At 49.2% G+C, this 431,286-nt stretch overlaps 2 protein-coding genes and 3 long non-coding RNA genes across 10 annotated transcripts in view; 1 reads left to right on the top strand and 4 right to left on the bottom strand.

The window, feature by feature from the left end:
- Window positions 1–12,947: 12,947 nt before the first annotated feature.
- LOC131907982 (uncharacterized) lies at window positions 12,948–15,764 on the bottom strand. Its single transcript, XR_009378515.1, has 2 exons — window positions 15,561–15,764; window positions 12,948–14,438 (listed from the first exon to the last, which is right to left on the bottom strand). It is a non-coding gene; the product is annotated as an uncharacterized LOC131907982 (long non-coding RNA).
- A 17,475-nt stretch (window positions 15,765–33,239) lies between these two features.
- On the bottom strand, window positions 33,240–58,419 carry LOC131908966 (uncharacterized). Its single transcript, XR_009378693.1, has 4 exons — window positions 58,333–58,419; window positions 54,820–54,939; window positions 36,184–36,287; window positions 33,240–34,826 (listed from the first exon to the last, which is right to left on the bottom strand). It is a non-coding gene; the product is annotated as an uncharacterized LOC131908966 (long non-coding RNA).
- Window positions 58,420–59,115: 696 nt separating this feature from the next.
- Window positions 59,116–292,182, top strand: Ttll11 (tubulin tyrosine ligase like 11). 2 transcript variants are annotated; one of them, XM_059260167.1, is made up of 10 exons: window positions 59,116–59,532; window positions 96,088–96,184; window positions 103,336–103,469; window positions 136,875–137,450; window positions 150,252–150,347; window positions 151,244–151,359; window positions 225,842–225,940; window positions 248,573–248,815; window positions 259,568–259,674; window positions 291,374–292,182. In XM_059260167.1, exons 1-10 carry the CDS (start codon window positions 59,116–59,118, stop codon window positions 291,649–291,651), a joined length of 2,163 nt encoding a protein of 720 aa, XP_059116150.1. In that variant the 3' UTR covers window positions 291,652–292,182. The 2 variants fall into 2 exon arrangements, with proteins under 2 accessions (XP_059116150.1, XP_059116152.1); XM_059260169.1 differs by lacking the exon at window positions 225,842–225,940.
- On the bottom strand, window positions 144,772–157,401 carry LOC131908967 (uncharacterized). Its single transcript, XR_009378694.1, has 4 exons — window positions 157,345–157,401; window positions 155,362–155,496; window positions 151,236–154,286; window positions 144,772–145,232 (listed from the first exon to the last, which is right to left on the bottom strand). It is a non-coding gene; the product is annotated as an uncharacterized LOC131908967 (long non-coding RNA).
- Window positions 292,183–315,412: 23,230 nt separating the features above from the next.
- Dab2ip (DAB2 interacting protein) overlaps window positions 315,413–431,286 on the bottom strand; it is a 193,360-nt gene continuing 77,486 nt past the window's right edge. Inside the window, exons 2-17 of one of the 5 annotated variants that reach the window (XM_059260164.1) lie at window positions 405,866–405,969; window positions 388,428–388,570; window positions 339,072–339,225; window positions 337,936–338,034; window positions 336,589–337,143; window positions 333,808–333,952; window positions 333,571–333,715; window positions 331,256–331,492; window positions 329,498–329,699; window positions 327,812–327,990; window positions 325,245–326,133; window positions 324,443–324,595; window positions 322,564–322,757; window positions 318,380–318,467; window positions 317,852–317,922; window positions 315,413–316,886 (exon numbers count right to left, since the gene is read on the bottom strand). In XM_059260164.1, the coding sequence (XP_059116147.1) occupies window positions 316,877–316,886; window positions 317,852–317,922; window positions 318,380–318,467; window positions 322,564–322,757; window positions 324,443–324,595; window positions 325,245–326,133; window positions 327,812–327,990; window positions 329,498–329,699; window positions 331,256–331,492; window positions 333,571–333,715; window positions 333,808–333,952; window positions 336,589–337,143; window positions 337,936–338,034; window positions 339,072–339,225; window positions 388,428–388,570; window positions 405,866–405,969 (3,368 nt within the window). In that variant the 3' untranslated portion in view covers window positions 315,413–316,876. Of the gene's footprint in view, window positions 317,923–318,379; window positions 318,468–322,563; window positions 322,758–324,442; window positions 324,596–325,244; window positions 326,134–327,811; window positions 327,991–329,497; window positions 329,700–331,255; window positions 331,493–333,570; window positions 333,716–333,807; window positions 333,953–336,588; window positions 337,144–337,935; window positions 338,035–339,071; window positions 339,226–356,694; window positions 357,099–388,427; window positions 388,571–405,865; window positions 405,970–431,286 lie in introns of those variants that run through there. The other 4 variants (XM_059260162.1, XM_059260163.1, XM_059260165.1 and 1 more) reach the window with 4 other exon arrangements.

Genomic DNA, 431,286 nt, shown 5'->3' with positions numbered 1-431,286 from the left:
CAAGTCCCTTCACCCCATCCAGTTCCCTTTCACTTACTCGGCTGTTTCCTCTGCAGTTGACTGGGTCACTGCACTTTCTGGTTGTGGCATTACATTGCCATAAGACTGTGTGAGTCTTCCAAGCTCGGTGGCTTTGAGCTGCTTTGCAGAGCTGTGAAAATAAAGCTGTGGGACACATGTCTCCTTCAGTTCATCCAACTCTCAGTGGGAGAGTGAGGCATTAGGATAGATAAGGCGCTGGGGCTGCCGTCCAAGGAATGCAAGGCCAGTTGAAGGGAAAGGACTGGCGGTTAGCCATGCCTCCCACTCCGTGCTCGCCTCGCCGTTGGTTTTCCGTGAAGCTCTGCTTGGTACACACCAGTGCCTTGCCAGCACCTCTGCCTCATTCCCAACTCTTGAATAAACTCTTGGTTTTTTTTTAAATGGCTGCAGCAAAGTCTATTAGCATCTTGGTGGCCAAATAATTGGAAGTCAGCTACGATACCTAAAGTTGGGCCTGGCCTCAGATTGACAGGTCTGTGGTGTACTGCCTGCCACGGTTGACTTCCTGGGTCTTACCTAAGTAACACTCGCAGAGCACCTGCAGCGTGCCAAGTGCTGCTTCGCACAAGTCAACTCCTCTGTGTCCAGAGCCGTTTGTAAGTGGTGCTGTTGACTGGGGAGACAGCGGATTGCTCTACCAGAGGACTCAGGCTCAGTTCCCAGCACCCACATCAGCTGCATCACACCCATCTGTAACGCTCAGGGGATCCAGCACCTCTGGACTGTGGGCCCTCACACATGCGTGGCATCCACATGATTTAAAATAAAGTTTTTAGCCAAGCAGTGGAGGAGCACATCCTTAATCTCAGCACCTGAGAGGCAGAGGCAGGCAGATCTCTATGAGTTCAAGACCAGCCTGGTCTACAGAGCTAGTTCCAGGACAGGCTCCAAAGCTACACAGAGAAAAATAAAGTTTTTAAGGAAAAAAAAATACATCAACTAGTCCATTTCATAGGCAAAAGAGCTAATGCTTAGGTATGGGTGAAGAGGGCCCCGCCCCCCTTAAGAAGTGCATACAGGGTACAAGTGAAGGGTTTTCTGGTCCTGATGGTCATACTCATCCATTAACACCTTTTGCAGTTCATAGCCTTGGATACACATTGAATTATCTAGAAACCTGTAAATATTGATATCTGGATCCCACCCTCCAGAGGTTCTGATTTCCTTGATCTGTGATGTGGACTGACAGGGGTTTGAAAACTCCCTTGAGGTGAAACCAAGGTATAAGGCTCTGAGCTGATTTTGTATATGGAAGCCAGTCAGAAGGTCGCTTTCTAGCTGAGTAGTAGGTGGCTAAGCTGAGATCTGAACCCAGTTCCAGCCGACAGCAAAGCCTATACCCCTATGTAAGTCTGCAGATGCAGCACGGGGAAGATTCTGGTTCAGTGGGTCTGAAGTGAGACTTGAGATTTCTAACAAGCTTTTGAGCAGACTACTGACACCTTATTGGGTAACAAAAGGATAAACCGTTTGTAGGGTACAAGAAGCTGACTTGACCTAGCTTGCTTCAGGTGGCCTGTGGAGTGCCAATCACTCCCCAAATGCTAATCCACTTCTGTAGAAATACAACAATGCAGCCTGAACTGTTAATGTCTTCAAATTCAATTCTAGGATGTTTTAACTTTTACCCAAGTTGGACAGGAGCTGTGTCTTCCACCCTCCCCACCTTGCTTTGAATTCCTTGAACAAAGGAACCAGCGTTTGGCTTTCCTGTACCCTTGATGGGCTCACACATCACAGCCTTCTAGGACAGAAAGTCTAGGCGGTTGAATATAATAGTTTCTTACAGCAAATGCAAGTCTCGATGTCAGTAGGTAAAAGGTCACAGGACAGTTTGAAAGCAGTTGGTGTGAAGGTCCCTGAGCAGGGTGTCAAATGGCAGAAACTGGCTTGCCTCGAGGAGAGTGAGACTAATTCCTTGCATTCCCAAAGGAAACCTGTCTGCCCCTTTCCCCTGCCAAGTCCGTTCCTGGCTTCCCTATCTGAGTCCACACTGTCTCCATCCTCCCAGTGTCAAAACACGAGACACATCTTCGGCTCCTTCCGCTTCTTCCTCTCCCAGTCACAACCCAACACCAAGCCCTGTTGAGTCTCTTCTGTGGCCTCACATTGGCTGCTTCCTCTTTATCTCACTGTCCCCACCCTAGGCTGCTTTGTTTCCCTGGCCTGGATTATTGAAACAGTTTCCTAACTGTGGTCCAGTCCATCTCACAATTTGCTGTGTGTGCCTCTGCTGCCCAAAACCTTCAGTGGCCCTCGAGTGCCTGCTAAGGAAAGCCCAAACCCTTGCTGGCGTTCCGACACTCTGTAACCCGCCCTAGCTTGCCCGTTTCCCCATGTTTATCTTAACCTGATGATGAATCCTACACTCTACAGAAGGCCTAGATTGCTTTCCACTTTTTTTCCGGTGCTGGGAGTCAAACCCAGGGCTTCCTGTATGCTAATTAAGCCTTCCCACCAAGTTACATTCCCAGTCGGATTTTTACTTTTCATGTTTGAGACTTGATCTTAAGTAACTTGCTCAGGCTGGCATTGAATTCACTGTAGCCCAGGCCTGCCTTGAACTTGGTGATCTTCCTGTTTAAGCTTCTTGAGTAACTGGGATTACAGGCCTGTGCCGTCAGATCTAGGAGTCTAGATGCTTTCCAAAGTTTAAGTCTATATGGCTGCTATCTCGCCAGGAAACCATCCTTCTCCCGTCCCTGCCTCTTGAACCTCTAGCCATCTCTCAAGACAGACACTAGTGTGTCTTCCCCAGGAAGCATTGTCTTCCTACATCCAGAAGTGGTCTTTCCTGCCCCATTGTTCCCGTGACACGGTATACAGCGTGATAGCTGAGCATAAGAGCTCTGGAATCCCGTGGTTTGGATTGGATGCAGGCTCTACCACTGCACAGCTGTGACCCTACACAAGGCTCTTAACTGCACTATACCTTAGAAATGAGGAGCACAGAGATGATACCTCCTGTCTGGTGTGGCATGTGTATTTGGTGAATTACACACAGCATGCAGCCTGCGGTGTTGACAGATGTGGTGTTAGCAGCATCCTAACACATGTGATATGAGTGTCACGGCACTGGGTGTTACCTCCCTTGTTCCCAAACTACAAAGGCTAAATGTCTATCTTATTTTACCTTCTATGTCCTGATGCCCCACTGCATGACAGACGTCTAGGAAATGGCTAATTGACCACTATATTTATCTTTCCAAAGCCCATGCCCACCCCCCAAACAAATTCCTTCTGTGTAGAAATGTGCTTAATTCATTCACATTAAATTGCTTCCTTATAGGTGCCAAATCCTGGGTGAAAGACTTTGAGTGTAATGAAGGTTGTATTCTTATGCCATGAAACAGGCCATGAAGTCTTTGGATTTTCAAGAGTTGCATATAATAGCTGAGTCTGGTGCCTTATGACTGTAATCCAAGCATTGGGAAGGCTGAGGCAGGAGGATCACTGCAGGCTTCAAGTGAAACCTGAGCTGCAGAGTGAGACCTTGTCTCAAAACTCAACGTCAATTAAAAAAAAAACCAAAAAACAACTAAACAAGACAAATTATTTCTACCACATGGGAAAATCTTATTTGGAGTTGTGCTGTCCTGATGAGTCTTAAGCATTTGTAATATAAATCCCAAGTCACTTTTTTTTTTTGTAGTAATGAAAAGCCAATTGTGTTGGCACATGCCTTGTTACTTTACTGTTGCTGTGATAAAACACCATGACCAACACAACCCATAGCAGGAACAGTTTATTTGGGCTTATAGTTCCAGAGAAGTAAAAGTCCATCGTGTTGGGGAGGTGTGGCAGCAAATGGAGGCATGGTAGCAGGAAGAGGAAGCAGTATCACAATCTGGAAATTTTCTCCTCCAAAGAGATTGCTTTTGAATTTAGCCTCAGGCAAGTTCTTAGGACAAGGCCAGAAGATAGCCAGATTCTTTGGCAAAATATCGCAGCTGCTATCAAATCCCTTGTTCCCTCACAAGCCGCCTGAGCCAGGACTCTCAGCACTCCTCTCTTCCAGGACTCTACTGGGATGCCCTGTTCAGTTCTGCTCACTGTAGTCAAGCACTTTTCTCACCCACAGTTCCAAAGTCTTTCATATTCCCCCGATAAACAACGTGGTCAAGCTTCAGCAACAGCCCTCTCTGTGGTTCCAACTTCGATGTTAGTTACTTTCCCATTGCTGTAATAAAGCACCATGACCAAGGAAGCTTATAGAACAAAGGTTTTGCTTGGCTTATGGTTCCAGAGGGTAAGAGGCCATTGTGGTAGAGAGGCATAGTGAGCAGCAGGCTGGCAGCAGGAGCAGGAAGCTGAGAGATGACATCCTCAACCAACAGCAGGAAGGAGAGAGTGGACTGGAAGTGACATGAGCGTTTCAGCTCTCAAAGTCCACCCAGTGCTGCACTTCTCCCAGCAGGGCCGCACCCCCTAATAACCTCTCCAAACAGCACCACCAACTAGGGATTGCGTGTTTGAATGCTTTAGTCTGTGAGCAACATTTCCCATTCAAACCATGTGTCTTAGTTAGGGTTTCTGTTGCTGGAAAGAGACACCATGACTACAGCAACTCTTATAAACAAAAACATTTAATTGAGGCTGGCTTACAGCTTCAGAGGTTTAGTCTATATCATCATGGTGGGAAGCATGTTTGCACGCAGGCAGACATGGTGCCAGAGAAGGAGCTGAGAGTTCTACATCTAGATCCACAAACAGCAGAAAACTGGCTTGAGCTTGTGAGACCTCAAGGCCCACCCCCTGATGGCACTCTTCCTTCAACAAGGCCACATGTCCTAGTAGTGCCACTCCCTATGGACCAAGCATTCAAACAAGAGTCTGTGGCAGCATTCCAATTCAAACCACCGTACTACCACACACCTGTAATCCCAGCACTTAGCAGGTGGAGACAGGAAGTATGATCATAGAAGATCAAGGCCATCTTCAGCTGTATAACAAGTTCAAGGGCAGACTAGGCTAGATGAAACTTTCTCAGAAAAAGTTATTGAAATTTGCAAATGTGGAATTCCTTCACTCACATGACATGATGGATCTGGGAAGTAATGCTCGATGCCTGGCTCCAATGGCCATGCTGTTGCCCTTTGGGGTCATCAGGTTTAAGCCCGGGATGCACATTAAAAGCACCTTCTCCCCATCCATTCCACCCTCTGCTACGCTGCATGAGCCTATGCTGTTCAAAACCTTCAGGGGTTCCTGAATGCATTCCCATACCCCATAATAGTCTGGCCCTCACCCTTGCCCTTTTACCCCTCTCTAACCTCTCTCTGCTGCATCTCTACCTTCTACAAAACACCCCTTTTGGAATACTGATATCTGTATCCATCCCATGAGATTCAGCTTTACTTGGTCTGGAGTATGGCTTGGGCATATATATTGTGATTAAATGATACCATGCTTGCTCATTTATATTCATACATGCTCTGTTCAGTGGGAGGAAGGCAGTGGAGTTGCAGATGAACTCTGGGGATACATTAATTATTTCGCCAACCACTATTTTACAGTCTGCGGTTGCCATGCAGTCATAAGTGACAAACACGTGGGAGGCAGTACTCAGGTGAACACAAAAACTAGGCGGGTTGAGGTTATGATAACTCCTGAGAGGGAGCTGCGCAGGGAATGCATGAGGACAGAGTGGGCAGTGGGATGGGGGGGGCGGGGTTTGGGGGAAGTGGTATTTGAGAAAGACCTGGTAGAAAACCACCTGAGTCTGAGGGAATAGCAGGACCAACAGCCCAGAGGCAGGAACAAAAAGTTCCTCTGACAGAAGTCTGGCTTGGTATATGGATGCCGATGCAGCTCATCGACTTGTGCTTTTACTCTGGCAGACATTTCCTGTCATGGCGTCTCCATAGTCTGCTGCAGGAAGTCCAGATGCAGTGTGTGTGACTGCTCAGGTCCCTAGAGTTAGATTGAGAAGAATTCTGCGTGAGGCCTCACCATCGCACCCCGATATCCACCCGTGCCTTTCCACTTGCTGCAGCCTCTGCCCAAAACGTCTCTCCACCTCTTCTTGGGGGATCATCCCTTCAAGACTCTGCTCAAAACAAACCATGTCCCCTCTGAGAAGTGCCACCTTCCTTCTGTTCAGGAACATTCGCACACGCTGCCCTCCTCCTGCTCATGAGCTGGAAAGCCACCTTGTTTCCCATTGTTCTGCCCCTTCAGACGCTGTCAGCGCTTGAGGAGAATCTGCTGAACGCATGCTCCACCACCAAAACTTCCTCCAAGAAGAGCAGCCTGGATCATCAAGAAACGTGAACCATCTGCAGAATCCACAAGGGGAAGGCCAGGCGTTCTAACGTGATGATTGGCACCACTGGAAAAAAGAGGAACTTGCCATTTTTGTTTTGTTTTGTTTTTCTTATCAAAGCCCAGAATTCCCATGGCAGTCTCAGGAGAAATGCCACCTGTGACTGAAGGAAGGAGACATAAAAGGTCACATTAGGCTGTGGTAATAAGGAATATAATTGCATCCCAGTATTCCTTTAATTTGAGGGTTGAATGCAAATGAAGCAGGCATGCCCTTTCTGGAAGCCTTATTTTAATCAATTCTGTTGCTCTGGTGGAAGAGTTGATGTTTAAAAGAAAATGATAATAACATTCCTTTCTCTTGCTGTCAAAATGGGGGCACGATATGATATGACAGCTTGATTTAAAGGCATTGTTTATGTAATCATCTGTTGGACATGCAGTTTATGTTACTGTTGTGGCTTCCACGGATCTGTGGGTCCCAGGGCTTAACTTAAGTAGAAGAACTCTTGGGAAGATTCTTTAGCACCTGACCTACCATATCAGAGTGACAGATAACGATGCAAAGAGGATGCCGAGGCAGGGGAATTTTGCCCACTCCATCTCTAACTTCATTACGTGGCCCTAACAGGTTACCTTTATCTCTGAGTCTGATTCCTTAACTATATAATGAAAGGCTGGAGGAAGTGAGCATCTGGGCTCTTTTCCACATCAAGAATTATGTGTCACAGGTGATTTGAAACTGAGGAAGGGTACTTGGGTTTAAAAGGCTCAAGCAAGGATGGGAGCTAGGGGATGGGAAGAAGAGGGGTAGAGAAAAGGTTAACCAAAACTAAGGATGTGTGAAAAAGCCTTATGGAAGGAAGCTCACTATTGTGTAAGCTAACTAAAATACCCAACTTTTTAAAAAAATTTGTTTATTTTGTATACAGCATGTATGACAACAGGTCAGAAGAGGGCACTAGATCTCATTACGGATGGTTGTGAGCCACCATGTGGTTGCTGGGAATTGAACTCAGGACATCTGGAAGAGGAGTCTGTGCTCATAACCTCTGAGCCATCTCTCCAGGCCTTTTTTTTTTAAATGCCGAATGCTGTTTATTGAAAGAGGGAAGAGGTCTTAAATACAGGCTTACAGCACAATGGGAGAACCCCGAAATACCCAACTTTTAAAAAAACAGAATTGGAATGGAGGTGCTCAGCATGGGTGGTAGTGCTTCCCCCAGAAGACATGGCCATCAAATAAAAGTCTTAGTGCCCACCTGCTCAACTGTGTTCATAGCAGCGTTATTCATAATAGCCAGAACCTGGGAACAACCTCAATGCCCCTCAACTGAAGACTGGATAAAGAAACTGTGGTACATATACACAATGGAGTACTACTCAGCAGTTAAAAAAAAAAAAACAGTGACATGAAATTTGCAGGCAAATGGATGGAACTAGAAAATATCATCCTGAGTGAGGTAACCCAGACTCAGAAGGACAAACATGGTATGTACTCACTCACAAGTGGATACTAGATGTAAAGCAAAGGATAACCAGACTACAACCCACAGCTCCAGAGAAGCTAGGTAACAAGGAGGACCCTAAGAAGGATGCATGGATTGCTCTGGGATGGGGAAATAGATGAGATCTCCTGAGTAAACTGGGGATAGGGGGGCAATGGAGGGTGGGGGATAGGGGATGAGAACATGAGGAAATGGGATGGTTGAGCTGGAACAGGGACAGAGTAGGAGAGCAAGGAAAGAGATAGCATGATAGAGGGAGACATTACAGGGATAGGGAGAAACAGGGTGCTATGGAAGTTCCCAGGAATCCACAAGGATGACCCCACCTTAGACTACTAGCAATAGTGGAGGGGGTGCCTGAACTGGCCTACTCTGGTAATCAGACTGGTGAATACCCTAAATGTCATCATAGAGCCTTCATCCAGTAACTGATGGAAGCAGATGCAGAGATCCACAGCCAAACCCCAGGCCGAGCTTGGGAAGTCCAGTCAAAGAGAGGGAAGAGGGATTCTGTGAGCAAGGGGCATCAAGACCATGATGGGGAAACTTACAGATACAATCGAACCAAGCCAGTGGGAACTCATGAACTTTGGACTAACAGCTGTGGAGCTTGCATGGGACTGGACTGGCCCTCTGCATGGGCAAGACAGTTGTGTAGCTTGGTCTGTTTGAGGGGCCCTTAACAATGGGAATAGGATCTATCCCTGGTGCCTGAACTGGCTTTTTGGAGTCCATTGCCTATAGTGGGACACCTTTGCACAGCCTTGATGCAGGGGGAGGGGCTTAGACCTGCCTCAGCTGAATGTGCTGGGCTTTGCTGACTCCCCATGGAAGGCCATACCTTTTCAGAGGAGGGGATGGGGAGTGGGCTGGTGGAGGAAGGCTGGGGGGGGGAGTGGGGAGATAGAGGAGGGGGGATCTGTGGTTGGTATGTGGAATGAATAAAAAATGTCTTAATAGAAAAAAGTCTTAGTGCCAATGTGGGTACCTCCACATGAGTATTGGTCACAGGGGTCTCAGAGCGCCCCCAGTATAGGTCATTGCCATTCCTCTTGGTTGCCCACCAGAACTAGATGGTAAGACCCTATTGCTGAAGACACAGCACACTCTGGTTACAGCATGTTGAGAAATCAAGTTGGAACCGACCTAGAAAGTTTTTCCCTGCTGGCTAGCTTCCATAGTGCCAAAAAGTGTTATGCAGGCTGCTGGGGGTGGGGGGAGTCATCACAGTAGGGACCCTGCATGCTATCATACCAACTTGCCAAGCAAGGTGTGCCTATGAATGCAATACGACAAGATTGTTACAGAGGTAACCAATGCTTTCTGGTTGTGTTTGACATCTGTGCTACAAGAGAAAATTCGCATCTCATACTGTAAACCTGGTCAAAAGCCAAGATCAGGAGACCAGAGGCTCTAAGGAGGAGAGCCTATTGTCTTGCTAGTCAGACATGTTTGTCAAACTGCCTTCTAAATATTTATGCTGAAATCTATAGATTAGTGTTGCTCTCAACCTTGGTCAGAGAAGCTGTAGTGAGCAGCAGTCAGTGCAGAGATTTATAAATGCTCGAAGTGCAGAGAATATGTTAAGTGCTCAGCCCTAAACGAGGCATCCATGTCAGTTCTGCAAGTCTCAGGGAGTATTGTGGAAGAGGAGATAAAAAGAATGTCAGAGCTGGAGGATGGTGGAGAGCGCTATGGAATACTGGCTTCTGGTTGTAACAGGACTGCTATACCCGTGGCCCTACAGCAGCTGTGTTTACCTGCAACAAGATCAAGCCAGTCAATAGTTCCAGTGTGGAGGGGAAGGGCTCACGAGGATCCGCCCCTAGGTGGGGTGGGGCAGAAACATGAAGGTAGAGGAGCAGGTTTATGTGGAGGTTTGCAGAGGTCCAAGAGGAGTGGAGGGAACATATGATCAAGATACATTGTATACAGGTATGAAATTGTCAGAGTAAGTAAAAATATTTTCAAAAGAAATTTCATGTAACATGTTTTGTCTTTTGGCTAACCTGCTAGAGGTAACTATAGGATTCTGATGATTCTCTCAAATTAGATCTAATCACCTGGGTTATTCATTTTGGACTTTTAAATAAGATAAGAAAGACCTTTGGGTCTTTATTTTATTTTTATGTATGTGTGCATTTTGTGCATGTGTGTGTATGCAGGTGCATACACACGTATGTACACATGGAGACCAGAAGACAACCTCATCCTCAGAACACCATCCATTTTTCTTGAGATAAGTCTCTCATTGGCCTGGAGCTCACCAACTAGGCTAGCCAGCAAGACTCAGGGATCACCTTGTCTAGCTCTCCAGCCCTGGGATTATAAGCATGTGTCATTAGGCCTGGTGTGGTGGCACACACTTTTAATCCCAGCACTTCAAGGCAGAGGCAGGTGGATCTCTGTGAGTTCAAGGCCAACCTGGTCTACAGAATGAGTCTCTGGACAGCCAGAGCTACATAATAGAGAGACCCTGTCTTACAAAACCAAAAGCCCAAAATCAAAACCAACAAACAACCCCCCCCCCCAATGTAAAACAAGCGCATGCCACCATGCCTGCACTCTACATGCGTTCCGGGGATTTCACTCAGGCCCTCCAGCTTGTACAGAAAGCACCCTGCTGGCTGAGCTATCTCCCCAGCCCTGGGTTTAAACAGACCGCCCACACTGACATTCGAAGCTGTGGAAGAACTGAGATCTCCATTTCCACTTGCCTCATTGAAATTTCATGAAATTTTATTACTGTTTGAGGTTTAGGAAGCTTTTAAAAAAGATTTTATGTTTTATTTATGTGTGTGTTCCTGTAAATGTATGTACAAGTGCATGGGGGTGGCCAAAAATGTGGACGCTGGAACTGAACACGGGTCCTGTGTAGGAGCAGCAAGTGCTCGTAACGGCTGAGCCATCTCTCCAGGCCTACTCATGTGGTCAGACCTTCTTTGTGGGACCGTCAGCCCCCAAATAACGACACGGAGAATTCTTATTAATTACGAAAGCTTGGCCATTAGCTTAAGCTTGTCCTACTAGCTCTTATAACTTAAATTAACCTGCTTTTATTAATCTATGTTCTGCCATGTAGTTGGTTATCACTCCTCCGTACCATGTCTGACCTCTTCAGTGTCACCCTGGCGTCTCTCCACCTCTCTTCTACCTTGAGTTTTCTCTCTCCCCAGAAACCCCGCCTAGCTATTGGCCATTTAGCTCTTTACTAAATCAATCACAGTAATACATCTTCACACAGTGTAAACAAATATTCCTAAACATACTAGGAAGCGTTTGACCTTAAAAAACAATAGAGAAACCTTTTGGAAATCATCTCCTGCTTGAACTGTTTCTCACTGAGCAAACTTGAGTCAGAGAAATCCTTTGGCTTCTTGGGTTCCTCATGGTGAGCCTGGAGGCCGACTCTATGGACTGGGAAGATTAGCCTGAGGGTGTGAGGCACCGCAGGTGGCCTGCTGGAGGAGGTCCAGGTCTGAGGAGCCAGGAAGGCAGGTGTGGCATCAAGAACTTGAGTGAGAGTGTATGCAGGGGACACACATGCTTTAGAGACATCCACAAGGCTACAGGGAACAAGTTTTCAGGAGAGACTCAACTAACGAGCACGTGGCATGTCTAACCAGTGACCAGAACAAAGCACATTAAAACCACAAGATGCCATCTTATTTGTTCAGCAAAAGATGTAAAAACCTGATAATATCATGTATTGACCCAGATATGCCAATCATAATGGATATATCGATGCTTTATGTCCAGAAGGTGCATCTATCAAAATACACAGTGGGCATATAATTCCACACCTCTAAAGTGATCCTGCAGAAATGTGGATTGCGGTGTGTGGAGAGGTACTCTAAGGGTAATGTTGTTTGTAAGAAATAGAGAAGGGAAACATCTAGGGGCCCCTGACTGTGGTAGCTCTGTCCCACACAAGCCTGAGCATCCATGAAGAGCTCTGGAGTGACTCTGGAGTGAGTCGGGCATTATCTCTGGCCTGTAGCTCTTGTCTGTGCTAATGTCGTGGTGATTATCTGCGCTGTTTGCCCCCCTTTCTGCAGTTGAGCCTTCTCCCATCAGGGGTGTACGTTTTGTCTCTGACTTCAAGCTCTGCTCTGAATTGTGGGTTGGGAATTGGTGTAAGAAGGGATGTGAAGGGACTGGGTGGACGGGGTGGGGCAGGGGCACAAATGGAGAGGAATGTGACTCACTCAAGGCCGCACGACTCTAAGCTTACTTAGCAAGCGCGTGAAAATGGCAGTGCTGGTGACTAATGAGATGGTTTTGTGTCTTCTGTGAGCCTCGAGAAACATTCCTCGGAGGTCATTGCCTGCTCTGCAGAATGATGAGACAACGGTGCTTGCTGCCCCTCTGGGTGGCTTTGCTAACTCAGTAACAAGGCGGGGACGACGACGACAGGACTCTGCCTGGTACCCAGCAGATGTGTGGCAGATGCGCCCTCACTGGGGTGGCAGGTGCACCCAGCAGCGGGTGAAGAAACCACCTAGAAGAGCAGCAGAGTGGAGACCCTCCAGGGGACGGGACACAGGGCTCACAGAACACAATGCTGCAGCCACAGGCCGCCTGGACCGTGGGCCTCCAGCACTGAGCTCCCTGTGAGTCAGTGTCGGGCTAATTGGTGGACAATGGCGTTAATGAAAAGGCCATGTTTCTTGACAAAAGCACCCACCCCGCTCCCAAGCCCGGAGACAGCTTGAACCACTTGTGCTGCTCCCCTCTTTGGGGAGGATTCCAGTCTGTTGGGGAACTGGGGACACAGACGCCCTCTAATGCTGGGTGTAGGCTTCAACTCACTGGGAAGTTCAACATCAGGAGGACAGGAAGGGCTCTTGAAACAGCAGTGTGGGGGAACTGAGAGAGGCCAGTAACTCCCTTTGTTTTACGGTGGGGGAGGTGAGCCCCCAAGATGGAAAAGGGTCTATTTGTAGTGACATTAGGGTTGAGCCTAGGTTCGGCTTCCCTCACATTGGACAACCTGTGGGCTGTGACTAGGTAATTTTGTGCACAGGAGGCATGGGCAACAGAGAGAGAAGGCTTGGAGGCAGGGGGACCCTGGAAGCAAAGACCAGAGAGGGGAATTGTGAAGGCACCGTGGACACAATAATAACAACAATGTTTTGGTGATGCTCATGATTGCTGGCATTTACTGGGTACCTACTTTTTGGCCAGGCACTGGACCAAGTGGCTTACATTGTCTATTTCTCACAGTGACACCTAACACAGGTAGTACTACTACCCTATATTACAGATGGAGAAAAGGAATCTCAGACAGACCACGTCATTGTCCCAGGTTACACGCTACCATCCAGTGTCGGATTTCATTTGTCCTTTCTCATTTCTGTTGTTGTGACGAAACACCCTGACAAAAATGACTTGGAAAGGAAGGGTTTGTTTCAGTTTATAATTCACGTTCCACACTGCCATCGCCGGGCGGCACAGTGGCAGGAGCTCGCCGGACACCCACAGTCAAGAGCAGAGAGAATTGCTTGTTTGCTTGCTTGCTTACTTCTCAGCTCAGTTTTCCCATTCTTCCACAGTTCAGGGAATGAAACTGCCCGCAGTGGACTGAGTCGCCCGCAGGCCAAGCCGGTGCAGACAATCCTCATTAAGACTGTTCTCCCCAGGTGACTCTGGGTTGTATGGAGTTGATAATTAAAGCCAACCACCAATTTTGTTTGAGCCTTAAGCTATAAGTCTGAATCAGTCTTCACATATAGCATATATAGGTGATCACATGGACATGGTTGGTAATTAGTAACCTTGAAAAAACGAGTTGACAATTCCTGCCATTTAGAGCTGGCTGGAATTTTCTGAACGACTACAAAAAGGCAAGTTTCCAGAGCATCTGTTACCTGAGCCCAGTGAGTTAGCTGCTCTTGCTATTCCTGTTCCTGTCCCCTAACGGTCACAGCAGTTCTGCTAGGTGAGGATGTGCCCCGATCTTCAGATGGGATCGGAAGCAGAGTAAGGCAGCCCATCCACAGGACTGCAGCCGTGCCGGTGGTAGAGCGGGACACCGGACTAAGAGATAAGCATAAAGGATGGCCTGGCCAGGTCTCAGGAGGTGGGGAGGGATGGGCAGGACCAAGCACAGGGCAGCAGCCCCTTCCTGGCTTCCTGACAGCACCATTGTTTGAAGCTGGGTTCTTGGACATCCAGGAAATGGGCGACATCACTCCCAACAAAGGAGAGGAAACTGCCTGAATGTTTCAGCTCCACCTCACAAGCTGGCCCTGGGGCTGGAGATGGGAGCCTGGCCAAGGCAGCTTGACCCTCGACTTGGCCAGACCATTCAGCCCCCACCCTGTGTCTGCACTGCACTCTCTCCTCTCTGCCAGCCAGCTCCAAACTCTTCCAGCACTGACCAGCAGGCCTTCCTGCCCTAGAAGCATCCATAAGCCCCAGGGGTTTTCTTTTCTCTGAGAACTGTGGCCCTGGGGTCTTCTGGGTGGACAGTGCCTTCTTTCCCCCATGCCTGATGGCCAGACATCAATGCACCCTTAATTCTGGATGCCCAGCCTGGCCCCTGGCGGCTCCTCATCTGTGCAGGGGCAGAACATATGAGCCAGGGCTGTTCTGGGTCTCTTCAAAGGGCTCCTGTTAGATCTGAAAAAGAAGCAATGTCAGAGTCCCCAAAGGAGGGGCCTCACTGAGAGCGAGACAAGTCACTATGTAAGGCAGAACTCGGGGGGGGGGGGTCTCTACTGGGCTCTAGAGTCAGTGAGACTTGGGTTCAAATCCAGACCCTCTCTCTTAGCCATATGACCTTGAGTAAATGACTGTCTCTTGGAGCGTCTGTCTCCTCTCCTAGGAAACGCAGCCTGTACATGCTACTTGGCGGTTTCGGGGATTAAGTGAGGACATGGGGCGCTAGATGTGTACCAACATACAATTGCTTTTTCCACACCCAGGTAAGAATTGGAGGGGGATGGAGAACCGGATACTGTGGGATCCTGACTCAGAAGCCCAAGGCTCTGGGTGGAGAATAAAGATAAATGTTGGTAGCGAACCTTCCTGAACAGGTATGAAGTAGGACCCACCACACAGCAGCAGAGGTCTGAGCCTGGCACTTGCAGGTCCCTGTTGCCCAGGGTTACAGCCACTGAGAGCTTGGCTGGGTCTCAAATAGGAACCACAACCCAGGCTGTGAGCTGCACTCTTGGAGTCATCAGGCTCCTCTGGTCTAGGGCACCAGGTATGTGAGGTCCAGTGATGATAGGTACACCTTCCCTCTGGACAAGACAGGCTTCCTCTGTCTTGAAGGTCCCAGGATGTGAGAGCCCCCCTCTCTGCTCCCTTGATCTAACCTAAGGCTAGAGAGCCAGGGAACAGAAGGGAGGCTGGGCCACCTGTTGGCTGGTTCCACATGCTGTTCCTCCTTATCACCCTCTCCTGGCCATGTCAGCACCTGTGTTCATGCAGCTGACCTTGGTCTTTTTCTCTACCTCTCTGACTTTTAAGCTCTCCTTCTGCCAGGCCGAGATTAAACCATCTACCTGTTGTAAACAAGGGAGGAAAATCTTGAAGGCCTGTGAAGGCGAGAATTTGTCCTACACCATCCATCCGATCTACAGACAATTAGCTGAGCACGTGATACATGGAACGTCATGCCTGAGCCTCTACAGAGGCCCAGTAAGGAAATATCTCAGGGGTGAGAAAATGGAGGTGAAGAGAGAGGAAGAGATGATCTTTACCCAAGAAAGACCTCGCGAGGTGTGGGCGACTTACGGGGAACCAGAACTTCCGTCCCTGCTTCAAGTCCAGAGTAGTTGTTTCTCAACAGCCAGTTTCCAGCCCTGCCATGAGGAGTGAGGGGAGGGAGGACAGGCAGGAGGGAGGGGAAGAGCTAAAAGGCTTCCCCATACCCCCTCCCCCCAGCCTCCCACCGAAGGGAACGAATCTCCAGGAAGCCCAGCGGGTGTCCGGGTCCCAGCGCTGATTACAGGAGATGGCATGAGGGCCTGGCGGTTGCCATGGCAACTTCCTGAATCACAGAGCCTGTTCCCGCTGAGGCTCTGGAAAATCAGACATACCTGGGCAGCCACTGAGGCCAGCTAGGACTCTCCTAGAGGGAAAAGATCCGTGGAAACGTGGCTTGCCTGCTCACAGAAAGTCGGTGTGTGAGCCACGGTGGCTGCAGGTGTACAGCCAGGGCGCACGGGGCTGGGCGCAAAGCTCCCTGGCCGCACAGAAGCCCTCTAGGTTGAGAACCAATCAACGCAGGGGGGCGCTAGAGAGCAGGCCAGGGAAGTGCCGAACAAGGAAGTTGGCAGAGCCCGGGGTCATGCCCGGTTTTACAGGCTTCGCTAAAGAACTTGTCCCTAAACCTAGAGGTATTAGGGAATCAGGGAGGGCTTTGAATCAGTGAGGTGGCCTGGCAGGACATGAGATTCCCTCCAACTGCTCACAAAGAATGAGTCAAAGTGGCGAGCCTGAAAGCAGGGGGACCAGTGTAAGTGGTGTTACAGCCTGGTTCAGCCTCGTTCCTATCAGTGTTTCCCCTTCTAGTAAAGGTCTCTTGCCTCTCTTCCCATTTAGGATGTGAGCTCACAAGAGCAGAGGAGTTGATGGCTTTTTTTCCCACTGAGGTACTTACTAAGTTCCAAGAAGAGCCTGGGATATCAGTTTGCTGGGTGAATGAATGAGGCCTGGGTGAGGGGAGTGGAGAGTAGAAAGAGGAGATGCAGAGACATGACACAGAAAATGATTGGCAGGACTAAGGTGGAGGCCTCAGTCGGATGGGAGATGGATGCCCCAGTCGGATGGGAGATGGATGCCCCAGTCGGATGGGAGATGGATGCCCGAGGCCTCCAACACTCCTGAGCTGATAGTTTTGGCCCCACTCAGAGGAGGTCAGGTGATTCCTGGCAAGACAGAAGTGGGAGGCTGGAGAGGGAGACTGAGGCAGAGACCATGGGTTGTCCTGGACCTAAGTGCATTGGGAGGGCCACAAAGGATGGCTTTAGGTGAATGAGGAACTTCGGATAAAAATACAGCGCAGACCTCAAGGGCAAGCATACACAGCAGCCCGCATATTCTAGGGAGGCTAGGGATGCAGCTTGTCTTCCTGTAAAGCACTATAAAGAGAAAGGGATAAAGAATCAGATATGTAGGGTTAGCAACATATTTTACTTCATCCCACACGGCCACATGATGACCTCAACAGTTATCAACAGGAATCATCCAGGAACTAGTTCACCTTCCTCTTTTTGGGTACAAAGTCTTGGCAACATTGTGTGTGTGTCCTGTGCAGCACATCCCAGTTTGGAGTAGTTACTGGCCAAGTGCTGGAGGCCACATGATCGGTGCCACCATAGCAGACAGCACAGGCTAGGTGCTGGAGCCCATCCACCAGCAGTGAGGCTCTGGTTGGGGCCCCAGGGACACCAGCCTGGCCGGGGATGGGGAGGTGGAGAGAGGGCGATACCAGGGCCTATGAGCCCCTCAGTCCCTGCTGTTTTCTTCGGTTCATTCCTCATCCATCTGTTTGTACAATAGACTTCTAATTAACCTCTACTGTGTATGAGGCATGGTGCACAGTACCGTGTACGTGCTGGGCTACAGTAGTAAACATAGGATTTGTTTGATGTGTGTGTGTGTGTGTGTGTGTGTGTGTGTGTGTTGTTGTTGTTGTTGTTGAAGGACACAGTACACAGGTGTGCATACCCATGTGTGGGTGCTAAAGGTAGACAGCAGATCCTCTGTTGCCCTCTGCTTTATCATGTTTTTATTAATTTAGTTCTTTGACAATTACACACATGTACATAACTGCATTCTGGTTACTCTCCCCCCACTCACTCTCTTATCTCCCTGCACTGCTACCCCACCTTCCTACCTGTCCCCTCCTCAGACTCATGACTTTTTTTTTTTAAAGATTTATTTATTTATTATGTATACAGCATTCTGTCTGCATGTATGCCTGCAGGCCAGAAGAGGGCACCAGATCTCATTACAGATGGTGTGGTTGCTGGGAATTGAACTGAGGACCTCTGAAAGAGCAGTCAGTGCTCTTAACCTCTGAGCCATCTCTCCAGCCCCAGACTCATGACTTTTGGTTTGGTTTTGTGACTCGTTCAGCTTAACCAGGGCTGCCTGTGTGGTCATTAGGTTGAGACCACCCACTGAGCCTGGTGGGCTCACTCGTGGACAACTGAAAGCCGTGATTGTCACATTCCTTGAATCTACCAGCAGGAAGTAGTTTAGCAGTGAGGGTGGGTAACTCCTCCTCCATCCTTGCTGGGATGGAGCTGTTCTTGCGCAGATCCAGTGCAGTCCAAGGCTGTTGACAGTTCATGGCTGCAATGGCTGTGTGTTCAGAAGGCGGCGTTTCACAGCCTCTCTCCCTGTCTGCCAGTTCCTGCCTTCTGCCCCTTCCAGTGTTCCCGGAGCCTTGGAAGCGGTGGTAGAAAAGTCTTGTGCAGGGCTGAGCATTCATCAACTTTATTTTTGAGACTGGATCTCTCTCTCACTGAATCTAGAGCTTGCTAATTCAACTAGACTAACTGTGGAACAAGTCCCAAGGGCTCCTCCTGTCTCCATCCACCACGCAGCTGGGGGCCCAGTTAGGTACTGAGGTTAGAACTCAGCTCTGAGAGTAGTCATTCTTAGGTGAAGAGGCTGATGCCCAGAGAAGGTGAGTGTCTTCCTGGGGTCACACAATCTTTTATTGCTCTGTGTTACATGAGTAACCAAGATGTGAGTGAAACTCCAAAGGGAGGAGGTTGGAGACCTGGTGGGACCTACTGCCCACCAGTGACGCAACACAGGGGTAGAAGCAGGGCCGGGGGTCGCTGTGTGAAGCCACGTGTTCAAGCCCTGTGACCTTGGGGAAGATGACCCGACCTTCTAAGTTTCAAAGTTATCTTGATAAAATGGGCAAACTAGCCTATCTCCCCACTGGCCACATGATGGCACAAAGGCACATGGTGTGTTAGAAAGGATGGCACAAGGCCTTAGGAAAAGATCCATTTTCTAAAAAGTACAAACTCTATGTTTTACATTGGGACCCTGACTCTGACTTGGTTGTGTCCAGGAGGAGCTTCTCATGAGTTGAAACTCTGGGATGTGTGTCTGAGGTCTGTAGTTCGGAAGGAGATGTCTTCCTTTAGGATCTCTTTTGTCTTACCGTTCCAATTAAATAGCTCTTCTTCACAGACGAGGAACCCAAGTCACAGGGAAACTTGATGACACGGTCCAGCCAGGAAAGAGCCATGTAGCTTTTAACCTTGGCTTCCCTGTCCAGAGGCATCGCATCTGTCTTTGGCCTAGCATGTGAGGTGATGATTTGTCTCCAGAGGTCACAGTACAAATAGCCTGTCCCTCATGGGCTGGGGTCAGCATGCATCGTGCATCCAGGGACATTGGCAGGGGCCAGGAGGCTGCGGGCCAGGCGTGGCCGGATCCACAGGTTGAAGACTGTTCCTCTGGGCTTCCGGACTCCGTGCCTTCCACTGCAGCCCCTTCCCTAGGCCACCTCCCTTCCTGGCCCGGTGCTGGGGGTGACCATCGGGTGGAGTGGCATCCGGGCTGGGCTAGAACTGTGAAGAGAGTGTCTGGGCAGAGACTGATGGCCTGTCATTTGGCTGCCGGCACATCCTCGAATTCTTTGTCTCTTCAAGTGGGGACTTGGTGGGGGTGGGGAAGAGAGACAGAGCAGAAGAAACAGGAGGTGGAGACAGTATGGGGGTTGTGAGTGCCTCCATAGTCTGCTGCCCCGCTGTTGGGTAGCCTGAAGACTTGGTCTAGGGTAAGCATGTGTGTGTGTGTGTGTGTGTGTGTGTGTGTGTGTGTGTGTGTGTGTGTTTGGGAGAGTCAGGCCCTGATTCTAAGCTTTGAGGCTAGATATGACTTCAAAGCCCTGCCTCTGCCGCTCACTTGCAGGAGCGCCTCTAGCCAGTCTCTTTCTGGTTTCCTGTCCCAGACCTCTGTGTCTCCATCCAGGCAATGGGTCTGAAGCTCTGACTTGTGCTCCATGTAAAACTGGGTTGATCAGAGCATTTGACCCTGGCATTCCAGAGTGACGACTCTCTCCATAGCTAGAGCAGTCGGGGCTGAATCAGCACCCTCCAAGGGAAGAAGTGAAAGGCTGGAAGAGAGAGTCTTTCCTAACAAGGAACCCGCCAGGAGGGCAAAGCCAGGCTGGCAGCCCTGGGAAAGGCTAGACAAGGAGGCAAGGGCAACAGAGCTGTCATCGGTCTTGAGAGAAACAGCCTGCCGTTATTGGGGTCTCCTCCACACATGGTTCCCATTGGATCTCCTGGACCCCAAAGGTTCTGTCCCCTGTGCTTCCACAGCCTGGATTCCCATCACTGAGCCACAGCTTGGCAGCTTCAGCCACCACTGTAGCCTTTCCACAAGCTTGTCTGCACCTGGGCTTGTGTGGACAGACTTAGTCATGTGCACACAATCACAGCCACGCACAGGCACAGAGCCCGGCGGATGTCACACACCAACTTGTAGAATTACAAGTGCCCCAGGGCAGGCTGAACTGCCAGCAAGCAGAGTTCCCCTTTGTGGCCACCCCACCACCACATGCAAGTATGCCCCTTTGTGGGGAGCCCAGGACAGGGCTCAGCTTTCCCAGAATCCCTTGAGCTGTCAAAGGCATACAGTATCCCAGGAGGCTGTCTTGATGGCGATGCTGGGATGAAGGGCCCTTTGCAGATTCCTGATACCCTTTTTGATAAAAACAAAACAAAACAAAAACCAAAACACCCAAAACTAGATGGGTGGGGAGCATTTCCCAGCTCCTGGAGCTTCAGCAACAAAGGCTGTAACCATTTTTATTCTCTCCGAAGCTGCTCTAGGGGGAAACTGAGGCTTGGAAGGAGGAGCCAGGATGACCCTAGGACAAGGCTGGGGGTCAGAGGCAGATTCAATGGCGTGTCGGTGGTGGATTTCCCAAATGCGTGCTGACAGGGGACCCTGCAGCTAGCCCCCTTCCCCCTTCATCCCAGCACCCAAGGGCTCCCGGGCACAAAGCCACTTGGCGGCGCTCGAGGGGGCGCGCGTAGGAGCGCGCGCAACGGCCCGCGCCTTCGGCCAAGATGTTCCCTCTCTGCATGATTGACAGATTCGAGTGCCGAGAAACAAAATTGTTTATGCGCTAATGAATAAGGCCCTGATTGCAAGATCCTGTTTGGAAAATTATAGTGCGGCGGCGGCGGCGGCGGCCGCGGCGGCCCAATTACAGCCCGCGCTGCATATTCATTTCGTCTCTCCTTTGCATGGAGATGAACGGGCGGCCCCGAGCCCTGCAAAGGCAACGCCAAATTTAGTCCCAGGTTCCGCACTCCTCCGGGCCATTGTCTGCCCGGACCACCTGCCTCCTGCCGGCCTGATTGCCCGCGAGGGCGCAGGGAGGGAGGCCAAGAAAGTTCTCCCTGCCCCCTCCTCCGGGCACCCCCCTCCCGCCCTTCCCCTGTCCCCGACTCTTGGGGTCTCTCCTTCTCCCTCTCCTCTTTCCTTTCTCTGTGCACCACACACTTTCTGACTCTTTCCAGCTCCCCAACTCCGTGTGTACCTCCCCCAGGTATAGAATGTGAACCCAGGCTGGGATGTAGCCCAGTGGTAGAGCACATGCTTCGCATGCACCAGACCCTGGGGGCCGCCCGTAGCACCAGAAGAATGAGTAAATAGAATGTGGAACACGCAAAGGAATGTCAGTCATTTCTCCTCCCTGTCCCAGCTGCAGAAATTCCCTGGGCTCGGGGATTCTAGGCCATAGGAGTGAGCAGGGGCAGGAAGGGGGTCCCTGTTGCACTGCCCTCCCCCATGAGGCACATCCCAAGGCTTCAGAAGTCCCTCTCTGTCCTGTGCCCCACACTGCTAGCGCAGCTGCCCTTCCTAGCACAGCTAACTCACCCTTCTCTTCCCAGGCAGGAGACAGCTCCCTCCCAGGAGCACCCTGCTTCCAAGCATGTCCTCATATAGCTACTAGCATAGTAACTGACCTCCTTTCCCCAGGTCTGACCTGAGAGGCTCCCAAGACCGGCTGAGTTACCAAGGGTTCCTGGTGTGGGGCTCAGGGCTGAAAAAAACAAAAAACAAAACCAAAAAACAAAAAACAATCCTCTGCCATGTGGGATATGCTCACCCATCATCTGCGTTGTTGGGTGTTGGTGGCCCTAATGGATGTGAGACTGGGAGAGAGTGCCTTGAACCTCCAGCCTGTATGGGTTCCATCAGCCAGGTCAGCCTGGATTCTAGCCAGTGACGAGAAAAACTGGTCCTTCTCAAGGTCGTGGCTCTGGTTGACAAGATGCAGGAGGCCTGGATGTAGTCAGTAAGGCTCAATCAGATGTGTCCAACTTTTCTTTTGCCCAGGCTAGCTTAAACTCCTTGTGTAGCTGAGGATGGCCTAGAGTTTCAGATCCTCTTGTCTCTACCTCCTGAGGGCTAGAAGTATGTGCCACCATGCTCATATCAAGTAAGCACGTCACCACCTGAGCTACAGTCTCAGGCTCCACCCCCTGTAAAACACTATTTTTGTTTATGTGTGTGTACCTTCTTGAGTGTATGTACACTGCATGTGTTCAGCTGCTCAAGGAGGCCAGAGGGCACCCAGTCCTTTGGAACCAGAGTCACAGACTGTCTTCGGGCCACCTGGTGTGGGTGTTGGGATCGGAAGCCAAGCCCAGATCCTTGAGAGAGCAGTACGCACTTTTAACTGTCAAGCCATCTCTCCAGCTGTCCGTCTGCTTGACATCACCATGTAATACTGTCATCAGCAAAGTTGCACAAAATCGTAGAACTGAGCGATAGAATTAAAAAACATTAGAGCTACCACTCCTCAGACTCGTTCGTAAAGACGTTCATAATTTTGTGTTGAGCAGAATTCATAACTCTCCTGGTCATGTGCAGTCTGTGCAACAGAGGTGGACACACTAAAAACAATGGTGGTCCAGGCTCTCCATCCTGCCTTCCTGCACTTCCAGAAGTCCACAAAATGACTAGATTGGGAGGCACTGATGTGAGCAAAAATGGGCACCACACACACCCCAACCTGCCAGGAGACACAATGTCACACACAAAGTCACACACAAAGTCTCTCTCTCTCTCTCTCCCTCCCTCCCTCCCTCCCTCCCTCCCTCTCCCTCCCTCCCTCCCTCTCTTTCCCTCCCTCCCTTCTTCTTCTTCTTCCTCCTCCTTCTCCTCCTCCTCCTTCTCTCTGTCTCTGTCTCTCTGTGTCTCTATCTCTGTCTCTGTCTCTCTGTGTCTCTCTCTCTCTGTGTCTCTCTGTGTCTCTCTGTGTCTCTGTCTCTGTCTCTGTCTCTGTCTCTGTCTCTCTCTCTCTCTCTCTCTCTCTCTCTCTCTCTCTCTCTCACACACACACACCCACACACACCCACACACCCACCCCTAACTTCTCCTTAAAAGACCTCAGTGTCCAGACACAAAGACGGCCTTCCCAGGCCATGAGTGGGGCAGCACTGCCCCCTGGTGGTTATTCTGGAGTTCTGCTGTGTTCCGACGGGCTTCCTATAACTACAGAGCCCACCGGTACCCAGAGTCAGAGAAATAGGACTTCCATAGATAGGGCTCAGAAGGGATCAAGTATTTAAGTGTCCCTAAAGGCAACATATGTTCCTCTCATTCCAATTCCCTATTGCCATCCCCCAGGCACAGAACTTGCTCATAGCAAGACCCATTCAGCGATTGGGAGAACACAGGAACTCCTGTCCTGGGAGGCAGAAAAGCTGGGCTTTCTGTGGTAGAATGGACAACATCAGGGGTCACTTCTAGCCCTCTTTTATCTCCACCTCAGCCCAGCCACTCTCCCACTGTGTTTCTTCAGCAGCTATTGGGCTATCTCAGCACCTGGAGCATGATGTAAGACCTTGGATGCCAGGACAGGAGGCTACCTCTGGACATCTCGAAGGCCACTGCAGGGAGCACACACTTACCCTGGGAGCAACAGGGGTCTGTGGACAAGAGGGGGTCAAATGGCTTGAGGAGATGAGAGGCAGAGCAGCTCCAAGGGAAACAGTGATGTGGACCTGGGTGAGAGCATTCCAGTTTCGTAGTTGTGGAGAAAATTGACCTACCCGCCTTGGGGAGGGATGGGCCTTGGAGACAGGAAGCTGAAGGACTACAGACAGGGTGGGGAAATAGTGTATCTGGTTTGGCTCTGCCAAGCCTGAGAGCCAGGAGACATCCAAGTTGTGTGGTTTGGATATGAGGTGCCTCCTACAGAAGCTCTGTGGGTTGAAGAGCGGGTCCCCGGCTTTGAGAGGCGATTAGATCACGAGAGTGCTAACTGCATCGATGAATCTATGTAAATGTGGCTGTATTAAGCTGGTTAAGTGGGCTGGTCTAAGCTAGGGCGTAGTTGGCTAGAGTTGGTCAAGGGGTCCCTTGTCCCTGGTTCCCTTCTGCCTCCCTGCTGCCTTCACCATGAAGTAAGCAGCCTTCCATCATGATGTCTCAGCTCTGCCTCAGGCCCACAGACCGAAACTATGTGCCAAAATGAATCCATCCATGAAGTGTCTTTATTTTTCAGGTAACTTGTTACAGTGATAAAAGGTGACTAATAAAGGTTTTGTCTGGAAGGCAGTGACATCAGGAAAAAAGTCATGTATGACTTCGACATTTACTGACAGGTGGCTGAAGACAGTGAGGAGTCACTGAGGTAGGGTCCCTGAGGGGCCCAAAGAACTGAAGATGGATGGTACTCATCCCACCCCACACATTGAAGAGGAGTCATCGCTGTAAAATTGAGCACATGTACTACACAAACCTGTGTCTCACCAAATGGACCAAACCATAGACACTGACGTCTTTGGTGCTCCTGGTCTGAAGGTTCCATGTGACACCTGGCTGCTCAGGGACCAAGCTCCTATATGAGCAAGAACAGGAGGCCATGGGCTAAGGAAACCCCCACAGGCAGGGACAACGAGACCTGGAAGACCAGAGACAGCCAAGAAGGACCAACCAGGGAGGTAGGAGGACAATCCAGGAGGCCTAGGACAGGGAGCGTTTCGAGAAAGCCATGTCAAAAACAAGAGGGCGAGAGGCAATGAGGGGTGAGGACCTGCCCAGCTGTGCCTGTGGAGGACTCTTTGAGGCCTGGAGTTAATGCTCACTCAGCAGCAGCTCTAACCAGGTCCATCTTCTCGGTTTGCCCGCCTAAGGGGAACAGCCTTGGGTGAGGACATTTCAGAGTGGGAAGCAGGAAGGAGATCGGACCCTAGGGCAGAACTGAGGTGAGTTTTCCCAGGAAGAGACAAAGGAAGCCAACACAGGGATGGTTGAACATCACGTAAGGGACACCCTGGGCTGCCAGACTGCAGTTTACTCTATGACCACTAGAGAGCAGCAAAAGCGGGTCCTGCCTTGCCCAGGCTTCTCCGTCTGAGGACTAGGTGGGTATCCAGATCTTAGCTTCAACTGTAGCGTGTCCTTGGGCTACAGGGGCCGTTTCTTTTTTGAAAGGTGAAGCAGTTGGGCACCGAGATCTTTGTAACCCTTCCCTCTGCAGCTTATAACTCCCCTCAGTCCAGTGAGACAGCCCCACAGTCAAAGGCACAGACAGTGCGGGTAAGAACAGAGCACGGCTGTAAGCAAGCCGGTTGGGGGAAAACCACACAGTCCCACACACTCTGGTAAAAGCTGCCGGTGACCAGTCTCTGAAGGCATGTCTGGCTCCCTTTCACAGGAGTGCTGGGGGAGCGCCCTCCCCCCCCCCAACCCCCCCCCACCCCCGGTAGCATTCTCTGGGATGTGCCCATGCTCATGCCCTCCTGTGGGCCCATCTGAACAACCTAGAGTTTACTTTCCCACACTTTATTATCCTCAGATACGCCCCCCACCCCACCCCTGAGCTGCCTCTGATCCAAGGGTCTGGATGGGTGGTTCTGACCACAGTGTTGTGATCAGACCCCCAGAGAAGCTGTTATACTTGAGGCTTCTAGTGGCCTCACTAGAAATGAAGGGGAGGGATGGCCTCCCCTTCCTACGTCTGATGGAGCACAGCCTTAGTTGCTCACTACTGATGAAATGGTGGGGTAACCAGAGCCAGAGACTGCACAGAGAGACATTGCCTACCTGAAGGACAGTGTTTCTTTCCCACAGAAGCTAAGCCAACCCAAGGCAGCCTGGGCAGAAAGGCAGGCAGCACCCACGGGACTCACAGTTGGCTAGAACAGACTTCCCTGCTGTGTGCCCTGGAACCAGAGAGCCCTCTCTAGCCTTTGCAGGGAAACATACCCAGGATTCTGGGCAGCATCTCAGACTGCATAACCTTAACATTGGTATGCAAAGGGGAAACCCTGGGCCATCCACGTGACCCATGGGCCCAATCCTTCTCTTAGAGCCCACTGGGGTTCCAGATTTGAGAGTGATCTAACTCAGTAGGATCTTGGTACTAACATTTTGGATTGGGGATTAGAAGGGCTAATCTGAAACCGTAATCACAAGAGTGTGACCACTCCTTCCCAGGTGGCTGCAGGCAAGTACCCTCCTGTCCCTGAGCAGCCATTTCCACCCATGGCAAGGCCTTCAGAGTTCCCCTCTCCTGCTAGCCCCACTGTCCTCTAGGATCCAGGCTGAGATGGATCATACACTCTTTCGCTGAGAGCTGCTCTGAGCCCTGGCTGGTGAAGGGAGCCAGCAGGTACTGGCCCTGTGAACCACTGAGAACTCGGCTGGGCTTTGTGAAGCACTCTGAGGGCCAAGCCAGCTGGAATGTGGTGGGTGCTGTTCACCCACCCAACAGCTCACCTGCTCACTAGCTGACCTCATAGGAGCCTCTGCCTCCCTCCTGAGTCTACTGCTCTGGTGACTGAGCCTGAGACACTAGAGCCAGGTTGAGCTGCTCCTCAGCCAGGAGGGAGGCTGTGCAGCATTGGTCCTGGCCTAAGCCGTTGGTGATTCTTCAGACTGGAAGCTCCACTTCACTTCTATGCTGGCCCCTCCCACACTCTTGCATCTGGGCCTGTGCACCTGTGGGGCAGCCTTCCCTGTCTGAGGCTTTGCATTCCAGGAGTGCAGGCTTGGAATGGGAGCAGTGGAGTAGCCCCCGGCTGCACCTGTTCCCCGGGATCCCTGGGTCAGCTTTAAGCAGTCTCCTCTCCCTCTGTGTGTCCTGCAGGCTCTGCAGTCTCCAGAGCTGCGGGCAGTAGCCTTGCTTTCTCTCCCCTGTGTTTTCCATGCTGCTCACCAGTGCCCCCCCCCCATGCAGTGAGTGCTGAATTTGTGGCGAGATAGACCTCCAAGGCCTAGGCTACACCATGACCACTGTGTTGTCTGGCTCTGCACCACAGAAAAGACATGCGTGCACTGCCATGAGTGCAGGAGAGTCCTTTGGGTGCAGCCACACACAGAGATGTGAGCACCAGCAGGCTCATGCACACAGCTGTACACCCAGGGTGTAAGTGCAGACAAGGACACATAGTGTTTGAGAGATGGCATGTCTATAGAAGCAGTACCTGCAGACAGGAGCACAGACCCCACAGGAGAACAGAGTTCTACCTGTGTGCACAGATCCCGACGTGGTGTGCACGTCTGCCCATGTTTATACACAAGTGGAGATGCTAGGAACACCAATGCTGAGGTGTGCTTACAAGAACATTCAGGAAGCAGGGAAACATAATTTATTAGCTCTGGGCACAAACTCTGCTTCTTCGGGCCACTCTTGCAGGTCTTCCTGGTATGGAGTAGATGGAGCCCCTAGCAGGGCTAGAGCAGGGAACATTACCTTTCTTGATCCCATAACGACAAAAGGTGTCTTGGCCACCAGCTTGGGTAATGTATGTGTGTTCAGGGCCTGAGAGGTGTGTCACATGTAGAAGATTCTAGAGAAGGCAGAAGGGTGAAGGGCTGGTTCTTCCTCTTAGTAGCCAGTGGGAGCAAGTTGGGTGCCCAGGGGCTGAGGCTAGCCAAGGAACCCCATGCCACAGATAGAGTTGTGCAGCTCGAGGGCTGAGTCCATTCTATGCAGCTCCGACCTTCTGAGAGAAGATGGAGCAGCTGGGATGGAAACTTCAGGGTGGAGCTAATGGGTGCAGCCCCTGCAGGAAATGGACAGACCCAGGTGAAGAACATTGGATAGGATCACAGGCTTGCCTGGAGCTGAGCTCTCTGTGGGCCAGGGATCAGCTGTTATCCTCAGGGAAGCTTTCCAGCCCTGTCCTGCCCTACAGAGTCCTTGAGCAGAGTCAGAGCAAGCAGTGGCCTTGGCCTTTGAAGGTAAGAGGGCTCCAGTCAGATCTGGCCATAGAGACAAGAGAGCAGGAAGGAACCTGACTCACTTGGGCCAAGCTGGCTGTGTTGGAGATTGTCAGAGGTGCCCATGCTGTGCCAACCAGACAGCCCATCCCTCCTCTGTTCTTCCTCACACCCCTGACCAGATAGGCCCAGCCATCCCTGTGAAACTGGAAACACAGAGGTGTAACTCACCTATGTAAGCCCCACACTGAAGCAGGTTTTAGTGCATCCACAAAGTTGTATAATGATTATCACCATCTAGTTCCAGAATGTTCTATCACTGCAAAGGAAGCCCCGGGTCCACTAGGCCGCTCTGCCCACCTGGCACCCCAGCCTCCCAGGAGTCTATACTCTGCCCTAGACTTGTCTATGGTGGACATTTTGATGGATGCAACCACACTGTACATGGCTCTGAATGTCTGACTTCTTTCATGAAGAATTGTGTTTACAGGGTTCTGCATTCCCACTCTAAATCGGAAACTGTGGTCCAGACAGATGGAGTGATGTCCCAACTCAAACAGCAGTTCCAGGCAGGCTTCTACATGGTGTTACTGCCTTCTCTTTTCATTCTCAGATGTTTAATTCTGAGATTTTTACTTATGTGTATGTGTGGTATGTGTGGGTATCTGCATATTACAGGATGTGCCTGAGGCTGGAAGAGGGTGTCAGGTGCCCTGGTTACAGGCAGTTGTGAGCCACCTAAATGGGTGCTGCAAACTAACTGGGGTCCTCTGCAAAAGTCCTGGTGCTTTCTATTGTGGAGCCATCTCTTCAGCCCCAGAACTCTGTTAAGAGTGTTAGCCTGGGATTGTGGGGCTGGGAGGTGGGGACCAGAGATCTCTCAGTTCATGTAAAGGAGTGGCCATTGTTCAGTCTCTATTACCATCAGATTGACTTGTGTGTATGTGTGCACTTCCCACATGTGTAAAGGTCAGAGGTTGACAGTGGTGTCTCTCCCTATCACCCCTCACATGATTTTTTGGGACAGGGTCTCTCACTAAACCTGGAGCTCACTGTTTTGGCTAGACTGGCCAGCTAGCAAACCTCAAAGATCTACCTGTCTCCATGTACACCCCATCCCCCACAGGCACTGCCACACTTGTTTACATGGGTCCTAGGCATCAAACTCGGGTCCTCATGCTTGTGGACCAAGGCCTGGCTCACTAAGTCATCTCCCTGGCCCTACAGCTCTGTCCTGGAGAGGGAACGTGAAGTGAGCACTCTCCTATGGATCCTAGTGACCAGTGAGAGAGCAACAACTAGCAATCCTCTTCCTGTACCTAGAGTGTTTTAAATTATTTATTACTTGTTATGCATATGTGTGTACAGCATACTGTGTGTATGGGGTGTGTGTCACAGTGCATGCATGGAGGTGATTCCCAAGTTTGCAGTGTGTAGATGTAACCAACCGTCCTATTAAATAAGAAACACAGAACCAATGCAAAGAAGAAAGCCAAGAGATCAGAGCTAAGAGCCTTACCTGCCTGCTGCAGCTAGCCTCTTAAGCCAAGAGACCTCTCTGAAAAAAAGAGCTACTTCCTGTCTGTTTGTCTTTATATAGACTTTCTGTTCTGCCTTCTCATTGGTTGTAAACCCAACCACATGACTGCCTCGTCACTGTCTGTTGTACAGCCCTCCAGGTCTTCTATGGTATTGAGATTAAAGGCGTGTGTCTCCAATGCTAGCTGTATCCTTGACCACACAGAGATCTACCTAGCTCTGCCTACCAAGTTCTGGGATTAAAGGCGTGCACCACCAACGCCCAGCTTTTGCTATGGCTCTAATAGCTCTGACCCCCGGGCAACTTTATTTATTAACATACAATTAAAATCACATTTTAGTACAAATAAAATACTACCATAGCAGTGCCAGGATGCAGGTTGAAGGGAAGTTCACAGATGTTGGCAACTCACCTCAGCTGTTATTGGCACTTAGTTTGTTTTAACACAAGTCCCTTCACCTCTGGCTTCCTCCTTGGCCTCACTGCCCTTCCATCCACTTCCTCAAGGAATTTTTTGCAGGAGCTAGAAGATGAGCCTGCCAGTGAGCACTGGGTCCAGCTGAGGGCCATGCAGCATCAGGCAGCCCCATGACCTGGGGCGTCCCTGGACTCAGCAGGATACTGCACCAATCCTCTCCTCTCCATAACTCTCCATTGCAGCCTCGGGAGGGACTTTCTCATGGGGTAAAACATGCTCACGTGACAGTGACAGTGACAGCGTTTGAGAAGCCCCTACCCACGTCCTCGTGTGTTGCCTTTACTTCCATCCAGAGCAAATATCAGATGTGCTCACTAGAGCCCCAAACTGTGCTCACAACTACAAGCACTCTGAAATGCTGGGAGATAGTAATGGCTGACATTTGGGTTAGGACTGGTGGAGGCCAACATCGCCATGGAGCAGTCCCACACAGCACAGTGAGGGCCTGGGCTATAGGTCAGTGGTTCTCAACCTTCCTAACGCTGCAGCCCTTTAATACAGTTCTTCATGGTGTGGTGACCCTCAACCATAAAGTTATTTTGTTGCTACTTCACAACTGTAATTTTGCTACTGTTACAAATGGTAATGTAGGTATCTGGTATGCAGGATGTCTGATATGTGACCCCTGTGAAAGGGTCGTTTGACCCCAAAGGGGTCACGACTCACAGGTTGAGAAGCACTGCTATAGGGTATTCAAGTCAGATGGCCCTTCTCGAATCTGTGGCTCTTAACCTTGACCTTGGTGGTTACTCACAACACAACACGGGAAGAACAGCACTCATCTTTAGGGGCAGCAGGGATTCAGTAAATACAATGTAAAACACACACCACACCAAAACCAGTTTTCTTGTGTTTGGTAAACACCACTGACACAAGGCTGCTTTTCTATTTCTGTTTTCTTGGAGCTGGAGATGTACACAGAGACATGCCCAGCCCCTCCTCCTCGTTGCTATGAATTCCCCTTTCACTGACAGGGAATCAGGACTAGGAAGCAGAATGACTGGCTAAGGCTGTGCATCTGTTTGGGTGGTTTTCTTCTTGGGTGCCTTCACCATGTTTGAGAGCCATTGTGCCCATGCTTCCCTCGGGGGCCTGTAGGGGCATGGCCAAATGCTCTGGGGTAGCTAGGATGCTCTCTTAGCACCTTGCTCAAGACACAGTTGGGACCAGGGTGAGGTCCAAATTAGTGGCTCTGGTTACATGACTTCCTACCATGCAGGTTCAGGCAATGAAACGTGCTGAGCTATCTTACCTTCCTTTCTGAACTCAGTTCTGAAGGCCGGCCTCTGCCTTCTCTTGGTCTCAGTTATTTCCCTGAGGTTTGGTTGGGAAGAGGGTAAGCACAGAGGGGCTAGAGAGCTAGGTCTCTAGCCGAGGGGTCTCTTGCACCTCCTAGATTGCAGATGGATCCTTCAAAGCCTCTTGGCTCAGCCAGCATCCCCCCCATACTCACCCCTGTAATCCCCAGACTTTCCCTTCCCACACACCCCTGCAATTCCCTGGCCTCCCCCACCACACTCCTGCAATCCCCCTAGCCTCTCCCATACACACATTCACCCCTGCAATCCCCGCCACCTACCCCTGCAATCCCCTGGCTCTCCCATACACACACTCACCCCTGCAATCCCCCGGCCTTTCCCCCTACCACACCTACCCCTGCAATGCCCCATCCTCTCAAGAAGCTGGAGGAACAATTGCTAATCAGCTTCTGAGAGTTCTGGGGATGAATGGAGGCTCAATTACTGGCAGCTGATCCGCTGTGGCTGCCCAGCCTCAGAGCCTCTCCTGTGCCCCTTCCCCTCTCCACTTCTTCCTCTACCTGTTTCTTCACATACTGATGGAGCACCACCCCATGTACTGGTGGTGAGGCCCTAAGCCCCGAGTCTCAGTCTCACCTCTGAGCTGCCATGCCTCTCATTCTTTCTTCTACCTGGCCATCTCCCAAAGTCCAGCTCCCTACTGCACCTCCTTCATGAAAACCTCTGGGCCTTGATCTCTTCAAAGGCAGAGTCCCTGCAACAGGCTCCCACAGCATGCACAGGTGCACTCACCACACAGTGTAGACACACCATGAGGGCAGCTGCTGGGGCAGCTTGTGTGCCGAGAAGAGCTGACTGCAGTCCAGAGTCTTCTGCTCCCTTCTCTGACCCACCATCGGGTACATGACGTTCTTGGCTGTTCCTCTTCCTGCTTTCATCTAGCTGATCTTTCCCCACAGTCTAAACCCCAGTGCTCTTCCCTTACTAAGAATGACTCATACTGGGCATGGTGGCGCACAGCTTTAATCCCAGCACTGGGAGGCAGAGGCAGGTGGATCTCTGGAGTTTGAGGCCAGCCTGGGCTACAGAGTGAGTTCCAGGACAGCCAGGGCAACACAGAGAAACCCTGTCTGGAAAAAACAGACAACAAAGATTAACTCCCTAGCCTCCTGGGACACTGTCCTGCCAGGATGTGCATGGCCCCAGCTGCAGCCTCAGCACGTGAGAGAGATGAATGAATGAACACTCGTCTTAAAGTGGTAGCAGTAGCTCCAATGGCAGCTGTTGTGCAACAAAAATTTTCCTAGAGAAACACATCACACACATCTACTCACTCACCTGGGATAAGGAACCCAGGTCTGACCAAAGTATAGATCCCACCAAAGTCCAGCTTGGTGGGCCAATGGGTGTTTACTGTGGTCACTTAGAGGAATGTGGGTGAGGGGTCCCTTACAGGAAAGTGGGTGAGGGGTCCCTTACAGGAATGTGGGTGAGGGGTCCCTTACAGGAATGTGGGTGAGGGGTCCCTTACAGGAGTGTGGGTGAGGGGTCCCTTACAGGAATGTGGGTGAGGGGTCCCTTACAGGAGCAGAAATGACTCACAGACAGCCGCATCACCAATGCCCACCTGAGCACAGGTGACAGCCCACAAAAGCTGGGAACCTGGAGCACACTGCACAGCCTGCAGGCAGCTCAACAGGCTGGAGAGTGTCCTTTCTATGTGACTGGTCTACACCTCTTCCCGGCAGCTCAGCTACTTTCTACTATTCCTAGACAGCTGCGCTGGTCTCAGTCTTCTTTGCAGCCCCAAATTCTTGTCTGAGGGGGAACTAGATGTTTGCATGCCAGCCTCTCCCGTAGTTCTCAGAACTAGCCCCAGTGAACCTGGCTGTTGTGGTTTGATTGTGAGAAGTTCCCTTGTAAGGGTCCCAGGAAACACTGAAGGAGCCTCCAGACTCAAAAAGTATGTAAAAGCAAAGATATTTATTAATATTCCAGCATATGCATGTCATTCACCTGTACAAGATGGTGATGGCCCCAAGAGGAGTGTGCAGGCTCCTTTTCAGCACAGCTAAGGGGAGTTTCAGGGACAACTAGGTCATCTCATACGCGATTGGTTAAGCAAGCAGCAGTTATATTAGTATATTTTTAATTGGCTGAGGTTTAGTCTTATTTTTGGACACACTTGCACAAGCTTGGACAAGTCCAGATGTGACTCAGAAGGGGCTGCAGGATTTGTCCTTGAGACACTGTAAGACTGACTTAGGCCTCTATGTTTGCTGTCTCCCTTGTCCCCGAATGTGAGGGTGTTGTGGATAAATGACCCTTTGTTGAGAGAGACACTTGGTTTACCCTTCTCAGAGAACTGAAACCTAAATTCAGTTGTGAGAGTGGGAGAGTTTAACCCCTTCATTCCCCCCTTGAGCTTGGCTCCATCCCGAATCCTTGAGATGGGTCAAGAGGCTGATTTTGGGATTTTAGCATCAGCAACTTAGTGGTACCCAGACAGGAATTATCATTTAGTTAAGGCATCAATGACATAAGAGTCAACAGTAATTAGCAGAAGCAGAAGGGCCAAAGGCCCTGTGGTGGTTGACAGAGTTCCTATCTAGAAGGAACCTGGAAATGAGAATGGGGACCAGTTATTATTTTATCTCAGGTCCTGTTTTTATTTTTTTTAGTACAGCCAGATTATAATCCTGAATGATTTATATAGAAATAATATTTTTTTCTTACAGCCTTATAATACCTCTTTGTTTCTGTATAAAGAAGGCCAAGTTCCTTGATGAATCTACCAATTGACTATTTGAGCCCATTTTCCTGGTATGTCAATGGGCATTATAGGTAGTGATTTAGTTCCCTATGTCAGGGAGTTTCCTTTTGATTTAGCATTTCAGCCTTTAAGGAAAAGGGGCAAAGAATGATGTATTCTCTTCTGTAACTATTTCAAGTTGAAACTGAGGTTTTTGTCAGGGCCCAGGAAGGCAGAAAGGCTAGTCAAAGACTGGGCAATGGGGTATTCATCAGAAACATGTGGTTGTCTGACCCAGTGTGGGGGACCAAATTACTCAGGATCAGAGAATCTGGACTTGCTTTACCCCACAGGGCTGCATAATGGGATGATTTGGCCAGGGGCATGGTTACCCAGTGTTTGGAAGGGTCTACATTTGTCGGTACTTTGTGCTTTTATCTTGATGGGGGAGGACTTTTGCCTTGCCTCTTGGCATTGCATAAAGAACCCTTTGGAATAAATCTTGAGGCAACTGGATATTGACCCAGGGAGCCTCCCAAAGCTATCTTGTGTCTCTGTCTTTCTTATTGTCTCTATCTTTCTATCATTTCCTCATTCCTCTCTCCTCCCTGCAAGAACCCTTTAACAGGTTGGAGCTGAACTCCAGAAGACTCCCAAAACCAAGCTGTAGAGACAGGAAGTAATCACGTTGGGTGGACTGGTCCACATCAGCTTTCAGCAAGTCCAGGGCTCATAGTCATTTGGAGCAGGTTGTAGTTATCCACTGATGCTTGGATGTGCCTGTCAGCCAAGTGGAAATCTGTTGAGACAAATATAGACTAGGGACAGAAGTTAAAATTTATGAACTTAAAGGAAAATATGTTATATTTGGAACTTTCAGGCCCATAGTCCTGGTTGGGAAGAAGAGGAATCCCAAGACCAGGAGAGAAAGATCCCATCCTCAGGAATAGACAGGTGGGGAAACTTAGGCTGTATTTAGCTGGAATCCTTTTGATCTGTGAGAGATGGATCCAAGTTTTATGTCTTCCCAGATTTTTGAAGCTTTTATGAATTTTTAGTTTACAAAAAGACATAGAAGTTTTAGATTACATTATCATTACCAATCTGTATTCAAATCCATATTTTAGGGAAAGCAGGTAACAGGTGTCTGTAAATCAGCAGGAATGTACTCATACCTTTGAGTCCTAGCAAAAGCTATAGATTTGGGTTAAAAATCTTCTGTCCAGAAAGCCAGATATAGATTGGACAGAGGTGTCTTTGACCTGATGAGAAGCATCTTTAAGTCTATATTTAGAAGACAACCAAAAGAAACCTAAAATCTTGAGTTTGTGACTAAAACAGTAAGTAGTCATTGATCTACCAGCTTATTAGAACTCTACTAATGCTAAACTCTGAACTTTTGAAATCCTAGTATAACTATACCATAGAAGGGGAAGGAAATCTAAAACATTTTCCTACACCTTAAGGCCCGCTTGTTAGCCCATTTTATATGTAAACATCAAGCCTTGCTTTTTCTTAAGCTGATAGGTTTCCTATAAAGAAAAAAAAACAGGTTTTAAATATAACTTTCCACTAAAGGAACATACTTTGCAATGACTATTCTCAATAATAACTACTTGTATCTCTGATAAATGATTAGACGAAAAAAATGTTCTATGATATTAAAATCTATGCAAGTTTTAAAGGTCTAAGAAAACATTCTCAAGTTTTGAGGGTCTAAGAATATTTTAAGATATAAAGGTCTAAGGATTCGAAAGTCTATATAAATTTTAAGCATCTGAAATATATAAAGGTCTGAAGATGTAAAAGCTTAAATAAATTCTGAGGGTCTCAGAAAATGATTTAAGATATAAATGCAAGTCATAAAGACATAATTAAAAGACTTGAGGTGTATCAATGCAAGTTTTAGGGTCTGAGGACATAAAGGCTTAGGTTATGAGGGTCTGAGAAGATGTTTTGAGGAATATGGATGCGATTTGTGAGGGTACAAAAAGATATAGCCTTATAGAAGAATCTGGTTGCCTGTTGCTGTTAAGCTGACAAAGTTATAGTTAGCCTGGCCATCAATACCATCAGAGATCTGAGAAGGATAAATTATTACATGAAACAATGAATGGCCTGTGTATCAGTTAAAATGACAGAGACTATTCCATTACCTAGACAGCCATCCCAGGCTGCTGTAGTCTCCATAATCTTGGAGCAAAGGTATCAGGACAGCATCAGTCTTCAGCTGCCAGGTCCATAAAGGTGAGAATTTTTCCTGTGGAGGAGGAACATGGGGAAGACCAACGTTATTTTGTTTTGGCAAAGTGGGGCAATCAATTCTCCAGTATCCTTTTTGTCCACAGTCTGGGCTGGGTCCTGGCGATAGGTGTTGCACTGGGGCATCTTGCCCAGTGGTCAGTGTTACCAACAGTCCAGGTGGAGTCATCATGGTGTTCCATATCTTCTTTGGAGACCTCAGAGTTATTGCTGGGAGTCTCTGTCTATCATATTAAGCTTTTTTATCAAATAATTTAAATGCCATATTCATCAGATCTTTGACAGGTTGGAGGATCATTGTCTATTAAATATATCTGAGCCAAACAAACTTAAGCTTAATCTTGAAGATATATTTATTTAAGTTTGGTAACAACCAGGCCATCACATTACCTTGTAGATACATTAGTTAAGTCCTGCTCTTTTTTTGTCCACATCTTATTATAACTTATGACTGAGATTTTGATTCTGCCATTTACAGAATTCATTAAGTTGATGGCAACCGTTTTTTTAAATATTAAATACAAAATTAGAGTCATGTTTATCTGAAATGGCTTCTTTAGAAGTTTTTTTTGTAGTCCAGAGTTTTGTATTTGTTTTGTTTTTATTTTGTAAGCATTTTCCCCTACCCATAGACATATGTATTTCCTTAGACATTACAGGAGCAGTTAGATTGTTGTTTTCATTTATAGGCCATAGATGTGATCTTGACAATTTTTAAGAAACAGGTTTGAACTATTTTATGAACTCCGAATAGCTAGGAGCTTTAGTCTTGTCATTTCATATAAGGCCAATCATATAGAACCCTGTAACCTTGAGGGCTGAAGTATGATGACTAATTATTAACCTGCATTTGTAATTATACATTATATTTTAAATAAGTCTGACATGAGACCTCAGTCCTCCTCCCTCCTTTAAAGAGCATGACCCCATTTCTAACATAAACATTTTGCAGTGAAGAATCACCGGGTTTTTTTAAATGAAGAAAACCAACTAGAATTAACCTAATATGGTCAAATTTCCAACACATTTTACAGTTTCTTTTTAAATTCAGTATTTGCAGGCAGGAGAAACCAAAGCAAATACAGATCACACCCCCTCTGGCCTTCTATGACTTCCTATATACCCTCAGGTCAGGCCTTTCCTATCTCCATTCCTCTGGTCCAGCCAGACATTTTTCAAACAAACTCCTCTTTTCCTTTTCTTTACTATGCTATTTCAGTCTTCTGCTTTTTTTGCTTTCCAGATAACACGAAAACTTTCACCAAAGTCCTTCTTGTGACTTCAGTAGTCTAGCATATTGTATAGGTATAACACCTTAAACAAGAGTAGAAATACATACATACATATATATATATAAAATAACAAAAATAGCCTTAAATTTGTAGTAATATAAATATATTAATATGCAATGTAATATATAGTAATATATAATAAATTAATATAAATGTATTAATATAAAAATTCATACCAATGTGAAATATTTGAGACTAGTATTAGTTTTTTCTTACCATGATCAATAATAATAATTTGTAACCAAGCCCCTTAGATGATGACAAATATTTATAACTCATCAAATCTGAATTACCAAAACCCATCTATCTTATCTTTATCAATTTTGAAGGAAAGCATATTCCCCCCACATGGAAACAAAAGTATAATTTTTCCTGAACATAATATATTTTTGAATTTTAGTCTGAAGCCAAGACATCCTAAAATATATAGGCTGGTTTAATTTAGCAGATTTTTAGGCAGTGTCAGGACAGGAAGGGGTTAAGGTGGAAAGGTAACAGCTACAAGAACCTTGGTGGAGGGAGGTGTTATGACAATGTAGTAACATTGCATTGTAAATTATATTCAGTCATCAACAGTGAAGAACTTGGCTTAGGAAGGGAGGGGGGAGTGGCGGCTGCATGGGCAGTGCATGGGTGGACACAGAGTGCCTGGCAGTCAGTATTCCTGCAAAAGATCATTAGCTTTCCAATCAATTAACCCCTGACTCCCCGCTTGGCATTTGAAGTCCCTGAAATGTGACCAAACTAGGTCCAGAGGGGTGGAACTCACTGTCTGTCCCATAATAATATGTTTTAAGAACACAAAAGAGGACGAACAGAATATAAACATATACACACACCACAGGGCTCACCTGGGATGGGACATTCAGAGCAGGGATCCCAATGGTCAGGCTTACTGACCCACGCCATAGATGGAGATAGAGGCTGGGAGGGGTCTCAGTGGTTTCCAAGCATCTCAAAAGCAACATGTCTGCCACTGTTCACAGTCAACTCACCACTGCTCTCCAAACGCATATCCCTCTGGTTCCATTCTGGAAAATACCTCCAGCCATCCCTCAGTTGGGTGAAATGGTTGATTCTACCTCAGACTTCCTAGGTTACCCTCTTCTCTCTATCCTCACTCTCCCAAACTGTGCCCAACACCCAAAACAGTGCCTGGAATATTGGTGTCTGGTGGGATGGTTGGCTGCTTCTAGCTTGCAGCTGCCTGTGGACGCAGTCCCTGCGACCTACCCTCTACTGAGTAGCTGGAGTAACAGGAACATCTTAGCCCTGTCTGAGCCTGTGGGGCCCTGTCAAGCTCAGAGATGACATTCATGCTCTCCTGGCTTGCAAAAACTCGAATAGCCCACCCCTACCCCTCTCTCCACACACTACTATATATAAATGTTCTAGCCATATCATAGATCTTGTAGGCAGCCAACTTTGCCAGGCTGATGGATGATTCACACTTTTGTTTGGCACATGCCTATGGTCGCCAACCCCAATCCCATCTGCTCAGTGAGTGATTCACACTTTGAAGGCATGTTCAAAAGTTATCCTGGCCATGAGGCTCAGCTGAACTTGTGTATCTGCTATTGCACTTAAGTTCTGAACTTACTTATGGATGTGTCTGTTCAATAAATGGGTAAGACTGTCCTTGGTCCCCAGGACCTTTTTTGACTCATCTCTGTCTGGAGTGCCCAGCACGGACCTGGGGTACAGAAGCAGAAATGAAGGATATCTCACTGTTGTCTAAGGCTGGATGTGTCTAGGTCCTGTTCATGCGGCATTCTCATATGACTGCATACATATCTTGTCCAAATGGGAAGCACAGTGCCAGGCATTTACTGACTGGCCCTAACACAGACTCAGTTCAAACAGTGATCATTTACCCTTGATCCCAATCTGGGGAGCTGACTGGACTCTCCCAGGGACTGCCCCATGTGTTGTAGCTGAGGCTGCTCACTGTGGTGACACTCAGCTGGGACTCGCACATCTTATTGATTGATCACCATTCAGCTGTCCTGATTGCCTTTATTATAAAGTGCCCCTCCCTTGCCTCCCTCTAGCCCCTCCCATGTTCCCCCAAGTTGATAGCCTTTTTATTGTTATATGCACATATGTATGTATGTATATACAACCTACTGAGTCTGTTTTTGTTGTGTGTATATGGTTTCAAGGCTGACCACTCTGCATTGGACAACTGAGAGACCATTTTGAATCTCTAGTTTGGTTAAGTTCCTGTCTACTGTAAAACTTGAGTTTCTGTTCATCAGAGCTGGGCTGAACCCCACCCCATAACCATAGAATGTTCTGTAACAAACGTTCTAGGAAGATTCCCTTAACTGCTTGGTTTAATCTGAACTGCCTGGTCTTGCTTCTGTAACCATGCTTGCTCCCCACCCTATGGTTTTGCCCTATAAAAGGAGCCTGAGAAATTGGCTCAGAGCTGATCTCTTGAACTCTGCCTTAGGAAGAGTCAGCCACCAGCCAGATCTTACGTACACAAATATAGCTTGATTTAATTTGGCCATAATTTGGGTTAGTGGTCTTTCTCCTCAAGTCTTTGGGATTAGCCAATAAGGGAACTCATGCCTGGGAGAGTCTAAGTCTCCTTCCCCCACCAGTTGCAAGTTGCCTGTGTAGGGGGGGACCCGTAGAAAAGTCCCTCCTTCCATGTTAACATATCCACTGATACTGCCAAGGTTCTGGGCTCTGGTCTTCTTTATGAAGTTGTTTCTATGAGAGACTTTTCCATAGCAGGCTTCTTGGGATTCTGGCTCTTGCAATATTTCCATCTCTTCCTCCGTGATGTTCTCTGAGTGGTGTAGATGTACACATTGGGGCTGGGCTCCTCAGGAGCCACTGAGCCCTGCATTGTGTCCAGTTGTGGTTTTCTATGATGGTCTCCATAGGCTGTGAAGAGAGGTTTCTCTGTCGAGGGCTGGTAGCTTCATGTACCTGTGTGTATGAGGATAAGATTTAGAGGGTAGTAAGGAACTGTGTTGGCCCAGCAAAGCATGGTGTTGGCCTTTCTCGGTAGCACATTCCAAGAAGATGCATCCTGCTGCACAGGAACTTCTCAGGCCTTTACCTATGTCACACTTACCATTGTCCAGTTGTCCAGAGCAAGTCACTTGGTCACAAGGGGGTGTATGTATGCTTTATGTGGGGCTGTCAAAGAACCTGTCCACCACATCCGTACTTCCTTCTTCAGAACTGATCCTGAATACATCTGAGCATCCTTCCCTCCTACCAGGTCAAGGGCATGTTGGTCTACAAGTTTGAAGTGGGCTCTGACCCCGCTCTGGTTCAGACCTGGTCTCATTCACAAAGGATGGGTCTGAAGGTGGCGGCAACAGCCTTGACTTCTTGGCTAGATTTGTCTCTTTTCCTTTGGAGGCCAGGTATGGTGATATTTTATTTGTACTGAAATGTGATTTTATTTGTATGTTAATAAATAAAGTTGCCTGGGGGTCAGAGCTAATAGCAAGCCATAGCAGAAGCTGGGTGGTGGTGGCGCACACCTTTAATCCAGATCACATGGCAGACAGATCTCTGTGTGTTCAAGGATACAGCCAGCATGGAGACACATGCCTTTAATCTCAATACCAACCATAGAAGACCTGGAGGTCTGTATAGACAGTCAGTGATGAGGAAGTCATGTGGTTGGGTTTACAACCAATGAGAAGGCAGAACAGAAAGTCAATAAAAAGACAGACACACAGGAAGTAGGCCTCTTGCTGAGGGGAAGGACAGGAGTGGCAGTGAAGGGTAAGAAAGGGTTTTTAGCTCTTAGCTACTGCTCTGACCTCTTGGGCTCTCAACTCTGCATTTGGCTCTGTGTTTCTATTTTAATGAGACGGTTACATCTCCAGCCGGGGCTTTGGTAACAGAAGTGGCGTGACTGTTTCCTCCTGAGAAGGGGGGGCATCGGAGACTCACTCAAGCCATTCGCTGGGTTAAATGACTTCAAGTTTTCTCCATGCCGCCTCCTCCTCTTCTGAGGGTGGAATGCAGGACTCCATGCATGCTAGCACCGAGCTGCCCTCGAGCCTGCAGGCCTCTTAGCACCGAGCTGAGCCTGCACTTTCTTCACCTCTTCTCCTGTTTGCAGCCAGATGTTGTGTGTTACGCAGATGTTGTGTGTTACGCAGATGTTGTATGTTACGAGGCCATCTACCTCATGTGCCTACTGTGCACCAGGCATGCACCAGTGCCTTCATCTCCCCTCACTCTAGGTGTGGGGGGGTGCTGCTTAGTCCCCTGAGGCCCACACTACAGTCCTGTGTGATTTATACCTGGACCTAGCTTGCGTCCAGTGCTCTGCCCGGGTGGGTGGGTAGAGGGGAGCCACCCTGTGACTCACTTCTCTTTTCTTCCCACCAAACAATCACGCTGAACCTACGGCATTCGGGTTGAAATGAAGCCTAAGTTAGCCTGTGACCTTGTATGACAACTGTGTCAAGAGCCCCCATCCTGGATGAACAGCGTGAGTGAGAAGTGGACTTGTGTAATGTAGCTGAGGTGTGGGAATGTTTGTTACTGCAGTATAACATAGCAGTCCTGACTACATTCAAGCTCAGCAGAAGAGACCCCAGGACTGCTGGAGCCACTTCTCCGGCCCTGACAGTCAGCCTTTCTGGGAAATGGAAAACTGCTCTTTAGACTATTTTCAAATCTAGATCTACTGGTGGTCACTGGGGGTCTTGGCTAATGGTTGTGTCGGTTTGGAAAAACAAAGGGACTAGGTGTCCAAAATCTGAAAGAAATCCTCTTTTTCAATTCACCCCCTCTGGCTGCAAGGGAGATTTCTTCCCAGCCTGGGCTACTTGGGGCTACTTGGGGTTTTCTTTTTTAGCCTGCTTTCTATTGTCAGGCTAACACTGAGCATGCAATGGTATGGGTTTTCCCCCTGAAGCACAGCTCCACAACGTGTTCAGCATCCCTTGTCTCCATGCCTGGGTAAGGCATCTCTCTTGAGTGCCTACAGATGATCGCTCCCTAAAATATTTTCAAACTTTGCAAGTTCTCCAAGAGAAGAACCACTTGTTAGGAGAGTGCTCTGGCTTCTGATTTCCCTTGACCTTTTCAGAGAAGTGATGTGAGATCTGGTGGTTTTTGTCTGCTTTCCCATAGTGTGGAGACAGAAGATCCTTGGGGCTTGCTGGCCAGCCAGCTTAGGCTAATTAGTGAGTCCCAGGTCCCAGTGAGAGATCAAAAACCAGGGTGGATAGCTGCTGAAGAGTGACACCTGAGTTTGACTTTTGGCCTCCACATGTGTGTGGATATGCACACATATGCACCTGCACACACATGTGCACCAATACACATGAACATATTCACCTCCCCTATTCATAAAGAAGTCCACTTCATACTGATTAAGGAAACAAGCCATTAAGAGGTCAGTACAATTTAAAACATACATATGCAGACCCTGGGAGCACACAGACAAAGTCATACACTTCTCCCAACACAATAATAGTGGGTGAATTTAAAACCTACTCACACCAATAGACAAATCATCTTGAACAAACAAATAGAGAAAAATGTTTGTAGCCTCAAAAAAAAATGGGATGAGCCAAAAAGGACCCTTCCTCTCTTCCTAACTTGTTCTATTGGGTCCTTTGTAGTCAGAACAGGAAAGTAACCAATGCACACATATTCCACTAAGTTGTAAAATCTAAAAGAAAAGGATGGGTTTCTAGATATGACTTACCAAAGTTAAGCCAAAACAAACCATTTCAACAGATCTAATGGGCAATAAGATTGAAGCAGTATTAAAAACCCTCCTGACTAAAAGAAGTTCAGGTCCTAAGGGATTTCCTACCAAATTCTTCCCAAACTTGAAAGAACTTCCACCAACACTTCTTAAATTATTCCTCAAAGTAGAAAATGAATAAATGCTTTCAAACTCTAACAGTAAGACCAATATTACTCTGATACCAAAATTAGACAAAAACACATAAAAAGAAAATACAGGCCAATCTTTCTGATGAATACAGAAACAAAAATTCTCAATAAAGTACTACAAACTTAATCCAAGAACATATAAAAAAAAAAAGGTCTCTGTTCACTGTGCTCTAATTGGCTTCATTCCAGATCCTGGGTACAGTTCAACATACACAAATCATTAAACACATTCAAGGACAAAAATCATGTGATTCTCTCAGTAAATGCAGAAAAGGCCACAGACAAAAATCTGAGGTCCATCATGGTAAAAGCTCAAAGACTTTGGGAACAAAAGGAGCACATCTCAACATAATGGATGCTATATATAACAAATCACGAGGCAACATCATACTAGACAGAGAAAACACAATAAAGGGATCACGGTGGTGTGTGTGTATATAATGCCTCCCTCAGGAAGGGAGGCAGACTGGATCAGGAGTTTGAGGCCCGCCTGAGACACAGGAGAACCTGTCCAAAACAATGACAACAACATATCCCAAGCAGGTTGCTCCTTGGTTACTTTGAACTGTACTAAATAAACCTGTTTGTTTTTAATGGAACAGATGGGTAAGTCATGAGCTCACTGAGAATGGTGTTAGAAAATCCATCTTTGGGGGTGACAGATGAAGGACTCAATTTTAGGGGTGGCCAGAGAAAAGGAGACACCGCCAGTAAGTAGCTAGTGGAGTGGCCAGCATGAAGGGGAGAGATTTTTTGATTGGGGAATTGCATAAAGACAGGCTGGGCTGGGTGAAGAGGGAAAGTTGTGAACAGGAGAGGGCTGGAGAAGCCTAGGTTCAGGGCAGGCAGGAGTACGAGGGTAGAAATGAATTGATGTGTCAGAACAGCAGGTAGACCTTGAGCTGAGATGGGTGGGCAGGTGTTGGGATGGAGCGGGCGGGGTGGGGCAGACAAAGTCCGCAGAAATTGGAAGCCCACCCCCACCCACCCCCAGCAAGTCCTGACTCTGTCCTGGGGAGAAACGGGATAGAAGGGCTGATGAGGATCTGGCCACCGAGCTGCGCACGAGAGCTGTAGTGAGGAAGGAGACTGGGCCGTGATCCAGCTGCCAGATCCACCTGAGATGTCGGGATGGGGCAGGGGCCTTCGAGGCTGGGGTTCATATTGTGGGAGGGAACTGTACGGAGAACCTGTTGTGAGGAGACTGGACAGAGGCCTGAGGAGTCGGCACAGGGCTTTGAAGGGACTCGTCCTCCTCCTGAGCCCTGGGGTCCGCTATAAACAGAAGTTGGCAATGGGGACTGATCAAGCTGCGTGCACACCCATCGGAGGACCTGCTCTGCCCTGCGACAGGCAGCAGACGGTCCGCAGGCAGGGTTCACCTGTCGCTTCACCCGACACCCCGCAGTGTGACCACGTCTTTTGTCCTTCTTTCTCCTTAGCCAATTGGTTTGGACACTCCGCCTCCCTTGACTCACTTGGAGCTGTAGTGGTATGGCCAGGCTTTCCCGCCCCACCCGGAGAAGTTGGGTGTAGCAAATTGGTTGCAACTATGTCAAAATGCTCCTGGTTGTGACCTCTTGATCTAGTCCGAGCGCCGCCGCCGATGGCCAGACTTCAGCCAGGGTCTGAGGCACAGGGGACCCTCGGTGCCAGGGACCCCTCAGCAACCCAACCCTTGTTCTGCGCAGTCGCTGCTAGGAAACTAGATAGCAACTCTTTGGGTTTCCAATCCTAGGCTTGGCCCTCAGCTCCTGCCTTCCCAAACCATATCTCCCTGGGTTTTCTCGTTTGGTCCTGGCCCGATGCTGTTCCCCCTTGCACCCCGCCCAACACAATTCCCCTTCTCTACCCTTGGGATGTAATGATATGAAAGTTTAGTGTGTTGCCCTATCCGAAATGTGAGAAAGGACTCCAAAGGGGCTGGAGATGTATGTGTTGGGTGAGTTGCTTGAAGGCAGAAAGACCAAGAGTTCAAAGTCATCCTTGTCTATAGGTCAAATTCAAGGCCAGCCCCATATAATGAGACCCTATCTTTAAAACACAAGAGGCTGGAAAGCTCAGGGGTTAAGAGCATTTACTGCTTTACAGAGGACTCGGGTTAGGTTACCAGCACCTACGTGGTGACTCACAATCATTGGTGACTCTAGTTCCAGAGGAAGTGACTCCCTCTTCTGACCTTGGCAGGCACCAGGCATGAACGTTGTGCACATACATATATACATTCATACACACAAAACTGAAATAAATAAATCTAAAAAACAACAACAAAAGGCCTGTTGTTTATATACTTTCTGCCTCCCCCTCCTCCCCGCCCCCACCTGAGGATATCCTTGTGTCCTACAGACTGGCTTTAAATTGTATTCCTCCTGCCTACCCTCCACAGTGCTTGGGATCGAAGTGCCGCCACATCCAGCTAATTCCTGCCTACTTGATGTTTACTTTCCCATCTCTGTCTCTATCTAGTTTTGCTTCTGGGAGCTGCAAACTCTGGAACTGGGAATCAGAAGATTTAATTTAAAATTCGTGTGTGTATGTGTGTGTGTGTGTGTGTGTGTGTGTGTGTGTGTGTGTGTGTGTGCATGTGCTGGGTTATAGGAGTCAGAGCCTCTCACATGCTTGGCCCCTTGATCCAGGCCGAATTGGAAGCACATCATGGCTCACCTCTGCAATGTGGGGCTGGATGTGGGCGATCTGGGGCAAAAAGAAAAGGAGTCCCACAGCCTGAGACTGAGCCCCCGCCCTGATCCATGCAGCAATACCCACCCTTACGGCTTGACCCGGGAGACCAAGTCACACACTGGTGACTCCAACCTTCCAGCTCAGCTGGTTTTCCACAGAAAGCTCCTCCCCACTTCAAGACCCGCCTGTTCTAAGTCACATTCCTCCCCCAGGTTGAAGTCCCAGGACCCAGGAGCACTGTCCCTTCTCTTCCCAGCTCCTGGCTCTGGTACTTAGGAACCATGTGGGCCGGCCCTGGTACCTATGTCTAGCTGGTATGTTCCGCACCTGGGCATGCTAACTGTGGTCCTGTAGAGGTCCTAGATGATGCTCAGCCCCTGCATCAATGCATGGCATGTGAGTAGCATCTCCACAGAATCCTCTAACAATGTATTCTGGTCCTGGCAGAGTACAGGTTGGCCAACAGCTTTGAGAAGATGAAATCTTTGGTCAGTAGAAGGGCAAGGAGTGGAAAAGGACCTGACGCCTGTGTCCCTAGCTGCGGACCAGAGCCTGCTGGGACTGTGTGCAGAACTTAAAACCCTCTCAGAGACACCAACGCCTGTGCAGAAGGGTTTGTTTTGACCCTGGCCTTGCAAGCCTTACCATGTTTCTACCACCCCCTCCCCAACGTCCCAACCCCATCCTCAAACTCCCTTCTATCCCTATTCAACATCCTGGGAGTTCTTGACCCTGTTGTTTCTGCCAGGCTTCCCAGCTGTCACCTCTGACCCCTCCTCAGGCGCCCGCCCTCTTACCCCTGCTCACAGCATGTGTGGGGACAAGGAGAGTCCTTCACTATGCAACATTGCAAGGCATTTTGCAAGCTTCTGCCATGAAGCAGGTCCCACTGCTGTGGATTTTTGTGTTGGGACTATTCCCCATTCTCATATCAAGTAGATAGTGGACAGTGTGGGTCCTTAAAATGTGGAGCCATTTAAAATTTATTTTAAATGTGTGTCAGGTGCCCTGCCATATCCTAAGAAGAGGAGGTTTTGTATCTGAGCTTTAATGTGCTTAACTAAGTCTGGGGCTTAAGGTAGACAGGGTTTAAGTACAATGAAGTGGGAGGGTGTACCAGGCAGAAGGATCAACAGCTGCAAAAGTCTAACGTCTGTACTTTGTGGGAGGCAGGTGGGAGCTGTTTACTGTGGCCACCTTCCCTGTCCACCAACCGCTAAGCCTTCAAAAGTCGGTCCTGGAGCGCCACCTGGTGGCAGATCTTTACAGAAACAGAAGAAAAAAAATCTGGCTGACAGAAGTAGTCTATGCGCTTCTCCCCTAAACAGCTTCTTCTGGTCTTTGCCCTCCAGAAGCGGACCTGCTGTAAAAATGATATAATAATACCCAATTTTTGTAACTTAAAATTGGTTTTCCAGTTAGAAAAGAAATTGCATGCTTGTTGCAGAAAATTTGGAAAGCGTAGAAAAGAACGAAGAAATATGATACACGACCCACCCATCGCTGCCCAGTTGCCTGCCATCAGGGAAGACTCCTGTGAGCAGGCTTCCCCACCAACACCCCCACCAGACCCTGCAATCTACAAGACCAACATCCTACCCCAAGTCCATCCATCCCCCTACAACCTCAGCAGCTTCCTGAGACACAAAATTCGCCAGCTCTGATTGGACCAAGAGATGAGTGATTCTTCTGCCACCCAGAGTCCTGCCTCTAGGACTTAGGCCTGAGTGCACAACCCATGCTGGGAACCTCCACCCGTCGCTGCCCCAGTTGCCAGCCGTCAGGGAAAACTCTTGCGAGCAGAATTCCCCACCAACACCCCCCATCAGACCCTGCAAGCTACAAGACCCACGCCCTACCATGCCCCTTCGACCTCAGCAGCTTCGGGAGACACAGAATCCTCCAGCTCTGATTGGACCAAGAGCTCTGATTGGACCAGGAACAGCTTCCTGAGACACAGAATCTGACAGCTCCGATTAGACCAAGAGCTAGATATGATTGGACCAAGAGTGGCCCCCTGAGACACAGACACAGCAAGCATAGATTGGACCAAGAGCAGCTCACTCAGACACAGGCACCTCTTGCACCTATTGGAGGAAGAGATGGGTAGATGCCAGCGCAAAAATACATACAACATAAAGAGCAATATGGTATCACCAGAACCTAGTGGTTCTACAACAGCAAGACCTGAACATCACAACGTAGAAGAAGCAGAAGAAAACGACATTAAAAAATAACTTTATGAAGATGATAGAGGTCTTTAAAGAGAAAATGAAAACTTCCCTTAAAGAAATTGAGGAAAAGAAAAACAAAAAATTGGAAGAAATCAATAAATCCCTTAAAGAAAGCCAATAAAACCAAGAAAAAGCAATTAAACAGGTGAAGGAAACAGTGTAAGACCTGAAAATTGAAATAGAAGCAATGAAGTAGACACGAACTGAGGGAACGCTGGAAATAGAAAATCTGAGTGAACAAACAGGCAATACAGATGCAAGCATAACCAACAGAATACAAGAGATGGAAGAGAGAATCTCTGGTGTGGGAGATATGATAGAGGAAATAGATTCATCAGTCAAAGAAAACACTAAAGCCAAAAAAGTCATAACATGAAACATCCAGGAAATCTGGGACTCCATGAAAAGGCCAAACCTAAGAATAATAGAGATAGAAGAAGGAGAAGAATACCAGCTCAAAGGCACAGAGAATATATTCAACAAAATCATGGAAGAAAACTTTCCCAACCTAAAGAAGGAAATACCTACGAAGATACAAGAAGCTTATAGAACACCAAATAAACCAGACCCCCCAAAAAGTCCCCTCACCACACAATAATTAAACTGATAAACATACAGACTAAAGAAAGAATATTAAGAGCAGCAAAGGAAAAAGGCCAAGTGACTTATATTGGCTGACCTTTATAAGAAGTCAGAATAACACCTGAATTCTCAATGGAGACTGAAAGCCAGAAGGTCCTGGACAGATGTAATGCAGACACTCAGAAACCACAGATGCCAGGCCAGACTACTATACCCAGCAAAACTTTCAATCACCATAGACTGAGTGAGCAAGACATTCCAAGACAAAACCAGATTTAAACAATACCTATCCACAAATCCAGCCCTACAGAAAGTACTAGAAGGAAAACTCCAACCTAAGGAAGTTAAATGCACCCACAAAACCACAGGCAATAGATAAGCCCACAGCAGCAAATCCCAAAGAAAGGAATTACACACACACTACCACCAAAAGAAAACAATAATCAACAAACATTTGTCATTAATATCCCTTAATATCAATGTACTTAATTCGCCTATAAAAAGACACAGGCTAACAGAATGGACACGAAAACATCATCCATCCTTCCGCTGCATACAAGAAACACACCTCAACTTCAAAGACAGACACTACCTCAGAGTAAAAGGCTTGGAAAAGAGTTTCCAACCAAATGGACATAAGAAGCAAGCTGGTGTAGCTATCCTAATATCTAACAAAATAGACTTCAAACTAAAATCAATCAAAAAAGAACAGAAAGGACATTACATATTCAAAACAGGAAAAATCCACCAAGATGAAGTCTCAATTCTGAATATTTATGCCCCAAATACAAGGGCACCCACATATGTAAAAGAAACATTACTAAAGCCTAAATCACACCTCAAATCCCACACACTAGTAGTAGGAGACTTCAACACCCCACTCTCACCAATGGGCAGATCTGCCAGACAGAAACTTAACAGAGAAATAAGGGATCTAACAGATGTTATGACTCAAATGGACTTAATAGATATATACAGAATATTCCACCCGAACACAAACAATATACCTTTTTCTCAGCACTTCATGAAACCTTATCTAAAATCGACCACATGCTCAGTCACAAAGCAAATCTCAACAGATTAAAAAAAATTGGAATAACCTCCTGTATTTTATCAGACCACCACGGCTTAAAGTTTGATTTCAACAACAACAAAAATTACAGAAAGCCTACAATCTCAAGGAAACTGAATAATGCTCAGCTGAATCACCAATGGGTCAAAGAAGAAATAAAGAAAGAAATTAAAGACTTACTAGACTTCAATGAAAACGAATATACTACATACCCAAACTTATGGGATACTATGAAAGCAGTGCTAAGAGGAAAAATTCATAGCACTAAATGCTCACATAAAGAATTTGGAGAACTCTCACACTAGTGAGTTAACAGCACACCTAAAAGTTCTAGAACAAAAAGAAGCAAAGACATCCAGGAACAGATGCGAGGAAATAATCAAATTGAGAGCTGAAATCAATAAAATAGAAACAAAGAGAACAATACAAAGAATCAATGAAACAAAGAGTTGGTTCTTTGAGAAAATTAACAAGATAGACAAGCCCTTATCCAGACTAACCAAAAGGCAGACAGAGAGCATCCAAATTAACAAAATTAGAAATGAAAAGAGAGACATAACAACAGACATTGAGGAAATCCAGAGAATCATCAGGTCATTCTTCAAAAACCTGTATTCCTCAAAATTGGAAAATCTAAAAGAAATGGAGAATTTTCTGGATAGGTGTCACATACCAAGATTAAATCAAGACCAGATAAATAATTTAAATAGACTTACAACCCCTGAGGAAATAGAAATGGCCATTAAAAGCCCCCCCCCCCAAAAAAAAAGCCCAGGACCTGATGGTTTTAGTGCAGAATTCTACCAAAATTTCAAAGAATAGCTAATACCAATATTCTTCAAATTGTTCCACACAATAGAAACAGAAGGAATATTACCAAACTCTTTTTATGAGGCTACAGTTACCCTGATATCCAAACCACACAAAGATGCAACAAAGAAAGAGAATTACAGGGCAGTCTCCCTCATGAACATTGATGCAAAAATACTCAATAAAATACTGGCAAACTGAATCCAAGAACATATCAAAAAATTTATCCACCGTGACCAAGTAGGCTTCATCCCAGAGATGCAAGGATGAAAATATACGAAAATCTATCAATGTAATACACAATATAAACAAACTGAAAGAAAAAAACCACATAAGCATCTCACTAGATGCTGAAAAAGCCTTTGACAAAATTCAACACCCCTTCATGATAAAATTCTTGGAGAGATCAAGAATACAAGGAACATACCTAAACATAATAAAGACAATTTATAGCAAGCCAACAGCCAGCATCAAATTAAATGGAGAGAAACTCAAAGCGATTCCACTAAAATCAGGAACAAGACAAGGCTGTCCACTCTCCCCATATCTATTTAATGTAGTACTTGAAGTTCTAGCTAGAGCAATAAAACAACATAAGGAGATGAAGGGGATAAAAATTGGAAAGGAAGAAGTCAAACTTTCACTATTCGCAGACAATATGATAGTATATATAAGCGACCCCCAAAATTCTACCAGGGAACTTCTACAGCTGATGAACACAAGATACAAGATTAACTAAAAAAAAAAAATCAGTAGCTCTCCTGTATACAAATGATAAATGAGTTGAGAAAGAAATCAGAGAAACATCACCCTTTACAATAGCTACAAATAATATAAAATACCTTGGGGTAATTCTAACTAAGCAAGTGAAAGACCTGTATAACAAGAACTTTAAGTCTCTGAAGAAAGAAATTGAAGAAGATATCAGAAAATGGAAAGATTTCCCATGCTCATGGATTGATAGTATTAACGTATTAACATAGTAAAAATTGTAATCTTACCAAAAGCAATCTACAAATTGAGTACAATCCCCATCAAAATCCCAACACAGTTCTTCACAGACCTCAAAGAACAATACTCAACTTCATATGGAAAAGCAAAAAACCCAGGATAGCTAAAACAATACTGTACAATAAAGCAACCCCTAGATCATCACCATCTCTGACCTCAAGCTCTACTATAGAGCTATAGTAATAAAAACAGCTCAGTGTTGGCATAAAAACCAACATGTGGACCAATGGAATCGAATTGAAGACCTTGACATTAATCCACACACCTATGAACACCTGATTTTTGACAAAGAAGCCAAAACTGTACAATGGAAAAAAGGAAGCATCTTCAACAAATGGTGCTAGCATAACTGGATGTCAGCATGTAGAAGATTGCAAATAGATCCATATCTATCACCATGCACAAAAATCAAGTCCAAGTGGATCAAAGACCTCAACATAAATCCAGCTACACTGAACCTGATAGAAGAGAAAGTAGGAAGTAGTCTTGAATGCATTGGCCCAGGAGACCACTTCCTAAATATAATACCAGTAGCACAGATACTGAGAACAACAATTAATAAATGGAACCTCCTGAAATTGAGAAGCTTCTGTAAGGCAAAGGACACAGTAAATAAGGCAAAATGATAGCCTACAGAATGGGAAAAGACTTCAACAACCCCACATCTGACAGAGGGCTGATCTCCAAGATATATAAAGAACTCAAGAAACTAGACATCAAAATACCAAACAATCCAATTAAAAAATGGGCTACAGAGCTAAACAGAGAAATCTCAACAGAAGAATCTCAAATGGCCAACAGACATTTAAGGAATTGCTCAACATCCTTAGTCATCAGGGAAATGCAAATCAAAATGACTCTGAGATACCATCTTACACCTGTCAGAATGGCTATGATCAAAAACACTGAGGACAGCTTGAGCTGAAGAGGATGCGGAGCAAGGGGAACACGCCTCAACTGTTGGTGGGAGTGCAAATTTGTACAGCCACTTTGGAAATCAGTATGGGGGTTTCTCAGAAAATTGGGAATCAATCTACCTCAAGACCCAGCTATACCACTCTTGGGCATATACCCAAGGAATGCTCAATCATACCACAAGGACATATACTCAACTATGTTCATATCAGCATTATTCCTAATAGCCAGAACCTGGAAACAACCTAGATGCCCCTCAACTGAAGACTGGATAAAGAAAATGTGGCACATACACACAGTGGAGTACTACTCAGCAGAAAAAAACAATGACATCATGAAATCTGCAAGCAAATGGATGGAACTAAAAAATATCAACCTGAGTGAGGTAACCCAGACTCAGAGGACAAATATGGTGTGTACTCACTCATAAGTGGACACTAGATGTAAAGCAAAGGATAACCAGACTACAACCCACAACTTCAAGGAGGACCTGAAGAGGGACGCATGGATCACCCTGGGAAGGGGAAATAGATGAGATCTCCATGAGTAAAATGGGGATGAAGAGGGGTAACGGAGGGTAGGGGGTGGGGGATGAGAACATAAGGGAGTGGGATGGTTGAGCTGAAACAGGGATGGAGTGGGAAAGCAACAAAAGAGATACCATGATAGAGGGAGACATAATGGGAATGGAGAGAACCCAGTGCTAGGGAAGTTCCCAGGAATCCACAAGGATGACCCCACCTTAGACTACTAGCAAAAGTAGAGAGGGTTCCTGAACTGGTCTACTCTGGTAATCAGATTGGTGAATACCCTAACTGTCATCATAGAGCCTTCATCCAGTAACCAATGGAAGCAGATGCAGAGATCCACAGCCAAGCACCAGGCCAAGCACCAGGAGTCCAGTCAAAGAGAGGGAAGAGGGATTCTATGAGCAAGGGACATCAAGATCATGATGGGGAAACCTACAGAGATAATCAAACCAAACCAGTGGGAACTCATGAACTTTGGACCAACAGTTGTGGAGCCTCCATGGGCCTGAACTAGGCCCTCTGCATAATCAAGACAGTTGTGTAGCTTGATCTGCTTAAGGGATCCCTGGCAGTGGAATCAGGATCCATCCCTGATGCATGAGCAGGCTTTTTGAAGCCCACTACCTATGGTGGGACACCTTGGTGCAGGGAGAGGGGATTGGACCTGCCTCTACTGAATATACCAGGCCCAGCTGACTCCCCATGGGAGGCCATACCTTGTTGGAGGTGGATGGAGGAGAATGGAGGGTGGGTTGGGGGAAGGCTGGAGGAGCAGGAGGAGGGAAGAGAGGGGGATCTGTGGTTGGTATGTAAAATGAATTAAAAAAATCCTTAATAAAAATGACAGAAAAATAATAAAATAAATAAAACTTTATGTCTAGCTCTTTTGGGCACAACCCTACTAGGGAGGTTACTCAGAACTCCTGCTGTCAAAAACTGACGTTATTGACAAACTAAAGTAAGGATTGCCCCTTTACCTAGATTTTCCTTGTGATGAAGTGTAAGTTTGTTCTAAATGGTTCCTGGGAACATATACTAAAAGTCTAATTGTTCAGTGTATTTTTATTTTAATAAAATAATTGTAATTATTTAATTTAAATAAAAAGAAATATGATAAACTTAATAGGCACAACCTAGATTAATAACAATTAATATTTGGAAATATTAACTTGCAGTGATTTTCTCTGAATGTGATCTTTTCATAGCATTCTCTACACACACACACACACACACATACACACACACACACACACAGAGAGAGAGAGAGAGAGAGAGAGAGAGAGAGAGAGAGAGAGAGAGAGAGAGAGAGAGAGAATGTGTCTCTCAGGTGCTGTGAGCCAACACTGAGTTAGAATCTTGTCTTTGCTGTTACTGACTGTGTGACTTGGGCAAATGAGTAGCGATTTCTTTCACCATCTGCAAAACATGGCTCCTGGAGCTGTCTAATGAAACTGCAGGACATCTGTAAAATGGTCAGTCCAGGGCCTGTCATAGAGCGGTTACTCACCAATAATAGATTGTGATGCAAAGCTTTGTCTTCTGATTCCTTGAAGCAACCTCCAGAAACAGAGTTGATTTGGGGGTTCAGGGGCATGAAGAGCCATAAAGCCGCTACAGTTCTCCAAAACTGAAAGGAAAAATTGAAGCAGCACCACAGATGTTCCTATTTGTCTCTAAATTCTTTCAGGCTCTTTTTATGTTGGGCAGTTTTTAAACACAGTAATTACAGTGCTTATACCAGTTCCCTTGATGTTACATCACCGACGTTTTCCTCTAGGGCTAAGGCTGTCTCAGACAGCATTTGCCAAATTAACTGTTTCCTCAGTGTGGAATATCTGAACCATGTACATCTTCATTCATTCATTCATTCATTCATTCATAAGTTACTGAGTATGTCCTCTCTGTCAGGTGCTGGAGTAGGCCCTGGGTCACTGTGGCCCACAGGAGCAGAGCATTCCTCACTTCTGGTCCCTAGACTGGCAACATAGTCATGGAACAGACAAGCAAAACTCCCACCTTGGAGTTGGGAGGCAATCCGTCACCCTGACCTGCTCTTTGCCTAGCACTCACAGTGGATGCTTCTCTTGGAGGCAGCTCTCACAGGGTTGGAATATCCACTAACATATTCTGGGGGCTTTCCTGAGGAGTCAGAGGTATCTCCTGCGGTGTCCAAAGCCCCTAACAGTGGAGCTGCTCTTGTGCCCTGCTCCTCCTCCTCCGAAGCTTGGGTTTCATCTGGTCCAGTCAGCTCCCCCCTCCCAAGGGCCGATGCTCTCCACTTGCATTCACAGCACTGTATCTTTCCCTATCTCTTGTCTCAGTGAGGCCCTCCACTGGCCCTGGAGCATCTGAAGCAGGGAGCAGGAATATCCTCTGTGACCGTGGCTCAGTGCACAGACCACTTGGTCCCTTCTCCACTGACTCTGGCCATAGCCTCGGCAGTGGTCACCCTGTCTAACTTTCCGCCTGCCCCATTCTCAAGATTGAGCTTATAGTTATGTCTGATGTAAAGCCTGGCTTTTAACTTTCAGGAAACTTACCATCCGAGTCACAACACCAATGATGGTTTTGAGCAGCGCTCTTACCCTGCCAGGAAAAGTCATGAAACACGACAGAATCCACTAACATAAGTTTCATTAAGACAAGGAGGAAGGGATAGATGCAATCAGGCCTGCTGAAAGGACACGTGTGGGAGAAGGGGGTGGGGGGACACGAGGCCTGTCACTTTAAGGGCCAGCTCGCACCTGCACACACAGGCCCATGAGGCTACTCCACCCATGCTCATAGATCACGTGGTTACATGCGCTTACATGACCACACAGTGCATGGGGCATGGGTTACACAGGACGTGTGACCCAGAAATGACTAAGTGTCCCACAGGGGCATGCGCAACCATGGGGGCATGGTTGGAATTCCTGTCACCTGGAACTCCTGAGGAGTTCCCTTTCACTTTGTTTTCCTCACTGGGCACCTAATCATGTGGCCTCATGCTTCATCTTGATTTTCTCTCTTCTGTAATTATTTCACCTGGAGAGGGCTGCTTTGGATTGGGAGACTGGAGGCATCTCAGCAGATGTTTCATCTTCACTGAAAGCTGAAGAAGTGGGCAGAGTCTAGAGTGAGATTGTTCTGGGCAGAAGGAAGGGCATGTGTAAAGGCCCTGAGGCAGAAGAGGTCATGGATGCACAACTGGAGCAGTTATCCCTGGGTGGGCTGATCTTTCCAGATTTGGTGAGTTGTAAACAATTTGTTACTGAATTCACACTGCTTTTTGCAGAGCATTATGTTCTGGCCTCTTCTAGAGAGAAGTCAGTCTGAATCTGTCCTTGCTTAGACTGATGGAGGGGGCTGAGATGATTTTTCTATGATGTGACAGTCAGACTGTGGAGGAGGTTATCATGAATGCCATCAGTACAGTAGAGAGCAACTACTTCTGCCTGAGGGCACCGAGAAAAGACAGCACCCGGGGTGAGCGAGCTCTCCTGGCAGAGACACAAAGGAAGGGTTACCAGGCAGAGGGAACAGAAGCCAAGAGAGAGGCTGTGATTCCAGAAACGGGGATCAGAAAGAGTCTCCAGACAACTGGCGTGCTTGAAATTTATCTACAGATGTTGGAAAACTATGGTAGGTTTCTAAGCAAGAAGGGAGCAGGTCCGGCTGCAGCGTGAATGGATGGGAGTATAATAGACAAGAGGCGGGGACAGCCGTGAGGAGGTGAGGCTGACTGGAGCAGTGGTAACAGCCAAGAGGAACAGTCAATACCTTAATGTAAAAGCCACAAGACATTAGGGTTGGACTGGCTTTGAGAAAAGGGGGTCTGTTAAGCCTCAGCAATTTTCAAACATTAAAGAGTGAGGGGAGACACCAGGAGGGACAGGATTTAGGGGTGTAGAAGGAGAGAGAACGGCTGGGCAGTGAAGGCCTCTTTCGGGTACCATGGACAGCTCCAGGAATCGCCAAAGGCTCCATTACCCACTGCCTCTTGACATCGGCTGCCTAAGAATCAGCAGAGGAGGAAGTTTTAAGTCACACCTGCAGGCTCAACCAGAAGTTCTGTGTCAGTCTGGAAGAGGGGGATCCCGCTTCATAAATGAGAGCCCCAAGTCCCTCAGTACAGATACTTGAAGATAAGCACCCATGGCTGCTGCAAAGGAGGCCTGGTGCTCGTGAAGCTAAGGGTGGTCTTTGAGGCAACTTATTTACCTGCTGAAATTGCTGGCCAAGGAAACTAGACTTTCAGAGAAATGGGAAAAGGGGCCACCTTCCTCTAGAACCCTTAAAACTAAATGAGGCAGAATTCACCCACATGTAGTCACCGCCACTGGCCAGTCGAGGCTGCTGTTACAACTTTCTGACTCCATTTCCTAAAAGCTCAAGTCAACCCAAATGCAGCTCCCTCAGGTACAAGAAGAGAGCCCCTTCTAGACAGGCTTTACAATTTTATGACAACCTTAGCTGGGCATAGTGATGCATGCCTTTGATCCCAGCACTCAGGAGGCGGAGGCAGCCAGATCTCCGTGAGACTGAGGCCAGATAGTCTACACAGTGAGTTCCAGGAGAGCCAGGGCTACATAAAGAGACCATCTCAACAACAACAACAAAATTATGGCAGTCATGAACAAGTGGAAAATAGCTGTGTGTGCACACATAGCATTTGAAAGCTTTAAGAGAGAATGAAACTCTGACACCTGCTATGATGTGACGGCCTTGAGAGCCAAATAAGACTAACAGGAGAGGTACACTAGTAGTCAGTCATCAAGGGGAGAGCAGAACTGTGGTAGCCAGGGCTGGGGGCAGAGTGGGTATCCCAGGAGTTAGTTCATGGGTGTGCTTTCAACATGGAAAGTTCTGGAGATCAGCGGTAGTGATGGTGTGCACGACAATATGAATGTACTGAGTGCCAATGGACCGTGTATTAAAAATAGTTAAAATGAAGGTCGGAGAGCTGGCTCGGAGGTAAAGAGCGCTGACTGCCTTTCCAGAGGACCTGGGTTCAGTTTAGCACCACATGGCAACTCACCTGTAACTCCGGTTTCAGAGAATCTGATGCCCTCTTCTGGCCTCCTGTTACAGCAGGTGCACCTGTGGTACACATACATACGCGCAGGCAAACACCTATGTACATAAAATAACAAATTTTAAAAGTTAACATGGTAAATTTCGTTGTTTGGTTTTTTTTTTTTCTATAAAAATTGATGCCCCCTACATACCTGGGAATCTGTAAGGCTTCTCTATTCGTGGGAGAAACCTGAAAACCAATAAAGGTGGTCTTGTGCCTCAGTCTGCCTCTCGCAGAAAAGTGGGTGGATGTGGGCTTGGAGTTACCCCAGTGTGTGTAGGGCTGGGGAAACTGAGTCTCGTGTTTGCAAAAGATATCGCTCCTCACAAGTCCTTCCCCTTCCAGGTTCGGGAGCAGGACAGGAAGGAGCTCGACACCTTTTACCCTCAGCCTCACTGTCAGCCACTCCCGGCCCCCTTCTGAGCGCTCAGCGGCGTCCGTGGGTGTTGGGGCCTTGGCGGCTCGCTGCCCTCTTCCAAGATGGCCGCCGCCGCCTCTGTGACAGGCCCGGTCACGTGGGCGCGCTCGCTTGTGAGGTCGCGGTGCCCCGGCAGGCGATTGTCCCTTTCCGGGCCCCGTCCCGAGGCGGCGACTATCCCTGTCAACCGGAGCCTGAGCGATCATGGCAACGGGCTCGGGCGGGGAGCGCGTGGCGGCGGCGGCGGCGGCGGTTCGGTCGCGGGCCGGCGCGGCGGAGCGGCGGCGGCGGCGGTGGCTGTGGCGCCGGCACCGACCCTGAGCGCCATGTGGCGCAGCAGCCCCGAGCGGGAGCTGGCGGCCAGCTGGGCGGCGGACGCGGCGGCGGGCAGGGCGCCGGCGGCGGAGGCGGACGAGCCGCCGGCCGTGGACGCGGGCGCGGCCGGGGAGCCCGAGCGCCCGGCGCGCGAGGAGCAGCCCAAGGCCGCGCTCCAGACCCCGGCGCGGCCCCGCGCGGCCGAGGAGGGCGATGCCCGCGTCCCCCGGCGCCTGCCGCCCGCGCTGCCCCTGGCCCCGCCACGGCCGGCGGCGCGGGCCCTGTGCCAGCTCGCCAAGGCCCGGGGCCGGGGCCGCGGCTGCCGGCGCGGCTCGGGCTCGCTGCGGCCGGTCACCGTGGACAGCTCCAAGGCTCGCACCTCCCTGGACGCGCTGAAGATCAGCCTTCGCCAGCTCAGGTGGAAGGAGGTGAGGCCCGGCCCGCCGCGCGGGCACAGGGGGGTCGTCCTGCCGGGCCTGGCCCCCGAGCCGCCTCCCCGGGTCAGCTCAGCCCCTCCGTGCCCTGGCTCCCCGACAGCTTCTGATGTCTGTAGCTCTGGCCTCCCGGGTTCTACGTGTGTCTTCTCCGCTACTGGCTTTCATTTTCTTCATTTGAGTTCTATTTAAAGTTTTGTAAACTTTAGTGCTTAGAGTTCCACTCTTGGGCCAGGTTGGTACTCGACAGCGCCTCACTACACCCTGCTAGCTACTTAGCTGTGCGCCCTTGAGCAAGCTGCTTTTCTTCTGTTAACCTCTGTAAAGTGAAGCCGGTTAGTTACCATCAGGGGGCTTACTGCCTAGTGATCGCGCAAGTCTTCAGTGACAACCTACTTTTTTTATCCCTCTCCCTTCCACCACCGCAGACACCACCGCGGACACTGCTGTATGATTCAGGGCATGGAGCAGGTGTCAGTAAGTGGGGGGTGAAAGCGCGAGTGGGAGATGAATCACTCACCCTTGAATTCGTTTCTGTCCCTTTAGGGTGTGGGGCAAAACACCAACGAATCCGAGAGGTTTCTGTTGCCATCAGCCAAGTAAATAAAGGCCAGTTGACTTTGTTTACAGCATGGAAGCTATTGGCGAGCTTTTGGGAATGGTCTGCTAAAGATTCCAGGTGCTGCCACAGAGAGCACCAGGACAGGTGCTGAGCCTGTGCCGGGGCTATGGTAGATGTGGTTTAATGACTTTGGAAACTGGAGAGGTGACCGCAGGAGAGTTCGCTGTGGTCAGAATGTTGATGTCCCATTGGTAAAGAGTTTGGTTGGAGGGAAACGAAGAAGGGGGCGTGGGGTGAGGGGTGGGGGCTAGCTGCTGGAGAACTACCAGGTGTTAGGGCCCCTCAGTCTTGACTTTCACACCCTGGATACTGGGGAAGGATTGGAAAGACTCAGTTCTACAGTGTCTAGGTAGATAAAGCCCCATGTCCAGCCCAAAGAGAGGAGGGCCAAAAGACAACCTTGTCAGTGTGCAGTCCTAGTGAAGAAAGTCCAGGGGTAGACACTGGCTAAGGACTCAGTCTAGCCAGCCAGGGCCTGTGTTCAACTGTCCAGAGAAGGGACAGGAAGCAGGCTTGATCTTGTTCACTGGGCCTAAGGACAGCTCAGCCAACCCAGCACAGGTTCATTCACTTATTTTGTGGTGATAACCAAGTACTATGCTGGGCCCAGGCAGTTACACTTAAGATGTGCCCTTGCCTTCAGGCGTTTGTAGTTCAGTAGGGAATGAAATGCAGTAAGTAGTCCAGCATTCATAGGAACACTGCTGCTGCTGCTGCTGCTGCTGCCGCCGCTGCCGCCACCCGCCACCACTGCCGCCCAATTCCTTTCCCAGCTATTCCCATGGCTTACTCTGTGGCCTCTTGAGACCTCTGATCAGATGCCACATCCTGAGAGAGGTCTCCCAGACGATGCTCCCATCTCCATCTTGCCGTCTCCAGCCCTTGCTGTCATTTGGTAGCATGAACCTCTCCCTGACACTGTGTTCTGTTTGCTGGTTGCTTGTCTTGTTCACCAGAATGTAAGCTCTTCAAGGGCAGGCGTTCTGTTTTGTTACTGCTGTACTCGGGCGGGTGTCTGACATATGGAAGTTGATCAATAAATGTTTGTTGACTATATAAACACATTATGTGATGTGTGTTTCTGTGTGCTGTGGGATGCAGAGGAGGCCAGCTCCAGCTCTGCTTCCTGGGAGGAGAGAAGCCCAAATGAGTCTTGAGTGTTGACAGTGGGGCCAAGTTATTTAGTGGTTGGACTCTGGGTCTCTGGAGGAGGGAGCCGTGTGGGCCTGGCAGAGGCGAACTCAGTGCTTTGTAGGCAGCACTGTTTGGCTGGATCACAGAGTGGGAGTCAGATGGCGAGAGAGAAGGCAGCAGAAGTGAGCTGGAGTCAGACCGTGTGACGGAACCTGGGCCTGTTCTTGAAAAGAAGCCTTGTAAGCCTCTGCAGGAGTCCAAGGCTCTTCAGGCAATCAGCTGTACTACTTTGGGCAATCCAGTGAAGTTCTTCAGGCCTCAGTTTGCTCATGTGAACAATGAGGGTAGGTAGAGCAAATCCAGGCTCCCAGTCTCCCACTGTACCACAGGATGACAGCGTTAAACCCTTCACACCAGTGAGTCCAGCAGAGTGGGCACTTTCTAGGTCCCTACTTTGACTGCCCCTCCATCCCAGGCCTGCCTTCTGACACTTGTAAAATATGTTGGCATGTGGGTAAAGATGCTCATTCTAGCATATTTGAACATAATTCAGTCTCTCTCTCTCTCTCTCTCTCTCTCTCTCTCTCTCTCTCTCTCTCTCTCACACACACACACACACACACACACACACACACACACACACACAAAAAAAAAAAACCTTCTTTGCAGGTGTGTAGTAAGCCCCTTCCCACCGTAGCCCACTTCATAGGGGCCCTGAGCTAGCCCGTGAATCCAGAAATGTGCTCTACTACTGGGAATACTTCCCCTTCCCTTTTTAATTCCACACATATCTAAAAACCACCATGAGTCCACAATAATGAATGCTTATGCAGCTCTTACAGTATACCAGACAAGTATTTAAACTTCCTAGTCACTCACTACAGTAAGTGCAGTATTGTACCCATTTTATAGATGGGAAAACTGAAGTACAAAAATGCTGACTTACACTGGGTCATATAGTGTGTTAGGCGCAGAGCTAGCATTTGAGGTAAGCAGGCTTCAGTTCCCAGCTCATCTGCAGACTGCAGCCATGGATATGAATAAACTAGGCTCCTTGTTTTGCAAGATCTCTCACTGAAGAGGCACTGAGCTGCAAAACAGATGATCACAGTCTGAGTGGGCAAAGGAAATCCCACACAGTGGGCTCAAGGCAGGGAGTCAGGAGCAGGTTTCAGGTATAGGAGTGACATGCTTAGAGAGCCTGTGGGGACCAGCTCAGAGAGCCAACTGCAGGCCATGCCAAGAAGCACACATTCCTGTTTGCACTGCCCTGCAGCTTCCCTTGCCCACTGTGCCTCGTGCTAACTCGGATGGTTCAGTTTTCAGTTCTGGACAGGTCTAATTCACCTGTATCCACATGTTCAATTTGGTTCTGCAAGAGCAAATTCACAGATGGTAGCTCTGTAAATTTGTAGATGTCAATAAAGCTATTCTCAGCTAGCAAAGTCACGTGTCCCCAAATCACCACTGACCAAGTAGGATGGTTCCTGGCTCACATTTAAAGGCTCTGTACTCTTCCCATCTCCTACAAGCTTCTTTTTGTTTGTTTGTTTTTTAACTTGCCATCTTCATTAAAGGAGGCCTTGGAGAAAAGACATCACAGAGAATAGATGCCTCAAGTGTGTGAACTGCCTTCCTTGAAGATGTCAGTTGTGTATGGGTGCCATGATGCCACGGGCACCAGGTAACATGCATGGGAGCTCTGAGAGATTTGATAGTAGCGCATTTGTTGGCAATGGCTTGCGTAGCCCCTGTCCTGAGAGCTGTCGCAGACACTCCAGTGTGTCTTCTGCACATGCACACTACTACATGGTCTTACCATTTGTGTGGGGGGAGCTGCTATTTATTAGGTGTATGTGCTAGGTATGGTACCGAGTTCTTTGTGCTCATTAAAAGTGGATTAAAGAGCTGGAGAGATGGCTCAGTGGTTTAGAGCACTGGCTGTTCTTCCAGAGGACCCAGGTTCAGTTCCCAGCACCCATATACAGCACTCACAACTGTAACTCCAGTTCCAGTAGATCTGATGCCTTTTTCTGGCCCCTGTCAGCACTTCATGACCATGGTGTGCAGACATACATGCAGGCAAAACACCCCCACACATAAAAATAATAAATAAATTAATAAATGTGGTTTTTGCTTTTTTTAGAGTGGATCAGGGTGCTGGCATAATGGCTCAGTGGTTAGAGGTGTTTGCCTCCAGGCTGGGTGACCTGGAGTTTGATTCCTGGGACCCACATAGTGGAAGATGAGAACTGACTATTGACCCCTTTAGGTTGTCCTCTGCCTTCCACACAAACACCCTGGCATGCCCACATGTACACACACACATACACACACACACACACACACACACACACACACACACACACACACACACACTCACTTGGAGTGATGGCTCAGCAGAGGACCTGGGTTTGCTTCCCAGCATCCACATGGTGAATCACAGCTGTTTGCAACTCCAATTCCCAGGGATCTTGTGCCCTCTGTTGGCTTTCATGGGCACTAGCTCATGTGGTACCCAGATGTACATGGAGGCAAAACACTCATACACACAGAATAACAAAACAATTTAAATGAATAACCGTTGTAAAACATTTAAAAGCAAGTGGATGAAGCACTTCCTATGGGTCTTTTGTTTCTGCCTCACACTAGTCTCAGGCAGATGCTAACATCATTCCCTGTTTAGAGATGAGAAAAACGAGGTTTGAGAGAGATTGGTACAGGGTTAGCCCAAAGCTACATAGGTGACAAGTGGCTGAGCCATCCAGGACTAGAATTTGTCACCGGTGTACATTCTTAAACCATCTTTTTTGCTAACCTTTGTTAAAAGTCATCCTGCCAGGACTAGACCATCACCCACCACCATTATCCCAGATAATGGTTGGAGAAAGTGAGGCAGGCGCAGCATCTGAGCAAGAGAGGCAGCTTTAAACAGCTCTCAGTAGTGTTCCAAAGCTCCTTTTGTGTGTTTTATAATTCTCCACTTCTGATCCTTCCTTTTCCCCACCCAACCCGTAACTCCCAAATGGCAGCAAAGTCACTCAGAGCCAAGAAAGCAGTATTACAAACAGTGCTTAAAATAGAACACGCTGAAACACACCCTGCCTGGCAGATAACACTCAGCACCCACTCCTTCCAAGGCACAGAGGTGACGCTGGGCTGTCTGATGGCGCCTCTGTGGAATACTAGCCTGTGATTTGCCTTTCTCTGATTCCTTCTGGAAAAAGGCATAATACAAAGTGAAAATCAGGGTGCTTCCCCCCCCTTTCGAGTTTCAATGATAGTGCAATTTATGTCGTATTTTTGAAAAGAGCATTATGCTTGAGAACAGTTTATACCCCACTCCATCAAATGTTCTCCTTCAGCAGACATGTTATTTTAACGTCTAATCCACCAGAATTTCCCCTTTGCTAGTTAAACTTGTCATCACATAAAAATCACAATTCATTGCTGCTGGTATTTGAACAATATGTGGAATAGCTTCAGCATCCAGACTAACCTCTTAAACAGCCCCTTCAAGACAGTCAATTCCAGGGTTCATGTTCAGGGCCTGTAACTACTGCAGATTAATTTTTTTTAGCAGGTGTGGTGTTTTCTGGGGCTGTTTTCTAAGGTACAGAACACACACTGCATCATCCCTTTATTTGCCAGTAGTTTTGGATCCTGGCTTTCTGTCAGCTGATGCTGAATGCAAAAATCCACACATACATTTTGTTTCCCTTTGAAATCTATTCCTGAAGAAGAGCATATTAAAAGTAATTGGCCACTTTCAACTGACTGCTGTAAGAGAAAGGACCAGGTGGCCGAGGGTTAAAATCCTCGCCATTAGCTGCTTGGAGAGTGCACTCCAGTTACTCTCCTGCACCTCAGCTCTTTCACTGCGATGACACTTGCCCCACCAAGTGTCTGTGAGAGGCATGAAAGAAGGTGCGGGCATCGCCTTGAACCAATGTTGGACACACTGTGGTTTTCAATTCATTCTTTTTCCCTCTACTGGGCAATGAAGACACTGGTCTGTATTTGTGCTGGTTGTTTGATCTATTTCATTAACTAGAAGAAAAACATTATACTTTCAGTCTGCCGATTGAGGTTATCCCAAGCACAAATGGCCATTCATTGTTTCACAGATATTTGCGACCCACAGGTACCTTTTCTCTATAGGCTCTAGGGATATGGCAGATAGCAGCAGATTGGGGGTAGGGGTAGTGGCAGCTGTTTGCAGTGCTGGTGATGGAGCCCAGGGGCTTACGGCAGCATCTCTGCACCTTGTCTTTGGGTTCACAAACAAGCAAGTGGCTTCACTGGGGAGAATGAAGGGCATGCTACGTGAACTGGAAGAAGCGTGCCTTTCTTGGGTTGTTTCCTTTGCTCCCTCCTTTCAGACCTTGAAAGGAGTCTGGGAAAAACAAAGACATGGATTTAAATGTTGTTTCTGTCACATGGCTCTGTGGCCTGGACAAGCTGCTTCACCTCTCTGACAAGGTTCCTCATCTCCAAAAATGAGCATAGTTGTGAAGATTGTCACAGTCTCAAGCACCTGGGACTTTGAACACCTGGGTGGGTTTAGCTTTCTGGCTAAAGAATTTCTGACATCTTTTTTTGTTTGTTTGTTTGTTTGTTTTTTGTTTTCTCAAGGTAGGGTTTCTCTTTGTAACAGCCCTGGCTGTCCTGGAACTCACTCTGTAGACCAGGCTGATCTTGAACACACAGAGATCAGCTTGCCTCCCTCTGCCTCCCAAGTGCTGGGATTAAAAGCATGTGCCACCACTGTCCGGCAATTTCTGACATCTTAATTACCTTTTCAAACAGGTGTTGATGATGTAGACAGCTGCATAAGCTTGCTGTCTCTTTAGTTCATTTTGAACCTCCCCTTCCTTGTGACTGCTCCAAGACCTTGCCCCAAAGGCCACTTTGGGGACTGGAGAGAACACTGGCTGTGGATCTGTCCCTGGAGGCCCAAGGAGCATCTCTGTGCTGGCGCTGTGCCTTGTGTCCTCAGCTACCTGTGTGGTGCATGCTCTCCCCTGGTCATTGTGAGCCGCCTGCCGCCACCTAGAGATGTTCGGGACTGAATCCCAGCAGGCTCCCCGCTGCTTCTGTCATGGGAACAAAAGCCCACCGTCCTGAGGACACTGGAGGAACATGTTTGTCCCCCACGCTGTGCTGTCTGTCCTGGGTAGAGTTCCTCAGTGTATTCACAGTGGTAGAAGAGCAATGAAGACAGTGACTTAGGAATACTCCATGGAACCCTGAAATGCCTGTTCTGTAGTTATCGAATGTGGTACTTCATACATGACATTTGATTCATGGGAATTGTAGTGTATGAATTTTATGGCTTTACTTTTGTGTCTGATTTATTCATTTATTGGAGTTATGCCAATATTACCCCTGCAATTGTGGACTTCCTGTCTTTTGTTACTTTTTCCTTTCCCCATTTTCTTGCTGTACTAACCTGGGAGTTAGTTACACTTCCTACTTTTATTCTTCTAAAAATTTATGCTAGAATATTTGACATGCATGTAATTTCATATAGTTTAAAGTTAGAATCATGATACTCTTTCTAATTTTTAAAAGATTTAGTTTTACTATTTTTAAATTTTTATTTATTTATTGTTTTAAATTTAAATGCAATTACATCACTTACCTCCTTCCCTGACTCCAACCCCTTCCATGTCCCCTCCTTCCAACCTCTCCCATGTCCCCTCCCTGCTCCCTCTCAAACTGATGGCCTCTTTCTGATTATTACTGTTACATATATATGCATAAACTCATCAGTGTAACCTACTGAGTCATTTGTGTTGCTTGTGTGTATGGTTTCAGGGCTGACCACTTTGTATTGGTTAACCAGTTCAGGGCTCGTCCCTGGCAGAGGCTGATGCTCCCTCTCTCAGCAGCCATTAGTTGCGTGTAATTCTTTGCCTAGGGGTGGAGCCCTGTGAGACTTCCCTCTCTGTGTCAGTGTGTGTGTTGATGGTGTCGTTGCTTAAGTCATATTGTTGAGGTATCATGAATGCAGCTTCCCTGTCATTTCTAGGAGGCACAGTTTCACAGACTTCCTGGTCCTCTTCCCTTATAGTCATTCTGCCTGCTCCCTTCTGCTGTGTTCCCTGAGTCGTAGGGGCAGAAGTTGTGTTGTAGGTGTATCTAATAGAGGCTGTGTTCCCTCTGGTCCATTGATTCTGCGTTATGACCAATTGTGGTTTTTCTATAATGGTCTCCATTTTCTGTAAAGAGATGCTTCTTTGATGAGGGGTGACATTTATCTGTGGGTGTAAGGGTAAGCTTTAGAATACAGTTGAGAATTATGCTAGTCCAACAGGTAGTAGTGGTGCATGCCTTTAATCCTAGCACTTGGGAGGCAGAGGTGGGTAGATCTCTGTGAGTTCGAGGCTAGCCTGGTCTACACAATTCTAGGACAGCCAGAGCTGTTACACTGAAAAACCCTGTCTCGAAAAATAAAACAAAAAACAAACAAAAGAATTATGCTTGTCTAGTAAAGTGGAGGAATTGTTCTCTAAGATCCATCACCTCACTAACCAGGCAGTAGGCTAAGTATTGTTACTATTTTAGTTATGGGTGTGTATTTATGTGTGGGTTTGTGCATGTAAGTATAGTGCCCACCAAAGTTAGAAGAAGATGTTGAGTCCTGGAGCTGGAGTTAGAGGCAATTTTGAGATGTCTAATGTGGTATTGGAGCAGAGCTCTGGTACTCTGATACATCAGTATGTGCTTTTAACCTGCTGAGCCATCTCTCCAACCCATTTATTTGTTATTATTACTTATATTTATGAGTGTGGCTATGCACATGCTATGATGCACATGTGGAAGTCAGAGGCCAACTAGTAGGAGTCTGTTCTCTCCTACTGTTTGGTCCTGGGGATCGAACTCATGATCTCAAGCTTGGCAACAAGCGCCATTAACTGCTGAGCCATCTTGCTTGTCCTGTTACTCTCTTACCAACATAATGACCTTAGGGGGAACTTTCATTTAGTCCTATATTCTTACATGCTTTTGTACTAATATTTTTGTTATTTAATCCTTCCTTCAATTTAAAAGGTTAGATATTATTTTATATAGCCTTGGTGTCTTTTGGATTTACCCACATTTGCCCTTTTCTTTGATTATTTTACTTTATTACTCAGGCTCACAATGTTCCCTCGGATGTAATCCTGTAGCAGTTAATTTAATGATGTGCTATTTAGAATAAATTCCACCAGGTTTTATTTAGCCAAAAATTACCTTATTTTTTTCCTCATTCTTGAGGGATAGTGTTGTGGTTGTGGATAGTGTTGAGGCATACAGTTTACTACGGCTCTGGTTCTGTCTTGTTAGTTACCTGACCTCCGCCCCTCTGACAACATTGTGCTGTTTTCTCATACTCTTGCTGTTGGGGATAGTTGGTAGTCTTGTTCCTTTTGTGGCCAGGCATGCTTTCCCTTGGAGACTTTAAAAGTTTTCTGTTTGTTTCAGATGTCTTGCAAGTCACTGAAGCACTCCCAGGAGGGGGTCCCCTTTACTCTGCTGAGGATTTTGCGGTGAGGTGTCCGCTTTCTAAGGTTTGGTATCCTATTGATTCTAGAAAGTTCTCACCCATTTTCTCTTGCAATATTTTCTCTCATCCAGTCTCTCTTTCCTATCTTCTGTTTTGGGTTTTGATTGAGGTCCCAAGCCTTGTTTGATGGTACACTTGTGTGCTTGGAACTAGGTCTCTAGCCGTTCTCTGAGCTGTGGGTCTAAAGTGAGGATCTTCATTTTGTGTGGCTGCTGCAGAAGCATCTACCAACCAGAACTGCTAACAGTGTGTGTGTGTGTGTGTGTGTGTGTGTGTGTGTGTGTGTGTGTGCATGTGTGCATGTATGTGTATGTGTGTTGTACTTTTTTTTTTTTTTCCGAGACAGGGTTTCTCTATGTGGCTTTGGCTGTCCTGGATCTCTCTCTGTAGACCAGGCTGGCCTCGAACTCACAGAGATCCGCCTGGCTCTGCCTCCCAAGTGCTGGGATTAAAAGGCGTGCACCACCACCGCCCGGTGTGTGTTGTACTTTTTAGACTCTAGACATAGTGTGGATTTGGTCTCCCAACTCTTCCAGGAGGTGTTACGATAGGTATCCTGAGGACAACTTTCCCTCTGGGTTTTCCTTGCTTTCACCATGGCCATAACAAAGCAGGTTTTCTTCTAGTTCATCTACTGAAGATGTGGCCTCTTAGGGGGGCCTGACCTCTAGGAGAGTTTCTGATCTGATTCTTCCCTTACCAGCCAGCATTTAGAAGCAGGAGCACACTCTAAGGCTGGGCCATTGCCTACTTGCACAGGAAGACAATTACTCAGATGCCTCTGATACCTGTGGAGACTGGATTGCAGGGGAGACTGCAGGCAGAGAGGTAGGTTAAGGTGCTACTGCAGACCTCAAAGTCAAGTTATGATGGATGGGGAGCATACCAACTGTGACTGTTTCCCTGGACTGTTAGAAGTTCTGTGGCAGGGAACTCATCCTCTTCATCTGCTGATGCCTGGCACAGAGAAGCATTTGGTGACAGTGGGCTCCAGCTGTGACATCACTCGTGGATGCTGCTTGGACTACCTTCAGAATGACAATTTTCTTTAAAGGGGGATGACATAGAGAGAGAGACCCCAGATGGTGTGCTCAAGCCCATCTCTGGCACAGCAAAGCTCAGGCCAGAAATACAGATCCAGCTGCTTGAGAGCCCCAGAAGCCGTGGGTCTGGCAAGGCTCCTCTTCTATGATCACAGTTTCCTTTAGTTTGGGCGTTTGTCCCTTTGATCGAGGGGCCCAAGCTGTCTGAGAATGCTCACACAAAGCCTTACTGTCTTCCTGGATTTTTATGACATTTTCTCAGGAACAACTAAACTTTACCAGTCTCTTGGCACATTGCAAAGCTGTTCCTCTAATGGTTGTTACTGCTCAGAAAACTCCCTACTTCTATGTCGTTCTTGTTGAAAAAAGTGCCCTGTGTCTGGGGATCAAAGGGAGAAGCAAACGGTCCCTGGTGTGTGACAGTTTAATAAGCCTCGGATGGCCACTGAGGACTGCTGCTGTAAGTGTTTATCCAATAGTGTTCCGTTAGAGTGAGCAGAGCATTTCTAGAAAGTGAAGTGAAATAAAGCGTATAGAGGCAGCTTTAAATCCTTGGGCCTGGGAGGTCTTCATTATCACTCAGCAAATATGGATTGTTCTCCAAGGCCCCAGTGAGATACTGCTCTTTCCAAGACCACAGTTGTCTTAAGACACTGCCCTTTGTGGGAACTAGGAGGGAGCTTCTCTTCTAGGAAAAAATTACTAGTCAATATACTACTTATCCTACTATTGACAAATTTGTTAGAGTAGTAGATTATTAATAAGTTAATGCTGGTTGTTAAATAATATTCTGTTGTATCATAATGGAGTATTTGTTGATTTGAACTTGGATTCAGATGTGAACATAAGGTGACTGAGTTGCAATTCTCAAATTTAACCACTGCACTGATTCTAACGAGGGGTTTTGAACAATTTTCAGTGTAGTCCCGAGCTGTTGCTCACCTGCAAAAGCAACCTCTGTTTGGAAACACAGGCTGCTGTTGAAGCAGTATCATCTTCTGCTTGTCAACTTGTCACGTTAGCTTGTTAAAATAAGATACTTGATTGCCATCTGCCAGAAAAGCCTCGTTATAAATATCGAGTCACCCAAATAGAAAATAATCTTGTTTGTTTAATAAGATGGAATGTTTCTTGGTGTTAGTTTGAACCAACAAATCATTTTGCTATGACAGCTTGCCAATACTATGTAATAGCTAGTGCTCATACGCCATGCTCTGCAGAGTTAAAAATAGAATTGAAACATTCTAAGCCGGCCTGTAGGCCAGAGCCCATAGTCCCAACTGTTTTGGATGTCGAAGCAGGAAGATCAGCTGAGTGGGTTTAAGATCAGCCTAGGCAACTAAGGAGAGCCCTTACCCTAAATAAAACAAAAAATCCAGATGCTAACAAAAAGCCTGCACAGAAACAACATGACCAGAGGAGCCCTGTGGGCTGGCAAGCCCCGTGTGTGGTGCCAAGCTCTATTTGAAGAATGAAATATGGCAAGAGTCAGGAGGCGACACAGGTCAGCCTGACGGTATCCGGCAAAGACTCATGTGAAAACCGGAGGCTTCAGCTGTTTTCAGGTCCAGATGAGTGGTGTGTTGCTATTTGTAGAGCACTGCTCTTCCCTCCTGCCCACACCTTCCATCATCAGGTGTCGGTTAAATCCCTCCAAAGGAGAGTGACTTGGCTGGGTTAGATGCTCTTTGTCTGGGCTCTTCTTCCACAGCATGCATCAGCTTTATTGTTATGCGTGTTGAATTTTCTCTTTCCCAGCAGGCTTTAAATTCAGCTAGTGCAAGGCCTGTGTCCGTCTCACTTACTCTTGTTTATTACTGGATCCCCACTGCACAAGGCCTGCAATAGTCTAGAATCAGATTTTGATAAATACTGGCCAGAATAATTTTTCCATTTCTTCCTCAAACATTTCCTTGGGCTTGACTTTGTGCCACAGATCCCGCTGAGCCTTGGGCAAACAAAGCAGCGGCCCTATGGGGTCTCTCCTTCAGGCAGCCCTGGTCCATGTGAGACAAGTAGGAAGGGCAGAGGCCAAGGCCAGGGTACCTGGCTCAGGCTCAAGGTCAACAGAGGCTTCGGCTAGGAGGAGCCTCGGAGTGAGTCTGGGGTGTGGGTGAGCCAGCTGTCAGGGGACAGGGCTGAGGTAGTTAGTTGTGCTTTTAGACTTGGTAAGAAGGGGGGGGGGCAGGGCACTGCAGGCAGTTACCTCCATCTGGAGCACAGGATGAGAGGGGAGAGTTATGTCAATGGCCTGAGATATATGCAGGAACCAAGCCAAAGACACCTGAAGTTCAGACCAAGAGTTGAGGGAGCTGCTGGAAGAATGGTAATGATGGAGGGGTGTGTGTGTGTATGTGTGTGCCTGCCTGAGGGGTGTGTGTGTGTGTGTGTGTGTGTGTGTGTGCCTGTGCCTGTGCCTGCCTGAGGGGTGTGAGTGTGTATGTGTGTGCCTGCCTGAGGGGTGTGAGTGTGTATGTGTGTGCCTGCCTGAGGGGTGTGTGTGTGTGTGTGTGTGTGTGTGTGTGTGTGCGTGCCTGTGCCTGCCTGAGGGGTGTGAGTGTGTATGTGTGTGCCTGCCTGAGGGGTGTGAGTGTGTATGTGTGTGCCTGCCTGAGGGGTGTGTGTGTGTGTGTGTGTGTGTGTGTGTGTGCCTGCCTGAGGGGTGTGAGTGTGTGTGTGTGCCTGCCTGAGTGTGAGTGTGTGTGTATGTGTGTGCCTGCCTGAGGAGTGTGAGTGTATGTGTATGTGTGTGCCCGCCTGAGGAGTGTGAGTGTATGTGTATGTGTGTGCCTGCCTGAGGGATGTGTGTGTGTGTGTGTATGCCTGCCTGAGGGGTGTGTGTGTGTGTGTGTGCCTGCCTGAGGGGTGTGTGTGTGTGTGTGTGTGTGTGTGTGTGTGTGTGTGTTCCTGCTTGAGGGTTATGTGTATGTGTGTGTGTGTGCCTGCCCGAAATATGTGTGTGTACATGTATGTGCCTGTCTGAGATGTGCGTGTGTGCACGTGTGTATTTGAGCATGTGTGCACCTGCTTGCCTAAGGAGTGTGTATGTGTGTGCACCTGCCTGAGGGGGGGTCTCTGTGTGTGCATATGTGTCTGCTTAAGTGGCATGTGCATATGCCTGAAAAAACAGATGCGAAAGCCCCTCTGGCTGTGCTGTGGAGGTACATTTAGGGGTGGGATGGTGAAATGGTGAGCAGAGCAAACTCTCCCTAGGGACAGAGAGAGACATGTGGTGACGAACTCCATCTGTGGAGCAAGATTTACCAGTCCTCAGTGTGGAGTCGGGATAGCATCACTGGGCACTTGATTGAGCCCCCATGCAAGTTAGGCATCATCCCTAGTCTGCAGGGATGAGGAGGGTGAAGTCAGAACTCACACCAGGTCTTTGCTTGGTCCCAAGTCAAGCAGTCGGTCCTGCCCCAGGCTGTCCCGCCCCAGGCTGTCCCACCCCAGGCTGTGCCTAGGGAGTGCGGAGAGATGCCTCTTTCAGGGGTCAATTGTCCTCCTTTCTGATGATCAGGGGTCCAAAAGAGGCTTCTCCAGGCATTCAGCCACAGAAGGGCCATTTCCCACGTTCCCTCCAGGCCACGATGCCCTCTTTCCTGAGTGTCCTTGCACACGGAGAGGAGGAGGCCCAGTGCAGTGGGGAGATTTGTGCCCTGCTCTCACCTCAGCCCTGGGTATCTGGCGCTATTCAGTAAAGGCCTCATGCCACTGTGAATTTCCTCTTCATTGGGGAAGAAGCCGCAGAGTTAAATCCAATCAGACCATGTGGAAATAAAACAATAAAATGCTGAGGCTGGTGGGATGGGAGCCAACCACCCAGAGCCCATGCTGGTAACCGCTTTCCTCCTGAATACCCATAGAAATGCTGGCCTGGTGGAGCAATTTGTGTCTTCCAGTGTCCCACATGTGTGCATGTGCATGGGGACATGTGTGTTTTGTACATATGTGTTTGTGCACTTGTGCATGTATGTGGAGGTCTTCCTTGGTGACTCTCCACCTTGTCTTTTCAGACAGGGTCTCTCGCCACCTGGAGCTAGCTCATCAATTTGACTAGGCTGGCTAGGTATAAGCTCTACCCTGCCCCCTCCCCAGAACCTTGGGTACAGACACACACAACCACACTTGTTTTTATGTGGGTGCTGGGGATCCAGACTCAGGCCCTCACGGCAAGCACTTTCCCCATCCATTGCCACCTATGGGGGGAACTCCTTATGTTCCCTGTCATTTGTAAAGGATCGTGAAAAGCATTTTGAGTTCCATGGCAACGCTAGTCACATGGCCTGCAGACTCCCACCAGCTTCTCCACAGTTCTCCAGCTTTCAGCAGCCACTGCCAGAGTCGAGGCCTGCTCTCCTTCCAGAACTCGGGTTCAATTCCCACGGCTCCCAGAAGAATCTGTTGTTTATGAATAAATTCAGCACATTAGGGCCACCATCACATCCTTGTACCGCCAGGTAAAAACATGCCTGAGGCTCCATTGTGATTCCATTCACTGTTTCACTGGGAAGGGCCTCCACATGCATCACTCTCTTAAAACAACAACAACGACAACAAAACCCATATCTTTATTAACTGTTGATTTTGAATTGGTGCCATTTCTTTCTTATTACACTATAAATTCACATGTTTCATTATTTGTTGGCAAATATCTATTAAGGGCCCAACTGTCAGGCTACCACCTCTATTATTTCATGTTTTGAGAATAGTTATGGAGAGCAGGGCTGATTAGCCCCTTTGCAGCTGGGGAGGATGAGGATCAGAGAGGTCCATGGAGTGTCCATGTTTCTTCTGTAAGTGGTAGGTAGGTCTGGGATTTGATATTAGGCTGCCTCAATTCTCAATCCATGGCCTCTCCCCAATGGAAGCTGCTGGTTTCTTATGATCTAGCTGCTTTAGTTCCTCTGTCAACTCCCTAATTAACAGCAACTCCACATGAAGAACGTGTTCCTGACCCCTCTGCATGGGAATGGGCTCTGTTCTGAGAAGACATTGCTTAACCCAGGGAACGGTTGGACAGGAGAGCAGCCTTTTGCCTGACTGACTAGCTGAGCTCTGCAGGGCTCTTATTTTATTTTTTCCCATTCTTTTCTTTTTTAGAAAGCTGCATGACTTTAATGATTCCACTCCATTCTTAAAAATGGCCAGGAGGCTGCTGTTCGGTAAACTAAGACACTGGGTTTTAGGTTTCTGAAGGCAGGACTTAACAGACCTTAACTTGTCTGATGGAAGAATCACTTGGGGGCTTGTTAACTCCAGTCCCCCAGCAGGGGTGAGTCCGGGGAATCTTTATTCCTTGTTTTTAATGAGCCCCCTAAATGACTGTTAGGATCAGATTAGGTTGGGAAACATTAAGTGTCATGTCTGGGAACTGAATGCCACTGGTGGTGTGTACTCTTTGGATTTGAGACAGAATTGGTCATGCTAGAGTGCAGGTCAGCACGGCAGTCAGAACCCCAGTCCCACAGTCTATAGAGTGTCAACTCAGTTATGTAACTGAACATCTTTTGCTCAAGGCCTCTGTGCCATTTATTCTCTGTAGAAAGGTTCTGAGAAATCTCCCCCTTATCTCTTCCCTACTCTTTTCTGAACCCCGGTCCTCCTTAGCTGAGTCAGTCATCAACATTTCTATGAGAGTTTAGACTCCAAGCTCCATGAAAGCAGGAACCATGCCTCTTACATCCTTTATTCGGTGCCCAGCTTCTGGCACAGTACAATGTGAATGAACTCAGTGTCTTCATTTTTTTTTCTTTTTTAATTTGTAAAACGAATGAATGTTGTCAATCAGTGGGAGTGGGCGAGAGGTGAAGCGGTGATGGGGAAAGCCAAAGGCTCCGCCGCCAAAGGCTCCGCTGCATGCACGGCAGATGCCTTGCTGTTGACCTCTGTCATCACACTGCGCAGACTAGATTGTAAACAATGCCTCACAGCTGCTGTCTGCTTAACCCCACAGTCTACAAACTTTGCAGCTTTCTCAAAGTTTTATAATGTGTCCCCCACACATACACCTCAAAATGCTGTCCTCTAGGGGTCTTTCCACTCTGTTCTGGTGTGGCTAGCATATGCTGAAGATTTCTTTATTCAGTCTGGTGCTGAGAACAAAACAATTGGCTTGTAGGTTGGACTTAATACTTTAAAAAGATTATGGATGGTAGGAAGGCTTTCAGGGTAGCTTTTGGAAATCTCTGCCTGGAATTCTTTAGAAAGAGAATAAGAACACTGACTGATGAAAGCGTCCTCTAAGCCTTTGTGAAATCCAGGCAGATGCTGTTACGATCCAAATTCAAAACTGTGTTTCCTTCCCTAGCTGGGAATTACCCAGAGGAATGACGACCAGTCAGAATTCAGGCTTACAAGAGAGGCACTTGGACAAGTGTAAGCTGCCCTGGCGTGAGAGTGACCAACAGTCCTCTGAGTCTTAAGACTGGGAGAGCCCTGGGCAAACTGGGGCCAATTAATGGGCAGTCCTGCCCAGTGCACATGGCAGCTTGCACAAGAAAGAGGTGACAGAGAAGCAACATTAGCATTAGAGGATTTGTGTGCATGTGTGTGTGTGTGTGTGTGTGTGTGTGTGTGTGTGTGTGTGTGTGTGTGTAGGTCAGGAGACACTTTGCAGGTGTTGGTTCTCTCTTTTACCAAGTGGGTCCTGGGGATGGACTTGAGTTACTTGAGTTGTCAGACTTGGCGGCAAGCACTTTTACCTGCTGAGTCACCTCCAGCCCGGGAAGAGTGTGCAGTGTGCTTGAAGGTGGTTTTCAGTGTGTGTCAGTGTCTCACCTGTGTGCATATCTGTGTCCCACAGGTGTGCTTCAGGCTAGACGAGGGTTACATGTGGTTGTGAGACACCATGTGGGTGCTGGAAATGGATCCGCGAACTCTGGAAGAGCAGTCAGTGCTCTTAACCACTGATCCGTCTCTCCAGCTCCAAGAGTATGTTTAAAATTGTAATTTTCTCTACGTGAATAGTGAGAACTCATCAGTTTGTGGCCCATTTTCCAGCAAGAATTTGTACCAGTGTGTTCTGAATGATTCATTTTTGCAGGAAACATCAGTAGAAGAGCTGATAGTGTATCAATCTTAAAAGTAGTTCAGTTTTTAATGGTTTTTGTTAGCATATATTTTATACAACAATGGCCTTCATCATGACATTTTCATACATGCATATAATATGCTTTGGTCATCTTTACCCCATTACCCTCCCCCAATCCTGGTTGTCCCCTTCCTCTATAATTAGCCCATCTTCTACTTTCATGCCTGTGTGTGTGTGTGTGTGTATGTGTGTGAGTGTGTATGTGTGTGAGTGTGTGTGCACCATGCTTACAACAGCATGGGTGAGGGATGTTTACAGGAGCATGGAGATGCTTTCCCAGTGGCCACAGCACTGAATATCTGTGAACGTCTGAAAATGTCTCTCCCTTTACTAGCAACCATTAGCTGTCTTTAAATCCTCAGGGAGGGGGCTCCTCTTACTGCTCCATGATTGTGGACCCAGTCTTGCACTGATAGTCTCAGCTGCTGTGATATCTGGAGCCTTCCCCTGTGGCAGGGTCCTGTGCTGTTATTCCATTTGGGGGAGGGGGCCAGGTAGGTGCAGAGTCAATGACACAGACTCCAGGAGAATGTCAAAACAACAAGCTCAGTTTATTCAGCAAGAGGCAAGCCTTATATACCCTCCACCCCACCCTGGGGGGAGGTCTGATGAATATGCATCTGCTGGTGTGACATGGCTGCCTCTCTTTGGTCCAGGTCATCTCCAGATCAAGTTTCAGCTGCTGTTGCTAAGGCCATTGGGCAGACCCAGGTTGGCTCTCAGAAAGTATCTTTTTTACTTGTTTGGGACGGCTGGCCCTCAAGCCTGTTAGAGATGAGTCATCCCACATATCCACCCCTTTTTATTATTTTATAGGACATGCTCAGTGGGAGCTAGGGTGCATTACCCTAACCTTGTTGACCCCACCTCAGGAGAATTAGGCATAATGAACTGTGCCTGTCTTAGATTGGCTTGCCAAACAAGCTCATATCCATGATTGACTACCAGCCCTGGAAGAGCATCAGTCCTGGAGAGCTGTCCGGGTGGTTGGCTTTAGGCAGTAGCCTTCTGTATCTCAGTGAGCCATGTGTGCATTATCTCTCTAGGAGGGCTTTGATCTAGATGTCTGAGAGCCAATAAAACCTGTAGGATTGCCTTTGTGGCCACTTTCTGTTGGTGAACATGTTGCAGAAGATATTTGAACAAGAGAAGGATTAGTCAAAATTTTAGTCTCAAGGACATGAATGGGACCCTAGTCATATTTATTGTGCCAATTGAAGTCTTTCTGGTGATGTATTAGCGACCTTGTAGGGGGTGAGGCAATTGCTTGATATCTAGGGTTGAGTACCAGTAATGACATGACCTTTACTAATGCCACAGTAGCAGGGCAAATCATACACTACCCCTCTGAAGCTTCTTCTTTGTCCAAAGTCTCTTGGTCTGTTGCTGGATGCACATGTCTGGAGTGTATATATATCAGCATGGTGGTATTCTGGGAGAAAATGCAAATATACCCTCACCTCCAGGTTAATAGGGGAGCAGGGGGTTGCCATTGAAGGTTGATGGGATCCCTCCAATGCACCAAGGGCAATGGTGTTTCCCAAGGTAGGTAAATAAGCATGTTGTCCAATTTGGGCTTGTGTGACAGGGTTAACATATGGTATATATATACCACACTATCCTGGGGGAGGTCTGATGAATATGCATCTGCTGGTGTGACATGGCTGCCTCTCTTTGGTCCAGGTCATCTCCAGATCAAGTTTCAGCTGCTGTTGCTAAGGCCATTGGGCTGACCCAGGTTGGCTCTCAGAAAGTATCTTTCTTACTTGTTTGGGCTGGCTGACCCTCAAGCCTATTAGGGATGAGTCATCTCACATTCCCCAACATTCCACTCCTTATGTGAGCTCTTACATTCTTTCTGCCCCCTCCTCTGTAATGTCCCTTGAGCCCGGTGATTGGGATTTTGTGTTATATGCCAGCATTTAGCCCAGAAGCTAAAACATGATAGGTCCTGGATTAATACTCCTCCAATGGATACATTAATTAGGATTGGAGTCTTGGTCTGATTCTTAATCCTCTGATGTTTCTACTAGTCATATTTGTAACATGATACAGGTTTTTTCCTAAAGTGACTTTATTGGCCCAGTTTCTGAGGCTGTTCCAGGTACACACCAGCTCTATGCTGTGCAAAACAATGGTGTATGCACTACAACAAGGCTGCTTACAGAACTGCATGCTGGGAGACTGACTGAAAGGCCTCCTGGCCTGGCTTTGTCTTACTGGCTTCCTTCACCGATTGAGGTCTCTCTTACACACACACACACACACACACACACACACACACACACACACACTGCAACTGCCTCATTACCTGGTCTGTCATCAGGGAAATGCCAGCTGTCGTTGCTGACTGAGCCAGGCCATTGTCCCAAGTACATCATGAAATGGAAGTTATCGCTTACATGCTTTCCCTGGGAAGAAGCAGCTCATCCTAAGGAGCCAGCACAGGCACCACTTCTGGACACAACCATTGGCTGAGCTGTAAAGGGTGAGAAGGTGGGGGCCTGGCCATGTAGTCATCAGCAGGGATGAAGTATGACTCCAGACACTAACTCTGATATCCCCAGTCCATTCTTCCCGGTCTGCCTGGCTGCTATACTGAAAATTCCCCTAAAGTCCTTAACAGATGAGTGGCCTGTGTCCCATCTGGGGACCAGCCCAGTGCTTGTACTGGCCCATATGACAAAAGTTTTCCTTTTCCAGAGGGGTTTTATTTGCCTATGGGAAATGGATTTGTCAGTTCTTATCGACTATTAACCAGTCTGGGTCTGGAGTGACCAGACCTGCCCATGACTGCCATATTTCACCCTAAGTTTTCTTTAAAAGATTACTTTTACTTTATGTGTATGAGTTTCTTACACATATGTATATATATGCACCATGTGTACACAGTGCCTTCAGATGCCAGAAGAAGGCATCAGATCCCCTAGAACTGGAGCTACAGACAGTTGTGAGCCACCCTGTGGGTGCTGTGTGCATTCATAAAGGAAGCTTGATCTTGAGTCTATGCATATTGAAGCTTGCTTGGAAGAGGTGAAAGTGGCTAACTGTTCCTTTTTGGTTTTTCAAGACAGGGTTTCTCTATGTAGCTTTGCGCCTTTCCTGGAACTCACTCTGTAGTCCAGGCTGGCCTCAAACTCATAGAGATCCACCTGCCTCTGCCTCCTGAGTGCTGGGATTAAAGACGTGTGCCACCACTGCCTATTCTTATGTAGGGTGTGTAGGAGGATAGAAAGTGAGGTGGGGATTTAACTGCAGAACAGAAATACTATTCTAGTATCTCTCTCACAGCTGTGGGAAGAGGTGCCTCATAAATACCCAGTTCTATAGGCCTTCAGGCTCCATGGCCTACATGACTGAATGGAGGTCCAGGGCCTGCCTGGGTGACCTCTCAGTTCACAGGGGGCACTTTCACTTCAACCACGATTGTGGCCAGTAGTAACTTGAATCTAGTCACCCTATAGCTGAACAATTCCAATTTTTCTCTTTGTCGTGATTTTTCTCCAGAGGACAATCAAATTCAGGCCACCCCGAATCTCTGCACATTGTTGGCAGAAGCATAAATCTGTGCATCCATGGTGGAAAACAGTGTGCTGGTCTCCCCAAAATTGAAAAAAGGGTTGGTGAGTAAAGGGGCCAAACATGGCAACTTGAGTTTTATCTGCATGTCTGTGTGGAGGAATGGACAAATAAAGTGGGCGGAGCATACAGGAAAGGATACTATTTGGCTAACGGGGGAGAGGGCATCAGAATCCCATCCTTTGTGACACTGGGGGAGCTGGAGACAACTGCACAGAAGGACTGCCAGACCTCACACCCTTGGAGTCCAAACAACATCTCAGAGCTGAGAGTAGAACAGAGGGAAGTGTGGGTGGGGTGCTGACCAATGGGTGTTGTTGCAGTTAGAGAGGACAAGACGGCTGGAGGGTTGCTGGGCAAAGTGATGACTGAAGTTAACAGTAGTGTGCTGGGCGTTCCAAGAATCTAACAGAAAGGATTTTGAAAAATTTCACCATAAACAGAAAATGTTTTGGGTGAAAGCTGTGTTTAGCCTGATTTTTATATTATGCGGACAACACATGGCTCCCCACTCGTACGTATGACTTCGACGTTTTTTATCTCTCAGTTGAAAATACACATAAGTGTGGTCCTTTCAGAACACCTTTGAATGCAACACTGGGCTGGGAACTTAGTTGTTTGTTCCCAGAACCCGCCGCCCTGGGTGGCTCAGGAGGAGCCTTTGCGTCTGTGTCTCTAGCTCTTCTTCTCCACGGCCACTCCAAGAAGGCCCCGCCCACTCTTCAGTCTCTCTTTTGTGGCTTCTGTTCACTTTGGCTTCTTCCTCCTCCCTTCTCTCTCCTCCTGGTCCTTTGTTCCAGTCCCCTGGAGGAGGGCTCTACCCAGCTGTAAGCTATGCACTTCTGAAAGTCCTGTGGAGCCTGAAGCAGGGACTCTGATGGGCACTGAAACCAGGGGGTGAGGGCTGGGCCAGGCAGAGAGACCTAGGCAGAGATGCAGGTGTCTTGTTGCTGTTCCCACTCTGGAGAGCTGCTAGGAGTGGGCAATTCCCTTCTCCTGGTCCCTCTTGGGACTCCACGGGCGTGAGGTCTTGCAGTCCTTCTGTGCAGTTGTCTCCAGCTCCCCCAGTGTCACAAAGGATGGGATTCTGATGCCCTTTCCCCCCTGTTAGCCAAATAGTATCCTTTCCTGTATGCTCTGCCCACTTTATTTGTCCATTCCTCCACATGGACATGCAGATAAAACTCAAGTTGCCATGTTTGGCCCCTTTACTCACCAACCCTTTTTTCAATTTTGGGGAGACCAGCACACTGTTTTCCACCATGGATGCACAGATTTATGCTTCTGCCAACAATGTGCAGAGATTCGGGGATTCAATTCCCTTCGCTGTTGGTTATGCCGCGGCGCTGCCCCTCGTGGCTGGTCACCGCCCGCGGCGGTGATGCCGGTGGAGGAGCATGCTGATTAAAAGAATCATAACCATGGTTACCTTTTTAGAGTTTTATGGGGGGGGGAGACAGAGAAAGACAGAGACAGAGAGAGAGAGAGAGAGAGAGAGAGACATGGGGGGGAGAGGGAGAGAGGGGGACCGACGGGGGGGGGAGCAGAAAGGAGAGGGGACAGAGAGAGCCCACAGAGGGCCCAACCGCTTTTTTAGGCTGGGGAGCCGGCGAAGGCTGATGATGTAATTAAGGACATAAATAAGGACCAAATCCTTACATCCCAGACTTTCCCTTATTATAAAAAAAAGCAGGTAGATGCGACTAGGGGCGTCATTCCTCTCAAAACTGCTTCCAGCTGACTTTTGGACGTTGGTTGGCTCTGGGGGGAATGGAGAAGGGGAGTTTTCCGAGGTAGACAGGCGTTGTGGGATGCTGTCTGTCATCTGTTTGCTATGGAGACATGTATCCCTCTTAGCGGTGGCTGGGAACTTTCTGTTTGACAAGATGCTGGTGACACAGAAAAAAACTTAGAGAGATAAAAGAATCATTATTTTATGTTGACATTTATCTGAGGTAGATCCGGCCTGTCCCTATGGATTTTGAAACATGTTAAGCTTTATCAGAGACAGATTATTTTAAAGCACCTATTTCCTTTACTGGTTCAGCATCTAGGAGACAGGTGATCAATTGTTAAAAGCATCTCATAGTAATAGATGTTTACATTAAAGTCTTTGTAGCACCCAGACGCTTTTGGGTCTGGGGGTGTAAATACCTTTTAGCTGTTACAGTTTCTTATTTGATGATCTCTGGACTCCGGTTCTGTGGTGGTCCTGTACCATTAGCTGAACAGTGAGTTAGAACAGGGAACTGGGAAGAGAAAAGCTTGTGGCACATGAGAATTTTTTTTTTTTTTGAATTAGGGACAAGGCAAAGATCAGGGCCCTGTCTGTATGCACGTGAGAAACACAGGCAGTGGATCTGGAGTGAAGCAATGAGCTCTTATTTTAGGTAGAAATCTTTTTTCATTAAGTAATTCTGAAAGTGCAATTAAATCAGGTGAGGTGGTAAGGCTGACCTCTGTACCCGACAATAAAGGAGAGGTGGCATCCCAAAACTCCCAGGAATGAGTCAGTGGCTCTGGTGTCCAGAAGGAAAGAATTGGATCACTTCCCTGCCGCGTTCTGGGTTCCCCGCCATGTCTGTAGCCAAGCCTAGGTCTGCTGGAGGTCTTAGCTTGATGTACCCATGCATCTTGGTGCCTGGGGGCAGTCAGCTGACTCTTTGTCTTTCTAGGCGGCACTTTTAACAAGGCTGTTGATGGCCTGGCAGGGCATTCACTAGCCCGTGGCCTTTTCCTCACTTAAAACAGGGACCCAACAGCTTTTGGAGTCAGCGAGTGCCAGCACTTGGCAATTTTGTTTTCGGGTTTTTATCTCTTCCCTGGCACACCTTAAATGCCACAGACGACTCTTTTGCCTGTGGGGTCAGGAGCCTTGCTCTCCAGATGTTTAAGTTTTAGTCGGGGAGGTCTGGGGAACAAGAGACGGATTTTGCTCTATGTCCTGAATTTTTTTTTTTTTTTCCTGCTGATCGATGGCTTAAGGACAGCTTTTGGAAGATCTGCCAGTAGGCAGACTATAAACCGATACTTTCCAGAAGACTTGTCTGAGGCTATTAAGCTGATTTTTATTTTTATTTTTTGGCTTAATAGCCATCCTGACTACTGTAAACTTAGTTGTATGGATCTTAGCCACTTCCAGACCCGTCTGTGCTTCTCAAGGCAGTTTGAGAATGAGTGGGTGGAGTTAAGGTGAGTTAGGGTGAGTCGTAGAAGCCGCCTAAGCCCGCCCACTTGAGCCCGCCCACCGCCGGCAGAAGTCAGACAGGAAAGGTTGCACGTGGAGACACAAAAGTGGGAAGGAGAAGGGTTTAAAACTTTAGCAGAAAGCTTGGAGATAAAGTAACTCTTATTTGCCCGTTTTTCTGGCAGAAGTTCCCTCGACTCTGTTATGTGGCCAGGTTTACGCTGTTATGAGGCCAGGTTTACTGGTGCCTGCCCCTATCCGCCAATGTATCCGCCCTTTTGTCCCATGGCTGTAGCCGAAAGAAAAAAATAAAAAAATTAAAATAACAAACCGGGATCAGACTACAATCTTGGGCGTCCCCAAAGAGTAGAGAGAGATCCATGAATCAGCTCAAGTTCACCATCCTCTTCGTCAAGGGATGCGAAAGGCTGCAGCTGCACCACAGTTGGTCCACCCGGTAGACCAAGACATCATTTACTTTCTCGTCAGAAACAAAAATGTGCCGTTGCTGGTGCAGCTTGAGGACAACCCCCGGGGTGTCCATCGCAAAGAATATAGCTCAGACTATGGCCACGAGAACAGCGGACTTACTGTGGTGAAGAATCATGGCGGTAGTGGTGTGGGGGTCCAGTGGAGGTGGCGAGGGTCTCGCGGTCTCGCTGGATGGGGGAAGAGGCAGCAAGCAGCAGCAGTCAGCAGGTCCTCAGTGTTTGGTGGTGTATCCGAGTCTGAACAGCACCAATGTTGGTTATGCCGCGGCACTGCCCCTCGTGGCTGGTCACCGCCCGTGGTGGCCATGCTGGTGGAGGAGCATGCTGATTAAAAGAATCATAACCATGGTTACCTTTTTAGAGCTTTATTGGGGGGGGGAGACAGAGAAAGACAGAGACAGAGACAGAGACGGAGACAGAGAGACATGGGGGGGAGAGGGAGAAAGGGGGACCGACGGGGGGGAAGGAGCGGAAAGGAGAGGGGACAGAGAGAGCCCACAGAGGACCCAACCACTTTTTTAGGCTGGGGAGCCGGCGAAGGCTGATGACGTAATTAAGGACATAAATAAGGACCAAATCAAGTTGCCATGTTTGGCCCCTTTACTCACCAACCCTTTTTTCAATTTTGGGGAGACCAGCACACTGTTTTCCACCACGGATGCACAAATTTATGCTTCTGCCAACAATGTGCAGAGATTCGGGGATTCAATTCCCTTCGCCTTCCCCTTTAACCTAGGCACTTAGGAAGGCCACCATCGCTAGAATCCTACGGTGGTTGAAGAAACCCATCTCTTTCTCTTGGACTTGGTTATTTGGGGCTGGGTCCCCGTCCTTATTCTACTCATTATGGTTCATACCACTCAATGGTCTAACTACTCTGCCTTTAGGTTTCCTCATTTGTCAAACAGAAATAACATTTCTACCTATTTCATAGTGTTGTGATAAAGGTAAGCTGAAATGGCACGTGTAAATCACACAGCAAATACTATGAATTCGGTACTCAATCGCCACTACTTTTAGTATAAGAATTACTGGCATAAGATTAATTCTTCTTAAAATGTAACCTGTGACATCACAGTAGAATGTCTCTGTGAGCTTCAGGATGACTTTTGGGGTCAGGAGGAAGACATAAGTGTAGGGGAGGCCTGAGCCCATCTACCTTTATCTATGAGTCCTCAGCAAAACCTCTTCCCCCAGGATAAGCTTCAGGATGAGCCCAAAATAGCCTCAATTCTTGGAAAGGGAATGAGGAGCAGGCCTTTGCAGATTCTGTAGGATGGTGAGAACCTGCATGTGGCAAGGGGGAAGCAGGCCAGCCAAGGTCTAGGGAATGCTCCCAGGTCACTCAGTGAGTCAGTGACCACAGGGAACAGGGCCTGCAGGCCTTGGAATCTCCTTGCTCAGTCTCTGCTGGGGCTGTTTCCTCCTGTGGGAACTTTCCCATCTTCTTTCTTGACAGCATCCCTCTTCCTTATTAGGAGAGGTGCCCGCCACCTCCCCATGCCCCAGCTGCCTCTTCTGTGGAAGGGAGAGAGGGCGGTTATTTCTGGGGACAGCCTTGGGTTGTTCCTTAGGTGTCCAATTTTTCTTTTCAAACTGGCCTGAAATTTGCCTAACGGGCTAGGCTGGCTGGCCAGTAGACCGAACCTCTCTCTCTCTCTCTCTCTCTCTCTCTCTCTCTCTCTCTCTCTCTCTCTCTCTGTGCGCGCATGTGCACCCGTTTGAATACAGGTAGCAGACACTTTTGGGAGTCAATTCTTTTCTTCTCCCTTGGGTACCAGGACTCAGACTCCAGTTGTCAATAGCAAGTGCTTTTACCTGATGAGTTATCTCATCAGCCCTGACTTTAAAAACAAACAAACAAACAACAACAACAAAAAAAAACCCACCAGTTCTGGGGCAGAACTCAGCTCCTCATGCCTGCAAGACAAGTGCTTTGCAGATGGCACTCTCTCCCCAGCTCACCCCAGTCTGCAGAGCAGCTTTCTCCTGGGACCTACTGCTGAGAGCGCCCCGAGTCAGCATGAGGTTCTGGCTAGGAGGCGTCAGGTATGACTTTCATGACTGTTTCCTGGCTGGGAGGAAAGGCTTCTGAAATGGAAGCCTCCTCGGCTTTGCCTCCATTTCAGTTAATAAACACATTTCAAGTTCTGTAATTTGGGAACTAGCAGTGAAGTGACAATTTACCGGTGTGAGGAACTCGGAGCAGAGAGGTGGCTCTTGATGGTTTCGGAGTGTGCTGGAGTTACTTTGTAGTTTATCACTGGCTCTCTTTTCCTGGGCAGAGTTACAGTGCGACAGACTTGGGGACATTTAGCTGTTGTGTCACCCTTATAAATTGGAAAGTGAAGAAAGGACATAGTGCTTAAATTGGTATCTAATCTTTCCAGAGCTATTTGCTAAATAAACTGGAATTTTAATTAAAACTGCAAGCCAAGAGGTAAATCACTTTGGAAGTTTGTGGATTTTTTTTTTCTTTCTCCTGCCTGATATAATCACCACTAATAAGATTCTTCATGGGTGGGAAAGTTGATAGCAGAGTGGGTGTCTAGAGAGGAAGCCTGACGTTAGGGGAGGTGAAAGGTCATCTCCCCTTTGACTGACATGGTTCCTTCCCACACTTAGACTATTTGGCAACAATATTGACCTCATTGAAAGACTTGGGACCAGACGTAGAGGTAGAGGACAGACTCCAGCATAGCTCTGCCAGCTGTAACTCCTAGAAGCAGATGAAAACAAATGGGCTTAATATAAAATACACCGTGTTTTGGTGGTAACTTGGTGAGCTATGGATGGCACACTTGCCCAGAGTGTCATACTGTATCTGCAATAACGAAGGGGTGGGCAGGAACAGGAAGCTTGTAGATCACATGAATTGCCACTTTCCAGCAGAAGGTTCTTCATTACCCATCCTCATGCTGTATTTATTGGCTCTATTAGAGGGTGAGTAATTGTGTTCTCAGGAAACACACTGGAGCCGGCACCGTTATTAAATTGGAAGTCTCCTCTGAGCACTAGTTAGCCCTGTGAGAGCCTCTCCTTGGGAGTCTCAGCCACCTGCATCCTGGGGAGGTGGTACAGGGATGGTGGTTCATGGACACATGGGAAGGAGCTCAGAGGGTCCTTATGCACTGACCTGGGACTGCCCTGTGCCCTAACTCGTAGATTTATCTTCCCCTCTCCCCAGTGCATGCCTGTCTGTTGGCCCAGGAACCTCACCAGCTTCCTCCTCTTCTCCCAGTCTGGTTGGCTTCCTCATGGAACCTGTTCCAGTCCATTTCTTGCTCGCATCTTGTTCGCCTGATTTCTCCTTTCCCCCAGATTTCCCGTACCTGTGGAGCCAAGTTCAATCCTTGGCCTGTCTGGGAGTTATTCAGCATTGATGTGGGCTACATGGGGCCCTGTGGGTCTCTCCAGCCCTGTCCCCATGAGCCCTGAGCTCCAGGCATGCAGGACTCCCCAGTGTCCGCCCTCCAACTCCCTGACTTAGTGTCACTTCACACCCACCCCACACTCATCTCGGGTCCCCCCTTCTTTCTCTTTCTTCCTTTCTTTTTTTTGTTTTGTTTTTGTTTTTTGTTTTTTGAGACAGGGTTTCTCTGTGTAGCTCTGGCTGTCCTGCAACTCCCTCTGTAGACCAGGCTGGTCTCGAACTCACTGAGTTCCACCGGGCCGGCCTCTGCCTCCCAGAGTGCTAGGATTGAAGTTTTCTTAACCACAGCCAGCAGGACTCATTTGCATACCTGGCATCAGGTGGCTCTGCTTCATGTTTCCTGTTTCCTCCGAGGACTTATTGCTCTGTCACCAGGCATGACTGAGGAGGCTCCCTCTCTGCCTTTCTCACCAGGGGACCTCATTAGTGGAAGAACAGCCAGGGAGCCTTGCTTTTCACAGTCTCTAACTGGGCTAATTTAGACTGTGTGCCAGGCCCTTGCTTCAGGGGCATCTTTCCCGAGTGGTTGTTTTCATCTCTGCAGCGCCCCACTCCAGGGACATTGTGCTGCTCATCTTTCTCAGATGATGAAACTGTGGCCCATCACAGTTGGCAGGGCTGAGGTTTGAGGCCAGGTTCTCAAATGCCAGGCAAGGGACTTGTCTGCAAGTGCAGGTTCCCCAGAGCTGGGCAGTGTGATCTCCCACCCACCTAGAGGTCTTCCCATCAGCCCCATTCTCACAAGGGGAAGGAAGTCTAGAGTCTTGCCACAGTCCTCAGCTGGTGGCGGGTGCTTCTCAGCTGTCTGGGAGGACTACAGTGCCATTAGATGAGATTGAAGTGGCAGAGAAGTTGGGTGCGCTGGCCTTCCACTTCCAGGCTTTGCTTTGATCTGCTCAGATTTGGCCCCTAGAACTGTGCTCGGGATACGATAGTGCTGTGGGTTGGATGTGAAATGTCTTGCAAGGGCCACGTGGTAAAGGCTTGGTTTCCAGCCTTATTGCAGAGTGTTGGAACTTTTAGGAAGTGTGGCTCAGGGAGTACAGGTCATTTGGAGTGTGTCCTGGAAGAGGATGTAGAGAGATACCCTGGTCTCTTTTGCTTCCTTGCTAAGAGATGAGTAGATTTGCTTCACCATATGCTCCCTGTCATAAAGAGCTTGTCTCACCTTAGTAGCAAAAGCAAGAATGTCAGCCAGCCATGTCCTGAAACCTCCATGGATGTGAGACAAGATAAATGTTGCTCCTTAATGCTCACCACTTTAGGCATGTGTTATGCAATGGGAAATGGACTTAGAGATTTCTCCCAGTGTTTCATCGCTTCCTCCCTGATGGTCAGTGGTAAATTTTTAGTCTGTTTCCTGAATGTTTCTATGCTACATTCTTTTGTTGTGATCTTTATGGTTTCTTTCTAACTGGGTCTTAAGCACTCTTGTTGAGAATGGCCACAAGCTGAAATACCTACTGTCTAGGAGAGCAGTGGCCAGGTGACAGACAGTTGGATTCAGATGAGTTAATGAGATAAATCAAATTAGGGGATAAAACCAAACGCACAAAACTAAAGACACATATTGCTGAGAAGCTAGGCGTGCCACGGGGGGGGGGGGGCAACAGCTGCAAAGAACTGTGGGTAGGAAAAGCAGGGAAGGAAGCAAAGGAAGAGACAGCAGACCATGCCCTTCTTAAGGTCCATGGGTTTATCCTTTCGGCTTTCTGTCCCAGGTTGTAGTTTGGCTTGTTTCTAGAGAGCAGGCGAGAAGGGGTATTAGTAGTTTATATTACCCCAGTGTTGAGCATAAGGCTTTATGATCAATAGTTGAAAATTTGCTGGGTTTGGGTCAATAGGATGAACAACATGCATGTTACATCACAAACAACCACACGAAAGGGCAAGTTTTAATTAGGCCAAAGGCGAATAGGTACCATTCATTGGGTTTCACATAATTTATATCAGACCTCAAAGTTGATGCCAGGGCTGTAACTATATTTAGCACATTTATGACATCTTCTTAGAGATGTCAGCCATACTGCTGGGTGCTCATTTTTGACTCAGGTTAGCTGTCAAGCCACCTAGCTTAGTACAATTAAAGAGCACAACCTTTGGATCAACGTGGCTTCCAGTTCTGGGTTTGCCACCACTGGATTATATTTATTTTTCAGAATGGGGGCAGATATGCAAGAGATCTGCCATAAACAGTAATTGTTGCATTCACTATAAGTATACATTCAATTTTAAAGATTTATTTATTTTTATTTATGTGTGTATTTGCCTGTATGTGTGTTCACCATGTGTGTGCAGTGCCTATGGAGGCCAGAAGAGGGCATTTGATCCCTTAGAACTGAAGTTAAGGAGTTGTGAGCCACAATGTGGGTGCTGGGAATCAACCCAAGTCTACAAAAGCAGCCAGTGCTTTTAACCACTGAGCCATCTCTCCAGCCCCAGGCCATCTGGTGTTTGTTTATTTGTTTGTTTTTTTGTTTTTAAAAATTTATTTATTATATATACAGTGTTCTGCATGCATGTATGCCTCCACACCAGAGGAGGGCACCTCATTATAGGTGGTTGGGAGCCACCATGTGGTTGCTGAGGATTGAACCCAGGTCTTTTGGGAAGAGCAGCCAGTGCTCTTAACCTCTGAGTCATCTCTCCAGCCCCAGGCTATCTGTTTTAAAGCACTGATTTGGATGGTTTTTCTTGTCTGTATACTCATCCATATTAAAGCATATTTCCCACTTTTATCCCTAGTTGTTTAAAGAGTTGTGTTTGCACAGCAGCTTTATGAAGAAACCCATTCATAAAGTGCAGAAGTGTGAATTGGGCTTTTATCAGCAATAGCCATGAAATTTCATTTTTTTAATCTCAGGGGGGTGGCATTTGAACATGCCTTTTGAGCCATTAAAAGAGAGATCCTGGCATCAGTTCCTTAAGCATAAATATACTCAAAGGACATTTAATGGTACCAGCTCTTGTTTTAGCCTATTTTAAAGTGTGTTTTCGGTCCTCTGACAAGAGGGGGAAAGATTTTGAGTCCATCCAGGTGTGTCCCCTGACACAGGAACTTCTTTGTGCCAGAGGTAGTAGTGTAGCAATGAGGGTATGTTTGTTACAATATTTCATATTGGACTGATACATGATTATAATGATTAGTTCAAAATGTGGCATGTAGTGGTGGATTAGTCAGTTTTATCTTACTATATTAAGTAATATGATGAGATACTAGAGGCTCTTTGCTTATAAAAGGGAAAAAATTTACTGAATGTGTGTGTGTGTGTGTGTGTGTGTGTGTGTGTGTGTGTGTGGTGGGGGTTGTCTCTGCAATCACCATGGCCTGCAGAATAAACAGTCTGTGAAAGGTAAGAAGGTAGTTTGGTTCAACACCACTAAGTAGCCGGTATTGGTTCAAACTTCGGGAGTCTGACCCTGGGTAGTTTATTTTAGGCATACTTAAGCACAACACAACTTTCCTGGTGATAGTAAAATCAATTCCATGTGCACATGACTGCATCAAAACTCTTTATAAAAGTACATGTGACATCGTCTATAAAGATAGGTTCTGTAGATTGGCTACATGTGACACCTTTCACAAAGGTAGGTTCTACAGATTGACCGAAAAATGAGCTCATGTTAAGGATCTTGGGGAGAATCCAATGTGGTCTCAGCTACACAGATAGTACAATTAACCCATCTGGTAACCTTTGAAGGAACAACCCCATGTGTTTAACATTCCTGGTTCTCTGGGTGCTTGCTTATCTGTGAGCACAAGGACCTCATATTGAGCTCCCGGTCCTGGAGTTTCCAGTCTAAGATCACACAGACCATGAGTATGCACATCCAGGCAACAGTGAGCATTCAGGAGCTTTGGTTTCGGAGTCAGGTCTTTTTAAATGGTGTGCATGGGTGCACATGCCATGGAGTACATGTGGAGATCAGAGGACAACTTTCCACCTTCCTGTGGGTTCCAAAGGTGGAATTCAGGTCACCAGGCTTGTGTGGCAAGAGCTTGTCCACTGAGCCATCTCACCAACCATGTTAATCTTTTGATTTTTGAGACAAGGTCTTTCTGTGTATGCCAGGCTGCCTGAAACTTGCTATGTACACCAGGACAGCCTTAAACTCATAAAGACCTGCCTGCTTCTGCCTCCTGAGCTCTGAGATTACAGGTGCATGCTACCATGAATGGCTTGGGTCTTGGAATCCAGGAGATCAGGATTTGAACTCTGCCTTTACTAGCCCTGTGTCCTGGAGGAAATGATTTACCCTTCCAAAGTGTTATTTCCTCAGTCTGTAAACAGGGTTCATGGTGCCACTTTTCTCATAAGACCACCATGAGGCTGAGACACTACACACAGTGCAGGGCACACATTAGTAAGTCATTAAGAAACATGGTGTAGAAGCTGGAGAGATGGCTCAGCAGTTAAAAGCACTGACTGCTCTTCCAGAGGACCCAGGTTCAAGTCCCAGCACTTACATGGCAGCTCACAACTGTATGTAACCAGTTCCAAGGCTTCTGACACCCTCACACAGACATACATGCAGGCAAAACACCAATGCACATAAATTTAAAAAACTTAAGTATTAAAAAAAAAGAAAGAAACAGTGTAAACACAGACTGGCAGTGATGGTGTGTTTTGAGTGTGTAGTGGTCTTTGTAAGTTCATTTGATCATGTGTTCATGGACACTCTTGGTGTTTACATTCTATGGGCTTTGGGAAATGAATGGTGACCTATGCTCATCATTATAGTACCAACAACAGTTTCACTATCTTGAAGATTCTCTGTGCTCTAGATTCATCTCTCTCTCTCTCTCTCTCTCTCTCTCTCTCTCTCTCTCTCTCTCTCAACCTCTAACTTCCACTGATAGCTTTATCATTGCCACAGTTTTGCCTTTTCCAGAATGTCTTATGGTGGGAAAGATACATTATGTAGCCATTTCAGATTGGCCACAGTTTTGCCTTTTCCAGAATGTCTTACGGTGGTAAAGATACATTATGTAGCCATTTCAGATTGGCCACAGTTTTGCCTTTTCCAGAATGTCTTATGGTGGGAAAGATACATTATGTAGCCATTTCTGATTGGCTTCTTTCATTTAGCAGTGTGCACAATGATTCCTCTACACTTTGTCAAGGCTTGAAAGCCGATGGCTCTTTATCCCCAATGTCTCATCTCCTGTCTGTACCACAGTCTATCCATTCACCTATTGAGGAGTCTGCCACTGGTGATAAACGCGTGTGTTCAGGATTTTGTGTGGACATAGTCTCAACTCACTTGAATAAACACCAAGAAGTATTATCACCAGATAAGGTGGTAAGAGTGTGTTAATCTCCTAAGTAACTGCCCACCTGTCTTCTGAAGGTGGCTGTGCTATTTCACATTCCCTCCAGAGAAGAATGTGTTCTTTCTCCTCAAAGCCTTGCCAGCATTTGGCATTGTTAGTATTTCCAGTGTTGGCCAATTCAGCTGGTATCTATGTGGCTGTATTTTGTTTTACAACCATGTAGCTTTGTTTTCAGCTTTGACACTAGGAATGTGAGGTCTCCCACTGTGTTTATCCTTTTCAAGATTGTTTTGGCCAGTTAGAGAGTCTTATAATTCCATTAGTTATAAGATCGTCTTTTCTATTTCTTACTAAAACCAAATCATGGCTGTTTTGTTAGAGACAATGGATCTATAGCTCATTCTGGATAGTATTAACATCTTAAATAATATTATTATCCAATCTATGAAATGGGATTTCTTTCCTTTTATTTGAACTTTCATTAATTTTTTTTTTTTTTTAGTTTTTTAGTTTTTTGAGATAGGGTTTCTCTGTGTAGCTTTATGCCTTTCCTGGAACTCACTCTGTAGACCAGGCTGGCCTGGAACTCACAAAGATCCGCCTGCCTGATTAAAGGCATGTGCCACCACTGCCCGGCTAAAGATTTATTTGTTTATGTATGTTTATGAATGCTCTACTTGCATATATGCCTGCATGACAGAAGAGGGCATCAGATCCCACTACAGATCATTAATTTCCTTGAAGAACATTTTGTAATTTTCACTGTACAAGGTGTTTCCTTCCTTCTCAAGTTAACTCTTAAGTATTTCATTCTTTTGGCGTTATAGCATAGTTCTCTTGATTTTCTGTAAGCTTTTCATGCAATCATGAGGGTTCCCTACATACAGGATCCTGTTATCTGTAAGCAGAGGCCATTTTCCCCCTCCATTTCTAGTGAGAGTGCCCTTAATTTCTTTTGCCTATTGCTCTGATGTCATTAACCCTGTGTTGAGCAGAGTGAACTCAGATGCTCTTGTCTTGTTCTCAGCCTTAGAGTCTAAGACTTCAGCTTTTTACTGCTGAGTATGTTCACGCTCTGAACAGGTGTCTTTAAAATTGTGCTGTGCTATATTCCTAGCACCCATATAGAGTCTGGAACATAACTGTTATTGGAAAAAAATATATTTTTTAACTTAAAGAGCTAAAAGTATTTGTTTTTTACTCTTTTCTTTGTATTTTCTTTTTTGTTTGTTTGTTTGTTTGCTTGCTTTTGTTTTTTATAAAACCAAGTCTTACTCTGTAGCCCAGGCTGGCCTTAAGTTCATGACAGCCCTCCCATCTCAAGTTCTTCAAATATGTGTGTGAGCCACCATGCCCAGTTTTAAGGGTTAGAGGGCAGTGGCACGGTGGAAAGTGTTATCAGCAGCTCACTAGTGTTGGTCACAAATGATGGGCAGCAAAGCCACTCCAATTAGGGTCTAGTTGCTTGGACAGTCTGCATTTTAGAGCCCCCTCATGCTGTCTTTCCTTTTCTGTATTAGACTTAACAGCTGGAAGGAGGCAGCATATGTTCCAATTCTTTGTATTTATGGCTGCTGAATAAATAACTTGCCACCCATTGGAAGCAAAGAAAACTTGGTTTTATAAAAAACAAAAGCAAGCAAGCAAACAAACAAACAAAAAAGAAAATACAAAGAAAAGAGTAAAAAACAAATACTTTTAGCTCTTTAAGTTAAAAAATATATTTTTTTCCAATAACAGTTATGTTCCAGACTCTATATGGGTGCTAGGAATATAGCACAGCACAAAATGCTGTAAATTATACATACAAGTTGTTCATGCCCATACATGTAATAGCAAATGCCTCGCTGTAGCAGAGCTTTTTAAAGGATTTGAGTCTGTTGGCCTCAGTTTTAATTTGGGATGGCTGGAAGCATCCCTACCACCATTTCATTAGTCACGCCATGTGATTCCATCCGGATGTAGCCCTCAACTCTTGGTAGATAAAAATTCTGATGAAGTGTAGTCTCAAAATGGGGAACCAAATGGTTTATTTAATGTACAGCCATCTCTCTCTATTTGGACTTTTAACAAGCAAGTTCTAAACACAAGCGAGCCGGTCTTCACATTCCCGTTAACAAGGTCATCTGAGTCACATTTTACAGAACTTCTATAGATGCAGAACTTGCTAATGACGTTAAGGGTGGTGGAATGTAGCAGGAAGAACAGGCCATCTGGTCTTGGTGAGGAGTTTTCTGGCTGAAAATAACTGAAACCATAAAGCTTGTACCAAAGAGGAGATGAGAACACTGGGAAGATGTTATAGGAGCCAAGGGCGGGTGGGGCAGCCAGGCTGGGGAGAACAGGCCTGAGGAGCCAGGGTCATTCTGTCTCACTGTTTCTCTCCATGACTGGCCCTGCTCTCAGCAGATGGACTGGCCCTCCTCCCACACTCAAGGATCTCCAGCTGTTCAGTTCTGTCTTTTCACTGCTCTAGGGCCAGGGGCCAGCAGAGGCTGCCTGGCATCTCTGACATCCAAGTTCTCGGAAGGCAGACGCTCATTAGCTCATTTTGAGTCAGATGACCATGCCTGGATCATTCATTTATGAATTCAAAACATCTGCACTAAGGTCCAGGGACTGTCTCAGCAGCTGAGGATGCTTCCTGCCCTGTGTGAGGAGTTGTGTGTGAGGCAGTGGGAGAGGGAGGGAGGGACTGACTGCCTGTTTTGTGGGGCCAGGTTGAGGGTTGCCGTTTTCAGAGAAAGGGAAGTGTGGACTTAGGATTTAGGTTGTTTTGTCCTAGGTTTAAATCTGAACAACTCCTGCCCCCGCCCCATACACACACACCAGCTCTGCATGAACTGTGGTATATTAAACGACTTCTTTCAGCCTCAAGTTTTTAATCAGTAAAATGGAAACAATCCTCTATAAAGCAGTCAGGAGGCTTGTTAAAGCAAAACAGTGCTTGCCACACAGCAGTGTATCCACCCTGCTCTGAGCGATGCGACCTGTGTGATCCTGTTTCCTCACTTGCTTGCCTTGAGGTTTAAGCTTTGGAACGTTTACCTAGCGTCAGGCATTTGTAACTCCTGGGCCCCGAGTGTGGGTGCCACACCTCTTGTTCTTACCATGAATCACATTTTCCCCTCTTTTTCTAGTTCCCATTTGGCCGGCGCTTGCCTTGTGACATCTACTGGCACGGAGTTTCATTTCACGACAATGACATACTCTCCGGTCAAGTGAACAAATTTCCAGGTATCTGCTGTTATTGTTGGGCCTTTAGAAGTATCCTTAGGTCCAGAACATAGTCTTCCACAAGAACACGACAATGTTTTCAGACCAATTGTGAGGACTCTTAATTGAGAATGTCTGCCCATGCTCTGCCTAGCTGCTGTTGCCATGGGGAAGAAGTCCCCGGAGAACCATGAAAACTAACACTCCTGAGGGTCTGAAGATGCAGACTGGCCTTCACTGGTAAAGGTGTGCTTTCTGTGGGTAAAGTGTGTGCTGTGCAAACTTGAGGACTGGGGTTCAAATCCCCAGCACTCCAAGTATGGTGGTCCACCTGTAACCCCAGCTTCCTAGGGGCAGAGACAAAGGATCCTTAGGGCAAGCTACTAGCCAGACTAGCTGAATGGGTGAGCTCCAAGCTCAGTGGCGGAAACTGCCCTATTGAATTGAGATGGGTAGTGATGGAAATAGATACCAAATATTAACCTGTGGGCATCTACACATGTGTGTATACATAGGCATGTTTGCCAGCACACACATGCATGCCACACACATATGTAAACATACACAAAATGTTTTGAACTTGTTAGAGTTAGAGATATGGCACAGGGAGTCCATTGATGGAACTACAGTGTCTAAAGAAAGAAATACAACCTTTCCCGAGCAGGGAGCCAGGGTTCTGGGAACAGATCACAGAAATGAAGACCCCATCTACTTTCTCTTCAAGTACCGTAATTGAAGGTACCATTAGAGTGAGCTGCTCTGGTCTCCACTCCAAGTGTCTAAGTGCCATAGGCTGTGGACAGCCTCTAGACTTACCCTGCGATGAGGACGGGGTGACAGGAAATAGTTACTATCACCTCCGTTTGGGGGGCTCAGCCTCCATGTCCGCATCTTTTCTGTCTTTCTGCCCCTATCTCTATCTCCTCTACAGTCACTATCCTGAAGGTCTTGTTTGACAGAGGCAAAGGGTAGTGGGACTCCTTAGGGAAGAGGGAGCATTTAGTTGAGCTTCCAGATACAAGCCTCACATTAATTTTGTTAATGCATTGTATTGCAACATTATATTCTATTACAATACAGTAATAAATAATCTTAAAGGAGAAAATCACTCAAGTTCCATTCCTCATTTTTTTTTGAGGGGGGGTTTGGTTTTTTTGAGACAGGGTTTCTCTGTGTAGCTTTGGAGCCTTTCCTGGAACTGACTTTGTAGACCAGGCTGGCCTCAAACTCACAGAGAATCACCTGCCTCTGCCTCCCAAGTGCTGGGATTAAAGGTGTGCGCCACCACCGGCTGGCCCATCCCTCATTTAAGATTATATTTTCTCTCAAAGTTGGATTTTTTTATGTACATGAGCCTTTTACCTGTATGTATGTATGTATGTATGTATGTATGTATGTATGTATATATGTATATGTATGATGTGTGTGCAGTACCTGTGAAGGCCAGAAGAGGGCATCAAATTCCCTGAAACTGGAGTTACAAATGGTTGGAGCCACCATGTGGATGCTGAGGACTGAACCTGGGTTCAGTTCTGGAAAAGCAGAAAGTTTTCCTCACCCCTGAGTTGTCTCTCCAGCCCCAGTTTTCTCAGACTTTAACCATGACCATCATTTTTATATTGCAGCCTCACAATGCAGTTACCATAGCAGAGTACCTTCTGTTCATGTCTTATCTTTTGAACTTGTATTGGAGGGAGAACAATTTGCCCTTTATTTAGTATCCTATCCTCTACCTTCAAGAAAAGGCTCTCAGCTAGCAGATATGGTGGCTACATTTGTAATCCCAGCACTTGGGAGGCTGAGACAGGAGGATTGCCATTCATTTGAGGCAAGCCTGGGTAACATGATGAGTTGCAAGCAAGCCCAAACCATGGAGTGATACCCTGTCTCAAGACCAAAACAAACAACAAAAACACCACCTCTCAGAAAAAAACAACATCCATATATACATATCTACACACTGGCTAGTTTTGTCACATTCAACAGGGCTTGTAACCACTCAGACACACAAGGTTGCTACCATGGGCAGTAAGTACTTGGTTCATTTGGGAGGGTACAGGGTAGGAAGCACAACATGGCTGCCAGTCAGTATGGAGAATTTATCTTTAGTAGAATATTTGCAAAAGTTCTAGGGACTTGTTTCTGGCCCTCAGTAAAAGATAAGACACAAGAAGGCAAGATCCACATCTGTCTTGGGATGCCCACAGGTGCCAGCATTTCTCATGCATCTGAGGACCCCTGCAAGGCTTATGCCCAGTCATAAGGATTGTCACTCAGGAAAGCCTGGGGCTTCAGCTTCCTGCCTGGTTGTCTTGCAGTTTACCAATCTGAGTTCATGTTAGCCGTGTGCCCTGTTCTTTGCTAACACAGCAGATATCCCACCTTTATTGGTTTTGACGGGAACAGAGCTGGAAGTTATCCCAAGGTCAAATTTACTCTCAGAGAGGAGAAAGGGTTTTGCTAGAGAGCGAGAGAGAGCCCTGCAGCCAGGGTCTTTGCACACTGCTTTAATGAGCTCCCTACATTTTTTTTTCTGTCTTGCTACTCATAAAAAGGCTACTTCTTTAAAAGAAAAGAAAAAAGAAAAAGGACTTCTTGAGGTCGTGGGAGAAAATAGTTTGCCCACAAACAGCACTGCATAGGCACCAAGTTCTTATGACCTGACTCACAATCCATCGGTGAGTCTGCCTCTCTATTTCTTTCTGCTCCTGTCTCCCCTGATGGCTGAGAGCGAGAGAGAAGTAGCTAAGGAGGAAAAAGTACTCCTGAAGGACTAGCTTAATACAAGAACATTCATTCCAAAGAGGCAAGCGTGCTCCGTCCTATATTCAACATGCCAGTGACTGGAACTCGTAATTCTCCACTTTGGAAACAGCAGTTAATTAACTGTGATGACACAGTTGATTATGTAGGAGCATCCTGGAGGGTACAGTGCTGCCACACCCTCCGCCTTGGACAGACATACCCCCCAAGGCAGCGGGTATCTCCAGCCGGCACTGACTGACTTTTGATTCCTGTGGTGTCTGGGTCTTTCTCCTGCCTCACATATATCCTATTATTCTTAAATGTGCATTTCCCATGCATGGTGTATCCCCTGGAGTGAGTTCTGGTGGATGCTCCAGGAGAGGATGTGCTAGAAATACAGCATAAACTGAGAACTCTAAGACACTCATAATGGAATTTATCTTGTCTGTGTCACTGTATTAGATGCTACTTGCTTTTCTTTCTTTTCTTTTTTTTTTCTTTTTCTTTTTCTTTTTTTTTTTTTTGGTTTTTTGAGACAGGGTTTCTCTGTGTAGCTTTGCACCTTTCCTGGAACTCACTTTGTAGTCCAGGCTGGCCTTGAACTCACAGAGATCCGCCTGCCTCTGCCTCCCGAGTGCTGGGATTAAAGGCATGCACCACCACTGCCCAGCATTACTTGCTTTTCTATGGGTAATTTTCTTTGTCCAAAGATTCATTTTATCATAACTGATGTATTAAGATTTTTCATTGAAATATCCTGATTTAGATAGGTCTTTGTTTTGGTAGCTTTGTTGTTGTTGTCTTTATTTTGGTTTTGGTTTTGAGACAAGGTCTCTGGATGGCCTGGAACTCATGATGTCAATCTGGCTGGCCTCAAACTGGCTGTGATTCTCCTGCCTCTGCCACAAGTGCTGGGATTCCAGAGGTATGCCACCACACCTGGCTCTGTCTTTGCTTTAATGAAGTCCAAAATTGTCATTTCTTAGCTTGCAGTCAGCAGTTTTCTACTGAGTTCCCAGGTCTGAGATGTGAGGTGGCACACGGCAGTCAGGGGCCTCTCTGTAGGTGGGAAAGGGAGCTTCAGAGGGGAGTGTGTGAGGTGACCAGTCGGCATCACTGGTTCAGGAAGAGTGAGTGAGTCATAGTAAGTGCTGTGCTGGAGAAAGGACATGCAACCTGGTGAGATCCTGGAGGAAAAGGGTGTGCCTCTCCCCCACACCACACAGGGAGCTGCACCGGTGCAGACAGCTCCAGCATGCCACCCATATAGATGTCTACATGCAGGTGATGTAGACAGCCAGAGGGTCCGTCCAGTGGGGCCATGGGGAAGTGACAGCAGGGACCCACCCAAGGGCAGCACTGCTGTAGCTGGAAGTCACTAGGAGCCGAAGACCCTTGGAAGCCAAAGTGTGCTGTAGCCAGCTTGCACTTTAGGACGGTCAGCCAGAGGGTCACTTTGGAGGCAGCTGAGAGAGGAAACGGATGCAGGTAAGAATCTGAGGCACTCTCGGCACAGAAGGTGAGCCATGATGGTGAAGATGGAGGAGAAGCTGGGTGGGAATGTGTTGTCTGGCAGTTGTAATGTGGGCTCTCTAGTTAATGACAGGAATTGTGCTTATAAATGATACTTCAGCTGAATGAGTGGCATGCTGGAGTTGTCCGCACCAGCCTAGCTCCCTGCGTGGTGTGGAGGAGAGGCACACCCCTTTCCTCCAGGATCTCACCAGCCTGCCTACCCCAGGTTGCATGTCCTTTCTCCAGCACAGCACTTACTATGACTCACTCACTCTTCCTGAACCAGTGACGTGGGCAAGGCTGAGGACCAACCTGTAGGCTCTTTGTTAACTCCAATGGGGTAAGACCCATCAGGCCCTGTGACTCTAACAGAAGAACTGAGGGCTCAGAGTAGTAGCGGAGGCAAGCACTTGGTATCAGTAGCTGTGACTTGAGTCCAGGGTCTCTTGCTGCCTTAGTCGATGTCTAAGAGTAGACCTCAGTGAGTAACCCAGGGATGCAGTCAGCCTCAAGAGTATGGTGACAGATGGCAGGAGCCCAGATGCGGGCTATTGTCATAGACAGCAAGACCCTAGCCCTTTGGGTAGGCCAGGAGGAATGGAAACAATGTAGGAGAGAGGTGATACATGAGAGAGAATGAGGCCAAAGCTGCTTTCAGCTCTGTGTGTGGCTCAGGGAGCCACTGAGCCACCAGGAGCGAAAGACAAGTTACCAACATTGAGGTCAGAAAACCACGTAAGCTCTCAGCTGTAGAATGCAGCCAAACTTTTGAGCAGAGGGAAAGAGATGGGCAGCCACTGCAAGTCACAGTGGGTTCTGGAGCCCAGGGAGGCTCTCAAGTGGAGAGAGGCAAATCACAGAGCCTCTGGGGCCTGGAGCCTGAGGGGCATGGAGACTGCAGGGCACAGAACCTACAGGGCCTTTGGGCGGGGGTGGAGTCCTCAGGGCATGGAGCCTGTAGGGCTTTGCATGACTGCTCCTGGGTATGGTGGAGGAGAAGGTTTACTGTAGATAAAGGGAGAGTATAAGTCGAGGCAGGAACATCTGGGAGAGTCCAGAGTGGACACGACCAGACTGAGCTGGGCCGTGTGGAAGAGGGGGAGAGAGGGGAACCATGTGCAGCAGCCATGAGGACAAAGGTACAGTAGGGTGAGTAACCAAAACGTCTAGACTGTATAGGGAAGAGCCTCTGGGGGAAGGGCAGCCCAGCCCCTGGGGCTGGAGAGTTCAGGATAGAGGGTGGGGTATGCCAGCCATACCCTGTAACAGATAGGGATGCTGGGAGAGTCTGGGGGCCAGGTCCTCTTTGATATGTTAAATAGGCACCTCAGCCATTTGTCCCAGGGTTGAGACTTAACACTGGCCATCACTTTCCTTCATATATTTACTGGGGAGCATGGGCTTGGCTCTGCTAGAAACCCAGATAACCCTGAGCAGGGCTGCAGTGTGAGAAGACACCACGCCCCACATCTACATGAGCTGCATGCAAAAAATGCCAGTGACCTCCATGACAATAAAGTGTGCCACACAAGCATGAGGACCTGAGTTTGATCACCAAAATCTATGCCAAAGAACCAGATGTGGGAGTGGGTACTTGTAGTCCCAGTGCCATGTGTCGGTACAGGCGGATCCCTGGGCCTCACTGGCCACATAGGCTAGCCTAATTGTTGGGCTCCAGACCATTGAGACCCTGTCTCTAAAACCAAAGCAGGACCGGGGAGATGTCTTAGCAAGTAAAGCTCTTGTGTAAACATTAAGGAGCTGGGGTCGCCAGGACCCATGTTAATGCCGAGTGGGCATGGTGGCCTGTGTGTAATGTCAGTGCTTGGAAGACAGGAGCCCCAGAGCAAGCTGGCTGGCCAGACTAACTCTTGTTAAGCTCTGGGTTCAGTGAGAGACTCGGCCTCAATGAATAAAGTGGAGAGCAATGGAGGAAGACTCAAACAGCTAAAGGCCTACACACACACACACACACACACACACACACACACACACACACACGTACACACACACATACACACACGTACACACACATACACACACACGTACACACACATACACACACGTACACGCACACACACACATACACACGTACACACACGTACACACACACACACGTACACACACACATACACACACACACACACACACACAGTGAGAAAAGTGGTGGACAGCTCCTGAGGAATGATACCAAGGTTGCCCTCCAGATGTACAACCACATATACCCACCCACCTACCCACATGAACACATGCACACAGGCACACACATGTACACAAACACACATAAAGACCAAAATGTCCACATATTTTTAAGTGGACATTTCTCTCTGGGCAAATAAATGAATGAGAGTCAGGAGATGTGCAAGCCGGTACTCACTCCCATAGTGCTGAGCACCGCATCCCCTCATAATTAATATCATAAATTATGCTATGGATGCTTTCCCCTCTTCCTGTCCTTGATTCAAGGAGATGGATTTTATGCTGAAAGGCATGTGTTTTTCTATTTTATACTTTTAGTAGTCATGAAAGATTAAAACAAAGCAGCTTAATTAAGTTTCTCATAATGTCACCAGAGTCCACTAGACAATCTTCTCCAGAACAGGATAGATAGGGTCCCTGAAATAACATGCACCTGCCATGTAATAAAGAGGGGGCTCAGTTTTAAGTGAGAGAACTTCATCACCCACAAAGATGACAAAGGACAGTCTCAGACTCAAGACTCAAAAGGAGGCAAAAACTCGTCTTCTCACTTCAATAGGGAAGGGAATAAATCGACCGATTCTCCTTACTTTAGTAGAGCCTCCTAATCCTCGAGTCTCTGCTGCCCTAGAAAGTGACCGTGGTGGGCGGGAGGCTTTAGAAGTCTCTGGTGGCCTGCCCTGGTCGAGCCTCATGGCTTCTCCTCTCCCCAGGCATGACGGAGATGGTGCGGAAAATCACTCTGAGCAGAGCGCTGAGAATCATGCAGAACCTGTTTCCAGAGGAGTACAACTTCTACCCTCGCTCGTGGATTCTGCCTGAGGAGTTCCAGCTCTTTGTCGCTCAGGTAGATAGCAGCACGCCGGGCCTGTGGCCCTTGAGTGATAAGTATGCTTGTGACTGCAGCTGTGCTGCTGGTCCTGTGTGCTGGGAGCTGGCCAAGGGGGCACGAGGAGGCTGAGCGACTTGCTTGTACACTGTGAGTATTGGCAGCCATTAAGGCAGCTTGCAGTGTGGAACAGGCAGGGTAACAGGTAGGTAAACTGAGGCGACAGGTGCTAGAGCTGGATCATGGAGTCAGGGAACCAGCAAACCAGGAAGGTGGAGCAGGTGTGGAGCCCACAAGTGGAATGGGACATGGGGGGGGGTCCTGGGGGTGGGCTCCCCAGCCAACAGCACAGTTGGGCTGCTTAAAGACCAGCGAGCAGGCCTAACAACCCGAAGCATCCACTCTCCCGTGGTCCATCCCTTCCACCTCGAAAGCAGTGTGTCCGAGCATCAGATACTCCAGAGACTTGGCTGCCAGTTTGAAATAGCAGTGGTGGCAAAGTGGGACCCAGAACCAATGTTTAGTTTAGTTTTTGTTTTTGACAAGATTAATTTCAGACCATTCCAGACCCTTTGACAAGTTCTGCAGAGCATGGGTAACTGCCATAAACCTTAGTCTCTCTGGGACAAGTCTGCTACCTTAGTGGTTTTACTGTAGTCTGGGCATTGTGAGTACCTCAATGTTGTTTTGGGGTCTAATATAAAAATCTAGAATTTGAAATAAGATTAAGATTTACCAAACACAAAAATAGCCTGCTTGCTGGCCAGTGGTGGTGCACACTTTTAATCTCAGCACTTGGGAGGCAGAGGCAGGCGGATCTCTGAGTTCAAGGCCAGCCTGGTCTAAAGAGTGAGTTCCAGGACAACCAGAGCTGTTACACAGAGAAACCCTGTCTTGGGGGAAAAAAAGTAACAAATAAAGGAAAGAAGGAAGGAAGGGAGGGAGGGAGGGAGGAAGGGAGGGAGGGAGGGAGGGAGGAAGGAAGGAAGGAAGGAAGGAAGGAAGGAAGGAAGGAAGGAAGGAAAACCAAAACAAACCCCAGCTTGTTCATCTTTAAAGAGAAGCATGGGGGCTAGAATAGATAGATGGATAGATGGTAGACACATGGATCTATGTATTTATTGAGTCAGGTGTACTTATTATGTGTAAATTTTACTTCAATAAAGTTAACTTTTAAACAGCTATCAGCGCTTCCACTTTCTCTCCTGGCCCTGCTCACCCTTCCCTCTGGTCTCTTCAACTCTTCTGTCTCAGGAGTAAATGGGCAGAGTCAGCACTAGATCTGAGGGCATTTCAGACCTAGTGAGATGAGCACACCCACTATCCGTCACCAAAGCCCTTGTGTGCGTCCTCGTGGTCAGTTCTCTCTGTCCTCAACCCTCTTGCTGCAGACAGAAAAGTAAATAAATCAATAGTGCCCAGAGAGTCATCTTGGTTTGTTGTGTGGCTTCGTCATCTGTATGTTATTGCTGACAGGTGTTCCTTTATATGAATATACCACTATTTGTTTATGCATCCTGCATTTGATGGGCATTTGGGTTTATTTCCAGGTCAGGGACAAGAGGAAGGCACCTGACTGCTAAGCTGTAGGTTTGTAGGTGCATCTGTTCTTGGGAATCTTAGGATCGTGTGACCTTTGTGATTTCCAACTTTCTCACCAGCAATTCTGAAGTAGCACTTCCTCATTGGGAGACCCTTTAGATGTTCTGATGGGTATAATTGTATTTCTTTTTAGTACTTTTTTTTTCTGAGATAGGATCTTGCTAGAATTATAAGCAAGGGCTGCTATGTTCAGATTTAGTTTCCTTTTCATGTACTTTTTTTTATATTTAAGAGTTTGTTCTTGTTGTTCTTCTTTTATTTTATCCTCCTCCTCCTTCTGAGACAGGGTGTCACTGTGTAGCCCAGGCTGTCCTGAACTCACTCTGTAGACCAGGATGGCCTTGAGCTCACAGAGATCTCACCTGTCTCTGCCTCCCAGGTGCTGGGATTAAAGGTGTATTCCACCATGCCTGGTAATATATTATTACTAATATATTAATTATAATTATAGTTAATTAATATATTAATAACATTGAAAAATATTATTATTATGTGTGTGACTGTAAGTGTAGTAGACATGCATGCACCATGGTATTATTAAACAACCTGGCCCCAGTCAGATTCGGCCACCTCCCTTCAATAAACCAATTAAAAGAGACAAATCAAAAATTGAAAGCAGAAAAAAAAAAACCTGAATGACATTTATTCCATGTGTCCTCATTGAGGAGGGGCAGAGAAACCCAGCAAACCCCTCAAAGGTCCTGCAGAGAGGTCGATGATGTTTAAGTGGAGGGCCTAGGATGCCGTAAGTCAACAGCCCTTTCAAAGCATGGTCCTGCCCACCACTGAGCCATCATAGTCTGCTGGGGCTGCGCTTTCAGGCTGTGTGGTGGTCTGACAAGTTGTTAGAGCTGTGTGACATCTCTTTCTGAGTGAACAAGCTCCCTTCTGGCTGGTTCTTTTCCTTCCCCCAGAATGAGAGTCCTGGGGAAATTCCTATTTCTTTGGGGGTCCATTGTTTCAACAGCTGGTCATATGGAGTAATCTGAATATCTCTTTAGAGTATATTTATTTCTACCAGGCCTGTGGCAGTGGCTCACATGTGAAGGGCAGAGGTGATTCTCTCTCCCACCATGCTCTGAGGCAGGGTCTCCATTGTACAGTTTCCTCCCAGCTGAAACCTTAATACAATAAATTTCCCTGGGAGCTCTGCTTTGAATACCGCTCAGATAGTTTTATATTTTGCATTTTTATTATCCCTTACAGTCTTCTCTGCTTTTCTTTGAGAATTCTTTTGTTCGTGGGCTATTTATAAATGTATTGTTTAGTTTTACAATTATTTTGAGATTCTCTAAATACTTTCTATTATTGATTTCAATTTTATTTTCTTAATGCTGGAAATTATAGGCTTTAATTATCTCAAGCTCTTTAATTTTTATAAGACATGATTAACATTTTTATTACACCTTTGTTTGTTTGTGTCAGTGTTGCGGTGGGCACTCACGTGCCACGGTGTGTGTGGAGGGCAGTGGACAACGCTCTTTGGGAATGGCTCTCTCTTCCTGCCATGTAGGTTCTAGGAATTGAACCCAAGCTGCCAGGCTTGGCACCAGGTCATTCTCCTGCTACTCTCTCGGTCTTTTAAAATGTATGAAACATTTTCTTCTTGTGGCCCACATGTTATCTGTCTTGGTGAGCATTTCATGTACACTTGATTTGTATTCTGGTACGACCAATGTGGCATTCTATAAATGTCAGGTCTAGTTAGTTCTTTGTAGGGTTCTGTCTTCTTTTCCTGATTTACTGACCATTACTGAAATTTTCAATTATGGTTGTAACTAAGATTGTGTTTCTTCCTTAAATTTTGCCAGTGCTTCTTAAATTCTGTCTCTGCATGTGTTTCAAAATGTTTAGTTTAATGATTAGACTTCTTTATAAGATGATTAATTTGCCCTGAAGTCTACTTTCTGTGATACTGACGGGCACCTTCCAGTTTTTATTGGCTTAGTATTTCCATGATAGACTTTTCTCTTCTCTTACTTTCAAACTATCCACATTTAAACAAGTGCTTTTTGTTGAGAGCATGTATATAGGTTATTGTATTTTAGCCTGCTTGACAGTCTATGCCTTTTAATTATTGTATGTAAAACATTTACATTTAGTGTGTCATATTGTCTTGAAATTTGGGTCTGGACTTTTGCTAATTATCTTCTATTTATCTTTAGATTAATCGAATTAAAAATTTGCTTTATCTCTTCTTTAGGTTTATTAAATATATCCATTTAAAAATATTTTTAGTTTTTAGCCTAGTCCTATAGTTGAGGGTTTGCAGAACATCTTGAGCTTATCGTATTTACCATTAATTATTACCATATTCCTAAGAAAATTCAAACAGCTTAAAACAGCACAGGCCTGTCTCTGTCCTCAGCCTACATGTTTTGCAATATACTTTACTGCTAATTCTATAGCAGACCATTAATTTTATGCTTCAAAAGTTACCTGTGTTATTTTGTTTGTCTCATAAAGTCTGGGCTGGCCTCAAACTCACAAAACCCCTTTTACTGCTGAAATGACAGGTATGTGCCTCCACGCCCCATGAAAAGTTGCTTATCTTAGAGAAACGGAAACTACGTATATTTAGCTTTGATTCTTACCACACATCATGCTACCCCAGCACTCTGAACTCTTTCTTTAGGTCTGGATCCCTCTGCTTTTGTCTGACCTGCAGGACTTCCATTAGCTTTTTTTTTTTCCAGTGCATGTCTGTCGGTGGCAAATTCCCTCAGGTCTTATCTGCAGTGTATTTTGCTCTCAGTTCCTAAAGTGTTTTGAAATGGTTTTAGACTCCTAAGATTTTATAGAGTTAGTGCAGAGTTAGTTCTCCTACTCCCTCCTGTAGTCCCCCCAGTGTACATTGCACACTTGCTGAAACTGGGAATGAACACGGATGTACTGTTAAGTAACATGCTAATACCTCCTCTGGTATGGGGTCTAGCCTCTGACTCCTGCTAGCCTCCTCCAAGCTGTCAGTCTTTGGTGTTCATGACCTTGACTTTCTGAGCAGTATTGCCAGTTTTTGTTGTTTCAGAAGGATCTTCAATTTGATTTTATCTGATTTCTCTCACAGTCCAATTTAGATTACACTTTTTTTTTAACCAAAAATAACACAAAAGAGATGCTGTGACCTCCTCAATTCAGCAGACCAAGAGGTGGATAATACCAGTGTCATACTCCTGGTAGTGTCGGTTAAATTAGTTGTTACATTGTCTGCTGTGTTTCTTTACTGCAAAGTGATTATTTTAATCTTCATAGTCACTTCGTGTCTTGCCAGGAGATAGTCTTTTTAGACAGCATGGAGAGCCTGTTTGCATTATAGTCTGTAGCTAGAGTTTTCCTGCCTGGCCCACAGTCAGGACAAACCTCTGTCACCTGCCAGTCCCACAGCCGCTCAGACCCGACCAAGTAAACACAGAAACTTATATTGGTTACAAACTGTATGGCCGTGGTAGGCTTCTTGCTAACTGTTCTTACAGCCTAAATTAATCCATTTCTATAAGTCTATACCTTGCCACATGGCTCGTGGCTTACCGGCATCTTCACATGCTGTTTACCATCTTGGCAGCTGGCAGTGTCTCTCTGACTCAGCCTTCCACTTCCCAGCTTTATTCTCCTCCTTGTCCCGCCTATACTTCCTGCCCAGCCAATGGCCAATCAGTGTTTTATTGACCAATCAGCAACACATTTGCCATACAGAACATCCCACAGCAATAGTCCCCTCCCATTTGAGATTGTTGTCAATTTCCATATCAATCTGCCCAAAATCCCACTGGGATTTGTTCAATCCTTGTATCATTTGAATAGAAGAACTGACTGCTTAACCACACGAAATCTTCTGACCCGTGGACATGAGTCATGCCTCTTTTAACCGCGGTTTTCCTTAACGTTCTTCTTACCGTGTCTTTGACCCTGCACGGTGTTGAACAGGAGTGATGCAAGCAGACATCCTCCTGGTTTGTGTCATTTGTGGTTTTGATGTGAAAAGTAGTGTTGCCTGCACGTTGTTCATTAGCTTGCCTTTACCCGTACTCAGCACTTCCAGCATCTTTTCAGGTCAGTGCTAGATCACATCCCATTACATGAAGAGATCGTAACTTGTGTTAGGTAGTTCACATATTTGTTGTTGTTCAACAAATAACATTATAAGGAATATCCTCGTGGGGGGGAGAGTGTCGGCTTTTCTTCAAATAGGTAAGTCATCTCTGTGCTGAACCATGACATGTACTTTCTCAGGCAAAGCCAAGCACAAAGCTTTATCAGACATGGGACACAGGTTCCTCTGTAATGAATGCCTCTGTCTCTGTCTCTGTGTGTACTGGTGCGTAGGGGTGGGGGTTGGTGTGTGTGTGTGTGTGTGTGTGTGTGTGTGTGTGGTAGAGGAGATGTGAGTCACTGTAAAACAATAAAGAAATCTGGAGCTTTGTGATTTCTTGTGTGGATTAGTAGTGAGTGCATTTCATCCATGCAAGGTGGGGAGGCCCAGTTCCCCTGCTGCCCATGAGCAAAGTCCTTACCCAAATGCGAGCAGCAGGTGGCGCCAGGCGGAAGCAAGCAGGCTCCTCAGTGGAGATTTTTGTGAGGGCTGTAGGAAAAAGCAGGCTTGCTTTCCAATTCCAGCAGATGGCCAATCAAAAAATTCCTTGGAATTTTTTTTGGGCTTTTTTTTGTTTTGTTTTGCATATGGTCTTCCATCTGGGTATTTGAGAAAAGTAGAGTTTTGTTATCAAAACAGCACTTATTATGGTGAAAGAGTTTGTATTTCTCAGCGAAGTTTTTTTTTATTTTTAGTGAATAAAGCCAAAAACCTGCTCACTAATGTCTTGCAGCTTCTCGGAGGGAGCCACTGAGCAGGAGTGCTTCAGTTTTCCCTGCAGATACCGTCCCGAGTTAACTCCTAAGATTCAGTGCCTCAGGGTGGGGTCAAGTGCATTGTTTAAAAAAAAAACAAGACAGAGGCCGATGTTCTCCACTGGGTTTAAAACGGGGGACGTGAAGCTCTAAGTGGGTCCGAGTAAAGGCAGGAAAAGAACTGCAACCCACTGTCAGAGCCTTTTCTCTTTGTCCAATAACCTTTGGTGACTTAGCTATTTGCATGGCTGTCTGTGATGGTTAGTTTTGTCAACCTGACACAAGACTCACCCAAAGAGAGTCTCAATAAAAGATTGTCTACATCAGGTTGACCTGTGGGCACGGTAGTGGGGACTGTCCTGATTGTCTTTGTTGATGTGGAAAGACCCAGCCCACTGTGGTCAACATCATCCCTGGGGCTTGGGGATCCTGAACTGTACAAGAGAAGAAAAGCCAGCTGAGCACTGGTAAGCAAGTGCACACGTGTTCACTCATCTCCCTCTGCTCTTGACTTTGGATGTGCTGTGACCAGCAGCTTTGGGCTCCTGCCACTGAGATGTCTCTGCAGTGGTGGAGGATAACCTGGGAATGTAAGCCCCGAGCCTCCCTTCTCCATGCTGCTTTTTGTCAGGATGCTTTACCACAGGCAATGAGTGAAACTGGAACGTTTCCTTCATGGAGACAGTATGCTGATCTTCCTGCATTGGGGTCATCAATAGTTTGTTCAAAAGATGCAGTTTAAGCTCCTTGATTTGCCTCAGAGAGTCCTGCACCCCTGCAGCCTCACCTCACACAGTCCCAATTCCTCCTCCTTCCATACTCTGAATATGCATGTGTAGGCCAGAGGACAACCTCAATGTCATTCCTCAGGAGCATCCACCATGGTTTGTGGGGCGGAGGCTCTCACTGACCAAGCAGGCTAGGCTGGCCAGCAAGCTCCAGAGAACCTCCTGTCTCAGACTCGCTAGTGCTGAGATTACATGTCATATGGTCCCTCTGTGCCCATCTTTTTTTAATGGATTCTAGGGGGTCGAATTCAAGTCCTCCTGTTTGCAAGTCAAGCACTTTACTAACTGGACTATTTCTCCAGCACCCTACTTGATTTTTAGGCATCAGCCTCTTGATCTCTCTTTGTGCCATGTTTTTGTTGAGAGCTTGTGACTTCATCTTTTGTGTTTCCTCCAGCTCCCAACGCTGTCTTATTTCATGTGACTGATGTTAACTATTCTGTCTTTCTTTCTACCTTTTTGCTGTTGTTTTGAGACAGGGTCTCAAGAAGAGGGCTGGCCTCGAGTTTGTTAGGTAGCTGAAGATGGCTTTGAACTCCTAATTCTCCTACTTCCAATAGCCAGGTATTGGGATGACAGGCATGCACCTCTACACCTGCCTCAATTCTGATAATTCTTTAAACTCCTGCCAAGCTTTTTCTTTCTCCACCAAGTCTTCTCTGCTGCCCACATCTGGGGCAGATCCCAATAGCATTGGGCTGTTTTCTTTATGGTACTTAGGGTTGGTAACTACATTTCTTTCTCTCTTTCTCCTGCTGTGAAGTCTGATTGGCCTTATTGATCACCCACACAAAGTAGATGCTTAAGTACATCTGCCTAATTGAACTGAAAGGTTTTACCTCTTGGAAGGTCGGCCATTGACTTTAGCCTCAAAGATCAGCGTGACTTGACCTGTCTCCCAAGAACATAGAACAGACTCGGGTGACAGGAGACTAACCAAAATAATGCCATCTAGTGAGAGGCCCAGGGAGTCACTCCCTGGTCAGCCTGCCCAGGTGTTGTCCCAACCTCCACCCGGCCACATGAGTCTTTTCCCATCCGGAGCAGTTACAGAGGATGGGATGTTGCCTGTTTTTGACACGCAGCATCCCGAGAGGCTGAGGCTCAAGGTGGTGATATCGAGGGAGCAAAAGACTGGAGACAGAAGTGAGGGGACTCCAGATATCAGAGGAATCGGATGATTCAAAAGCATGACTTCATCCCTCCATCTGCTTCATTTCCCTTTTTATTTCTAAAAATAGATTGTCACCCCTTGCTGAGATGGCTAATGCTGTCCCTGTATCCCTTGCTTACCAGCTGGTGCATTTCCTAGGATGATGATATCATCTTCAGCTCAAATTGTTGCTCCTCTTTGGATTGAGAAGGTCTGCCTAGGTCTCATGCATTAGCCCAAGTGACAGCTGGCACCTGTATCATGCTGTGCTGCCCATTGGGGGCTTTTCATGCACATGGCCTGTTTTATCTCCATTCAGCATTGGCTGCTCCCGTCATCTGTCACTTGCAGAGGCAGAGATGAGGGGTCAGAATGGTAGGCTTATGTGCATATATGTGCAAGTAGACTTGTGTAGCTTCCACCCCTTGTGGTAGACAGACACTTCCTGAGATCTGCCTGTACCAAGTGCCAGGGCTACTAAACAAGCTGAAAATGCCCTTGCCCTTGTGTTTCTGTGCTGGAAGGGTGATCATCCATCTATCCATCCACCCATCCATCCATCTATCCTTTCTTTCCACTTGAGAAGTCACAGTACTGATCCCACTGCCTTTCCACAAATCCATGTTCCTATTCTTTACCGTACAGAGGAGGAAGATGAGGTTCTGAATGTGGAATAACTTCCCAGAGTCTCATGGCTTCTGATGACATGCGGCCAGGACTTGGACACACTCTGGACTCAGGCGTGATTTCCTTTAGTCTCAGCAGACATTTATTGTGTGATTTTTAAATACCCAGCACCCAAGGGGTGAGTCTCTGCTTTCAGGGGAGGTCACTGTGTGAGCTGGCTAGTCCTATATGAACTTGACACAATCTCGAGTCATCAGGGAGCAGGGAGCCTCCTTAAGATTGGCTTGTCAGCAAATCTGTGGGTACTGTTTCGATTAATGATTGATGTGGTGCCATCCCTAGGCCGGTGGTTCTGAGGGGCATAAAAAAGCATGCTGAGCAAGCCAGGAGGAGCAAGTCTATAAGCAGTGTTCTTCCATGACCTCTGCATCAGTTCCTGCTCCAGATTTTTGACATGACTTCTCTGGATGATGTGCTACAAGCTGTAAGATGAAATAAGCCCTTTCCTCCCAAGTTGCTTTTGGTCATGGTGCTTTATCACAGCAATGGAAACCCAACTAAGACACTGGTGATAGATGGTCCAAAGGAGATAGATGAGAGAGTCTGCAAAGAGCTCAACACAGGCCCTGTGGGAACCAGGGTAATACAGGGTGTGGAGTGTGGGAGATGGGCCAGCCAAGGAACGCTCTCATGCCATCATTTAACCTGAAATGAAACAGTGAGCCAGAGTCAAGGGACCAGAGTTCAAATCCCCTCCATGTCTTCACTGACTATGAGATACACCTCACCTTGTTTCACTACTCCAGAAGACTAGACCATCACTAAGGTGCCTGCATTCTGATCTGTAACTCTGTGGGTTTGGGCTTTCACAAAACTTCCTGCTGGAACTAAAAATCTATGCAAATTGCTGTTGAAGGTTTCAGTTGGGGCACACAGGACCTTGGGTAATCAATCATCTTGTTAATGGTAGAGTCTGCAGCCTGGAGCTTGCAGAGCCCTGGTTGATGGTGGGGGCTGCAGGAAAGCTGCAGATGGAGGGTTCTCACTGTCCTCCTGATCCCTGTCCCACCCCCTTCTGAGCCAGTGACTGGGGTCAGATAGGCGGTGTGATTGGCTGAGAAAAACAGATAGTGGCTGAGCCAACACATCCTTCCCGTGGCTCCCCCAAAGAGCATTCGAAAAGACTCCCGGGGCTAGAGAGATGGCTCTTCCAGAGGTCCTGAGTTCAATTCCCAGCATCAACATGGTGGCTCACAACCATCTACAATGAGATCTGATACACTCTTCTGGCATACAGGCATACATGCAGGCAGAACATTACATAATAAATAAATAAATCTTAAAAAAAAAAAAAAAAAAGGAAAGACTCCCACTTCCAAAGCTTCACCCTCTTCTCACCCGGATCCCTCTCCCAGGGTTACCGCTCCCATACTCCCCCCTCCCCAGATCCTAATCTCTTTGTGTGTTGAAGTTGATGTCATCAGGCTATAAAGGCCTTTTGTGGTGGCACACACACACACACACACACACACACGCACACGCACACGCACACGCACACGCACACGCACACACACCCCACACCACCTTCATCTCTGACTCTGCTGCCTTCTTAGCCCTGGCTTGACTACTCTGTCCTTTGGGTCCAATTCTGCATTCTTTCTCAATGATAAGACCCCATACATCCCCAAACATTGTATTTTCAGAATTCCCTGTTAAGAATCCAAGGTTTGGTGTTGATGTAGACCTAGGTTGAGAGCTTTCCTTTATTTTTTTGTAAGTGTGCACTCAGGTATCAGTCTAAGCCTCAGTTTGTTCCTCTAGCACCATAGGGTTGCAATGTGAATCACACTGAATGCCCCCCAGGAAGTGCTCCCTATTCTGCAGTCCCTGCTAAACTGGGGTCTCTAGGAAGCTGTGTCCCCCATAAGGAATGTAAAGAGGATGCTCAGACATGTATGAAATAAATGACTACTGAAAATGGCTTTGCCATGTTAGATGGAAATCTAAGCCTAGAATGCTTCTAAGCCAAGAATGATTAGCTCAGTGGTTAGAACACTGGCTGCTCTTCCAGAGGACCAGATTCAATTCCCAGCACCAGCAGCGCTGTGAGCAGTAACTCTAGTCCCAGGGGCTCTGATGTTCTTCTGCCATCCTTGGGCACCAGGCATACAAGTGGTACACACACACACACACACACACACACACACACAGAGAGAGAGAGAGAGAGAGAGAGAGAGAGAGGGAGAGAGAGGGAGAGAGAGAGAGGAGAGAGAGAGGGAGAGAGAGGGAGAGAGAGAGAGGAGAGAGAGAGCGAACATCCATACACATTGAATAGATAAATATAATTTGAAGAGTTAATGCTTAGCATTTTAGATATTTGTGGCTTTGGGAGAGTATAGAAATGGATTTATCACCTTGAGAGGAATTATCTCATTTTTTAAAATCACATCCCTTAGGAGTGAGAAAGAGCAAGCACTAACTGTGACCACACTGCGCCCTGGCTTGGCTGTGTTGAGATCTCCACCTCGTCCTGAGACAGCCCCCAACTCCGACAGCCCAATATAACAACACTTGTAACTGGAGGAGCTTCATTGTTCCACATTCTAAACTCCAGTTTCCCCCAGACACATTTAGTGTTTTAAATCACAACTATTATAATCATGTTACTTTGCAGAACTGATCTGTCACGAGAAGTACGGGGATAAACACGCTCACTCAGGTCCCTGCTTTAATGTGCCTTTCCCTCTAAAGCAAGCTTCTAGACAGGAAAAGTGAGAGGCATAAACAGTCGTTCTTTGGGGAGAGACTATTTTATAGGTCAAGGAAACCCTGCTTCCCCCAAGCAAGTGAAGGTCATCTTTCGCCTTCAATTTGTATCCCTTTGTCTCATTTTGGAAAAAAGAAAATCTTGGTGATGGCGTCTGAGTCACTTAGCAGAGACATCTAATGTTCTGCAAGAAAATAGTGGAGCCAACCTTGACTTCAGTGGCTGTTTCAAAAGGAAATTATGAAAAAATTGCCCCGGGATTCCTCTACTCATCTCCAAAGAAATGAAGAATCTCTCCGACTGTTTCTGGTTCAAGGCTTTTCCGTGGGATTTCACCTGAGACGGTGCTAACGGAGGGAGAGATGCACCTGAGACGGTGCTAACAGAGGGAGAGATGCACCTGAGACGGTGCTAACAGAGAGATGCACCTGAGACAGTGCTAATGGAGGGAGAGATGCGGCTAGGACGGTGCTAATGGAGGGAAAGATGCACCTCGGACGGTGATGCAGTTATGTGTGTGTGTGTGTGTGTGTGTGTGTGTGTGTGTGTGTGTGTGTTATATGCATGTGTGTAGGTGCATGTGTTCACAAGAAGAGGCCAAAGGCGGAACTGGTGTCTTGCTGTGTCACTCTCCACCTTAATCCCTTGAGGCAGGGTCTCTCCTGAAGTGGGAGCTCTCTGTTTCTGGCTAGGTCAGCCAGCCACTGAGCCCAACAACCCTCCCATCTCCAGCCTCACCTGAGCGCTGGGGTAGCATGCGCAGCCATATTTGGCTTACATAGGTTCTGGAGATCTGTAGGCAGGTCTTCATGCTCGCTCAGCAAGTACTCTTACCTCTGGAACCATGTCCTCAGCCCCTTAACTTTCCATTTTGATGTCATTTCTCACTCAGAGAAAATCTCTAAGAATAATACAATAATTTCTACAAACTCTTCACTCGGGCTGGAGAGATGGCTCAGCGGTTAAGAACACTGACTGCTCTTCCAGAGGTCCTGAGTTCAATTCCCAGCAACCACATGGTGGCTCGCAGCCATCTGTAATGAGATCTGGTGCCCTCTTCTGGCCTTCAGGGATATGAGCGGGCAGAACACTGTATACATAATAAATAAACATAATAAATAGATATTAAAATAACCCCTTCACTCAACCTGGGAGGTCACTATTTCAGTACATTTACCCTGTTCTCGTTCTCTCTCTCTCTCTCTCTCTCTCTCTCTCTCTCTCTCTCTCTCTCTCTCTCTCTCTCTCTCTCTCTCTGTTTTGAGACAGGATTTCTCTGTGTAGCTCTGGCTATCCTGGAACTCACTTTGTAGACCAGGCTGGCCTTGAACTCACAGAGATCAGCCTACCTCTGCCTTCCAAGTGCTGGGATTAAAGGTGTATGCCACCACTGCCTGGCTTTCTCTATCCTTTTTGACAGTAAGTTATAAGTACAACATTTCTGGGTGCATCTCCCACATATATATGTGCATTTTTTCTTTCACAATCACAGTGTAGTTATCAAAACTGTGAAACTGACATGGACCCAACATTGTCCACAATGTAATTGTAGTTACAATTTATTCCATTTTATTGTAATTAGTTTTAGTCATTAATTTTGGTTATCATAAGAAACACACCAGATATATATGGTGGTGCACATCTGTAATCCCAGCCTTTGGGAGACAGAGGCAGCAGGATCTTGAATTTAAGGCCAGCCCAAGCTATATAGCAAGATTCTATCTTAAGTAAATAAAGAGAAAATAGACACTAGTTATTAATGTATGCAGAGTACACACTCTCACCATAGCCCATGACTGGACTATATGCATATTTTCTATTTAGTTCTTACATTAAACCCATGAGCTATGTAACACCTATCACCACCATTTTATAAATGAAAAACATAAACCTTGGAGAGTTCTAGTCATATGCCAAAGATGGTAGTTTACCCTGGGTATTTAGCTGATAATGAACAGCCAATGGGTGACAAACCATGCTTTGAACCATGAACTACCAGACACCCACAGCCATGTGTCCTTAAAGATCATGTAAACTGGTAATTCTACAATGCAAAAGGTTATAAATAAAACTTATTTTTGAGAAAATTTTAGCAGATTCCAGGACTAGAGACAATTACCTTGGAAACAATTAAATGTAAACATGGGGGCTGGAGATGGCTCAGTGGTTAAGAGCACTGGCTGCTCTTGCAGAGGACCCAGGTTCAATTCCCATCACCCACATGGCAGTTCACAACCATTTGTAATTCCAGTTCCAGGGAACCTGATGCCCTCCTCTGGTCTCCATGGGTACCAGACAAGCAAGTGGTATACAGGCATACACACCTATAGGGTTATTAGACCTCTAAGCATGTTTGACAGGGGATATTCAAACACATATTGAAAATTGTCCCATGATGGACACATTTGTTACTAGAGCTGACAATACTGTGTTGTAAATTTTTTTCTTCTTTTCTCATGGCAGTAGCATGAATTGTTCCACGTGTTTATTTTCTATGCAGAAATTGGCAAACTTGTTCCATCAAGGGTGGCTAGTAACTGATTTTAGTTTTACACATCACAGTCTTGTCGCACTCAGCTCAGATGCTGTGCTATGCAGGATTCACAGATGATACATGAGTAAAGGAGTATGGCTATTCTCCAGCAAAACTTCATAAACCAGCCAGGAGTAGACTCACAGCATGGTCCAAAGTCACTCATCCCACACAGCCAACTAAAGCAACCTCACTTCATTGAGGAGACATCCACTGGTATTTACAATCGCAAGAAAGATTAAAAAAAAAAAAAAAAAGATTGCACTTAAATTTTGAGCAATGCCTGACCTTTAGTTTTACAGGAGGAGTCACATGGTTTATTTTCTTCACTGTCAGTTATGCTAAGAATATTAAGAGGAAAGAACAGAGACTGAATGACAAAAATAACTTATATGTAAGAATTACTGTAGATTGACACTGGAAACTGCTTCTGAGGCATATTAGTGTGGAAGACATGGCTTAAAGGGGGCAGAGTGAAGCTCAGAATCCGCTGGATGTAGTGCCAGCCACACAGCAGGAAAGTCTCACTGGGGAGATACAAAGCTAAGAAAAAAAAGCAAAAGGAAAGAAACTAATATTAGAGAATTAAATTCATGAGTTGATGTGAAGTTATATATGAATTAAGATATTTTAGTCAAGTATCCATCTCTAGCAGTAGCATGAAAGATAGCAGATAAGTCTTCTCTTAATAAGATTTTTCAGCAAGTTGAGGTCACAGAATGGGAGCCCGCAATCTCTTTAAATTAGCTGCAGCTTTGTTACTACAATTTTACTAGGAATCAGGCCTAGAATGGCTGCATATTATATGTGTGTGTCCACACAGCAGATGAATAAATGGACACATATATACATACAACATTGTTACTCTTTGTATAGTATACAGAACGCGTGTATTACAGGTGTATACATATATACAGTATATATGTAGTGTTTGTATTTTCACTCTGCTTTCTTATAGCACCCAGGACCAACGACCTGGGGTGGCCCCACCCACAATGGGCTGGGCCTTCCTACATCAATCACTGATTAAGAAAACACTCTACAGGCTTGCCTGCAGCCTGATTCTATGGAGGTATTTTCTCAGCTGACGTCTCCTCCTTTCAGATGACTTTAGCTTGTGCCAAGCTGATGTATATAGAGAGTGTATATAGAGATATATATTTATGCCTATATGTTAGCTATAGAGAATAAAGAACAATAAGCAGTGTATTTGTAACAAATATCTACATTTGATTTCATTAAATCTCCTCAGCAAAAGGTTAATTATGAGACTCAGGGCACAGTTCAGTGGTAGAGCACTTACCTAACATATGTGAGGCCCTGAGTTGATCCCCAGTATTGTAGAAAATACATAAGTAAAAAGGTGAAACCCTCAAAAATTCAATGAAGTAAAGACTTAGTAAAGATACTAATATATTTTAGTGTACTTTTTAATCAGTTGATAAAATTATATGTTTATTATGTTTAGCACATGTATAGATTGTATATGTATAGCATATGTATAGATTATAGAATGATGAAATAATTACATGTTAATTATGTGGATTACCTTAAAATATGTATCACTTTTTTGTGGTGAGAACATTTGAAATCTGCCCTCTGGGGGCTAGAGAGATGGCTCAGCAGCCAAGAGTGGGCACTGCTTTTGCAGAGGACCTGTGCTCAGTTCTCAGCACCCACATCAGGTGGCTCACAACTCCCTGTAACTCCATCTCTAGGGGTTCTGATGCCCTCTTCTGTCTTCCAGATGCTGCACCCACATGCACATACAGACACATATACAGACACACCCAGTGAAAACTTTATTTTCAGTAACCTTCAAAATCAATACAGTGTTATTTGCTGTAGTCACAGGCTTAGTTTTCCATTGTGGTGAGATAACTTAGCAGGGGGAAAGACTGAGTAACCTGGCTAGTTTTATGTCAGCTTGCCACCAGCTAAAGTCATCTGAAAGGAGGAGACTTCAGCTGAGAAAATGCCGCCATAGGATCAGGCTGCAGGCAAGCCTGTGGTGCGTTTTCTTAATTATTGCTTGATGTAGGGAGACTCAACCCATTGTGGGTGGGGCCACCCCCAGGCTGGTGATCCTGGGTGCTATAAGAAAGCAGGCAGAACAAGCTTCTATGGCTTCTCCATCAGCTCCTGCGTCCAGGTTCCCATCCAGTTTGAGTTCCTGTCTTGGGCATCCCTCAGTTGACTGCAACTCAAGACATGTAAGCCAAATAGACCCTTTCCTCTCCATGTTGCTTCTGGTCATGGTGTTTCATCACAGCAACAATAGCCCTAAGACATGAGGTTTTGACCACAGTTGCTGAAGTCCTGGTCCAGCTTTGGTTGGTTCCGTTGCAGTGGGCCTGTGGTGAGGTAGATCACCTTGGTGCAAGTATGTGATGGGAGAAATTGTTCCTTCATGGTGGCCAGGAAGCAGAGAGAGACAGGGAAGGTCAGGGTTCTACTCTCCCCTTCAGAAGCACAACCCCATGATCTCACACGCCTGCTAGAAGTATGATCATCTCCCATTGGCTCTACCAGCTGTGCCAAGCCGTCAACACACAGATTCAAACCATAACCATCCCTGTGTTGTAAAATAGACCTCTGATCTAATTCATGTCCTTTGCTCAGCATTTTCCCAACCCCACCCATCCAGCCCTACTAACCACTAACCTGTCCTCTGCTTCTAGACCATCAGCCCTTTTAGTGTGTACATGAGACCATGTGGCGTTATCTTCCTCCGCTTGGCTCATTCATTCACTGGAGATAATGTCCCATGGGTTTATCCAGATTGTTGTAAGTGGCAGGATTTCTCTCTTTTTAAAGACTGAATAATATTCCATTATGAATATATACTATGTTTCTTATGCACTCATCTGTTGATGACACTTGAATAATTTTCTGTCTTGGCTGTTATGTGCAGGGCTGCATCAGATAGGGAAGTGTGCAGGTAACTCTTCAAAACACTGATTCCATTTTCTTTTGATATATGCCTAGTAAGTGAACTGTTAGATCACGTTTCTAATTTTTTGAGGAACCTTCAAAGTTATGATTATGCTGTTTTGCACGGGGACCATATGCAAAGGTTTCTCCTCCACAGCCTTCGCGCTGCTTTGCCGTTGCTCTGGTAATAGCTGTTCTGACAAGTGTAAAACGATGCAGATTTTAGCTTGCACTTCTTTGGTGGTTAGCAATAATGAGCATTCCCCTGCACATCTGACAATACTTTACAAATCTTCTTTTGAGAAATATCTATTCAGATCCTTAACCATTTTACTCTACTTTTATTTTGCATTTGTGTGTTGTGCTGTTTGTCCTGGTGTTGTGCATGCGGGTGTGTACTTTGGACGGATGTCTTTCTCAACCGCTCCCCCATCTTTTTTTTTAAGACAGGATCTCTCACTGAACCTTAATGCCATTTCAGGAACAAAAAAGGGGGAAATGTAATTTTTTCCCTCTATCTACCCAGCTCTTTTTTGTGATACTCAATTCAAACCAGAAAACTTCTCCCTGTTTCTACAGAACACAGAGCAAGGCTCTGGTCTATCTTTATGTCATCTATAAAACAACCTTTCACATTCAGGAAGCCATGACAGGATAACTCAATACATTGAGGTCTTTCTGGAATCCCTGGACACTGCCCACAAACTGCCAGTCATATGCTCTAGTCACTGTGACAATGACAAACGCCACCAGGAATTTCCAAAACCCTTCCTAGGTGGCAGTGATAGCTTTCTTGAGACCATGGGCTGACCTATATGAAGCAAAAGCATTTTCATCTCAGTACCTTAGAAATGCAAACCTCATATATTGCTCAGAGGCGTTTAATTTTTAATACAGTCCTAGAATTGTGTCTAATTCAATGCATTTGCCTGGTTCCTACTTTACCTTCTGAATCAAAATGAGCCTTGTCTGTCTCCCTGCCTGAGTGGAGAGACAGCTGAGCTCACTGCCTTAGGTGACCCAAACTTGCATCCAGAGTGTCCCAGGAAGGCTTGTGGCTTCTCAGAGCATGTTCGCCAGTTCGCCAGAAAGCATGAAGAATTGTGGAAGCCCTAGACAGAAGAATTCTCAGTAAGGTCAACAGGCAAAACCCTCCATTATTCAGAAGAGGGAATTGAAACCCAGAGAGGAGAAGAAATGTAGCCAAGATGTACAGAGACTTGGAAACACTAATTAAGCTTAGAATGGAAGAAATTGGTGTTGAAGAAATTCTGGGGACTGGAAAGGACCTGAGAATGTGAAAGCCACTTTCCCTTCTAGATGGGTCCCTCTTTTCTTAAGTGGGCAACTGAATATGTTTCAAAGCAATTCACCCAAGTGAATTTGCTTCATATAGGGCAGCCCATGGTCCCAAGTGGGACAGTTCTAACTAAATATTCCTGAGTTGCGCCCTTCACCCTGTATCTCACCCTTTCTCTACTCTCTCTGGGCATGATTTGGCCCCCTTGGTCCCAGGGAACATGCATGTTCTCTGCAGACTCTGTGACAGACCTTTACGAATTCTAAAATGGTCTCCGAGTCTCTTGAGCATTGACAGCTGTAGTCTGCATGTGGTGCTGCTGTTAATGAGCTGAACACACCTGACACGGCTCTTCCCTCTGAGGAGCAAGCAGGACACAAGGAGGAACACACGTTCTGACCTCCATTCCCTCAGCACTGTTGTCTAAACCAAGGAAACACACTGGGCTGTGGAGCAGCCCGCATAGGCCACAGCTGCTACCATTGCCTTCACACTACGTAAAACTTAATAACGACCTTCTCAGAGAGCTGTTGGAAGGGTGGCAAGAGATTGAATTTTAATTAGAAGCCAGGCAGTGGTAGTGCACACCTTTAATCCCAGCACTCCAGAGGCAGAGGCAGGTGAATCTCTGTAAGTTCGAGGCCAGCCTGGTCTACAAAGCTAGTTCCAGGACAGCCAGAGATGCACAGTGAAAGACCCTGTCTCGAAAAACAAAAATGAAAACAAACAAAAGAATGAGGTGCCCCACACACACACACAGTGACACTTACGTTAGTTTATTTCTCCCTCCTTCCCCAACATGGCATGCTTGAAGCAACCTCCTAATACTCAGAAGACCAAGGGTAAAAGTGGTCCACCTCTGTGCTCCTACTCTTCACCCTTTGTTCAGATAACCACACAGTATTTTAAAGTGCGTGGGCGAGGGCTGGGAGGATGGCTCAGGGATACAGCGCTTGCTGTGCGAGCGTGAAGTCAGAGGTTTGAACCAGCAGAACCCATGCTCTGCATCTATAACCCCAAGGGTCCTAAAGAGAGATGGAAACAGGAGAATCCTGGGCACTCAAGGCTAGTGAACATGGGGTATACATGGGAATAGGCAGCCGTGAGCAAAGAGACCCTGTGTCAAGGTGAAAGGCATGGTGGTCCTCTGACCTCCACCATGCACTACGGTATGCATGTACCCACAAACATGTTTACACATATCACACTCATATATACACCTATGGAATATTTAATTACATGGGCCAAATATAAACAAGGAGCTCATGCTTATTTGGATAAAAGGCAAAGGTGAAAGAGAAATGCTTCCGTCAGTTGTGGTGATGTTACTGACTAACCTATCCACCAACTAATGCCGTCATCTTGCTTATCTCATATTTTGAGATGAGAATCAGTCTATCTTATTAATGTGAAAAGATGTTTGTGCCTATTGGTGTTCTTCAAGTACTCTATAATTTGAAAGTGTCCCCTGGCCATGCATCCAGGAAAGTTCATTATAATCCCACTTGACAGATGAAGACGTCAGCATGGGTGTGTGACAGACACCGTTGTTTCAATAAGTGTTTCTTCTGTCTGTGGTTCACCTGGGGTATTATATTCTGGTAGCCTGTGGTGGCTGTCCTCCTGTGAGTGACACTGCCATCCTGTCGTTGTTGAGGCCTGCATAAGGAAAGTGGGTCAGCTAGGACTTAGTGCTATAATTCCAGGATGTCATAGGTAGGGGCATGAAGACCAGGAATGTCATGCCAGCACCAGCCTGGGCCACATGAGACTGTTTCAAAAAACAAGTGTTGTTGGGCTGTGGTGACACATGCCTTTAATCCCAGCACTTGGGAGGCAGAGGCAGGCGGATCTCTGAGTTCGAGGCCAGCCTGGTCTAGAGAGTGAGTTCCAGGACAGCCAGGGCTACACAGAGAAACCCTGTCTCAAAAAACCAAACCAAACAAAAGCAAAACCAAACAAGAGTCCTTTCTGTGTGTGGAGGCAAGGATCTATGGATCTAAGTCTTGGGGGATCTAGGTAAGGTGCCAGGGTCAAGAAACACAGCCCTCTGCCATCAAGGGTCAAATGGAGAAGCCTCCACTCCAAGGCTAGGAAGCTTGTGAAGAAGAGTATGTAGCTGTGCACTCTTCCACTGATTTCCATTCCCCTCTGCTTGTCTTGAGTTGTTGAGTAGGTTGTTTATATTGGAAAATAAGAGCTGGGGCCTAGGTGTGGTTCAGAGCCAAGCAGCTCCTTGTTGATGTGGTAACTGTGACCTGTGGGATGCTCCTGAAAGAAAATGCATTTAGAGGGATGGTGGGCCAGTCAGCTGTCACTCGGAAAGTGTAGCCCCTCTTGGGATCATCAAGGAAGAGGATGGTTTCCTCATAGATGATCCAAGGTGATGGTCCCTGTCAGAGGTGGGTGAGGAAGGAGGATTGGGGGACATCTCCTGTGAGCCCTCTGCAGGTGCTTAGCCCTAGCTCTGGTTGTCCAATGCCTGCCTGCATCCTTGAAATAGTGCCTCTGTGGCAGTGAGAATCCCTCTGTGCTAGCTCAGCTTCCAGCCACCAGCTCTCCTTTTTAGGTCATCAAAGGCATGTGACAGCAAATCCCTTCATGTCAACACCTGCAGGCTTCCCTTGAAGCACACACTCACCTGTGTGGAAACCTAGACCTTGCTAGGGCATCCTGACCCCACTCTGCTGGTGGAGACCACCCAGCAAACGACAGTCCCCGTGCGGGGCATCTAGACACTTGACGGTTGGCCTGGGGCTCTCACAGTCTACACAGGCTTCTCTGCACAAGCTCAGAGTCTTCCCAGACTCTGCTCTGCTGTCCCTGTCTGTCCACTTGAGGACCTGAGACAGCCACACCCATCCATGGGCCATGCCACTGACGCTGAGGACAGCAAGCAAGGGACCACACTCATAGCTCAGTCCATAATGTTTTCTTGATTTTGTTATTCCTACTTCCTGACCTTTGGCTGTATCATTCAAGCTCACTTGACATCTAGGGGCCTCAGTACTTTCTCTTGTAACATTATTAAAAGCAATCTCCCCACCCCCACTGCCCCAACACACAGCATAAAAGAACAAAAACTATTTAATACCTGTAGATTTCTCATGGTGTGACTACGAGGATTAAGTAAAATGACAAGCATAAGGCCCAGTGTAGGTGCTGGGAGACGTTGTTCTCAATACATATTGATAGCATTTTAAAGTATAAAGCTGTGAGCATTCCTCCAGGAACTAGCATGTAGATTCTGAAAGTTGATGCGATTCAGCAGAAAAGGCTTGGGTTTGGAAATTTGAACACACACCTATGTTTAGATCCTGGTTCTCTGGAGTACAAAATGTGTGACCTTGGAGAAATAAATTATCCTTTAAAACCCAGTTTTACAGCCAGGTGCATGCCTGTAATTTACCCTAGCATTTGGGAGGCAGAGGCAGGAGGATTAAAAGTTCAAAGCCAGCCTTGGCTACATAGCAAGTTTGACCTCTGGGAACCTTGGATTCCTTTCTTATAACATTATCACTATCAATATAACATATGAATATCATTCACACACACACACACCAAACATACAAAAGAACATAAAATTTAATGCTATGTGAGACTGTCTCCAAAACCAAAACAACACTCCCACCCCAAACGTACAAGCTTGGCTTGAGATAGAAAATACTAGGCTTATGGTGAACTATGTGGACCTGTGTGCACATATGCACATGAACTATATCTGGCCTATAAAAATGGCAATTTCATACAGCTTACCCTTTGATGCCTACTTTATAGTGTTGCTTGTAAGAGCTGAATGTGGTGTGTGGGAAATGCTCGCAGTCTTCAGGATGACTGGGAAGCTTGTGCAGTGATGCTGGTGATAGAGGGAAGGCAAGGAAGCCATTGAGTGTGTAAAGAAGTGTCAGAATGGATTGGCTGGTGAGGGGTGCGAGTGTGTGTGTGTGTGTGTGTGTGTGTGTGTGTGTGACAAAGCAGGTAATCTCAGGTCTCTGACATAGGCACATGCATGGATGGTGGCAGTGCTCACTGAAAAAGTAAGCACAGGAGGAATAGATTTGAAGGGAAAGGTGAGTTTACTGAACGTACTGCATGTCATGATGAGTCTGCAGCACAGGGCAACACTGTCCCAGAGAGAGTGAGAGTTACCTGCATCCAGGGAGACTTTAACAGACGTATGAGTAATCCCCCAGGCTCAGCATTCAAAGCCACGTGAATGTTAGTCTAACATCCTGGACACAACGTGACAGATTGAACAGAAGAGATGGTGGGCAAGTTCTGAGAGGTATCAGCCAAGTCCTGCTCTGTGTGTAGAGGACACAGAAAGGCAGGACAGAGCAGACAGGAGACTCAACATGTCATGATCATTCCCTGCCCTGAGAAGTTAGTAGTTACCTCAGCTTCTCATGAGATTGGGAGAACCTGTTAGCTACAAAGCGCATGAGTAGAGCTATTCCTCACCTCATAGTGTCAGATTTCAACTATACACATGCATGTGCTTCGTCTTGTGACTAAGACTGCCACTTTGCCTGACAGAACATTGAGATGAAGGGCACCTGGATGGAATGTTGCAAAATATGACAGTGATCAGTTTAATGTGAGGCTTGCTGTAGGAATACAAGAGATGTGGGAATGCAGTGTTGGGCAGCAGGAAGAAGACTTGAGCTCATGATCTCAAGTACTCTTGACTGTAATGAAGTTGTATATACTTGGAAGTGAACTAAAGATTATTTAGCCAGTTCATTAACAGGAAATCCTCACAATTGGAAAAACGCTTTAGCTGGAGGCGGATCTCACTCAGCAGTTGAATGTTGGATCCAGGATTGGCGCAGTTGTGAACCTTTCTGTTACCTGGCAGGAGACCAAGGGGACTCATGAGACTAGGAGCCAGGCTGGAAGCATGAACCCTGGAGGGAGTGGTCCTAGGGTTATAGGTAACATGAGCTTGACATCACCAGGACCCAGCTGAAGGTGGGTAGACAGGTCCTAATCATTGATGGGATAGCCCAAGCATGTACTTAGACCCAGCCAAGGTGGTTAAGATGCACCTCCAACAGGAACACAAGGGATGTTGGGGAAACCAAGGCAGGCTGGTACAAATTGGAACAAGCTGTAGCAAGTAAATGCTGGCTAGTACTGGATTATTCTTGAACTGTTGGGAGCAAGCATCACCCCTCTGCTGGACAGACAAGGATACTGACATCTGCAAGATGAACAGCTTGGGCAGGTCCACAGGCAGTCCTGCAGTGTGGATGTAGTTTGAGCCTGTGCCCCAAGAACTGATGTGTTGGGAGCTTGGTCCCAGTGTCACAGTGCTGGGAGGGTGGAAGTCCTTAGGTCACTTGGAGGTTAAGGCAGTTCTCTGGGACCTTCTCAAAAGACCACACTGTTACAGAGTGTGTTTCTAAGTCACTCTTGGGATTCCTGTCTAGCCATGTGATCTCTCCCTCTTGAATGTGATGTTATCTGCCATGAGACCTTCACCAAAGCTGATGTGATTGATACCCTTGAACCTCCCAAGCTGTGAGCCAAATAAACCAGTTTTCTTCACAAACTACCCAGCCTACAGGAACAGAAACAGACAAGTTTTCCCAGAAAGTGTCTGTACTGAGATTTGAATCGCCATCTATCAAAGCCTTGTAACCTACTGTAATCCTTGTCCCCCAACAGGCACTCAGGTACTTGGACTTGGTCACAAAAGGAAACAGCTGCCTGTGGTTCTTCATGCACTCAGAGGTCATGCAAGGCCTCTGGGATGGCATGTTTCAGGCCACCAAGTCAGGCTTGGTATCTACTTGTTAGAGAAATCAAGTAGGGTGGGTGGGGAGCTAACTGAGGCTGGAACCATGGGAAGTGTCAGGAATGCCAGGCAAGGCTGACCCACAGGGCTGGTGTCCTCAGTCCGAAGGCCCTGCAGGGGGTGGACGGACAAACACAAAATAACTAGTTCCTTCCTACTGAGCAGAGTTTATGCCCCCAGATGGGTTCTCAAGTGGCTTTTTGATTGCTCCCTAATGATGGATAGATTATGTCCCACATAAACTTGTACTTATTAAGAGTGACATCCATCCATGAAATCACTTGGCATGGGCATTTGAAGTAAAGCAGGTGGAGGGCCCTTTGCCTCTAGCTTCACCGGGCAGTTTATGTGCTGTACCTGCTTCTCAGGTAAAACTTGAAGCATCTTCCAAAGTAAAGGCTCGAGCTTCTGTCCCACCTGCTGACTGGGCAACTGTAGGCTTCCTGCATGGTACCTGGGCCCACTTCCTTGTTTTCTGTGGAATGGTGATTTGGAAACAGGTCATCTGCATAGCCCAGAAATGGATACTATCACTCAGCCCATGTTACGTGTTGTTCAGAAAAAGAGCGCTACTTCCAAAAAACTTCATCAGAGTCCCCAGTTCATTCTGGTGGAAAGAACTTTGGGCTGGGAGTCTGAGGATTTTAATTCTGTCTCTGTTGCTAGTTATCTGAAAGCCTTGGGCAAGTCTCTGTGCCTCTTGGCCTTGGTTTCTCTGTTTATAAAGTGTGCACGTGCAAAAATGAACACTTGTGTGCAGTGACATTTCCTTCCTGGGCCTTGAAGGGCTGAGTGTGAAGGACAGCTGGATGCAGGAAGCATGGTGGAAGGAAAAAGATCTGCTTGGAGGGTTGCAGGCCAGGTCAGCGCTCTCCTGACTGCGCTGTGCATGTTGGGTAGGAATTCTGCAAGCAAAGAGGGTCAGAGGGTCCAGGAGAAGCCGTGGGCAAGCACACATGAAGGGATGGAAGAGAGACGGGCAAGGGTGGGGAAGGAGGCTGCTGGGGGTGGGTGAGTCAGGGCTGTCTGCCAAAGGAGGGCTGCTCCATGGAAGCCGTGTCACACATGGGCGGCCAGCAACAACTCCATGGGAATACTTAGTGTCGTTTCTTCTAAGCCAACACTCATCCGTAATAAAGCTGCAGGGCATTTCTTTTTTTCAATTTAAAAATTGCAATTTAGGTCTTCTGAACTGGAATCCTTCCAGAGCCAGTTACAGTGTCAGGCACCCTCCTTTCCACATGGTCCATGGCTCCCCTTAAGTCAGAGCTGAAGGAGCTACACCACTCTGCACGCGCTCTCCTGCTTCCCAGTTTAAAATCCAGAGCTCATCCCTGCCAGACAGCACCTCGGGTTTTTCTTTTCAGACTGGGAGAGTTTCTGTATCAAAATTAATTTTCTTGAGGAAATATTGAACAACATGGTTGAGGAATGAGGTTACAGAAGCTGAAATTAACTTCATGGCAAGAGCTGATGATCAGTTCAGGATGACTCGGCAGAAGAGCCCCTCCCCCCAATCTCCCCCGTGATATCCGCTCTTTGCCATATTCCCTCAATCTGTACCTGGCACAGCACCACCTCCATGACTACTGAAGCCCTAAACCCTGAGATCTTCCCTCCCCCACCTCCTTATATCCATCTGGTTACTATGGGGTTCCTAGCAACCTGCCTCCTCCCATCCCCCTGCCCGAGTGCCACTATCCCTGCCCCTGTTCAGGCCTTCAGGAATCCTGTGGCCATGACATCTTCTTGCATCAGACTCAGACTTCCATGTGGCAGTTCTCATGGGTGCCCATGTCCATCTCCAGTTGAAAATCCAACAGTCGCCTGCAGGTCAAGCTCAGAAGAGAGGCCTCACCATCTCGGTGCCCTTCCCAGGAAGACTCCTTCTTTATTTTCTAAGATGATCTGGTCTGTGGCAGCCATCATCATCTGGTGACTACACATCTCTCTCCCAAACTCTAGACTCACATGTCCAAGTGTGGAGACTTGGATGAAAATGTCCTCCATAGGCTCCTGTATTTGAACACTTAGTGCCCAGCAGGTGGCGCTGTTTGGGAAGGTTTGAAAGGTGCAGCATTGTTGGCAGAATGTGTCACTAGTGGTGGGTTTGGGGAGTTGAAAGACTCATGCCATTTCTAGTTAGCTCTCTCTGCTTCCTGCTTATGGTCCAAGATATGAGCTTTCAGCTTGCTGCTCCGGCCATCACAGACTCTCACCCCCATGAAGCCATTAGCCAAAATAAACTCTCTCCGTAAGTTGCCTTGCCTGAGTCATGGTATTTCATTACAGCAGCAGAAAAGTGACTAAGACACCAAATGACATAAACACTTCCCAGCTGTGTCCTTGTGCCCCTCTACCTGGCTCTATCACCTTCCCCAGACCCCCACTCCAGACTCCCTGCTAAATCCTCTTAGTTCCCCAACCAAGGTATTTAAGAGTCCCTCGCCCAAGGGGTTGTTAGTTTCTTATCCCTGTGATGAAAGGAGGAAGGACTTGGTGTGCTCTTAGACTTTCAGAAGTTTAGGCCCATGATTGTCTGGTTCCATTGCTGTGGGCCTGAGGGAAGGCTAAACATCTCAGAGGAAGTGGGAGAGCAAAGCAGCTCACCTCATGTGGATGGGAAGCAGAGAGCGTGGCCAACGTCCCCCACTAGACTCCACCCCCTGCAGCTCCCCACCTCCCAATGGTCTATTTGAACTATTTTAAACTTTTTTAAAAAATGGTTAAATGATATGTATTTGCGGGGGTTGGGGGGGAGGATGTGCACATGAGCGAAAGTACCTGTTGGAAGAGGTGGGGTTCCCCCAGAGCCAGGGTTACAGGTGGCTGTGAGCCTCCTGACCTGGGTGCTGGGAACTGAACTCTGGTCCTCTGCAAGAGCAATGTGAGTTCCATACTGCTGAGCCATCTCTCTAGCTTGTCCATCCACATTCTGAGTTCATCAGTGAGTTAACCTGCTGAGGAAGGCAGAGCCTCGGGTCCACAAAGCCCCACCTCAGAACATTGCCATACTGGCAAATGGGCCTCTGAGCCTTTGGAAGGAAACAGTTCGTATCTGAACTGGAACGATTCGAGTTTTACGTGTTTTCCTCCAGCCTCCCTCCCTCCCTCCTCCAGTCCCACTGTCCAGTGCCAGCATTTCCTCTCAGTCCGTGGACATCTGCGCCCTCCAGGACATTTTCTATCCAGGGCCTGGAAGATCTTTCCATAATACACATCAATTAGTTTCTTCCTTCTCAAAAACACGTTAGGAAGTCCCCGCCTTTGCAGAGCATCACCTAGAGTCTGTGAAATGACATTCAAGGTCCTTACCAACCAGGCTAACCTCTCATACCCAACAGTAATCTATTCATTTTGGACATGGACTCTAGAATCTGACTGCCTAAGTTTGAACCCTGGCTCCTCACCCTATTGGCTGTGTTACCTTTGGGAGGTTAATAGACATCTCTGGCCCCCATTTTCTTGTCTATAAAATAGGATAGTTGTGAGGATTACATGCGATGAAGTGTGTAGAACAGTGCCTGACCTATATGTGGTGTCTGAGCTGTCATGAGTGGGAGTCGTGTGTCCCTGACACTGGTGACCCCTCCCCTGCTGTCCTCTGTCATTGGCAGTCTCCTAAATGTCCACCACTTTCTCCTGCTTTGTCACCTGCTCAGGTTCTCTGTAACCACCTCAGTCCACCTCCCACTTTGTCCCTTAGATGGCCACCTACGTGACAGCTGCCTTCAGTCATAGCTGGGCTCAGAAATTGTCTTGCATACGAAGTGGTGGGCTTTCCCTTGGGTAAGTTTCAGACTCCACAGCTGTCAGGATTGGGCCCCTGTGTCCCGTCCAATGTACCTTTTGTCACACCTACTTCATCTGTCAAAGCCTTGTTTGTGCCTGTGACACCAAGGGCCCGGGTTGTTATGACGGAATGCAGATCCTCCAGTATGACAAAGCACGGCTCTAACTAGCTTTGACATCCCCAGTGTCATCGTAATTCAGAGGTTGTCCCCATGCCTGCCTCTCAATGTTAATGATGCTTTGTGCCTTTCTAGTCCAGCTGCTGAATCCCTCCAAGTGCTGCGGCTTGCTTCTCTCCCATGCCCCAACCCATTCCAAGTCTCTTATCCACAGCCCACTCTCACATCGTCCCCACGTGCTGGTGGTAAAGCACAGCGTGACCTCCTGGTGTGATTTATGCTGCTTGTGGGTCTGTGACACAGCCCCCAGGAGAGGTGATGTCGAGATAAACCCCTGCTCAACACCTGTTAGCGGCCTGAAGCCCAGGACTTTCCAATGAGCCCTTGATTCTGTAGGTAAACACAGCAGAGGCCAGAAGGTCCAGTGACTTTCCATGGCCACACAACAGTTAGAAATGACCTAGCAATACTGCAGCCCACATCCAGACTTTTCTGGCTTTTGCTTATTTTTTCAACTCACCAAAGACTAGTTAAGAGTAAATATGACTGACAGAGTTTACCAGCTTCGCCTTGTGTGTGTGTGTGTGTGTGTGTGTGTGTGGTGTGGGATAAGGGATATGTGCATGTATGTGTGTGTGTGGTGTGTGTGTGGGGGGGTGTGTGTGGTGTGTGTGTGTGTGTGTGTGGTGTGTGTGTGTGTGTGTGGTGTGGGATAAGGGATATGTGCATGTATGTGTGTGTGTGTGTGTGGTGTGGTGTGTGTGGTGTGTGTGTGTGAGTGTGTATGGTGTGTGTGGTATGGGATGTGGGGTGTGGTGGGTGTATGTGTGTAAGTAGTGTGTGGTGTGATGTGTGTGGCATGTGTATGTGGTATGTGTGGTGTGTGTGCATATGTGTTTATGTGGAGACATGCACATGTATGTATGTGCATGCGAAGGCCAGAGACTCCTGTAAGAATCTGTAGAACTGTTCTCCACTTTAGCTTTTGGGACTGCTTGGAGCCTATCAGCTCAGCTACGCTGGCTAGTCAAGGGGCTTCTGGGGTCTGCCTGCCTCAGTGCTCCCCACCCCATCCCAACTCTGGCATTACAGGCGAGTACCACCACGCTGCGGGGCCACATACCTGGGCTGCAGGTACTCCTCCAACAGAGCCGTCTCCTCAGCCGTGGCTCCATCGTTTTTAGACTGTAAAGTCCAGTCGTCCAAGCATCACCACCATCCAGCTGTAGAATGTCTTAACTCCTGAGTAGCTGGACCGTTTATTAACCACCTCCACCACCACCCAGGCCTGGCAAACAAACACCCTTCTACTTCTGTATTCTTAAGAATTTGACTTTGGGGACCTTGTATGGTGAGACCCTACAGGACTTGCCTTTTTGTGTTTGGCTTGTTTCTCCTCAGAGTCCTCAAGGTGCCACCTTCTTAGCATTCCCTTCCCTTTTAAGGCTAATAATACCCCATTTAAGTAATGTTGGAAATTTGAACAGACTGGCTTTCCCAGATGCCTTTCCAAAATATCCACTAGGGGGCAGTAAAAGATGCAGACATTTTTCAATAAGCCTCCTGAGTGCCAAGCAAGCTGGCCAAGGCATCCTCTGTGTATCTCTCTCAGCCATCCGTGTATACAGTTACAAGATAATGGATTTCACATCCGACAGCAGAGTTGGATAAACCAGAGATACCATCAGCTGTAGTCTACGAGCCGTCTTGCTCACATTCTGGCAAACACCAAGGCATAGAACTTCATTTCAGATAGTGGTATTTTTGGCTTAATTCACTTTAGTCCAGTGGGTCCCACCCAGTGCACACGTCAGAATCACATATCCAGGTCTCAGCTGAAATCAAGTCAAAATTTTCAGTGGGAGGTGAGGGTGGGGGTGGGGTCCAGAGATAGAAACTGTATTTAACATCAGTCATTGGAGGGGAAGGTGTCTATGGGGGCAGGGGGAACAGAAGTCAGAGGATATGAATTCTGAAAAGTCTTTCTTGCTAAAGAAGTGGCTGAGGGGACTGAAGATATAGGGACCTCATTTCCTAGGCCCTGTGTGTGTGTGTGTATGTGTGTGTATGTGCGTGTGTGTAGGCCAGAGGTCAAAGCCAGATGTCTTTCTCAATTGCTCTTCACCACTTTGTTTGATTGTTTTTGTTTTGTTTTGTTTTGTTTTGGAGGCAAAGTCTCTCACTGAGCCTGGAGCTCAGCTAGCCTGGCTGGCCAGCGAGCCCTAGGGATCCTCCTGTCTCTGCTTCCCCAGGGCTGGGATTACAGGCTTACACCACCATGTCCAGCTTTTTATGGTGGGGATCAAACTCGGGTCCTGATGGCATGGCAGTTCCTTTAATGACTGAGCCTAATGGCACTTGCTTCTGATCACACTGGCAATCCAGACAGAAGATTTGAAACTGGGCATCCCAGACAGCTCTAAGACGGCCAGCTTCAGGGTGAGGTCAGAGCCCAGATGTCAGTAATGCCTGGGATACCAAGAGAACCTTCCTACAGACGTCAGAAAATAGGTCTTGGATTTTATCTTATCAAAAAGAACAATGGCCAAGTGAACTTGAAATGGAACCAAGAGATCTGGGTTCTTGTCCCAGTTGCCCCACTAGCTAGTTATAGGACCCAAGGCAAGTCCTATTGCCTCTCTAAGCATCAGCCTCCCCTTTGAATTATGAGTGGATGGGATGATGTCGATCTCCAAGGATCCTTTTGGTTTAGAAAATTCAACGATTCTATTAGAATTAATAATCTTGATTTGTAGTGACAACTCTGGCAAAGAGCAGAAGAAATATTCAACAGTGTAATAAATGACAGGGACTATTGACCATGTAGTTTAATTTATTTAAGGCACATACCCCGAACTCAAAGGAGAAAATATCACTCCTGATAATATATTGAACTGTTAGTATCATTGGCCTAGAAAAAGCTTCCCAGAGGCAGAAATTGCCCGTCAGTGCAAACTTGACATTTTTCCCCGGCTGATCCATGGCTGCCACTTGTCCATTGCACTCGTATTTGCCGTAAAGGCCGTGCATGTGGATGCCTTGGATGAATATTAAATAATGGCAGAAACGTCAAGGTCACTGTTGCAGGAAAGGCTCTGTGAAGGGCCCGGGAGCTCGCATTGATCTCTTGTGAAGTTCCATTCTAGAATCCTGCTGACATGGAGGAAACAATTGATGTGAACCATTATTAAGGCTTTAAGTGTTTCTCCATTGTTAAGGATCTTTTACAAGCCCAAGGAATCGGCAAAAGCTTCAGTTAGAAATATAGGCCAGTCAAAGAGATAAGTACATTCTAGAGCACAGATGGCCTGGGTCAGGCTTGCACAGCAAAGGGAAAGGCTGGCAGTGGATGTCACCGGCTCTGCCTGCCTCTGGGCGCTGCTCTTAGTGACAGCTCAGAGCAGCTTCCATGCCGGAAGCTGCAGAGAGCAAGGCGCCCTCTACGCCTTTGTCTGTCTTCACATGTCCCCACTGAAAACCTCCTCTCTCAACATTTCAGTTATCAACTTCCATAGCTTCCCAAAGCTCCCCAACATGGCTGTCTCAGGCTGTCTGAGTACCTGAGCCTGGCCGGTTTGCAGAGAATAGAAGTATGTCTTTCAGCTCCACAGTCCGATGTCAAGATGCTGGTAGCTGGTGAAAGATCTTTTACTGCATCACACGGTGGCAGAGAGCATCATAGGACAAGACATGGCAAATGTGCTAGCCGGCAGTGGGGAGGGTTGGTCCCTCTCCCTTTCTCATGAAGCCACCAGTGATGTCACGGCCTCCGTTCTAATGACCTCTCCAACTTTACCCGCTAAGTTTCCACCTTGAGATACCATCAATATATGCATATGGGGGTTAAGTTTCCACCATGAGAGCTCCAGGGGAACACCTTGACGCCATGGCCTGGAGGAATCGGGTACCTATAAATTATACACGATCACAGGTCCAGATCTGAACTGGCCAAGTGCCTGGATCATCATGGGAGTCTCCTGCTGAGCCAGAGTGGGGAGGAGGGCAAATGCTGCGGATGACAAACTAAGTCTCCAAAGGTCCAAACAGATCGGAGGCTTGGCCAAGTCTGTGAGACGCACATCCACCAGAAAACCCGTTTCTCGTGTGCTGGCTCGGGGTGACTGCACTCGGTCCTTTGCATGTTTCAGTTGGTCACATCTTTATATTATCCCATTGAGGGTTGAAAGGAATATGGACGAAGGCACAGGGCTCTAGAGCTGTCAGTCCAGGACTCAGTCCCAGCTCTGCCACCTCCCCCAGTTAGAGTGGCAAGTTACTCTATCTTTAAAACATGACAGTGGCCGGGCTTTTGTCACTCACACATCAGCTTTTATTTTCTCATTGAATCCTTAGCCCAATCTCACCCTGAGCTGAGGATGTAGCTCAGGCAGCCACATGCTTGCCTAGCATGTGCAGAGGTAGCTCAGGCGGCCACATGCTTGCCTAGCATGTGCAGAGGTAGCTCAGGCGGCCGCATGCTTGCCTAGCATGTGCAGAGGTAGCTCAGGCGGCCGCATGCTTGCCTAGCATGCACAGTCCAGCCCCACATAAGCCAGGGGTGATGTTTACTTATCTGTAATCCCAGCACTTGGGAGTTGAAGATAAAAGGGTCAGGAGTTCAAGGTCATCCCTAGCTACAGAGCAAGTTCAAGGCCAGGTTAGACAAGGTACCCTGCTCAAAACAAAGAAGATCGGGAAAGAAAAAAGGGACAATATTAGTTCTATTTAGCAGGTATGGAAGGTAGAGAAATAATTTGTACCGTAAATGACAGCACCAGGCCTTGAACCCAGGCAGGCTCTTTCCTCTCACACATAACATCTACACCCCTCTATAACATCTACACACCGTGTTTTCTGGGACAGTTTGATGAAGTAACTAGTAGAAGGTGCCTATATGATACCACAGGCACTCACAATTGTATTAAGTCATTGTCATTGTTATTAGTTACATGACTCGTACAAGAATACAACTAAGGATTGGCAAAGTGACTTGAACTCAGTCTTGTGACTGCCTTTCTAATCCATGTTCTACCTCCCTCTAGACACTGAGGACAGTCCCATGTCACTGTACCCCCAGATGGCATCACCTCTGTGGAAGACACCTGGTGAGCACTCGGGAAGGGCGATCTCTGACACAGTGCTAAAGGTCTTTCCCTCCCCCAGGTCCGGATGGTGAAAGATGGTGACCCGTCCTGGAAGCCCACTTTTATTGTGAAACCGGACGGTGGTTGTCAGGGTGATGGAATCTACCTCATTAAAGATCCCAATGACATCCGCCTGACTGGGACCCTCCAGAGCAGGCCGGCAGTGGTCCAGGAGTACATTTATAAGCCTCTCCTTATTGACAAGCTCAAGTTCGACATCCGTCTGTACGTCTTGCTGAAGTCATTGGACCCCTTAGAGATTTATATAGCCAAAGATGGACTCTCTAGATTTTGTACAGAGCCGTATCAAGAGCCGAACCCCCAGAATCTGCACCATGTCTTCATGCACTTGACCAACTACTCGCTGAACATCCACAGTGGCAAGTTCATCCACTCTGACAGCGCCAGCACAGGCAGCAAGAGGACTTTTTCGAGCATCCTCTGCAGACTCTCCTCCAAAGGTGTGGACATCAAGAAGGTCTGGTCTGACATCATCTCCTTGGTGATCAAGACAGTCATCGCCCTGACCCCGGAGCTCAAAGTTTTCTACCAGTCAGACATTCCTACAGGGAGGCCAGGGCCCACCTGCTTCCAGGTAACCGTGACAGCTTCCATCCTGAACTTCCTAGCCTCGATTGGGCCAAGGAAGTGCTCCTTGGCCAGCTATGGGATGAAGGATGGGGTAGGATGGCCAGACGTAGGCATATCGGTGGTGACTGCTATGGGCTTTTGAAACCTCCAGCCCCACTTCCACCTTTCTCTTTCCTGTGTGACTTGGGGCAAGGCACTCCCCTCACTGAACTACAGGTCTGTAAGATTCCTGTGAGAACACGTGTGTGTGTGTGTGTGTGTGTGTGTGTGTGTGTGTGTGTGATTCATTCTCCATTCATTGAACAGTTGTTACCGCCTACTTAGTGGGGGGTCAGGCATTGTTGTGGAATCCTGCTGCCCAGTGCTAAGAATCCACACTGGGAGAAAGAGCGATTAAGAACCAACGGATAGTGTTACAAGTGGTTGAATCAAATAGAAAATGGAGCAGGTGCTATGGGGTTGTGGACCCATCTACCATTCCTGGCTGAGTCCAGAAAGGCTTCCTGAAAGCTTAACTAACATATGATGTGAGAGAGAGTGGACAGCCACAGAATGTTCTAGGTGGAGACATGTTGCTTTGGAGGTAAAAGGAAAGAAGTTCACTGTGGTGAGGGTGGGGTTGAGACACAGGTGAGGGATATGAGAGAAAATGAGGGGGGAAAGTAGGTTAGGGACAAGTGGTGGAGAGCCTGAGGGCAGTGGCAACACCAGAGGGTTACAAACAGACTGCACTCAGGTTTTCACATTCTCAAGGACACAGTTCCATGACCTGTGGGTTAGGTACTGAGCCAAGGCTAGCTGCAAGGAGATAAATGCTGCTGTACAAGCAGAAGATGCTGGTTCTGAGTAGAGAGGTCTTGGTAGGCATGGAGAGAATGAGTAAAGCTGAGTGCCATTTAAGAGCCTGGATGGCTACACTTGGTGCCGATGTGGTCTAGGGAAAGAGAAGAGATGGTAGCAGAGAGAAGAGGAGGAACTGAGATGGAGACACGTGTCTTGGGCTCTTGGAAGGTTGGAGAGAGGCTACCAGGAGAGGACCAGCTAGCAACAAAGGCCAAGAACTGGAGGGAGATGTCTGTGTGGCAGCCAAAAGGAGAGGTTAGTGTACAAGTTGATGTTTGGGCTGGCATCCAGGAAAGACAGGGTGGGCTGGGGAGGAACTGAGGGCTTGTCTGCAGCAGCGACTGAGGGTATGAGGTGATCTGGAGAGGACCCTATGACACCTCCACTTAATGAAGGGATGGACAAAGGCAGGGAACCCACAAAAGAAACTGAGAAGTTTGGTCAGGGGTGAATGTTAGAAATGCCAGGAAGAGGGACACCTGGGCTGCAGCCTCAAACATTGCCAGGATGTCAGGCAAGGCCATCCCTGGAACTGTCCGTTATGTTCACTGACACTTCTCCTGGGGACTCTAGCAAGACCTGTCCTGGGTAACCAACCAGTCTGTGAGAGGGAAGGAATGGAGAATGGTGTAAAACAGCTTTTGAAAACACAAGTCAGGGGTGAAACAGGGGCCTGGAGACCAGGCCCTCACTGGGCACTCTTTCCTGCCACCAGATCTGTCAGAACAGGCAAGAGAAGATGAACCTCTGGGATCCTCCCCACCTAATCTTTGAAATTGTTGCATAGCAGTGTGTGTGTGTGTGTGTGTGTGTGTGTGTGTGTGTGTGTGTACGTGTGTGTACGTGTGTGTGTGTGTGTGTGTATGTGTGTGTGATAAAAGAACACAGAAGATATTTGTAATGACCACACCTGACCCACTGCCCGGCCCCTATTAGTGTGTTCTTCCTATTCCATTCCCGGCCTCTCCTCGACATAACCACTCTCTGAATGTTATGTTGACCATTTCCTCCATTTTCAAAACTACATGTGGTTGTGCACAAATGTTCCGCTAGACAGGACACTGTCTTATCTGACTTGCTTCTGAGCTTGATAAAATCCCTGGTGTGAAGTCCTGTCCCCTGAAGCGCCTGCTCCTTGTGGACAGCATTCCAAAGGTCCATCCAACTGCCAGGGCTGCTAGTGGCTTTGACTGCACTGGTGTGCACTACTGTAAGTGTGCACAATCTATTTACACTTTTTCTGCAGAGAAAATGCTAGGAGGGTCGCAGGCAGTAAGGAGCAAGAGTGAGGAGAGAGACCAGAACAACGACTCTCACAGGCACACACCCACTCACCAGCACATGAGTAGGCTGGGTGGCCCAAAATCTAGAGAGGCTGCTCAGTGGCTGGGCTCCCCATCAGCAGGGTCATCAGGTAGAAGCCCTGGGGGTGGGAATTGAGGCAGTGGGAGAAGCAGGAGGTGGTAATTGTCTTCTAGAGTCCCATCCATAGTCCTATGGCTCCTGTAGGTCTTTGAAGTGTTTGAAGATTGCTTATCTATCTGAATTTTATCTCTGTATGACTTTGAAAGCATACCTAATATGCCCATAAGTTTGACTATTATAGATGACTATTAATCTGTATTTCTTAATTATACATTACATTTTAAATGAGCTGCATAAACATAATACCCTAAACAAGAGTAGAAATATACATACAGTATAACAAAATTAACTTTAAATTTGTATCAATAAACTAAAATCCATACCAATGCAAAATATGTAAGATTAATAGTTGTTTTTGGATTAAAGTAGATTTAATAATCTATCCTTTTTTCCCATCATTTCTATATCATAGCCCCCTTTCTTCTTTTAGAAAGAGATTGACTATGACCAATAACAATTTGGAACCAAACTCCTAAACAAAGACAAACATCCATAATCCATTTTTTGAGAATGTGGGTGTAGTGTTCTAGGCTACTTCCTGCTGATTGGGGATGAGCAAGTAAGTGTGTCCAATAGCCATGAAGAGATGGTTAGGGAGGGCAGGTGAGGAAAACTTCCAGGCAGTGCTGGAACAAAGAAGTCCTGACCCAGGCTACCACAAAGTGAGGGCAGAGGAGACAGCTGTGATGTGGTCACACACAGGGTTCATCCCTGAGGACTGTGTGGTCATGCCTGTTTGGTAGTGACAGCTATTCTAGGAGCATCACATGGGGCCAGGCAAGCACGGCCAGACCACAGATCCCTCGCATGGTCACAGCAGCAGCAGGGAGAGCCAGGATGGTCATTTTGTTTTGCAGTAGAGAGGCAGCAACAAGCAGCCATCGGGGTGGGGCAGGGCCAGCCACAGAGAACTGAAGGGTTAGATCCAGAGTTGCTGATGTGGTCAGGTCACATCTAACTGATGGGTCCAAAGTCTCACGACCATTTGCCCCTGCTTGGCCACACTGAACAGTTTCTGAGGAGACAGGCTGGAAATGGAGCCCGTTCTAGCTTCGTGAGGGTTGGAGTCTTTCTCACCACCCAAAGCCACTTAGATTCTCTCTATACACTCACACCTGTATGGGCACATTGGGAAGTGATGTGGGTGAAAAGGCCTTAACAAGGTATGCAGTGGTATCCACTTACCATTTGCTGGCTGCATGTCTCAGACGTACAGCGAGGGAGAGGAATCAGTAACCTACTCTCTGCCCCCACCTCCCCCACCCCACCCCCACCCCCACCCCCACCCCTGCCACTCCTGCTCTCCTTACTTGCTTCACTTCTCAGGATGTCATTAGCTGGGTTCCAGATACCTGAGCAGACCTAAAACAGGTTTGGGCCATGATATAGTTCTGATGTCCATTCGCCATGTGACCTGTCCTTTTCAGGAACTCAGTTTCCCCATCTGCCTCACAGGGTTGTCCAGCTCACATGAGATAAGGACTATGAAGCTCTTTGCGAACTGTTGAGATACTGCACAAACATGAGAAGCTATTTCTTTGCTGGTAGCCCCTCTTGCTTGGCCAGATGGCAGCATTGCAGAGCATAAACTCCAGCCAACCAAATTATACTCCTCTAGGGCATGTGACTGTGACCCTGTTCCAGCCACGACCACAGTAATGACCTGGAAAACATGGTGGCCAGGCAACCACTGGCGCGGCTCAGTTGTGGTCAGGTTTCCTGTCATCTGCTGCTAAGGAACACAGCTGTCCTGTCGTTCCAGCCCATCCCTTTCATCGTCCAGGCAGCCCAGCCACAGAGCCTCACATCTGCTGTCTTGAGGGCAGCAGTGTGACCCTGGCTTAAACATCAAGGTCAGCTAGGGTGTAGTTGATCACGTGGCAGAAACGCACGCAGAGAAAAGTCTTCTGCTTGGCTCTCCAGAGGCTCTTCCCACTCTGTGCCTTAGTCTGTATACTTTTCTTGTTCCCCTGTCTAATTCTGTCCTTGGCCATGACCTTCCTGTTGTATGTCTAGAGGTATATCATTCCTGAGGCCTAGTGTGGTGCTCTTTCTCTCTTTCTCTGTGCCCTCTCCCTTACCCCAAATCCCAAACACTCCAGCAGGCAGAAGCCAGGACTCAGTGGGGTGGTCAAGGGGGTTTCCTCCTCAAACACACTGGGTTTGAGGTTCCCCAGTTCCTGATTACAGCAACTGTTGTTGGTGAGTTTGATAAACCAACCTTACCTTGTCTGGGTTTCTTTACCTAAAAGGAACGAGCATGTTTGTAGCTACACCCCAAGAGCTGTTGCATGCTTCAGTAAGAGAGCTGTGTGGAGCAGTCCCTAACACACAGCAGTCACTTAAGTGACAGGTCGGATGTTTATTACATTGTCTCCCATGACAACAGTTCTCACTCCTGCCCACAAGGAAGGATCTTGACGTTATAGTAAATCAGCAACCCTCCTCATTTTAGTGTTAACTGGGATATTGGTGTTCAAAGTTTGGAACCAAGTTTGGAAAACAAGCCCTTGGCCTGGCATTCATCACCTCCCAGCCTGGCTCCCTGGCTTCCCTGTGCCTCAACCTTAGTTCTCCCCAAGCAGATCTGCATCCTCTCCCTGGGTATCACCAGTGCTGTCCTGGTTGGGCCTCCGCTTCTCTTTTGTCCTGGCCAGCGTGCTCCAGGCTCTCCTGCTCACTGGTTCTGGCACTCGATACCCTCTGAAGAAGTTCAGACTTCTCTCTGTGATGCCTTCCGTGACCACTCCAATAGCTAAGTTGTTTTCTTCCTTTGGAATCTAGTACTTTCCCTGGTCCCCTGAGATGAGGCCTGAGCTAAGTGCGGGGCCTGTGGCTAAGGCCAAGGCGAGGTCGGTGCCTCTTGGGGGTGCTCCGTTTAGTGTGGAAGACTCACAGAGATAATCACAGTTCCTTGTAAGTCATGCAGTCCAAAGGCACACATGGGATCAGGGGACAGTTAACTGTTCAACTGAAGGCCCCAGAAGAGGGGATACCTGCCCAGGTGAGGGCAAGGCATACAGAGAGTTTTCACAGCAGGTGGTGAGGCATCCACATTCTTCTAGTGTCCCTGCTACCTCACTGGCTGTGCCCCCTGAGCCCCTTCCTCTGGCCTGTCAATATTGGAGATCCCTAGGGATCGATTCTGGGAAATTTGTCTTCATATATCTATGTCACTTCCTAAACGATCTCATCCTACCTTGTGACTTTAGGGATCAGCTACATGCTGTTGAGTCCTAAATTCACATTGCTAATCCTGACCTCTGCTTGAGCTCCAGACTGAACTATCCCATTGCCATTTACACTTTCTACTGGGATAGTTCAGACTCTTGCCTTCCCTCCTGGAGACTGCTGTCCACCTTCCTTCCTGTTCCAGCAAGTGAGCAGCATCCACATAGACCAAAGCCAGAATCATCCTTAGCTCCTCCAGCCCCTTCTTGCCACATCCAACCCACAAGCAATCCTGCGAGTAGCCGATAAGAACCTTTACAAGTCAGATTACGTTACCTTCGCTGCTCAAACCCTCTGATGGCTTCTTCATTGTGCTTACAGTCCTGGCTGCACAGTGTGCTCCGTAAGAGGCTGCCCGTCTACCCTTTGCCTTCATTCAGAACTCAACTCCTCTCAATGAGCTCTCCTGGAATGCTCATGCCAGCCCTGCAGACAGGACACTTACTCTCTTACTTCAGTCACTGTTGGCATGTCACCTCCTGAAACTCACAGTTCTGGTCCTGATGGAGCCACAGAGACTGAGCTTAATCTCTTTCTGCACACAGTGAGGCTGCCAGAAACACATGAGAATAGGTGTATGAAATAAGTGTTTGGGGCTTTGGAGGAGAGGTGTGGCCTTCCACTGTGAGCCCCAAGAAAAGGAGGGAAGTGAAGCAATCCTGTTGCTGTCCTTCTTCTGGTCTGGAGGCAGCTGTCTGGAGCATGCAGCAAGGACAGGATGCCACACAGACACTGGTAACCCCAAGGAAAGTAACTGGTTAAGTCAGGAATGAGCCCCAGAAATCTGTCCCAGGATGTTCTAAGTGGAGTCCTAGGCCATGTGTGTGTGTGTGTGTGTGTGTGTGTGTGTGTGTGTGTGTGTGTGTAGGGTTCATCTACAATGCTAGGAAAGAATGACCCAGAATGGCTAAGGTGATCTTCTGGAGCTCACACAGGACAGAGTTCCAGCCGTGAACATCTAGAGTCCAGAAGCCTTGCTGGTTACTGGGAATGTTCAGTGGAGACGGCAAAGATGTCTTCCTCTACAGGTAGTAATGGCACAGCCCATCTGACCGTAAACAACAAGATCTTAAGTATCAAAATAACCCACAAAGACTGATTGCAGCACGAAGCCCAGAGTTTTGAGCCAGAATAAATACATCTGTCATGGTACCACAGTGCCCAGCATCCACTTAAGAAACCACTGCAGCAGTGCACACGGGGAGGGAAGGAGACAAGCGTCCACTAGAACCCAAGTCTTCATGGTGAGAGAACCAGCAGGAAGTGGATAACAAAACAGTTATTATAACGGTGCACAGAAATTTAAGGAAAACATTACCTTAATGAGAGAACTAGAAGTCCTTAAAAAGAACAACTGTAACTCCTAAAGAGACAAAAATCCAAGCCGAGCTTGATGGTACACATCTGTGATCTCAGCTCAGAGAGGCTGAGGCAGGAGGATGGAAGCCGACCTAAGCTACATAGTGAAACCCTATCTTAAAAAATCAAGAGGCAGCAAGCAAACAAAACAAAATCTTGTTTCTGATGTGAACTTCTCACTGACTGGGATTAATATCAAACATGATCCCGAAGAAAACAGCGGTGAACGGAAGACAGCATGAGCTATGCAAAATCAAACAGAGGAACAGGACAGGGGAAAGGCATGAAACATACCAGGAGGCCTAACACATGTTCATGTGGGGTCCCGGGATAAAGGAGAAAAGGAAACTACAGAAAAACAAAAACTGGTAGCTGAAGCTTCCCAAATTTGGTCAAACATAGCAAAAGCTCACAATCCAAGAAGCTAAAACAAAAGAAAAAAAAAAAAAAAACAACCCAAACTCCAAACGGGACACACATCCCACCCCCTCACACACATCCTGCCCCATGACTTACATCAGGGTACAAATAACCAGTAGTGATGAGAACAACTTGGACGCAGCCAAGAGAAAACACATCCTTCACACCCTTATGAGAAGTGGTGTGAGTCCAAAGACAGTGAGCTGACAATATTCCTCCCTAGCCTGGGCGGTGGTGGCGCACGCCTTCAATCCCAGCACTCAGGAGGCAGATGCAGGTGGATCTCTGTGAGTTCGAGGCCAGCCTGGTCTACAGAGCTGTCACATAGAGAAACCGTGTCTCAAAAAACAAAAACAAAAAAAGGAAGGAAGGAAAGGGAAAAAAAAAAAGCGAAAGCCCTTCCCTGGTCCTCCCACCCTCCCCTCTGCCCACCTTCCCGTGCTCCTGTGTTCTTACCTTGCTGTAAGGTTAGCTTGCTCACGGCCCTCTCTTCTCTGAAATGTGAGCCCTGGAGACAGAAGTGTTATTTTGAGTTGCTTTGTTCCTAGTGCCTAGAATAGGTGTTCAAAAAATACTCCACAAAGAAATAATGCTATCCAGGAAGAAGGGAAGAATGGGGTGGAGGAGACACAACAAATTAAAACAAACTAGAGCTGTGTAATTGGAATTCAGGTGAGCGGTTGAGGGGGCCGGGAGTGCTGTGTGATAGTCAGGCAATCCTGGCGGTTAAAGGACACGCCACAGGACTTGAACTTCTATGGGCAGAGATTCTTTTTGCATTCTAGAAGTTACCCTGCCACCTCTTAAGATTCAAAGGGGTGAGTTTGAAATCAAGGAAAAGTAAGAGCTGAGGTGGGTTCCAGAAGTGAGATGGCCAGATCTGGAAAGGTCTTGCAAGAATTGGTGACCGGTAGATACGGGGAGAAGTTTTGACTTGATGGGTGGCTGGATAAGGAGTACAGGAAACAGCGAGCAAGAGGAAAAGGCCGCTGAGTTCAGTAGCTGTGCTGTGGGACGAAGCAGTGGCCTGAAACAGCAATCATCACGTCACCATTCCTGGTGATCATGAGTCAAGGGTAGAGACTGGAGACTTGGCTTAGCAGTTAGGACCACTCGTCACTCTTGCAGAGAACCCAGGTCCCATTCCTAGCACCTACCTGGTGGCTCACAACTCTATTAACTTCTGACCCAGCAGGTGCCAGGCACACACATGGTGCACAAACATACAAGCAAATGAAATACTCACACACAGAAAATAGTAAATAAATAAATCTAAAAACTTCAACATGATAAACTTAAAAAAAAATCTAGGAGTAATTCTAGCACTCAGGATGCCAAGATAGGTGATCTCTGTAAGTTAGAGATTAGTCTGGTCTACACATCGAGTTCCAGGTCAGCCGGGTTATAGTGAGACCTTGTCTCAAAATAAAATAAAATAAAATAAAAGAGAGAGAGAGAGAAAATCAGAGAGTAACTGATGTGTCTTTGGCTCCAGTTTACAGACTGTCCAGGGCTTCAGTCCTCTCAAGGCCTTCCTGAGGAAGATCCTCCTCCAAGTTCGCTAACAATGTTGACAGGCCTCAGGTCCTGCCTTGTGGGTGGCTGGTGAAATCAAGTCATTTCTATCCTTCTCTATAGGGCAGCTTACTTACATGCCTGGTGACTTCTTTCAGAGTGAGAGAAAGAACCCAAGACAGAAGCCACTGTCCTTTTTTAACTTAATGTTGAAAGTGACACACCATCCTTTCTGCCCTTCTGTCAGAAACAGGTCACTAAATGTGGCTACACTCGAGGGGTAGAGGTAATTGGGAGTTGCACAAACTCTTGAATACTGGGAGGTGACCCACTGGGACCACATTAGAGACCACAGACCACAGGTATATGTAGATTTTTAGGAGTCCTGGACTCCTTGTTGAAAACACTTGATTCAGATGGTCGTGTGGCTCAATCAGAGGAGAGATCTCTCTGTGGAATGTAGCTTGACACCTTTGTGTGAATCTAAGTCAGTTGCTCAGGACCCTCTCCAACTCAGTTTGAAGCTTCTAGAGGTCTGCGGTGAAGGGCAGATGTTTTAAATCCCAGGACTTCCTCAAATAGAAGGTGTCCCCCACATAATTATTGGTTGAAAGGCTCCATAAGGCAGATGGTCACATGACTGAAAAGTCACCTCTCCATTTGACAACACTTGCTGTACCACAACCATTGGAGAGGCTGAGAGAGGTCCTTCCCTTCCCTCCCCAAGCTGCAGGTGTCTAGTCTCCCAAAAGGAGGGACTAGATGAGATTAGAGATTTTTCAAAAAAGAAAAAAAATACATAAATGTCTCTTCCTGGAAATGTAGCATATTAAAAGTAGTCAAAGTTGATCCAATCTGGCTCCTTCTGAAGAACATTATCTTGAGAAGTTGTGGACCAAGAAATTTTCAGACTTTCTTTCTTCCTTTCTATTTATTTATTTGTTGGTTGGTTGGTTGGTTTGTTTGCCAGTTTAGACATTCTGGGATTTTAATGGCAAGATCGAGTTCTTCCTTGTCCTGTGAACCTGAGAGTCCTTGGTACTGGATATTTATTTATTTATTTAAGATTTATTTACTTAGTATACAGCATGTATGACTGCAGGACAGAAGAGGACACCAGATCTCATTATAGATGGTTCTGAGCCACCATGTGGCTGCTGGGAATTGAACTCAGGACCTCTGGAAGTTCAGCCAGTGCTCTTAACCTCTGAGCCATCTCTCCAGTCCGGTACTGGATATTTCATCATCAAACTTTTTAGAGGAAAACAATTCAAATGTCCTTGAACTTTAAAAAAATGCATAATATTGTTTGACCTCCCTTAAACACACAGTGTGTGTCAAGTACTTTGCAGAACACATTCCACTGGGTGCCCTCCTTGATGGTGCATGGTTATAGAAAACATTCAGTAAATATCGTACTAATGAATGAATGAACATTTTTTTGCCCATTTTACAGATGGAGGAAGTGGGGCCTAGAGCCACCAAGAAGCTCGCCTTCAGTTATGTAGTTAAAGGCAGAGCTGAAGATGAGCAGCCCCTTGTGACTCCACAGCACACCAATACCATCCCTTTGATGGACTTCGTTGGAAACTGGAAAGAGCTAGCATAGGTCACCTTCTATACAGCAAGCGCAGTGCTATGGACCACTTTTCAGACCCATTACTGATGGCCCTGCAGGGCTTCCATGTTATGCCCATTTTTCAATGAGGTCATAGTTCAGAGAAGCTAAACACCTTCCCAAAAGCCTATTAAAGAGCTAGTGAGAGAGACTGAGCTGATATGGAGCCCAGGGATTTCCAACTCCAAAGTATTCCTATGTAAGATTCAATCCATTCAAAACCAAGCACCCAAGCTCAGAGTCTTGAATGGTCTTGAATGGCACTGGTGGGTGCCAACCAATTCGTTGGAAGAGGCTTCACTGCTCTTTTCTCTAATTCTCAACATCCCTTCACATTCTGTAGTCCACTGGGCCTGGAACAGAAAAGAATCTAACCAGGTTTGAAAGAGTGAAAAATCCAGACTTCTGAGATGCACCAGTGCTGGCACAGTGGCGAGCCACTGTCCCCAACCTCATCTGCAGCACGTGGCTCAGGCCAGGTCCGAAGTTACACTGCTGGTGTCACCACAGTCTCTTAAAGGCCTCATCACTCATATCCACTTGTCATTTATTATTAAGCAGATCTGTAATACATGCAGCATTTTCTACTGATTTCCATTCCTTCCTTTTCATGACCACGGAAAGAAAAATAGTACAAGAGTGATTTTTCCCAGCTCCTCATCCTGATTACCCTTCACTGAGACATAAGTTCATCTTGAATCATTCCCAAAAATGGCCATCCAGACTTTGATTTCATTAATATAGATGAAGCTACAGTTTGATAATTATCATTTAACTAATGCATATTCTATATGGATGAGCAAATGGATTCTCATCTTTCCCTCTTGGAGTCTGTAGAGGAAGAGGAATCTACACCATATCTGTTTCTTTTTTGCCCTCTTCTGCATCATTTATTTATTTAGTTTTCTGAGACTCCAGGGTTGTGTCAATTTTGTTAGAAATTTTCTAATGTTAACACTTTTCTAGAGATAATGGGAACCACTCCTGCCCCTAAGAATCTGTGATCCATGTCTTTGAGTCTGAATCTCATTAGGAAGGATCTGAAGGATGCAAAGTTCCCCAGGTGAACGGTGTGAGGAGAGAGCAAGATGCACACAGCAGTTGGCCTGACGGAGGGACTTGTAAGGAATTCAGAGGTTAGGGCGCTGGATGACAAAGCCGCACCTGTGGCCAGTCAGTGCTGAATTCAAGCATAGGTGTCCAACAATTGGTGCTGGAGTGAGCCTTGAGCACAGGGTTGGCCTGTGGTGCTGATCTGTGAAGTCGCTGCACAGGGTCCCACACTGAGGTAGCTTTCTAGCCTGGTCTTATGCTATCACAATTTGGAAACTATTAATGCTTTTTGAGCAGAGACACACACACTCATCTTATACTGGAGGCACATGTGATCAGTCCTCTTTGGGTGTGAAAGCCAACATTTTCACTGTCTAGGTAGGCAGTACTGAGGACCCACAATCCTTTCTGAGACTCAAATTCTGCTGCCTTCTTAGACTGTCTTCTTCACAGGATCTAATGGAATTGTGAATCTTTGGGTGCATTGTATAGTTACTAATTCTCTCTCTCTCTCTCTCTCTCTCTCTCTCTCTCTCTCTCTCTCTCTCTCTCTGTGTGTGTGTGTGTGTGTGTGTGTGTGTGTGTGTGTGTGTGTGTGTGTGTAGCATGCATAGAGGGTCCTAGGAGCAGGAAAAAGGGGTGGTGACTGGCACCCCCCAATGTCATATTTTCCAAAATAAACCTCTTCTCCCCTCCCCCTCCTCCCTCATCTCTCACTCTCTGCACACACACACACACACACACACACACACACACACACACACACACACTCCAAGAGGTTATGTCAGACTCACCCAGGGAGGGTGATTAATGTTTCCCAAATATACTTGCCCACATTCTGCTGAGAGATTCTAACAGCAGGTGAGGCCTGGAGGGTGAGCTGCTTTTGAACCTTACAAGACACCCGTGTATGCTCCAGGTCAGGAGAGGTGGCCTTGGGTGTCCAGAGATGTAGCCAAGAAGGAACTTAACAGAGGAGAGTAGAACAAAGGCTGGGGGAGAAACTGATGGACTGCAGTAATCCTTAACACAGTAAAACGCCTGTTAAGGAGGATGGAGGGCGTCGTTTTATGGCACTTGGGTCGACAGAGATAGTACTGAAATGTACTATGGGAACGCATTCCATTACCAAGGTTTCCATAAAAAATTCTGCTATCCATTTGGCCCGACAAGTACACCCAGAGGAGCAAGGGCTGTGGAGGAGGGAGGTCAGGGTCAAGGCCAAGGTTGGAGACCAAGTTTGAATTTATTTTCCCCTTAATGACCCTAATACCATACTCAGTTCCTGAGAAGAAATTGTGGCCGGAGGGAGTAATTCTGAATCATGTGTGCTCTGTCCAGATTTTAGGCTTTGACATTCTTCTGATGAAAAGCCTGAAACCTATGCTACTTGAAGTGAATGCAAACCCCAGCATGAGAATTGAGCATGAATACGAAGTAAGTGATTGCAGCATCTCCTGGACCGTGTATCCCTACCTGTGAGGCATCCCCTTGACTGCCCAAGACTTGCCATCCTCAAAAATTCACAGCAAAATTCCATTCGAGTCAAATAATTTTAGTTCTGTCGAGCTCCAAAGAGAGTCTATTAATATAAGACCTTTCCGACCCACGGTAATTTCCCAGCATGCCGTTCTTCTCATTTTTAAGGTGGGAAACTTAGAAGCAGCTGAGCCTCTCCATCCATTTTGACATGAACTAATTAGTTAGCCTCAGGAGATGAACTAATTGAAATTCTATGAATATGAGTTAGCCATGTCGACATGCTTGAGCCACTAAGATAAACAGTACATTTAACAGCGCTTGTGCCCCACCCCCACAAACGAATTTAAGGAGCCAGAGGAAACACCCCTAAAATTACTACTGGGTTTTTGGGGATTATCTGGATTCTTTTAATTTTCTTAAGCCTTTTCCACGTTCCCATCTCGTACATAGTGAGCATGCATAATTTTGATAATCCAAGAAGCACAGTGCCAAGAGCAGGCATGGTAGTGCACACCTGTAACTCCAGGAGTCCAGAGGGGAAGGCAGAGGGATCATGAGTTCAAGGCCACCCTCAGCTACATATCAAGTTGGCAGCCAGCCTAGGCTAACAAAATAAAATCTTATCAATAACAACAAAGCCGTAGTGCTGTTATTTTTTGTGGGTTTTGCGGATTTATAAAAGGTGATTTGCATATTTAAGCTAAGGTGAAGGAGGGTTAAAATTCCCTTCTGTGGATTTGCATAGGCCAGATGCGTGATTGCACAACCATTGGGCTAGTTGGAGGCAAGCAGAGATAAGCATCCGAAGTGGGTCACAGTTCAGCTCTGACTCGGAATCCTTACCTTCCAAGCTCTCTCCAGGGGTGTTTGAAAATATCCCCAGCCTGGTGGATGAGGAGGTGAAGGTGGCCGTGATCAGAGACACGCTGCGTCTCATGGACCCTCTGAAGAAGAAAAAGGAGACACAGTAAGTCTTTATTATGTCACTCATTTCTGCTGATTTTTTCCATTTCTCTTTGTGTCCTAAGCAGGTGAAGTAACTTCTTGAGATCTAGATGAATAAATCATGTTTTTATTTCATAAATAGTCCCAAGCAACCAGCAACTCAAAATCAGGAGTGGTTGGGAATACAGCGCAGTGGTAGAACATGTGCCTAGCATGTGTGAGACCCTAAGTTCCATTCCCAGCACTACATTCAGTCAACAAACCAACCAATCAATACACTAATAGAATCAGGAATTACACCACAGTTGAGATTCAGTGATAAATCTCCCGTGGTTATCCAAACCTAGAGGTAGCCAACTAAGCTTCCACTTCCCTCAGAGATAGGATCTGTACTTCCCGTGACTGTGAAATCTCTATGCACAGGAAGAGCGTTCCAGCATATGGGGAGGCCACAGCAGCTGTAATGGAGAGAGCTGCCTCTGTTTCCCTCAGTGGTTTATACTCTTGTGGTGGAAGCTTTTGAGTTCTGTGTTTGCAGAGCAGATACCATGGACTTCTGACACCTCTAGCACATGTCCACATGAAATTTCTGCCCCTCCCACCCTCTTGGCCACCCATGGGGACACCAAGGGGGGAGATGTATGTCCCTACCTTACCCTTCATGCAATCGTCCTAGATATGAAGAACATTTCACTTGGCCACTTTGCTCCGTTTGTCCCCCACCACGCAGTTCAGGCTCCCACAAAATTGGTGTTGACTGATTGTTGTCAGGCCTGGCTTTAGACAGGAACGTGAAGCAGGCATTTCAAGTACTTCTTCTCAGAGCCGTGATGCGCCAGACTGACCCCGAAGCTCCCAGCCGTGTCAGCACTTACCAGCCATGGCTGGAGACAGGGAGGAATGCTGCCTTCCCCAGCCAGTGAGACTCCTCATCAGTGGGGCTCAAGCTCTTGTTTGATTCACTGCACAGCAATGCTTCTCACCCTGAGAGCATGTGAGAACAGAGCAGCTTTGGGAATGCCAGTACAAGGGCCCCACCTTCCGCAATGCCAGATTTTATGACTATGGCTTGGAGATTTGTCCATAAACATTTGTAGGTTCCCCAGGTGCTGCATCTTGGCAGGTGTGGTTGAGCAACCGAACCTTGCAGGAAGTGTCAGGCAGGCTGGGTGGTACCTGCTTCCCGGTCTCTTCTGAGAACAACTTCACCATGCTGGCAGCATCCCACAAACATTCACCTGGGGTTTGCATAGGACAGTTCTGCAGATGTGGCTGCCATGGACTCCTGCTTTAGAGATGATGTCCCTGGGCCGCCAAGTCCTCTGAGCATCTCAGGCCCAACAGCAGGCAAATGATATGGCCACTGGCTGAGTATATGCAGCAACTCTCACTGCTTACTCTCAGAAAAAACACTGGTTGGAGTTGCAATTTAGTTAGATTAATTGCAATAAAGCACACTCCTTAAAAATCTATTCTGTAATGGTTATTGATCTCAGTGGTCAAGATGAGATTCCCAAGATACTTTGGGCTCTGTGCAGGGAGAAGTGGGGGGCTTTCTATAGTGTGGGGGTGCAGATTATTTTAGGATGACCTTGACACATTGGTATTCTGACTTCTTCACTGGGAACAAGAAGTCAAAAATCCATTGTATGGCCTAAGCATACTTTTAAATTTTAAGTTAATTTTTTTCTTTTGAAAATATCCTATATGACTGTATTACATTATTTTCATCCCTTTTCCAACTCGTCATAAGTCCTTTCTATAACTCCATCTCAATATTCATGACCTCCTCTTCAGTAATATATATATACATAGAAAATCTACCAAGTGTATTAGTGTTGCTGTGAGGTGTGCATGTCTAGGGCTGAGACTGGATAGCCCATCAGAGGCCTCCTCTGTGGTTCTGCCCTGAATGCACCGTCTCCTCTGAGCTCAGAGTCAGGGCTGGTTAGTGCTCACAAGGGAGGCCTGAGCATTCCCTCACCTCTGCCACCTAACACAGAGGACTCAGAGGTTCCACCCTTCACACTAAAACAGCACAGAGACAGAGACCTCTTTTACCCTGTCCTTGTTTCGAGGTACCAATACAATCCGTATGAGCTGAAGATCTGAAATTTAATTGCAGTGGAGCCTGGGACCATTGACTTGGAAGGATGAAAGAGGCATTTTATAACTTATCAAGTCATAAGTAGCAGCATCTCATTTTTAATTTAAAAAGCATTGACTTTGTATCGATATCCAGGAACAGAATTTCAGGACTCCAGCTTCCGTGTTAATCGAGAAGTCCTTTCATCCCCCTCTTTATCAGCAGCAAAAGGAGGTGTGTGAATAGCTAAATGCCATTTACTAATTTTTCCCCTTAATTTTACTTTATTTTATTTTATTTTTAGCCAGCAATAATCATCCATGAGAGCACATTGCAATCTGCAAGGTGCATTAATATATAAGCAATTACTATGTGGTAACTTTACCAGGTTCGAGGCTGAATTACTTTTCAGTTCCTATGTCTCAAGATAACTGGACAAAGTACAGGGTAGGGGCCAAAGAAAATATGCAAGGCTGTGGGGCCAAAAACCATGCATGCCGTTCGGAGACCATGCCATTCCAACTGTATTGAGTGATATCACAGTAGAATTCCAGGCTGGAACTGGCCTGTAGAAGCTGAGTTTTCAGTTTCTTTTTGCTGTTGTCTCTTGTTTGAGTTAGGTCTCACTATGAAGTCCACACAGGCCTTGAACTCACAATCCTCCAGTCTCTGCCTCCCTAGAGGCAGAGGGATTATAGGTGTGTGTGTGTGTGTCTCCATGCCTGGTTCTAGAGCATGTGGCTGGTCCTTATTAGCTCCTGCTTTGGGTGTTTGTCATCAAGACAGATGGAGTGGAGTTCCCTTGATCCACACAATCTTAATTAAGAAGCAGATGTCTTGAGCCCCTCAGCCCCAAGACTTCTCTGAAACCGTGCAGAAGAATCATTAGAAAGGCTCCAACATGTGCCTGTACACCCTACGCCCCCACACACCCTGCACCCCCATGCACCCTGCACCCCCATGCACCCTGTACCCCCATGCACCCTGCACCCCCATACACCCTGCACCCCCATGCACCCTGTACCCCCGTATACCCTGCACTCCCATGCACCCTGCGCCCCCGTATACCCTGCACCCCCATGCACTCTGCACCCCCATGCACCCTGCACCCCGTACACCCTGGGTCCTGTAACTCCTGGGACCTTTCTTGGTGAGACTGACAGCAGTCATAGTTGTTCTACGGCAGAGGAGCCTGACCCTGCTGATCTCCTTCAAACATAACCAATAGCACTTTCTTTGCTGGGCATGATAAGGCTGTAATCCCAGTACATGGAGGCTGATGGGATTGCCATAAATTCAAGGAAAACCTGCACTGTCTAGTGAATACCCAGCCAGGCCTGGGCTGCAGAATGAGACACTGTCTCAAAAAAACCAAACAAACCAAGTGCTTCCTTTTGAGGCTAACAGATGACCTTCCGTTCCTCCGTGGTAAGTGCTTCAGAGAGTTGCATGGCTGTTTCGAACCTCTAGGAGTCTTTTTACATAACAGATAATAACATGTAAATAAAGCAAAGATGAGCACATCCAAATGAAACAATTTAGCGGACACGCTTTTGTTTGGTTTGGTATTGGTTTTTGAGGCAGAGTCTCCCTATGTAATCTAGCCTGCAACTTGCACACCTCTTGGCTCAGCTTCCAGGGTGCTGGAGTGGCAGGTGACGGTCACCACTGTTGATGGCAGGCTCTTTCTAATGCTCATCTCATTGGTCAATGAGGAAGTTACCAATGGACATGAAACAAACAAAAAGTAATGATTAGTTGTTATGTCCCCTTCTTGCAGAATTGTGAGCTTAAAACCCATGATGTATCATAAATCTGAGGCGGCGAGTCTACCGTGGACTGTCATTGATGTTGGAGAGGGCTGCAGTGGGGGTGAGGTGTTTCCAGGCAGCTGGATGTCACTTGGACATGTGTGTTTGGGAGTCTAGGAGAAATTACCTTTAAAGAAGGAAAACAGCTGTCACATGAGAACTAAGTCGACTGGAAAACTGTAATATCTAGCAACTATTGATTTCCATACTGGGGCTTAGTGGAAATGGGGAAGCTGATGGAAAGAGCCTGGGATCCTCATCTCTGTAGGAGTAAAATTAACATACCAAAAAATTTGAGTCACTAAATCCCCCAGTCCATCCAGCTCCTACGATTTTTGTCACTCCACAAGAAACCCATCGTTATACGCACTCCCTGCGTCCCCAGGCCTCACCGGCGGCCCTGGAAGCTGCCTGCGTGCCATGGAGTTCCAGTCCTCCGGAGAGTTTGTTTTTTAACAGAATTGCACACTGTGCAGTCTTTCGTGATTGTCCTCTTTCATCTGTATAATGTCCTGAGGTTAGCCTGCTATAGATGTGTTAGACCTTGATAACTGAGTACCCTTCTGCTGTTATATAGATTAGATACACTGCAGTTTAATACCTGTTTGTCAGGTGATGGATTAACCCTCCACCCCCAGTGTGTGATGAAAGGATTAAGTTCTGATTTGGGTCGTTTATATTAGATTTCACTCATAGAGAGAGAGTTTTTCTGCCTCAAGAAGCCATTAGAAGCTCTGGTGTTGCCAGGCTGTGGTGGTGCATGCCTTTAATCTCAGCACTCGGGAGGCAGAGCCAGGTGGATCTCTGTGAGTTCAAGGCCAGCCTGGTCTACAGAGTGAGATCCAGGACAGGCACCAAAACTACATAGAGAAACCCTGTCTCAAAAGAAAAAGGGAAAAATAAAAGAAACTCTGGTGTCACCTGACCCCCCACTTTATTGGTCACTTATTCAAGAACCCCGTCACATGTGGCTGAAGGACGGTGATGTGTCAGGCAGTGAACTTGGCCTCAGCCAGGACTGGGTGAGGTCCTTAATCTCAGGTTCTGAGCTCAGCCAAGTCACTTCCCTGAGAAATCCAACAGCATTTGGCAAAAGCTGGTTCCCAGGTCACCAAGCGGTCAATCAGGCTACACTTTCTTTTTTTTTTTTAAATTTATTTATTATATTTCATGTGCATTGGTGTTTTGCCTGCACTGGAGTTACAGACCGTTGTAAGCTGCCATGTAGGTGCTGGGAATTGAACCCTGGTCCTCTGGAAGAACAATCAGTGCTCTTAACCGCTGAGCCATCTCTCCAGCCCCCAGGCTACACTTTCAAACTGTGCTGATGGTTGACAGCAGCTCCTAAGCTTCTGAGGCAGTTGATGCAAGTGATGGATAAAGTCATCCTTCGTCTGTACCTCCCCCTGCACACCTCCCACCTGGAAACTAAACTGGAGAAGGTACATGAGTTGTCTGTCCCAGATCACAAGGCTCATCAGTGGCAGAGTGAAAAGGACCAGTCTCTCCTCATCTTGAGACCGGTTTCTGCCACACATTGAAAACCCAGCTTCAACGAGAAAGGGAAACATAAGGAAAGCCAACAGAAACTCCCTGTAGGTATCTGGGTAGCTCAAGTCTTCATTTTGAAAACCTTGTATCTGATGTGGAGGAATGGACGGCTTTCCCAGGTGTTTTCAGATGAGGTCCCAGACTGGGGAAGGCCCATCTAACCCGAGGGGCCACTTTACTGCTTGCTCTTTCCCAAACATTGATCTTTCCAGTAGCTGGACTCTTCTTGGGATTCATAACCCTTTGGGACCCCAGAATTTATAAAGTGTGGCAGAGAGGATGGTGTGGAGGAACCTGGGGGGGGATTTTATGGAGATCACGGTGTCTCCTAGTGCCTAGGAGCTGGGTTATAGACTGCTCACCTCTGACTCAGCTACGGCTGTTTGGAACATGACTTACGGAAGCCCAGAAGGCCCTTTTCCCACATTAACTTTTCACAGTCTGCTCCCGTTTTATTTACCCTTTATCACCATAAGAACCCCACTTGCTGTAAGGATGGAGTAAGGAGCCTGAGCAGCATCAGTGCCCATTGGAGATGCCCACTCGAGGTTTTACTTACCTTGACAAGCATCTTTCCTGAATCCTTTGCCATTAGAACCAACAGGTGAAACTCCAGAGCAGGTGGATTCTAATGGAACCTAGGACAAAGGTGAGGCATTCTGAGAGAACGGGAAGAGGAACCTCTCAGACACCCGTGGTTGGACCTCTGAGTATGACCAAGGAATGTGGCTTTGTCCCGGCCTGGGGGAAAAAAGAGCACACGAATCAGAAAGCTCACAAACTCAGATTCTCCCCCCTTGAATTGGCAGTATACCTTACTGAAACCACCTCAGGAACAGGGAAGAGGTATTCATTTTTTTAAAAAGATTGATTATTTTTATTTTATGTATATGGGTACTTTTGTGATGCAGTGCCCATGGAGGCCAGAAGAGGGCATCAGATTTCCCCCAGAACTGGAGTTAGAGATGATTGTTAGCCCCCGTGTGGGTGCTCGGAATTGAACACCAGTTGTCTGGAAAAGTAGCCAGTGTTCTTAACTGCTCAGCCACCTCTCCAGGACTATGTGCTCTAGGCATGCCATCCTTAAAAAAGGCAGCACCCTTCTAGTTGGTGATCATGCATCTTGGGAAAAGACTCTTCTAGAAGAATCATCTCATTGTCCTACCAATTGGTCCATCTGTGTGTACACAGCTGATCATTGGTTAAAATTCTGAGGTTCAGCTGATGCCAAAGAATTCTTTATCCTGAACCCCATGGACCAGCATACACAGATCCCAAGGACCTCCAAAGGTCTCACATACATAAAAGAAGTCTGGGTCAAAGTAAGGTAGCTCTTTGTGGGTTCATTTACATTCCATTTGCATCAGGGGTGGATCAGAGAAGCAAGAATGCCTTTATCTTGAGTGTTTATTGAGCGCTTACTGTGTGTCAAGAGGACTCCAGAAGCAAATAAGCTCGCAGGCCGGAAGGGGAGGTAAGACCCATACATACAGATCTGGAAGGTGGAGGGGGCTAAGTACTGTGACTGCAAGGGCAAACGGCCAAGGGGAGATCACTTCCTGGAGGAAGAATCTGTAAAGCTGGCTGAGGTGTAAAGGGTGAGTAGGGATTGAAACACAAAGACAAGAGGAGGACGTCCCTGGAGGAGGAAGCAGCGGCAGGAGGCTCTGCAGGGAACCCTGAGGAGTTCGAGTAGGCTGAGAGACAGGTGCCTGAAGTGACTGGAGAGAGGGAGGCGGAAGGATGCACCATGGAAACCCAGAGACCAGAGTGGGCAGCCTGGAATGTCAAACTAAAGAAACTGGAGCTTGTTTTCAGTGTGGAATGTGTGAGGTCTTGCAGGAGCCCGGAAGTGACACAGGATCTTGTATATGTATGTGTTGTTCCTGGAGAAAGGCCAGAAATTTTATTACTTAAGGCCAAAGTGTGCTGCTATCGTTCGAGACTCCACACACGCTGCCAAAAGTTGGGGGCATTGTGGTTTGCAGCTGTGGTGGCTGTCTGGACTTCAAAGGTTGCAGGCTCGGGTGGGTTGTCAGTAAACTAGACACGTGTGCGTGATCTCCACAGGAAGACAGACAGACGAGGCTAACGACACGTGCATTGCTCTACGTGAAACATGCTGTCTTTTCCGTCTGAATATGTGGAAACAATGGGTGAGCAGTGCCCAGTAGAGGCCTCTTCTGCGTGCAGTGGGCTGAGGGGAGCCGTTTTGAGGCTGATGGAAACTCGCATTTCCTAAAGAGTGTCATTTCAGGGGGATGGTTGGGTCTCTCCACTACAGATATGCAGGTGGAATGCCCCCGTTATGGGGCAGATGGGAAACTGGATGGGCATATAGCCAGTCAGTCACCATCATGGATATGCAGCAGTGCTGACCGGTATGTGAGCCCTCCCAGAGTCATTTCAAGTAAGGACAGGTTAGCAGCCTCCTCACGCACTGCCCTAGTGAGCCCAAAGCCTCGGGTATTCTTCCAGTCGGGGTGTGAGCTGAGGAGGTGCCTGAGTGAATAACGAGCTTGCCTTGCCGTCATGAGGACCAGGGTTCAGACTCCAAGGCCCCCACGAAAAGCCAGGTGGGTATGGTAGAGCCCACCTGGGGTCCTAGCGTTTGGGAGGAGGGATCTCTGGGGAATAACTGGCTGTCTTGGCGCATGCAGCGGAGCGGCGGCTTCTCTGTGAGCCACAGCAGGGACTTGTCTCTCGGTTTATACGGGCTAAACAACAAGCAGGTGAGCCTGAGCTGAAAGAGCCTCAGCCAACCAAGAGGCCACTTCACTCTCAGTAATGCCCAAACTGGAAGGAATGGAGTACACGCTGGTGTGTAGAGAGAGGCAAGAACCCTGGCAGGCAGGATTTTCAGCACTAGTGGGACAGGGGTTTATCTCTCTCCACATATAATTGCCATGTCGTCTGCAGGAAGAGAGCCACTGAGGTCGGAATAGAGATCCACTGGCTTCTGTGCACAGATTGGGGGGGCAGGGCTCTGCAGGCAGACGCTGGGGGAAATCCTGGCTCTGCCATTTATAGCCATAAATGGTCTCGTCTCCTTACGCTCTGCACTGTGCTCTCCTCATCCATAAAAGGGAGTTTTCGGTTGGGTGGGTTTTTTTTTTTTTTTTTTAAATCTGTAAAGCAGTGAAAAGTTCTTGGTTTGGAGGGAGAGAGAGTCTTGCTTATTCCTAGAAGAGTCCTGGCCATGGGAAATGTCCAATATGAACAGTTTTAAATAAGTGGAACATTTTGTGTGTGTGTGTGTGTGTGTGTGTGTGTGTGTGTGTGTGTGTCAGAAGTGTGAGAGAAGAGGTAGGAAAGAGCAGGAAGGGAGCTGCAGTAGTGACAGGTTAATCTTTGGCTGTGGGCGGGATTTGATTTCCCTCTAATTATCTGCTAGATTAAAAGAAATGAAAGATCAGGATGAAAGTCGGCTTCGGCAATCACCCAGAGCCTCGGGTTACCACACCAGGTCGGCAGTATTTTCCAGCTGCTCTCCATCCTTGTCTTTTCATGCAATTTCCATTTCTTCCTTCACTTTCGGCAACTCTCAAGGCAGAGGCTAATGTGCGGGGCGTGGGAGAGAGTAGGTCTGAGCCCCAGGCTCCTCCACCCCTGCACTCTAGCAAGTCAGGGCTGCCTGTGAGTAAAGTGCTCCAGCCCCCCCCACCCCCACCCCAGCTGCAGAGCCACCTCTTCCCCGCTGGTGGCTGGCTTCCTTAACATTGAGAGGATCTCTTCTTCCTCCAGACAGGGCTGTCTCTGCGGCATGGAAGCTGCTAGAATGTCAATGAATGCACAAGGGAGATCATGGCTGCATGGAGACCTATGCCAGAGCCTGGTTTGGGGTGCATGTGAACCTGGGGAGGTACAGAATGTAGTAGGAATGCCAACGGGGGTGGGGAGTGGGGGTGGAGCTGGGTCTGCCCCAGGGAACAGGATGGAGGCGGATATGGAAGCCTCAGCTTCTCAGGAGTTCCAGTGTAGAGCCAATGAAGCTTCTTGGCAACCAGAAAATGGGGACTGTAATAGTCATAGCCATGTCACTTATGAAAATGCAAACTAAAAAAAAAAAAAAACAACCCACCCCTTCCCCCATGGAAAAATGCACTGGTTTTACTCCTGAATCTTGGTTTCTGCCCTACTTACAATACTATGTCAGCGTGTTCAGAGGTCTGTCCTGATGGCTGGCTCGGTCTCCGGACACAGGGTCATCCTGTCTTTAAGGTGCCTCTGATGGCTAATACTGACTATTGATTTGACAAGATCCAGGCCACCTAGAAGGCAAGCCTCTTGGATGTCTGGGTAATCTAGACTAGGTTAACTGAGGTAAGAAAACCCATCCTGAATGTAGGCTCGAGTCCTGGACTGAATAAAAAAGGAAAACTGAGTATCAGCATTCATCTCTCTCTGCTTCCTGCCTGTGGATGCAAAGTGACCAGCCGCCTCACAGTCCCGCTGCTGTGGTGGACGGCAGCCTCAAATTTTGAGCCTTCCCTCCTTAAATTGACTGGAGGGTATTTTACTCCAGCAATGCAGAGGTGTGCATTGAGTATCATCCATGTGGTGGTAACTCGCTGGTGGTCTCTCAGAGTCACACACTGTCCTGGCACACTGAAGGAGCACGAAGCTCTAGCTGTGCATTGCATCCATGTCTGCCAGGGGTGGGGTGATGAAGGATCAGAACTCTAGTGCAGCAGGTGGAGGGTTTCCTCAGAGCACCTGCCTGTGGCTAACTACCGTTGCCTCACACCTGCATCATGCTCTGCTGTCTTACAGTTAAGCACACTCCAAACTGTGTGCAGTAGCCATCCCATGAGTCCTTACCCCACTCTATAGGCCAAAAACCCCAGTGCAGTGAGCCTGTCCTCAGCTCTGGATCTTAGGACTCCATCTCTTGGTGGCAGGACAAACAAGCCAATTGCCTGCACACTGAATCGACTGAGGTGGAATTTCTTCACACAGTGAACCCTGTGAAGTGCTGTAGGGACAGAGACTGGACTCTGTTCTCAGAGGCCTGATTCAGTAGAGGGTCTGGAAACCCTCTGCTAGGAAGGAAAAGGGGGTCACTGAGGATATTTCGCTCAGAGGAAAGAGCCAAGAGCAGACACTGCTGTAGCTTCAAAGATTGTAGTGGGAGATGGAACAATGTCTCTGCAGATGCCGGTGTCAGAACAAGGAAGTTAGTTAGGCTGAAGTTTGCAGAGAAAGTTAGGCTCAGTGAAGGAAAGGGAAAACCAAAACTCCCTTTGCCTGCAATGGTAAGAACTGACTCAAAGGAGTCATGAGTTCCATCAAACAGCTGTGTGGAGCAAAGGAAAGCCAGCCCCGGATGAGTACAGCTTCAGATCGTGAGCATGTGACTGAGAGAACCACTTCACCTCCCTGAGGCCCGCCTCCCCACCCGGGAACGTGCGGATAACAATGGAATGGTGCCTGCGCTGCTGCTTGGCTGGAGCACCAGGTCGGTGTTTAAGGCAAACAACTCAAAGGTGGAAGGGTGTAATCTTAGCTCTCAGCTTCCGAGGGGTCAGTCACTGGCTCCGTTTGTCCTGAGGGTCTGTGATAATTCAGATCCTCGTGGTCAGCATGTGTTAGAGCAAAGCCACTTACCTCATGACAGCAGAGAAGGGCACAAAACATCCCCTTGTGAGCATGCCCTCCATGCTGCTTCATCTTTCTACATTCTCTCTACTTCCCAAGAGCCCATTAAGTATGCGCCCACCAATGGATGAACCCATTGAGGAGATCAGAGCCATCATGGTCTGGGTAACTGGGCCTGCTTCTGAACACTACTGCATTGGGGGACAAGCCTTCAACTTAGGAACTTTGGGGGGGATATTGTAGATCCAAACCATAATAGTTATGAGGAGCAAATTAAGGATCAAAACAGGTCTCAGGGTACATTCTCTCTGCAAGTATTTGTTGGGTTCTTTCCAGGGGATGCACGTGCTACCTGTAGCTCATCAGTTTGCATGCAGGCCCACCCCAGGATTTGTGATGCCCTAGAAAGAGGGCAGCTGAGATGCCAGCCTCTGCCAGCCTCTCTGGCCTCTTCCCACTCCTGACTCCACTGCTTGAAGATGAGGGGTGGACACTCTGCTATACACACACACACACACACACACACACACACACACACACACACACATCTCTCTCTCTCTCTCTCTCTCTCTCTCTCTCTCTCTCTCTCTCTCTCTCTCTCTCTTTCTCTCTCTCCTCTTTCATCTGGTTCTGATGCTCCTTGACCATCCTTGAGATCTAGAGGGAGAGCACCAGACGGACCTTCTGCTTAGGTAGACCCTCGCCCTATAAGATTGCTGTTCTAGCTTCTAGGTATCTGGAATGGAAGTCTAGAGGGTGTGGGCTTTCTGTAAGTGTATTTCTCTGGTCTCAACAATCCGTCATTCAGTTCTTGAGTTTGGAGCCCAGGGCAGGGATCTGTGGCCAGAGTCAGAGGGCAAGATTTTTTTGAGTGTTTAGTGATGGTACTTGAATGTCTTCAGTCATGTGCCATTGTCAGGCCTCAGTGGCATTCTGGGGGCGGGGGTGGAGAGCCAGGGGAGCAAGGGGGGGGGGGGAAACAGGGTGCTGGGTAGGATAGATTGTCAGGACAGGGCCAGGAGCTAAACTACTGTGCTGTCTGTAGAGACACACTCAACTCAGTTCTCTCCGGCTCCGGCCTTGGAACCTATGATGGGGGCTCCTGGAGAGGGACTCTCACCAGTGTGTGGTGACACTGAGAACACACACCTTCCCCTGGATGGGGGTAAGGGAGAGTGGCCAGGAGCAGCCCTCAGCCATTTCACCTAGTGTTGAAGACCAAACCACAGCCCCTTTAGAATAGCCAACTGAGCCACCATGTTGGCAAGACAGACACTGCCAGGCCACGTCAGCCAGACTGCCTACTTCCACAGGTGCTTTGCTTTAGAATCTGCATAAATGAGCTAAGGTCTCCTCTGGACTGACCGGGGCCAGCCCCTCATGCAGAACCACAAAGCCATTAGCTGGGGTGGAACCAAGGCCACCCAAACGGAGAGCAATGGTCTGTTCCCAAACTTAGTGGGAGGGCCTGTGAAAGACCAGACGCACCTGGCAGCCCATGCTTCAGGTCTGCCCCCCCCCCATCCCCACTGGGAAGCAATCCTCCAGCCCTTCGCTGGGTTTCAGTGCTGTGCTAATCAGTATGTAAGAAGCGAACAGTGCCCCTGGGGACGGACACCCTGGAGACGCAGTTTCCCCATAACTCCAAGAGCAAGGGTGCTCTAGTTTAATTGAACTCTATTCATAATGCTTGCAACCAGAGCACTGCAAAAACAAAACAGGGCCACGCCATAAGTTCACGTTTTTGTTCCCCTGCTTCCTTTCCCCTGCCTTTCTGTGTGGCTTTCCTTAGACAATCAAAGGATTAGTGATTGTCCAACCTAACCTTTAAGGCACCATCACATCCATTTAAAACAATTCTTCTAACGAGGGAGAAGTTGCAGATCCCCAGTCCCGGCCCTTCTTCTTTCTCACAGCTGGTTTGCAAGCAAAGCCCTAGATGCATTCTTAATTCTGACTCCGCCTTTCTCTCCAGCAGGACGAGTGGCGGGGAACATTTTTTTCTCTAGGCAACAGCAACGCTTCTGTCTCATTTGTTTGGTTTTTGCACTGTGACATGGCAGCATACGGGGCTGCTGACTTGAACCTCAGTCCTTCTAGGAATGTGTCCTTCATGATCAGCAAATATATCGGCTTGTGGATTTTAGCCATTTAATTATCGAATGCGGAAGTGCTCCTTTGCTTTATGAATATTTTAAGATGGAACAGTAGACAAACTCTGTCTTGCCCCTGAATTTCGCTGGTGCTTTGAACCACTTGTGTTTCAGCTCTGTCTGACGGCCCAGCCTTGTGAGCTCTGCTGTCCCCTGGGGAGACAAGCGGCAGAGCTCCTCAGCTTCGTGCCATGGAGAAGGCCAGCGTGGCTGTGGAGAACAGGCCATTGTCCTACCCTTTAGTTTGCCCTTGGGTCTTGGAACGTCCTTGCTGGAAATAGAACTTGAAGTAAAACATCTACAGACAGGGATGGTGCAGGAGGCAGGTTTCCGAATCCTCTGGGCCTGGATTTGAGGACAGCTTTCCCCTTGCTCTCTGTGAAATCTGGGGCAGCTGACTTCCCTGAGACTCAGTTTCTCCATAAGTGAAATGTATGTAATGGTAAAAAGCTGCGTAGCGGGAGGATTGTAGTGGTAAAATGAATCACCAAGCCTAACTCACAGCATACATACTGCCTGGATATGGGAAGCATTTCCTGAGTGGTAATTGTTTGATAATTAGCCATATTGTTATGATCATCTACTATCACAGTGCTGAGCACATAGGGCTAATATCACCAGCATTAACATTATTACAGTTCTCACAAATGGACACATACTGAAATGCAGTTGTCCTTCCCAGCATCTCCCGTAGACCCACATCTATGGATACTCAAGTCCCTTATACAAAGTGTCTGCATGTAACCTTCCCCCACCTCCATATACTTTAGATTATCTGTGGGTTCCTAATACAATGTCAGTGCTACCTAAGCAGTTGCTATACTGTATGGTTCAGGAAACGACCCTTTGAAAACAGGCTATATACGGTCAATAAATGCAGTTTCTTTCCCGAATATTTCCCATCCTTAGTTGAATCCTTGGTCAGAGACCCCACAGATGCCGAGGGCCAACTGTATACAGTTTTTCACCGTGCAGGTCATGTATTTTATTTTTTTCGAAGACAGGAATTTATCTAAACATATGGCCAGTGTAATGGAGTTCAGCAAGGCTGAAGAAAGTCAACAGTGCCCACGCAACCAGTTTAATTAAAGTGATCCCTGATGCAAAGCAGTTGCTCCCTTTGTGCCTCTTGTTGAAAATAGCACCTCTAATTTCCATGAAGTTTTTGTCATGCCACATGGGTGGGAACCCTAAATAAAAGCAGTGTTCCTTGGAAAACAGCTCTGACCCAGCTAGAAGGTTCTGGGCTGCCCACCTTGCCACAGTGCACTCTGAACTTGACCTTGGGCCAGTCTCCACTCTTCCTTGGGCTGTGCTTTGCTCATCTGTACTGTCTGCCATGTTGCAAAAAATGCAGCCATTTTTTTTAAGTGTGCATGATTTACTATTTGGAAGAGAGAGATTAAAAAAAAAAGATTTCGTCTTTTAAAAACCCTTAGACTCTGCAAATTTTGCTGGTTGCTTTTAAACCACTAGGTATGCGGTTCCGGATATTCTAGGCCAGCCTAATTGAGAGTTGTAGTTCTTGTCTACAGTGGCTGGGCTTGTGAGAAGCGTCCCTGACAGTCTCTCATTGCTCCACCGCTTGCTTCCAACTGGAGTGATCTGCTTCCCCGTGGCAGTCACAAGAAGAAGCACTCAGTCCTGCTTAGAGACCTTAATTAGCTTGAAGAAGAGAAACAGGATTTGTGGTTCTTGAAACAGTTGTGAATACAGAGGGCCATTTTCTTGGTGTTGTAGTCTGGATGCCTCATAAGGGTGCCATTATGAGGCTTTGTGTGGATCCTCTGCCCAGGTTCATGGCTAGCATCTTTGAAACTGATGAGCTACTACATGCAATTAGGGAACAGAATGGTCCTCATCTCTGTTTTAAATGTGACCTCTGTGTCTTCTATGGTCTGACCACAGTTTGTACCAGCTGCCTTGTGAGGCATCTTCCCGCTGATGTTGGAAGCCTACTCAGTTGACCTGTATGTAGTGTTGGTAAAGTGACCAGACAATAGTGTCTCTATGGGTAATATGCCAGGTATGGTGATACATTTTGGAAGGCTGAGGCAGGAGGATTGTGATGAGTTCAAGCCCAGACTGAGCTATGTAGTGAGTTTTGGATCAGCAAGGAGACCTTGAGTAGCAGCCCTAGCTCTACCACTGACTTGCCTCTTTTATGCATGCTATGGGGGAAGGTGCCATATCACGCCTGTGGATGGAAGATAATGTTGCATGTCCAGCTTTCTGCATCTCCCTGACAGGCTCGGGTTCCACTGCTGTGCTGGTTTTTGTTTGTTTTGTTTTGTTTTGTTTTTTATGTGTATGGATGTTTTGCTTGTGTGTACGCCTGTTCACCAAGTGTGTACTATACCCATGGAGGCCGAAAGGGAGCTTCAGGTCTCCTGGGACTGGAGCCACAGACGTCTGTCTGTGAGCTGCCACGTGGGTGCTCAGAGTGGAGCCTGGGTCCCCTGGAAGAGCAGCCAGTGCTCACAGTGGCAGTCATCTCTTGTGCTCCCATCTCATCTGCCAGTTGGTTTTAACTGTCAACTTGGCATCACCTGAGAGGGGAGCTGAGGGATTTCCTAGAACAGATTTGTCTGTGGGCATGTCTGTGGGGGACTATCTTGATTGTTAACTGAGGTTGGAAGACCTATCCCGAATGAAGGTGATACTGTTTCATGGGCTGTACCCTGAACTGTATGCTCGTGATGAGAACTGGCTGAGCGTGTGCACCAAGCAAGCATGGCTGTTTGTTCTATCTCCCTCTGCTCTTGGCTGTGAGTGTGGGGACCAGCTGCCCAAGCTCCTGCCTTGAGCTCCTCTCAACGATGATGTAACCTGGACTTGCAAGTTGAATAAGCACCTCTCTCCCCTCCATTGCTTTTGCTAGGATATTTCATCACAGCCATAGATATGACACCAGAACAATGGCTGAGAACCCTTCCTGTTCTAATAGCCCATCAGTTCCATCATTCTCCCTTACAGCAGCCAGTCTCAGGCCTGAGGATCGAACCCCAGCAACAGGCAGATCTCCGAGTTTGGTCATATCCCACATGAGGTCTGATGGACTTGGGAATTTGTGTTATGAAGACTTACTAGTCTCTGTAAGCTGGTTTTAGCTCCTGCTGGATAGTTGGGAAATATCTGGTCAAATATCTGTTCTAGGCACCTGTTGGTGCTCTGGTCACCTAATATCGTACCTAAGATTTAGGTCTCTAAATTAGGAGAAGTTTGGTATCCTCCATTGACAGTGCCTTCGTTTGGATGTGTGCTTTCTTTTCTAGTTTGTTTCATGCTTAAGACATGTTTGTAATATTACTCTACCCCCCGTTTCTCATTAAACTCTATGCAGTAATCTGAGTTAAAGAAATTATCCTCATACAGCATATTTATCACACAGACTGCATGTAAGCCTCTTGTCTTTCTGGGCTCTGTCTGTAAAATGGAGGTCAGATGGGACCATGAAAGGGAGCCCAGAAGGAGTCCCTTTCCTACCTAGCTTCAGCATTATTTGAGAATAATGTCAAGAAATAAAGAAAAGAGCTTGTATCTCACCCTCATTATGGAAGAGGTGACCCCGGAGAAGGGACCTCTATCTTCAGGCGGATGAGCTTCTCGATGCTGAATCCAGAGTGATGCTTTCCCCGAAACCCACGTGCAGGACTGTGGGGACCAGAGTCAGGGCCGTGAGCAGTAGGAACGCAGAGGACATGGGCATCCTGGCCTCCTTGGCATACTGTCTTCCTCTAAATCTCACCCATCACCGGAGCAGACTGTCTCCTCCATGAGCGGCCCAAATGCTATCTACACTCTTGTGCTTATTCCCTGGGGTAAAATAAGGACCAGGGAACAGCGCCCCTCAAAACAGTGGCTTTTGCTGAGATCTGAAAGATTCAGGTTCCAGTTCTAGTCTTTCAGGTTCAGCTGCATGATTTCAGGTGAATTCTTGTGCCAACACTGCACCTCACCTACAAAATTAGAGATAATGGTGGGTCACTGTGAAAATGAAGTGACATGATACATGGATGTACCAGGCTGTGGTGAGTCCACAATATATAATCATAAGTCAGATAAGAGCAATACAGACGTCCTTGGTAAACGGTACAGATTTATATAAATTGCTTCTATATAAATATAAAGAAATAATTATGTTTTATGATGGTTTTAACTAATCTTGAATTCTTTCTGCTGTCTGTTAGTACTACTTATTCCAGCCAGAGCTACCGCTGTGTGCTCCCACCCTCCTTCTTGCTAGCTCTTACAAAAGAGGATCATGAGCCAGAAGGAAAGGAGAAATTAAATTAATGAGAAACTTCTGTGCATTGAATGGCCATTCTCTGATTCCAGCTATTTTTATAGGTTCTCCCGGAAGCTGTCACATAATTCGGCAGCAGCCATTTCAAAAGTATTCGCTCCAGTTAATTTATGCTGAGAAATCATTAGTGGGAATTTGACACAGGCCTGGCATGTTCGTAAGCCACTAGGCTTCAAGGGACAGTGCAGGGTGCCAGAGGTAGTGCTTGAAGAGTGCTCAGGGATGAAAAGCAGTGGACACCCGGGGCTTCTCTCGGGCTCCTCTGTCCTCCCTGTCCTCACTGCCACTGCATTTACTGAGGGTTACTTTAGACAGGAACTTTCTGATTTAATTTAGACCATAACCCTGCCAAGCATCATTGATGTCATTCTACTGTTTCTATGTTCACCCCAGGACTTGGGCAGAGTCAGGGTTTGAACCAGGCTTGGCTAGTGCCAGCTCCCATGCCAGCCTCGTTGGGAGCTGAGCAACATTTCTCCAGGCCTGGAAGAGGCCCTGTGCAGGCCCTGGTGTCACCATGCTGTGCTCACTTGGTATTAATCAACAGCTTCTCCTTCCTGGCAGACTGCTGATGTGTTGCTCCAGCTCTCCCTGCACTTTAGAAATGTTTCTCTCCCTTGATGCATGAGATGTGGGACTGAGCACAGGGTGTTCTGTCCGATCCATGCCACCTTGTGTTCTTAGGGAGGATTCTGTCTCTGTTCTCCAGATGGGTAGTCAGTTTTCATTGCTAGAAGAATCTATAAGAAAAGTCATCTGATTTGGACTCACAGTTTTGGGGATTTCAATACAAAGCAGATTGGCTCTGTTGCTTTTGGACCTGTGACATTGTGGTGGGAGCACACAGAGGAATCTGCTCTTCTTACAGGGCCTGGGGTTCTAACATCCCCTTCCAGCACACATCCCCTGGAGGTAGAATGATGCTCAGTGGTTAAAAGCACATGCTACTCTTGCAGAGGACCTATGTTTAATTCCCAGCACCCATGTGGGATGGCTCACAACCACCTGTAACTCCAGTTCTAAAGGACTCGACACCCTCTTCTGGCCTCTGTGGGCCATATGCACTCATAAGCACAAACCTACATGCATATGCAAAGGCCTATGAATAATTAAAAATACATTTTTTTTTTTCTAAAAGGGCATATCCCCAGTGACCTAATGTCCTCCCACTAGGCCTACCTCTTAAAGGTCCCCTACTTCCCAATAGCACCAAATGGGAGACCATGACCTTTAAAATTTGGGCTTTATCTTTTTGAGGTATATATATATATATATTGTCCTAGAACTCGTGATCCTCCTGTCTCTGCCTCCTGAATACTAGGCTTATAGATGTGTATTGCTACACCCAGCAGGAGACTAGTCTTTTAACGCACAGGCCCTTGGGGATCCAAACTAAAGTACCAGTTCTTGAAGGTACAGACACATTGGAATTTCACTGAATTCTAAAAACAAAACCAAGCCCCAAACAAACAAACCCAACCCAACCAGCCATCCAGCAAACATAAAACCCTTACAAACCCCCACCCTTTCCTGGGTCCAGAAGGGGTGTACTGAGCAATCACATCTTGACATGACGAGGGTGTGATGATTATCATCGTGTGCCAGGAGTGACTCATGGGCAGACAGTTCCAATGCCATTGTTGAGTTCAGGCTACAAAGTCCACAGAACAGTAACCAGGTCCTGAAAGAAGTTTCTGGAAAAGATTACCCCCAAACGAGTCATGAAAAATGGGGGAGGTGACCCGAGACAGATGCAGGGAGGAAGAGCAGCATCTCTGTCTGAACAGGTCGCCTGTGGCAGAGAAGGCTCGGAGAAGCCTGGTGACTTGTGTGAGGGTCCTCTCAGAGTGGGTGCCTTATGTGCATGTGATGTTAGGCATGAACAGATATTTACTCACCCCAGTTGAGGAACTGACCACAGACCCAAGAAGCGATCCTCCCAAGTCTGAGGAGTTTATCGGGCTGTCTTACAGGAACACATTGTCTGACTTACAGGGCACAGCACACCTGGGCTGCGCCTTCACTGAAAGCCCCGCCCCCCCGGAGTCGGAGTCTCCCAGCAACCGTGTGCAGCTTCTGTAACTTTGGAGAGGGGACTTGTCCCCTTCTTATGCCTCCCCTCCATGAGGGAGTATTGCATTCTGGAAGAAACAGCTCTACAGCAGGAGACTGTTCAGTATGACTGTGTGGACCAAAATGAGGATCAACAGAACCTACCAGAAAGATGGGCTGGTTTGTTTGTTTGTTTGTTTGTTTTTGACAAGTACCAGCAAAGGCCTTCTATAATTCAAGACTCTTCTAAAAGTGGGGCCTGGCTGTCAGGACTAGCAGCTATGTTCTTTGTCACTGGCAGGTCCTAGCGGATGGCAGGAGCAGTGGCTTTGACACCAGAGACCCCATGAAGGTCACCTGAGCAATCTGAACCTCCTTTTCTCTTTGTGTATGCATGTGTATGATGTATGTGTACACGTGTGTCTGAGTATGCACACTGGTGTATGTGCATGCTTATGGAGACCAGAGGTTAAGAATGGGAATATTCTCAATCAGTCTCTACCCTACTTTTGAGGCAGGTCCTTTACTGAACCTGGGACTCAACAATTCCAAAGCTCCAAGGGTCCCTCTGCCCACTGCCACCTCCTCACCAGTGTTGGATGAAAGGCGCATGCCACCACACCCAGCTTTCTGTGTGAGCATCGGGGATTCAAACACCCAGGGCGTCATGCTTGTGTAGCAAGGATTTTACCCACTGAGCCCACTTCCCAACTCTCAATCTCCACTTCTCACAGGACCCAACACAAGTGTGAGAGTGGTTCATAAACCAAGGGATATCATGCTCATCGTGACTTCTCCGTAGTTACTAGTAAACATGTCTTAGCCACCCAACCAATCAGTCTCGGATCCCTAGAGTTTTTAGCTTAATGTTAGCACATGAGAGTAAATACTTATTGAGGGAATTAATTAACAAATCATTAATTTTCCTACAAAACTGACCCTGAAGCTTAAACTTGGGTCTTATCCCAAGCTTGGTACATAGTAGTGCTTAGCCTTAAATGCACTGAGTGAGTGAACGAGGGAGATTCCGTGTGTTCACTGCTTCTGGCTAATGTAATAGTCACTGAGATAATAAGCATGTTAATTAGAGTTCATTTAATGTTACACAATCAGAATGGAGACCAGGGTGCCAACATTAGACAGAAGACCAGCCCAGCTGGCCTGTGGGTCAACCTCACAGACAAGATGTCACATTTCTGGGGCAGATGCTCTTGGTGAGAAACACTGAGGGTGGGTGATGCATTCCCATGGGGACCACGTATGCCCAGTGGAGTCAGGGTCTCAGCTTGTGTCGGGTGACATTTCTGCTCATGTGGTGGAGTCATGTCTGTACTCACTTCACACAGGCTGTTGGGTGCTCAGGAAACTCATTCCTGGGTTGCTGTCCATTCAGCAGTGGTGGAGTCCACTTCTTAGCACATGAGAAGCCATGCATCTGGCAGGCAGAGCAGGAGCATGGATGGCAGGGCCCTAGAACCCAGGATCCAGCCTGCTCTGCCCCTTCCAGCTCTGTGACTTTGGGCAAGGTCACCCTTCATGCCTCAGCTTTTGTATCTATAAATTGGGACAATACATAGCACATCCGCTCTCTGTGAGGATCCAGGTTACATGCTTGGTAGGTCCAGAGCCTGGCATGTGGAAGGACACAGGGGTGAAGCATACAAATGTCAGCATCCCATGGCTTTTAGAGTCCTTAAACATAGGAGATACTATTCAACCAACAGTAGCCACTATGTATAATTACTACCATTTACTAATTATAAAAATGTACATAAAGTTTCTGTTTTCCCACCTTTGTAATATTGAGGCCATCTTATCTCTTGATAAATATTAAATAAATGAAGGTCAGGGTTCGAGTTGATGATAATCCTGTCTTGGCTGTTATTTTACTGGTCGGGACAGAGGGCTGTCCCTGAGTCATTGCTCTGGCTCTTTCCTGGCGCTGTTTAACGGAGGATGTGCCTTTTCTCCTCTGTAAAATGGAGGAGACTGGTAGCTGCTTCATAGGGTCATTGAGAGGCTGTGAGTTACCGTACCTAAGAACTTGGTGTATAATAGCCATGAAGCAAAGGACTGTTGTGTATCACATGTCTAAGGACGTCAAAGTCTGTGCTTGGTGGGAAAGTAGGTACTCATTAAACACAAGTTCCTGGTTCCTTTTCCGTCCTCATGTCCCCTCAGACCTCCCCAGCACCATGCCACTCTAACTGGGCTTCCCAGCCATGCTCTGCTAATGGCAGAACCGTGTTGGGGACAGAGGAGAAATGCCATAGCCTGAGCAACTTCTGTTAGTGGCACCTGTCGTTCTTACCAGGAGGCTTCCGCCTCATTCCAGTGCTGGCCTCAGCACACACAGACAGCGGAAGGCAGGGACTGGCTGCCAGGCACTCCTTCCCAGAAACAATTTCCAGCTCCCAGGGACCATGTTCACCACCATTTCCCTTTTTAATTGTCATGAAGTAACTGAGTCAAATTCCCCCAGCCAACAGCAGCACACAAAATGCATCTGTGCCCACGTGGCAGCCTCATTAAAATTACAGAATTGTATTTTCTATACTCTTGGGGCTTCTCTTTCTGAATTAAAAAAAGAAAAGAAAAGAAAAAACAATAAAAACTTTTCAGTTTCAGCTTTTGGGAATTGAAATCTTTCTCTTAGTATAATGTTTTTAATGTCTATTTCTTTGCGGGGAGGGGGACGTTGCCATAGTATGCGTGTGGAGGTCAGAGGACAACTTGTGGGAGTTGGTTCTCTCCTTCCACCATGTAGGATCCAGGGCTTGAACTCGGGTCATCAGGCTTGGCAGCAGGAGTCTTCTTGGCTGGTTAAGCCCCTCACCAGCCCCACAGCATCTTTCTAAGTGTGTTGTTATACACCTGCTTCCAGAAATCAAAGACAGCAAGTTGACATTTGTTTTCTCTTTCCTTGTTGCCTTGGAAGGAAGAGATGTGCTAATAAACTAGCTTTCAAAATACAAAGCAAAACATTCCACACTCTGGGTGTGTTTGCTTATTTCCCATGGTAAATACTCTTTCCACAGTGGTTCTTAACAGCCAATTTGGAAGGGTCTTGAATATTCATAGGCTGCTTGTACAGGAATGAAATCACACAGCATGGCCAAATGGAAAGGACAGGCCACCAAACATGGGTAGGCCTGGCTGGGGACACTGGAGAGCTGGCTCTTTGGGGCAGGGTGATTCCTGGAGCATCTTTTATAAATAGAGGTAACAGTGACCTCACAGAGGTGAGGATGAACATAAGAGATAGTGGCGCACCTCAGGGGTCTTGAACTCAAGTGCTGCATCAGGCAAGGCCTGGGTGGAGACATGGACAGGCACCTGAATCTACCGCTCTGGCTTGGCTGTACACAGGAACTGACCGAAAATATCACAGGTGCCTCCAGCAACTAAACCAGAATTTCTGAAGGTTTCAACAACAAACAAGCAAAACCTCCCCAGGTCTTGGGCAGCTGTGGATGGCTAGTTAGCATGTCTGCCACCTCCCAAGTAAGTAAACCGTTCTGCACATGGCAGCAGCTACAGAGGGCTTTCCCTGTCCCATGTAGCCTGGCACTGTGCGCCAACTTGCTTGCTATTCTTTAGTTGAGCCTTTTTTATCTTCCTCAACCCTAATGGCTTGGCTTCCAGGCACCATTTCTTCAGCCACAGCCCCTGCCTCTGTAGGCATGCTCCTCACCACTGGCTTTGTCTCGCCGTCTATAGTGGGCATGAGTGTATTTTGTACCGCTTTTGTTGTTTAAGGGTGGCTTTGTTGGTGGTTCAAGAGCTTAGACTTCTGGGACTCTACCTCCATTCCTCCCTACTTCACTCTAGCCATGGAAAGAGTGTCGGAGATCCCAAGTGTGTCATGCCCTTTCACACGTTTGCCAGTACTCTTCCCTCCACCCATGATGCTCATCTACGTTTTCACCCAGGGATCTTTCACCTTCCAAAGGTCAGTTCTGCCTCATCTTTTCCTGAAGCCCTGTTTGCCTCCTTAGGAAGCAGGGCACACTCTTCTTAAGGGCTCAGGACCTTAATGGTTAATATTGTCAACTTGATAGTATTCAGAGTCACCAAGGAGACAAGCTCCTGGGGTGCCAGGAAGAATCATCTAGATCATGTTAATTAAGATGGGAAGACCCACCCTAACTGAGGATGGCACTATTCCATGGACTGTAGTCCTGAACTGAATAAAAAGGAGAAGTCTAGTTGAACTCTAGTTATCTCTCTCTCTCTGCTTCCTAATTATGACACAATATGCAGACCTCATGTTTCTGACACCGTGACCCCTTCACCATGATGGACTGCATCCCTGAACTGTGTACCAAGATAAATTCTTCTGCAGTTTCTTACATCACACTCTGTCTCAGCAACACATAAAGTAAAACAAGACTTCTGCAGCCACCCTTGGCACAACGCAGCTTCATTTGTTTATCCCCTTGTCTTGATTCAGCGAGTATTTATTTGGTAATTTTTCTGGTGAACCAAAAATTAGTGAGCTGAGTTTATGGATTAGATATCCCAGTTGTGCCTTCCGGAGCCACAGCTGCATCGGACTCATCTGTGCCTGTCCCTCTGCACGGGCCACGGTTGCAGGGTTGGTTTTTGTTTGTTTGTTTTGTTTTTTTCTCATATCGGGAAGACAGGTGGAAGGATGGGTGAGTGTGAGACATTTGTGACCTATGTGTGTATTCAGGACCGCTGTGGCTCAGGGGGCTAAGTGGACTGCAAGAACGACTTTCTAACTAACTTGTTTCCAGAAGCTTCATAGGGAGGTTCAGTTCCTACAGCAGGGCTCATTCACGGCCATTGCACTGTGGACCACTTTCTTTAAAGGACTTGGCGTTGACTTTGATAATTTTTTTTTTTTTCTGAAAGTATCCAGAATGAAAGCAATGAACTGGGAGTGAATCTGCAGGGGCTGGGAATACTTTGGATTATCCAGGGTTGTTTTCAGGAAAGAGTCGGGCTGGCAATGGTTGCTCAGTGAGTGCGTGTTATGCATATGTGGTTGTACTGCAAGCACGGTGTGGAACCCAGGACCTTGCATTCACCAATGCTGGACAAGCACTGTACCATGGAGCTCCCTCCCCGGGACCATGTGTGCACTTGGAAAAGCAGGTGTCACACAAGCTTAGGGAGAGCTGCTAAAATTATATCTCACTCAGCAAAGAAATGTAGCTAGAGTTTTCCTGCCTGGCCCACAGTCAGGACAAATCTCTCTCACCTGCCAGTCCCACAGCCGCTCAAACCCGACCAAGTAAACACAGAGACTTATATTGCTTACAAACTGTATGGCCGTGGCAGGCTTCTTGCTAACTTTTCTTACATCTTAAATTAATCCATTTCCATTAATCTATACCTTGCCACATGGCTCGTGGCTTACCGGCATCTTCACATGCTGTTTGTCATCGTGGCGGCTGGCAGTGTCTCTCTGACTCAGCCTTCCACTTCCCAGCTTTGTTCTCCTCCTTGTCCTGCCTATACTTCCTGCCTAGCCAATGGCCAATCAGTGTTTTATTTATTGACCAATCAGCAACACATTTGCCATACAGAACATCCCACAGCAAAGAAACTCTTAGGTTGGTCTCCACACCTCCTGGAAACAAACATCCCAGTCTTTGCCGGTTTTCCTCATTTTTCCAGGATGCTTGTTACTACACATTGTTATTACTGATTACAGTTAGCTACATGTGTAGTTGTCTTGCTGAAATCTGAAAGATCTTTGCAAATGCTCTTTTTCAAAGGAGGAAATTCAGCTTAGAGACTAGAGTCACTAGCTAAGGTCATATGTCCCTGTAAGAGTCGGGCCACGCCCATGCTCAATTCTCCATTTCTCATGGTGGGTGCCGGCCTTGCTTGCTGCAGTCCACTTGCCTACATTTAGTTAGTCTTGATGTGGATGTAGCTCAGGACCCTGTGCATGCTGGGCAAGTGCTAGACTCCTCGGATGGCTAATTGATAGCGTTTTATGTCACAGGAATTTGTATTTTAGTTAAACATCACATGGAAAATAATGACAATAATTTAAAGATATGCTTAAGAACACTATAGATCTGTATTAAGTGCCATTAATACTTTTCTTGTATTATGTAGCCTTTCCACTTGAGTTCACTTGAAAAAATAAATTCAGTATTTCCTGCTCTGCTGGTGAAGCCCTAAATTCTAAACTTCCCCCAAGGGCAGCCATTGAGGTCCCCAGTGACTGCTCCTGGTGTAACCAGCCTTCTGGGCTCGATTTATCACTCGGTTAATTTGACCATAGGGTCTCTTCCTTCCAGCAAGATGGTAATTGTATGGAATCGCTTTGATTAGAGATTTATAAACGTCACATTAATTTGGTCTTTTTGTTCTCTCACGATTAGCTATTTATAACATGAAGATGGATTTTTATCCTTTGAGCAGACACGAAGAATGAAATGGTTCGGGTTATAGGATCATTCATGTAACAAGCATTTTCTGAGCCTCTCCCATGTGTGGGGTGCATTTGAAGGGGAGCTTTGGAGCCACAGTGTCCACCTGTGTGTCTGACCTTCAACAAACACTGGGGTGTGCCCCAGCAACAAGTACTAGGTCCTGGAATGCCCCCCCCCCAATGCGTAGGCATAAAAGTCTTAGTTCTAAGCTCGACAGGGTAGATGCTTTAAGAAGTGGGAGGTTGCAGGCCATTGAGGACAAGCTCTCAACGGGCATTCTAGGATCCCAGCCCCTGCCTCGCCTGCTTTTTTACTTCCTGGCTGCTATGGAGTGAACAGCTTCCTCCACTACAATGTGCTGCCCCCCCTCCCCAGTTCAGAAGCAGTGGGTCCTCCTGACCATGATCTGAAGCCCCAGAACCATGACCCTTTTCTGCTTTTCAGCACATTACCTCAGGCGTTGGTTACAGTAAAGGAACGCTGACCACAGAGCCTCTTAGCCAGAGGCTGCGGTTTATGTCTGTAATCCCAGGACTTAGGAGGCTTATGAGGGAGGATCGCTGTGAGTTCAAGGTGAACCTGGGCTGCAGAATGAGACCCTACCTCAAAATACCAACGTGAATGAACAATGAGAGCTTTTTTAGCTCACAATTTGGGGAGTTCAAAGGCATGGCGTTGGCAACACTGGGTTCTATAAGGTTCTTCCAGCTGTATCACATCATAGAGAGTGGAGATGGTGGGAGAAAGTGGTCACACCTCGATACACAGGCCTAGGGAGTGCAGGATGGAGCCAGGCTCAGGTTCTCATAACACTCTCCTGAGAACAGCCTTGCTCCCTCCCTTAACTGGCCTAAGGCCCTGCCACTACATCCTACCTCTTAAAGGCTTTTACCACTTCCCAAGCCGCCATCCTGGGAGCCAAGCCCCCAGCACGTGGACCCTCAGGGAACAAACCGTGTCCAAACCATAGCAAAACAGGACAGTGATGAGGGCAAGTAGCCATCGTCTGTTTCTTTGAGGTGATCCTTGTACAGGAGGAGAGAGATCCAGAATGTCTTCCAGAATGTTTGATATCCCCTATTCTGACCTTTCTTGGAAAACCATGAAGGTCTGTGAAAAGCAATCTTTCATTTGCTAATCTATGGAAAGCTATCTCTCCTTGTAAAGTAAAAGGCTTTTGTTTTCTGCTAGAATAATTTGAGCATCAGTGAATAGATGAGGTAAGTGTCTGTGGAGGAGTCTTTCCTGGGTCCCGCAGGAGCAGCCACAAAGGTCCTAGTCCATCTATTAATCCAGCCAGCCTTAAACAGTGTCCATTATGATCTGTACAGCTAAGGAGAGCTAGATCACATGGTTCCTACCTTTAAGAAGGGAAAATAAACACTTTGGGGCTCTGACAGTCACAGGGGTGAGCATCCTCTGGGCACCTGTGAGTTAGCCATTGGCTACTATTCTGTGGGTTCTCCCTAAAAGACTCGTGGGGCAAGGTCATGCAAGGTGTTTTACATTTATCATTTCTCGGTTCATGCTGCTGAATGCCACGTGACTTTTGGGATTGCTGAGGCCAAGGGACTAGTCTGCTGGACACCCAATTCTGTAGCTATAGGCTAAGGACTCAGCTCACTTGCTCACGGGCCATCGGACCTCCCTCCACAGCACTGGACCTACTTGTGGAGCTAAGTGAGAAGCACAGTTTGTTCTGGGTTCAGCAGAAGCTCTGGCGGCATGAACTGGTTTTCAGTTGCTCTGGGACCAGCTGGGAGGCAGGAGTGGGAGCTGAAGAGTTACTCTTATCTCTAGCAGGACCTGGGGGAAGTATGGTCGCAGTTTGCATTAGCTGTGTGGATTTGCAGACAGGAATGGGTTAGGCAGACTCCCTGCTGACTTCCCGGAGACTGCCATGGAGGGCAGGGGAGGAAGAATTGGAGTCAGTCTTGAAAGTTTGTCTTGAGAATGACATAGGGGAGCCCATCTGTGCCGTACAGAAGAGGGTGACAATCCCCAAGATGGGCAGGATCTGTGTGAGACAAGGTGTCTGCAAGGCCAGCTGCTAGAAATGAGCTCTTGGAACAAAGCCCGTGATTCTTGCCCCTCCTCCACTCAGCCGGCTCAGGTAGGACTGGGACCCATGAGTGAGGAAGCCAGAGGACTCAAGAATGAAGGCTGAGTCCAGTCTGCACGGCGAGACACTTGTGAGCTTGATCTGCTTGGGGGGCCCCCGGACCATGAGGGGGCTTTTTGGAGCCCAATGCCTATGATGGGACACCTCGTGCAGCCTTGAGGCAGGGGGAAGGGCTTGGACTTGCCTCTACTGGATGTGCCTCCCCACGGGAGGCCTTGCCTTCTTGGAGGAGGGAGGGGCATGGGTTGGGGGAGGCTGGGGGCCTGCAGGAGGAGGGAAGAGGGGGATCTTTGATTGGTCTGTAAAATGAATGAAAAAAAGTCTTAATTTAAAAAAAAAAAAGAAGGCTGAGCGGGGAGTAATTTGGGGAGGATGACAGCAGAAAGAGCAGATTCAAGGGAAGAGAAGCAGCCTTTGGACAGGTCGACTAAAGTGCATGTCAGCACTCAGTAATGTCACTCTTGTCACCATCGCCTCCATCCCAGCCGTCAGCTCAGCAGCCACCACACTGGGAAGGTGAGGTCTTCTGGGAAGAGTGGGACACCAGGGGGAGCAGCCCTGCCTCCATTTCTCTTAGAAGCCAGCCCAGAGGCACTTGTGGGTACCCAGCCCTCACTCTTGTAACAATGTGGTGACCTGAAGTTTCTTAAAATCAGCTGCAGTGTTAGAAGTGAGGTGTAAGTGCTAGTCACGCCTGGCAGCCCTGAGGTCCCCTACACGAAAGTTCTCACACACGCTAAGACAGTGACAGGCACTGCATGGTTAAAATGTTTTAATGGAGAAAAATGGATGTGAACAGCAGAATCTTAAATGCATTAGTTTTTGACATTGTGAAATTAATTGGCTCCCAAATATAGCCCTCTTCTGTCGTAAGTGGAGCTCGGAAGAACTTCCAGTGTTCTTGCAGCCTATAGCCAACATCTCTGGGTTCCGTGGTGAACAGAGGCCCCTTGTTTAATTAGAGCTGAATGGTGTTTGAATAAGTTGGTAATCCAATTAAAATTATATTTGCAATTTATACAAAATAAAAAAGTGACTTGTTCAGCAAATGTTTTATGAAACGTGCTCTGTACCTTGCAGTGAGCTAGAGGCAGGGATTCAGTGTGGCCTGGGAAACAGGCAAGAGCCCAGGACCTCCACGTGTGATGGCCCAATGTGCTCTCAGGGCTCAGAGGAAAGGGGTTTGCTCTGCTAGAGAAGGTGACGCCTGCCATGGGCTTTGAAGAAAAGGGGAGAATGCCATTCTAAAAGGGAGGCACTTGGGCATAGTAATGTCCCAGGGAGAGGGGAGATCTGAAGTTCTGATGGGGACAGGTGTGACCTTTGCTCCCCCTGGGTCTGATTGGACACAGACTAGTGGAGGAAGCACAGATCTCAAGAAAGGAAAAGAGACATAAAGCAATAAAGTGGGCTGGAAACAGCTCAGTGCAAGGTTCCTGCCTTCCACACACAAGGCCAGTCCTCAGTGAGGTTAGGGGAGAGGTGGGAAAGGAGACAAGAAAGAGGTCAACACTTGAACTTTCAGAAACATGGCCAGATGGTTAGGGGTGCGGGGGAGATGGAGAATTCAGAGCGGGGCATGCTATTAGCACACAATTGTGTATCACTTAAAAGAGGGCCTGTGACTACCAATCACAACTCGAAAAAAACAGCCTTTGTCCAGCAGAGCTTTCAGAGACTGGGTAGCCATCTGAGCCCTCACTGAAGTCCCCAGAATAAGCTCGGCTGTTCCGTCCAGGGAGGGAAGGAACGAGGTGGCTGCAGCCTGCAAGGCGAAGAAGGCATTTGGCCCTATCCACAGGTCATCCTTTCAGGTAGTAGACAAGACGGCCTCACCTTGAATACCCACCAAGGCGTCCCCACCTCACCCTGACGCACTCCACCTGCTTTGGGTGTTCCTCTATCTGATGGAATGCTCTCCAGGACCATAGTCATATCAGCTGACCTGTGGTCCTCAAGCCGGGCTGGGCTCAGACAGCACCAGAGATTTCCTCCAAGCCAAGAGCTGGTGCTTTGTTTCCTGCTTTTACAAAATAAAACCCCTCTATTATTAATCATGAAACATTGTAACTCTCTAGACAACACAATGGGTAGCTATGTAATTCCCATAGATGAGCATGATTTTGCCTTATCTATTTCAGATTTATCTTTTATTTTTAAAAAATAATTACATGTATTTGGCAATTTTATACAGGCATATACTTTTTATAACTATCTTTTAAAAGTCACTATGTAGTGTTCCTTCTCTCTCCCCATAAAAGAATCATCACTCTGTTCATTTTGCCAAATACATATACATTTATAGACAGTATGTGTGATTATTTTACACACAAGGTTTTTTTTTTTTTTAATCTGAATGATACAGTACCATGCCCTGTTTTAACCAGTCTTTTCCCACAGCACTGTGTTTGGATGTTTACTGTGTGTGGCATATTTAGACCTCTGCCAGGACCCTATTCTTCATTCAGCTGGCTGCACAGTGTTCCATATGATAAGCCAGGGTTGGTCCGTTCCACCTTGTTAGTTTACTCGTAGCAAAGAGAAGCAAGGTTGCTCCCCTCATCTTCGTTGAGACAAGAGAGCCACTTTAAATGCCCTTCTGTGTGTCCCTGGTACCCATGTACAAGAGTTTCTCTGGACTGGACCTAAAGGAGAAATGAGCTCTTTATTAATTAATGCTATTTTATTGTTACATTATTATATTATTACGTTATGTACAAATGTTATTTTCTCTCGAGACTTTAGAGACCTGGTTATCTGCTCCATCCCTCGAACCTAGAACAATACCTTCAATAAATATCTGCTCAAAGAATGAACACATTCACATGACACTGCAGGGCGGGTGTACTTACACTCCCACCAGTTTGTGTAAACAGTTCCATTTCTGACATTCTTGCCAACAGCCGATTGTGGAATATGTTAACATTTTCTGGTCCAATCCATATGGACAGCATCATTGTCATCTCATTTGCATTTCTGTGATTACTAATGAGCCTGACTGTCGTCAAGTACAGTTACTGATTTGTAGACATGTTCTCTTCATCTGGGCTGAAGCGCCTCTGATGGTCTCCCGGGTCACAGATGGTGGCTTAGGCTGTACTTTACAGTTTGCCCGTTGATAAGTACAGGTCCTATTTCGTTTATTCATTTTAACTCTTTTTCTTTTTTTTCATTTATTTTGTTTTGTTCTTGACACGGGTAGTTCAGACTGACTTTGAACTCAGTATGTAGCCCAGGTGGTCCCGAACTCAGGGTCCTCCTACCTCCCACTCTAAGCACTGGGGTCACTGGCATGCATGGCACTTGTGACGTGCATGGCTGGCTATTCCCTGCTTTTTAATTTTGCAGTTTTATTATTTGTTTACTGAAATTGACAGTTTTACTTTTTCCTTTCTTGTAGTATACTTTTTTTAAAAAAAAGATTTATTTATTTATTATGTATACAGCATGTATGACTGCAGGCCAGAAGAGGGCATCAGATCTCACTACAGATGGTTGTGAGCCACCATGTGGTTGCTGGGAATTGAACTCAGGACCTCTGGAGGAGCAGCCAGTGCTCTTAACCTCTGAGCCATCTCTCCAGCCCGTAGTATACTTTTTAAAAGTAATGTTTATTTATTTAATTTTTATATGTGTCGGTATTTACCTTGCATGCATGCCTGCGTGAGGGAGTCAGATTACTGGAACTGGAGTTACAGACAGTCCTGAGCTGCCATGTGGGTGCTCTGGAAGAGCAGTCAGTGCTCTTAACCTCTGAGCCATCTCTCCAGCTCCTCTTCTTTCCTTTTTAAAATACCATTTTCTCTTCCTGCTCACCATGCTCATGATTTGAAAGTGGCTCTTCTAACATGGGCTGTTTCTAACTGCGCTGGTGTGATTCAGCTGTGGGTTCTGGCAGGAATCGATTGTCAGGTTACTTGATATATCTTTGCAATCCTAGGGTAAACATTGATAATTATAGGTTATTTTTTTCATACTTTACTGGATCTGTTTCTAGATAGCCTCTTTGGTTCTCAAATGTATCTGTTCCCTTAGGGTTTGGTTTATTCTCTTCAAAACTTTCTTTTTAAATATTCTTAGGTCAGGATTTTATCATTTTCTTAAGGAATGGCATCTCTCTCTTCATGGTCTGTGCACACACTCTTCAGCTTCCATTGCTTTACATAGCCAAGGAGTCACCAAATGTTGAGTATGCAACTGCTGTATGCCAATTATAGTGGGGTGAGGAGACGGGAGCAGTTTTGGTGTCTGAGAAGTCATTGCTTGGCAAACACTTGCCACACAATGAATGCTACGATATGCAAAGCCTTTAAATAGTGCGGTGACATGGGGATTGGTCAAGAGCTCAGGATTAGTCTCAGAGGAGCCTGGATTCAAACTCTGGTGCCATCAGTTATTGAGTTAGCAAGTTACCTGATTGTTTAAGGCCACAGTCTATCCCTTCAAGCAGGACATTCAGTGTGTGTGTCACAAAGTATGTTGGAATCCATGTGGCACAGTAGGAATCAATCAAACGGAGCTGTCAATGTTTGCATCCAGCTCTCCATTTGTTCCCATAATTGCTTTATGAGATAGATTATTGTTAGCATTTGACAGATGTTTCATGAGCATGTGGGAACATTTAGTAAAATATTGTAAAAATGTTGCTTTTTATTAATATATGTAAAAGGGCTTTGATCGATGTCAAATACCATGCAGATGGGAAGGAATGTCACTCTGGGGGGTGGCTTAGGCCCAAATTCTTGTCTGCATTTGGAGTATCACTGCAGGCATCTAAAATCATGTATCACAGGAATCAGAGAAACAGCCTACATGTCTGAAAAAGAGGGACCAGAGGACAGATTGCAAAGATCATTTAGCAAGAATATCTAGGCATTACTATATTGGAAGAAAACACCAAGATCAATGTACATGCATGCATGTGTGTGCATGTGTATGTGCATGTATACATGTGTGTATGTGTGTGTGAAGAAAACAAGATCAATGTGTGTGCATGCATGTGTGTGTATACATGTGTGTGCATGTGTATGTGCATGAGTACATAGGGAGGTCAAAGACCAAGCTCGGGTGGTGTTCCTCAGGAGCTATCCACCTCTTCTTTTCAGATAGAGTTCCAGTTCTTGCCTGGAACTCACTATGTAGACCAGGTTGACTAACCGTGGAGCCTCAGAGACCAGCCTGTGTCCACCTGCCAGCACTGGGTTACAAGCGTGTGCCACCATACCCAACTTTTGCTTTGTTTGTTTTTTTGAAACAAGGTCTCTAAGTAGCTCTAGCTGTCCTGGAACTCACTCTGTAGACCAGGACTCACAAAGATCTGCCCGCCTCTGACTCCCAAGTGCTGGGGTTAAAGGTGTGCACCACTCTGCCCAGCTGACTCTCTTAAACTATGGTCTCTGGCACCCAAGGTCTTCATGCTTGTTAGTCAAGCACTCCACTGTCTATTTCCCCATCCCCCACAACAGTAAAATCTTAAGTGTGATCATGTCTGATTTGTAGGATTATAGATTCCAAGTTTCTCTGTGACCTGATGTGGCACTGAGGGAGGAGAGCTGGGCGCTGAATCCCAGTGAACTCCCCAGTGAAGTCCCAACTTCCAGCCCCACGCTGGAGCCCAGCCTCAGGCCTCACAGGTGGTCCCGACTCCTCTCTTCCCAAATCCAACTCGGTGCACATGGCCTTAGGGTCCTCCTTCTGTCTGTCCCTGATGACTGAGTTGATTTCATCCTTTGAGCTTGCTGTGAAGGACCTGCCCGGATCTCCAGACAGGGCGTCCTGAAGGGGTTGGCTGCACAGCCCCCAGCTTAGTCCATTGGAGTCTCTACCCGAGGCTGCTTTTCTCAGAAGTGGCCGGCAGAGGTCAGTGTACCCAGAGGCACCAGCGGCTCCTCTCTGCTGAGCGAGGCCTGTGCTCTGCTTGGAGCTTACCTCTCAGCTCTTCTAGGCAACTAAGCCAGAACCAGAGCCCTTTCCATGAACTCCCTCTCCTTCATCACACTTGCTAGGCTGCCATCTTCTCTAGCTTGAATAGCGCCAAGCATCCCAGAATCTATCTTCTCACCTGTTCCTACTTCTTCTATTTTATTCTCCCTTCAGAAGCCAGCCCCCTTTTCCATTTTTGTACATGCACTTGTACATGTGCACATGTGTGCATGTATGTGCATGTATGTGTGTGTGTTTTGCATGTGTGTGGGTACACATGTACCTGTGCATATTCATGTTTTGCTTGTGTGTATGTACACATGTACGTGTGTGTTTAGATGTAGAGGCATGACACAGATTTTGGAATCGCCCTTGAAAGTTTTTCCACCTTTATGCATTGAGTTAGGGTCTTTCAATCAAATGCAGAGGTCACCAACATGGTTATTCTTTCTGGCCAGCTTGCTCTAGAGATCTCGTCTCTGATTTCTGAGGCAGAAATCACCAGTCACCAGTGAGCCACCATTCCTGCCTGGCATCTGCATAGGTTCTGGTGATACAAACTCCAGTCTATACATATCCAGTCTGCTTTAACCACTGAGCCATCTCCCCAGCCCCGTGGTGGTCTTTTCAAAACTCCATTCTAAATGGGGTACGCTGCTGCCTTTTCATCTCCCCACAGAATGAAGATCAGACTGTGTCAAGCACCAGACGAGGTTTTGCATTGCCTAGCCTACATGATGGCTCTCAATCTGCCATTCTCAGAGCCCCAGGCATCCCCAAGACCTTGTGGGGTCCCTGCGAGATCAAAGCTGCTGTCATCCTTTACCTTTTCCACGGCATTGATGCTGGCCCCGCCATTGTAAACACAGTGATCAATAAAACCACTGGCTACTAAGTGCTGGTCAAGACGGGGACAGCAAGGTCAGGTAGCCGGCTCAGCAGCTAAAGGCCCTGGCCACCAAGCCTAGGGACCCGAGTTCAGTCCCCATGGTGGATGGAGAGAATAAATTCTCAAAGTTGTCCTCTGACCTCCACACACACCATGGCACTGTGTGCATTCACACACACAAATAAATGCAATACTTTTTTTAAAGATAGTAACCACATACTACACATGGTTTTTGTGTTTTTTTGTGGTCATATGCCCTCACACTGTGAGACTGGGACACTTCCTACTGTGCTAGCAAGGCATCTTCTTTCACAATTTAAAACAAAGAGAATGACAAATTCACTTAAGACAGTCCTTGTTGGGACAGTTAAAAAAATTCAAAATAAAAATCTCAGTCCTTATTATATATACTGTTTTTGTCGGTGGCGTTGGTAACACTGTGTGTGACAAATGCAGTGAGCTAAGACGCCTCTGCTGCCCGAGGAAACACAGGGAGCCCTTGCGTTTGTGTGAGCTGTAAGTGGCCGCAATGGACAGGTTTTGTGAGAAGAAAGCCGACAGACAAACTATTATCTTGAACAGAAAGAAACAAACTTCCGACTTAAGGAAAACAGTCTGGAGTCTTCAGGAAGCTTGCTCCGGCCGCTGTGCGCATGTCCGCTGAGGTCACATGGAGGACTGTGTTGTCCTGATGATGTGCAGTGGATGCCCCTTTGGAAGATTCCCCATGAGCCAATGTCTTCCAAACATCAAAACCATGACATTGCCATGTGTGCAGGATAGAGACTGGTCCAAGGCAGGACCTCGCAGAGCACACAGCTTTTTGACATCATGCAGGTTTTGCTTTGCGTGTTACCTAACAAGACAAGACAAAATCTGATGTTCACCAGGCTTTTATCATATAGACTTTCCCCAGAATTACAGCAGATCGAACACAGAAGCAGGCAGTAGGCTCTGGCCATCCTCTCTCTGTCTTTCTGTCTCTGTCTCTCATTGTGTGTGTGTGTGTGTGTGTGTGTGTGTGTGTGTGTGTGTGAGAGAGAGAGAGAGAGAGAGAGAGAGAGAGAGAGAGAGAGAGAGAGAGAGAGAGAGAGAGAGAGGAGAGAGATGTGCACATGTGTGCATGTGTGTGGAGAACAGAGGTCAACTTCAGGTATTGCTCCTCTTGCCCCATCCCACTGGTCTTTTGAGACAGGGTCTCTGCTGACCGGGCCTTGCCTTAGGCTAGCCAGGCTGCCCCAAGCCTGAGATCTGCCTGTCTCTGCCTCCCCGTGCTGGGATTGAAAGCATGCTGTGCCACACTGTGCTAGGCTATTTTCAAGTGGGTTCTGGGATTTGAATTCAGGGCCTCATGCTTACAATGCAAGTGTTTTTACCAGCTGACCTATCTTCACATCGCTTCTCCAGCCCTTTCTATGAAGTCACTGAAGAGATTTGCAAATATGCAAAACAGTTCCTCTTTTGACAGTTTCTTCCACAAACATCATTTTCGTTAACATATTTGCTTTCATTGCTGTCTTACTGATTTATTGTTAGTAATGTATTGTTGGAAGAATTAGTCTACTTTTAAGTGCTCTCTCTCACTCTATGTTATGGAAATTAACAGGTTGTAGGAGTGTGAGAGACTTCCAAGCGCATAGCCCTTGAGAGTCCCTGGTATTGAAAAAGAAAAGAAAAAGAAAGAAAAGGAAGAGAAAAAGAGAAAAAGCTGGGTGGTGGTGGCGCACACCTTTAATCCCAGCACTTGGGAGGCAGAGGCAGTCAGATCTCTGTGAGTTTGAGGCCAGCCTGGGCTACAGAGCAAGATCCAGGACAGCCAGGACTACACAGAGAAACCCTGTCTCATAAAACCAAAAAAAAAAAAAAAAAAAAAAAAAAAAAAGAATCCCTGGTATAAACCCCGTAGATAAAGGTCCAGCTCTACAGCTTCCCATCACCATAATATCCCTGGAATGTCCCCTAATCCCTTCTTTCTGTCCCACAATCCATTTCCTTGGCCTGACTGCCCTATGTACCCTGACCCCAGCCCCCCAATCCCTCCCTCTGCAGGCTTCATGTTAATGTATTTCATAATGTTCTTTACCTTCAGATTAAAATCCTCATTACGTCCCTCCTTCATCATGGCCCCTCTGCACCTATCTTCTGCGCGTCTCCTCTGCCGGCCGCTGTATTCATCACCGCCTGCCTGAGGGGAGAGAGAGAAATAAGTGACATGTTCAGTGTGCGAGCAGTCAGTGCTCAGTCTTTTCCTTCCCCAAGACTTCAAACATTGTTGAGAGGTCTCATATACCTCTTTACACTGCTGGCATAGTTTACTCAGTGTTGTTGATTTTTTCCCTCCCAAGCTCAGGAAGAAAAGCACCTGCTGCTCCTTGACGAGGGATTTCCTGACTCCTGTCCCCACGTCTGCCACTCCTCTAATTTCCTCGGAACACTGTCTTCTCCTCACAGCTCTGGCCCTTAGGTAGCCTCAGACCTCACCTACCCTCAGGATCAGTGGGAATCCGCTGCACCTTTTGATTTTCCTTTGCAAAGAAAAAAATAACGTGGGTTATCTGGACGTCTCATCCTGCTGTGGGACTGCGAAGGACTTGACAGGGTTTTCTTATTGAAACTGTTATGAAAGCTTTGTAAGAGCCTGGGCTGTCTGCACCCAGAGGTGTGCTCATGAAGTATGTCCTGGTACCGACGATGCCGGAGCCTCGGTTCCTCTCTGGACCTGGTTTTCCCACTGTCAGATGAATGGTTTCTGGAGAGCCCAGTACACTCCAAGCTGTTCTTGGTGCTGAGGAGGGAAACATGCATAGGAAAACACCTGGGTGTTCTCTCCAAAGAACACGTCTTAGACACCCTAAAGCACCTATGGAACGATACCCACTCTGCGTGTGTGCGTATTCATTTTTATACACAGGTGTGTACACATGTATAAACCTAGAATGCCCACCTGTGCAGGACCCTTGCTGTTCCTGGGATTCGGTTTATTTATTTATTTATTTATTTATTTATTTATTTATTTATTTATTTATTTTTGTTTTTTGAGACAGGGTTTCTCTGTGTAGCTTTGCGCCTTTTCCTGGAACTCACTCTGTAGCCCAGGCTGGCCTCGAACTCACAGAGATCCACCTGGCTCTGCCTCCCGAGTGCTGGATTAAAGGCGTGTGCCACCACCGCCCGGCTGGGATTCGGTTTATGATGGAGCTACATGGAGTGAACAACCAGGCAGGCTCCAAAGCACCACTGGAAGGGAAGGAGGGCTGGAACAAGATGTGCCTTTAGGGCAGGAACTGGGAAGTAGGTGCCAATTAGGAATGGTGGCAGTTTCCAGTTGAAGAACTTGAGGAAGCCATTTGGAGAGATAATTTAGCCAAGGCTAGCGCGGTACACTTGACATCCCACAGCTCAGGAGGCTGACGCAGGAAGACTGTAGAATTGTAGCGCGGGCTACGCACTGAGACCTGTCTCATAGACAGGAGGCCAGGAGATCTACTATCAAGTCTAAATCATATAGCTCAGTGACAAACACCGCAAGAATCCAGAGAGGAGAGAAATCAATGCGCCCTAACCTCACTGAGGAAAGGTTCTGAGGGGGATAAAGAGAGAGGAGCCACTGGACACACCAAAACTTTTTGGTTGACACTATATATGAGTCTATGAAGTCCTCTAGAATCATGCAGCTAACCCAGGGGTGAGCAGGTTGTCTGGTGATAGGACAGGCCTCTCCTACAGAGTCCTCTGCAGTATTACCTAGAAGCAGGCTCCCGGCATTCAACTACTGTCTCAGTGGTTTGTGGGCATCTCAGGTCTGTGTGAGATGTCTGAGCATTTCATAGAGTCTGGAAGGACACGGGGAGATGGTCAGACTCCCTTTCACATAAGAAGTGCACTTGAGCGGCTTACTTTCGTTTTCAGCCCTGTGGCCTCATTGGTAGTCTGTCTGGGAGAGGTCTGCACACACTCCGGGGGTTCAGAAGACGCTGGCGGTCTGGTGCCTTCAGCGTGTGCTCTTTGCCCCGGGCACATTAGCTCATTACCAAGCACTCACAGCTTTTGACAAATGGGATAGCTGCCGCTCAGGCAATTTCCCAGTGACTGGCTGAGACAGGTGGAGTGGGAAGATAGCCGGCCTGACGGAACAGGGGAAGCTAATACTAATCATTAGGTCTTTGAACCTTACCATGTTCCAATTAATGGGTGAATAAAGTGAAGCGAGTAATTAGATGGATTCCAGCCCACTAGCTGTGCTTCTCCGCTCGGGTGCCTCCCGCCTCCTTACCACTCAAGGCAGAGCAGCGATTCCGTTGCAAAGAAGGGCAGAGTGGGCTTAGGGTACTCGTAACATTAATAACTACTAGCCACTAAGAACATAAAATGGGCACTTAGGACGAGCCGCACTGAGTGCGGGGATGTTGGCATTTGAACAGTGATGGCATATGGGCTCCGTCTTAGAGACGCAAAGGTCAGGATGCAGAAAGTGTGAACGGCCACCTGGATCACCTGGCTGGGTAGCCGGCCTGGGGTTCAGGGTCTTCCTTTCCTATCCTTGACCCAGGACTCTCCCCAGCTGACTGGCCCCAGGTGAGCTATTTTCTTTCTGTAGCAGGTGGCCTGCCCAGCCTACTCTTGGAGCTCACGGATGTGAAGCTGAATGTAAAGACTGTCACCAGCCAGCGAGCTTTGTCGTTTGACAGTGTGTTGTCAGCTGTGGGGCATGTTTTAGAGCTTATGTCCCTGAGAAAACACCAGTTTACACCTGTGCTTTCTCCAGAATGACCCCTTAGGGTGGTTTCCTCCAACTGTGTGAGTGAGGCCGAGCTTCCGGAGGCTGAGCCTCAGAGCTTCAAAGTCTTTCTCTCTCCCTGGGGACTCCGTGTGTTTGGGACCATAATCAAAGATCACAGAACTCTGTGAAGCTGAGTGTGGCTCACTTCACCTCTGCCTCTAACAAACAGGCTTCCCTCCGAACTCGGTTGCCTCAGAGAGGAATTAGGTGAGTCGCCCTTAAAGGACTCTCTGGCTCTCAGATTTCTGTGATCTTCTGTTTATTGACCTTCTCATGTTTATTCCCCATAATGAAATCCTATTCAATGACAGTATACATCACTAATCACCAAAATTTAAGTTCAGCCACTTAAAATTGGAATTTTTTTTCTAGAAACATGTACAGCTTTGTTTTCTTTTCTTTTCTTTTTTTTTATTAAAAAATTTATTTATTACATTTCATGTGCATTGGTGTTTTGCCTGCACTGGAGTTACGGACAGTTGTAAGCTGCCATGTGGGTGCTGGGAATTGAACCTTGGTCCTCTGGAAGAACAATCAGTGCTCTTAACCGCTGAGCCATCTCTCCAGCCCCCAGCTTTGTTTTCTTAACTTCAGCAATTATTGAAGTGATCTGTTCTTTATTTTGATCATTTTGCCAAAAAGAATAGTGATTCAGCCCCAACCTGCAAATACCCAGAGACCCAGTGTCGCTGGACAGGGCAGCACGTGTGTCCTCAGCACTGTCCCGATTCAGCTGGCTCCTGTCACAGAGCCCGGGTCAGAGTGAAAACAGATATGTGTATAAGGAAAAGAACAGGAATCTGCGTCACTCCCCGGAAAGCCTCAGAGCACCCTGCTGGGTGTCACCAGTCTTGGCTTGCTGTCCTGTGCCACAAGCTGCTGGTGTCCCAGCCCTCTGAAACAGCACAACCACTTTTCTGGGGACTCTGTGTGGCCTTGGGGCCTCTGGACTCACTTGGTGTCGGAAGGTCCTGTTCTGGTAATTGAAACTCTCTGGACCCTAAAGGTTCTACTTCATGTAAATAAAGGTAGTATCTTGTAGAGTAAATGGATTTTTTCCCCAAATGAGAAGAAATGAGTCACTTTATGTTAATGTGACAAATGTATGTTGTCTGTACATAAAATTTAATAAGAGATTTAACGTGAGATTTTAAGAGATTCAGTCTATGTATGTGTGAGTGTGTGTGTAGTGTGTATGTGTGGTATGTGAGTGTGTGTATGAGTGTGCATGTGGTATGTGTGGGTGTATATGTGGTATGTGAGTGTGTGTGTGTATGTATGTGTGGTGTGTGTGTATGTGTGGTATATGAGTGTGTGTGGTGTCTGTGTGTGTGGTATGTGTGTGTGTGTGGGGGGGGTGTATATGTGGTATGTGAGTGTGTGTGTGGTGTGTGTGTGTGGTGTCTGTGTGTGTGTATGTGTGGTATGTGAGTGTGTGTATGAGTGTGCATGTGGTATGTGTGGGTGTATATGTGGTATGTGAGTGTGTGTGTGTATGTATGTGTGGTGTGTGTGTATGTGTGGTATATGAGTGTGTGTGGTGTCTGTGTGTGTGGTGTGTGTGTGTGATGTCTGTGTGTGTGTATGTGTGGTATGTGAGTGTGTGTGGTGTCTGTGTGTGTGTGTGTATGTGTGGTATGTGAGTGTGTGTATGTATGTGAATGTACATGGAGGCCTGAGGCTGACTGTAGTTGTCTTTCTTTGATTGCTCTCTCCCTCATTTTTTGAGGTAGGGCCTAGAGCTCATAGCTTTATCTAGGTGGGCTAGAAAGTGAACCTCAGGACCCTTCTGTCCTCTCCCCCGCAGTACTGGCGTTACAGGTGCATGCTACCATGGGTGGTCCTCCTGTTTTCACAGCAAGCGCTTTACCAACCAAGCCGTGCCCCACCCGTATTTATGATTGTGACCATGGTCTCCTGGGAATATGCACATGTTTAACCTGTCACTGCATAGCCTAAATATGTGAAAACTTTTCTAAGAACTACAACCCAGCTGGGCGGTGGTGGCACACACCTTTAATCCCAGCACTCCAGAGGCAGAGACAGGCAGATGTCCATGAGTTCAAGGCCAGCCTGGTCTACAGAGTGAGTTCTAGGTCAGCTAGGGCTACACAGAGAAACCCTGTCTCCAAAATCCAAAATAAATAAATAAATAAAAATAAACAAAAATAAAGCTGTGTCTGTCAATTGTCAGGCTCTCCCAGAGGTCGCATCCCTTTTCAAGGAGGATCTGACTGGGAAATTATTCAAATGAGAACTCCTGATCTGTCTGGATCAGATCTTACCACAGGTTGCTCTGCTCTCCCACCAGCTGCCATGGTACTTTAGGATTGAGGCTCGTGGGGCACCCCATCAAAGCTGCCTGACTGTGTGTCCCATGGCATCAGTCTTTCCACAGAGAACATCATTTCATCAGGTTCCTTGGCTAATGTCTTAAGAACACCAAGGTTTTCAGGTCACAGGCTCCAAAGGAAGGCCCATTCTCGGTCACATGGCATACACAAGTCACTGAAATCACATCTGCCATCTGCAGCCTCTTGTGGTCTGTGCTGCGATACAAAGGTGGCCCCGCCGCCAGGCTGCACAGCTGTCTATTCACAGTACTCTTTGGACCTCTTCTCTGCCCAGTTAACTCTGCCATGCCTGTACAGGGCGACATCATGTGGGGTCTTCCCCACACTCCCCCACTTTCCCTTCAAAATATGGCCCATTTCTCTGTATTCTTGTAGAACTTACTGTTTTGGTTTTTATCAGTTTACATGTCTTTGTGGTTTTTGTTTTTAACTTCCTGTATACAAAGAAGATGGGCCTCTTGCGTCTCTAGATTTCTTTATCCAAGAATGCCTGACTCCGTCAAAGCATTTTCTCAGATACTGGCTCAAAACACTGGATCCTAGTTCAGAGAAAGGCAGTTTATAGAGGATCATGGTGCTGGTACTTGTTGAGCGAAAGTGGTAAACGTGTCTATCAAATTCCAGGAGAAATGGTGACTGTGATAATTAAAAAAAAAGAACCACCTATCCTCCTCCACCTACACAGCTCAGCCTGTGCTCTGAGCCAGACCGACCTTCTAAGCACATTACTTTTCACAACAGAGCTGTCTGCTAAGGCACTTGGTGGGTGAGGGGTGGTCCTAACCCACTGTGAACATTGGCTTTGTCAACTTGACACAATCTAGAATTTCCTGAGTGGGGAGACTCAATGAATGATTGTCCAGATTAGGTGGGCCTGTGGGCACATCTGTGAGGAATTACCTCGAGTATGTTGATTACGGTGGTAAGATGTGACCGCTGTGGGTGGCACCACTCCCTAGGCAAGGGATCCTGAACTATGTAAGATTAGAGAAATTGAATGTAAGCAGTTCCCTCAATCTCTGCCGCTGTAACTTCCCCACCGTGATGGACTGCGGCCTCGAACCATGAACAGAAATAAACACTTTCCCACCTGTGTTGCTTGTGTTAGGATAGTTTTATCACGGCAAGAGAAAATGAACCTAAAACACCTCCAATGCCGTGAGCGGTACTAGGCGGGAGAGCATTTGGAGGTGATCAGATCATGAGAGCAGATCTCATGGGATGAGTGTCTCATAAAGGGATCCAGGAGTCCCTTCTCTCCTTCTAAGCAACCTCAACCAGACTCGGCCGGCCCCGTCAGGTTTCCAGGCTCATGAACAGGGAGATTAAAGACAGCAGTAGTGCTGACCAAGCCACACAGTCTGTGATTCTTCACCACAGCAACGTGAGCTGACTACATTCAGCTAAATCAGGAAGCTCATAGCAGGGCCTCTCTGAAGCCAGGGCTCCTGCTTCAGCCTTGAGCAGAAATCTACCTAGGCAGCACAGTGGCTGCTCGGGAGAGAGAAGATTAGCCCACAGCCCTACTCTGCCACCAACTCATTCTGAGACTGGCAGCAGCCTAAGATCACCCCCACCCATGGCTTGTGCCACAGGGATGCTAAGAGCCCCACTTCAGAGGGCTGTGGTGGCCTTCCCAGTGTCTCGGGGAACAAAGGAATTCATGAAGACGCATCAACCCTCAGTAAACCCTGGAACAAGGAAGGAAGGGTTGTCTTCAGATTCTAAATGAGTCGAAGGCACCAGCCATCAGGAGGTCCAGTGGAGGGAGCCTTGTCTGCTGGGGTGGTATGTGAGCAGCACAGGGCAGTGCCTCCCCGGGGCTACTCCTGCCCTGAGCCCCAAACCAGGACTCCTGAGAAACCAAGGCTCTTGCCATATAAAACCATGGCTACCTCCTGGCAGATGCATATGAAGAGGAACTTCAAAGTACATTTCAGGATCCTCTTCTAGCTCCAAAGATTCAAACACCCCGCGAGAAATGAATAACCCTGGAGCCCTCACAGGTAAACTGATCTCTTTGTGGGAAGAACACAGACTGATGGGACAGGCTTCTCAGAGCCCCTGCAGTACAAAGAGAGAAGGGAAAAAAAATGAATGCTTTATCTTCTAAAGAGCGGCCTGTGCCTTTCATCCCAAGATTAAGGCTCTTGCCCTCCTTCCCCCAGTGAGTGCTGCTCTTGATCAAAGGATGGTGTGGGAGTAGAACAGTGGGGGCTGTCCGTCTGTCCACCCACCCATCCACCCATCCATCCATCCATCCATCCATCCATCCATCCGTCCGTCCATGCCACAAACCCATCCAGGCTCTGTGAACAGCAAGACTCAAAGGTTGAGTACTGGCTACTGGCAGGGAGTTAAGGGTTGACATGGGATCCTGTCATGGGGAACCTGGGAAGGAAGCTTTTCACCTAGGAGTGTCTGAGGGCTTCTCTGAAGAGGAGACCCATATATTTGAAGGCCAGGGCTATGTAAAAGAGAGAGAGGAAAGGGCATACCCAACAAGGAGACAGCCGGAGAAAGGCCGGGGTCTAGAAAAACAGGAGGTGGGTGGGCGAGCACAGGGAGCATTGCCAAGTGGTGGAGGTCAGGCACACAGACCCCCCCCATCAGCTAGCCTGGGAGCAGGCAGGCTCTGAGGAGGGTTCAGCGCTGGGGGTGTGGCACTCTTCTGTTCTCACCTGGGGCTATCTGTCAGAAATGGCCCAGTGGAAAATTGGCCTGCAATCCTGCTGGTGATATTAGAGGGCTATAAAAAGAGCCATTGGGAGGAGAAATGAGCGAGGCAAGCATGCTGTCCCTCCCCTGGAGCTGGACCGGCTCTCTGCGGCCATAAGAGAAGATTCTCCTAATAAGGCCATACAACTGGATTCAAAGGTTGCAAAAAACCAAAATCAATATTTTTGTAATTTGGTTCACTACGTAGAACCCCCTACAACTCTAACCTGCTTATAGACACTTTGGTGAGCTTCCATTCCCTTGTGACAAACGGCTGTTCCAGAGAGTTAAGACGTGTCTCACAAGCTGGAGGAAATCTCTGGAACAAATTTTGGATGATAAAAGTAGCTGGGCTTGATGATTTTCCTCAGGTTAAAAGAAGAGGAAACAAACAAAACCTACCTGCTTGTTATCCCACGGGTATTCCTGCAGAAAACTGCCTGGGCATCTCTCTCTCTCTCTCTCTCTCTCTCTCTCTCTCTCTCTCTCTCTCTCTCTCTCTCTCCTCTCTCTCTCCTCTCTTCTCTCTCTGTCTCTCTCTCTGTCTCTCTCTCTGTCTCTCTGTCTGTCTCTCTCTCCTCTCTCTCCTGTCTCTCTCTCTCCCTCCTTCCCCTCTCTCTCTCTCCTCTCTCTATCTCTGTCTCTGTCTCTCTGTCTCTCTGTCTCTGTCTCTCTGTCTGTCTCTGTCTGTCTGTCTGTCTGTCTGTCTGTCTCTCTCTCTCTCTCCTCTCTCAAGTGCCCAGTTTCACTCTGACCTCCGTTTCTGTTAGGGCTGGGCAGGAGCTGTTTTCCCCACCTGTGGCTTCCACTGGTCTTCAGTCTCAGGACGCACACCCTTGTGACTGTACAGAGGCCTCTCCATTTTCTGCCCTGGGGCTCCCTCCTAACACCTCCTAAATCTTCACTTGCACTGTGATTAAAGCAAATCAGCCGTCACATGGCTAGTAGCTGGATCTCTGGAAGCAAAGCATGGCTGCAGTAATCATCCCAATCACTGTGCAGGGCACGGCAGGGCGATGTGGCAGTCGGGTGGGAAAGGAACAACCTTGCCTCAGGTTCAGAGTTGACACTGTGCCCTGAGCATCTAGGCACCAGGCTGAGTCTGGGGGCCTGGGAGAGCTGGAGGGTGACTCCAGTTGCAGTGTGCAAACAAACTGTGCAGAGAGCCAATACCTGCTCTAGCAACAAAACAAACGTCAGACTAGGGAGGTGGCATGGCACCAGGAAGGACACTCAGGCTACAGCCAGATGCAGCAAGGCTGGGACCTGCGTAGCTCTATGCGCCGTTATGAGCAAAGCAAAACTGTAATTTGATCCAACTTCGGTTTCTACACCTATGACATGGAGCATCCAGCACCTTGGGCCTTTGGGGGAGTTAAATGTACCTGGAACAACAGTGCCCAGTCAGGATTTTTTTTTTTTTAATGGAAGTCTCATATAGACCAAGCTGGTCATGAGCTTGCTATGTAGCCAAAGAAAACCTTGAACTTCTGATCTTCCTGCCTCCACTTCCTGAGTGGGATTACACATGTGTAACACCAAACCTGATTTATATGGTGCTGAGGCTAGAACCCAGGGCTTCATACATCCTAGGCCAGCGTCCTCCCAGCTGAGTGACATCCCAAGCCTGATGATGTCCTAGTGAACAATGGCTTCACCTGTTGGTGAAAGATTCCTTTTGTAGTTTGGGGACAAATTGGTAAAGTGTTTTTGTTTTGCTTTAATTATGATGCCAGTGCTTAAAAAAATGCACATTTTAGAAAATATAAATATCTCTACCAGTGTCTCCCTACCCCACCTGCAAGTGGGGACTTTAACGTTATCTCACAGTGCACAGGCTGTTGGAATTCCGCCTTTTGAATGACTTGATGGCAGAAATGTCATCCCACGTTGCTCTGCTGATCTCCTCCTCAGCTTTAGTGGCAGGAATACACCCTCACGTTCTGTCAAACAGTAATTTATCCCTTGTCTGGTGCTTCTGAAAGGCTCGATGTTGCACCTCCTTAAATAGAGCAGAGCTGTGGGATTACTGAGTCAAGAAAGTGGGCATCTTCAAAGCTCCTGGTGTGAAGTGCTGCCCTGCTCTTCCAGAGGATTGTAGCTGGTGGCTGCCTTGGCTGCAATCAGCATGGAATGTCTGTTCCTGGGGCTCGGATGGCTCGGGTGCCGTCACTGTAAAACTAGGTGTCGATCGTGTGTGTCAGCTGATGTAAAGTGTACGGCTCTTTGATGGTTATGAGGCTGGCTGCGTTTCCATATGGCCTTTTAGGGTTGTTGTTTGTATTTCACTTTGTGAGATTTGGAACACAGATGTTCCTATCCCTGGCCATTAGCCTTTAGAATGTGTGTGTGTGTGTGTGTGTGTGTGTGTGTGTGTGTGTGTGTGTGTTCATGTGGAGGCCAGACAAGGATGTAGGGTGTTTGCCCCTTTTTTTTTTTTTTTAAATTTATTTATTATGTATATAGTATGCCTGCAGGCCAGAAGAGGGCACCAGATCTCATTATTGATGGTTGTGAGCCACCATGTGGTTGCTGGGAGTTGAACTCAGGACCTCTGGAAGAACAGCCAGTGCTCTTAACCTCTGAGCCATCTCTCCAGTCCGTGTTTGCCCTTTCATTCTCCATACCATTCCTTTGAGCTGGGGTCTCTCCCTGAACCTGGAACCAGGCTGCTGACCAGAAACTCCATCAATCCTCCCCTCTCTGGCCCCAGGCCCATTCCCAAGCACTGGGGTCGTAGAAGTATGTACAGCCATGCCCATCTTTCACACACGGGTGCTGGGGATTTGAACTTGGGTCTTCGCACTTGCATAGCAACTGCTGTTCCCCACTGACCCATCTCTCCAGTTCCTCTCTGAGGACTTTGAGGTTTGAAAAACACATACAGAGAGGAGGGGTCTTTTTCTACTGACTGAGGACTACAGGTGCAGATCAGCTGGAAAGTCTGTTCTCTTCAGGACTCCTCTAGCCCAAGGCCAGCTCACTCCCAAGGTGGTTGCCAGTCCAAAGCTGTCCAAAGTTGATTTCACAAACTTGGTAACCCCCATCCCCCAAAAACTCCTCCAGGGACTCTAGTGAGAAATGTGACATTAAAAATTCAACAGTGGAGGGCTAGACAGAAGCCCAGCAGTTAAGAGCATTCGATGCTCTTACAAAGGACCTGAGCTGAGTTCACATCACCAGCTGACAGCTCTCGCCTACCTGTAACTCCAGTCCAGGACCAATGCCCTCTTCTGGGCTTCGTGGGTACCAGCAGACATATACACATAAGTAAAAATAAGTAAAAAAAAAAAAAATCATAAAGAAAAAAAAAAAGAAGCCAGGCAATGGTGGCACACACCTTTAGTCCCAGTACTCGGTAAATAGAGGCAGGTGAATCTCTGTGAGTTCGAGGCCAGCCTGGTCTACAGAACGAATTCCAGGACAACTAGAACTACAAAAAGAAACCCTGTCTGGAAAAACCAAAAAAAGAAAAGAATGCAGCAGTGACGTTGGAGGTGATGAGCCAGCCTCAGAGTCGTGGGTAACCAGCTAAATGCACACAGAAGCACCCCAGTTGTGGTGGACCACATGCTTACACTGCACCCTTTTAAAAGACTCTCAATTAAGTGAAGACAGGAGGGATAAAGTCTTGGAGAGCAGAAACACTAGTGGGAGGAACCTCAGGGTTACCAGTAAGTTCTTCTGTGGAGCTACCCAGTTGTGCCTCCTGGGCGACCTCAAGCTGGAAGGTTTGACTCAAACTCTAGCCGCTAAAGCTGGGGGCTGGCTGACTTCCAGATATGTGAACCTGAAAGATGTCACCTCTTCAGCCAGGATGGTTCCCTGCAAGGCCATCAGCTCTTCCTCTCCCACCAGCGGCCACCATGACTAGTTCAACCAGCTCAAGCTTCAACTTCCCTCATCTCGCACGGCCTTCTCTTGTCCACTCTGGTCTGCCGGGCTTCCACTCTTCCCCAGCCCGGGTTCTCCCTTCCCCTCACACTCCCTAACTGAAGTGACTCGCAGCTTTGGTTCTGAAAGCTAAGATTCTCAAGGTGCTGAAAAAGCACACCGAAATAAATCAGCAGCAGGTGCCAGAACGCTCCTGAAGGGGACGTGGCACTTGGGGGGTAGGGATTACTGGAGCTTAATTTACACAACAGCTGTGCTTCTAAAGGGGTGGGCAAATCAGTCCAGGGGTGATCGGAAAGCGATGGGGGTGGGATTGTTACTTAGAAGACCCCTGTAGTGAGTGAGCTCTTTTGAAAAACAAATCTTAGCAAGCTCCCAGGTCGCCCCTCTGTGACCCTCCTCCCTTCAACCCAAGTGGATTAACAAGTCCCCTTTGAACTTTATCACACCACTACCTACCTGCCTGGGCTAAAAATAGTCCCTAGTATAAAAAAGAAAGAAAAAAGCATGAAATCCACATTTGTGGATTCAAGGAAAGGAGAAAGTGGCACACAGAGAATTAAACTTCACTCCCTGAAGGAACAGCCATCCAATCCAAATGACCTCTTCCCCTGCCCCCTGCCAGCTGGAGCCCTCTTCCTCTAGTGAAGGCCCAACAACAAATTAGTCCCTCTTAATTTATCCTCTGGTAAATCCTTCTGTTAACAAAGATTAGTGTTATTAATTAAAGGTTATTAGAAATGTGTGGGCAGATGTCATGGCAGTTGGGAAGCTTAAGGATGCTGTCAGTGTCCGTGGGTCAGCAGGTGTCCTTCCTCAGCTATGTCCCCTAGGCAAAGAGGGACTGTGAAGGTGAGGGTGCCCTCTATGTGAGGGATCCCTCTCCGACTGAGGCAGGATAGGAAGACAGGGAACGTTATGGGGCATGAGACCCGTGCAAGCCCCAACGGCTCCGGGATTTATTTTATTAGACTGTAATCCCTGTCGGGGGCGGGACCTGGAGCCAGCTTCAAATCCCAATTATTTAGGGGAAAAAAGGAAAAAAAGTTTCTTAGCACCATTCGAGATGTCACTCGAGAGCCACCAAAATGGCATTATGTCACTACTAAGGCAGTTAATTGTCACTCTTCTTTGAGAAACCGACACCCATGCTCTCTGGTGAGTCTTATTTTCTTCCCAAATGCTTCTTTCTTAACCCTTGTACATACATCTGTAAATGTGTGTGTGTGTGTGTGTGTAAGTGTGTGTGGTGTGTGTGGTATATATGTGTGTGAGTGTGTGTGTGTGTGTGTGTGTGGTGTGTGTGTGTGTAGTGTTATGTGTGGGTGTGTGAGTGTATGTATATGTGAGTGTGGTGTATGTGTGTATGGGTGTGTGTAGTGTGTGTAAGTGTGTGTGGTGTGTGTGGTATATATGTGTGTGAGTGTGTGTGTGTGTGGTGTGTGTATGTGTGTATGTGAATGTATGTGGTGTGTGTGGTATATAGGTGTGTGAGTGTGTGTGTGTGTGTGTGTGTGTGTGTGTGTGTGTGTGGTGTATGTGTACCCCTTTTCATAAATTCCAACTTTACACTATAGTGGCTTGTTTTAAATTATTTTCTGTGTCAAAGCTGAGGAGCTGGTTTACCTGAGTCAAGTTCCCTAAAAGATTAGAGGAAACTGTTGTGGGTGACAGCTGTGTGTCTGGCCTGGCCACCACTGACACTACCAATCAATGGTCACCGCTGGGACTCCTATCACACACCAGGCTGAAGTGGCCATGACCATGCTGGGTGGTTTATGTTTGGGAACCGTCGTCCTGTCTACAGGTCTGTGTCTCAAAGCAGACCTGGAATTTCCAGTGGGAAATCATCAGTTTTCATGACTGAAAAGCAAAATTCCACATTTGTAAGACAGACAAGCTGCCTGGTGACATCCATCATGATTTCCTTGACATCATGGCCTCAAGGCAGCTCGTCAGAGAGCTTTGCTCTTGTGTGTCATTGGGCAGTGCCCCCCAAGAGCAGGAGCCGTATACGAAGCACTGATTTTAACCTCACTGTTGTATGCAGGGAACCGAAGCGCAGTCCTTGGCATGAAGAATATTAAACTGTCGGCTCTAGGGGTCATCACCACCGGCGAGTGCTTTGTCAGGGTGCTTTGGAGGATCTCTCTGAAGTGTCTCGGCCTAGGGCTCCTTCCCTCAGCTGTGGAGAAGCTGCACTTTCTGAGCGGCCACTTCGCCTCCTGAGTTGTGGCTTCTGGACACTGACTCTTCTCTCTGTTCTTTTTATTTCCCAGAAGCCTGGAGCCAAATGTGTGCCTAACCCTGGCAAGTGTGCGGACCCTCTGTCCACTTGTCTCTTGTGCCGTCAATTTCTCCCTGGCCTTCCCTTCCCCTTCCCACGCTCGCCCTTTTCCTCTTTCCTGGTGGGTCCTCTCCAGGGCATTTTATACTGCCCCTTCCCCTCCCTGTCACTTACTTATCTCTTCTCTGTCACCTGCCATCTCTCATGGAGATCGTTATGTAAGACACTTCATATTCTTTCATACAAAGAAAATGTATGCTTTTTTTAGTCAATATTTTACAGCATTTGAAATTCTCCTGTCATCTCTAAAGTTGCTCAGTACTGATTTTGTTAGAAACTACAGAGATGGACACTTAATTTTGTAATCGGGCCCTTGTGTTCTCCCTCCTCTAGGCTAGTCTTTGGAACCTGAGCCACTTTAACTGGATTTGCATTTTGATTGAACATCCCACTCACAGAGAAAGGCACCAAGTAACAGGTGCACTGCTCAGCACTCTGTCACAGAGTGACCAAACTCACGACAAGCCATGCAACATCTCCAGTATCTCAAAGGCCTCCTCTGTCCCCCAGGGCCCCCTTACTGCCTCCTCCTCACAGGTATCTGCTCCTGGTTCCTACCCCCTTGGGCTACTTTTGCCTGGTTTTTGAGCTTCGTACACAAATGCCTTTGTGCAGCGCTCACCACGATCCTTTGTGTCTAGCTTCTGTCAGTGATATTCAGTGGTGTCTGTCTTCATTGAGGAATTCAGCAGCTGTTCATTCATTTTCACTGCCACATAGAAGTGAGTACATCTTGTGAATGTTGCTACAGGCTGGAACTGATGGCTTCAGTTTCTTTCAGTGTCTGGCTATTATTTTCTGTTGTTTGGGGCCCAAGATCAGCAATTGAAGAAATGAAGTGAAATGAGTGAATGAACAAATGTTTAGAACTCATCCCTGATGGCCCCTCTCTCCCACAGAGGATGGACCGTGACTTCTCTGCAGCCAGCTCCATCTGTGAGCCGAGCTGCTGGGACAGCCCTCTAATGTCCTATTGCAGCTCTGCCCTGCCCCGAGCTGGGTTGACACAGCCGGCTTATTCAGCCAGTGAGTACTAATTAAGCTGCTACTGTATGTTGTGCCATACAGGAATCTGGAGTGCCCCGCACACCAAAGCAGCGCCTTTGCTGCCCTCTTGAACTACGCCCTAGTCACATGGTCCCCTCAGCCTCACTCGAGCGTTTGACATCACTGACTTCCGGTGTCTTCCTTGTGTCAGCTGCTCTCTGCTAAACCTTGAGAAGTCTCCCCTCACCTCTCCACCCCGGGACTCCCTTCCAAGAACACGTTCCCTCCACCAGCCACCTCCATTCCCCTTAGTGCCCTCTGCCTCGATAACCCTGCACGTCATCTGCTCTCATGTCCCCATCCCTGATGTGTAAAACCTCCGTGGGCTGAGGACTAGGTCAACTGAGGCTCCTCTTACAGTCCCTTTGCTAAGGGCCACAGGGGATGGCTCAGTTGGTAAAGTTCTTGCCATGGAAGCATGGGAACTGGGTTAGACCCCAGAACTCATGTAAAAAACTGGGCATGGCTGCATGTACCCGGAACCCCGTGTCAGGAGGCCAAGACTGGAAAACCCCAGGGCTCTCGCCTAATTGGCAAATGAGTTCATTTAGAGACTCTGGGTCAAAAACAAACAAACCAAAAAGACCCTAGAGGTTGAGAGTGATTGAGGAAGATGTCCAATGTTGACCTCTGACCTCCATATACAGTAACATAGACATATGTCAGTGAGCCTAGTGGGGGACAGCATCCTTTTCCCAGCAAGTTCCCTCCACCCTGCCATTCCTTCCATCCTCGGCACAGTAGCTTTGTTCTTCAGGCATGGTCTTGTCTCAGTCACACACTGTCTGCTGCAGGTGTTGTATCCCCATGTAGTAGCACCTCAAGGCCAAAGACACAGAAGGAGTGCCTTCGCAGGTATAAAATAGAAGTTACTATCATACCATCTCAATGTGTAACACTAAGTGAGGTCACACAATCTTAGAAAGAGAAAGAGACCCACATGCTCTCTCTCATATGCAGGTCCTAGCCTATGATGGATACACGCGTATATGTATACAAATGTGGTGTGCACTCTAACACGTACACAGAAGAATGAGGAAGGCTGGCGTGCGGGGAGGCACACTCAAGTCAGGAAGGAAGCTGTGAAGCTCACTGCATTTCTAGTTTTAACTGTCATGGTTTTGGTGTGTGTGTGTGTGTGTGTGTGTGTGTGTGTGTGTGTGTGTGTGTAAGTGCACAAAAACACAACTGAGAGTGAAGTGTAAAGCCCCATAGCTTCAGAACGGCCGCTCTAACTGTGTAGAAGCTCGTAGAGACGTATAGTCTTGGGGTCTGCGTAGGTGGTCCTTTGAGTGGTTGTGTTAATGGAGTTGTGTGGTGTTTTTTATTGTAAGTTCTTTATGATAAATTGATTTTTATTAAAAAATAAAACAGGGCTGGAGAGATGGCTCCGAGGTTAAGAACACCAACCAACTGCTCTTCCAAAGAACCCAGGTTCAGTTCCCAGCACCCACCTGGCAGCTCACAACTGTCTGTAACTCCAATTCCAAGGGACCCAACAACCTCACACAGACATGCAGGCAAAACACTAATGTTCAGAAAATAAAAATTAAAAAATAAAAATTAAAAAATAAAACAAATCAATTAGTATATTCTAAATACATCTTTAAATAGTGAAGATGAAGTCAGATGTGGTAGTAGTGTATGCTTGTCATCCCAGTACTCGGGAGATGGAAGCAGGGGTATCATGAGTTCAAGTACAGCTTGGATTACATGAGACTTTTTCTCATTTAAAAAAAAATTAAAAAGAGCAAAGATACCTTAATAGATGTTTTACCACATTACATTATCCAGAACTGGGTCACAGTCCCAACCATAAATTAGAATTGTCAATAAGACTGGACCCACAGCAGCCTATCCCTGAGCAAGTTTGGGCTGGGGTCAGCCTCGCCCTGAAGCATATATCTTTGAAAAAGAGCGTAGAAGCTGAATGGAATTTGAGTCTGCAGGCAAAGGGAAGGGCCAGAGTGAGCTATCAATCACATCCACAGCGATTTCCTAACCCTAGCGTAAAGCTGCACTCGCTCTCCAGGTAAAAGACAGTGCTGGGTGGTCTGTGCAGGGAGGGGTGTACATTTGTTTGAATAAAGTAATAAGACTCTTAACTGAAGATCTGGTTCTACAAGAATTTTCCAACCACCTGACTCCAAGGGTCATCAGCTGCAAAGCAAACCCCAGTGTGGTTAGCCACCCTGAGGGCTCAGATAAGCTCAGGGTCCCTTCGGGCAGGGGTACTGTTTCTCTGTTCTCAGGTTTTATTCTTCCCCACCCTCTAGGCTCAGCCTAGAAAATGTCTGTGCTGAAAGCCCAGTCAGAATCCCAAGACCAGTATGAATTTTCCTGGTTGGTTTTACTGTACACCGTTACCCACCGAATACCAAGGCTGTTTCCATTTACTGCTTTGTTTGGAAATATTATGAAAGTAGTGGCATCTCCATCATAAATACTGTGAATGGCTTATCAAGTCTTATTTTTTTTTCTTTTTGAGATAAGCCCCATGTGTTCCAGGCTATTCCCTAACTTGTTCCTGCCCTGGAGCTTCAGACCCCCTGCCTCTCCTCATGCTGGGATCACATGACTATACACCCTGACTATCTGGTGTATGTGTGCCGGGCTCAGACTCTGGGCTTCTACAAGACAGGCAAGGACTCCATCAACTGAGCATCACTGTTAGCCCTACAGTTTATATATAATTGAAAAGGCAAACATTCCTTCAACCCCAGCTCCCTACTTCCCAGTGAGAGACAATGTCCAGTGCTTGCTTCTTCCCAAGCTTTTTATTTTCATGTTTAAACCTGCAAAGACACACAGGAACCTATGCTTAACTGAGTAATGCATCTGCGGGTCTCCGACTTGAGCTTTGTGCTCTCCAGGATAGTCAGGACATGTCTGCACAGGAGCAGATCCTGAGCTGGGCATCACTGCTTCTCTGGCCTGTTTGCTATTCCAGTCTGGGGACTTCTCATTCTCTTCATAGCCAACTCCATGACTGTGAGAACGTCAGTTAGTTCCACATTTTGTACACACTGCCAGGAACACCCTGGTGCCCACCCATCTGCAGGCTAGATCCTTTGGCTAGGCCAAAGAACAGGTGATTTTAAATTTTGACAGCTACTGCCACAGTGCGTGAGAGTGTCTGGGGCCAGATGCTGCTTGGAAAGGATAAGTAATTTCCAGTTTTGCAGACTTTACAAACCAATAAACTGTGAAAATACACATGCATGCATGCATGCACACATGAGCTAACATGAAGAAAGTTGCCAACATTTTACGTCTCCATATAAGAGATAATTTCTAAATACCAATTATCACCAATTAAATGTGAAATTGGGACTTCCATGTATCAAAATATCTGCAATTTCACATGATTTAACTTAATATTGTCAGCATGATTTCATAAAAGTGTGGTCTCCATATGTTCACACCAGCACATGTACACACATATGTGCGCCTTTTGTGTTTCTCACCTCACTGTGATGTGAGAACAGTTTCATGTGTGGGTGCAGCCCCTCACCCCCTCCAGCAGCAGTTGTCTGCTCTGTGACTGAGAGGAAGGACTCCTTTACGGGAAGAGTGACATGTTAGGGAGGGAATGAGACAATAAGTCACAAATTCTACCCCAGGTCCCCTGAATGATTTGAGCCCCTGTGGGGACAGTGTGTTAGTCACGACCTGTCACTGCAATACAAGAGACAAGTTCCAAAGAACTTCTTTTGGCTTGTGTCTCAGTCAGTGGTTGGCAGCTCCACTGCCTTTAGACCTGTGCCGAGGTAGAAGTACTGTGGAAGAAGGGCGTGGGGAGAGAGCTGCTCACCTCATCGTGGGCAAGAAGCAAAGAGATGAAAGGGCTCCGACACAAGATAACCTCCCTGAGGTGTGCTCCTCCAAGGGCCTACTTCCTCCACTGTGCCCTCCTCCCAGTTTCCATAACCTCCCACAGAGTGTCAGCAAATCAGGAACGTATCAGTGGGGGCCTCATGATCCAAGCACTTCCCAAAGCCCATCCATCAATTGACACCCAAGCCTTTGACACATGAGACACAGGGAAGGGGGGTGCATTTCATATCCAAACCACAACAGAGAACTTGAGGCTGAATGAAGCTGATGAGTCTGGATAAGTGGTACCTTGCAGAAGCAGGACTCCAGAACTACGAGGGCACAGGCTCCTGACCTCACTCCACCTCGCCATCAAAGAGGGCCATGAATGCAAATCTTGCTTGATGCTCAGGCTACAACCTAGCTCAGAAGCAAGGCTTCTCCAAGCGGCTGTGCGCAGTGGGGCTGGACTATGTGGGAATCTGCACAGGAGAGTGAGGTTAGGAGAGCTCTGTGTGGTGGAGGCTGTGGTGCTGGTTGGATGGGGAGCTCAGGAAGGTCGAGAGATCTGTTGCAGTGTACAAGAGCAGGGCAGGACTCTTGTTCGATGACTGGAAAGGTGGTGGGTTACTGAGATAATAAACAGCCAAGCTTAGCTTTATGTTTGACTCTAATTTCCTTTATCTTCTTCAACTTTAATGTCATGGCCCTCTCCAGCCCAGACAATGGTGCTACCTCACAGTCAATTTTATTGTGACACACAGTCTCTTTACTTGAGTCAGCAAGCTTTTCCTTCAAAGGTTTGCTATAAAATACTTTGGGCCCAGCCATTTACCCTCTCTGTGTGACATCTACACAGTTTAGCTATTGTAGCATAAATTTAACTATAGACAATGCTTAAATATACATGGCTGTGTTCCAATAGAACTTTATTTACAAGAACATATGACAAAGTGGTTTGATCCATTATTATGGGGCAAAGAGTAAGAACTGACTGACTGCCTTCAGGTCAAATACTAGCTTTGGTACCTGGAAGCTGCATCTCCTAGGTGAACTATTCCAACATTTGAGACCTTGTTTCCCAAAATGTAAAGCGGGATAAATAATCATTGCTCCCTGCAGACCCAAGAGAGCTGGCTCAGAAGATGCACGCAGAAGGAATGCCTCAAAGTACAGACATGCGCAGATGTGGGAGGGGCTTGAGAATGGCTAGTTTTAATACCAGATTCAAACCCTGCAGCCCAACTTCCTTTGCACAGCTCCATCTAGGGAATAACATGAAAGAGCGGGAGACAGGATGCTGAAGGAATGTCAGAATGAAATGCTTGGGACTTTGATTTGATTTCGGCACAAGCACTGGGCAGAGAGACATGATGTCCCTGGTCCTCCCTTGCACAGCCTTTGGGTGTCAGTTCAGCAGCGTCCTGGTTTCATTACATCCATCACAAGCAGCTTAAGGCTTCCAGAAACACAGTCCTAGACAGATGTTGAGCCTGTCTGGGGATTAGAAATACCCTCTGCCATTAAGCATAAATTAACTTAATCACCAGGTATGAAAGATAAGCAACACAAACAAACAGTGTTCCCTGAAGCTTTCATTAAAATTAAAATTCTATTTAAAATTTAGCTTGTATTTTCTAAGACTCAAACACTTTCAAAGAGATAATATCTGCTGTAAGTTTTCATGCTGACAGAGACGAATGTGCTGGAGACAGTGGTGGAGTGTAATTTAATTTCGCCTCCTGGTTTTCTCACCAACTGAGGGATCTGGACACTTTAGAGAAATGACTAGGTCAGTCAGGTCTGGTCCTTCAGCCGCCAGTCAGACTGGTCCAGAATACGAAACTCAGAGGCAAGGCTACACGATGCTCAGGGTCTTGCTGTTCAGATCCATGTGATGGAAAGTGAATGCTCAGCAAACAAGCAAGGGAAGCCACCTGCAATAAACCATCAGGAGCCTTCGGAAGCCACGCCCCCTTCTGCCTGCGTGCCTGGGCTGAGCCGGGTGAGTGGAGAGTGGGCAAAAGGTCAGAGTTCACTGTAGTCTTTATCAGCTGTTAGGAGAGAGAACAGACAGCAGGCCTCAAATCCTGGCTCTTTGTTTTCTGCCCCTTGTCTTGGCAAGTCTCACAATTTCTCCAAGCCTTGGATTCCCTAATCCACCAAACAAAGAGAGTAACTCCTTGCTCACAGGATCATCGTGAGGGTTAGGAAGACACTCAGAAGGAAGAATTTCTCTCGTCACATCTGAGGTGCCCACGTAATTAAAGTCACTGGATGCCACCATTTGCCAGGCTCTGGATGAGGGCTCTGGACTGAGGCTCTAGAGAGCCGCAGACATAGGGCCTCAGGATGCCCCAGCTACAGCAGGGGACAGAGGCCTGTCTGACAAGCAGGCAGATGACAGCTGAAGGTGACAAGCGCAACCGTGGGAAGGTGGACACAGCACAGACGTGTCCTAGAGGAGGCACAGCACACTGTGTACCAGGTCTCAGTGACAGCAAGGTTTGCTTGGTTTGTGAGGCAGAGAGAGGCGCTCTGAGCAGAAGGGGCTTATGCAAAGGCAGCGGGAGCGTGATGGTGTCTGGGATTTGGAGTGTTCTAAGCAGCATGGTGGTGTCACCTGAGGAGAAGGGCAGGAAAGGAGTTTGGAGGGTGGAGCATTTCTTGATGTGCTCAAACATCCCTCAAGGATGTGATCTGAAGTGAGCCTCAGAGCCTGGCACCACGTCCCCAGACTAGAAGGTGTCCCTTACAAAAGGAAATCCCGTTGTTTGCTTTGACTGAGCCATAATCTGAGGGGAGTCTAGGGGTAGAGCTGAGAACACAGGGGGCGAGGAGGCTCAGGCCCTACTACCAAACACCAGTTAAGATTTATCTTTTTTAGTTTAAAAGCCTGTTTCCCTACTCATTATAAAAAATACACCATGTGACTATTCCTGGATCTCAACCAACTCCACCCACATACACTCTTCAGAAATACCAAGACGCTCAAGCCACAGAGTTTTATTTGGTGGTTTGCCTTTGTACTATTGTAAAGTTGACTTATTAATCAAAACAATAATTACATCTGAGACAATCAAAGATGTCTTGGCTCTTTCCTATATAACCTAAAACATGCTCATTTCTAAGGGAAAGTAATTTGAAGTCCCGGCTACTCATGAGGCAAGCATTATCTAAGAAAAGGGGGGTGGGTAGAAAAGATGTTTTCCCCAAACATTTCTAACTGTCTTGACAGCTCTGCGTCACTTTCCCTAGGAGCCCTCAGCCCTTTGTCTGCATGACAAATGTGTGCTAAAGAAAGCGGCTGGAGCTGGTGTCTCATCTGAAGTCTCAATGACACAGCGCCACTTCCTAAACTGTTACACTCAGCTGACAGGGAAGCTGTGAAGGCTCTGGGAAGTTTCTAAAGCCTTCACAAAATACAGGGCGTCTTCTGTGGTGGCAGTGTTACAGAGCGGAAGGTTCTGGAAGCTCGCTGCAGATGTGTAACATACTCAAGCCCCAGTGAGAGCTAAATACCAGATGTACCCCACGAGAAAAGGCCATGAGATGAGAGACTTGCCCAATTTAACTTGCAGAAACCAAATAGATAGGTGCTGTCCCCCACCGCTACCCCTGCCCCAGGGCAGCTGCTGTGAATAAGACTCGGTGTCTGCAAAGCGTGGAGACCACGGTGATGGTTCTGATTTTGTGCTGAACTTTGTATTGTATAGGCAAAGTAGTTATCCCCTTCTGAGGCCTCTCATGGCCATCGTAAGGGTCCCCTCTGTGCTGCTCACTACACAGCTCCACACAGAGGCTCCCTCAGGAAATCTCATTGGCTGTTGGCGGGCAGCAAAGGACTCCAGGGCATTGTTAGCAATCATGGGGCCCCAAGACCTATGTGTCCCTGCCTCTCTTCTCCATTGCCCCAGGCACCAACGCACAACCCCAAAATGGTTTGTAGAGTGATCATTCAAACGAGAAATCACAAGCCAGGTATAGCATCTATCCCTGGAATCTCAGCATTCCATACAGAGGCGGGGTCAGGTGCCGAGTGTTTGGAACCATCTCAGGCTGTACTTCTGTAGACCTACCTACCTCCAAACCTGCCATCCCAGGAGCATCCCTTACACAGAACTTCTGTCCTGGATGATCCAGAAGAGTTGGTCCAGAGGCCCGGGCCCAGCTATGGCTCTGTTTGTTTCATTTTGTATGGTTCTGGGAAAGTCTCTTCCCCATACTGGTATTCATTTTCTTAGACCTAAAAAGAAGGTTGGGTCTAAGCAATTTCTGTAGACCTTCCAACAGCAAACAACTCCTTGAGCACTTGCAGTTTGGTTAAGACTGGCTCTTAGCATGGTGGTGAGCCTTTGATTGAGAGACCCTTGAGAGCCTTTGGATTTTTCAATTATCTTGTGTAACTGTCTACACATCTCGACTTATTAGATCCATTCATTTCATGAATTTGTCTCTCTCTCTTCTCTCCCTCCTTCCCTTCCATTTCTTCCCTTTCCCTCCTCCCTGCCCCTCTTTCCAAGGTGTCCCTGCGTAATCCAGGTTGAGCTCCATCCCTCCATTCTTAGCCCAACCTCTAAGCACTGGGATGGCATGTGTATGCCACCCCACTCATCTCGGGACTTTTTGTCTGAATTCCACAACCCAGTTTGAGACTGCTCTGTGATGCATTGGTGTCTTTGAAGAGTGTGACTTTTCCAGGTGGATATTTTCTCCTTCTCTGTTTTCTGGCTGGCAGCTGTCTCTTCATCCTCTGCAGATCATGTGGCTATGACATCCCTTCCCTCCCCTCCTAATTTTCGGGTATCCCTCACTGTGTGTTGATCTGAAAGTCAACTCAGCATATTTGTTTGAAGCGTGGATTATGTAAGCACATATGGGTGCAGTGAGAGTCTTTGACCATGCAGATGTTGACCTTAGTGGGTCAGCTTCCAGGCTGGCTTTCAGCGCTTCCCAGGACTTCTCTCTGGCTTTCTGTTCTTCCAACTGTCCCACATGGAAGGGGAGGTTCTTGGGCACCTGAGTTCCAACAGAGAAGTGAGTCTCTGCTCTTGTGTTTTCTACAGGGTCTGCCACAACCTTCCTCTCTTTTCCCGTTGCTCCTCCACACACCTTAGGCTCCACCCTGTCACCTGAATTTCTAAAACATAGCCTTCCTCCTACACGCCTATCAGTTCACTTTTGCAGGTTCCTTTGCCGCAGTCTATGTCTACCTGTCACACAGCTCTCGCTCCTCTGGGAAACCTTCCCATAACACTCCCTGGGAGCCAAGAGTCCTTACCATCTCAGTGACCTCTCTGGCTTGCACTTGCATTGAGTCAAGTATCTGTCAGGTGACACACCACCTCCAAGTATGAAGCCTTCTGTGGCCATAGCTACCTGATTTGTTTTGTCTCCCTTTACCCAAATCAGTGCCTGGAACCTCTGTTCTCCATTATGGTTGGAAGGATGAATGAACGAATGAATGAACTGACTAACTGCTATGAATTGAATCACATTGTCCCTACCTCTAAACTCAGGTTTAAATTCTAACTTCAAGCAACTTAGACTGTGATCTTACTTGGAGATAGAGTCTTTATTGGAGTAATTGAGTAGACCCTAATCCAACATGATCAGTATCTTTGTAAGGAGAGAAAATGGACACACAGAGACACATAAAAAGAAGAAAACATGGAGATATAACAAGACAGCCATCTATAAGCCAAGGTGGTAGGCTTACAACACAGCTCTTGAAAATGGGCAACATGGCTGCTTTATAGTCACAATAAATATTTTTTAGCAGTTGAGGAGATTGACTAGATGGAGAAACATGAAGAGATAAGAAAAGAAACAGCCAATTGGTGGTGGTGCACACCTTTAATCCCAGCACTGGGGAGGCAGAGGTAGGTAGATCTCTGTGAGTTTGATGACAGCCTGGTCTATGGAGTGAGCTCCAGGACATTCAGGGCTACAAGGCAGAACTTTGTCTCAAAAAACAAAAACAAAAACAAAAACAAAAAGAACAAAAAAAAACATATAAGAAGGAGGAGGAGGAGGAGGAAGAGGAGAAAGCCATCACAGAATAGGAAATGGTATTATTACTTACTTATAAGTGGACATTTCCTGTTCTGACCAACTGATCCCAAATAACCAACTTAGAGGCTGAGTATGAATTATAAATATTGGCCATTAGCTCAGGCTTGTTACTAGCTAACTTTTACACTTAAATTAACCCACAGTTCTTGTCTATGTTTAGCCACATGGCTTCGTACCTTTTCTCAGTGCAGCATTCTCATCTTGCATCTCTGCATTTGGCGGCGACTCTCTGACTCCACCCTTCTCCTCATCACATTCCACAGCACTTACTTCAATGCTTAATGACTCCCCAATGAAGTCAAGATGAGAGGGATACTTCCCATTGCTCATGTAATACCAACATGTGGTGCAATCTTTCATAAGAACAACTTACTCTGCCTGGTGAGTCAGGCCCACCAAGTTTTCTAATCTGGATGTAAAAGACCGAATGAAACCCCCTACTCTCTGATGCACTGTTCTCTGCCCACACACATTGTAAGAGAGAACAAGAAGGTCTGATACCATGCCATAGCCCTGGGGTTGGCTACTTGATGCTTTTTCTTAAGGAATTACTTTTGTCTTGTGCATGTGCACGTTTTACATGTCCATAGGGGTGCATGTGTGTGTGAATTTCCACCTTATCCACTGAGGCAGGATCTCTCAGTCAAACCCAGTGCTCACCGTTATGGCCGGTACTCACTATTATGGCTAGTCTTAATAGCCAGCTTGCTGTCCTCATCTTCAAGGCTGGAATTTCAGACTGGCTACCACATACCTACCTGGTATTTATGTGGGCTTCTGGAAACCTGAATTCAAGTCTTCATGCTTGTACTGCAAGCCCTTGACTACCACGTCATCTCCCAAGCTCCTCCTAGTGAATCTTTGTCCTTAGGTCTTAGCTATTTCCCTCAGTTGTGTATAGCACATTTTAAAGTATTTGCTCAATTAGAAGTCATGTCTTTTCTACAGCAAGATACCACATAGGTGAGAATCCCCAGGGAAATCTGCAGTAAGATGTAGCAGATTTCAACTGTCTAGACCACGTATCCTCAGAAGGTTGCTACCAAATGGAAACAGGTGTGTGGATAATCTTGCGATGGCAGACAGCAAGAGACTGGTAGCTGCCTGAAAAAAAGCTTGCATGGCTTCTAGGTAGTGGAAGGAGGGTGGTGCCTCTGACTGATGGAAGAACAGCCCCTTTACCCTATTTCCTGTGGGTTTGCATGCTCACCCCCCCACCCAGTCTGTAGATAATCACTGAAGTGTCTATGTTTTGTTGAGATGTTCTGAACCCTGGGATGGTAGAGAATGGGGTAGATCCCACCACTTATCACCACGCCTGAACCCAGAAGACATTCCAGAAGGATATTTGAAATAATGGACATGTGCAAAGGTTCAAGGACAATGTGTGGGAATTAGTTCTTCCACCATGTAGGGCTTGAGGATCGAACTCAGGTCATCAGTCCTGGAGGCAAGTTCCTTCCCCACTGAGCTATCTCGCCAGCCGAGCACTGAGGGAGGCGGCAGAAGTTTTTCTTTCCCACTGTTGCTCTCTGTACAGCGTCTCCTCCACCTTCCAGCACACTCCATCCCCAAAGCACCAGCCTCAGGCTCACACTGTCACCCTGGCAGCATCCCCACATGCTGTGATCTCCAGTTAGACACTGATGGTTGTGTTGTGTCAAAGAAATCTTAGAGTTGCACCTTCCAGAGCTCACACCCTGGAGAGATGCTTGAACAAAACTGAAATTTGACAAAGAGCAGAAAAGGTGTAAATGAGCCCTGGCAAAGAGCTATGGGATGGAGAGTGATTAGTTCTCCTGCACAGATTGGGGAAGGATCACAGAGAATGTAGATATTTTTTAAACGTATTGCATAAATGGAATTCTGAGCAGCTGATGTCCCAGGTTCACATTCTACACAAGAAACTCAGAAAAAGAGTCCCCATTTCCACATCTGACTGCTCAGGCTTCTGACTCACCTTCAAGTTCACAGCTTTGGGAAGAGTCTAAAAAATAATTGGAGATACAAATCTCAGTGACTATTTCTTATTATTAGGAAGTAATTGGGGTCATTTGAAAATATTGCTTAATCTCATGCCTTTCAGTTTCATATGCTTCTGTGTGAGATAGTCTTAATTCTTAATGTTGAAATTAATAGCAAAACGTGTCGCCCTATTTTATTGTGATCATGGTCATCAACTTCATGGCAAACAGAGGATTGTAGGTGGGAGCTTTGAGTTGGAGTCTTTGAGTTCATCCTTTAGCAATGTACAAGGTCCTGGATAAAACCAGATCATATGTCAAGGGTCTTAAAAACCTGGTGACTTAAAATTTTCACTTCTCAGAGTTTGCTCTAAAGATATAGTCCGAAAGTATGAGGACAATAGTTTAGTAAGTAAGTTTATCTGAGTAGGAAAAGTTGGAAGCAATCTTAATACCTAACAGCATGAGGGATATTGTCCCTGAGGAGGTTGCTTAAGTGCTTACAGTAAAACGTTAAATGTGAAGCAAGCTGCAAGCTGGTGTGTATTACAGGTTGTGATTTAACTCTGTGAAGACAGAGTATGGTATTAAAAGATATGGTATTAAAAACAGAGATAGGTGGGCTGGGCTGAGGTGGTGTATGCCTTTAATCCCAGCACTCGGGAGGCAGAGGCAGGTGGATCTCTGAGTTCGAGGCCAGCCTGGTCTACAGAATGAGTTTCAGGACAGCCAGGGCTACATAGAACCCTGTCTTAAAAACAAACAAATAAACAACAACAAAACAGAGCTAGGAGAGCTTCCATAACGCAGCCCAGGTTGTGAACTTCGAGGTTCCAGGTAGCATGACAGAGAAGGTTGCCAGAGCCTTTAAAAGTGAAAAACCATAGCAAACCAAACATAGAGCCGTCTGAGTCCAGAGCTCAAGATAGGAGGTAGGACAGACATGGAAAGCCAGGCCTTGGTCGATGCTGGTAGCCAGGTGCTGGTGGCCTCAAGTTGTTCACACTCAGCTAGTGTAAAGTTACAGGGACTTGAACCTGCCATCTGCATGGAAGAAGGAAGCAAGGAGTTCCAGGGCCTAGTCAGATGGATAGAGATCTCAGTCAGGGTGTCGTTCTCTTGGGAAACAGTTCCAAACAGACGCGGAAGTGAAGGCCAGTGGGACGGAACTGGCCGACCTCTGTGAGCGAGAGGTTAGCATGAACATGTAACTGCAGCTGGGGGTTTCTGCAGGTGCCGGATTCCAGACTCAAGGCAGAAGGATAGCAGCAGTTCTGAAGAAAGTGAAGCTCTGTCTGCTGGGCTGGAAGCAGCTCCGGGCTTGGATGGGGCTGAGAGGATTGGTAGAGGCTGCAGGCCTCTTCGGGACCCAGGCTGGAAGGGGAATGTGACACTAGATGGACAGTGTACCAAATACATGACAGTGTGCAAAAGCCACCCAAGAGCTGTGAATGTCCACTGGACAGTCATCGGTGTGGAAATACTGTCCGCTCTTAGAACTTCCTCTAAGATTGGACACTGTTTGCTAAGAGAATGAGGAGAGAGTGGGGAGAAAAGCAGCCTCCTGGTCAGACTCCATCCGCATGTGAGGCTGAGCCACAGTTTATATTTAACCCACGTCCTGCTTGACATCCTCAAGCCAGCTGGGAAACCTGCAAACCCCAAGCTACAGAATGACAGAATAGATATCATTCCATTCAAAGTGCAGAGGGGAAAGACAGCTCAGGTTTCTCTGAATGCTTGAAGTTTACCTAATCCTCTCCACCTTGCCAGCAAATCTGTTCTTCATGATGGATTTATGATACAGCATGTCCAGACAGCCCGGGGACTGCCCATGCCAGCCACTGTTTGACCTAGACAGGAGGGGGTGGGGATGCATGTGTGCTTCTACAGTGACTGCTTTTAAAGCAGTTCATGAGAAGAATGTATACATTTAGTATGTATAAAAATAGCATGCATTTAATCTCTGCAGGCAGGGTCCTGAGGGTTGGACATAGGGTGTCAGGTATACTAGGCAAGATCTCTGTCACTGAGCTGGATCCTACCCCTTTATTTATTTATTATGTATACAGTGTTCTGCCTGCATGTATGCCTGCAGGCCAGAAGAGGGCGCCAGATCTCATTACAGATGGTGTGAGCCACCATGTGGTTGCTGGGAATTGAACTCAGGACCTCTGGAAGAGCAGTCAGTGCTCTTAACCTCTGAGCCATCTCTCCAGCCCCGATCCTACCCCTCTAAAGCAGTGGTTCTCAACCTTCCTAATGCTGCGACCCTTTAATACAGTTCCTCATGTTGAGGTGATCCCAACCATAAAATTATTTTGTTGCTACTTCATCACTGATTTTGCTACTGTTAGGAACTCTAATGTGAATACTTTTGGAAATAGAGGTTTGGTAAAAGGGGTCACAACCCACAGGTTGAGAACTATTGCTTTAAAAGCATTTTTGAAATAGGATCTTGTTGGGCTGGAGAGATGGCTCAGAGGTTAAGAGCACTGGCTGCTCTTCCAGAGGTCCTGAGTTCAATTCCCAGCAACCACATGGTGGCTCACAACCATCCGTAATGAGATCTGGTGCCCTCTTCTGGCCTGCAGGCATACATGCAGGCAGAACACTGTATACATAATAAATAAATAAATCTTTAAAAAAAAAAAAAAAGAAAGAAATAGGATCTTGTTGAGTTATAACACCTGGAGTTAGACTCACTCTGTAGCCAAAGCAGGCCTTGACTCTTCAAATCCTCCTGCCTCAACAGTTCTGCCATGCTATATATAGAGAGAGATTAATATTAATAATTATACAGAGTTGCAGATAAATCTCATACCGACCCTGCAAGAGAGAAATTATCCCTGTTTAAGGATAAGAGAGCAGAGGATCAGAAGAGTTGAGTGATTTATACATAGTCACACAGCATCGGAGTGGCAGTGTTGGGATTTGAGCTGTTTTGGTTCTAAGTGGGTACTGTTTTCTTTTCTTTGAAGTACATAATTCTTTTTTTTTAAATGTTTTTTATTCCTTCAGAATTTTGTTTATAGATATAATTATGGGCTTTGTTTATTTATATATATTCATATATATGTTGTTCGAATTGCTAAATGGTCTTTTAATTAAGAAAAAAAAAAAAAACACGGGAGCCAGATATTGGGATGAAAGCTGAAAGATCAGAGAAGCAGAGCAGCCACAGCCTCCGGACCTCACCAGCTCTTCAGCCTGAAAGAGCTTCAGCCGAAAGGGACGCTTCTGCCGAAAAGCCTTTAGTTCCCGTCTCCTCACACCTTGTATACCTTTCTCCTCCTAGCCATCACTTCCTGGGATTAACGGCGTGTGTGCTTCCCAGTACTGGAATTAAAGGTGTGGGCCAGCACTGCCTGGCTCTGTTCTCTCCTAGACTGACTCAATCTCATTTAGTCCAGGGTGGCTTTGAACTCACAGAGATCCAGATGGATCTCTGCCTCCTGAGTGCTAGGATTAAAGGTGTGTGCCACCACTGCCTGACCTCTCTGTTTAATCTGGTGGCGTGTTCTGTTCTCTGATCTCAAGTAAATTTTATTAGATATACAATATATCACCATATATATATATATATATATATATATATATATATATATATATATATATTAATCAAAGTATCTCTCATTTTCCTGTGCTACCAAACCCTTCTTCTTCCCTTTTACTTTTATGACTTTGTGTGTGTGCCCACTGTGCCCCTGAATTTAGAGTTGCCTATGTGAGCGTGGGTGGGGGCAGTGTACCAGTCGATGACTCTTTTCCCTACAATCTTTAACTATCAATAGCTCTCCTCTTAAGGGGTGGGGCCTTGAGAGCCCCTCCCCCTTCCATGGTTCCAGGCTTGTGCAAGTGGGTGCTATTCCCAGTGACATCTTCAAATTCTGACGTAAATGGCAGGTCTCTCCACCCCAGCTACTGGTATTGCTGCAGATTTAACATCTCCGCATCCTCATGGGGTAATTCTGTCATCTAAACTCCCAGAGGGAAACAACGATGTAGAAGGAGTGAGAGACCTGGGTCCTGGGCTCTGCTACCTGCTTGTTCTAGGATGTTGGCAAGCGAACATCCTCACAGGGCTAAGTGGCTTCAAGATGACGGGTATGAAGCATGGAGCATGGTTTCATGTCCAGGAAGCTCTCTATACACTGGCCTCCAGTTACCGTCCTTGTGTGTGATCATGTCTGAGCTTCTGGTGAGGGTGTTGGAGCTCCAGCAGCGCTGAGAAGGCTTCTTAGCCGCTAAGCCCATCCTGAGCCATTCATGACATGGAACCTTCCAACCACAGGCTCCTTCCAACCCCTTTGACCTGGATTAAGAGCATGCTCCCTACACTTCGCAGCTGCAGAGTCAAGACTCCTGAATGTGTGGTACCTTACAGGCAACGGGGTCCAACGGGAATGGATGCCATGGCCGAGACCCCACCACTGGCCCACCCTGACCTTAAGTCTACTCTCAGCCTGTGCCACAGAAGAAGCTCATGGACCCAGCTGAAACACAGTGCATAGAGGACTAACTAATGACTTCCTCACGCTCCAAAATGGGGAGCAGGAAAGGAGAGTGTGGCAAACCCTGGTCAGCATCCCAGTGCCAACCTCTGCAAACAACTCATGAGAAACTCCAGTCTAAGCATGGTGGCTCACACCTTTAATCCCAGCACTCGGGATGCAGAAGCAGGAGAATCTCTATGGGTTCAAGGCCAGCCTGGTCTACAGAGCTAGTTCCAGGACAGCCAGGGCTATGCAGGGAGACCCCATATCAAACAAGCAATCAAATAAAACTCTAATTAATTAATTAAAAAAAGAAAGAAAGAAGGCGGCCCAGGCTAATCTGCTCAGCATAAACAGTACATACAATAAAAGACACCCTGACCCTAGAGTGTGGTGTGGAGAGTCAAACTGGCCGTGAGGAGCATCTTTTGCTCCAAGGCTCCTAACGACAGTGACTTTGCTGAAGCTTAGCCAGGAAGGCAGCACGGAGCAATGAGAAAAGCAAAGACCCAGAGTCAGGTAGACTTTATCCAATACCGTCTCCACTGGGCACGTGGAAGCACATAAGCGCGCTCTTGTCACTTAGAATGACTTCTAGAAAGAGTCACAAGCATATTAGCATTCTATTACCATAATAGATAGCCAAGGAATCAATTTACAAAGAGAGGAGGCTTCTTTTGGCTCACAGCCTTGGAATCCTTAGTCCATGACTGATTTGACCCAAGAAGGAAGCATATCACTGTGGGAGGTGCCCAGCAGGCAAGACCACTTCATCAAAGAGAAAAGGTCCAGGGTGCCAGAGTTTTCCTGAGGGCTGTGAAGGGGCCTAAAGACTTCCCACTAAAGCCCACTCCTTAAAAGCTCCACCTGCTCCCAACAGCACCAGCCTGGCCCCAGGCCTTTGCCACACGGGCCTTTGGGTCCACACTAGGGTCCACAGTGAGCCGTGGGAGCCGAGTCCAGGACAGGGTAGTAACTACAGCTGCAGTAAAAGCCCCACCAGGTCACGGATCAAGAGGACACACTTATTAGGAAAGGAAGCCACTGCACCAATGTTGAAAACTAGTTACTTCTTGGTGGCAGAATGAGAAATATATATGTTTTACATATTATCTGTTTATCCATAATTTCATTTCTCTTTAGACTGTTTATAACAGAGTAAAAATCAACAAGGGTAATATTTTGTTAAATCACATGCTAGATTTTGTGTTTCTGAGATTATAACCAACTAGAAATTTGATGAAGTTCTCCTGATGTGTGCCAGATAATGTTTTAAATGGTTTCTTAATGTAAAGAGGTCTGAACAAGCAGGGACGGTACCAGGTGTGGAAACTGGGCTTCTCCTATGGGCATATCTCTGGTGGCCTGGAGCCTAGGCCTGATGTTGGAGAAGAGAGATCAAACTTACAACTCACACAGTGGAGGAGTTAGACCAGAGATGCCCACATGGAGTTAGGACCCCTGAGGGGTCACAGCTCTAGTGAGTGAACTCGGGAAGACATACCCTGGTGGGCAATGGATGAACAAGTGACTGGCATGTTCTGGTCCTAGGACAAGGAGTGATGGCTACATCTTTAAGAATCCATAAACCCTCCTTCATGAGAGTTTGGGATTAGAAGTCACATTATCTGGGTGGCTTGAAAAGCAGGGCATTTTCAGGTGAAGCTGCTGTGAGTCACTGGTGTTTCCAGGAACCTGACTGATGAAATGGACCTGACATCCGGAACTCAAGCAATCTAAAACAGTGAAGACCCCAGGAAGGTAGATCTGAAACAGAAAAGAAAGCTTTGTTTAAAACCTTCAGGAAAATAGGCCAAATGAAGAAAAACAAAGGGAAAATGACCAAATGGAAAATCAGCCACTCAATGACTATGAATATTACAATTAATGCACACATACCATAGAATAAATATGCTTAATGTCTTTAAAGAAATAAAAAATAAAACAGGTTAGCAAGTTTGAAAACAAACAGATAAGTCAGATTTTATAAAAAGAAATCAGACCTTTAAAAATAAAAACTAATGTGAATAAAATAGAAATTCAGGGGATGGACAAATTAGCCTGTTAGACCAAGTGAAGAGACATGAAAGAACTAATAGACATGTTAAAGAGGTTACTAAGAATCTCATGAAAAATAGTGAATGGAAAAATCAAGTACCTTCAGCAGGAGGTCCAGAGAGAGGCAATAGAAAGACTGGAGAATTGGTATTCAGAGGAATTAAAGTTGTGAATTTTCCAATAAAACTTAAAAATAAATGACAAAATGATCAGAAAGTCCACTGAATCTCAGTGAATATAAATAAAAAGAACTGGGTATGGTGACTCAGCCTGTCCACTGAGGCAGGAGGATTGCTGTGAATTGGGGGCCAGCTTGGTCTAAGTAGTGAGTTCAAATTGAGCTTGGGCTACCTGTGAGACCCTGTCTCAAAATAATTAACTGCTTAAATATCTACAGGTAGAAAGGCCAGAAACAGCAAGGTACCAAAATACCGAAGACAAAAGAACCTAAGAGGGACCAGACATAGAAGGACAGAGTGCGTGGCAGCCAAGTGAGAATTAGACAGCCAGGTAATTTCAACCGTGACAGTAGGATCCAGCAGGAATAGCTTCAAACACTCAGAGAAATGAAATACAGAGTCACAGAATTGTGTCTCCCATGAATGTGTCTTAATACTCTTGGAAGCTCAGAGCAACTGACCCCTTTGCTGAGGGCAAGAGGCCCTTGTTAGAGCTGACTTCAGGGCCACTGGCTGTTAGGATATGGGAGGTGCTGTCTACGGTGGCAAGATCTTAATAAACATAGGCTATTCTGGATTCAACTCCCACATGCTAAGTGCACAAATGTGGATCTCTCGAAACACCCATTGGCTTCTGCTTCTCACCCCATAAAGTGGGGAAATATTGTCTCCCCCCACAGATTGTCTGTGAAACAAAACAAGATCCCATATAAAAGCTGTAATGATGTTTCAAATCCCCGTTTCTTTGTTCATTTACCCAAGAGATACTGAGTATCTGGGCTGCGCCTTACCCAAATAGCTGCCGGGAATACGTCAATGAACAAATGCAAAACCTCAAATCTCATGTAAGTTCTAGTAGCAGTGGCTATGGGGAGGGAGAAAACAGAGATACAAGAATCAAAAAACAGAGTGTGTTAAGAGAGCACGGTTTGTGTCAGGGGTTGTTTGGCAAAGCCTCCCGAAGAAGGGACAAAGAATGAGGAAGCCTAGAGAAGACAGACTGGCAGGCAAAGCAGTAGGCAAGCTCAGAGGCAGGGGGATTGTGCCAGGCAAGTCCAAGATGGCTGGCAGAAATGGAGCCAAGGGAACCAGAGAGCTTTCACATAGCACACGCCCTGAGAGGGGGACTGTGGAGCAAGAGGGGGACTCGGCACAATGACAGTACAGTCTTCCCCGAGAGTGCCAGGGACAGGGCAGGGGGCAAGTGTGAGTCCTTCCAGCCCAGCAGCTCACTGGACCTGCATCTTACTCTGTTCCCACTTCCCTGCAGGCAAGTGTCCCTGGCCCGTGGAGGGCCATGTCCAGTCATCTTGCCATGCTGAACTACAAATACACAAATGCCATCAAGTTCTTGAGTAAGGATTGTGTGGCAGAATGGTTAGAACCACAGGGCTGGGGCCTCATGCTGCAGCCACATTCTCCCTCAGGCCCGCCTATCCCAGCTTGCCCTCCATGCTGTTTAGTCATCTGGGGAGCAGCAACCTCAATTGAGGAATTACCCCTATCAGATTGGCCTATAAGCAAATCTATGGGGGCATTTTATTGATTGATGATTGATGGGGGAGTGGGCAGTGCCACCCTTAGCCAGGTGGCCCTAGGTTGTATAAGAAAGCAGGCTGAGCAAGCCATGGAAAACAAGCCAGCAAGCTGTACTCCTGCATGGTCTCTTCAATACTTGCCTTGACTTCTCTCAGTGACGGCCTGTAACCTGTAAGCCAAGTACACCCTTTCCTCCTGAAGTGGCCCTGGTCAGCCTGTAACCTGTAAGCCAAGTACACCCTTTCCTCCTGAAGTGGCCCTGGTCAGCCTGTAACCTGTAAGCCAAGTACACCCTTTCCTCCTGAAGTGGCCCTGGTCAGCATTTTATCACAACAACAAAAAGCAAACTAAGACACCCACTGAAGGCCCACGGCTCCCAGCCCACCTCAGCCAGCTTTGCTGTATCCACCATGGCACCCACGTATCTTAGACCCCACACTGTCCTTTCAAGGGTCACACAGCCTCCTGGCCTCTTCCCCAACCCCAGCTTCTCTTTTTCTCTGCCACCCTCTCTGCCTCTCTGGGTCCCCAAGCTCCTCTCCTTCAGGATGGTGAGGGTGGCGTTAACAGAGAATGAGAAGGAGGAAGGAGGGTGAGGGAGGGTACTGAGAAACAGGCTGAGAAGGTCACTCAGGGCGTTACAGAGGCGCTAGGAGTCCTGACGATAAGGCTGAACCCCAGAAAGAGGAAAGAAATGAGGCGGTACTGGGCCTGCAGAGAGGAGCAATTTGGGCCTAGGGGAGAGGACAGAGGAGGGAAGACTGTGTTCTGGCTTGAAGTCCAGCCCAGGGAGATGCTGAACCTCCCTGGGCCTGTGTCTTGCCTCACAGGGCTGGCATGAGGCTGAAGGTGAAGTAGAAACTCAGGCGAAGCTACCCTAAGCACACAGCCTGTGAGCAGTGGCCAGGCATCCTGGACTCTCCAGGGAGCCCTGTCTGGGCCCCTCTATGTCGTGCAGCATTTCCTGATATCCAGGCTGATTGCCAGGCCACATTCAATTAATATGGCCCGAATCAAAGCTGCTGAGCGGCCCTGAGTTGGCATTTGCTTCACAAAGATCCTTTCCTAAGGTGTCGAGGGAGAGCCCTATACCCTGATGAGGTGTCTGTGACCCACAGCCACTGCACCCACTGGTGGTGGGAAGAGGGCTCCTTACGGGGGGGGGGGGGTCATGGAGGCCGGGTGTCGGCAGGTCTCCCTCTGCAGACACTTCCCTTTCCACACGTGTGTGAGTCGTACTGTTTGGGACAGGCAGGCAGAGGGACTGGGAGTGAAAATGAAGAGGAAAACAATGGCGGAGCCTGGAGTTGAGGCTTCCAGGAAAGCAGGGTTGAGGACAGGAGGAAGAGGCCCACAGGGCCCACAGCATGCTCTAACCTGGCAGAACTCCCTGCATCCTGTGTTCCCAGCATCCCCTGCTTTCCCAGCGGTCTCTCTCCCAAAGGTCTCAGGGGCAGAGCTCAACAGCCTTGATTTATCCATTTAGAGGTAACTGAAGCTTTTAGAAAATGGAACAACATATTCATACAAACATACATATATCCACATACGTAAACACATGCACATGCACGCACAAATACATACAAACATGCACATAAGCAAGCATGTTTGCACACAACCACATAGGCATGCACATATGTGTGCATACACAAATACATGTGCCCATAGACTCGAACACAAGCACGGTAAGCTCTTGAGGGGACAACATGCATCCCAGCCGTCTTCTCCCCAAAGCGTTCCATGTCAGAAAGAGCCTAGGACTATCCAGGGAGCAACGTGTGCCAATGCGCTGCCGCCAAACCGAAGAACTGGGAGATAAAAGAAGAGGCGACTTGATTTCCTCTTTGTCTTTATAATTATATTTCATAAACACAGGGCTTCAGTTAAAAACAAAGCCTTTAAACAGTTGGTCCCTGGGGTTGGTCCCTCCCCATCCCAGCCGGAGCTCTTCTCTGGGCCATGTATCCTCACATGGAGAGATTTGTTTCTTTATGGGTTTAGTGTGTGAGCTCTGCTCCCTCTCACCTCAGCCCTGCCATGAGCTCCTGTTGGGAGGGGACACTGTGGGGTGCCCAGTGCTTGTCACATAAGCTCTGTCACCTACTTCTCCATCAACATAAGGACACTGAGTACCTTTGGTTCTGTTGAAACATTTGGTGAGAAGTGGACCCTGGGTCCTTCCTGCCCCCTGCCACCCAGGCCCTGTGGACATGCAGACTGCCCCATCCCCCTCCTCCTCACCCCCATGGTCACCTCTCTGTAGAACTTACTTCAACTGTCTCATGCAAAGCAGCCTGCAAAAAAATAGTTCCTTATGCTTTCTGATTTCAGCTTTCCAGATATCTGTATGGGCAGAAAACACAGAATCCTTCCAGTTTCTGACAGAAAGTCTTCATCGAAGTTTAAGGGCTCCTCGCTTTCCGTAGCCAGGTACTGACTAGGCGAGCAATATTAGTCTCTTTACCGCCATTGCTTCTCCCAGCAGGGTGTGGAACAGGGGACCCGGCAGGAAATAAGGCAGCAAAATGAAAACCATCCCCACCTAAGCCAGGGGTGACGGCACAGTACCTGTAATCCTAGCCCTTGCGAGGCTAGCCTGGGCTATGTATCAAGACTATGCCTCCAGACAAATCCCAGTTCACCCTTGCTGTGGGCAGAGGACTGTGAACATGGAGGAGGAGGAGAGGAAGGGATGAGAGTCCCTGTTCACCTGTCTCCTGCTGTGTGACTTTGGATCCTCAGCTCCTTCATCAACTGTGCTAAATCTATGTCTGTCTGTCCCTCTCTCTTTCTCCCCCTCTCCCATCCCCTCATATCTCTCTCTCTCTCTCTCTCTCTCTCTCTCTCTCTCTCTCTCTCTCTCTCTCTCTCTCTCACACACACACACACACACACACACACACACACACTCACACACACACATATACACTCACACACACATATACACTCACACACACATATACACACACACACACACATGAGGAAGGATGCAGAAGGAAGGCTGGGAAGCAAGCGGCATGTTAATATTGCCTCCAATGTTTCACCGTGAGCCAAATGGTTAATATTTTGCCCCCTTTGTTTCTACTTTCTGGGATCTTTTTGATATTTTTTTTCCTTGAGCACATACTGACTTTATAATTAGGAAAATAGAAAATAAGCCTGAAAGAGTAAAATAGGAAAATACACACTAAGAAGCAGCCGTAAGCTGGCACTGTGTAAATGGTAGCTATTTTTACTAATTAGTCATTATCCTAATAATAATAATTAGGAGTAATGATTTCCTCTGGGAATGAACGTGTGCATTCATCGGTTGGAAGTTGTGGATGACTCATGACTCCCTTGCCAAGAGACAGGGACCAGGGTCCTTTTCCAACCAGGCTGCCCCTCACCTGCCTTCCTGACTCCCGAAACCCCACCCCCCAGCTCTGCTTCACTTCCGCTGTTGCCTCCCTCTATCTATCCACGTAAGTCCACAGACAGGGCTCCGGGGCCCACACAGAGGACCATTACTTCTAGGCAGGCAGGGGGTTCCTCCACAGAGAGTGGCAGAGACTGACACAGGCATTGTCACCCCTCTGCTGAGGACAGTTAGAAGGAGGGAGCTGGGAAGTGGAGAAGGTACCCACAGAGACGCTAACATCTGAATCCCTGAATGCTGATGCCTGGAAAGGACGCCGGCTACAAATGAGTTTCTCTTCAATGATTCTGTTGACCAGGATGAGATTCAGACTAAAACTCTAGATTTCTCTAGGGTCACACAGGTTCACTAAGGAAAGAGAGAGTTAAGTTCCTAACAAGATGTGTGATGCGAACAAGTCAACCTGTCTGAACCTGGTATAAACAAGGGATGGGCACAGCCGCTTCCCAAGGTCCTCAGAGAGTCTCGACTTCATGACGTGCTGATTATAAATAGAGCGTGTTCTGGGAAGAGAGTGAACTTGGATGTTTTCTGTGCGCCAAGGGCGTGCTGCCAAAATGTGATAGATGAGACAGGAAAAGACAGGAACTCTTTCTGGGACAACATTGATCAGCCCAGCCTCCAGAGGGGACAAATGATGGAAAGACTCTGGGTGACTTCTAAAGGAAAGGAAGCAGATTTTCCATGCATCTCATGATCTCAAGATTCCTCACCCTAACCCCTTGCACCTGAGTGCCGACTCAGTATCTTACTTACTGTTCTGTTGCTATAAAGAGACACCATGACCAAGACAACTTAAAAGGAAAGCATTTAATCGGGGGCTTGCTGACAGTTTCAGACTGTTAGTTCATCATCATCATGGTGGGGAGCATTGCAGCAGGCAGGCATGGTGCTGGAGAAGTAGCTGAGAGCTTACATCTGATCCACAAGGATCAGAGAACAAGAATGGGCCTGGCATGGGCTTTTGAAATCTCAAAGCCAACTCCCAGTGCACACCTCTAACAAGACCACACCTACTCCAACAAGGCCACACCTCTTAATTCTTTCCAAACAGTTCCACTAACTGGAGACCAAATGTTCAAACACATGTTCATGGCACACAATTTGTCCAATCCAGTGGAATGGTCCTGGTGTTGTTTCAGGAGGGAATAGCTGGGATTCACAAAGTCAGCTCATTTTCCTTTTAGTAGACATTTCTTTTATCCACAATGAGCCTAGTCCTGGCCCTAAGGATCTGAGAGTCACCAATATCATCCTGTCCTTATAGAACTAGTTGTTGGAAAACTGATCAAGACAGGTAAAGGGACAGCTGCAATGGAGTGTGTAAAGCTCAAAACTGGGCTAAAATGGGGTGTGGTGAGAGCCTAGTAAAAGGAGCCACTGAGGTAGCAGAGCAACAGAGTGTGGTAAGAGAAAGGGCATTCCAGGCAGAAGCTGCAGTGTATGTAAAGGCCCAGGGCTGGGGGGAACAGGAAGACATCACAAGCAGGACAGTGTGGCTGGAGTATAAGCAGGAGTGTGGGAGGAAGTGGGGCTGGAGGATGCCACTGGTCACTCACACATAGCTGTACTCTGCACAGGACACCATCAACCCCTGCCTTGGGAACTGTGTTCTCTATAGAGGGTGTGGAGGTGAAAGGGCAGGAGATGGACAAGAGAGAAAATGATGTATAGAATTGATGTGATCAGTCTCATGCTCCTAGGTTTGGCATCTGTGAGAACAACCAATCACACACTGAAAATGCTAGGGAATGTTGCATCTGTAGTAGGCATGTACAGACATTTTCTTGCCATAATTTCCTAAACAATGCAGTATATCAATTCTCTATATAGCATTTGCATTCCATTCGGTATTATAAATGATCTGGAGATGACCATATATCATATATCCAGGAGGATGTGAGCACGTTCTATGTAAATATCATGCCAATTTCCACAAGAGCCTTGAACATCTTGGAATTGAGGTCCCCACAGCTGATCCTGGACCACATCCCCATGAATCCCAAGGAATGAGAGCACAGTGTTGAAAATGGAGCAGAGAAAGGCCCTGGGTACCTAACGATGCCAGCAGAGTGCTCCGACACACTTGCTTAAGGAGGACTCACTTGGACAATTTTTTTAAAAGAATGATGGTGTGATTGAGTGGTAAGGTAAAGCCAGAGGCAACATGGTGGGCTGTGTTCTTTGTCTGTGATCAGGAGGAGGTGTTGGAGGGGATATGAACAGTGACAAGACCAGCAAAGAGGTTGTGAGAATTCAGATGTCTCTCAGTTGGCAACCCATGTTGGCATCATCTCATGGGACCTGTGGGGATGAGAGAGAGAACTTAATTTGTAGTCTCAACCCATGAGGAGAGGGGAAGTCAGTTTCTCTAGTGTCTAGCTGTCAGGCAAGTAGAGACACACTGCCAGGCTGGAGCTCAAGTCCAGGAAAGAAGGTGGCCAGCATGCTCGTGACTTGCCCAAGTGCACACATTTTCTCCAAGACACTGTTTACAGTAGACAGACAAAGGGCTGAGCCAGTGCGGCCCATTACCATGGAATTTCCATCAATCTCCAAATGGAAGGAAATTCTAATGGGATGCACAAAGACAGCCCTGAGGGTACTGTGCTAAGAGAATACAGCAAATCCTGAATCATCTGTGTAGGTCAAGTCCCAAGAAGGTGGAACAGGGGCTGCATGGAGGGGAAGCAGGGAGTTGTGTTTTATAGGTACAAAGTCTCCATGTGGAAAGAGGCAAGGCTCTGAGGTGGGTGGTGGTGACGGCTACCCAGCAAAGACTGTCCACGACATCGTTGAATCGGGCACTGAAGAGTTAAAAGGAAGTTTTATGTCATATGTGGTTTACCAAATATTAATTTACTTGTTGATGTGCTGGGGGCTGAAGCCAGGACCTCACTCATGCTGGGCAAGCACCCTGTTGCCAAGCTACACTCCCAGGCCTTGGCTTACCAATTCAGAAAAAAACAGTCAAAAAGTCCCTTCTCTTAAAAAAATTGTAAATTAGATTTTCATTTGTTCATGCGGCAGGGGTGTTATGTGTGAAGTGTGAGGACAACTTGTATGAATTGGTTCTCTCTTCTACCGTATGGATCCTGGGAAGAGAACTCAGGCTGTCAGGCTTGGTCTCAAGCACCTTCACCTGCTGAGCCATCTCACCAGCCCTGAAACATTTTCTAAGCAGTTTTCTCAACGTCAGGCGTGCGGAGTACCCAGGCAAAGCTCCTCACACATGCCTTACCTTTGACTCTGGCCTCTGCCCTTCTCTACCTGGGTGTGGGTCACCTGGAAACTTCACTGTGCGTCTCTAAGCCTGTAGAGCCATGGGGCTGGTGGGGGGGGGGGGTGGAGGGGATTAAGGACACCCACACTTCTGTGCCCTACACAGAAAAAACCATTATCATTTGTTAATTACTATTCCCATGCCAGCTGAGGCAGAACCCTCCAGATGGAAATGAGTCCTGCTCCAGCACTCATGTGTGACCTTGGGCAAACCCTTTAGCTTCCCGATCCTCAGTTCCCACCTGTAGAGAGGGGCTGGTGATCCCTGAGGATGAGATTTGGCAGGACTGTGTACACAGCCCCCAGGGCAGGGCCTGTAGGTCATGGCCTCTGGCAGCAGTAGTCATTGTGTGAGCAGTCACAGATACACAGGAAGAAAATAGCATGGCCATGTGTCATGGCATCCCTGGCTGTTGTATAATCTGTTTCCACATCATGTCACAGGCAGGAAAAGTTCCTGCTCAGAGCTGGTCATCAGAGTCCTGAAATTATCCCTCTTTAGGGATGTGTCCAAGTCTGAGATATATGTGTATAAGAGGCAGGTTCACGTTAGGCCTAAGTAATGTGTACTGAGCTGCTGTCCTAGAATGAGCCCTATACTGCTGCCTGAGGGCCAGAGATAACCCCAAACCAGCTGCTGTCTGCAAAGAGCTGATTGTGGCCCAGGGGAAACCTGAGGATCATGTCACAGCAAACTTAGGATCTGAGAATCTGGGTCCCCCCCCCCCCAGCCCTGAAACCTTGGACAGGTCGTGTTCCATCTCCAGAGCTCAGTCCTTGTCTGCCTACAGAACAAGGACAGTGAGCTCGAGACTGCCCAGAGCCTCTGTTTTCTCTTGGGAAACAGTCTTCAGGGTGTCTGATGATTGGAGAAGGCATGCTTTGTACACTGCCTTCTGTACCATTCACACTTGGCCTCAGAATCTTAGCTGTCAGCCAGGATGGGATGGACCCCCATGGCATTTGGAGATCCCAGCCTCAGACTGTCAAGGAAAAGAAAGGTATGGGGTTCAAGGTAGAGCACAGGCTACTGAGCCCAGAGATACAGACAGTGGTCTCCTGGGACACAACTGGATAAGGAATGCCCATTTCAGAGCCACAACACCTGCAAGTCAGAAGGGGACCTGGATAGCATGACCCATTCCAGACTCCCTGAGCAGTTGAGGCCTGACAGATAGCTATCTCGGTACAAGTAGACTGTTCTAGGAAGACCAACAGATGCCAGGCTAGCCCAGTGCCCAAGGTTGAGAGGATCTGTCCTATCCCTGGGAGTCTCTGCTCCTTGGCCCAGGCCACTCCCCTACCTCTCAGACCATGAAGACAGTGTCTGTCCCTCTCCTATTTGGGTCTTCCTTTTGGCTCTCTCTCTCTCTCTCTGTCATGCCAAGGCACAGTGTGTCCATCTCACATGGGACACTCCACTTCATGCGATCTTATCTCAAGCTGGAATTCAATCAAACCCAGCAAAGCCGTGTTTGGATCCTAGGGATCATTGGTGTGTGCGCTGGCATAATATATCCTTGTCAAATTCTCAGTAACCAACCAAAGTTGATTAACACTGGCAGAGAAATTGCAGGTTATCATTCAGCCATGGCTACCATCCATATGCATGAAGCCCATAGGCCTGACTCGCCTATGGAATCAGGCATAACCATTAGAGGGGCCAGTTTTAGAGAGAGTGCTGTCCCCTTCCCCCAGCCACCCACAACAGTGTCTCTGTAAGCTACGGTCATGTTGTCTCAGGTCTGTGACAACAAAGGAAACTTCCTAGGCTGTCCACATGTCACCAGTGCTTGTAAAGGTTTTGATGGGCTCCTGCCACTTGAGAAATTACGTGTAGAAACATTGGGCTTCAGTGAACATGGCACAGCTGTGTATCGGAAAAACATACTGTTATCACTAGAGCCAGCCTGAGACAATCAACTTGTTCTGAACCAGATGTTTTGTGAAACCCACTGTGACAGGCTCATCATCTCAGGCTGGAGATAGGCCAGCACTTAGTCACCAGCCTTGCAAGGACACAAACCCTCTGAACTGTCTGCTTATCCCTGCAGCTAGGCTCATGGGGACGGTCCTCTCTCTGGCATGCAGCATCTAAAGTTAAAGTTTGCCAGTCTGAGAATGGAGGCAGCAGCAGCTAGCTAGGTGTGCCTGGGGAAGATGTTTCCAAGGTATCGCCTGGGACTGTTCTAGAGTAGTTCTGCACACCTGACTTTCATGCAGGGCTCATTGTGCACCAGGTCCTGTTGGAGCTGTGTCTACATTATTGCAGAATAACCTCCTGTGACCATCCATCCCAGAGAGGGGACTGTCGAGGCCTACTGTTCGTTACTTAGGACTACCTCAGCAGGTCACAACAGACAGGGGCCACAAAGCCACAGAAATGGACCCTGTGTGAAAATCACGGGGACACAGCTTTTCTGATGCAGCAGAGAGAGGCAGCTTCGGGTCTTTGGCTTGTTCCTTGGTAATGCCATCACTCCAATGTAAACAGAGGTGGAGATTTTCAGTCCCAACCACCTGGTCCCAAATAAACACACAAAAGCTTATATTAATTACAAAATGCTCAGTCGATAGCTCAGACGTATTACTAACTAGTTCTTATATTTAAATTAACCTATTTCTATTAATCTATATATGGTCATGTAGTTGAAGTTTTCCTGTGTCCTGCCCAGTCTGCAGCTGTTCAGACCCAAGTAAACACACAGAGGCTTATATTAATTAAAACTGATCAGCCATTAGCTCAGGCTTACTACTGACTATCTCTTACACTTAAACTCAGCCCATTTCTGTTCATCTATATGTCGCTATGTGTTCCATGGCTTTGCCTGTGTGCCATTACATGCTGCTCCCTGGATGGTGGGCTGGCATCTCCTGACTCAGCCTTTCTGTTCCCAGAAGTCTCTTTGTCTGTTTATCCTGCCTATACTTCCTGCCAGGCTACTGGCCAATCAGTGTTTTATTTATCAACCAATCAGAGCAACACATTCACGGCATACAGAGCGACACCACCCATCATTGCCATGTGGCCCATGGCTTTACTGGTCCTCTGGCATCTTCTTGGGCAGCTCTCTGGCATCTCTCTTTTGACTCCTCCCCTCTTCACCCAGGTCCTCAGTTTGATTGTCCTGCCTAACTTTATCCTGCCTTGCTATAGGCCAAACGGCTTTATTATTAACCAATGAGAGTAATACGTATTCATAGCGTACAGAAGGATCATCCCACAGCACTCCAGTCCCTGTCTATGTGCAGGTTCATGTGGCCCTTCCCTCTGTGCACGTCATCATGGATGCCCCTCTCTAAATCTGCAAAGACTGTCCTGGTAAGGGCTCAGGCAGTAATAGTCACAGGGATTGGAACTGGACAAATCTAGAAGGTGGGGCATAGTTCAGCCCACTAGAGTCCTTCAGCCCTTAACTAGTAGTTTCTTCAAGGTTGTCTTGCTAAGATCATACAACAAGATATGGTCTCTCTACAACTGGTCAATGTGACTATGGGTTATTCAGCCCTAAATGGCTATATCTATATCTAATCATACTCCCTCCTCCCAAGGCTACAAGATTATTATGGAGTTGGGCAGAAAGGATGTAAGAGCCAGAGGTGGTGGATGACTATAGCGAAACAGTGTTTCCTGGCCACAACAGGGCAGTTGCACATGTCGACTCAGAGTGACTATAACAGCATGTGCAAAACCTACCCAACATCCAGCCAGACAAGATCCCAGCGTGAACAGGGAGGTGGACAAAAAGTCTCACCCCTAGCTGAGGAACTGTTGGAAACTGATGGAGGAGAGTCAGATTTCTTCAGGGATCTGGCCCCTGGGCGGCTACCCATGCTCCAGCGGGTGACCCTACACCCATGCACGTACAGGCAGCCGGAAGTGGACTCAGAGGGTTTATAAAAGGGCTCCCTGAATGAAATTCAGAGAAAATAGTGGGGGGAGGAATAGAGGAGGGAGGGGAGGGGACGGGAAGGGTGGGAAGGGAAGGATGGAAGTGGATTTGATCACAATGACATGCTATGCATGTGAGATTCCCAAAAAAAGAAGAGAGGAGGAAGAGGAGGAGAGAAAGCATCCTGCATTATGGAGTGGAATCCAGGCTGACTGGCTCTGAACTAGCATACTCTCCATGAAGCTCCAATAGGCCACTTGCTCATTTCATCAGATGCACGGGGCTAGCTCTAGTGCCAGGGTGCCAGCATATAGCCAAGAGAAGAGATGCCAGCCACTTTGGCTAGCACAGTCCTGCTGAAGCCAGGTGTAATGGTGCGCATGTGGAATCCCAGCACTCAAGAGGCAGAGGATTGTAAATTCAAGCCCAGCCTGGGGTAGTAGGGAGATCCTGCCTCAAACAAATCAAATGAGGGAGGGAGGGAGACTCCTGGGTTCCTGGGAATGGGGGTTGAAGGCTGGTTGTGAGTCAGGCAGATCTACACTTATAATCTGTTCTACTCTGAATAGCGTTGGGCAAATTGTGTTACCCTGGTCTCTTAGGCAGTGTCTCATCTGGAAGGTGGAAATCCTAGGAGGAAGATGAATAGCCTCCAAGATCAGCGTGCTTGGGATGTAAGCATGCACTCACACAGAGCCCAGGCATCCTGACCTTCACCGCTGACCACCTCACTCAATGCTTTCCAACCCAGAATCAGGGCCTCCGAATGGAAGAGGGTAGGAGCAGCCTACCTCCTAATGCAGCTCCCCAGAAACCAGGGTGAGCACAAAGAAGGAGCCAGAACTAACTTCAGGGTTTTGAGGCTTGGCTCATTGCGCTGGTGAAGTTGCCAATAACAACAAGAACCAGCAAGACTCAGGTTCTGGGAAACAAATTGTGTTCAACTTGGAATGCTGGACTCACTGAGATGGAGGTGGGACATCTGCGTGGATTTGTCTGCAGGTGTTGGGCTTAGAAGGTGACTTTTAAAAGCTACATGGAGCCAGAGTGAGAGGAAGAAAATTAAACCTGTTTGGGCAGATTCCTGTGCTCCCTGCAGTGTGGAGGCAGAGAACACTCTTGAAAAGGGAAAACAAGCCAGCTAGCGTCTATGTGCAGTGGTCACCAATGCTCAGTCTTGCCAGAAAATGGGCATACTGTTCTCTGCTGTTCCAGAGGGCTGTTCAGGTCGCGTCCAGTCTGGGATGGGAAGTGTACTCTGAGCCTGGGACAGCAAGTGTCAGCATTGGCAAGCAAGACCCAGGAAGCTGTCCCAGCCTCCTGACGCTCGCTCTCCAGCAATGCCTTGATGACACTGATGATGATGATGATGATGGTCTCCCCAGAACCACCCAAGGGTCTGTCTGCATGTTAAAAGCTGTAACTCCTCCTGACAAAAGATGCTTTTGCTGATTTTGTTCTATATTAAAAACAGGTGACGGTGTCCCTCATGTGAACACTGGGGAGTTCCTTGGACAGAAGTTGTCCCTGCTCCTGGACCACCACTTTCCACACATCCCACCCTACTGCATGTGGCATGTGTGCTTGGTGTGTGTGTGTGTGTGTGTGTGTGTGTGTGTGTGTGTGTGTGTGTGTGATAGGTCGCTAGTTGTTGCCATGACAACTGAGGAAGAGGCAAGCTCTGACTTCAGTGCCTACTTGTTAGTAGTGAAACTGGATCGTGAAGACTTTGTCCCCCATCTTGGGGAAGGAGGTCTACACCATATTCCTGTTGGCATGGAAACCTTTGCCTACTCATTGAATCCAGTCCAGTAGATATGAATTGATTTGAATGAATGGGTGTTAGTAGGAGTTACTGTTTGAGAGATGTCAAGAGACCTGGGGAGACAGCTTGGGGGTAACATGCTTTCTGCGCAAGTGTGAGGCCCTGAGTTCAAACACCAGCGCTCACAGAAACAGTTGGGTGCACTGATACATGCTCATAATTTCTACGCCAGGGAGGTGGAGATAGGTCGGTCCCTACCTAACCAGCAAGCTAGGTAGTCAATGAGAGATCTTGTCTCAGAACATAAGATTGGGGGTGGCTGGTGAGATAGTTCGGTGTTTAAGAGTTCTGGCTGTTGTTCTAGAAGACTTGGGTTGGATTCCCAGCACCCACATGGAGGCTCACAATTGCCTGTAACTGTAGTCTCAGGGGATCTGACACCCTCATCTGGCTTCCACAGGCACTGTTCACATGGTGCACAGACATGCCTGCAGGCAAGACCCCCACACACATAAAATAAATGTGCCCCTCCCACACACAAGGAGAAGAAAGGCAAGTTCTGGTCTTAGCAAATCTGTCACTTGAAGAAGCAGGGGTGGGGGAGGACGGCAGCCTCTAGACCCTGGTCTCTGTGTCTCCACGTCACAGAGACCTCTAAACTGTCTTGCATTGAGGACCAGGGGCATGTCCGGCATTCTCCCAGGTTCTCTGTGGTATCCCATTCAGAACTTCTGAGACCCCGTCGGCTTGGCACTGCACCACTTTCAGAGGAGGAAACCGATGCCCAGAGAGGTCAAGTCCCTTTCCTGAGGTCACTCAGCTGGTAAATGACAGCGCGGGCCTGCTTGATCTCCACAATGTCTTACCGCTCCACCACCTCAACTTACCCTGTACTCAAGTTCGGGGTGGTCTCTCGAGAGTCTGGGTCCATCGGGGAGATATCCTCTGAAAACATACTGCCATAACTGAACATTCAGTGCTTCTCTGAGAAGCACCACAGCACACTGTCTGGAATTGAGCAGTAACAAGAGAAATTAAATTCTTTAATGGATTTTGACAACAACTCTGTTAGGGGAATTCAAAATCGCATAAAGGAAGAAGTCAGACTTTCTCTCTGGACCGGATGGCTAATATGCACATCTAACTTATTAGCTGATTAAAAACAAAACAAAACAACATCAGAAGAAAACACCGATTTCATTAGGGCCAGAGTTCTTTAAGGGAAGGAGATGGTAGACTGGAGGAGGAGGTGGACTTTTATGGAGAAGGTGGTCTTGAACTGACCTTTCGTCCCTCATTTCAGAGTGGGTACTTGATAAATATGTGTCCAGTGGGACATGGCAGCACTTGGAAAGCTGAGGCAGGAGGATCTTGGACTACCTAACAAGACTCTGTCTATCTGTCTGTCTGTCTACCTATCTGTCTGTCTTTCACACACACGCACACACACGCACGCGCACACACACGCACACGCGCGCACACACACACACACACACACACACACACACACACACACACACACGTCCTTTGACTGACAGCAGCTTTCCCTGTGCCGTGATTCAGCCAGGATGTCAGCCCCTTGTTTTCGTGCTTTCGTTGAGCCCCTCCACAGCTCTGGGAGCCAGACTGAATGTCCATCTCCATTTCACCAAAGGGAAACTGAGGCTGAGCAATAACACAATTTCCTAATAGTCATACAGTTAGTACAAGATGGATCCAGTTACCCTTATCATCATGAGTTATTCATTATATTAACCATGTAGTTAATCTCAAGGAAGCCGAAAGCTTCCCTGAGAATGACATCCAGCAAACGGCATGCATGCCCTCAGCCAGAATCACCCCAGATTCCTCCTGTCACAAGTGTTCAAGAACACATTGCTTGTGCAGTCATCCTACTAGCAGGCCTTTCTCACGTGTGAGAAATGTAAAGAGACGAGAGGAACACAAATCAATTCGTTTCCAACAGTCTTTCAGGAGAAATGGCCATGTTGCAAGTTCAGAAAATGATACATTCCACCAAGAAGTACCATGGGAAACGCAGGAAATGTACTTCTGGACAGGAGAGAGGAAAGAGGCTGTGGCTGGTCTCTAAAGGGAGCTGTGAAGGACAAATAGGATCAGAACCTGCCTGGGGATGAAGGGTACACAGGGCATCGGCCTGCCAGACCCAGGTGCCTTCGTACATCCCTGGGCATGAGGTATGGATCTGGAAGCCACAGGCCTGACACTTAGCACATAATGGAATTGCTGGTCTACTGGAGAGGAACCAGATGCACACACAGGAGCAAGGTGTCCTTGCCTGAGAATGGTTTGTCCCGGAAGGCTCCCTCACATTAGCACAGAACCCCTACTGAGTGGCTCACAAAGGAAGTGGGGTGCAAATGCTGTGAGCCCCATGTCACTGAGTGAAGGTGATTTGGGGTTACACCTGTCCTTCAGGGTTGAGGTAGATGTGCTGGCACCATGGTGTTGAGAGAATGCTCCTGGCAAGTCAATCAATCAGTCAACAGAGCTATCACTCCCTAGCCTGGTGGAGTCCTATGAAACCAGTGAATGAGGACTCCTGGGATACACAGCAGTACGAGAGATGTAGGACGTCTGCAGACAATGAACTGGGCTTGGGTGGCATTGGATGTGGAAAAAGAAAGCAGCCTTAGCAAAGAATGCCATCTACACGTGGCTGTCCCCACTTGCCCACATTCACGCAGCCCCTACTTTGACACAGAACTGTGTTCAAATACTAAACTGTTTTGTGTTGCAGCCTTGCACTGGGTGTGTAATTAAGAGGATCCCTTCATTAGCAGAGCTGCGCAATGAAAGCTCAAGTTAGCCTTTGCTGCTAATTCTGGAGGTGGTGGAACGGGCTAATACAACCACTGATTACAATTGTCACACAGGCTCTTGCTGAAGCCACTAGGAAATTTTCGTTTCCCAGAATGCATGTGGGATCGTGCAGTGACTGAGAGAGAAAAGCGGGAAGAAAGATTCATTGTGTAACCAGAAGTAGAGGTGTGTAGGAGTTAGGAATGTGGGGTACGGCGTAGAGCTCCAATCCCAGCCTCATCACTGAAGCCACTAGTGCGCCTAAGCCTCGCTCAGGTTAGTCGTGTGTCTAGTTAGTTAGAGTGTTGTACGAACTCACTCAAATATGACTCGCTCACTGCAAGTATGTGCACAATGAGGCTTTGTGGGGCAATAACTTCAGTCACAGACTCAGCAACTACAGAGCCTGCCCTTCTGGAGTTTTTCAAAAAGAAACATATTCCATGGACAGTTAAACAAATTAGTCATTTAAGCTTGATAAGTTCTTTGAAGAAAGAAAAACAAGTATGTTGCATTCTTTGCATCCTGAAGGTCAGAGACTAAGTCCTCAGTGAATTTTATGATAATGATAGTGATGAAGATGATGATGACAGCAATGATAATGACAATGGCAGTTGGAGATGGTCACGGTAATGACCATGAAGATGGTGGCGGTGGCAGAAATGATTGCGACCATGACAGTTGTGATGATGATGGTAACAGTGCTAAAAATAATGATGGTGGTGTAAATGATCCTGGCCGTGATGATGGTGATGGTGATGAAGGTGATGGTGATGGTGAGGATGGTGTGATGATGGTGATGGAGGTGATGGTGAGGATGGTGTGATGATGGTGATGGTGAGGATGGTGTGATGATGGTGATGAAGGTGATGGTGAGGATGGTGTGATGATGGTGATGAAGGTGATGGTGAGGATGGTGTGATGATGGTGATGGAGGTGATGGTGAGGATGGTGTGATGATGGTGATGGTGAGGATGGTATGATGATGGTGATGGAGGTGAAGGTGATGGTGAGGATGGTGTGATGATGATGGTGTGATGATGGTGATGGAGGTGATGGTGAGGATGGTGTGATGATGGTGATGGAGGTGATGGTGAGGATAATGAAGATAACAATTTTGAGAGTGATCAAGAATATGATGAGTCAGGCATAGTGGTGCACACCTTTAATCCCAGCACTTGGGAGGCAGAGGCAGGTGGATCTCTGTGAGTTTGAGGCCAGCCTGATCTACAGAGAGAGTTCCAGGACAGCCAGGCCCACACAGAGAAACCTTGTCTCAAAAAACAAAGCAAACAACAACAAATAGTGTGATGATGTACAAAGTCAGGAAGATTATGGACAAAGGCGTGATGCTTTTTCCCCCAGAAAGTTGTAGAAAGAGATACAGAAAAGATGGAACACATGAGGGATTAGCAGACACATTTGCCAAGGGAGGGAATGTCAGGAGGGAAGAGAAGGCAGGTAGTGAGCGGATGACATGAGGGCTCCACATCCCACTTGGGTGTCTGGGCATGTGTGTGCATGCCTCAGGACAAGACACTGTCCAAGGCAAGCTCAGACTCTGAAGAACTTTTCTCTGGGTTCCAGAGAAAAGTGAAGCCTGGCCAAAGTGTCACCTTCCTTCCTGGCCAAAGTACCCAGAATTATTTGGAAATGCAGCCATCAGGGTGTTCCAGCTCAATGTAGTGTGTTCTTCTCCCCTTTGTTCATCTGAAGACTCTGAATCAGGGGATCAGGAGGATGGAGTTTGGCCTCTCGCTAGATGTCTCCCCTCAAGCAAAGACTTGGCCTCTACTTCCCTTTTATTTCAGAAAGAGAATGAGGCAAATCGTTGTGCCCTCTAACCCCTGTGTTTAACTGCTTTCGGTATAGGACGGGGAGCAACACCTCCATCGGCATAGGATTTTATGATAGCAGTAATCCTGAGCCAAGATTGAAATATCAGGTAAGGTGTGGCTTGTTTTCCATTGAGGCATCATGGAGCACAGTCTAAGCTAGAACAAGAAGACAGGTCTCATTGGCCTAGGCAGCCTGTAATGAGACTCTCCCAGCAGCTGGAGCAGTGGGGGGCAATCCTTTGTCTAGTTACATGAGGTAGGGATGAAGCAGGATCTCCTGGTAAACATCTGCCTCTCAGTGGTTGGCTGGTGACTAGATGGTAAGCCCTTTGAGATGAAGAAGCACCAGGTGATTATGAAGAAGTGGCCGACAGTATCCAGGCATGGTGCTAAGGTGTATGCTCCACTCTCTCTGCTTACCGTTACTTATATCAGGCCTATGGGTTAGAGGACCACTATTATTCTGTCTTACATAAAGCTTTGGGATTATGACTTGCCTAAGGTCAGGTGGCCTCAAGGAGATGATCCAACTGTTCCTTGATTTACCAATCTCCTGTACCCCAAACCACCCAGATCATCAGGCCCGTGCCCCACTAGAGAGGAGCTTCAGTAGCATGGCTTCCTGAGCTGTGTGTACAGAACATTCCATCTATCGAGCATGCTGCAACATAGCAAAAGGGACAGCAGGGAAGGCACTTGACACGAAGCGTGCCCTGCCAACAAAGCAGCTTACTGGGAGGCCTGTGGAAATGAGCTGTCAGGTCCTTCGTTGGAAAACGAAAACAGGAGGGCTGGGCCCAGTGACCCCCAAAGGGCTCTCCAGCGCTGAAAAGACTTGCCTTCAGGCCTGGGGAAGCGGCCAGGAGACTATGTCCTCCCATTTGTCCTTCTGCAGTTCATTGTCTGACCAAGCGAGAAAACGCTCCAGCAGCCAGCCCAGGTCATGGCTCCAGGAAGCATCCCACAGCAAGGACAGAGATGCGCTGCTGTTGCCTCCGGCTTGCTACTTTGCATTCCACAAACACTCTGCGTCAAGAGCTACAAGAGCCCAGGATAGTCAAGTAACAAACTGATTTGCTCGGCAAGCAAAATTGGGCAACTGCAGACCCTCCCGAAAGCTGCCTCACTAGTTCATCTTGGTGCCTCAAAGAAGGTTGAAGTTAGATCTTAAGCAGCACCCCCATTTCGTGCTGGCACAGGCTGTACCCACCCTCATCCATTCTCCCCGTTAAGCCTTCCTTACAGCATAAAGTAAGAGATTCTCTCCATAAGGAGACAGAAAATGAGTCCAGCTGAGAAAATGAAAAGAAAGCGCCCAGTTTTGAACCGAAACAGTTCTGGGTTCAAATTGAATAGCTGAGAAACTTTCGCAAGGTGGTCGGTCAGCTTTTCTGAACACATTTCCCTCATATCTAAAATGGAGCCACCTAAAATATCAAGTTTTCCCTCATATGTGGAATCTAGATTTACATGCATGTTTACATGTGTATACAACCATGTAGATATGTATGCATATTTCTCTATCCTGGCTCCACCATGATTGATTTGTCTTCCTGTGTCTTGGTTCCCCTTTCTGTAAAGTAGGAATATAACATCCACTTTGTCATGGGTCTATTCCAGGCCTTTTGCATACATGCTGCTGTTCTTTAGCTTGAGGTTTTTGTTGGACCCCTAACAATGCAAGTCAGGGTGTCTGATTCTCTTCCTGCTTATAGGACCTATGTCCTCCTACTGACTGCCTCATCCGGCCTTGACATGAGGGCATATGCCTAGTCTTATTGCATCGTGTTATGCCGTTCGGTTGATATCTCTGGGAGGTCTGCTCTTTTTCTGAAGGGAAACAGAGGAGCAGTGGGTCTGGGGAGAGGGGAGGAGGATTGGAAGGAGAGGAGACTGCAGTTAGGATGTATTGTATGAGAGAAGAATAAGTAAATAAAAGAACACCCACTCTGTGAGATTTTATGGAGAATACATACTTAAAACCTGCTGACAGGAATGGTGTCATCAGTGTGCCTGTTGCTGGTGAGGCTACATCCTGCCTCAGAGATCAAGTGAGGTGGGAGTGGCCGGGGTTTGGGGGAGGGACAGGGCGGAGGCTGGTAGGGTCATCCTTGGCCTGGGTCTGGCTCTTAATGGACTTGAATGTGTCCAGCAGAGACTTCTCTTTCAATTCTTCCCTCATCTCTCGGGAACGTGTGCCCGCTCCATCCACAGTCTGAACCTCCTCTTCAAACTGCGTCATATCACCCATAAAGCAAATGGGGCTCTGTCATGGCAGAGCTTTTTCACATGATGGAGCTGCGTTTTCTGGTACTTATATTAATTTTAGTGACTTCATCCCGAGACACTTCAGATTAGCTGCGGTCCTAATTTAAGGCACTGCATGGTGCGTGGTTAGCATTTCTTCATGAGCAACGGTGCACTTCGTGTGCATCTGAAATCTAGTGATGGACAGAAAGAGGCCTGCGTCCATCCCTCTGTCCTGTGGAACCCCATGCCCAGGGCATCCTGTCTGGACACAGCTTTGCCAGCAGCATGTGACCTGAGTGCTCTCTGCCTCATCATCCCCCATTTTCTAGAAGTCAGAATCAAGATCAAAACCCATGTTGGCCACCTGGACATGATACTACCAGTGTGGTTCATGTATGGGCCTCTCTCTATCCCCATTCAGTCACATGCCTCTGGGCAGCAGGGATTCTGTCCACCTCACCTGTGTATCCAAGGCCCCTGGGACATACCAGTGCTTAGGAAATATCTCAGGAGGGGAAAATGGCTGAAGGCGTACTTAACAAGAGATGGAAGTTATTCCTCTAGAGGGAATCCAAGCAACTCCTGTGAAACTAGAATTTGATCTTGCCACATCTACCTCCCCACTTTTGTTAATCTCCAGGACTATATATAGCTTATAGAGAAGAAAAGTCTCTGATTTGATTTAAATCAAAAAAGCACATGAACTGCATAGCGAGCTTGGCTTGGGCGTGGGGGTGGTGGTCCTAGAGTCAATGCAGATCCCTCAGCTGATCGAGTGAACTTGGGCAAGTGTCACCCGGCCACTCTGAGAAGGGGAAATGGTTTCCATGTACTTCAGAGACCTGTTATTGGAAACAATGGGATTACAAAGGTAAATTGATTAGCTCCATTCTTGACATGTAGAAGGTCCCCAGTAATCGGTGGCGACTTTTTAGCAGTGAGGTTTCCAGATAAAATAGAGACAGGTGGTTTTCTCACACGAGTTTTAATGACAAAGAATTCCACTTCGTTTGAAAAATGATAATAGATAAAACATTCCAGGATCCTTTCCCCTGTTTTAATGAATCAAGGATATACCAAATTCAATTTTTTTCCAGAAACGATCCCAAAGGACTAGTAAACTTGATTCATGTTTTCTTTAGCAGTCACTTTTATTCCAAAAGCCTGACATTTCTATTAAAATGCTATTAAGTAAAAACGGGATTTTTACAGTATTTGTGATGGCTTGGGTCTTGGTGTGTAATTGCAATTTTCTCCAGCAAAGATGCCATCCCTCATCCTTTTATTTCCTCTTATACATCAGCTGCATCTTTAGCACTTCCAGGTGAAGAAAACCACTTCCCTCAGAAGTTGTGGTTCTGAGGTCTGTGAGGGACACTGGTGTCTGGGAGGGCAGCCATTGGAGGTACAGAAGCCTTGGAGGAGTAGTGACAGGTGCATGCTGGGCAGCAATAGACAGGAGTCTCCGGAAGAGGGCATCCTCATCCTCCGGGGTGACCTGAGGAAGATCTGTCTAGTCTGAGTGTTCTGGATGGAGCTGATGAGGTTCCCATCATCATGGCAGTCCAATCTAAGATGGCCACCTGGGCTATGTGCTGTTTTAAACAGCCTGCTGCTACATAGCTCCAATCCTGTCTACCTAGGTTAAAATTTCTTCTCTGAAATGACACTGTTGTAAAATGTTCTAGAACTAGATGGCAGTGATAAAACCTCGTGAAAGACCTGAAACCACTGAACTGTACACTTTAAAATGGCTTAAATGGTGGCTTTTATGTGTGTTTCACACAAGAACAACAACAACAAAAATCTTTCTGGATAGAGTATTTCCAAAGCCACTTGCAGTTAACACACCATAACATCTGTGTTTGGGAGAAGAGCCACCTCCTCCAGGTAGGAGGCCAAACACGGGGTTCTGTTCAGGCAGATGACAAATCATGCGGCCATAGATCTCTAACTGAGAAGGAATATTAACTTCATTATAGCTGAGGCTTAATTCAGACTGTGTGTACGTCCATGAGAAACATGCAACAGAATTAAACATCCTAACTCTAAACACACTGTTGGTGTCTCTATTCAAGCTAAGGGATTAGGAACCATTTTGGTTCTTTTACACTTCCCTCTAAAGGTCTACAAAGAACTTAAGTAACGTTTATAATCTGAAACATAAAGCTCCCAGTTGAAGATATGGCGCAGTTGGGCAGAGTGCCTGCCTCCCATGCAGAAGGTCCTGTGTTTCATCCCCAGCACCACATAAAACTGGATGTGGTAGTGCACACCTGTAATCCAGCAGTGGGGAGGTGGAGGCAAGAGGATCAGAGGTTCAAGATCACCCTCAGCTTGGACTACATGAGACCTTGCTCTTAAAAAATCAAAGAAAATAGATAGATGATAGATAGATAGATAGATAGATAGATAGATAGATAGATAGATAGATAGATAGATATTAAAGGCAATTGGTATTTTTACTGTTTTTAAAAATTAAACAATAGTATTCAGAATTTTGTGTCCCCAGTGTGAACCATGATGTGCTTTAGAACAAGGTTATAGGAAAACAAGAGTGCTAGAGAACTGTTTGGAGAACTGCTTTATAATCCTGGTTTATTCAGAGATATTATGCCATGCTCGACCTCAGTCTCCCCGTCTGGAACAGGGCTGTAGTCACAGGCTCCTCCACAGAGGTGCATGGAGAGCAGATGAGATGACACCCTGGAGGCAGGTTTGTTGACTGAGTGGTCCCCTGAGCTGTCTCCATCCCTCCATTCCTTCACACTGCACACCGCCCAGTCTCCCCCTTAATGAAATTTCCTGAGTGCTTATAATGTCAGCCACCACCACTTATTCAGAAATTTAGGAGCTAATTTCTGGTAAGAGTGTCAGTTTACCCGCCGCCGCCCCCATTTCTCTTCCTACAACTGTCATGGAGAAAATACTTCATTTCATGTGAAAAATAACCACCTGGCTTTTATTTACTGTCTGAAGTTCAAGGTGATGGTGACAAAGCCATTTCTGCTGAAGGAGAAATTGCACGTCCTAGGGAATACTCACCTCTTCTGAGGAACTGGGTCTGCACGTGCAGGAGGGAGTGTTTTGCAGCCCAGACCCTCCATGCCATTGAACATTGAAAGAGATTTTCCTTCGTGATTCCTGGTTCTGTTCCCCTGCCAGTCTTTGCTTTGAGTCCAAAGTTAGGATCCACTTGAAAGAAACTGTGACCAGGCCTTCTGGAACTTTCTACTCATGTCTTCCCTGGAAGTTGGCTCCTTGGGCTGGTATGAGAAGGGGACTACTTGGGCAGAGCTTTCCAACACAATGTTTGTCTTTTAAGTTTCTTTCCCATTCCCAGGGACTTATGGGATAAGAAACATCATGGCGTTGAGACTCTTCCTGTCCATTTATGTCATTATTAGAAGCAAACTTTCCCAATGTCTTAGTCAGGGTTCTATTGCTACAAAGAGACTCCATGACCACTCCAACTCTTATACAGGAAAACATTTAACTGTGGCTGGCTTATAGTTCAGAGGTTTAGTCCATTATTGTCATGGGGTGGGGTGGGGGGAGGCATGACGGCACACAGGCAGACATGGTGCTGGAGGAGGAGTCCTACATCCAGATCAGCAGGCAGCAGGAAGAGAGAGAGAGCCACTGGGCCTGGTTTGGGCTTCTGAGACATCAAAACCCACCCCAAGTGACACACTTCCTCCAACAAGTCCATACCTCCTAATAGTGCCACCCCCCTATGACTTATGAGGGCCATTTTAACTCAAACATTCACACCATGTTTCTGGGTTTTCCCTTCCCATTCTCCATTCTGGCACCTGAGTGGCCTTCATTTTATTTATTTTCAGTTTTGAGACAAAGTCTCACTATGTACCTCTGGCTGGCCCTAAACTTACCATGTAGCCCAGACTGCCCTAGAATTTGCAATTCTGTTGCTTTCTCCCAAGTGCTGGGGTTATGGACATATGCCACCATGCTTGTTCCCATGGCAACCTGATTGTGCTACTTCCTCTCCAGCCTTATCTGAGATGCCCACCTCTTCACAAGGGCCTCATCCTGCCATTTGTGCTTTTTCCCAGACCTCCTTGTTTCTAGCTCCTCACTGGCTGGGCACACATTCTCCTCCAGGCTTTGAGTGTCGCCCTCTACCCTGCTGTCCATTGTTCTGGCCAGAACCAGGTCCACAGAAAACCACTGCCACCTGCTGTCACCACTCCTAAGACCAAGTCCTGCACACACTGCACATGGTCAATAAGTCCCATCTAAACCAAAACATAAGATGTGTTCAACACACATCTCATGGTGTTAAACTCAATATTGGCTTCTTGTGATTCTTTTCCTTAAACAGCCTCGTGTCAACATTCCCACTTCCAGTAGTCCCTACACTAGATCATCATGGTGTCCCCCGTACCTGCTTCTCCCTGGCCCTGGCTGTGTGGCACATTTCTATACTACACTACCTCCACCTCAAGATGTCTCTTTGGCCACACCAATGACATTCTTTCACATCCCATTCTGTTCCTTAGACATGTCTCTCTGTTCCCCACATACTTCAGTGGTTCACAGGTCAGCCCCTTAGTGTTCTGTGAGCCACATCCCAGCCAACTCACGTCTATAGGATGTGGTGTGTATTAGGCTCCTGGGAGCAGAGAATGGGAGGCAACTTTCATTAAATTTGTTGCATTGTATGGTGTTTTAAGTTAAAATGGCCCCATAAGTCATAGGGGGTGGCACTATTAGGAGGTATGGACTTGTTGGAGGAAGTGTGTCACTCGGGGTGGGTTTTGATGTCTCAGAAGCCCAAACCAGGCCCAGTGGCTCTCTCTCTCTTCCTGCTGCCTGCTGATCTGGATGTAGGACTCTCAGCTCCTCCTCCAGCACCATGTCTGCCTGTGTGCCATCATGCCTCCCCCCACCCCACCCCATGACAATAATGGACTAAACCTCTGAACTATAAGCCAGCCACAGTTAAAATGTTTTCCTGTATAAAGGTTGCTGTGGTCATGGAGTCTCTTCCCAGCATGGGAGAACACTGGCCTGTGAGAGCTGATTTGGGGACTATAGTGATGCATTGACTATGGAGACAGAGAAAGAGTTGGCATTTATTCTGATTTTTCCCACCTGGGTAACTGGCAGACATCTGGTAGTGAAATACCAAGGAGATAGGACAGACTCTGGGTGGGGGAAGGGCTGTGTCATGCTGGAGGCAAGAAGAAACTGAGACCATTTCCAGCTAGAGGTAGATAAATAAATCATTTCCTTGATTATCAGAATAATTTCAGAATAAAACACACAGGCTATGGAGTCACAAAACTTGTCATTTTCTGTATGAGCTCCAAATAAACAGTTAAGGCAGGAAACTGTCTGTGTTCCTAGGGCTGGGGAATGGAAGCATCTCCACAAGGTGTTCACTGAACTGTGCCTGTGGCTTCTTGCCAACCCTCAGTGAGATTTTTTTCCATTTCTTAATTATTCAATTACTACCCATAAGTAGGAGTTTGATATCAAATCCAGACTGCTCACAATGGAGTATTCCCTTGAATCGTGAGCAGAGCAAAGCTGGGCTGGCAGAATGGAGGAAACGTGTGTTTCCAGTCCTGGCTCTGCCCTGGGTTTAAGCCTTGGCTTCACCATACAGAAGCTGTGTGAGCCTCAACAGGCCACTTCGCAAAGGTCAGTTTTCTAGTCTATAAAATAGAAACTGTATAACACCAATCCCCTGGAGCTCCTGTACATCTCAAGGGAAGGAAGCCATTGGAGGAAGGCATCATGTCGTGAATGCCTTGTGTATTTCAGGTCTCAGCATCCTGAAAAGCCTGTCACTGGGAAGGAAGATCTGGACTGTGAGATGACCGGTGACCCCGACTCCAACCCCGAAGCCCACCTGCCCTCTATTTGCCTCAAGCAGGTGTTCCCCAAGTATGCCAAGCAGTTCAACTACCTGCGCCTGGTAGACAGGATGGCTAATTTGTTTATCCGGTTCCTGGGAATCAAGGGGACAATGAAGTTGGGACCGACTGGCTTTCGGACCTTCATAAGGTTAGTGAGATCAGCTTCCTCCCTCTTGAGCTTTGGAGAGGGTGGAGTCCGGTCACTCAGCTGAATGCCACGTGGCCCTTGACTGCTCTTAGGAGACTATAGTATTGAACTGGTACCCTATTTGAAGCTATATTCACCTCAGGGCTGGCACTGATTCTGGCATATTGTAGACTCTTGTCAAATGAGTTAACGGATGTTCTGATCATGACATTTAAATTGTGGGTTCATTATTAAAACAAGCAATTGTGGGGCTGAGGGAGGTAATTCAATAGTAATGCTCTTGATGCTTAAGAATGAGGACCTGAGTTCAGATCCCTGGCACCCACATGAAAGCCAGGCATGGCAGCATGCAATAGTAATTCCAGCACCAGGAATGGTGGACAGGGCAAGATAAGAGCTTGCTGGCAAGCCATTACAGAAAAGAGCAAAATTCCAGGTTCAGTGAAGAGCCTGTCTCAAAATATAAGGTGGAGTATAGTAGAGGAAGACACTCAAAATCTACCTCTGGTCTCCATATGCACATGTGTGGGTGTTTGAACCCATCCACACATATGTACACACCCAAAAGAATTTGACAGTAATTTAATAATAATTAAATGACAGTAGTCATTTTTTATTGTTGTTATGGCAGGATACCTGAAGCTGGATAACCTTATTTTTTTAAAAAAAATGGGTTCACTTAGCTCACAGTAGTTTAAGTTAGCAGCTTAAACTCTCAGATCAGACAGCGCCATTAGGTAGGTCTTTGTTAAGAGTCTGATGGCAGATGATACCACAGGGGAGGCATGTTCAGGAGAAAGATCATGTCCAGAGATGATCAGAGCAAACTGGAGTTAGGCTCATTCTTAAAACAATTCCGGGTCCCACTAGTATTCTCCAGGGGCTTGTGCCCAATGACTCAAAGACCTTTGACAAGCTCTGCCTCCTAAAGATGCCGCCCCTGAGTAACAGCACGCTGAGGTCCATGCCTCCACACATGAATCCTCAGGGGATATCCTCGTTAGTGTTGTCACTTGGAGGGAAGTCTGAATCAGATTGGCCTGTAGGCATGTCTATGAGGGTTGTCTGAAGTATTAACCTGCACAGGAGGGCCCAGCACACTGTAGGGATGCCATCTCGAGGCAGGTAGTCCTAGGTTGCATAAGAAAGCTAGCTGAGCAGGAATCTGTGAGCCAGCCAGCCAGCCAGCAAACCAACAAGTAGCACTCCTCCATGTTTTCTGCTTCAAGTACCTCCTTGAGTTTCTGCCCTCAAAGATGGACCATGACCTGGAAGTATAAGCCAAACAAATCCTTTCTCCTGCTAAGCTGCTTTTGGTCCAAGTGTTTCATCACAGCAACAGAGTGAGACTGGAATAGGGGACTTCCTCAACCAGATTCCAACTGCGGACTCTGACCTAGAACCAGGTCCATCAACACTTAGTAGTCATTGCTTGTGGGTGTCCGACCAGCCTGTGTTCACAAAGGCATGTCATTCCATACTGAGTTTTTGGAGTGAAAAGTTTAATAATTAGTCTGATAAATCATACAGTGCAGTTGTTCTTATATTCAAATAGCATGCTTATAGTGTGTGCTGTACAAAACTTGCATGAATTTTAAAAGTAAACATAAACTAGGAGAGAGGCTTTTCCTTAGCCTACAAAGTAAGCAGTTGTCTCTTAGTGCCCGTCTTTGAGGGTTCATTCATTGTCTCTTCCCTTTGGAACACTTTGGGGGCGACACAGGTGAGTTCATGACTACCCTGGACTTGGGAGTCTTAGCCTATAGAGTGGAATGCAGCCACACAGGCCATAGGGGTGTGTGTGTGTGTGTGTGTGTGTGTGTGTGTGTGTGTGTGTGTGTGCATGTGTGTGTGTGCATGTGTATGTGCATGTGTGTGTGTGTGCATGTGTGTGTGCATGTGTGTGTGTGCATGTGTGTGTGTGCGTGTGTGTGTGTTGTGTATAGAATTAATCAGGACCACAGGGAAACACCTAGTATATGGTAAGTGATTAATAAATGCTAGTTACTTTCTACGATGGTTAAAGAATGTCATGAAATTTTACATATATTTCTATAAATTCAAACACACACAGAGGGAGGGGAGGGAGAGAGAGAGAGAGAGAGAGAGAGAGAGAGAGAGAGAGAGAGAGAGAGAGAGGAGAGAGAGAGAGGAGAGCGAGCGAGCCAGGGCCTGCACAGGTCTGGTTCAAACCTGACAGCCATGCCGAGCAGGTGACCCTAGATCTCTTCAGCAACCGTGATCTGGTACAGCAGGGAGCTGCTCATTTGCAGTTCTCTGTGGCATAGCCACCTCAGAAAGAAGTCTCTGACAGCCCTCGGCCCTGCTGTCACCTCTTGTCGTTCGTTTTAACACCTTACCCTGCACCTCAAAGCCACACTCCTCTTCACTAAAGCAAATAATTGGGCTCCGTGAGTTGGAAGCCACATTTTGCTAAAGGCTTCTCCAGATGCAGTTTATGGAGACTGCTACCAACCTTCCGGTCTTGGTAAGATGGTAAACCCATGTCTAGGTGGCCACTGTTGCCAGCCACTTTAGCAAACCTGAAGTCCTAGGATGGCTTGAGAAGGGCATTGCTTTAGTTTCGGGGGGCGGGGAGCGGCGTTGGGCGGAAGGAAGGACATAGGCTTTGGGGTCGAATAGGTCTGGCTCTGGGACCAAGCTTATTGGTCATTGGCTGCGTGGCTTTGGCAAATCCTCCATTAGTCTCTAGTCCTAATTCCCTCATGTGAGCAGTAATCCTGCCTTGTATGGTGTTGTGAGTCTAGGGTAAGGTGTATCATAAGCAGCTGGCCCGGGGCCTGGATCGAGGGAGCTGCTTTGACTCTTGTCAAGACTGTAGCTGATACTCAGTATTGCATGGTGTCTGCAAGTGGCTTGGGACATAAAAGCCACCAGGGCCTTGTAGGGACAGTGAGCAGCTCCACAGTGTCACCCAGTCCCACCTCCTTTCTGGTCACCCACACTGAGCGTGGTCTGATGGCTTCAAGGTTGCCTTATGGTCACAGGGTGGCTGCTCAAAATCCAGCCACCACGTTGGGGCTCTACACTGAGAGGAGAAGCAGGGGAGAAGTAGCACAGTCTCTGCCCTCTGATGAACTGGACCCTTAGAAGCTGCTCTGGGTGCGAAAGCAATGATTTATTTCTGCCTCTATTTTCTTTAGTTTTGTTTTTGGTTTTTGGTTTTGTTTTTGTTTTTCAAGACAGGGTTTTTCTGTGTAGTTTTGGTGCCTGTCCTGGATTTCGCTCTGTAGACCAGGCTGACCTCGAACTCACAGAGATCCGCCTGCCTCTGCCTCCCGAGTGCTAGGATTAAAGGCGTGCGCCACCGCCGCCTGGCTTCTGGCCCCATTTTGTTGGCTACTTCTAGTTACATGGGAAGCTGGGAAGCCAACTTTGTATTATATCTATTCATTCATGTATTTAGTGTGTGTGAGTACAGGTCACACACGTCAGAGCATGCCTTAGAGGTCAGAGGACAGCTTTCAGGAGCCAGTTCTTTCCTCCCACAATGTGGATCTCAGAGACTGAACTCAAGTTGTCAGTCTTGGTGGCAAGCATCTTTATCCATTGAGCCATATTGCTGGCCTCCAGAGGGATGTGTGTGTGTGTGTGTGTGTGTGTGTGTGTGTGTGTGTGTGTGTTTTCTTTTAAAATGTATAAAAACTGCTCTCATTACAGTGAAAAGTAGAAAGAAGAAGACAATAGCTAGGCAGTCTGTGCCTCTTTGTGATTCTTACTTGAGCCTTGGAACATAGAGGACCCTGGTCTGAGGGCCTGTGGAAGCATATGGGGACACAGTCAGGTGGGCGAGCTGGTGCACTTCATTTGCATAACATGACCGAGGCAAGAACATTCTGGGCTTGCCCAGCTTCTGCACCATGACACAGAAGTCCCCATTCAAAACCTGAAGGACTGAAAGGCCAGCTGAGCTTCACGTGGGGAACCGTCAGAATCTGCAAGGAGCACAGATCCTGTGGCATCCTGTCCATGCCCATCTCTTCCCAAGCATGGGGACAGGACATTCAAAGACAAGTTAAAGAACTTCCTTCCCTTGGGACTCTCAGACTAACTTCACATGGGAATCGACTCTCCACTCCAGCCTTTGGCAAAGTCTGAAGCAGCGGCCAGGGGCTCCATGTCTGGGGCTGTGAACAGAGCAGCGAGCTAGGAATAAGAACGGGGAGGTTTTATACACCTGGTGGAATCCACGGGGGCCTCCTGGAGGAGGCAGTGTTTGTTCACTACTAGCTGTCATTGGCTGAGCAGAAGACAGACACACCACCAAGGCAGCAGGGAGGGAGGGCCTGCAGAAGGATTTCATGTGGCCCAAGCTAAAAAGTGAGGCATGGTGCGTAATCCAATCTGCAATGGACCTGAGGCTCTGTGCACTGGGCAAGGACACAGGATAGACAGGGAGGAGATTTGGAGACACTGGAAAGCTTCTAGTCTCAAATGCTTCCGGGTCTTCCCTCCCTCCCCACTGCCCCAAACACACTGTGGGCTCCGATGGGAAGTGGCTGGGGAAGCTGCTCACCAGCACACTAATGATGTTACCAGAGATTTGGGTCTCTTCAAAAGAAGCTATGCTTGCTTATTTTTATGTAAAATCTCGTAAAGAATGGCTTTAACCATGTATGCGTTCCATCAAAACAGGACTGCCCACAGAGGCCTCCAGTGAGTGACACTTGGTGTGAGAACCCAGGAGGCATCTATTAAGAGGACCTCCACATTTACACAATCCTGAAGAGAAAACAGAATTAAGAATGTTTCTAATAGGCTGGGTGGTGGCACATGCCTTTAATCCCATTACTCAAGAGGCAGAGGCAGGTGGATCTCTGAGTTCGAGGCCAGCATAGTCTACAGAGCGAGTTCTGAGACAGCCAAGGCTACACAGAGAAATCCTAAAGTTTCTAGTAAGGATAACTCTCAGGTCAGAAGACCTAGTGACAAGAATATCCCTGCAAAGCTGTGGATGTGACAGGTTCTGTGGTCCTCACCACCGCTGGAGGCGTTTGCATGAGAAATAGACTTTTCCAAGGTTGGAGAGTGTTAGGTTCTGAAGCCACCACTTCCAATCTGTGGCTAGCCGGGGCTGTCAGTGGAGCTGTGGCAGAACAGGACAGTAAAAGAGCATCTTCAGGTGGCCAAGAGGCAGCTCGAGCAGATGGACCGAGACAACAAGGCTGCCCAGCAAACGCCTGTCCTGATTAAGGATGCAGGAGGAAGTAGATGAAACACCGCACTTGTAACAGACGTTTCCTTTAAAGATGTCCCAAGAAACCCCAATGGCAACTTAATAGTAAAATATGATAATTCTCCGCTTTCCAATTTATCTGGGTATGTTCAGTCTTGCAGATTAAATTTTACCACCTGCTAACGACTGTTCTCTCTCTCTCTCTTCTTTCCACTTTGGTTTAAGTGTTGCTTCATTATGAATTAGTAATATTTATGCCATATGCTGAATTGAACCAAGTGCCCTTTGCAAGAGCGTTTCGATGCAGACATATTCCCAGCACAGTGCACGCTTCTTCAAGGTTCCCACACAGATGCCCGAAGTGGAACTTGGCTTTCATATCTGCTACCCACTCTGTTTCTCTCCACATTCCTTGAAGAGAATGAGAAGGGAAGAAAATAATAAACGGTCCGTTTGGGTTTATTTTTGGTGGTCATCTCTCAGAACTTGCAGCATAGATCAGCAGTTTTCAGGGCGAATTATGCCAATGGCCGCCCAGGCATCTTCCACCCCTCTCTTTCCCTGAGAATGAGAAGTAGCGAACTGTCACTCTCTTGTCTAGACACTAACCAGCCTCCAGTGTCATTTCCTCAGGAGCCGAGGAATAGTAGCGTGTATCATCACTGTGAATTGAGCTCCTCTTCTTATTTTTTTATTTTTTGGAAATTTTATTTTATAATAATTGCCAGGGTGAGGAAGCTTCTCTTTCTCAGGAAAATAAAAGCTGTCTAATTGATTCTGCAGCTTGGCAGCCTTCCTTGAAGAGAAATGTATTTGTGTTAGGCTCCTGCCAATGGGTCACTAGTTGGGGGTGGGGACTTTTTCCATAGTTGGCCCCGCCAGGCTCATTCCTGGGAAAGTGCAGCTCTGCACTCTGAGACCGCACTTTGAAGTCCCTGCTTGGTCACCCTCGCTGCTTCTGATCCCAGGTCTCCTCCTGAATTAAAGGACACATTTTCCTCTTTCTCCTTTCCCCTCTCCCTTCCCTTTTATTATACGGAGATATTAATATGCTCCATAATGGATAGCTGTAGGGGTTTTTCTCTGAGAGACATGACATGTTAGAATGTTCTAGAATAGAAGTATAAGGAGCCAGCTTTCCCCTTTATCATTAACTCCTTAGTGACTTTGAAACTGTCCCTTCTGTGACCATTCCTTCCCAGAAATCGTGTGGGATTCCTCTTCACACCCTTGAAAACCATGGATGTTTTAGACTGTAACTACCTCTTTCCTTCCCCCTCCCTGAAATACTTAGTTATTTGCCCCCCCTTAAAATAAATATGGGTCTTTGCATTTTACCTTAGAGAAACCTCTTGGGGGAAATGAAAAGCTGCTCTCTTTTTTTTCCACCACAAAGAAGGATGAACATAAAAGAAATTCTATAAATAGGATTTTGTGGAGTGTAAAAGTTGGTCCCTAAATTTCCCATGAGACGTAGGCAGTTAGAGGAAATGGGATGATCATTTCAAAGCTTCCTACACGCTCAGGCTCCTAATGAACTTGAGTGATTTGTGATTCTTTCCCATCATATGTACTCAGATTTCCTTCCATTCTGAAAAAAAAAAAAAAAAGAAAAACAACAAGAAAGGCACAAAAATCATCACTTTCAGCTGTTTCTTCACCACTAGGCAAGGCTTTGCTTGTCATTGGCTTCTTCTTTCTCCACATGTGCCCGGCACGGAGCATCAACAGCTGAGCCTTGTCTGGTGGGTGGCCTCGACCCCCCTCAGACAAATGAGAACTTCTGTGGCATGCTCAAGAACAGGCAACAGCCGGGTGATGTTGGCGCACGCCTTTAATCCCAGCACTCAGGAGACAGAGCCAGATGGATCTCTGTGAGTTCAAGGACAGCCTGGTCTACAGAGCGAGATCCAGGACAGGCACCAAAACAACACAGAGAAACCCTGTCTGGAAAAAACCAAATCCAACCAAACAAACAAACATAAAAGAACAGGCAACAAAGCCAAGGTCCCAATCCTTCATTCCTGTTCTAGAAAATTTCTAGCTTCTCTCATACCCTATTTCTCAGAGTGCTCTTCCCCTAAAGAATTGACTCTCCCACCTGTTCACTGGATGAGGTTGTCCCAGGGCATAAGGGGAGGAGATTGTGCTCCATGATCAGAACTACCTGGCCATCACACTCCATCTCCTGCATGGAACCCTCCGAGAGCTGTGTCACCCTGGGCCCTGAATACCGCTGACCTCTGTGGCGGAAGATGAGTTCTGTATTCAGTGGCTAAGTGGATGAAAAGCCTTATTCCAAAGACTTGATGTTAGCCTCTATTTGAGCTCACTGAGAATGTCTGGTAGCCAAAGGACAAACCCAGAAGCCCCTGCCTTTCTGAGACCCTGGTTATCTCCCAGAAGCCTTCTGTCCCCAAACTTCCCAGCAGGTGTCCAGCCCTTTGGTCACTAGACGGAGACTTTGTATCTTGATCCTAGGCTCCTCCTGGGACCCTGAGCTGGGCCACCTCCCCACAGCTCCCGAACCTTCTCCTCTGTCTCCAAGGGGAGATGGGATACAGACCTGTGTGACCGTGGGCAAATCCTGACCCTCTATACCCCACTGAAATGGGACTGGGGACCCCTCCCTCACATATGCTTACACAGATTCTGAGACCTCAGGAAGGAAAGGACCTTGCAGATGGATATGGTGCCCAAGAAATACCTAAAGAATCCAAATCTCTTTAAGCATTCCCCGTCTGCTGCAGCCGACATGGATGGTCCTCCACTCTGACTGCGAACGTCATAGTCAACTGTATTTGGCAGTGCTGGGGAGGATGAGTTACCTTGGAAAGGGGATAAATGGAGAATTCTCCCTGGTAAATTACGGCTTCTGCTAAAGGTTTGACACTTCTATTTTCTTCCTGTCAGGAAAAAGAAATAACTATATACCAGGGGTCAGTTCAGTTTCTGTTTTTATCCTTCATTAACCCATAGAGCAGGCCAGGCAGCACTCCATCCTACCAGGGAGCAGGTAGTCCTAAGAACACTGACCATCAGGGAAAGGTGATGGGCTTTTCTCAATGAAGCTTTGGAAATGTGCAGCATGCACTGACAGCACGGCTCAAGAGACTGGAGTATTGTCCCTAGCAGAACCCAGTAGAGATAGCCACCTCTGTGACGGGTGACGTGAAAAGCTCGGCGTCCACTGACATGTTTTACTGAGACTCAGTAACTGTGCGCTGACATGCTTCGAAGTCTGCCATGGAGCCTTGTGATTGAAATATGAAACAGGATGTGAATTGTCGGTCTGGAAAATGCAGACGGGTGGGAAGAAACGAGAGGAAGGAGGGGCAATGGCCCCATCGAGGCACCATGCTGGGCATGCTCACAGCCACCATGGTTAAGGAGTGGACCTGAGTTTGGACAGGGGCCTCTGGGTGTCAATCATGCATGCCAATCAAAGCTTCACCTGTCTGGTGCCTATGGGAACTGTCCACACAGGGACAATGACAAATGGGCAGTCAGACAAGCACTTTATCACCAGCTGGGGTCACGGATGTGATGCATTAAAACGGTCCAAAAGTGTTGGCTGTAGCTCTACACCCCGACAGCTGGCCCAGAGTCCAGCCTTCAGGACTCCTAGGCAAAACCCACCTCCCAGAATGATCACGTCCAGAGTGGGGAGGGAGAAGCGGGCGAGCCAATGGCTGCCCAAGGCTCTCTTGTCCCAGGTTTCAATACCTCCAAAGACCAGTGACAGTTCGGTCTGATGGCCTGAGAGGAAAGTGGGGAGTGAGAGGAGATGAGGACTGGGGATGCCACGAGTCTCCCAGGCATCACACAAGTCCCCACGGACACTCACTGTCTCAGCAGCCATGTGGGCAGGTGCTGTCTTCATCCTAGAGATCAGGAAACAAAGATGTGGAGAGAGGCTTAAGAAAACTACCCACGCCGGGCGGTGGTGGCGCACGCCTTTAATCCCAGCACTCGGGAGGCAGAGGCAGGCGGATCTCTGTGAGTTCGAGGCCAGCCTGGGCTACCAAGTGAGTTCCAGGAAAGGCGCAAAGCTACACAGAGAAACCCTGTCTCGAAAGAAAAAAAAAAGAAAGAAAAGAAAACTACCCACAATCAAGCATCTAAATGCTGTTTACCCACCTCCGTGGCTTAGACAGGATCGCTGCCGACATCAGACTTAAATCTCGTTCTTTTGGCTTCCCCGCACGTGAGCGGAAGGAGCACCAGAAGCATCCACCCTTCCCCTGGCTCCAGATGACCAGGAACAAGCATGCAGCCCAGGGTAGAAAGGCTCTCCTGTGGCGTGGGCCCAGCCTGTACTTTCTGCTCTGCGTGCCTGGGCCTGTACAAAGCCGTCAGGGTGACAGAAGTGAAGTGGGGCACAGCAAGCCTCTTGTCCTGGTGTTTGGCCTCAGGGACTCATCTGGTGAGATCCGGGAGGAACGGTTCCCAGGTCAGTGGTGACTTGAGCCACTTCAGTGGTGAGCGATCATTGCCAGGTCACGTGACCGTGGCACCAACGGCTGCCTGCACTGGCAGGAGAGGGCAATACTCACATCCTGAAATAGTCGTAAGAAGATGAACACACATAAGGAGGAATATTTCTAGACTACGGAGTTCCTCGGGCTGGGGTGTAGCTCAGCTGGTGGAATGCTTGCCTAGCATGGACGAGGCTCTAGGTTCCACCCCAGTGCCACCTAAAAAAACAGGTGTAGTGTGCACACCTGTAATCCCAGCACTCGGGAGGTGGAGACAGGAGGATCATCCTCATCCATATAGCGAGTTTGAGGCCAGCCTGGGCTATGTTAGTCCCTACTGCAGTAATAATAATAATAACAATAATAATAATAATAATAATAATAATAATAATAATAATAGTGCAAAGATAGAGTCCTGCCCCCCTTTGGGAGTGGGCGGGGTCTTGAAGGCTGTATGAGGTGCAGCTGACAGGAGGAAAACACTGAAGCAGGTAGGCCAGAAAGGGGCGTGGCTTGCCCAGGTTCTCAGTGGCAGAGCCAGGATTTGGCTCAAGCATGGCTATCTCCACAGTCTTGCTGCCAACAGGCCGTTCATTAGCTCCTAACTAAAGCCATAGTCTCCAATGCCCAGTTCTCACTTGCAACCTTCTCCCACTGTTCCTCTGATGGCCTCCAAGAATTCTGGGGAGAAAAACATGGCCTGAGCAAAGACACATCCTCCAGTGGAGCAGCTCCAGCACTTTAAACAGCAGGAGTTGACTTCTCACAGTCCGGAGGCTGGGAGGCCAGTGCGGAAGCCCTGGCGGCAAGGTGGCTGCTAGGGCTCGCTCCTGGCTTGTTGCGTCTGCTTTCTCTGTGGTGAGGAGCAGGGAAGCAAGCAAGCTCTCCTCTCCTTAGTGTCTTCGTACAAGGACACTAATTGATCTGCTAGGGCCCCACCAACATGACCTCTTAAGCTCCAAAGACCCCACCTGTGGGTTTCGTGGGGGTACAAATGTTCAGTCTCCATAGGCTTGAGGGAGAAAGAGCCAGACGTTTTCACCGTAGAATGACACGTTTTCTTTCCTGTTGTGGCAGGAACTGCAAGCTGAGCAGCAGCAGCCTGTCCATGGCTGCAGTGGACATCCTCTACATCGATATCACAAGGAGGTGGAACTCCGTGACCCTGGACCAGCGGGACTCAGGTACCTGATGGCTGCCTCCACATCCCATGGGTCCTTGCCTGACAGGTGTGGGGAGGGGTCTGTGTATCTTCTGTCCTTTCATATTATGGAGGTGAGAAGGAAGATGAATTGAGTGGAATTAGCCCTGAGGCATTGTCTTCTACCATGGTTGTGCAACCCCTCCCCAAATTCCAGTCCCACCATTAGCTTAAGGCTTTGACTCCATCACTACTGGAGGTAGACTGCTGTTCATTTATTTGTTTGTGGCCCTGCATACATTTGCTGAGCACACAGTGGCTAGGCCTTGAGTAGACTGGAGAGCTTGGCTCTTGCCTGGAAGGAATTCTGTGGGGTTGAGACACGTGAAAAATGGCACTAACATAGTGGGAGTTGGGGTGGACCAGGATGGGGATGTTCCTCCTCCCAAGAGGAGCCCACTGGATAAACCAGTAACAAAGGTGAGGATGGGTCTGAGCAGGAATGTAGGCCTGTCTACGCACGAACACGTAAAAAGGCCATCGAGCCTAGGCTACCACAACTAGCTCCAATGGGGGAGAACAAAATGGGCAAGGAGATGGGGTAAACTTTACCACACCAAAGACTTCAACTGTGGCAGCCCATGCTTGATCTTTGTTTTCTTTTTGATTCTTGTGCTAGGAGAATCTACCTCTGAGTGGGTAAGGTTCCCATCTCTGTCCTCCGAGCAGTCTAATAACCACAACTGACATTTGTACAGTTCATCACAAAACTGCAAAGATTCTCTCATTAAGTGTCCCGTGACCCAGCACAGAAGGTATCAGGAGCCTCATTTCACAAACAGTAAACTGTAACTCTAGTGACTGAAGTTGTGCCGTGACCATGATCCGGGTATACACTGGCACCATCCTCCCCTGCCCTCTGCACCCCCACCTCAAACACACAGAGGCCACACCTGCCAGGGCGTCTTGTTCCTCCTGTGAGTGGGGGAGAGGATGTGAAGTCAGAAGCTACAAGATCTAGATGAGAAGTGGTGTGCCGTCTCTTACCAACATCAGCCCCAAAGCCATGTCGCCTCCTGCTCTGGAGTTCCTCATCTGTGTATGTGTGTGCTCTCTGAATGGCCCTGAAGGCTCACACATCAGTGGCTACTAATGCCTTTGGGGTCACTGCCAACCATTGAAGGTGGTTAACCTTATCAGTGGGTTCTTTCCTGTCTTACTGCTGGGGGAGACTCTCAGGAGAGGCTGTGTGACCACCGTTGACAGCTGGGGCAAATCTGCCCCAGTGTGGGCTAGAAATGCCAACCACGAGGACACAGCCAACCCATCCTGCAAAGCGCTGACACTCAGAAATCATTTGAGGTTAGCTTCATGTTTGATAGCGATGCCACCTCATACCACTTTGTTGGCTGTCGCCTCTGTGCTGAGCACTACCACACGCTTTACATGGGTGGCACCAGCTACAATTCCGGAGACAGGTCTAACTGTGTCCATTGTACAGAGGAGGAAATTGAGTCTCAGAGGCACAAATGATAAAATAATACTCAACCATAAGCCCACCAGGGCTTCCTGTCTGGGTCACTTCCTCCTACCCATTGCTGGTGTGGCGGTAAAATGGCCAGATTGCTTGCTGCCCGGCTTAATTCAAAAGCCAAAATCAGGAAATGCTAGCAGTCATTGAATCAACAAGGTGAGCACACATCTTCAGCTGACAGGGCCTTCCAGCCTCCCCAGCGTGAGAGGAGGAGGGCACCCCTGCAGGGGGACATGGAGGCAAGTTAATTATCATTTCGAGGACCAAGCGAGCCCATGTGACAGTTGAGCTGTGACACATTTTGCTGACATCCTCAGAAAGGGAAGAAGTGCTTGGTTGGCGAGCTGAAAGCCGTGTGTCATCGCGGGATCCTGTGGAGGGGGCCCGATGAGCGGGTGGGGGTGGCAATGGAATTATTAAATATTGAAATTGATCAGGAGTCTCAGCAGGAAGCTATTTATCATGTTCTATTGCTTCCAACCAGCATGGCCATCTGGCCCATTGTTCATCCCGAATAGCTTTGCATGTTTTGTTTGCTCCTAAAATCGCTCCCTGTAAGCAGAATCCATAGGGGGCAGGGAGGGGGCTGTCCACAGTATCAGCTCTGCAAAGGGTTTCTGGGGTCTGCCAGGGTCTCTCTACTTTACTGACCAAGCCAAGAAAAGGAGAAATATTCTTCTATTTACCATAGCTGAAGCTTGGGCTGGGCTCCCCGGGACTTCTGCAATCCCTCTGTGCCCGAAGGTGTAGCACAGTAACTATAGGTCTTGCGGGACATTTAGACTTCACGCAGGCATTTATTGTGGTTTATTCTTGTAGCTTTGATATGCGAGATCACACCTCATTTTGCAGTTGAGGATCCTGAGGTTCCAAGAGTAGGAGGGACTTGTTTATAGCCTCATAGGCAATTAGTGGCAAAGGCAAGATTTGAATGCAGGCCTCAGCTGCCTGGCCCCAGGTACTGTCTCTAGTCTAGAAGCATCCCAGGAAGTGTCTGTCCCCTGTACAACTGGGGAGGAGACTGGGCTTGTGTGGCAGGACTCAGGCGATGCAGAGGCAGGGAGCTGTGCTCACAATGACACTGTGTGTTTCAAAGAGCTGCGGAGAGAATTATGAGGACCCCAGGACAGAGACATGATGGGTAATTAAGATGATGGGTGTGCTAATTAGCAGGATATGATGTCCCGTGTGCTCACATGGACTGAACAGCACACTGTGTTCCATGAATACATGTAAATATTATATATCAACAACATTTCCTTTCAAAGAGTCACTTTGCCCAGCACAGAACCCGTGGGGACATAACCAGAGTGTGTAGGTTGTGGAGTCTTGTCCAAGCTCCCACCTCCCCTCCCCTTGTCTTTGGAGTAAATTTTTCTGTTTCCATTGTTGCTGAAAAGAAATGTCAGTGGCTGGGGGCCTAGGAAGTGGGTTGGGTATTAAAGTCAGGAATGAAAGCCATTCTGTGCCGGTGGGGACAGAGACCCTGTTATCCCAGCCATTGTTGCCTCCTTGGAGACCTTCCCCCACCCCACCCCAACTCTCAGCAGGAAAGCATCTAAAGCCAGCTGCCTTACAAGGACCATTCAAGACACTCCCAGAGAACAGCAGAGATCTGTGCCTGGGTGTGGTTCTTGCTTTTGGCATGAAGCAGCAGAAATACCAGGGAGGGAGGGAGTCCTTCTGTCCCCCCTTCCTTCCTCCCTCCCTCAGTCTCTCCCTTCCTTCTCCCTCCCTCCTTCTCTCCCTCCTTCCATCTGTCCATCTCTTCTCTTCTTTCCTCTTCCCTTCCTGGTATGGAGCCAAGGGATCTTCAGCCCTCCACTCCAGTTCTGGCCAGGGTATCTGCGTATGTCTGTATCTGTCTGTGTAGGTGTCTATGTCTCTGTGTCTGTCTGTGTGTCCCAAGTAGTATTTAAATAAGTTGACAAACTGAAATTAAGGTCACCACATACTCAAAACAGGGAGTTCTGAGTGGGAAAGTCACAGCCCGTAGAAGCGGTGGCCTCGTTGGCAGGGTCCTGCTTCCCACTTCTGAATGCCCAGTGTGATACACCAGCCCGGCTGCACAGGCTTGCCGTCCACCCAGCAGCAGCTGTGGCAAAGCGCTGTGGGACCCTCCCTTTCCCCAGAACCTTCCCAGACCTAATGAGACTGTCATCAAGAGAAAGGGTAACCCAGCCACATCACAGTTCACAAGTGAGAGCGTGTGAACAAAGGCAGCCTGTGTTTGGGGACTTTTTCACCCATATGGAGGAGAAAACTAGTGCTGGAAACATGGGTTAGGAAGAAGTCAAAAGTAGTCAGAAAAAGCACTCACACCAAGAGATGTAGTAGCTCTCCAGCAGCCTTAGGGGTCCTGACCACGGGCTTTGTTTCCTGGTGGGCCTCTGGTGTGTGGAAGTGGCTTCCACAGTATCCTTGGGTACTGAATCACTTCCACCATGTCCATGCCCGACCTGCTCTTACTGAGCCTTTGAAACAGGTGTTAGCACCTGTGTGTGGGGGTGTGCTGTGTGTCTGGGGGGAGGGGTATGTGCAGACATGTGAATGTGGAGAGCAAAGGACAACTTCAGCTCTCATTCCTCAGGTAGCATCCACCTTGATTTTCAAAATGGGGTCTCTCATTTGCCTGGATCTCACTGAGTAGACTAGGCTAGCTGGCGGGGGCGAGGGGGGGGCGGGGGGAGGGCGGGGGGAGGGCAGGTATCCACCAGTCTCCTCCTCCCCAGCACTGGGATTGCAAGTGTGTGCCACCACACCTGGGAGGTTCTTCGTTTGTTTGTTTGTTTGAGATCATGCTCGAAAAGCAAGCATTTTACCGACTAAGCTCTCACTCCAGCCCTGAAATTAGGTATTTTTAGTAATGGAATGAGCACCCAGAAGACTTCACCCAAAACAAAAGCTAGACCTTCACAGTCCCAGCCTCTCACATGTGGCTCCCCACCTTGGCCTGTTCCCTCCCCGCCTTGAGGAGCCCTTGTCTGTACCCTGGATAATCTCTCAAGCCTGCTCAGGAGCTTGAGGGAACTTAACAAATGCATCCCACTCTCCAGCACCCCAGCGTAACTGTCATATTTTTCCCCAAAATTAAGAATTTTTATTTCCATCCTTAGAATTTCTAGCAGAACACAAGTCTAAATGAGGGTGTTATCAGCAAAACTGGAATGCCACAGCCCTCTCCTGGGCTGAAACCAAATGAGGAAACCAGTCTGTGGGCAGAGATGCAGTGATTTCACATAAATCACACTCACAACTTATCCAAGACTTTGCTCTCTGCTCCTGCCAGATTCTACCAGCCCATCTCTGTTCGAGAGATGAGGACCGCATCCCGATTAGACAATAAACCTGTCCTTGTCGCTGGTGCCACAGTCACCTGAATGGGGGCACTTGGTCCCAGCAGCAGGCATCACCCCCTAACAGTCGACACTTGGGGGCTCTGGATCATCTGTTTTCTTTGCAGCTAGGTGTTTTCCTGTTTGAGAAGGGAGCTGGGCCAGGTCTGGCAGCACACACCTGAAATCCCAACACTTGAGAGGCCAAGGCTGGCAGAAGCTGGTCTGTGCTATCCAGGGAGACCAGTCTCAACAAAACATAAAAAAAGTAAACAAGCAAAGGGGGATTTAAAGGTCCTTCTCAGGACTCAGAGAGGGAAAGCTAAGAATGCATAGTTTACTATCTGATTATGCTAGGGACCTTTCCACCAAACAAACACTTCATCTCCCTTCTGAGTCCCTGAGCTACCTGTCCCCTCCTCAGGCAGTCCTAGCTGTGAGTGGCTTTCTTTTGCCTTTTTAAGATTTATTTATTTTATGTGTATCAATGTTTTGTCTGAGTATGTGTATGTTTACCATGTGTGTACCTGGTCTTTGCAGAGGTCAGAAGAGGGAGTTAGAGCCCTTGAAACTGGAAAGAGTTATAGATGATTGTAAGCTACCATGTGGGTGCTGGGAACTAAACCCAGGTCCTCTGCAAGAGCAGCAAGTGCTCTTAATCCATGAGCTATCTCTGCAGCACTTGAGTGACACTGGACTCTAGACCCAAATGGGGGTCTACCCTGTGCTTGATAACTTGCCAGCTAGATGGTCCTGAGCAAGCTGCCTGACTTCCCCCAAGGCCCCCTGCCCGTCATCTGCAAAGTGAGCGTGATCCTGGTGTCTGCCTCCAAAAGCGGTGGGGAGTGAGGCTGCAGTGTGTCTGCACTGTCTGCTGCTGTGCTCAGGAAGCTAACCTACTGCCCTTGTGACTCAGCGTGCCTACCAGGACCCTTTCCAAGACACCTGCTCCTTTCAGGTCTCTGTGGGTCATGGGGAGAGGGTAGAAAGAAAGATTTCCTCCAGTCTGGTCACAAGGGTGGGCTTTTTCAGCACCCGACAGTCCAGCCTCTCACTACATTCAGCTCAGAAAAGGAAGTCATGAACCTGCCTGGCTCCCCGCCTTAGGACACAGCATGCACCAGCTCATTCTGAATCATCTTGCAACTCCGAACTACCACCAACTCCTCACAGCAGGATCACCATTCCGTTTCTGGGGAGGGGGAGTACTCCCTCACTCTAGGCAGAGTGCCAGCCACCTCAGAGTTCTTCACTAGGGGCCTTCCCTCTCCCACAGATCCCCTCTCCTCATGGCCAAAGCCAGGGCCTTCCTCCTGAGAGAACTCTTTGCAGTCCCAGGTTGGGCTGGGACCCTTCTCTGTTCCACTCACAGCACGTGCTGTAGAGTGCGGTGCCTGCCGTCAGGTTAAACCAGCCCCTGCTGGGTTCTCCTGTCCTGCAGAAGCCTAATGTTGTGCCTGGTGCATGGCTGACGCTCCACACACAGGCACTGGGGGACCAGACCCCGCCAGCCAGCTCATCTTGTGGGCGTCTGCAGCTCCCTGCCGTCTCTCACCAAATTTCCTCAGTCGACTTATGCAAATCATGTGACGCCTGTACTTTCTTCAGCTGGAACATGCTCCTACTGAAACGTATTTAGTTGATGATGTACTGAAATATTTAAAAGTATTTTTACTTGGAATGCTTAGCAAGACCTCCCTTATGCATATACATGGCTGCCCTACCCCTAGGCCGGAATCACACAGCACCTCCCGTCCACTTTCTTCAGTTTTGAAGTTATCTCAAAGTCAGATGGGTCTCTCTGGATGGAAGCCCTATACACTTACAAAATAGCCAAATTATTTTTAATAAAAGTAAGTGGGCCAGGAGAATGCCACCCTTGTCTTCCCTCCACCCAGATGTGGGTCTTCAAGGCCTGCAGGACACAGGCTACACTATGATGTGCCCTCACCTCACCTCAGGGTGCCACTCTGTGATGAATGCTGTTACCGACTCTCTGACCTTCCTAATCGTCAGTCACCTAGGCAAAAGAGAACATTGCATCTGCACACCAGAACCAGGCAGGAGGAGGAAGCTGGCTGCTTCCCGACACCTCCCTGTGCCTTGCACTCACTGATTTATGGTTCCCATATCTTGTGGGAACTGCCACAGGAGCAGTGTTCAGTGTCATGGAGCAGGTGGCAAGGGACTGTCGGGAGCTCTGAGAGGAGTCTCCTCTCCTCTGGGGGCCTCAGCAGCCTCTGAACAGGGTCTTTAACATCCACCTTGGGTTCGTGGTATCAAGATTTATAAGGAAGCATACCCCTAGCTCCAATGTGGCTCCTTTTTCCTTTTCTCAGCCAACCAGCATCACCCCTGATGTGGGTGTGCTTTGTAGATGACAAGATGGATTCCTAGCTGTTGGCTAGGAGCTCCCATCCCCAGATGGCTGCATTTTATTCACAGTCCTATTTCCAGAGGAGGAAACTAAAGTTCCAAGAGGTCGAGAGTAAAGAGACCACTCCCAGGGGCCCTTGAGAATAGAGGCCACTCATGAGGGGCCATGGAGGACAGAGACCACTCACGCAGGCCACCGAGGACGGAGACCACTCACATAGGCCACCGAGGTCGGAGACCACTCACGTAGGCCACCGAGGACGGAGACCACTCACGCAGGCCACCGAGGTCGGAGACCACTCACGCAGGCCACCGAGGATGGAGACTACTCACGCAGGCCACCGAGGACGGAGACCACTCACGCAGGCCACCGAGGTCGGAGACCACTCACGCAGGCCACCGAGGTCGGAGACTACTCACGCAGGCCACCGAGGATGGAGACTACTCACGCAGGCCACCGAGGACTACAAGGAAGCAGACTGAGTTCAGTTCCCAGAGTCTGAGAGACATGAGCACCATTCCAGCCCCTGTCCTCACATGATGCCAGTGCAGGAGCTGAGAGAGTAAAGTCTGGTGTGACAGTCTAGTCTCTGGTCGTGGCATAGTGTAGTGGTGACGATGACAGACATGTGCAGGAAGCGCTGCAGCTGTGAGGGTCCTTTCCGCGCACTCTCGTCTGTCACTCACCAGCCCCAGAGAAGCCCGTGGAATGTGGGCACTGGTGGGACTGTGACAAAAACGCACACGGGGGTGTCCAATGGTGCTGCGGGCTGGGATTTCTCTTTCTGCTCAGAGTTGGAGAAGAAGGACCAGACAACTGAGGTGCCACCCCCACAGACACCAGCTAATCGCGGCAGCTCGTAGACCCCCAGGTCTCCTAACCAAAGCTTCTGCCGCAGACTACATCCTAACCTGATCACAGGTGATCAGCACAAATGTGAGCCAGAGGCTCTACAAGCACAGAGCAGAAGCACAGACTCCCCCCTTCCTCATACAGTCACCCCAGACACAACCACCAGTGAGCAAGTACTAGTCTACAGTAAAGTCCATGCGTTACTCTTTGTATTGCACATTCTAGGAGGTTTTTAAAAATTATTTTTATTGTTATATTCTTAATTCTTATTTTTTAAATTTTGTGTGTATGGGTATTTTGTCTACATGTATGTCTATGCACCACTTGTGAGCCTGGTCCCCATGGAGGCCAGAAGAGACTACCAGATGCCCTGGAGCTGGAGTTATGGATGGTGGTGAGCTGCCATGTGGGTGCTGGGAATGGAACTCAGGTCCTCTGCAAGAGCAGCCAGTGCTCTTAACTTCTCTCCAGCCCCAAAGAAATGAGTTTAAATTACAGGGAAGCTTTGCTGCCCCAAGCCTCTCTGTGCCCTATTCACCTACACACACACACACACACACACACACACACACACGCACGCACGCACGCACGCACGCACACACACACGCACACACGCACACACACACACTCCCGGCCCCTGACAACTGCTGTGAGCCCTTGACTCTGTAGTTCTGCCTTTTTCACAGTGCCATTGCTGTTGAGATCACAGTATGCGTAGCCTTCAGACAGACTCTTCCACCCGTCAGTGTGCCTGTAAGATCCTCTACGCCTTTCTATTCCTTGATAGCTCATTTTTTTAAATCTCTGAATAACCATCCATTAAATGGGCATAATCACAATTTGTGACCATATTTACTTTTTAAAGGGTATCTCAATTGCTTCACAGTTTGGGAATGAGGAATGAATTAACTATAAATATTCATGTGCAGGTTTCGTGTGGACGTAAGTTTTTACACGGATAGACAAATACCCATCAATGTAGCTGTTGGACCATATGGTTGTGATGATTAATTCTAGGTGTCAGCCTGACTGGTCTAAGGAATGCTGCGGGAGCTGGTAAAGCATTGATTATAGATGTGTCTGTGAGGTGTTTTCAGAGGAGACTAGCTTGTGAGTCAGTGGACTCAGTGGGGAAGGTCCACCCTCACCATGAGCAGGTCCTGCCTTCTTCTGAGGACCCAGAAGAACAAAATGGGGAGGGGGCTGGCAGGATGACTCAGCAGATAAAGTGGCGGCTGACTGATGACCTGAGCTCAGCCCCAGGGACCCAAGTGGTGAGAAAACCTTCCTACAAGTTGTCCTCTGACCTCCATTCACACGATGGCATGCATGTGCCCACACGTGTGCCCACACACACGTGACTAATTAATTGTAATCTTTTAAAGGCAGGGGAAAACTCTCTCCCTTTGCTTCTCACTCTCTTAGGCATCAGAGCCCCAGCCTCCCTGGGTTTTGAACTCCTGGCCTTACACTAGCTTACTCCGCATGTTCTCAGGCCCTCTGGTTCTGAGGCCTTTAGACATAAAGTGAGCCACATTACCTGGACCCAGGGCCTCCAGCTTTCAGACAGCCAGATGTGGGACACCTTTGCCCCCCTCCCCACCCCACTCCCCCGTCATCACATGACCAATATCCCTAATAAGTCCCCTATCACCTTTCTAGATTAATCTATTATCTGCTATCCATCTATCTGTCTGTCTGTCTGTCTGTCTGTCTAAGGACCTCCTTCCCTGCCTCCTGTTGGTTCTCTCTCTGGAGAATCCCAACAAATCCATATGAGGCTGTTTTAGTCTTATACAAACTGCCTGTCTTCCAAAGTGGCAGTGCAGTGCCATCTCGTGTGCCCACCTGTTACTCTACATCATTGTCGGACTTAGAATAGTCAGAGAACGTTTTTCTTTTGCTTGACCTTCTTGGTGGATGGATATGCAGCGGTACACACCTCACTGTTTTAATTTGAGATTCAGTATACATTTTTAATATTGACCATATTTCCATATGCTTCTTTGCCATTTATATATATATTCCTAGGGGAGGCATCTGTTCAGATCTTTGGTCCTTTTCTAAAATTTGAACTATTTTCTTATTGTTGCATTTTAAGAGCACGTTGTGGATGCAGTTTCTCGTCACACATATTTTGCGGATGTTTTTCCAGTCTATTGTCTCTTACCTTTCCTTTTCTAGCCTCCCCCATGTTGGAGTTTGAACCTATGGTCTTGTACATACTGGGCAAGTATTCATCTGCTGATCTGTCCCCAACACCACTTTAAAATAATATGCCTACCAGGACTGGAGCTTTTCATCTTAATAAAGCTCAATTTTCTTTTTTTTTTTCTCTTTCATAGATTTTGCTCTTGAAGTTGTAGCAAAAATTTCAGAGACAAACATAAGTCACCTAGATTTTTTTCACTTCTCTGGGAAGGGACATATTGTTATTTGAAAATGGACTTATTAGCTAAATGTGTTGTAAACCAGGCTAGTGATTAATTTAAAAATTTTAAAAAGACAGGGTGTGGTGTCACACACCTCTGGTCCAGTCTCTTTTAAAAGAATGAGGAGGAAGAAGGGGAGGAAGAGGAGGGGAAGGAGGGGGAGGAAGAGGAGGAAGAGGAGGTGAAGGAAGGGGAGGAAGAGAGGAGGAAGAAGAAGAGGAGGAAGAGGGGAGGAAGAGGAGGAAGAGGGGAGAAAGAGGGGAGGAAGAAGAGGAAAAGTAGGAGAATAATTGGTGTGTTGAAAGGAGAGAGAAAATCTCCATATAAAATGTTCTGTTTAAAACCAAAGGAGGCAGATTTCAAGATTTCAAAAGAGAAGAAAGATCATAGGAAATAAATAGAAAGCACTTCCAACCATAAGAGATATTAATCCAATTACAAGAGCCATAACTCTAATGTAGAAACCTAAAATATGTCAATTAAATTGCAGAACCTGTTGAGAAGATCAAAAAAAAAAAAAAATCAAGTTAGATGTAATGGCGCACGCCTTTAGTCCCAGCACTTGGGAGGCAGAGGCAACAGGATCTCTGTGAGTTCCAGAAGAGCCAGAGCTACATAGTGAGACCCTGTCTAAAAAAAATAAAAAAGAAGTAAATAGAATTCAAAAATAAAAATATACAAACGATACTCAATTTTATGAGAAACCCATTTAAACCTTAAAAACACCAGTAGCTAAGGAAAGCGACTGAAGACAGACATATCATGCTCACACAAACCAAATCTGAGATGGAGTAGTGTTGTCAGTTCTGGACAAAGCAGACTCTAGAACAAGGGAACTGCCAGAGGTAAAGGTGGGTGGTAAGCAAGGGGAGTCAGTTTTCCAGCCACACCTAAAGTGTTTATCACGAGTGCACCTGACGGCAGTGAAGAGTAAACCTCAGCATCCCCCATGGGTCAGGATACAGGTGCCCCGAACAGTACGTCCTCAGGGCTATATGTTTAAAATGCTTCATGCAGTTCAGGCTGGCATCCACATTCTTCTCCATCCTCATGGAACAGTCTCCAAAACCTAGTGTGTGCTAAACTGTAAAACATCGATTAACATTTTTTTAAATTTTTATTTTTTGCAAGACTGGGGGTTGCTTCCTACGTACCAGATGAGTCCTCTCTTCTGCTGAGCTGCATCGCCACCATTTCCTTTCAGTTTGTTCTGTTCAGACAGACTCTCCTCACATTGCCCAGAGTGGCCTTGAAGCCTCCCCATAGCTGGGATTACAGGCCTCCACCTTCAGGGATGCCACTTTAAGAAAGCAGGGAATTAAATAAACTGTTTTCAGACCACAAGAGACTTAAGCTAAAGCAAGAACAAAGATAGCTAGGAAGCCCCTTGGATGCTGAATAGCACACGTCTAAACAATCTGAGTTCCTCCCATGTTCTAGAAGATTCTAATGTGACTTAGCATCGTTTCTGTTTTAAACATCTGGGAAAATTCACCAGTAAGCCCTCTGGGGCTTGGTGCTTTAGGGGAAGCTCTGAATTATTCGTTGAATTTCTCTAATAGATAATAGGCTCATCAAATTATGGGTTTTCCTTATGTAAATTTTGGTAAATTGTATCTTTGAAGGAACTGGTCTGTTTCATTTAAATTACCAAATTCACAGGCAAAGATGTCCTCATGACACTCCATTGTTACCCCAGTACTGTCCCCCACGTCGGGAGGAACAGTTCTGATTCTAGTAATGTGTAATCAGTAGTTAACGATCTCCTTTTTCTCCTCAGTTAGGCTGGCTAGAGGTTTATCAGTTTCATTGATTTTTACTTCAAGGATAAGCTTCTCTGGTTTATTGATTTTTCTCTATCGATTTCCTGTCTAATTTTCATTGATTTCTTTTCTGATTTTTACCATTTCTTTAACCATTTTGAGTCTGCTCTTTTTCCCGTTTCCTGAAATAAAAACTTTTTTTTCCCTCTAAGACAAGGTCTCTATGTAGCCCTGACCGGCTTGGAACTCGCTCTGTAGACCAGGTTAGCCCCAAACTCACAGAGATTCATGTGCCTCTGCTTCCTGAGAGCTGGGACTAAAGGCGTGCACCACCACACCAGCCTGAAAGCTTTTTTTTTTTTTTTTTTGGTGGAGGGTGGGGTTTGAGACAAGGTTTCTCTATGTAGCCCTGGCTGTCCTGGAACTCACTCTGTAGACCAGGCTGGCCTCAAACTCACAGAGATCTGCCTGCCTCTGCCTCCTGAGTGCTGGGATTAAAGGCGTGCGCCACCGCCGCCGCCACCATCGCCACCACCACCACCGCCGTCCCTGCCAGCAGCAGCTTTTTTTAAATTTCAGAACTTCTTGTCTGATACGTGCATCTGATGCTGTAAACCTGTCTAACCACACACTGCGCTCACTGTGCCCCACACAGTTCAGTAAGTTCTGTTTTCATTTTCATTTAGTTCAAAATATTTATAGCTTTCTCCTGAGTCCCCTCTCTGGGAGTTTTATATTTATCTTGCCTCGGCCCGGCTCTGTTGACTGTGCTGTGCCTGTTGGAGCCAGAAGCCCGCATTTCCTCTCATTTCTTTAGTTTTATTTTTCCCTCCTCACTGCCTTTGGGTTTCTCTGAAAACTCCTCAAATGGAGCCTGACAATCCTCCACCCCGTGCTGAGTCCCGGGGCTGAGGTGCTGTCTTAGTTAGGGTTACTATTGCTGTGATGGAACACCATGACCAACCTGGGAGGAAAGAAGAAATGTGGCTCACACTTCCACATCACAGACCATCACTGAAGGAAGTTGGAACAGGAACTCAAACAGGGCAGGAACCTGGAGGCAGGAGCTGATGCAGAGGCCATGGAGGGTGCTGCTTACTGGCTTGCTCCTCACAGCTTGCTCAGCCTGCTTTCTTATAAAACCCAAGACCACCAGCCCAGGGGATGGCCCCACCCACAATGGGCTGGGCCCTCCCCATCAATCACTAAATGAGAAAATGCCCTACGGTTTGCCTACAGCCGGATCTTGTAGATGCATTTTCTCAGTTGAGGTCCCCTCCACTCCAGTGACTCCAGCTTGTGTCAAGTGGACATAAAACTAACCAGGATAGGTACCAGGGAGAAAGAGCGCTGTAAAAACCTGAGCTTACAGAGGGCCAAAGTCTACAACTGATGCTTTCATGAGGGTTTCTTAACCCTGGTTTGCTTCCCTCTGGGTTGGACAGGTCAACTGGAGAGGCTGGAGTTCTCTAATTGCCTCACCCCCGGTGGGTATCCAGAGGACATTCACCATTGTTGGGGAGAAAGTTCTAGATATTTCCATAGAGTCTCTTCCCCTGCAACCTTGTCTGAAGCAGGGGTGGGGTGGGGGGGCTTTCTCCAGTCTCCACCTTGAGAAGCCTCTGGGACTCTTGGGGCTTCATCTGTGGGTGCGTGCCCACCACCACCCACCCAGGACTTGCACTCCTACCAGCCAGCCATGAGTGTGTCTCTCTTGTTACTGGCTCTGGTATCTCTGCCCCTCATTGATTCTCTCCGTTGCCTGCATCTCCAGCCTCCAGTGTGGCAATTTGTTCTGTGATCTCCCAATTCTCCCCAAACTCAAGAAAAGTCATTGCTTTGCGGCTTGTTCAGCCTGGAGTGAGATTTTGAGTTCCATACACGTTGGAACTAACACTGGAAGACCTCCATAAGCATGTGACGTTTTGCCCACCATCTCTGTAAAGTGGCCAGCATGTGAGCAGTAGGGCCACTTTCTTCAGAATCTAACGACATATGAGAGTTAGTCTGTCCCAGTGACAAGTCTCCTAGAGACATTTCTCCATAGAGGCTTTCCAGAGACTTTCTGGGCCCCCTAAAACTCAAAGTGCAGTGAGAGTCAACCACCATCCAGGAAGTCCACCCTTGGGGTCAGGAAATACCTTTCCCAGCCTGACCAAGTCCGTCCAGCAGAGAGAGAGCTCAGCATCAGGGCCTTTTTCTCTGATGTGCATTTACTTCACTGCCACAGAAAGTCATGGGACTGAAAGCTACTACCCCAAGTCCCCCAGGAGTGTGAGCATGTCTGGTCATGCTAGCAGGCAGAAGCCGGGGGTGCTACTAAACGCTCATGATGCCCTGGGCCATCCCAGCAAAAAGGTACCCAGCTCCAAATGCCTATAGCAGCCATGTTTCCCCTTGGGCTTCCTAAAGACAACCACTGGAGCTCTCAGAAGTCCCCTGTGCCCCCACCATGGCTATCTGCCACAGCGCCATCCAAGTAAGGGTGAAGGAGGATATCTTGAGCCTGGGGGGTGGGGGGGACCAGTGGCCTCCTGGGAAGAGCGCGTGCACCTGCTGGGGGAGACCTGACATCACCTAGGTACCTCTTGGTGGCCGTGGGCGTCTCTGCCCCTGCTTTTCCTGCTTGCTGCTGCAAAGGGGGGAGGGAGCCTTATGTAATCGCAGCCTCACAGAACCTTCTGTCATTTTGGCACCCGGGGCTGGGAAAACCCGTCCCTCCTGAAATCCCGTGGTTCTTTCTGTTCTAAGCAGACCCTACAGGTTGCTCGCTGAGCACCAACAGCAGAGTAAAGTGGGGGATGCTGCATCCTTTAAAGGCACCTTTGCCGACCTGTCTCCACCCTCTGCAGCCCCATCATCCATCCCACCCACCATGTCCCCCCTGGCCTAGGCATCATTATCACAGTACGCTGGTCCCCATCTCTACGAATGCCCCTCCCTATCTTAACAGCCTCAACCAGGCCCTGTGAGACCTTTCCTGCCTGAACCTCAGTGTCCATCCCTGATACCACCCCAGCACACTCTCCTCTCCTCTCCACTGGCGCCCACAAGTGCCTTCCTGCCAGATCCTGGCTCTCCTTTGGGGCCAGTGGCTTAGTCCGGTGGAATCCTCTAGAATAAATGGGTGACTGAATGTCCACATGAACGGGGAGCTCCTGGTTCTCAGAGTGGCGGCTTCCAGGCCCCACAGTGGCTTTCTGGTGCTCACCTGGCTCCCTGAGGCGTGTGGTCTTGTTGTAGCGCAGCTGTGAGATCTTGGGGTCGTCACTTGCTCCTTCCACTTGTGCAGCGGCCACCCAGCAGCAGCAGCTGTGTGCTGAGGCTGGGGGACTGGAGGAGGTGGCAAAATCCTAACCAAGTTCAAGGTTCTCCCTAACTTCCCGCTGCACTGGCCCTAACCAGCTCCGGGACAGGACTGCTCCCAGGCACAGTACAAGAACGAAAAGGGTTTGGTTTTTTTTTTTTCCTGATTTTTCCTGCACTAATAGAATTACCCTCTCTAAAGAAGGCAATTTGCATGTTAATGTTTTGGGTAATTCTGTGCAGCTCCAGTGCCCCCAGGGCTGCAATTTCTCTCTGACAAAGTGACAAAAATAAACTCCTGCATAAAAGAGGATTTCTCCTCCCTCCGTTTGTGCTCTGATGTGACATTCGTAATGTGAGTCAAGTTGAAGCCACTGCTCTGTCTTCCTTTTGACACTGATCTGCCTCCTTTCACGTCTCCAAGTGACAGGCGGGCTCTGGAGTGCCTCAGGGTCCTTGAGGACAGGCTGGGTCCCCTGTGAGTGGATAGCACGCCCACAGCCCACCTGCTCACCCCTTTGAGGCCTAACCTTTAAGCCTCTCTAAAGTCTAGAAGGTGCAGCTAAGTAAAGGGGCAGCACTGTCCATCTGTGGGGAGTTGACAGCCACCACAATGGCGGCTGTCCTGCAGGGTGACAGACTGTCCCTGCAGACTTGAGTCCCTCTGGTGACTTAAAGACAAGCAGGGAGGAAACTTAATTCATGGGTGTCTTCTCCCGGCCAGACATATTGCTTACCCTACTACCAACAACAACCAGGTTCCCAGGGCACACCAAACCAGCCCAGATCACCACACAGCCTACCAGAGTCACTTCCTGCCTTCACACACGGTGACTGATAGCCACTCTGGAGTCTTCCTGGCCCAAGCAGGAAGCTGTGCTGTGTGCCACACAGGTGTTGTTCAGAGCATCCAAGCCCTTGACCGGAGCAGAGGCAGACATTTAACACAAACATCCTGTAGTTACAGTGTTTCTTGATAATTCTGTGAAAGAAAATACATTTTAGTGAGAGTAGGGTCACCAGGAGAGAAACAGAAAGGACGGGGCAGTCAGAGGGAGTGCTGGTGACCAGGAGGTTCTGGGGACAGAAGGTGGAATGATAAGAAGGGGACCTTGCTACGCCAAGCTCCTGGAGAAGGGCGTGGGGCAGAGCTTGGGAACAGCTCTTGCAGGCCCCCCAGAGGAGGTAGAGAGTGTGGATTCCCTCTGAGAGTTTTAGTCAGAGGGAAGTAGGTGGTGCTGGAGGCCAGGGACAGGTGAGGTTGTAGCCGGAGCCCCAGGGTCTGGCAGGTGGAGAGCAAGCTTTCTACTGTTTGGAGTGTGGAAGTGTTGAGGAGGCAGATGAGGCTCCTGGCTCCTGGCTCCTGGTAAGTAGGTGGAGGTGCCATTTGTCTTCATGAAGGTAGGGCTGGGAAGCCAGAGCCAGACACTCATCTTCCACAGGTTCTTTGAGATGCTAATGAGGCATCCCAGAGGCAAAAACCTGTGTGGCCTGCAGATAAGGGTTGGGAAGAATTTAGATGGCCTTGCGTCACTGAAGGTATTTAAAGCTCAGGCACCAAATGACTGGAAGAGGAAAGAGGGGCAGCTGGGTGAAAGCCCTCAGGCCATGAGGAAACCAGGCAGCACAATGGGGGTGGGGCGGGGGGGGGGCAGGGAGAGTCAGGGAAGGGTGCCTAGTCCTTCCAAAAGCCCCACTAGACGCCAGTGAGAAGGACGGAGCTGCAGGCCAGTCTGCACCTGGGAGGTTTGGCAGAGAGAGAGAGAGAGAGAGAGAGAGAGAGAGAGAGAGAGAGAGAGAGAGAGAGAGAGAGAGAGTCTGGGAGGGAAAGATACAAGCTCAGGCAGCCTGTTCCGATTGGGAGGGGCCAAGGCTAGCTGGTGGCTAACAGGCAGAGAAGTCCCGCTGGAGCATTCATTCAAGGACAGATGCCTTTCTTCAATTCGCTGCCCCAAGGCCTCTTGCCAGGCCCTGGACACCTGAGGAAGGCCCTCTCCCAGCCTGTGCATGACCTAGCTCCTCACTGTGAAGAGTCTTCCTCCAGAGGCCGCAGCTCAGTTTGTAGATCTGCACTTGCATGCACGAAGCTCCCCAGCACTAAATACAAACTAGGTGTGGTGTTATGTACCTGCAGTCTCAGCTCCTGAGAGGTGGAGGACTGAGGATAGGAAGTTCGAGGATCGGTAGCAAGTTTGACCTCATCTCTAAACAAATAAAAAGATCTTCCTGTGCAGCATCCTCCAGCGTCCCAACCCCAGCAGAGTTTGGCAGGAGCTACCCAGGTGACCCAGAAGTTTCCCCTGGAAGGAAGGCATGGCTCCTGCAAGTACAGTATGTGCTGATAGGTGTGCAGAGCTGTTCACGGCGGCACCGTGGGAACATAACACACGGAAAGAAGAGGAAGAACAGGAAGGGCTTTAAAGCTCCTGGTGTGTCCACACTAGGAACCTGAGTGCAGTCTGAAAACACCGAGAAGATGTGTGTTTATGCAGATACGGGGAGATGTAAGACATGGCACAAGAGTACAGTACACGCTCAGTGTGGTGACCCATGCTTGGTACTAGAACACTTAGGAGCCTGAAGCAGGAAAATAGGAGTGAGACAGCCTGGGCTACATAGTAAAAGCCCGTAAAGAAAGAAAGGAAGGAAAAGAAAGAGAAAGAAAAAAGAAGGAAGAGGAGGGAAGAGAGAAAGAAAAGGAAAAAGCAAAGTACGATACTCAGAATTATGTAGATAAGTTACTGATGTCTAAGGAATCCATGAGTTCCATTTCACACGTGTATCCCAGAGATGGCACACAGCACACACTTTGAGCTTTCACCTGGTCCTCACAGCTCCCCTGTGGGAGTTCACCATCTCTCCTGCCTCTCCAGACTATGATCTCCTCCCTTGGATCCTCGCCCTGGCCACACCCTTTCCACATCTGTCCATCTCCACTTGTCCTGACCCCAGCACAGGAAGGGGCTCATCAACCTGTGTGTCTTCCTGATGGGATTGCCTTCACATGGTGGCTGTCCTCACAGAGTCAAGTTCAGTCCGTGTTCAAGTGAGGCCATGGGAAGAGGCCTCACCCATCTCAAGACCCAGGCTGAGCCCAAGATATCACACAGCAGCCATCCGGGCCTTCTGGGACAGTAGAGAGTGAGTACTCCAGCCCTGGGGACAGCCAAGAGGGGACTGGATGGCCAGAGAGGACAATCTGTAACCCAAAATCTCACAGGACAGTACAAGAAGTCACATTTTCTGTACGCTTGCTCCATGCTCCTTCCTCTCTGCCTCTGAGCAGGCAGGTGCCAGGAAGGAGTCCGCACAGAGCATGGGTTTGATGGGAACAACCTCACATCCCTTCACCCAACCACCAAATTAGACCCAAAAACAAAAGATTTGGAACAACCAGAGGAAGAAGTGGGAGGTGGAGGGTCTCAATTGGAGATGTGAGCAATGCTAGATACCCATAATTCTCCTTAGAGGTGCAATTGCCCTGTAAGGGCCTGAGATGTGCTGTCTCTGAAGTTCTTTCTAAGTCAGAGATTTTGTCAACTTGCTGAGGAATGAATACTGAGCCTCAGAGTATCCATGGATCTACTGGTCCCATAAGAAATATCTGGGATGGCACAACACAGCACGAAAAGTGATGACTGGTTCTGAGGTCCCATCTCCATGATGAGTGAAATGTCTATCTGTTAGGGTGGGATCAGGTGTGATGTCAGATGGGCGGGACTGGGGCCTTGGGCCACTCTGCCCAGGGCCAGCCTGTGACCTTTGGTTAATGAAAGATGGAATAGTTGCTTTCATCTTTGATTACGTTTGCCATTGGATGCTGTGGGCTTCTGGAGGTAATGGTTTTCTGCAAGGTCTATTTATGGCTCTGTCTTGCCACTTACTCATTTCTCCATCCGGACAAGGACAAAGGTGGTAGTGGCTTCTTCCCACTGTGACGCTTGTAGGCAGTCACTGTGCTTGCATGGGGATAGCGCAGGAGGTTTGTGGCCCCTTCTTCCCTGGAAGGCTGGGCCTTGGGGGGCTTTCCTCCCCACCCCAGCTTGAGAGGAAATGAGTATGGGGCAGTGGTGGGGACCCCAGCACTATCTCTATGTCAGTTAGGTTTTGTCAGGTTGATACAAGCTAGGGCCATCGGGAAAAACAACCTCAGTTGAGGAATCACCTCCATCAGATGGACTGATGTGTGGGCCCAGCCCACTGTGGGTGGTGCCACCCCTGAGCAGGTGGTCCTGGGTTCCATAAGAGAGAGCAGGCTGAGCAAGCCAGGAGGAGCTCCGGTAGGCAGCATCCTCCCTATTCTCTGCTTGAGTTCCTGCCCTGGGAGTTGTAAGCTGAAATAAACCCTTTCCTCCCAAGTTGCTTTTGGTCATGGTTTGTCACAGCAGTAAAACCCAACTAAGACACCATCCACCTCTGAAATGTGACCTCAGCCAGGAGAACTTGATGTCGCGTACCTGCCTTGGCCTCTCAGGCAGCTGTGATGTTCTCATTGTCACCGTCCTAGTCACTTTGTGTTGCTGTTATGGAAAGAGAAGAACCACTGAGGGAAGAAAAGTTATTTTGGCTCCCTGTTCAGGTCCATCACATCAAGGCAGCAGGAGCCCGAGCAGCTGCTCGTGTGGCATCCACAGTCAGAAGAGGCAAATTAATGCCAGTTCTCACTATTCCACTTACACAATCCAGGATGGCTGGCTCGGGGAATGGTGCCGCTCACAGTGGGTGGATCACCCCACCTTAATGAGTGCTATCAAGATAATGCCCCATAGCCATGCCTAGAGGCCCATCTCCCAGGTGATTCTGGATTCTATCAGGTTGACAACAGTAACCATTTTAAACATCCAGAAGATACAATCAACTACCAGTATTTCTAGACTCCCAAGAGACCTTTATCTACAAAAGGGAACATGAGATCCATGGAGCAGAAGTGACCAGCTCAAGGCTACAAAGTATATAAAGGACAGAGACCACTGAAGAGGCTGGCCTCCTGTTCTGTGATCTTGTGAAGCTCAGAAAAGTCCAGAGGCCAACAATGGCTGACCAGCCATAAAAGGAGAAGCCAGAGCAAGAAGCTAGCACTCCAGGCAGGCAAGAGAAGCAGGGTTTGAAAATAAGCTAAGTGGAGAGGAGACGGACAGGCCCATGACCAGCTTCTAGACTCCCACATTGCTTTTGTCCAGTGGATCCTTGTAAAAGTCACTCAGGACAGATGTTACTGTCCCCACTTTACAGATGAAGACACTTAGGCACAGAGAAAAGAAATACTTTGGCAGCTTGTCAGGGACAGAGCTGGGATAGGACCCAGAGTCCTAGTCACCATTCACCGGGCCTCTTGCAATCTCTTGGGAACTGCCTGGGTTTGACCTACCCAGCATGAGACCCAAGCACTGGGCCTGGAAGACTGTGGTGACAGCTGGTGGGTCCATGCAGCAGAACGCCTGGGTACCACAGGAGCAGGGAGGAGGCTGGGAGTTGGTAATGGAGCACCTTGGTGTCTTTCCCAGCAGACAGCTCTTCTGGAGGCCATGGGGATGCACAGGGAGAGGCTGCTGAGGTGATTCCAGCCAAGAGCATCCCACTTCATTTCCAGACACAAGTATGTGTGTGCACTTAGGACTTCTGTGAGGCAGAACCCCCCATTCTGGCTGAGTAAGAAGAAAGAGATTTGAATATTGTGAAAGAACAGAGACTGACTGGAAGGAGGGAAATCAATCTCACCTTCAGTGTGGGATAATATCTCTGGCTGTCAACAATGATTTGGATTTAATTACATCAAATATGTAAATGTGTTCTGGAAACTGTAAAATAATACATAGCCATCAAATGTGACAAAAGCTTAATTAGGTTGGGAAAAGAATGCAGGTTTGAGGACAAGACAGGCCTGGGCTGAAATGCCACCTCTTCTATCGGGAGTCACCCTGGCTTGCTGCTTGGCCACGGGTTCATGTCCCTCACCTTCAGGTGGAGAGCTGGTGTACCAATAGCCTTCTTCAAACACTTCTTGGAGCTGCATGAGAAGATGGAGAGCACTGAGAAAGTGCTTGGCTTTGTCTGCATCCTTAAACCTCAGAAGACGGGCTTCCTGGGGAGCTGCCAGCTCACCTCAGGTCAGATGTTTCCAGGCCTCCCTGGGTGTGAGGCAGAAGCTCGAGGGCCCTCGCTCACCTGCTGATTGACAGAATGAGGCCATGTCCTGTCAGTGGCCGTATCTCAGAATCCAATGGCCATCTCTAGTGAGAGGCATGAGTCTGCAATCAGTTCAGCCACATCCGTCAACCCAAATGAAATCCTGATCCACCACTTATCTTCAGGTGTAGGGAAAGCATGTTCACAGAGACCCATGGATCTTGCCTATCTTGCCTGTCCTTCTTGACATCTGGCAGAGATGGATGGCACCCAGCCCTTACTCACTCCAAGATTGATTTAGCTTCTGGAATTTTCTTTTCTTCTTTAAGTGTTTTTTGTTATTGTTTGCTTGTTTGCAGTCCTAGGGCAACTCTGATATGGCCAGATGTTTGAAGGCTCAAAGCAGCACTGAGCAGAAATGCTACAAGACAGTTGCTTGGGTAGCACCTGCCAGCCATGTGGCTTTAGCATGTTTCTTGAATGTAAAATGGCTTTGAACGGCACCTGCTTTATAAGACTTGAGTACAATCCAGTTGAACAGTGTGCAGGCAGTCTTTATCCCAGAGCTTTGACATAACAACACTCAATAACCATGAACTAATATTCATTCCTTTGACTGTAACAAGTCATGAGATGTCTCCAACGCCCAAGCCCAACCCTAACAGCCTTCCCTGTGACAAGCAGAGGGGCAAGGAGAGAGGTGAGGGTTTAACCATTCCCTAAATAGCTCTAGGACTCAGAGACCTAGGGAGTGTGAGAGAGTATTCCCACATGGTAGGGCCACCTCAGCAGGATGGAGCGCAGCACCCTCCCCACTTCACATATTGGGGCTAATCCCCTGTGGGATGGATTATGGACCAAGGAGATAAGGTCGCTGAGGAACTGGGTGATGTTAAATGAGGCCCCTTTCCAATTGTGTTAGTTCCTCTTCAGAAAAGACAGCAGAGGGTGTGGCACTCACTCTCTGACCTGTGAAGGCACAGTAAGAATGTGGCCATTTACCAGGCAGGATGAGGCCCTCCCCGGAGCCTGAGCATGCTAGCAGCCCTGCTGCACCTCCAGCCTCTAAGTGTGAGCAAGTTAGACATTACTGCTCTTTGTCACTGAGTGTGTGGAACTCTGTTATGGCAGCCTGGGCTGACTGAGGACAGGGATGGATGGATGGGCAGTGATACTTCAAAGAAAAAAGCTTCCCTGGCATCCTCAAGGCTCTTCGCTGCCTCATGCCCTGGCTAGTCCATTCAGTGCTAGCTTTCTCATAGAGCATCCTCTGGGTTTCCTCACTGTGCTGCCTCAAGACACAACCACATTGGAGTGTTCATCCCAAAGGCCCCCAGATTGGCTGTGACAAACGAACCTTCTGATGCATCACTGTCAAAAGGCAGCACCTCCAGGAGAAGGGGACAGAAAACTGCATCTCTGGCAAGGTCCTCCAATTACCTTGTGCATAAACCAAGAGAAGGCCTGTCCCCCGGACCTGGCGTCGGAAGCCCTGTTTACTAGGACGCTTGCCTTCCCATCACTCCTACATCTAGCCCATGGGCAATCTCAGCTCACACTGGGACAGATCTTAGACTGTACCTAGAGTCTGCTCAGCCCTCACTGCCTTCCTTCCACTACCACAGCAGCTGTCAGCTTTTGTTTGGTCTGGTGCAGCATCCTTGTTTCTTTCCCACATGCCCCATACCACTTGGTCTCAGCACGGAGCCGCAGCCATCTTGTTACTTCAAACACCCCTGCTGGCTTCTCATCCTCCTCGATCTGAAATCTTCTACCACGGTCTACAGGGCCATCTGTGGCCTAGCCTTCTAGAACCATCCTAGCCTATTACACCTTAGTAAGATGGACGGGAGCAAGGACCAGGAGTCTGGAGTGTGTGGTCTCTCAGAAACCGAGGGAGGGCTGGCACAATACTGAGACAGGTTCGTGGTTTCTCAGATCTGTCGTTAGGCTTTTAAAAATAACGGTTGGGTTTCTCTCAATCAATGTCTTAAAATAAATGTCTTTTAAAAATGTCCTTAGCACAAAGTCAAGCTCCTCTCACTTCAGGACAGTCAGACTAAAGTTCGCCTAGGCAGGGCTCAGTCGAAGAAGGGGTTGTCTTCGAGTGGACTCCCTGGTCCCTAGCCCTGAGCATCAAATGGGAATTTATGAAGGCAGATTTTCAGGCCCCACCATGGACTTTCGGATCTGAAGCTCTGGCTTAGGGCCTCTATCTGCTTTCCAATGTCCCTCCCCTCCTCGGCCAGGGGACGCTGAAGGTCAGGAGCCCCTAGTCAGGGCCATTATGTTCTCACCCATTGGCAAATCTTCTCAGAAGCGTTTTCCCGGGTCTGTCCCAGCCGCTCTCAGTGTCCGCTCTGTACAATGGCCAATCACAGCACCTGTGTCTCAAGCATGCCTCCAGAATTCCAGAATTCTCCTCTCCCCTAAGGAGACAGACCATGTATCCGTGGATTTATAGACACAAGTAGGAGGAAACAGGAGAAAGCACTGGGAAGTGTAATTGACTTCCACTTGGGGTGGCCAAGGGGAACCTCAAAGAACCAGTACCCTGGTTAGGATATTTGTTTAAAAATTAAGCTTTTTCTATTTTTTTTTAATTACCACTAAGAGTGAGCACACATGATACCATTTGGAAAATATAGAAAAGCAGAAAAGGTTTTAATGCTGTATGTGGAAGTTTGAATGTAATTAATTGCCCCTACAATCTCATAGGGAGTGGTACTATCAGGAGGTGTGGTCTTGTTGAGGAAGTGTGTCACTGTGGAGGCGGGCTTTGAGGTCTCATATATGCTCAAGCCACACCCAGTGTCTCAGTTCACTTCCTGTTGCCTTCAGATCAAGATGTAGAACACCCAGCTCCTTCTCCAGCATCATGTCTGCCTGCATGCTGCCTTTTCCCTCCATGATGATAATGGACTAAACCTCTGAACTGTAAGCCACCCAAATTAAATGTTTTCTTTATAAGAGTTGCCACGATCATGGTGTCTCTTCCCAGCAACAGAAACCCTAAGACACAATGAAACTTCTGTACTGTGCCGAGTTGGCAATGAGCTGCCCATGTGAGAGAATGTATCATATCTGGGAAATCTCTGGGTCTGTCATTGCTGTGTTAAATGGTATAATGGCTGTTAATCTTCTGCCAGATTGTTTCCGAAGTCCACAGTGATTAAACCACAGCCTGAAAGTCGCTATCATCTTACACTTGCCTTTGTTCTGGGATGCTGTGTGGTTTGAGAGTATGCGGAGCACATAGGGAGAGCTGGGGTCTGGTCCTCATGTGGTAGATTACTGACTGACTCGGGATGCCATGGACCCTTGTGGTGAAGAGCCAGGAGTCCTATAGATGAACAGATCTGTATGGGGAGGACTGTGAGCTGCCACCCACCTGGCTTAAGAGAGGATGGCTCTCTCTCTCTCTTTTGTTTTTTGTTCTGTTTTATTTTGTTTGGTTTTGTTTTGGAGACAGGGTTTCTCTGCATAGCTCTGGTTGTCCCAGAACTCACTCTGTAGACCAGGCTGGCCTTGAACTCACAGAGATCCACCTGCCTCTGCCTCTTGAGTGCTGGGATTAAAGGCGTGCACCACCACACTGGGCAGGACGGCACTTCTGTGTGAGTCACTGGTGTCCATTATCCTTCACTTATTTCCCCTTTGTGGTGGTCTCCCCTTAAAGCATTGCTTTCCATCTCAGTTCCCCACTATCAATATCAGCCTTTAAATATTAAAAGAAAAATTCCAGAAATAAATGATTCTCATGTTGTGAATTATGCATCTGAATCACGTGATTGAGTCCTAGGCTGACCCGTTCCATCTGCCCAGAACCATGAATCATCTCTGCATCCAGTGTATCCACACTGTATGGGCTACCTGCCCACGGTGCAACACAGCACAGCAGTGCTCATGCTTGAGTAACCCTTAGTACTCAGCAGCGGCCCAAAGCACAAAGATCGGGGATAAAACAGGAAGAGACGAATTCATTCTGGTGCTATGTTGTGTTGCTGCAGGGCATATAAGGAAAAAGATACAGAGTGTGCAGTACAGTATTTTGTATTGGCTGTAGTTTAGGGAATTCTCTGGGGAGTCTTGAAACATACCCCTCAAGGATAATTGGGGAACTGTTGTGTGTGTGTATGTGTGTGTGTGTGTGTGTGTGTGTGTGTGTGTTTGTGTATGTGTGTGTGTGTGTGTGCATTGTATTTTTTCAGAGCAATACACATTCCCAACTTCAGACTCAGGCTCACTATTAAGAAGCAAGTGCCCACTCAAGTTTCCCATTACAAGTCAAGTGTGGGGGTGCAGGAGACTGAGGCAGGAGGATTGCACAAGTTTGGGCCTAGTCTGGACTATAAGGTGAGACCCTTTATCACCTGTTTCAAAAGACAAAATACATTTTTTGGTATATTTTTAATACACATTTGCTCTAGGAAATTAGAAAAGACAGACAGACAGACAGACAGAAAGAAGGCCAAGGGTAGTGAATTAAACCTCTTCTCCTCTCAGAATGTCCTCATCCAAATAATCCAGCCATTGACTCTTGCCCCTGTCCTGTTCCTTCTATGAATGATAGCTCAAATCACAGAAGTCTTCAGAGAAGGGAACAGAAGTAATCCCATGAGTTACAAGGTCCTGTATCTTCCAGCCTGCTGCTCAGTGTGGTCCAGAGGCCAGCAGCCACTGGACCTAACAATATGCACGTCTTTGGCCTCACCTACACCCCACATTTTAACAAGACAGTGGTAATTGGAATGCCCATTAGTGCTGCTGTGTGTGGACATTGGAAGTACTCAGAGTTGTGACCTGCAAACTGCTGGTTACAGCCTGGACCAGAGGCTTGAGCCAAAGCATCAACAGCTGGCCACTTCCTTTGTTGAGAAAGACTTGCTGTAAGTACTGTCAGCTCAAGTAAGCAATGTGACTGATGAGGCAGCTGATTTACATTCTGGCCCAAGCTCCTTATGTTGTCAGAAGCCAGAGATGCACTGTGAGATGCACAGTGACACTGCCCTGGGGGCCAGTGAGATGCACAGTGACACTGCCCTGGTGGCCAGGGAGATGCACAGTGACACTGCCCTGGTGGCCAGGGAGATGCACAGTGACACTGCCCTAGTGTCCAGTGAGATGCACAGTGACACTGCCCTGGGGGGGCCAGTGAGATGCACAGTGACACTGCCCTGGTGGCCAGTGAGATGCACAGTGACACTGCCCTGGGGGGCCAGTGAGATGCACAGTGACACTGCCCTGGGGGGCCAGTGAGATGCACAGTGACACTGCCCTGGGGGGCCAGTGAGATGCACAGTGGCACTGCCCTGGTGGCCAGGGAGATGCACAGTGAGATGCACAGTCTCAGACGTGGCCCTGGGTGGGCCAGGCTTCGAGAAGAAATGTTTAGACCACAGAGCTGGGAGGTTGGAGGGTGATGGAGTCTCTCCGGCTGAAAGCCTGGCATCTTCCATTGTATGTGTCTGACTGGCCCAACTAGTCACGAGATGTAGCTCAAATCTTAAAAGGTCTTTCTAATAAAAAACCCAGAGCCAGATTTTGGGGTAAATACTGAAAGATCAGAGAGACAAAGGAACAAGCCACTGCCATGTCTTGTCTCTAGGACTCCTCAGCCTGAAAAGGCTCTCTAGCTGAAAGGGCTTCTTCAGCTGAAGAGGCCTTAGTTCCTGTCTCCTCACGCCTTATACACCTTTCTCCACCCAGCCATTAAAGGCGTGTGACTCCCAAGTGCTGGGATTAAAGGTGTGTGCCACTACTGCCTGGCCTCTGAGTTTAATCTAGTGGCTTGTTCTGTTCTCTGATCTTCAGGCAAATTTTATTAGGGTACATAATATATTACCACAGTGACACACACATTCGAATGTGCACACTCTTTTGCTCAAACACATACATGGTCATATGCACAGAACACAGGCACACGCTCACCTTAGTAAACCTAGCCAAAAGTTGGTGTTTGGGATATCTCTGCCTCCTGGGTTAAACTGAAGCCCTGTTTCCCTGTCTGTCCACAACAGGCTTCTGTTTATGTGGAAAAGATTTTCCACAAGAGTCCCGTACTTTGACGTCTCCTCCCGTGGAGCAAGGGACTTTCGGAGCATCTATCAACAGCAGCAGAGTCACAAAGCTGATGCCTTTGGAGGGAGACAAAAGCCTTTTTCCCCACTCACACTCTCGAGTCAAAAGGCGTTCTCAGGTCCCAGGGTAGCCAGTATCTGCAACCGCAGGCCAGGTGTGGGTGAGCAGAGGCAAAGCCTAGGCTAGCATGCTGCAAGGCACGGACTCTGGTCGTAGTTGTCACCTCCCTGGGGATCCCTGGGTTCATTTTCATGTGGACACTGGACCTTTCATGTAATACAGTTTGGTTTAAAAACTGATTTCCTAGGCCACTGTTCTCTGTCAGTGACTTATGAAGTTACTTCATCTCTGTCTTGTTCCTCATCTGTAGAGCATAATAATGATACCTCAGAGGGTCAGTGACAATATCTGTAAAGTACCTCATGCTGACATGTTCACTCTCCCACCCACCTGCCCACCCAGCCATCCGCTACCCAGCCATCCGCTCACAGACCCACCCAGCCATCAGCTCTCCGATCCAGTACATCGTTACTGAGTACCTTCTGGGTTCCTGTCGCTGGGAGACAGCGATGAACTAAACAAAAGCAGGAAAGATGGCCACAAAACAAACCCGAGTGAGCTGCAGCAGGCGCCGCCAAGAAAAGGGCGAGCAGGGGTTGGAGGGAAAATGCTTCAAGGTGTGAACCCAGGCAAGGACTTCGTGAACAGGACTCCAGAAGCGCGGGAAATAATCCCAGAAGTTAGGAGGCTTCTGCACAGCACAGGAAGCAATCACCAGAGACAATCTGAAGAGACAGCCCACAGAATGGGGGAAATCCACGCCAACGGAACATCTGACAAGATACATTGATTACAACAAAAACACCGAGCCCCAAATTGTCCATCAGTAAATGGGATGATGAACTGAACAGGCAGTTCTAAAAAGAAGAAGCATAAACAGCCAGTAAAACACTTGAAAAGGTATCCTTAGCCGTCAGGGAGATGGAAATTAAAAGTGCTTTGGGGACTCGGGGGACAGCTCCGCTGGTAAAGTGCATGCTGGGTAAAGTGCACGCCTGCTGTGCAATCTTGAGGACTGGAGCTGGATCCCCAACGGGAAATGCCAGGCATGGTGGTACAGGATCGGAAACCCAGCGCTGGGGAGGTGGAAACAGGCAAACCCTTGGGGCTCCCTGGCCAGTCAGCTTAGCCTAACTGATGAGCCCTATGTCCCAGTGAGAAACCTTATTTTCAAAAATAAACCAGGAATGATTGTGATCGACTGGAGAACAACACCCAAGGTTGACCTCTGACCTCCACAACATATGCATGCATATACATGGGTGCACATGCCTGCATACTACATATATATTCTTATACAAACACACATGCACAAACACAAAACAGTAAGTAAACAAATAAAATTGCTGTGAGAGTCTATCTCACCCCAGTCAGAATGATAGTGCTCAACTTTAATCCCAGGATGCAGGAGGCAGAGGCAAGTGGATCTCGGTGAGTTTGAAGCCAGCCTGGTCTCCACAGAAGTTCTAAACCAGTCAGGCTACATAGTGAGACTCTGTCTCTAAATAAATAAATAGTACAACAAATGCTGGTGAGGATGTTAGAAAGAGGAATGCTTCCTCACTGCTGGTGAGGTGGAAACTGAGGCAGCCACTATGTACATCAGCATGGGGCTTCTTCAATACTAGAGTACCACTCCTGGGCATGTGCCTGTGGGACTCTAATTCAGAACATCACAGAGATACTTGCACATCCAAGTTTTTGAAATAGTCAAGAAATGGAAGTAGCCCAGATGTTCATGGATCCTGAATGAATGGATAAAGAAAACATGGTCCAGCCAGGCGGTGGTGGCGCACGCCTTTAATCCCAGCACTCGGGAGGCAGAGCCAGGCAGATCTCTGTGAGTTCGAGGCCAGCCTTGACTACCAAGTGAGTTCCAGGAAAGGCACAAAGCTACACAGAGAAACCCTGTCTCGAAAAACAAAACAAAAACAAAAAAAAAAAAAAAAAAGAAAGAAAGAAAGAAAGAAAGAAAGAAAGAAAGAAAGAAAGAAAGAAAGAAAACATGGTCCATACATAAACAGAATTTCATATAGCCATCAAGAAAAATAAAACAATGACATTTGCAGGAAATGCATTCAATTGACCTGGAAAAATAACTCACATTCCCTCTCATGTGTAGAGCCTAAATTTAAAATTGTGTGTGTGTGTGTGTGTGTGTGTGTGTGTGTGTGTATAGTGTGTTTATATAAGTGTGTTTATAGCTTGCAAAGCTACAAAGAGGGTCTTGAGAATGGAGAAAGACACTTAAGGGAAATAGGAAGCAGAGCCAGTAATGAATGGACTATAATGGAAAGCAGAAGGGAGGGGGAGCTGGGGGAGGGGGAAGCAGCTGGAGGGGGAGGGGGCACGGAGAAGGGCAGTGGCAGGGGAGCTAAGGAGCCATAAAAAGCCACGGCCAGACAGAACAGAACCTGCTAAGTGGAAGAAGCCACTCTACAAAACCAACAAGCCTTACTGCTGCCGTTCTGGGAAAGGCAAAGCTATTCAATGATGAAACAAGGAGAGCTTCACCAAGGACTGGAGCCTGAGGAGGCATGGCGGGTGGAAGCCAGGGAGTCGGGCCAGTGAAACTGTCCGCGTCAGCAGTCAGAGACACCTGACTTCTACACATTTACCAGAACATACAGAGCTGCACAGAGCAAAGAATGAGCCCAGATACACCTGTGACACTTCCATACTGGCTGACTGAGTGTGATAAGTAGACCACACTGCGATGAGCTGTGTGAGACAAGGACCCGTGGGAACTTCCTGCTACATTCGCCTTTGTCACCGAAGCGGGTGGGGCCAGGACACAGCTCTGTGGCAGGTGCCTGTGGAGCCTCACAGGACCAGCGATCCTGGACCGGCACTGGGAAACAAACGTACCAGGGGTCCTGCTGAATTTTAACCTTGGAAATCTGAGCTTGAATCCCAGTGACAGGCAGGAGCTTATGAGGTACAGTCAGGAAGAACATTCCAGGGCACGGTGGGGGTGGTACATCATGCATCCCAGAACGTAACTGTCACTGGCATGTTTCTCACGTAGCCGTAACAGAGATGCACCTGAGGGGACAGCTTTAATGAGAAAGACAGAGGATTTAGCCGCCCAGCTTCAGAGGGCTAGTGCACGGCTGCTTGGCCCCATACACTTGAGCAAAACGTTGTGGTGGTAGGAGCATGTGGCAGAGGAGGTTGGCCATCTTGTGGAAGACAGGAAATAAAGAGTGGAAGGACAGAGGACCAAGTACATCTTCAAAGGCATGCCTCTGTGACCAAATTCCTGCAGGTAGGCACTTCAGGTAGAAAACTGAAGTGTCCAGAACCTTCTCAAATAGTGCCAGTAGCCGAGACCAAGCACTTAACCCAAGCACCTGTGGTGTGTGCGGGGTATCACATGACAACCAAAGAGAAGGGGTTGGGCTTATTTGACTTGATGAGGTAAATTTTACAAGTAGTGAAACGCATAAACCTTAAGATGCTATTGACTGCGTGTACCTGTATCAGAACGGAGAGCACTATGTTGGATTGAAACTAAGATTATCCCCTCTAATGGAGAAAGTTTGGGAACAGGGTTTTCTTGGGAGGACATTTCATCATGGTACCCAGGAATAAAATTTGGGACAAGGTTTAAATCCAAGCACCACTGCTTTCTGCTTCCTATTCAGGTCTCCCCACTTCTCTGAGACTCAGTTTCCCCATCTCTGAGAGAGAATTAAATCTACTTCCTGCTTAAGTTCAGAGTGCCTGGGCACGGGGAAGGTCCTGTGTGCTGGTCTCAGGTGGAGTTTCCCGAATGGAGGTGTGGTGAGCAGAGAAGCTCTTGCCGGCCATTGTGCTTCGGGTGAGCCTCCCTGGGGCACTACGAGTTCACTGACAGCATCTCTCTGTCCACAGGGATGTGTCTACAGGCATTTGTTGAAGCTTTCTTCTTCCTGGCCCAGAGGAAGTTCAAGATGTTGCCTCTGCATGAGCAGGTGGCCTCCTTGATTGACCTGTGTGAATACCACCTGTCCCTGCTGGACGAAAAGCGCTTGGTGTGTGGCCGGCGCAGGCGCCCCCAAAGCAGTCCTCCCCAGGAGATGAACGCCAGAACCCAGTCAGCTGCAGGCAGCCTTGCGCCCCGCATGATCGGTGCTAACAAGCTGCCTCACTCTAGACACGCTCTGTCCTGAAGACCACCCTGCCCTCCTGGAAGAAGGTGTGCTCTTGGGGGCTCAGCACCCTGGGCTCCCCCGATCTGTGGGGAGCCACTAGGGTTCCAGCTACAATGGCCAGGAATCCTCTGTGTTCTGCAGGGCTCTCGCCTCACATGGCCAGTTCTTGCCCACCCTCCTCCCGGCACCTCGTGGTGACCCACCCTGCTTGTGAGTCACCAGTGGATATATGACATCTGAGATGTGACAGATGGCACTACTGTTCCAGGTTCCTGGGAAGCACCAACTGGGGCAGTTCTGCTGTACTTGGGGCCACAGGGGAGCAGAGCATGGGAGAAAGGATAGACCATCTCAAAGCAAGGAACTGGCTGCGAGGTCACACTTGGGGTCTGCTGGGGCCTCTGTGAGCCTGCCGGTCAGAGCTCAGGATCTCAGCAGCTCTTCCCACCCACCTGTTCTCTGAGAGAAGCAGAACTATCAAGATGGTGGACACCCCAATCATGTGCTATATGGGTGTACTTAACAGATTAACCTCACTTATTTCATTAACTTGCCTGTTGCAATGTTTGATTTATTACTATTTAAGAAATAATTAAGAAGTAATGTGTTCTTCGGTCTTCCCGTCCAGCTTCCAGGGGACCCCAGCAAAGGTGGGGTGCTGACCCAATGGCCAAGAGCCGCTGTGTACCCACCCAGCACTGTGCTGTCAGCTCTGGGTGAGGGGAGGGTTCAGAGGGAGAACGCAAGGCCCAGAGAGGCAGGGCAAGCAGAAGTGTGCGGAGAGCGTGTGGGGTTCTAGACCAGAGCTATCAGTGTTCTCAAATGGTCTGCTGTGGGGATCCTTGTTGGCCAACCGGGAGCTGTACAGGGCTATTAAACAGAGCTTTGACTTGATCCTTTTTCTCAAAATGAGTCTTCACAAAGTGCTTGCCAGCACAGAGCAGAGAGGAAATGGGCACATTGCAGCCACGTTGAGGTGAGAGATGGCCTCTCTACGATGCCTGTCGTCTAGAGGTAGGTCACTGTTGGTTCCATGGTTACAGAGCTGCTCAGTCTGTTGCTCATGACCTTGGGAGGCTTCATGCCCTTGAGGATTTGACTCTAGTGATGGTTAGGGAAGCCCATTATGGACAAGTTGGCCCCGCCCCAATACTGTCAGAATTTCGGGCCACTCTGCTGTGAGCGAATACTAGGAGACTTCTGCCTCACTTCCATTTCTCAGCGGCACAGCTATCTAGACTCACTTTGGTGACCTCACCTTCTGCAAGGTGTGACTGAAATGAAAGCTATTCAGATGGCTCCTTCCTCCTGCAGGGAAGGAGTAGCGCCAGAGAGCCCAGGTAGGCCCAGCTGAGCGTTGCATGCTCTGTGCCCAGCTGTGGCCTAAATCCCTTCTGTAGAGGCCCCTTGAGAGGTCCCAGCCTGCAGACCGGGCTCAGCTTTTCTGTTGGAGGCAGGGCTGCGACCCACCAGCCTAGCCAAAAGGAGCCTACAAGGACACAGGATTCAGTGGAACTGTTTAAATGCTGGTCCTACCAGATGCCCACTCCGTCCCCACCCTGGCAGAACAGGGCCTCCTGGAGCCTCTTGCTTCCCTACACAAGCCTCCTGGTGGCGGGGGTGGGGGCTGTGTGTTTCCCCTTATATTATCCCAGGGAACTCTATGTCTTCTTAGTTCAGATCTCAGCAAGTCTCTCCCAGATACAGCCATGCCTCTGCCCCCATACCCCTCAGTCTTCCCCCGCCCCAGCTTCTGGAAGGGAGCAAGAACACCAGGGAGCCTTTGAATCCCTGCTGAAAGTGCCCCAGTCAAGGACCTTTTGATCAAGCCCCTCCTCTTCTTCCCTAGGAGCCACAAGGCCCCCACAGTCCTGGATTGGACCTCTGGACTCCTACCCTCTTAGAATCTGTTGTCATGAAAACAATGGGCCATTTCTTCACTGGCAGGAAGACCCTGGCAGGCCGCTGCTACCTCTACCTGGTCCAGTCAGATCCCTCTAGCCAATAGAAAACAACTTCCTCTTGAGGCTCAGCTCTAGAGCCCTGCTCACCCCACCCTACATCCCCCTCACCCTCACAGAATGAACAGCTTCTTCCATAAATGTCCATGAACGCAGAAAGCCCCTTCATTGGCAGGCTTATCTGTGGGAACCCAGCTGTGACTTGAGGGAGAGGCCAGCAGCTGCTAAGACCCAGAGGTGCTTGTTGAAGTGACAGGAACTGAGCAGCTGTAGGTGAGGAGACATGTCCCCTCTCCACATGCTGTGGATGCCCTTACAAATCACAGCTTTGTAGCTAGAGTTTTCCTGCCTGGCCCACAGTCAGGACAAATCTCTCACCTGCCAGTCCCACAGCCGTCAGACCCAACCAAGCAAACACAGAGACTTATATTGGTTACAAACTGTATGGCCTATGGCTATGGCAGGCTTCTTGCTAACTGTTCTTACATCTTAAATTAATCCATTTCTATAAATCTATACCTTGCCACATGGCTCGTGGCTTACCGGCATCTTCACATGCTGTTTGTCATCATGGCGGCTGGCAGTGTCTCTCTGACTCAGCCTTCCACTTCCCAGCTTTATTCTCCTCCTTGTCCCGCCTACACTTCCTGCCTAGCCAATGGCCAATCAGTGTTTTATTTATTGACTAATCAGCAACACATTTGCCATACAGAACATCCCACAGCACAGCTTTCTAAGCTTCACTGAGCTGATTGCTCGAACATCCCCAGATTCCCAATTGACGGATCCCTTCCCCAAGCATGGTAGCTGTCCCATGAGCCCATGAGTGGACGATGGCTTTGCTGATCCCTGAATCTCTCCACAGACAGATTCCATGGGACCTTCAGCTCAGGTCCTAGGCCTATTCCTGAGGGGCGCCCCTCCCCTTCAGCCCTGCACTCCAAGGACTGCCGGATGGCCTTCAACCTGCTCCTCATGGGTGTCCACCCTGTCTCCCCGTCTAATGTGACACCACACATTCGGAGAAGACAGTCTGCTCTGAATGTGGCTACTTAGGAGTGGAGCTGGACAGGCATTTGAAAACCAGTCCATGCCTTTCTAGATTATTCTAGAGACTCCTTTTCTGTGTGAATGAACGTGTTCTTGGTGCTTCACAGTTCAAAGGTTTCTTTTAAATTTCTCTTCTTGTCTGATCCTCCAAGCTACCCAGTGAAAGACAAGGACTGTCACCAGTCCTTCTGACACCCTTCCAAAGCCCAGTTGAGTAGACGTGGCAGCCCATGTGGCAGGGAAGCTGCATGTTCCATCAGAGCATACCTGGGAATTCTAGGGACTTGGGGCCTTCCAACTTATTCTATTGGGCCCCCAAGGAAGACCCTGGGGGCCACGGAGACTATAAGGACTCCAGGTCCTCCACCACCCAAATGTGGGTGATGTCTTCTCTCAGAATTTTAGGAACGTTAGGCAAGATGACAAAAAGTTTTCTTGAATAATGTTCATGGAGATGGATGAAGCCGAAGTAAGACCCCCACCCCACCCCACCCCACCCCACCCCACCCCCGGCTGCCTTTCATCTGCACATATTTGAAGACATTCACGGGCTGGAAAAAGGCCCTGTCGCTCCTCAGATGTCTGGGGTTGGCCTCGTGACTGACAGAGTACTACTCTAAAATGGTGCAAACACCACCACACACACACCTTCCTTCCTTGATTAGGGGCCTTTATTCCTCAGAGGTAAGTGAGAACTGGGCTGGCTTTGGGTGCCTTCTCTTGAAGCTCAGGACTCATGAGCTCTCATCTGGGAGCTGTGTTCCCAGAGGCAGAGAGCTGTCCACACTCCGTGAGGGAATTTCACCAGTGAGCAATGTAGCCTAAAACCTACCTAGCCTCCATTGATAATTTGCCATTCTCCCATTTCATTTGATGAATGTGAGTGAAATTTCCCCACACACTATTTCTCACAAAATAGTGCAATCTTTTTTCTTGTTCTCAGAGACAAAGAAACTCTGCAGAAGGCTTTTCAGTTGCCTCCTCTCATCACCAAAGTCTTGCTTTCATTTTAACTGGAAAAAACATGCTGCCTCTCTATTTACACTTACACATGCAGACACACACACACACACACACACACACACACACACTGAGCCTCAGCATAAAATGATAAAGTCACTAATGTTTTCCTCATTTCTGGCTTTTGGTTCCGAGTCTGATCTGGAAAGCAGAGGAAAGCAGGGCTCTTTGTGGCCCTGTTTTCACAAAACCTCCTCACCCAGAAGAAGCCCCTGGGAAACTTTTCCTCCACAAGAAGGGGAAGCATTTGAACAGACTGTTCCCAGGGCCATCACGACTCCCCCAGGCCTCAGTTGGGCTGCAGAGATTTTTCCCTGTTTCACATCAGAACGGAGAAGCCAAAGGAGGCCTGTCTCCTCTGGAAGGACGGGGGCTTTGGAAGTCTGACGGGAGTGTGAACTTGCTTGGTCTGGCGCACGGTTGGTGAGGGGCCAAGGACCAGTGACTTTCCACCTTCACACCCATCCCTCTTCTGTGCAGCAGAGATCATGTCAAAGTGGACCCAAAGAGCCTGGCATGAGACTTGGCACCTGGGAAGTGTCTTCACAAACGTCTGCTGAGGAAGGTATGGTCTCCATACGCTGAAAGCCACAGATGCCGGGAAGCTCTGCTCCAGGCCATGAGCCCTGGCGGGGGAGGCTTCTGGAAGTCTCCTGGGACCTCGGCTCCCCTCCCCCTGCCACTCCCACCTCTTAAGCCTTTCAAAATTCTTTATTAAATTTTCATGGCGCATGTATTCAAGGCTCTGTTACAGCCTCAGTTGTCTTGGTAACTTCGTAAAATGCAATAATAAAATGAAGCTGAGTGTCGCTAACCACAGGCTTATTGTATAAACAGCTAGAGTATTACAGTTTCTTTTGTGTGGTAATTTTTGACAGCAAACCTGCCTAGGGGTGGTTGAGGGGGAGAGAGAATGTTTGTTCATTTTGGGTCAATTGGTAAGCAAAGGGCACCTTTTAATTTTTTTTCTCCCCTCATGGTTGATGTTTGCTTGAGAGCTATTGACTCTAGGGAACCATGAGGAAGGAGTTCGGGAAATCCTCCAAACCTCAATCTGCCTGAGGAACAGTCTCTCTCACTTCTAACAGGTGGGCCCTGTTAGAAGTTGGCCACCTGTCAGGGACTCTAGCGGATGGACGGATGGACGCCTGTCCTGAGAGAAGGTTTGCTCTCTGAGCTCCTTACAGGTCAAGTCATCTCCTGTACCTCCTCCCCAGAGACCTAACCGGCAAGGCCTCTCACCAAGGAGGCCACAGAGTCCTACTGCATACATGAGAACAGAGACCCCATCCCCCACTCCTTGCACACACCTCATTCCAGCACCCCACCCCCATCCTACCCCATGAGCAGCATATGTTCACTCTGAATATTTCCCAGACTGTGGCCCACCTGGTGGGAAGTGGGAAGCAGATGGCCTAGAGTTAAAAATAAAGTGAGACCCCCAGCTCCCTGGAACTCTCCACCACACCCCAGTGGCTTCAGAGAAGCATTCGTTTTGCAGGGCCCCTGTGCCACTTGGGCAGGCTGTGCACACTCACAGCCCCCTAGGTTCTTTGCATCAGTATTTCTCAGAACGTTCGATCTCGCACATGCCTTGTACTCCCACCATGCGACAGCCTCCTTGGTCCCGGGCTCCTGTCACAGCCCATGGCTCTTTGCCACTCCACTGTCTAGTGGAGAGACCCAGGTCTGCCCACCAGGAGTCCCTCGGTTATGTGAGGAAAATGGCAGGACAGCATGCAAGGTTACCCTGGCATGGTTACCTGGGTCCTCTGCACCCAGGGTACATCTCTGGAGCTTGGAATTGAGGCTGTCCAGACCAGAGAGGCTCTTCACCCAGCTGCCTTCCCCCAGAGCCCTGGGCACTTAATGGCACTCCCTCAGAGGGTCAGACCCCACCTCTGTCTTTAACCCAAGCAGTTCTGGCATCACCCCCCACCATGTAAGGAGTCCATCGTAAAACAGTGTGCATGGTTGTTCTTTTACAAATGAGGGGGCCCAAAGGGGGCTCTTATCCTTCTACCTTGCAAGTTAGGGGTGTGAGGTAAGCCTCTTCCTGAAGGGCAGAAGCTAGAGCCAGCTCTTAGCCCATCCCTTGAGCCAACAGAGCTGCCATTCCACTGTCACACAACGGACCTGTGCTGTGCACCCGCAGGCACACAACAGCAAAAGCCTCCAGCACTCTCCTGTCTTTGAAACTCCCATCTGTGAGGAGAACTCCAGGCTTTTCTAGAGTTGGGGGCCCAAGTTCCTGACCACAGGGGCTTCTGCCAGCCACCTGAATCCAGCCATGACCTAGACCTCTAGCCCCGCCAGCCTCTTGCTGGCCAGGGTAACTGAATCTATTTAGTTCACTGCAGCAAAAGTACCATAAGCTGAAAGGTTTATAAACAGTGGGAATTTATTTCTTCCTGTTTGGAATTCCAAGATCAGAAAGGATGCCAGCACAGTCAAGTTCTGATGAGGGCCTTCCAGGCTGGAGGCTGCTCTCTTCTTCCTCCTTGTATCCTTATGTGGCAGAAAGAGAGTGACAGCAGTCTGGGGTCTGGGGTCCTTTCATAAGAGCACCGATCCTGTTCATGCTCTAGTGACTTCCCAAAGTCCACGTCTTCTCATAGCATCACGCTGGAGTAAGCACTCGTCAGCTGAATTTCGGAGGGACGGGACAGCACTATCAGTCCATTACAACAGGCATTTCTCTTCCCCAGCTGAGCAGTTCTGAGGACTCTTGAAGGCCCACGCTGCGTTTGTAACTAATCAGTTTGAAGGAGTACTGTGACATGCAGTGGTAACAACTGGCTCCTCACTTGGCACTCGCCACGTACGTGGACCTGCCCAGAGCTACTGCCAGAGTCAGCAGCTGTTGGCCTCAGTGGGTCACGGGGTCTGTCCCTGGTTGTACTGGGGAAGTAGGCCATAGACTGACAGGTCAGAAGCAGTCACTTATCGAAGGCTCATTTGTCTTAGCTTTAAAAGTCCTGTAACTTGCATTCTGTTCAGTGCTATGTTCATATTTCAGTCACGCTAGACAGACCTGAAATGAGCAAGCCGGCAGGTGTCAGCGGCTTCCCCAGGATGTACTCACATAGTTAGGCAGGTGGCAGTTCAGGGTGGCTCTAGCTGCTTCCAACATGGGCTCTTCCCTCTCTGGAGAGGTCGCCAGCTGTTCTGGAGAAGACAAGGTAGGAGGACAACTGGGGATGTTGTTCAGGCCGACGCCAACTCTATCTCCACCCACATGCCTTGGCCATCACTGTCACATGGCCCGGACCCAATTGCGAGTATAATGGGAAATGCACTCTCTGGAACAAATTCAATTAGGCTACACATGTGCATTATCATATGAACCAAGATCCCTTACCACAACCTTTGCCATGGATATGCTCTTACAGCCCAGGGTGTGGTATACACCCATCCACACACTAGCATATAGAACACCCATCCCAGCCAAACTCAGCCCATGGTATCCAAAACTGATTGATTCAAAGATCCTCAGATGATACCAAACTCTGAGGATGTTCAAGTTGATCACACAAAATGGTGAACTGTCGCGATGTAATGCCTGTATGTCTTTCCATGTACTTTAAACCCTCTCTAGACTTATAATCTTTAATACCATGAAAGTGCTGTAGAGATAGTCTAAGGAATTTGTCCCTGCTCAGTACAGACACACGCATTTGGGGGAACATGTTTGAGCATCTGTAGGTTGAACCTTCATGGAGGTGAAGGGCTGGGTGTACTCACCACCCCACCCCAATGTACAGCTGGAAAAACTGAGGTGCAAAACTGAGATGAAGTAACCTCCAGAGCCCACATAAACGGCTCAATACATTAAGAAACTTGCTGCTATCACGCATGGCCTGTCCTCTGACCTTGACACCTGAACCACGCCACATGTACACCACACATATGAATGAATGAATGAATGAATGAATGAATGAATGAATTGTACGTGGTGAAGGGCCAGCACTACCAGAACAGTGTGAGGTTCTGGTGAAGTCCCTCAATGATAGCATGTCAGATTCTCCCAAGAGCTTTCCACTCCGTGAAGCCGTCAAGGAAACACCAGCAGTCCCTGCGGTCACCCTGTGCTCCATGGAGTCTTGAAGTCAGCTGTGGGCCTAGCCTGAGGAAATGCTTGAGCTTGGCTGCAAAGTGAGCAACCAGGGGAGCCCAAGACTTACGGGTCCAATAATCCAGATAGCTCGTTCCTAACTGGAACGTGCCGGCTGTGGAGGTGGGAAGGCCAGAGAGGAGAAGGTAAGTCTGTCCTGACGAGCAGATTCATCCGGCTGCCGCAGTCACCAGCTGTCGTGACGTCGGCCCTGGTTTACAGCTGAGCACATGGAGTCACAGACACTGTCCCCACCACTGGCCACGTGGCCACCGGAGAAGCTTGGGTTCCAGCAGGTGACAGTTGACAGAAGGAAACCACTGCCCTTGTTAGCGCAGGTCAGCGAGTTTCTTGACTCCAAGCTGAAGTGTGAGCAGAGAGCATGAAGCCCCCGAGTGTGGGCCTGAGCCTGCCCCCGGCCCTGCAAACCACAGACAGTACCCTCACAGCGCAGGCTGCCAGCTGCCACCCCACTGACACTCCTGCTCATTTCTTGCTCTGCGTTCACACACTGCCTGTGAAGTGGGGCCAGAGCTGAGGGGAAGGATGAAAGTCCCGTGAAGATAGAGGCCTTGGGGCCTACAAAATGCTCAGTGGGTTTAAGGCTTGCCACTCAAGCCTCCTGACCCGAGTTCTAGCCCCTGGATGGTAGTAAAGTGGCACTGGTTACCGATGGAAAAGTCACAGCCACGGCAGAACCCAGTGTTAGTTTTCAGAGCTTTATTAGGGAAAGGTGGGGGAAGAAAGAGGGGGGCCAGGCCTGGTAGGGGAGGGAAGTGTGGGTGGGTGGGGTGGGGGAGCAGAGCAGAGAAAGGACACACAGAGAGAGAGAGTCGGGGGTCTGCGTCCAGCTTTTTAAGGTGGGGATTGCGTGACCACTAGTCACCCGTGTCCACTGATGACGTAAGTCGCCAGACCCAGAGGAGTGAGAGCAGGATCCTAACACTGGACCCACATGGTAAGAGGGGAACTGATTCCAAGGGGTTGTCTGTAGCATGAATCTTAAAAGTTCTTATTAATAAAATCAAACCTGGAGCCAAGTATTGGGGCGAACACTGGAAGGTCAGAGAGACAGAACAAGCCACAGCTAACCTCACCTGGCCAACTTCTCAGCTGGTCCCGTTTCCTCACACTGGAAGCTTCTGTGTCCTCATAACCGAATGGCTCTCAGCTGAACTGCTGCTCAAAAGCCTGAAAGCTTAACCAGGCCAAATGCTTAACCAGGCCAAATGCTTCTTGTTTCTGGTCCTCACGCCTTATATATCTTTCCTTTCTACCACCACTCCCTGGGATTAAAGGCTCGCTTTCTGGGATTAAAGGCGTGAGTCACCATGCTTGGCTGTATCCTTGAACAGATGATTTCTGCCTCTGGAATGCTAGGATTAAAGGCGTGTGCTACCACTGCCTATCCTCTATGTTTAATATTGTGGCTGTTCTGTCTCTGACCCCAGATAAGTTTATTAGGGTGCACAATATTTCGGGGAACACAATACCACCTCAGTTGTCCTCTGACCGCTGCACACATGAACACACATGTGTGTTCATATGCATACATATACACTGTAAGTAATTTCTTGTAAGAAGAGGCCATAAGTGCAGGAACAAAAGGTTTCCAGGTTACCCAGAAAATATTCACCCACATTCTTTATTCTTTACTTGATAAAACATGTGTGTTGTGTATTTTACAATGCTCTCCTTAAAAATTATAGTTAAAAGTTTTGATTCTCACTATATCTGGAAAACTCACTTCCATGGAAAGTCAAACCTCAAAACTCTGGTTAAAATGAGCCCTCGGGGTGCGTGGAAAACAAGAAACGAAACTGCCTGGGCTTTTGTTTTTGGTTGGTACAATTTTAAAAAATGTAATAAACATATCTGCGTCATGTATACATATAACTCCTATGTATATACATCTATAAACTGCATTTGTGGCCTCAAAAATATATAACCTAGTTTTCTTTCTATTGATGTGATAAAACATAACTAAAAGCAACTTGGGGAGAAAGGGGTTACTTGGTTCATGCTTCCATCACCGAGGGAGGTCAGGGCAAGAACTCAACAGGAGCCTGGGGACAGGGACTGAAGCGGAGGCCATGGAGGGGCCTGCTTACTGCTGGCTCCCACGGCTTGCTCCGCCTGCTTTCTTGTAGAACCCAGGACCACCAGGCCAGGGATGGCTCCTCCCACATCTGTCATTAATTAAGAAAAGGCTCCACAGGCCGATCTCCTCCTATGTGACTCTAGCTTGTGTCAAGGTGACATAACAAAAGCCAGACAACCCAGCGCAGAGGCAGATAGTGACAGGGATGGCCCCATCCCAACCTCTACCATTGGTGGGGTTCTGTGTCTTCTAGGCAGTTCATGCACACTCAAGAACTCTTAGGTGTGTGCGCATATGTGTGTGCATATATATGTATGTGTGTTTATCTGTGTATGTATGTGTGCACATGTGTGTCTCTGTACACATCAACTTGCACTCTGCTTTTTTTTTTTTTGGTTTTTCAAGACAGGGTTTCTCTGTGTAGTTTTGGTGCCTGTCCTAGATCTCACTCTGTAGATCCGCCTGGCTCTGCCTCACAAGTGATGGGGATTAAAGGAGTGCGCCACGACTGTGCGACTGTGCACCAAGGCTGTGGTGGTGCCTGCTGGTAGGATTTGTTGAAGGAGGTGGAGGCAGAAAGAGCACTCTGCTTTTTTAACCTAGTGCTGTTTTTGAGACATACATGACTCTGTATCATACACGCATGGAAGTGAGTCTTAGCTTTTCAGTGATGTGGTGCGATCCATTACACAATGTATTGTAATTACATATGCTGTCACTTTGGGTTTTTTCATTGGGTTTTTGTTTGTTTGTTTGTTTGTTTGTTTGTTTTCTGTTTTGAAACAGGTTTTCTCAGTGTTAGCCCTGGTTGTCCTGGAACTCGCTCTGTAGACCAGGCTGGGCTTGAACTCAGAGATCCGCCTGCCTCTGCCTCCCGAGTGCTGGAATTAAAGGCATGTGCCACCACTACCTAGGGCTTCATTTTTTCTTAATCAATACATCCACATTGCTGCCAGCTCTGTGACTATGAAGTGTCACAGGAACAGCTGTCACACACACATCCTGACTCTATGTACAAGGATCATGTGTCCAGGTCAAAGGGCACATGCATTTTAAAACTGCACCAGTGTGGTTCAGTTATCTTCAAAGGGGTTGGGCAGCTTTTCAGCACCTGTGTGAAGGGCCAGCCTGGCATCACCCCATGCAGCTCTAAAGGATAGACTATCAGGATGCAGTTGTTGGCCGGTGGGTGGGTGGGACACACAGCATCGTCTCATTACAGATTTAATTTTCACTTGGGGACTCGGCTGTGCGTGGAAGGCTGTCAGCAGCACTTCCTGCCCTGTCATCCGGCCGCTCCTCCCTCGGCTAGGTTGCCCACCGTTCTCCCTCTGATTTGTAACGCCTTTGATGAAAAGAACTGGCCTTTGCTCCTAGGTCTGCAAACCCCCTCTTCTACATGAGCCATTTTCCCAGTCAGAGGACCCTCCCTGCCTCAGCCCACCCTTCAAGGCATCCCTTCTATTACTCCCGGGAAGGTACGAAGTGACTTCTGCCACCGTGACTCAGGCTAACGCCCATCCGTTTCTGAACCCTGGGCTAAGCTTGCTCCAGTCTGAGCCACACAGCCACCACCACACGAAGTCACAACACGTAGGAAGAACGGGAGGCCGCCCCTCCTGGAAGCCTTGAGCAGCCTTGCTGAACACCCACAACCCTACCCCACCCACACCTTCTGCCATTCCACGAACCCCCTTGCTGCTCATCCCTCCAGTGCTAGGTCCAAAGGCTTCCCTCAGCCCTCAATGCCCTTCTCTGCCATGGGTCTGGGGTTGGGGTCACAGGCTCTGCAAGACTGACCCCACTTTCTGGGGTAGATCCTCCTGTCCTGCGGCTCCTGGAGCGTCTGGCCGCCCGGTCACTTACTCAGGGCGATTCTCTGTGTTTTCCACTCCCAGCCCTGGTCTGCAACCCAAGACCCCATTCTACCCCCAGCAAAAAGAGATGCTAGGAAATGCATGGAGGACCAGGGGAGGAAGGAAAGAGATGAGTGAGGGAATAAACATACCCTCTAGTACCAGAACTCAGCGGACACGGGGCAAAGGTGAAGGTCCAGGAGCCCCTCTAAGACTCAGGCTTGCCCAACTGTTCACAAGGCTATCCTTTCCTGTAAACATCCACTAACACTTTGAAAAATGCATATTTTAAGAAATGCAGCAGCCGGGCGTCAGTGGCGCACATCTTTAATCCCAGCACTCGGAAGACAGAGCCAGGTGGATCTTTGTGAGTTCAAGGACAGCCTGGTCTACAGAGCGAGATCCAGGACAGCACCAAAACTACACAGAGAAACCCTGTCTCAAAAAAACAAAAAGAAAGAAAGAAAAAGAAAGAAAGAAAGAAAGAAAGAAAGAAAGAAAGAAAGAAAGAAGGAAGGAAGGAAGGAAGGAAGGAAGGAAGGAAGGAAGGAAAGAAAGAAAGAAAGAAAGAAAGAAAGAAAGAAAGAAAGAAAGAAAGAAAGAAAGAAAGAAAGAAAGAAGGAAGGAAAGAAATGCAGCAGATGGGTCCTTCCCAGACAGCCTGCCCTGCCCTGCTAGGCTTCATGAAGGCCTCTGACTCTGAGAAGCTTCTCCATCCCTCTTCCTAGCCCTAGGGCATTGCAGAGGGAGGCTAGCGGGTACAAAGGGTGTTTGGGCCTCCCAGGGCCACAAGAGACACAGGATGCAGGCCTAGACCATTTCCTTCTTCCCACCCTGGACCCACCTCCTTGAGGGAAGAATGCAACTGAGTTCTCCTTGCTGTCTCCTTGCACGCCTGGGCTGTCCCATCCAGCGTTCAACCTCTGTTCTTTCCCCAGTAGCTCAGGGAACTCTCTCAGCTTCACTGTATTCTGTGGCTTCTCTATCCTCTGAGGAACAAGACCAAATCTCCTCCAGCTCCCCACCCCCCTTCAGTCTCATCCCTAGCTGGGCTACGCCTCTGTCCAGGCTTCTGCGGCAACTCCACCTCTGACTCGCTATCCAGCCCTCGGGCTGCGACCATTTCTCTGCCTGTTGGCTTGGGGGCTCAACCCCCTTTCCTTCCTTCTCATAGAATAAACACTGAGGGTGTGCCATATGGGCACAGCCAGGGTGGCTCCTGCATGCCCGAGACTGGAGATCTAAGGGCACTCTGGCTGAAGGTAGGCAGGAGTCAAGAGAGCTCCAGGAGAAAGACCAGGCTTCCCAGGCCTGGCCATCACTTGGGAGGAAAACAGACACATTTTCCAGAGTTTTGTTTTGGGGCGTGTGTGTGTGTGTGTGTGTGTGTGTGTGTGTGTGTGTGTGTGTGTGTTTCAGGTTTTGTTCTCTTTTCTGCTATTACTGGGGATTGAACCTAGGACCTTAAGCATGCTAGCTAAGTACTCTACCAGTGAGCTGCATGCCTAGCCTTACTCTGAGTTTTCAGAGACCAAACGGACAGAGTCATCAAGGCAGTAGCCTGACTCCCTTAGGAACCAAAGCTCCACGAATGCAGAGCCTGCTCTGCCCTGTTGGAAGCTCCTGCCGCACCCAGAGCATGTCTCCACGAGCACACAAGTGCGTGTGATGCCAGGTGAGAGGGACCCATGGCAGAGTGAATGGTTTAACAGCACACTTGTGCTGAGAACAGGGTAGACAGCAGGAGACCATGTGGCACTGTGACAACCCCACAGCAGGGCCAGAAGCAAGACCAGAGGCTTCTGCCCGAACCCTGAGGCCTCAGGAAATCCTTGTCTCCTCCCACCTGGCTCCCCACACACCCACCAGCAGGGATGCACACTGTCTCAGTAAATAGATCTATGCTAGTTTTCAGCCCTGCCTCGCATCTTCGGGAAGACTGGGTCACGTGGTGTCCAGCAGCAGCCCATTAGTCCACAGGCTGAAGCATAGCATATTGAATTCTATGGCCCGCAGAGCCCACAAGGCCCCATGCTGCTCTGAAATCGGTGCTGATTTATTGGAATGCAATCACACAGTTATTTCCTGTAATGGACACATGGCCCCTCCTCTCGTCAGGAAAGCTCTTCCAAACCTCTGCAAGGAAAACAGAAGCTCAAGGAGCTCGAACCGGGTCCCTCCCGCAGCTCCAGAGGAAGAGAGGGTGACGAGGGAGATCGAAGGGGCACCCTTGTCTGCCTGTCCCTGTCCTTGGGTCCCCTTGGCCACTGCCCCCCCCCACACACACACACTGATGCTGCTGTGGCAGAACACATAGCTGGGCTGGCCAAAGCCTTGGCCGATAAAGCCCATGCTATGTGAACCTAGCTCTGCTAAGCCTCCTGCCCCACAGGTCTGGCCTTTGTCTTCAGCTCACACACATCTATGGCATTTCCTCACACTGACACAGGATATACCCCCACAATGATCTGTATCCACAGATACCCACTTGCATGCCAAAGTGTAGGCTACACCGACCCACTCGGATCCACTACACATCCATCACAGTTAGTCCTGTTTATCTCTTCATGTTCAGATACCAAAGCCCAAGGATGCTCAAATCACTGATGTAAAATGGTGTCGTACATGTGTAGTCTGGGTACCACCTCCTGCATGCTTTAAACCCCTGCTACACTATTTACAGTGCCTAGTCACAAAATGTTTAGGGAAATAAAAAAAAATAAACAAATATATGTGGCCAATACAGTTGCATTTCCCTCCCCCCAAACATGTTCAATGTTTGACAGCTGAATCTATAAATGCAGAGTCAGAGAATTTGGAGTACCAATTTGATATTCAGTACTCATGTGCCTATGTTCTGTGTGTTCTGTGAACTTGTGCTCAAGTTCTCTCTCTCTCTCTCTCTCTCTCTCTCTCTCTCTCTCTCTCTCCCTCTCCCTCTCCCTCTCCCTCTCCTTCTCTCCCTCTACAAACACACACACACACACACACACACACACACACACACACACACACACATACATCCATATACATGCTTCTATATGTACATTGAATTTTCAAGCAATAGGTCAGTTTTTGTCATTAATTTCTAATTTCGTTGCCCTGTCATTAAGAGATATAGCCTCGGGGCTGGAGAAATGTTAGAGCATTTAAGAGTGGTCGCTACTATTCCAGAGGATCAGAGTTCCATTCCAGCACCCACATCAGGCAGCTCACATCCACTTCTAACTCTAGCTTCAAGGGATCTGCTGCCCTCTTCTGGCCTGGAAGGATACCTTGTATACACACACACACACACACACACACACACACACACACACACACACACTAATAATAAAAACACATCTTTAAAAATATGGCCCTTCCTTTACTGAATTCCCTATGAGACAAGCCTCACTTTAGGTGTAAATATACATAGAAAGCTGAAAAACCTTTGAACCCAACAAGCTGAGATGGACAACCTGCCATAATGCTGCTGCGCAGTGAATCCCAGGCCCTAAGTGTGTCGATATTTAACATCTCAGGTTTTTCTCTTCTTAGGTTGACTTCCTTTTTGTTTCTATTACTCAATCAGGGACAAACAAAAACAAAAGCAACTTAACTGATATTTTCATTTGCTTTTCTTGAATTATTAGTGTGGATGAGCAGAGCAGTTGTTTGTTTACTTTGAAACAAGATCTCCTATAGCCCAGGCTATCTCCCAACTCTCTATGTAGCTGGGGATGGCCCTGAACTCCTTGATTCTCCTCCTTCTATCTCCCGAGTGCCAGGATTGCAGGTGTGAGCCCCACTTTAGGCTCGCACTCATTTGTTGACTCCTTGTGTTTCTTTTCCAACTCAGCATTTCACTCTTGCGCCTGCTTTTCTGCTGGGATAACTGGTGCCCCGGTTTTTCAGCTCTTCAGGTAGAGATGGATCCCTTTGCACATGCGTTTTCACCATCAACAAAGGTGAGAGACAGCTCAAGGTGACTGGTGTTGCTAAGGAAGGCAGGGCGTCTAGTGACGGAATGCCGTTCAAGGCCCACAGAGAGGCTTCCACACTCCCTGCACACGCCGCCACTCCAGTGCAAAACTCACCATGGCTCTGTGGAGGCCAAGGACCAAGAGGGAATGTCCCTGAGACTTTTCATCTTTCGTGTGTGTGTGTGTGTGTGTGTGTGTGTGTGTGAAAATTCAGATCCATTAAACTCTAAACAGAAGAGCCAATTCACAATTTCTAGCACGTGCCTGTGCAAGGATGTATATTCCTGATCTTGGCCAGTTAATACCATTCCCCAACATTGCTAAGAGAAATGACAAATGCCAGAGCCAGGACAGAGACGGTACAAGGGAAGAAACCCGGATGTCACATTAGGTCAGACAGTAAGGACAAGTTCAGAAACTGGGGTATGTCAGTGGGATAGACACCAGCTTGAAGGGCCCAGGGGCCACAGCCAGAACTGCTGGGTGACTTTGTCACAACAAAACCGAGGAATGAATTCCATCCCCTTAACAACAGGAATGCATCGGCTCCACACAGATAATGGGAGGCCTCTGTTGCCGTCATGAGACACATCAGAGAAACTCACAGTTCTGCTTCTATTTTCTTATTGATGCTGTTTAACAGGGAGCAAGGGGTGTAGTTGACTGTATTTCTCCCAAATGTCATCATCACAAAAGACCAGGAAAACCTATGGAAAGTTCCAGACTAAAAGATGCCAAAGAGCCATGACAACTGAATGCAACCCCTGACCCTAGACTGAGGCACTGGGGGAACAGTATAAAAGGATGTAACGGGGTTGGCTGAGAAAACTAGAAAGTGAATGTGAGAGTGGGTTCCTCTGATGACACTGGCACCCAACTATGATGGGCAGAGACTGCCTGAAGCTAGGAAGGGCTAGGAGAAGGAGCCATGATATGCAACTTGACTTCAAGGAAGAGTGTGTGTTTGTGTGTGTGTATGTGTGTGTGTGTGTGTGTGTGTGTGTGTGTGTGTGTAAGAGAGACAGAGACAGAGAAAGGGAGAGACAGAAAGACAGAGAGAAACTACAGTGATAAAGCAAACAGGGTTAAATGCTCATGGCCCTTGGAGTGAAAGGCACATGGGTGTTCCTTGTACTATAGATTTAAACAACTTAGCTGTAAGTGTGAAATGGTTACCAAAGCAAAAGTTTAAAGAAAAACAAAATCAGAATTCACGGCTTGAAATTTTAAACTATATGCATGTATAATCATATATATAATCATAATTATATATGTAAATCAATGTAAGTAACAGTGAAAGATGATATTTGTAAAGGACAGTGTCCACAATCTACTGCCGAGTGGCAAAAGCAAACCTGTTGGATACTGAGAGCAGATCTTACGAACAGCTTACTCAGGAGGATGTGAGGCAGGGTGATCTTGAATGCTTGAATGTGGTACTCGCCTGGGCAACATTTCAGTTGTTTTTGTTGTTGTTGTTGATTGGTTGTTGGGTTTTTTTTTTTTTTGGTTTTTTTTTTTTTTTTTTTTTTGGTTTTTTTTTTGGTATTATTTGGTTTGGTTTGGTTTGAGACAGGGTATGGTCATGTTAACCTTAGCTGACCTGGGATACGCTAGGTACACTATGTAGACCAGGCTAGCCTTAAACTTGCAGGGATCCTTTTGTCTCTACCTCGAAAGTGCTGGGATTATAACCATGCCCAAACATGCTCTGCAAAATAAACAAACAAGGAAAAAAAACACCAACAAAATAGGGCTGGGGTTAGGGGAGCAGGAGAGTGCTCAGCGGTTAAGACAGGGGCTAATCTGGCAGCACCCACATTAGGCAGCTCACAGCAGCCTGTAACTCCAGCCCCGGGGGCCTGGTGCCATGCTCTGAACTCTGCAAGAGCAACTCTGCTCATCTGCACAAAACATAGACAAATACATACACACATGGATACACACAAACAGAAACACAGACACACAGATACACACACATAGACACACAACACACATACACACATACACAAAACACACATAGACACACATAGACAAACACATACATATATAGACACACAAATATACATACACACATATAAACACACACATGCACACACACATATACATGCACACATATACACATAATTTAAAATTTATTACAAACCCCAAACTATTGATTAGGGGCTAGAGAGATGGCTCAGCAGTTAAGAGTATTGACTGCTCTTTCAGAGGACCTGGGTTTGATTTCCAGCACCTACATGGCAACTTACAGCCATGTGTAACTCCAGTTCCAGGGGAACTACACTGTCCTCTGACTTTTGTGGGCACCAGCCACATATGTGGTACACACATGTACATGCAGGCACTCACCCACACTCATATTTTACTTTTTAAAATAAAAATGAGAGCATCTCTTAAAAATTGATTAGTATGTAGTGCGATTCTATTTTTGCCTTTACAATACTAGTCTGTGCCAAGCGGAGCGGTGCACACCTGTAACTCTAGCACTTGGGAGGTAGGGCAGAGGAGTCTCAAGTTTGAGGTCAGACTTGGCTGCATACATAGTGATACTTTACCTCTAATGATAAAATAGAAATTAGGTTGTATGGGCAAGAGCAAAGTCTATCTTGATAGCTGTAAACAATAGGTATGTCTACACTGAGAGGGATTTTTAGGTAGTGAACTTTCAACATTGCCTCTTCCTGTTTAGTCATTATTATTTGACTTTTAAATTTTATTTATTTATTTTAGGTTTTTCAAGACAGGGTTTCTGTGTGTAGCCCTGGCTGTCCTGGAACTCACTCTGTAGACCAGGCTGGCCTCAAACTCACAGAGATCTGCCTGCCTGTGCCTCCCAGGTGCTGGGATTAAAGGCGTGCACCACCACCACTCAGCTATTTTTTAGTTTTTAATTATGTGTAGAAGCACCTGCATGTGGGTATGTGCATGTGAGTGCAGTGCCCGTGGAGGCCAGAAGAGGGCATCAGAGTCCCTGGAGCTGGAGTCACAGGGTTCTGAGCCACCCGGTGTGCGTGCTGGAAACGGAACTCAAGACCTCTGCAAGAGCAGTATGTGCTTTGACCACTCCAGCCCTCTCCTTTGGTTTTGTGTTCGTTTGTTTTTTCAAGGCAGGGTTTCTCTGTAGCCCTGGCTGTCCTGGAACTCGCTCTGTAGACCAGCCTGGCCTCAAACTCACAGAGATCCACCTGCCTCAGGCTCCCAAGTGCTGGAATTAAAGGCGTGCACCACCACTGCCCAGCTTGTTTTTGTTTTTAAAGCTGGTTTTAGGAAAATATATGAGACTTCAATATCTTTGGTTATGAGTCTCCTGGACCCGTCACTCGCTTGGCCTTGAATTTCTTTAGGTCATAAAATGATGGCAATACTGTGATCTTCATCCTACAGATTGGGATAAATGGTGTCTGCTGCAGTGCCCTAGAAACAGCCTGATTTTGCATCTATTTGTAAATTTTCTTCCTTCTAATTTCCAGTTGCCTGAATGCACAGCTCTTTGAATTCTCCTTTGAATTGGCTGTGACAACTGACTGGTTTCCTCATTAATTAGTGAATTTAAAAAATGCTAAACATATGTTCATCTTATATTTGTGTGTAAGTCTTGGTTGTCAAAAAAATATGCTTTCACACGATTTGCTACTTCCTGTCATTAAAGGTAAAAGCTGTAAATATTTTGTAAGGAATGTTTCTGAAACTGAGACCTTCTCCCTCCAGTGTGGGATCCCCTGACCCACACACTCCAGTGTGCGTAAACTTTCGCACAGCAATCAAGTGTGGAGGGACACCCCCAAGTGTAACTCTGCAGGGACCCCACCCTAGCCCTCAGAGCCTCAGTGCCAACTCTGGCACAAAGGACCCATCACCCTCAGAAAAGCCCGTGGCTTATGACTGGACCTTCTGAAGGACTTTCTTCTGAATTTTTCAAAAACATTCAGAAATAACTGTGAACCAGGAGTCACGAAGCCAGCAGTCAATTCTAAACACATATGTGGAACACATGACCATCTTCATATGAATTCACTAAACAGTATAGCTGTAACAGGTAATAAGATTAGGACCTTGGTGAGCTGTGGACACAGACAGGTGGTCCACCCTGGCCACAGGTCTGGTAAAGACTCAGTCCAGACGGTGTGCAACCTTCACTGAGCTGTTTGGATTTGAGGTGTCCAGTATACCATCAACAACACCTCCCTTTCCTCCTTATGGACTCTGGTGGCTGCCTGAAAAAGCAGCTTCTATCTTGTATATTTATTTTGTATTCAGCCACTTTCATAAGCAAAGACCTTTTTTTATGATGGGAAATTCTAAGAAAATCCCATTTTGTTTTGTTTTCTTGCCTGTCTCTCCCAAGAAGCATAAGGAACTTCTTTCCTGTCCTTTTGCATCAGCATGGAAGTTTCCCCCTACACACCTCACTTCCTACCCCATTTAGGTGGCCACTTGTAACAGTCCTATCACGGTACTGCCATGGTACTGCCCACTGGCTTTGAGACTTTTTTTTTTTTCAGTGCTGGGAAATAAACCAGGATATCGTGCATGCAAGGCAGCACTCTACCACTGAGCCCCAGGTATTAATTGGGTTTTCATCATAAATGCAAAAACATGTTGAGAGAGAGAGAGAGAGAGAGAGAGAGAGAGAGAGAGAGAGAGAGAACTTAGCACACCTTTAATCCCAGCACTTAAGAAGCAGGCAGATCTCTGTGAGTTTGAGACCAGCCTGGTCTACAAAGCAGATACCAGGACTGTTACACAGAGAAACCCTGTCTCAAAAGGACAAACCAAAAAAGAAAACCAAACCAACCAACTAAACAAAAAGTTTTAATTATGTGTGTGCGTGCTTGTATTCCCATGTGCACGCAGGTGCCTGCAGAATCCAGTAGTGTGTTGGATCCTCTGGAGCTGGAGTTACAGGTGTTTAAGAACTGCCTGGTGTGGGTGCTGGGAACCAAATTCCGGTTCTCTAAAAGAGCAGGCATCAACTGTGCACCCTCACAAGACTTCTCTACAGATACTGTCATCCCTGTTCACAGTGACGAAACTAAGAATGAAGGACTGTCCCATAATGCTAAGATCATGTTACCGATCAATAGCCATTAAGACTTGAAGCCCACAACATCTTCAAACTCAAGCGCTTACCTAGCCATTACCATCTCCCAATCCAGGTGTTTTTGTGAACATGGTTTAAAAGCTAAACCGGAATCCTCCTGGACGTATAATTTTGTTATCAGCGTTTACACTTAATACATTATTTACATCTTTCAATGTCGTTTATTATTCTTCTACAAATTTAATGGCTGCATAGCGTTTCATTATATGGGTATGTTTTATTTATTTTTAAATGGCTCTGTATCAAAATGAGAAATAAAACTGGCTGTAAAAAAATCAAACACACAAAGGAATGTAAAGTGGAACATTCACGTTCCCCTTCCCCTCCCCAGAGTGAACTGCCACTAACAGTGGGATTTGTTTGCCTGTGGTGGAATTTATTGGCTTTTCTTTAGAAGAACGAGGGCACACTGATTGACTGCTTGCTTTTCACTCAGAATGAATCATGACCATCATTCTAAATCTGTACATCTCCATTAAAGCCCAAGAATCAAGAATTCACATTTAAAAGAAATCAAGCTTAGCACTTGGCTTGAATAAATGGTAGGAGAGTCAGAACATTTAGGGGATTGGAAAAGAAAGGCATCAAGGTCAAGAGTTCCATTTCAGACCTATCAAGTCTGATGCCTGTGAGATCCTCAAGTGGTGAGGCCAAGTGGGCACACGGCCTCAGTGAAAGTCAAGTATGGGGGCTGTGAACTGGATATAAAAATGAAGTCATCTACATGGAGTGGATGGTGTGACAAGCTCCCTGCTGCCTCTAGAAAGGACATATGTCCATCTGTACATTCCAGTCCCGACTCTCTTCTGTTGTCTTCCAACACTGGGTCCAAGTGTCATGTGCCACGGTTCCTGATTCAGTCACTCATTACCTGACAGATGGCAAGCCTTCTTCAGCTGCCTCAGGGTCCTTGGCTCCACACGCTCTCAGAGTATGTACACAAGCACAGGAATCTTCTAGAACAGTGGCACTGTGATTCAGTCTTTTCACTGAGGAAACACTTCTCTGAAATGAGGGGAAGGGCTATGGGCAGAGGGAAGAGGACAGGCTTACTTCCCCTCACCTGCTTTTCAGCCCTGTGGCTGATATCCCCAGTCCAGAGTTCACAGGGCTCAATTTCTCCAGAGAATGAAGCCCAGTCCCGCCAGGAGACGGGGTGCAGTACTTTCATGGCTAGGGGCGGGGGGCAGGACTTTCCAGCTTCCAGCTGTGTGTCCTGGCTCCAGACAGCCTAGCATGTATGAATGTCTGGGGGTGGGGTCCCACCTAAGCCTCCGGGAAGGGTCTGGGGCAAATAGCCCTTTCTTACCAGCTTCCAGGAGACAGTTAACCAATTCTCTTATTGCCTTGAACCGCCTCCCACATTAATCTTTTCAGTACAATCATATTTGGGAGTAAAACAGATCACACGTGGTCAAGAGTCCTCAATTTCAAGACTCATTTCTTTAAAAAAATTAAAAACCCTGGAGGAGCATCTGTTTATTTACTTGGTTTTCATAGCATTTCTCATCGTAGCCTGGGCAGGTATTTTCTTTATATCTCAGTAGCCAGCTTTAGGTAATTTTCAAATTTTAATCTAACAAAAACAGGAGTGTTCTCACTAGGGTGAAAGCTTGATGTGTCCCTGCTTACTAGAAGTTCTTAAAACCCTCCCATGTTTTTTTTAGGGATTTGGGGGTGTTTTTCTGAGAGTCTGTACTGGGCTTGTGTGTACCCTTATAGAGCTGGACTGCCCATATGCTCAACCAAAAGATGGGGTCCCAAATGCCGACAGATGCTGGGCGAACACCCAGGGATGCAAGAACTCATTCAGCAGGTGCGGCTGCAGCAGCTTCAGGTAAGTCCCTTTCCAGCCCGGGAGGTTCTGAGCCTGAGGAGCCCGGGTCGGCCTTCCCAAGCACTGGGCTGGGGACAGCCAATCTCCACCCACTGGTGACCCCCTGCTGTCTCCTCTCCTCAGGTTGCAGCGGATGGATCGGCAGGGCTGGACCAGGAGCCTCTGCAGCGGGAGGCGCGGCAGCTACTTGTGCCCCCCAGGAATCAATGGCACCCCAGGCACATGGGGGTCAGGGGGCCTTAAGTGCTGCTCCACTCCCCCAGCACAGGCTTTCAGCAGAGAGGAGGGGTGATCCTAGGTCACCCAGTTAGGGGTCATGGCTGGTAGCCCAAGATTCAGAGTTACCCACAGGAAACAACCCACAACACAGCCGAATAGAGAGCCGAGTCAGGCTTAAAATAGCTAAATAAATCTTTAATATTTCTAATTGCAAATGTACAGAAATTGCACAGCCACACAGAGTCTTTGAACACCAACAAGTTCTCTGTACATTATTACATGGTTAAAAGTCATGGCTGGTGGGAAGGGCTCCAGCCGACTCTGACGTTTGCATTTTTTCCTTTTCACATACTTACAAAAGAGGGGAGGTGGGCACAGTGGGGACAGGGGTAGCCTTGTGGCTGAATATATAGAAAAGAGGGGCTGGTTCCCTGGACAGTCTGGCTCCCAGATGTACGGGTATGAGGGAGTGGTGTCCCTTGGACAGGTGCTGGGGTACACGGGGAGCTCTGGCCCTGGTCCCCACCCCCACTCCTGGGTAGTCAGAGGGCTTCGCTCCAAGGAAGTTTGGCAGTTTCCTTAATCCTGAACATATAAGTTGAACAAAAAGATCAGTTGCCCGTGTTGGCGGAGGAGGGGCAGGTCTCTCCAGCAGAGCCTGGGTGTCAGTGGCCAGGGTCTCCCAGAGCAGGGACCACCCTTCCCTTGGGGCTTCTGGCAACTCCAGCCCTTGCTGTAGGCAGAGCTCAGCCCCAAGGCTGTGGGCAGGAGGATGCTTTACTGGCCCCATTGGGGCATATGCCCCCATCAACCTCCCACCCCTGACAGCATGCTGCAAAGCCAACAAATCAATGCCCCAGGCAGGAAAAAGACAGACACCTAGACTGCAAAGCTCGTCATTGTCCTGCCCAGCACCGTTCTCTAGGCTACAGTATCAACCGTGGGAGCAGCGTCCCGGCCAGCCCTCGCAGCACCAGGACTAAAGGACTATGTACATCCCTTGGGTGAAATAGTTCCATTACAGTCAAACACCAACAACATTTACAAAAATTGTCGGACTTGCAATTAAGATTAAAAATCTGTGGAGTCTGTACACTTTTACAGTTTTTGCACTAGGTAAATAAGGCTCTCGGCGTGAGAGCTAACAACCCCGCCAGAGGGGCCATTGCATCTGGCCCTGCGCCCTCCTGTCCAGGCCTGGGGACCTCCCTATATTGCTAAGAGGCGATCAGACAGAGGTCACTTTATGAGGCATGGGCGAGAGTATGTGTAAGGAGGAAAGCAGGGCTCCCTGGGCAGTGGAAGGGCAAGACCCAGGCCAGGCCAGGCCCTGCTCAGGGGCCACCCTGGCTGAAATGCACAGGCACAGGGGTGTGGACAGGAAGGGGCAGTGGCAGGACCGCAGCCCCGCCTCCTTCCTTCCTGAGGTCTGACCCTTGATAGCCAAGCCCTCTCTCCCAGCCTTTGTCTGCAGCCCAATTGGGTTGCTCGTCACATCTACCCTGGCCTGTCCACAGAGTGAGGATGAGGTGCAGTGGCTGGGCCACACCTCTAGGACTTCCACCCTTCCTAAGGAGGACTCTAGGAGCTCAAGTACAGCTTGCCCAGCCCCATTCTGCTGTCTGGGCAAAGGCCCTAGCTCCTGCCCTAGGTGACTCAGAATCAGGGCTTAGAATCTAGGGTGTGGGAACAGATGGGGAGCCAAGAGACCCAAGCTCCTGCCCATCTCTGTCCCACGAAGGGGGGAGGGGCAGATACGCTACAGAGCAGCCTAGAGCTGGGGAAAACCAGCCCCAGCTGTGGGGGTGCCCCTCCCTGCCTGCAGTGCCTGGGTCCTGGGCTGGGGCTGGGAGGGTGAGGAGAGGCGACTGCACACACGGGGCCTGGTGCAGGCTGCTGCTGTCTTGGAGAGGGAGCAAGTCTAACATCCTCCAGGGCCGCTATTTCCCATGCAGTGCGCACGCTCAATTTAAAAGGCCCCTGTGTTCCAGCAAGCGAGCAAGCGGGCTTTTGTTTCTAATGCATACTGTGAAAGGAAAAAAAATCACAGTTATCCACCTTCTCAGGGCCTGCAGGCACTAGATTCTTCTGTTAAACCATCAGAGAAAAGAGATCACCTTTGCAGGGTGAGCCCCAGCCGGCCACTCCCCTCAGGCCACTGTGCGGGGAAGCACTGGGACCCTGGAGAAGGCAGCTGCCATGCATGGTGCAGCCTGGCCACCTCTGCCCAGCTCTCTGGCTTCTGGGAATCCCAAGAGCATGAGCCAGGCCCACATGTGAAGTGTGGGAAGCTGTGGATCCTCCCACAGGTAGGTTCGAGGGCCCCGCAGGAAAAAGTGCAATGCTCACTGTCTGTCTGGCAATGCAACCAAGGAAGGGAAGGAGGATGTCGAGACTGGGACGCGCACAGGAGCAAGGTGACTCCAGTTCTGTGCGGCCAGCAAGGTCCCCGACGGGCTGCATGCAATGGCAGTGGCTCCGGGCACAGAGGAGCAGGGGCCACAGAACCCCTACTGTGTCCACCAGCCGACCACTCCACCAGGTCCCAGGAGGCAAGGAGAGCCCCCAGGAGTGGCCCTAGACCTTACCCTCCCTGGCAAAGGGTGAGGGACACATGCACTCGGCTGGTCAAGGAGAAGGTGACACACCAAATTCAACAACCAACAGACACATCTGGCAGGCCTCCCTTCAGGCTGTCCCGCTTCCCAGCGTGCATTCTCTGCTGCCTCTACCCAGACTGCTGTGCAGGTGGGCGAGGAGACGGGCCCTGTGCCCTCAGGCTCACACTCCATCAGTCTTGTGCTCCCTCCACTGTAGGGAGCCTGCAGCTGTGGGAGCCTCCTGACAGACCGAGACCCTGCCCCAGCCACCACAGTCCCCTCTCCTCAGGCAGGTTAACAATTGCTGCTGTTTCTGAACTCGCCGTTCTCAGTAATCTGCAATTTGGTGGGGTTGGTGGGGGAGACGCCGTTACGGGCCTGCATGCTGTACCTCTCTTTCAGCTGTGTGAGGGCGCTCATGAGACGGGCGTTGGCAGCATCCAGCGAGGCGATGCGCTTTTCCTGTGGGCAAGGAGGGCATTAGCAGGACAGAGGACCATGCGAGGCAGGGGAGACAGGAAGACTTGGTTGGAAGTCAAGTGTGGGAAATGCCCCAGGTTGTGGAGTATCCGGCTCGACGTGGGGAAGGTTCTGTGCCATCACAGATGGACGGACGAACGGAGACTGCCATCATCTGCCTCTTAACTTACAGAGTTAACACCGAGGACAGTGCTTCCAGGCATTCGAGACACCCAGAGCCCCTAATTCCTAGGCTGTGCAGCCTATAGTCTAACCAAACCTGCCAATTCTTGGGGCATTTGGAAAAAGGGGAAGCCTTGAGTGAAAGACTTGGGGGCCAGAGTCCCTCTACCTAGTCTGCTTTCACCTCCCCACTCCCAGGAAGTCCCACCAGTCAGTATCCTCTGAGGCGTTTGCAATCACCCCGAGTCCCCTCAAGCTCTCTAGCACTATGGCCGACCTGGGCATCAATGATCTTCTGTTTGGAGTCTACAGCCGCTTGCATCTCGGCATGATCCTTCTTCAGCTCCTCTTCCACAGACATCAACCTGTGGCAGAGACAGGGGTAGTCAGGTGCACCAGAAGGACGAAATGAGCGGTGGCCCTCAACGCTCCACAGCAGTGACATGGCTGGGCTGCTCCGTCTTGACATCAACTCCCCGCCTCCAGCTCTGGGACTGGGGCTATCCCTGTCCCAATGCACTTCCAGGATACAAAGAACGCCATGTCACAGGCTCTGTGGCAGGGGATACAATGAAGGCCCTGGAAGGCTCTAGACCAGGCTCTTCCGTCCTATTTACTGAGGTGGTGTGGGCCTTGTGAAGGCACACGGTGGCACCCAGGTTAGGGAAGCTCCACTTTTTCCTTTTAGGAGCTCAGACCACCAGGAACACCACACCTGGCCCATAACTGCAGACTATAGAGCTGCGGTCGTGGGCAGCTTACACCCAGGGATGTTGGCAGTGCCCTGGGATCAGGGTGATGAGGGAATTCAGCAAGGTTGAGGTAGAGGATCTATAGGACAGAGATGAACCCAACTAATTCCCATCTAGTCTCTGGAGAATTCTAATTCCACCCTGTGAGCAGGTGAGCAAACAGTCACAGGGCAGGGCTCTGAAAGAGGCGCACCCTTGGGAACAGGGTAAGATGAGCTACCTCGGGGCAGCATGAACTCTGGGAAGGCACCTGATACATGATACAGCCAAACGAGGCCAAGTCTGAAGGTCCCACCCAAGCAAAGTCCACATCATTTTTGGACGCAGCTGATTGCTGACAGTATCACTATACTCCAGAACAAACCCCACACACGTAATTACACAAACACACAACCTCTACTACTGATCTCTGTAAAATTCACAATGCCTGGCATCCCACTGAAGCTGCCAAGGACACAGAGATGTAAGAAAATAAAACCTATAACCTGGAGGGAAATCAGTGAGAAGAAATTCAGACGGCAGAACTAGTAGGTAATGCCATTAAAACAGCCACTATGTAGACATTCCACATGCCCAGAGAAGAGACTTAAACTACAACCCAACTCTAGAGATGAGAACTCCATACCTGAAGTAGGAAGGACTGACAGCGGGTGCCGCAGGAGCACTGGTACACCATTTCAGACCACACAGAAAGCATCTCCTGCAAGCCAGGCCTATGGCCCAGGCCTGTACTCCCAGACACCTGGGAGGGGGAGCGCAGCAAGTTCAAGACCTGCCTGGGCTGCAGCGCAAGTTCAAGGGCCCAGGAAATTTCCTTGAGCTTGTCTCAAGGAAAAAGGCTGGAGTGTAACTCAGTGGCAGAGAAATGTCTAGCTTGAACAAGGCCCTGGGTTCAGTCCCCACCCAGTAATAGAAATGCATATAAAACAAAACTCAGGGAACAATGGAAAAAGAACACCTTCATCTGACTTCCCTGGGCATCAGACATAGAAATCAGGCAAATCACCCATATGTATAAAATAAAGTAAAGGGGGGGGGGGAGTTAGGGACTTAGCTCAGTGGTAGAGCTCTTGCCTAGCAAGCACAAGGCCCTGTGTTTGGTCTTCAGCTCTGGGAGAGGGAGGGAGGGAGGGAGGGAGGACGAGTATCTATGAAAAGCGCCGGTGGCAGGAGTCACAGAGAAAGAACTAGGAAGCAGGGCCACACCCCTACAGATCTAAAAACACCACCACCAAGAAACACAAAGAAAACCATACTAAGCATGGTATAGTCAAGACTGCAAAATCAAATTGTTGACAACATTTAATGAAAAAAGCATTGGGAGGGTCAGGTGGCTCATGGGCACTGCCACACAAGCTTAATGACTGAGCTAAATCTCCAGAACCCACAGTGAAGAGAAGCCTTCTGGACGCTGTCCTCTAACCCCCCACCCACACCCCCATCCACTTACACCCACACCCCATCCACTTACACCCACACCATACACACCTACACACACACCCAAACACACATATCTATCTACACACCCACACCGTAACACACACACACACACACAACCCCCTACACACACCTACATAAACACACCCACACACCTACATACCCACATATACATGGTGGCAAAACTGGACACACACATACATGCCCCGCCCCAATAGTAAATACATTTTAAAAATTTGTGGTGTTAAGGCTCTACCTGAGGGCCTGTGCATGCCAGGCAAGCATTCTAACAATGAGCACAGCTCTAGCCCAAGAGAGAGAACTTACAAACAGCTAGAGAAAAAGCAGAAAAACATAGAAAAACAAAGACAGGACAATGTTCCCTTCCTTCTATAAACCTTCACTTCACATAGCTCTGCAGTTAATCATGTGGGCTGCGAAGCCTGGCACACTTGTATCTGCCCTTTGAGGAAAACTTGTCAACGAATATCCAAAGCATCAGGGAGATACAGCGTACAAGCCAACCAGGGAGGTGCTACGGGTCAAAAGATACAGTCCAAGGAAGACAAGAAGAAAGAAAGAAATGCTAATGTTACAAACAGGAAACCAGCCAGAGGTAACAGGCTTAAAAATAATTACATTGATAATTACATTAAAAGTAAATGGCTTAAACACTCCAATTAAAAGGAAGAAATTGCTAGATAATAAAAAGAGCCAACAATAAGGAACCTATAAAATGAACTCTATGCACAAAGATTGGTGTTAGAGTCTGAAGTTTGTGTCCACACCCAAATGTGTACACTGAAACTTAACCCTCGCCATGTCACTAGCTGTCCTCCAGGAAGTGATTGGGTCATGAGGCATTTTTGCCCTCAGAAGCAGGGTTAGTGCCCTTACCAAAGAAGCTGGAGGGAGCTTGCCTCTAAGGACACAGCACTAAGCATCGTCTATAAAGGAGAGCTACACTCAATCTGCTGATACCTTGATCTTGGACACGGCAACCTTCAGAACTGTGAGCAGTACATTCCTCTTGTGTACAATCACCCAGTAGAGGTATTTTGTCATAGAAGTGTAAATGGACTGAATGATGATTTGAAAATATATAGGACAGAAAACGATATACCATGCTCTAACACTAGTCAAAGAAATTTACAGTGGCTACATTAGAAATATGATGGAAAAAGATTATAATTAGAAAGGTCGGTTTGGCCGGGCGGTGGTGGTAGTGCACACCTTTAATCCCAGCACTTGGGAGGCAGAGGCAGGTGGATGTCTGGGAGTTTAAGGTCAGCCTGGTCTACAGAGCTAGGTCTAGGACAGCCAAGGCTACACAGAGAAACCCTGTCTCAAAAAAAAAAAACAAACAAAACAAAACAAAATACCCAGTTGGTTTGTTAGTGGTACATAACAATTCTAAAAGAACACTCACCCAAGACTAGAAAGTCAAAAAGAAACAGAAAACAAACAAACAGAAGAATCACGATCAGACAGCTCAATACTGCTCTCTCAGAAACTGACAGAACATAAGCAAGGAGGCAGAGGACCAGCAAGGCCGTATTAGACCCAGCTGTCCTGGTAGCGTTTGCATTCACAGTCCCAGGGAAGGAGAGATGGCTAGGCACCAGGGAAGCCAGGGCCGAGAGGGCTGTGCAGTGGTTAGCGGGCGTCCAGCCACCTCCGCTCTGCTCATCACCTGTGATGGACAGAAGTACAGAACAAACACTAGGAAGGCAGGACAGGGGACCGGGAGGGTCACGCTGGACAACAGAAGGTTACGGGGGAGTTCCCTGCCTACCTCACCTGCTCAGTCCATCCAGGGCCTCAGCAGATGATCAGGCTCTAAGCCCACGCTCTTACACCTGCTGTCACTGGGAGGTAGGACGCTCTAGGACCGGGCTCTGCAATGTGTGCACTGCCTGTGTGCAGACAGCAAAGCTGGCACGCCCAACCTGTCCCTGGGCAGACAGGGAGGAGAACTAGCTACCAGAACCAATTAACCTCAAAGTCTGTAGACAAGCCAGGCACTAGAGAGACCCAACAGACTCCAAGGGCCACCTCTCTCTTCCCCACCCAAACTGCTCCCGACCCACAGGGGCACCCGGACACACTCCCAGATGTGCTGTTCCTCTCCCAGATGTGCTGTTCCTCTCCCTGACTTCAACAGCTTCTTTGGTGTCTTGTGTAGCATCTCAAATCCAGCTTTCAAACTCCCCCTAGAGCTTGGCAGTATGACCCAGCTTCTTTGTCCTGCGGACCAGTGAGAGGCCCTCACCTGCTGATGATGCCCTTCATCTGGATGTCCTTGTCCTCCTGCTGCCGCCGGAGACGCTCCTCCCCCTCCTCCAGCCGCGCCTGGTACTCCAGAACCAACTTCTGCGTCGTCTCCTCCTGGCACTTGAACAGGGTCTCGTACTCCTCCAGCTTCTTGGTGGAGATCCGAAGCTTGTCTTGCAACACTGCCAGGTCCTGCCAGAAGGGCAGCAAGCCACGGGCCAGCACCCAGGACAGAGACACAGCCTCATCAGCCTGAGCAGGTGCAGGGTAGGAAAGGGTCTAGCAGGGAACAGCCAGCCCAGCCACTGTGATGAGACTCCAGCCCGTGGCTGCCCAAGGTCTGTCCAACCTGTGCAGTCAGGAGCGGGGGAAGAGTCAACCCAAGCCGCAAAGGGTGAAGGGTTAACTTTGAACTTTTTTTTTTAAACCTCTTTTTAGATTTTTTTAAATGTACGAGTGTTTTGCCTGTATGTAGGTATATGCATCACTTGTATGCCTGAGGGGTTTAGAAGAGGGTGTCAGATCTCCTGGAACTGGAATTCCAGATGGCTGTTAGCCACCACATGGGTGCTGGGAACTGAGCTGCTCAGTCATCTCTCCAGTCCTGTAACCTTCTATAGGAAGCCCTGAGATATAGGAAGGACACCTGACAGCACCCCGAGAGCTAGGCGGCAACACAGGAGGGACAGGGAGGCTCAGACAAGTCCCATGAGAAGCAACTACTCAACCAGATGAGATCCCAGCCTCCCAGCCTCTACCTGACCAGACCACCACAGGAATGGGACGGCAGTGCAGACAGGAGAGAACGGGAGAGGGAGGAAAAACAAGGTATACTGGGATCTCCAGATGTGACTCAGCCTCTGGGGAGAAGGCAGGAAGCAGGGAGCATGCAGGGAGGCTAGGCCTCCTTGCTCTCCTAACCATGGCTCTGGTAGCACCATGTTCCATGTCCCCAGGTTCCTTTCACATACTGGGGGAAAGCAGGCGGATGCAGTGAACCAAGGGGGTGGTGGCAGGTAGCAAATGCAGCATGAAGATGGACCCCCTTGAAGTAGGGGAGGAGGCACATTGCCACCCTGAACAAGGGGCCCTTGCGCATGAGGCTCAACAGGCTGTCTAGGACTCCAGAGCCGAGGGTACTCGATACCCAGAGAACGGCAAGGGAAGGGATCTGCCTGTGGGGTCTTTCTCTGGCTCTTCCATCTCCCTGGAGTCCGTTATCCAGGGGAAGGTAAGGCCCACCCATGGATCCAGGGCAGCTGCCAGGATTACTAAAGACTTGGGAGGGCAGTCAAAGCATGCTATTGTCCCAGAAACACTAGATGTACGGTGGGGTGAGATCTGGAACTTCTAGAACTTACTTTTCCCCTGGGTAAAAGGGCAGAGTCACTGGCAATGTAGCCTCATCCCTTATCTTGGTAACTGCTATTCCTCCCTAAGCCCTAGGCAGGAGAGCTAAGGCCCTAAACCCAGGGCAAGGGGCCCGTGTGGTTCTCAGAGTCGTCACGGGACCCCGCCTCTGGCTCCTCATTCCCAAAGCTCTCCAAGAGTCTCTAGCAGCCCCTCTGACATCTTGTTTCCAAGCCTCAGCTCCTTAAATGCCCAGCAGCAAGGGGCCTTCTTCAAGTTATGACCCCTGTGTCCCGAGACTGTACCCAAGCCCTCTCCAGGTAACTGATGTGCAGCCAGCCTGTAATGGGAACCTTGGGGCCAAGCTAAGTCCTTGCTGCTCTTCTCCGAGTTCTGTGACTCAGTCTCCACACGGGCAGGGGTAATCAAGGACTGGGACAAGCAGTACCACCCCACTAAGGCTCTCTGGAGACCCCCCACTCCCGCACCGGTGGAGGCAGCCCGCCCTCCACCCAGCCCAGCTTTACCTTCTCTGCTTGGCTGAGTTCCTCCTTACTCCTTAGCCTATCCCTGTGGGGGGGATCTGGGCCCAGGCCCTCGTCTTCTAACAACTGCGCGTTCATGGTCAATAGCCAAGCAGCTGTACGGTCCAGGGCATTGGGGCTCACGGGAGAAGGGCCCTACAATGAAACACAGCTGTGAGGGGCTGTGGAGAGGCAGAGGAGGCGGGGCAGGGACAGTCACTAGGGAGCCACAGGTGGGAAGGGAGAGGACCTCAGTTGCCTGAGTGTTTCTTCAAGGACATCAACCTTCTAGACAGAGGCAGAGCCAGCAGAAAGCCCAGGTGGGCTCAGAGCACTGTATCCTGCTCCCGTCAGGGGCTGTGGCAGCCCAGCTGAGGGGTGGTCAACCTACTGCTACCAACCTGTCTTGCTGAAGCCCCTGGGTGGAAGGGATGGGCCACCCTCCAGATAGTTATAGCCAGGGGTAGCTTCAGCCTGTGAGTGCTTCAGGAAGTGGGGTCAGAGCAGGACAGGTGGGCCTGGGGTCTGGGTGAGAACTTGACTAAGCATGGAGAGAGAACAGCAACATTCCTCATTTCCTGACGCAGTCTATCCCTGGGGAACTGGTAAAGGAGCCTGGCATTCCTTGAAGCCCTGTAGGTCCCAACTGCCAGAAAAAGGAGCGCGTATGGTGGGCCAAGTGGATGCGGCGGGACACAGCCCCCTCAGCATGGGATGACAGCTGGGTGCAAGTGAGGCGAAATGACCAAGGAAGAGCATGACATGGGTGTGCCCCCGACTGAAGACGCCTGCCCACAGTGCTGACCTGCTTGTGCATGGCACGGGGCTTTAGCTCAGGGCTGTCTCCCTTGGAGGAGGAGGACTGTTGCCGCAGCCGGGTGCCAGGGCCGGCCCAGTCAGGCGATGCTGATGCCAGGGTTCCACTTGAGGGTCGCGGGTACTGTAGGGTGCTCAGCAAGGTAGGAGGTGTTCTGCCCCGGGGGGCAGGAGGTGGTGGTGGCGGCGGTGGTGGCGGCTGGTCAATCCTTCGCTGGGGACCAGCACTGTTTTGCCTTGGCACCGTGGGCTGCCCCCCCTTCTCAGTCAGTGACATCTGCCGCCGCGCCAGCTCACCAGGCCGCCGCACCAGCTCCTCTGCAGTAGTGCTGAAACTTCCCAGTTTGGCAGCAGCGGCTAGCTCCTCACTGTTGCTGTGAGAGCTCAGGGAGCTGTGGCCCTCAGAGCCTGAGTCACCAAGGCCACGGGGCGACAGCGGCAGGCCAGCCGCCATCTGGTACACAGGGTTCTGGAAGGACAGCGGGGCCAGCAACTGGGGCCGGCCTGGCGCACCCTCCGAGGCGCCCGGAGTGCTCGGTGTTGGCACTGCCCGCCGCACTGTGGCCAACCCTGCCAGGCTCACTGGGGCTGCCCGGGCTGGCCACCCAGCTACCAGCTGAGTTGCAGGCACCTGCCCGTCAGCAGGTAGGGCGTCAGGGCCCACTGGGGAACCTGCCTCCCCATCCAGTGTGCGGGCGTCCTGGAGGTCTACCATGGACAGGCTCTTGCTGCCGTTGGCCATCTGTAGGTCAGGCTCATTGGCTTCTGAGTAGCTCGAGCTACGGGCAGGTGAGGGCTGGACCCCGGAGGACCTTGTGACAAAAAACAAGTCCTTGTTTTCGGGGGTTGGAGACGGTAACCGGGTGAAATCTATCAGACTGCAGGGAGACAAGCACACACAGGGAAAGAAGGGGAAAAGAACCATGAGTCCAGCCTCGTGTGTCCAAACCAACAGCATCACCACTTGTTGGGCCTGGCAGCTTGAGCCAGGGCTATGGACACAGCTGGGTGGCAGGAGGGTCACTGGCGAGGTGGCTGTTCTGACGGAACTTCTCTTCAGGGACCAGCTCTGCTAGTTTTAGGCCAGGCAGTTGGGCAGGATTTTCCCTGTAGGTGCAATCTTGGGACATGGCTGCCAGGGTCTAAAAGTGCCCCACAGTTTTAAACCTGAGCCCAGAGCTTGGAGGCTCTCTGCTATCCCTGGGTTCTGATTGTAAGCACCGTTTTCAAAGTTATTGGGGCTCCTTCTGCCTCCTCTCCTGTTCCTAGTCAGCCTGTAACTCTAGTGGGGCCTGGTGAACCTACCCTGCTCCACCTCCTGATGCTACTGTCTTTGAGTGGCAGGCGGGGGCTGCCATTCCTGGCAAACCCAGGGTATCTGAAGAGCTGTCAAGGGCACGAGGCAAGCAGGCAGGTCTGAATCGGCGCTGCATGCTACAGCCTCCCTCAGTCTACAAGGCCTTGACTGCTTCCTCACTCCAACCCTGTCTGCAGCTTGACCTTGGACCTTGCCCAGACACCAAGCACAGCGGTAGGGATCAGGTGGGCCATGGAAGGGTGTGCAAAGCAAACAGGCTCTCAGTGGGTGAGCAGCAGCAGGGACGTGGGAACCTGGTGTGGCCAAAATCAGCAGGACTGTGTAACAGTAGTGGACCAAGCAAGAGAAAACACAAGTCTGGGCAGCATGTGCGTGCCGGGGGCAGGTCTCCTTGGCACCCTCACGTCAGGCTGCTGCCACCTGAACTCCAGTCCAGCCTGGAGACTTTCCCCACTTGGCAGGTTAAGAGCAGAGCCTGAGGTCACACTCCTCAAGCCACACCCACCAGCCTGGCTCAGTCTCCACTTGCTCAGAGCGAGTCTCCTGCTCTGCACTCCGGCCTTCCTCATGAGCTGCTCCCACGCCTTGGCAGGGAGTGGGGCACACAGTCCGACCAACTCCACATACTTCTTAACAAAACACCCTCTTTCTCCTCTTTGAGGTTACAGAGTAACTGTATCCAGGGCTCAGGGCTCAGGGCAGCTGGGGCTAGGAACCTCAAAGCCAATTTTCTAAAGACCCAGAGATACAATAACGGATATTTATTTAGAGACAGGGTCTCTACATAGTTCTGGCTGTCCCAGAACTCACTCTGTAGACCAGGCTGGCCTCAAACTCATAGTGATCTGCCTGCCTCTGCCTCCCAAGTACTGGCATTAAAGGTGTGTGCCACCATACCCAGCAAGGGGTATTTTTAACAAGCACAGGTCCTATGGAAACATCTCAGGGAATCGGAGTCAATAGCCATCCTTAAACACAGGCTTTCTTGGCTCTCTGCTTGTGATCAACCTTGAACCCAAGATTGTTTCCCAGAAGCAGAAATGCATCTTTCCCACAAAGCATAAACGCTCTACCAGTACCACCCACCTCCCCTGAGAAGCCTGCCCCCCCACACACTGGGTTGGTAGGCTAGTTGTAAGTGTTCATGTGGGCATCATTTCTTTCTGCTGACATGCAGCTGGCCTGTGCCTAGTCTGCATGCACACCCCACCCCACCCTGCACACCTGGCAGCTCTTACCCAGAGAGATCATTCTCAATCACCATCTTCTGCAGCCCAGCTGAGATGCTGCTGCTGCCAGAGCCTGGCGTGGAGGCCAGGTCATTGGTGCCAGGGAGCTGCCCACTGCCCGGAGTGCTCAGTGCTGTGTGGACATCCCTCAGGATCCGAGGCAGGGGTCCCAGTTTGGACACAATGCTCTACAAAAATGGAGAAAGGCAGTTGTCACCTATTGGAACCACAGAAATGCAGAGCCCTGCTCCCCACCAATCAGACCCAGTACATCTGGGAAGGTACTACAAATCTGCCTTGTTGTAGCTCCCCAATACTGGCTTGGCATTTTTCACTCTCTACCTCCCTATCCAAGAGGCATCTGTGGTAGCCTCTTTATCAGGGGGTGGACTTGACCCCTCTACATCTGAGCCTGTAGATATAAGCCAGACACAGAGGGTGCTGGCCTAAGACAGGACAGTGCCTGGGCCCTTCGGATCCTCCCTGTCACAGCACAGATGTGGTGCAGAGGATCCTGGCTGAGCTGAAGGGAGTGGAAAGGCACACATGTAAGAACCCGCAATCCCTGCGGCAGAGTTCTGGAGGCAACAGTCCCATTTCACATTCTTGTCACACTCTATCACTTCTGTGACAACACTGATCATTTTCTGTACTTCTTGCCTGGCCGTGAGGCCCACAGGACAGTGACTGGCACACTGCCTCAGGACTAGGAGGAGGGAGGAAGCCAGGAGCAAAACTGCTTCCCCGCAATTTCAACAGCAAGAGTGCCGGTGAGAGGTGGGAGGGGCTGGCGCCCATCAGTGCGGACCAGCGAGGTTAACGGTGTCCTCACTATAGGCTACTCTGCTGCACTAAAGGCCAGAGCTGGTGCCGGATAATGTTGTGTAGGAAGACACCCACAGAGTGCACGAGGGGGACAATGGCCATGTACAGTTAAGTTCTCACTTGAAAACAATCTGCAAAACAGAGATCCCTATGTGCTCATGCCTGAGTGTGAAAACATGTCTACAAGACAGCATGGCAAAGCACACTGAGTAGTCCCCTCTAGGATGGGACAAGAGGCAGGGGCCTTCCAGCCTGGGGTCAGCAATCATTACTTTTGTAAAGTGATCCCTAGAGTTCTGGAAAGCATGGTCAGTTAAAAAGTGGACCCTGGCAGGCTCACTGTGGGCTGCAGCCACTGGGGGAATCAGTGAAACTCCCAAGCTAGAGAAGGGCTGCTTGGGCCAAGTGACGGAAGCAATGTCAGGTACGCAGACATTAATCTTGTCTGCTGACAGTCGATGGCAATTCTAAAACGCCTTTTTTTTCTTCATTTCTTTTTTCCTGAGTTAGGGACCAAACTCAGGGCCTTGTGCATGCTAGATCAGCACCCTACCACTGAGCTACAAGCCTTAGCTCTATAGAGGTTTCCAAATTCCAATCTAACACATGAAGGGACAGGATCCGTGGAGTGTCTTTTCCTGCTCAGTGGCTACAAAACTAAGAGCAAGGGCATTTTCAGTAAAGCAACCAAGTCAGGCCCATTTCTCATACCCCCGAGGTAAGGGGTGAGCATTCATATGTGGTACTTGGCCACCAGAGCTGAGGAGTTAACGTGGCACTCATCCACCGAGACCCCTGCGACAGAGGATCGACTGTCATGCAGTGACCATCCGACCCGGAGCTGCACCATCTAGCCCAGGCAACAGGCACCTGCTCAAGCTGGCTGACAGCCTCCCAGAGCAGGGAGTGCAGGCTGGAGAGCTCCCGGCCCAGGTCTATGTAGCCCTCGAAGCCCGCTGTGTTGGAGAGGGTCTCAGGGTTGGAGATCTCCAGCAGGAAGCGCTGCATGTTGGTCCACTCGTGCTCCAGGAACTGGTTCATGAAGGACATGTACTCCTCCTTGCTGCCAAACCTGGATGCAAAGGGCAGACAAGGTGAGTGCCCCTTATCTGAGTCAGGTCCCACCTCCCTTCCTCCCTACCATGGCTGCTGCCATTCAAGACCAGGGCCCTCTTCCCAAGGCCAAGACCACTCCACCCTTTCCAGGAACTCAAGTCACTAGAATGCTCCATGTTCTCCCTACATACTGCCCCTCGTGGGCCCCTGCCTCAAGAAAAGATTGAAAGCCTGGTACATAGGTAATTCTCAGATCCACCCTTGGCCTAGGTCTCTGCTGAGCTTTCCGAGGTATCGGGGTACCCCAAGTCCAGTGCTCTCCTCCCGAGTTCCCGATCTCAAGTGAAAACACCATCGTCCACCGGACAACAGGCCAGAGGCGTGGCAGTTGTCAACTCCTCCTCTTCTTCATCTCCAAATGACAAGGCCTGCTGACTTGATCTTCTAGTCACCTAATGTTGTCCCTAGCAGCCACTGCCTCCTCTTCCCAGTGCCCCTGTCATTTCGCCCTCAAGCAAGGGTATAGTTTCCCTTGGCGTCTCTCCTTAGCACTCACTGCCCGCTCAGTGCAGATCCTTTTCAGAATCCACAAGAGTGCAGGCTATGCTGAGTGGTGCCTCTCTGCACATGTGGCTTTGGGTCCCTGCAGCGCTCCTGAATCGTCGTTTCCTGTCTCTCCTGGCCTTGTCTTGATGCTCGAGATTCCTCTGGGGCCGGGCCCTTACCATCACGGCAGCCTCTGCGGCTCACCTGAGACTCTGGTCATGTGTCTTGGTCCCCATTCTTCTATCTACTGCATATGTCTCCCTAGCTGATGTGCTACGCTCTTGAGGCATGAGGCCAGGGCTGACTCATCTCTGTACAGTCAGAGCCCAGCACAGAGAGCCCTGGAAAAAGGTTCAATCTACAACTGGGAATCAGTAACAAGATTACCCAGTCTGCTGACACTCCTACTTACACTCTCTAAAATGGCGGCCATGGGGGCTGGAGAGGGGGCTAGTGGTTGAAAGTACATGCTGCTCTTGCAGAGGACCCAGGCTCAATTCCCTGCACCCACATGGTGGTTCATAATCATCCCTAGTTCAGTTCCAGGGACCCGATGCCCTTTTCTGACCTCTGCAAAACCAAGTATTTGGTATACAGACATACAGATAGGCAAAACGCTCACACATAAAATAAAAAAATAAATCTAATTGAAAAAAATGCAGCCCCAAACACCAGAAGTGCTTTAGGCAATCATCCTGGTAGCATTAACCCAAGTGCCCAGCTACTGAGGAAACCAGCCATTCATTGCAAAGTGGAACTTGGGCTTAAAAGAAAGAGGCGAATCCTCATGGCATGTTATGATAATATGTTAATTCAAAAAAGCAGAAGGAGAAAATATCTTGTCTTCCCACCTTTGAAATCCAAGGAAGCATACCAAAATGGCATGTGCTTTATTTGGGAGGCTGGGTGTGGAGGAGGTTTTATTCTGAAGTAAGCGGCAGTGGGGAGACTGGAAGGGTCAAAAGCCAGGCCTGCTGCACTAGCCTAGGTCAGGCACAGACAACCGCACAGGACCAGGACACTCACTTGGCGAAGTTGGCCAGGTTCTGCGTGACTTTGGCGATGAGCGTGAGGGTGCGAGCGGTGCGGTCGTCAGGGTACTCCTGAAGCAGGTTGAAGAGTGAGGGCGACATGATAGCAGGGCAGAGGAAGCGCAGGAAGAGGGAGGCACTGATGAGCCGCTCACTGATGTCTGGCCGGCCACGGCTGCCGCACTCCTGCCGCCAGGAGGCGAACACCTCTTTAAGCTCCCGTGGGAAGACACTGAGTAGGGACAGACAAAGGTGGGCCTGGGGGTCAGGTAGGGGCCCAGGGCCAGATCTGGTTCTGAGTCACATGGAACCCTGAGTTCCACTCCATCTCCGTGCTGGCGTGGCAGGAGCTCAGGGCCGTCTACTAGGCAGATGTCGCTGGGCAGGGAGGCTGCTCACCAGGCAGAAGACAGCTCCACAGAGGGGGGGCTCTCGGGGAAGGGTCCGAGGGGGCCAAGTGCTGAGGCTGGCGGAACTGGCTCTGTGCCAGGCTCATCTTTCCCAGGGGAAACACATTTTCCCACCCCAACAACAGGCTTCTGGTCTGAAGGCATGAGGAAAGCCACAGGCCAGCGAGACTGCTATTCCTTTGGCTCCCGTTTCTGGCTCCCTCTGCCCGAATGATGTCATAGGGACAGGTTTCCCAGAGCTCATGATGACTGAAGGGGGCGTACCCTCAGCTGGTGAGAACACAACCTGTCAAGGTCTATAGAGGAGAGAAATAAACCTCCCCGGGGTAACAGTAAGAAGGCATGAAAACAGGACTCTTGGCTCCACTGAGTACCCTGACCCACCCGTCTTTAGGTGGCTTTCCTTCCTTTCCACCCTGGGGACCCCAGCGCCCCTGGGCCTAATCTACTGCTGTCTCTGTCCTGAGCCCAGAACTAGGTTCCTGACCAAGACCTTGTGCTTTCCTGGGTTTCACTTTTGGGTCCTTTAAATTGAGCAGAGGCCTACCCAGGCTCTCAGAGTCATCTTTAGACTTATCGGCCTGTCATGGTCCCCATCCCCATTGCCTTTCAAGCCTACAGCAGCCCCGTAGGGCATATGGCAATGAATGAGGCTGAACCAGCAAGGCTGCCTAGAGAAACGGGCACAGGCCTGGTGCTTGAGCCAGGGGGTGTCTACTGACAGACTTGTCCAGGAGAGAAGAAATGTAAACCCCTAGTCACACCATGTCTTCCCTGTGGGACGGAGGGCAGAGGCTGGGAACCCAGCTCAGCAAGGAGACGGCAGTGTATTCTGAGGGTGCTCAAGGCTCTCCAGTTGTCTCCTTACCCCATGAAAGCATCTTGGGCAGCACAGGCTGAGGGACCTGGGCAAATGAGTACCCACCCCAGGACTGGCCACCAACCCCTGCCCAAGGCCACTGCCCACCCAGCAGGCCTGCCTCTGCCTGGCCTTTGGGAACAGCAAACACCTCTGAGCCGGTGGACCCTCGGGTGCTCCTGGCTGAAAGGGCACAGAAGACTAAGTCACGTGAATGGTCACAGAGGGGCAGGTCTAAAGCCTTAGGGAAGGACGTAGAGTCACGTGTGAAGGCGCCAGGGGAGCACCAAACAAATGGAGGGGTATGGCTTCAGAGTGGCCAGGGTGAATTTCAGGCTCGCCTGAGGTGGTAGCTTCTCCAGTGTGAAAACAAACCCAACACTCAGGCTGGCAGCAAGGCCCACAGAGATCGTCCCACATACTCTAACCAGAGCTGGGCTTAGCACCAGGCCAACCAGTCTTCTCCCGCACCTCAGGAGTGAGCAGGTGCCCAGGAAACTGAAGTCTCCCAGGCATGGCATGAAGTTCTCCAGGGCTGAATCCCAGCCCCAACCATGGCCCCAATGTGAGTAGCCCACTCCTACCGAAAAACCACCCCTTTATCTCTGTTCCCTAGTCCGAGCTGGAGGCCTAGCTGGTGCTTAGGCATTCACACATAGCCCTGCTCAACGGGTTAAAGTGTGATAACCTCCAGACACAGACAGGTGAGGAGCCTAGGGAGCAGGTGCCGGGACACCAGGGCTCTGTCTCCATGAGCACCAGTGCACTGACACTGGCCTCTACCTGTACACAATGCTCACCAGAGTTGCAGACAGACTGACATTTCCAGGTTCCTTCCAACACACACACACAGACACACCTCTCTTACAGATATTCTAGAATGCTTTCCTATACTTAAGAACTCAAAACCTGGCAATCCAGCAACTCAGCAGAGTCAGATTTTTGGCCCGGGGGGTGGGGGGGGGTGGGGTGGGGGAGAACCTGACAGAAAAGAGGATGGCCCAGATGAAAGGATGGGAGGCCTTGGCAGGCTGCACTGACCAGTAGGAGTTGATGATCTTGCAGAAGGCCAGCTCACAGCACATCTTGAGGTTGCCCTGGTGCTCGGGGAGGTCGGCGGCTGAGCACTTGCTTGGATCCACTTCACAATTTTCATCCGACTCATACAGAGCTTTGATGAACTCACCTGTGGTTGGGTGAGCATGCAGAAGGCAGTGAGGGTCTGAGGAGCACTGCCCAGCCCGCGCCACCTGCTGGCCCAGTAATGTCCCCAACTACCTAGTGCATCCTGCAGGTACTTCTGGCCCACAAGTTTGAGGTATTCCTCGATGGCCTTCGTGGCCAATGTGTTCTCCCGGAAGATGAGGTGCTCATTGTCCCCACAGCGGTCCACCTCTGACATCATCAGGTCTGTTAGAAAGTCCTAGGGAGACAGAAGGGGAGTAGAGTGGAACCTGAGCTGAGCTGATGTGACAGCAGAACCATCACTGTCCTTGGCTGCTGGACACCCCAGAGTGACTTGGAGGCAGCTTGCTCATTGGGATACTGTGGGATGACACTGGAGAGGAGTTCAGCCACACCTTTCCCTCTGACGATGGCACCTGACTGGCTGGCTGTTCCCTTCCTCTCAAGCCCAAAGCCCACCTGAGACCTAGGGTAGGGCAAAGAGGCGGAACAGGAGACTCAGTGGCAGCAATCAGAGCCTGCAAGACACCCAGCACAAGCACAGGTGATGGTAGGCACGCCTTCAATCCCAGTGCTTGAGAGGCAGAGACAGGCGGATCTCAGAGTTCAAGGCCAGCCTGGTCTACACAGTGAGTTCCAGGACAGCCAGGGCTACACAGGGAAACTATCTCAGAAAACCAAAACAAAAAACAAAAAAAGACCTTGATCTAAGAGGCCTGATTGGCCAACAAAAGGAAGGGCTGAGAGACAGGCAGGTCTGAGGGGAAGCTACAGCTGGCCTCTCTGGAATCACATCCTAGAAACACAATGAGCAGAAGGGTAAGGAGCCCATCACCCCTAAAGCTCCACCACGGCTCCTCTTCAAAGCCACCGTCTTCCTGACCTTGTGCAGCAGGCGCTAGACCTCAGCACTGGGATGAGACATGACTCCTAAGAGGTGGGCAGCAGCAGGGAGAGGAAGAGCAAGGCACAGAGCAGAAAACAACTCGTCCAAGGCCACACAGCCATCTGTGGCCAGGTGCTGCCCCCAAGGCTCCGGCATCCCTCCACGATCACACAGAGTTCACTGCGGGGAGGGCTCCTAGGATGGGAACTTGAAAAGCTTAGACAAACAGGACTGAACAGAGGGTAGGAAGGGTCAGGACACAGGTTTGGGACCCTCAAAGTCCAGCTGCCACCTCAGGAAGGTAGACTGCCTACCCCTCATTACACAAGTAGCCTTAACATACGTTCCGCCCGGCTCAAGAATGCTCTGCCAGTTCTAATTATTCCAGAGACAACGGTTACTTCCTATCCCTCCAGCCTTGGGATGCCTCTTGGCTGCTTCAGACAGCATCGGCTTCCCAAGCCACAGCAACCTTGGGACTAGGAACTAGAACACAGCAGCAGGGAAGGGCTAAGCCTCTCACTTGCCCTCTACGGTCTGTGATGGATGTAATTCTCAGTCCCCAGCCTCTCCTGCCCACTACCCACCAGCAAATCAAAGCAGTACCGCCTGGGCTGGAGGTGGTTCAGCAGTTAAGAGCACCGGTGCTCTTCAGAGGACCCAGCTTGGATTCCCAGCACCTACGTGGTGGCTCACAACCACCTGTAACTCCAGTCCCAAGGAGCCAATGCTTTTTCCTGACCTCTATGGGAAGCAGCATGTATGTGGTGCACAGATATAGACGCAGGCAAAGCACCCGTACACACAGAATAAGTAACAATTTAAAAACCAAACAACAATAATAAAAAACATGCAGTACTTCAAGAGTTGGCCTAGTTGGCAGCCTACCCAGCCAGCCAGCCCGAAGGCAGCACATGGTGAGGAGGGTCCTGGCAACATGTGGTCCCTCTCACTTCCTGTCCTGCACAGTACCAGTCAGTCCAGCAGGCAGTGCAAGATGCAGAGGACAAGGTGCTTCCAACCATAGCCTCCCCCTGCCAGGGCCTCTAGAAAGAGCTAAGAGTTGACCCAAGGCCTATGGAGTCTTAAACCACTGACCTCTGCCCACTGACACCCAAGCCCGGTTCCCTTCTTGGCTCGGGGCTCAGGGCTCAGGGTATTACCTCGGGGTGACCCCCCATCCCTCCCTCACCAGTTGCCTGAAGTCTACTACAATACAGTCAGCCAGTACAGCTCAGGTGTTCTCCCACTTTCTGGGGGCCGCAAGCCCCAAAAGAGAACGAAGGTCACTGGGGAGACCGCACAGGGTAGGGGTGGAGGGCATGTGCTATTGAGCTAGGCAGGAAAGAGATGGTGTGTCTTCTAGGGACATTCTGTTCTCTAAACCAGGTGTGGTTGGAGCTGAGGTGTGTCCTTTCTGGGCCCCGTCAGGAGTAGCAGGCTTTGGAAGGTGGTGGGAGACGCAGGAGCTGAGCCCTCCAGCTGTAAAGCAGAGCCTATCTGCATGGCTCTCTGATCCCTATTTCTGCAAGGCACCAGGGCCTTGGCTGGCTGTCTACACTCAGCATGTATGTGTGTGCACCCATGCGCCTGTATGGAAAAGCAATGCATGAAGGCGCGGGCAGAGGCCGGAGCTCTGAAGGGGGCTTACCTGTTGTGTGTGTCTGTCAACTCGTCCCACTGGGTTTGTAGTTTGGGCTCAAGTGCTGGAAGAGCTCAGGCACACCTGCTTGAGTACAGCGGGGATGCTCACTCTGCAGTCTCAGGCCACTCTCTGTACCATGTCTTTGGGGCTCAGCCCTGCTACTGGTGGAGTACAAAGTTCTCCCCAACTCATGGCACAGTGCTCCATTTTAGGGAGCCCATCTGACTGCAATGGGTATCCCCAAGTCCTCCAAAATGAAACAGGTTACGTAACAGAGATCCAGGAAGGGCAGAGAGCCCAGTGTCTGTGAGGAGTCTTTCCGCAAACAGGGAGCTACACTCACCTTGACCTTGCCCGTGCTCTGCAGGATGTGCACCAGAGCGGATGCCATCTCCTCCTTGGTCTTGGCACTGAGGATGGGCTCCAGGGCTGCACACAGCCCCAAATAGTGGTTAGTGATGTGCTCGGCAAACTCTTTGTACATCTCCATGGGCAAGATGGTGATGGTCTGGTAGCGTGCCTTGATTCGGATCATGGGCCCAGGGCCTTTGCCACCCTTGGGATTGGGTGTCACCACTGGGTACCACTTCTCCACGAACTGCCGCCCAGCCACAGAGGCAGCAGGCAGGCTCACCAGGCCCAAGTAGCTGTTGCGTTCCTTTTTCTTCTTCTTGTCCGTCTCCCGGTACAGGTGGACAGTGACTGTACGCAGAGGCGGCAGGTTGTGGAACTCAAAGTGCTCTCCCCAGAAGACATTGTCCGTCTTGAGCTTGCCCGTGGTACGGGCGTACAGTACATCATCCAGGCAGAGCTCACACAGGTATTTCTTCTTGGCCGGCAGATCCTTGGCCTCAATCACCCATAGCTTCAAGATGTGTTCCACACGCCGGCTGTTGTCCTGCAGAAGAGGGGTCTGGGGTGGTCAATTGTAGCTGTTACCTACCTACTTAGCCAGCCCAGAGCCCAGAGTCCTCAGAGATCTGGGAGGGATTGAGAGGCAAGGTGCACGGGTAGTGACAGGGGAGATGTCCACGGACATGGCTTCATTTAGTCTGCATTGTTGATCACTAGCTAGTTTACCAACCTTAAGTACCTAATTTCACCTGGGCCCAGGCTTGTTCTTCTAGAAAACTACTAAAACAGCCCTGCCGACTCGGAGTGAGACTGAGAAGGAGTGGGCACAACGCCTAGACCCTTACAGGGGCTTCTCAGTCTTTTGGTCCCTAAAGCAACTTAAGAGGTGACTGCTGCTAAGACCTCTTTCTTTAGTGATGTCATGGTAATCAGGCTTCAATTTACACCCAAGTCACCTGGGAAGACAGTCAGGGCCCCAACCAGAGAAAGAGTCCAGGACAGTAGAAGATAAGAGGACACACCAAGGGGCACCCACCTGGAGAAGGGTGTGGATGTCTAAGCTAGAACAGAACAGATGAGCCCCACAGCTGGCTAGGAGGAAGTGGATCTGGGCAGGACACAGGATCCGGCTTCCCAAAGGGGAAATGCAGCTCTGTGGCCCACACTGCTCGGTGTGTAGTGTTAGAAGAAGCACCTAACAGCGGGCATAGCTCAGCACCGCCCATTACTTCCAGGCCCACTCACTCCCGCCCTTCCTCAGGAGTCATGCCTCTGCACCCTCAGTCTGGGTCTCACCTCATCTTTCAGGATCTAGCAAGAGCAGGCCTAGGCCTACCTTGTTGGGGTGCACTGCTCGTCGCAGGTTCTCCATCCACTTGTCTCGTTCAGCTGCTGACCGGCAGGAAAAGCACTTGCTTCCCGATGATGTGGTCACCTGTTGGGGCAAACAGGATGGTGTGGGGGAAGGGATCACAACCAGGCTGTACACTAGGGAAAGCCGGAGGCCACCATGACTGCACAGCAGCCACAGGATGAGAGGCAAGGAGGGGCTGCCTGAAATCTCTGAACCACATGTGGCACACTGGACCCAGATGAGCCCCAGCAAGTCAAGAAAGCAGTCAAGCTTTTGATATAGGCTTTTTGGCCTGTTTCCTCATCCCTGCCCACCTCACTCCTGTCCAACAGGAAAGCAGCTTCTTCACTGTGCCCTCTCTCCCTAAGAGGGAGACAGAACGCGGTACCCTGCTGGAGTCACCGCATAGTCTCCCTAAAAGCAGACCACAGGTCCCAGGAGAAAAGCAAGGGTAGGCTTAGTCCTAAACCGACCCCTTCTGGGGGTGGGGAGAGGTTTCCTTTTGCCCATCAGGAGGGACAATGACAATCACAGAAATGTAGCCGTGTGCTAGTCTAGAGAAAAGAGCTGAGCTGCTCGGTGGGCCAGGCCTGAGACCTTCACTGCTGGCATCAATTCTGTTCACCTCCTAGCTGTAAACTAGTGTTTTCCTGAGGTGAGGGAATTTGGCCAGAACTGCCCTCACTGACCTGCTGCTCTCAGCACAACGCAGGCCCTACTGAACAAACCAGACCCACATCTAGGCACTAGAGGGTATGATCCTTCTGTAACAGCCTCTACTGAGACCAAGAGGACAGGCCCTAACTGTCTCAGCTGGTCCCAGATCTGGACACCTCAATCCAGATCCAGTCTGACTTGGCCTGGAGTCTTAACCCAGAATAATACAGGGGCACAGAGAGAGGCAGGTGCCAAGAGGATCCACACTAGGCCCCACTGGCTTGTCAGTACGAGGCTCACTTCTCTACCAGAGGGCTCCCCCAAAGCATGATTATTGGTGGTGAGGACTGGGTACAAAGCTTCCTAGAAATAGAGGAATAAGACCATTCTAGACTGCTCCCAAGAACCTGTGCCCTGACAGGGCAAGAGCACTCATGGAGGAGAGCTGTGGAGCCACCCACCTCAAAGCAGTAGTCCTGACCTAGGATGCTGCTATGAACAGGTTTGATGATCACCTCCTCCTCCATGCTGAGGTCCAGCGCCTCCACTGCACTGCTGGGGCTGAGCAGGGACTCGTGTGAGCGAGACTCCTTCAGCCTTGGCATCAGATGGGACCTGGGGAGGGGAGCAATAGGAACGTCACATGTGGCCTGATAATATCTGCACCAAACAGGCTTCCATGCCCTTGTCCACTTGTCTTGCCTCTGTCTCCACTGCTCCACAGAGAACCGTTCCACCCTGCACTCTCAGGCTTGTAACAGACAGGTCTGGAGGACTGCCACAGCCCCTTCCCCACCACACTGCAGCCTGGGGGAGGCACTCCTTTGTAAGAGAGCACGCTGCTGAGGATGCGGTGTCCACTTGGGTTTGGGGCAGGGTCTGGCCTGACTCTGCAGTGGCCCCACAAACCCGCAAGTAAGAGCTGTGACCCTGTAGTCTTCCGAGGCCTTTCCTATCTTCCCTGCCCTCTGTCCTGGTCACTTGTCAAGAATGTCACTGCCAGCAAAGCCCTTTCTCATGCACTGTTCCATCCTGCCCTACCTCCCGGAGCCTCTGGGTAGCAGGACCTCAGTTTTCTACACAGCACTCAGAAACTCTGGCACTAGCTTGGGGTTCCTATACCATGGGTTTTGGTCATTGAGAAACCCAACTCAGGGCTTGACACAAGACACCAAGTAAAGACAGGCCCAGGCTGGCTCCAACAGGCTTGGCACTGGGCATGCTGTACACCTCTTAATGCAGCCCCAGATAAAGAAGCCGTCTCCATTTCTCCAGCCCCTTGCATAAACAGCCACCCAGGCCACCCCAGGAGACCACTCGACCTTTTCACAGTGCCTCCCTAACCCAGTACAAAGGTGGTCTCTGAGAGCTCCATGGGGATGGGCAGAACCAGAGGGAGCTAAGGCAGGTTCAGACTGGCCAGAAACCCATCCATGCTCCTTCCTTCAGCATTCCCCTTGCCGTGTGGAGCGTGGCCTAGGCCCACTGGCTGCACAGCAGAGGGTACACCTGGATCTGCCTGCCATTCCCCATCACCCAGGACCAGAGGGTGCTGGTCTCCTGCAGCCCACTAGCGGTGAAAATGAGCACTTGTTCCTGTCCTGGACCTAACATTCCATCTTGTCGCCCTCTCTTGGGATGCCCCATATTACAAAGGTGAACCATGTGATTCTAGCTGTTTAGACAGGCTTTTCTCTAAGCCTGAATCCTGGCTCCAAGACCTCACCCCACCCCACTGCAGTTCTAAGTTGAGTGCCTAACTCACAAACCACCTGTCTTCATAACTCATAACTCAACGGAAGTTACCTCCTGCCTCAGGTGCCAGGGAAGTCACTTGGCCTAAGGAGAGCTAAGCCTCACCACCCCTTTGATCTGATAGCCAGGTCCTAAAACAGCAAGGCGGAATTAGGGTGCTTTCTGACCCAGCTGGGAGCCAGAATGGTGAGGAGCCCAGTCAGGAAAAGGGAGGAGCTGGAGAGCTGGGGTCACCGTCTGGTGGCTGGAAATAGAAGTAAGAGGCACGATTTATCACCCAGGGCCTGCTCAAATGAACCTAGAGCTGGAGGAGCCCAACAGGCCAGACCCCAAACAATCAGGGCTGGAACCAGTGGCTGTAAAACCTTTACCTCCCTCTCTCCTGCCCAGGCTGTCCCAGACATGTTCCAGCTGGTCCGAGCCTCCCTGGGAAGATTCCTGGGAAAGAGCTGAAGGGAAGGAAGCTCTGAGTCCTTAAGGCATCTGGACTGGCCCAGGCCAGCGGGTGATTGTGGAGCAGTGCTGGCTTGCTATCTCCCCAGGACTGCTCCATGAGGGAGACATGGAGCAGAGGGTGCATCTCCAAGGTCTCCCTGGCTAGCTGCTCCAGGTAGCAGGGCCCTGGTTGGTGGTGGCAAGACTCAAAGGATTATGCATCCTTCCCCCTGAGCTAGGAGTCAGCCTGCCACCCCTCTGCCCTCCAGGTTCCCTACACACACCAATCTCAGCCTTCCCCCATGCAGGCCTAGAGGGAGCTGGTCTGGTGCCACCCACTAGGGCATGCCTGTGGTGACAGTTGGTAAGAAGACTAGAATTTAGTAGGGGAAATGGTTGCCTGGTCATGTCCTAGATGCCGCAGGACCACCTCACAGCTTAAGAAGCACCTTTCTAGGAAGACAGGCCCGTCTGTGTCTACAGCACCTCTGGGCACTCTGCCCAAGGACCACCTGCCCCATCGGTCCATGGCAGGTCTCTGCCCCACCATGCCTTCCATTCAACACATAGTTGGTCACTTCTTCCTCACCTCCAGCCTCTGACAGGGCAAAATGATCAAGAAGCCTGAGGCAGGGAAGGAGATGAGCACCCCAGATTACCCTGGTTTCAAGGGGGCAGTGAGTGGGCACAGCTTTCAGGAGAAAGGAGGTAAGCAACACGCCCACCTGGGGCCATTCTACCCCCAGGTGAGAGGTGATCTTAAATGTGACCCCACCAGCACAGGCTGGACACCCAGCCGGTTCAGCGGCATACAACCCTACCAAGAGCTTCATCTACTCGTCTACTTTACAGAAGGGGAAGGTAGGCTCAGGAAGTCCTTTGATCTGCCAGAGCTTCTCGCTGGGAGATCTGCCCAGGCCTGCCCTCAGCTGCCACGTGCAGTCAGTTTCTAGGGCTGATGTGTACAAAAAGCCTCTGCCACCCTCCAGCCCTGGCTGACCAAGGTTGGGTGAAGCAGGGAAAGCAGCCAAAGGCATGGCCATCCAGCTCCTTTCCTGGCCTCTGTAGTCACTGGAGTCGAAGCCTTAGTCCTTTTGGCAAAGTGACACTGAAGGAGGCAAAATGCCTCCAGCCAGGACCTCCACCTAGGGATCAACTCCACAGCCCAGATCTGAACATCTCCCACAACCTTACAGGAATACTGTGTAACTCTACACTGTACTCAGAGAAGCTGGGTTATGTGTCTATAACAGGCCCAGGTTTCAAGTCACGTGTCTACCCTATCCAGTCAACAGGCAGCATCCCTGAGAGAGGATTAACATTGGGCTACCATCCACATTACATATATCACCTCATAGAATCTTCAAAAGCCCCCTAGACAGTGCTGACCTCAGCCCACAAAACTGAGGCCCAGATTCCATCCTTCAAGTATTGCTTGGGTCCATTTCCTTATCTGAGAAAGGAGGGATTCTTGCCCCAAGTGGAGAACAAGACTGGGCATACCCTGAGGGAGAGCTGTAAGAACAAGGTTGAAGATGGGCACTCATTTCCTAGCCTTTGAGCTGTTATGGAGGCTGAGGGTGTCCCCTGAAGACCATGAGATTCAGGTTCCATCCTTGGTTCCACACTCTGAGCTGCTGGCCGGAGTCCCTCTGCTGTGGGATGTATGGCAAATGTGTTGCTAATTAATCAATAAAACACTGATTGGCCGTTGGCTAGGCAGGAAGTATAGGCGGGGCAAGGAGGAGAATAAAGCTGGGAAGTGGAAGGCTGAGTCAGAGAGACACTGCCAGCCGCCACGATGAGAAACAGCTTGTGAAGATGCCGGTAAGCCACGAGCCATGTGGCAAGGTATAGATTAAAGGAAATGGATTAATTTAAGCTATAAGAACAGTTAGCAAGAAGCCTGCCACGGCCATACAGTTTGAAAGCAACATAAGTCTCTGTGTTTATTTGGTCGGGTCTGAGAGGCTGTGGGACTGGCAGGTGAAAGAGATTTGCCCTGACTGTGGGCCAGGCAGGAAAACTCTAGCTACATCCCTCTGCTCTGTGACCTGCTTGCTGGGCTGCCCCACCCCAGGGATTCCCTGTCTCCTCAGCAGGCCTCCAGCATTTGACTACTCTGCCTTGGTTCTACCAAATTCAACATCCAGCATCAAACCCTTTCATCCAAGGTTTTTCCAGATCTCCTGAGTAAGCAGGCACATTAGCTGGTCACATCGTTGTCCCTTTGCCAGGCAGGGACACTACTCCTTGTAAGTAGGCTAGGCTGTCTTAGCTCCAGCGTTCAGAGCCTCAGAGTTCTTGAGCCAAAGCCCCCAAAGATCCCAGTAGCCAAGTTCAACCACATCTGGTGGAGGTCAGGTCAGCGAGGACAAGGACAGACCTCCTGAGTCCAGACACTGTTGAAGGGGCCGTCCCCAGGAGTGACAAAGATGGTCCAGAAGTGCGTGAGCAAGGCTGACGCCTGAGAGCTGTGCCCTGAAGCCACCCCACACTAATCATCTTTATCAGAGGAGACCTACGAGGATCCTTCTCTCTTCAATGGAGTGTTTCAGTCCATCTACCTGGTCCTTTGGAGACCCTTTCAAACACAGTAAGTTCTCTAGCGCCATAGTGGCTCTCTAGGAACCAGAGGCCCTTTCACCATACACTCCACGAAATGGAATCCCACACTTTCTGGGAAGTAGTTCCCAGTTACTCACTGGCTAGCCGGACCTTAGGCTAGTACAACCTACACCGAACTCCTCAGCTAAGAGCTGGTCTGACCAGGGCCTATCAGCCTGCAGGGAAGAAGGGAGTGACTCAATGTCCATCCCCACTTCGAACACAGCAGCATTCCAGGGAATCAGCCCTTCTACACAGTATGGCTCACTCCATTTCCTCCTCAGAGCCCTGTGCTAACCAAGCCCAGAGGACCCAAGGTAGTGGCCAAATATTCATCAAAAATCACTTTGGCCAATGACCAAGACACCTGCCACTACCCTTCCTTCATTTCTAACAAATCACACCATTTCAAAGCCCAGCCCAAGCTGTCCCTGGCCCTCCAAGCAAACGCACTGCCCTCCACGCCACACTGCCCGCCTCCTCGAGTTCTCATAAGCCCCGTCGGGACTGAGGCACGGCACCCTCCGCAAGAGGAATGACTTGCCTCAGATCTGGTAGTAGCAAGTGACTGCAAGAGATCCCACGACAGCTCAGGAGCCCGAGGCTGACTCTACCCCACAGAAGCCACTGGGTACTAGGGAGAGCAAGGGCCACCACGGGGCTGACTGCCATTTGTGACGCCCTTCTTCTAGGGCCCAGGAAATGTGGGCATGGGCATGGGGGGACCACTGCTGGAGGCAGAGCGGGTCCCAACAGCAGCTTATTGTGAGGCCCAGACGCAGGAACAAGGGGACATTGTCCAGCTCCTGGGGCACAGCCTTATCTGATAGCCTCCCCATCGGCCCACAAGCTGTTTTCCAATTCTGCTCTTTTTCTCTAAAAAGGTTAAAGACACAGAAGTTAGGCAAATTCCCCATTATTTCGATGAGGGAGGGACCCAAAATGAAAAACAAAACTTGAAATAGTTGAAAAGCTCGCTTGACCGGGAGTGGGCTCACAGCTAAGGGTGGGTGAGTTTACATGGGACTGTTGCGTAAGGGGCTCAAAGTCACCCTCCAAACCTCAAAAGGACAGAGGAAGCTGCCGGGTATGGCCAGGACAGGGCTGGGACCAGGAGAGGCCAGCTACAGTTCAGGCCGCTGTCTCCAGATGGGACAGTTAGAGGACAGGAGCAGTGCAGGGAGACCTCTGGAGACACCTACAGGCTGGAGATGCCACAGAGGTTAAGAGCACTGGCTCTGTCGGGCGGCGGCGCACGCCTTCTATCCCAGCACTCAGGAGGCAGAGGCAGGCATGTCGCTGTGAGTTCGAGGCCAGCCTGGGCTACAGAGTGAGTTCAAGGACAGCAGGGCTACACAGAGAAACCCTGTCTCAGAAGAAAAAAAAAAAAAGGAGTGGTTAAGAACACTGGCTGCTCTTCCAGAGGATCTGGGCTCAATTCGCAGCACTGACATGTCAGCTCATAACCATCTGTCATTACAATTTCAGGAGGACCCAGTTTCCTCTCCTGACCACTGCAGGTACCAGGTACACACGTGGTGTCCAGATATACATACACATAAAATACCCAAACACACAAAATAGGGGAGTACCTGCACCACTGGGTATCAAGGTACACAGGTGGAGAGTGAGCCCTGGAGTAGACACACCATGTGAGGGAATAACACAGAAACACCAGCGGGCAGCAAGACAGAGCTTAGTATCAGTGCCGGCTGCACACAAACGTCTACACCAACAGATGCAGCTCTAAGTGCCTAGGTCAGCCAAGTCTCTAGACCTGTTTCCATCTGCCGGAGGAGGCACGGGTACCATGCTCATGGGGGTCACTCTAAAGTCAAATGAGACACCGCAAGAGGGTGTGCTCATGAGGCCAGTGCCAGCAACTGCCACCAGTCACTGTGACCATCCCGTTTCTTTATCCAACTCTTAACCATTCAGGGTTCAAGAGACAATTCTAGGCTACCCTTCTGGCATTTCCCAAGCTGCTCTCTGTTCACATTCCCCAACCATTCAACCTTTTTACTCCTTCCATCTTCTGTAGGATAGGACCAATCATCTTAGCTGACCAAACACCTAGGATACCTCAATTTTTTTAAAAAAAAGCCATGAATTCCCTTTAGTTAATTTAAAGGGAAAGAAGGTATGCATCGGGGTTCTACACCAGGCCTGGGACAGGTAAAAAATAGGAACCAAGTATGTCTCCAATGTTGATGCCCACCCAAAGACTACAAGTCATACCAGTTCTGGAGTGGCAACCCAGCACACTCTCCAGGTCCCATCAGCGCTCTGCTCTCAGTGAGCAGGCCTCTCTCTACCTGTGCAGCGGGCAGGCCTCTCTCTACATACCTGTGCAGCGGGCAGGCCTCTCTCTACCTGTGCAGCGGGCAGGCCTCTCTCTACCTGTGCAGCGGGCAGGCCTCTCTCCACCTGTGCAGCGGGCAGGCCTCTCTCCACCTGTGCAGCGGGCAGGCCTCTCTCTACCTGTGCAGCGGGCAGGCCTCTCTCCATACCTGTGCAGCGGGCAGGCCTCTCTCTACCTGTGCAGCGGGCAGGCCTCTCTCCATACCTGTGCAGCGGGCAGGCCTCTCTCCAAACCTGTGCAGCGGGCAGGCCTCTCTACATACCTGTGCAGCGGGCAGGCCTCTCTCCATACCTGTGCAGCGGGCAGGCCTCTCTACATACCTGTGCAGCGGGCAGGCCTCTCTCTACCTGTGCAGCGGGCAGGCCTCTCTACATACCTGTGCAGCAGGCAGGCCTCTCTACATACCTGTGCAGCGGGCAGGCCTCTCTACATACCTGTGCAGCGGGCAGGCCTCTCTACATACCTGTGCAGCGGGCAGGCCTCTCTCTACATACCTGTGCAGCGGGCAGGCCTCTCTCTACATACCTGTGCAGGGGGCAGGCCTCTCTCCATACCTGTGCAGCGGGCAGGCCTCTCTACATACCTGTGCAGCAGGCAGGCCTCTCTACATACCTGTGCAGCAGGCAGGCCTCTCTACATACCTGTGCAGCGGGCAGGCCTCTCTCTACATACCTGTGCAGCGGGCAGGCCTCTCTCTACATACCTGTGCAGCGGGCAGGCCTCTCTCCACCTGTGCAGGGGGCAGGCCTCTCTACATACCTGTGCAGGGGGCAGGCCTCTCTACATACCTGTGCAGCGGGCAGGCCTCTCTCTACATACCTGTGCAGCGGGCAGGCCTCTCTCTACCTGTGCAGCGGGCAGGCCTCTCTCCAAACCTGTGCAGCGGGCAGGCCTCTCTACATACCTGTGCAGCGGGCAGGCCTCTCTCTACATACCTGTGCAGCGGGCAGGCCTCTCTACATACCTGTGCAGGGGGCAGGCCTCTCTCTACATACCTGTGCAGCGGGCAGGCCTCTCTCTACATACCTGTGCAGCGGGCAGGCCTCTCTACATACCTGTGCAGCGGGCAGGCCTCTCTCTACATACCTGTGCAGCGGGCAGGCCTCTCTACATACCTGTGCAGGGGGCAGGCCTCTCTACATACCTGTGCAGGGGGCAGGCCTCTCTACATACCTGTGCAGCGGGCAGGCCTCTCTACATACCTGTGCAGCGGGCAGGCCTCTCTACATACCTGTGCAGCGGGCAGGCCTCTCTACATACCTGTGCAGCGGGCAGGCCTCTCTACATACCTGTGCAGCGGGCAGGCCTCTCTACATACCTGTGCAGCGGGCAGGCCTCTCTACATACCTGTGCAGCGGGCAGGCCTCTCTCTACCTGTGCAGCGGGCAGGCCTCTCTCTACCTGTGCAGCGGGCAGGCCTCTCTACATACCTGTGCAGGGGGCAGGCCTCTCTACATACCTGTGCAGCGGGCAGGCCTCTCTCTACCTGTGCAGCGGGCAGGCCTCTCTACATACCTGTGCAGGGGGCAGGCCTCTCTACATACCTGTGCAGGGGGCAGGCCTCTCTCTACCTGTGCAGCGGGCAGGCCTCTCTCTACCTGTGCAGCGGGCAGGCCCAGGCAGCAGTGCTGGAGCTCTGTCACAATGTGGACTGCTTCTGGACACAGTCCTGGAGCATGTCAGGACAAGGGCACAACCTCCTGGGAATCAAGTGCTGGACATAAACTGGGCTGTGCCTTGTTGGGAACATCTCTCCTCAGCCCTGTCAGGCCTGAGAACTAGCTGCTGAGGCCTGTACTCACTCCTGGCCCAGCTGGAATCCAGACTGGGTTAGGAGAAAACAGCCTGGTGGCTCCCAGGACTCTGGGAAGACAAACACCATCCTAAAAAGGGAGAGAGCCTGGCCAGCCAGCCTGGGAAGCTTCTCGGGAAGAAAGCCTGGAGGAATTCGTTCCTCTCAGGCCTGGGTTCCCTCAGTCCAGGACTTGAAGTAGGTCCCAGCAGAGTCACTATGAACCTGGATGACACTTTCCTTCACACACATACTGAGCCCTGGCCTGTTGCCTTCACACTACCCGTGGGATCCCCACACCACAGGACTGAGACTGTGAAAAGAATGCTACCAAAACAGGATAACGCATAACCGGCTACAAAGCAGCCTGCGGCCTGGCACCAGTGGTACCCACAGGACACTGACTTTCTCTGACCTACCAGGTGTTCTTCCCCTAGTACACACATCACCTCACAGCCTTCTCCCAACCACCACACACAGGTGTTAGCCAAAGCAGTCAGGGCTTCAAAGGAGCCAAGGGCAGTGGTGACTCTGCCACACATCAAGCCTCAGAGAGAGGGCTTCACAAGATCAACAGCCGAGAAACTAGTGGCCTGGTCACCCTGTCAGCCTAGTGCCTCAGCAAGGCTCTGTGCTCTTGTCTCACACAGGATGAAGAATCAGGCCCAGGAGTGTTAGACTCCCACTCTAGCTCCACCTTAAGTGACCTTGGGCCAACCCCCTATTCCCTTTGAACCCTAAACAAGTTCCTTCTCTTCTCTGGGCTGTTTCCTCACATGCTGAGCTACCAGGAAGCCTTCCATAACTCCCAAAGATAAACTCAAGAGACGGTCACTACCTAGGGCTACACTACACCGGCAACGGTACGACAGTGACGCCTCACTGCTGCCTGGGCCTCGCCACGGCTGTCTCGCTCCTGCACAGAGGGCAGCTTTCGGGACACCAACAGACCCGTGCTACCCTTCCCAGGACTAGGCACAGCCAATGGAGCCCGCAGCCCTCTGGGACCACACTCACCTATCACAGCTTACTTCCCCGAGTGTGGATGGGGCAAAACCCAGGACCTTTCTTTCCATCTAGGCCTCCGTCATCTTGCAGCCTGAATAATTTTGGGTTTTTAATCAATGGCTGTCAGACTTGTCAAATTACTTTGGGGGACCACAAAGCAGTTTTTAAACATTCATAAACCCCAGCAGAACAGCGAAGTGCCCTGAATTTTAAAAGAGAACCTAAGACCACTCAGTGGACAGGATGAGGTTTCAGTAATTCCAAGAAGAAGCTGAGGCCCAATGGCCGCTACTACTTCAGCTGTCAGCCCTCCCTGGTTCCCACGAGGAAACTCCAGGCTTGGTCTGCCGCTCAGAAAGACCAGGGAACAAGACATTTCCAAGCTTTCACCCTGTCTCCATCTCCCCAGGGAAAGCGTCTTCATCTGTATCTCCAGGCAGAGTCCGATATCCCGCAAGACACAGCACGACACTTAGGGCTCTGACTCCAACCACCTCAGCTTCTCGCCTGGCTCCATCTTCTCCTTGCACTCTCTGGAGAAGTTTCAAGGCCTTAGCCAAGATGTTCTGTCCTCTGTAAGTGAGCTCAATGGATCCCAGCCAAGGACACATCCACGTGTCCCTTTGGTCTGAGTGTTGGGGGTTCCTGACTGCCCCCCAAATACTTCCAAGAACATCCTCAATGGCCTTTGAAATAAGAATGCTCGTAGAGAATGATTGTGAAATAAAAATAAAAGATGAGCTAAGAAGCAAGTATTCCCATTCCACAGGGAGCAGCTTGCCTTGCCTAACTTAATCCCCAGTCCTCGGCCTCCAGGAAGCCTTCCCTCCCTTAGGATGGAATGTGTGGACACAGGCAGCATCTTCTGCCTCATCTTCTCCACCAAGACCCAGGTACCATGCCATGTGACTGGCTGTTTCCATTAGGGTGACACAGTTCATCTGAGGACGGCCTCCTACTCCAACCCCTTGGGCCACACTTCTGATAACTGGTTAAATGTGCCAATCACATATAAATCAGTGTGGTACATGTCATCCTAGAACTTGGGAGGCAGAGGCAGGTGGACCAGGAGCCCGAAGCCAGCCCCCACTACACAGAAAGTTCAACAACAGAAACCTACAAGCAAAACTCGGTGATCTGGGTCAAACTAGTAAGTCAAGAGTTAGTATTTGAGCCCTACTGCTGTGGAACAAGTCACCCAAGAGTGTGCTCTTGGTCTACAGTGCTGTGGTCAGCTCTGGGAGCCTCTATGCCCTGCCTTACTCTAGGCCTTCTGGCCCCTTCTCCAGTACTTCTCTGATACTCCTGGCTTCTCCCTGGCCTGATGGTGTGTCCAAGATGCCTCTCACTTGGTTCAGATCCTTCCTCATGTTCCTACAGCAAGGCTCCTAAAAAGCTTCTCTGCCACATGATCCCAGACAACCTCACCAGCTCTGCTCTCCACCCAGAAGCAGGCTCAAAAAGGCAGGTCATCTTGGGCAGACATCTCAGAGGCTCCCATTCAAGGACACATCTGGAAATAAGCATGTACACTCAGACTCCACCACTGGGGATGGCAGGCTTTGTGGCTACACAAGGTCCATGCCAGCACCCCCCAGGAGACAAAGACAGTAGACACAAAGGGCCAGCTCTGTCGCCTGCCAAACAGGCTGTCCTGTAGCTATACTACACTGGTACCCACCCACTGGGCAGGGAATAGAATAGCTGAATGCCCCCCTTATACCATCCTCAAGCCTGCAGACCCCCAGTGGGCGACAGAGCCACTGTGCCTCAAGCTGCGGCAGGAGGCATCCAGGAGTATTCATGGAAGCAAATCAGCAAGAGGGCAGCTACGGGCAAGCCAAGCTCCTATACTACAAGCAAGACTAGAACCTCGGGGGTGGGGAAACACAGCAAAGAAAAGCAGGGGTGCTCTCAAGTCCCCCCACAGCCATCTGCTGCTAAGCCACCCACCTGGCAAGTGCACCAAGGCACTGGCTTCACATTCCCTTTGGTTCTTCTGCACTTCACTACAGTTAAGGACACTGAGGCTCAGGGATGGCCCTCACAGTCCCTCTTTCCCACATTAGCCGACTCTACGATACACTAGCATGGTCTGTCACTGGCCATCTGGTCCAAGGCACCCCAGCAGTTCAGGACAATGCACTTAGAGCAGGCAGGTGTGAACCAAGCCAGCTGCTGGCCCTGCTCAACCCTTCTAGTAACCACTACATGGGGGGGGGGGGGGGGGGGGGGGGGAAGCCCACCTTTGCTCAAGGTGAGCCACTCCTGATAGGCAGGCTCATTTCCTGGCTGAGCTTGGCCCAATGGTCACTTGCCCAGCATGGTGGCACACACCTGTAATCCCTGCACCCAGAAGGCTGAATGAAGTTTCAGGCCAGCCTAGGCTATAGGCTACACAGCAAGATGCTTTTGCAAGGGGGAAAAAAAAAGCTCAGCATCTCCATAGGTCTCCCCAGCTCGCACTGAAAACTAGCTCTGCCCAATGTCACAAGTCACAGGCACCAGGGCCTGTGAGGAGGCTTGGGCATATGGTTCCAACTCCACTCTTCTCTGCCTGTTTGTTGAGGCCTCAGGTTTTCACCAAACCTATAGAAACTGGGTGCTGAAATGTAGCAACTTCCAAGTAACTACAGGAACTATGGGGGGCGAGAACTGCACTGGCCCTGCCTGTCACCAGGTGACCCTGTCTGGAAGGGCACCTCACAGGCAGTCTCACCTGCCCCGGTGGTAATGAGTGAGGCTCACACCAGACAAGAAGACTCCCAGGGAAGACCATCGTATCAACACCATCTGGTCTCTGACAAGCTCTCCAGCTACACCCAGCACATGCAGGACCAGACACAGCCCAGGAGCCAAGGCAGAGGGAGGTGAGGACAGCAAGGCTGCTGAGGGGAGATGGGAAGGCCCAAGCCTGAGAAAGCACAGCTCCACCCTGCCCAGCTGGACAACCAGAGCAAAGGCCAGGCTCCTTGGAGACCAGACTGCTCCCAGCAGTTCCTGGCATTTCCCTGTTTACAGTACCACGGGCCTGCAGAAAGCAGCCCTGCCACACTGTCACCAGGTCCCCTGGCTTGGAACTAAAAGCAGCAGCAGCAGCAGCAGCACCACCACCACCACCACCACCACCACCACCACCACCCCCCTTGCTGGCTTCCCACTTGCAGTAGACCCATCCCAACTGCTTCCAAGTCCTCGGCCAGTAGTGACTATCTGGGTAGAGCCACCATCACTGGAAACTGAGTCACTCTCAGGCTGGCCACCTGTGACAATCACTCCATCTAGTATGGGCAGCAGCCCCGGCCCATCCAGGCCTCCCTGGCTCCCTTTTGCCCAACCTCTACTAAGGCTACTCACCATGCTTTGAACACAGCTACCAGTTTTACCAAGTTGGGGACAGAGGCCAGGCCAGTTACCTAGCCACTCACTGGCTAGTCCCCACCAGCCTCAGTCAGGCCAGCCCTGTGCCTGCTTCTAGACACAGCACTCCAGTCCTATCCACTGGGACCAATCATGGCTAGTTAAACAAAAGCCATGTTCCAACTCTCTGTAATTCTCTTAAAGAGCCAGCATCACAAGCAGGTCTTCTGCAGGAACTTAAAGGTACAGATCCCCTTTTCTGTACAGGAAGCAGGAAAAGTGAAATAATGAGTCACGATCAGATTAGCAGTCTTAGGCTTCTAAGGGAGACTTCAGGCAAAATTCTTAAGAGTTAAAATCTAAACTTCACTAGAAGGTCCCAAAGCATTTGAAACAGAAACAGTAAGACTAATTCTCGAGTACAGACTATAAACGAAGGGAACCCTGCCAACTCTGAACAATCCCTACTTCCAGACAAGGCTCAGCGCTCCTGGTCCAGTCGGCTTTACTCCCTCAGCTCCCCAGACAGGCGCTACCATCATGCCTCTTCCAGATGAACACTGAGGTCAAGAGAGGATTTCTCCAGGATTCAACCCACAGGTCAGTCTATGTCCTGCTGCTGCTCCCTCCCAAGAGACCAGCTTTTCCTATCCCAACCTTAGGTCTCACAAGATCCACATCCTTTGGTACCTCTCTCTCCTAAGAAAGGACAGCACTAAATCATTTGTCTACAGTGCCCGGCCACTGGGCTTTCAGGCTGAGCCCCAAAGTCCTGTGAGGTCTCCCTCTTCGGCTGCCACCTTTATTTTACATACAGGAGTCAACAGGAGACAGATGCCAGGAGAAAGAGAGTCAGGGAAGGCAAGAGGATGGTCTGTAGGCTCTGAAGATATACGGACACCCACACAGACCCCCAGGTCCCCCACAAACAGGTGGTGTGGATGGAGGCAACAGATGAGACCCAATGTCCTTTTTAGCCCAAGACTCAGAACACTGAGTCTATCTACAGGGATGGAAAGGGTAAGGGCCATAGAATGGGGCTCCCCCGCCCCCCGTCAAGCCTGGGCAAGGGAAGAGGGGGGACAAATGCCTGACTGCCTGGACCCCGGGTCCTGACCTGAGAAAGCTGCCAAGGAGGATGAGCCACTCTGGCCGAGAGTGGTCGGTTTAATGGGGGCTGTACGGCTCACCTTGACCAGGAGGAAGCCTCAGGCCCAACACGGCAGGGCTAAACCACAGAGCCTGGAAATCAAGTCAGTCTGAGGGTCTACAGCTGTCGGCACTCAAACCTGAGCCTTACCACTCCCTACCCTGTCTCAAGCCTCCCTCAGTTTCCTCCTCTGTAAAATGGGCTATTTCAAAATAACATTCACTTCCCAGGACTGAGAGCAAGCCTGGCTCCACTGAGCACTGAGCATGCAGAGGCCAGTCTCCAGCGTGCTGAAAGAGCTGGCAGGCTGGAAGGCACACATCAGGGACAAGCTTCCAGGGTAGTGAAGTAGGTAAGCCATTTGTCTCTAGGAAGGAATTTTCAGAGATCCCAGCAGGGTGACTGAGATGATTGCCTTTCCTGTAAGACAATGAAGCCTGAGAAAGGATGAGATCTAGCAAAACCCTTTGAAACAGCACACAGCCTGCTTTAGTATCCAGCCCCAGTTGAGGCCCAATGAGTAGGTAGAGGGCAGGAAGGAAGGGGCCCTAAGCCTGGGGGTGTTGTTGGGAGGCACCCTAAGGCTTCATCTCCCATGGTAGAGTCTGTCTCACACCTTACCTTTGGGTCTCAGCCCCACCCCCACTTCCCAGGTGTCTCCCCAGCTTCTGAGATCAACTAGCTTGTGTACAGAAAGAGTCACCTACAGCTGCTGCACACAGAGCCTCCCCAACAGCCAGAGGTCCCTACAACACAAACACTCCAAGACCCGCTAAGCTTGAGGCCTATAGCTCCTTGAACCTGACGCATCTGTTTTGTGTGTTGGGTAGCACTCGAGTATTAATAAGTCCAGGGCAGCAGGAAAGCCTCCAGTCCTGGCACAGTCCACGGCTGATTCCTGAGATGCAGCAGGAGACCCAGTGCTCAACTGGCTGGCGCGGGCTTTGCATACCTCAGCTACAATTGTGGTCATGTTTCTCAGCAACTGCAAGGCCTTCACTTCCCAGGGCCTCAGTTTCCTTGTGTATAAAATTTATATAATATAAAATTTCCTTGTGTATAAAATAAGTACTATACCCCCACCTGAAGACAGCATAGGTAAAAACAACTGTTAACCAGATTCAGAAGAGGCATTTAACCAAGTAATGGGACCTCGAGGACTCACACACTTTAGTTATTCACAGGCCCAGAGCACCCACCAGGGCTCTGCTGTCCACTAGACTGCAAGCTGTCCGTTACCCTGCACAACAAATCAAAACACATTCTAACTCTTCCCAGAGCCAGCAAGGCCTTGGGACAGAGGTAGAGGGGCTAAGTATGTTAAGACCTCAAAATTTGCCTGGAAATTCTGAGAAAGACCCCTGGAGAGGCCACAGACCCAGCAGGCCCAGATGTAGGGCCTGGGATGCAGGGAAAAGTATGGAAGTAAAGAATGGGGGCGGGAGCCGGGTCAGCAGTCACCAGGGCAGCAATGAGGGGAGGGCCCAGAAAGCTGCTGACACTGGGGGATGTCAGAGCCACTGAGTAGGGCCAGGTCACCTGAAGCATGCTGGTGAGCCGGACAGCTTCTGTCCCTGCTTCCTCCTTATATTCAACACATCGGTTCTGATCACCAGAGGCCTTTGGGTTGCCACAGCCAACACGATCTGAGACCCAGGCCCTTATCCACACCAGGGCCCCCTCATCCTTCATACGTGTCTTTGTCTTAACTCTCCTCCAGGTTCCACAGGGCTCTTCCCTGTGGTGACATCATCTACACCCTCAAGTGTGCTCACAACTCCAACTTTGTACCACTTCCTCCCTAGGAGCTCCAGACTCCTATCTCATGTGGGAGTCATATTCCCACCCCTCTCCATGCCCCAGAGAACCTCAGGCCTAAAAGGCCTCCTTTCCCCAATTCGGTCTCTCCCATGGAAGCACAAAGGGCCAGCAGCCTCCCCTGTACTAGACTTCCTCACTCCACTAGAAGTCAAGAGGACTCTTTAGGAAGGCAAAACTCTTAAAACCTACCAGTGGGTGCTGGATTGATGGCTCAGTGGTTAAGAGCATTTGCTGCTCTTGCAGAGGACCCAGGTTCATTTCCCAGCACCCACATGGTGGCTCACAACCGTCTGTAACTCCCAATTCCAAGGGACCTGATGCCCTCTGACCTCAGTGGGCAACCAAGCACCTGGTGCATACATTAGGGCAAAACACTCACGCACGCACGCACGCACGCACGCACGCACGTTAAAGAAAGTTAAAGAAAACAACAGCAGAAACCTCCCGATGACTCTTGGTGACTCCGCAGCAGAAACCTCCCGATGACTCTTGGTGACTCCGCAGTAGGAACTCCGGGTGAACTCTGAACTCCTCCCCAAGTGGGAGGGGGTTCAAGTCTGCTCTACAAACCCTTCACTTTTTACTAGTATCTGCCTGTTCTGACCTTATCCAGCAATGCCCTGAGGTTCTTGGGTGCCCACCTGCCTTGGGGATACACTACCTGAGATAAGAGTTCTTACTCTACCCCACTTTCAAAATAGATGGTTTCTGTCCTCTCTTGGACTTCATCTTCCTTCATGGACTCCTTACTCCACGTCAGGTCCTTCCCTGCCTCCATCACTCCTCAGCAAAATACCTGGCTTGTTTCCTTCAGAGCACCTTGCTCATTCAGCCAACAGATATTTACTAGGTGCAAACTATGTGCCAGGTCCTGTTTGAGACACTGGGACACAGGTGCTGAACAAAGCCAGTCCCAGACTTGCAGGCGGGGGTCGCTTACTTATTTTTACCTATGTCTTACCATAAAGGGACACTGTGTGTGGCCAGGGGCTAGGGCTGTTGCATATGTCCTAAGAGAGTGTTTGATATGATGTCAACTATGAACCAGCACCTGCAAATCAAGGACCAGAGTAGCCAAGGAACCAAACTCAGAAAAACACGAAATCCAGAGCCCGCCCACGCCCTTAGGTGAACAGGAAGGGCTTCAGAGCTGCAAGGGCCCAGTGGTTCCGTCCTTGGGGACTGACGGGTGCACATGAAGCAGTTCCATTTTACTGCTGGAGAACCAACAGAACGGTGATGCACACCAGAGCACCAGAAAAAGCCTTTACCCTTCAATCTTGAGGTTCTGACGTCGTCTGCTCAAGCAGGAAAAGAAGAGTGGCCCTTAGTGTCTGGATCTACACGAGGTCCAAAGTAAGCTCTGCGCCTACAGTTGTAACCACAGAGGTCACCTCCCCAACCACAGCTTCTCTGGGCCAGGGTCAAGAGCCAGGGCATGGGGCACCCAACTTGCAGGTGTCCCCAGCTTCACCTGCTGGTTTCCTGGTCCTTGTTCCCCAAGGGGAGGGCGTGGCTCCTATGGCATGGGAGCAATCTACCCAGCAGCCCCAACCCCACCCCTGTTCTCCCTCTCTTGGTTGAGAAGAGAGATCTGGAGAGATCTGGTTAGGTCTCAGATCACCACTGCAGTGTATGGGCAGTCCTCCTAGTGACAGACACACCTCCAAGGAGATCAAGGCTCTCAGCCTACAGCCCTGCCCCAGCCCCCACACCTGGCTGAGTGCACAGGAGAGGGACCAGGAACCAGTGCCCCCTTCCTCCTTCCCTGCACATGCAGGCACAGGCACAGACCTGGACAATGGTTGGAGTGTAGGCCCCTCTGCTGACCCAGGCACCTGAGGCCCCGAAGCCAGATGAGGCTTCCGTGGATGGCTGGACCTCCACAGAGTAGCACCTCCGGTGCGGCCCAGGATCTTGCCAAGGTTGTCACTGAGGAGTCCAAGGCCACAGAGGCCCATTCCCAAGGGTTGTACAGACCTAGGTGGCCAGGGTGGACATGTAAGAGGTGAACCCAAAGGGCTCCCCTTCACCACAGAGCACACACTGAATCCATGTCCTCTACGCTGAAACTCCTCAAATGTCTTAAACACAGAGGCAACAACATCTGGAGAACAAGAGGAAAATTACAGCCTTCCAGACAGGTAACCAGGAGGCCTCCAGGTCCAAGAAGTCAGAAGGGCTCTTGAAAATAAACAGCTTCTCCTAGGCGGCGGCGGCGGCGGCGGCGGCGGCGGCGGCGGCGGCGGCGGCGGCGGCGGCGGCGGCGGCGGCGGCGGCGGCGGCGGCGGCGGCGGCAGCAATCTCCCAGGGTCTCTGGTGGAAGCAGACTAACAGGAGCAACTCCAGGAAGCCAAGAGCCTCGGCCCAGAGATCCTCCCAAGCACCTCCCCTGGAGTGCTGGCTCTGCCCTCTGGAATCCCGCCCCTGAACCTTCGCTAGCCAATGCCCAGCAGCCCCAGTTAGATGCATTCTGGTCTCAGATCAAAAGATCAGTCTCGGGAGGGCCCTTCCCACTCTCCACCCCCACATCCATTATCACCCAGCTCCGTTTTCTTCATAGCAGGGATCTGAGGTCATCCTGCTTTTTTCTGCTGTAGTCTCCCCTTCCTCAAGAACCTTACTAGTCCAGCCCAGTAAGCCCAGAACACCTTGAGCTGTGGTGTCTGCCAAAAAGTAAGAACTTGATAGGCGTTTGGAATCTGTGGACGTATTTTCCTAGCTGGTCTGAGACAGGCCAGCCAGAGCTACACTAAGGAGGAGTTGGAGCACCAGATTTGAGGGAACCCCTGTACCTCTCCACCCTCCCCCACCCCAGCAGTCCAGGCCTCCATCGGCTGGCTCCGTGGCCCCGGGCACTCTCTCCTGACCCCGCCCCTCCCATTCTCCCAGGCCTGCTGCCTTCTGTTGCATGGCTTGAGACAGGTGGCTGCCCTCCAGTGCAGGCTGAAGCAGGAAGATGAAGCAGTGGGGATGAGGACAATCTGGAGGGAATGGGGGCTAGGACCTCGGGCTTGTGCCTATGTGCCCTTGCAACCTCCCTCCAGCCCCCTCCAACTATGGCTGAGCTCTAAAAGCATACTGTGGACTGAGCTGGGCACTCACTGCAGGAGAGAGGTGAGCCAAAGACGCCCCACTTGAGGGGTCATGGTCTAGCTCACACTCACACAGCCAGAAGAGCCGGGGCAAACACCCCTCCCTCTTGGCGGCACTACCACTTCCAATCAGACATTCTAAAAAAGCAACACAGAGCGAGGTCCAGAGAAGGGCACAGGTTTGCGGACCACAGTCACTGGGGATAGAAACAGGGAAGGAAGCTCAGCTCAGCTCCTGCTGTGGGTATGGACAGAAGCCCTGCAGCTGAGAAGGTCCTGGGTCCCAGACAGCAGTCTTTTCACTTTGGGATGGTTTCTCTACTGGGCCAACAGAGCAAGGAGCTCCATTTAGAGATCCATCCTCGGGTCACACCATATGCAGCCCTCACTGTAACGCGCTACGGTAACACTGTACCGCTGTAGCTCTGGGACGGCACCCCTGGTCAACCAAACATTTCTGCTTGGCTCACCCTTTCCCACACCACAAAGGTGAGCCACAGCACCAGGCTCCACTTACTAAGTTTCGAGCACCAAGGCGTCAATGCCCCTTCCCCTAGAGCCACCAGGCAAGAGAGCTGATCTAGAGCTTCCCTGTCTTCAAGGGCTTCAAGTCCCCAAAGGAAACAAAGACAGAAAGTGGCTGGTAGGGGAGGCCCCCGTCCGAGGCCATACTCTTCTGGAATCACCGCAGGCCCTAGTTCTGTCCATGGCAACTGGAGTCTGCTCTAGACTGTGTCTAGCACCTAGTGTGCACAGGATTCTGCAGGGGCAAATGTAGGGCTGGTGAAGAGGCTGTACTATTGGCCCGGGTGACTCCAATCTTAGGGTATCCAGCTTACTTCATCTTGCTGGGCCCCAGTTCTGGATTTAGCTGAGTTCTGGGCATGCTGGGCCAACACCATCTCATCTGGCCACATATGCACCTGCCCATCCCTCAGGGTCCATGGCCTGGCAGGCTCCTAGTCAGCCATGGTCTTCCTTTGGAGGTCAGGTTTACCCTTTCAGTTTCTAAGTCTCCGTAACATTTTCTAGCAGGAAGAGGAGACAACATATTTACAGAGTACGGGACCAGCAAAGCCCCTGGCTCCACCACGGCCAAGCCAACAGGAAAGAAGCAAACAGAACCTGTCCTCTAAGCACCAGGTGCTGGCTCCAAGCCAGACCAAGCCCAGGTTCATGATTGTGCACGCAATGAAAGGCAGGACGCCACTCCCCACACTAAGTCAGATCCACAGAGACAGTCACTTACACAAATGACCCAACTACGTCTAGAAGCAGATGTGTCTCATTCAAATACTCCTTCCAACTGGAAGCCCTCCTGGATTTCGTCCAGGCAGGAAGCCATTCCCTGCCAGTGAACCTGCATTTGCACTCCTGAGACAAGACATCAACCTGTAGCCCAAGTTGGCCTCCGATTCAATCCTCCTGCCCCAGCCTCCCAAACACTGGCTTTCCGTAGAAATCATAAACGTGTGCCACCACGCTCAGCTTTTACCTACTTCTACTATCTTGTAGCAAACAAGGCCTCAGAGCAGGACTTTTGCTCTGTGTGACAGCAGTCACAGGAAGGGGTCGCAGCTGACACAAGCAGAGGATGGACTGTATCCTAAGTTGGCTGCTACACTCACCAGCTGCCTGGTCTTGGAGAAGTGTATCTTCTACACCCTCCAGCCCCAGCTGGAGGTGCACAGTCTAAAACCAACAGGTCTGAGGGCAAGCTCTCCTGAAGAGGCCCTATCCAACCTCAGCACACTCCTCCTGCACAGCCACACAGCCAGTGCTAGCAACCTTAAGACCCTTCCCTTCCTCATGGCCACATCCCCCATCTGGCTGTTCCACCTTTTAAAGCCCAGCTAGGCTCCTCCCATTTAAGGGAAGTCTTCCCCACCCCCACCCGCCATGGGCCTGCATGCTACTTCTGGATCTGCCGGTCCTCCTTGGGGTCTGTTCATCTCTGGTTCAAGGCTAAGGACTCCACAATGCATGAAGAGCATACACACCCTATAGGCCAGTCTTCTCACCAGAACTCAAGGCCCAGGCTTCCTCTTTCCTATCTGAAGTTGTCATTACCAACCAGGCAAGGCTCTCTGTGGGCTCTGGAAACCTCCCCCTGAAAGAGCTTCCCTTTTTGGGTGTGACAGGAGAGTGAGCCTCCGACTGTAAAGACACTTGGAGGCCTTTTCTGCATATCCCTGGCTCATCTTTGCTGTCACTGAGGGTACTTCCGGAGGGGAGAATGAGGAGAGGAAACCCGGGTTTCCACTGGCAGGGAGCCTGTGTGCCTGCAGCACACTTGCCCTGACTTTGCAATGGGCCGCACAGCGAACAGCACTCCCCTGCCAGACCTACCCTAAACTGATCTTGTGGAGCGTCAAGGGGCCAATGCCCAAGAACTGAACTCTTGAAACCACCAGCAAAATACGTAACCCTCCCTCTGCTTCTGCCAAAGTAACTACCACAGTCCCACATTCCTCTCTCCTTTCCGAGGAGGCTGCTCTCTAAGGACAAAGCCCCCCCCCCCCCCCCAGGAGGTGTTGCTATAGTCCGGGACCGCCTCAGGATGAATCTGCAAGTCATCAGGGCAGCACCAGTGAGGGACCACTGCAGAGGAATCAGCCAGGCTCTTCAAGGGCAAGGGCCTCTTAAGACCCTTGCTATCTACACTTGGCTGATGGTAGGATGTCAGATTGAGGGCCAACTCCAGGAAGCAGCTTCAGTACACCCCAGCTGTTAATTTATGTGAGCACATCTATGCATGTATGGCTTTATCAGCACCAATAAAAAACACGTGTCCCGGTGCCTACTCTGTGCCAAGCCAAGAGTGAGGTATCTTATATACATTATCTCCTTAAACCTTCGGGGATCTAAGCCTGGGCCCCCACACAACTTCTGCCCAAGGTGAAGCTGAAGCAGAGGGTAGGGGTGCTCCCTGAGGTCACATAAGATAGTCACTGGTAGGAAGCTGGAGTTCATTGCTCCAGGGCCTACTGTCTCTACCTGCGGAAACTGCCCCTCCCCACACACACACACACATGAACTGTGTGGGTGCTTAAGGAAAGCTGTCAGTCCACAGCCCCAAATTCCCTTCCTCTTCGCCTGCTCAGTAGCCCCATCTCCTCCAGATAAGCCTAGCGAGCTCCCAGCCTCCACCACTGCCTTCCACCAGCCTGGATGCACCACCCTCATCTGCCAGGCCCCCAAGCAGGGCTTTGAGGTGATCACTGAGGCTGGCAGAGAAACCTGGAACCTTTTCCCCTACTGAGAGGTTAACACATGTTGGCTCCCCAAATGTAATGTTTCCATTAAAGCGTTCCGTGGGAGTAAATTCCCACCCATGTGACACCTCCTCCGAAACAGTAAATTTACTTGAACAAGCAATGAGACATGGTCAGCATTTCCTTTCTCAGCTGTCAGACTGCCAAGAGCTGGGCAGCAATTCACGGTGTGCCAAGGATTGGATGTTATCAGGAGGCAAAGGACAGGGTGACCATAACCTAGCCCTAGGGCCTGTGCTAGCATTACCCAGTGCTCAATGCTCCCCATCCTTAACTTCTCCAGAGATACAGCCACTCACTGGGCTCTAACTAGTGCCGCACTTGTATCCCTAAGTCAGCTGTTACCTAGTCCCCAAGTCCTGTCCCTGACCGTAAGGCACAAGTGTCACCTTGTGTCTACACTGGGCTACATGTCAATGTTCAAACATGTTTCTTGAAATTCAAACCCCTACACTGTACCCTTATCCCCAACCCTGGGGCCATCAGGAACAATGCCATGGAGTGACCTGGGGGATCCCGCCACTCCCTCATGTCTAGTGGCTGCCATGAGAAGTCAATCAAACAGCCAGGCGGTGGTGGCACATGCCTTTAATCCCAGCACTCGGGAGGCAGAGCCAGACAGAACTCTGTGAGTTCAAGACCAGCCTGGTCTACAGAGCGAGATCCAGGACAGGCACCAAAACAACACAGAGAAACACTATCTCAAAACAACGAGGAGGAGGAGGAGGAGGAGGAGGAGGAGGAGGAGGAGGAGGAGGAGGAGGAGAACTGGTCAATCAGAGCTGAGGCCAGACCTACATACAAGCCACTGCTCTCCTTGCTGCTGCATGTGGCCAGAGAGCTGGTCTACAGCAAGGTGGCGTTCACAGTCCCTCCCAGGACTCCCCATAGCCCTGTCCTCCGATGGCCTGGGCCCGGCCTTCCTCCCAGTGTTTTCTGCGTCTGTGCTACAGGTATCCTGCACAGTGCTGCTGTGAGCTGCCACCGACCACTTTACCAAGACACACATCAGAGAAGGATCCCCACCCCTAGTTCACAGTCCCATTAGACAGCCTGTCCAGGCTACCTAGTCAGGGTCCCAAGCATGGGCAAGACACCTGTCCCTGCCCTTAGGAAGCTGGCGGTTTAGTGGAAAGGGGAAGCAGACACGACAGGCTACAGGCCAGAAGAGGCCACTTCACTGTCCAGTGTGGGGTCTGACGCTCCATGGGAACACTGCAGTTCTGGGAGCCGAGAATGGGAATGGCCCAGATCACCCCTTTCTGAGCCCTACAACCCCCTCCAAACTCTGCCTGGCACACAGGACATCTCTCATTGCAAGCCAATTAGCCCAGGGCTGGCCACTGACATGCCACACCCTGTTTACACCAGGACAGCCCAGCCCTGTGAGGTAGGTGCCTTGAGTAATGCCGTGTTTACAGGTACAGAGTGGGGCATTCTTATTTCCCCAATCCACAGAGCTTGTAGGGCCTGCTGTGCCTAACTCCAGCAAGTACGAAGCCTTAGTTCCCCACCTGCGCTACCGCTGCAGCAGCGGTGGCCTGGTGCTGAAGACCTAAAGCCTGTGTCCTGGAGGTGGAGGTCACGTGGTTTGGGAGCCTGAAAGACACTGGTTCAGTGGTTTCACACATCACTCTTCTCTGCCAGAGAGAGCCAAGCCTGCTGAGGATGGCCAGATACAGAATTCTGACTGGGGAGCTTGGTGGCAGAGAGCCAGCAGAAGACTCAGTAGTGACGGTTTGCAGAGGAAACAGCTGAGCACAGCAAAGAGAGCACTGACCCAATTCAGCTCCATTCTGTCTTCAAGAAAATGATCGAGTTCAAAAGAATAGCTTTCCCATGTCCCCAACGGCTTTGGAGGGACGGAAAGGGGAAGGGGACCAAAAATGGCCCCTGGGCCCACTGTTGGTTATCTTTGCATCATTAGGCCAGGCAAAGGCTTCTTACTTTCCGTGGTGGCCAGAGGGGTTGGACACAACTGAGAACCCCATGGCTGGGCTTGGTGGGTGGTCCTGTTGGTCTGCTCATCTCTACAATGGGAATCCTACAACCTCCACCCCTTCCGGTGTCAGCAGAGCTGATCTGGAAAGGCATACAGGGTAAGAGGTCAGATGAACAGGAATGCAGGCCCAAAGCTGTCTGGACTCTGAGGAGAATGTTTGAAGTGAATGGTTTAGGGATATGTAAACTGGTAACTTGCTTGCTGGTAACCAACCAGGAAACTGGAACACCATTCCACCCCATTGTGTGAGACCCCACCTGTCTGTGGGCTACAGCTGGCCGTGAGCCACCGCGGGCCACCTCTAGTTTAGTGACACGTTAATTTACGCTGGGATAGTGTTCTCCCCCTGCTTACTGTTTTAGTTTTTCTTTGGCTCCTGAGGGGCTGACTCTTACCCCTCACCCCACCACCAGACTGCAGGAAAGAGGGGTCTGCCTGGCCTGGTTTACTTTAGAAGGTATGGGGCCTACTTCCCTCCTCGGGCAAATGTTTTATTCCTTTTTAGCAAAATGGGGGCTTCTGAGAGGGCCAAGAAAGAGAACCAGCTTAGAGATGAAAGCATTACCAAGTGTCCCCAGGAGCATCCAGGGCAGGGCAGCCCACCTGGGAGGCTCTTGACTGTACTGAGCGCAGGGAAGTAGTCACCTAGGCTCCTCAGCCTCCGTCTTATGCCTGGTACACAGGAGGTAAGATCTGTGGGACGCAGTGTTGCACAGATTAAATGAGCCGCTGCTGCTGCTGCCAAGCACTTGGGAGGATGTCTGGCACATAACAAGGGATCAAAACCAATAGGTATTATTATTCCTGTTGTGTTATCTTTAGTGAGAAGCATGCCAGAGGATTCCGAGTGGGTGACTGCAAACGTGTTAGCAGCCGAGGCCACCTATAATTAGCAGTCATTACATATGCAAATGTCTGCACAGCAGCCAGAGCCAGTGTTGTCTGAAGTATGTTTAAATAACCCTTCCCCCGCTGCCCACCCTCCTCAAATCTTGCTTACACTATTAATTTCATTAACAAACATTTACTTCGTAAGGGCAGATAGGAACTCATACATACATGAATCACAGGCTTTAAGGACTGGGATGTGGCTAAGGGACAGGACACTTTAAGGCTTTGTGTTGGCTCAGAGAACAAAACAAAGCGCTACAAAGGTTTTAAAGGTTGAGCCTCTCCCCACCCTCGCTGTAGTCATTTGGGGTCTGGTTCTGGGTTCTGCGGCTACTGAAGTCCAGGCTGCCACTTAGTATCTTCCACAGCCTAGATGGAGTCTCGGCTGGGTACAATTCCCAATCACTGCGCTGACAGAGTGCGCACGGTAGGCCCGCAGGAAGTTCTAGACGGCTAAACTTGCTACCAGCTCCTCAGGTCAATAGGGCCAGAAAACAGAGTGTCTGGGAGGTAGCTTTCTTGTAAGTCCCAGGGCCAAGTCAGAGCAGGGCCACCAACTGCTCCCCCAAACAGGCTCATCAGGAGAACATGAATGGTACCAGGCCCAACCTTTCCATGGACGCTTCACAATGGCCGTGTCAAGAATCATGGGAGATGAAGTCATCACTCCCAGAAATAGACTGATTAAGAAGATGTGAGGGTAGTGCAAACAGCAAGGACGGGCGGACTGACGGACGGATGGATGGACGGACGCGCGTGAGCACTTGTACACACACACACACACACACACACACACACACACACACACACTCCCCCCACCCTCTATTTTCTCTCTCTCTCTCTATTTCTCACCCTGGGAAGCCTGGCCAGGCCTGAGCTCCTCTGGGAAACAGAAAATATGCCAGGAGCCAGAGCTAGCACAAGGAGCCTGAAGGTGGGGTAGGCGATACAGCTACAGCTGTTGGTATTTTCTTCCTTCCTTCCTTTCTTTCAGAAGAGCTGGCACCTAGGGGGCAATTTCAGGGACTGCTCTGCTGAGGTTCTCAAGCCTGAGCATCTATAAAGTCCCTAACATTCAACCAACTGCACACTCAGACCCAGGTGGTTTCCTTATCACCTCCTCCATGGCCTCATCCTGCAGGTTCCTCCCCAGGTGAAACCCCACCTACCTCTCTCTTCTGGGCCGCTCACATTCCTATCTATCCAAGAGGCAGGAATGACCAGCTGGCGATTAGGGGCAGGAGGGGGCTTCTAGTGGCTAAAGAAGAGCTTTAAAGCATGTCCTCTTGCAGCTATATGACCCTGGGCCAGTGACTACACTTCTCTGAGATTAGTTTCTTGGTCTGTAAAATACAGATAGCAATGTGTCTATCTCACAGGGTAAAATGAAACCAATTGTGTGTTCATTCACTGACACTACACCAGCCCTACTCTAGGTACTGGAGACACAGGAAGGAGCGAGCGGGAGATGAAGTCTACTCTCTCAAGGTCCTGATCAAATGTGGGTCAGGTTCAAACCTACACAGCAGAAGATGGGGGCCCAAACCTAGCTCAAGCAGGAAGAGTCAGGGTTAACACATGAATGAGACGAACAAGCAGGGCCAAGAGACCACTGCAGCGGGGAGCATGTAATCCCAGCACCTGGAGACAGAAACAGGAGGGTGGAGAGCTTGGGGCCTCCTGGGATATATTAAGGAGACCTTATTTAAAAAATAAGCCACAACAACAAAAATAATCAAACAAAACCACCAATTGTTCCGGCACTGGCAAGACTAGATAGAGTAGAAGGGGAAATGCGGAGATCAGCCTAGGTCAGCTACAGGCACAAGGTGAATCTTCTATAAATATTTCTTCTTCTTGTCCCCGTCACCCACTACCACCCTCATCCTCATCACCCCTAATACACACACACACACACACACACACACACACACACACACACACACACACACACAGAGGAGCTGTTGGGCTGATCCTCAAGAGAGCCCCAGGAATGGGCTGGCCTCACGCTTGCTTTTCAGATGACAAAGAACTCTATCTCCAAGGCAGGCAGGCAGTGCCACTGTGGCCCAGGCCAGCACTCTGTGTTCACTGCTTCATGGGTGCTTTCCCCAGCTTTGCCCATCAATAAGCGGGACCCTGGGCTAGCTAACCCAACCAGACACTTACAGTGACCCTCCCTACCCAGGGCCAGTGCTCCATCTCCTGCCCAGCTATACAAGTTTCAGAGCTCTGCCCAGACACTCCTGAGAACCCCAACTTGTGACTCTCTTCCTCCGTGGCCCACCTAAAAACCCAAGCCACACTCCTGCCTGGCCTGGCCTCCCTTTGGAGCACCGAAGAGCTGGGTAAAAGCTGTGGTGAGGACAAGCTTCCCAGGAACAGCAGCAGGTACCTCTCCCACACCAACACAGGCAGGGACCACAGCTGATTTTCTGTTCCTGTCCCCAGGGTCTAGTACAGGTGAACAAAAACAGAAATAACTCATCCCAAGGATCCCTCAGGGGAGTTCTGTCTGCACCAGAAAATGAGACAGGCAACCTGCCTGTCTTGGAGTTTGTGTGAAGCTTCAGGGAAGCCATGTTCCAGACCCCTGTCTCCACTCCTCTATGGACTCAAACACTTCTCTAGTTCCCCAACCCAGAAAGAAGCTTCGGGCTGCGGGCTGCGGGCGAGGGCAGGAGTGCTCACGAGAAGGCACTGCCTGCCTTCCCGCCAAGTGAGCTGAGGAGGAGGAGGGCACTGGTCCACGCACAGGGACAGTTCTTTGTCTATGAGCCCCCCAAATTTTCTGCAGAGGAAGATCCCTGGTGGTTTTGGTGGAGGGAGAGTTCTGAGGTAGCAGCGCTTGGAGTCTGTGCTAGGAGCTTCTGATTTTAGTTATCTCTGCATTGAAAGAAGACTTAAGCGAAGATAAAGAGAATGGGAGGGTAGCCATGAGGACTCTGATGAAGAGCTGGCTAATGTGGCTCCCATCACCCCAAAGTTCCTAAAGCCCCGAGTGCTGCTTGACCTCAGACCAGCACCCAGAACACAGAGAGGAGCCCCACCTCAGATACAGGCATTTGGGGGTGGCAGACTCTTCAAGGCCACACAGGGTGGGGGTGGGGTGGAGGTGCTCTCCATTTTCCTCATGCTTTTGCAGACACTGAGGCTGGAAACCGGCCTGTCAGGCTGCTCCACCAATCCATGATGAGGGTCAGCTGCCTCTGGCTCTGACGCTTTGCATACAATACGGGGATAATTAAGGGTTAAGCCTGGGGACAATGGAGGACCAGGCACCAGGTGATCTTCTATAAAGCCAGTCAGTGGAGAAAGAGGAAAAGGAAAGTTATGCCTACAGGCCTGAACAGGCCTGAGCCAGGCTAGAGGTGACCAAGGTTCTGAGGAGTGGGAGCCTGCAATGGAAGGGTGGGAAGGACAGGGAACAAGGTCTCTGTGAAGGCCCTCCTCAGCAGCACAGGAAGGAACCTGCCCTGTTGGCAGAAGAGCAAATGCTAACAGCGGCAAGGTCACATGCATGGACAGTGCCGTCCCACCGCTGCCCAAGAGCAGGACACAGGTGTCACTGGGGTGACTCTTCAGCCACTTTTCTTTCCTGGGCTCCATCCGGACTGGCCCAAGGGGCTTATTTCTGCGGCAAAGCTGGAGAAGCACCATGGAGCAGGGAACACAGCTGGCCTTCTCAGGGCAGCTTGGGCTAGCCTCCAGCTGATAATGCCGGCCCACGGCAGCACTGCACACCACTGGGACCAAGCCAGCCCACGGCAGCAGGCACCGTCCACTCAATAAATGGATGCGGGTCCCATTGTTTCTGCCCTGTCCCTCTGCAGGGAGGCCTGGCCTAAATGCCTTCTAGCCACCTGGACTTTGGCCACCCTTACTATAAAGGACTCTAACCAGAGTGCAGGCTGTATTTGGTCAACATTCATGGTTTGTTTAGCCACACAGTGGATGACATTTTTAAGTCTTGAATCAATTGCCAGCATTTAAAGATGCAAAAATTTAAATGTCACAAAAAATAACTCTAGGGCTTTCTCTTCCAAACCCAAACTTCTGCCACCAAAGCCCAGCAGCTGTCCCTGACCCCAGAAGGACATAGCCCTACAGACTGTCACAGCTGTCATCATAGCTGTGAAGTGCCTCAGCTAGGATTCCTATGTCACATGGGCAAGGCAGGGCCCACAACACATCAGACCTCTCCTAGGGTCACACCAGCCCCTGGCACACAACTGAGACTTGCCAATGTGTGTGGAGAGAGAAAAAAAAAAAAAAAGCAGATAAATCAGATAAATGCTGGGCTTTACCACGCCCAGGACTTCCTGACTGCCACAGCTTCTTTGCCAAAGCCCTGCCCACTGCGTGTACAGCTGACCCGCTCGGGCCCTCCCACAGGCGGGTACTTCTACAGCAGGACCCGTGGGACAGGAATCTGCAGGCTGCATCTATCTGCACCTCTGGCATCACCACATGGTCTTTGTTTAAAGGTCAGGCCTTGTAGTGTCTAGGCAAAGGAGGCCAGAGCTCCTGGCATCTCTGCACCTTCTGGCCAGCCCAGACAGATCCCCAGGACGTCTGTCAAACTGAAAAGGAGAAATCCAACAGCAAGAACTCACAAAGTCAAGGCTTCTTCGATGCTGCCTGCGGGAGGCCTGCCCCTCTCTGAAGCTGGTAACCAATTCTTCCCTTTCTTTCCAGTAAATGAAACTCCACAGGGTTTCCAAGGTCAAAGCTGTGTCGGCAGCAGGAAGGGTTCTCTTTGTTCTTCTACCTCAGACTTACCCCAAACACAGACAATTGTCCCCAACAACCAGTTCCTGCTGGGTGGAGACAAGGACCAGGCAGGTGCTTCCTGTGGCCCCCAGGAGTCCTGCTCCCCTGGATACGGTTCTCTGTGGGCCCAGCTTCCTGAAGCTCCACCTCAGCATGAAGTTGGGAAGAAACGGCTGCCAATCCCCAGAGTGTACCCACAGCCCAGGGAGGGGGTCAAGGCTCAGGATGGGCTTGGTCTCTTGTTAGTGGCTGAGGATGTTACCCCAGGCTACTCTCCTCTCTGTTTCAGTCTCCTCACTTGAAAAATAAGGAAATAAATACCCAACTGGAGAGATTCAACCTCCTAACAAGACCCAGAGGAGCTGTGGGGATCATAAAGTGCCATGCCAAAGTTAATTATTCCAGCACCTGGCATGGTGCATGACATGCAGTAGGTGCTCAATGAATGTGTTTATTCGGCTTGAGCTGTGCCAGGCTTTATACTGGGTGCCAGAAGTGGAGAGGAGGTATAGGCTGTCTATGGGAGGTCTGCCCTTCAAGGGCTAGAGAGACAATGGTCATGTATGTCTTACATGTAGAACTGCAAGGAGCCCCATGTGGGACCCAGAAAGGGGTCCTGGGCTCCTTGAGGTAGAACTGGATCTCATAACCTCCACCTCTGTCCTATAGCCTGGTTCAAAAGTGGCCAGGAACCTGAAAATACCACAGTACTGTACAGGCCACCCTTTCACGGACACTCAGTAGTTCTTACATGTGGTTGGAGAACAGACTACCTGATCCAGCCAAAAGGACATGGCAGCCAGTCCTGAACAGTCTGTGGCCACCAGCAGTTCTAATGTTGTGCGGCCGGCAGGCCGTCCTGGCTTTTCTGTACTAGCCTCAAGACCTTGGACAAGTCAACAAGCCCCTCTACAACCTTTTCCCAGCACCACTTAGACTTCTGATACCAAAAGCAAAGCACCCGGCCAAAAAGGGGCCAGTCTGGGGCCCATCCTCCACCTCCTCAGTCTCAGCCTCCACCTCTCCTACCTGCTGCTCCTGCCCTTTAGAGCTGGCTCCCACTCTCCCAGCGCCGAGCCTCCTTTTCACCTCCCACAGCCTGTCCAAGAAGAAGAAAGGCCCTGTCCTCTGAAGCCTGTCCTCAGCGGGTTCCCTCGACCTGTCTCGGGGCCCTGCTCCTTGCTTCTCCACCTGAGGGACCGACTCCTTTCAAACCTCGAGTATTATCACCATTCCAGCAGATTCCCTGAGAGCAGACCCAACTGTTGCCCTAACCCTAGACAGCAGTAGGAAGAAGCAGGTCAGAGTGTCCGGGCCCTTGTCTACTTGGGAACATTCCTTCCTCACCTGGCCCTGACGTCCCTCTGCAAGGGGCTAATCTCTACAGCCCTGCATGCAGGTCGAGGCAGAGTGCTCTTTGTTAGGACTGGGGGAGAGCTAGACCCCCAGTGTCCCGAGGAAGCCCTTCTACTTTTGAGGGGCAGATCCAACAGGGACCCAAATGAACAGCTCGAGAGGCTGGCAAGGGGCACCAGGGAAGCAAGCCCTAAGCAAAGGGGTTGGGACTTGAAGGACAGGTAGAGAAGGCATCTGGACAGGGGAAGAGAAGGCAGGGAGCACAGCATGACGGCGCCTTACCGGCTTCAAGCACCTGCTCCGCGCCAAGCACTTCGCTGTAAATTTCATCTATTCCTCAAGACTCCCAAGAGACGGGGATTGCCATTATCCTCACCTTACAGGTAAGTAGGCAGAGCTAGGTTTGACAAAGACCCTGACCTGGGGCACCTGCATGAGTAAACAAGGGAGCCCAGAGCACGAGGGGATTGGGGCAGCAAGGGCAAGCAGAGTCTGGAGGCTCCGAGGCCTGTGGAGCCCTTGATGTCAGCTCTGCTGTCCCTGCAGAGCCACCCTCTCGTATACAGATGAAACCCCAGGGAGCACCTGGCGGCAGCAGGAGGATTGCCAGTCTAAGGACCTCGGTCCCCCAACCTTCTTTCACCATTTGCCTGAAGCCTGAAAGAGGCTGCTGCTGAGGAGCCGGAGAAGGCAGCCAGTCAGGAGGCATGCTCAGTGGCCACAGCACAGGCTGCTGAGGAGCTGTTGCCAGGGCAGCTGAAGAGTCTGCCTTCTCAGGCAGGCAGAGAGAGAGAGCGCTTTAGCACATGCTCTCTCTGGGCTGCCAGCACAATGTCCAGCAGCAGCAGCAGCTACCTCAGCCATGGGCTTCAAGCTTCTGCCCCAGAGAAACAGGGCTCACCGGCAAGACATCTACCATCTGGGATGGCTGGTCCTCTGCCAGGGTCAGGGGAAGTGGAGCTGAGGAGAGAATGAGGGGAAAATAGGCCCCCCAACTGAGCTCCTACCAGGCCAGATCAGACTGGCCCTGGGATGGTTATGGTCCAGACTACTGCTAAGGGCTATGTATGTAGTCCACAGACTCAGAGGAATTCCAAGCGCTGTAAGAAACATGTGAACTTGGACTGAATCCACCCAAGGGCAGAGTCACAAACCCCCTCAAAACCAGGAATCCATGTGCTGAGGTGGCAACCAGAGGTCTCAGTAGTTTTCTCTAAAGCTGTGCTAGAAAGGACGCAGTGTTCCTGAGAGCACACCAAGAAGCCTCACACTGACCACACAGGCGCCACCAACCTGTCTGAACCTGCCGAGACTCAGGAAAGTCAGCAGACTAACGCTGCCCATGGCGCTCAGGTCCTGAGTTCTACTTGGACTAAGGTCACTTAAGGAGGCCCCTTGACCCTTGAGCCAGTAAGGAAGCTGCTGGTCCCTGCTAGGAACACACTGAGGCATGCTAGGAATGATGTGAGACCCAGTGCTTCTCAGCAGACAGGAGCACAGGCAGGAGACAGTCTGCAGGACTGCTGTCTCTGTGGGTGCCCACAGCAGTCTGCCCGACACCACTACAGTACTTCTCCTGGGACTCGCTGGCTGGAGAGCAGCCCAAGCTCCGTGCTCACGGCAAATCTTCAGACTAGAAATTCAGCCACTTTGACTTAGAAGTAAGAGACTGCAGCTCGGGTGGGCACCCTGGGACCGGGCTCTGAGAACTGCCCACTATCCACCTGGCCTGAAGCGGGTACCTACATATACTAGCACAGTGGCTGGGATACCTAGCTGGGAGAGAAACACAGAAGAAAGGATCTCAAATCCTCTCATGGTCCAAGGAGAAGCAACGCATACATACATGGAAGGGGAAGCTTAACGAGGTGCCTTCCACTTCACACCTCCCTGGGTTCCAGCAGGCCCAAGCCTGTCTATGGAAAGCCGGAAAATGCCTGTGAAGAGACCCAGGATCGGTACCCAGAGTCAGGGCTGCTATGTGATCCTAAAATATCACACTGAAGAGCCCAAGCTGGCTGTACAGGTTGGTTGGTTCTGTCACTTAACAGAAACAAGAGGGAAGCTTACTTAAGAAGAGGCCTCCATGTCTGCTCTGTGGCAGCAGCACCCCTGGGCAGGTATGGTCTTTGGCCATCTAAACACAAGCTGAGTGAACCAGAGAGCAAGCCAGGCAGCACCATGGTCTCTGCAGTCCGCACTTCAGTTCTTGCCAGGACTTCCCTCACGATGGACTGCAAGTGGTAAAGCGGAATAACCCCCCTCCCAAAGTTGCTTTTGGTTTGCTCATGGTCTTGATCACAACAGGGAGCCCAGCAAGCCTCCTTGCTGCTACCTCAGCCTCCCTCCGGCAGCAGGCAGCAGGCTGGGGTACTGGGCAGGGCTGGCAGTCCCACAGCAAAATGCCTTGCTGTTTACTTGAAGAACTAAGCAGAAGTTTTTTTGGGAAATGGAATGAGTGTGGGACAAAGAGCACCGGCTGGGCTCTTTAACCAACCAACATAAACACTTAGCCTCTAGCCATGGAGCGCTGCAGTTTACATTTGGCAAGGGGCAGGAACAGCCAATCAGACCCGAGTTCGGGCTGAAACCTGGCTTCCAGCCAGCAACAGTAGCAAACATGCCCAGCAAGTTCCTGACACTTCTGAGGCTCAACAGCCCATCTGGCCCTGTCCTTCAGCATCTATAGGGACACCCTGAGGTCTGGCTCCGGGTGCAAGCAGGTCCTGCACACCCAATCCCGGGTTACTCTGTACCTAGGAAGATGAGCGTACAGCCCTACCTGCAACCCATCACTCCCTGTCCTCCAGAAACCTGGCTGGGGGGGAGGAAGAATGTAGGCCTACTACTTGGGATCTCTGGATTACCCAGAACTTGAGGGGGCTACACACTCCGGAACGGACCACAGACTCGAGGATCTAGCCCTCAAAGGCTGGGTTTCTTTGCACAGCTCCTCTGGCACAAAGATGCTCAGCTATCTCCAGAAAGCAGGGCAGCATGGCCTCTGATGCCCTCCAGGCCTCTTTCTGAGTGCTCACAGTGAAGGTCAATTCTCCCCACCTGCTGCTGCCACTTCTGAAACCCTGGGGAGTCCAGAAATCTCCAAGCGTGCTCAGCTAACCACACCCCCACCAACACCTCTGTAGACAGCAGAAGGCCCCACATCATCACAAGTGAGCTGGGACACTAGTAAGGAATAAACCAACAGGTCTCATGGGAGGGGAGACGGATGTTATTTACAAAGCCTTTTCAAGAGTCATTGATACACTCAGCATTTAGAACATCGCAAAACTGTCAGGCTGCCAGTAAGAGGAAGAAAAGTCTGGTTTGGGGATACTGAGGCCAACACTTTGCTGGCGTCCTGTAGACCCCTACTTCAACAGTCTCAGGCAGCTGCCAGTCCCTCTGTGGGAATGAAGGCCCTGACACTAGCCGCAGGTGCCAGCTTCCAAGTGCCTTTGGACTTGGGGTTCTACAGGCCCAGGTTTGAACCCAGTTCACCTTAACGCCTATATGACCTTAGGCAAGTGCTTAGCTGTTTCGGCCTTGGTCTCCACACTTGTAAGAATTATATTTCCTAGGACTGTGAGATTTAGGGTCACATATTCTTCCATCCCCCAGCAGCCAGACCATGGAATGTGCGCAAGCTCTTCTACCTGCCCAGAAAGCTCACTGTTCCTACCCTACTCCCACTGGATCAAATTCCACATCTGGACTCACTTCCACAGGCAGTGCAAATATAATTTGCCTGTGGGACAATTTTATCCTAGCCCTGAGGGGAGAGGCTCAGTACCCACCACTTCTTCCAGTTTGCCTGGTGCCTGACAAGTGGCAGGGTCTACCTGAACAATGCCCCTTCCTCCAGCCCAGGCCATGGAAGTTCCTTTGCGGTGCGGGCTAACGTGGCATTTACTAACTCCTGGTTCCAGTCCCAGTGGCACCCCACTCAAACGGGCATCTTAGACCTGTCAGTACCTCCAGCACCTCACCACCCAATAGCTGCCTGTCTCCCCACTGCTTGGGACTCGCATGACTCTCCAGATTTCTCATAGTAACACCTTCTCAGAGTTTCGGAAGCAAACCAAAGTCATTTGCCAACTATTTTCTCCCATTAATCTCACAATGCATTTGCTATTTTCCTTCCATAATGACTCATTTAGCAACAACAGAGCAATTAGGCAGACCACAGAATATTGATTTTCTAAGTGGAAGAATGTCAGCACAAACGTCATTTCCTGCTTGTCTTGGGCCATCTCTTGCTACATGGTGGGGTGAACTATGGGAGCGCTGATGGGATCTACTGTCGGGATCCTGGGGCCTCCAACAGAAGCTCCAATGTATGATAATATGATAAAAAAAAAATAAGATGATAAAATGACCACGCATGCAATCTCGGGTAGACCTCAAGACCCCAGGGGACCTGTCTCATCACCCAAGACGACAGAGTCTGGCCCAGGCACAGGTAGGTCCATATGCCACAGAGCAGAACTGTGTTCATCAGTGTGCCTTGTCTTCAGTGCGGTGAGGATGAAAATACGAAACAGCTGAGTCCAAATCCTGAGTCATACCCATGTACATCACACCTGAATCACACCGCAGTACAGTCCTCATGCCTATCAAGAGCATGTCCACTTCAGGCTGCCCATCCAACCTCTAGGCTCAGAAAGGGCTGAAGGAAGACAAGCCAGCTGGACACTCTTCCTTTCCCTCCCACCACCACAACCCAAGACGAACGCCTTATACTTCTAGAACACTCCAAATCACTTTCCAAAACACAGGGCAAGAGGAGGAAAAGGTAGCCTATCAGGGGCAGCCCAATGAGCGGGGCATCTGGCAGTCTTATGCCCACACTGACACAAGGTGCCAAAGCCAACCTCACAGTGGGAAAACTATTAAACAGGGATTCTGCTAATCTCTCACCCCAGACGCTCCAAGCAAGTGGAGAAGACAGCTGGAGAAGCAACAGGTCCCCACAGCCCCACCCTAGCCAACAGACTAACTTTGATCCAGGGAGCGGACGGTTCTTGGTAGCTGCAGGGCAATAGCCCAAGGCCCAGCTGATGAGCGTAAATTGAAAATGCAAACTCGGTGCCTTTTGGTGTAATTATTACTCTGAGCCTCTCTAGCTCATCTGTAAAATGGGATGATGATTCCTGTCCTGCCAAAGTTCTATCTGGTACGAAAGCAAAGTGGTAAATAATTTAGTATGCACACATACTCTCATACCCACCCCACCCCACCCCACCCAACTAACACTCTCTCTCTCTCTCTCTCTCTCTCTCTCTCTCTCTCTCTCTCTCTCTCTCTCTCTCTCACACACACACACACACACACACACACACACACAAACACACACACACACACACACACACACACACACACACACGGCACACTCAGCAAAGGAGGTCAGGGCATTCAGCTCTAGCAGGACAGCATGGCCTGTCCCTATGAACAGGGCACCCATTCTAGGGATGTGCCTACAGACACTGTGCGGTCAGTGTGGGTAGGAAGGTAACCCGAACTCCCTTTTGTAGTTTCAGACACACTAGCATTTCAAGTTGAGGAATCATGCCTTGAAGAAATCTACTTCCTCCAGCTCACTGAATGCTGCCCACCTACCTGTATGTACAATAGGATTCCCTCAGCCCTAACAGACTGTAACATCTGTAAGAAGTTCTGAGAAACACTTCCATGGGAGCTCGGGACAGAGGGGGAGATAGGGGAGTGTATCCCAGCTTGGAGAAATAGGACTTTCCCCAATTTCCAGCAGCATATCGGGGCAGATCTGTGCCTCAATTTCCATTTCTAGCATAAGAAGAAGCAAGAGACCACATACCAGAAAGAACATTCATCTCAACAAGAGGCAATTAAAAAAGGACTAGAAATCTCAAATGGAATTTCCTCCAGGCTACCAATAACCTTCTGAGGTCCAGAAACTGGGAGACTGGAATTCCGGAAGAGGATCCAGGCAGATATGCCTACCTTACCCTCTCCTGCTCCAAAATGCACTTCTAGCTACAGGTAAGCACCATGCCCTTGTGGCTTCCAAAAAACGGGGGGGCAAGGTCCCAACAACAGCTGGACACACATTTGAGAAGACAGTATAAGAACAGAGAAATCAGAGAGAACACAGAGGCATAACCCATGTGTACCAGATATATCCCATTTATGGATCCCAGAAGGGACATGGTCAGCACAAGGGCCACAGGGCTACAATAGCAACTCCCGCCGGGCGGTGGTGGTGCACGCCTTTAATCCCAGCACTGGGGAGGCAGAGGCAGGCGGATCTCTGTGAGTTCAGGCTAGCCTGGGCTACAGAGCGAGTTCCAGGACAAGCTCCAAAGCTACACAGAGAAACCCTGTCTCAAAAACAAACAAACAAAAAACAAACAAACAAAAACAATAGCAACTCCCCCAAAACAACTCAGTGCCCCCACTTTTCTCTTAGATAGAGGGCTCCTTGAAAGGTCAAGGACTCTAGGAACCACTGGCTCCTCTGGAAGAGTTCCTGCAAACCCATTCATGGCAGACCCATCCATAATGGCACAGACTTTGCTCCCAGCAAGGACAGTGCTTTATTAATTATTCAGAGGACAGTACAATTATGCAAATCTGTGGACAGCCTCTGCCCAACTACTGCCTTCTGCAGAGAGCGCCTGAGGGGGATGGGGAGACCCAGAGCCAGAGCTGCTGTTTACAGGGGACCCACTCATCCTACTAAAGGGACAACAACTCCCAATATCCTGGCTAAGGTTAGTACTGGTCAAACCACTAATCCAGTGAGGGTGTGGACATGACAGGCGGACTGATGGACTGACGGACGGACGTGCACGCACGCGTATACACACACACACACACACACACACACACACACACACACGCGTATACACACGCGTATACACACACACACACACACACACACACACACACACACACACACTCACACGAGAATTGGAAGCAACTCTGAAGATCAGCTCTGGGCACCTCATAGTAACTTTCCCCAAACAGCATCACCCTGTCCCTGAGCCAGCACCGCCACTGTGCAGGGCTCACCCCTGCAGGCCCTGAAGGCAGGGAATGCACCCAAAGTCCTGTCTTAAAGACATGCTTCTGAGGAGAGGGAACACCTCAAGCTAGTGTTTACCGAATGGTGCTCTGCAGAACATTCCTGCAGACGTCCACAGCTGCTCCTGGGGTAGGCGTAGGGGCAGGAAACCCTGGATTAAACAAAGCAGAACTGATGTCTTTACTACACGACCTCTCAAAGGCTCTAACCTTCTGGGCAAGGAAGCAAACAGCCCCTGTGGAAGACAACATATAGTTCCACATCCAGAAACCTCTGAAACCACTTCTGAGGTCATCCTCCACCAACCACCAGACGGCTTCGGCTAGGAAATTCCTCATCCCTAACCCATTACCACCAGCAAGAATAGTGTTCTGTGGAACTTAGTCTGGGAGTGTGGCAGGCAGGAGAGCAGGACCTTCCCCCAGTCTGAAGAGACTGTAAATGTTCCCTGCTGAGCTGCGCCAGCACAGGCTCTGAAATACTGTGGAGTAGGTTTTCATGACCCTTTTCCTCAGCACCAAAGTCACACATCGGGAACCCTGGGGCAAAGATGAGACCACCTCATGTACCCTGGACTGTGCCCACGGCCTGCAGCCCACAAGACAGCCCTCCACAGACCCAGAGGAAACTGGGCAACAGGTTAACTATCCACCATCACCATGACACCTTCCAAGGCAGTGATCAAAGTCACAACCACATTCTGATTTGGGGAGTGGGGAGCTGCAAAAGCCAACACCTTCCTGCCCTCTTCCCCATCACCCTAACACAGACCCAAACACAGCTACTGCTCATCAGTACCAACTCAAGAACTAGAAAGTTACTCAGCACAATGGAGGAACCACAAACTGAAACTGCCCACCTACCTCCCTGAGACTTCACCACTACATCAGCCTCTTGCAGAGTTTCTAGTGGCCTAGAGAAAGTCTCCAAAAACTCTCCTGGCAGCCACCATGTTCTCATGTAGGAGACAGTGAAATACTCTGAAGAGACCCAAGTGTAATCCCATCTCTGCTAATCACTGGCAAGTGACTTCCCTTGGAAAACCTCAATTTATGTATCTGTAAACTAGGGAAAGGCAGCACTGCCCAGTGGTTAAAGCCTAGGCCCTAGAGATGGGAGATGGGAGATGGGTTTGGAACCTAGCTCTGACAACCAGAGTACACGTGGCTTGGCCTGTCATGAGCTGAGGAAGGGCCTGGCCTGGAAGATGGCTCACCACATGACCAGTCCACTAGAGGACCCTGACTTTGTAGCCAAAGGAAGTCTGTCTCTAAGTCCACTGTGAGGCTAACCCTGGAGAAGAGACTCTACTGTCTGAGGCCAATTTCTTCACTCACCAGACAGGAAGGGTAAGGTAGGAGTAGAAGTAGGCCGTCAGCAATGGTGTGTGTTCACCGCCCAATGCCTGGCACATGCGCCTCAAATGGTAAGCAGTTTGCTATTACTAGTGTTATCCGAACATGTAACATGAACATGTGAGCAGAGACCACATGAAAGACAGGTGACAGGGCTTCACAGGCAGGGCCACATTGGGACTCCTGTCCCCTCTGTAAAGTGGGGATGGTAACAGCACCTGTGAGCGTGAAACACAGAAAGGCATGACATAACCCATTTTCAGTGGCCACTCAAAGGTGGTGGGTGATGCCATCCCAGCACCGAGAGAAGCCTGCCATGGAGACAGCGAGATGAAAGACATCTGCATCCCACCCAGCTCCAACAGTCCAGGAAGTTCCAGGGCTTCACAACCTGAATGCAATGAGCCAAGCCCAGCAAAGACGGCACAAACCTGCAGTGTGCATTCCCTCTTGGAATCCTGCTTCACTAACACAGGGAATTTGAGGGGAGCAGTAGGCGGCCTAGGCCTCAGACAGGTTCCGGGAGACGACTCCTCAGCATGTGGTAGTGTGGCAACTATAGGGGATAGGGCCTGGAACGGGCAGCCAGGGGTTCAAATTCCAAGACCTTACCTCACAAGCCAGACCCCCTGCCTCCTCTCATTCAGTCACCATCTGGTAGGTGACCTGCACTGATCTGTACCCTCAAGACAGACCCCTCTAGGCTGTGCTGAGAGCTCTGTCCAGAGGGCAGGACACCCTTCCAGCCCTCAAACACTGGCTTGTCTTGCCCAGGGGCTTTGCCTTCATGGAACTGGGCCTGAATTACATGGCCGGAGCTTATTCATCCTGGTGAGTGAAGTCACTTCCCTGCATCTCAGCTTCATACCTAGAACCAGGCAGTCAGAGTACGGAATGGGCCGTGGGGACTGGTCTGGGCTCAATTCTGTACACCTGGAGATGGAGACGAGTGTGACTCCAGCTTTGCCCTCCCTCTCCGAGCTCACTCACCTGCTGACCACGGTCTCAATGCCTGACCTCATCCAAGCACCTCCAGGGAGCCCAGAGCACTGGCACAATGAGATGCTTTCAACAGTGGGAGCCAGACAGTCAACACCAGGCTGAGAAATCCCCACAGCTGAAGAGCAAGCGCCTTCTTGACCAAGGGGAGCATGCTGCCTCGTGGGGACACGTCAGTGAGTGCTGGGCTCTTTCTCTGATCCTGAACTTATTTCTAACAAGAGGGTTCCCAGTTTGAGACGTTCTTTGAAAAGGTATTACAACCAACCTTAAAGCAAATGGCAGGCCCAGATAAAGGTGGAATCTCAGCTCTGGCCAGCGAATGAACTACCTGAGCAGAGAGCTCTCCCAGGAGTGACAAGGGGCCACTCACACACTGAGCTTCAGTTTCTCCATCTGTGAAATGGGAACCCCTGCCCCCTACTGTGAGGAATCAAGAACACAGCACAGGATATGCTTGGACAAGCTGCCCACACACAGCTGGGTCAGTCTTCGCCCCTCTACAAAGGTTCTCAACTTTGGGCAATAGTTCTTAGACTTGGAGGAGACACGTTACCCAAGCAAAGAGTGTAATCCAGCAGGTCTAGGGTGGAGACCAAGAACCTGTATTTTATCAGGTGCCATCCCAGCACCTGAACATCTACCCTGAACATCTGTGACAAACTCCACCCAGCCACTTCTGCCACTGAGTCTCCTAGCTGAGTCTGGGGTGGGGACTGAAAAGAAGGCATACATGGGAAGAGAACAGGGGGTGGGGCCAGGAACAATCCATTATAAATCTCCTCCCCAACCAGAAACAGCAATTGTTGAGGCTTGGCCATTCTTCACATGCTAACAATCTGCAGCTGCAACACAAGGCTCTGATTATGAACGTCAAAGACAGAGCATGAAATTAACTTCCCCTTAGTCAGTGGGCACAGGGAGATGCTACACTAATTCACTGCCCTCAGCATGAGAACTCCCTACAACAATGTCGCATCTTATTAGGGTGTGTGCTACCCTGGTACCATCTTTCTCTGTGCCCAATGCTCTTTTACAATCCAGCCAGGTTGATGTACAATCAAGCAGGACCCTGCTTGTTCAAGGAAGGTCAAAAGAGTGGGCAGGAGGTTAACAGAGAAGGGGCTTTGCCAGGGCAGCTGAGAGAAGTTTGAAAAGCCCCCAGCGGGAGCTTCCCACTGGAAAGGGAGGTGGAAGGCCGCTGCACTGGCAGGCAGCAGACACAGGGAGATGTTCCAAGAGATGGGAAAGCTGGACTCAGAGCATGCCTGTGACTCTTGCAGCCCCTGCTCCAGCCTGGCCAGAAACACCAACGTTCCCATGAGTGCCCACAGAAGGTGGGTGACACAAGCCTGCCAGGTTACCTTTTGGAGGATGCCCCAAGCAACAGGGCCTTAGGGCTGCCCACTACCCCATCTCTCTTAGGAAACTTAAGGACATGGAAAGTTACTGACAGCACTAAACATTTCTGTGCAGCACACAGCACTGTCGTTGCTTCTGACCAGCCCCACTGCAGAAGCTGTCAGGAGTCAGAGGCATGCAGGCCTCCTGAGCAGGCAAAAGCATCCTTGACATGTTGCCAGGATTAGGCTTAACCTCCAGCTTTGGGGGTCACTTCTTAGTCTAAGAACGTCCAGGGAGTACCCAGGAAGGGTGTCAGGTTGGACACTCTCTTCCTCCCTCTCCTGGGATTACACCCACTACTTGCCCAGCATAGACAGGACCTGCAGCGCATAAGTGATGGCTTTCACAAGTACTTACACCCAAGTTCCCACCCCAAAGAAAGTCTATGTGTGCATGCAGAATAGCACACAGGGTGAATAGCCATGTGTCTATGGAGCTCATTCTCTAACTCAGGAGGGAATGGGAAAGCAGGCACAGCAGGCCTGGAGGGGGAACTTCCATGTCAACTGCATTAGTCACCTCTGAGCCTTTTTTTTTTTTTTTTTTTTTTTTGATTTTCCGAGACAGGGTTTCTCTGTGTAGCTTTGCGCCTGTCCTGGAACTCACTTGGTAGTCCAGGCTGGCCTCAAACTCACAAAGATCCGCCTGGCTCTGCCTCCCGAGTGCTGGGATTAAAGGTGTGCAGAAACACACAGACTCATGATGAGAAGGGGGTTAGTAGGGGGTGTGGCTTGCCGACAGCACTCAAAGACCAGATGATGGCACGAGAGTGAGTATAGTCTCACCTTACTCATGGACCAGACTCCATACAAGCACTGGAGGGAGGGGTCTGAGGGCAAGGAGCTGAGCCCTTGGTGGGGCGTGGCCATGGCAGTTATCTAGGCTCTGCCTGGGCTAAGGGACAGTACCCCTTGCATGGAGTGAGTGGGAAATGAGCCAGTTTCATGGAAGAAAGAGCAGGCCTTAGGCATGTCACCTGGAGCTCTGAGGACAGGCAGCTTCGGTTCAATCCAGACCTGCTGCCCACATCCACTCACAAGCTCCTTCAGGATGGGACGCTTATTCACAGTCCTCCTTCCAGACAGACAGACTCATGGACAGCAGAAATGTACAACCATCAGAGCTTCTCTGGGAAGGGGTGCTTTGTCCTTCACAGTCTCAGGACTGCCAAACATAGGCTGTTCCCCTGGAAGGCAACAGCCAGTCAGGGAGGTCCGTGGTTTGCCTTCTCGCCTTCTCAGTCTCTCTATGATCTCCAGTTTGCTTCTGTGGTCTTCAGAAATAGCCGTTAATTAGAGCCCAGTAATTAACTTTCTGGTTCAAATAATATTTTGCAAAGGAATTCCATTAAAGAGTCTATTTGCATATCCTCTGATATGGGACCTGGAAATAGGCAAAGCTACTTGGGGAGAGAAGTCCCACGGTACCCTGAGGCTGGCTGTCACTAGGACCTGGGTCTACTTAGCATGTGAGGTTGAGAAGGGAGTCCAAGGGCTGCTGCTGGGTAAGTTATCCCCAGAAGTTAGGCAGCTTGTTCACAAACAGGACAGCATGTCCACATGCCCAGACAGAACTGCGAATGTGGACAGGAATACACACATGGACACAGACCACACACATATATACAGAAAACACAGAACATGCACCTGGACAACACAGAGTATACATAAACATAAAAGGCGACACACACATGAAGAAGATACACAATAATACAGCAGTCAGCACTTACTGAGTTTGAATCATTTGCCTATATTTGACCTACAGAAATTTTAAAACTTCATATGGTCTAATCCAACAGGATGCCAAACTGGTCTGTTGCAAATGTTTTATATACACACTTATTCAAAATACAAAGACATATAGAAAAATACTCACATATCACGCACATACAACTTTCCAAGGACAGATGCACAATTGCAAAATATATAAAAAGCATGCAAATGTATGTGTGCTTGTCCAAAGGTAGGCTTACCTAGCCTCTGAAACTTCAGCTGGGCAGCTTGGGGCTGATCACTAGCTAATTTCCACCATTCCTTACAATTTTATCCAGCTCAGGTATCTATAGGGTCCACAAGGGAGCCGCAGATATAAAAGGCAGGCAATAAAAATGAGGAAGCAAAAATAAATTGGCTGCTCCATGCATCCAGGTTGCATCTGTGGCCTCCCTCTCCTCTGGAGCTGAAGCTCTAGCTGGGCTTGCCCATGCTCGAGCCTCAAGTGAAGTGCTGAATAGGGAGGCAGTCTAACTACAAAGGGCCTGGCTGTTATGTGGCCTCAGTTTCCCTGGACCTTTCAGCCCTTCTCTGCCTGCCTACCCTGTGAAGGACAGATGCCCTCTCCAAGTACCGTGTGAATATAAGCTTCCTTGTAATGATTATTGTTCAAGAATTCAATCTGAGTCCCATCTGGAGGGAGGGGGAGGAGAGAGGAGAAGAGATGAGAGAGACCCGTAAGCCTTCCTCCACAGGAATTAGTGAATTTCTCCTTAGAGCTCATGTAACATGTAGGCCCACCCACACAAGGCCTCCTGGTGCTGAGGAAGACAAGACAGGGCAACCGCAAGTCTGTCAAAGGCTCTGTCGGGAAACTCAGAACACAGGCCGCAAGAGGTGAGTCTGGAGGAACGGCACTGCCGGCCGCTTGACTCAGGAGAGCACTCCGTACTCAACCACTAACAAGCAAATTAATGCAAATAAAGAAATGTCATTTTTCTGTCTTTCCAAAATGAAAGAGACCGTCTCAATGATGACAGACAGCTCATCTCTTAGGGATGTGAAGCAAACCAACAGGTCGTCATTCTCGAAACTCACCGGCAGAGAATAAACCATTATAGGTTTTTGATATGCTTTTTTTCGGTCAAAAACTTCAAACTTCATATTCTTTGACTTAGTAATTCTATTTCTAAGACATTGTCCTATGAGAAAATAAGAAATGTAGACAAAAAAATGAACACACGAGGATTTAAATTAATAAAGAAAAAGTAAAGCTAAATGCTAAATGATTTAAAATAAGGATGGCTCAGAAGGAGCTGGAACAACGGACATTTAAAATAGATTTGTAAACCACACAGGAAAGCTCTGCACTCCAGGTGTGGACGGGAAGAGGGCCTTTTCCCAGGCCTCTCGCTCTGCTTTGTTCAAGGTTAACAACAACTTCCATCAGGACTCAATTCTTCTTACATCTGTGATCTCTCTAGAATTATGGTTGTTGGTCCCAGCCTAGAGATGAGAAAGCTGAGGCCTACCACACAAAATGGCTTCCTCCTACTGATACTACCTAATACTTCAAATCCTACAGTTAGGCTAAGTTCTTTCACATATTATGCTTCACTTAATCAAATTTTAGAAACATTTAAGAAGTGTATGAGACCCAGTATTAAATGCTAAGGAAACAGCATGGAATAAGATCAAATACTTGTGATTAAATACTAAAGTATCAATACCAGTATCTCCATCATTATTTACATTGTGCCCACTTTATAGATGTATAAGCTGAGGTTCTCAAAACCTAAGTGACTTGCTCCAGGAATGGCTTCAAAACCAAAACTCACATTATACCTAGCAACTGTCTGAACTGCATCTTGTAGTCACTATACTTCACAGACCAGTCCCAAGGGGAAGCGAGCAAGGGCCCAATGTCCCATTCCCTGTGCAGAGCAAGGCAGGAGCCAGCACACAACGTTCCACTTCCTGTTCTTCACCCAGCTTCCAGTCTCTTCCTCTAAGGGTTACTTCAGTCCTGGAAACAGAACCCATATCTGCCTACTCAGGGCCAGATGAGGGTCCCTGTAACAACCCCACCTCCAACTTCCAATTATCTCCCCTCCCTGGCTCTACACACCTGAGTAACTCTCAGCCGTGGAAACAGAGTTCCACACATTCCCTGGGAGGAACTGCACACACACCAGCCTTGCCTAGCTGCACCTGACTGCCTGCATTTCCAAGCTAAGTGTCACACCAGGCCAACTGGTAAGAACAGGAGGGTACTGCCACTTCCAGAGTACACACAGAGTCAGAGGGGACACTCTCTCCCAGCATGTAGAGGGCCAGAGTCGCCTAGAAATGGTATCAGGAGAAATAAAGAGAAGGATGTCAGCTGACTGACCTCCTAGCTCGGTGTCTTGGTTCTGGGAAGGCTCATCCACCATATCCTTTATTGCCTTTACCAACATTAAAACCCCTGCAAGTGAATCAGCAACACTTCCACCCTGCACGAGGAAAGCGCTTCTGTCAGCGCCGGCTCACCTGGAGAGCACCCGCTCACCTGGAGCACGGCTCACCTGGAGAGCACCCGCTCACCTGGAGAGCACCCGCTCACCTGGGGCACAGCTCACCTGGAGAGCGCTGGCCTGCACCCATTTCTGCTACCCAGGAGAAGTGACTGCCTGCCCTGATGCTTACCGCCAAAGCCTCCAGAGAAAGGAGTGTCTACGAGGCCCAGAGATCAGAGACCAGTTGGGACCCTCCCCTGAAGCCATTTTCAGCAGAATAAGTACAAGGCTCAAACCTGTTCTGTAGCCCTTGAGCCTCCAAGTCCCCTCTGCTGGCCTGACCCAAGCCTCACAAGCGACAGCAGCAGCCCACACCCAGGGCAGACTTCCTCCTCAGAAATCCCAAAGATTCCAGCACAGAACCACCTGGTTTTCCAGTCTCTGGATGGAGAATTCCAGAACAAAAAAAAAAAAAAAAAAAAAAGGATCTCCCCAGCACAGCAGTCTGCAGAGCACACAGACAGCATGCAACAACGCCTCTTTAGCAGCCTTACAAACCAGACAGATTCACCCACTTAGACTCAGCACTGACCCAGATAGCCCTAAACTGTTCATCTACATGGGAGGGCCTCTGGGATCAGGGCTCTCACACACCACCCTGGAAGCCTCTACTCCCGTTCCCGGGAGTCCTGGTCCCCCATCCACTCACTGCTTGGTGTCTCCGGATTTACCCCAGCCCTGGAGAAAGGCAGGGTAGTCAGTGGGGTGCCACAGAGAGGGGGTGCAATCTCTCCATTCCACCCCACTTGGGCAGCACTACACCCACAGAATGAAGAGGTACCTCTCCACTGACCCAGGTCTGACCATGAAATGAGGGGGTGGGAGTGGATTCACCACAGTTAGTTATTCACTGACCAAGATGACTCCAGGACTGCCCCAGAGAAACATCTGGCAATTCACCCAACACCAGCCAGCAGACCTATTCCTGAACAAAGCAACAAACTGAGACCCCAGCCCTGGCAAAGCCCATTTCAGCTTCTAGACTGAATAGGATTCCAAGCCCAGTTCCCCTGACTGTTCCTGGGAAACCTGGGTTCCTTTTCGGTATCAGTCACACCACTAGGCCAGATTTTGTTTATAGAAATTAAAAAGACAATTCCACGCCGCTGCCAGTGACATTCAGCTCCTCTTGCTGCGGTTCACATTTCCAGAAATGGACTGGTACTTTCGCTCTCAAACCTGACTCTGCCTACCCCCTCTCGCTGCATATAACAAGGCTAACCTGAGACCAGGCTGAACAGATGTATCTCAGGTCATCTTAGCTGAGCCTGGACCTCTGGCTATGGTTGCCAGCCAAGCGCTTGCTGGCCTTTTGGTGCCGGCTTCCCAGGGTGGGAGGTAAACACCACATGCATGCTTCCTGCTCTCAAGAGGGCAGACACACCGAGAGACCCGCGTTGCCTGCTGTCTCTCCGGCTCCCGGACAACCACCACATGCACACAAAACCAGGTACGTACACAAGCCCTCGCATGTGAGAACAGAGGGTCCGGACCCCTGCCAGGGAAAACGCAGAGAAGGGCATGCTGTTGGGGGAGACAGCCAAAGGTGGGGGCCGTAGGAGAGATGAAGGCAGCAAACCGGGTGGCCTGCCGCCCAGACAGACAATAATAACGAAGATGGGAATGGAGATTTTCAAAGACGCAGTGGCTGCACCCAGCACGGAGCTCTGACCCGGCTGCATCTTCCTGCCAGGGACCGCCTGGTCCCCTGGGGCACCATAGCCATCAGTGAAAGGCCGGGGGTCCTGCCTGGGGCTCGGCCTGGCAGCTGGGACAGGAAGCCAGGTGCGGACAGTGGTGGGGATGCCCTGGAGAGCCGCTCTGGGCTGAGGGACAAGGAAGGTCTAGCGGTTCTAACTGGGATGTGGGAGGGATACTCTGAGGAAGACACTAGCTGTCACTAATCGTCACTCCACCTTGGGCAGGAGTTAGGATAACTTGGGCTCCTTTGCTTGCTGGAACCAAGGAGGAAAGGAGAGACATTATCATTCTACCTGTGCCTTCCACACAAAAAGTGCCAACTCGCCAATGGTAAAACAGACACAGACCCAGGAAGGAAGATGCCAGTAGCCTAAGACATTGGGGCTGAATACTGAAAAGGCTTCTTAGCGCCTACTGGCTCCTTCACCTCCACGACACGTTCTAACTGGCACAGGAATCCATCACTGTACCTGTGCCTAAGTGGAAAGGTGCCTGTGGCTGGCACGACTCAAGGAGGAGAATCCAGAGGCTGTGCCCGCCCAGTGCCCCCGCACGGACAGGATGGCTTGCCCTTGCGAGCTGAAGCCTGCACATCGCCAGTGACTCCAAAGCAGGCTCAACAACCTCCTCCTCGCTCCTCTGCCCCACAAGCCACCTCCCCCTGGAATTTCCACACCTGCTCCCAGCTTACCCAGAAGGAAGCAGGGAATAGGAGACACCCCTGGGAGCGGGAGGTAAAGGAGGGGAGCAGCTGCCCAGACTGGAGGGGGGAAGGCCCATCTTCCCAGGTCTCAGGTTATGCCCATCAACCCAGCGCCTGGGCACTGCCCGCTCTGCTCGCCCCAGCCCCCAGCGGAGCACGTGCCCTACTTAGCGCAGATGTGCCCCCTAAGCAGCCCAGCCCCCTGCTCCTCCCCTCCAGATGTTCACCCTTTTCCGCGCCACAAGCGCTGCCTGGTCTAGGCAAGACCCAGGCGAAAACGCCTTTTGTATCGGACACCGAGGGACTCGGCAGGCCGGGGGATGGGTCCTGAGGGTGGAGGCGCCACTTCCGTCCCTACCTCCAGGCACCGCACGGCCCGGGAAACAATGCCCACCTCGGCCAGATGAAGCAGGACCCCTCGTGCCCGAGAGGGCACTTGCCGCCCGGCCTCACCCCGGACCTCCAGCAGCCGGTGGGGGCAGCAAAGGGTACAGCCCCGGTCCCACGGCCCGACGGGGACCCCGTTCCCGGAGTTCCCGGAGGCCGGCGAGGCGTCCCTCCCTCGGGAGCATGCTCTGCCCGGCTCTGGCTTTGTCCCCGCGCCCTCGGGGCACAGCCCGGGCGACGGCGGGCTCACCTCTCATTGTCCGCGGCGGCGGCGGCGGCGGCGGCTGCGCTCCGGAACCCCGGCAGGATGTGGCGGAAGCTGTGGTTGCGGTCCAGCTTGGGCTGGCTCTTGGTGCGCTTGATGGAGCCCTTGAGGCGGCGGCTGAGGAAGCCCTGCGCGCGGGGCGACAAGAGGGGGAAGGGGAGGCGGGGTTAGCGCGGCGGCGGCGGGCCGGGACCCGCACCCTCGCGGCCCACGGCGGGCCGGGCTCGGCCCCAGCAGCTCGCGGCCCGCGCCGCCGCTCGCCCGCCCGCCGACCGAGCGCCGACGGCCCGGCCCGCGCAGCGCGGCCCAGCCCACCCCGCGCCGCCCGCCCGCCCGCCGGCCGGCCCAGCCCGCCACGTCGCCCCCGCCCCTAAGCCGCCGTTGCCTTGGCGACGCTGAGCCGAGTGCCTCCGACCGCGGCCGAGGATGCCCGAGCCCCCCCACCCCCACTCCCACCCCCTGGTGCCAAGAGGGCGGGGACCTGGGGGTCTCGCGCCACCAGCTGCCCCTCATCTCCCAGCCTTCCTTCACAAGCAGACCACACCCCCACCCTCCCAGGGGGACTCCACACTCCCCGCCCCGTCCGGGACTAACAGGAGCGCTGCACAGATGAAGGAAGCCAAGGCCGGGAGAGCAGGCCCTCCAGCCGGCCATCGCTTAGTAGCAGTACTCGGGCCATCTGGACCCCTAAGGTAGGCAGACAGTGGATGTCAGGATGGAGGCTGAAACCCCTGGACCCCAGCAAGGCCGGTCTCCATGGGTACATTATCCCCCAGTGCACCCCTTAGGGAGGAGCCCGAGGTGTTGAAGGGTTTGCTGAGCATGCTAAGTTTTGGGACACCGGACTCAAACCACCATCCCCAACTCACCCCACCCCACCCCAGGGCTTCTGGACTAATGAAGAAGCAGGAGAGGAGGCGGGCATCAGTCAGTATATGCAGGTTGGACCAGAGCTCCGTTGACAGATGATGAGATGGGGCTCAGGGGGCCACAGCTGCGTCTTTAGTGAGCTGGCTAGTTTTAGGTCAACTTGACACAGTCTTTTCAGAGGAGGGAACCCCAACTGAGAAAATGCCTCCATAAGACCTAGTTGTAGGGCATTTTTCTTGTTTAAGGACTGATGTGGAAGGGCCCAGCCCATCGTGGGTGGTGCCATCCTGGGCTGATGGTCCTCGGTTCTGTAAGAAAGCAGGCTGAGTTAAGCCGTGTGGAACAAGCCAGGAAGCAGCACCCTTCATGGCCTCTGTGTCAGCTCCTGCCTCCAGGATCCTGCCCTGTCTGAGTTCCTGTCCTGACCTCCTTCGTGGATGGACTAAGATATGAAAGCATAAACTGAATGAACCCTTTCCTCCCCAAGTTCCTTTGGTCATGGTTTTTCATCATGGCATTAAAAACTGTAAGACACTGGGCTTGGAACCTGCAAGCACCTTGAGGGAAAAGAGCTGAGAACTGGAACTCCCTGAGGAGGGCTGTCTGGGAGGGGTGCTGGGCCCCACCCACTCAGCCTGGATTCTGGGTGATCTGAGGACAGAAGTGAAGGGGGTGTTAACTACTTTGATGTCAGTGCTGTCAATGTGACCTGAATGTCACATTTCACCCATCACAGGAGAACCGGTATGTCTGACAGCCCCCTGACTTCAGAGGGACAGGTGGACATCTGCTGCAGCCTCACCCCCAGACGTGACGAGCTCAAAAATGGGCTGAATAAATCCTTTCGTGTCACCAGCACACACAGAAAACACCAGAAAAACCTTGTCTGCAAGTGAAGAAGCCTTGCTCAGAGATGAGGTGTCTTGCCCAAGGACACCCAGCTCCAGAGGTTAATGGCAGAGATGTTCCCACAGGACATCCCCTCTCTTGCAATTCCTCAAGCTATCCCTCACCTTGCCCTTTCCCTCTTCATTTTCTTCCTCCTCAACCTCTCCTATCCATAGCAGACTTCTGTTGGCATCTGTCAGCATTCCATGTCCTCCTAGATCGACTAAAATACCACCTCACCCAAAGCTTTCCTAGGTACTAATGTCCAAATACATCTGACCCCTGCAGCCTACCAGACCGGCCCAGGTATTCCAATGCACTGCAGCTCAGTAGCTACTCTTGGCTTACAGGTAAGCTGGAGGGACCCTCCTCCAGAGACATAACCCACAGGCAAGGCATTGCACACCAGGGGAGCTCGAAGTTCCTGGGGGACCCGCACCTCCGTGCAAACGGGCTCTCCCATCCTCAGCCCCGCCTGGCTGACCTGTGCGGCTTCCCTCACAGGCACTAAGTTGAGGAGTCTCCCCAGCACACTTGGACTTTTTCTTGGTTTTCATTTTCTGCACTGTTGAAGATTTCGCAATTGTTACACTCTTGGGGTTCAAAGAACCACAAAGCCCATCTTACAATTTATGGAGCCCATTCTCTAATAATATTGTCAGTTTGATCCTATGTCTGAGTTTAAAAAAAATAGAAGTAGTCTCCCCTCTACGAGAGTGGGTTGGACTCTTGCAACTTTCCCACTTCTCACAAGGCTCAAATACCAGTTGTCGGACGGCAATGCTACCAACTACCTCTCCAAGCCAGCAATGACCTTGGGGACCAGCACTCCAAGAGCCTGCTACACAAGACACTGGGAACACAACAGCCACTATAACGTGAGCACTGCCTACACTTCCAAGAGGCCCAGAAGCTCAGATCACACAGGGTTCTTCAGGGAACCCTTGAGGACTCCTGTTAATCCCCACTCTTCCACAATCTGCCCTACAAACCCAGGTCCGAGTTCTGAAGCTCCACATATAATATATCCTCATCCTGGAAGGAGACCCATAGCTGACAAGCTGTTACTGAGGGTGACGAAGGTCCACAGAGGTGAAGGGGCTTCCCAAGATCATGCAGCAAGGTTCATCAAAGGCCCCAAGCTGTATTCCTTCAATCTGCCCAGATTCACAGAGCTGGAGGGTCAGGTGGTTCAGCCCCTGCCCTGGATGAAAGGAGACAAGCCTTTTCCTTTATCCCTTCATGGGGTCAGCTAGAGCCAGAACACATGAAGAGTGGCTGGTTGGTCTTCAAGCCAGAAGGTCATGCTAGGCCAAGTCAAAGGGCTGGGAGGTAGCTCAGTAGTAGAGTGCTTGCTTGGCATGCATCAGGTACAGAGTTTGGAGCCAGCACTGAGGAAAAAACAAAGACCCAAACCAACCCTTAACTGACCTGATGGAGCACACCTTTGATCCGGGCACTCCAGAGGCAGAGGCAGGTAGAGATCTTTGTAAGTTCCAGGCAAGCCAGGCCTATGTAGTGAGACCTTGCCTCAAAAAACAAATAGTTCTTTCTTTCTGTAAAACAGAGAACAGAATTCCTGTCACCCACTTTGGGGATGTGTCAGAACATACTGACAGCCTGTGGCTAAGAACGGGGAGGTCCAAGCAGGCACATAAGCCTCAAACCCAGCTGTAGCAGGCCCCAGCTTATCTCTGAGAGTTGGGGGCAAGGTCTGTCACCTCACTGTGAAATGAGTTAGGGAGGATTAAACAGGACACATAAAGCTGACTAGAGTTTAGGTTTAGGGTGCAGAAAGGAATGTCCAACCAAAGCCAAGTTTATTCTCACAAGGAACCCACTCAAATACAAAGGTTTTATAAAAACCTGTTGTTTGTAATAGCATATGCCAGGGCTAGCTCATTTGTGAGGGCCAGGCATGCTTTCAATAATCACTCCATAATCACTCCTTTGCCTGCCCCCACAGTGACCTCCCCCCACAACTACCCCCCCCCAAAGTCTGCTTTTTCACATGTCCTTTAAGAGACTATCTCCCCCCACACACAGGATCTGGCCTTGCCAATCAACCCCTAGGGCACTCAAACTTTGCATGGTGCATGGGTTCAAATCTCTTTGTTCATTTGTTTTTTGGGAAGGGTCTCAGCATGCAGCTCAGGCTGGCCCTGAACTCATGATCTTCCTACCTCAGCCTCCTGAGTGCTAGGATTATAGGGGTAGCACCATCACACTTAGCTTCCTAGGATCAAACCTTATTTTGGGGGGAAGAGGCTAGCCTCAAAACTCCTAATCCTCCTGTCTCCTTCCATGTACTGAGATTACAGCATGCAACACCATGTCTGGTCTGGGTTCAAATCCTAATTCAGGTAAATCCTAATTCAGGTAACCTCCGTAAAAATTACCGGCCCTTTCTGAACCTCACTATCCAATCTGTAAAACAGGCTAATGATGAACCTACTCTATGGGATTACGGGAAGGATTATGGTCAGATGGTACCAGTAAATCAGCAAGTATTTAAGCAACCACATGAAGTAGCTTTGCTGTCACCGTTACTAAGGTTCTTTTTGTCCCAAGGTGTGGGTGACCGACCGACCGACAGAGGTGGGAGCAGTCTGCAGGCTGACTAGCAGTGGGGATAGAAACGTGAATGAAGCTGCTTGGGAAATGACCCTGCAGGCACAGAGTAAGATCCAGCTTAGAAGCTTCGAACTCTTTTAACTAGTGCTGTCTTCTAAAGCAACCTCAGAGACTCCCCATGTGCACAGTGTGGGGCCATAGGGCTGCTCAGGTGAGGCCTAAGCTTTCATCCAGGGAGCTGAAGTGTAAAACGCAGCAGGCAGCCTGCAGTCCACGGGGACAGAGCCTGCTCCACCCCTGTGGGGCACTGGCCTCCATTAACACAGATGGCAGCTGAGCCAGTATACTGGGCTCAACTAAGGCCAGGGCTTTCATGCAAGGCTGTGTTGCCAGCCCCTGCCTCTGCACCCTCTGTGGATGCCCCCACCCAAAAGAACACAACCACTCACAGCTGATCCCCACCCTATCACTGGCCAAGACCCAGGACAGACCAGAGTGGAGAACACAGGTGTCTTTGACTGGAAGGACACGTCATCAGACACACCACACACACACCCCAGTTACATCGTTCTCTCCCAACATCTGGCCCAACCTTGCTCTTCTCTGGAAGGCTCTCCAGCCGCGCTCAGACCCTTTCAGAATTCCAGACGCATGATTTCTTCATTCACCCATTTCAATCAATTCCAAGTGATGATGATGATAAATGATGGGTTATCGAGCAAGCTCCTGTTTTACCAAGTTGCTGTGTCCACGAAAACTCAGAGCACATCTCTCAGCAGGGAGGGAGTCAGCACAGGAGGCTCAGGGCCTCTGCTAAGAGTCCTTGGGAGAAAACAGGCTTCAGTATCAGAATGTTAGGTTTTCAGAATGGGAAGTGGAGGCTACAAGAGATTAAGACACATGCTCAGAGTGGCTAGGTTGTTATGTGGCAGAGCTCGGACTTTACCCAGGAGAGTTCTAGAATGTGGGATGAACAGAGTGGGGACCTCCTTCCTCATATGGGAAACTGACAGCCCAGACCATCCTCTGCACACAGGACCTGAAGGCTCAGGAGGAGTCTTAACCTGTCCTCTCATGCACTGTACTCTGGAGGGTATACATACCACACCACCCTGGAAGCCCCTTGTCACCAAGGGCCTCCAACCTGCTATGTATCTCCTACAGTGTGAAGTACTGAGCCCAGACCCAGTAGATAGCAAGTACTCAGTCAAGGGCATGCTCCTTCCCTACCCTCAGCATCTAGCCAGTCATTCCTTCCACCCAACCCAGCCGTCATCTCCTCCCTTCCTGATAACTGACCCTGGGCCACTGCAGATGTGTGAACAGTCTGGCATACCTCTGTCTCCCTTTATCTGTCCAACCGCGGCTCTTTAAGACAGTGCTCACAACGCAGGCAGAATGCCATGGATCTATGCTGGGCAGTACCCAGCTCTACCCATGCCAGATTTAAAAGTCCAAACCCAAACAGGGAAGCTTCAGGAAGAGAGGCTGTTTTCACAGATGTCTTCTTCAATACCATTCTAGGGCTCTGTCCAAACGCCAAGAACACATCTAAATAAGCAAAACAGGAAAGGCAGGGGAAGATCCCAGCCAGATATCGCCACCTCTCGGCCCCAGGAGAGGAGAGATGCTGGGCACACGGCAGGCTGGGGCAGGAGCTGCAGTGGCCAGAGACCTATTTCCTAGGTGGATGGGTGAAAGCCACGGGCCCCACATGGTACAAGCGAAACACCCGAGGCCCAGAGGGTGGCCAGACTTGTCTAGAATAACCAAGCACAACACCTAGGTCTCCTCCGATCCTTACAGCTTCAGCACCATGCTTCCAGACTCTCCCAGGTAGGTGTGTTCCTTTCTCCAGGCCTCCTCAGTCTCCCACGGGAAACACAAGGAGCTGGGGTGAGTGAGCACTTTCCAGTGCTGGCACCTGTCAGTTCTATGAAGTTAAGATCAGTGACCAGCCGGGTGGCCTGGCTCTCCCAGGCGTGGCACTTAGTACTGAAGAATGCTCTGGCTCTGCATTCCTCCGTCCTCCTCCGCCATCAAAGGTGACTGAAGCAGGGGAATGACTCACTAACGAAATGACAGGCATGGTGACAGGTGGAAGAGAAGAGGAATTTTAAGCTGGGATCAAAAGCTGGTGCCTTTCTGATGGCCACCCACTTGTGGGCATCTTATGCCCACAGCTCACCCTCTGACCCATGCCAGTGTTCCCTTAAGCATGAAAGACCTTCACAGTCCACTTGTCAGCGGAACACATGGTCCACACAAAGGGAGCACAGGACCTCAGGTCATGAGATCCCGAAAAGAGGCTGGGACAGTCAAGAATAAACTCTTACCAGGCGATGGTGGCGCACGCCTTTAACCCCAGCACTCGGGAGGCAGAGACAGGAGGATCTCAGTGAGTTCGAGGCCAGCCTGGGCTACAAAGCAAGTTCCAGGACAGACAGGACTGTTACACAGAGAAATCCTGTCTTGAAAAACCAAAATAAACTAACTAACTAACTAACTAACTAACTCTTGTCTCAAAATACTGAGCAGCCAAGAATGTGGGCACACTTGTAATCTCAGCACTGAGGAGGCAGAGGCAGGAGGATCGTGAGTTGGAGGCCAGCCTGGGCTACAGAATGAGACCCTGTCTCAAACAAACATCCTGGCCAGAAAACTGCACATCAACACAGTCTCACATGGAGAACACACAAGGCTGAAACCGCACTTGAGCTCAAGGACAGCATGCCAGCAATGCCCACAGGAAAGGCGAGCAGAACATACACTCTCTTCAGCACCACCATACTCACAGAGGCACACACAAGACAGAGACGAGCTCACACACACACACATGCTCAGCTGTTAACAGGTGGCCACAAATGACACTGTCACAAATGCCGGTCACACCAGGGAAAGAAGAGAAAGTGACCCTGAAGACCAAGCTTAATCCTTCCACCACCATTTCCTCTGGCATGTGCAGAAGGCTTCATTTTGGGGGTGTTTCTGAGCATACCCTGTTTACTCATTATACACCCCAAAAGCTCATCTTTACAGTCCCTTGATGTGTGGCTCTCAGGCTTTTGTAAAGAGCAAAAAACACCTGCCCCAAACATGTCTTTCTGTCCTAAAATTTAACACACTCAGAAGTCCCCACCTGGCACAACCCAAGACCCGCCAGGTCAAATCCGAGCTCTGCCTTCCATCTCCCTGAAGAAGCTGGAGAGTGAAGACAATATAAGCAAGACATGCTGCCTGAGGCAGGGGCTGGACGTCCTGGGCCGTTCCCTGCTGTGAAGGGGGAAACAGCTCCAGAATACAGAGTTAGTGAGGACAGCGTGCGTGCATGCGTGCGTGCGTGCGTGTGTGCGTGCGTGCCGTGTGGGAACTGTTCAGCCCACTGCAGCTCTCGGCTCTGGCCCCCATCTTCACCATCACCTCCACTTTTCCTGTCTTGCTTATATTGCCCCCTCTGACCAGCAAAGACTCTGAAAGGGCCATCTGCAATGGAAGTCCCCTTCTCCTGAAGGACCCAGACCCTCCTTTAGACCCCTCCTCCCAGGCTGGCCTCCCTGATGCCCTCAGTCTTGGTCAGGTCCCTCTGTGGACATTTCCAATACAAATGAATGTGTTTAATACCTCCCAGCCATACTGGGCCGTAAAACCCCAGAGCAGGGGCCACAAGCCTGGCAGGTATTCACTAAATATCTCCTGAGTGGATTTATATCTATGATGCAAAAAAAGACTTTTGTTTGTTTGTTTTGGTTTTGTTTTTCGAGACAGGGTTTCTCTGTGTAGCTTTACGCCTGTCCTGGAACTCACTTGGTAGCCCAGGCTGGCCTCGAACTCACAGAGATCCGCCTGGCTCTGCCTCCCGAGTGCTGGGATTAAAGGCGTGCGCCACCACCGCCTGGCGCAAAAAAAGACTTTTTAAAGAATCCCGCTTAGAAGTAATCCTGGTAGGCTTTCCAGAGGAGGCAGCTTTTTAGAAACACTGACGATGGGCCAGCAGGTAGGTCTAACGAGAGATTTAGGGCAGGGCAGCCACAGAGGGCAATGAAGGCGGACTCTGCTCAGGACAGCAGTGAGTGTGACCACTTCTGGAGACCCCTGCCACTGCTGCAGGGCCCCCTGGCCTCCAACTTCCACACCACCACCCCAGCCTGGGCGCATGGCACATGAGAAACCCCAAGAGCCTGGAGAAGGCAGGAGAAGAGGGTGGAGTGACTCAGGAAGGGGAAAGGCTCCACAAGCATGGCCCTCTAACACTTCCTGCAGGCCTGAGCAGACATCCATGTGCAGAAATCAGACATGCATTCCTCAGGTCTCAACCGCGGATGTGACAACGGGGAGCAGCCAGGGAGTGACTGGCCATCCCGTAAAGTCCCAGGCCTGTGGACACTGCCTTCAGCATAAACTGGCTCAGAAGCCTGAAGGCCACCACGCTCTAGGCCAGCGGCTCTCAACTTTCCTAATGCTTTGACCCTTTAGTACAGTTCTTCGTGTTGTAGTGACCTCCACCATAAAACTGTTTCATTGCTACTTTATAACTGCAATTTTGTTATGAATCATAATGTAAATATCTGTGTTTTCCGATGATCTTAGGCAAGTGGGGGGGAGACGGGGATTGTTAGACTCCCAAAGGGGTCACAACCCACGGGTTGAGAACCATTGTTCTAGGCTGGCCTAGGCTAGTACAGGAGGTGGCTTCGGAAGCCCATTCCACTAGGGTGTCCTCCCTTGCATTTGGCCTCTCTCACCTTTGTCCGCTGGCCTCAGGGCTGAGATCTCATGACCTGGTAGGTCTTCCTAGTGAGTCACACCTTCCCCATCCTGTGTGAGCAAATGCTCTGGTGAGGATGCCCAACAGAGTGGCCACGGGCCCATTCTCAGCCTCCCTGTTCACCACACAACAGGAGTTGACACAACACAGGCTCTCAGAAAGCTTCCACCAGGCCCTGTCTGTACTAGAGCTTTTCATGACTCCTTTGGTCCTCACAACCCATTATGCAGATGAAAAATTAGAGGCTCAGGAAGGGCAAGAATCTTGCACAGGGCCACAGAGCCAGGGAGCAGCAGGGCTGAGTTCAGTCTGGGTAGACCACTCCACAACCAACCCTGAGGCCCTGAACAAGCAACTTTAGCCATTCTATAACTCAGCTTCCTCATTCCTACAATGAAAAGGTCGGTCTAGACACCAGGCGGTCTCTAAACCCTTCGTTTCTTGGGCATGTTCCCCCACCACAACAGGAATTCATCTGCCGTGACAACAAATGAAAGAACCTTTTGGGAACAGTGGCTACCCCAAAGGATGGATGCTAGGTCAGACCTGGAGCAAAGAGGGAAAAGTGTTAACCAATGGGGAACCAGAGAACCCAGGGGGCCTCTGACTCCCACATCAAGAAAGCCAAACTGAGCCAGGTGGGGGTAGGGGGGGTGGGGGGTACCCCCAAACTCTTGAGTGGCGCGATTGTTAAATGCCTTTTCACTAGGAAAACAGTCACAGCTGGGCCACTGTCCTTGGGTAATCTGGCAGGTGCAGGTTGCGCTGACCTGGGAGTCCTGGCCTCAGAGGAACTGCGAGCAGTCTATATCCAGGCAAGGGCTGGTGTTCTGCTGGGCTCTGGGGAACTGGACGACCAGTCAACCTTCCCTCTTGGAGCAAGGAGCCACAGTGGCCTCAGACAGAGCTGGGGACTCTCAGATTTGAGGAGGTGGCTGCTCCCACTTCTCCCCCATCTAATTAATTTGCTCCCTGCTGCCCCCCACCCCCGGCCGTTCCGCCAGCCCCTAGCAGGTGCCCACAGCAGGCACTATGGATTCCAAGGAATCAGAAACCAGTCCTGTCCTTGAGAAGGTCACTGTCAGCTGGTGGAGGAGACACGTGGTGGATCATTAGTGACGAGCGAGCGGAGGAAGAAAAGGCAGACATCCTGAAGCTGGGGAGACGTCTGCCCAGGAAGGCCTTCCAGGGAGGAAAGGGGGGCAGGAGGCAACAAGAACTTCTCAAAGCAGGGGATGGAGGGTGGAAGACCAACCTGCCCCAAGGTGGAGGCTGGCACAGGCCTGTGGGGCTCTGGATGGCCGGATGCCAGGCTGGAGAAATGGATCTGCCCACCCTTACAAGGCACCAGGGCAGGGGAGGGACAGTCACGGTTCCTCTAAGATGTTGTTCTTCAGGCAACCCCACAGGCAACTAATCATCAGCATGTGTAGACTTGTGTAGGAAACAGATGTCAGTATGCGCCACCTCTACAGAGGGCCTCCTGGCTCCAGAAACAATTCCTACCCAAGAACTCACATGGAATTATGTGTGTAATCCAACCCCAATGGCACAGGATCACTTTGTACTCACAGCAGGAAATAGTGAGGAGACGGGGCTGGGGGTGTGGCTCAGTTGGTATAATGCTCACCCAGCATACACAAAGTCCTGAGTTTGATCCCCAGCACCGTCTAAACCAGGCATGAGGATATATGCCTGTCCTCTTAGCAACCAAGAGGTGGAGGAGAAAGATCAACAGTCCAAGGCCTGTCTTAAAAAAAGAAATAGGACAGGGAGCTAGAGAGATGCCTATCAGTAAAGTGTATGCCACACAAGAATAAGGACCGAAGTTCAATCCTAGATGTCAAGGAGGAAAAGAAAAAAGAAATGAAAAGAAAAAAGCCAGGCTCAGTGACACATGCTGGGAGAGCAAAGTCCCCAGGGCTCACTGGCCAGTGAGTGGACACACCAGTGAACTCCAGGCTAATGAGAGTCCTGTCTCAGAGAGCAGAGGTGAGGAGAGAGAGGAAGAGAAGCCAAGGAAAGCTCCCAACGTCACTTCTGGCCTCTACACACACATGTGCACACAAGCAGGGCACCCATATGCACATGTGCACCTCCATGAGAACACACAAACACAACACACACATGTGCACACAAGCAGGGCACCCATATGCACATGTGCACCTCCATGAGAACACACAAACACAACACACACATGTGCACACAAGCAGGGCACCCATATGCACATGTGCACCTCCATGAGAACACACAAACACAACACACATATGTGCACACAAGCAGGGCACCCATATGCACATGTGCACCTCGGTGAGAACACACAAACACAACACACACATGTGCACACAAGCAGGGCACCCATATGCACATGTTCACCTCCACGAGAACACACAAACACAACACACACATGTGCACACAAGCAGGGCACCCATATGTACATGTGCACCTCCATAAGAACACACAAACACAACACACACATGTGCACACAAGCAGGGCACCCATATGCACATGTGCACCTCCGTGAGAACACACAAACAACACGAGAATACACAAACACAACACACACATGTGCACACAAGCAGGGCACCCATATGCACATGTGCACCTCGGTGAGAACACACAAACACAACACACACATGTGCACACAAGCAGGGCACCCATATGCACATGTTCACCTCCACGAGAACACACAAACACAACACACACATGTGCACACAAGCAGGGCACCCATATGCACATGTGCACCTCCGTGAGAACACACAAACAACACACACAGAGAAAGAAAGTGGAAAATGAAGGCATCTGAGCCGTGCCTCTATCCAGGCTCCTCAAAGGGCCTCAGGGCTAAAAGGTGGGGTACAAGACAAAAACTCTCCCCTGGCTGGAGGAGTGTCTGTCCTACATAGACACCTGCCGGCCCATGTGCTGAGCAGGAGAAAGCAGGGGAGGGGAGCCTGGATTCAAATGTCAGCTCTGACTCTCCCTGACTGTGTGATCCCCAAACAACACACTGCCCCTCTGTGAGTCTGAGTCCTCATCCACAAGGAGAACGATGACACTGGCTAGCACACATTGGCCACAGCCAGCCAGCAAGATCCATGAGCCTTCTGCATGCAGGTGCACAGGGCAGGCAGCTTCAGGGGGCCTTTCCCAACACTCATCTTGGAAAGTGAAGTATGTGTGCCCTGGAGTTTAAGAAGGAAATGAACACTATCTGCAGAGTGCCCAGCATGGGTCTGCCCCAGGAGCCTGCCAAAAACAGGCTTCATGATCCTGTACCAAATAGCCCATAGAATCAGCCATGCTGAGCTTGGGATCCAGTCAGGGGACTTGACCTCCCCTGGAATGCCCTTCTACTCCGTCCCAAAGTAGTGGAGTCACTAAGGGGACCCAAGGAGCCTATAAACCGTTCAGAATGACAGGGTCCAAGTGTTTAGGAGACCCAGCCTGGTGACAGTGCCCTAACCCTTCCTGTCAGCTCACACACTAGCCTCTCACCCTGAGCCTCTCCAATGCAAGCCTGTCGTGGCTCCAAACCTTGGCCCCCCAATGACCTCAAAGGACAGCTGTCTGAACAATCCAGGCCAAACCAGCTCAGTCACCCATGTGTCCACTTGCTGCCCTCTGCTGCCCCCAACTGGTGGGAAAATACCCTGCAGACTGGCCAGCTCTGGCCAGCTCTGGCCCCTTTGAACACTAGTTCTGGTTCCCTAAGTGTTCTCTACTTCACCTCTCTCAACCTCCTGGTTCCAGCTGGGCCTCAGAGCTGTCAGGAGGGATGCTGCTTTGGGACAGTGTTAAATAGAGAGATGGGGCCCTCTACCTGGGGCTCTGGGGAAAGTGTGGAAAGGGTGTGCCCTGAAACAGCAAGCCGCAGGGGTGGACACTGGCTGAATGCATACCTGTGTGGCTCGGAGCCCTCAGAGCTCCCTGTTTGCAGATGAGGGAAGAGGTCTGGGGATGAGCAGCTTGCCCACAGAGGGGAGCAGCGGCCAAGATTCAAATCTGGTCCCTCCCCGTGGTCTGCTGGGAGCTATCAGCACTACATCCCCAGAGCACACGTGAAGAGAGAAGAGCATCTCACGGCCCTCTGCTTACCTGCCAGTCACTGAACCCAGCATCCCACCCTGGGCAAGAAAACGTGTAAGGAGCCTGTGACACAGCCCAGGAATCAGCCGTTCACACCTTAGTAGTTACCAGAGAGGGCCTGGCAGAGAAAAGGCACACTCTAGAAGGTTCTAGAGCTGAAAAGAAGGGATGGGAGCTTTCCTTGTCCCCTCCCTCTCCAAGCTGCCCAGGCTGGGCTAGTCCTTCCCAGGACGGAGCAAGCAGACCCCCACAAGGACATCTAAGCTCAGGGGATCAAGGGTCGGGTGAGAATAGCAGATGTCCCTTCACCCATCCTGAATCCCCCTCTGGCCTGGTCTCTGCCTACTGATGGAACACCTGGTTCTCCGCCTGAGCACAAATCCCAACAGTCTCGTTCGCCTCATGGGCCTGGGCTGCCTGCTTGCTCAGACAGGAGGCCTTTACTGTTCCCCAACCCTGGCCCAACCTGAACGGCTCCTCCTCTAACAAGAGCCTCCTGCAGAGGCAGCCCCCGAATGTCTGGTCTTGGAAAGAAGACGGTGCATGCACGGAGAAGTCACGCAGGGACTGGGTGAGGACTGAGCAGCTGAAAACCTCAAATGGGCACCTCAGAGGCCTCCACCCTCAGCCACCACCCCTGCAGCTCCTGCATCCCACTGGAGAAAGTACAAAGGCTTTAGAGCCCACTAGAGCCCCTCATGCTTCTCGACTGGCTGTTGCCTTCATGCTCCCAACATTCCGATGAGGACTACTGGTTTATTCTTGTCTGGTTAGACCTTCCTCTAACAGAACTGCTATCTCTTTTCTTGAAAAACTACAAGCCCTTAAAACCCAGTTTAAAGGTCCCCACTCTAAGAATTCTCCTATCTTCCCCCTGAGTTCCCACAGCACCCCGAGCACACCTGTCACGGAATCAGAAACACAGAGTTTATGTGCAACCCAGCACCAGCAAAAGGGAATCTCGGAAAAGAACGGAAGACCTGTTTCCAGAAGCACTGCGATCCACCCAGTGCTCAGTTCATCCGCTGCTTCTGCAGCCTCCCCTCCCCCCCCCCAGCCTTCCCCTCTCTGACACTTCTCCATCTCACAAAAAAATAGCCTTGAGACCTAATTCCAGCCAAACCTTCAAACATCTCTACTCTCAACTTCCCGAGGAGGGATCAACTGGCCGTCAGGTTTCCCAAAGCCACCTCCCACCCCACCCCTGCTCAGCTCCTCCAGGTCAACAGCCTCCTCCAGCCCACATCTAGGGATGGCAGGGGCTAAGGGGCCTTCCCGGGAACCACGGCTGTCAGCACTTCCTTGTCTCCCACCAACCTGATTCCTGGGAACACACGAGGGGACGTGGGCCCAGGAGGGGTTGGCCCAACACCTGCAGATCCAGAACCCCGCATCCTGCATGTTCTTTCCTGTCTCTGTCTCCCACTTCCCAAAACCTGGGTCAGAAAAGACGCACCTGGGTGTGAAACCCAGACACCTACAAGGAGGAAGAGGAGGCCACCGTGGTCACCTGCTCTCAGCCCCTTCCCCATCCGCTCTTACCCCCCAGAGCTGGGCACACCAATCTGAAGGACCACACCGCTCACTGCTGCTTGACAGAAGAAGCTGCACACGAGTTGGAAGGACCCCCAACTCGCCCATCACAAAGCTGGCATCAGGCCTTAAAGCCGCATCAGAAGGGGCCAACCTCAAGAGTCATCAACTTCGTTTCACAGCAAGAAAAAACCAGGCTCTCCCAAGTCCTGCAACTGAGAGGCTTCAATAGGCTAGCACCAAGCCCCCATGCCCTGGGAAACAGGGGCAGCCTCTCACAGGAGGGCTGAGAGCCAGCCCTGGAAGGGAGCAAACACCCTCTCTCAGCTGGGTGGGGCCTCTGTCAGATCCAGTCCTCTCCCACAGGGCACCTTCTGTGAGAGATGGTGACATCCTGTCACCGGGGCTTGCAATGGCAGCAACAGTGGCAGTCTCATTACAGCCTGTGGTATCTCCCCTGCCTCCCCCAGGCAAAACCATGTTCCCCAGGCTCCCTCAGGGTCTACAGGGAGCAGCAGCAGCAAGCTGCAAACTGAGGATGCCAAGGGGGAGAGAGTAAGTGCTCAGGAATGGGGGTGAGGAAGCGCTCCTTCCCGATACCCCCAAACGCCATGCCTTCTGTCCTCTAGCCCAGCCCTCCCCAGCCCTGCACTAATCTGGAGCCGGAAAGAGAAACTCGGTTGGGACTGTAGATGGAATGGATGGATACGACCGGCCACAGCGTCTCTCATCAGCGAAGCACCTGCCACAGGGCGGGGGTTGTCATCCACACTTTACTGGCAGAGGTTCTGAGAGGCTGGGTGGCTAACTAGGGCACAGCACAGCTCAGAGAAGTGCTGGGATTTGAACCCAGATCTCCATACCCAAACACTTCAGTTCCCCCAGCTCCACTCACACCCCTGTCCTTCAAGACTACACAGAGACAAAGGACCAAAGTGCCTAAGGACGAGAAAGTGACATGGCCACCAGAACTATCAGTGTCTGCCTGTAACTCGGGGGCTATGTGACAGACTCTGAACCTTGGGCTCCTCCTGTGTGAAATGGGAGCACGGAGTGACTCCTCACAGGGTGGCCAGGAGGTAGGTGGACAAATGGCTCACAAACATGTCCCCTGCACCGTGCAGACCCCACCCGAGTGAGTCCAGCAGCCGCAGTGGGTTCTGAGTACAGGAGGTTCACAGACTGGCACTGACGCCCCCTCTCAGGTGGCTTCTGACCCAGGCAAGAGTGAAGACACAACAGGAAAACGCCAGTCTCAGTGGGCAGTTACCAAGCCATGGATTACAGCAGCGTGGAGGTATGATGGTGTGCACATGGAGTCACAAACAGAGGACCTGGCAGGCCACATGATGCCCATGACATTCCCGCTTCCAGTCCTGGGAAGTCAAAATCAAGTCCTGGGGCCGAGACACCTGGGTCTCACTCCTCAGCCCGGGCTTGAGTCAACGCCTTACCCCACTGCGCCTCAGTTCCCTCCTCGGTAATGGGAGAATCAATACCAGAGCTGCCTGGAGGATTACAAGTCAGGGGTGCAGGGCAGTGGGCACAGTGCCAGCCACACAGTAGATACCCTATCGGTAGCAGGACCACAGTAATACCAACCACTGATCCAAGGTCCCGAAAGGTTTGCCCTCCCTGCTGTGGCTCTCATGTCTGGGGGGGGGGGGTATCTAGTTCCTGCTCCAATGGAGCCCCCAGAAACCATGTGCTACATCTAGGGGTGTGACCCTAGGCCCTCAACATGGACTCTTCTTCCCTGCCAGAGGCTGACCTTAGCCATGACTCTGAACCACCTCTTAGTAAAAGAAAGAAAAGAAAAAGAATGCATGTGAGTGCGAGACATTAAGTGTCCCTGAGGTCCATTTCTGTGAAGTCATTTGGGTTTTTGGTGTTTATATATGCGTGAAAACCCATGTATCCATATGTGTGCATGCTGGTGCGTGTACACAAGAGTGTGCACTTGTGTAGAGGTCACAGAAAAACTCTTCAGAGTCTCATATACCTTTTTTGAGACAGTCACTGACCTGGAACTCGCCTAGTAGGCTAGGCTGCCCTGCCAGTGAGCCCAGGGCTCACTGTACCTGCCTTCCATCCCTCTGATGACACATTCCTATGCACACTAAACATGGGATCTAGGAACTGGACGCGGGTTCCCATGTTTCCAAGGGAAGCACTGTATTGACTGAGTCGTCTCTCCCGCCATCATTTAGGTTTGCAGAAAAGAAGCAAATACGCATGCTGGCTATCTAAACTGAACAGCTACAGCACACATGCTGTGTTTGGTCCATTTTAAGGCATCATCAGCTGGAGAATACAGAATTCTTTTCTTTCCTGTCAAGACAGAATCAAATTATGACACTCCCTGACTGTTCTAGGAAAGATACCAAAACACAGATGTACGTCTGAAGGGCGGAGGGCAGTGTGTGCACACGTCAAGGGCTCTAATCCACTCCAGCCTGTTCTCCCAGCCCTGGTGGCCTCCTAGGTTCTGTCCTCCACCTGCCCCCTCCCTCAAAGATTGGGACCCCATGTGGCCCCCAGAGAGCAGGGAGCCGCCAGGGGATTGGATACCTAGAGCAAGGGAGGCTGGAGGCTCTCCCAGTCCATGAGGCCCCAGGAAGGGGGATGCGGGGTCGCAGAGTAGCCCCGCAGGGCCAGGTGGTGATGGTGGTGGCAGTGGCCGTGGTGACGCAGAGATAGTTACCGTGACCCGGAACGGGGTTGCAGCCGAGGGCTCCATGCTGGGGCTTTTCTCTGACAGGCTGCCGGGAAGGCTGCGCCGGGAGCCCGGCCTTTCTTGGGGTGACTCTGTGGAAGAAGGAGAGGGGTGGTTAAGATTCAAAAGCTCTGAGATGCCAAGGCTTCTGCCAACTCCCACATCCTAAGACAGCACAAAAGACAGACTGTAGCCATTGTGGAAAAAAGTAGTGGCATGCCCCGTCACCCCCATTAAAGACAGGACTAGTACATACCAGGCAATTAATTACACTCCTACAAGTATACCCAAGAGGACCAGAAAACAGATTTAAACACTTGTATGAAATATTGACACCAGTGGTATTCACAACAGGCACACGGCAGATACAGTTCATTGCCCATGCACAGATGATCGGATGAACACGGTGAAACACAGTTTACATGATGTGAATGAACCCCGAAAACATCGGGCCAAGTGACGTAAGCCAGAAACCAAAGGACAAAGACTCTTCTAGTCCAACAATGGGAGGTACCTACAGTAGTCAAATTTATAGCCAGAAAGTAGGTCAAAGGTTTGCCAGGACTGTTGGGAAGGGGTGGGGGCTATGGCTGAATGGTGTACGGTTTCTGTGTAGGAAGATGAAAAGGTTTTGCACATGGAAAGTTGTACAACTGCACATTTGTACACTAGCAATGGTTAAAAGGCAGCTGGGGAGATGCTCCGTTTGGTAAAGTGCGTGATGCACAAGCATGAGGACCTGTGTTCGGATCCCCAGTGCCCACATGACGTCAGGTGTGCTTGTAGTCCTGGTGCTGGCCAGGCAGTCCAGCTGTGAGCAAGCGCCAAGTTCAGGGAGAGCCCTGGTCTCCAAAAAGTAAGACGGAGAGTGAACAAGAGGACACCAACACACACACACACACACACACACACACACACACACACACACACACAGAGGGACAGGGAGATCCTGATCCTTCTGTCTTCATCTCCCAAGTGCTGGATTTCTACAATTTTTAAATGATTTATTTATTGTTGTCATAGGTGTGTGGGTGTTTTGCCTACATTATATGTGTGTGCACCACACGTATGCCCGGCACCCATGGAGGCCAGGAGAGGCAATGGATCCCCAGAAGTTAAAGACAGTTAGTTGTGAGTTACCATGTGAGTGCTGGTCTCTGAAAGAGCAGCAAATGCTCTTCTTAATCACTGAGCCATCTCTCCAGCCCTCACAACTGTTGTTGTTGTTGTTGTTTTGGTTTGGCTTTTGTTTATTTTTAATATTTGGAGACAGGGTTTCTCTGTATAACAGTCCTGGCTGTCCTGGAACTTGCTCTGTAGACCAGGCTGGCCTTGAACTCAGAGATCCACCTGCCTTTGTTTCCCTAGTGCTGGGATTAAAGGTGTGCTGTGATGATATTTTGTGTGTGCTTTAACAAATAAAGCTTGCCTAAAGATCAGAGAGCAAAGCCAGGCATTAGTTAGCCATAGAGGCCAGGCAGTGGTGGCATACACCTTTAATCCCAGCACTTGGGAGGCACACACGCCTCTCTCCTCAGTTTTAAGCAGTTATGTAACCTGCCGAGAGGCCACACCCCAAGGCTGGTACTCCAAAGCTGTTGGCGGAATGAATACCCACAGCATGCACAAACCTAGTCAAGACCTGAGCCAACCTAATCCAACTGCTTCTTGACTGGTTCCTCAGACCATAGTTGCTGCCTGTTTGCCCGCTCTGGTGTGGCCCACCACAGAGGACTCCTCCAGCTTCATCCACCAGCCTGACTATCCAGACAGTCCCGAGGGAGTTCCTCGTGACACCTCTGCCTGTCATCTTGGCTCCTCTAACAATGGTTGACTCTATCTCTTGCTGAGAAGGTCATTGCGCTCTGTGTGTGTGTGTGGGGGGGGGGCACGACTCCTAATACACACACTGCATCTCCACATCTCCTGCACTCACACAGAGCCTGGTATGTGTGGGGCTTAGGAAAAACCTGTTGACTCAAAAGGAAGAAAAGGACAGTGTGAAGGTCTCCCTGGTACATGGGGACACACAGGGACATGGGATAAGAGACCACCCTGGCAAATGTGTGCACACATTCACATTCACATTCACATTCACACAGATCCTCCCACAAGTCTACCCCAGGAGCACAGCAAGTGGGGATGTGTGCAGACACAGGATAAAGAACACAGGTGCTCACAGGAGCAGGTCCGTCAAAGGCAGGGCAGTCTAGAACACCCTAGTCACACCTCCTACCTTCTTCTCTCCTGACTGAAAAAGTGTTCCCAAAAGTGTAAAAGGACAGAGCTCAGCCCCTTGCTCAACTACAAGTCTCTAATTCTGAGCCCTGGCCAAGGAGCAAGCAGGCCATGCCCTGGGTCATCTCTGCCAGAGTGGCTCCTCCAGTCAGGTGGCAGCCATCTCCATGTTTCCTTGCTGTGTTTCTCTACTTAAAACTCACCCCCATCCCCCGCTAGTCAGTCAAGAGACACCCACTCTTTCTGGAGGTTTCCCTAGGAAATCTCTTCCTACGCTCCCCATCTGCCTTTAAGTCCCTTCCCCGAATCTAGGCCTGGCTCCTGCTCACTCTGTGACAGAACACATCTTTTCTACCTGGACGGGACATGTCACCGCCACTAGGCAGATGTCCTATGAGCTCTGTGATGGTGTACCCTACTCTCACCGGGGTCCTGTGGGAGGCACTGAAATGGGAGGCCAAGTGGTCAATGAAGGCCTCATTCCAGCAGAGTGGAGTCTGAGCCTCAGGCCCCAGCAAGTGAAGGACAGGTACAAGTGAGTACCCAGGGTGTGGGCTGAGTCCATGGCTCCAGAAGTGCTGAGCCACTGGGCCCGGGACAAAGGACTGGACATACACATAGCCCTCAGAGCTCAGTTCAGAGTGCAAAGTTCAGCTAAGACAGACTCCTGGGATCAGCCACCTTTCCAGGGACAGAGAATAGGGTCATGATAGGAGCTGACAATCCGGGAGTGGTCAAGCTCCAGCTGGCTGTCTTCTACTCTCCTCAGTTCCCTCGAGGTGACATATACTTTACCCTGGTTCCTAAGGTGCCACTTGATGGTAACACTGGATGCTGCCCCTGACAACAATCTCTACCATGCCTGCCATGAGGCAGAGATGCCCCACACACACACACACTTCACCCATGCTGTCCCCTCATGATAGCCAGCATGGCCTCCCGTGGGATGCAGTCAAGTGCTAAGGGGTCATTGTTCCTCTGCTGGGGTTACTTCATCAGTTCAGACCCGGCTCATGCCCACTCTCCATTACTGAGTCTTGCAGACCTACTACTTCCCTGTCTCTCACACTCTCCATCCCTGAGTGTTGCATACCTACTAAGTATTTCCCTGTCTCTCTCAGTGGGAGAAAATGAACATCTCTGTTCTGTTCCTACTACGTTGAGCCAGGCACCCAGCAGTGCTGGGTCCTGGTTTGACCATTATCCTTCCTCCACCAACTCAGCTAACCCAGACAGGGCACCCACTACAGCCATGGACTCAGCTGGCAAAGCTCTTAGGATCCCTATGAAAAAAGGTACTGAGGTCTCCAGAGTATCAGGGAAACGTTCAGAATGACTGGCCTCCAAAGATGTATGTGTTCACATGTGGGAAACACACAGAAGAGTGCAAGTGCACGTATACACACACACACACACACACACACACACACACACACACACACACACACACGCACGCACATGCGCGCACACACACACACACACACACACACACACACACACACACACACGCCTGGCCACAGCTTTACCTCCCCTTCCAGGACACCTGTCCTCCTGGCAGGGCATGGATGCTGGGAAGGGCTGCCCCCTCACCCAGCTCTGAGACTGCTGCTCTCTCCAGGACACACCCATCACCTTGCCTCTTGCCCTCAGGGTCTGATCCAGGAGCTTCTCAGAGACTGTTTGGTCCAACCTCTCATTTTACCCCAAGTGGTATCCCTGGGGAGCCTGCAGGCAGCCAGACACCAGCCAGACACTGAGCTGAGCATACAGAAGATAAGGGGCTTCTGTGGCCACGGCCCTGACCAGCATCCCTCAGCCTCTGGTGGTGAGCGCTGCCACTCAGCAATCTTCTTAAGCTCCTTTCTCCCTGGCACCCGCATGGAAAATTACAATAGCAAAGACAGACTCTTTTAGGTGCTGCACATGTACTGGGCTTTAAAATGAAAAAGGGTAGGGTCTTTCCAGCTCCTTGGGGACCCAGCTTTTGACCAGCTTGTGTATAATACTGCTTACAATACCGCCCCACTGAGAACATGTACTCTGGACACTTTCAGATACAACCCCCGGTGACAGCTTGGACAGCCATGGTGTGCACCCGTTTCCAGATAAGGCAACCAAGGTGACAAGACACAAAGGCGACTCCGAGTCCCCCAAACAATGCCCCCTGCAAAGAACTCACTTAGGACCTCAGGGAACCTGAGGAAACAGGGTATAGGGAGAGGTCTCCATTTGGAGTCTGCTGTGTGACTCCAACCCAATGCCTTCCCGTCTCTGGGCTCTTGGTTAAACATCCATTTAGTGAATTGAGAGTAAAAGCAGAGAGTACTCTCCCAGTGTCCGCCCCACAAATAACCATTATTTATACCAGAAAACAAGCAGGAGGCTGAGAGCCCTGCCGTGCCCCCAACCTAACAGTGCCTCTGCCTCTGGGGATCTCTGCGCAGAGCATTAGCTCCAGGGCCTCTGCCTCTGGCCTCAGACTTAGCACCATGGCTGTTTCCCAGGCTTGGGACACAGGAGCTGGTAAGAGCAGGATCCCAGACAGGGCAAGTGAGTCCACTAAGAACACACAGCACTAAGGGAACATTTCTAAGAACTGTTCATGGGAAGGGAGACCCAGCCACCCTGGAGTCCCTCAGACCTTCCTGGAGGACAGCCCAGAAGTCCTTCTTCATCTCAGACTTGATATGACCTCTACACAACCTCCCAGGTTACAGAACTGAGCCTCGGGATCGGCTGACTCTGAGTCCTTTTTTCCACTGACAGGTAGAAAAAGTCCCCATTTAAGCAGTGAGACCAGGCTATAAGCAGTGAGCCCAGGCTATAAGCAGTGAGACCAGGCTATAAGCAGTGAGCCCAGGCTACCGACTACTCTTGGAAGCCACTGCCAGAGTCAGGCATCTTAACCTTCAAGTGTTTGCAAAAACTAAATAAAATAAAATCGGTTTCATTCAAATGCTGCTGGCTTGGTTGCCATGGATACCACCTAATCATGAAGGATGACTGTTACTTGTTCCCATGGAAACACAGTGGCTGGAGGAACATCCTGCAATTTCAGCTGTCGGGTTGCGCTGCCCAGATCTTAATGGTTGGAGGCAGGTGAGTGGCAACTATGAACATGGATGTTGGGAGACACAGGGTCAGCAGAGGTGTAGAAAGGCTGGGTGCTGGGGAAGAGGATAGGGGTCCTCACAGTGAGGAAAACATCAATCAGAACTACCAGACACCATTTCACACTTTTCAGATAGGATTTGGCCCAGCCCAAAATTGAAAAGAAACTAATTAAAAGAAATTAATAAGAAACCAGTCCTGAAATTCAAATGAGCAGTAACTCCCACTGCGGGTGGAGCCAGGATACTACCCATTCATCTCCGCTGGTGGCATGAAAAGGCTCTGGGAACAATCACACAATAGACAGTACACACACACACACACACACACACACACACACCTGTCCCTCCTACAGACTCAGTCCAGACCACTAACTGTGTAGTCTAGGCTGTCTGTGTGGTTTGTCCCATGTATGGGATGGCTGCAGAGATGTTTGCAGCCCTCATTTAGCACAGAAAGGGAAGCAGCCTCAATGTCCAGCAGCAGGAAATGGATGAGTGCTTCTTGGAACAGTCACCCAGTGGAATACTACACAGCACAGAAGAGGACACAGCTTAGGAGGACGCTACATGGAGCACAAAGGCATGTCATAAAATCTAAATTTATAGGGATGAACACAAATAAAACAGCAACAGGGTGTTGTGTGAGAAGAACGTTGCTAAAGGAGAGAGAATATGGCCCTCTTATGAATAGTTTTGAAAGACTGTTCACAGCAACCTTACAATAGCCCCAACCACACACAACCAAGCGCCCTTCAACAGGAGAGTGGTTATGCAAACTACAACATTTAAAGAATAACGACCCCCAAGAAACCTGCACCCGATTCCTGGAGCCTGTGAACAAGCCACACTGACGGGGCAGAGAGGGGCTCTGCAGATGTGCGCTTGAGGGTAAAGATTTGGAGGCAGAAGGCTACCCTTGGGGACAATCCCGCCTCAGGAGCCCTTAAATGTGGCAAGGATGGCCGAGGTTGGAGACAGAGCCATGGCAGGAGGCAAGGGACCGATGTTTCAGATGCAGAAGGAACCTCCACCCTCCTCTGCTGGCTTTGCTGCAGAGGAACGTGGTGGCACCGTCTCGAGACTGGAATGGACCCCAGCTGACCGCCAGCAAGGGATGGAGCCTCACCTTGCTACAACCCTCCCCAGGGAACGATGTTCTGCACAAGGAGTGGTGAGGACATGGGATTTGTTTTTGAGACAGGACCTTGCTGTGTAGTCTAGGCTGGCCTTGAACCCCTGCTCCACCTCTAGAGCACAGGGAGACAGGTTAAGGTCTCCAGAAGGGAAGGCTACTCCTTACACTTTGGGTCTGGCAAGGCCAGTGCTGGAATTCCATCTACTGACCTGTAAGATGGCACTTGTGCTGTGTACACTGATAGATTTAATATGTGCAGCAGAAATAGAATATTAGGGCTGGAGGGGTTCTGTGGTTCCCTGGTAGAACACTTCCCAGCAGGTGAGGCCTGGGGTTTCACCTAAGGGCAGGAAGGGAAGCAGGGAGCCAGGGCAGGCTGAAACTGGGAGAGGAACTGTATGTACTGCAGGATACTAGTCAGCTATGAAAAAGAACGGACTATAGATCCACACGATGTGGGTGGATCTCAAGGGTACCCTGCTAATAATAAAAGCCAGCATCAACAACTTCCACAGCACTGACACCTTCCAGGGGACAAAGCAAGGGCTGAGGATGCGGCTCCATTGGGAGACCACTGGCCTAGCATGCAGGAAGCCCTAGGTTCAACCCCCAGCACCCCATGAACTGGGCATGGGGGTGCACACCTGTAATCCCAGTAATTGAAAAGTAGAGGCAGGAGGACCACACATTACTCTCCTGAACATAAGTAACCTCTCTTGATGGCAACCTTAGTCAGGGTGACCCCAGGACAACAATAAAGTGACACCAAACAAGGCCATTTCCTCTCTAAGCAGTCCACAAAGACAAGCCACGGCTACCCACGAAACACCAAGCCTCCTCCCAGCAAAAACAAACAAACAAACAACTCCCCTCCATTACTTCATCATCAGTAACAAGTTAGCAGCTTGTGAATCACTTCTCCCAAGAGACAAGAACACCTGGGGTGGGGGTGAGGCAGGATCTCAAGTTCAAGGCTAGCCTGAGCTACACAGGCTTGTTTCAAATAGCCAAAAGGGGGGGGGGGAGGAGAAAGAAAAAGAAAAAGAAAAAGGATGCCACGTCTGACATAGCCCTGCCTTCCTCCACCTTGTGACAACAGCCAGTCAGTCACGAGCCCCACTCCCCAGACCTCCCCCAGGCCACCAGCCCAGGCCCTAAAGAAGGTTCTTCCTGACTCTTGTGTCCAGGTGTGCCTCATCACCTTGAGTAAGAACTGTAGCTTGGTTTCTAGAATGTTCCTGGTGGTCCCTCACTGTCGAGCATGGCTATGCAAGCAGCCAAGGGGAAGTAGCTCACCCTGGGCTCATCTGTACTGTTTGAACAATTGCCTGCAACCTGTAATCACTTCAAAATAGAAGTGTCCGCACGGCTAAAGCGAAGACATTGTCCTTCCTGGACATATGTGCACACAGTGGCACAGAGGAACAGCACAGAGCTTCTCTTTGGAGAACTAGAGGGCCTAAGAGTGGAGACAGGTGACATATTCTGAGTGAGAGAGAATGACGCCTTCCACTCAGTACACTAAAACCCACAGGTGACAGGGTAGCTCAATACAACCCATTCCCTCTGTGTATGTCTGAAGAGAAATGAAACAAGGAGGAAAAGAAATCAAACAAAAACTGCACATCAAGACTGACAGCAGCTCGGATGACCGGCCGGCCGGCAGGGAGAGCATCGCAAGCTCCAAAGGGCACAGCCCTCAAGTGGGTGCTCAACACACTTGAGCCGAGGCCTGAGACCTGAGCAGGGAGCCTGGGTGGCAACTCAGAACTTTCGAGTCTGTGAGTGTGGTATGTACATGCACAGTGCATGTATATGTAGTGTGTATGATGTGTGGCGTGTACAACATGGTGTGTGTATGCATGGTGATGTGATGTGTGTGCTTTTATGTACATGTGTGTGTGTGTTAGGACAAGAAAGCATATGGAATCTATCATGCTGTTCTCTGGTGGTATCCGTGAAAATACCGCAACCTGGCAGCCTCCTGCCTCAGACAATACTTCTTCCAGTTGACCTTTGACTTCCCATGTACAGCCAGGTGTTACCTGGAGGTTACAAACCTTTCCCCTCTCCTGTAAGCCCAGTACTGGCTCCCCAAAAGCCACATCTTGACCCCTGTAGCCTGTGAAAGTGTTTCTTCATGTGGCAGAATGGACTCCAGATACAATTAAGGACCTTGAATGAGAAGGAAGACCACAGGGCAAGCATACTGTAATAACAAAGACTTAAAATTTTATTTATTTCATTTCTCTACTTATTGAGACAGGATCTTGCTATGTGGCTCAGGCTGACCTTGAACTTACTGGTCCTGCTATCTCAGTATTCCAAGTGCTAAGATTACAGACATGTGTCACCATGCCCAGCCACAAAAAGAGACAGTAAAGAGAAGGCAAAAAGACAGCGTCACCAGGGAAGCACCAGTGGGGGAGGTGAGGTAGTGAGCCAAGAACTGCAGGCAGATTCTGGAAGATAAACAAGGAAGGAGGAAATACGTCTGCCCCGGGCCACAAGGGTCACAGCCTCAAGACCCTTGGACTTGGGCCACTGAAGCAGATTGTAGACCTCAGACCTCCAGATCTCAAAGACTATACACGTATGTCTGGGCACCTTATATACAGTGCTCTCAAAGTCCAGAGGAGAAGTTACAGATGGTGTGAGCCACCACATGGGTGCTGGGAACTGAACCCAGGTCCTCTGAAGATCAGCCAGTGCTCTTAACCCCTGAGCCATCTCTCCAGACCAGCACCTTGCATATTTTATCCTTAGAATAGAAACTAATTACATCAACAAAACTTGAGGGCACAAAGTCCTAATTAAAGCGTGCCAAAGGGAGGTAGCAACACTAAATTCACTTCCTTTCCACTTTAGTCATTAGAAACTATTTCCCCACCCCCCATCACACCTCCGTACTTAATGTTCCTTAATACTTTGCACTTTTGTTTAAAAATCATGTCATCAAGTGAGATCATTACGACTGTGTGATACAGCACGCTTGCCTCTTGCAGCAAGCTAAGACAGGCATAAAGTTAAGTGTGCATTTATTAATTTTTAGAAGGTTTTATTTTTAATTATGTGTATGTGGGTGTCAGTGAGTACATGTGAGTTTGGGTGCCCATGTGGGTCAAAAGTGTCAGATCCCCTGGGGCTGGAGTTACAGGCAATTGTGGGTGCTGGGATTTGAACTCAGGTCCTCTACAAAAGCAGCAAGTACTATTACAGGCTGAGGCATCTCTCTAGCCCCTACATGTCCATATGTGTATGTGTATGTACATATATATATGTTCACATTTTCTTCACCTCTCTGTGCTGTGCAACCTGGAATTCTATTTTAATTATCGCTAAATTTCTTGTTTGTCTTGTTTGCTTTTGAGACGGGGCCTCATGGAGCCAGGCTAGCCCCATTCTTGCCAAGATATCCTTAAGCTCCTGATCCTCCTGCTTCACCTCTCAAGAGCTAGGCACCCGCCACCACACCTGGCTCAAACTCCTGCTTTAATGACGTCATCCTATCACAGAGCTGCATTCCAATTCCTTGCATAACTCTGAGCCTAAGGAGCAACTGACTCATAGACTGTATATCAGATCCTCTAAGGGACACGAGGTTAGGCTGGAAAAATAGTAAAGCAGCTTTGTTCAAGAACTGATCATCCTAAAATCTGTTCTTGGTACTGGATAAAAAGGGAATCGGTGGAAATGTGAAGCCCAAGCCGCCTGCTAGGATAGGCCATCTTCTGTCTCGGAGGCGAGTGTCTTGTGCTTTATCAGCATCCATGAAACTCCACCAGGCTAACAAGTATAGTAACTATTAGTCCTTCCCTGGTAACCAATGCGCGCGTGCATGTGCATGCGCGCGCGCGCGCACCTTTTAAAACGTTAATACATAGGCAGAGACGGTTCAGCATACAAACCCACTTACACAAGTTTGACAACCTGAGTTCAATCCTGGACCCCACAGGAAAACAAAACCAGACACGGTGGCTTGGATCTGTAATTACAGCACACTGACGGGAGATGGAGAGAGGAGAATCACTCGCAAGTTAGGTCCAGTTAGGCTGGAGCAAAACAGAAGGTGGGAGGTCACACGTGCACACACATGCATACACACACACACACACACACACACACACACACACAAATACTATTTTAATTACACACGTGAAAGATTAATAACAAAAATGCATTGCTGAAAGGTATTATCTTGTAGTGTAAAGAAATGAACAGCCAATACCACGTTGCAAGACTCAATGATGTTCAGGTGACATTTCGCCCGAAGTGACCTACAGATTCAATGCAATCCCAGTCAAAATCCCAGGAAACTTTTCAAAGACTCTAACAAGCAGAATTTTAAGTTCAGACAACAAAGCAAAGGAGTTAGAATGGCAAATCAGGCTTGAGAACGCAGGAAAGGGCTAGGGGACTTCCGATGCTAATGGGTTTCAAGACATACTTTAGCGTCTGGAAGTACAGCTAGTGTAAACACGCCTGCAGAATTAGCATAGGGATAAGATGCATAGATCAATGGATCGGGATGAAGCCCAGAAATAGATCGTGTACATTTCGTCAACTGACCACTGAAGGAAGTGCCAAAGAAAGGCAAGCTTTTTCAACAAGCAGTGCTTGAACACTGGCTGTCTGTAATAACAACAGACTACAGGAAGTAGGGAGATACACACCAGAGATGCGAAGCCCGCACAGTGCCAGCTCTGACTTCAACAAAAAGATATTGGGTCTGATCATGACCATGCAGCGAGGGGCACTGAGGCAGAATATAAACCTAAGGGATCTGAGGGGAGATTAGGGAGGGTTTGTGTGCGGTCCCTCCAGACTCAGTGTCCTCCCTGCCTGGGTCCCTCCCAAACTTCCCAGCCACTCCAGTTCTAGCTGGAAGGGATGAGTTTAGTCACATTCGAAGGACATCTGGTTCATGACACTGACCAGGTTTGGGGAAAGGAAGGAGCCATGGGGACTCGGGCTCATGCTTTGAACATCGAGTCCCTACTGTGTAGCACTATTTTGAAGACTTGAGGAGATGGGGTCTGGCTGGGGAAAGCAGGTCAACTAGGGTGGGTCTTTGAAGGTTAGCCCACTTTTAGTTCAAGCCTGTTTTCTCTGTTTCCTGGTCTTCTAGGATGTGAACAGCTTCCACAGGTTCCTACTAACACAAGCCAATTGCCATGTCTTCCCAGGTGTGTGTGTGTGCACGTGCGCATGCGCGCACACGCATATACATCTGATACACTGAAAGCCTTCTGAGACCATGAGCCAAAATAAGGCTTTTTTCCTTTATGCTGTTTCTATTGGATATTTTGGTCACATACCATAAAAGTAATTAATTTGAGGCCATTAACTGTGATATGTCAGTGTCTCTCAAATAGACAGAAATGGAATTCAAGCTGTCTCCAAGTTCAAAATGTGGTTCAGAGTGAGTGGGCGTTGTCCACTGCGGTGGGAGTCTGCTAGGAGAAGACATGGGGAAGGCTCTATGTGCAGCGCACGCACCACGGCCCTGAAGACCCTTACACCGAGCACCAGGACAGAGGTGGCACGAGAACTCCTGGGGTGGGGTGACACAGTGGGAGAAGGCACATGTGCAGCTAGCTCCTAGAAACTGAGGAGACTCGGTCTCACGGTACATTCCAGGATCCGTACAGAGTGTCCAGGACAGGGGAGGGGCTCATTCCATCCCATGACCTCTGGCCGGCCCCACTACAGACCCTACAAAAGTGCCACCAGTGTAGACAGCACAGACACTGCTTTACGGCCCTCCACTAAAGAGAGTAAGCAACTGCCTTTGACGCCACATGCTTCCTAAGCCTCATCCTGAAAGGCACCATGTTCCAAAGAGCTCCCCAGTCTAGACTCTGGGTGCCCTGGCTACTCTCCCAGATTAACTAGCTCAAAGATTGCTCACTCCCCGGAGTCTTACTTCCTCTCCTCTCAAGACCTCTGGACATTTCAGTCTGTAGGTTACCCTCGCCATTTTCTTCCCACAGGTTTTCCCTGTGTCTCTTCTTTGCAGCCTTGGGGCCCATTCCAGGCTTCCAGAGAAAGCAAAATGTCATCCCTCTGAATTACTGGAATTTAGGGAGCAAAGGGGGTTCCCCGGAGATGTGTGCTCCTCTCTGCTGTGTGCAGCTTCTCTATAGCCATGTAAACCACAACGTCCCGTCAGGTGTTCTGAAGCATTTACAGCAGCAGCGTTAAGGGCACGGTGCGGGTGCACACACGTAGGCAGCTGCGGAGAGCAGACAGATGCAGCTGTGTCTCAGGGGTCAGTCAGAAAACCTTTTCCATAAAGTGCTAACAAATATTTTAGACTTACAAGGAATCAGAGGCAGGCAACTGGGTTTTTGAGAGTTCAAGGCCAGCCTGTTCTTCATAGCAGAATTCAGAGTCTAAATTCAGAATTTAGACTGTGCCTCAACAAAGGGAGGGAGGGAGGGAGGGAGGGAGGGAGGGAGGAAGGGACAGGAGGAAGGAAGGTGTGAATCATTACTGGTGTCTGTCTCCTGAGGACCATCAGTTACACAGGAGCCTGCGGAGAACATTCCAAAGAGGGGCCAATCCTTCTCCTCTAGCCATGAAGCATTCCAGACTGATGAAAAGGTCCCTCTCTTTGCAGGAAGCATTTGGGTTCTTTAAAAGCCAGGGTCCCAGAAGAGCTGAGAGCCCACTCTTGGACAGCGATGGGGTCGGGGCTCCCTGCATGCATTAAACCTACCACTCTCAGATACAACTACAGCTCTGGATTCTGGATGGAATAGACAGCACAGGTGGGTTGTGGAAACCCATGGTTCTCCCAGACCCCATTCCCACCAAGCTTCTCCCACAGCGCCAGGTCTGATGCCCCTTCCCCAAACAACTGGACTCCTGCAGCCTCTCGTACCGTTCTGCTAAGCTGTCAGCACCCCTTCATCCCTTCCAGTGTCAGCACCCGGCAGCCACCTCTCCAATCCTCACTGCACCCTGCCTCACCATCTCCCAGCCCTCTCACCATGAGAGTGAGCCTGGACTTTTCCCAAGTGCCAGGCTCCCAGAATTTCGGAATTCCAGGGACCAGTTCAAATCTCAGAAATAAAAACTGCAGGACTTAAAAGAGGCTGAGTGGCAGGGCTCTGACTTCTGGCCCCACCAAATCAAGTGCTGAAACCAGTGACCACCATCTCCTACTTCCTAAAGCAAAGTTCGGAACACAGAGTCCAGGGGCTGGAGAGGTGCTCGGCGGTTTACAGCACTTGTTGCTCTTGCAGAAGACCCAAGTTCGATTCTCACCACCGACATGGTGGCTCACAACCTTCGGTAACTCCAGTTCCAAGGGATCTGACGCCCTCTTCTGGCCTCCTCAGACACCAGGCATGCATGCGGTGCGTGAACACACATGCAGGCAAAATACCCATACACATAAAATAAATGTATGTATTTTTTAAATAAAGAGAGAAACGAACGTGGTGGTGGCCTTGTTACAGTGGCCTTGCTGTGCACAGGCCAGGGCTCAGCACGCTGAGCCCAGCATTATCCTCATAGTGGTGTGAGGGCTCTCTTCTGCTCTCATCCCCTCTCCCATTCCGCCTTCATAGCCAACAGCACCCTAGAGACTCTCCAGGAGTGAGTGACCTGCCAGCGTCTCACACACACACACACACACACACACACACACACACACACACACACCCCGACCCCCGACACACACTTCTTTGAGGCCTGAGGTTGCCCCACTCCAGAGCCTGGTACAGTCCTCACTCCCTCTCCACCAGTCCCCACCCTGGTGTGGAGTCTCTCAAGCCAGATGCCTAGCTACCAGGGGCACATGTGATCACTGATGCCCACCCCCACCCTGCTCCTTGCAAGTCTAGCTGTGGCTCTCAAGTCACCTCCCCCATCACAGCCCTGGTGGGGGTAGGGAGGTTTCCCATGCACTTGGCCAGTCTGAGCCTTGGTTTCCATCTACAGAGTCTGTGGGCCCCAGGACTGAACACAGAAGAATGCCTGTCACAGCGCACATGCTCAAGGAATAGAGGTTGTCCCCAGTATTATCACTGTGGCTCCCTGTGCTGCTGGGGGAGGAATGCACTCTTGACTTACCATTCAAGGCCCTGCCAACCTTTCTAGCCATACCATCTGCTGACCTGGTTACACAGCCCTCCCTCAACTCAGCTCCTTCATCACTAGGGCTACTGTATCACCAAGGCAGCCCCTGCCCAGTGTGTACACAGTAGGTGGCTAACTGAGTCACTAGGGTTATTATATCACCAAGGCAGCCCCTGCCCAGTGTGTACACAGTAGGTAGCTGAGTGCCACTTACCCGTGTAGCAGTCTCTGGTGGGAGGAGACACCGAGGAACCATAGAGATGATCCCAGTCTCCACAGACATCACACCGCACTTCTACATCAACACGACAGACTTAGGATTTAGACAAATGGGCGCTAATGACAATACACACTCTCAAGTTTGTGACACATCCTACATGGTGTCATAACTATGTCAAGCCTGCTTTAGAGCCCAAAGATAACCTGTCTGAGATGACACTTCTCATCCATCCTGGAACCTAACCTTGGTTACACTCCTGTCTCAAGCCCAGTGTCCCCAGAACAGAAGCATTAATAAATAGAAAATCATTTGCATCTAATCCAGATTGTCAATGTACTGGTTTTTAATCTGTAAACCACCATTCCCCACGCCAAGCAGGACTCTGGGAAGGAGTGCCAGCGGCCTGCCAGCATCCCAGGGTCTCATGCTCTCCTCTCCTTCTCTCTGGGGCCTCCTCAGCACAGGAAAGGGGCAGAGAGCTCGATCCCATCTGCCTGCCTGCACTCTGCTTTTCCATTTCACAGCAGTGTCAAGGCATCACCTTCAAGGGCCACAGAAAAAGAAATCACACAGCTCGGGTGCTGACAGCCCACTCCTGTCTGTCAGAACAGGAAAATAAAAGCTAACAAGACCTCCAAAGGCAAAATCCCCAAACCTCCATTCAGTACCCAGCAGCTGTCAAAGAGAACACAGGGCCCTGAAGACGGGGGAACCCACCCCGCTGAAAAACACAGCTGCTGCAGGTGTGAGCCCCACAGACAAAGCCGGTCCAAGGGTGTTACAGGCATCCTCCGTACCCCTGCAGCAACCGAGGAGCCAGGGTTCTCTGTTCTGAGCACCAAGCCTCCTCCCCCATTATTATTATTTAGAGGGCTGTTGAGATTCTCTTGCTTCCTTATTTATGCAATCAGGAAATCACTGCACAGACCTACTTCCAAACTCAAGGCCACGTGGGCCAATTCAGATGGATAATTAAATATTGAACAAACGTTGAAATGCCGCTACTGGATGAGAATAGCTAAAAATAACCAGCCACCACTCCTAGAGCCAGTACCTGACACTCGGGCACCACGGCGGCTCCTTCTCAACCCCCCTCCCCACGACTGCCAGACACATTCCCAGGAATGGCAAAGTGGGGTGGGGGCTGACTCCCTAAATACCTCCTGAACAGAAAACAAAACTCCAGCTCCCGGCAAGCTCTGAATGTTCCTGACCAGGAAATGCTCTCCCTTCCTGACATTTAAGCAAGTGGCCCTAGAGGAAGTTACTGGAGAAGTGGCAGTCTCTGCTTTTCTTTTAAAAACAGTCAAAAGGCTTCGGGTCATCTCTAAAGCAAAACAAGCATGTGGTCCCGGATGTGAGCGAGTCCACCACGAGACACACAGGGGTTCCAAACCCATGAGCTAGTCTAGAAAAGGCAACAGACAAAGCCAACATGTCAATAAGATGCAAAGAGATTGAGAACCCAGTTCCAAACCGCAGCTATCATCAGCCATGGTGGTAACCTTAGGCAAGAGGCCTCGGCTCCATGAACCTCAGTTTCCCTATTGGGAATGTAGTTGCAAGAGATTGAGCAAAGGCTCCTGGCGCCTGGTCGTGCTGTGGGCCTCGGTGGGTGCAGAACTGAAGCAGTGAGAAACTAGGTGCCCAGGAATCAAGCTCTATCCTGACCCACCGAGGTCAACCAGTGCTCAGGGTCACACCAGCCAAGGAGAGGCAGGGCCTCCAGGTGATTCTAGGCCGGCTTAACAGCCCTGTGGCCCCAATGCTAGCTTCAGGCATTATTTCACCAGAGCTCAGTCTTCCTACCTGGGGATGGAAATAATAATGCCCTGCACCTCTGTGAAGGGTTGGGAAGTTAGGAGATGGGAGATAAGCAAGGGAGGCCCTCAGCATGGCACGGCCCACATTCCGTCGGTGAAAGAGCCTATCTAATTATTAAAGGTGATGAAGACAGCCGGGATATCGAAGGCCACGGGCTGACATTCCAGCAGATTAACTGGCACCTCGGGCCTCCCTCAAGGACCTAAAGCTCTGTCTAGGGAGTGGGCCTCAGGCTGCCTGCCTGCGGCTGGGAACTCACCACCCAATGTGCACTGAACCATCCCACTAAGAAACTTAAAGGGTAAACCGGGCTGACGTCCTGAGACATGTGATCGGCCAGTAAAGTGGCATGTTCGGCAGAATGTGAACGGCAACAGGGGATAGCAAACAAAGGTGAGGCAGGAGGCCAGGGGTGGGGGTGCCGTGGTGGGTATAACCTGTGTATGAAGAGCAGCCACCTGGAAGGGATGAGGAAGACTCCATATTGAGCCATTGGGCTCTGCATTCCAGGAGACATGCCAAAAGGCCCTGGGGCCACAGTCTGGACCTACGAGCTAGCTGGAGAAGCCTGAGAACACCTGTGAGGTGGGGAACTGGATGTACCTTGTGGCCCCCAAGTACTCAAATATGCTCCCCAGAGACCAATGACATGCTCTGTCTCTTCTTGGGGGAGACCTCTGAAATCCAATTTGTCTTTCTCCCCGCTTCCTCTCTCTGTTCCTGCGGAGACACAGAGCCTATGTGGGGTTCGGCCCCAACTTCTCTTCACCCTTACACATCCTGGGGTCTAGTGGGCTCACTCCCCTTATGAGGTATAACATGAGTCAAAATTGTTCCATTTGCTTTGCTTCCATCTGCTGAGTGCCCGATCTGTTCTGGCAGTGAACTCGGAATGTTTAACCTTAACATCAGAACCTTAACATTTAACACGCATAGCAGTGCTGTGGATGCATACTGGTATCTTCATTTTACAGATGAAGAAACCCGAGGCCAGAGACTGAGAACCTTGCCCAAGGCCACACCGCTCGGATGCTGGAGCCCAGCTCTGCTCAACCCCAGATTCTGGTCTCTGCCTTACTAACCCATGACCCGGCAGAGCTGGAGGCCAGGCCTTGACTTTAAGAAGGCCTCGTCTCCTTTTCCTATCCCATTTACATGGTTAGCAGCATCACTGGGAGTCTGCGGCTGCTTTCTCCCACAGTCCTCCAGCCCCAGCCCTCCTTGTGGTAGAGAATGGGTCCTTCCCTCACCACTGTTCCCAAGAGAGGCCAATGTGACAGACACAGGCACAACCATGCTGCCATCTGGAGTGCATGGGCAAAGGTGTGCACCCGTCCGGGCAGATGACCCAGAGGCCACACTCTGAGCTGGTAATGGAGGAAGCCACACTCTAGAGGTCATCCCCAGCCCTTCTGGGTACACCTTCATTTTGCAGAGTGTATTGGGGGGTTCTTGGGAGCCCCCCTCCTGGTACTCCACAGACAGACTCTAGCAGTCCCTGCAGGGAAAGTGGCCCAAGTAGGGTTGGGCTACAGAGCAGCAAGACAGGGAAACGGACAGATAGAGGGCTGGGGAAAACACAGCCGTGCCAGAAGGAAGTGCGGCCCAAATCCCTAGCCCCCAGCAGGACCTCGCATGGGACTGACTTGGACACAGAAGACCCCAGACCTCCCTGGCATAACTGTGAGCACCCAGAGAGGTGTCCAAGCTCATGGGGCAACAGAGTAGGATCAGCTCCTGACAGAAGAGGAGACTGAGAGCCTGGAATGGGCCCGATGTCAGCAACCAAATCAGAGCTGGGAATAGAGCCCTCTCACTCACCACGGCCCTGTCCCTAGAAAAGGCCCTGTGTTCTATGGTACCTGATAAGTCAGTCTCTCCAGCCAATAGGGCCTGGTGAGTCTAGGAGCAAATAAAATTCATCTCCACATGCCCTGGGCCCAGGCTAAAGCCGGCAGCTAGCAGGTGCTGGAAAAGTACTGAATGATAGGCTAGGGCTTATATCAAGGATGGGGAGTGTTGTATTTCTCTTAGGAAGTTGTTCTTACTCCTGATACCAGGAAATGGAAGCAAAGCACCTTAACTGGTGACATCCTTCTGGAGACAAGACTCTCCCAAAACCCAGAAGCAAGCCCCAGCCTTCAAGTGGCCCAGGGTCACACAGCACAGTATGGAATGCCTAGAAGAGGCCATCACACAAAGCTCCTGCTTCCTCCCAACTGCAAGGCCCACCTGCCCAATCTTCAGATGGGGAACCTGAAGCTAAGGAGAGAAGAGCCTTGTTTAGTCCCAGTGTGTAACCCTGGGACCCTGGAGACATCAGCTTTCCCTCACAGCTTTGTTAAGAACAGCACACTGCTCTCAGAGGGCAGTGAGGCCCTCCACAGAAGGTGGTGGCCTAGCTAACACCCGTGCCTGGCCATCTGTGGGTCCCTGCTACCAGCCCCCAGCACTTTCATGCACTTTTCTATTTCTGAACACAGAGCTATGCTCCTTTCCCCTCCCTGCTAGTAGCTGAGGTCGGAAATGAGGTTGGGGAAAGGTGGATCGAGGGGCTGCCACCACCCCTTTGGGTAATGCTACCATTAGTGGACCAACCCCTAACCATGACACCAAGGTCAGAAGGGAGCAATTCAAGATCTTAGTGTGGCTTCCCAATAGGAAGCCCACAAAAGGGGGTGTGGCCAGAGCAGGAAGATGGGCAAGGAGCCCCTGGCCACCCTGCACCTTGACCTGCAACTCTGATCACATCCACAACTGGTCACTACTGAAGGTTGTCCTTTGTCCCCCCATGCAAGATGAACTCACTCTACCCCAAGGGCTTTTTCCTTTTCTCTGTGCACACTCACAGGCACTTCCCACCTGATAAAGGACCACGGTTCACACCTAACTATGGACTGAGCTGCAGGCACAGGCTTCTGGCTTCCCAGACAGGACCCTGCTGCCACTGCCACCACTGTCCCTGAGATTCAGAGAGGCAGCTGACAGAAAGACAGTTTTCTCAAAGTAGGACTTAGACCTACGGCTGGGCTGACTCAGTCACTCCCGGTAAGGCAAAGGAAATCCCACCCAGCTTAGACACAGTCTCAATGTCAACTCCTTTCTGAAGCCTTCCTGAATTTCTCCAACTAGAATTTCCATCAGGGCTGGTCTCTCCACCACCACCAGCAAGCAGTGAGTTCCTTCCAAGCTAGCACACAAAGCTGAGCCCAGCTGGGAGCCAATGTTTGATCCATTCAACATTGATCATCCCTGGCCTCATTAACTGAACAGAAGGCAGAGTTCCCATCCTCTGAGAGCCTCCGCAGTGGGTACAGAAGAGGGCACAGTCACACAGGGCATTTGAGGGATAGGGCTGGGACAGGGGAGACTCTGAGGGGAGCCAAATACAACTGGACACTCATCCCACACCCATTCTCACAGCAGGAACCTGTCGAAATGACGCCTTCTCCCACAGCTGAGCAAAAAAGGAAGGCTCAGGAAATGCGGTGATTTGAACCCATTCACAAAGCTTGAACCCAGGTCTCTGGTTTCCTGGGCCAGCCCTAGACTTGGGGCTGGAACTAGGCAGAGGCCACTTCGGCAAAAGCAAAGGGTGGGGGGGTATCACAAACTTTGGGATACCCTCAGACCAAGTCCCAGCACAAACCTGTGAGCAGAAACAGCTTCAGTGTGAACTCTGTGCACAGGAACTCAGTACTTCCTAAACAAACCCTGCACATTGCTACTTGGCTCTACTGTAGGGAAAACTCTTCCCCATTCGTGGGGGGAAGTAAACTAGTGCAGACTGCCTGCCTGCTTCCCAGCCCTCACCCTAACAAGGGCCAACTCATACACCAACACCTCTCCACACCTGCCAGATTCTGCCTATGGTGAAGGGGGGGGCCTGGGCCAGGGCCAGGCTTCCCATGCCCCAGATAACCTCATGATGCAAACCAACCCAGCTTCTTCTGTATCATGGACACCTTCAGTGGGCCTAAGCCTCAGAGGCATCCGGCCTTCCTAGAGCCCAGGGCAAAACCTCTGTGTGGAAGCCCCTGACCCTTTCCACTTACTAGACCAGCACAAGGCAGCCTGAAAACTTTCAGCGTTTTTGGCTGAAGATCTTATTACTGGAAAGAGGAAAGGCTGTGTGTGCCTCCCCCACTCCACCCCACCCCCATCTTGAAAGAGGTATCCCTCCAAGGGCCACTCAGAGGGGCCCCAGGTCCCTATAAACATGGCTCCCTCCAGGAAGTCTACCCAACTGTCCATCCTAACGGTGAGGGGACAATACAGGACTGAAGGAGGCCAAGCTTGAGTTCCAGACAGTGGAAACAAGCCAAGATCCACTTCGACTACTTTATGGCCTGGGTGCTGGGTAAACTGATGCACAGTGGGATGGAACACGGATCTGAGCGGTGCGGGGGCACTGGATATCAGGGCCCCTATTCCTTGCTCCTGGTACATGGGAGGCACTAGAGACCCAGGTTCCCCAAGAAGAGGGATCAACAGAGGCTGGGGCAATGGGGATGGGACAGTCACGGTATCTCCAGATGAGGGGCCCTCACCCACAGACACAGGCGCATCACCGGTCCCCTGGTGCCCCAGGGCATCCTCTGGTGATACGGTGGAGCAAGGGACTGGGGTCGGGGTGTCGCCTACCCCTGGAGGGCCGGGTCCGGCTGCGGGAGCGGCTCCTCTGTCGCTGCAGCCGGGGCCGCCGCAGCAGCCGGTAGTAGTAGGACGGCCTCCCGGTGCTCTTCCTGGCGTTGCCACCCGCGGACATGCTGCCGCCCGCCGGGCACCGGGCCAGGCCTGGGCGCTCACACGGGCCCCATCGGCCGCTCCGGACCGCCCGGCGGGCGCCCCGCACTCTCCTGCGCTCCGGTGCAGCAGCCGCCGAGGCCAAGGCTGCCCTACAAAGTAGCTCCAACTCCTCCTCCGCCGCCTCCCCGCCCCGCCTTGAGCAGCCGGCCCCTCGGCGGGGGCCCGGGACCAGGAGGCCGAGCTGGCACCCGCCCGGAAAGTCAGTGCGGGTGAAATCCTGGCCTGGAGTCGTCGGGGCGACGCGGCCCGGGAGTGTCCCTGTCCCGCCAGAGGGACCCCAGGAGTATCATATCCCGTCGCCCGCGCCTCAGACTCCACATCGCACCCAGGGCTCCCGGAGCACCCTCTGCCACAGCAGTGTGCATATCTGCATGCACACTAAAGCTAGGCACGTGCAATTAGGGTCAGAGGGACGGAAACGTGGCCAGAAGTGAGCGGGCCGCACACAGCTCTGCAGGCACCCCTCAGTCAGGTCGGAAGTCCTCCCTGACTCTGTTGCCTAAGATACTTAGCTATTCTTTACATTTAGAAGGCAGTCTCGTCTGATAAAAATATTGCTTTCATATCACTGGGATTACTTTGTGTATTTCAAGCACACATAAAGAGTATAAGGCACACCTATGTAATCAGAGGGCTTTGCCAAGCCATTTTGCCCCATCCCCACACCAAATAAATCACCACGGTGCCTGAATTTTTCCTCCCCTCCAACATTTTTAGTAGCGCTATCGAGGCTGAAGGCAGGAAGATCTCTACCTCACAGTGGAGAGGAGAAACTGAGGCTTGCAAAAAGGATGCATCAGCGGCCTCTATCTGCTCTCATAAGCTTTCTCCAAGTCATTCTGCAGCTCCAGAAACTTCCAATGGCTCCCCAGAGCATAAGAGCTACAAACCCAACCATCTCTTTGGTATTTGAAGCGCCAGAAATCAGGCACAAATCAAACCACCTGCAGCGTCACCCGTCACTGCCTCGACCTCTTCCCTGCCAGCTCTCAGCCCTCGCTCTGTTTGTGGTCGTAATCTACCTGTTCCTTTCCCCATCCTCTTAGGGCTGCGTCCTCTACAGGGAGTCCCTGACCCTCCTGGTCCTAGGTGACTTCCCTTTCTCTCTCTTCGTCCCCATAGCAACATTATTATTTTAAGTTATTAAAACCACACCATCTACCAGACTTCCATCCCTTCAAGAATAGAAGGGGAAACTGAGGACCTAAAAGATGTGCACATGCCTGCATGTGTTGACTTACGTATGTGTGTGTGCAGTGCGTGTATGTGTGTGTGTGTGTGTGTGTGTGTGTGTGTGTGTAACTTGCCTCAATCACAGAGAAAGTGTAATGGCACATGGTCTTGGCCAGAGGCTGTTGCATGAACTCTCTAGGGAAGTGGGGTGGGCTAGTCACAGGTGGTGCTTGGGGCAGTCTGGAGCTGGGTAGGGCAGCCTAGGCAGGAATCCAGGCCAGGTTTTTCTCCTCACAAGGGAAGCCCCCTTCCCGGCTCCTCAGTCAGGGAGGGAGGGCCTCCAGGTCAGGGGGGGGGGGCTGGATCACAGCTGGAAGCCAGGCGCCATCCTGGGACCTGGGATGGGGGAGGGGAGGGAAGGGTAGTTCTCCAGCTGTAGAGAGTCCCCAGTCCAGTCCTCCTGTCCCTCTTCCCACAACACCGGCCAGCCCCACAGGACTGGAAGTGTTGTCATCTGGGAGACAGGGACCCGGATACCACTACAGTAATCTGCACCCTGTCACTGGACTCCAGGCCTGTTGTGGGCTGAGCCCTCCTTCGGGGCACCTCCCACAAAGGTAGCTCAGCATGCCACCCTACACCTCAGCATTTCTGGGGGTGAGTGCTCTCCACTGCCAAGCTAGCCTAGTTTTAGAAGCTGAAGGTCCCCACCTGCAAAGTTTCAGGGTCAGAGCAGAGTTCACCTGACCCATTTTGCTTCCCTTTGGGCCTGTTTGGCTGGGTTCCCCGTGGACTAGGTGAACGCTAACAGGTGGAGAGCAGGCGCTGGCCTGGCCCCCAGCACGCAGCAGTAGGGATGTGTTTGGTGACCTTGGAGTAGCAGGACTCAAGTTTAGGACCCCATCTGTACACAGCAGGGATCCAAAGGTCTGGCCTGGTTTCTACCTCAGTCTCAATTCCTCTGCACATTAGTTTCCCGCCTACAACAGGACACTATTAAGCGCCTACCGGCTCTCAGAGAGTCAGCTGGTGCACAACAAGCGTCTGAATTCCTGGCCTTGGCAAAGGAGTAGTCATTACCAACCAGCCAAGCCCAGCACTTCTACAGGCCCATGGTGGGTGCTGAGGAGGGACGGCGGTCCCGGCAGGAGCTCGGAGACTAAGGAAAGGCCTGGCTCCCCGCCACCCCTCCTGCTCTCAATCCGAGAACCAGGAGGCAGACAAAAGCTGCTTCCTGCACCCCAGCAGAGCATCTGGAACCAATCCTCCCCCAGAGCCTCTACCTCCTCCTGTGAGCAGGCCCCCTGTGGCCTCCACTCCTGTGAAGGACAGCAGCCCCCAGGCAGAGACCAGTTTTGGCAGGGGCACCTGGAAAATGCCCTCCTCCTCACTAGGACTGTTTCCCAAACTGAGGACTCTAACCACCAACTACCAACAGGGAAGCCCTCAGTGATTGCCTCAGACAGACAGGCTTCCCAGGCCCTGATCCAGGAGCGTGGGTGCCTACAGGAAAAGTCTGGATTTGTACTGCCACCCTGGCCCACTTACAGAGGGACACCTGAGTGAGGAGGTAACACACATCTCTCCATCGACTGGGTGGAGGTTCAAGACCGTAGTCTCCAATCCCCCAGCTGATAAAGCAGGCATTTCCTAGCATCATGTAAGGTGTTTGATCCAGTGGATATGGATGGAGCCTAGAAATGGACCCTCTCAGTAGGAGCCAGACTGGAAACGAGACTCCCCAAATCAGATCTCACCTAGCCCCCTTCACCGTCTTCACCATCCCTCAGAAGACCCAGCAGATGGCTCAGAGCTTGAAGACCTCAGTTAGCTCTCTGAAAGCCTGTAGTGGAAGGGGAGGATCACCTCCAGCAAGCTGCTCTCCACTCCACTCTAGCAGTGGCATGCGTGGGTCCACACACAATAAAGAAATGTAAAATGAGGAAGAAGAGGAAAGAGAAAAAGAATACCAAGTAAAAGTAAATGGGCGCCCCATCTTGTTCCTTTTGGACACCGGAGCTACCTACTCTGTCCTGAGAGAGTTTTGGGGGCCTACCTCTCCTTCTTGTCTCCCTATTGTCGGGGTTGGGGGAACAGCCTTATCTACCTCAGCAGACTTCACCACTTAACTGCATTTTCAGAGGCATCCCTCTCACACACACATTCTTAGTGGTGCCAAGCTGCCCTGTACCTTTAATGGGAAGGGATCTTCTAGCTAAGGTAGGAGCATCCATTTCTTTTGCTCCCCACATTCGCCTCACCCCAGACGCGCCAGCAGCTCCCCTCCTCCTTCTCCTAGCCACTCACCCTACTGACTCTAATGGTTTCTTTCCCTTGCCAGCCTCTCAGGTAGACCCAAAAGTCTGGGATACTCAGAACCCTTCCATCTCTAGACACCATCAGCCTATTACTATCCAGCTACAAAACCCTACCAGATATATCACCCAAGCTCAGTACCCTCTCTCACTCCAGAGCCTACGAGGACTTAAGCCTATCATTTCTGACCTTCTCAGGAAAAAGCTGCACTGCGCAACCTCTTCACCTTTTAACACCCCCATACTTGCAGTTAAAAAGTCTAATGGAACCTACCACCTGGTTCTAGACCTCCGGCTCATTAACTCTGCAGTGGTCCCCCTCCATCTTGTAGTGCCTAACCCTTATACTCTCCTGTCCACTGTCACTTCAGAAACCTCTCACTTCTCAGTTCTAGACCTCAAGGATACTTTCTTTTCTATTCCTCTCAGTCCTCAGTCTCAAAATATCTGCTTTCACCTGGACTGACCCTGACACTCACCTGTCCACACAGCTG

The sequence above is a fragment of the Peromyscus eremicus genome, chromosome 4 (genome assembly GCF_949786415.1).
Source record: "Peromyscus eremicus chromosome 4, PerEre_H2_v1, whole genome shotgun sequence".
Classification (NCBI taxonomy): domain Eukaryota; kingdom Metazoa; phylum Chordata; class Mammalia; order Rodentia; family Cricetidae; genus Peromyscus; species Peromyscus eremicus.
Note: the sequence above shows the minus strand (reverse complement) of the source record. Positions and strands in the feature narration are given on the sequence as shown.

Bases quoted from the DNA above. Each gene is read 5' to 3' on its own strand.
- Ttll11 (XM_059260167.1), top strand. From the start codon at position 59,116: ATGTGGCGCAGCAGCCCCGAGCGGGAGCTGGCGGCCAGCTGGGCGGCG. The intron at 225,941-248,572 runs GTACTGACTAGG...TGTGTATTTCAG, and splicing joins TCCTCGCTTTCCGTAGCCAG to GTCTCAGCATCCTGAAAAGC. The intron at 259,675-291,373 runs GTACCTGATGGC...CTCTGTCCACAG, and splicing joins CCTGGACCAGCGGGACTCAG to GGATGTGTCTACAGGCATTT.